At 46.1% G+C, this 553,375-nt stretch overlaps 3 protein-coding genes, 4 long non-coding RNA genes and 273 other non-coding genes across 285 annotated transcripts; 4 read left to right on the top strand and 276 right to left on the bottom strand.

Moving 5' to 3' along the window:
• The first annotated feature begins 6,615 nt into the window (after positions 1-6,615).
• LOC140419648 (uncharacterized) lies at positions 6,616-13,422 on the top strand. The gene is made up of 2 exons (XR_011945943.1): positions 6,616-6,825; positions 9,204-13,422. It is a non-coding gene; the product is annotated as an uncharacterized lncRNA (long non-coding RNA).
• A 645-nt stretch (positions 13,423-14,067) lies between these two features.
• Positions 14,068-20,254, bottom strand: LOC140419649 (uncharacterized). Its single transcript, XR_011945944.1, has 2 exons — positions 19,947-20,254; positions 14,068-17,156 (listed from the first exon to the last, which is right to left on the bottom strand). It is a non-coding gene; the product is annotated as an uncharacterized lncRNA (long non-coding RNA).
• A 220-nt stretch (positions 20,255-20,474) lies between these two features.
• On the top strand, positions 20,475-32,025 carry LOC140419645 (uncharacterized). 2 transcript variants are annotated; one of them, XM_072503569.1, is made up of 2 exons: positions 20,475-20,535; positions 22,212-32,025. In XM_072503569.1, exon 2 carries the CDS (start codon positions 22,643-22,645, stop codon positions 23,930-23,932), a length of 1,290 nt encoding a protein of 429 aa, XP_072359670.1. In that variant the 5' UTR covers positions 20,475-20,535; positions 22,212-22,642; the 3' UTR covers positions 23,933-32,025. The 2 variants fall into 2 exon arrangements, with proteins under 2 accessions (XP_072359670.1, XP_072359671.1); XM_072503570.1 differs by lacking the exon at positions 20,475-20,535 and adding an exon at positions 20,952-21,016.
• Positions 32,026-36,743: 4,718 nt separating this feature from the next.
• LOC140419647 (uncharacterized) lies at positions 36,744-40,035 on the bottom strand. The gene is made up of 2 exons (XR_011945942.1): positions 39,749-40,035; positions 36,744-38,439 (listed from the first exon to the last, which is right to left on the bottom strand). It is a non-coding gene; the product is annotated as an uncharacterized lncRNA (long non-coding RNA).
• Positions 40,036-40,140: 105 nt separating this feature from the next.
• On the top strand, positions 40,141-52,328 carry LOC140419646 (uncharacterized). Of its 3 annotated transcripts, none has more exons than XM_072503572.1 (2): positions 40,141-40,214; positions 44,770-52,328. In XM_072503572.1, the coding sequence occupies exon 2, from the start codon at positions 45,149-45,151 to the stop codon at positions 46,349-46,351; it is 1,203 nt and encodes a 400-aa protein (XP_072359673.1). In that variant the 5' UTR covers positions 40,141-40,214; positions 44,770-45,148; the 3' UTR covers positions 46,352-52,328. The 3 variants fall into 3 exon arrangements, with proteins under 3 accessions (XP_072359673.1, XP_072359675.1, XP_072359674.1); XM_072503574.1 differs by lacking the exon at positions 40,141-40,214 and adding an exon at positions 40,322-40,591; XM_072503573.1 differs by lacking the exon at positions 40,141-40,214 and adding an exon at positions 43,579-43,895.
• A 7,660-nt stretch (positions 52,329-59,988) lies between these two features.
• On the top strand, positions 59,989-64,575 carry LOC140419644 (uncharacterized). Of its 3 annotated transcripts, none has more exons than XM_072503568.1 (2): positions 59,989-60,044; positions 61,463-64,575. In XM_072503568.1, the coding sequence occupies exon 2, from the start codon at positions 61,874-61,876 to the stop codon at positions 63,230-63,232; it is 1,359 nt and encodes a 452-aa protein (XP_072359669.1). In that variant the 5' UTR covers positions 59,989-60,044; positions 61,463-61,873; the 3' UTR covers positions 63,233-64,575. The 3 variants fall into 3 exon arrangements, with proteins under 3 accessions (XP_072359669.1, XP_072359668.1, XP_072359667.1); XM_072503567.1 differs by having other exon boundaries at positions 60,008-60,737; XM_072503566.1 differs by having other exon boundaries at positions 60,008-60,955.
• Positions 64,576-77,792: 13,217 nt separating this feature from the next.
• LOC140422685 (uncharacterized) lies at positions 77,793-86,046 on the bottom strand. Its single transcript, XR_011947552.1, has 3 exons — positions 86,012-86,046; positions 82,646-82,760; positions 77,793-78,717 (listed from the first exon to the last, which is right to left on the bottom strand). It is a non-coding gene; the product is annotated as an uncharacterized lncRNA (long non-coding RNA).
• A 6,394-nt stretch (positions 86,047-92,440) lies between these two features.
• trnar-acg (transfer RNA arginine (anticodon ACG)) lies at positions 92,441-92,513 on the bottom strand. The gene has a single exon. It is a non-coding gene; the product is annotated as a tRNA-Arg (tRNA).
• A 2,422-nt stretch (positions 92,514-94,935) lies between these two features.
• Positions 94,936-95,008, bottom strand: trnar-acg (transfer RNA arginine (anticodon ACG)). Its single transcript has one exon. It is a non-coding gene; the product is annotated as a tRNA-Arg (tRNA).
• A 9,918-nt stretch (positions 95,009-104,926) lies between these two features.
• Positions 104,927-104,999, bottom strand: trnar-acg (transfer RNA arginine (anticodon ACG)). The gene has a single exon. It is a non-coding gene; the product is annotated as a tRNA-Arg (tRNA).
• A 2,422-nt stretch (positions 105,000-107,421) lies between these two features.
• Positions 107,422-107,494, bottom strand: trnar-acg (transfer RNA arginine (anticodon ACG)). Its single transcript has one exon. It is a non-coding gene; the product is annotated as a tRNA-Arg (tRNA).
• Positions 107,495-108,949: 1,455 nt separating this feature from the next.
• Positions 108,950-109,022, bottom strand: trnav-uac (transfer RNA valine (anticodon UAC)). Its single transcript has one exon. It is a non-coding gene; the product is annotated as a tRNA-Val (tRNA).
• Positions 109,023-109,929: 907 nt separating this feature from the next.
• On the bottom strand, positions 109,930-110,002 carry trnar-acg (transfer RNA arginine (anticodon ACG)). The gene has a single exon. It is a non-coding gene; the product is annotated as a tRNA-Arg (tRNA).
• A 1,455-nt stretch (positions 110,003-111,457) lies between these two features.
• Positions 111,458-111,530, bottom strand: trnav-uac (transfer RNA valine (anticodon UAC)). The gene has a single exon. It is a non-coding gene; the product is annotated as a tRNA-Val (tRNA).
• Positions 111,531-113,965: 2,435 nt separating this feature from the next.
• Positions 113,966-114,038, bottom strand: trnav-uac (transfer RNA valine (anticodon UAC)). The gene has a single exon. It is a non-coding gene; the product is annotated as a tRNA-Val (tRNA).
• Positions 114,039-114,945: 907 nt separating this feature from the next.
• On the bottom strand, positions 114,946-115,018 carry trnar-acg (transfer RNA arginine (anticodon ACG)). The gene has a single exon. It is a non-coding gene; the product is annotated as a tRNA-Arg (tRNA).
• A 1,455-nt stretch (positions 115,019-116,473) lies between these two features.
• On the bottom strand, positions 116,474-116,546 carry trnav-uac (transfer RNA valine (anticodon UAC)). The gene has a single exon. It is a non-coding gene; the product is annotated as a tRNA-Val (tRNA).
• A 2,435-nt stretch (positions 116,547-118,981) lies between these two features.
• On the bottom strand, positions 118,982-119,054 carry trnav-aac (transfer RNA valine (anticodon AAC)). Its single transcript has one exon. It is a non-coding gene; the product is annotated as a tRNA-Val (tRNA).
• A 907-nt stretch (positions 119,055-119,961) lies between these two features.
• Positions 119,962-120,034, bottom strand: trnar-acg (transfer RNA arginine (anticodon ACG)). Its single transcript has one exon. It is a non-coding gene; the product is annotated as a tRNA-Arg (tRNA).
• Positions 120,035-121,489: 1,455 nt separating this feature from the next.
• On the bottom strand, positions 121,490-121,562 carry trnav-uac (transfer RNA valine (anticodon UAC)). The gene has a single exon. It is a non-coding gene; the product is annotated as a tRNA-Val (tRNA).
• Positions 121,563-122,469: 907 nt separating this feature from the next.
• On the bottom strand, positions 122,470-122,542 carry trnar-acg (transfer RNA arginine (anticodon ACG)). The gene has a single exon. It is a non-coding gene; the product is annotated as a tRNA-Arg (tRNA).
• Positions 122,543-123,997: 1,455 nt separating this feature from the next.
• On the bottom strand, positions 123,998-124,070 carry trnav-aac (transfer RNA valine (anticodon AAC)). Its single transcript has one exon. It is a non-coding gene; the product is annotated as a tRNA-Val (tRNA).
• Positions 124,071-124,977: 907 nt separating this feature from the next.
• trnar-acg (transfer RNA arginine (anticodon ACG)) lies at positions 124,978-125,050 on the bottom strand. Its single transcript has one exon. It is a non-coding gene; the product is annotated as a tRNA-Arg (tRNA).
• Positions 125,051-126,505: 1,455 nt separating this feature from the next.
• trnav-aac (transfer RNA valine (anticodon AAC)) lies at positions 126,506-126,578 on the bottom strand. The gene has a single exon. It is a non-coding gene; the product is annotated as a tRNA-Val (tRNA).
• Positions 126,579-127,485: 907 nt separating this feature from the next.
• On the bottom strand, positions 127,486-127,558 carry trnar-acg (transfer RNA arginine (anticodon ACG)). Its single transcript has one exon. It is a non-coding gene; the product is annotated as a tRNA-Arg (tRNA).
• A 1,455-nt stretch (positions 127,559-129,013) lies between these two features.
• Positions 129,014-129,086, bottom strand: trnav-uac (transfer RNA valine (anticodon UAC)). The gene has a single exon. It is a non-coding gene; the product is annotated as a tRNA-Val (tRNA).
• A 2,435-nt stretch (positions 129,087-131,521) lies between these two features.
• trnav-aac (transfer RNA valine (anticodon AAC)) lies at positions 131,522-131,594 on the bottom strand. Its single transcript has one exon. It is a non-coding gene; the product is annotated as a tRNA-Val (tRNA).
• Positions 131,595-132,501: 907 nt separating this feature from the next.
• On the bottom strand, positions 132,502-132,574 carry trnar-acg (transfer RNA arginine (anticodon ACG)). Its single transcript has one exon. It is a non-coding gene; the product is annotated as a tRNA-Arg (tRNA).
• A 1,455-nt stretch (positions 132,575-134,029) lies between these two features.
• Positions 134,030-134,102, bottom strand: trnav-uac (transfer RNA valine (anticodon UAC)). The gene has a single exon. It is a non-coding gene; the product is annotated as a tRNA-Val (tRNA).
• Positions 134,103-135,009: 907 nt separating this feature from the next.
• Positions 135,010-135,082, bottom strand: trnar-acg (transfer RNA arginine (anticodon ACG)). The gene has a single exon. It is a non-coding gene; the product is annotated as a tRNA-Arg (tRNA).
• A 1,455-nt stretch (positions 135,083-136,537) lies between these two features.
• On the bottom strand, positions 136,538-136,610 carry trnav-aac (transfer RNA valine (anticodon AAC)). The gene has a single exon. It is a non-coding gene; the product is annotated as a tRNA-Val (tRNA).
• Positions 136,611-137,517: 907 nt separating this feature from the next.
• trnar-acg (transfer RNA arginine (anticodon ACG)) lies at positions 137,518-137,590 on the bottom strand. Its single transcript has one exon. It is a non-coding gene; the product is annotated as a tRNA-Arg (tRNA).
• A 1,455-nt stretch (positions 137,591-139,045) lies between these two features.
• trnav-uac (transfer RNA valine (anticodon UAC)) lies at positions 139,046-139,118 on the bottom strand. The gene has a single exon. It is a non-coding gene; the product is annotated as a tRNA-Val (tRNA).
• Positions 139,119-140,025: 907 nt separating this feature from the next.
• trnar-acg (transfer RNA arginine (anticodon ACG)) lies at positions 140,026-140,098 on the bottom strand. Its single transcript has one exon. It is a non-coding gene; the product is annotated as a tRNA-Arg (tRNA).
• Positions 140,099-141,553: 1,455 nt separating this feature from the next.
• On the bottom strand, positions 141,554-141,626 carry trnav-uac (transfer RNA valine (anticodon UAC)). The gene has a single exon. It is a non-coding gene; the product is annotated as a tRNA-Val (tRNA).
• A 2,435-nt stretch (positions 141,627-144,061) lies between these two features.
• trnav-uac (transfer RNA valine (anticodon UAC)) lies at positions 144,062-144,134 on the bottom strand. The gene has a single exon. It is a non-coding gene; the product is annotated as a tRNA-Val (tRNA).
• Positions 144,135-145,041: 907 nt separating this feature from the next.
• Positions 145,042-145,114, bottom strand: trnar-acg (transfer RNA arginine (anticodon ACG)). The gene has a single exon. It is a non-coding gene; the product is annotated as a tRNA-Arg (tRNA).
• A 2,427-nt stretch (positions 145,115-147,541) lies between these two features.
• Positions 147,542-147,614, bottom strand: trnar-acg (transfer RNA arginine (anticodon ACG)). The gene has a single exon. It is a non-coding gene; the product is annotated as a tRNA-Arg (tRNA).
• Positions 147,615-150,036: 2,422 nt separating this feature from the next.
• On the bottom strand, positions 150,037-150,109 carry trnar-acg (transfer RNA arginine (anticodon ACG)). Its single transcript has one exon. It is a non-coding gene; the product is annotated as a tRNA-Arg (tRNA).
• Positions 150,110-151,564: 1,455 nt separating this feature from the next.
• On the bottom strand, positions 151,565-151,637 carry trnav-aac (transfer RNA valine (anticodon AAC)). Its single transcript has one exon. It is a non-coding gene; the product is annotated as a tRNA-Val (tRNA).
• Positions 151,638-152,544: 907 nt separating this feature from the next.
• On the bottom strand, positions 152,545-152,617 carry trnar-acg (transfer RNA arginine (anticodon ACG)). The gene has a single exon. It is a non-coding gene; the product is annotated as a tRNA-Arg (tRNA).
• A 2,422-nt stretch (positions 152,618-155,039) lies between these two features.
• trnar-acg (transfer RNA arginine (anticodon ACG)) lies at positions 155,040-155,112 on the bottom strand. The gene has a single exon. It is a non-coding gene; the product is annotated as a tRNA-Arg (tRNA).
• A 1,458-nt stretch (positions 155,113-156,570) lies between these two features.
• On the bottom strand, positions 156,571-156,643 carry trnav-aac (transfer RNA valine (anticodon AAC)). The gene has a single exon. It is a non-coding gene; the product is annotated as a tRNA-Val (tRNA).
• Positions 156,644-157,550: 907 nt separating this feature from the next.
• Positions 157,551-157,623, bottom strand: trnar-acg (transfer RNA arginine (anticodon ACG)). The gene has a single exon. It is a non-coding gene; the product is annotated as a tRNA-Arg (tRNA).
• A 1,455-nt stretch (positions 157,624-159,078) lies between these two features.
• Positions 159,079-159,151, bottom strand: trnav-uac (transfer RNA valine (anticodon UAC)). Its single transcript has one exon. It is a non-coding gene; the product is annotated as a tRNA-Val (tRNA).
• Positions 159,152-161,586: 2,435 nt separating this feature from the next.
• trnav-aac (transfer RNA valine (anticodon AAC)) lies at positions 161,587-161,659 on the bottom strand. The gene has a single exon. It is a non-coding gene; the product is annotated as a tRNA-Val (tRNA).
• A 907-nt stretch (positions 161,660-162,566) lies between these two features.
• On the bottom strand, positions 162,567-162,639 carry trnar-acg (transfer RNA arginine (anticodon ACG)). The gene has a single exon. It is a non-coding gene; the product is annotated as a tRNA-Arg (tRNA).
• A 1,455-nt stretch (positions 162,640-164,094) lies between these two features.
• Positions 164,095-164,167, bottom strand: trnav-uac (transfer RNA valine (anticodon UAC)). The gene has a single exon. It is a non-coding gene; the product is annotated as a tRNA-Val (tRNA).
• Positions 164,168-171,592: 7,425 nt separating this feature from the next.
• On the bottom strand, positions 171,593-171,665 carry trnav-uac (transfer RNA valine (anticodon UAC)). The gene has a single exon. It is a non-coding gene; the product is annotated as a tRNA-Val (tRNA).
• A 907-nt stretch (positions 171,666-172,572) lies between these two features.
• Positions 172,573-172,645, bottom strand: trnar-acg (transfer RNA arginine (anticodon ACG)). Its single transcript has one exon. It is a non-coding gene; the product is annotated as a tRNA-Arg (tRNA).
• A 2,427-nt stretch (positions 172,646-175,072) lies between these two features.
• On the bottom strand, positions 175,073-175,145 carry trnar-acg (transfer RNA arginine (anticodon ACG)). Its single transcript has one exon. It is a non-coding gene; the product is annotated as a tRNA-Arg (tRNA).
• Positions 175,146-176,600: 1,455 nt separating this feature from the next.
• On the bottom strand, positions 176,601-176,673 carry trnav-uac (transfer RNA valine (anticodon UAC)). Its single transcript has one exon. It is a non-coding gene; the product is annotated as a tRNA-Val (tRNA).
• A 907-nt stretch (positions 176,674-177,580) lies between these two features.
• On the bottom strand, positions 177,581-177,653 carry trnar-acg (transfer RNA arginine (anticodon ACG)). The gene has a single exon. It is a non-coding gene; the product is annotated as a tRNA-Arg (tRNA).
• A 1,454-nt stretch (positions 177,654-179,107) lies between these two features.
• trnav-uac (transfer RNA valine (anticodon UAC)) lies at positions 179,108-179,180 on the bottom strand. The gene has a single exon. It is a non-coding gene; the product is annotated as a tRNA-Val (tRNA).
• Positions 179,181-181,090: 1,910 nt separating this feature from the next.
• trnav-aac (transfer RNA valine (anticodon AAC)) lies at positions 181,091-181,163 on the bottom strand. The gene has a single exon. It is a non-coding gene; the product is annotated as a tRNA-Val (tRNA).
• Positions 181,164-182,070: 907 nt separating this feature from the next.
• On the bottom strand, positions 182,071-182,143 carry trnar-acg (transfer RNA arginine (anticodon ACG)). The gene has a single exon. It is a non-coding gene; the product is annotated as a tRNA-Arg (tRNA).
• Positions 182,144-183,598: 1,455 nt separating this feature from the next.
• Positions 183,599-183,671, bottom strand: trnav-aac (transfer RNA valine (anticodon AAC)). The gene has a single exon. It is a non-coding gene; the product is annotated as a tRNA-Val (tRNA).
• A 907-nt stretch (positions 183,672-184,578) lies between these two features.
• trnar-acg (transfer RNA arginine (anticodon ACG)) lies at positions 184,579-184,651 on the bottom strand. The gene has a single exon. It is a non-coding gene; the product is annotated as a tRNA-Arg (tRNA).
• Positions 184,652-186,106: 1,455 nt separating this feature from the next.
• trnav-aac (transfer RNA valine (anticodon AAC)) lies at positions 186,107-186,179 on the bottom strand. The gene has a single exon. It is a non-coding gene; the product is annotated as a tRNA-Val (tRNA).
• A 907-nt stretch (positions 186,180-187,086) lies between these two features.
• On the bottom strand, positions 187,087-187,159 carry trnar-acg (transfer RNA arginine (anticodon ACG)). The gene has a single exon. It is a non-coding gene; the product is annotated as a tRNA-Arg (tRNA).
• Positions 187,160-188,614: 1,455 nt separating this feature from the next.
• On the bottom strand, positions 188,615-188,687 carry trnav-aac (transfer RNA valine (anticodon AAC)). The gene has a single exon. It is a non-coding gene; the product is annotated as a tRNA-Val (tRNA).
• A 7,425-nt stretch (positions 188,688-196,112) lies between these two features.
• On the bottom strand, positions 196,113-196,185 carry trnav-uac (transfer RNA valine (anticodon UAC)). Its single transcript has one exon. It is a non-coding gene; the product is annotated as a tRNA-Val (tRNA).
• Positions 196,186-197,091: 906 nt separating this feature from the next.
• On the bottom strand, positions 197,092-197,164 carry trnar-acg (transfer RNA arginine (anticodon ACG)). The gene has a single exon. It is a non-coding gene; the product is annotated as a tRNA-Arg (tRNA).
• A 1,455-nt stretch (positions 197,165-198,619) lies between these two features.
• Positions 198,620-198,692, bottom strand: trnav-uac (transfer RNA valine (anticodon UAC)). Its single transcript has one exon. It is a non-coding gene; the product is annotated as a tRNA-Val (tRNA).
• A 2,434-nt stretch (positions 198,693-201,126) lies between these two features.
• trnav-uac (transfer RNA valine (anticodon UAC)) lies at positions 201,127-201,199 on the bottom strand. The gene has a single exon. It is a non-coding gene; the product is annotated as a tRNA-Val (tRNA).
• Positions 201,200-203,109: 1,910 nt separating this feature from the next.
• Positions 203,110-203,182, bottom strand: trnav-aac (transfer RNA valine (anticodon AAC)). The gene has a single exon. It is a non-coding gene; the product is annotated as a tRNA-Val (tRNA).
• Positions 203,183-204,089: 907 nt separating this feature from the next.
• trnar-acg (transfer RNA arginine (anticodon ACG)) lies at positions 204,090-204,162 on the bottom strand. The gene has a single exon. It is a non-coding gene; the product is annotated as a tRNA-Arg (tRNA).
• Positions 204,163-205,617: 1,455 nt separating this feature from the next.
• trnav-aac (transfer RNA valine (anticodon AAC)) lies at positions 205,618-205,690 on the bottom strand. The gene has a single exon. It is a non-coding gene; the product is annotated as a tRNA-Val (tRNA).
• A 907-nt stretch (positions 205,691-206,597) lies between these two features.
• Positions 206,598-206,670, bottom strand: trnar-acg (transfer RNA arginine (anticodon ACG)). The gene has a single exon. It is a non-coding gene; the product is annotated as a tRNA-Arg (tRNA).
• A 1,455-nt stretch (positions 206,671-208,125) lies between these two features.
• trnav-aac (transfer RNA valine (anticodon AAC)) lies at positions 208,126-208,198 on the bottom strand. The gene has a single exon. It is a non-coding gene; the product is annotated as a tRNA-Val (tRNA).
• A 907-nt stretch (positions 208,199-209,105) lies between these two features.
• trnar-acg (transfer RNA arginine (anticodon ACG)) lies at positions 209,106-209,178 on the bottom strand. Its single transcript has one exon. It is a non-coding gene; the product is annotated as a tRNA-Arg (tRNA).
• A 1,455-nt stretch (positions 209,179-210,633) lies between these two features.
• Positions 210,634-210,706, bottom strand: trnav-aac (transfer RNA valine (anticodon AAC)). Its single transcript has one exon. It is a non-coding gene; the product is annotated as a tRNA-Val (tRNA).
• A 337-nt stretch (positions 210,707-211,043) lies between these two features.
• trnav-aac (transfer RNA valine (anticodon AAC)) lies at positions 211,044-211,116 on the bottom strand. Its single transcript has one exon. It is a non-coding gene; the product is annotated as a tRNA-Val (tRNA).
• Positions 211,117-213,551: 2,435 nt separating this feature from the next.
• Positions 213,552-213,624, bottom strand: trnav-aac (transfer RNA valine (anticodon AAC)). Its single transcript has one exon. It is a non-coding gene; the product is annotated as a tRNA-Val (tRNA).
• Positions 213,625-214,531: 907 nt separating this feature from the next.
• Positions 214,532-214,604, bottom strand: trnar-acg (transfer RNA arginine (anticodon ACG)). Its single transcript has one exon. It is a non-coding gene; the product is annotated as a tRNA-Arg (tRNA).
• Positions 214,605-216,056: 1,452 nt separating this feature from the next.
• On the bottom strand, positions 216,057-216,129 carry trnav-uac (transfer RNA valine (anticodon UAC)). Its single transcript has one exon. It is a non-coding gene; the product is annotated as a tRNA-Val (tRNA).
• Positions 216,130-218,038: 1,909 nt separating this feature from the next.
• trnav-aac (transfer RNA valine (anticodon AAC)) lies at positions 218,039-218,111 on the bottom strand. Its single transcript has one exon. It is a non-coding gene; the product is annotated as a tRNA-Val (tRNA).
• A 907-nt stretch (positions 218,112-219,018) lies between these two features.
• On the bottom strand, positions 219,019-219,091 carry trnar-acg (transfer RNA arginine (anticodon ACG)). Its single transcript has one exon. It is a non-coding gene; the product is annotated as a tRNA-Arg (tRNA).
• Positions 219,092-221,447: 2,356 nt separating this feature from the next.
• On the bottom strand, positions 221,448-221,520 carry trnar-acg (transfer RNA arginine (anticodon ACG)). Its single transcript has one exon. It is a non-coding gene; the product is annotated as a tRNA-Arg (tRNA).
• Positions 221,521-222,975: 1,455 nt separating this feature from the next.
• Positions 222,976-223,048, bottom strand: trnav-aac (transfer RNA valine (anticodon AAC)). Its single transcript has one exon. It is a non-coding gene; the product is annotated as a tRNA-Val (tRNA).
• Positions 223,049-223,954: 906 nt separating this feature from the next.
• Positions 223,955-224,027, bottom strand: trnar-acg (transfer RNA arginine (anticodon ACG)). Its single transcript has one exon. It is a non-coding gene; the product is annotated as a tRNA-Arg (tRNA).
• Positions 224,028-225,482: 1,455 nt separating this feature from the next.
• trnav-uac (transfer RNA valine (anticodon UAC)) lies at positions 225,483-225,555 on the bottom strand. Its single transcript has one exon. It is a non-coding gene; the product is annotated as a tRNA-Val (tRNA).
• A 906-nt stretch (positions 225,556-226,461) lies between these two features.
• On the bottom strand, positions 226,462-226,534 carry trnar-acg (transfer RNA arginine (anticodon ACG)). Its single transcript has one exon. It is a non-coding gene; the product is annotated as a tRNA-Arg (tRNA).
• A 2,356-nt stretch (positions 226,535-228,890) lies between these two features.
• On the bottom strand, positions 228,891-228,963 carry trnar-acg (transfer RNA arginine (anticodon ACG)). Its single transcript has one exon. It is a non-coding gene; the product is annotated as a tRNA-Arg (tRNA).
• Positions 228,964-230,418: 1,455 nt separating this feature from the next.
• Positions 230,419-230,491, bottom strand: trnav-aac (transfer RNA valine (anticodon AAC)). Its single transcript has one exon. It is a non-coding gene; the product is annotated as a tRNA-Val (tRNA).
• Positions 230,492-231,397: 906 nt separating this feature from the next.
• Positions 231,398-231,470, bottom strand: trnar-acg (transfer RNA arginine (anticodon ACG)). The gene has a single exon. It is a non-coding gene; the product is annotated as a tRNA-Arg (tRNA).
• Positions 231,471-232,915: 1,445 nt separating this feature from the next.
• trnav-uac (transfer RNA valine (anticodon UAC)) lies at positions 232,916-232,988 on the bottom strand. The gene has a single exon. It is a non-coding gene; the product is annotated as a tRNA-Val (tRNA).
• Positions 232,989-234,898: 1,910 nt separating this feature from the next.
• On the bottom strand, positions 234,899-234,971 carry trnav-uac (transfer RNA valine (anticodon UAC)). The gene has a single exon. It is a non-coding gene; the product is annotated as a tRNA-Val (tRNA).
• Positions 234,972-235,878: 907 nt separating this feature from the next.
• On the bottom strand, positions 235,879-235,951 carry trnar-acg (transfer RNA arginine (anticodon ACG)). Its single transcript has one exon. It is a non-coding gene; the product is annotated as a tRNA-Arg (tRNA).
• A 1,455-nt stretch (positions 235,952-237,406) lies between these two features.
• Positions 237,407-237,479, bottom strand: trnav-aac (transfer RNA valine (anticodon AAC)). The gene has a single exon. It is a non-coding gene; the product is annotated as a tRNA-Val (tRNA).
• Positions 237,480-238,386: 907 nt separating this feature from the next.
• Positions 238,387-238,459, bottom strand: trnar-acg (transfer RNA arginine (anticodon ACG)). Its single transcript has one exon. It is a non-coding gene; the product is annotated as a tRNA-Arg (tRNA).
• A 1,455-nt stretch (positions 238,460-239,914) lies between these two features.
• trnav-aac (transfer RNA valine (anticodon AAC)) lies at positions 239,915-239,987 on the bottom strand. The gene has a single exon. It is a non-coding gene; the product is annotated as a tRNA-Val (tRNA).
• A 907-nt stretch (positions 239,988-240,894) lies between these two features.
• On the bottom strand, positions 240,895-240,967 carry trnar-acg (transfer RNA arginine (anticodon ACG)). The gene has a single exon. It is a non-coding gene; the product is annotated as a tRNA-Arg (tRNA).
• Positions 240,968-242,422: 1,455 nt separating this feature from the next.
• On the bottom strand, positions 242,423-242,495 carry trnav-aac (transfer RNA valine (anticodon AAC)). The gene has a single exon. It is a non-coding gene; the product is annotated as a tRNA-Val (tRNA).
• Positions 242,496-244,927: 2,432 nt separating this feature from the next.
• On the bottom strand, positions 244,928-245,000 carry trnav-uac (transfer RNA valine (anticodon UAC)). Its single transcript has one exon. It is a non-coding gene; the product is annotated as a tRNA-Val (tRNA).
• Positions 245,001-246,909: 1,909 nt separating this feature from the next.
• On the bottom strand, positions 246,910-246,982 carry trnav-aac (transfer RNA valine (anticodon AAC)). The gene has a single exon. It is a non-coding gene; the product is annotated as a tRNA-Val (tRNA).
• Positions 246,983-247,889: 907 nt separating this feature from the next.
• trnar-acg (transfer RNA arginine (anticodon ACG)) lies at positions 247,890-247,962 on the bottom strand. The gene has a single exon. It is a non-coding gene; the product is annotated as a tRNA-Arg (tRNA).
• A 1,455-nt stretch (positions 247,963-249,417) lies between these two features.
• Positions 249,418-249,490, bottom strand: trnav-aac (transfer RNA valine (anticodon AAC)). The gene has a single exon. It is a non-coding gene; the product is annotated as a tRNA-Val (tRNA).
• Positions 249,491-251,925: 2,435 nt separating this feature from the next.
• Positions 251,926-251,998, bottom strand: trnav-aac (transfer RNA valine (anticodon AAC)). Its single transcript has one exon. It is a non-coding gene; the product is annotated as a tRNA-Val (tRNA).
• Positions 251,999-254,430: 2,432 nt separating this feature from the next.
• On the bottom strand, positions 254,431-254,503 carry trnav-uac (transfer RNA valine (anticodon UAC)). The gene has a single exon. It is a non-coding gene; the product is annotated as a tRNA-Val (tRNA).
• A 1,909-nt stretch (positions 254,504-256,412) lies between these two features.
• trnav-aac (transfer RNA valine (anticodon AAC)) lies at positions 256,413-256,485 on the bottom strand. The gene has a single exon. It is a non-coding gene; the product is annotated as a tRNA-Val (tRNA).
• A 907-nt stretch (positions 256,486-257,392) lies between these two features.
• trnar-acg (transfer RNA arginine (anticodon ACG)) lies at positions 257,393-257,465 on the bottom strand. Its single transcript has one exon. It is a non-coding gene; the product is annotated as a tRNA-Arg (tRNA).
• Positions 257,466-258,920: 1,455 nt separating this feature from the next.
• On the bottom strand, positions 258,921-258,993 carry trnav-aac (transfer RNA valine (anticodon AAC)). Its single transcript has one exon. It is a non-coding gene; the product is annotated as a tRNA-Val (tRNA).
• A 2,435-nt stretch (positions 258,994-261,428) lies between these two features.
• Positions 261,429-261,501, bottom strand: trnav-aac (transfer RNA valine (anticodon AAC)). The gene has a single exon. It is a non-coding gene; the product is annotated as a tRNA-Val (tRNA).
• Positions 261,502-266,044: 4,543 nt separating this feature from the next.
• Positions 266,045-266,117, bottom strand: trnar-acg (transfer RNA arginine (anticodon ACG)). Its single transcript has one exon. It is a non-coding gene; the product is annotated as a tRNA-Arg (tRNA).
• Positions 266,118-267,572: 1,455 nt separating this feature from the next.
• On the bottom strand, positions 267,573-267,645 carry trnav-aac (transfer RNA valine (anticodon AAC)). The gene has a single exon. It is a non-coding gene; the product is annotated as a tRNA-Val (tRNA).
• Positions 267,646-270,080: 2,435 nt separating this feature from the next.
• On the bottom strand, positions 270,081-270,153 carry trnav-aac (transfer RNA valine (anticodon AAC)). Its single transcript has one exon. It is a non-coding gene; the product is annotated as a tRNA-Val (tRNA).
• A 907-nt stretch (positions 270,154-271,060) lies between these two features.
• Positions 271,061-271,133, bottom strand: trnar-acg (transfer RNA arginine (anticodon ACG)). Its single transcript has one exon. It is a non-coding gene; the product is annotated as a tRNA-Arg (tRNA).
• Positions 271,134-272,584: 1,451 nt separating this feature from the next.
• On the bottom strand, positions 272,585-272,657 carry trnav-uac (transfer RNA valine (anticodon UAC)). The gene has a single exon. It is a non-coding gene; the product is annotated as a tRNA-Val (tRNA).
• Positions 272,658-274,567: 1,910 nt separating this feature from the next.
• On the bottom strand, positions 274,568-274,640 carry trnav-uac (transfer RNA valine (anticodon UAC)). Its single transcript has one exon. It is a non-coding gene; the product is annotated as a tRNA-Val (tRNA).
• A 907-nt stretch (positions 274,641-275,547) lies between these two features.
• trnar-acg (transfer RNA arginine (anticodon ACG)) lies at positions 275,548-275,620 on the bottom strand. Its single transcript has one exon. It is a non-coding gene; the product is annotated as a tRNA-Arg (tRNA).
• Positions 275,621-277,075: 1,455 nt separating this feature from the next.
• Positions 277,076-277,148, bottom strand: trnav-aac (transfer RNA valine (anticodon AAC)). Its single transcript has one exon. It is a non-coding gene; the product is annotated as a tRNA-Val (tRNA).
• Positions 277,149-277,485: 337 nt separating this feature from the next.
• On the bottom strand, positions 277,486-277,558 carry trnav-aac (transfer RNA valine (anticodon AAC)). Its single transcript has one exon. It is a non-coding gene; the product is annotated as a tRNA-Val (tRNA).
• A 907-nt stretch (positions 277,559-278,465) lies between these two features.
• trnar-acg (transfer RNA arginine (anticodon ACG)) lies at positions 278,466-278,538 on the bottom strand. The gene has a single exon. It is a non-coding gene; the product is annotated as a tRNA-Arg (tRNA).
• Positions 278,539-279,993: 1,455 nt separating this feature from the next.
• On the bottom strand, positions 279,994-280,066 carry trnav-aac (transfer RNA valine (anticodon AAC)). Its single transcript has one exon. It is a non-coding gene; the product is annotated as a tRNA-Val (tRNA).
• Positions 280,067-282,501: 2,435 nt separating this feature from the next.
• On the bottom strand, positions 282,502-282,574 carry trnav-aac (transfer RNA valine (anticodon AAC)). The gene has a single exon. It is a non-coding gene; the product is annotated as a tRNA-Val (tRNA).
• Positions 282,575-283,481: 907 nt separating this feature from the next.
• trnar-acg (transfer RNA arginine (anticodon ACG)) lies at positions 283,482-283,554 on the bottom strand. Its single transcript has one exon. It is a non-coding gene; the product is annotated as a tRNA-Arg (tRNA).
• A 1,455-nt stretch (positions 283,555-285,009) lies between these two features.
• On the bottom strand, positions 285,010-285,082 carry trnav-aac (transfer RNA valine (anticodon AAC)). Its single transcript has one exon. It is a non-coding gene; the product is annotated as a tRNA-Val (tRNA).
• Positions 285,083-285,989: 907 nt separating this feature from the next.
• On the bottom strand, positions 285,990-286,062 carry trnar-acg (transfer RNA arginine (anticodon ACG)). The gene has a single exon. It is a non-coding gene; the product is annotated as a tRNA-Arg (tRNA).
• A 1,455-nt stretch (positions 286,063-287,517) lies between these two features.
• Positions 287,518-287,590, bottom strand: trnav-aac (transfer RNA valine (anticodon AAC)). Its single transcript has one exon. It is a non-coding gene; the product is annotated as a tRNA-Val (tRNA).
• A 907-nt stretch (positions 287,591-288,497) lies between these two features.
• Positions 288,498-288,570, bottom strand: trnar-acg (transfer RNA arginine (anticodon ACG)). Its single transcript has one exon. It is a non-coding gene; the product is annotated as a tRNA-Arg (tRNA).
• Positions 288,571-290,022: 1,452 nt separating this feature from the next.
• On the bottom strand, positions 290,023-290,095 carry trnav-uac (transfer RNA valine (anticodon UAC)). The gene has a single exon. It is a non-coding gene; the product is annotated as a tRNA-Val (tRNA).
• A 1,909-nt stretch (positions 290,096-292,004) lies between these two features.
• Positions 292,005-292,077, bottom strand: trnav-aac (transfer RNA valine (anticodon AAC)). The gene has a single exon. It is a non-coding gene; the product is annotated as a tRNA-Val (tRNA).
• A 3,335-nt stretch (positions 292,078-295,412) lies between these two features.
• On the bottom strand, positions 295,413-295,486 carry trnar-acg (transfer RNA arginine (anticodon ACG)). The gene has a single exon. It is a non-coding gene; the product is annotated as a tRNA-Arg (tRNA).
• Positions 295,487-296,941: 1,455 nt separating this feature from the next.
• Positions 296,942-297,014, bottom strand: trnav-aac (transfer RNA valine (anticodon AAC)). The gene has a single exon. It is a non-coding gene; the product is annotated as a tRNA-Val (tRNA).
• A 906-nt stretch (positions 297,015-297,920) lies between these two features.
• trnar-acg (transfer RNA arginine (anticodon ACG)) lies at positions 297,921-297,993 on the bottom strand. The gene has a single exon. It is a non-coding gene; the product is annotated as a tRNA-Arg (tRNA).
• A 1,455-nt stretch (positions 297,994-299,448) lies between these two features.
• On the bottom strand, positions 299,449-299,521 carry trnav-uac (transfer RNA valine (anticodon UAC)). Its single transcript has one exon. It is a non-coding gene; the product is annotated as a tRNA-Val (tRNA).
• A 906-nt stretch (positions 299,522-300,427) lies between these two features.
• Positions 300,428-300,500, bottom strand: trnar-acg (transfer RNA arginine (anticodon ACG)). The gene has a single exon. It is a non-coding gene; the product is annotated as a tRNA-Arg (tRNA).
• Positions 300,501-302,856: 2,356 nt separating this feature from the next.
• Positions 302,857-302,929, bottom strand: trnar-acg (transfer RNA arginine (anticodon ACG)). The gene has a single exon. It is a non-coding gene; the product is annotated as a tRNA-Arg (tRNA).
• A 1,455-nt stretch (positions 302,930-304,384) lies between these two features.
• trnav-aac (transfer RNA valine (anticodon AAC)) lies at positions 304,385-304,457 on the bottom strand. Its single transcript has one exon. It is a non-coding gene; the product is annotated as a tRNA-Val (tRNA).
• A 906-nt stretch (positions 304,458-305,363) lies between these two features.
• On the bottom strand, positions 305,364-305,436 carry trnar-acg (transfer RNA arginine (anticodon ACG)). Its single transcript has one exon. It is a non-coding gene; the product is annotated as a tRNA-Arg (tRNA).
• Positions 305,437-306,891: 1,455 nt separating this feature from the next.
• On the bottom strand, positions 306,892-306,964 carry trnav-uac (transfer RNA valine (anticodon UAC)). Its single transcript has one exon. It is a non-coding gene; the product is annotated as a tRNA-Val (tRNA).
• Positions 306,965-307,870: 906 nt separating this feature from the next.
• Positions 307,871-307,943, bottom strand: trnar-acg (transfer RNA arginine (anticodon ACG)). Its single transcript has one exon. It is a non-coding gene; the product is annotated as a tRNA-Arg (tRNA).
• Positions 307,944-309,388: 1,445 nt separating this feature from the next.
• Positions 309,389-309,461, bottom strand: trnav-uac (transfer RNA valine (anticodon UAC)). Its single transcript has one exon. It is a non-coding gene; the product is annotated as a tRNA-Val (tRNA).
• Positions 309,462-311,371: 1,910 nt separating this feature from the next.
• On the bottom strand, positions 311,372-311,444 carry trnav-uac (transfer RNA valine (anticodon UAC)). The gene has a single exon. It is a non-coding gene; the product is annotated as a tRNA-Val (tRNA).
• Positions 311,445-312,351: 907 nt separating this feature from the next.
• trnar-acg (transfer RNA arginine (anticodon ACG)) lies at positions 312,352-312,424 on the bottom strand. Its single transcript has one exon. It is a non-coding gene; the product is annotated as a tRNA-Arg (tRNA).
• Positions 312,425-313,879: 1,455 nt separating this feature from the next.
• On the bottom strand, positions 313,880-313,952 carry trnav-aac (transfer RNA valine (anticodon AAC)). Its single transcript has one exon. It is a non-coding gene; the product is annotated as a tRNA-Val (tRNA).
• A 907-nt stretch (positions 313,953-314,859) lies between these two features.
• On the bottom strand, positions 314,860-314,932 carry trnar-acg (transfer RNA arginine (anticodon ACG)). The gene has a single exon. It is a non-coding gene; the product is annotated as a tRNA-Arg (tRNA).
• Positions 314,933-316,387: 1,455 nt separating this feature from the next.
• trnav-aac (transfer RNA valine (anticodon AAC)) lies at positions 316,388-316,460 on the bottom strand. The gene has a single exon. It is a non-coding gene; the product is annotated as a tRNA-Val (tRNA).
• Positions 316,461-317,354: 894 nt separating this feature from the next.
• On the bottom strand, positions 317,355-317,427 carry trnar-acg (transfer RNA arginine (anticodon ACG)). The gene has a single exon. It is a non-coding gene; the product is annotated as a tRNA-Arg (tRNA).
• A 1,455-nt stretch (positions 317,428-318,882) lies between these two features.
• On the bottom strand, positions 318,883-318,955 carry trnav-aac (transfer RNA valine (anticodon AAC)). Its single transcript has one exon. It is a non-coding gene; the product is annotated as a tRNA-Val (tRNA).
• A 907-nt stretch (positions 318,956-319,862) lies between these two features.
• trnar-acg (transfer RNA arginine (anticodon ACG)) lies at positions 319,863-319,935 on the bottom strand. The gene has a single exon. It is a non-coding gene; the product is annotated as a tRNA-Arg (tRNA).
• A 1,455-nt stretch (positions 319,936-321,390) lies between these two features.
• Positions 321,391-321,463, bottom strand: trnav-aac (transfer RNA valine (anticodon AAC)). Its single transcript has one exon. It is a non-coding gene; the product is annotated as a tRNA-Val (tRNA).
• Positions 321,464-322,370: 907 nt separating this feature from the next.
• On the bottom strand, positions 322,371-322,443 carry trnar-acg (transfer RNA arginine (anticodon ACG)). The gene has a single exon. It is a non-coding gene; the product is annotated as a tRNA-Arg (tRNA).
• Positions 322,444-323,898: 1,455 nt separating this feature from the next.
• trnav-aac (transfer RNA valine (anticodon AAC)) lies at positions 323,899-323,971 on the bottom strand. Its single transcript has one exon. It is a non-coding gene; the product is annotated as a tRNA-Val (tRNA).
• A 2,435-nt stretch (positions 323,972-326,406) lies between these two features.
• trnav-aac (transfer RNA valine (anticodon AAC)) lies at positions 326,407-326,479 on the bottom strand. Its single transcript has one exon. It is a non-coding gene; the product is annotated as a tRNA-Val (tRNA).
• A 2,435-nt stretch (positions 326,480-328,914) lies between these two features.
• On the bottom strand, positions 328,915-328,987 carry trnav-aac (transfer RNA valine (anticodon AAC)). The gene has a single exon. It is a non-coding gene; the product is annotated as a tRNA-Val (tRNA).
• A 2,435-nt stretch (positions 328,988-331,422) lies between these two features.
• trnav-uac (transfer RNA valine (anticodon UAC)) lies at positions 331,423-331,495 on the bottom strand. Its single transcript has one exon. It is a non-coding gene; the product is annotated as a tRNA-Val (tRNA).
• Positions 331,496-333,404: 1,909 nt separating this feature from the next.
• On the bottom strand, positions 333,405-333,477 carry trnav-aac (transfer RNA valine (anticodon AAC)). Its single transcript has one exon. It is a non-coding gene; the product is annotated as a tRNA-Val (tRNA).
• A 907-nt stretch (positions 333,478-334,384) lies between these two features.
• On the bottom strand, positions 334,385-334,457 carry trnar-acg (transfer RNA arginine (anticodon ACG)). Its single transcript has one exon. It is a non-coding gene; the product is annotated as a tRNA-Arg (tRNA).
• A 1,455-nt stretch (positions 334,458-335,912) lies between these two features.
• trnav-aac (transfer RNA valine (anticodon AAC)) lies at positions 335,913-335,985 on the bottom strand. The gene has a single exon. It is a non-coding gene; the product is annotated as a tRNA-Val (tRNA).
• A 2,435-nt stretch (positions 335,986-338,420) lies between these two features.
• Positions 338,421-338,493, bottom strand: trnav-aac (transfer RNA valine (anticodon AAC)). The gene has a single exon. It is a non-coding gene; the product is annotated as a tRNA-Val (tRNA).
• A 2,435-nt stretch (positions 338,494-340,928) lies between these two features.
• Positions 340,929-341,001, bottom strand: trnav-aac (transfer RNA valine (anticodon AAC)). The gene has a single exon. It is a non-coding gene; the product is annotated as a tRNA-Val (tRNA).
• A 4,543-nt stretch (positions 341,002-345,544) lies between these two features.
• Positions 345,545-345,617, bottom strand: trnar-acg (transfer RNA arginine (anticodon ACG)). Its single transcript has one exon. It is a non-coding gene; the product is annotated as a tRNA-Arg (tRNA).
• A 1,455-nt stretch (positions 345,618-347,072) lies between these two features.
• On the bottom strand, positions 347,073-347,145 carry trnav-aac (transfer RNA valine (anticodon AAC)). The gene has a single exon. It is a non-coding gene; the product is annotated as a tRNA-Val (tRNA).
• A 2,435-nt stretch (positions 347,146-349,580) lies between these two features.
• trnav-aac (transfer RNA valine (anticodon AAC)) lies at positions 349,581-349,653 on the bottom strand. Its single transcript has one exon. It is a non-coding gene; the product is annotated as a tRNA-Val (tRNA).
• A 907-nt stretch (positions 349,654-350,560) lies between these two features.
• Positions 350,561-350,633, bottom strand: trnar-acg (transfer RNA arginine (anticodon ACG)). Its single transcript has one exon. It is a non-coding gene; the product is annotated as a tRNA-Arg (tRNA).
• Positions 350,634-352,084: 1,451 nt separating this feature from the next.
• Positions 352,085-352,157, bottom strand: trnav-uac (transfer RNA valine (anticodon UAC)). The gene has a single exon. It is a non-coding gene; the product is annotated as a tRNA-Val (tRNA).
• Positions 352,158-354,067: 1,910 nt separating this feature from the next.
• On the bottom strand, positions 354,068-354,140 carry trnav-uac (transfer RNA valine (anticodon UAC)). The gene has a single exon. It is a non-coding gene; the product is annotated as a tRNA-Val (tRNA).
• A 907-nt stretch (positions 354,141-355,047) lies between these two features.
• Positions 355,048-355,120, bottom strand: trnar-acg (transfer RNA arginine (anticodon ACG)). The gene has a single exon. It is a non-coding gene; the product is annotated as a tRNA-Arg (tRNA).
• A 1,455-nt stretch (positions 355,121-356,575) lies between these two features.
• Positions 356,576-356,648, bottom strand: trnav-uac (transfer RNA valine (anticodon UAC)). Its single transcript has one exon. It is a non-coding gene; the product is annotated as a tRNA-Val (tRNA).
• A 502-nt stretch (positions 356,649-357,150) lies between these two features.
• Positions 357,151-357,223, bottom strand: trnar-acg (transfer RNA arginine (anticodon ACG)). The gene has a single exon. It is a non-coding gene; the product is annotated as a tRNA-Arg (tRNA).
• Positions 357,224-358,678: 1,455 nt separating this feature from the next.
• Positions 358,679-358,751, bottom strand: trnav-aac (transfer RNA valine (anticodon AAC)). The gene has a single exon. It is a non-coding gene; the product is annotated as a tRNA-Val (tRNA).
• Positions 358,752-359,088: 337 nt separating this feature from the next.
• On the bottom strand, positions 359,089-359,161 carry trnav-aac (transfer RNA valine (anticodon AAC)). The gene has a single exon. It is a non-coding gene; the product is annotated as a tRNA-Val (tRNA).
• A 906-nt stretch (positions 359,162-360,067) lies between these two features.
• On the bottom strand, positions 360,068-360,140 carry trnar-acg (transfer RNA arginine (anticodon ACG)). The gene has a single exon. It is a non-coding gene; the product is annotated as a tRNA-Arg (tRNA).
• Positions 360,141-361,595: 1,455 nt separating this feature from the next.
• Positions 361,596-361,668, bottom strand: trnav-uac (transfer RNA valine (anticodon UAC)). Its single transcript has one exon. It is a non-coding gene; the product is annotated as a tRNA-Val (tRNA).
• A 906-nt stretch (positions 361,669-362,574) lies between these two features.
• Positions 362,575-362,647, bottom strand: trnar-acg (transfer RNA arginine (anticodon ACG)). Its single transcript has one exon. It is a non-coding gene; the product is annotated as a tRNA-Arg (tRNA).
• A 1,445-nt stretch (positions 362,648-364,092) lies between these two features.
• On the bottom strand, positions 364,093-364,165 carry trnav-uac (transfer RNA valine (anticodon UAC)). Its single transcript has one exon. It is a non-coding gene; the product is annotated as a tRNA-Val (tRNA).
• Positions 364,166-366,075: 1,910 nt separating this feature from the next.
• trnav-uac (transfer RNA valine (anticodon UAC)) lies at positions 366,076-366,148 on the bottom strand. The gene has a single exon. It is a non-coding gene; the product is annotated as a tRNA-Val (tRNA).
• Positions 366,149-367,055: 907 nt separating this feature from the next.
• trnar-acg (transfer RNA arginine (anticodon ACG)) lies at positions 367,056-367,128 on the bottom strand. The gene has a single exon. It is a non-coding gene; the product is annotated as a tRNA-Arg (tRNA).
• Positions 367,129-368,582: 1,454 nt separating this feature from the next.
• trnav-uac (transfer RNA valine (anticodon UAC)) lies at positions 368,583-368,655 on the bottom strand. The gene has a single exon. It is a non-coding gene; the product is annotated as a tRNA-Val (tRNA).
• A 1,909-nt stretch (positions 368,656-370,564) lies between these two features.
• On the bottom strand, positions 370,565-370,637 carry trnav-uac (transfer RNA valine (anticodon UAC)). The gene has a single exon. It is a non-coding gene; the product is annotated as a tRNA-Val (tRNA).
• A 907-nt stretch (positions 370,638-371,544) lies between these two features.
• trnar-acg (transfer RNA arginine (anticodon ACG)) lies at positions 371,545-371,617 on the bottom strand. Its single transcript has one exon. It is a non-coding gene; the product is annotated as a tRNA-Arg (tRNA).
• A 1,454-nt stretch (positions 371,618-373,071) lies between these two features.
• trnav-uac (transfer RNA valine (anticodon UAC)) lies at positions 373,072-373,144 on the bottom strand. The gene has a single exon. It is a non-coding gene; the product is annotated as a tRNA-Val (tRNA).
• A 1,910-nt stretch (positions 373,145-375,054) lies between these two features.
• trnav-uac (transfer RNA valine (anticodon UAC)) lies at positions 375,055-375,127 on the bottom strand. Its single transcript has one exon. It is a non-coding gene; the product is annotated as a tRNA-Val (tRNA).
• A 907-nt stretch (positions 375,128-376,034) lies between these two features.
• Positions 376,035-376,107, bottom strand: trnar-acg (transfer RNA arginine (anticodon ACG)). Its single transcript has one exon. It is a non-coding gene; the product is annotated as a tRNA-Arg (tRNA).
• A 1,454-nt stretch (positions 376,108-377,561) lies between these two features.
• Positions 377,562-377,634, bottom strand: trnav-aac (transfer RNA valine (anticodon AAC)). The gene has a single exon. It is a non-coding gene; the product is annotated as a tRNA-Val (tRNA).
• Positions 377,635-378,541: 907 nt separating this feature from the next.
• trnar-acg (transfer RNA arginine (anticodon ACG)) lies at positions 378,542-378,614 on the bottom strand. Its single transcript has one exon. It is a non-coding gene; the product is annotated as a tRNA-Arg (tRNA).
• Positions 378,615-380,069: 1,455 nt separating this feature from the next.
• On the bottom strand, positions 380,070-380,142 carry trnav-aac (transfer RNA valine (anticodon AAC)). The gene has a single exon. It is a non-coding gene; the product is annotated as a tRNA-Val (tRNA).
• Positions 380,143-382,577: 2,435 nt separating this feature from the next.
• trnav-aac (transfer RNA valine (anticodon AAC)) lies at positions 382,578-382,650 on the bottom strand. Its single transcript has one exon. It is a non-coding gene; the product is annotated as a tRNA-Val (tRNA).
• Positions 382,651-383,289: 639 nt separating this feature from the next.
• On the bottom strand, positions 383,290-383,362 carry trnar-acg (transfer RNA arginine (anticodon ACG)). The gene has a single exon. It is a non-coding gene; the product is annotated as a tRNA-Arg (tRNA).
• Positions 383,363-384,817: 1,455 nt separating this feature from the next.
• trnav-aac (transfer RNA valine (anticodon AAC)) lies at positions 384,818-384,890 on the bottom strand. Its single transcript has one exon. It is a non-coding gene; the product is annotated as a tRNA-Val (tRNA).
• Positions 384,891-385,797: 907 nt separating this feature from the next.
• On the bottom strand, positions 385,798-385,870 carry trnar-acg (transfer RNA arginine (anticodon ACG)). The gene has a single exon. It is a non-coding gene; the product is annotated as a tRNA-Arg (tRNA).
• A 1,455-nt stretch (positions 385,871-387,325) lies between these two features.
• Positions 387,326-387,398, bottom strand: trnav-aac (transfer RNA valine (anticodon AAC)). The gene has a single exon. It is a non-coding gene; the product is annotated as a tRNA-Val (tRNA).
• A 907-nt stretch (positions 387,399-388,305) lies between these two features.
• trnar-acg (transfer RNA arginine (anticodon ACG)) lies at positions 388,306-388,378 on the bottom strand. The gene has a single exon. It is a non-coding gene; the product is annotated as a tRNA-Arg (tRNA).
• Positions 388,379-389,833: 1,455 nt separating this feature from the next.
• Positions 389,834-389,906, bottom strand: trnav-aac (transfer RNA valine (anticodon AAC)). Its single transcript has one exon. It is a non-coding gene; the product is annotated as a tRNA-Val (tRNA).
• Positions 389,907-390,813: 907 nt separating this feature from the next.
• trnar-acg (transfer RNA arginine (anticodon ACG)) lies at positions 390,814-390,886 on the bottom strand. Its single transcript has one exon. It is a non-coding gene; the product is annotated as a tRNA-Arg (tRNA).
• A 1,455-nt stretch (positions 390,887-392,341) lies between these two features.
• Positions 392,342-392,414, bottom strand: trnav-aac (transfer RNA valine (anticodon AAC)). The gene has a single exon. It is a non-coding gene; the product is annotated as a tRNA-Val (tRNA).
• A 907-nt stretch (positions 392,415-393,321) lies between these two features.
• trnar-acg (transfer RNA arginine (anticodon ACG)) lies at positions 393,322-393,394 on the bottom strand. The gene has a single exon. It is a non-coding gene; the product is annotated as a tRNA-Arg (tRNA).
• Positions 393,395-394,849: 1,455 nt separating this feature from the next.
• trnav-aac (transfer RNA valine (anticodon AAC)) lies at positions 394,850-394,922 on the bottom strand. The gene has a single exon. It is a non-coding gene; the product is annotated as a tRNA-Val (tRNA).
• Positions 394,923-395,829: 907 nt separating this feature from the next.
• On the bottom strand, positions 395,830-395,902 carry trnar-acg (transfer RNA arginine (anticodon ACG)). Its single transcript has one exon. It is a non-coding gene; the product is annotated as a tRNA-Arg (tRNA).
• A 1,455-nt stretch (positions 395,903-397,357) lies between these two features.
• Positions 397,358-397,430, bottom strand: trnav-aac (transfer RNA valine (anticodon AAC)). The gene has a single exon. It is a non-coding gene; the product is annotated as a tRNA-Val (tRNA).
• Positions 397,431-398,337: 907 nt separating this feature from the next.
• Positions 398,338-398,410, bottom strand: trnar-acg (transfer RNA arginine (anticodon ACG)). Its single transcript has one exon. It is a non-coding gene; the product is annotated as a tRNA-Arg (tRNA).
• A 1,455-nt stretch (positions 398,411-399,865) lies between these two features.
• Positions 399,866-399,938, bottom strand: trnav-aac (transfer RNA valine (anticodon AAC)). Its single transcript has one exon. It is a non-coding gene; the product is annotated as a tRNA-Val (tRNA).
• A 2,435-nt stretch (positions 399,939-402,373) lies between these two features.
• trnav-aac (transfer RNA valine (anticodon AAC)) lies at positions 402,374-402,446 on the bottom strand. Its single transcript has one exon. It is a non-coding gene; the product is annotated as a tRNA-Val (tRNA).
• A 2,435-nt stretch (positions 402,447-404,881) lies between these two features.
• trnav-aac (transfer RNA valine (anticodon AAC)) lies at positions 404,882-404,954 on the bottom strand. The gene has a single exon. It is a non-coding gene; the product is annotated as a tRNA-Val (tRNA).
• Positions 404,955-405,861: 907 nt separating this feature from the next.
• Positions 405,862-405,934, bottom strand: trnar-acg (transfer RNA arginine (anticodon ACG)). The gene has a single exon. It is a non-coding gene; the product is annotated as a tRNA-Arg (tRNA).
• A 1,455-nt stretch (positions 405,935-407,389) lies between these two features.
• trnav-aac (transfer RNA valine (anticodon AAC)) lies at positions 407,390-407,462 on the bottom strand. The gene has a single exon. It is a non-coding gene; the product is annotated as a tRNA-Val (tRNA).
• Positions 407,463-409,897: 2,435 nt separating this feature from the next.
• On the bottom strand, positions 409,898-409,970 carry trnav-aac (transfer RNA valine (anticodon AAC)). Its single transcript has one exon. It is a non-coding gene; the product is annotated as a tRNA-Val (tRNA).
• A 2,432-nt stretch (positions 409,971-412,402) lies between these two features.
• Positions 412,403-412,475, bottom strand: trnav-uac (transfer RNA valine (anticodon UAC)). Its single transcript has one exon. It is a non-coding gene; the product is annotated as a tRNA-Val (tRNA).
• A 1,909-nt stretch (positions 412,476-414,384) lies between these two features.
• Positions 414,385-414,457, bottom strand: trnav-aac (transfer RNA valine (anticodon AAC)). The gene has a single exon. It is a non-coding gene; the product is annotated as a tRNA-Val (tRNA).
• A 907-nt stretch (positions 414,458-415,364) lies between these two features.
• On the bottom strand, positions 415,365-415,437 carry trnar-acg (transfer RNA arginine (anticodon ACG)). Its single transcript has one exon. It is a non-coding gene; the product is annotated as a tRNA-Arg (tRNA).
• A 1,455-nt stretch (positions 415,438-416,892) lies between these two features.
• Positions 416,893-416,965, bottom strand: trnav-aac (transfer RNA valine (anticodon AAC)). The gene has a single exon. It is a non-coding gene; the product is annotated as a tRNA-Val (tRNA).
• Positions 416,966-419,400: 2,435 nt separating this feature from the next.
• trnav-aac (transfer RNA valine (anticodon AAC)) lies at positions 419,401-419,473 on the bottom strand. The gene has a single exon. It is a non-coding gene; the product is annotated as a tRNA-Val (tRNA).
• A 907-nt stretch (positions 419,474-420,380) lies between these two features.
• trnar-acg (transfer RNA arginine (anticodon ACG)) lies at positions 420,381-420,453 on the bottom strand. Its single transcript has one exon. It is a non-coding gene; the product is annotated as a tRNA-Arg (tRNA).
• Positions 420,454-421,908: 1,455 nt separating this feature from the next.
• On the bottom strand, positions 421,909-421,981 carry trnav-aac (transfer RNA valine (anticodon AAC)). Its single transcript has one exon. It is a non-coding gene; the product is annotated as a tRNA-Val (tRNA).
• Positions 421,982-422,888: 907 nt separating this feature from the next.
• trnar-acg (transfer RNA arginine (anticodon ACG)) lies at positions 422,889-422,961 on the bottom strand. Its single transcript has one exon. It is a non-coding gene; the product is annotated as a tRNA-Arg (tRNA).
• A 1,455-nt stretch (positions 422,962-424,416) lies between these two features.
• Positions 424,417-424,489, bottom strand: trnav-aac (transfer RNA valine (anticodon AAC)). The gene has a single exon. It is a non-coding gene; the product is annotated as a tRNA-Val (tRNA).
• Positions 424,490-426,924: 2,435 nt separating this feature from the next.
• trnav-aac (transfer RNA valine (anticodon AAC)) lies at positions 426,925-426,997 on the bottom strand. Its single transcript has one exon. It is a non-coding gene; the product is annotated as a tRNA-Val (tRNA).
• A 2,432-nt stretch (positions 426,998-429,429) lies between these two features.
• On the bottom strand, positions 429,430-429,502 carry trnav-uac (transfer RNA valine (anticodon UAC)). The gene has a single exon. It is a non-coding gene; the product is annotated as a tRNA-Val (tRNA).
• Positions 429,503-431,411: 1,909 nt separating this feature from the next.
• On the bottom strand, positions 431,412-431,484 carry trnav-aac (transfer RNA valine (anticodon AAC)). The gene has a single exon. It is a non-coding gene; the product is annotated as a tRNA-Val (tRNA).
• A 907-nt stretch (positions 431,485-432,391) lies between these two features.
• Positions 432,392-432,464, bottom strand: trnar-acg (transfer RNA arginine (anticodon ACG)). The gene has a single exon. It is a non-coding gene; the product is annotated as a tRNA-Arg (tRNA).
• Positions 432,465-433,919: 1,455 nt separating this feature from the next.
• Positions 433,920-433,992, bottom strand: trnav-aac (transfer RNA valine (anticodon AAC)). The gene has a single exon. It is a non-coding gene; the product is annotated as a tRNA-Val (tRNA).
• Positions 433,993-436,427: 2,435 nt separating this feature from the next.
• trnav-aac (transfer RNA valine (anticodon AAC)) lies at positions 436,428-436,500 on the bottom strand. The gene has a single exon. It is a non-coding gene; the product is annotated as a tRNA-Val (tRNA).
• A 4,543-nt stretch (positions 436,501-441,043) lies between these two features.
• trnar-acg (transfer RNA arginine (anticodon ACG)) lies at positions 441,044-441,116 on the bottom strand. Its single transcript has one exon. It is a non-coding gene; the product is annotated as a tRNA-Arg (tRNA).
• Positions 441,117-442,571: 1,455 nt separating this feature from the next.
• On the bottom strand, positions 442,572-442,644 carry trnav-aac (transfer RNA valine (anticodon AAC)). The gene has a single exon. It is a non-coding gene; the product is annotated as a tRNA-Val (tRNA).
• A 2,435-nt stretch (positions 442,645-445,079) lies between these two features.
• On the bottom strand, positions 445,080-445,152 carry trnav-aac (transfer RNA valine (anticodon AAC)). The gene has a single exon. It is a non-coding gene; the product is annotated as a tRNA-Val (tRNA).
• Positions 445,153-446,059: 907 nt separating this feature from the next.
• trnar-acg (transfer RNA arginine (anticodon ACG)) lies at positions 446,060-446,132 on the bottom strand. Its single transcript has one exon. It is a non-coding gene; the product is annotated as a tRNA-Arg (tRNA).
• Positions 446,133-447,583: 1,451 nt separating this feature from the next.
• Positions 447,584-447,656, bottom strand: trnav-uac (transfer RNA valine (anticodon UAC)). The gene has a single exon. It is a non-coding gene; the product is annotated as a tRNA-Val (tRNA).
• Positions 447,657-449,566: 1,910 nt separating this feature from the next.
• trnav-uac (transfer RNA valine (anticodon UAC)) lies at positions 449,567-449,639 on the bottom strand. Its single transcript has one exon. It is a non-coding gene; the product is annotated as a tRNA-Val (tRNA).
• A 502-nt stretch (positions 449,640-450,141) lies between these two features.
• On the bottom strand, positions 450,142-450,214 carry trnar-acg (transfer RNA arginine (anticodon ACG)). The gene has a single exon. It is a non-coding gene; the product is annotated as a tRNA-Arg (tRNA).
• A 1,455-nt stretch (positions 450,215-451,669) lies between these two features.
• trnav-uac (transfer RNA valine (anticodon UAC)) lies at positions 451,670-451,742 on the bottom strand. Its single transcript has one exon. It is a non-coding gene; the product is annotated as a tRNA-Val (tRNA).
• A 907-nt stretch (positions 451,743-452,649) lies between these two features.
• Positions 452,650-452,722, bottom strand: trnar-acg (transfer RNA arginine (anticodon ACG)). The gene has a single exon. It is a non-coding gene; the product is annotated as a tRNA-Arg (tRNA).
• A 1,454-nt stretch (positions 452,723-454,176) lies between these two features.
• trnav-uac (transfer RNA valine (anticodon UAC)) lies at positions 454,177-454,249 on the bottom strand. Its single transcript has one exon. It is a non-coding gene; the product is annotated as a tRNA-Val (tRNA).
• Positions 454,250-456,159: 1,910 nt separating this feature from the next.
• On the bottom strand, positions 456,160-456,232 carry trnav-uac (transfer RNA valine (anticodon UAC)). Its single transcript has one exon. It is a non-coding gene; the product is annotated as a tRNA-Val (tRNA).
• A 907-nt stretch (positions 456,233-457,139) lies between these two features.
• On the bottom strand, positions 457,140-457,212 carry trnar-acg (transfer RNA arginine (anticodon ACG)). Its single transcript has one exon. It is a non-coding gene; the product is annotated as a tRNA-Arg (tRNA).
• A 1,454-nt stretch (positions 457,213-458,666) lies between these two features.
• trnav-uac (transfer RNA valine (anticodon UAC)) lies at positions 458,667-458,739 on the bottom strand. The gene has a single exon. It is a non-coding gene; the product is annotated as a tRNA-Val (tRNA).
• Positions 458,740-460,649: 1,910 nt separating this feature from the next.
• Positions 460,650-460,722, bottom strand: trnav-uac (transfer RNA valine (anticodon UAC)). Its single transcript has one exon. It is a non-coding gene; the product is annotated as a tRNA-Val (tRNA).
• Positions 460,723-461,629: 907 nt separating this feature from the next.
• Positions 461,630-461,702, bottom strand: trnar-acg (transfer RNA arginine (anticodon ACG)). The gene has a single exon. It is a non-coding gene; the product is annotated as a tRNA-Arg (tRNA).
• Positions 461,703-463,157: 1,455 nt separating this feature from the next.
• On the bottom strand, positions 463,158-463,230 carry trnav-aac (transfer RNA valine (anticodon AAC)). The gene has a single exon. It is a non-coding gene; the product is annotated as a tRNA-Val (tRNA).
• A 2,432-nt stretch (positions 463,231-465,662) lies between these two features.
• On the bottom strand, positions 465,663-465,735 carry trnav-uac (transfer RNA valine (anticodon UAC)). The gene has a single exon. It is a non-coding gene; the product is annotated as a tRNA-Val (tRNA).
• Positions 465,736-467,645: 1,910 nt separating this feature from the next.
• Positions 467,646-467,718, bottom strand: trnav-aac (transfer RNA valine (anticodon AAC)). Its single transcript has one exon. It is a non-coding gene; the product is annotated as a tRNA-Val (tRNA).
• Positions 467,719-470,150: 2,432 nt separating this feature from the next.
• trnav-uac (transfer RNA valine (anticodon UAC)) lies at positions 470,151-470,223 on the bottom strand. The gene has a single exon. It is a non-coding gene; the product is annotated as a tRNA-Val (tRNA).
• A 1,910-nt stretch (positions 470,224-472,133) lies between these two features.
• Positions 472,134-472,206, bottom strand: trnav-aac (transfer RNA valine (anticodon AAC)). The gene has a single exon. It is a non-coding gene; the product is annotated as a tRNA-Val (tRNA).
• Positions 472,207-473,113: 907 nt separating this feature from the next.
• On the bottom strand, positions 473,114-473,186 carry trnar-acg (transfer RNA arginine (anticodon ACG)). The gene has a single exon. It is a non-coding gene; the product is annotated as a tRNA-Arg (tRNA).
• Positions 473,187-474,640: 1,454 nt separating this feature from the next.
• Positions 474,641-474,713, bottom strand: trnav-uac (transfer RNA valine (anticodon UAC)). Its single transcript has one exon. It is a non-coding gene; the product is annotated as a tRNA-Val (tRNA).
• Positions 474,714-475,620: 907 nt separating this feature from the next.
• On the bottom strand, positions 475,621-475,693 carry trnar-acg (transfer RNA arginine (anticodon ACG)). Its single transcript has one exon. It is a non-coding gene; the product is annotated as a tRNA-Arg (tRNA).
• Positions 475,694-477,148: 1,455 nt separating this feature from the next.
• Positions 477,149-477,221, bottom strand: trnav-aac (transfer RNA valine (anticodon AAC)). The gene has a single exon. It is a non-coding gene; the product is annotated as a tRNA-Val (tRNA).
• A 907-nt stretch (positions 477,222-478,128) lies between these two features.
• On the bottom strand, positions 478,129-478,201 carry trnar-acg (transfer RNA arginine (anticodon ACG)). Its single transcript has one exon. It is a non-coding gene; the product is annotated as a tRNA-Arg (tRNA).
• Positions 478,202-479,656: 1,455 nt separating this feature from the next.
• Positions 479,657-479,729, bottom strand: trnav-uac (transfer RNA valine (anticodon UAC)). Its single transcript has one exon. It is a non-coding gene; the product is annotated as a tRNA-Val (tRNA).
• Positions 479,730-480,636: 907 nt separating this feature from the next.
• Positions 480,637-480,709, bottom strand: trnar-acg (transfer RNA arginine (anticodon ACG)). Its single transcript has one exon. It is a non-coding gene; the product is annotated as a tRNA-Arg (tRNA).
• A 1,454-nt stretch (positions 480,710-482,163) lies between these two features.
• trnav-uac (transfer RNA valine (anticodon UAC)) lies at positions 482,164-482,236 on the bottom strand. The gene has a single exon. It is a non-coding gene; the product is annotated as a tRNA-Val (tRNA).
• A 1,910-nt stretch (positions 482,237-484,146) lies between these two features.
• trnav-uac (transfer RNA valine (anticodon UAC)) lies at positions 484,147-484,219 on the bottom strand. Its single transcript has one exon. It is a non-coding gene; the product is annotated as a tRNA-Val (tRNA).
• A 907-nt stretch (positions 484,220-485,126) lies between these two features.
• On the bottom strand, positions 485,127-485,199 carry trnar-acg (transfer RNA arginine (anticodon ACG)). Its single transcript has one exon. It is a non-coding gene; the product is annotated as a tRNA-Arg (tRNA).
• A 1,454-nt stretch (positions 485,200-486,653) lies between these two features.
• On the bottom strand, positions 486,654-486,726 carry trnav-uac (transfer RNA valine (anticodon UAC)). The gene has a single exon. It is a non-coding gene; the product is annotated as a tRNA-Val (tRNA).
• Positions 486,727-488,636: 1,910 nt separating this feature from the next.
• trnav-uac (transfer RNA valine (anticodon UAC)) lies at positions 488,637-488,709 on the bottom strand. Its single transcript has one exon. It is a non-coding gene; the product is annotated as a tRNA-Val (tRNA).
• Positions 488,710-489,616: 907 nt separating this feature from the next.
• trnar-acg (transfer RNA arginine (anticodon ACG)) lies at positions 489,617-489,689 on the bottom strand. The gene has a single exon. It is a non-coding gene; the product is annotated as a tRNA-Arg (tRNA).
• Positions 489,690-491,141: 1,452 nt separating this feature from the next.
• Positions 491,142-491,214, bottom strand: trnav-uac (transfer RNA valine (anticodon UAC)). Its single transcript has one exon. It is a non-coding gene; the product is annotated as a tRNA-Val (tRNA).
• A 1,910-nt stretch (positions 491,215-493,124) lies between these two features.
• On the bottom strand, positions 493,125-493,197 carry trnav-aac (transfer RNA valine (anticodon AAC)). The gene has a single exon. It is a non-coding gene; the product is annotated as a tRNA-Val (tRNA).
• Positions 493,198-495,629: 2,432 nt separating this feature from the next.
• Positions 495,630-495,702, bottom strand: trnav-uac (transfer RNA valine (anticodon UAC)). Its single transcript has one exon. It is a non-coding gene; the product is annotated as a tRNA-Val (tRNA).
• A 1,910-nt stretch (positions 495,703-497,612) lies between these two features.
• Positions 497,613-497,685, bottom strand: trnav-aac (transfer RNA valine (anticodon AAC)). Its single transcript has one exon. It is a non-coding gene; the product is annotated as a tRNA-Val (tRNA).
• Positions 497,686-498,592: 907 nt separating this feature from the next.
• trnar-acg (transfer RNA arginine (anticodon ACG)) lies at positions 498,593-498,665 on the bottom strand. Its single transcript has one exon. It is a non-coding gene; the product is annotated as a tRNA-Arg (tRNA).
• A 1,454-nt stretch (positions 498,666-500,119) lies between these two features.
• trnav-uac (transfer RNA valine (anticodon UAC)) lies at positions 500,120-500,192 on the bottom strand. Its single transcript has one exon. It is a non-coding gene; the product is annotated as a tRNA-Val (tRNA).
• A 907-nt stretch (positions 500,193-501,099) lies between these two features.
• trnar-acg (transfer RNA arginine (anticodon ACG)) lies at positions 501,100-501,172 on the bottom strand. The gene has a single exon. It is a non-coding gene; the product is annotated as a tRNA-Arg (tRNA).
• Positions 501,173-502,627: 1,455 nt separating this feature from the next.
• trnav-uac (transfer RNA valine (anticodon UAC)) lies at positions 502,628-502,700 on the bottom strand. Its single transcript has one exon. It is a non-coding gene; the product is annotated as a tRNA-Val (tRNA).
• A 907-nt stretch (positions 502,701-503,607) lies between these two features.
• On the bottom strand, positions 503,608-503,680 carry trnar-acg (transfer RNA arginine (anticodon ACG)). Its single transcript has one exon. It is a non-coding gene; the product is annotated as a tRNA-Arg (tRNA).
• A 1,454-nt stretch (positions 503,681-505,134) lies between these two features.
• trnav-uac (transfer RNA valine (anticodon UAC)) lies at positions 505,135-505,207 on the bottom strand. The gene has a single exon. It is a non-coding gene; the product is annotated as a tRNA-Val (tRNA).
• A 1,908-nt stretch (positions 505,208-507,115) lies between these two features.
• On the bottom strand, positions 507,116-507,188 carry trnav-uac (transfer RNA valine (anticodon UAC)). Its single transcript has one exon. It is a non-coding gene; the product is annotated as a tRNA-Val (tRNA).
• Positions 507,189-508,095: 907 nt separating this feature from the next.
• trnar-acg (transfer RNA arginine (anticodon ACG)) lies at positions 508,096-508,168 on the bottom strand. The gene has a single exon. It is a non-coding gene; the product is annotated as a tRNA-Arg (tRNA).
• Positions 508,169-509,623: 1,455 nt separating this feature from the next.
• trnav-aac (transfer RNA valine (anticodon AAC)) lies at positions 509,624-509,696 on the bottom strand. Its single transcript has one exon. It is a non-coding gene; the product is annotated as a tRNA-Val (tRNA).
• Positions 509,697-511,606: 1,910 nt separating this feature from the next.
• Positions 511,607-511,679, bottom strand: trnav-uac (transfer RNA valine (anticodon UAC)). Its single transcript has one exon. It is a non-coding gene; the product is annotated as a tRNA-Val (tRNA).
• A 907-nt stretch (positions 511,680-512,586) lies between these two features.
• Positions 512,587-512,659, bottom strand: trnar-acg (transfer RNA arginine (anticodon ACG)). The gene has a single exon. It is a non-coding gene; the product is annotated as a tRNA-Arg (tRNA).
• Positions 512,660-514,114: 1,455 nt separating this feature from the next.
• trnav-aac (transfer RNA valine (anticodon AAC)) lies at positions 514,115-514,187 on the bottom strand. Its single transcript has one exon. It is a non-coding gene; the product is annotated as a tRNA-Val (tRNA).
• Positions 514,188-516,097: 1,910 nt separating this feature from the next.
• trnav-uac (transfer RNA valine (anticodon UAC)) lies at positions 516,098-516,170 on the bottom strand. The gene has a single exon. It is a non-coding gene; the product is annotated as a tRNA-Val (tRNA).
• Positions 516,171-517,077: 907 nt separating this feature from the next.
• trnar-acg (transfer RNA arginine (anticodon ACG)) lies at positions 517,078-517,150 on the bottom strand. The gene has a single exon. It is a non-coding gene; the product is annotated as a tRNA-Arg (tRNA).
• Positions 517,151-518,605: 1,455 nt separating this feature from the next.
• trnav-aac (transfer RNA valine (anticodon AAC)) lies at positions 518,606-518,678 on the bottom strand. Its single transcript has one exon. It is a non-coding gene; the product is annotated as a tRNA-Val (tRNA).
• A 1,910-nt stretch (positions 518,679-520,588) lies between these two features.
• trnav-uac (transfer RNA valine (anticodon UAC)) lies at positions 520,589-520,661 on the bottom strand. Its single transcript has one exon. It is a non-coding gene; the product is annotated as a tRNA-Val (tRNA).
• A 907-nt stretch (positions 520,662-521,568) lies between these two features.
• trnar-acg (transfer RNA arginine (anticodon ACG)) lies at positions 521,569-521,641 on the bottom strand. Its single transcript has one exon. It is a non-coding gene; the product is annotated as a tRNA-Arg (tRNA).
• A 1,454-nt stretch (positions 521,642-523,095) lies between these two features.
• Positions 523,096-523,168, bottom strand: trnaa-ugc (transfer RNA alanine (anticodon UGC)). The gene has a single exon. It is a non-coding gene; the product is annotated as a tRNA-Ala (tRNA).
• Positions 523,169-525,078: 1,910 nt separating this feature from the next.
• On the bottom strand, positions 525,079-525,151 carry trnav-uac (transfer RNA valine (anticodon UAC)). The gene has a single exon. It is a non-coding gene; the product is annotated as a tRNA-Val (tRNA).
• Positions 525,152-526,058: 907 nt separating this feature from the next.
• Positions 526,059-526,131, bottom strand: trnar-acg (transfer RNA arginine (anticodon ACG)). Its single transcript has one exon. It is a non-coding gene; the product is annotated as a tRNA-Arg (tRNA).
• Positions 526,132-527,586: 1,455 nt separating this feature from the next.
• trnav-uac (transfer RNA valine (anticodon UAC)) lies at positions 527,587-527,659 on the bottom strand. The gene has a single exon. It is a non-coding gene; the product is annotated as a tRNA-Val (tRNA).
• Positions 527,660-528,566: 907 nt separating this feature from the next.
• On the bottom strand, positions 528,567-528,639 carry trnar-acg (transfer RNA arginine (anticodon ACG)). The gene has a single exon. It is a non-coding gene; the product is annotated as a tRNA-Arg (tRNA).
• Positions 528,640-530,094: 1,455 nt separating this feature from the next.
• Positions 530,095-530,167, bottom strand: trnav-uac (transfer RNA valine (anticodon UAC)). Its single transcript has one exon. It is a non-coding gene; the product is annotated as a tRNA-Val (tRNA).
• A 907-nt stretch (positions 530,168-531,074) lies between these two features.
• Positions 531,075-531,147, bottom strand: trnar-acg (transfer RNA arginine (anticodon ACG)). The gene has a single exon. It is a non-coding gene; the product is annotated as a tRNA-Arg (tRNA).
• A 1,454-nt stretch (positions 531,148-532,601) lies between these two features.
• trnav-uac (transfer RNA valine (anticodon UAC)) lies at positions 532,602-532,674 on the bottom strand. Its single transcript has one exon. It is a non-coding gene; the product is annotated as a tRNA-Val (tRNA).
• A 1,910-nt stretch (positions 532,675-534,584) lies between these two features.
• trnav-cac (transfer RNA valine (anticodon CAC)) lies at positions 534,585-534,657 on the bottom strand. The gene has a single exon. It is a non-coding gene; the product is annotated as a tRNA-Val (tRNA).
• A 6,337-nt stretch (positions 534,658-540,994) lies between these two features.
• trnav-cac (transfer RNA valine (anticodon CAC)) lies at positions 540,995-541,067 on the bottom strand. Its single transcript has one exon. It is a non-coding gene; the product is annotated as a tRNA-Val (tRNA).
• Positions 541,068-545,193: 4,126 nt separating this feature from the next.
• Positions 545,194-545,266, bottom strand: trnav-cac (transfer RNA valine (anticodon CAC)). The gene has a single exon. It is a non-coding gene; the product is annotated as a tRNA-Val (tRNA).
• Positions 545,267-549,395: 4,129 nt separating this feature from the next.
• trnav-cac (transfer RNA valine (anticodon CAC)) lies at positions 549,396-549,468 on the bottom strand. Its single transcript has one exon. It is a non-coding gene; the product is annotated as a tRNA-Val (tRNA).
• Between the last annotated feature and the right edge of the window lie 3,907 nt (positions 549,469-553,375).

The following is a 553,375-nucleotide window of genomic DNA, read 5'->3' as shown; positions in this document are numbered from 1 at the left end:
AGGACAGAAATGCCCCCATTCTCTCCTCCTGAGAGAAGTACCGAGTTATGGTGCGAGGATCGAGAGCAGGAGAAACTCCCAGAGCCATAGTGGTGAGATTCCTTCATTTTAAGGATAGAGAAATGGTCCTTAGATGGGCGAAGAAAACTCGGTGCAGTAAATGGGAGAACGCGGTGATCCGCGTTTATCAAGACTGGAGTGCGGAGGTGGCGAGAAGGAGGGCGAGCTTTAATCGGGCCAAGGCGGTGCTTCATAAAAGGAAGATAAAATTTGGAATGCTGCAACCGGCAAGACTGTGGGTCACATATCAAGGGAGGCACCACTACTTTGAGACGGCGGATGAAGCGTGGACTTTTATTGTAGAAGAAAAACTGGAATGAGTGGATTATGAAAAAGAACGTTTGGACAAAGTGGTGGGGCGAATGTGGGGGGCGAAGAGGGGTTTTATGTTCTAATCCTGCGGTATGGTAACTTTTCTTTCTCCCACAGGTGGTGATGGGGGGAGGTGGGGAGGGAGAGGAGATGGGGCGTTGGCCATGGGAGGCGGGGCCGAGGGAGAAGCGCGGGCTTGGTTCCCGCGCTATGATAATTATGGCGGGAATAGAGAAGCAGGAAGGAGGGGGCGTCGCACGGTGCGAGCCGTGGTCACGGGGGGAAGCCGAGGTCAGCCAGAGTTTGCTGACTTCTGGGAGCAACATGGGGGGAGTAATTACGCTAGCGGGGGGTCTAGCGGGGGGGGTGGGAGGGGGGAATTACTGGGTTGCTGCTGCTGGGGAAAGGGGGGAGTGGGTACGGGAGAGGATGGGCGGGGGGTCACCGCCTGGGGGAGATACAGCTGCGTGGGAACTGGGTGAGAAGCTGGAAAAAGATGATGGCTAATCGGCAAGGGGGGGGTGGGAAGCCCCCCAACTCGGCTGATCACGTGGAACGTGAGAGGGCTCAATGGGCCGATAAAGAGGGCACGAGTACTCGCACACCTTAAGAAACTTAAAGCAGATGTGGTTATGTTACAGGAAACGCACCTGAAACTGATAGACCAGGTTAGGCTGCGCAAAGGATGGGTGGGGCAGGTGTTCCATTCGGGGCTGGATGCGAAAAACAGGGGGGTGGCTATATTAGTGGGGAAGCGGGTAATGTTCGAGGCAAAGACTATAGTGGCGGATAACGGGGGCAGATACGTGATGGTGAGTGGCAAACTACAGGGAGAGATGGTGGTTTTGGTAAACGTGTATGCCCCGAACTGGGATGATGCCAACTTTATGAGGCGAATGCTAGGACGCATTCCGGACCTAGAGACGGGAAAGCTGATAATGGGGGGAGACTTTAACACGGTGTTGGAACCAGGGCTGGATAGGTCGAAGTCCAGGACTGGTAGGAGGCCGGCAGCAGCCAAGGTGCTTAAAGATTTTATGGAGCAGATGGGAGGTGTGGACCCGTGGAGATTCAGTAGACCTCGGAGGAAGGAGTTCTCGTTTTTCTCCTATGTCCATAAAGTCTATTCGCGCATAGACTTTTTTGTGATGGGTAGGGCATTGATCCCGAAGGTGAGGGGAACGGAATATACGGCTATAGCCATTTCGGATCATGCCCCACACTGGGTGGACTTGGAGATAGGGGAGGAAACAGGAGGGCGCCCACCCTGGAGAATGGACATGGGACTAATGGCGGATGAGGGGGTGTGCCTAAGGGTGAGGGGATGTATTGAAAAGTACTTGGAACTCAATGACAATGGGGAGGTCCAGGTGGGAGTGGTCTGGGAGGCGTTGAAGGCGGTGGTTAGGGGGGAGCTGATATCAATAAGGGCACATAAAGGGAAGCAGGAGAGTAAGGAACGGGAGCGGTTGCTGCAAGAACCTTTGAGGGTGGACAGACAATATGCGGAAGCACCGGAGGAGGGATTGTACAGGGAAAGGCAAAGGCTGCATGTGGAATTTGACTTGCTGACTACAGGCACTGCAGAGGCACAATGGAGGAAGGCGCAGGGTGTACAGTATGAATATGGGGAGAAGGCGAGCAGATTGCTGGCACACCAATTGAGGAAAAGGGGAGCAGCGAGGGAAATAGGGGGAGTGAGGGACGAGGAAGGAGAGATGGAGCGGGGAGCGGAGAGAGTGAATGAAGTGTTCAAGACATTTTATAAAAAATTATATGAAGCTCAACCCCCGGATGGGAGGGAGAGAATGATGGACTTTTTGGATCGGCTGGAAATTCCCAAGGTGAAAGAGCAGGAAAGGGTGGGACTGGGAGCACAGATCAAGGTAGAAGAAGTGGTGAAAGGAATTAGGAACATGCAGACGGGAAAGGCCCCGGGACCGGACGGATTCCCAGTTGAATTCTACAGAAAATATTTGGACTTGCTCGCCCCGGTACTGACGAGGACCTTTAACGAGGCAAAGGAAAGGGGACAACTGCCCCCGACTATGTCTGAAGCAACGATATCGCTTCTCTGAAAGAAGGAAAAGGACCCGCTACAATGCGGGTCCTACAGACCAATTTCCCTCCTAAATGTGGATGCCAAGGTCCTGGCCAAGGTAATGGCAATGAGAATAGAGGAATGTGTCCCGGGGGTGGTTCACGAGGACCAACCTGGGTTTGTGAAGGGGAGACAGCTGAACACGAATATACGGAGGCTGTTAGGGGTAATGATGATGGCCCCACCAGAGGGTGAAACGGAGATAGTAGTGGCGATGGATGCCGAGAAAGCATTTGATAGAGTGGAATGGGATTATTTGTGGGAGGTGTTGAGGAGATTTGGTTTTGGAGAGGGGTATGTTAGATGGGTGCAGCTATTGTATAGGGCCCCAGTGGCGAGTGTGGTCACGAATGGATGGGGATCGGCATATTTTCGGCTCCATAGAGGGACAAGGCAGGGATGTCCTCTGTCCCCATTACTGTTTGCACTGGCGATTGAGTCCCTGGCGATAGCGCTGAGGGGTTCCAAGAGATGGAGGGGAGTACTTAGGGGAGGAGAAGAACACCGGGTATCTTTGTATGCGGATGATTTGCTACAATATGTGGCGGATCCGGCGGAGGGGATGCCAGAAATAATGCGGATACTTGGGGAGTTTGGGGATTTTTCAGGGTATAAATTGAACATGGGGAAGAGTGAGCTGTTTGTGGTGCATCCAGGGGAGCAGAGTAGAGAAATAGAGGACCTACCGTTGAGGAAGGTAACAAGAGACTTTCGTTACCTGGGGATCCAGATAGCTAAGAATTGGGGCACATTGCACAGGCTAAATTTAACGCGGTTGGTGGAACAGATGGAGGAAGATTTCAAGAGATGGGATATGGTAGCACTGTCAATGGCAGGGAGGGTGCAGGCGGTTAAGATGGTGGTCCTCCCGAGATTCCTCTTTGTGTTTCAGTGCCTCCCGGTGGTGATCACGAAGGCTTTTTTTAAAAGGATAGAAAAGAGCATCATGGGTTTTGTTTGGGCCGGGAAGACTCCGAGAGTGAGGAAGGGATTCTTACAGCGTAGTAGGGATAGGGGGGGCTGGCACTACCGAGCCTAAGTGAGTACTATTGGGCCGCTAATATTTCAATGGTGAGTAAGTGGATGGGAGAGGAGGAGGGAGCGGCGTGGAAGAGATTAGAGAGGGCGTCCTGTAGGGGGACTAGCCTGCAGGCTATGGTGACAGCCCCATTGCCGTTCTCACCGAGGAACTACACCACAAGCCCGGTGGTGGTAGCTACACTGAAGATTTGGGGACAGTGGAGACGACATAGGGGAAAGACCGGAGCATTGGGGGGGTCCCCGATAAGAAACAACCATAGGTTTGCCCCGGGGGGAATGGATGGGGGATATGGAATGTGGCAAAGAGCAGGAATAACGCAACTGAAAGATCTATTTGTGGATGGGAAGTTCGCAAGTCTGGGAGCGCTGACCGAGAAATATGGGTTGCCCCAAGGGAATGCATTCAGGTACATGCAATTGAGGGCTTTTGCGAGGCAACAGGTGAGGGAATTCCCGCAGCTCCCGACACAAGAGGTGCAGGACAGAGTGATCTCAAAGAAATGGGTGGGGGATGGTAAGGTGTCAGATATATATAGGGAAATGAGGGACGAAGGGGAGACTATGGTGGATGAACTAAAAGGGAAATGGGAAGAAGAGCTAGGGGAGGAGATCGAGGAGGGGCTGTGGGCAGATGCCCTAAGCAGGGTAAACTCGTCGTCCTCGTGTGCCAGGCTAAGCCTGATTCAGTTTAAGGTATTACACAGGGCACATATGACTGGAACACGGCTCAGTAAATTTTTTGGGGTGGAGGATAGGTGTGCGAGGTGCTCGAGAAGCCCAGCGAATCATACCCATATGTTTTGGTCATGCCCGGCACTACAGGGGTTTTGGGTGGGGGTGACAAAGGCGCTTTCAAAAGTAGTAGGAGTCCGGGTCCAACCAAGCTGGGGGTTGGCTATATTTGGGGTTGCACAAGAGCCGGGAGTGCAGGAGGCGAGAGAGGCCGATGTTTTGGCCTTTGCGTCCCTAGTAGCCCGGCGCAGGATATTGTTAATGTGGAAAGAAGCCAAGCCCCCGTGGGTGGAGACCTGGATAAATGACATGGCGGGGTTCATAAAGCTAGAGCGGATTAAGTTCGTCCTAAGGGGGTCGGCTCAAGGGTTCACCAGGCGGTGGCAACCGTTCGTCGAATATCTTGCGGATAGATAGATGGGGGAAAAAAGGCAGCAGCAGCAGCCCAGGATTTGGGGGGGGGGGGGGAATGGGGGGGTGGGGGGTGGGCGGGGGGGGTGTAGCTTGTGACAAGGCAGTTGCCAATTAGGGCTAGTTTTCATTTTTGTTATTTAATATTTATTTATTTTTTGTTTTTTTTGTTTATGTAAAATAGGTCATTGTTATCTGTGTTGTTATAATGTTGTGTAAAGGATGCACAATGTACTGTGTTGGTTGACCAAAAATTTTCAATAAAATATTTATTAAAAAAAAAAGATAATGGGTGGGTTTCTCCACCCCAACGCCGAAGTGGCCGCGCCGTCGAGGTTCACGACGGCACAGAACGGCCCCGGTCCCGACCGATACAGGCCCTGACAATGGGCCAGTATAGGGGCCGTGTCATCTACCCGCGCCAGGCCTTGTCGCCCGCGTAAAAGCGGCGCCGCATAGATGACGCGGCCGGCGCCGCATAACGGACGTCATACGCGCATGCGCGGGTTGGCCGGCGCCAACCCGCGCATGCGTGGTTGCCGTCCTGTCCAAATCCGCCCCGCAAGAAGATGGGAGACGGATCTTGCGGGGCCACGGAAGGAAGGAGGTCCTCCTTCAGAGAGGACAGCCCGACGATCGGTGGGCACCGATCGCGGGCCACCCCACATTCAAGGTGAAGCGCGGTGCAGGATCCCCCCTCGCCCCCCCCACAGGCCGCCCCCCCAGCGTTCACGCACCGCCCACAACTGTAGCGACCAGGTGTGGACAGCGCTGGGGGAAACCCGCCGTTTTGGCCTGGACGCTCGGCCCATCCGGGCCTCAGAATAGCGGGGGTGCCGTAGAATCGCCATTTTGGATATCTCCGGCGATTCTCCGGCCTGCAGCCCGTGAAACTCGACCGGCCTGTTCCCGCCGCTTGGGAGAATCGCGGGAGGGCGTCGGACCGGCGTCCCCGGAAATTTCGGCGGCCCAGGCGATTCTCCCAACCGGCACGGGAGTGGAGAACTGCGCCCAATTTCTCCTGAACAAATCCATTGCTGCATTTCCTTCCTTGTGGTGATATGCATCACTGTAGATACACAAGAGGTTAATGTAAGTACACGTAGACTTGCTAGACACTAGAGTGAGCACCAGAGACATGACACACAACCAATAGGTCAGTAAGATATGACACGACCAATGGACATTCACGATACACACAGAGGTGACACTACCACAGGGGGGCATTACACCAACCCGTATATAAAGGACACACACATGATCTTCCTCTTTCCAGTGGAGACAGTCAGTGAGTACAGACACAGGATTGATTGAACGTCACACCCACCACGTGGATTGTAGCAGGCTGGTTAGTCAGTCTGAGTAGCTATATCAGGATTAACAGTAGAGTCGAATCCAAGTAGGAGAATTGTTGATAGCTTTAACACGTTTATTAAACCATCTCCAAGTCTGACCCTTCCTTTGTCAGAGTGCACATCAAGGAAGCAGCTTATGCTACATCAAGAGCATAACAAAACAATACAGAGTGGAGCTTGGAATTCCAGATTATTCACTGAATTTAAATTCGGCCATCTACATTACTTCATTTTGAGTGCAGGACAGAAATTCCCCCATTCTCTCCTCCTGCTCCAGGATCAGGATAGTGAAAGATAATTTCTCATTAACAAATCCATCAGTGTGAGTGCAGGATAGAAATTGCCCCCATTCTCTCCTCCTGCTCCAGGATCAGTAAAGGGAGTTAAAGATAATTTCTCCTGAACAAATCCATTGCTGCATTTCCTTCCGGAAGCCACATTTGTCCACTGGGGCCTGGCACCGGGAGAAAGCGGCAGCTGCCGTTGTGTTGGATGTTGAGGCGGTGCCGCTAGTTTGTTATTGGAGGTGTTGAGGCCTCCCCTTATCCGCCTCCTTCCCGCCTGAAGTTGAGACAAACAAGTGTCTATCTCTGGACATGGGCTGGACTGCGCATGCTGCAGATCACAAGCCCGGGAAATGATTGACGGCAACTCCGGTCCAGTAGGAAGAGGGGGCGGGACTGGAGGTCCACGCGGAAGAGGTTGGTCCTCCAACCAATCGGAGTGAACGAGAGCGGGTGGGACTTCGCCTGAAGCATGCGCAGTGCGGGTAATGGCGATGGAGAGAAGCTTTTAATCTCGGCTCCACAGAGGGTAAGAGGAACATTGTGGAACGCGGGGAGCGATAGATGTGCCTGGTGGGTGGAAAAGTTTTCTAAACATGTTGTGCAAGCCCATACCCGGAAAACTCACTTCTTGATTCCCCCGTTCCACGGAGCGGGGTTGGGAGGGTCCAGTAATCGGTTCGGGATATCGACCGCCATCTTTATTTGGGGCGATGAACGGGAGAGCGCATGTGCGGCCGCCATGTTTGTTGGGGCAATATTTTCAATGACTGGGAGAATATTGTTCCACATTGCTCAGAATGGAGACAACCTGGCCAGCAAACTGCATTACCCTTTGTCTTGGGTACTTGACCTCCCATTACCCCGGTTTCGATGCTGGCCCTGGGTCACTGTCTGTGTGGAGTTTGCACATTCTTCCCGTGTCTGCGTAGGTCTCACCTCCACAACCCGAAGATGTGCAGGTTAGGTGGATTGGCCACGCTAAATTGTGACAATAAAGATTATTATATTATAACAGGGTGGCGGTAAAATTTCAAGCAGATTTGTGGCTCCACAAAGTGTTTCCAACTCCTTCCACCCACCTCCTGAACAGGTTGACACATTTATTTGTCTGACTAAAATGATGGTCACTGGTGTCACGGTGATGCAGTGGTTTACACTGCTATCTCACAGCGCCGAGGACCGGGTTCGATCCCAGCCCCCGGTCACTATCCGTGGGGAGTTTGCACATTCTCCCCTTGTCTGCGTGGGTCTCACCCCCACAACCTGAAGATGTGCAGGGTAGCTGGATTGGCCATGCTAAATTGTCTCTTTATTGGAAAAAAATAATTGTTTCTTCTAAATTTTTTTTGAAAAAGTATGGTCTCTTTCCTAATGTTCACAATTAAAGGTGTGGGTTCCTGGGTTCCCCAGGAGATGGCCGACATTTCAGGGGATTAATATTGGTCCGAGATATGTCTCGTATTCTTTTATGGCACTGATTAGATATATTATTTATGGTTCTGTAATAAAGGAAATGTATTATTATTTCTGATCTTATAAGACCATAAGACACAGGAGCAGAATTAGGCCACTTGGCCCATCGAGTCTGCTCCGCCATTCAATCATGGCTGATATTTTCTCATCCCCATTCTCCTGCCTTCTCCCCATAAACCCTGATACCCTTATTAATCAAGAATCTATCTATCCCTGCCTTAAAGACACTCACCGGTTTGTTTCGATGTCACTAGCTTTCGGAGCGCTGCTCCTTCCTCAGGTGAATGAAGAGGTCTGTCATTCACCTGAGGAAAGAGCAGCGCTCCGAAAGCTAGTGACATCGAAACAAACCTGTTGGACTTTAACCTGGTGTTGTAAGACTTCGTACTGTGCTCACCCCAGTCCAACGCCGGCATCTCCACATCATGGCTTAAAGACACTCAGTGAATTGACCTCCACAGCATTCTTGGCAAAGAGTTCCACAGATTCACCACCCTCTGGCTGAAAAAAATCCTCCTCATCTCTGTTTTAAAGGATCGTCCTTTTAATCTAAACTGGTGTCCTCTGGTTCTAGTTTTTCCTACAGTGGAAACATCCTCTCCACGTCCACTCTATCCAGGCCTCGCAGTATCTTGTACATTTCAATAAGATCCCCTGTAATATAAGACTGTAGCTACGTTATAGATTTCCAGTGAATGCGGCGACTAAGGGCGACACAGCAACTTCATTTGAAGCCTACTTGTGACAAAAAGCGATTTTCATTTCATTTTCACCTCTTCCCTCAGAGGGTTGTTAGTCTTTGGATTTCTCTTCCACAGGGACCAGTTGTATCTGGGAGTCATTGAATATATTGAAGCACAAGTTTGACAGATATTTTATTGACAATGGAGTTAAGGGTTATCGGGAACAGGTCGGAAAATAGAGAGAAAGCTGAGATGAGATGGGATTTCTTCACTCGTGGATGTGGTGAAGCTTTGGAATTCACTACCCCAGAGGAATGTGGAGCCTCAGTCATCAGGTATCTTCAAGACAAATATTGGTAGGTTTCTCGATATTGAAGATATCGAGGGATATGGGGATCATGTGGGGAAATGGTGCTGAGGTAGATCGGCCAAGGATCTCATTGAATGGTTGAGCAGATTCGGTGGGCCGAATGGCCTACTCTTGCTCCTATTCTAATCTCCGTGTCCTGGTCAGGAAGCAGTGAGCTGAGCTTGGATCTGTCGATCAACATGAATCAGCACCTTCAGGAGAATTGGGAGGGTGAAGTTTAGATACAGCAGAGTGAGAATGGAGGGAGATTGTGTAGGATGGAGATTTACAGCTTTTGCAGAACGAGTGAGGAAATGTTGTTCCATCGGAACTAGAATTGTCTGTTCTGAATTTCTATCGTGTACTAACAATGATGACTTTTGTAAATTGTTTTTAAAGGATAGCAGAAGAGGAGAATTATAGACAGAAATCTCAAATGTCAGAAACCTTGATGTGACAAACTCACTCGATTCCTTCTGATCTGAATATCATTGGACTCTGAATATCATCGGCAAGAAGAAGAAACGTTTGTCCAATCTGTTGGCTTCAGAAGATTTTAAACATCAGTGAGACTGGAAAAGCACCGAGACACACACAACACACACCCGAGTGAGAGTGTTCCAGTGAACTGACTGTGGAAACATCAGTGTGACTGGAAAAGCACCAAGACCCACACAACACACACCCGAGTGAGAGTGTTCCAGTGAACTGACTGTGAAAAGAGCTTCAACTATTACACAGCCTGAAAAAACATCACACCATTCACAGTGCGGAGAGACAGTGCACATGTTCTGTGTGTCGACAAGGCTTCCACTGATTGTCCAATCTGGAGAGACAAGAGAAGACCCAAAACATGGAGAAACCGTGGAAATGTGGGAACTGTGGGAAGGGATACGGATTCCCATCTGAGCTGGAGGTTCATCGACGCAGTCACACTGGGGAGAGGCCGTTCATCTGCTCTCAGTGTGGGAAGGGATTCACTCAGTCATCCAGCCTGCAGACACACCAGCGAGTTCACACAGGGGAGCGGCCATTCATCTGCTCTATGTGTGGTAAGGGATTCACTCAGTTATCTCACCTGCAGACACACCAGCGAATTCACACTGGGGAGAAGCCATTCACCTGCTCTCAGTGTGGGAAGAGATTCATTGATTCATCCACCCTGCAGAAACACCAGCGAATTCACACTGGGGAAAGGCCATTCACCTGCTCTCAGTGTGGGAAGAGATTCATTAATTCGTCCACCCTGCAGAGACACCAGCAAATTCACACTGGGGAGAAGCCATTCACCTGCTCTCGGTGTGGGAAGAGATTCAATGATTCCTCCACCCTGCAGAGGCACCAGCGAATTCACACTGGGGAGAAGCCATTCACCTGCTCTCAGTGTGGAAAGGGATTCCGTGATTTATTCAACCTGCGGATCCATCAGCGAGTTCACACTGGGGAGAGACCATTCACCTGCTCTCAGTGTGGGAAGGGACTCCGAGCTTCATCCACCCTGCAGAGACATCAGCGAATTCACACCGAGGAGAGGCAGTTCATCTGCTCCTAGTGTGGGAAGGGATTGCATAGAAACATAGAAAATAGGAGCAGGATGAGACCATTTGGCCCTTTGCAACTGCTCTACCATTCATTATGATCATGGCTTATCATCCAACTCAATAGCCCAATCCCGCTTTCCCCTCCATATCCTTTGATCCCCTTTGCCCTCAGTGCTATATCTAACTGCTTCTTGAAAACATACAATGTATTGGCCTCAACTATTTCCTGTAACAAATTTCACAGGCTCACCACTCTCTGGTTGAGGAAATTACTCCTCATCTCTGTCTAAATGGTCTACCCCGTATCCTCAGACTGTGACCTCTGGTTCTGTACACTCCCACCATCGGGAAACTCTTTCCTGCATCTACCCTATCGAGTCCTCTTTGAATATTATTGGTTTCTATGAGATCCCCCATATTTATGAACTCCAGCAAATACAAACCTAACTGATTCAATCTCTCATATGTCAGTCCCACCATCCCAGGAATCAGTCTGGTAAACCTGCTCTGCACTCCCTCTAGAGCAAGAACATCCTTCCTCAGATCACGAGACCAAAACTGCACACAATATTCTCGGTACGGCCTCGCCAAGGCCCTGTATAGAACAAAGAACAACACAGCACAGGAACAGGTCCTTCGGCCCTCCAAGCCTGCGCCGACCACATATTCTATCTAGACCAATCGCCTGTGTCCTTCTATACCCCGTCCGTTCATGTGCCCATCCAGATAAGTCTTAAAGGTCACTAACGTATCTGCCTCAACCACCTCACTTGGCAGTGCATTCCAGGCCACCACCACCCACTGTGTAAAAAAAAAAAAAAAACTTCCCCCGCACATTTCCACTGAACCTTTTCACCCTCACCTTCAACTTGTGCCCCCTTGTACTTGTCATTTCTGCAATGGGAAAAAGCCTCCAACTGTTCACCCTATCCCTCTAATAATTTTATAAACTTCGATCAGGTCGTCCCTCAGCCTCTGTCTCTCTCGGGAGAACAATCCCGTTTATTCAATCTCTCTTCATAGCTAATACCCTCCATCCCAGGCAACATCCTGGTAAACCTTTTCTGTACTCTCTCCAAAGCCTCCACGTCCTTCTGGTAGTGCAGTGACCAGAATTGGGACACAGTGTTCCAAATGTGGCCTCACCAACATTCTATGTAATTGTAACATAATTTTTGAGCTTTTATACTCGATACCCCCGTATCTTCTTCACCACCATTTCCACCTGTGCTGCCACTTTTAAGTATCTGTGGACCTGCGCGCCCAGATCTCTCTGTGTCTCTATGCTCCTGATGGTCGGTATCTCCACATCATGAGTGTGAAATGCTCTCAGTTCTGTCTATTATGAATCTTTGTTGCACCTTATCCACTGCCTCTATTTTCTTTTTCTAAATGGAGATCACCAATGTTGACAGAGCTCCCAGTGTAGTCTAACCCTGGTTCCAATCGAATTGGACATTTCCTCCGTGCTTTTCAATTCTATCACTCTGGAATGGAACCCTATATATGGGCCCCACACTTTCAGAAAGTGTGAAGTTCTTAGCGAGGGTGTAGAGGACATTTACATTAATAATAATTGTTATTATTGTCACAAGTGGGCTTACGTTAACACTGCAATGAAGTTACTGTGAAAATCCCCCAGTCGCCTTCGGGTACACGGAGGGAGAATTCAGAATCTCCAATTCACCTGACAAGCACATCTTTCGGGACTTGTGGTAGGAAACCGGAGCATCGAGAGGAACCCACGCAAACACGAGGAGAGCGTGCAGACTCCACACAGACAGTGGCCCAAATTGGGAATCGAATCTGGAACCCTGGTGCTGTGAAGCAACAGTGCTAACCATTGTGCTAGAATGGCACCAGGGATGAGGGACTCCTGTCAGTTTGAGAGACTGGAGCAGTTGAATTTCTCTCCTGAGATCACAGCATCTGGGGCCATTCAGCCCTTTGAGACCATGTCGGCTCTTTGTGGAGCAAGGCAGTCTGTCCATTGCCCCATTCTATCCCCAGATTTGTGCAGGTTATTTCTCTCAGTGCCTGTCCAATTTCCGATTGAAATCCTTCTGTCGTCTCTGCATCTCCTACCGTCATAGGCAGTAGGTTCCAGGTTGTTACCACTCGTTGTACATGGACATAAGGCTCCTAGAGCACAGAGGAGTCTATTTGTCCCATTTTCCCCGTGCCAGCTCTTTGTACAGCGAACCATTTAATCCCAGAGTTCGACTATTTTGTTTTCTTTTTTGGAATATATCAAATGAAATCAACACCATGGTTATTACACAAAATTAAGACTCAGTCTTTATCAATGATTCTGGTGAGGACACCAAGTGTAATATATCTTAGTTTGCAGACAATTAGAATAAATGTACATTTCTATCAAACTTCTCACTGCCACTGGACCTCCGAAAGTGTTTTAAAGCCAATGGAGTACTTTTGAAACATATTCACTGATGTAATGTAGGAAACTGTAAGTACGCATGTGTATGCATATTTAGTTATAAAATTGTCATTTTCACAGTGTATTCCCAAGGTCAAGCAAGCCCTTTTATACCTCTAACATGTGGCTTCCTGCAGCCATTTCACCTTCTGTACCTTTTCTATATTAACTATGTATTGATTTCATAGCAAAAAAACAATAATTATATTTATGATTATTCAGTAGTAAACATTGAATATGGTTAGTGAATTGGTGTATTGGGTAATTATATTGTAAAGACTAGATCTTTATTTTTAAAAATACCACGATCAACCAAAATGTTTCCAGAAACTACAGAGCGATCAGAAATTGTTTGAAAAAATTAATTACTCAATAATTTTGAGAAGTTACGAGATGTGGTGAGAAGCGTGTATATATTACATGTACTCAGCAGTGTGACCTCCCACCAGTAAGTGGCATCAGGCATCAATCAGGTGACATCCAGCGACCAGCAGAAGGTTGTAAAGCGTGCACGAGGCCAATTGCACATAAGGGTAGTTCCAAGAGTGTTGAATTTAACTCTGTGATAACTTAGTCTGTATAGATTCTGATCATTACCTTACTACGTGTACATTAATAAATCATCGTTCTGGCTAAGTCACCAGCAATTCTGTAGAGTCATTGCAAGAATATATCATAGAACACTACACTAGGCATCATATTCTGCCAAGACTATGTGGGCGAGGCATTGGAGGAATGGTATTGTTCCTGTGCGAGTAATCCAGAGATCCAGGTTAATGCTCTGGGGATCTGGGATCGAATCTGCCTATGACAGATGCTGAAATTGAATGACAGTATCGAATTAAAAGTCTGATGATAACATTCTTGATTGTTGTGACAACCCGTCTGGTTCACGAATGTCCTTCAGGAAATCTGCTCTCCTTATATGGCCTGGCCTACACGCGACTCCGAATCCACAGCAATGTTGTGGTTGATTTGTAAGTGCCCTCTGAAATAGCCTCACAAGACACGCAGTTCAAGGGCAATTGGAATGAGCAGTAAATGCTGGCCTAGCCAGTGACGCCCACCTCCCATGAATGAATAATTTTTAAGAAGACCCTTTTCAATTTGAAGACGAGTAAGAAACTGTCTCTTTGATTGGATTTGATTTATTGTCACGTGTACCGAGGTACAGTGAAAAGTATTGTTCTGCGTACAGTCCAGACAGATCGTTCCATACATGAAAAAACAAAGTGCGGATCTTGGCAGTTTGCTCAGTTCACAAAAGAATTTAAAGCTTTGTAGATGCAGATTAATATTTTAATCACCATCCAAAACATACCTAATGGTAATGTGTGCTCATATAGACAGACAAAAACAATACTGTAACTGAATTAGAGGAAATAGCAGAGATTTAACTGAACCACCTTTTTGAAAAATTCGGCCTTAATGATGGAGAAACAGGAACAGCCACTCAGGGAGATGAGGAAATCCAGGCTCAGTGCGGATTTGCTGTCACTCCTCCTTTCTGATACTTGAACGGTATTTAGGCTGCAGAATGTTTCACACCAAAACACAGAGGGGTCAAATATAAGCAACACATAATTCTCAATTCACTTCCATTTAACGATATTTGACTTTGTTCAAAGGCTGACTGTGGTCAAACTGAACAAAGATTGATGGGATTTCTGTTACCCAGTGAAACGCTTTCTTTTCTTGGTCAGTCATGTTTGTAATTCAATGGTGTATATTTCAGAGTTATTCAGAGTGAAGACTCGAGATCTATTCAATTCAAAATGAAGTCACATATAACAAATAAATATACTGATGTTCAACATTGAATAATGAAACAAATATTGAGTAAAATTTGTGGAAATTTTCTGTAGGAAGATAAGAATGATGCATTAATGATTGAACAGAGAGCATTGTACGGTTAGATATTTACTGAACAAATGCTAAAGTTCAATATAAGTTCTAAAACTTTTGGCCTTATGAGTTGAGAAATCTGTTTTAAAGGAACAGCTGTCTTCATGTAATAAGTGACGTGGCCTCCCAGCCGAACCATTGAAAGCTGCAGCAAGACTGTGCAGTTGAATACTGCACAGGGCCATTGGGTACTGCGCTGCCAGCTGTTTCTGTAGCGTAGAGATTATCACATTCACCTAACGTGCGAAAGGTGCTCCGAAAGCCAGTGATTCTGAACAAACCTGTTGGACTTTAACCTGGTGATGTAAAACTTCTTACTGTGCCACCCCAGTCCAACACCGACATCTCCACATCATAAATTAGAAGCATTTAATGCTTCTGCCAATTTCGAATCAGAATCGATGGGCCGAATGGCCTTCTTCTGCACTGTATGTTCTATATGTAGAAAAATTCAATGATGCAAAATCGTACTTTGAATGCGAGTCTTTGCAAGTAATTAAGGCTTTACTGGTCAATACGGTGCGACTGGAGTGAGAGATAGTCACAGGTTAAAGAGGTGTGAATTGTCTGAAGCCAGGACAATTGGTAGGATTGTGCAAGCGCATGTAATGTGACATGAATCCAGGGTCCTGGTTGAGGCCGTACTCATGTGTGCGGAATCTGGCTAGCAGTTTCTGCTTGGCGATTCTGCGTTGTCGCGAGTCCTGAAGGCTGCCTTGGAGAACGCTTACCCGAAGATGAGAGGCTGAATGCCCTTGACTGCTGAAGTGTTCCCCGACTGGAAGGGAACATTCCTGCCTGGCGATTGTTTCGCGATGTCCGTTGTTGCAGCGTTTGCATGGCCTCGCCAATGTACTACGCCTCAGGACATCCTTTGCTGCAGCGTATGAGGTAGATAACGTTGGCCGAGTCGCACAAGAATATACCGCATACTTGGTTGGATGGTGTTCTCACGTGTAATGGTGGTACCCATGGTGATGATCTGACACGTCTTGCAGACGTTGCCATGGCAGGGTTGTTTGGTGTCATGGTCGCTGTTCTCCTGAACGCTGGGTAGTTTGCTGCAATCAATGGTCTGTTTGACGTTGCGTGGTTGTTTGAAGGAAAGTAGGGGATGGCCTTGGCAAGATGTTCGTCTTCATCGATGACTTGTTGAAGGCTGCGAAGATGTCGTAGTTTCTCCGCTCCAGGGAATTCATCAGGCGAATGAGGCTCTGGGAGTTCTTCCACAGACACCAGGAAGCATACAGCGAATCCAATGAATCAGAATAGCAGACCGAGAGTTCTGTGGGACTGGAAGATCCAGCCAGCAGGAAGGACTGGAAAACCCCACCCATTGAAACAATCCGATCAGCTGATTCTACAGCTCCTCTTCCACTAACCCACTCAGTAAAACTGCCTCGAAGACCTTTCTCGTCCAAATTCTGAACTCCCATCTCTCTCCTCTTTTCCTGCTGTTTCCCATCATGCTCTATCAGCGCTCCTCTTGTTTGTGAGACTTATCCTTTGGCCCGATTCTCCCTAAACTGTTTAACATCCAACTTCCACAATCATAGAATTTACAGTGCAGAACAGGCCATTCGGCACATCGAGTCTGCACTGGCCCTTGGAAAGAGCACCCTTCTCAAGCCCACACCTCCACCCTATCCCCATAACCCTGTAACCCCACTTAACCCTTTTGGCCACTAAGAGCAATTTAGCATGGCCACTCCACAAACCTGCACATCTTTGGACTGTGGGAGAAAACCGGAGCACCCGGGGTAAACCCACGCAGACACGAGAACGTGCAGACTCCGCACAGACAGTGACCCAAGCTGGGAATCGAACCTGGGACAGTGGAGCTGTGACACAACTGTACTAACCACTGTGCTTCCCCTGATTTATTGGATTCAAGCTCAAACACAAGCCATAATGAAGCATCTGCCGTGGTGGGGTTTGAACCTGCATTCACAGAGAATTGTGCTGGGTCTCGGGATTACTCATCCATCGACAATACCACTACATCATCACCTCCCCAGTCAAGCACTTTGCAGAGCTCGTCCGGGATATGAATCCGGATCCACTCGCATTTTGGAAACTCCCTAAGTGAAAATCAGACCCCAGGGTTTCCATGGTGTCTCCATGGAGTCAGTGTCGTTGTCCGTTTCCTCTTTAGACAATCAAGTGAAGCTTGGTCCTCACACGGAACATGTGTATGGTTTCTCCCCTTAGTGAATAGTGTGGTGTTTTTTCAGGCTGTAACTGGTTAAAGCTCTTTCCACAGTCCGTCCACTGGAACACACTCACACAGGTGCGTTTGTGTCTCAGGGCTTTTCCAGTCACACTGATGTTTGAAATATCTTCCCACAAACATTTTTCATTTCAGTTTACAGTCTGAGGCTATTCAGGTCCACACCAACCGAGTGACACTGTCGGATCGTAATGTGATATTTGGTTTGTGTTTCCTGTCTGAAAATCCTCCCTCATGCCCTGGAAAAGGAGTTTACAAAGGGCACACTATCAGTACAGGATAGAAATTCAGAACAGTTAATTCCAGTTTCTGCGGAACATTTTTTCTCTCTCCCCAAAGCTGTCTATCCCCGTCCCACACACTCTCCCTCCACCCTGAGGCTGAAATCCAAATAAAGTATTAGATCATTATTTCTGTATCCTTTTACCAAAGTTAAAAAGTCACTTCATTCATGACTTGTGACAGACATTAATCTGAATGACCCTGACTGACCAATTATTTTTTTAAAAATATATTTTATTCGAGTTTTTTGGCCAAACATAACAATACGTAGTGTTTCTTTTACACAACAATAAAGCAATATAAATAGCCGTGGCCAGTTTTAAACAAATAAATAAATAATATATAAACAAAAACAAAAGAAAAACAAAACTAAATGGCAACTGCCTTGTCCAAAATAAATACTCTCCAAAATTACAGTCCAACAGTCCAATATACAATTACATATACCAAATACCTATACATGTACAATAACATCCCTGAGAGTCCGTCCGATTCCTCCCCCCCCCTTCCCCCCCTGGGTTGCTGCTGTTATCTACTTCTTTTCCGTTCCCTCTATCTTTCTGTGAGGTAGTCGACGAACGGTTGCCACCGCCTGGTGAACCCCTGAGCCGAACCCCTTAACACGAACGTAATCCGTTCTTACTTTATGAACCCTGCCATATCGTTTATCCAGGTCTCCACCCCCGGGGGCTTAGCTTCCTTCCACATTAACAATATCCTGCGCCGGGCTACAAGGGACGCAAAGGCCAACACGTCAGCCTCTCTCGCCTCCTGCACTCCCGGCTCTTCTGCAACCCCAAATATAGCCAACCCCCAGCTTGGTTCGACCCGGACCCCCACCACCTTCGAAAGCACCTTTGCCACCTCCACCCAGAACCCCTGTAGTACCGGGCATGACCAGAACATGTGGGTGTCATTCGCTGGGCCTCTCGAGCATCTCGCACACCTATCCTCTACCCCAAAAAATTTACTAAGCCGTGCTCCAGTCATATGCGCTCTGTGTAGCACCTTAAATTGTATCAGGCTTAGCCTGGCACACCTGACTGACCAATTAGAGTAACAGATGTGAACCTTGTGTCCAGAACTGACTGTGGAGATTTGATGAGCAATCGCGAAGGTCGTTTCTCCAAATCTTCCAGGGTTTCCTTCGTTCTTCCTCTCCCTCTCGAACTAAGTTATACTGGATATCAGACTCAGGGCCAATTCTGGTTCTCTTCCTGCTGACTAAATAACTTCAATCAAATATGGAGAAGACTGAATCCACTGTTCGGCCCCTGTTCTAATCTCCATTCCTGACATACCGACTCCATCCCTCTCCCTGGCAACAGTCTGAGACTTAGCCAGTCTCTTTGTAAATTTGGTTTCATGCTTGATCCAATATGAGCTTCTGACCTCATAGAACTTACAGTGCAGAAGGAGGCCATTCGGCCCACCTAATCGGCACTGGCTCTTGGAAAGAGCACCCTAAGCCCACACCTCCACCTATCCCCGTAACCCCACCTAACCTTTTTAGATACTAAGGCAATTTACCATAGTCACCGCCCGATTGGACAATTCCATCACACACCTGGCTTCTCTCCCACATTCTACCTGTGGAAACGTCAAGCGATCCAAAAGAACAAAGAAATGTACAGCACAGGAACAGGCCCTTCGGCCCTCCAAGCATATGCCGACCATGCTGCCCGACTAAACTACAATCTTCTACACTTCCTGGGTCCGTATCCCTCTATTCCCATCCTATTCATGTATTTGTCAAGATACCCCTTAAATGTCACTATCGTCCCTGCTTCCACCACCTCCTCCGGTAGCGAGTTCCAGGCACCCACAACCCTCTGCGTAAAAGACTTGCCTCGTACATCTACTCTAAACCTTGCCCCTCTCACCTTAAACCTATGCCTCCTAGTAATTGACCCCTCTACCCCTGGGAAAAGCCTCTGACTATCCACTCTGTCTATGCCCCTCATAATTTTGTAGACCTCTATCAGGTCGCCCCTCAACCTCCTTCGTTCCAGTGAGAACAAACCGAGTTTATTCAACCGCTCCTCATAGCTAATGCCCTCGATACCAGGCAACATTCTGGTAAATCTCTTCTGCACCCTCTCTAAAGCTTCCACATCCTTCTGGTAGTGTGGCGACCAGAATTGAACACTATACTCCAAGTGTGGCCTAACTAAGGTTCTATACAACTGCAACATGACTTTCCAAGTCTTATACTCAATGCCCCGGCCAATGAAGGCAAGTATGCCGTGTACCTTCTTGACTACCTTCTCCACCTGTGTTGCCCCTTTCAATGACCTGTGGACCTGTACTCTTAGATCTCTCTGACTTTCAATACTCTTGAGGGTTCTACCATTCACTGTATATTCCCTACCTGCATTAGACCTTCCAAAATGCATTTCCTCACATTTGTCCGGATTAAACTCCATCTGCCATCTCTCCGCCCAAGTCTCCAAGTCAGCTACCCATGTCTTAATTCACAGCAAGTTCCTTTCCCCTATGATCCCTGTGCTCCGAGACTTGCATTCGCTCCCAGTCAATTCTCACCCTTGTTTTCAAATCCCTTCATGGACTCGCCTCTCCCTGTGTCTGTATCTCCTCCAGCCCCACAACCCCCTGGGATATCAGCACAGCTCTGATCCTAGACTCTTGCACACCCCCGATTCTAATTACTCCGCCATGGTTTTAAGTTCCCTCAGCCCCAAGCACTGAATTCCTTCTCTAAACCTCCCCGTCTCCACCTCACTCACCTCCTTTGAGACTCTTTAAAACTCGACTCTTTGAGCAAGTTTTTGGTCACCTGCCCTAAATCTCCTTTTGTGTCTGGGTGTCTCACTTTGTTTTATAATGTTGCTGTGAAGTTGACTGGGATGATTTATGATGTTAAAGGTGTTATATGAATAGAAGTTGTTGTTGTTGACTGTAACCCTGACCTCCTGTTTTACAAAATCCCATTGGTTTCACAACAAACTCTCTGATGTTTTGCCCCCTGCGGGTTTGCAGCCTCTATAAAGACGGCGGCCGGTAACTCAGGCCTGTCACCGGGAGCAGGCCGCAGCTGTCCCCCCCCCCCGCTCGATGCAAACCCGGACCCGGAAACTTCTTATTATATTCCACCTCATGATGCCCAGGGAATGATTGACGACAGCCCTCGACCAATAGGAAGAGAGGGTGGGCCTGGAGGACCGAGTGGTTGCTGCGGGTCCTCCAAGCAATCTGAGTAAATGAGGGGCGGGGCTGAGCCCGGTCTCCCACGTGATCTGGAGCATGCGCAGTACCGATGACATCTCAGGACACAGACTGTCGGGTGGAAATCCTCAGCCGGTCAAATTCGATTGGGTGAGTCCTGCTGGAGGAATGGGGCCGGCGGGTGACTCGGGAGACCTCATAAACACTCCGTGTAGGCCCCACAGTCCAAACACGAAGCTCGGATACGGCAGTTCAACCGGTGAAAGCTGCTCGGGCTTTTCCCTGAGACAGGCCCGGATGGGCGAAGAGAGCCCCGGCTTTGCTCCGCCTCCCATTCACTCTGATTGGCTGGAGGACCAGAAGCTCTTGTTCGGTCACCCAGACCCGCCTCCTCTTCCTATTGGTCCGAACCCGCCGTTAACCAGTTCCCGGGCATTGTGACCTGGAGCAAACCCTTCACAAGCATCATGTGGAGATGCCGGCGTTGGACTGGGGTGAGCACAGAGTCTTACAACACCAGGTTAAAGAATTTGTCTATATATGTTTCTGGAACATACCTCTTCATTCACCTGAGGAAGAAGCAGTGCTCCGAAAGCTAGTGTTTGAAACAAACCTGTTGGACTTTAACCTGGTGTTGTCAGACTTCGTACTGTGTTCACAATCATTGTCAGCTCCCTGGTTTGCAGCTGCGGGGCTTCTCACTCCCTCCCGGGAACAGGCCAAGGTTAACGGGCACCATCTTGCTTCAGACACTGGAGGATGGTTCACATCAGAGGATGGGGGAGGGAGGATAATAAATAAGAGCTTACACTTTGCACTCAAATCAATGAGGACCCTGATCTCTGGCAAGGAAGGAAACCCTGGCAGGTGGGAGGGGAGGGTTCACAAACACCCGCCGGAGGCCCCAAATCCTCAATAAGACCCATTGATTTTATCAGTCGGCAGGCAGGAGCTGGAGAACTGCACCCAGGCAGAGGAGAGGGAGGGAGGAAACTGGGAGTGGAGGAAATAAATGGGAGTACAGATGGTGGGATGGGTTTGGATTTCAGCCAAAGGAGGAGGGAGAATGTGTGGGATGGGGATTTCCAGCTTTGGGGGAACAAGAGAGAAAAAAATGTTCCAGAGAAACTAGAATTGCCTGTTCAGAATTTCTATCCTGGACTGACCGTGATGGCTTTTGTAAACTCCTTTTACAGGGGGTTAGAATTGGAGAATTTGCACATAACAAACTGAACCCAACAGAAAGGTTTGGCTCTTTGCAAATTCTATACTGCATTGGCAGTGATGACTTTTGTAACATGAGAGATTCCAGCTCTCAGGAAAGATTAAATGGAGAGGGGCGATGTGAAATAGTGACCATCAATAAACAACAAGTCATAAATACAAGATAGTTATGAATAAATCCAAGGGGACAATACAGACAAAATTATTTATTACAGGTTCAGAATGTGCAACTCATTACCATGCAAAGGAGTTGAGGAAAGTGCTGAGATGTTTTCAAAAGGAAACGGGACAAGCACATGAGAGAAAATGGAATCAAACATCAGCTGAAAGGCTGAGATTTGATAGGTGGGACAGTCGGAGATGTGTGCCGAGTATGGACAGCAGCAGAATTGCCCTTAGTGTTGGGTGGGGTTACTGGGTTATGGGGATAGGGTGGAGGTGTTGACCTTGGGTAGGGTGCTCTTTCCAAGAGCCGGTGCAGACTCGATGGGCCGAATGGCCTCCTTCTGCACTGTAAATTCTATGATTCTATGAATCTGGGACAAAATGGCCTGCTTGTGTCTTATATATTCACAGTATTTCAATGTAATCTTCTTTGACAGAATATTTGCAGATGCAAACATCATGTCGAGATCTGACAGTCACTTGATTCATCAGGATCGGCCTTTCAACGTGGAAGGAGAAATGTTTGTCTGTTTTGCCTTTTGGGAAAAATTTCAAAAATCACTGTGATTGTTAAAGCACCAAGACACAGACATCCAAGTAATTTTCCACAGTTAGCTGGAACTGAGTTTTAACCAATCACACAGCATGAAATTAAATTGCAGCATTTACATCAGGGCCACACCGTACTCAGGCTTCAACTGATGATCCAAGTTGGAGCGACATGAGGACATTCGCACCGAAGGAATCAAGAAGCAGCAAAAGGACATTCAGCCCCATGAGCCTGTTCCACCATTTAATAACATCACGGCTGATCTGATAGTGACGTCAAATCTGCATCCTACCTACACCTGATAACTTGACAATAACCATGGAGAAACCATGGAAATGTGGGGACTGTGGGATGGTATTCAATTACCCATCTGAATTGGAAACTCATCAACGTATTCACACTGGGGAAAGGCCATTTACCTGCTCCGTGTGTGGGAAGGGATTCACCCGGTCATCATACCTCCTGACACACCAACTTGTTCATACTGATCAGAGACCGTTTAAATGTGCTAACTGTGGAAAGAGCTTTAAACGCAGAAAGGATTTACTGACACATCAACGCACTCACACTGGGGAGAGGCCATTCACCTGCTCCGTGTGTGGGAAGGGATTCACTCTGTCATCGCACCTTCTGAGCCACCAACTTGTTCATACTGATCAGAGACCTTTTAAATGTGCTGACTGTGAGAAGAGCTTTAAAAGCAGAAATTATTTACTGTTACATCAACGCACTCACACTGGGGAGAGGCCATTCACCTGTTTGGAATGTGGGAAGGGATTTAATGCTTCGTCAAGCCTCCGGGCTCACCATCAGGTTCACTCTGACCAGAGACCGTTTAAATGTGCTGACTGTGAAAAGAGCTTTAAAAGCAGAAACGATTTACTGTCACATCAACGCCATCACACTGGAGATAAGCCATTCACCTGCTCCGTGTGTGGGAAGGGCTTTACTCAGTCATCATTCTTTCTGAGACACCAACTTGTTCATTCTGATCAGAGACCTTTTGAATGTGCTGACTGTGAGAAGAGTTTTAAAAGTAAAAAGGATTTACTGAGACACCAACACACTCACACTGGGGTGAGGCCATTCACCTGCTCCGTGTGTGGGAAGGGATTCACTCGGTCATCCCACCTCCTGGTGCACCAACTTGTTCATACTGACCAGAAACCTTTTAAATGTGCTGACTGTGAGAAGAGTTTTAAACGCAGAATGGATTTACTGAGACACCAACGGACTCACACTGGAGAGAGGCCATTCACCTGCTCCGTGTGTGGGATGGGATTCACTCAGTCATCAGACCTCCTGAGACACCAACTTGTTCATACTGGTCAGAGACCTTTTAAATGTGCTGACTGTGAGAAGAGCTTTAAACGCAGAATGGATTTACTGAGACACCAACGCACTCACACTGGAGAGAGGTCATTCACCTGCTCCGTGTGTGGGAAGAGATTCACATGTTCATCCAAGCTTCTGCAACACCAGCGAGTTCACACTGGGCAGAAACCGTACTCTTGCCCCGTGTGTGACAAGAAATTTACTGAGTCATCCCACCTGACTAGACACCAACTTGTTCACACTGATCAGAATCCTTTTAAATGTTCTGACTGAAAAGAGATTTAAAAGTAAACCGAATCTGCGGAAACACCAGCGAGTTCACATGGAAACAGAATCATAGCATTTACAGTGCAGAAGGAGGGCATTTGGCCCATCGAATGCACCGGCCCTTGCAAAGAGCACCTTACATAAGCCCATACCTCCAACCTAACCCATAACCCGACCTCACCTTTTTGGACACAAAGGGCAATTTAGCATGGCCGATCCACCTAATCTACACATTTTTAGACTTGTGGGAGGAAACTGGAGCACCCGGAGCAAACCCACGCAGACATGGGGAGAACATGCAAACTCCGCACAGACAGTGAGCCAAGCCGGAAATTCTGGGACCCTGGAGCTTTGAAGCAACAGTGCTAACCACTGTGCTACCGTGTGGCCCACATGTGGGAGCGGTACTGGGGAGAGGCTGTTTAACTGCTCCGTATGTGGGAGGAGATTCACTCAGTCAAACAACCTGCACAGACATCAGCAAGTCACAGGCAACAGCAGGGTTTGGATTCAGCTGCTGTTGCTGCTGTTAGTCACATTCGGGGCTGAATGATGCCTGGACGTCTGTTTCCAGTGGGGCTCCACAGTTTTCTGGTATATATCAATGATTTAGACTTCAATGTATGCACCAGGATTATACAAAAGTTGCTCATGTGTTTCAGACAATGAGGGAGAAAGCCATGGACTGGGTCAAGAGGATGCCGGCTCGTTGGTCTAGGGGTAAGATTCTTGGTTCAGGGTTTACGCTTAATGAAAGGGCAGCATGGTAGCATTGTGGATAGCACAATTGCTTCACACCTCCAGGGTCCCAGGTTCGATTCCGGCTTAGGTCACTGTCTGTGCGGAGTCTGCACATCCTCCCCGTATGTGCATGGGTTTCCTCCGGGTGCTCCGGTTTCCTCCCACAGTCCAAAGATGGGCAGGTTAGGTGGATTGGCCATGATAAATTGCCATTAGTGTCCAAAATTGCCCTTAGTGTTGGGTGGGGTTACTGGGTTATGGGGATAGGGTGGAGGTGTTGACCTTGGGTAGGGTGCTCTTTGCAAGAGCCGGTGCAGACTCGATGGGCCGAATGGCCTCCTTCTGCACTGTAAATTCTATGAAAAGTGGTAAATGGAAATTTAGATAATGAGATGTTAGGAACAGACTTCAGTTAACTCCCCATAAAAATAAGGTCACTTCAGGAAAATGGAAAAAACTGATTGGTGGGGAAGCTACATATAATCATTTAAAAAAAAAAAAAAAAATTCAGAGTACCCAATTATTATTTTTATTTTCCAATTCAGGGCAATTTTGCCTGGCCAATCCACCTAACCTGCACATCTTTGGGTTGTGGGGGTGAAACCCATGCAGACACAAACAGTGGCAAACACGGACAGTGACCCAGGGCCGGGATTCAAACCCGGGTCCTCAGCGCTGTAGTCCCACTGCTTACCACTGCTCCACATGCTGCCCTAGCTACAAATAATTCTAATAACTTTATTGAACAGTTCTCAAATGGAAAGGCACTTGACCACATTAAAACTAAGGATCTGCAATAGATGTTTCATCTCGCAAGTCATATTTAGGGCAAGGTTATAAACAGAGGGCATTCATTTAAAGTGATTAGAAAAAGAAGCAATGCTGCGCAAGGCTAGGAGAGTGGGCAAAGAAGTGGCAGATGGAATACAATGTGGAAAGGTGTGAGGTTATGCACTTTGGAAGGTGGAATGGAGGCATAGACTATTTTCTAAATGGGAAAATGCTGAGGAAATCACAAGCACAAAGGGACTTGGGAGACCTTGTTCATGATCCTCTTCGGGTTAATGAGCAAGTGCACTGTAGCCTCACGGCGCCGAGGTCCCAGGTTCGATCCCGGCTCTGGGTCACTGTCCGTGTGGAGTTTGCACATTCTCCCCGTGTTTGCGTGGGCTTCGCCCTCACAACCCAAAGATGTGCAGGCTAGGTGGATTGGCCACGCTAAACTTCTCCTTAATTGGAAAAAATGAATTGGGTACTCTAAATTTTTTTTAAAAGGTTAAAATGCAGGTTCAGTCGGCAGTTAGGAAGGCAAATGCAATGTATTCAGCTCGAGTGGGCTAGAATGCAAGATCAGGGATGTACTTCTGAGGCTTTATAAGGCTATGATCAGACCCCATTTGGAGTATTGAGAGCAGTTTTGGACCCCGTATCTAAGACGGATGTGTTGGCCTTGGAAAAGGTCCAGAGGAGGTTTACAAGAATGATCCCTGGAATGAAGAGCTTGTCGTATGAGGAATGGTTGAGGACTCTGGGTCTGTACCCGTTGGAGTTTAGAAGGATATGGGGGATCTTATTAAAACTTATAGGATACTGCGAGGCCTGGGTAGAGTGGACATAGAGAAGATGTTTCCACTTGTCGGAAATTATTCCTTAAAACTCTCCAAAAAATACTTTTGGCAGGAAATTCGGCAGGCATTGGAAAATAAACAGAAATCGCGGCAACGTGTTCATTTTAACCGACCCTCCAGTGACCCCCCACCCCCTGCAATCCCAAGCAACCTGCACACCCAGATATCTAAAGTGAACCCCTGTCCTACGGAATGGCAGCCCCCCCATCCCTGCCCACACCCCGGCCGAAACACCACAAAATACTCACTCTTGTCTGGATTTAATTTGTATCCCGAGAAAGACCCAAACACCCGAAGCAGCTCCAATATTCCCCCTCTTGACACACTCGGCTCCGACACATATAATAACAAATCATCGGCATACAAGGGCACCCTATGCTCTAATCACCCCCCCCCCCCCGCATTATCCCTTTCCATACCCCCAAACCTCTTAACGCGATGGCCAACGGCGGTTTTGCGATGGCCAACGGTTCGGCCAACGGTTCAATCGTGAGTGCAAACAGCAGGGGGGACATAGGACACCCCTGCCTAGTCCCACGGTGGAGAGAAAAGTCTCTCGAGCTGATGTTTTTTGTGCGGACACTGGCCCCGGCTCCTTATACAGTAGCTTTACCCAGTCCACAAATCGTGGACCAATCCCAAACCGCTCCAGAACTGCTATCAAGTGCCCCCATTCTACTCGGTCAAACGCTTTCTCGGCGTCCAGTGCCACAACCACCTCTGTTTCCTTCCCTTCCGCTGGTGCCATCACAACGTTCAATACCCTCTTAACGTTTGAAAAGAGCTGCCTTCCTCACACAAACCCCGTCTGATCTTCACCTATCACCTTCAGGAGGCACTCCTCTTGCCTACCTGCCAGTATCTTCGCTAATACCTTTGAGTTCACGTTTAAAAGTGATAAGGGCCTATACAACCCACACTCTGTCGGATCCTTATCTTTTTTAAGCAACAGAGACACTGATGCCTGCCGCAAAGTTTGTGGTAACTCCCCCTTCCCTATCTCCTCCTCAAACATCTGCCAGCTTATTGTGCAGACACACCAGCGAGTTCACACTGGGGAGAAGCCATTCACCTGCTCTTAGTGTGGGAAGGGATTACATAGAAAATAGAGCAGGATGAGACCATTTGGCCCTTTGCGCCTGCTCTGCCATTCATTATTATCATGGCTTATCATCCAATTTAATAGCTTAATCCCGATTTCCCCTCCATATCCTTTGATTCCCTTCGCCCTCAGTGCTATATCTAACTGCTTCTTGAAAACATACAATGTATTGGCCTCAACTATTTCCTGTGGTAACAAATCCCACAGGCTCACCCCACTCTGGTTGAAGAAATTTCTCCTCATCTCTGTCCTAAATGGTCTACCCTGTATCCTCAGACTGCGATCTCTGGTTCTGTACACTCTCATCATCGGGAAAATCTTTCCTGCATCTACCCTATCAAGTCCTGTTGGAATATTATCGGTTTCTCTGAGATCCCCCATTCTTCTGAACTCCAGCGAATACAATCCTAACTGATTCAATCTCTTATCCGTCAGTCCCACCATCCCAGGAATCAGTCTGGTAAACCTGCTCTGCACTCCCTCTAGAGCAAGAACATCCTTCCTCAGATAAGGAGACCAAAACTGCACACAATATTCCAGGTACGGCCTCGCCAAGGCCCTGTATAATTGCAGCAAGATATTCCTGCTGCTGTACTCGAATCCGCTCGCAATGAAGGCGAGCATACCATTTGCCTTCTTTACCGCGTGCTGTCGCTGCATACTTACCTTCACTGACTGGTGTACAAGGATACCCAGGTCTCGTTGCACATTTCCCTCTCCTAATTTATGATAATTCAGATAATAGTCTGCCTTCTCGTTTTGCTACCAAACTGGATAACCTTGCATTTCTCCAAATTATACTGTATCTGCCATTAATTTGCTCACTCACTCAACTTGTCCAAATCACACTGAAGGATCTCTGCAACCTCCTCACAGCTCACCCTCCCAAGCAACTTGTGTCATCTGCAAATTTGGAGATATTGCATTTTGTTCCCTCATCTAAATCGTTAGGTAATGCAGTGGTTAGCACTGCGGTCTCAGAGAGCTGGGGACCAGTGTTCAATCCTGGCCCCAGGTCACTGTCCATGTGGAGACATGTTCTCCAAGTGTCTGCGTGGGTGTCACCCACAGAACTCAAAGATGTTTACCTCTATTTGTGCAATTCACTCGGTTATGCCGTCTGCAGTCACACCAGGGAGTTCATACTGGGGAGAGGCCGTTCACCTGCTCTCAATGTGCGACGGGATTTTGTAATTCATTGCACTTCCTGAGGCACCAACAAGTTCACAACGGATTGCAGGGAGTGGATTCTGCTGTTATTGTTTCTGTTCTCAATTACATCCAGGACTGCATTTTGTTCATTCTGTTGGTCAATCGGGATGGTCAGAGGGTTTCTTTCTGCTGGACTGGCCGGTCTCATGGCTTCGTCTCCAATGGTCTGATTCTCTCTGAGCCTTCTTGCCAATATCTGGTTACACATTTCACAAGGATCAAAGAGTGAAAAGGTGTTTGGAGGTTAGAAGATGTTTCATTACCATTTCTGTTTGGAAACCCCAAAATCATGCCACATTGCCATGAAGATGGGCTGTGGTGGTTAGATGGTTCCTTTGTTTAATTTATCTTGGTGCTTCTCACAGAAGAAAACTATCAGGGTCTGAGGAGCAAGTTGTCTGAGGTGCACTGGGAAACTACATTAAATAGTGTGGCGGGTGACAGGCAATCACTAATATTCAGGAACGAAGTAGAAAGGGTCGAGAGCTTCAGGTTTTTAGGTGTGCAGATCACGAACAGCCTGTCTTGGTCCCCCCCATGCCGACTCTATAGTTAGGAAAGCCCACCAACGACTCTACATTCTCAGAAGACTGAGGAAATTTGGCATGTCGGCTACAACCCTCACCAACTTCTACAGATGTACCATAGAAAGCATTCTTTCTGGTTGTATCACAGCTTGGTCTGGAGCCTGCTCTACCCAAGACCGCAGGAAACTACAAAAGGTTGTGAATGTAGCCCAGTCCATCACGCAAACCAGCCTCCCATCCATTGACGCTATCTATAATTCCCGCTGCCTCAGAAAGGCAGCCAGCATAATTAAGGGCCCCATGCACCCAGGACATACTCTCTTCCACCTTCTTCCGTCAGGAAAAAGATACCAAAGTTTGAGGTCACATACCAACCGACTCAAGAACAGCTTCTTCTCTACTGCCGTCAGACTTTTGAATGGATCTACCTCGTATTAAGATGATCCTTTCTCTACACCTTGCTATAATTGTAACATTATATTCTGCAGTCTCTCCTTCCTTCCCTATGTACGGTATGCATTGTTTGTACAGCATGCAAGAAGCAATACTTTTCACTACTAATACATGTGACAAAAAATAAATAAATAAAATAAAATATTTTTGGGATTATTACAGATTTACACGGGGATTGGTTAGCTCAGTTGGCTGGATGGCTGGTTTATGCTGAGTGACACCAACAGCACAGGTTAAATTCCCATACCGGCTGAGGTTAGCCATGGTCTGTATCAGTATTTAAGCTCCGCATGAGCCTCCACCCACCCCTCTACATCTCCTCCCATCAGCATCTCCTTCTATTCCTTTTTCCCTCGTGTGTATCTCGCTTTATGTTCAATGGATTCATGCTGTTCATCTCAACCACTCGCTGTGGTCGTGAGTTCCAGATTCTCACCACTCGCTGGGTAAAGAGGTGTCTATTGAAATTCCTATTGGATTATTGAATCCCTTCATAATCTGAAAGACTTCCATCAGGTCACCCATCAGTCTTCTCTTTTCCAGAAAAAAGCAGCCCCAGCCTTTCCTGAGTGTTAAATGCTCTCAGTTCTGTATATTATGAATCTTTGTTGCACCTTATCCAGTGCCTCTATTTCCTTTTTCTAAATGGAGATCACCAATGTTGACAGAGCTGCCAGTGTAGTCGAACCATCGTTTTAAACAAGTTAAACATTTCCTCCGTACTTTTCAATTCTATCCCTCTGGAATGAAACCTTATATATGGGCCCCACACTTCAGGAAAGATGTGAAGTTCTTAGAGAGGGTGTAGAGGACATTTACAAGAATGGGATCAGAGATGAGGGACTCCAGTTAGTTGGAGTGACTGGAGCAGCTGAATTTCTCTCCTGAGATCACAGCATCTGGAGGGTGGGGAATGAGGCCATTCAGCCCTTTGGGACCGTGTCGGCTCTCTGTGGAGGAAGCCAGTCTGTCCATTGCCATGTTCTTTCCCCAAATCCCTGTGGGTTTATTTCTCTCAATGCCTGTCCAAATTCCTATTGAAATCTCTCCGTCTTCTCTGCATCTCCTACCCTCATAGGCAGTAGGTTCCAGGTTGTTACCACTCCCTTTACATGTACACAAGGCTGCTGGAGCACAGAGGAGTCTATTTGGCCCATTTTTCTCATGCCAGCTCTTTGTACAGCGACCCATTTAATCCCATAGTTCGACTTTTTTGTTTTCTTTTTCAGAATGTACCAAATTCCTTTTTGGAAGTTACAGTCCAATGAGATTCTAGCACCATTTATAGACAGTGCATTCCAAATCACAACAACTCACTGTGTTTTACAACAAATAATTGTGCATATTGTGTGTCTGGAATTTCACCGAGTATTCAAAATGGTGTCAATGACATGGTTATTACACAAAATTAAGACTCAATCTTTAATATCAATAAATTGGTGAGGACACTGAGTGTAATATATCCTCGTTTGCGGACAATTAGAACAAATGTACATTTCTATAAAACCTCTCACTACCACTGGACCTCCGAAAGTGTTTTAAAGCCAATGGAGTACTTTTGAAACATATTCACTGTTGTAATGTAGGAAACTAAGTACGCATGTGTGATCACATTTAGTTTTAAAATTGTTATTTTCAGTATTAAAAAAATAAAAAATTTAGAGTACCCAATTCATTTTTTCGCATTAAGGAACAATTTAGCGTGGCCAATTCACCGACCCTGCACATATTTGGGTTGTGGGGGTGAGACCAACAATACCACGGGAAGAATGTGCAAACTCCACACGGCAGTGACCCAGGGTGGGGATCGAACCTAGGACCTCGGTGCCGTGAGGCAGCAGTGCTCACCATTGTGCCATCTTGCTGCCCGTAAATTGTTATTTTCATAGTGTATTCACTGGCCTTAGTAATAAACCAGGAAGCCCTTTTATACCTCTAACATGTGCCTTTCTGCAGCCATTTCACCTTCTGTTCCTTTTCTATATTAACTATGTATTGATTTCATTGCAAAAAACTAATTAAATTCAAGTTTATTCAGTAGTGAACATTGATTATGATTAGTGTATTAGGTAATTATATTGTAAAAACTTGATCTTTATTTTTAAAAATAACACGATCAACCAAAATGTTTCCAGAAACTGCAGAGCTATCAGAATTTGTTTGAAAAAATAAATTACTCGATCATTTCGAGAAGGTACGAGATGTGGTGATAAGCCTGTATATATTACATGTACTCAGCAGTGTGACCACTCATCAGTAGTTGGCGTCAGGCATCAGTCAGGTGCACCCGACAACCAGCAGAAGGTTGTCAGGCATACACAAGGCCAGTCGCACATAAGGGTAGTTCTAATGTAACTCTGTAATAACTTAGTCTGTATAGCATTCTGATCATTACCTTACCACGTGTACATTAATAAATCATCGTTCTGGCTAATTCACCAGCAGTTCTGTAGAATCATTGCAAGACAAGATCACCGAACACAGCACAAGACCATATTCTGCCAAGAATATGTGGGCTAGGCATTGGAGTAATAGTATTGTTACTGGGCGAGTAATCCAGAGACCCAGGTTAATGCTCTGGGATCGAATCTGCCTATGACAGATGCTGAAATTGAATAAAAGTCTCGAATTAAAAGTCTAATGATAACACTCTTGATTGTTGTGAAAACCCATCTGGTTCACTAATGTCCTTCAAGAAATCTGCTCTCCTTAAGTGGCCTGGCCTACACGTGACTCCAGATCCGTAGCAATGTTGTGGTTGATTTGTAAGTACCCTCTGAAATAGCCTCACAAGACACGCAGTTCAAGGGCAATTGGAATGAGCAGTAAATGCTGGCCCAGCCAGTGACCCCCACCTCCCATGAATTAATAATTTTTCAGAAGACTCTTTTCAATTTGAAGACGAGTACGAAACTGTCTCTTTGATTGGATTTGATTTATTGTCACGTGTACCGAGGTACAGTGAAAAGTATTGTTCTGCGTACAGTCTGATCCAAGGTCAGAATTAATGATAGAGAAACTACAGTGCAGAAGGAGACCATTCGGCCCATCGAGTCTGCACCGGCGTTACCTGATCTGGCCAACTCACTGAAATGTGGTTAATTCTGAATTGCCAAGCCAGCCACTCAGTTTAAGGGCAATTAGGAATGGGCAACCAAGCTGGTTTGCCCGTGACACTCACATCCCATAAAGAATAGAGAAAATCAAAGTGCTGTTTTCAGCGCCGGTTGCAAAGGAATCAGTACTGGGCCCTTCACTCCTGGTTTACATCATTGATTTGAAAGTAAATGTAGGAACATGAATAAGAAGTTTACCTGTGACACAAAAATAATTTTTGTTGAATCCCAGACGCCTCTTAGACAGTTCAGCTCCCAAGTCCTGGTATATTTCATCTTGCCGTTCTCCCACTTGCTGCTCCGCTCCTTCTTTGCCCAACGCAAGACACGCTCCCTGTCTGTGAAGCAGTGGAACCTTATCACCATCGCCCTCGGTGGTTCGCCCTAGGCTTCCTCGCGAGGACTCTATGCGCCCCGTCCAGTTCCAAGGGCCGTGGGAAGGCCCCCGTGCCCATCAGCGTCCGCAGCATTGTAGTCACATACGTGCTCGCGTCTGCCCCTTCTGCACCTTCAGGGAGGCCAAGAATCCGCAGGTTGTGACTCCTAGACCTGTATTCAAGGTCATCCAGTCTCTCCTGCCATCTCGTGTCAGGCCTTGTGCGCCTCCACCCTGACCGCCAGGCCCAAGATCTCAACCCCATTCTCAGATACCTTCCTCGCCACCTCTTTAATCGCCTTCTGCACCTTCTGAGTCCCCACCATCTTTTCCATGGGGGCCTTCATAGGGGCCAGCATCTCCGTCTTCAGCTCTGCGAAGCAGCTTCTCATAAAGTCTTGCTGCTCTCTCGACCACTGGGCCCACGCTGCTTGGTCCGCGCCGGCCGCCATTTTGTCCTCCCGGACCCGCTCCGCTCGCTTCCCCACAATCGCTCTTTTAACGGCCCCACTCCTGGTTCCCTCCATCCAGCAGTGGGGGGGGGGAACCTTTCCAGCGTCCTTTGCCACGCCAGGAATCACTGCCAAAGTGCCGTTACTGCCCCGTTTAAAGGCCCAAAACTCCGATCCCAGCGGGAGCTGCCGCGTGCACGACCTATTCATATAACCTCATTGTACACCAGCGACTTCACACTGGGGAGAAGCCATTCACCTGCTCCAATTGTGGGAAGGAATTCACGGGATTCAATCAGTCATCCAACCTGCTGAAACATCAAAGAATTCACAACTAACTACAATGGTTCGATTCTGCTGTTCATCACATCCAGGACTGAAATATGTTCAATGGGTCTGTTTCTGCTGATGTTGATGAATCTAGGGTGGCATAGTAGCACAATGGTTAGCACTGTTACTTCACAGCGCCAGGGACCCAGGCTCGATTCCCGCCTTGACTCACTGTTTGTGCGGAGTCCGCACTTTCTCCCCATGCCTGCATATGTCTTTGTATTGATTGGATAGTAAAATTATGGACATGTGCTTGCTAGTATTGCAATTCCATCAGCATATCGATGCTGTAATTGGTTAACTACAATCATGGGTGACAAATGAGGTAATTGGAACCACCAGTTGTGATTGAGTATCGATGGGCGAAAAACAATTGCAAACCTCTGATTGGTATATGTAAATTACCAATTACCTTCCTGTAAGACGACCTGAAGGTATAATAATGTATTGTTGAGAGAGTCTGGATGCTATTCTCTGGAGATAGCTCCCATATGCATATGTCTGAGTAAAAACCGGCGAGAAAGATACTCCATGTGTCGCCTGGTCAGTTACATGAGCAGTAAGTTCGACAACTGCAAGTTCCCCAAACACCAGATATTGTTTCTGAATCCTCCCCGCCCACCTGCCAGGGTCTCCTTACTGCGCAGGCTCCGTTCACAGCCCGGTGTGTGACTGACGGCAGCTCCTGACCAATAGGAAATGAGGGAGTACCTGGAGGACTGATATTGGGGATGGCCCTCTAACCAATGAGAATGCGAGGGCGGGACTTACAGTTGAGAATGGGCGACGCTGATTGGCTGCGCGATACAATCGCCCCGCTGAAGACGGCAGCCGTTAACCCGGGCCGCTCTGCGGAAAGATCCCCAACAATGACCGCTGGTTTGAACCCAGGACCAGCTTCTTATTCAGGTTTGGAGCCTGATGGGGTGTATTTGAAGCTTTCCTTTCTGCCCCACCCACCGGCTCCATTTCACCCGCTCACACGGCAGCTTCTCACGGCTGAGAATTTCCACATGGCTGCCTGAGGTCAGGTTCATATTCACACTGCGCATGCTCCAGATCACAACGCCCGGGTGATTGACGGAAACTCTGGACCAATAGAATGAGGGCGGGGCTGGAGGATCAAGTGCGAGCGGCTGACCCTGCAGCCAATGGGAGTGAATGAGAGGCGGGATTGGAGGACTGAGCGGGAGCGGCAGGTTCTGCAGCTAATGGGAGTGAATCAGGGGCGGAACTGGAGGACCCAGCTTGTGTTTGTCCAGCATATGAGAAACATATTGCTTTTCCCACATGGGACTGGATGTGCTCTCCACGGGACCAGGATGCCGTACCATGCCTTTATTTTATCTGACTATTAAGTAAAACAGGATAAATTTCATTTTAAAATAAATAACGGTTTATCAGCTACTCACCAATCAGCTTTTTACCATTGTGCTGAAGTCACCTTGTTTTGTGGAGTTAACTGAAATGCTTTTCATTATTATTATTAGTATTATCCAAACACCTCAGAACTTAATTTACTGAAATAAATGCGATTTCTTAACTGTTGCAATCCTTTGTTTGTTAGTGTTATCTTTATCCCCTATATTTGATTAAATGAACACTGAATGTAACTATATGTCTTTAGTTTTACATTAGTTGATTAATATATTTTTACCTCATGGTTGATTAATGTAGTGACCAGAACTGTACTCAGCACTCTAGCTGTGCTCGATGTTTTATCAGGTTCAAACATAATCTCCCTGTTCTTTCATTCTGGGCCTCAGACAAGAAAGAAAAGTGTCCCAAATGCCTTCTTGACCACCTGATCTACCTGTCCAGCCACCTTCAGGAAATGTGGTTTTTGAATCCAAGGTCACTATGCCTGTATAATTCTCAGCATCATCCCATTTATTCTTCATTCTCTTCTCTTGTTTACCCTCCAAACTCTTGATGTCATACTGCTCCAGATTGAATTCCGTTTGCCATTTTTCTATCCACCTGACCCACAAGACTTAGGAGCAGAATTAGGCCACTCGGCCCATCGAGTCTGCTCCGCCATTCAATCATAGCTGATACTTTTCTCATCCCATTCTCCTGGCTTCTCCCCATAACTCCTGATCCCCTTATTAATCAAGAACCTATCTATCTCTGTATTAAATACTGTATAGAACCTTAGTTAGGCCACACTTGGAGTATAGTGTTCAATTCTGGTCGCCACACTACCAGAAGGATGTGGAGGCTTTAGAGAGGGTGCAGAAGAGATTTACCAGAATGTTGCCTGGTATGGAGGGCATAAGCTATGAGGAGCGATTGAATAAACTCGGTTTGTTCTCACTGGAACGAAGGAGGTTGAGGGGCGACCTGATAGAGGTATACAAAATTATGAGGGGCATAGACAGAGTGGATAGTCAGGCTTTTCCCCAGGGTAGAGGGGTCAATTACTAGGGAGCATAGGTTTAAGGTGAGAGGGGCAAGGTTTAGAGTAGATGTACGAGGCAAGTTTTTTTACGCAGAGGGTAGTGGGTGCCTGGAACTCGCTACCGGAGGAGGTAGTGGAAGCAGGGACGATAGGGACATTTAAGGGGCATCTTGACAAATATATGAATAGGATGGGAATAGAAGGATACGGGCCCAGGAAGTGTAGAAGGTTGTAGTTTAGTCGGGCAGTATGGTCGGCACGGGCTTGGAGGGCCGAAGGGCCTGTTCCTGTGCTGTACATTTCTTTGTTTGTTCTTTGTTAAATAAACTCAATGATTTGACGTCAACAGGTTTCTGCAGCAAATAGTTCCACAGATTCACCACCCTCTGGCTGAAGACCCAGTCCAATGATATCTTCCTGCTGTCCACATCTTTATTCTGCATTGTCAAACACACAAATAACTTGTACCATCCACCAACTTCTTAATTATGGCCTATATTTCACTCTAAATCATTGATATATACACCACAAAACTGTGGAACCCCACACAAAACAGGCGTCCAAACATAATTCAGTCCTGCATGTGATTAACGGTAGCAATAACAGCAGAATCCAAACCCTGATACCGCCTGTGAACTTACTGGTGTCTGAACAGGTTGTTTGACTGAGCAAATGCTTTCCCACACGCGGTGCAGTTGAATGGCCTCTCCCCAGTGTGAACCCGCTGGTGTTTCAGCAGATTCTGTTTACTTTTAAATCCCTTCTCACAGTACGAACATTTTAAAGGTTTCTGATCAGTGTGAACAAGTTGGTGTGTCATCAGGTGGGATGACTGAATGAATTTCTTGTCACACACACAGCAAGTGTACTGTCTCTGCCCAGTGTGAACTCACTGGTGTATCAGAAGATTGGATGAATCAATGAATTCCTGTCTACACACAGAGCAGATGAATGGCCTCTCCCCAGGTGAACTCGATAGTGTCTCAGAAGCTGAGCTAACCGAGTGAATCCCTTCCCACAGATCGAGCAGGTGAATAGCCTCTCCCCAGTCTGAGTGTGTTGGTGTTTCAGAAGATCCTTTTTGCTTTTAAATGTTTTCTCACAGTCAGAACAAGTAAAAGGTCTCTGATCAGTGTGAACAAATTGGTGAGTCAGAAGGTGGGAGGAACAAGTGAATCCCTTCCCACACAGGGAGCAGGTGAACGGCTTCTCCCCAGTATGAGTCCGTTGATGAATCAGTAAATCCTTTCTGCTTTTAAAGCTCTTCTCACAGTCAGAACACTTAAAAGGTCTCTGATCAGTATGAACATGTTGGTGTGTCAGGAGGTGTGATGACTGAGTGAATCCCTTCCCACACACGGAGCAGGCAAACGGCCTTTCCCCAGTGTGAGTGCGTTGGTGCAACAGTAAATCCTTTCTGCTTTTAAAGCTCTTATCACAGTCTGCACATTTAAACGGTCTTTGGTCAGATTGGACCTGATGGTGAGTCCGAAGGTTTGATAAAGCATTAAATCCCTTCCCACAAACAGAGCAGGTGAATGGCCTCTCCTCAGTGTGACGGCGTCGATGAGTTTCCACTTCAGATAGATAATTGAATCCCTTCCCACAGTCCCCACATTTCCATGGTTTCTCCCTGGTACTGGTGTCCTTCTGTCTGTCCAGGTTTGACGATGAGTTGAAGCCTGGGCCACACACACAGCTGGAGTACGGTCTCTTCCTGATGTGAAACCTGGTCCACACTCACAGCCTGAGTACGGTCTCTTCCTGATGTGAAACCTGGTCCACACACACAGCTTGAGTATGGTCACTTCCTGATGTGAAACCTGGTCCACACACACAGCCTGAGTACGGTATCTTCCTGATGTGATGTCTGGTCCACACACACAGCCTGAGTAAGGTCACTTCCTGATGTAAATGGTGCAATATTTTTTCAGGCTCTCTGACTGGTTAAAGCTCTTTGCACAGTCAGTACGCTGGAATAATCACTCAGTGTATGTGCCTCAGTGCTTTTCCAGTCGCACTGATGTTTGCAATCTTTTCTTTCAGGCAGACCAGACAAAGATTTCTCCTTCCACATTGAAAGGCCGATGGTTTTCAACTCCTGATGAATCGATAGACTCTGTTAGGACTTGACATGATGTTTGGTCTGAATTTCCCATCAGCAATCCTTATATTCTGTAAAAGAAGTTTACATTGAATTACTTAGATTCTACAATGCACAAACAGGCCAGTTGGTCCAACGGTTCTGCTGCTGATTATACTCGACACACATCTCCTTCCATCCCATCCACCTCATCTCAGCCTGTCAGCTGATCTTTCCATTCCCTTTTCTCACGTGCTTGTCCATTTCCTTTTGGAAACATCCCAGCACTTTCCTCAACTTCTTCCCTGGTAACAAGTTGCACATTCTAATCCAGTGAATGAAGAAATGTGTCCATATCTCCCTCTTGGATTTGTTAGCCACTCTCTTGTATTTATGACCTAGTTTCTAATAATCTTTATTATTGTCACAAGTAGGCTTACATTAACACTGCAATGTAGTTACTGTGAAAATCCCCCAGTCGCCACATTCCGGCACCTGTTCGGGTACACAGAGGGAGAATTCAGAATGTCCAATTCACCGAACAAGCACATCTTTCAGGACTTGTGAGAGGAAACCCGAGCACTCGGAGGAAACCCACGAACTCGGAGGAAACCCACGCAGACACGGGGAGAACATGCAGGCTCCGCACAGACAGTGACCCAAGCCGAGAATCGACTTGTGCTGTGAGGCAACAGGGACCCTGGCGCTGTGAGGTAACAGTGCTTGTCAGCCTCCTCAGCGTCAAGCACAAAACTGGCAAATCCCGCACTATTTATCAGTGCTAACCACTGTGCTGCACAATAGCATAGGGCAGCTCGGTTGCATAGTGGTTAGCACAGTTACTTCACAGCTCCAGGGCCCCAGGTTCGATTCCCGGCTTGTGTCACTGTCTGTGCGGAATCTGCATGTTCTACCCGTGTGTGCATGGGTTTCCTGCGGGTGCTCCGGTTTCCTCCAATAGTCCAAAGATGTGCAGGTTAGGTGGATTGGCCATTCTAAATTCCCCCTTAGTGTCCAAAATGGTTAGGTGGGGTTACTGGGTTACCAGGATAAAGGAGATAGGTTGGAGGCGTGGGGCTTAAGTAGGGTGCTCTTTCCAAGGGCCGGTGCAGACTCGATGGGCTGAATGGCCTCTTTCTGCACTGTAAATTCTATGACACCGTGCCGCCCATGTTTATTCCTGGCTCCCAGTTTTCGACTCCTTTCCAAGTGGCAGCATCCGCCCCACCTCTCCCCTGTCCAACCCACAGATCATTTTAAAGACTTGTATCAGGTCGCGACTGAGTGATTTGTTTTGTCAAGAAAATAAGGCTCAATCTGTTTAATTTTTGCCCGATAGCTGTAATCTCTGTTTACAAAAATCATCACGAAGCATCCAGGTCAGAAATTGAGGAGACGAACCTTCCTTTGTTTGAGTTGCCACGTGCGCCTGCGCGGTTGCTTCTTCTGCAAAGATCCGGCATCCCGAGAGCCCCGCCCGTCATTCACTGATTGGTTGGACCAGCCGCTCCCCTTCTCCTTTTTGCCAGTGTTGCCGTCAATCACTCCGGGCATTGTGAGGTGTCACGTGAGACATCAGTGTCGGGGGGCGGGGTTTACAAATCACGAGTGCGGCCCCAGAGCCGAATGTGAAAAATGTTATCATTGGACAATCAACGAGTGCTCACCATCTGGAACCTTCACAATGCCCGGGTGATTGACGATGGCGCCCGACCAATAGAAAGAGGAGAGGCGGAACGGAGGACCGATCGGAGCGGTTGGTCCTCCAACCAATCGGAGTGAATGAGGGGCGTGTCCGCTGCAAATGAGGCATGCGCACTGTGGGTAATGGCGAAGCAGAAGGGCTGTGTTTTCAGATCCGGAATTGGTAGGAGGCGTTTAACAATATGGAGGAAGCGAGAGATCGCGGGGGTGGGCGCAAACGTTGTGTAAAGTTGTTGTAAGCCGCAAACCTCGGAAAACTTTACGGGACCCCGTTTGTACCGAGCGGAGCTGCATGTCCCCATATTCGGCTCGGGTTAACGGCCGCCATCTTTATTGGATGTGCATCAGGGCGCATGCGCGTTTGCCTTTTTTGTCGGGATGATGTTTCAATGAGTGGGAGGAGCTTGTTCCCCATTGTTCAGAATGTGGAGATGCCGCGTTGGACTGGGCTGGGCTCAGTGAGAAGTCTGACAACAACAGGTTAAAGTCCAACAGGTTTCTTTGGAATCACGAGCTTTCACAGCGTAGCACTTTCATCAGGTGAGTGAAGAGGTAGGTTACACGATGACAGCCAATGATGAAAGATGATACTTTGAATGTGAGTCTTTGCAGGTGATTAAGTCTTTGCAGGATTTCGCAAGCCCAGATGGTGGGAGGTTAAAAGTTGTAAAATGTACATGAATTCAAGATCCCGGTTGAGGCGTGCAGAACTTAGGGCAGCACGGTAGCCCTTAGTGTCCAAAATTACCCTTAGTGTTGGGTTGGGTTATGGGGATAGGGTGGCGGTGTTGACCTTGGGTAGGGTGCTCTTTCCAAGAGCCGGTGCAGACTCGATGGGCCGAATGGCCTCCTTCTGCTCTGTAAATTCTATGATAAAAAAACTTGGCTATCAGTTTCTGCTCGGTGATTCTGCGTTGTCAAGTGTCCTGAGGGCCACCTTGGAGAACACTTACCCGAAGATCGGAGGCTGAATGCCCTTGACTGCTGAAGTGTTCCACGACTGGAAATGGACATTACTGCTTGGTGATTGTCGCATGATGTCCATTCATCCGTTATCTTGGATTCATGTACATTTCACTACATTTAACCCCCCACCACCTGGCCTGGGCTTGCAAAATCCTTCCACTGTCCTGGCTTGAGACAATTAACACCTTTTTAACCTGTGATTACCCCCTCTCCAATCACTATGTCTGGACCTGTAAAGAATTAATTATCTGCAAAGACTCTCATTCAAAGTATCAAATTGCATCATTGGCTGTGTTTGTGTAACCTACCTCTTCACTCATCTGATGAAGGAGCTGTGCTCTGGAAGCTCGTGATTCCGAATAAACTGTTGGACTTGAACCTGGTATTGTAAGACTTGCTATTGTTCAGAATGGAGACAACTTGTCCATCAAACTGCCTCACGCTTTGAGTCCCAATGTCTTATTGATGATGCAAAGCTGTGGCAGAGATGGAAAGAAAAGGAAGAAATCCTGCTCTCCAGATTTCACTGTCTCATTGGACTTCCTGCCCCATGTGTCCAAAGCTCTGCGGTTCTGTTCAGTCACATGAAGCCCCAAGGCAGAAACTCACAACCCTGAGTCAACATCACGCTCCAATCAGGGGACTGCTGATGACAAGAGGGACAGTGTGCACCGGGGGGCATGAGCGGTCATCCTGGACCTATAAGCAGGAGGAGAGAATGTTGTGAATTTCAATGCTGGACTGACTGATTAATTTTGGAAACCCCTTTTACAGAAGATTAGTCGGGGAGGATTTACACACAGCAAACTCAGCCGGGGGAAATGTTTATTTTTCCTGAATTTCATTTCTGGATTGACAGTGATGCCTTTGTAAACTTCTTTCACAAGCGCTTAGAAAGGGATTGACAGGAAACTCACAACCAATCCACACATCAAATTCTGACAGCACCATTCAGTTATCAGGATCTGGAGAGTATTGACATTTGTGTGTAAGCATTGCATTCAGGTCATTGCCACTCACTGTGTAAAATTTCTCCCTCATCTCCCCTGTAGATCTTGCTCACAATCTTAAATCTGTGTCCCATAATCCTTTTACAATCTGCAGATTCATTTTTCATTTCCGATGGGAACAGATTTCTTTATCTTTTGCCGGCTTTGCCGTTGTCGTTTCTGGTGCCGGGTGGTCCGTCCAGATTTCACTCCATTTTTATTTTTGTCGTGGTTGAATGGGCTTGGACCAGTCCATTTTTGGATCCAGTTCACAATTGAAGTTTGCTCGAAGAATTAATTGGTGTATATCCAGGTCTGTGATGGATCCCAACAATTTATTAAAAAAATAACACATCTCTCCCTCTCTCTCCCTATTGCCCCATAAGTGGGGAAAAAATAATTGGGTACTCTAAATTTATTCTAAAAAAGTAAATCTTTTCCTCTGGACAGAACAGACAAACATTTTGTCTTCCACATTCACAGGCCAATAATATTCAGGTCCTGATGAATGGAGTGACTGTTAAATGTTGATGTGAAGTTTGATTTGAGTTTCCATCTGGTTAACCGAGGACCCGGGTTTGATCCCGGCTCGGGTCACTGCCCGTACGGAGTTTGCACATTCTCCCCGTATCTGTGTGGGACTCACCCCTACAATCCAAAAAGATGTGCAGCGGAGGTGAATTGACCTCGCAAAGATTACGCCTCAATTGAGGGGGAAAAATTGGGTACTCTTTTTTTTAAAAAAAACTGTTTTAATTAAAAATAAACAAAAGTCATCACTGTCAATCCGGGATAGAAATTCTGAACAGACAATTCTAGTTTCTCTGGAACATTTTTCCCTGACCCACACACTCTCCCTCCTCCCTGGGCTGAAATCCAAACCCATCTCACCATCTGCACCATTTATTTCCTCCACTACCAGTTTTCACCCTCCTTCTCCTCTGCCTGGGTTCAGTTCTCCAGCTCCTGTCTGCAGACTGACAATAAAATCAATGGGTCTTATTGGGGGTTTGGGGCCTCCAGCGGGTGTTTGTGAATCCTCCCCGCCCACCTGCCAGGGTTTCCTTCCTTGCCAGAGATCAGAGTCCTCATTGATGATTTGAGCCCAACCTGGAACAACGCTAAATTGCCCCTTAATTGGGGAAAAAAATTACATGTAGGTTAGCGGCTGCACAAAGTGTTTCCATCTCCTCCCACCCATCACAGTGGTTAGCACTGCTGCCTCATGGCGCCAAGGACCCGGGTTCGATCCCGGCCCCAGGTCACTGTCTGTATGGAGTTTGCACATTCTCCCTGTATCTGCGTGAGTCTCAGCTCCACAACCCAAAGATGTGCAGGGTAGGTGGATTGGCCACGCTAAATTGCACCTTCATTGCAAAAAAAATAATTGATTACTCTAAATTTATTTCAAAAAAGGCTTGTCTCTTTCATAATGTTCACATTTAAAGGGGTGGGGTTCCCCAGGAGATGTCTGACATTTCAGGGTGATTAATTAATAATGGACTGAGATATGTCTCGTGTTGTTACATGGTGCAGATTAGATAGATTATTTACCGTAATATAAATATAAAATTTAAAGTAAACGTATTATTATTTCTCGTCTTGTAATATAAGACTGTAGCTACTTTATAGATTTCCAGTCATTTCTTCCCTCAGAGGGTTGTTAGTCTTTGGATTTCTCTTCCACAGGGACCAGTTGTATCTGGGGGTCATTGAATATATTGAAGCACAAGTTTGACAGATATTTTATTGACAATGGAGTTAAGGGTTATGGAGAACAGGAAGGAAAATAGAGAGAAAGCTCAGATGAGGAGGGATTTCTTCACTCGAGAATGCGGTGAGGCTTTGGAATTCTCTACCCCAGTGGAATATGGAGCCTCAGTCATCAGGTATGTTCAAGACGAATATTGACAGGTTTCTAGATATTGAAGATATCGAGGGATATGGGGATCGTGTGGGAAAATGGTGCTGAGGTAGATCGGCCAAAGATCTGATTGAATGGTTGAGCTGACTCGGTGGGCCGAATGGCCTACTCTTGATCCTATTCTAATCTCTGTGTCCTGGTCAGGAAGCAATGAGCTGAACTTGGATCTGTCAATCAACATGAATCAGCACCTTCAGGAGAATTGGGAGGGTGAATATTAGATACAGCAGAGTGAGAATGGAGGGAGCGTGTGTGGGATGGATAATTAAAGCTTTTCGAGAACGAGAGAGGAAATCATGTTCCATAGGAACTAGAATTTCATAGAATTTACAGTGCAGAAGGAGGCCATTCGGCCCATCGAGTCTGCACCGGCTCTTGGAATTGAGCACCCTACCCAAGGTCAACACCTCCACCCTATCCCCATAGCCCAGTAACCCCACCCAACACTAAGGGCAATTTTGGACACTAAGGGCAATTTATCATGGCCAATCCACCGAACCTGCACATCTTTGGACTGTGGGAGGAAACCGGAGCACCCGGAGGAAACCAATGCACACACGGGGAGGATGTGCAGACTCCACACAGACAGTGACCCAAGCCGGAATCGAACCTGTGACCCTGCAGCTGTCAAGCAATTGTGCTAACCACAATGCTACCGTGCTGCCCACAAGAAACAACATCATAGGGCTCGTCCGGGATTTTAACCCGGGACCTCTCACATTTTCGTGTATCACAACCCCCGAAGCGAGAATCTTACCCCGAGACCAGCGAGCTGGTCATTGGCTGTTCTGAATTTCTATCCTGTACTAATTGATGACTTTTGTAAATTGTTTTTAAAGGATATTGGAAGAGGAGGAATTATAGACAGAAATCTCAAACATCACGTCCCGATGTGACAAACTCACTCGATTCCTTCTGATCTGAATATCATCGGTGAGAAGGAGAAATTTTTAGCCGATTTTTTTTTTTTTTTTTTTTCCTTTTTTTTTTCTTCAAAATAATTTAAACGTGAGCCTGACTGGAAAAACAGTGAGACCCACACAACACACACCCGAGTGAGAGTGTTCCAGTGAACTGACTGTGGCAAGAGCTTCAACCAGTTACACAGCCTGAAAAACATCACACCATTCACAGCGAGGAGAGACAGTGCACATGTGCTGTGTGTAGACAAGGCTTCCACTGATTGTCCAATCTGGAGAGACACGAGGGGAACAAAACATGGAGAAACCATGGAAATGTGGGGACTGTGGGAAGGGATACAGATTCCCATCTGAGCTGGAGACTCATCGACGCAGTCACACTGGAGAGAGGCCGTTCACCTGCTCTCAGTGTGAGAAGGGATTCACTCGGTTATCTCACCTGCAGACACACCAGCGAGTTCACACTGGGGAGAGGCCGTTCACCTGCTCTCAGTGTGGGAAGAGATTGATTGATTTATCCAGCCTGCAGAAACACCAGCGAATTCACACTGGCGAGAGGCCATTCACCTGCTCTCACTGTAGGCAGAGATTCCGTGCTTTATCCAACCTGCAGAGACATCAGCGAGTTCACACTGGGGAGAGGCCATTCACCTGCTCTCAGTGTGGGAAGGGATTTATTGATTCATCCACCCTGTGGAAACACCAGCGAATTCACACTGGTGAGAGGCCATTCACCTGCTCTCAGTGTGGGAAGAGATTCATTGATTCATCCACCCTGCAGAGACATCAGCGAGTTCACACTGGGGAGAGACTGTTTAGCTGCTCACAGTGTGGGAAGGGATTCATTGATTCATTCACCCTGCAGAGACATCAGGAAGTTCACACTGGAGAGAGGCCATTCACCTGCTCTCAGTGTGGGAAGGGATTCAGTGATTTATCAACTCTGCAGACACACCAGCGGGTTCACACTGGGGAGAGACCATTTGCCTGCTCTCAGTGTGGGAAGGGATTCCGTGCTTTACCCAACCTGCGGATCCATCAGCGAGTTCACACTGGTGAGCGCCCGTTCACCTGTTCTCAGTGTGGGAAGGGATTCACTCAGTCATCCAGTCTGCGAACACACCAGCGAGTTCACACTGGGGAGAAGCCATTCACCTGCTCTCAGTGTGGGCACAGATTCCGAGCTTCATCCAACCTGCGGAACCATCAGCGAGTTCACACTGGAGAGAAGCTTTTCACCTGCTTTCAGTGTGGGAACGAATTCAGTGATTTATGCAGCCTGCAGACACACCAACGAATTCACAACGGGGAGAAGCCATTCACCTGCTCTCAGTGTGGGAAGGGTTTTATTGATTCATCCATCCTGCTGAGACATCAGCGAGTTCACACTGGGGAGAAGCCATTCACCTGCTCCCTCTGTGGGAATGGATTCACACAGTTATCCAGTCTGCAGACACACCAGCGAGTTCACACTGGGGAGAGGCCATTCACCTGCTCTTAGTGTGGGAAGAGATTACATAGAAAGTAGGAGCAGGAAGAGGCCATTTGGCTCTTCGCGCCTGCTCCGCCATTCATTATGATCACGCCTTATCATCCATAGCCTAATCCTGCTTTCCCCTCTATATCCTTAATTAATTAATAATCTTTATTGTCACAAATACGCTTACTTACATTGCAAGGAAGTTACTGTGAAAAGCCCCTAGTCGCCACATTCAGGCGTCTGTTCGGGTACACGGAGGAAGAATTCAGAATGTCAAAATGACCTAACAGCACGTCTTTCGGGACTGGTGGGAGGAAACAGGAGCACCCGGAGGAAATCCACGCAAGAACGGGGAGAACGTGCAGACTCCACACACAGTGACCCAGCAGGGAATCGAACCTGGGACCGTGGTGCTATGAGACCACAGTGCTAAGCACTATGCTACCGTGCTACCCTTTGATCCCCTTCACCCTAAGTGCTATTTCTAACTGCTTCTTGAAAACATACAATGTATTGGCCTCAACTATTTCCTGTGGTAACAAATTCCACAGGCTCACCACTCTCTGGTTGAAGAAATTTCTGTCCTAAATGGTCTACCCCGTATCCTCTGACTGCGACCTCTGGTTCTGTACACTCCCACCATTGGGAAAATCTGTCCTGCATCTACACTGTCAAGCCCTGTTAGAATATTATAGGTTTCTGTGAGACCCCCCATTCTTCTGAACTCCAGCGAATACAATCCCAACTGATTCACTCTCTCATACGTCAGTCCCACCATCCCAGGAATCAGTCTGGTAAACCTTCGCTGCACTCCCTCTAGAGCAAGAACGTCCTTCCACAGATAAGGAGACCAATACTGTGTACAATATTCCAGGTACGGCCTTGCCAAGGCCCTGTATAATGACAGCAAGATATTCCTGCTGCTGTACTCAAATTCGCTCAGAATGAAGACTAGCATTCCATTTGCCTTCTTTACCGCCTGCTGTAGCTGCATGCTTTCCTTCAGTGACACGTGTACGAGGATACCCAGGTCTCGTTGCGCATTCCCCTCTCCTAATCTGTGGCCGTTCAGATAATAGTCTGCCTTCTCGTTTTTGGTATCAAAGTGGATAACCTTGCATTTCTCCAAATTCAACTGTATCTGCCATTCATTTGCCCACTCGCTCAACTTGTCCAAATCACACTGAAGGATCTCTGCATCCTCCTCACAGCTGACCAACACCCCCCCCCCCCCAAAACCCCACGCAAAGTGGTGTCATTTGCAAATTTGGAGATATGGCATTTTGTTCCATCATCTAAATCGTTAATATATAGGGTGGCACAGTGGTTAGCACTGCTGCATCACAGTGCTGAGGACCAGGGTTCAATCCTGCCCTGGGTTACTGTCCGTGTGGATACAAGTTCCCCCCGTGTCTGCGTGAGTCTCACCCCCATAACCCAAAGATGTGCAGGGTAAGTGAATTGGCCACACTAAATTGTCCCTCAATTGGAAAAAAGGAATTGGTACTTTAAATTTTTTAAAAAATCATTAATATATCTTGGGTCCTAGCACGGATCCCTGCAGTACCCCCACTAGTCACTGCCTGCCAATTTGAAAAAGACCCATTAATTCCAGCTCTTTGTTTCCTGTCTGCCAACCAGTTTTCTATCCATTTCAATATACTGCCCCTAATCCCACATGCTACAATTTTACACACTAATACCTTACGTGGGACTTTGGTCAAAAGCCACCTGAAAGTCCAAATGTACCACATCCACTGGCTCCCCATCATCAACTCTACCAGTTACATCCTCGAAGAATTCCAGTAGATTTGTCAAGCATGATTTCCTCTTCATAAATCCATGCTGACTCTGTCCGATCCTGCCACTGGTTTTAAAGTATTTTGCTATAAAATTGATGATAATGGATTTTAGAATTTTCCCCACTGCCGATGTCTGACTTACTGGCCTATAATTCCCTGTTTTCTCTCTACATCCCTTTTTAAATAGTGGAATTACATAAACCACCCTCCAATCTGCAGGAACTGTTTCAGAGTCGAGAGAATCCTGGAAGATGACCACCAATGCATCCACTATTTCTTGAGCCACTTCTTTAAGTACTTTGGGATGCAGATTATCAGGCCCTGGGGATTTATCAGCCTTCAATCCCATCAATTTCCCCAACACCATTTCTCGAATATTGATCTCCTTCAGTTTCTTCCTCTCACTAAATCCTGCGTTCCCCAACATTTCTGGTATCTGATTTGTGCCCTCATTTGTGAAGACAGAACCAAATTATGTATTTATTTGCTCAGCCATTTCCTTGTCCCCTATTATACATTCCCCTGTTTCTGACTGTGAGGAACCTACATTTGTCTTCACCAATCTTTTTCTCTTTACATTTCTACAGAAACGTTTACGATCAGTCTAATTTCCTGTTTTATGCCATTTCCAACATCACCACTGCAGTTTGGGGATCTATATACGATGCCCACTAATTTATTTTCCCCTTGGTGTTTCTCAGCTCTACCCATACAGATTCCACATTGTTGGAACGAATATCCTTCCTCACTATTGCATTAATTTCCTCTTTAACCAGCACTGCCACTCGACTGCCTTTTCCTTTTTGTCTGTCCTTCCTAAACACTGAATATATTCAATTCCCATCCCTGGTCATCCTGCAGCCATGTCTCCATAATCCCGATTATCTCACACCCGTTCATGTCTATTTGCGTGATTCACTCGGTTATGTTGTCTGCAGTCACACCAGGGAGTTCATACTGGGGAGAGGCCTTTCACCTGCTCTCAATGTGCGAAGGGATTTTGTAATTCATCGCACTTTCTGTGAATCCAACAAGTTCACAACTGTTTACGGGGATTGGATTCTGCTGTTATTGTTTCTGTTCTCAATTCCATCCAGGATTGCATTTTGTTCATTTTATGTTGGTCAATGGGGATGGTCAGAGGGTTTCTTTCTGCTGGACTAGCCGGTCTCACGACTTCGCCTCCAGTGGGCTGATTCTCTCTGAGCCTTCTTACGAATATCTGGTTGCACATTTCACAAGGGTTAAAAAGTGAAAGGGGGTTTGGAGGTTAGAAGATGTTTCATCACCGTTTCTGTTTGGAAACTCCCAAAATCATGCCACATTGCCATGAAGATAGGCTGTGGTGGTTACATGGTTCTTTTGTTTAATTTATCATGCAGCTTCTCACAGAAGAAAACTATCAGGGTATGAGGGGCAAGTTGTCTGAGCTGCACTGGGAAACAACATTAAATAGTATGGTGGGTGACAGGCAGTCACTAATATTTAAGGAATTATTACAGATTTACACTGGGATCGGTTAGCTCAGTTGGCTGGATGGCTGGTTTGTGCTGAGTGACACCAACAGCACAGGTTAAATTCCCATACTGCCTGAGGTTAGCCATAGTCTGTGTAAGTATTTATGCTTCACATGATCCTCCACCCACCCCTCTACATCTCCCCCATCAGCATCTCCCTCTATTTCTTTCTCCCTCATGTATGTATCTAGCTTTACGTATTCATGCTGTTCACCTCAACCACTCGCTGTGGTAGTGAGTTCCACATTCTCACCACTCGCTGGGTAAAGAGGTTTCTACTGAAATTCCTATTGGATTATTGAATCCCTTCATAATCTTAAAGATTCCATCAGGTCACCCATCAGTCTTCTCTTTTCCAGAAAAAAGCAACCCCAGCCTTTTCTGAGTGTTAAATGCTCTCAGTTCTGTATATTATGAATCTTTGTTGCACCTTATCCAGTGCCTCTATTTCCTTTTTTTAAATGGAGATCACCAATGTTGACAGTGCTCCCAGTATAGCCTCACCCTGGTTCTAAACAAGTTGAACATTTCCTCTGTGCTTTTCAATTCTATCCCTCTACAATGGAAGCCTATATATGGGCCCCACACTTTAGGAAAGGTGTGAAGTTCTTAGAGAAGGTGTAGAGGACATTTACAATAATCTTTATTATTGTCACAAGTAGGCTTACATTAACACTGCAATGAAGTAACTGTGAAAATCCACTAGTCGCCACACTCTGACGCCTGTTTGGGTACACAGGGAGAATACAGAATGTCCAATTCACCTAACAAGCATATCATTCGGGACTTGTAGGAGGAAACCGGAGCACCCGGAGGAAACCCACGCAGACGCAGGGAGAACATGCAGTCTCCGCACAGACAGTGATCCAAACCGGGAATCGAATCTGGGACCCTGGTGCTCTGGACCAACAGTGCTAACCATTGTGCTAGAATGGCACCAGGGATAAGTGACACCAGTTAGTTGGAGTGACTGGAGCAGCTGAATTTCTCCCCTGAGATCACAGCATCTGGAGGGTGGGGAATGAGGTCATTCAGCCCTTTGAGACCATGTTGGCTCCCTGTGGAGGAAGCCAGTCTGTCCATTGCTCCGTTCTATCCCCATATCTGTGCAGGTTTATTTCTCTCGGTGCCCATCCAATTTCCGATTGAAATCCTTCTGTTGTCTCTGCATCTCCTACCCTTCGAGGCAGTCGGTTCCAGGTCGTTACCACTCGTTTTACCTGTACACCAGGCTCCTAGAGCACAGAGGAGTCTATTTGGCCCATTTTCCCCGTACCAGCTCTTTGTACAGCGAACCATTTAATCCCATAGTTCGACTATTTTGTTTTCTTTTTCAGAATGTATCAAATTATCTTTTGGAAGTTACAGTCCAATGAGACGCGAACACTATTTGTAGACGGTGTATTCCAAGTCACAACAACTCGCTGTATTTTCGAACAAATAGTTGTGCTTATGGTTTGACTGGGGTTTCGCAGAGTATTCAAAATGGTGTCAATGACATGGTTATTACACAAAATTAAGACTCAATCTTTATCAATGATTCTGGTGAGGACACCGAGTGCAAGATATCCTAGTTTGCGGACAATTAGAACAAATGTACATTTCTATAAAACCTAATTTCCACTGGATCTCCTGAAGTGTTTTAAAGCCAATGGAGTACTTTTGAAATATATTCACTGTTGTAATGTAGGAAACTAAGTATGCATGTGTAATCACATTCAGTTTTAAATTTGTTATTTTCATTGCCATTGGTAACAAGGTCAAGGAAGCCCTTTTATGCCTCTAACATGTGGCTTCCTGCAGCCATTTCACCTTCTGTACCTTTTCTATATTAACTATGTATTGATTTCGTGGCAAAAAAAATCAGTAATTACATTCATGATTATTCAGTAGTGAACATTGATTATCATTAGTGAATTGGTGTATCATTTAACTATATTGCGAAGACTAGATCTTTATTTTAAAAAATGACACTGTCAACTAAAATGTTTCGAGAAACTGCAGAGCTATCAGAATTTGTTTGAAACACTAAATTACCTGATAATTTTGAGAAGTTACGAGTTGTGGTGATAAGCCTGTATATAATGCTACATGTACTGGTTTAGCTCCGTGGGCTAGACAGCTGGTTTGTAATGCAGAACAAGGCCAGCAGCACATGTTCATCTCCCGTACCAGCTTACCCGAACAGGCGGCGGAATGTGGCGACTGGGGGCTTTTCACAGTAACTTCATACTTGTGACAATAAAAGATTATTATTATTACTCAGCAGTGTGACCTCCCACCAGCAGGTGGTGTCAGACATCAGTCAGATGATATCCATCTACCAGCAGAAGATTGTAAGGCATAAACGAGGACAGTCGCACGTCAGTGTAGTTCCAAGATCGTCTAATGTAACTCTGATAACTTGGTCTGTATAGCATTTTGATCGTTACCTTACCACGTGTACATTAATAAATCATTGTTCTGGGTAGCTATCCAGCAGTTCTGTAGAATCATTGCAAGACAAGATCACAGAACACATATTCTGCCAACACTGTGGGCTAGGCATTGGAGAAATGGTATTGTTACCGGGCGAGTAATCCAGAGACCCAGGTTAATGCTCTGGGGATCTGGGATTGAATCTGCCGATGACAGATGGTGAAATTGAAATTTAATAAAAGTATAGATTTAAAAGTCTAATGATAACACTCTTGATTGTTGTAAAAACTCATCTGGTTCACGAATGACCTTCAGGAAATCTGCTCTCATGTGGCCTGGCCTACATGTGACTCCAGATCCACAGCAATGTTGTGGTTGATTTGTAAGTGCCCTCTGAAATAGCCTCACAAGACACGCAGTTCAAGGGGAATTGGAATGAGCAGTAAATGCTGGCCCAGCCAGTGACACCCACCTCCCTTGAATGAATAATTTTTAAGGCTGCTCATTGTTCAATCTGAAAACTAGTAAGAAACTATCTCTGATTAGATTTGATTTATTATCACGTGTACCGAGGTACAGTGAAAAGTATTGTTCTGCGTACAGTCTAGACAGATCGTTCCATCCATGAAAAAACAAAGTGCGGATCTTGGCAGTTTGCTCAGTTCACAAAATAATTTAATGGCTTTGTAGGCGTAGATTAATATTTTAATCACCATCCGAAGCTGTCACCCCTCCTTATACATGAATGGTATTTAGGCTGCAGAATGTTGTTTTTTAAATTTAGAGTACCCAATTCATTTTTTCCAATTAAGGAACAATTTAGCGTGGCCAATCCACTTACCCAGCCCATCTTTGGGTTGTGGGGGCGAAACCTACGCAAACACGGGGAGAATGTGCAAACTCCACCGGACAGTGACCCAGAGCCGGGATTGAACCTGGGACCTCGGCGCCGTGAGGCAGCAGGGCTAACCCACTACGCCACCATGCTGCCCCGGCTGCAGAAAGCTACACACCAAAACACAGAGGGATCAAAAATAAGCAACACATAATTCTCAATTCACTTCCATTTAACTATATTTTACTTTGTTTAAAAGCTGTCTGTGGTCTAATCTCAACAAAGATTCATGGGATTTATATTACCCAGTGACACGCTTTCTTTTGTTGGTCAGTTACATTTGCAATTCAATGGTGTATATTTCAGAGTGAAGCATCGAGAGTTATTCAATTCAAAATGAAGTCATATATAAGAAATAAATATACTGAGGTTCAATGTTGAATAACGAAACAGTTGTTGAGTAAAATTGGTGGAAAGTTTCTGTAGGAAGATAAGAATGATGCATTAATGATTGAACAGAGAGCATTGTTACGTTAGATATTTGCTGAACAAATGCTTAAGTTCAATATAAGTTCTATATCTTACGGTCTTACAAGTTGAGACATCTGTTTTAAAGAAACAGACGTCTTGTAATCAGTGACATGGTCTCCCAGCTGAACCATTGAAAGCTGCAGCAAGACTGTGCAGTTGAACATTGCACAGGTCCATTAGGTCCTGTGCTGCCAGCTCTGCAGCAAAGAGGTAGGTTATCACAGTCAACTAATATATGAAAGGTCCCCGGTTTGAAACTGGCAGAAGCATTAAATGCTTCTCATTTAGTCTGAGGAAAACTTTCCACACATACATTTTCCCTGAATATTAGCTGAATCTCGTATGTGAGAGGAATAGGAGATTTAGTCTCACATCAGGCACAAAAATTGATTCAGTAAGTCTGAAGTGCTGCATTTTCAAGAAGCAATGAAATGATAAAGATTTTCCTGTTTTGACACCGTTCCAGCAGTTTGTTCAAAATCAACAGAATTTAATGTGTTTAAAGATGCAGATGAACATAATAACTCTCAATCATGTCTAATTGTAAGATAAAAGCAACTTACTGCGGATGCTTCAATCGGAGAAACAAAAACAGAAAATACTGGACAATCTCAGCAGGTCTGACAGCCTCTGTGGAGCGAGATGGCAGCGGTCGTTCCGGGTCTGGGTGACTCTTTGTCAAAGCTGGAGAACTGGAAATGGGGTCAGATTTAGACTATTGTGGGTGGACAGTGGATGGGGCGGGGGTAGGGAGGGGTGCAGGGGATTTGTGGAGCTGGATAGATGGCCAGCGATAGGTGGAGAATGACTAAATGACTTGGACAGAAAGAAAAAGGGAATGTAAATGGGTAATAAAGGCTAAGAACAGTGCTGAGAGAGGCATGTTCAGAGATTAGAATCTTAACGGCAGAATAAAAGTAAGCAGTGAGTGAAAGGAAGACTAGGAACATGGGGCAGATTGTCAAAGGGGGGAGGCGGACAATTGTGGGGGGGAAACAGATCGATGGAAGAAATGAAAATAAGTTGCTAGAAATAAACATGAGGAAGGTGGAGGAGAGTAATAAGTTACATGGCCTCTCAGCCTAACCATCAGAAGCTGCAGCAAGACACTGCAGTTGAACATAGCACAGGTCCATTGGCTGCTCCGCTGCTGCCTGTTTCTGTAGTGTAGTGGTTATCATGTTCATCTAATGCCCAAAAGGTCCTCCATTCAAAACTGGGCAGAAACATTGAATAGTTCTCGCTTAGTTTGAAGGAAGTTTGGATAACATGTGTTTGTTTCTGCATGTCATCTGAATCCCATATATTAGATATATATTTGGTCTCATCTCGGCCTCAAACATCATTCAGAGAAGTCGGAGGTAGTGAATATTGAAGAAGCAAAGATCAGAAAAAGATGATGCCATTTTGACACAGTTTGGATATTCTCAGTTTGTTCAGCCCACAACAGAATTTAATGGATTTATGGATGTAGATGAACATTTTTAATCACCACCTGAAACATATCTAATGGTAATGTGTGCTCATACAGTCAGACACAAACGATACTCTAACTGAATTAGAGGAAATAGCAGAGATTTAACTAAAACACCTTTTTGAAAATCGGCTTTGTGGTAGAGAAACAGGAAAAGCCATTCAGAGAGATGAGGAAATCCAGGCTCAGTGTGGACTTGCTGTCACCCCTCCTTTCATTAACGTGAACGGGATTTAGGCTGCGGAATGTTTCATACCCAGAACAAAGAGGGTCAAATATAATAAACTTATCATTCTTTAATCTCCTACCTGTGAAGATATTTGACTGTGTTTAAAAACTGACGTCGCCAATCTCAAATGAACTCGACAGAACTTGTATTACCCAATGACTCGATTTATTTTCTTTGTCAGTCATGTTTGCATTTCAAGGTTGTATATTTCAGAGAGTCTCAATTTCAGTCGAGTACATAAATATCAAATAATATCAAGTTTTGCGTAATGGAACAAATACTGAGTAAAATTGACGTTTTTCGAAGGAACATAATAATGATGTTATCACTGAATGAGAGGAAATATTTGCTGGATGGACATTTCTACATTTCATAATTCATTTGAAATCTAATAAAGTAAACTACTTCAGCAAAGTGATCTCTAGAGGGCTTTGTTAAGCTTCACAAATCCCTCTCTAATAGACAGACTCTAATAGACAGGATGTAGATCAAATTAATTAGATTTTGTTATCACTCAGAAATAATGACAAGATGCATCAGCAGAAAAATATACTTTTCTAAATTCAATATGAAACCAATTGCATGATTACATAATGTTTACATTGTAAACTACACCATCTTCATGTCCAAATCTTCTGGTCATTGGACCAGGGGAACGTTCTCATTAAATCAAACTGAGCAAGGATTCTGCAGAAACTCCTTTTTCAAAAGCTAATTGGAATAGAGAAACTTCAACATCACAGAAACAGAGAAGGACATTGAGATGAATCGATTTGCTCTTTTTCAATCCATATTTTTATTCGACTTTTATCATTTTTACAGATAACACAACATATTTTCAAAACACCAGTACAATGGGCTCATTGCCAATCAGCTGTTTTATCAGTGTACTGGTTAACACGTTCCCCTCACATACCAAATGTCCCATATTATTATTCAAAACATTATTGATGTTACACATCTAAATTTGCAGCTAAGTTGTATCATTGTTATTTGTTGTTCAATAGTTAAACAAATGCATTACCTTACACCTGCAAATTTCCAAATGATACTCTGCAAAATCCTCTGTGATGGAGAATGGCAGGAATCGCAGTCAGAGTTCACCCGTGTTAGTTGTGAATGGTTTTCTAATGTGCTGTGGCATTTTATGATTCTCATGTCAGACCAATTTCTCCGCCAATTGCCTAATTTTCAGTCAAATTGTACTCCCACAATAGAAGGTTCTTCAGTGCAATGAGGACGCACAGTTTACTATTCTCGGTCAGTGCGCTAAGCGCTGTTCCCTGTTTCTGTAGTGTAGTGATTATCATGTTTGCTTAAAGGCACTCGGTTTAAAACTGCACAGAAACATTATCAAACCTCATTCATTTCCGTGTGTGGAAAAGTTACATTAATAACATTTTCTTTATTCATTTACACCCATCCTGAATTGCCCTTGAATTGGGTTGCTGAGTTAATCTGCTGTGTGGAACCCCAATCCCCAGAGCTTCAGTCTGGTTCTCTGCTTCACTAGTCTAGATGTGGAGATGCCGGCATTGGACTGGGGTGGGCAGGGTAAGAAGTCTTACAACACCAGGTTAAAGTCCAACAGGTTTGTGTCGAATCACTAGCTTTCGGAGCGCAGCTCCTTCCTCAGGTGAAGAAAGAGGTGGGTTGCACAACCACATATATAGACAAAGTAAATGAAGCATGACACTTTGAATGTGAGTCTTTGCAGGTAATTAAATCTTTACAGGTCCAGACAGTGCAACTGAAGAGAGGGATAACCACAGATTAAAGAGATCTGAATTGTCTCAAGCCAGCACAGTTAGGATTTCGCAAACCCAGGCTAGATGGTGGAGGGGGGGGTGAGTGAATGTAATGCGACATGAATCCAAGGTCCAAGTTGAGGCTGGACCCATACATGTGGAACTTGGCTATCAGTTTCTGCTTGGCGATACTGTGTTGTCGGGCATCCAGACAACACCACCGACTTTAGTATCGTCTGCAAATGTACTCACCCACCCTTCTGCGCCTTCCTCTAGGTCATTGATAAAAATGACAAACAGCAAAGGACCCAGAACAGATCCTTGTGGTACTCCACTTGTGACTGTACTCCATTCTGAACATTTCCCATCAACCACCACCCTCTGTCTTCTTTCAGCTAGCCAATTTCTGATCCACATCTCTAAATCACCCTCAATCCCCAGCCTCCGTATTTTTTGCAATAGCCTACCGTGGGGAACCTTATCAAACGCTTTGCTGAAATCCATATACACCACATCAACTGCTCTACCCTCGTCTACCTGTTCAGTCACCTTCTCAAAGAACTCAATAAGGTTTGTGAGGCATGACCTACCCTTCACAAAGCCATGCTGACTATCCCTGATCATATTATTCCTATCTAGATGATTATAAATCTTGTCTCTTATAATCCCCTCCAAGACTTTACCCACTACAGACGTGAGGCTCACCGGTCTATAGTTGCCGGGGTTGTCTCTGCTCCCCTTTTTGAACAAAGGGACCACATTTGCTGACCTCCAGTCCTCTGGCACTATTCCTGTAGCCAATGATGACATAAAAATCAAAGCCAAAGGTCCAGCAATCTCTTCCCTGGCCTCCCAGAGAATCCTAGGATAAATCCCATCAGGTCCCGGGGACTTATCTATTTTCAGCCTGTCCAGAATTGCCAACACCTCTTCCCTACGTACCTCAATGCCATCTATTCTATTAGCCTGGGGCTCAGCATTCTCCTCCACAACATTATCTTTTTCCTGAGTGAATACTGACGAAAAATATTCATTTAGTATCTCGCCTATCTCTTCAGACTCCACACACAATTTCCCATCCCTGTCCTTGACTGGTCCTACTCTTTCCCTAGTCATTCGCTTATTCCTGACATACCTATAGAAAGCTTTTGGGTTTTCCTTGATCCTTCCTGCCAAATACTTCTCATGTCCCCTCCTTGCTCGTCTTAGCTCTCTCTTTAGATCCTTCCTCGCTACCTTGTAACTATCCATCGCCCCAACCGAAACTTCACACTTCATCTTCACATAGGCCTCCTTCTTCCTCTTAACAAGAGATTCCACTTCCTTGGTAAACCACGGTTCCCTCGCTCGATGCCTTCCTCCCTGTCTGACCGGTACATACTTATCAAGAACACGCAGTAGCTGATCCTTGAACAAGCCCCACTTATCCAGTGTGCCCAACGCTTGCAGCCTACTTCTCCACCTTATCCCCCCAAGTCACGTCTAATGGCATCATAATTGCCCTTCCCCCAGCTATAACTCTTGCCCTGCGGTGTATACTTATCCCTTTCCATCATTAACGTAAACGTCACTGAATTGTGGTCACTGTCCCCAAAGTGCTCTCCTACCTCCAAATCCAACACCTGGCCTGGTTCATTACCCAAAACCAAATCCAACGTGGCCTCGCCTCTTGTTGGCCTGTCAACATATTGTTTCAGGAAACCCTCCTGCACACACTGTACAAAAAACGACCCATCTATTGTACTCGAACTATATCTTTTCCAGTCAATATTTGGAAAGTTAAAGTCTCCCATAATAACTACCCTGTTACTTTCGCTCATATCCAGAATCATCTTCGCCATCCTTTCCTCTACATCCCTAGAACTATTAGGAGGCCTATAAAAAACTCCCAACAGGGTGACCTCTCCTTTCCTGTTTCTAACTTCAGCCCATACTATCTCGGAAGAAGAGTCCCCATCTAACATCCTCTCCGCCACCGTAATACTGCTCTTGACTAGCAGCGCCACACCTCCCCCTCTTTTGCCTCCTTCTCTGAGCTTACTAAAACACCTAAACCCCGGAACCTGCAACATCCATTCCTGTCCCTGCTCTATCCATGTCTCCGAAATGGCCACAACATCGAAGTCCCAGGTACCAACCCATGCTGCCAGTTCCCCCACCTTGTTTCGTATACTCCTGGCATTGAAGTAGACACACTTCAAACCACCTACCTGAACACTGGCCCCCTCCTGCGACGTCAAATCGGCGCTCCTGACCTCTATACTCTCATTCTCCCTTACCCTAAAACTACAATCCAGGTTCCCATGCCCCTGCTGCATTAGTTTAAACCCCCCCAAAGAGCACTAACAAATCTCCCCCCAGGATATTTGTGCCCCTCAGGTTCAGATGTAGACCATCCTGTCTGTAGAGGTCCCACCTTCCCCAGAAAGAGCCCCAGTTATCCAGAAATCTGAATCCCTCCCGCCTGCACCATCCCTGTAGCCACGTGTTTAATTGCTCTCTCTCCCTATTCCTCATCTCACTATCACGTGGCACGGGCAACAACCCAGAGATAACAACTCTGTTTGTTCTAGTTCTGAGTTCTGATATCTCCTTATGTGTCTGGGTGTCTCACTTTGTTTTATAATGTTCCTGTGAAGTTGACTGGGATGATTTATGATGTTAAAGGTGTTATATAAATAGAAGTTGTTGTTGTTGACTGTAACCCTGACCTCCTGCTTTACAATATCCTATTGGTTTCACAACAAACTCTATCTCTGATGTTTTGCCCATGCGGGTTTGCAGCCTCTATAAAGACGGCGGCCGTTAACTCAGGCCTGTCACCGGGAGCAGGCCGCAGCTGTTTGCAGCTCGATGCAAACCCGGGCCCGGAAACTTCTTGTTGGGGTTTGGAGTCCACCGGGTTTCAGTGAAAACCCCAAGCGCGGTACATCATCGGCATTGCGCATGCTCCAGTTCACAATGCCGGGAGTGATTGACTGCTGCTCTGGACCAATTGCAAGAGAGGAGCGGATCTGGAGGACCCAGCAGATCAGCTGGTCCTCCAACCAATCGGAGTGAATGGGTAGCGGGGCTGAGCCCGGTCTTACACGTTGACTGGAGCATGCGCAGTGCTGATGACAGTTCAGAATTCAGGCGGTCGGGTGGAAATCCTCAGCCGGTCAGATCCCGTGCGATGAGTTCTCAGGGAAGGATAGGGCTCGCGGGTAGATCGGGAGGCCTCATGAACACTCCGTGTCGACCCCAAGCTCCGAACACCAAGTTCGGATACGGCAGTTCAACCGGCGAAAGCTGCTCGGGCTTTTCCCCGAGACAGGCCGGAGTGGCCGAAGAGAGCCCCGGCTTTGCTCCGCCTCCCATTCACTCTAATTGGTTGGAGGACCAGCGGCTCTTGTTCGGTCACCCAGCTCCGTCCCCTCTTCCTATTGGTCCGAACCTGCCGTCAATCAGTCCCCTGGCATTGTGAGCTGGAGCAAACCCTTCACCATCATTGTCAGCTCCCTGGTTTGCAGCTGCGGAGCTTCTCCCTCCCTCCCGGGAACAGGCCCAGGTTAACGGGCACCATCCTGCTTCAGACACTGGAGGATGGTTCACATCAGAGGATGGGGGAGGGGGACAAGAAATAAGAACTTACACTTTGCACTCAAATCAATGAGGACTCTGATCTCTGGCAAGGAAGGAAACTGTGGCAGGTGGGCGGGGAGGATTCACAAACCTGCACTGGAAGCCGCAAACCCCCAATAAGACCCATTGGGTTTTATTGTCAGTCTGCAGACAGGAGCTGGAGAACTGAACCCAGGCAGAGGAGAGGGAGGGAGAAAACTGGGAGTGGAGGAAAGAAATGGTGCAGATGGTGAGATGTGTTTGGATTTCAGCCCAGGGAGGAGGGAGAGTGTGTGGGGCTGGGATTGACAGCTTTGGGGGAACAAGAGAGGAAAAAATGTTCCAGAGAAACTAGAATTGCCTGTTCAGAATTTCTATCCTAGACTGACAGTGATGGCTTTTGTAAACTCCTTTTACGGGGGTTGTAATTGTAGAATTTGCACACAACAAACTGAACCCAACAGAAAGGTTTGTCTCTGCGAATTCTATCCTGCATTGACAGTGATGACTTTTGTAACATGAGAGATGACAGCAATCAGGAAAGATTAATTGGAGTGGGGCCTTTTTTCTATCGACAACAAAAAATGAAGCAGTGACCTATAAATCTTTTAAATTATCAGTAGTTTGGAGAGGGGCGATGTGAGAGAGTGACTATCAATAAACAACAATTCATAAATACAAGATAGTTACGAATAAATCCAAGCGGACAATACAGACAAAATTATTTATCACAGGTTCAGAATGTGCAACTCATTACCATGGAAATGAGTTGAGAAAAGTGCTGAGATGTTTTCAAAAGGAAACGGGACAAGCACATGAGAGAAAATGGAATCAAAAATCAGCTGAAAAGCTGCGATGAGATAGGTGTGACAGTCGGAGATGTGTGCCGAGTATTGAAAGCAGCAGAATCTGTGACAGAATGGCCTGTTTGTGTCTTATATATTCACAGTATTTCAATGTAATCTCCTTTTACAGAATATTTGCAGATGCAAACATCATGTCGAGATCTGACAGAGACACTTGATTCATCAGGACCGGCCTTTCAACGCATTTGTCTGTTTTCTCTTTCGGAAAAAAATTCAAAAATCACTGTGATTGGAAAAGCACCGGACACAGACATCTAAGTAATTTTCCACAGGTAGCTGGAACTGAGCTTTAACCAATCACACAGCATGAAATTAAATTGCATCAGGGAGACACCGTACTCTGGCTTCAACTGATGATCCAAGTTGGAGAGACATAAGGACATTCGCACCAAAGGAATCAAGAAGCAGCAATAGGATATTCAGCCCCGTGAGCATGTTCCACCATTTAATAACATCACGGCTGATCTGAAAGTGACCTCAAATCTGCATCCCACCTACACCTGATAACTTGTCGATAACCATGGAGAAACCGTGGAAATGTGGGGACTGTGGGATGGGATTCAATTACCCATCTGAATTGAAAACTCATCGACGTATTCACACTGGGGAAAGGCCGTTCACCTGCTTCGTGTGTGGGAAAGGATTCACTCGGTCATCACACCTCCTGACACACCAACTTGTTCATACGGATCAGAGACCTTTTAAATGTGCTGACTGTGAGAAGAGGTTTAAAAGCAGAAAGGATTTACTGACGCATCAACGCACTCACACTGGGGAGAGGCCATTCACCTGCTCCGTGTGTGGGAAGGGATTCACTCTGTCATCCGAACTCCTGAGACACCAACTTGTTCATAATGATGAGAGACCTTTTAAATGTGCTGACTGTGAAAAGAGCTTTAAAAGCAGAAAGGATTTACTGTCACATCAACGCACTCACACTGGGGAGAGGCCATTCACCTGTTTGGAATGTGGGAAGAGATTTCATGATTTGCCAAACCTCCGGGCTCACCATCAGGTCCACTCTGACCAGAGACTGTTTAAATGTGCTGACTGTGAGAAGAGCTTTAAAAGCAGAAAGGATTTACTGAAACATCAACGCACTCACACTGGGGAGAGGCCATTCACCTGCTCCGTGTGTGGGAAGGGATTCACTCAGTCATCCCACCTCTGGACTCACCATCAGGTCCACTCTGACCAGAGACCGTTTAAATGTTCTGATTGTGAAAAGAGCTTTAAAAGCAGAAAGGATTTACTGTCACATCAACGCACTCACACTGGGGAGAGGCCATTCACCTGCTCCGTGTGTGGGAAGGGATTCACTCTGTCATCCCACCTCCTGACACACCAACTTGTTCACACTGATCAGAGACCGTTTAAATGTGCTGACTGTGAGAAGAGCTTTAAAAGCAGAAATGATTTACTGATACATCAACGCACTCACACTGGGGAGAGGCCATTCACCTGCTCTGTGTGTGGGAAGGGATTCACTCTGTCATCCTACCTCTTGACACACCAACTTGTTCATACTGATCAGAGACCGTTTACATGTGCTGACTGTGAGAAGAGCTTTAAAAGTAAAAAGAATTTACTGTCACATCAACGCACTCACACTGGTGAGAGGCCATTCACCTGCTCCTTGTGTGAGAAGAGATTCACATGTTCATCCTACCTTCTGATACACCAGCGGGTTCACACTGGGGAGAGACCGTACACTTGCCCCGTGTGTGAGAAGAAATTCACTCGGTCATCCTATCTGACTTCACACCAACTTGTTCACACTGATCAGAAACCTTTTAAATGTTCTGATTGTGAAAAGAGCTTTAAAAGTAAACTGAATCTGCTGAAACACCAGCGAGTTCACACGGAAACAGAATCATAGAATTTACTGTGCAGAAGGAGGGCATTTGGCTGATCGAGTGCACTGGCCCTTGGAACGAGCACCTTACTTAAGCCCATACCTCCAACCTAACCCATAACTCCACCTAACCTTTTTGGACACTCAGGGCAATTTAGCATGGCCAATCCATCTAACCTGCACATCTTTGGACTGTGGGGGTGTGGTAGTATGCATTAGGGGTCATGTGGGACTGTGAAGCCGTGATGTCAGTGGCTGACAGATCCCGGGTCCTGGTTGGCCGTTGACCTCTAGCTCCGCCCTGAAGGCGGAGTATAAGAACCAGGAGTCCTCCCCCGCAGGCAGTCTACTACTGAACTGCGGGGGAACAGTCACGCTTAATAAAGCCTAATCAACTTCACTCTATTCGTCTCTCGGAGTCTTTGTGCGCTACAATTTATTAAGCGTGACTAAAGGACTATGGAGCTCAGGATCATCCCAGAATGCCTGAGGATCAGCCCCCACGCAGTGAACGCAGCAGCAGCTTTCAAGCACGGGCAGACTTGTTTCGAGGCCTACCTCAGAACGGCCCCCGGCCGGGTCACAGAAGACCAAAAACTACAGGTCCTGCACTCGAGGTTAAGCACGGAGATTTTCTCTCTCATCGAAGACGCAGAGGATTTCCAGACGGCGTTCGCAGCACTAAAAAGTCTCTATGTTCGCCCAGTAAACCAGATCTACGCTCGCTATCAACTCGCAACGAGACAGCAAAATCAATAGATGAATTCTACGCCGCGCTACTAATTTTGGGACGGGCCTGCAGCTGCACGCCGGTGAACGCAAATGAACACACGGACATGTTAATGCGCGATGCTTTTGTGGCAGGTATGAACTCCTCCCAAATCCGCCAAAGACTTTTAGAAAAAGAGTCGCTAGGACTCTCAGAGGCACGGGCCCTAGCAGCCTCCCTAGACGTGGCCGCGCGAAACACCCGCGCCTACGGCCCCGACCGCGCAGCAGCCCATTGGGCTCCGTACGCACCCGTCGCGACAAACACCCCCCCCCCCCCGGACACCCCACAAACTTGCGCGGTTCAAACGCCAAGTCGCACCGGGGGAGCCCGCTGCTATTTCTGCGGCCAGGTGAAACACCCCCGGCAGCGCTGCCCGGCCCGCGCAGCGATCTGTAAGATCTGCGGGAAAAAGGGCCATTTCGCGGCTGTGTGCCGGTCCCGGGAGGTCGCCGCGGTCCCAGGAGAACAGGGAGCCCTGCACGCCTTTTACACTCCCCAGCGCCCCAAGTACGACCCGCAGGCGCAACCACCTTGGGTCCCGACCACCGCTCTCCCCGGAGAACAGGGAGCCCTGCACGCCTATTACGCTCCCCAACCCCCCCCCCCCCCCCCCCCCCGCGCCCCATGTATGACCCGCCGGCGCTACCACTTTGGGTCCCGGCCACCGCTGTCCCCAGAGAAGAGGGAGTCCTGCGTGTTCCTAATGCTCCCCAACCCCCCCAGCGCCCCATGTGCGAGCCGCAGGCACCGCCATTTTGGGTCCCGGCCACCACGAGGGGAGGAGGGGAGCCGCCACCTTGGACCACCCCAGACCTGTACGACGCATGGGGGTGGCCATTTTGTCCACCCCCGCCACCATCTTGTGACCCCCCAGCCATGTGCGATGCATGGGGGCAGCCATCTTGTTCACCCCCGGCGCCATCTTGGACGGCAACAACGGACCCCAGCGTCGACGGCTCCACGGGGTTCGAAGAAGACGCTCAACCATTACAACCATGGCTGGCTTCAATGACGCTGGACCAAGCACGGCCCCGGACGCTCCAGACGACGACGACAACGGTGCTGATAAACGGGCACGAGACACCATGCCTGGTCGACCCCGGGAGCACGGAGAGCTTTATCCACCCCGACACGGTAAGACACTGTTCTTTGACCATCCGTCCCAGCGCACAAAAGATTTCCCTAGCTGCAGGATCCCACTCCGTACAGATCAAAGGCTTCTGCATAGTTATCCTAACGGTGCAAGGGAGGGAGTTCAAAAACTACAGGCTCTACGTCCTTCCCCCACATTACTGGGATTAGACTTCCAGTGCAATCTACAGAGCCTAACCTTCAAATTCGGCGGCCCAATACCCCCACTCTCTATCTGCGGCCTCGCAACCCTCAAGGTTCAGCCCCCATCCTTGTTTGCAAACCTCACCCCGGATTGCAAACCCGTCGCCACTAGGAGCAGACGATACAGCGCCCAGGACCGCACCTTCATTCGGTCCGAAGTCCAGCGGCTACTGAAGGAAGGCATAATCCAGGCCAGCAATAGTCCCTGGAGAGCACAGGTGGTAGTAGTAAAGACAGGGGAGAAGCAAAGGATGGTCATAGACTATAGCCAGACCATCAACAGGTACACACAACTAGACGCGTACCCTCTCCCCCGCATATCCGACATGGTCAATCGGATTGCCCAATATAAGGTCTTCTCCACCGTGGACCTCAAGTCCGCCTACCATCAGCTCCCCATCCGCCCAAGTGACCGCAAGTACACAGCATTTAAGGCAGACGGGCGATTATACCATTTCCTAAGGGTCCCATTTGGCGTCACAAACGGGGTCTCGGTCTTCCAACGAGAGATGGACCGAATGGTTGATCAACACGGGTTGCGGGCCACATTCCCATATCTCGACAATGTAACCATCTGCGGCCACGATCAGCAGGACCACGACGCCAACCTCCAAAAATTCCTCCAGACCGCTAAAGCCTTGAACCTCACGTACAACGAGGACAAGTGCGTTTTTAGCACCAACCGGCTAGCCATCCTGGGCTACGTAGTGCGCAATGGGATAATAGGCCCCGACCCCGAACGTATGCGCTCCTTCATGGAATTTCCCCTCCCGCACAGCTCAAAAGCCCTAAAACGCTGCCTGGGGTTCTTTTCATACTACGCCCAGTGGGTCCCCCAGTATGCAGACAAGGCCCGCCCCCTAATACAGACCACGACCTTCCCTCTGTCGACAGAGGCTTGCCAGGCCTTCAGCCGCATCAAAGCGGATATCGGAAAGGCCACGATGCGCGCCATCGACGAGTCCCTCCCCTTCCAGGTCGAGAGCGACGCCTCCGACGTAGCTCTAGCGGCCACCCTTAATCAAGCGGGCAGACCCGTGGCCTTTTTCTCCCGAACCCTCCACGCTTCAGAAATCCGCCACTCCTCAGTGGAAAAGGAAGCCCAAGCCATAGTGGAAGCGGTGCGACATTGGAGGCATTACCTGGCCGGCAGGAGATTCACTCTCCTCACGGACCAACGGTCGGTAGCCTTCATGTTCGATAATGCACAGCGGGGCAAAATCAAAAACGACAAGATCTTAAGGTGGAGGATCGAGCTCTCCACCTTCAACTACGAGATCTTGTATCGTCCCGGAAAGCTGAACGAGCCATCCGATGCCCTATCCCGCGGCACATGTGCCAACGCACAAATTAACCGCCTCCAAACCCTCCACGAGGACCTCTGCCACCCGGGGGTCACTCGGTTCTACCACTTTATTAAGTCCCGCAACCTCCCATACTCTTTGGAGGAGGTCCGTACAGTCACAAGGAACTGCCACATCTGCGCAGAGTGCAAACTGCATTTTTTCAGGCCGGATGGTGCGCATCTGATTAAGGCTTCCCGCCCCTTTGAACGCCGTAGTCTGGATTTCAAAGGACCCCTCCCCTCCACCGACCGCAACACATACTTCCTTAATGCGGTGGACGAGTACTCCCGCTTCCCATTCGCCATCCCCTGCCCTGACATGACCGCGGCCACAGTCATTAAAGCCCTGAACACCATATTCACACTGTTCGGTTGCCCCGCATACGTCCACAGCGACAGGGGGTCCTCCTTCATGAGTGACGAGCTGCGCCAGTTCCTGCTCAGTAACGGTATAGCCTCGAGCAGGACGACCAGCTACAACCCCCGGGGGAACGGGCAAGTAGAGAGGGAGAACGGCACAGTCTGGAAGACCGTCCTACTGGCCCTACGGTCCAGGGACCTCCCGGTTTCACGGTGGCAGGAGGTCCTCCCGGACGCCCTCCACTCCATCCGGTCACTACTGTGTACTAGCACTAACCATACGCCTCATGAGCTCCTCCTTGTCTTCCCCAGGAAGTCCTCCTCTGGAACGTCGCTGCCGACCTGGCTGGTGGCCCCAGGACCCATCTTGCTCCGAAAACATGTGCGGGCGCACAAGTCGAACCCGTTGGTCGAAAGGGTTCACCTCCTTCACGCGAACCCGCAGTACGCTTACGTGGAGTACCCCGACGGCCGACAGGACACGGTCTCCCTGCGAGATCTGGCGCCCGCCGGCAACACACACACACCCCCGACACCAATCACCCCCTTCCTGCCACCGCCGCACCCCGCGACCGCCCCTTCCCAGGAGGATCGGTCCTCCTCCCAGGCCCGACCAGGAGTGAAGCCCAAGCTGAAACCGTAAGGCTCCCGGAGACGACAACACCGGAACAAGCACCACCACCACCACCGGGGCCGAGGCGATCGACACGGATGACCAGACCGCCCGACCGACTCGTGGCGTCGATCTAACACTACAATATGTGGACTTTTAACGAGAACATTTTGTCTTTTTCTCCTGACGATGACTGTAAATAGTTCGAAACAAAAAAAACCCTTGTACACACTGTAATAACATGCGAAAGTTTTCCTCCCAGGACCAGCCTTGTAAACCCTTACCACCATGCGAAGCATCACCCCGCCGGGTTCATTTTTAACAAGGGGTGAATGTGGTAGTATGCATTAGGGGTCATGTGGGACTGTGAAGCCGTGATGTCATTGGCTGACAGATCCCGGGTCCTGGTTGGCCGTTGACCTCTAGCTCCACCCTGAAGGCGGAGTATAAGAACCAGGAGTCCTCCCCCGCAGGCAGTCTACTACTGAACTGCTGGGGAACAGTCACGCTTAATAAAGCCTCATCGACTTCACTCTATTCGTCTCTCGGAGTCTTTGTGCGCTACAGGGGGGAAACCGGAGCACCCGGAGGAAACCCATGCAGACACTAGGACAACGTGCAGACTCCGCACAGACAGTGACACAAGCCGGGAATCAAACCTGGGACCCTGGAGCTGTGAAGCAACAGTGCTAACCACTGTGCTACTGTGTCACCCAAACGTGGGAGCGGTACTTGGGAGAGGTTGTTCAACCGCTCCGTGCGTGGGAGGAGATTCGCTCAGTCAAACAACCTGAACAGACATCAGCAAGTTCACACACAACAGTAGGGTTTGGATTCAACTGTTGTTGTTGCTGTTAGTCACATCCAGGACTGAATGAAGCCTGGATGTCTGTTTCCAGTGGGGCTCCACAGTTTCCGGTATATATCAATGATTTAGACTGAAATGTATGCACAAGGATTATACAAAAGTTGCTCATGTGTTTTAGACAATGAGGGAGGAAGCCATGGACTGGGTCAGGTGGACAGAAAAATGGTTAATGGCAATTTAGATGAGACGTTAGGAACATACTTCAGTTAACTCCCGATAAAAATAAGGTCACTTCACGATAATGGAAAAAACTGATTGGTGGGGAAGCTACAAATAATCCTTTTTTTTTAAATCAAAAAATTCAAGATTACCCAATTATTATTATTTTTTCCCAATTAAGGGGCAATTTTGCCTGGCCATTCCACCTGACCTGCACTTCTTTGGGTTGTTGGGGTGAAACCCATGCAGACACGTGGAGAATGTGCAAACTCCACACGGACAGTGACCCAGGGCCGGGATTCAAACCCGGGTCCTCAGCGCTGTAGTCCCACTGCTTACCACTGCTCCACGTGCTGCCCTAGCTACAAATAATTCTAATAACTTTATTGAACAGTTCTCAAATGGAAAGGCACTTGACCACATTAAAACTAAGGATTTGCAATAGACGTTTGATCTAGCAAGTCATATTGAAGGCAAGATTATAAGCAGAGGGCATTCATTTAAAGTGATTAGAAAGAGACGCAATGCTGAGCAAGGCTAGGAGAGTGGGCAAAGAAGTGGCAGATGGAATACAATGTGGAAAGGTGTGAGGTTATGCACTTTGGAAGGAGAAATGGAGGCATAGACTATTTTCTAAATGGGAAAATGCTGAGGAAATCACAAGCACAAAGGGACTTGGGAGACCTTGTTCAAGATTCTCTTCAGGTTAACGTGCAGGTGCACTGTAGCCTCACGGCACCGAGGTCCCAGGTTCGATCCCGGCTAGGGTCACTGTCCGTGTGGAGTTTCCACATTCTCCCCGTGTTTGCGTGGGTTTCACCCCCACAACCCAAAGATGTGCAGGGTAGATGGATTGGTCACGCTAAACTGCCTCTAAATTGGAAAAAATGAATTGGGTACTCTAAATTTAAAAAAAAAGTTCAATAAAAAAGGTTAACATGCAGGTTCAGGCGGCAGTTAGGAAGGCAAATGCAATGTATTCATGTCAAGAGGGCTAGAATACAAGACCAGGGATGTACTTCAGAGGCTGTATAAGACTCTGATTAAACACCATTTGGAGTATTATGAGCTGTTTTGGGCCGCATATCTAAGAAGAATGTGTTGGCCTTGGAAAAGTTCCAGAGGAGGTTTACACGAATGATCCCTGGAATGAAGAGCTTGTCGTATGAGAAACGATTGGATTGGATTGGATTTGTTTATTGTCACGTGCACCAAGGTACAGTGAAAAGTATTTTTCTGCGAGCTGCTCAACAGATCATTAAGTACATGGGAAGAAAAGGGAATACAAGAAAATACATAATAGGGCAACACAAGATATACAATGTAACTACATAAGCACTGGCATCGGATGAAGGATACAGGGTGTAGTGTTAATGAGGTCATGAGGTTGAGGACTCTGGGTCTGTACTCGGAGTTTTGAAGAATATGGGGGGTTTCTTATTAAAACTTACAGGATATTGTGAGGCCTGGGTAGAGTGGACATGGACAAGATGTTTCCACTTGTCGGAAAAACTAGAAGCAGAGGACACAATCTCAGATTAAAGGGGCGATCCTTTAAACAGAGTAAGAAGTCTCACAACACCAAGTTAAAGTCCAACAGGTTTGTTTCGACTCACTAGCTTTCGGGGCACAGTTACTTCCTCAGGTGATGAGGAGCAATTAAAACAGATGAGGAGGAATTTCTTCAGCCAGAGGGTGGTGAATCTGTGGAACTCTTTGCCACAAAATGCCGTGGAGGCCAAATCACTGAGTGTCTTTAAGACATAGATAGATAGGTTCTTGATTAATAAGAGGATCAGCGGTTATGGGGAGATTGCAGGAGAATGGAGATGAAAAAAATATCAGCCATGATTGAATGGCGGAGCAGATTCGATGGGCCGAGTGGCCTAATTCTGTTCCTACGTCTTATGATGTGAAGAAAAACATTCTGTGCTGCATGTGGGATCATGAATGCACTGCTCGAAAATGTGGTGGAGGCAGATTCAATTGATGCCTTGAAAAGAGAATTGGACAACTATCTGTTACTATCAGATCAGCAATGACCATATTAAATGGTGGAGCAGACTGGGTTGAATAGCCAAGTCCAGCTCCTTGGTCACCTGTTCGTATCTTTTGAGGAGAAAAATATCTGCAGAGTTCAGGGCCAATGACAGCGGATTGTGTCTGATGCAGAAAGTTGGCACAGAGACAAGTTGTTGAGTGCCTTTGTTTTGTGCTGTCACCTTTCTATGCCACTGTGTTATGAGGGAAATGAAGTGCACCAATGCAAGAGAGTCAGATTGCTCCCTCGATTTGGATTGGATTTGACTTTTGTCACGTGTACCGAGGCACAGTGAAAAGTATTATTCTGCGAGCAGCTCAAACAGATCATTTTGTACATGAAAAGTAAGTCAACTAAGAAGAAAATACATAATAGTGCAACATAAGGTACACAATGTAAATATATAGACAAAGTAAGAAGTCTTACAACACCTGGTTAAAGTCCCACAGGTTTGTTTCGAATCACAAGCTTTCAGAGCGCTGCTCCTTCCTCAGGTGAATGGACCAAGGCATTGAGTGCAGCATACAGGAGTGTAGTATTAATCAGGTCAGTCCATAAGAGTGTCGTTTAGGAGTCTGGTAATAGCGGGGAAGAAGCTGTTTTCAATCTGTGCGTGTTCTCAGACTTTTGTATCTCCTGCCCGATGGAAGAAGTTGGAGGAGTGAGTAAGCTGGGTGGGAGGGGTCTTTGATTATGCTGCCCACTTTCCCAAGGCAGCAGGAGTTGTGGATAGAGTCAATGGATGGTGTTCTTGAAAACTCACCACTATTCTTAGAATTCCCCCTGTACCAAAAAGGGTCGATATTCTAAATGGTGAACAGGGATTCTCGCTCCCTGACTCCGATGCAGGCTTCAGTCGGTGCTATTCAGGTCAAACTATGTTTTCAAGTTATCCCCCGGTATAACCCATACCTTCACAGAATATTTAATCTACTTACCACTTAGTAGCATCGATCCTGGGTCCTGCATTGCTAAGTAAGTAAAGTAGACTTTGGAATAACCACTGTTTCAGGTTAAAACTTTTAAAGTTATTTTATTATTATATTTATTTCTTTTAAAAGCTGCAATGACTGTCTTTACAGAAAGGTAAAAAGATCTTGCTTCTGGATCCTTCTGTTTGTTTGAAGGGACCTTCAGGCCCACCTTGACAATCAGTCTTTTTACATTCTTTTGGTCTTCTTCAGATGTATTCGCTGTTCTGCACGGTTGCTATGTCCTATCTTTCCCATGTACCGAGCTGTGAGAGCTGGCTCTGCTGGCTGTGTCTGAGCTGACTCTGCCTCCTCTTTAAATTCTGGTCTTCCTTAGATGTATTAGCTGTTTTAGCTCGGCTACTTTGATTTTGTCCCTTTCCCATGACCGAGCTGACTGTAAGCTGACTCTGAGCTGCTTGTTCCTTCTCTGCTTCTCTCCTGGACTTCATAATCTCCTGTCCCCTTTCTCAGGGTTTATATATCTTTCTAACAGTTATTAAGTTTTTATGACTTTATTGTAAAGTAACTTTTATTTCACTTGGATTGTAAAAGGTACCTTTAATCTGAATTTTTCTAACACAACTAAGTATTCATTTTGGGCATGACCTCAGCTCATAGATCTGATTACATTCTTCCTTTGTGATGTTCAAAATGCTTTGATTTCAGGAGGTGTTACTTTTAATTCCTGTCATTTCTATAGTTTTATTTTCCAATTGTGTCCCCAGCTCATAATTTTGACTTTGATTTTGGCTTTAAATTATGTTTCTCGTAGACTGATAGTCTCCAATTTTTTTAAATTTACCTGGTGTTAGCAGAATTTCATACCTATATATTTTTCTATCTGCTGATTTTACTTCAATTAAGGTGTGAATCATTGCTTTTAGCTCTATGCTAAAGTCCACTTGGTTATGACTTGAAAGGTTACATTTATCACCTAACTCAACTGAAACCCTCATCCATGCTTTTCCAGATGCTTACTAAGATGGTTAATTTCAATGAAGGTGTGAGCCATTGTTTTTAGCTTCATACAAAAGTCCTGTTTGTTTGCTAAGTCTGTTTGGAAGAAGGAATCTGCATTTTATAATCCTGCTCTTTGCAGCTGTTGTTAACCCTTTGTGGGATCTTTCCCTGTATCCTCTCATGTTTCTCTCAGACCAGATATTGCCAGACTTCCATGTTTCAAATGACACATCTTTCCGTGTTTTCAATTACAATGCGAGTCAGGTTTGTGTGATGGACTGGGCTGTGTTCACTACTCTCTGAAGTTTCTTGTGGTCTTGGGCCGGTCAGTTGCCATACCAGGCTGTGACGCAGCCCGATAGGATGCTTTCTATGGTGCATCTGTAAAAGTTGGAAAGAGTCAGTGTGGACATGATAAATTTCCTTCGTTTCTTGAAGAAGTCTAGGCACTGTTGTGCTTTCTTGGTGGTAGCGTCGATGTGCATGGACCAGGACAGATTTTTGGTGATGGAAACCCTGTGGCCCAGTGCAGGAGGGGCTGGTTGTTGGGCAGTGTGAGCTGAACATACAGGACTGGATAAAAGCTAAGGCAGATGTCAAGACCCTTGGAGTGAAAACAGGTCTGGAGGGAGTGGGTCAAAAAACCTGGAGAGTTGCATTTTGCATGAATCGTGAGTGTGACCCAGTCACGATTGTGAAAAGTAAACAAACCTATCACTGGTTTGATGAGATGATATACCGTGTCCCAGGTGTTGTAAATACTGTACATACTGTAGATCAGCCTGCTTGCTGCCCATGTCGAAGTGATATCAGAATAATGTGCTTCTGTATTAAATAAAGTATCCAAACCTCTCATTGTGCTTCATGCCCAGCAGCTTGCCAAACTGTGGATCTTCTGTTTTGCTAACTAGGAAATAGAATCTTCCTGTTTACTAATTGCTCTCTATGGCAGCTGTGTTTCCTAGAATCCCCCACGCTGCAGAAAGTTCCCGATCAGTGAGTGTACGAGGCCAGTGCGCAGGTGCAGTGTGGGTGTGTGCTCTGAGCATGCTCAGTTCAGTCATGGTGAGAGAGTGAGGAGGAGCTGGCTTGAACACAATAGTGAGCTGTACCCCTGTGAGAAGGGCATCTCCCAGTCTCTGTTTGACTCTCCTCCAGCTTCCTGTCCTGGTTGAGTTGGACAAGGAACTCTCATTATTTGAGCTGGAAAAGGCCATTGATTGCTGAGCAAGCAGAAAGATGCCCGGCAAGGATGGAATTCCAGCTGAACTGCTCACACACAGAAAGTCCCATCGACTGTCACACCTTCCTGCCCGCCCCTTTTGGGCTGTGAGACTGGTCCACGGAACATGTGTGATGCAATAAAAACAGCAGTGACAGAGGAGACAGCATCAACTACAGGGACATCTCACTCCTTAGAGTCAGGAGAAGACCATCACTTGGGTGATGTTTAAAAGATTCATCTACTTGCAAACTGAGTGTATCCAGAAGCACAGTGCGGTTTCTGTGCTGACAGATCTACAGTGAACATGATCTTCTCCACACACCAGCTACAAAGGAAGAGAACAATTGGGATTTGATCAAAAGTGTCAGTGCTGAGAAAGTGAAATGTTCTGATTACTGAATGAAAGTTAACCTTTCAGTGTGAATCACAATTTACTGGTACAATTGGAAAAGGCACCAAAACGTTTCAATCTCTGAAGATAAACTTCGGCCTTGAAGTTATGTTTCGGAGCTCACAAGCTGTGGGAAGCTTTGCGAATGTTTCCTCTTCCCTTTTGTAAACAAGCAGAGAAGTTAACCCTTTCCCCTGACAGCACGGCAACAATTTGAAATAAAGACTTTGACTTTTAAAGATTTGGCTTCATCCCATTTGTCGGGGTCATATTCCCGTGCAAATCATCTCGGGCGGGATAGAAATTTGCCGAAATATTGTTTTTTACAATCCTAATCTTTGTCACAAGTAGTCTTACATTAACGCTGCAATGAAGTTACCGTGAAAAGCCCCTAGTCAGCACATTCCGATGCCTGTTCAGGTACACAGAGGGAGAATTCAGAATTGTTATGTGAGAGTACCTTTAAGAATTGGGTGTTTATCAAATAGCTGTAGTGAAGACAGACAGCCCAGCTCCACCCACACACTGATATCACTGCAGCTAATTGATAAACACTCATTTCTTAAAGGTCGAGCTGGTCTTCCAACCAATCGGAGTGAATGAGGGGCGGGGCTGATCCCGGATCTCCCTCATTGGCTGAGACTATGTATCATTTTGAGTTCTTCCCATTGGCCACATGGGCGCGGGTTCCAAAACCTCATTTCCTGCCTGAACGATGTCGACCAATGGGAGGATTTGGAAGACCGGATGGACTCTGGTCCTCCAGCGAATCAGACTGCGGGCTTTGTGTCAGTGAAGATTGAGCTTCACACAGACTAAAAGTTCTTCCTGTGTCAAAGCTCTGAGTAAAACACTTTCCACTTCAATGAACTTTAAATTAGATTCCATTCACCCTTCTACTGAACTGTTACAACAAGGAACAACAATCTCGCAACAGATGTGGCACAGTGGTTAGCGCTGCTGCCTCATAGCGCCAGTGACCTGGGTTCAAGTCCGGCCTTGGGTGACTGTGTGGAGTTTGCACATTCTCCCCGTGTCTGTGTGGGTTCCCTCCGGATGCTCCAGTTTTCTCACAGTCCAAAGATGTGCCGGTTTGGTGGATTGGCTTTGCTAAATTGTTCCCTAAGAGTCTAATGGTGAAGTGGGGTTATGGGGAGAGGTTGGGGGAAGTGCGCCTGGGTGTGGAGCTCTTGTGTAGCGTTGGTGAAAACTCAATGGGCCGAATGGCCTCCTTCTGCACTGGGGATTCTATGATGCTGCCAGACCTGTTGAGTTAATCTAGCATATTCTGTTTTTACTCTATATTGCACACCTTTTCAACCCACTAATTATATTTATTGAACCACTGTACCATCAACTACCAAGAGCAGTGTGTTGATGTTTCAGCTATTCCGGCCTTGGGTTACTGTGTGGAGTTTGCACATTCTCCCCGTGTCTGTGTGGGTTCCCTCCGGGTGCTCCAGTTTTCTCCCACTGTCCAAAGATGTGCAGGTTAGGTGGACTGGCCTCGCTAAATTGCCCCTTAGTGTCCAAAGAAAGGTTAGGTGACGTTACTGGGTTACGGGGATAAACAAAGAACAAAGAATAGCTAAACGCACAGCACAGGAAAAGACCCTTCGGCCCTCCAAGCCTGCGTCGATCATGCTGCCCATCTAAACTAAAATATTCTATGCTTGCAGGGTCCGTATCCCTCTATTCCGATCCTATTCATGTATTTTGTCAAGATGCCCCTTAATAGGGTGGAGGCATGCGCTTAAGTAGGGTTATCTTTCCAAGGGCCAGTGGAGGCTGGATGGGCCGAATGGCCTCCTTCTGCAATGTAAATTGAATGATTCTGCAGGATTTTCTCTCTCACGGTCTGATCCAATGGGTCTATCTGGTGGTATTTCCCTGATGGTGGCACAGTGGTTAGCACTGTGCTTCACAGTGCCAGGGTTCCGAGATCAATTCTCGCTTGGGTCACTGTGCGGAGTCTGCACTTTCTCCCAGTGTCTGCGTGGGTTTCCTCCGGGTGCTCCGGTTTCCTCCCACAAGTCCCGAAAGATGCGCTTGTTAGGTGAATTGGACATTCTGAATTCTCCCTCGGTGTACCCAAACAGGCGCCGGAGTATGTTGACTCGGGGCTTTTCACAGTAACTTCACGTAGTGTTAATATAAGCCTACTTGTGACAGTAATAAAAATTATTATTCTGTGTTTGGGTATTTTAAGGAGCAGGTAGAACCTCCTTGGTTCTACCTGTTGTCCCCTCAGATATTCCCATCTGTTTTTGGTTAATGTGTCTGGAGTCTGAGTTCTTCCAGTCTGTCTCCAATTCTCCTTCCTGTCTCGGGCATATGGGTCAAGGTAGTTTTGTGTTGTGCGTCGTGTTGTTTGGTTGCCTGTCTGTCTCCAGCAGGTATTGTTGTCTCTCGATAATGACTGTGCTGCTATCCTTGTCTTCTGGTTATGAACATATCCGTGTTGGAGCCAAGTTCCCGGATTGTCTGTCTTTCTCTCCGGGTGAGATTCTGATTGTCTCTTGTATTTCACGACTGTGACTGGGCAGAGACCAGATTGAAGGGATTCAGACATGGGAGTTCTGGGAAAGATAGGCAAGGATTTGGGAGGTGACAACACCTCGGTGACAACAATACGGGCAGCACGGCAGCCTTGTGGATAGCACAATTGCTTCACAGCGCCAGGGTCCCAGGTTCAATTCTGGCTTGGGTCACTGTCTGTGCGGAGTCTGCACATTGTGTGCGTGGGTTTCCTCCGGATGCTGCGGTTTCCTCCCACAGTCCAAAGATGTGCAGGTTAGGTGGATTGGCCATGATAAATTGCCCTTAGTGTCCAAAATTGCCCTTAGTGGTGGGTGGGGTTACTGGGTTATGGGGATAGGGTGGCGGTGTTGACCTTGGGTAGGGTGCTCTTTCCAAGAGCCGGTGCAGACTCGATGGTCCGAATGGCCTCCTTCTGCACTGTAAATTCTATGTTCTATGTTCTAACATGTTCAAAGAGTTTAGAGAGAGGTTGAAGATGGGATAGTAATTTGTAAGGATGGCAGGGTCATGGGTTTGTTTTATTGAGGAGGGGGTGATGATGGCAGATTTGAAGGACAGAGGGACAGTACCTGAAGAGAGAGAAATGTGGACAATATCCGTGGACACAGGGTAGTTGGCTGATCAGTAGTTCAATGGGAATAGGGTCGATGGAGCAGGAGCTGGGTCTCATGGACAAGATGAGCTCCGGGAGGGCATGAGGGGAGATGGGAGAGAAACTAGAGAAAGATGTGGGTTCAGGGCACGGGAAAGGATGAAATTTAGAGACAGTTTGGTCCGGTGGGCTCATGGAAGGGAGGGAAGCAGCAGAGGCAGCTGATCGGATTTACTCAATCTCAGTCACAAAGATGCTCCACAAGCTCCTCACACGTCTTTTTGGAGGTGAGGATGGAAGAGACAGGGGAGAGCGACAGTATTTCAAAAGGAACTAACTTGTGTCAGAGATATTAAAAAGTTTCAACACACTGCGTATTTCACACAAATCTAATATATTTGACTTTTAGCCAGAATATTGGCCCCTGTAAATGGACTGGAGTTTGTTATCAGCAGAAAGAGACCCAAATGAACACGGTTCAGTCCTGAATGTGAGTAACAGCAAAACCCAATCACTGTGGTTACTTGTGGCCTCGTTGGTGTCTCAGTAGGTGGGATAACTGAGTGAATCCCTTCCCACACTTGGAGCAGGTGAATGGTCTCTCCCCAGTATGAATTCGATAATGGTTCTGCAGGGTGGATGACTGAGTGAATCCCTTCCCACACTTGGAGCAGGCGAATGGTCTCTCCCCAGTGTGAATTCGCTGGTGTGTGGAGAGAGCGGATGACTGAGTGAATCCCTTCCCACACTTGGAGCAGGTGAACGGTCTCTCCCCAGTGTGAATTTGCTGATGTGCAGTGAGGTGAAATGATCGTCTGAACCCAGTCCCGCAGTGAGAGCACCTGAACGGTCTCTCATCAGTGTGAACACGTTGATGGCGCATCAGTTCCGCAGAACCTTTATAGCACTTCCCACAGCCTGGACATTGAAACGGTCTCTCATCCGTGTGAATTCGCTGGTGACTCAGCAGGTGGGTTGACTTAGTAAATCCCTTCCCACACTTGGAGCAGGCGAATGGTCTCTCCCCAGTGTGACCGCGTCGATGAATTTCCAGCTTGGATGGGACAGTGAATCCTTTCCCACAGTCCGCACATTTCCACGGTTTCTCCTCAGTGCGACTGCATTTGTGGCTTGTGAGGCCTGATGATCGACTGAATCCTCGTCCACACACACAACACGTGTATGGTTTCCCCGCACTGTGAACAATGCTTTCTCCTTCCATGTTCAATGATATTCCGATGATGTTCAGGGTATGATAAATTGAGAACTCTGTCAGATCTTGATGTGAGCTTGGTTTGATTCTCCAGACTTTGAAGTCTCCCCTTCGACCACCCTGAGAAATGGATTGAAAACAGAAAATAGGGAGTGAGAGGTTGGTGAGGTTGTGAAATTTAGCTGAACGAATCTGGTCATTTGTGGGGCCGACACGAGGAAAAAGTGACCATGAAAACAGCTGAATTGACTCAAAAACCCAACTGACCTCTTTGGGAGGAGAGAGAAAGGTGAAGAGGGATTTTGTGTATCTACAAGACATATTAAGAGAGTAGTTGGCAAAGCAAATTCGATCTTGAGCTTCATAAACAGTAATATTGACACCGAAACTATGCTTCTGGTGGTGATTAGCACTATTGCCTCACAGCGCCAAAGACCAGGGTTCAATTCCTGCCTTGGCAACTGTCTGTGTGGAGTTTGCACTTTCTCCTCGTGTCTGCGTGGGTTTCCACCTGGTGCTCAGGTTTCCTCCCATAGTTCAAAGAAGGGCAAGTTAGGTGGAGTGGCCTTGATAAATTGCCCCTTAGTGTCCAGGGATGTGCAGGTTCAGTGGGGCAATGGGGTTACAGGGACAGGGTAGGAGTGTGGGCCTAGGCAGGGTGTCCTTTCAGAGAATAGGTGTAGACTCGATGGGCCGAATGGCCCCCTTCTGCACTGTAGGAATTCTATGTTTCTAATTCTATTCTATGAATCTTTATAAAGCTCTGGTCACCACTCTTCAGGAAGGATGTGAAGGTTCTTGGAGAAGGTGCAGAGGAGATTTACCAGAATGGTTCCAGCAAAGGAGGTTGAGGGGAGATTTTATTCAGGTACACAAGATTATGCCAGGTTTCGATCGGGTGGACAAATAAACTGTTTTCATTCACCGATTGTACAAGCAGTCGGGACACAGATTTAAAGTTTTGGGAAAAACCTGGATTGAACTATATAAGATCCTGAGGGGTCTTGACAGGGTGGATGTGGAGAGGATGTTTCCTCTTGTGGGAGAATCTGGAACAAGGGGGTCACTGTTGCAAAATAAGGGGTCACCCATTTCAGATGGGGATAAGGATTCGTTTTTCTCTTGAGGGTTGCAAGACAGAGGGTGGCATAATGCTTAGCACTGCTGCCTCACAGCACCAGGGACCCAGGTTCAATTCCCGTTCTGACTGTGTGGAGTTTGCACTTTCTCCCTGTGTCTGTGTGGGTTTCCTCCGGGTGCCCCGGTTTCCCCCCACAGTTCAAAGATGTGCAGATTAGGTTGAATCGGTTAGGATTGTATTCGCTGGAGTTCAGAAGAATGAGAGGGGATCTCACAGAAACGTATAAAAAGTGGGTGGTGCAGTGGTTAGCACTGCTGCCTCATGTCGCCGAGGTCCCGGGTTCGATCCCGGCCCTGGGTCACTGTCTATGCGGAGTTTGCACATTCTCCCTGTGTTTGCATGGGTCTCATCTCCACAAATCGAAAGATGTGCAGGGTAGGTTGATTGGCCACGCAAAAATTGCCCCATAATTGCAAAAAAAGAATTGGGCATTCTAAATTTATGTTTAAAAAAAATGGCGAGACAGAGTAGATTCAGGAAGGATGTTCCCGATATTGGGTGTGTCCAGAAATAGGGGTCACAGTCTGAGGGTACGGGGTAGACCATTTCGGACAGAGATGAGAAATTTCTTCACCCAGAGAGCCTGTGGAATTCGTTGCCACAGGAACTAATGAAGGCCAAAACATTGCATGTTTTCAAGAAGCAGTTAGATACAGCACTGAGAGCGAAGGGGATCAAAGGATATGGGGGGGAAAGCGGGATTAGACTATTTAGCCGAATCAGCTCTGATCGTAATGAATGGTGGAGCAGGCTCGAAGGGCCAAATGGTCTCCTCCTGCTCCTATTTTCTATGTTGCTCCGTATCTATGCATGTAAATGGTCCAGGAGGTATGAGGAAGAATGTTTTTACACAGCCAGTGGCAATGACCTAAAACTTGCTGCCTATGACGGAGTTTGGAAATAGACACAATAAATCTTTTTTTAAAATTGGATAGAAATGGGTGTTTCTCTGGGTGTTTCTCTGGTTGGCAATCAGTAGCTAGTGGTGTCCCTCAGGGATCAGTGTTGGGCCCACAACTGTTCACAATTTACATAGATGATTTGGAGTTGGGGACCAAGGGCAATGTGTCCAAGTTTGCAGACGACACCAAGATAAGTGGTAAAGCAAAAAGTGCAGAGGATACTGGAAGTCTGCAGAGGGATTTGGACAGGCTAAGTGAATGGGCTAGGGTCTGGCAGATGGAATACAATGTTGACAAATGTGAGGTTATCCATTTTGGTAAGAATAACGGCAAAAGGGATTATTATTTAAATGATAAAAAATTAAAACATGCTGCTGTGCAGAGAGATCTGGGTGTGCTAGTGCATGATTCGCAGAAAGTTGGTTTTCAGGTGCAACAGGTGATTAAGAAGGCAAATGGAATGTTGTCCTTCATTGCTAGAGGGATGGAGTTTAAGACTAGGGAGGTTATGCTGCAATTGTATAAGGTGTTAGTGAGGCCACACCTGGAGTATTGTGTTCAGTTTTGGTCTCCTTACTTGAGAAAGGACGTACTGGCACTGGAGGGTGTGCAGAGGAGATTCACTAGGTTAATCCCAGAGCTGAAGGGGTTGGATTACGAGGAGAGGTTGAGTAGACTGGGACTGTACTCGTTGGAATTTAGAAGGATGAGGGGGGATCTTATAGAAACATATAAGATTATGAAGGGAATAGATAGGATAGATGCGGACAGGTTGTTTCCACTGGCGGGTGAAAGCAGAACTAGGGGGCATAGCCTCAAAATAAGGGGAAGTAGATTTAGGACTGAGTTTAGGAGGAACTTCTTCACCCAAAGGGTTGTGAATCTATGGAATTCCTTGCCCAGTGAAGCAGTAGAGGCTCCTTCATTAAATGTTTTTAAGATAAAGATAGATAGTTTTTTGAAGAATAAAGGGATTAAGGGTTATGGTGTTCGGGCCGGAAAGTGGAGCTGAGTCCACAAAAGATCAGCCATGATCTCATTGAATGGCGGAGCAGGCTCGAGGGGCCAGATGGCCTACTCCTGCTCCTAGTTCTTATGTTCTTATGTTCTTATGTAAACCTGAGAGAAATAAAGCTGTGAGGATACAGAGACAGAGCAGGAGAGTGACTGTGACTGGATTGTTCCAGATAATAATAATCTTTATTAGTGTCACAAGTAGGCTTACATTAACACTGCAATGAAGCTTTTGTGAAAATCCCCAAGTCGCCACACTTCGGCGCCTGTTCGGGTACACAGAGGGAGAATTCAGAATGTCCAATTCACCTAACAAGCACATCTTTCGGGACTTGTGGGACGAAACCGCAGCACCCGGAGGAAACCCACAGCAGACACTGGGAGACTCCGCACAGACAGTGACCCAAGCCGGGAATCGAACCCGGGTCTCTGGCGCTGTGAAGCAACAGTGTTAACCACCGTGCCGATTAGAGAGCTAGCATGGACTCGATGGACCGAATGCCCTTCTCTGCCCATAATGTTTTTAAAAATTAATTTATAGTACCCAATTCATTTTTTCTAATTAAGGGGCAATTTAGCGTGGTCAATCCACCTAACCTGCACATCTTTGGGTTTTGGGAGCGAAACCCATGCAAACACGGGGAGAACTTGCAAACTCCACATGGACAGTGATCCAGAGCCGGGATCGAACCTGGGACCTCGGCGCTGTGAGGCAGCAGTGCTAACCCACTGCGCCACCGTGCTGCCAGCTGACTCCGACATTTTTGTCCCATCTCGCCTTCTAATTTAACCCCTGGGGGTTCAGATATCACTCAGGTAAATCTGTGCTACACTCGCTCCAAGGCCATTCTCTCCTTCCTCATGTTTGTTGCCCAGAACTGAACACAGTTCTCCAGGTTTGGCCTAACTAGGGTTTGTGAATCTCGGGGATTTTCCAGTCACACTGAGACCTGAAATCCTTCCTCACAGACAGAACAGACAAACCTTTTACCTTCAGCACCCAGATGCTGCTGATATTTAGTTTCTAATTAATCGAGTGACTCTGTCAGATTGCGATGTGACGTTTGGTTTGCATTCCCGTGTGTTAAACCTCCACTTCCAGTATCCTGTAAATTTACAGAAATCTCACTGTCAGTTTAGGATCGAAATTCACAATATTCTCTCCTCGCCAACTTTGATTAAACGTATTCCTGGAGGTTTGATCACATGACCTGCCCCCATCCTCCAGCCATTAATCGGTCAACACATCCATCCTTGTGACACACTGCCTTCCTCGGCCAATTGGGAAGCAAAAGGACTCATTACCTTACAGGACAGTGATTGACTGTCAGCCAAACAATCTTTATCCCATTTTCAATATTTTCATATCCACTGAAGAGAAATGTTCAAAAATCTTTACTGTCCCAATGATTTCCCAGACATGAATCTCACCAAGGCAGAAGGTAAAATTTGAATTCATTGAAAGTTTACTGATGACTATGAAACGATTGTCGATTGTTGAAAAGACCCATCTGGTTCACTCATGTCCTTCATTGAAGGAAATCTTCTATCCTTACCTGGTCTGGCCTACATGTGATTCCAGATCCACAGTCAGCTGGTTGACCCTTAAAATTCCCTGAGATGCCCTCAGTTCAAGGGCAATTAGTGCTGGGCAGTGAATGCTGGCCCAGCCAGCGACACCCACATCCCGTGAATGAAGAAAAAAAAATGTCATCCTTACCTGGTCTGGCCGACACGATTCCAAACCACAGCAATGTGGTTGACTCCTTAAATGCCCTCCGAGATGGCCGAGCAAGCCACTCGGTTCCAGGGAAATTAGGGATGGGCAATAAATGTTGGCCCAGCCAGTGACTCCCGCAAATGAATCAAATAAAATCCTGGAGATTCCAGCCAGTCAATCCGGGAGAGTTGGCATCCGGTCCAGGCTCGCAGCGCACAATAATAATAATCACTTATTGTCACAAATTGGCTTCAACGATGTTCCTGTGAAAAGCCCCTGGTTGCCATATTCCGGCACCTGTTCGGGGAGGCTGGAACGGGAATTGAACCGGCGCTGCTGGTCTTGTTCTGCATTACAAGCCAGCTGTCTTAGCCCACTGTGCTAAACCAGCGCCTTCCCTGCAGCGCATTGTCCTCTGTGAAGATGGTGGCCGGTAACCCGGGCCTGGCACCGCTCAGCTCTCACTCTGTTCGGTGCTGTTTAAGACGGGAACGTTAACATTTTCCTCGGGAGTTGAAGCTTCCATGGGGTATTTCTGAAGCCTCCCGGCTCACTCCACAGCTTCTATTGCTCCCCGGCCACCCACCGGCTCCAATCCTGGAAGTCGCTCGATTGTTTCTTTCCCGCTCCTCGCACCGTCAGCGACAACCTGAACTGTGCATGCGCTGGTCACAGCCCGAACGCCGCATGCTCCAGTCACAGCCGGACTCTGCGCATGTGCGAGGAGCTTCTGTCATGTGGATAGAGCACATTCTCAGCTGCTACACATGTTGGGCAATAAACCCGCCATTGAAATGGATATTTTTGATATAAATTATGCTTTGTGAACTGATTATGTAGACACCTGGGTTGGCCACTTCCTGACTTAAATTGGAGATCCGCAAAGAATGCAGGGAAATTCAGTCAAGCCAGGAAAAAAACTAGCAGGTGCAAAGTTTCCTGTGTATTAGAACTTGCAAAAACCCAGACAGCACTGAAACCAACAGCCATCTGCATATTAATGAGCGATCCCCGGGAACAATTGGAAACATTTAAGGGAAATAAGGCCAAGCCAGACTCCTCGGCGCCAGCAGGAGCCAAGACAAAGGAAGGTCAACGGACACTCAGGAACCACCCAGCGATCAGGGTACAGCTCCAGTATGGAGAAATCAATCCAAATGATCGGAACATAGTCCAATCACTTGTAACCAGGTACGGGGTCCGCCCCGAATGGCGCAAAGCCCCTGGGGACTATAAAGTAGGGTCCCCAAGTTCAATTCGTCCTTCTTGGCAGGGTCACTCAGCAGCTCAAAACAACCCTTGACAGTGACCTGCCTAGCTGCCGCATCAACCAAGTAAGTCTCCAGTCAATGCACGCTACGAGATAGGCGCTCCTAGCTAGCAGTCTATACCAGCTTTGAATCCTGCAGACTCAGAATCGAACGAAAGGCCATTTGTTCCCCTGACCTGGTGGGCCAGTTCCAAAGCTAAGTATAGGCCTTTTAGTGTTAGAGATAGTCTAGTAAGTAGAGTTTATGCATGAGTAGTGATTCACTGGGTGTAATAAATGTGTTTTGATTTGAAACTTACTAACTGGTGTATTGATTTATTAATCAGCACTTGAACTTGAACCTTGTGGCGGTATCATAAAGATACCTGGCGACTAGAGCAAAGGTTATAGAAACAGAGCAAATTAAGTAAAGACACAACGGGCAACAAATTAAGAGCCAACCAAAGTTAGCAACGTGATTACGATTCGCAACATTGGGCCATGGCAACACCCACACCCTAAGAACAAATAAAGGAAAGTTGGCAGTTAGAAAGGCAAATGCAATGTTCGCATTCATTTCAAGAGAGCTACAATACAAGATGAGTGGGGATGAGAAACATATCAGCCATGATCGAATGGCAGAGCAAACTCGAAAACTCGATGGGCTGAATGGCCTAATTCTGCTTCTCTATCTTTTTTTTTAATGAGGGGATCTCATAGAAACATTTGTAAATAAATTGTTGGAATCCAACCCAGACCTGGATACAGATTAATTGATTCTTGGAGGAGACTTCAATTGTGTTCTGGACCCTAAATGGACTGGTCCAAGCTGATTCAACCACAACAAAAACATGAAAAAGGAATTAAACCAGACTGACCACCCGGCATCGACCCAGGCACCAGAAACGACAACGGCAAACCCAGCAAAAGATTTTTATAAACTGTTCCCATCAGTCGATTGTGTAAGGATTACGGGACACAGATATAAGATTGTCAACAAGATCTACAGGGGAGATAGGAGGTAGACATTTTATCCAGTGAGTGATAATGATATGGAACTCAATGCTTACACAGAAAGGTCGATAATCTCCAGGTCCTGGTAACTTGAACAGTGGTGTTAGAATTTGGTGTGAGGACTGGTTGTGAGTTTCATGTCTGTGAATCTCTTTCTAAGCCCCTGTGAAAGAACAGTAAGAAGTCTTACAACACCAGGTTGAAGTCCACCAGGTTTGTTTCAAACACTAGCTTTCGGAGCACTGCTCGTTCCTCAGTACAAACTGGGTACCGGAAACTCTTTTCCGAGGATTGCAGCTGACAACAACTTTACACAACGTTTCCGCCCACCCCCGCGATCTCTCGCTCCCTCCATATTGTTAAACGCCTCTCACCAATTTCGGATCTGAAGAAGACGCTCTTCTCCTTCGCTATTACCCACACTGCGCATGCTTCATTCACAGCGGGCCCCGCCCCTCGTTGACACCGATTGGTTGGAGGACCAGGCGCTCCCTGTCAGTCCTCCAGTCCCACCCCTCCTCTTCCTATTGGTCCGGGTCTGCCGTAAATCACCCGGGCATTGTGACGGTTCCAGATGGTGAGAGCGGCCACAGGTTCAGGCATGACTCGCTGATTGTCCAATAATAACAGTGGGAGTCTCAGTGGGACAATCAGACAATAATAGTGGAGATGGGGCCCAGAGGAGAAACAGCAAAGGATTCACTTACATTGAGTGTAAGAAACACAGTGTCTGTTCCAATAAGTCAGGCTGCAGTGTGTGAGTGAACACATCTTTGGATCCAGTGTAGAATCATAGAATCCCCACAGTGCTGAAGGAGGCCATTCGGCCCAGTGAATCTACACCGACCCTCTGAAAGATCACCCTATCCTGGCCAAACCCCCACCCCGTAACCCCACCCAGGGACAATTTAGCACTGCCAATCCACCTAACCTGCACATCTTTGGACTGTGGGAGGAAATCTTCGCAGCCACGGGGAGAATGTGCAAACTCCACACACAGACAGTGACCCAAGGTCGGAATCGAACCCAGGTACCTGGTGCTTGAGGCAACAGTGCTAACTACCGAGCCACCCCCATAACCCTGTCATGATTAGACAATAACCTGCCTGTTATTCCAATTCTGGTGTACATTACTCTGTCACTATTATTATTAGACAACGACCTATCTGATATTCCAATTCTGGTGTGTTACTCACTGTTATCATTAGACAATAATAGGAGGGCAGGATGCAAGGTAGCATTGATATTTTGAGGTTTTTGTGTTAAAATGAGTGTCACTGGGAGGTGTGTGATAGGACTGGAAACATCATGACAAAGGGTGGCACGGTGGCAGTGGTTAGCACTGCTGTCTCACAGTGCTGAGGACCCAGGTTCGATCCCGGCCCCGGGTCACCGCCATGTGGAGTTTGCACATTCTCCCGTGTCTCCATGGGTCTCACCCCCACAACCCATAGATGTGCAAACTAGGTGGATGGCCACTCTTTTGAGGTCCACCAACAAATTAGAACCAAGGAAACAAACTTATGGACAAAGCAAAAAGGGCCACTCCAGTTAGGAGCACTGCCTGAACGTGACAAAGATATGTACAGGGGACATGTGCGCAAGGAAATCCCCAAAGGAGAAAAGCACCCCAACCCCCCCCCCCCCACAGCAGATAGATCAGGCACCCACGAATCCAGTAACTACCCACCGCACAGTCACATAGGAAGGAGACGTGGAATTCCTTTACACCACCCCCTTAACCGTGACCTAATTACGGGACGCATGCGAAAAGATCACACCATTCCTCCCCACCTCAGACCCCCACCACTTCTTTGCTAGAGTGAAGCAGCAGGCGACCATGTATGGCCTGGATGAGCGTGAGCAAGTGAAGCTCACACATTTAAGCTTAGGCCCTTCGGTTGTAGCAGCCCTTCCCGACCCACAGAATGTAGGAGGAGGCACCCTTGCAGAGATGCACACGGCGATCCTAGACCCGATCGGTTATAACAGAGGTGACCCAGTAGAATGCCTGAATAAGTGCAGGCAGAAGAAAACAGAACACCCCACAGTGTTTGCTGGACGCCTGTGGATTCATTTTACAGCCGTTTTCGGAAACTTAGACCGCGCCCATTTGTCCCCAGACAACATGGCCAAATGGACCCACACCCATATCTCCCATGCCACAGAGGCAGGACAAAAAGCTTGTACCAATTATGACCCCTCGGAAGAAGCGCACAACGAAAAGTGGGTTTTTAAAAGGTTGTCCCACTCCTGGGAGCAATCTGTCCACAAGAAACCCGTGATTAGAAAACCCGAAGAACAGCAGGCAGAGGCAGATATCCAAGCAGTTAAAGTGCACCAGAACCCCACATGGGTGAATGAAGGCATGAACAGTCCCCCACAGAAACCACAGGAGTGTTACAACTGTGGACAATTAGGTCACTTTGCACGAGAGTGCAATGTCACATGAAAGCCACAGAGAGCCCAGCAGGCAGGCACTCTGAATGGAAACAGGACAAAGCCCATACATAGTGTAAGCACCCGTTCAGATCAGACTGATATGAACGGAACTGACTGACGGTGTTCGGGCTTCCCCACTTGGGTCCGTGACACCCTTCGGGATAGGTCTGGCCGACCAGTCATTGCAGCGAAAATCCAGGGACAGCCCATCGAATTTCTCTGGGAGACAGGAGGGTCCCGCACCACAATTAATTCCTCTACCATGTTCCACAAAGACACGTGGCCCACTACAGCCACAATCACCCTCAGCGGCTTCACAGGCCACACGCAACAGGGACACATCACAGCCCCTGTACCCATTCAAATTGGCAACATTACAACAAAACACCCCATAGTTTTGGTCGCTCTGGACCACACAGCAGAACACATGTTGGGCATCGATTTCATGAACTCCCACAACCTTTCATTTGACCCAGTAAATCAATGTGTCTGGAAAATGACAAAGTCAGCAAGAGCCCCCGCAACGCTCACAGTAGGTGAGTATGCTAATAAGATTAGCGCAGTCGGCACTTTTTGGTTTGACCCGACCACGATTAGTGCAGACAAACAGATTAGGGCAGTTCTCCATAAGAACAGGACCGCATTTGCAAGTCATAAACATGACTGCGGCAGGATGGTTGGTTCGGTTCAAATAACAGGACCTGACCCTAGACCCCAGAAGCAATATGGATTAGTGCAGACAAACAGGTTAGGGCAGTTCTCCATAAGAACAGGACCGCATTTGCAAGTCATAAACATGACTGCGGCAGGATGGTTGGTTCGGTTCAAATAACAGGACCTGACCCTAGACCCCAGAAGCAATATGGATTTCCCCAAGAGGCAGAGGGAGAAATCTCAAAAGTTATCGATAGCTTATTAGAACAAGGCGTACTTAGATCAGTAGCCTCTACTAATAATGCCCCGATTTGACCAGTGAGAAAGCCCGATGGATCATGGCGACTGACCATCAATTACTGGGAACTCAACAAAGTCACCCCCGCAGCAGCCCCCACGGTAGCCACAAGTCCCGAGACCATGCTCAAACAGGGACTCAACTCAAGATATTTTACAGTTTGGGACATCAGTAACGGATTCTGGTCCATTCCATTGGGAAAAGCGTGCCAGTACAAATTTGCCTTCACTTTTAAAGGTCAGCAGTACACGTGGACATGCCTTCCACAAGGATTCCACAACTCCCCCTCCATTTTCCACCGACAGCTGGCCAATGGTTTATTACAATTTTCTCGCCCCGAATGTCTGGTCCAGTATGTAGACAACCTATTACTGCAGACAGACACTAAGGCAGAGCACATCGAGCTTCTGTCCGAACTCCTGGAACTCCTACAGCAAATTGGATGTAAAGTGAACCCCAAGAAGGCCCAAATTTTGGAAAACAAGGTGGAATATTTGGGAACGATTATCACACATGGTGATCGCGAGATCGAGCATAAAAGAATGGACTCGAATGTCAAATTGCCCTTCCTCAGAACGTTTCAGCCCTCTGGTCGTTTTTAGGACTGGTTGGCTACTGCCGAAACCATATTGATGGTTTCGCCACCAAAACAGCACCCCTCTCGGAACTCCTAAAGAAAGGAGCCCCTTGGGAATGGCTTCCGCGGCACATGGATGCTGTAGATACTTTAAAGCGTGCACTCATTGCAGCCCCCGCATTACAGGTTCCAGACCCGCTTTCCCCCTATGCTATAGAGATAGCTAGCACAGAACACACCATTTCGGCCGTGCTCCTCCAGGAATGGCACACACAGTTAAGACCCGTGGCTTACGCCTCCAGAGTTTTAGATCCTGTGGAGCAGGGATTTTCGGTCTGTGAAAGGAACCTGCTCGCAGTTTTCTGGGCAGTTCAATACACGAAATTTGCGAGAGGTCCCGGGTTGAAATCCCGGAAGAGCGCATTGATGAGGTTTTCTGTTGGTCAAGCGACATGTTTGCTTCATTTCTTGGCGGCGCAGACGGCGGGATTCATTCACATTGGGTTTGCTTTGAGAAGCTGGGCTCACGCTTCAGGGAATCAATACGTTCCCGAGACAATCGGGACATTTTCGAAAAGCTTCTCTATGTGTGGACATTCACTTACCTCTATTGACTAATTCCAGTGGATTCAGGCAGCTCTCTGTATGTTTCATTTTATTCAGTTCAACAACATCAGACTGTGTAATCTCTCTTCTCCCTCCACATCTGTTTATTTCCATCAACTTATTTTCATTCCTTCCACTGATATGTTTTACCCTCACCATTGCCCCCTTCCCCCAGCTCATACCATCCTACTTGAGCAATCTGATCCCCGTTCCTAATTGTCCTCTGACACACTGCTTACTTTGTTCTGCCATTAACACATTCCGATCTCTAAATGCGCCACCATCAGCTCCTTTCTTAGCCGTGATTAGCCTCATTTACATTCTCTTTTATTTCTGTCCGGACATTTTCCACCTATTGCTGACCACTCTATCGAAGCCCAATAGGGCACGCCAACCCCGCCCCATCCACATTAGTCTGAATCTGACCCCATTTCCAGTTCTCCAGCTTTGACAAAGAGTCACCCAGGCCCGAAACGACCGCTGCCATCTCGCTCCACAGAGGCTGTCAGTCCTGCTGAGATTGTCCAGTATGTTCTGTTTTTGTTTCAGAATGAAGCATCCGCAGTAAGTTGCATTTGTCGTTCATTTAGACATGTTTGAGATGGTGAATAAGTAGGTTTATCTGCATTTGTAAATGCATGAAATTCTGTTGTGGATGAACTAGCTCCGCATATCCAAAATAAGAAGGTCCTTTTCTTCTCATTGCCTGTCGAAAATTCAGTGCTTGTGACTTAATGTGGAATTTATTTTGGTGGCTCATGAGAGACTAATCCTCGAACATACGAGATGGGGAACACAAGTACTTTGTGCAAACATTCCTCACACAACATGAGAAGCACTTGATGTTTCTACCTGGTATGGCCTCGGGGACCTTTCGCATGTTAGGGGAATGTGCTAACCACTACACTACAAAAACCGCTGGCGGTGCAGTAATCAATGGACTTGTGCAATGTTCAATCTCACTGTGTTGCTGCAGCTTCTGATGCTTCGTCTGAGAGGCCACGTCATTCATTACAAGAAGACAGCCGTTTCTTTAAAACCGATGTCTCAACTTATAAAACAATCCGGAATCGAACTTTACAGACCTGAAGATAAGTTATCTTTTGCTTGAAGTGGAAGTTAAATTGAGAAGGCAGGGCTTTCGTAAATAACCACAACCAGACGGGTGCATGCATTTTGCTATTCCTCGTTGATGAAGACCAGTTACGAGATTGCGGCAATAGTCAGCAACAGACTAAACTGGAAGTACGAGATGTTTCTGCTCGGTTTCGAACTTTTCGCGTGTTAGGCGAATGTGATAACCACTACACTACAGAAACAGCTGGCAATCAACGGATGTGTACAATGTGCAACCTCACTGTGTTGCTGCAGATTCGCATGGTGAGGCTGAGAGGCCAGGCCACTTATTACAAGACGACTGCTGTTTCTTTCAAAAACAGATGTTTCAACATATAAAACCACAAGATGTAGAAATTAGATCGAACTTAGCATGATCCGCGTTAACTTCACAGGGACGTGACCCATCTAATCCACAGAGCCAAAGTGGAGAATTGAACTGACTGGAGAGCTGCATCTTAACGCTGACCTCCCGGACCTCGGCCTCCTCAAATGTTCCAAAGAAGCTCAACAAACACTCGAGGAACAGCAGCGCATCTTTCCACTGGGCTCAATACAGCTTTCACACTCATAGTGTGTGCAACAGTCTGACACTGTAAATGCTGCCCCCAGTCTGTGTGTACTTCCATCGCAGATTTGGGTTTGAATCTTGTTTCCACTTCTTCTTTGTATCCGGGCGGTAGTTGTTGAGAGCTGGCACAGACACAGCGGCTAGAATGGCCTCATACTGTGGTGTAATTATTCTCTCATTCGATGCTCACCTCACTCTGTGGACAGGGAACCCTAGGCCTTTTCTCATTTAATCTCTCCTGACTTGCACCCTGTCAGAGCGCTTTCCTGTTGTTCTGTTTGCTCCCACCAGGATTTGACTTGGTTAAAACGTCCGACATTTCTAACCCGCCCCGGTTTTAATGAAAGGTGATGGTGAAAGACGTGCTTTGTTGTCCTGTCGACAAATGCCGCCTGACTCGCTGAGTTGTTCCAGTATCTTCCGCAGATGTCGGATCAACTTTCGATACGAGAATTGAAGACGTTCTGCTCACTTTGCTCTGCATCAAGAATCAGCTGTCCCACCCAGTGAGTTAAAGCGCACGCCAAAAGTTCGAATTCCGAGCCAGCCAGGAGTCGAACCTAGAATCTCCTGATTCGTAGTCAGACGCGTTATCCATTGCGCCACTGGCCCAGCCGGGTGCATGCATTTTGCTATTCCTTGTTGAGCCTCTGTGGCGCATTCGGCGGGATTCATTCACATTGGGTTTCCTTTGAGAAGCTGAGCTCACACAGCAGGGAACCAATACGTTCCCGAGACAATCAAGACATTTTCTAAAAGCTTGTCTATGTGTGGATATTCACTTACTTCTATTGACTTATTCCAGTAGATTCAGGCAGCTCTCTGTATGTTTCATTTTATTCAGTTCAACAACATCAGACTGTGTAACCTCTCTTCCCCCTCCACCATCTGCTTCTTCCCCCTCCACCATCTGTATCCATCATCTTATTTTAATTCCTTGCATTGATATGTTTTACCCTCAGCATTGCCCCCCTCCCCCAGCCCATACCATCCTACTTGAGCAATCTGATCCCTGTCGCCAATTGTTCGCTGACACACTGCTTACTTTCTGCGATTAACACATTCTGATCTCTTGAGGCGCCACTATCAGCACCTTGATTAGCCTCATTTACATTCCCTTTTTCTTTCTGTCCGAGACATTTTCGTCATTTTCCACCTATTGCTGACCACTCTATCGAGGCCCAATAGGGCACGCCAACCCCGCCCCATCCACATTAGTCTGAATCTGACCCCATTTCCAGTTCTCCAGCTTTGACAAAGAGTCACCCAGGCCCGGAACGACCGCTGCCATCTCGCTCCACAGAGGCTGTCAGTCCTGCTGAGATTGTCCAGTATGTTCTGTTTTTGTTTCAGAATGAAGCATCCGCAGTAAGTTGCATTTGTCGTTCATTTAGACATGTTTGAGATGGTGAATAAGTATGTTTATCTGCATTTGTAAATGCATGAAATTCTGTTGTGGATGAACTAGCTCCGAATATCCAAAATAAGAAGGTCCTTTTCTTCTCATTGCCTGTCGAAAATTCAGTGCTTGTGACTTAATGTGGAATTTATTTTAGTGGCTCATGAGAGACTAATCCTCATAATCCTCGAACATACGAGATGGGGAACACAAGTACTTTGTGCAAACATTCCTCACACAACATGAGAAGCACTTGATGTTTCTACCCGGTATGGCCCCGGGGACCTTTCGCATGTTAGGGGAATGTGCTAACCACTACACTACAGAAACCGCTGGCGGTGCAGTAATCAATGGACTTGTGCAATGTTCAACCTCACTGTGTTGCTGCAGATTCTCATGGTTCGTCTGAGAGGCCATGTCACTTATTACAAGAAGACAGCCGTTTCTTTAAAACCGATGTCTCAACTTATAAAACAATCAGGAATCGAACTTTACAGACCTGAAGATAAGTTATGCTTGAAGTGGAAGTTAAATTGAGAAGGCAGGGCTTTCGAAAATAACCACAACCAGACGGATGCATACATTTTGCTATTCCTCGTTGATGAAGACCAGTTACGAGATTGCGGCAATAGTCAGCAACAGACTAAACTGGAAGTACGAGATGCTTCTGCTCGGTTTCGAACTTTTCGCGTGTTAGGCGAATGTGATAACCACTACACTACAGAAACAGCTGGCAATCAACGGACGTGTACAATGTGCAACCTCACTGTGTTGCTGCAGATTCGCATGGTGAGGCTGAGAGGCTAGGCCACTTATTACAAGACGACTGCTGTTTCTTTCAAAAACAGATGTTTCAACATATAAAACCACGAGATGTAGAAATTAGATCGAACTTAACATGATCTGCGTTAACTTCACAGGGACGTGACCCATCTAATCCACAGAGCCAAAGTGGAGAATTGAACTGACTGGAGAGCTGCATCTTAACGCTGACCTCCCGGACCTCGGCCTCCTGAAATGTTCCAAAGAAGCTCAACAAACACTCGAGGAACAGCAGCGCATCTTTCCACTGGGCTCAATACAGCTTTCACACTCATAGTGTGTGCAACAGTCTGACACTGTAAATGCTGCCCCCAGTCTGTGTGTACTTCCATCGCAGATTTGGGTTTGAATCTTGTTTCCACTTCTTCTTTGTATCCGGGCGGTAGTTGTTGAGAGCTGGCACAGACACAGCGGCTAGAATGGCCTCATACTGTGGTGTAATTATTCTCTCATTCGATGCTCACCTCACTCTGTGGACAGGGAACCCTAGGCCTTTTCTCATTTAATCTCTCCTGACTTGCACCCTGTCAGAGCGCTTTCCTGTTGTTCTGTTTGCTCCCACCAGGATTTGACTTGGTTAAAACGTCCGACATTTCTAACCCGCCCCGGTTTTAATGAAAGGTGATGGTGAAAGACGTGCTTTGTTGTCCTGTCGACAAATGCCGCCTGACTCGCTCAGTTGTTCCAGTATCTTCCGCAGATGTCGGATCAACTTTCGATACGAGAATTGAAGACGTTCTGCTCACTTTGCTCTGCATCAAGAATCAGCTGTCCCACCCAGTGAGTTAAAGCGCACGCCAAAAGTTCGAATTCCGAGCCAGCCAGGAGTCGAACCTAGAATCTCCTGATTCGTAGTTAGACGCGTTATCCATTGCGCCACTGGCCCAGCCGGGTGCATGCATTTTGCTATTCCTTGTTGAGCCTCTGTGGCGCATTCGGCGGGATTCATTCACATTGGGTTTCCTTTGAGAAGCTGAGCTCACACAGCAGGGAACCAATACGTTCCCGAGACAATCAAGACATTTTCTAAAAGCTTGTCTATGTGTGGATATTCACTTACTTCTATTGACTTATTCCAGTAGATTCAGGCAGCTCTCTGTATGTTTCATTTTATTCAGTTCAACAACATCAGACTGTGTAACCTCTCTTCCCCCTCCACCATCTGCTTCTTCCCCCTCCACCATCTGTATCCATCATCTTATTTTAATTCCTTGCATTGATATGTTTTACCCTCAGCATTGCCCCCCTCCCCCAGCCCATACCATCCTACTTGAGCAATCTGATCCCTGTCGCCAATTGTTCGCTGACACACTGCTTACTTTCTGCGATTAACACATTCTGATCTCTTGAGGCGCCACTATCAGCACCTTGATTAGCCTCATTTACATTCCCTTTTTCTTTCTGTCCGAGACATTTTCGTCATTTTCCACCTATTGCTGACCACTCTATCGAGGCCCAATAGGGCACGCCAACCCCGCCCCATCCACATTAGTCTGAATCTGACCCCATTTCCAGTTCTCCAGCTTTGACAAAGAGTCACCCAGGCCCGGAACGACCGCTGCCATCTCGCTCCACAGAGGCTGTCAGTCCTGCTGAGATTGCCAGTATGTTCTGTTTTTGTTTCAGAATGAAGCATCCGCAGTAAGTTGCATTTGTCGTTCATTTAGACATGTTTGAGATGGTGAATAAGTATGTTTATCTGCATTTGTAAATGCATGAAATTCTGTTGTGGATGAACTAGCTCCGAATATCCAAAATAAGAAGGTCCTTTTCTTCTCATTGCCTGTCGAAAATTCAGTGCTTGTTACTTAATGTGGAATTTATTTTAGTGGCTCATGAGAGACTAATCCTCATAATCCTCGAACATACGAGATGGGGAACACAAGTACTTTGTGCAAACAATCCTCACACAACATGAGAAGCACTTGATGTTTCTACCCGGTATGGCCCCGGGGACCTTTCGCATGTTAGGGGAATGTGCTAACCACTACACTACAGAAACCGCTGGCGGTGCAGTAATCAATGGACTTGTGCAATGTTCAACCTCACTGTGTTGCTGCAGATTCTCATGGTTCGTCTGAGAGGCCATGTCACTTATTACAAGAAGACAGCCGTTTCTTTAAAACCGATGTCTCAACTTATAAAACAATCAGGAATCGAACTTTACAGACCTGAAGATAAGTTATGCTTGAAGTGGAAGTTAAATTGAGAAGGCAGGGCTTTCGAAAATAACCACAACCAGACGGATGCATACATTTTGCTATTCCTCGTTGATGAAGACCAGTTACGAGATTGCGGCAATAGTCAGCAACAGACTAAACTGGAAGTACGAGATGTTTCTGCTCGGTTTCGAACTTTTCGCGTGTTAGGCGAATGTGATAACCACTACACTACAGAAACAGCTGGCAATCAACGGACGTGTACAATGTGCAACCTCACTGTGTTGCTGCAGATTCGCATGGTGAGGCTGAGAGGCTAGGCCACTTATTACAAGACGACTGCTGTTTCTTTCAAAAACAGATGTTTCAACATATAAAACCACGAGATGTAGAAATTAGATCGAACTTAACATGATCTGCGTTAACTTCACAGGGACGTGACCCATCTAATCCACAGAGCCAAAGTGGAGAATTGAACTGACTGGAGAGCTGCATCTTAACGCTGACCTCCCGGACCTCGGCCTCCTGAAATGTTCCAAAGAAGCTCAACAAACACTCGAGGAACAGCAGCGCATCTTTCCACTGGGCTCAATACAGCTTTCACACTCATAGTGTGTGCAACAGTCTCACACTGTAAATGCTGCCCCCACTCTGTGTGTACTTCCATCGCAGATTTGGGTTTGAATCTTGTTTCCACTTCTTCTTTGTATCCGGGCGGTAGTTGTTGAGAGCTGGCACAGACACAGCGGCTAGAATGGCCTCATACTGTGGTGTAATTATTCTCTCATTCGATGCTCACCTCACTCTGTGGACAGGGAACCCTAGGCCTTTTCTCATTTAATCTCTCCTGACTTGCACCCTGTCAGAGCGCTTTCCTGTTGTTCTGTTTGCTCCCACCAGGATTTGACTTGGTTAAAACGTCCGACATTTCTAACCCGCCCCGGTTTTAATGAAAGGTGATGGTGAAAGACGTGCTTTGTTGTCCTGTCGACAAATGCCGCCTGACTCGCTGAGTTGTTCCAGTATCTTCCGCAGATGTCGGATCAACTTTCGATACGAGAATTGAAGACGTTCTGCTCACTTTGCTCTGCATCAAGAATCAGCTGTCCCACCCAGTGAGTTAAAGCGCACGCCAAAAGTTCGAATTCCGAGCCAGCCAGGATCCGAACCTAGAATCTCCTGATTCGTAGTCAGACTCGTTATCCATTGCGCCACTGGCCCAGCCGGGTGCATGCATTTTGCTATTCCTTGTTGAGCCTCTGTGGCGCATTCGGCGGGATTCATTCACATTGGGTTTCCTTTGAGAAGCTGAGCTCACACAGCAGGGAACCAATACGTTCCCGAGACAATCAAGACATTTTCTAAAAGCTTGTCTATGTGTGGATATTCACTTACTTCTATTGACTTATTCCAGTAGATTCAGGCAGCTCTCTGTATGTTTCATTTTATTCAGTTCAACAACATCAGACTGTGTAACCTCTCTTCCCCCTCCACCATCTGCTTCTTCCCCCTCCACCATCTGTATCCATCATCTTATTTTAATTCCTTGCATTGATATGTTTTACCCTCAGCATTGCCCCCCTCCCCCAGCCCATACCATCCTACTTGAGCAATCTGATCCCTGTCGCCAATTGTTCGCTGACACACTGCTTACTTTCTGCGATTAACACATTCTGATCTCTTGAGGCGCCACTATCAGCACCTTGATTAGCCTCATTTACATTCCCTTTTTCTTTCTGTCCGAGACATTTTCGTCATTTTCCACCTATTGCTGACCACTCTATCGAGGCCCAATAGGGCACGCCAACCCCGCCCCATCCACATTAGTCTGAATCTGACCCCATTTCCAGTTCTCCAGCTTTGACAAAGAGTCACCCAGGCCCGGAACGACCGCTGCCATCTCGCTCCACAGAGGCTGTCAGTCCTGCTGAGATTGTCCAGTATGTTCTGTTTTTGTTTCAGAATGAAGCATCCGCAGTAAGTTGCATTTGTCGTTCATTTAGACATGTTTGAGATGGTGAATAAGTATGTTTATCTGCATTTGTAAATGCATGAAATTCTGTTGTGGATGAACTAGCTCCGAATATCCAAAATAGGAAGGTCCTTTTCTTCTCATTGCCTGTCGAAAATTCAGTGCTTGTTACTTAATGTGGAATTTATTTCAGTGGCTCATGAGAGACTAAACCTCATAATCCTCGAACATACGAGATGGGGGAACAAAAGTACTTTGTGCAAACATTCCTCACACAACATGAGAAGCACTTGATGTTTCTACCCGGTATGGCCCCGGGGACCTTTCGCATGTTAGGGGAATGTGCTAACCACTACACTACAGAAACCGCTGGCGGTGCAGTAATCAATGGACTTGTGCAATGTTCAACCTCACTGTGTTGCTGCAGCTTCTCATGGTTCGTCTGAGAGGCCATGTCACTTATTACAAGAAGACAGCCGTTTCTTTAAAACCGATGTCTCAACTTATAAAACAATCAGGAATCGAACTTTACAGAACTGAAGATAAGTTATGTTTTGCTTGAAGTGGAAGTTAAATTGAGAAGGCAGGGCTTTCGAAAATAACCACAACCAGACGGGTGCATGCATTTTGCTATTTCTCGTTGATGAAGACCAGTTACGAGATTGCGGCAATAGTCAGCAACAGACTAAACTGGAAGTACGAGATGTTTCTGCTCGGTTTCGAACTTTTCGCGTGTTAGGCGAATGTGATAACCACTACACTACAGAAACAGCTGGCAATCAACGGATGTGTACAATGTGCAACCTCACTGTGTTGCTGCAGATTCGCATGGTGAGGCTGAGAGGCCAGGCCACTTATTACAAGACGACTGCTGTTTCTTTCAAAAACAGATGTTTCAACATATAAAACCACAAGATGTAGAAATTAGATCGAACTTAGCATGATCCGCGTTAACTTCACAGGGACGTGACCCATCTAATCCACAGAGCCAAAGTGGAGAATTGAACTGACTGGAGAGCTGCATCTTAACGCTGACCTCCCGGACCTCGGCCTCCTCAAATGTTCCAAAGAAGCTCAACAAACACTCGAGGAACAGCAGCGCATCTTTCCACTGGGCTCAATACAGCTTTCACACTCATAGTGTGTGCAACAGTCTGACACTGTAAATGCTGCCCCCAGTCTGTGTGTACTTCCATCGCAGATTTGGGTTTGAATCTTGTTTCCACTTGTTCTTTGTATCCGGGCGGTAGTTGTTGAGAGCTGGCACAGACACAGCGGCTAGAATGGCCTCATACTGTGGTGTAATTATTCTCTCATTCGATGCTCACCTCACTCTGTGGACAGGGAACCCTAGGCCTTTTCTCATTTAATCTCTCCTGACTTGCACCCTGTCAGAGCGCTTTCCTGTTGTTCTGTTTGCTCCCACCAGGATTTGACTTGGTTAAAACGTCCGACATTTCTAACCCGCCCCGGTTTTAATGAAAGGTGATGGTGAAAGACGTGCTTTGTTGTCCTGTCGACAAATGCCGCCTGACTCGCTGAGTTGTTCCAGTATCTTCCGCAGATGTCGGATCAACTTTCGATACGAGAATTGAAGACGTTCTGCTCACTTTGCTCTGCATCAAGAATCAGCTGTCCCACCCAGTGAGTTAAAGCGCACGCCAAAAGTTCGAATTCCGAGCCAGCCAGGATCCGAACCTAGAATCTCCTGATTCGTAGTCAGACTCGTTATCCATTGCGCCACTGGCCCAGCCGGGTGCATGCATTTTGCTATTCCTTGTTGATCCTCTGTGGCGCATTCTGCGGGATTCATTCACATTGGGTTTCCTTTGAGAAGCTGAGCTCACACAGCAGGGAACCAATACGTTCCCGAGACAATCAAGACATTTTCTAAAAGCTTGTCTATGTGTGGATATTCACTTACTTCTATTGACTTATTCCAGTAGATTCAGGCAGCTCTCTGTATGTTTCATTTTATTCAGTTCAACAACATCAGACTGTGTAACCTCTCTTCCCCCTCCACCATCTGCTTCTTCCCCCTCCACCATCTGTATCCATCATCTTATTTTAATTCCTTGCATTGATATGTTTTACCCTCAGCATTGCCCCCCTCCCCCAGCCCATACCATCCTACTTGAGCAATCTGATCCCTGTCGCCAATTGTTCGCTGACACACTGCTTACTTTCTGCGATTAACACATTCTGATCTCTTGAGGCGCCACTATCAGCACCTTGATTAGCCTCATTTACATTCCCTTTTTCTTTCTGTCCGAGACATTTTCGTCATTTTCCACCTATTGCTGACCACTCTATCGAGGCCCAATAGGGCACGCCAACCCCGCCCCATCCACATTAGTCTGAATCTGACCCCATTTCCAGTTCTCCAGCTTTGACAAAGAGTCACCCAGGCCCGGAACGACCGCTGCCATCTCGCTCCACAGAGGCTGTCAGTCCTGCTGAGATTGTCCAGTATGTTCTGTTTTTGTTTCAGAATGAAGCATCCGCAGTAAGTTGCATTTGTCGTTCATTTAGACATGTTTGAGATGGTGAATAAGTATGTTTATCTGCATTTGTAAATGCATGAAATTCTGTTGTGGATGAACTAGCTCCGAATATCCAAAATAAGAAGGTCCTTTTCTTCTCATTGCCTGTCGAAAATTCAGTGCTTGTGACTTAATGTGGAATTTATTTTAGTGGCTCATGAGAGACTAATCCTCATAATCCTCGAACATACGAGATGGGGAACACAAGTACTTTGTGCAAACATTCCTCACACAACATGAGAAGCACTTGATGTTTCTACCCGGTATGGCCCCGGGGACCTTTCGCATGTTAGGGGAATGTGCTAACCACTACACTACAGAAACCGCTGGCGGTGCAGTAATCAATGGACTTGTGCAATGTTCAACCTCACTGTGTTGCTGCAGATTCTCATGGTTCGTCTGAGAGGCCATGTCACTTATTACAAGAAGACAGCCGTTTCTTTAAAACCGATGTCTCAACTTATAAAACAATCAGGAATCGAACTTTACAGACCTGAAGATAAGTTATGCTTGAAGTGGAAGTTAAATTGAGAAGGCAGGGCTTTCGAAAATAACCACAACCAGACGGATGCATACATTTTGCTATTCCTCGTTGATGAAGACCAGTTACGAGATTGCGGCAATAGTCAGCAACAGACTAAACTGGAAGTACGAGATGTTTCTGCTCGGTTTCGAACTTTTCGCGTGTTAGGCGAATGTGATAACCACTACACTACAGAAACAGCTGGCAATCAACGGACGTGTACAATGTGCAACCTCACTGTGTTGCTGCAGATTCGCATGGTGAGGCTGAGAGGCTAGGCCACTTATTACAAGACGACTGCTGTTTCTTTCAAAAACAGATGTTTCAACATATAAAACCACGAGATGTAGAAATTAGATCGAACTTAACATGATCTGCGTTAACTTCACAGGGACGTGACCCATCTAATCCACAGAGCCAAAGTGGAGAATTGAACTGACTGGAGAGCTGCATCTTAACGCTGACCTCCCGGACCTCGGCCTCCTGAAATGTTCCAAAGAAGCTCAACAAACACTCGAGGAACAGCAGCGCATCTTTCCACTGGGCTCAATACAGCTTTCACACTCATAGTGTGTGCAACAGTCTCACACTGTAAATGCTGCCCCCACTCTGTGTGTACTTCCATCGCAGATTTGGGTTTGAATCTTGTTTCCACTTGTTCTTTGTATCCGGGCGGTAGTTGTTGAGAGCTGGCACAGACACAGCGGCTGGAATGGCCTCATACTGTGGTGTAATTATTCTCTCATTCGATTCTCACCTCACTCTGTGGCCAGGGAACCCTAGGCCTTTTCTCATTTAATCTCTCCTGGCTTGCACCCTGTCAGAGCGCTTTCCTGTTGTTCTGTTTGCTCCCACCAGGATTTGACTTGGTTAAAACGTCCGACATTTCTAACCCGCCCCGGTTTTAATGAAAGGTGATGGTGAAAGACGTGCTTTGTTGTCCTGTCGACAAATGCCGCCTGACTCGCTCAGTTGTTCCAGTATCTTCCGCAGATGTCGGATCAACTTTCGATACGAGAATTGAAGACGTTCTGCTCACTTTGCTCTGCATCAAGAATCAGCTGTCCCACCCAGTGAGTTAAAGCGCACGCCAAAAGTTCGAATTCCGAGCCAGCCAGGATCCGAACCTAGAATCTCCTGATTCGTAGTCAGACTCGTTATCCATTGCGCCACTGGCCCAGCCGGGTGCATGCATTTTGCTATTCCTTGTTGAGCCTCTGTGGCGCATTCGGCGGGATTCATTCACATTGGGTTTCCTTTGAGAAGCTGAGCTCACACAGCAGGGAACCAATACGTTCCCGAGACAATCAAGACATTTTCTAAAAGCTTGTCTATGTGTGGATATTCACTTACTTCTATTGACTTATTCCAGTAGATTCAGGCAGCTCTCTGTATGTTTCATTTTATTCAGTTCAACAACATCAGACTGTGTAACCTCTCTTCCCCCTCCACCATCTGCTTCTTCCCCCTCCACCATCTGTATCCATCATCTTATTTTAATTCCTTGCATTGATATGTTTTACCCTCAGCATTGCCCCCCTCCCCCAGCCCATACCATCCTACTTGAGCAATCTGATCCCTGTCGCCAATTGTTCGCTGACACACTGCTTACTTTCTGCGATTAACACATTCTGATCTCTTGAGGCGCCACTATCAGCACCTTGATTAGCCTCATTTACATTCCCTTTTTCTTTCTGTCCGAGACATTTTCGTCATTTTCCACCTATTGCTGACCACTCTATCGAGGCCCAATAGGGCACGCCAACCCCGCCCCATCCACATTAGTCTGAATCTGACCCCATTTCCAGTTCTCCAGCTTTGACAAAGAGTCACCCAGGCCCGGAACGACCGCTGCCATCTCGCTCCACAGAGGCTGTCAGTCCTGCTGAGATTGTCCAGTATGTTCTGTTTTTGTTTCAGAATGAAGCATCCGCAGTAAGTTGCATTTGTCGTTCATTTAGACATGTTTGAGATGGTGAATAAGTATGTTTATCTGCATTTGTAAATGCATGAAATTCTGTTGTGGATGAACTAGCTCCGAATATCCAAAATAGGAAGGTCCTTTTCTTCTCATTGCCTGTCGAAAATTCAGTGCTTGTTACTTAATGTGGAATTTATTTCAGTGGCTCATGAGAGACTAAACCTCATAATCCTCGAACATACGAGATGGGGGAACAAAAGTACTTTGTGCAAACATTCCTCACACAACATGAGAAGCACTTGATGTTTCTACCCGGTATGGCCCCGGGGACCTTTCGCATGTTAGGGGAATGTGCTAACCACTACACTACAGAAACCGCTGGCGGTGCAGTAATCAATGGACTTGTGCAATGTTCAACCTCACTGTGTTGCTGCAGCTTCTTATGGTTCGTCTGAGAGGCCATGTCACTTATTACAAGAAGACAGCCGTTTCTTTAAAACCGATGTCTCAACTTATAAAACAATCAGGAATCGAACTTTACAGAACTGAAGATAAGTTATGTTTTGCTTGAAGTGGAAGTTAAATTGAGAAGGCAGGGCTTTCGAAAATAACCACAACCAGACGGGTGCATGCATTTTGCTATTTCTCGTTGATGAAGACCAGTTACGAGATTGCGGCAATAGTCAGCAACAGACTAAACTGGAAGTACGAGATGTTTCTGCTCGGTTTCGAACTTTTCGCGTGTTAGGCGAATGTGATAACCACTACACTACAGAAACAGCTGGCAATCAACGGATGTGTACAATGTGCAACCTCACTGTGTTGCTGCAGATTCGCATGGTGAGGCTGAGAGGCCAGGCCACTTATTACAAGACGACTGCTGTTTCTTTCAAAAACAGATGTTTCAACATATAAAACCACAAGATGTAGAAATTAGATCGAACTTAGCATGATCCGCGTTAACTTCACAGGGACGTGACCCATCTAATCCACAGAGCCAAAGTGGAGAATTGAACTGACTGGAGAGCTGCATCTTAACGCTGACCTCCCGGACCTCGGCCTCCTCAAATGTTCCAAAGAAGCTCAACAAACACTCGAGGAACAGCAGCGCATCTTTCCACTGGGCTCAATACAGCTTTCACACTCATAGTGTGTGCAACAGTCTGACACTGTAAATGCTGCCCCCAGTCTGTGTGTACTTCCATCGCAGATTTGGGTTTGAATCTTGTTTCCACTTCTTCTTTGTATCCGGGCGGTAGTTGTTGAGAGCTGGCACAGACACAGCGGCTAGAATGGCCTCATACTGTGGTGTAATTATTCTCTCATTCGATGCTCACCTCACTCTGTGGACAGGGAACCCTAGGCCTTTTCTCATTTAATCTCTCCTGACTTGCACCCTGTCAGAGCGCTTTCCTGTTGTTCTGTTTGCTCTCACCAGGATTTGACTTGGTTAAAACGTCCGACATTTCTAACCCGCCCCGGTTTTAATGAAAGGTGATGGTGAAAGACGTGCTTTGTTGTCCTGTCGACAAATGCCGCCTGACTCGCTGAGTTGTTCCAGTATCTTCCGCAGATGTCGGATCAACTTTCGATACGAGAATTGAAGACGTTCTGCTCACTTTGCTCTGCATCAAGAATCAGCTGTCCCACCCAGTGAGTTAAAGCGCACGCCAAAAGTTCGAATTCCGAGCCAGCCAGGAGTCGAACCTAGAATCTCCTGATTCGTAGTTAGACGCGTTATCCATTGCGCCACTGGCCCAGCCGGGTGCATGCATTTTGCTATTCCTTGTTGAGCCTCTGTGGCGCATTCGGCGGGATTCATTCACATTGGGTTTCCTTTGAGAAGCTGAGCTCACACAGCAGGGAACCAATACGTTCCCGAGACAATCAAGACATTTTCTAAAAGCTTGTCTATGTGTGGATATTCACTTACTTCTATTGACTTATTCCAGTAGATTCAGGCAGCTCTCTGTATGTTTCATTTTATTCAGTTCAACAACATCAGACTGTGTAACCTCTCTTCCCCCTCCACCATCTGCTTCTTCCCCCTCCACCATCTGTATCCATCATCTTATTTTAATTCCTTGCATTGATATGTTTTACCCTCAGCATTGCCCCCCTCCCCCAGCCCATACCATCCTACTTGAGCAATCTGATCCCTGTCGCCAATTGTTCGCTGACACACTGCTTACTTTCTGCGATTAACACATTCTGATCTCTTGAGGCGCCACTATCAGCACCTTGATTAGCCTCATTTACATTCCCTTTTTCTTTCTGTCCGAGACATTTTCGTCATTTTCCACCTATTGCTGACCACTCTATCGAGGCCCAATAGGGCACGCCAACCCCGCCCCATCCACATTAGTCTGAATCTGACCCCATTTCCAGTTCTCCAGCTTTGACAAAGAGTCACCCAGGCCCGGAACGACCGCTGCCATCTCGCTCCACAGAGGCTGTCAGTCCTGCTGAGATTGTCCAGTATGTTCTGTTTTTGTTTCAGAATGAAGCATCCGCAGTAAGTTGCATTTGTCGTTCATTTAGACATGTTTGAGATGGTGAATAAGTATGTTTATCTGCATTTGTAAATGCATGAAATTCTGTTGTGGATGAACTAGCTCCGAATATCCAAAATAAGAAGGTCCTTTTCTTCTCATTGCCTGTCGAAAATTCAGTGCTTGTGACTTAATGTGGAATTTATTTTAGTGGCTCATGAGAGACTAATCCTCATAATCCTCGAACATACGAGATGGGGAACACAAGTACTTTGTGCAAACATTCCTCACACAACATGAGAAGCACTTGATGTTTCTACCCGGTATGGCCCCGGGGACCTTTCGCATGTTAGGGGAATGTGCTAACCACTACACTACAGAAACCGCTGGCGGTGCAGTAATCAATGGACTTGTGCAATGTTCAACCTCACTGTGTTGCTGCAGATTCTCATGGTTCGTCTGAGAGGCCATGTCACTTATTACAAGAAGACAGCCGTTTCTTTAAAACCGATGTCTCAACTTATAAAACAATCAGGAATCGAACTTTACAGACCTGAAGATAAGTTATGCTTGAAGTGGAAGTTAAATTGAGAAGGCAGGGCTTTCGAAAATAACCACAACCAGACGGATGCATACATTTTGCTATTCCTCGTTGATGAAGACCAGTTACGAGATTGCGGCAATAGTCAGCAACAGACTAAACTGGAAGTACGAGATGTTTCTGCTCGGTTTCGAACTTTTCGCGTGTTAGGCGAATGTGATAACCACTACACTACAGAAACAGCTGGCAATCAACGGACGTGTACAATGTGCAACCTCACTGTGTTGCTGCAGATTCGCATGGTGAGGCTGAGAGGCTAGGCCACTTATTACAAGACGACTGCTGTTTCTTTCAAAAACAGATGTTTCAACATATAAAACCACGAGATGTAGAAATTAGATCGAACTTAACATGATCTGCGTTAACTTCACAGGGACGTGACCCATCTAATCCACAGAGCCAAAGTGGAGAATTGAACTGACTGGAGAGCTGCATCTTAACGCTGACCTCCCGGACCTCGGCCTCCTGAAATGTTCCAAAGAAGCTCAACAAACACTCGAGGAACAGCAGCGCATCTTTCCACTGGGCTCAATACAGCTTTCACACTCATAGTGTGTGCAACAGTCTCACACTGTAAATGCTGCCCCCACTCTGTGTGTACTTCCATCGCAGATTTGGGTTTGAATCTTGTTTCCACTTGTTCTTTGTATCCGGGCGGTAGTTGCTGAGAGCTGGCACAGACACAGCGGCTGGAATGGCCTCATACTGTGGTGTAATTATTCTCTCATTCGATGCTCACCTCACTCTGTGGCCAGGGAACCCTAGGCCTTTTCTCATTTAATCTCTCCTGACTTGCACCCTGTCAGAGCGCTTTCCTGTTATTCTGCTTGCTCCCACCGGGATTTGACTTGGTTAAAACGTCCGACATTTCTAACCCGTCCCGGTTTTAATGAAAAGTGATGGTGAAAGACGAGCTGTGTTGTCCTGTCGACAAATGCCGCCTGACTCGCTGAGTTGTTCCAGTATCTTCCGCAGATGTCGGATCAACTTTCGATACGAGAATTGAAGACGTTCTGCTCACTTTGCTCTGCATCAAGAATCAGCTGTCCCACCCAGTGAGTTAAAGCGCACGCCAAAAGTTCGAATTCCGAGCCAGCCAGGAGTCGAACTTAGAATCTCCTGATTCGTAGTCAGACGCGTTATCCATTGCGCCACTGGCCCAGCCGGGTGCATGCATTTTGCTATTCCTTGTTGAGCCTCTGTGGCGCATTCGGCGGGATTCATTCACATTGGGTTTCCTTTGAGAAGCTGAGCTCACACAGCAGGGAACCAATACGTTCCCGAGACAATCAAGACATTTTCTAAAAGCTTGTCTATGTGTGGATATTCACTTACTTCTATTGACTTATTCCAGTAGATTCAGGCAGCTCTCTGTATGTTTCATTTTATTCAGTTCAACAACATCAGACTGTGTAACCTCTCTTCCCCCTCCACCATCTGCTTCTTCCCCCTCCACCATCTGTATCCATCATCTTATTTTAATTCCTTGCATTGATATGTTTTACCCTCAGCATTGCCCCCCTCCCCCAGCCCATACCATCCTACTTGAGCAATCTGATCCCTGTCGCCAATTGTTCGCTGACACACTGCTTACTTTCTGCGATTAACACATTCTGATCTCTTGAGGCGCCACTATCAGCACCTTGATTAGCCTCATTTACATTCCCTTTTTCTTTCTGTCCGAGACATTTTCGTCATTTTCCACCTATTGCTGACCACTCTATCGAGGCCCAATAGGGCACGCCAACCCCGCCCCATCCACATTAGTCTGAATCTGACCCCATTTCCAGTTCTCCAGCTTTGACAAAGAGTCACCCAGGCCCGGAACGACCGCTGCCATCTCGCTCCACAGAGGCTGTCAGTCCTGCTGAGATTGTCCAGTATGTTCTGTTTTTGTTTCAGAATGAAGCATCCGCAGTAAGTTGCATTTGTCGTTCATTTAGACATGTTTGAGATGGTGAATAAGTATGTTTATCTGCATTTGTAAATGCATGAAATTCTGTTGTGGATGAACTAGCTCCGAATATCCAAAATAGGAAGGTCCTTTTCTTCTCATTGCCTGTCGAAAATTCAGTGCTTGTGACTTAATGTGGAATTTATTTTAGTGGCTCATGAGAGTCTAAACCTCATAATCCTCGAACATACGAGATGGGGGAACAAAAGTACTTTGTGCAAACATTCCTCACACAACATGAGAAGCACTTGATGTTTCTACCTGGTATGGCCCCGGGGACCTTTCGCATGTTAGGGGAATGTGCTAACCACTACACTACAGAAACCGCTGGCGGTGCAGTAATCATTGGACTTGTGCAATGTTCAACCTCACTGTGTTGCTGCAGCTTCTCATGGTTCGTCTGAGAGGCCATGTCACTTATTACAAGAAGACAGCCGTTTCTTTAAAACCGATGTCTCAACTTATAAAACAATCAGGAATCGAACTTTACAGACCTGAAGATAAGTTATGTTTTGCTTGAAGTGGAAGTTAAATTGAGAATGCAGGGCTTTCGTAAATAACCACAACCAGACGGGTGCATGCATTTTGCTATTTCTCGTTGATGAAGACCAGTTACGAGATTGCGGCAATAGTCAGCAACAGACTAAACTGGAAGTTCGAGATGTTTCTGCCCGGTTTCGAACCGGGGACCTTTCGCGTGTAAGGCGAATGTGATAACCACTACACTACAGAAACAGCTGGCAATCAACGGACGTGTACAATGTGCAACCTCACTGTGTTGCTGCAGATTCGCATGGTGAGGCTGAGAGGCTAGGCCACTTATTACAAGACGACTGCTGTTTCTTTCAAAAACAGATGTTTCAACATATAAAACCACGAGATGTAGAAATTAGATCGAACTTAACATGATCTGCGTTAACTTCACAGGGACGTGACCCAACTAATCCACAGAGCCAAAGTGGAGAATTGAACTGACTGGAGAGCTGCATCTTAACGCTGACCTCCCGGACCTCGGCCTCCTGAAATGTTCCAAAGAAGCTCAACAAACACTCGAGGAACAGCAGCGCATCTTTCCACTGGGCTCAATACAGCTTTCACACTCATAGTGTGTGCAACCGTCTCACACCGTAAATGCTGCCCCCATTCTGTGTGTACTACCATCGCAGATTTGGGTTTGAATCTTGTTTCCACTTCGTCTTTGTATCCGGGCGGTAGTTGCTGAGAGCTGGCACAGACACAGCGGCTGGAATGGCCTCATACTGTGGTGTAATTATTCTCTCATTCGATGCTCACCTCACTCTGTGGCCAGGGAACCCTAGGCCTTTTCTCATTTAATCTCTCCTGACTTGCACCCTGTCAGAGCGCTTTCCTGTTATTCTGTTTGCTCCCACCGGGATTTGACTTGGCTAAAACGTCCGACATTTCTAACCCGTCCCGGTTTTAATGAAAAGTGATGGTGAAAGACGAGCTGTGTTGTCCTGTCGACAAATGCCGCCTGACTCGCTGAGTTGTTCCAGTATCTTCCGCAGATGTCGGATCAACTTTCGATACGAGAATTGAAGACGTTCTGCTCACTTTGCTCTGCATCAAGAATCAGCTGTCCCACCCAGTGAGTTAAAGCGCACGCCAAAAGTTCGAATTCCGAGCCAGCCAGGAGTCGAACTTAGAATCTCCTGATTCGTAGTCAGACGCGTTATCCATTGCGCCACTGGCCCAGCCGGGTGCATGCATTTTGCTATTCCTTGTTGAGCCTCTGTGGCGCATTCGGCGGGATTCATTCACATTGGGTTTCCTTTGAGAAGCTGAGCTCACACAGCAGGGAACCAATACGTTCCCGAGACAATCAAGACATTTTCTAAAAGCTTGTCTATGTGTGGATATTCACTTACTTCTATTGACTTATTCCAGTAGATTCAGGCAGCTCTCTGTATGTTTCATTTTATTCAGTTCAACAACATCAGACTGTGTAACCTCTCTTCCCCCTCCATCATCTGCTTCTTCCCCCTCCACCATCTGTATCCATCATCTTATTTTAATTCCTTGCATTGATATGTTTTACCCTCAGCATTGCCCCCCTCCCCCAGCCCATACCATCCTACTTGAGCAATCTGATCCCTGTCGCCAATTGTTCGCTGACACACTGCTTACTTTCTGCGATTAACACATTCTGATCTCTTGAGGCGCCACTATCAGCACCTTGATTAGCCTCATTTACATTCCCTTTTTCTTTCTGTCCGAGACATTTTCGTCATTTTCCACCTATTGCTGACCACTCTATCGAGGCCCAATAGGGCACGCCAACCCCGCCCCATCCACATTAGTCTGAATCTGACCCCATTTCCAGTTCTCCAGCTTTGACAAAGAGTCACCCAGGCCCGGAACGACCGCTGCCATCTCGCTCCACAGAGGCTGTCAGTCCTGCTGAGATTGTCCAGTATGTTCTGTTTTTGTTTCAGAATGAAGCATCCGCAGTAAGTTGCATTTGTCGTTCATTTAGACATGTTTGAGATGGTGAATAAGTATGTTTATCTGCATTTGTAAATGCATGAAATTCTGTTGTGGATGAACTAGCTCCGAATATCCAAAATAGGAAGGTCCTTTTCTTCTCATTGCCTGTCGAAAATTCAGTGCTTGTGACTTAATGTGGAATTTATTTTAGTGGCTCATGAGAGTCTAAACCTCATAATCCTCGAACATACGAGATGGGGGAACAAAAGTACTTTGTGCAAACATTCCTCACACAACATGAGAAGCACTTGATGTTTCTACCCGGTATGGCCCCGGGGACCTTTCGCATGTTAGGGGAATGTGCTAACCACTACACTACAGAAACCGCTGGCGGTGCAGTAATCATTGGACTTGTGCAATGTTCAACCTCACTGTGTTGCTGCAGCTTCTCATGGTTCGTCTGAGAGGCCATGTCACTTATTACAAGAAGACAGCCGTTTCTTTAAAACCGATGTCTCAACTTATAAAACAATCAGGAATCGAACTTTACAGACCTGAAGATAAGTTATGTTTTGCTTGAAGTGGAAGTTAAATTGAGAATGCAGGGCTTTCGTAAATAACCACAACCAGACGGGTGCATGCATTTTGCTATTCCTCGTTGATGAAGACCAGTTACGAGATTGCGGCAATAGTCAGCAACAGACTAAACTGGAAGTTCGAGATGTTTCTGCCCGGTTTCGAACCGGGGACCTTTCGCGTGTAAGGCGAATGTGATAACCACTACACTACAGAAACAGCTGGCAATCAACGGACGTGTACAATGTGCAACCTCACTGTGTTGCTGCAGATTCGCATGGTGAGGCTGAGAGGCTAGGCCACTTATTACAAGACGACTGCTGTTTCTTTCAAAAACAGATGTTTCAACATATAAAACCACGAGATGTAGAAATTAGATCGAACTTAACATGATCTGCGTTAACTTCACAGGGACGTGACCCAACTAATCCACAGAGCCAAAGTGGAGAATTGAACTGACTGGAGAGCTGCATCTTAACGCTGACCTTCCGGACCTCGGCCTCCTGAAATGTTCCAAAGAAGCTCAACAAACACTCGAGGAACAGCAGCGCATCTTTCCACTGGGCTCAATACAGCTTTCACACTCATAGTGTGTGCAACCGTCTCACACCGTAAATGCTGCCCCCATTCTGTGTGTACTACCATCGCAGATTTGGGTTTGAATCTTGTTTCCACTTCGTCTTTGTATCCGGGCGGTAGTTGCTGAGAGCTGGCACAGACACAGCGGCTGGAATGGCCTCATACTGTGGTGTAATTATTCTCTCATTCGATGCTCACCTCACTCTGTGGCCAGGGAACCCTAGGCCTTTTCTCATTTAATCTCTCCTGACTTGCACCCTGTCAGAGCGCTTTCCTGTTATTCTGCTTGCTCCCACCGGGATTTGACTTGGTTAAAACGTCCGACATTTCTAACCCGTCCCGGTTTTAATGAAAAGTGATGGTGAAAGACGAGCTGTGTTGTCCTGTCGACAAATGCCGCCTGACTCGCTGAGTTGTTCCAGTATCTTCCGCAGATGTCGGATCAACTTTCGATACGAGAATTGAAGACGTTCTGCTCACTTTGCTCTGCATCAAGAATCAGCTGTCCCACCCAGTGAGTTAAAGCGCACGCCAAAAGTTCGAATTCCGAGCCAGCCAGGAGTCGAACTTAGAATCTCCTGAATCGTAGTCAGACGCGTTATCCATTGCGCCACTGGCCCAGCCGGGTGCATGCATTTTGCTATTCCTTGTTGAGCCTCTGTGGCGCATTCGGCGGGATTCATTCACATTGGGTTTCCTTTGAGAAGCTGAGCTCACACAGCAGGGAACCAATACGTTCCCGAGACAATCAAGACATTTTCTAAAAGCTTGTCTATGTGTGGATATTCACTTACTTCTATTGACTTATTCCAGTAGATTCAGGCAGCTCTCTGTATGTTTCATTTTATTCAGTTCAACAACATCAGACTGTGTAACCTCTCTTCCCCCTCCACCATCTGCTTCTTCCCCCTCCACCATCTGTATCCATCATCTTATTTTAATTCCTTGCATTGATATGTTTTACCCTCAGCATTGCCCCCCTCCCCCAGCCCATACCATCCTACTTGAGCAATCTGATCCCTGTCGCCAATTGTTCGCTGACACACTGCTTACTTTCTGCGATTAACACATTCTGATCTCTTGAGGCGCCACTATCAGCACCTTGATTAGCCTCATTTACATTCCCTTTTTCTTTCTGTCCGAGACATTTTCGTCATTTTCCACCTATTGCTGACCACTCTATCGAGGCCCAATAGGGCACGCCAACCCCGCCCCATCCACATTAGTCTGAATCTGACCCCATTTCCAGTTCTCCAGCTTTGACAAAGAGTCACCCAGGCCCGGAACGACCGCTGCCATCTCGCTCCACAGAGGCTGTCAGTCCTGCTGAGATTGTCCAGTATGTTCTGTTTTTGTTTCAGAATGAAGCATCCGCAGTAAGTTGCATTTGTCGTTCATTTAGACATGTTTGAGATGGTGAATAAGTATGTTTATCTGCATTTGTAAATGCATGAAATTCTGTTGTGGATGAACTAGCTCCGAATATCCAAAATAGGAAGGTCCTTTTTTTCTCATTGCCTGTCGAAAATTCAGTGCTTGTGACTTAATGTGGAATTTATTTTAGTGGCTCATGAGAGTCTAAACCTCATAATCCTCGAACATACGAGATGGGGGAACAAAAGTACTTTGTGCAAACATTCCTCACACAACATGAGAAGCACTTGATGTTTCTACCTGGTATGGCCCCGGGGACCTTTCGCATGTTAGGGGAATGTGCTAACCACTACACTACAGAAACCGCTGGCGGTGCAGTAATCATTGGACTTGTGCAATGTTCAACCTCACTGTGTTGCTGCAGCTTCTCATGGTTCGTCTGAGAGGCCATGTCACTTATTACAAGAAGACAGCCGTTTCTTTAAAACCGATGTCTCAACTTATAAAACAATCAGGAATCGAACTTTACAGACCTGAAGATAAGTTATGTTTTGCTTGAAGTGGAAGTTAAATTGAGAATGCAGGGCTTTCGTAAATAACCACAACCAGACGGGTGCATGCATTTTGCTATTTCTCGTTGATGAAGACCAGTTACGAGATTGCGGCAATAGTCAGCAACAGACTAAACTGGAAGTTCGAGATGTTTCTGCCCGGTTTCGAACCGGGGACCTTTCGCGTGTAAGGCGAATGTGATAACCACTACACTACAGAAACAGCTGGCAATCAACGGACGTGTACAATGTGCAACCTCACTGTGTTGCTGCAGATTCGCATGGTGAGGCTGAGAGGCTAGGCCACTTATTACAAGACGACTGCTGTTTCTTTCAAAAACAGATGTTTCAACATATAAAACCACGAGATGTAGAAATTAGATCGAACTTAACATGATCTGCGTTAACTTCACAGGGACGTGACCCAACTAATCCACAGAGCCAAAGTGGAGAATTGAACTGACTGGAGAGCTGCATCTTAACGCTGACCTCCCGGACCTCGGCCTCCTGAAATGTTCCAAAGAAGCTCAACAAACACTCGAGGAACAGCAGCGCATCTTTCCACTGGGCTCAATACAGCTTTCACACTCATAGTGTGTGCAACCGTCTCACACCGTAAATGCTGCCCCCATTCTGTGTGTACTACCATCGCAGATTTGGGTTTGAATCTTGTTTCCACTTCGTCTTTGTATCCGGGCGGTAGTTGCTGAGAGCTGGCACAGACACAGCGGCTGGAATGGCCTCATACTGTGGTGTAATTATTCTCTCATTCGATGCTCACCTCACTCTGTGGCCAGGGAACCCTAGGCCTTTTCTCATTTAATCTCTCCTGACTTGCACCCTGTCAGAGCGCTTTCCTGTTATTCTGTTTGCTCCCACCGGGATTTGACTTGGCTAAAACGTCCGACATTTCTAACCCGTCCCGGTTTTAATGAAAAGTGATGGTGAAAGACGAGCTGTGTTGTCCTGTCGACAAATGCCGCCTGACTCGCTGAGTTGTTCCAGTATCTTCCGCAGATGTCGGATCAACTTTCGATACGAGAATTGAAGACGTTCTGCTCACTTTGCTCTGCATCAAGAATCAGCTGTCCCACCCAGTGAGTTAAAGCGCACGCCAAAAGTTCGAATTCCGAGCCAGCCAGGAGTCGAACTTAGAATCTCCTGATTCGTAGTCAGACGCGTTATCCATTGCGCCACTGGCCCAGCCGGGTGCATGCATTTTGCTATTCCTTGTTGAGCCTCTGTGGCGCATTCGGCGGGATTCATTCACATTGGGTTTCCTTTGAGAAGCTGAGCTCACACAGCAGGGAACCAATACGTTCCCGAGACAATCAAGACATTTTCTAAAAGCTTGTCTATGTGTGGATATTCACTTACTTCTATTGACTTATTCCAGTAGATTCAGGCAGCTCTCTGTATGTTTCATTTTATTCAGTTCAACAACATCAGACTGTGTAACCTCTCTTCCCCCTCCATCATCTGCTTCTTCCCCCTCCACCATCTGTATCCATCATCTTATTTTAATTCCTTGCATTGATATGTTTTACCCTCAGCATTGCCCCCCTCCCCCAGCCCATACCATCCTACTTGAGCAATCTGATCCCTGTCGCCAATTGTTCGCTGACACACTGCTTACTTTCTGCGATTAACACATTCTGATCTCTTGAGGCGCCACTATCAGCACCTTGATTAGCCTCATTTACATTCCCTTTTTCTTTCTGTCCGAGACATTTTCGTCATTTTCCACCTATTGCTGACCACTCTATCGAGGCCCAATAGGGCACGCCAACCCCGCCCCATCCACATTAGTCTGAATCTGACCCCATTTCCAGTTCTCCAGCTTTGACAAAGAGTCACCCAGGCCCGGAACGACCGCTGCCATCTCGCTCCACAGAGGTTGTCAGTCCTGCTGAGATTGTCCAGTATGTTCTGTTTTTGTTTCAGAATGAAGCATCCGCAGTAAGTTGCATTTGTCGTTCATTTAGACATGTTTGAGATGGTGAATAAGTATGTTTATCTGCATTTGTAAATGCATGAAATTCTGTTGTGGATGAACTAGCTCCGAATATCCAAAATAGGAAGGTCCTTTTCTTCTCATTGCCTGTCGAAAATTCAGTGCTTGTGACTTAATGTGGAATTTATTTTAGTGGCTCATGAGAGTCTAAACCTCATAATCCTCGAACATACGAGATGGGGGAACAAAAGTACTTTGTGCAAACATTCCTCACACAACATGAGAAGCACTTGATGTTTCTACCCGGTATGGCCCCGGGGACCTTTCGCATGTTAGGGGAATGTGCTAACCACTACACTACAGAAACCGCTGGCGGTGCAGTAATCATTGGACTTGTGCAATGTTCAACCTCACTGTGTTGCTGCAGCTTCTCATGGTTCGTCTGAGAGGCCATGTCACTTATTACAAGAAGACAGCCGTTTCTTTAAAACCGATGTCTCAACTTATAAAACAATCAGGAATCGAACTTTACAGACCTGAAGATAAGTTATGTTTTGCTTGAAGTGGAAGTTAAATTGAGAATGCAGGGCTTTCGTAAATAACCACAACCAGACGGGTGCATGCATTTTGCTATTCCTCGTTGATGAAGACCAGTTACGAGATTGCGGCAATAGTCAGCAACAGACTAAACTGGAAGTTCGAGATGTTTCTGCCCGGTTTCGAACCGGGGACCTTTCGCGTGTAAGGCGAATGTGATAACCACTACACTACAGAAACAGCTGGCAATCAACGGACGTGTACAATGTGCAACCTCACTGTGTTGCTGCAGATTCGCATGGTGAGGCTGAGAGGCTAGGCCACTTATTACAAGACGACTGCTGTTTCTTTCAAAAACAGATGTTTCAACATATAAAACCACGAGATGTAGAAATTAGATCGAACTTAACATGATCTGCGTTAACTTCACAGGGACGTGACCCAACTAATCCACAGAGCCAAAGTGGAGAATTGAACTGACTGGAGAGCTGCATCTTAACGCTGACCTTCCGGACCTCGGCCTCCTGAAATGTTCCAAAGAAGCTCAACAAACACTCGAGGAACAGCAGCGCATCTTTCCACTGGGCTCAATACAGCTTTCACACTCATAGTGTGTGCAACCGTCTCACACCGTAAATGCTGCCCCCATTCTGTGTGTACTACCATCGCAGATTTGGGTTTGAATCTTGTTTCCACTTCGTCTTTGTATCCGGGCGGTAGTTGCTGAGAGCTGGCACAGACACAGCGGCTGGAATGGCCTCATACTGTGGTGTAATTATTCTCTCATTCGATGCTCACCTCACTCTGTGGCCAGGGAACCCTAGGCCTTTTCTCATTTAATCTCTCCTGACTTGCACCCTGTCAGAGCGCTTTCCTGTTATTCTGCTTGCTCCCACCGGGATTTGACTTGGTTAAAACGTCCGACATTTCTAACCCGTCCCGGTTTTAATGAAAAGTGATGGTGAAAGACGAGCTGTGTTGTCCTGTCGACAAATGCCGCCTGACTCGCTGAGTTGTTCCAGTATCTTCCGCAGATGTCGGATCAACTTTCGATACGAGAATTGAAGACGTTCTGCTCACTTTGCTCTGCATCAAGAATCAGCTGTCCCACCCAGTGAGTTAAAGCGCACGCCAAAAGTTCGAATTCCGAGCCAGCCAGGAGTAGAACTTAGAATCTCCTGATTCGTAGTCAGACGCGTTATCCATTGCGCCACTGGCCCAGCCGGGTGCATGCATTTTGCTATTCCTTGTTGAGCCTCTGTGGCGCATTCGGCGGGATTCATTCACATTGGGTTTCCTTTGAGAAGCTGAGCTCACACAGCAGGGAACCAATACGTTCCCGAGACAATCAAGACATTTTCTAAAAGCTTGTCTATGTGTGGATATTCACTTACTTCTATTGACTTATTCCAGTAGATTCAGGCAGCTCTCTGTATGTTTCATTTTATTCAGTTCAACAACATCAGACTGTGTAACCTCTCTTCCCCCTCCACCATCTGCTTCTTCCCCCTCCACCATCTGTATCCATCATCTTATTTTAATTCCTTGCATTGATATGTTTTACCCTCAGCATTGCCCCCCTCCCCCAGCCCATACCATCCTACTTGAGCAATCTGATCCCTGTCGCCAATTGTTCGCTGACACACTGCTTACTTTCTGCGATTAACACATTCTGATCTCTTGAGGCGCCACTATCAGCACCTTGATTAGCCTCATTTACATTCCCTTTTTCTTTCTGTCCGAGACATTTTCGTCATTTTCCACCTATTGCTGACCACTCTATCGAGGCCCAATAGGGCACGCCAACCCCGCCCCATCCACATTAGTCTGAATCTGACCCCATTTCCAGTTCTCCAGCTTTGACAAAGAGTCACCCAGGCCCGGAACGACCGCTGCCATCTCGCTCCACAGAGGCTGTCAGTCCTGCTGAGATTGTCCAGTATGTTCTGTTTTTGTTTCAGAATGAAGCATCCGCAGTAAGTTGCATTTGTCGTTCATTTAGACATGTTTGAGATGGTGAATAAGTATGTTTATCTGCATTTGTAAATGCATGAAATTCTGTTGTGGATGAACTAGCTCCGAATATCCAAAATAGGAAGGTCCTTTTCTTCTCATTGCCTGTCGAACATTCAGTGCTTGTTACTTAATGTGGAATTTATTTCAGTGGCTCATGAGAGACTAAACCTCATAATCCTCGAACATACGAGATGGGGGAACAAAAGTACTTTGTGCAAACATTCCTCACACAACATGAGAAGCACTTGATGTTTCTACCCGGTATGGCCCCGGGGACCTTTCGCATGTTAGGGGAATGTGCTAACCACTACACTACAGAAACCGCTGGCGGTGCAGTAATCAATGGACTTGTGCAATGTTCAACCTCACTGTGTTGCTGCAGCTTCTCATGGTTCGTCTGAGAGGCCATGTCACTTATTACAAGAAGACAGCCGTTTCTTTAAAACCGATGTCTCAACTTATAAAACAATCAGGAATCGAACTTTACAGAACTGAAGATAAGTTATGTTTTGCTTGAAGTGGAAGTTAAATTGAGAAGGCAGGGCTTTCGAAAATAACCACAACCAGACGGGTGCATGCATTTTGCTATTTTTCGTTGATGAAGACCAGTTACGAGATTGCGGCAATAGTCAGCAACAGACTAAACTGGAAATACGAGATGTTTCTGCCCGGTTTCGAACCGGGGACCTTTCGCGTGTTAGGCGAATGTGATAACCACCACACTACAGAAACAGCTGGCAATCAACGGACGTGTACAATGTGCAACCTCACTGTGTTGCTGCAGATTCGCATGGTGAGGCTGAGAGGCTAGGCCACTTATTACAAGTCGACTGCTGTTTCTTTCAAAAACAGATGTTTCAACATATAAAACCACGAGATGTAGAAATTAGATCGAACTTAACATGATCTGCGTTAACTTCACAGGGACGTGACCCATCTAATCTACAGAGCCAAAGTGGAGAATTGAACTGACTGGAGAGCTGCATCTTAACGCTGACCTTCCGGACCTCGGCCTCCTGAAATGTTCCAAAGAAGCTCAACAAACACTCGAGGAACAGCAGCGCATCTTTCCACTGGGCTCAATACAGCTTTCACACTCATAGTGTGTGCAACCGTCTCACACTGTAAATGCTGCCCCCATTCTGTGTGTACTACCATCGCAGATTTGGGTTTGAATCTTGTTTCCACTTCGTCTTTGTATCCGGGCGGTAGTTGCTGAGAGCTGGCACAGACACAGCGGCTGGAATGGCCTCATACTGTGGTGTAATTATTCTCTCATTCGATGCTCACCTCACTCTGTGGCCAGGGAACCCTAGGCCTTTTCTCATTTAATCTCTCCTGACTTGCACCCTGTCAGAGCGCTTTCCTGTTATTCTGTTTGCTCCCACCGGGATTTGACTTGGTTAAAACGTCCGACATTTCTAACCCGTCCCGGTTTTAATGAAAAGTGATGGTGAAAGACGAGCTGTGTTGTCCTGTCGACAAATCCCGCCTGACTCGCTGAGTTGTTCCAGTATCTTCCGCAGATGTCGGATCAACTTTCGATACGAGAATTGAAGACGTTCTGCTCACTTTGCTCTGCATCAAGAATCAGCTGTCCCACCCAGTGAGTTAAAGCGCACGCCAAAAGTTCGAATTTCGAGCCAGCCAGGAGTCGAACCTGGAATCTCCTGATTCGTAGTCAGACGCGTTATCCATTGCGCCACTGGCCCAGCCGGGTGAATGCATTTTGCTATTCCTTGTTGAGCCTCTGTGGCGCATTCGGCGGGATTCATTCACATTGGGTTTCCTTTGAGAAGCTGAGCTCACACAGCAGGGAACCAATACGTTCCCGAGACAATCAAGACATTTTCTAAAAGCTTGTCTATGTGTGGATATTCACTTACTTCTATTGACTTATTCCAGTAGATTCAGGCAGCTCTCTGTATGTTTCATTTTATTCAGTTCAACAACATCAGACTGTGTAACCTCTCTTCCCCCTCCACCATCTGCTTCTTCCCCCTCCACCATCTGTATCCATCATCTTATTTTAATTCCTTGCATTGATATGTTTTACCCTCAGCATTGCCCCCCTCCCCCAGCCCATACCATCCTACTTGAGCAATCTGATCCCTGTCGCCAATTGTTCGCTGACACACTGCTTACTTTCTGCGATTAACACATTCTGATCTCTTGAGGCGCCACTATCAGCACCTTGATTAGCCTCATTTACATTCCCTTTTTCTTTCTGTCCGAGACATTTTCGTCATTTTCCACCTATTGCTGACCACTCTATCGAGGCCCAATAGGGCACGCCAACCCCGCCCCATCCACATTAGTCTGAATCTGACCCCATTTCCAGTTCTCCAGCTTTGACAAAGAGTCACCCAGACCCGGACCGACCGCTGCCATCACGCTCCACAGAGGCTGTCAGTCCTGCTGAGATTGTCCAGTATGTTCTGTTTTTGTTTCAGAATGAAGCATCCGCAGTAAGTTGCATTTGTCGTTCATTTAGACATGTTTGAGATGGTGAATAAGTATGTTTATCTGCATTTGTAAATGCATGAAATTCTGTTGTGGATGAACTAGCTCCGAATATCCAAAATAGGAAGGTCCTTTTCTTCTCATTGCCTGTCGAAAATTCAGTGCTTGTGACTTAATGTGGAATTTATTTTAGTGGCTCATGAGAGTCTAAACCTCATAATCCTCGAACATACGAGATGGGGGAACAAAAGTACTTTGTGCAAACATTCCTCACACAACATGAGAAGCACTTGATGTTTCTACCTGGTATGGCCCCGGGGACCTTTCGCATGTTAGGGGAATGTGCTAACCACTACACTACAGAAACCGCTGGCGGTGCAGTAATCATTGGACTTGTGCAATGTTCAACCTCACTGTGTTGCTGCAGCTTCTCATGGTTCGTCTGAGAGGCCATGTCACTTATTACAAGAAGACAGCCGTTTCTTTAAAACCGATGTCTCAACTTATAAAACAATCAGGAATCGAACTTTACAGACCTGAAGATAAGTTATGTTTTGCTTGAAGTGGAAGTTAAATTGAGAATGCAGGGCTTTCGTAAATAACCACAACCAGACGGGTGCATGCATTTTGCTATTCCTCGTTGATGAAGACCAGTTACGAGATTGCGGCAATAGTCAGCAACAGACTAAACTGGAAGTTCGAGATGTTTCTGCCCGGTTTCGAACCGGGGACCTTTCGCGTGTAAGGCGAATGTGATAACCACTACACTACAGAAACAGCTGGCAATCAACGGACGTGTACAATGTGCAACCTCACTGTGTTGCTGCAGATTCGCATGGTGAGGCTGAGAGGCTAGGCCACTTATTACAAGACGACTGCTGTTTCTTTCAAAAACAGATGTTTCAACATATAAAACCACGAGATGTAGAAATTAGATCGAACTTAACATGATCTGCGTTAACTTCACAGGGACGTGACCCAACTAATCCACAGAGCCAAAGTGGAGAATTGAACTGACTGGAGAGCTGCATCTTAACGCTGACCTCCCGGACCTCGGCCTCCTGAAATGTTCCAAAGAAGCTCAACAAACACTCGAGGAACAGCAGCGCATCTTTCCACTGGGCTCAATACAGCTTTCACACTCATAGTGTGTGCAACCGTCTCACACCGTAAATGCTGCCCCCATTCTGTGTGTACTACCATCGCAGATTTGGGTTTGAATCTTGTTTCCACTTCGTCTTTGTATCCGGGCGGTAGTTGCTGAGAGCTGGCACAGACACAGCGGCTGGAATGGCCTCATACTGTGGTGTAATTATTCTCTCATTCGATGCTCACCTCACTCTGTGGCCAGGGAACCCTAGGCCTTTTCTCATTTAATCTCTCCTGACTTGCACCCTGTCAGAGCGCTTTCCTGTTATTCTGCTTGCTCCCACCGGGATTTGACTTGGTTAAAACGTCCGACATTTCTAACCCGTCCCGGTTTTAATGAAAAGTGATGGTGAAAGACGAGCTGTGTTGTCCTGTCGACAAATGCCGCCTGACTCGCTGAGTTGTTCCAGTATCTTCCGCAGATGTCGGATCAACTTTCGATACGAGAATTGAAGACGTTCTGCTCACTTTGCTCTGCATCAAGAATCAGCTGTCCCACCCAGTGAGTTAAAGCGCACGCCAAAAGTTCGAATTCCGAGCCAGCCAGGAGTCGAACTTAGAATCTCCTGATTCGTAGTCAGACGCGTTATCCATTGCGCCACTGGCCCAGCCGGGTGCATGCATTTTGCTATTCCTTGTTGAGCCTCAGTGGCGCATTCGGCGGGATTCATTCACATTGGGTTTCCTTTGAGAAGCTGAGCTCACACAGCAGGGAACCAATACGTTCCCGAGACAATCAAGACATTTTCTAAAAGCTTGTCTATGTGTGGATATTCACTTACTTCTATTGACTTATTCCAGTAGATTCAGGCAGCTCTCTGTATGTTTCATTTTATTCAGTTCAACAACATCAGACTGTGTAACCTCTCTTCCCCCTCCACCATCTGCTTCTTCCCCCTCCACCATCTGTATCCATCATCTTATTTTAATTCCTTGCATTGATATGTTTTACCCTCAGCATTGCCCCCCTCCCCCAGCCCATACCATCCTACTTGAGCAATCTGATCCCTGTCGCCAATTGTTCGCTGACACACTGCTTACTTTCTGCGATTAACACATTCTGATCTCTTGAGGCGCCACTATCAGCACCTTGATTAGCCTCATTTACATTCCCTTTTTCTTTCTGTCCGAGACATTTTCGTCATTTTCCACCTATTGCTGACCACTCTATCGAGGCCCAATAGGGCACGCCAACCCCGCCCCATCCACATTAGTCTGAATCTGACCCCATTTCCAGTTCTCCAGCTTTGACAAAGAGTCACCCAGGCCCGGAACGACCGCTGCCATCTCGCTCCACAGAGGCTGTCAGTCCTGCTGAGATTGTCCAGTATGTTCTGTTTTTGTTTCAGAATGAAGCATCCGCAGTAAGTTGCATTTGTCGTTCATTTAGACATGTTTGAGATGGTGAATAAGTATGTTTATCTGCATTTGTAAATGCATGAAATTCTGTTGTGGATGAACTAGCTCCGAATATCCAAAATAGGAAGGTCCTTTTCTTCTCATTGCCTGTCGAAAATTCAGTGCTTGTTACTTAATGTGGAATTTATTTCAGTGGCTCATGAGAGACTAAACCTCATAATCCTCGAACATACGAGATGGGGGAACAAAAGTACTTTGTGCAAACATTCCTCACACAACATGAGAAGCACTTGATGTTTCTACCCGGTATGGCCCCGGGGACCTTTCGCATGTTAGGGGAATGTGCTAACCACTACACTACAGAAACCGCTGGCGGTGCAGTAATCAATGGACTTGTGCAATGTTCAACCTCACTGTGTTGCTGCAGCTTCTCATGGTTCGTCTGAGAGGCCATGTCACTTATTACAAGAAGACAGTCGTTTCTTTAAAACCGATGTCTCAACTTATAAAACAATCAGGAATCGAACTTTACAGAACTGAAGATAAGTTATGTTTTGCTTGAAGTGGAAGTTAAATTGAGAAGGCAGGGCTTTCGAAAATAACCACAACCAGACGGGTGCATGCATTTTGCTATTTCTCGTTGATGAAGACCAGTTACGAGATTGCGGCAATAGTCAGCAACAGACTAAACTGGAAATACGAGATGTTTCTGCCCGGTTTCGAACCGGGGATCTTTCGCGTGTTAGGCGAATGTGATAACCACCACACTACAGAAACAGCTGGCAATCAACGGACGTGTACAATGTGCAACCTCACTGTGTTGCTGCAGATTCGCATGGTGAGGCTGAGAGGCTAGGCCACTTATTACAAGTCGACTGCTGTTTCTTTCAAAAACAGATGTTTCAACATATAAAACCACGAGATGTAGAAATTAGATCGAACTTAACATGATCTGCGTTAACTTCACAGGGACGTGACCCATCTAATCTACAGAGCCAAAGTGGAGAATTGAACTGACTGGAGAGCTGCATCTTAACGCTGACCTTCCGGACCTCGGCCTCCTGAAATGTTCCAAAGAAGCTCAACAAACACTCGAGGAACAGCAGCGCATCTTTCCACTGGGCTCAATACAGCTTTCACACTCATAGTGTGTGCAACCGTCTCACACTGTAAATGCTGCCCCCATTCTGTGTGTACTACCATCGCAGATTTGGGTTTGAATCTTGTTTCCACTTCGTCTTTGTATCCGGGCGGTAGTTGCTGAGAGCTGGCACAGACACAGCGGCTGGAATGGCCTCATACTGTGGTGTAATTATTCTCTCATTCGATGCTCACCTCACTCTGTGGCCAGGGAACCCTAGGACTTTTCTCATTTAATCTCTCCTGACTTGCACCCTGTCAGAGCGCTTTCCTGTTATTCTGTTTGCTCCCACCGGGATTTGACTTGGTTAAAACGTCCGACATTTCTAACCCGTCCCGGTTTTAATGAAAAGTGATGGTGAAAGACGAGCTGTGTTGTCCTGTCGACAAATCCCGCCTGACTCGCTGAGTTGTTCCAGTATCTTCCGCAGATGTCGGATCAACTTTCGATACGAGAATTGAAGACGTTCTGCTCACTTTGCTCTGCATCAAGAATCAGCTGTCCCACCCAGTGAGTTAAAGCGCACGCCAAAAGTTCGAATTTCGAGCCAGCCAGGAGTCGAACCTGGAATCTCCTGATCCGTAGTCAGACGCGTTATCCATTGCGCCACTGGCCCAGCCGGGTGAATGCATTTTGCTATTCCTTGTTGAGCCTCTGTGGCGCATTCGGCGGGATTCATTCACATTGGGTTTCCTTTGAGAAGCTGAGCTCACACAGCAGGGAACCAATACGTTCCCGAGACAATCAAGACATTTTCTAAAAGCTTGTCTATGTGTGGATATTCACTTACTTCTATTGACTTATTCCAGTAGATTCAGGCAGCTCTCTGTATGTTTCATTTTATTCAGTTCAACAACATCAGACTGTGTAACCTCTCTTCCCCCTCCACCATCTGCTTCTTCCCCCTCCACCATCTGTATCCATCATCTTATTTTAATTCCTTGCATTGATATGTTTTACCCTCAGCATTGCCCCCCTCCCCCAGCCCATACCATCCTACTTGAGCAATCTGATCCCTGTCGCCAATTGTTCGCTGACACACTGCTTACTTTCTGCGATTAACACATTCTGATCTCTTGAGGCGCCACTATCAGCACCTTGATTAGCCTCATTTACATTCCCTTTTTCTTTCTGTCCGAGACATTTTCGTCATTTTCCACCTATTGCTGACCACTCTATCGAGGCCCAATAGGGCACGCCAACCCCGCCCCATCCACATTAGTCTGAATCTGACCCCATTTCCAGTTCTCCAGCTTTGACAAAGAGTCACCCAGGCCCGGAACGACCGCTGCCATCTCGCTCCACAGAGGCTGTCAGTCCTGCTGAGATTGTCCAGTATGTTCTGTTTTTGTTTCAGAATGAAGCATCCGCAGTAAGTTGCATTTGTCGTTCATTTAGACATGTTTGAGATGGTGAATAAGTATGTTTATCTGCATTTGTAAATGCATGAAATTCTGTTGTGGATGAACTAGCTCCGAATATCCAAAATAGGAAGGTCCTTTTCTTCTCATTGCCTGTCGAAAATTCAGTGCTTGTTACTTAATGTGGAATTTATTTCAGTGGCTCATGAGAGACTAAACCTCATAATCCTCGAACATACGAGATGGGGGAACAAAAGTACTTTATGCAAACATTCCTCACACAACATGAGAAGCACTTGATGTTTCTACCCGGTATGGCCCCGGGGACCTTTCGCATGTTAGGGGAATGTGCTAACCACTACACTACAGAAACCGCTGGCGGTGCAGTAATCAATGGACTTGTGCAATGTTCAACCTCACTGTGTTGCTGCAGCTTCTCATGGTTCGTCTGAGAGGCCATGTCACTTATTACAAGAAGACAGTCGTTTCTTTAAAACCGATGTCTCAACTTATAAAACAATCAGGAATCGAACTTTACAGAACTGAAGATAAGTTATGTTTTGCTTGAAGTGGAAGTTAAATTGAGAAGGCAGGGCTTTCGAAAATAACCACAACCAGACGGGTGCATGCATTTTGCTATTTCTCGTTGATGAAGACCAGTTACGAGATTGCGGCAATAGTCAGCAACAGACTAAACTGGAAATACGAGATGTTTCTGCCCGGTTTCGAACCGGGGACCTTTCGCGTGTTAGGCGAATGTGATAACCACCACACTACAGAAACAGCTGGCAATCAACGGACGTGTACAATGTGCAACCTCACTGTGTTGCTGCAGATACGCATGGTGAGGCTGAGAGGCTAGGCCACTTATTACAAGTCGACTGCTGTTTCTTTCAAAAACAGATGTTTCAACATATAAAACCACGAGATGTAGAAATTAGATCGAACTTAACATGATCTGCGTTAACTTCACAGGGACGTGACCCATCTAATCTACAGAGCCAAAGTGGAGAATTGAACTGACTGGAGAGCTGCATCTTAACGCTGACCTTCCGGACCTCGGCCTCCTGAAATGTTCCAAAGAAGCTCAACAAACACTCGAGGAACAGCAGCGCATCTTTCCACTGGGCTCAATACAGCTTTCACACTCATAGTGTGTGCAACCGTCTCACACTGTAAATGCTGCCCCCATTCTGTGTGTACTACCATCGCAGATTTGGGTTTGAATCTTGTTTCCACTTCGTCTTTGTATCCGGGCGGTAGTTGCTGAGAGCTGGCACAGACACAGCGGCTGGAATGGCCTCATACTGTGGTGTAATTATTCTCTCATTCGATGCTCACCTCACTCTGTGGCCAGGGAACCCTAGGCCTTTTCTCATTTAATCTCTCCTGACTTGCACCCTGTCAGAGCGCTTTCCTGTTATTCTGCTTGCTCCCACCGGGATTTGACTTGGTTAAAACGTCCGACATTTCTAACCCGTCCCGGTTTTAATGAAAAGTGATGGTGAAAGACGAGCTGTGTTGTCCTGTCGACAAATGCCGCCTGACTCGCTGAGTTGTTCCAGTATCTTCCGCAGATGTCGGATCAACTTTCGATACGAGAATTGAAGACGTTCTGCTCACTTTGCTCTGCATCAAGAATCAGCTGTCCCACCCAGTGAGTTAAAGCGCACGCCAAAAGTTCGAATTCCGAGCCAGCCAGGAGTCGAACTTAGAATCTCCTGATTCGTAGTCAGACGCGTTATCCATTGCGCCACTGGCCCAGCCGGGTGCATGCATTTTGCTATTCCTTGTTGAGCCTCAGTGGCGCATTCGGCGGGATTCATTCACATTGGGTTTCCTTTGAGAAGCTGAGCTCACACAGCAGGGAACCAATACGTTCCCGAGACAATCAAGACATTTTCTAAAAGCTTGTCTATGTGTGGATATTCACTTACTTCTATTGACTTATTCCAGTAGATTCAGGCAGCTCTCTGTATGTTTCATTTTATTCAGTTCAACAACATCAGACTGTGTAACCTCTCTTCCCCCTCCACCATCTGCTTCTTCCCCCTCCACCATCTGTATCCATCATCTTATTTTAATTCCTTGCATTGATATGTTTTACCCTCAGCATTGCCCCCCTCCCCCAGCCCATACCATCCTACTTGAGCAATCTGATCCCTGTCGCCAATTGTTCGCTGACACACTGCTTACTTTCTGCGATTAACACATTCTGATCTCTTGAGGCGCCACTATCAGCACCTTGATTAGCCTCATTTACATTCCCTTTTTCTTTCTGTCCGAGACATTTTCGTCATTTTCCACCTATTGCTGACCACTCTATCGAGGCCCAATAGGGCACGCCAACCCCGCCCCATCCACATTAGTCTGAATCTGACCCCATTTCCAGTTCTCCAGCTTTGACAAAGAGTCACCCAGACCCGGACCGACCGCTGCCATCACGCTCCACAGAGGCTGTCAGTCCTGCTGAGATTGTCCAGTATGTTCTGTTTTTGTTTCAGAATGAAGCATCCGCAGTAAGTTGCATTTGTCGTTCATTTAGACATGTTTGAGATGGTGAATAAGTATGTTTATCTGCATTTGTAAATGCATGAAATTCTGTTGTGGATGAACTAGCTCCGAATATCCAAAATAGGAAGGTCCTTTTCTTCTCATTGCCTGTCGAAAATTCAGTGCTTGTGACTTAATGTGGAATTTATTTTAGTGGCTCATGAGAGTCTAAACCTCATAATCCTCGAACATACGAGATGGGGGAACAAAAGTACTTTGTGCAAACATTCCTCACACAACATGAGAAGCACTTGATGTTTCTACCTGGTATGGCCCCGGGGACCTTTCGCATGTTAGGGGAATGTGCTAACCACTACACTACAGAAACCGCTGGCGGTGCAGTAATCATTGGACTTGTGCAATGTTCAACCTCACTGTGTTGCTGCAGCTTCTCATGGTTCGTCTGAGAGGCCATGTCACTTATTACAAGAAGACAGCCGTTTCTTTAAAACCGATGTCTCAACTTATAAAACAATCAGGAATCGAACTTTACAGACCTGAAGATAAGTTATGTTTTGCTTGAAGTGGAAGTTAAATTGAGAACGCAGGGCTTTCGTAAATAACCACAACCAGACGGGTGCATGCATTTTGCTATTCCTCGTTGATGAAGACCAGTTACGAGATTGCGGCAATAGTCAGCAACAGACTAAACTGGAAGTTCGAGATGTTTCTGCCCGGTTTCGAACCGGGGACCTTTCGCGTGTAAGGCGAATGTGATAACCACTACACTACAGAAACAGCTGGCAATCAACGGACGTGTACAATGTGCAACCTCACTGTGTTGCTGCAGATTCGCATGGTGAGGCTGAGAGGCTAGGCCACTTATTACAAGACGACTGCTGTTTCTTTCAAAAACAGATGTTTCAACATATAAAACCACGAGATGTAGAAATTAGATCGAACTTAACATGATCTGCGTTAACTTCACAGGGACGTGACCCAACTAATCCACAGAGCCAAAGTGGAGAATTGAACTGACTGGAGAGCTGCATCTTAACGCTGACCTCCCGGACCTCGGCCTCCTGAAATGTTCCAAAGAAGCTCAACAAACACTCGAGGAACAGCAGCGCATCTTTCCACTGGGCTCAATACAGCTTTCACACTCATAGTGTGTGCAACCGTCTCACACCGTAAATGCTGCCCCCATTCTGTGTGTACTACCATCGCAGATTTGGGTTTGAATCTTGTTTCCACTTCGTCTTTGTATCCGGGCGGTAGTTGCTGAGAGCTGGCACAGACACAGCGGCTGGAATGGCCTCATACTGTGGTGTAATTATTCTCTCATTCGATGCTCACCTCACTCTGTGGCCAGGGAACCCTAGGCCTTTTCTCATTTAATCTCTCCTGACTTGCACCCTGTCAGAGCGCTTTCCTGTTATTCTGCTTGCTCCCACCGGGATTTGACTTGGTTAAAACGTCCGACATTTCTAACCCGTCCCGGTTTTAATGAAAAGTGATGGTGAAAGACGAGCTGTGTTGTCCTGTCGACAAATGCCGCCTGACTCGCTGAGTTGTTCCAGTATCTTCCGCAGATGTCGGATCAACTTTCGATACGAGAATTGAAGACGTTCTGCTCACTTTGCTCTGCATCAAGAATCAGCTGTCCCACCCAGTGAGTTAAAGCGCACGCCAAAAGTTCGAATTCCGAGCCAGCCAGGAGTCGAACTTAGAATCTCCTGAATCGTAGTCAGACGCGTTATCCATTGCGCCACTGGCCCAGCCGGGTGCATGCATTTTGCTATTCCTTGTTGAGCCTCTGTGGCGCATTCGGCGGGATTCATTCACATTGGGTTTCCTTTGAGAAGCTGAGCTCACACAGCAGGGAACCAATACGTTCCCGAGACAATCAAGACATTTTCTAAAAGCTTGTCTATGTGTGGATATTCACTTACTTCTATTGACTTATTCCAGTAGATTCAGGCAGCTCTCTGTATGTTTCATTTTATTCAGTTCAACAACATCAGACTGTGTAACCTCTCTTCCCCCTCCACCATCTGCTTCTTCCCCCTCCACCATCTGTATCCATCATCTTATTTTAATTCCTTGCATTGATATGTTTTACCCTCAGCATTGCCCCCCTCCCCCAGCCCATACCATCCTACTTGAGCAATCTGATCCCTGTCGCCAATTGTTCGCTGACACACTGCTTACTTTCTGCGATTAACACATTCTGATCTCTTGAGGCGCCACTATCAGCACCTTGATTAGCCTCATTTACATTCCCTTTTTCTTTCTGTCCGAGACATTTTCGTCATTTTCCACCTATTGCTGACCACTCTATCGAGGCCCAATAGGGCACGCCAACCCCGCCCCATCCACATTAGTCTGAATCTGACCCCATTTCCAGTTCTCCAGCTTTGACAAAGAGTCACCCAGGCCCGGAACGACCGCTGCCATCTCGCTCCACAGAGGCTGTCAGTCCTGCTGAGATTGTCCAGTATGTTCTGTTTTTGTTTCAGAATGAAGCATCCGCAGTAAGTTGCATTTGTCGTTCATTTAGACATGTTTGAGATGGTGAATAAGTATGTTTATCTGCATTTGTAAATGCATGAAATTCTGTTGTGGATGAACTAGCTCCGAATATCCAAAATAGGAAGGTCCTTTTCTTCTCATTGCCTGTCGAACATTCAGTGCTTGTTACTTAATGTGGAATTTATTTCAGTGGCTCATGAGAGACTAAACCTCATAATCCTCGAACATACGAGATGGGGGAACAAAAGTACTTTGTGCAAACATTCCTCACACAACATGAGAAGCACTTGATGTTTCTACCCGGTATGGCCCCGGGGACCTTTCGCATGTTAGGGGAATGTGCTAACCACTACACTACAGAAACCGCTGGCGGTGCAGTAATCAATGGACTTGTGCAATGTTCAACCTCACTGTGTTGCTGCAGCTTCTCATGGTTCGTCTGAGAGGCCATGTCACTTATTACAAGAAGACAGTCGTTTCTTTAAAACCGATGTCTCAACTTATAAAACAATCAGGAATCGAACTTTACAGAACTGAAGATAAGTTATGTTTTGCTTGAAGTGGAAGTTAAATTGAGAAGGCAGGGCTTTCGAAAATAACCACAACCAGACGGGTGCATGCATTTTGCTATTTCTCGTTGATGAAGACCAGTTACGAGATTGCGGCAATAGTCAGCAACAGACTAAACTGGAAATACGAGATGTTTCTGCCCGGTTTCGAACCGGGGACCTTTCGCGTGTTAGGCGAATGTGATAACCACCACACTACAGAAACAGCTGGCAATCAACGGACGTGTACAATGTGCAACCTCACTGTGTTGCTGCAGATTCGCATGGTGAGGCTGAGAGGCTAGGCCACTTATTACAAGTCGACTGCTGTTTCTTTCAAAAACAGATGTTTCAACATATAAAACCACGAGATGTAGAAATTAGATCGAACTTAACATGATCTGCGTTAACTTCACAGGGACGTGACCCATCTAATCTACAGAGCCAAAGTGGAGAATTGAACTGACTGGAGAGCTGCATCTTAACGCTGACCTTCCGGACCTCGGCCTCCTGAAATGTTCCAAAGAAGCTCAACAAACACTCGAGGAACAGCAGCGCATCTTTCCACTGGGCTCAATACAGCTTTCACACTCATAGTGTGTGCAACCGTCTCACACTGTAAATGCTGCCCCCATTCTGTGTGTACTACCATCGCAGATTTGGGTTTGAATCTTGTTTCCACTTCGTCTTTGTATCCGGGCGGTAGTTGCTGAGAGCTGGCACAGACACAGCGGCTGGAATGGCCTCATACTGTGGTGTAATTATTCTCTCATTCGATGCTCACCTCACTCTGTGGCCAGGGAACCCTAGGCCTTTTCTCATTTAATCTCTCCTGACTTGCACCCTGTCAGAGCGCTTTCCTGTTATTCTGTTTGCTCCCACCGGGATTTGACTTGGTTAAAACGTCCGACATTTCTAACCCGTCCCGGTTTTAATGAAAAGTGATGGTGAAAGACGAGCTGTGTTGTCCTGTCGACAAATGCCGCCTGACTCGCTGAGTTGTTCCAGTATCTTCCGCAGATGTCGGATCAACTTTCGATACGAGAATTGAAGACGTTCTGCTCACTTTGCTCTGCATCAAGAATCAGCTGTCCCACCCAGTGAGTTAAAGCGCACGCCAAAAGTTCGAATTTCGAGCCAGCCAGGAGTCGAACCTGGAATCTCCTGATTCGTAGTCAGACGCGTTATCCATTGCGCCACTGGCCCAGCCGGGTGAATGCATTTTGCTATTCCTTGTTGAGCCTCTGTGGCGCATTCGGCGGGATTCATTCACATTGGGTTTCCTTTGAGAAGCTGAGCTCACACAGCAGGGAACCAATACGTTCCCGAGACAATCAAGACATTTTCTAAAAGCTTGTCTATGTGTGGATATTCACTTACTTCTATTGACTTATTCCAGTAGATTCAGGCAGCTCTCTGTATGTTTCATTTTATTCAGTTCAACAACATCAGACTGTGTAACCTCTCTTCCCCCTCCACCATCTGCTTCTTCCCCCTCCACCATCTGTATCCATCATCTTATTTTAATTCCTTGCATTGATATGTTTTGCCCTCAGCATTGCCCCCCTCCCCCAGCCCATACCATCCTACTTGAGCAATCTGATCCCTGTCGCCAATTGTTCGCTGACACACTGCTTACTTTCTGCGATTAACACATTCTGATCTCTTGAGGCGCCACTATCAGCACCTTGATTAGCCTCATTTACATTCCCTTTTTCTTTCTGTCCGAGACATTTTCGTCATTTTCCACCTATTGCTGACCACTCTATCGAGGCCCAATAGGGCACGCCAACCCCGCCCCATCCACATTAGTCTGAATCTGACCCCATTTCCAGTTCTCCAGCTTTGACAAAGAGTCACCCAGACCCGGACCGACCGCTGCCATCACGCTCCACAGAGGCTGTCAGTCCTGCTGAGATTGTCCAGTATGTTCTGTTTTTGTTTCAGAATGAAGCATCCGCAGTAAGTTGCATTTGTCGTTCATTTAGACATGTTTGAGATGGTGAATAAGTATGTTTATCTGCATTTGTAAATGCATGAAATTCTGTTGTGGATGAACTAGCTCCGAATATCCAAAATAGGAAGGTCCTTTTCTTCTCATTGCCTGTCGAAAATTCAGTGCTTGTGACTTAATGTGGAATTTATTTTAGTGGCTCATGAGAGTCTAAACCTCATAATCCTCGAACATACGAGATGGGGGAACAAAAGTACTTTGTGCAAACATTCCTCACACAACATGAGAAGCACTTGATGTTTCTACCTGGTATGGCCCCGGGGACCTTTCGCATGTTAGGGGAATGTGCTAACCACTACACTACAGAAACCGCTGGCGGTGCAGTAATCATTGGACTTGTGCAATGTTCAACCTCACTGTGTTGCTGCAGCTTCTCATGGTTCGTCTGAGAGGCCATGTCACTTATTACAAGAAGACAGCCGTTTCTTTAAAACCGATGTCTCAACTTATAAAACAATCAGGAATCGAACTTTACAGACCTGAAGATAAGTTATGTTTTGCTTGAAGTGGAAGTTAAATTGAGAATGCAGGGCTTTCGTAAATAACCACAACCAGACGGGTGCATGCATTTTGCTATTCCTCGTTGATGAAGACCAGTTACGAGATTGCGGCAATAGTCAGCAACAGACTAAACTGGAAGTTCTAGATGTTTCTGCCCGGTTTCGAACCGGGGACCTTTCGCGTGTAAGGCGAATGTGATAACCACTACACTACAGAAACAGCTGGCAATCAACGGACGTGTACAATGTGCAACCTCACTGTGTTGCTGCAGATTCGCATGGTGAGGCTGAGAGGCTAGGCCACTTATTACAAGACGACTGCTGTTTCTTTCAAAAACAGATGTTTCAACATATAAAACCACGAGATGTAGAAATTAGATCGAACTTAACATGATCTGCGTTAACTTCACAGGGACGTGACCCAACTAATCCACAGAGCCAAAGTGGAGAATTGAACTGACTGGAGAGCTGCATCTTAACGCTGACCTCCCGGACCTCGGCCTCCTGAAATGTTCCAAAGAAGCTCAACAAACACTCGAGGAACAGCAGCGCATCTTTCCACTGGGCTCAATACAGCTTTCACACTCATAGTGTGTGCAACCGTCTCACACCGTAAATGCTGCCCCCATTCTGTGTGTACTACCATCGCAGATTTGGGTTTGAATCTTGTTTCCACTTCGTCTTTGTATCCGGGCGGTAGTTGCTGAGAGCTGGCACAGACACAGCGGCTGGAATGGCCTCATACTGTGGTGTAATTATTCTCTCATTCGATGCTCACCTCACTCTGTGGCCAGGGAACCCTAGGCCTTTTCTCATTTAATCTCTCCTGACTTGCACCCTGTCAGAGCGCTTTCCTGTTATTCTGCTTGCTCCCACCGGGATTTGACTTGGTTAAAACGTCCGACATTTCTAACCCGTCCCGGTTTTAATGAAAAGTGATGGTGAAAGACGAGCTGTGTTGTCCTGTCGACAAATGCCGCCTGACTCGCTGAGTTGTTCCAGTATCTTCCGCAGATGTCGGATCAACTTTCGATACGAGAATTGAAGACGTTCTGCTCACTTTGCTCTGCATCAAGAATCAGCTGTCCCACCCAGTGAGTTAAAGCGCACGCCAAAAGTTCGAATTCCGAGCCAGCCAGGAGTCGAACTTAGAATCTCCTGATTCGTAGTCAGACGCGTTATCCATTGCGCCACTGGCCCAGCCGGGTGCATGCATTTTGCTATTCCTTGTTGAGCCTCTGTGGCGCATTCGGCGGGATTCATTCACATTGGGTTTCCTTTGAGAAGCTGAGCTCACACAGCAGGGAACCAATACGTTCCCGAGACAATCAAGACATTTTCTAAAAGCTTGTCTATGTGTGGATATTCACTTACTTCTATTGACTTATTCCAGTAGATTCAGGCAGCTCTCTGTATGTTTCATTTTATTCAGTTCAACAACATCAGACTGTGTAACCTCTCTTCCCCCTCCACCATCTGCTTCTTCCCCCTCCACCATCTGTATCCATCATCTTATTTTAATTCCTTGCATTGATATGTTTTACCCTCAGCATTGCCCCCCTCCCCCAGCCCATACCATCCTACTTGAGCAATCTGATCCCTGTCGCCAATTGTTCGCTGACACACTGCTTACTTTCTGCGATTAACACATTCTGATCTCTTGAGGCGCCACTATCAGCACCTTGATTAGCCTCATTTACATTCCCTTTTTCTTTCTGTCCGAGACATTTTCGTCATTTTCCACCTATTGCTGACCACTCTATCGAGGCCCAATAGGGCACGCCAACCCCGCCCCATCCACATTAGTCTGAATCTGACCCCATTTCCAGTTCTCCAGCTTTGACAAAGAGTCACCCAGGCCCGGAACGACCGCTGCCATCTCGCTCCACAGAGGCTGTCAGTCCTGCTGAGATTGTCCAGTATGTTCTGTTTTTGTTTCAGAATGAAGCATCCGCAGTAAGTTGCATTTGTCGTTCATTTAGACATGTTTGAGATGGTGAATAAGTATGTTTATCTGCATTTGTAAATGCATGAAATTCTGTTGTGGATGAACTAGCTCCGAATATCCAAAATAGGAAGGTCCTTTTCTTCTCATTGCCTGTCGAAAATTCAGTGCTTGTTACTTAATGTGGAATTTATTTCAGTGGCTCATGAGAGACTAAACCTCATAATCCTCGAACATACGAGATGGGGGAACAAAAGTACTTTGTGCAAACATTCCTCACACAACATGAGAAGCACTTGATGTTTCTACCCGGTATGGCCCCGGGGACCTTTTGCATGTTAGGGGAATGTGCTAACCACTACACTACAGAAACCGCTGGCGGTGCAGTAATCAATGGACTTGTGCAATGTTCAACCTCACTGTGTTGCTGCAGCTTCTCATGGTTCGTCTGAGAGGCCATGTCACTTATTACAAGAAGACAGCCGTTTCTTTAAAACCGATGTCTCAACTTATAAAACAATCAGGAATCGAACTTTACAGAACTGAAGATAAGTTATGTTTTGCTTGAAGTGGAAGTTAAATTGAGAAGGCAGGGCTTTCGAAAATAACCACAACCAGACGGGTGCATGCATTTTGCTATTTCTCGTTGATGAAGACCAGTTACGAGATTGCGGCAATAGTCAGCAACAGACTAAACTGGAAATACGAGATGTTTCTGCCCGGTTTAGAACCGGGGACCTTTCGCGTGTTAGGCGAATGTGATAACCACTACACTACAGAAACAGCTGGCAATCAACGGACGTGTACAATGTGCAACCTCACTGTGTTGCTGCAGATTCGCATGGTGAGGCTGAGAGGCTAGGCCACTTATTACAAGTCGACTGCTGTTTCTTTCAAAAACAGATGTTTCAACATATAAAACCACGAGATGTAGAAATTAGATCGAACTTAACATGATCTGCGTTAACTTCACAGGGACGTGACCCAACTAATCCACAGAGCCAAAGTGGAGAATTGAACTGACTGGAGAGCTGCATCTTAACGCTGACCTCCCGGACCTCGGCCTCCTGAAATGTTCCAAAGAAGCTCAACAAACACTCGAGGAACAGCAGCGCATCTTTCCACTGGGCTCAATACAGCTTTCACACTCATAGTGTGTGCAACCGTCTCACACTGTAAATGCTGCCCCCATTCTGTGTGTACTACCATCGCAGATTTGGGTTTGAATCTTGTTTCCACTTCGTCTTTGTATCCGGGCGGTAGTTGCTGAGAGCTGGCACAGACACAGCGGCTGGAATGGCCTCATACTGTGGTGTAATTATTCTCTCATTCGATGCTCACCTCACTCTGTGGCCAGGGAACCCTAGGCCTTTTCTCATTTAATCTCTCCTGACTTGCACCCTGTCAGAGCGCTTTCCTGTTATTCTGTTTGCTCCCACCGGGATTTGACTTGGTTAAAACGTCCGACATTTCTAACCCGTCCCGGTTTTAATGAAAAGTGATGGTGAAAGACGAGCTGTGTTGTCCTGTGGACAAATCCAGCCTGACTCGCTGAGTTGTTCCAGTATCTTCCGCAGATGTCGGATCAACTTTCGATACGAGAATTGAAGACGTTCTGCTCACTTTGCTCTGCATCAAGAATCAGCTGTCCCACCCAGTGAGTTAAAGCGCACGCCAAAAGTTCGAATTTCGAGCCAGCCAGGAGTCGAACCTGGAATCTCCTGATTCGTAGTCAGACGCGTTATCCATTGCGCCACTGGCCCAGCCGGGTGCATGCATTTTGCTATTCCTTGTTGAGCCTCTGTGGCGCATTCGGCGGGATTCATTCACATTGGGTTTCCTTTGAGAAGCTGAGCTCACACAGCAGGGAACCAATACGTTCCCGAGACAATCAAGACATTTTCTAAAAGCTTGTCTATGTGTGGATATTCACTTACTTCTATTGACTTATTCCAGTAGATTCAGGCAGCTCTCTGTATGTTTCATTTTATTCAGTTCAACAACATCAGACTGTGTAACCTCTCTTCCCCCTCCACCATCTGCTTCTTCCCCCTCCACCATCTGTATCCATCATCTTATTTTAATTCCTTGCATTGATATGTTTTACCCTCAGCATTGCCCCCCTCCCCCAGCCCATACCATCCTACTTGAGCAATCTGATCCCTGTCGCCAATTGTTCGCTGACACACTGCTTACTTTCTGCGATTAACACATTCTGATCTCTTGAGGCGCCACTATCAGCACCTTGATTAGCCTCATTTACATTCCCTTTTTCTTTCTGTCCGAGACATTTTCGTCATTTTCCACCTATTGCTGACCACTCTATCGAGGCCCAATAGGGCACGCCAACCCCGCCCCATCCACATTAGTCTGAATCTGACCCCATTTCCAGTTCTCCAGCTTTGACAAAGAGTCACCCAGGCCCGGAACGACCGCTGCCATCTCGCTCCACAGAGGCTGTCAGTCCTGCTGAGATTGTCCAGTATGTTCTGTTTTTGTTACAGAATGAAGCATCCGCAGTAAGTTGCATTTGTCGTTCATTTAGACATGTTTGAGATGGTGAATAAGTATGTTTATCTGCATTTGTAAATGCATGAAATTCTGTTGTGGATGAACTAGCTCCGAATATCCAAAATAAGAAGGTCCTTTTCTTCTCATTGCCTGTCGAAAATTCAGTGCTTGTGACTTAATGTGGAATTTATTTTAGTGGCTCATGAGAGACTAATCCTCATAATCCTCGAACATACGAGATGGGGGAACAAAAGTACTTTGTGCAAACATTCCTCACACAACATGAGAAGCACTTGATGTTTCTACCTGGTATGGCCCCGGGGACCTTTCGCATGTTAGGGGAATGTGCTAACCACTACACTACAGAAACCGCTGGCGGTGCAGTAATCATTGGACTTGTGCAATGTTCAACCTCACTGTGTTGCTGCAGCTTCTCATGGTTCGTCTGAGAGGCCATGTCACTTATTACAAGAAGACAGCCGTTTCTTTAAAACCGATGTCTCAACTTATAAAACAATCAGGAATCGAACTTTACAGACCTGAAGATAAGTTATGTTTTGCTTGAAGTGGAAGTTAAATTGAGAATGCAGGGCTTTCGTAAATAACCACAACCAGACGGGTGCATGCATTTTGCTATTCCTCGTTGATGAAGACCAGTTACGAGATTGCGGCAATAGTCAGCAACAGACTAAACTAGAAGTTCGAGATGTTTCTGCCCGGTTTCGAACCGGGGACCTTTCGCGTGTAAGGCGAATGTGATAACCACTACACTACAGAAACAGCTGGCAATCAACGGACGTGTACAATGTGCAACCTCACTGTGTTGCTGCAGATTCGCATGGTGAGGCTGAGAGGCTAGGCCACTTATTACAAGACGACTGCTGTTTCTTTCAAAAACAGATGTTTCAACATATAAAACCACGAGATGTAGAAATTAGATCGAACTTAACATGATCTGCGTTAACTTCACAGGGACGTGACCCAACTAATCCACAGAGCCAAAGTGGAGAATTGAACTGACTGGAGAGCTGCATCTTAACGCTGACCTCCCGGACCTCGGCCTCCTGAAATGTTCCAAAGAAGCTCAACAAACACTCGAGGAACAGCAGCGCATCTTTCCACTGGGCTCAATACAGCTTTCACACTCATAGTGTGTGCAACCGTCTCACACCGTAAATGCTGCCCCCATTCTGTGTGTACTACCATCGCAGATTTGGGTTTGAATCTTGTTTCCACTTCGTCTTTGTATCCGGGCGGTAGTTGCTGAGAGCTGGCACAGACACAGCGGCTGGAATGGCCTCATACTGTGGTGTAATTATTCTCTCATTCGATGCTCACCTCACTCTGTGGCCAGGGAACCCTAGGCCTTTTCTCATTTAATCTCTCCTGACTTGCACCCTGTCAGAGCGCTTTCCTGTTATTCTGCTTGCTCCCACCGGGATTTGACTTGGTTAAAACGTCCGACATTTCTAACCCGTCCCGGTTTTAATGAAAAGTGATGGTGAAAGACGAGCTGTGTTGTCCTGTCGACAAATGCCGCCTGACTCGCTGAGTTGTTCCAGTATCTTCCGCAGATGTCGGATCAACTTTCGATACGAGAATTGAAGACGTTCTGCTCACTTTGCTCTGCATCAAGAATCAGCTGTCCCACCCAGTGAGTTAAAGCGCACGCCAAAAGTTCGAATTCCGAGCCAGCCAGGAGTCGAACTTAGAATCTCCTGATTCGTAGTCAGACGCGTTATCCATTGCGCCACTGGCCCAGCCGGGTGCATGCATTTTGCTATTCCTTGTTGAGCCTCTGTGGCGCATTCGGCGGGATTCATTCACATTGGGTTTCCTTTGAGAAGCTGAGCTCACACAGCAGGGAACCAATACGTTCCCGAGACAATCAAGACATTTTCTAAAAGCTTGTCTATGTGTGGATATTCACTTACTTCTATTGACTTATTCCAGTAGATTCAGGCAGCTCTCTGTATGTTTCATTTTATTCAGTTCAACAACATCAGACTGTGTAACCTCTCTTCCCCCTCCACCATCTGCTTCTTCCCCCTCCACCATCTGTATCCATCATCTTATTTTAATTCCTTGCATTGATATGTTTTACCCTCAGCATTGCCCCCCTCCCCCAGCCCATACCATCCTACTTGAGCAATCTGATCCCTGTCGCCAATTGTTCGCTGACACACTGCTTACTTTCTGCGATTAACACATTCTGATCTCTTGAGGCGCCACTATCAGCACCTTGATTAGCCTCATTTACATTCCCTTTTTCTTTCTGTCCGAGACATTTTCGTCATTTTCCACCTATTGCTGACCACTCTATCGAGGCCCAATAGGGCACGCCAACCCCGCCCCATCCACATTAGTCTGAATCTGACCCCATTTCCAGTTCTCCAGCTTTGACAAAGAGTCACCCAGACCCGGACCGACCGCTGCCATCACGCTCCACAGAGGCTGTCAGTCCTGCTGAGATTGTCCAGTATGTTCGGTTTTTGTTTCAGAATGAAGCATCCGCAGTAAGTTGCATTTGTCGTTCATTTAGACATGTTTGAGATGGTGAATAAGTATGTTTATCTGCATTTGTAAATGCATGAAATTCTGTTGTGGATGAACTAGCTCCGAATATCCAAAATAGGAAGGTCCTTTTCTTCTCATTGCCTGTCGAAAATTCAGTGCTTGTGACTTAATGTGGAATTTATTTTAGTGGCTCATGAGAGTCTAAACCTCATAATCCTCGAACATACGAGATGGGGGAACAAAAGTACTTTGTGCAAACATTCCTCACACAACATGAGAAGCACTTGATGTTTCTACCTGGTATGGCCCCGGGGACCTTTCGCATGTTAGGGGAATGTGCTAACCACTACACTACAGAAACCGCTGGCGGTGCAGTAATCATTGGACTTGTGCAATGTTCAACCTCACTGTGTTGCTGCAGCTTCTCATGGTTCGTCTGAGAGGCCATGTCACTTATTACAAGAAGACAGCCGTTTCTTTAAAACCGATGTCTCAACTTATAAAACAATCAGGAATCGAACTTTACAGACCTGAAGATAAGTTATGTTTTGCTTGAAGTGGAAGTTAAATTGAGAACGCAGGGCTTTCGTAAATAACCACAACCAGACGGGTGCATGCATTTTGCTATTCCTCGTTGATGAAGACCAGTTACGAGATTGCGGCAATAGTCAGCAACAGACTAAACTGGAAGTTCGAGATGTTTCTGCCCGGTTTCGAACCGGGGACCTTTCGCGTGTAAGGCGAATGTGATAACCACTACACTACAGAAACAGCTGGCAATCAACGGACGTGTACAATGTGCAACCTCACTGTGTTGCTGCAGATTCGCATGGTGAGGCTGAGAGGCTAGGCCACTTATTACAAGACGACTGCTGTTTCTTTCAAAAACAGATGTTTCAACATATAAAACCACGAGATGTAGAAATTAGATCGAACTTAACATGATCTGCGTTAACTTCACAGGGACGTGACCCAACTAATCCACAGAGCCAAAGTGGAGAATTGAACTGACTGGAGAGCTGCATCTTAACGCTGACCTCCCGGACCTCGGCCTCCTGAAATGTTCCAAAGAAGCTCAACAAACACTCGAGGAACAGCAGCGCATCTTTCCACTGGGCTCAATACAGCTTTCACACTCATAGTGTGTGCAACCGTCTCACACCGTAAATGCTGCCCCCATTCTGTGTGTACTACCATCGCAGATTTGGGTTTGAATCTTGTTTCCACTTCGTCTTTGTATCCGGGCGGTAGTTGCTGAGAGCTGGCACAGACACAGCGGCTGGAATGGCCTCATACTGTGGTGTAATTATTCTCTCATTCGATGCTCACCTCACTCTGTGGCCAGGGAACCCTAGGCCTTTTCTCATTTAATCTCTCCTGACTTGCACCCTGTCAGAGCGCTTTCCTGTTATTCTGCTTGCTCCCACCGGGATTTGACTTGGTTAAAACGTCCGACATTTCTAACCCGTCCCGGTTTTAATGAAAAGTGATGGTGAAAGACGAGCTGTGTTGTCCTGTCGACAAATGCCGCCTGACTCGCTGAGTTGTTCCAGTATCTTCCGCAGATGTCGGATCAACTTTCGATACGAGAATTGAAGACGTTCTGCTCACTTTGCTCTGCATCAAGAATCAGCTGTCCCACCCAGTGAGTTAAAGCGCACGCCAAAAGTTCGAATTCCGAGCCAGCCAGGAGTCGAACTTAGAATCTCCTGAATCGTAGTCAGACGCGTTATCCATTGCGCCACTGGCCCAGCCGGGTGCATGCATTTTGCTATTCCTTGTTGAGCCTCTGTGGCGCATTCGGCGGGATTCATTCACATTGGGTTTCCTTTGAGAAGCTGAGCTCACACAGCAGGGAACCAATACGTTCCCGAGACAATCAAGACATTTTCTAAAAGCTTGTCTATGTGTGGATATTCACTTACTTCTATTGACTTATTCCAGTAGATTCAGGCAGCTCTCTGTATGTTTCATTTTATTCAGTTCAACAACATCAGACTGTGTAACCTCTCTTCCCCCTCCACCATCTGCTTCTTCCCCCTCCACCATCTGTATCCATCATCTTATTTTAATTCCTTGCATTGATATGTTTTACCCTCAGCATTGCCCCCCTCCCCCAGCCCATACCATCCTACTTGAGCAATCTGATCCCTGTCGCCAATTGTTCGCTGACACACTGCTTACTTTCTGCGATTAACACATTCTGATCTCTTGAGGCGCCACTATCAGCACCTTGATTAGCCTCATTTACATTCCCTTTTTCTTTCTGTCCGAGACATTTTCGTCATTTTCCACCTATTGCTGACCACTCTATCGAGGCCCAATAGGGCACGCCAACCCCGCCCCATCCACATTAGTCTGAATCTGACCCCATTTCCAGTTCTCCAGCTTTGACAAAGAGTCACCCAGACCCGGACCGACCGCTGCCATCACGCTCCACAGAGGCTGTCAGTCCTGCTGAGATTGTCCAGTATGTTCGGTTTTTGTTTCAGAATGAAGCATCCGCAGTAAGTTGCATTTGTCGTTCATTTAGACATGTTTGAGATGGTGAATAAGTATGTTTATCTGCATTTGTAAATGCATGAAATTCTGTTGTGGATGAACTAGCTCCGAATATCCAAAATAGGAAGGTCCTTTTCTTCTCATTGCCTGTCGAAAATTCAGTGCTTGTGACTTAATGTGGAATTTATTTTAGTGGCTCATGAGAGTCTAAACCTCATAATCCTCGAACATACGAGATGGGGGAACAAAAGTACTTTGTGCAAACATTCCTCACACAACATGAGAAGCACTTGATGTTTCTACCTGGTATGGCCCCGGGGACCTTTCGCATGTTAGGGGAATGTGCTAACCACTACACTACAGAAACCGCTGGCGGTGCAGTAATCATTGGACTTGTGCAATGTTCAACCTCACTGTGTTGCTGCAGCTTCTCATGGTTCGTCTGAGAGGCCATGTCACTTATTACAAGAAGACAGCCGTTTCTTTAAAACCGATGTCTCAACTTATAAAACAATCAGGAATCGAACTTTACAGACCTGAAGATAAGTTATGTTTTGCTTGAAGTGGAAGTTAAATTAAGAATGCAGGGCTTTCGTAAATAACCACAACCAGACGGGTGCATGCATTTTGCTATTCCTCGTTGATGAAGACCAGTTACGAGATTGCGGCAATAGTCAGCAACAGACTAAACTGGAAGTTCGAGATGTTTCTGCCCGGTTTCGAACCGGGGACCTTTCGCGTGTAAGGCGAATGTGATAACCACTACACTACAGAAACAGCTGGCAATCAACGGACGTGTACAATGTGCAACCTCACTGTGTTGCTGCAGATTCGCATGGTGAGGCTGAGAGGCTAGGCCACTTATTACAAGACGACTGCTGTTTCTTTCAAAAACAGATGTTTCAACATATAAAACCACGAGATGTAGAAATTAGATCGAACTTAACATGATCTGCGTTAACTTCACAGGGACGTGACCCAACTAATCCACAGAGCCAAAGTGGAGAATTGAACTGACTGGAGAGCTGCATCTTAACGCTGACCTCCCGGACCTCGGCCTCCTGAAATGTTCCAAAGAAGCTCAACAAACACTCGAGGAACAGCAGCGCATCTTTCCACTGGGCTCAATACAGCTTTCACACTCATAGTGTGTGCAACCGTCTCACACCGTAAATGCTGCCCCCATTCTGTGTGTACTACCATCGCAGATTTGGGTTTGAATCTTGTTTCCACTTCGTCTTTGTATCCGGGCGGTAGTTGCTGAGAGCTGGCACAGACACAGCGGCTGGAATGGCCTCATACTGTGGTGTAATTATTCTCTCATTCGATGCTCACCTCACTCTGTGGCCAGGGAACCCTAGGCCTTTTCTCATTTAATCTCTCCTGACTTGCACCCTGTCAGAGCGCTTTCCTGTTATTCTGCTTGCTCCCACCGGGATTTGACTTGGTTAAAACGTCCGACATTTCTAACCCGTCCCGGTTTTAATGAAAAGTGATGGTGAAAGACGAGCTGTGTTGTCCTGTGGACAAATCCAGCCTGACTCGCTGAGTTGTTCCAGTATCTTCCGCAGATGTCGGATCAACTTTCGATACGAGAATTGAAGACGTTCTGCTCACTTTGCTCTGCATCAAGAATCAGCTGTCCCACCCAGTGAGTTAAAGCGCACGCCAAAAGTTCGAATTTCGAGCCAGCCAGGAATCGAACCTGGAATCTCCTGATTCGTAGTCAGACGCGTTATCCATTGCGCCACTGGCCCAGCCGGGTGAATGCATTTTGCTATTCCTTGTTGAGCCTCTGTGGCGCATTCGGCGGGATTCATTCACATTGGGTTTCCTTTGAGAAGCTGAGCTCACACAGCAGGGAACCAATACGTTCCCGAGACAATCAAGACATTTTCTAAAAGCTTGTCTATGTGTGGATATTCACTTACTTCTATTGACTTATTCCAGTAGATTCAGGCAGCTCTCTGTATGTTTCATTTTATTCAGTTCAACAACATCAGACTGTGTAACCTCTCTTCCCCCTCCACCATCTGCTTCTTCCCCCTCCACCATCTGTATCCATCATCTTATTTTAATTCCTTGCATTGATATGTTTTACCCTCAGCATTGCCCCCCTCCCCCAGCCCATACCATCCTACTTGAGCAATCTGATCCCTGTCGCCAATTGTTCGCTGACACACTGCTTACTTTCTGCGATTAACACATTCTGATCTCTTGAGGCGCCACTATCAGCACCTTGATTAGCCTCATTTACATTCCCTTTTTCTTTCTGTCCGAGACATTTTCGTCATTTTCCACCTATTGCTGACCACTCTATCGAGGCCCAATAGGGCACGCCAACCCCGCCCCATCCACATTAGTCTGAATCTGACCCCATTTCCAGTTCTCCAGCTTTGACAAAGAGTCACCCAGGCCCGGAACGACCGCTGCCATCTCGCTCCACAGAGGCTGTCAGTCCTGCTGAGATTGTCCAGTATGTTCTGTTTTTGTTTCAGAATGAAGCATCCGCAGTAAGTTGCATTTGTCGTTCATTTAGACATGTTTGAGATGGTGAATAAGTATGTTTATCTGCATTTGTAAATGCATGAAATTCTGTTGTGGATGAACTAGCTCCGAATACCAAAATAGGAAGGTCCTTTTCTTCTCATTGCCTGTCGAAAATTCAGTGCTTGTGACTTAATGTGGAATTTATTTTAGTGGCTCATGAGAGTCTAAACCTCATAATCCTCGAACATACGAGATGGGGGAACAAAAGTACTTTGTGCAAACATTCCTCACACAACATGAGAAGCACTTGATGTTTCTACCTGGTATGGCCCCGGGGACCTTTCGCATGTTAGGGGAATGTGCTAACCACTACACTACAGAAACCGCTGGCGGTGCAGTAATCATTGGACTTGTGCAATGTTCAACCTCACTGTGTTGCTGCAGCTTCTCATGGTTCGTCTGAGAGGCCATGTCACTTATTACAAGAAGACAGCCGTTTCTTTAAAACCGATGTCTCAACTTATAAAACAATCAGGAATCGAACTTTACAGACCTGAAGATAAGTTATGTTTTGCTTGAAGTGGAAGTTAAATTGAGAATGCAGGGCTTTCGTAAATAACCACAACCAGACGGGTGCATGCATTTTGCTATTCCTCGTTGATGAAGACCAGTTACGAGATTGCGGCAATAGTCAGCAACAGACTAAACTGGAAGTACGAGATGTTTCTGCTCGGTTTCGAACTTTTCGCGTGTTAGGCGAATGTGATAACCACTACACTACAGAAACAGCTGGCAATCAACGGACGTGTACAATGTGCAACCTCACTGTGTTGCTGCAGATTCGCATGGTGAGGCTGAGAGGCTAGGCCACTTATTACAAGACGACTGCTGTTTCTTTCAAAAACAGATGTTTCAACATATAAAACCACGAGATGTAGAAATTAGATCGAACTTAACATGATCTGCGTTAACTTCACAGGGACGTGACCCAACTAATCCACAGAGCCAAAGTGGAGAATTGAACTGACTGGAGAGCTGCATCTTAACGCTGACCTCCCGGACCTCGGCCTCCTGAAATGTTCCAAAGAAGCTCAACAAACACTCGAGGAACAGCAGCGCATCTTTCCACTGGGCTCAATACAGCTTTCACACTCGTAGTGTGTGCAACCGTCTCACACTGTAAATGCTGCCCCCATTCTGTGTGTACTACCATCGCAGATTTGGGTTTGAATCTTGTTTCCACTTCGTCTTTGTATCCGGGCGGTAGTTGCTGAGAGCTGGCACAGACACAGCGGCTGGAATGGCCTCATACTGTGGTGTAATTATTCTCTCATTCGATGCTCACCTCACTCTGTGGCCAGGGAACCCTAGGCCTTTTCTCATTTAATCTCTCCTGACTTGCACCCTGTCAGAGCGCTTTCCTGTTATTCTGCTTGCTCCCACCGGGATTTGACTTGGTTAAAACGTCCGACATTTCTAACCCGTCCCGGTTTTAATGAAAAGTGATGGTGAAAGACGAGCTGTGTTGTCCTGTCGACAAATGCCGCCTGACTCGCTGAGTTGTTCCAGTATCTTCCGCAGATGTCGGATCAACTTTCGATACGAGAATTGAAGACGTTCTGCTCACTTTGCTCTGCATCAAGAATCAGCTGTCCCACCCAGTGAGTTAAAGCGCACGCCAAAAGTTCGAATTCCGAGCCAGCCAGGAGTCGAACTTAGAATCTCCTGATTCGTAGTCAGACGCGTTATCCATTGCGCCACTGGCCCAGCCGGGTGCATGCATTTTGCTATTCCTTGTTGAGCCTCTGTGGCGCATTCGGCGGGATTCATTCACATTGGGTTTCCTTTGAGAAGCTGAGCTCACACAGCAGGGAACCAATACGTTCCCGAGACAATCAAGACATTTTCTAAAAGCTTGTCTATGTGTGGATATTCACTTACTTCTATTGACTTATTCCAGTAGATTCAGGCAGCTCTCTGTATGTTTCATTTTATTCAGTTCAACAACATCAGACTGTGTAACCTCTCTTCCCCCTCCACCATCTGCTTCTTCCCCCTCCACCATCTGTATCCATCATCTTATTTTAATTCCTTGCATTGATATGTTTTACCCTCAGCATTGCCCCCCTCCCCCAGCCCATACCATCCTACTTGAGCAATCTGATCCCTGTCGCCAATTGTTCGCTGACACACTGCTTACTTTCTGCGATTAACACATTCTGATCTCTTGAGGCGCCACTATCAGCACCTTGATTAGCCTCATTTACATTCCCTTTTTCTTTCTGTCCGAGACATTTTCGTCATTTTCCACCTATTGCTGACCACTCTATCGAGGCCCAATAGGGCACGCCAACCCCGCCCCATCCACATTAGTCTGAATCTGACCCCATTTCCAGTTCTCCAGCTTTGACAAAGAGTCACCCAGACCCGGACCGACCGCTGCCATCTCGCTCCACAGAGGCTGTCAGTCCTGCTGAGATTGTCCAGTATGTTCTGTTTTTGTTTCAGAATGAAGCATCCGCAGTAAGTTGCATTTGTCGTTCATTTAGACATGTTTGAGATGGTGAATAAGTATGTTTATCTGCATTTGTAAATGCATGAAATTCTGTTGTGGATGAACTAGCTCCGAATATCCAAAATAAGAAGGTCCTTTTCTTCTCATTGCCTGTCGAAAATTCAGTGCTTGTGACTTAATGTGGAATTTATTTTAGTGGCTCATGAGAGACTAATCCTCATAATCCTCGAACATACGAGATGGGGAAGACAAGTACTTTGTGCAAACATTCCTCACACAACATGAGAAGCACTTGATGTTTCTACCCGGTATGGCCCCGGGGACCTTTCGCATGTTAGGGGAATGTGCTAACCACTACACTACAGAAACCGCTGGCGGTGCAGTAATCAATGGACTTGTGCAATGTTCAACCTCACTGTGTTGCTGCAGATTCTCATGGTTCGTCTGAGAGGCCATGTCACTTATTACAAGAAGACAGCCGTTTCTTTAAAACCGATGTCTCAACTTATAAAACAATCAGGAATCGAACTTTACAGACCTGAAGATAAGTTATGCTTGAAGTGGAAGTTAAATTGAGAAGGCAGGGCTTTCGAAAATAACCACAACCAGACGGATGCATACATTTTGCTATTCCTCGTTGATGAAGACCAGTTACGAGATTGCGGCAATAGTCAGCAACAGACTAAACTGGAAGTACGAGATGTTTCTGCTCGGTTTCGAACTTTTCGCGTGTTAGGCGAATGTGATAACCACTACACTACAGAAACAGCTGGCAATCAACGGACGTGTACAATGTGCAACCTCACTGTGTTGCTGCAGATTCGCATGGTGAGGCTGAGAGGCTAGGCCACTTATTACAAGACGACTGCTGTTTCTTTCAAAAACAGATGTTTCAACATATAAAACCACGAGATGTAGAAATTAGATCGAACTTAACATGATCTGCGTTAACTTCACAGGGACGTGACCCAACTAATCCACAGAGCCAAAGTGGAGAATTGAACTGACTGGAGAGCTGCATCTTAACGCTGACCTCCCGGACCTCGGCCTCCTGAAATGTTCCAAAGAAGCTCAACAAACACTCGAGGAACAGCAGCGCATCTTTCCACTGGGCTCAATACAGCTTTCACACTCGTAGTGTGTGCAACCGTCTCACACTGTAAATGCTGCCCCCATTCTGTGTGTACTACCATCGCAGATTTGGGTTTGAATCTTGTTTCCACTTCGTCTTTGTATCCGGGCGGTAGTTGCTGAGAGTTGGCACAGACACAGCGGCTGGAATGGCCTCATACTGTGGTGTAATTATTCTCTCATTCGATGCTCACCTCACTCTGTGGCCAGGGAACCCTAGGCCTTTTCTCATTTAATCTCTCCTGACTTGCACCCTGTCAGAGCGCTTTCCTGTTATTCTGCTTGCTCCCACCGGGATTTGACTTGGTTAAAACGTCCGACATTTCTAACCCGTCCCGGTTTTAATGAAAAGTGATGGTGAAAGACGAGCTGTGTTGTCCTGTCGACAAATGCCGCCTGACTCGCTGAGTTGTTCCAGTATCTTCCGCAGATGTCGGATCAACTTTCGATACGAGAATTGAAGACGTTCTGCTCACTTTGCTCTGCATCAAGAATCAGCTGTCCCACCCAGTGAGTTAAAGCGCACGCCAAAAGTTCGAATTCCGAGCCAGCCAGGAGTCGAACTTAGAATCTCCTGATTCGTAGTCAGACGCGTTATCCATTGCGCCACTGGCCCAGCCGGGTGCATGCATTTTGCTATTCCTTGTTGAGCCTCTGTGGCGCATTCGGCGGGATTCATTCACATTGGGTTTCCTTTGAGAAGCTGAGCTCACACAGCAGGGAACCAATACGTTCCCGAGACAATCAAGACATTTTCTAAAAGCTTGTCTATGTGTGGATATTCACTTACTTCTATTGACTTATTCCAGTAGATTCAGGCAGCTCTCTGTATGTTTCATTTTATTCAGTTCAACAACATCAGACTGTGTAACCTCTCTTCCCCCTCCACCATCTGCTTCTTCCCCCTCCACCATCTGTATCCATCATCTTATTTTAATTCCTTGCATTGATATGTTTTACCCTCAGCATTGCCCCCCTCCCCCAGCCCATACCATCCTACTTGAGCAATCTGATCCCTGTCGCCAATTGTTCGCTGACACACTGCTTACTTTCTGCGATTAACACATTCTGATCTCTTGAGGCGCCACTATCAGCACCTTGATTAGCCTCATTTACATTCCCTTTTTCTTTCTGTCCGAGACATTTTCGTCATTTTCCACCTATTGCTGACCACTCTATCGAGGCCCAATAGGGCACGCCAACCCCGCCCCATCCACATTAGTCTGAATCTGACCCCATTTCCAGTTCTCCAGCTTTGACAAAGAGTCACCCAGGCCCGGAACGACCGCTGCCATCTCGCTCCACAGAGGCTGTCAGTCCTGCTGAGATTGTCCAGTATGTTCTGTTTTTGTTTCAGAATGAAGCATCCGCAGTAAGTTGCATTTGTCGTTCATTTAGACATGTTTGAGATGGTGAATAAGTATGTTTATCTGCATTTGTAAATGCATGAAATTCTGTTGTGGATGAACTAGCTCCGAATATCCAAAATAGGAAGGTCCTTTTCTTCTCATTGCCTGTCGAAAATTCAGTGCTTGTTACTTAATGTGGAATTTATTTCAGTGGCTCATGAGAGACGAAACCTCATAATCCTCGAACATACGAGATGGGGGAACAAAAGTACTTTGTGCAAACATTCCTCACACAACATGAGAAGCACTTGATGTTTCTACCCGGTATGGCCCCGGGGACCTTTCGCATGTTAGGGGAATGTGCTAACCACTACACTACAGAAACCGCTGGCGGTGCAGTAATCAATGGACTTGTGCAATGTTCAACCTCACTGTGTTGCTGCAGCTTCTCATGGTTCGTCTGAGAGGCCATGTCACTTATTACAAGAAGACAGCCGTTTCTTTAAAACCGATGTCTCAACTTATAAAACAATCAGGAATCGAACTTTACAGAACTGAAGATAAGTTATGTTTTGCTTGAAGTGGAAGTTAAATTGAGAAGGCAGGGCGTTCGAAAATAACCACAACCAGACGGGTGCATGCATTTTGCTATTTCTCGTTGATGAAGACCAGTTACGAGATTGCGGCAATAGTCAGCAACAGACTAAACTGGAAATACGAGATGTTTCTGCCCGGTTTAGAACCGGGGACCTTTCGCGTGTTAGGCGAATGTGATAACCACTACACTACAGAAACAGCTGGCAATCAACGGACGTGTACAATGTGCAACCTCACTGTGTTGCTGCAGATTCGCATGGTGAGGCTGAGAGGCTAGGCCACTTATTACAAGTCGACTGCTGTTTCTTTCAAAAACAGATGTTTCAACATATAAAACCACGAGATGTAGAAATTAGATCGAACTTAACATGATCTGCGTTAACTTCACAGGGACGTGACCCATCTAATCTACAGAGCCAAAGTGGAGAATTGAACTGACTGGAGAGCTGCATCTTAACGCTGACCTTCCGGACCTCGGCCTCCTGAAATGTTCCAAAGAAGCTCAACAAACACTCGAGGAACAGCAGCGCATCTTTCCACTGGGCTCAATACAGCTTTCACACTCATAGTGTGTGCAACCGTCTCACACTGTAAATGCTGCCCCCATTCTGTGTGTACTACCATCGCAGATTTGGGTTTGAATCTTGTTTCCACTTCGTCTTTGTATCCGGGCGGTAGTTGCTGAGAGCTGGCACAGACACAGCGGCTGGAATGGCCTCATACTGTGGTGTAATTATTCTCTCATTCGATGCTCACCTCACTCTGTGGCCAGGGAACCCTAGGCCTTTTCTCATTTAATCTCTCCTGACTTGCACCCTGTCAGAGCGCTTTCCTGTTATTCTGTTTGCTCCCACCGGGATTTGACTTGGTTAAATCGTCCGACATTTCTAACCCGTCCCGGTTTTAATGAAAAGTGATGGTGAAAGACGAGCTGTGTTGTCCTGTCGACAAATGCCGCCTGACTCGCTGAGTTGTTCCAGTATCTTCCGCAGATGTCGGATCAACTTTCGATACGAGAATTGAAGACGTTCTGCTCACTTTGCTCTGCATCAAGAATCAGCTGTCCCACCCAGTGAGTTAAAGCGCACGCCAAAAGTTCGAATTTCGAGCCAGCCAGGAGTCGAACCTGGAATCTCCTGATTCGTAGTCAGACGCGTTATCCATTGCGCCACTGGCCCAGCCGGGTGAATGCATTTTGCTATTCCTTGTTGAGCCTCTGTGGCGAATTCGGCGGGATTCATTCACATTGGGTTTCCTTTGAGAAGCTGAGCTTACACAGCAGGGAACCAATACGTTCCCGAGACAATCAAGACATTTTCTAAAAGCTTGTCTATGTGTGGATATTCACTTACTTCTATTGACTTATTCCAGTAGATTCAGGCAGCTCTCTGTATGTTTCATTTTATTCAGTTCAACAACATCAGACTGTGTAACCTCTCTTCCCCCTCCACCATCTGCTTCTTCCCCCTCCACCATCTGTATCCATCATCTTATTTTAATTCCTTGCATTGATATGTTTTACCCTCAGCATTGCCCCCCTCCCCCAGCCCATACCATCCTACTTGAGCAATCTGATCCCTGTCGCCAATTGTTCGCTGACACACTGCTTACTTTCTGCGATTAACACATTCTGATCTCTTGAGGCGCCACTATCAGCACCTTGATTAGCCTCATTTACATTCCCTTTTTCTTTCTGTCCGAGACATTTTCGTCATTTTCCACCTATTGCTGACCACTCTATCGAGGCCCAATAGGGCACGCCAACCCCGCCCCATCCACATTAGTCTGAATCTGACCCCATTTCCAGTTCTCCAGCTTTGACAAAGAGTCACCCACGCCCGGAACGACCGCTGCCATCTCGCTCCACAGAGGCTGTCAGTCCTGCTGAGATTGTCCAGTATGTTCTGTTTTTGTTTCAGAATGAAGCATCCGCAGTAAGTTGCATTTGTCGTTCATTTAGACATGTTTGAGATGGTGAATAAGTATGTTTATCTGCATTTGTAAATGCATGAAATTCTGTTGTGGATGAACTAGCTCCGAATATCCAAAATAAGAAGGTCCTTTTCTTCTCATTGCCTGTCGAAAATTCAGTGCTTGTGACTTAATGTGGAATTTATTTTAGTGGCTCATGAGAGACTAATCCTCATAATCCTCGAACATACGAGATGGGGAACACAAGTACTTTGTGCAAACATTCCTCACACAACATGAGAAGCACTTGATGTTTCTACCCGGTATGGCCCCGGGGACCTTTCGCATGTTAGGGGAATGTGCTAACCACTACACTACAGAAACCGCTGGCGGTGCAGTAATCAATGGACTTGTGCCATGTTCAACCTCACTGTGTTGCTGCAGATTCTCATGGTTCGTCTGAGAGGCCATGTCACTTATTACAAGAAGACAGCCGTTTCTTTAAAACCGATGTCTCAACTTATAAAACAATCAGGAATCGAACTTTACAGACCTGAAGATAAGTTATGCTTGAAGTGGAAGTTAAATTGAGAAGGCAGGGCTTTCGAAAATAACCACAACCAGACGGGTGCATGCATTTTGCTATTCCTCGCTGATGAAGACCAGTTACGAGATTGCGGCAATAGTCAGCAACAGACTAAACTGGAAGTACGAGATGTTTCTGCTCGGTTTCGAACTTTTCGCGTGTTAGGCGAATGTGATAACCACTACACTACAGAAACAGCTGGCAATCAACGGACGTGTACAATGTGCAACCTCACTGTGTTGCTGCAGATTCGCATGGTGAGGCTGAGAGGCTAGGCCACTTATTACAAGACGACTGCTGTTTCTTTCAAAAACAGATGTTTCAACATATAAAACCACGAGATGTAGAAATTAGATCGAACTTAACATGATCTGCGTTAACTTCACAGGGACGTGACCCAACTAATCCACAGAGCCAAAGTGGAGAATTGAACTGACTGGAGAGCTGCATCTTAACGCTGACCTCCCGGACCTCGGCCTCCTGAAATGTTCCAAAGAAGCTCAACAAACACTCGAGGAACAGCAGCGCATCTTTCCACTGGGCTCAATACAGCTTTCACACTCATAGTGTGTGCAACCGTCTCACACTGTAAATGCTGCCCCCATTCTGTGTGTACTACCATCGCAGATTTGGGTTTGAATCTTGTTTCCACTTCGTCTTTGTATCCGGGCGGTAGTTGCTGAGAGCTGGCACAGACACAGCGGCTGGAATGACCTCATACTGTGGTGTAATTATTCTCTCATTCGATGCTCACCTCACTCTGTGGCCAGGGAACCCTAGGCCTTTTCTCATTTAATCTCTCCTGACTTGCACCCTGTCAGAGCGCTTTCCTGTTATTCTGCTTGCTCCCACCGGGATTTGACTTGGTTAAAACGTCCGACATTTCTAACCCGTCCCGGTTTTAATGAAAAGTGATGGTGAAAGACGAGCTGTGTTGTCCTGTCGACAAATGCCGCCTGACTCGCTGAGTTGTTCCAGTATCTTCCGCAGATGTCGGATCAACTTTCGATACGAGAATTGAAGACGTTCTGCTCACTTTGCTCTGCATCAAGAATCAGCTGTCCCACCCAGTGAGTTAAAGCGCACGCCAAAAGTTCGAATTCCGAGCCAGCCAGGAGTCGAACTTAGAATCTCCTGATTCGTAGTCAGACGCGTTATCCATTGCGCCACTGGCCCAGCCGGGTGCATGCATTTTGCTATTCCTTGTTGAGCCTCTGTGGCGCATTCGGCGGGATTCATTCACATTGGGTTTCCTTTGAGAAGCTGAGCTCACACAGCAGGGAACCAATACGTTCCCGAGACAATCAAGACATTTTCTAAAAGCTTGTCTATGTGTGGATATTCACTTACTTCTATTGACTTATTCCAGTAGATTCAGGCAGCTCTCTGTATGTTTCATTTTATTCAGTTCAACAACATCAGACTGTGTAACCTCTCTTCCCCCTCCACCATCTGCTTCTTCCCCCTCCACCATCTGTATCCATCATCTTATTTTAATTCCTTGCATTGATATGTTTTACCCTCAGCATTGCCCCCCCCCCCCCCCAGCCCATACCATCCTACTTGAGCAATCTGATCCCTGTCGCCAATTGTTCGCTGACACACTGCTTACTTTCTGCGATTAACACATTCTGATCTCTTGAGGCGCCACTATCAGCACCTTGATTAGCCTCATTTACATTCCCTTTTTCTTTCTGTCCGAGACATTTTCGTCATTTTCCACCTATTGCTGACCACTCTATCGAGGCCCAATAGGGCACGCCAACCCCGCCCCATCCACATTAGTCTGAATCTGACCCCATTTCCAGTTCTCCAGCTTTGACAAAGAGTCACCCAGGCCCGGAACGACCGCTGCCATCTCGCTCCACAGAGGCTGTCAGTCCTGCTGAGATTGTCCAGTATGTTCTGTTTTTGTTTCAGAATGAAGCATCCGCAGTAAGTTGCATTTGTCGTTCATTTAGACATGTTTGAGATGGTGAATAAGTATGTTTATCTGCATTTGTAAATGCATGAAATTCTGTTGTGGATGAACTAGCTCCGAATATCCAAAATAGGAAGGTCCTTTTCTTCTCATTGCCTGTCGAAAATTCAGTGCTTGTTACTTAATGTGGAATTTATTTCAGTGGCTCATGAGAGACTAAACCTCATAATCCTCGAACATACGAGATGGGGAAACAAAAGTACTTTGTGCAAACATTCCTCACACAACATGAGAAGCACTTGATGTTTCTACCCGGTATGGCCCCGGGGACCTTTCGCATGTTAGGGGAATGTGCTAACCACTACACTACAGAAACCGCTGGCGGTGCAGTAATCAATGGACTTGTGCAATGTTCAACCTCACTGTGTTGCTGCAGCTTCTCATGGTTCGTCTGAGAGGCCATGTCACTTATTACAAGAAGACAGCCGTTTCTTTAAAACCGATGTCTCAACTTATAAAACAATCAGGAATCGAACTTTACAGAACTGAAGATAAGTTATGTTTTGCTTGAAGTGGAAGTTAAATTGAGAAGGCAGGGCTTTCGAAAATAACCACAACCAGACGGGTGCATGCATTTTGCTATTTCTCGTTGATGAAGACCAGTTACGAGATTGCGGCAATAGTCAGCAACAGACTAAACTGGAAATACGAGATGTTTCTGCCCGGTTTAGAACCGGGGACCTTTCGCGTGTTAGGCGAATGTGATAACCACTACACTACAGAAACAGCTGGCAATCAACGGACGTGTACAATGTGCAACCTCACTGTGTTGCTGCAGATTCGCATGGTGAGGCTGAGAGGCTAGGCCACTTATTACAAGTCGACTGCTGTTTCTTTCAAAAACAGATGTTTCAACATATAAAACCACGAGATGTAGAAATTAGATCGAACTTAACATGATCTGCGTTAACTTCACAGGGACGTGACCCATCTAATCTACAGAGCCAAAGTGGAGAATTGAACTGACTGGAGAGCTGCATCTTAACGCTGACCTTCCGGACCTCGGCCTCCTGAAATGTTCCAAAGAAGCTCAACAAACACTCGAGGAACAGCAGCGCATCTTTCCACTGGGCTCAATACAGCTTTCACACTCATAGTGTGTGCAACCGTCTCACACTGTAAATGCTGCCCCCATTCTGTGTGTACTACCATCGCAGATTTGGGTTTGAATCTTGTTTCCACTTCGTCTTTGTATCCGGGCGGTAGTTGCTGAGAGCTGGCACAGACACAGCGGCTGGAATGGCCTCATACTGTGGTGTAATTATTCTCTCATTCGATGCTCACCTCACTCTGTGGCCAGGGAACCCTAGGCCTTTTCTCATTTAATCTCTCCTGACTTGCACCCTGTCAGAGCGCTTTCCTGTTATTCTGTTTGCTCCCACCGGGATTTGACTTGGTTAAAACGTCCGACATTTCTAACCCGTCCCGGTTTTAATGAAAAGTGATGGTGAAAGACGAGCTGTGTTGTCCTGTCGACAAATGCCGCCTGACTCGCTGAGTTGTTCCAGTATCTTCCGCAGATGTCGGATCAACTTTCGATACGAGAATTGAAGACGTTCTGCTCACTTTGCTCTGCATCAAGAATCAGCTGTCCCACCCAGTGAGTTAAAGCGCACGCCAAAAGTTCGAATTTCGAGCCAGCCAGGAGTCGAACCTGGAATCTCCTGATTCGTAGTCAGACGCGTTATCCATTGCGCCACTGGCCCAGCCGGGTGAATGCCTTTTGCTATTCCTTGTTGAGCCTCTGTGGCGCATTCGGCGGGATTCATTCACATTGGGTTTCCTTTGAGAAGCTGAGCTCACACAGCAGGGAACCAATACGTTCCCGAGACAATCAAGACATTTTCTAAAAGCTTGTCTATGTGTGGATATTCACTTACTTCTATTGACTTATTCCAGTAGATTCAGGCAGCTCTCTGTATGTTTCATTTTATTCAGTTCAACAACATCAGACTGTGTAACCTCTCTTCCCCCTCCACCATCTGCTTCTTCCCCCTCCACCATCTGTATCCATCATCTTATTTTAATTCCTTGCATTGATATGTTTTACCCTCAGCATTGCCCCCCTCCCCCAGCCCATACCATCCTACTTGAGCAATCTGATCCCTGTCGCCAATTGTTCGCTGACACACTGCTTACTTTCTGCGATTAACACATTCTGATCTCTTGAGGCGCCACTATCAGCACCTTGATTAGCCTCATTTACATTCCCTTTTTCTTTCTGTCCGAGACATTTTCGTCATTTTCCACCTATTGCTGACCACTCTATCGAGGCCCAATAGGGCACGCCAACCCCGCCCCATCCACATTAGTCTGAATCTGACCCCATTTCCAGTTCTCCAGCTTTGACAAAGAGTCACCCAGGCCCGGAACGACCGCTGCCATCTCGCTCCACAGAGGCTGTCAGTCCTGCTGAGATTGTCCAGTATGTTCTGTTTTTGTTTCAGAATGAAGCATCCGCAGTAAGTTGCATTTGTCGTTCATTTAGACATGTTTGAGATGGTGAATAAGTATGTTTATCTGCATTTGTAAATGCATGAAATTCTGTTGTGGATGAACTAGCTCCGAATATCCAAAATAGGAAGGTCCTTTTCTTCTCATTGCCTGTCGAAAATTCAGTGCTTGTGACTTAATGTGGAATTTATTTTAGTGGCTCATGAGAGTCTAAACCTCATAATCCTCGAACATACGAGATGGGGGAACAAAAGTACTTTGTGCAAACATTCCTCACACAACATGAGAAGCACTTGATGTTTCTACCTGGTATGGCCCCGGGGACCTTTCGCATGTTAGGGGAATGTGCTAACCACTACACTACAGAAACCGCTGGCGGTGCAGTAATCATTGGACTTGTGCAATGTTCAACCTCACTGTGTTGCTGCAGCTTCTCATGGTTCGTCTGAGAGGCCATGTCACTTATTACAAGAAGACAGCCGTTTCTTTAAAACCGATGTCTCAACTTATAAAACAATCAGGAATCGAACTTTACAGACCTGAAGATAAGTTATGTTTTGCTTGAAGTGGAAGTTAAATTGAGAATGCAGGGCTTTCGTAAATAACCACAACCAGACGGGTGCATGCATTTTGCTATTCCTCGTTGATGAAGACCAGTTACGAGATTGCGGCAATAGTCAGCAACAGACTAAACTGGAAGTTCGAGATGTTTCTGCCCGGTTTCGAACCGGGGACCTTTCGCGTGTAAGGCGAATGTGATAACCACTACACTACAGAAACAGCTGGCAATCAACGGACGTGTACAATGTGCAACCTCACTGTGTTGCTGCAGATTCGCATGGTGAGGCTGAGAGGCCAGGCCACTTATTACAAGACGACTGCTGTTTCTTTCAAAAACAGATGTTTCAACATATAAAACCACAAGATGTAGAAATTAGATCGAACTTAGCATGATCCGCGTTAACTTCACAGGGACGTGACGCATCTAATCCACAGAGCCAAAGTGGAGAATTGAACTGACTGGAGAGCTGCATCTTAACGCTGACCTCCCGGACCTCGGCCTCCTCAAATGTTCCAAAGAAGCTCAACAAACACTCGAGGAACAGCAGCGCATCTTTCCACTGGGCTCAATACAGCTTTCACACTCATAGTGTGTGCAACAGTCTGACACTGTAAATGCTGCCACCAGTCTGTGTGTACTTCCATCGCAGATTTGGGTTTGAATCTTGTTTCCACTTCTTCTTTGTATCCGGGCGGTAGTTGTTGAGAGCTGGCACAGACACAGCGGCTAGAATGGCCTCATACTGTGGTGTAATTATTCTCTCATTCGATGCTCACCTCACTCTGTGGACAGGGAACCCTAGGCCTTTTCTCATTTAATCTCTCCTGACTTGCACCCTGTCAGAGCGCTTTCCTGTTGTTCTGTTTGCTCCCACCAGGATTTGACTTGGTTAAAACGTCCGACATTTCTAACCCGCCTCGGTTTTAATGAAAGGTGATGGTGAAAGACGTGCTTTGTTGTCCTGTCGACAAATGCCGCCTGACTCGCTGAGTTGTTCCAGTATCTTCCGCAGATGTCGGATCAACTTTCGATACGAGAATTGAAGACGTTCTGCTCACTTTGCTCTGCATCAAGAATCAGCTGTCCCACCCAGTGAGTTAAAGCGCACGCCAAAAGTTCGAATTCCGAGCCAGCCAGGAGTCGAACCTAGAATCTCCTGATTCGTAGTCAGACGCGTTATCCATTGCGTCACTGGCCCAGCCGGGTGCATGCATTTTGCTATTCCTTGTTGAGCCTCTGTGGCGCATTCGGCGGGATTCATTCACATTGGGTTTCCTTTGAGAAGCTGAGCTCACACAGCAGGGAACCAATACGTTCCCGAGACAATCAAGACATTTTCTAAAAGCTTGTCTATGTGTGGATATTCACTTACTTCTATTGACTTATTCCAGTAGATTCAGGCAGCTCTCTGTATGTTTCATTTTATTCAGTTCAACAACATCAGACTGTGTAACCTCTCTTCCCCCTCCACCATCTGCTTCTTCCCCCTCCACCATCTGTATCCATCATCTTATTTTAATTCCTTGCATTGATATGTTTTACCCTCAGCATTGCCCCCCTCCCCCAGCCCATACCATCCTACTTGAGCAATCTGATCCCTGTCGCCAATTGTTCGCTGACACACTGCTTACTTTCTGCGATTAACACATTCTGATCTCTTGAGGCGCCACTATCAGCACCTTGATTAGCCTCATTTACATTCCCTTTTTCTTTCTGTCCGAGACATTTTCGTCATTTTCCACCTATTGCTGACCACTCTATCGAGGCCCAATAGGGCACGCCAACCCCGCCCCATCCACATTAGTCTGAATCTGACCCCATTTCCAGTTCTCCAGCTTTGACAAAGAGTCACCCAGACCCGGACCGACCGCTGCCATCTCGCTCCACAGAGGCTGTCAGTCCTGCTGAGATTGTCCAGTATGTTCTGTTTTTGTTTCAGAATGAAGCATCCGCAGTAAGTTGCATTTGTCGTTCATTTAGACATGTTTGAGATGGTGAATAAGTATGTTTATCTGCATTTGTAAATGCATGAAATTCTGTTGTGGATGAACTAGCTCCGAATATCCAAAATAGGAAGGTCCTTTTCTTCTCATTGCCTGTCGAAAATTCAGTGCTTGTTACTTAATGTGGAATTTATTTCAGTGGCTCATGAGAGACTAAACCTCATAATCCTCGAACATACGAGATGGGGAAACAAAAGTACTTTGTGCAAACATTCCTCACACAACATGAGAAGCACTTGATGTTTCTACCCGGTATGGCCCCGGGGACCTTTCGCATGTTAGGGGAATGTGCTAACCACTACACTACAGAAACCGCTGGCGGTGCAGTAATCAATGGACTTGTGCAATGTTCAACCTCACTGTGTTGCTGCAGCTTCTCATGGTTCGTCTGAGAGGCCATGTCACTTATTACAAGAAGACAGCCGTTTCTTTAAAACCGATGTCTCAACTTAAAAAACAATCAGGAATCGAACTTTACAGAACTGAAGATAAGTTATGTTTTGCTTGAAGTGGAAGTTAAATTGAGAAGGCAGGGCTTTCGAAAATAACCACAACCAGACGGGTGCATGCATTTTGCTATTTCTCGTTGATGAAGACCAGTTACGAGATTGCGGCAATAGTCAGCAACAGACTAAACTGGAAATACGAGATGTTTCTGCCCGGTTTCGAACCGGGGACCTTTCGCGTGTTAGGCGAATGTGATAACCACTACACTACAGAAACAGCTGGCAATCAACGGACGTGTACAATGTGCAACCTCACTGTGTTGCTGCAGATTCGCATGGTGAGGCTGAGAGGCTAGGCCACTTATTACAAGTCGACTGCTGTTTCTTTCAAAAACAGATGTTTCAACATATAAAACCACGAGATGTAGAAATTAGATCGAACTTAACATGATCTGCGTTAACTTCACAGGGACGTGACCCATCTAATCTACAGAGCCAAAGTGGAGAATTGAACTGACTGGAGAGCTGCATCTTAACGCTGACCTTCCGGACCTCGGCCTCCTGAAATGTTCCAAAGAAGCTCAACAAACACTCGAGGAACAGCAGCGCATCTTTCCACTGGGCTCAATACAGCTTTCACACTCATAGTGTGTGCAACCGTCTCACACTGTAAATGCTGCCCCCATTCTGTGTGTACTACCATCGCAGATTTGGGTTTGAATCTTGTTTCCACTTCGTCTTTGTATCCGGGCGGTAGTTGCTGAGAGCTGGCACAGACACAGCGGCTGGAATGGCCTCATACTGTGGTGTAATTATTCTCTCATTCGATGCTCACCTCACTCTGTGGCCAGGGAACCCTAGGCCTTTTCTCATTTAATCTCTCCTGACTTGCACCCTGTCAGAGCGCTTTCCTGTTATTCTGTTTGCTCCCACCGGGATTTGACTTGGTTAAAACGTCCGACATTTCTAACCCGTCCCGGTTTTAATGAAAAGTGATGGTGAAAGACGAGCTGTGTTGTCCTGTCGACAAATGCCGCCTGACTCGCTGAGTTGTTCCAGTATCTTCCGCAGATGTCGGATCAACTTTCGATACGAGAATTGAAGACGTTCTGCTCACTTTGCTCTGCATCAAGAATCAGCTGTCCCACCCAGTGAGTTAAAGCGCACGCCAAAAGTTCGAATTTCGAGCCAGCCAGGAGTCGAACCTGGAATCTCCTGATTCGTAGTCAGACGCGTTATCCATTGCGCCACTGGCCCAGCCGGGTGAATGTCTTTTGCTATTCCTTGTTGAGCCTCTGTGGCGCATTCGGCGGGATTCATTCACATTGGGTTTCCTTTGAGAAGCTGAGCTCACACAGCAGGGAACCAATACGTTCCCGAGACAATCAAGACATTTTCTAAAAGCTTGTCTATGTGTGGATATTCACTTACTTCTATTGACTTATTCCAGTAGATTCAGGCAGCTCTCTGTATGTTTCATTTTATTCAGTTCAACAACATCAGACTGTGTAACCTCTCTTCCCCCTCCACCATCTGCTTCTTCCCCCTCCACCATCTGTATCCATCATCTTATTTTAATTCCTTGCATTGATATGTTTTACCCTCAGCATTGCCCCCCTCCCCCAGCCCATACCATCCTACTTGAGCAATCTGATCCCTGTCGCCAATTGTTCGCTGACACACTGCTTACTTTCTGCGATTAACACATTCTGTTCTCTTGAGGCGCCACTATCAGCACCTTGATTAGCCTCATTTACATTCCCTTTTTCTTTCTGTCCGAGACATTTTCGTCATTTTCCACCTATTGCTGACCACTCTATCGAGGCCCAATAGGGCACGCCAACCCCGCCCCATCCACATTAGTCTGAATCTGACCCCATTTCCAGTTCTCCAGCTTTGACAAAGAGTCACCCAGGCCCGGAACGACCGCTGCCATCTCGCTCCACAGAGGCTGTCAGTCCTGCTGAGATTGTCCAGTATGTTCTGTTTTTGTTTCAGAATGAAGCATCCGCAGTAAGTTGCATTTGTCGTTCATTTAGACATGTTTGAGATGGTGAATAAGTATGTTTATCTGCATTTGTAAATGCATGAAATTCTGTTGTGGATGAACTAGCTCCGAATATCCAAAATAGGAAGGTCCTTTTCTTCTCATTGCCTGTCGAAAATTCAGTGCTTGTGACTTAATGTGGAATTTATTTTAGTGGCTCATGAGAGTCTAAACCTCATAATCCTCGAACATACGAGATGGGGGAACAAAAGTACTTTGTGCAAACATTCCTCACACAACATGAGAAGCACTTGATGTTTCTACCTGGTATGGCCCCGGGGACCTTTCGCATGTTAGGGGAATGTGCTAACCACTACACTACAGAAACCGCTGGCGGTGCAGTAATCATTGGACTTGTGCAATGTTCAACCTCACTGTGTTGCTGCAGCTTCTCATGGTTCGTCTGAGAGGCCATGTCACTTATTACAAGAAGACAGCCGTTTCTTTAAAACCGATGTCTCAACTTATAAAACAATCAGGAATCGAACTTTACAGACCTGAAGATAAGTTATGTTTTGCTTGAAGTGGAAGTTAAATTGAGAATGCAGGGCTTTCGTAAATAACCACAACCAGACGGGTGCATGCATTTTGCTATTCCTCGTTGATGAAGACCAGTTACGAGATTGCGGCAATAGTCAGCAACAGACTAAACTGGAAGTTCGAGATGTTTCTGCCCGGTTTCGAACCGGGGACCTTTCGCGTGTAAGGCGAATGTGATAACCACTACACTACAGAAACAGCTGGCAATCAACGGACGTGTACAATGTGCAACCTCACTGTGTTGCTGCAGATTCGCATGGTGAGGCTGAGAGGCCAGGCCACTTATTACAAGACGACTGCTGTTTCTTTCAAAAACAGATGTTTCAACATATAAAACCACAAGATGTAGAAATTAGATCGAACTTAGCATGATCCGCGTTAACTTCACAGGGACGTGACGCATCTAATCCACAGAGCCAAAGTGGAGAATTGAACTGACTGGAGAGCTGCATCTTAACGCTGACCTCCCGGACCTCGGCCTCCTCAAATGTTCCAAAGAAGCTCAACAAACACTCGAGGAACAGCAGCGCATCTTTCCACTGGGCTCAATACAGCTTTCACACTCATAGTGTGTGCAACAGTCTGACACTGTAAATGCTGCCACCAGTCTGTGTGTACTTCCATCGCAGATTTGGGTTTGAATCTTGTTTCCACTTCTTCTTTGTATCCGGGCGGTAGTTGTTGAGAGCTGGCACAGACACAGCGGCTAGAATGGCCTCATACTGTGGTGTAATTATTCTCTCATTCGATGCTCACCTCACTCTGTGGACAGGGAACCCTAGGCCTTTTCTCATTTAATCTCTCCTGACTTGCACCCTGTCAGAGCGCTTTCCTGTTGTTCTGTTTGCTCCCACCAGGATTTGACTTGGTTAAAACGTCCGACATTTCTAACCCGCCTCGGTTTTAATGAAAGGTGATGGTGAAAGACGTGCTTTGTTGTCCTGTCGACAAATGCCGCCTGACTCGCTGAGTTGTTCCAGTATCTTCCGCAGATGTCGGATCAACTTTCGATACGAGAATTGAAGACGTTCTGCTCACTTTGCTCTGCATCAAGAATCAGCTGTCCCACCCAGTGAGTTAAAGCGCACGCCAAAAGTTCGAATTCCGAGCCAGCCAGGAGTCGAACCTAGAATCTCCTGATTCGTAGTCAGACGCGTTATCCATTGCGTCACTGGCCCAGCCGGGTGCATGCATTTTGCTATTCCTTGTTGAGCCTCTGTGGCGCATTCGGCGGGATTCATTCACATTGGGTTTCCTTTGAGAAGCTGAGCTCACACAGCAGGGAACCAATACGTTCCCGAGACAATCAAGACATTTTCTAAAAGCTTGTCTATGTGTGGATATTCACTTACTTCTATTGACTTATTCCAGTAGATTCAGGCAGCTCTCTGTATGTTTCATTTTATTCAGTTCAACAACATCAGACTGTGTAACCTCTCTTCCCCCTCCACCATCTGCTTCTTCCCCCTCCACCATCTGTATCCATCATCTTATTTTAATTCCTTGCATTGATATGTTTTACCCTCAGCATTGCCCCCCTCCCCCAGCCCATACCATCCTACTTGAGCAATCTGATCCCTGTCGCCAATTGTTCGCTGACACACTGCTTACTTTCTGCGATTAACACATTCTGATCTCTTGAGGCGCCACTATCAGCACCTTGATTAGCCTCATTTACATTCCCTTTTTCTTTCTGTCCGAGACATTTTCGTCATTTTCCACCTATTGCTGACCACTCTATCGAGGCCCAATAGGGCACGCCAACCCCGCCCCATCCACATTAGTCTGAATCTGACCCCATTTCCAGTTCTCCAGCTTTGACAAAGAGTCACCCAGACCCGGACCGACCGCTGCCATCTCGCTCCACAGAGGCTGTCAGTCCTGCTGAGATTGTCCAGTATGTTCTGTTTTTGTTTCAGAATGAAGCATCCGCAGTAAGTTGCATTTGTCGTTCATTTAGACATGTTTGAGATGGTGAATAAGTATGTTTATCTGCATTTGTAAATGCATGAAATTCTGTTGTGGATGAACTAGCTCCGAATATCCAAAATAAGAAGGTCCTTTTCTTCTCATTGCCTGTCGAAAATTCAGTGCTTGTGACTTAATGTGGAATTTATTTTAGTGGCTCATGAGAGACTAATCCTCATAATCCTCGAACATACGAGATGGGGAAGACAAGTACTTTGTGCAAACATTCCTCACACAACATGAGAAGCACTTGATGTTTCTACCCGGTATGGCCCCGGGGACCTTTCGCATGTTAGGGGAATGTGCTAACCACTACACTACAGAAACCGCTGGCGGTGCAGTAATCAATGGACTTGTGCAATGTTCAACCTCACTGTGTTGCTGCAGATTCTCATGGTTCGTCTGAGAGGCCATGTCACTTATTACAAGAAGACAGCCGTTTCTTTAAAACCGATGTCTCAACTTATAAAACAATCAGGAATCGAACTTTACAGACCTGAAGATAAGTTATGCTTGAAGTGGAAGTTAAATTGAGAAGGCAGGGCTTTCGAAAATAACCACAACCAGACGGATGCATACATTTTGCTATTCCTCGTTGATGAAGACCAGTTACGAGATTGCGGCAATAGTCAGCAACAGACTAAACTGGAAGTACGAGATGTTTCTGCTCGGTTTCGAACTTTTCGCGTGTTAGGCGAATGTGATAACCACTACACTACAGAAACAGCTGGCAATCAACGGACGTGTACAATGTGCAACCTCACTGTGTTGCTGCAGATTCGCATGGTGAGGCTGAGAGGCTAGGCCACTTATTACAAGACGACTGCTGTTTCTTTCAAAAACAGATGTTTCAACATATAAAACCACGAGATGTAGAAATTAGATCGAACTTAACATGATCTGCGTTAACTTCACAGGGACGTGACCCATCTAATCCACAGAGCCAAAGTGGAGAATTGAACTGACTGGAGAGCTGCATCTTAACGCTGACCTCCCGGACCTCGGCCTCCTGAAATGTTCCAAAGAAGCTCAACAAACACTCGAGGAACAGCAGCGCATCTTTCCACTGGGCTCAATACAGCTTTCACACTCATAGTGTGTGCAACAGTCTCACACTGTAAATGCTGCCCCCACTCTGTGTGTACTTCCATCGCAGATTTGGGTTTGAATCTTGTTTCCACTTGTTCTTTGTATCCGGGCGGTAGTTGTTGAGAGCTGGCACAGACACAGCGGCTGGAATGGCCTCATACTGTGGTGTAATTATTCTCTCATTCGATTCTCACCTCACTCTGTGGCCAGGGAACCCTAGGCCTTTTCTCATTTAATCTCTCCTGGCTTGCACCCTGTCAGAGCGCTTTCCTGTTGTTCTGTTTGCCCCCACCAGGATTTGACTTGGTTAAAACGTCCGACATTTCTAACCCGCCCCGGTTTTAATGAAAGGTGATGGTGAAAGACGTGCTTTGTTGTCCTGTCGACAAATGCCGCCTGACTCGCTGAGTTGTTCCAGTATCTTCCGCAGATGTCGGATCAACTTTCGATACGAGAATTGAAGACGTTCTGCTCACTTTGCTCTGCATCAAGAATCAGCTGTCCCACCCAGTGAGTTAAAGCGCACGCCAAAAGTTCGAATTCCGAGCCAGCCAGGATCAGAACCTAGAATCTCCTGATTCGTAGTCAGACGCGTTATCCATTGCGCCACTGGCCCAGCCGGGTGAATGCATTTTGCTATTCCTTGTTGAGCCTCTGTGGCGCATTCGGCGGGATTCATTCACATTGGGTTTCCTTTGAGAAGCTGAGCTCACACAGCAGGGAACCAATACGTTCCCGAGACAATCAAGACATTTTCTAAAAGCTTGTCTATGTGTGGATATTCACTTACTTCTATTGACTTATTCCAGTAGATTCAGGCAGCTCTCTGTATGTTTCATTTTATTCAGTTCAACAACATCAGACTGTGTAACCTCTCTTCCCCCTCCACCATCTGCTTCTTCCCCCTCCACCATCTGTATCCATCATCTTATTTTAATTCCTTGCATTGATATGTTTTACCCTCAGCATTGCCCCCCTCCCCCAGCCCATACCATCCTACTTGAGCAATCTGATCCCTGTCGCCAATTGTTCGCTGACACACTGCTTACTTTCTGCGATTAACACATTCTGATCTCTTGAGGCGCCACTATCAGCACCTTGATTAGCCTCATTTACATTCCCTTTTTCTTTCTGTCCGAGACATTTTCGTCATTTTCCACCTATTGCTGACCACTCTATCGAGGCCCAATAGGGCACGCCAACCCCGCCCCATCCACATTAGTCTGAATCTGACCCCATTTCCAGTTCTCCAGCTTTGACAAAGAGTCACCCAGACCCGGACCGACCGCTGCCATCTCGCTCCACAGAGGCTGTCAGTCCTGCTGAGATTGTCCAGTATGTTCTGTTTTTGTTTCAGAATGAAGCATCCGCAGTAAGTTGCATTTGTCGTTCATTTAGACATGTTTGAGATGGTGAATAAGTATGTTTATCTGCATTTGTAAATGCATGAAATTCTGTTGTGGATGAACTAGCTCCGAATATCCAAAATAAGAAGGTCCTTTTCTTCTCATTGCCTGTCGAAAATTCAGTGCTTGTGACTTAATGTGGAATTTATTTTAGTGGCTCATGAGAGACTAATCCTCATAATCCTCGAACATACGAGATGGGGAAGACAAGTACTTTGTGCAAACATTCCTCACACAACATGAGAAGCACTTGATGTTTCTACCCGGTATGGCCCCGGGGACCTTTCGCATGTTAGGGGAATGTGCTAACCACTACACTACAGAAACCGCTGGCGGTGCAGTAATCAATGGACTTGTGCAATGTTCAACCTCACTGTGTTGCTGCAGATTCTCATGGTTCGTCTGAGAGGCCATGTCACTTATTACAAGAAGACAGCCGTTTCTTTAAAACCGATGTCTCAACTTATAAAACAATCAGGAATCGAACTTTACAGACCTGAAGATAAGTTATGCTTGAAGTGGAAGTTAAATTGAGAAGGCAGGGCTTTCGAAAATAACCACAACCAGACGGATGCATACATTTTGCTATTCCTCGTTGATGAAGACCAGTTACGAGATTGCGGCAATAGTCAGCAACAGACTAAACTGGAAGTACGAGATGTTTCTGCTCGGTTTCGAACTTTTCGCGTGTTAGGCGAATGTGATAACCACTACACTACAGAAACAGCTGGCAATCAACGGACGTGTACAATGTGCAACCTCACTGTGTTGCTGCAGATTCGCATGGTGAGGCTGAGAGGCTAGGCCACTTATTACAAGACGACTGCTGTTTCTTTCAAAAACAGATGTTTCAACATATAAAACCACGAGATGTAGAAATTAGATCGAACTTAACATGATCTGCGTTAACTTCACAGGGACGTGACCCATCTAATCCACAGAGCCAAAGTGGAGAATTGAACTGACTGGAGAGCTGCATCTTAACGCTGACCTCCCGGACCTCGGCCTCCTGAAATGTTCCAAAGAAGCTCAACAAACACTCGAGGAACAGCAGCGCATCTTTCCACTGGGCTCAATACAGCTTTCACACTCATAGTGTGTGCAACAGTCTCACACTGTAAATGCTGCCCCCACTCTGTGTGTACTTCCATCGCAGATTTGGGTTTGAATCTTGTTTCCACTTGTTCTTTGTATCCGGGCGGTAGTTGTTGAGAGCTGGCACAGACACAGCGGCTGGAATGGCCTCATACTGTGGTGTAATTATTCTCTCATTCGATTCTCACCTCACTCTGTGGCCAGGGAACCCTAGGCCTTTTCTCATTTAATCTCTCCTGGCTTGCACCCTGTCAGAGCGCTTTCCTGTTGTTCTGTTTGCCCCCACCAGGATTTGACTTGGTTAAAACGTCCGACATTTCTAACCCGCCCCGGTTTTAATGAAAGGTGATGGTGAAAGACGTGCTTTGTTGTCCTGTCGACAAATGCCGCCTGACTCGCTGAGTTGTTCCAGTATCTTCCGCAGATGTCGGATCAACTTTCGATACGAGAATTGAAGACGTTCTGCTCACTTTGCTCTGCATCAAGAATCAGCTGTCCCACCCAGTGAGTTAAAGCGCACGCCAAAAGTTCGAATTCCGAGCCAGCCAGGATCAGAACCTAGAATCTCCTGATTCGTAGTCAGACGCGTTATCCATTGCGCCACTGGCCCAGCCGGGTGAATGCATTTTGCTATTCCTTGTTGAGCCTCTGTGGCGCATTCGGCGGGATTCATTCACATTGGGTTTCCTTTGAGAAGCTGAGCTCACACAGCAGGGAACCAATACGTTCCCGAGACAATCAAGACATTTTCTAAAAGCTTGTCTATGTGTGGATATTCACTTACTTCTATTGACTTATTCCAGTAGATTCAGGCAGCTCTCTGTATGTTTCATTTTATTCAGTTCAACAACATCAGACTGTGTAACCTCTCTTCCCCCTCCACCATCTGCTTCTTCCCCCTCCACCATCTGTATCCATCATCTTATTTTAATTCCTTGCATTGATATGTTTTACCCTCAGCATTGCCCCCCTCCCCCAGCCCATACCATCCTACTTGAGCAATCTGATCCCTGTCGCCAATTGTTCGCTGACACACTGCTTACTTTCTGCGATTAACACATTCTGATCTCTTGAGGCGCCACTATCAGCACCTTGATTAGCCTCATTTACATTCCCTTTTTCTTTCTGTCCGAGACATTTTCGTCATTTTCCACCTATTGCTGACCACTCTATCGAGGCCCAATAGGGCACGCCAACCCCGCCCCATCCACATTAGTCTGAATCTGACCCCATTTCCAGTTCTCCAGCTTTGACAAAGAGTCACCCAGGCCCGGAACGACCGCTGCCATCTCGCTCCACAGAGGCTGTCAGTCCTGCTGAGATTGTCCAGTATGTTCTGTTTTTGTTTCAGAATGAAGCATCCGCAGTAAGTTGCATTTGTCGTTCATTTAGACATGTTTGAGATGGTGAATAAGTATGTTTATCTGCATTTGTAAATGCATGAAATTCTGTTGTGGATGAACTAGCTCCGAATATCCAAAATAGGAAGGTCCTTTTCTTCTCATTGCCTGTCGAAAATTCAGTGCTTGTGACTTAATGTGGAATTTATTTTAGTGGCTCATGAGAGTCTAAACCTCATAATCCTCGAACATACGAGATGGGGGAACAAAAGTACTTTGTGCAAACATTCCTCACACAACATGAGAAGCACTTGATGTTTCTACCTGGTATGGCCCCGGGGACCTTTCGCATGTTAGGGGAATGTGCTAACCACTACACTACAGAAACCGCTGGCGGTGCAGTAATCATTGGACTTGTGCAATGTTCAACCTCACTGTGTTGCTGCAGCTTCTCATGGTTCGTCTGAGAGGCCATGTCACTTATTACAAGAAGACAGCCGTTTCTTTAAAACCGATGTCTCAACTTATAAAACAATCAGGAATCGAACTTTACAGACCTGAAGATAAGTTATGTTTTGCTTGAAGTGGAAGTTAAATTGAGAATGCAGGGCTTTCGTAAATAACCACAACCAGACGGGTGCATGCATTTTGCTATTCCTCGTTGATGAAGACCAGTTACGAGATTGCGGCAATAGTCAGCAACAGACTAAACTGGAAGTTCGAGATGTTTCTGCCCGGTTTCGAACCGGGGACCTTTCGCGTGTAAGGCGAATGTGATAACCACTACACTACAGAAACAGCTGGCAATCAACGGACGTGTACAATGTGCAACCTCACTGTGTTGCTGCAGATTCGCATGGTGAGGCTGAGAGGCCAGGCCACTTATTACAAGACGACTGCTGTTTCTTTCAAAAACAGATGTTTCAACATATAAAACCACAAGATGTAGAAATTAGATCGAACTTAGCATGATCCGCGTTAACTTCACAGGGACGTGACGCATCTAATCCACAGAGCCAAAGTGGAGAATTGAACTGACTGGAGAGCTGCATCTTAACGCTGACCTCCCGGACCTCGGCCTCCTCAAATGTTCCAAAGAAGCTCAACAAACACTCGAGGAACAGCAGCGCATCTTTCCACTGGGCTCAATACAGCTTTCACACTCATAGTGTGTGCAACAGTCTGACACTGTAAATGCTGCCCCCAGTCTGTGTTTACTTCCATCGCAGATTTGGGTTTGAATCTTGTTTCCACTTCTTCTTTGTATCCGGGCGGTAGTTGTTGAGAGCTGGCACAGACACAGCGGCTAGAATGGCCTCATACTGTGGTGTAATTATTCTCTCATTCGATGCTCACCTCACTCTGTGGACAGGGAACCCTAGGCCTTTTCTCATTTAATCTCTCCTGACTTGCACCCTGTCAGAGCGCTTTCCTGTTGTTCTGTTTGCTCCCACCAGGATTTGACTTGGTTAAAACGTCCGACATTTCTAACCCGCCCCGGTTTTAATGAAAGGTGATGGTGAAAGACGTGCTTTGTTGTCCTGTCGACAAATGCCGCCTGACTCGCTGAGTTGTTCCAGTATCTTCCGCAGATGTCGGATCAACTTTCGATACGAGAATTGAAGACGTTCTGCTCACTTTGCTCTGCATCAAGAATCAGCTGTCCCACCCAGTGAGTTAAAGCGCACGCCAAAAGTTCGAATTTCGAGCCAGCCAGGAGTCGAATCTGGAATCTCCTGATTCGTAGTCAGACGCGTTATCCATTGCGCCACTGGCCCAGCCGGGTGAATGTCTTTTGCTATTCCTTGTTGAGCCTCTGTGGCGCATTCGGCGGGATTCATTCACATTGGGTTTCCTTTGAGAAGCTGAGCTCACACAGCAGGGAACGAATACGTTCCCGAGACAATCAAGACATTTTCTAAAAGCTTGTCTATGTGTGGATATTCACTTACTTCTATTGACTTATTCCAGTAGATTCAGGCAGCTCTCTGTATGTTTCATTTTATTCAGTTCAACAACATCAGACTGTGTAACCTCTCTTCCCCCTCCACCATCTGCTTCTTCCCCCTCCACCATCTGTATCCATCATCTTATTTTAATTCCTTGCATTGATATGTTTTACCCTCAGCATTGCCCCCCTCCCCCAGCCCATACCATCCTACTTGAGCAATCTGATCCCTGTCGCCAATTGTTCGCTGACACACTGCTTACTTTCTGCGATTAACACATTCTGATCTCTTGAGGCGCCACTATCAGCACCTTGATTAGCCTCATTTACATTCCCTTTTTCTTTCTGTCCGAGACATTTTCGTCATTTTCCACCTATTGCTGACCACTCTATCGAGGCCCAATAGGGCACGCCAACCCCGCCCCATCCACATTAGTCTGAATCTGACCCCATTTCCAGTTCTCCAGCTTTGACAAAGAGTCACCCAGGCCCGGAACGACCGCTGCCATCTCGCTCCACAGAGGCTGTCAGTCCTGCTGAGATTGTCCAGTATGTTCTGTTTTTGTTTCAGAATGAAGCATCCGCAGTAAGTTGCATTTGTCGTTCATTTAGACATGTTTGAGATGGTGAATAAGTATGTTTATCTGCATTTGTAAATGCATGAAATTCTGTTGTGGATGAACTAGCTCCGAATATCCAAAATAGGAAGGTCCTTTTCTTCTCATTGCCTGTCGAAAATTCAGTGCTTGTGACTTAATGTGGAATTTATTTTAGTGGCTCATGAGAGTCTAAACCTCATAATCCTCGAACATACGAGATGGGGGAACAAAAGTACTTTGTGCAAACATTCCTCACACAACATGAGAAGCACTTGATGTTTCTACCTGGTATGGCCCCGGGGACCTTTCGCATGTTAGGGGAATGTGCTAACCACTACACTACAGAAACCGCTGGCGGTGCAGTAATCATTGGACTTGTGCAATGTTCAACCTCACTGTGTTGCTGCAGCTTCTCATGGTTCGTCTGAGAGGCCATGTCACTTATTACAAGAAGACAGCCGTTTCTTTAAAACCGATGTCTCAACTTATAAAACAATCAGGAATCGAACTTTACAGACCTGAAGATAAGTTATGTTTTGCTTGAAGTGGAAGTTAAATTGAGAATGCAGGGCTTTCGTAAATAACCACAACCAGACGGGTGCATGCATTTTGCTATTCCTCGTTGATGAAGACCAGTTACGAGATTGCGGCAATAGTCAGCAACAGACTAAACTGGAAGTTCGAGATGTTTCTGCCCGGTTTCGAACTTTTCGCGTGTTAGGCGAATGTGATAACCACTACACTACAGAAACAGCTGGCAATCAACGGACGTGTACAATGTGCAACCTCACTGTGTTGCTGCAGATTCGCATGGTGAGGCTGAGAGGCTAGGCCACTTATTACAAGACGACTGCTGTTTCTTTCAAAAACAGATGTTTCAACATATAAAACCACGAGATGTAGAAATTAGATCGAACTTAACATGATCTGCGTTAACTTCACAGGGACGTGACCCAACTAATCCACAGAGCCAAAGTGGAGAATTGAACTGACTGGAGAGCTGCATCTTAACGCTGACCTCCCGGACCTCGGCCTCCTGAAATGTTCCAAAGAAGCTCAACAAACACTCGAGGAACAGCAGCGCATCTTTCCACTGGGCTCAATACAGCTTTCACACTCATAGTGTGTGCTACCGTCTCACACTGTAAATGCTGCCCCATTCTGTGTGTACTACCATCGCAGATTTGGGTTTGAATCTTGTTTCCACTTCGTCTTTGTATCCGGGCGGTAGTTGCTGAGAGCTGGCACAGACACAGCGGCTGGAATGGCCTCATACTGTGGTGTAATTATTCTCTCATTCGATGCTCACCTCACTCTGTGGCCAGGGAACCCTAGGCCTTTTCTCATTTAATCTCTCCTGACTTGCACCCTGTCAGAGCGCTTTCCTGTTATTCTGCTTGCTCCCACCGGGATTTGACTTGGTTAAAACGTCCGACATTTCTAACCCGTCCCGGTTTTAATGAAAAGTGATGGTGAAAGACGAGCTGTGTTGTCCTGTCGACAAATGGCACCTGACTCGCTGAGTTGTTCCAGTATCTTCCGCAGATGTCGGATCAACTTTCGATACGAGAATTGAAGACGTTCTGCTCACTTTGCTCTGCATCAAGAATCAGCTGTCCCACCCAGTGAGTTAAAGCGCACGCCAAAAGTTCGAATTCCGAGCCAGCCAGGAGTCGAACTTAGAATCTCCTGATTCGTAGTCAGACGCGTTATCCATTGCGCCACTGGCCCAGCCGGGTGCATGCATTTTGCTATTCCTTGTTGAGCCTCTGTGGCGCATTCGGCGGGATTCATTCACATTGGGTTTCCTTTGAGAAGCTGAGCTCACACAGCAGGGAACCAATACGTTCCCGAGACAATCAAGACATTTTCTAAAAGCTTGTCTATGTGTGGATATTCACTTACTTCTATTGACTTATTCCAGTAGATTCAGGCAGCTCTCTGTATGTTTCATTTTATTCAGTTCAACAACATCAGACTGTGTAACCTCTCTTCCTCCTCCACCATCTGCTTCTTCCCCCTCCACCATCTGTATCCATCATCTTATTTTAATTCCTTGCATTGATATGTTTTACCCTCAGCATTGCCCCCCTCCCCCAGCCCATACCATCCTACTTGAGCAATCTGATCCCTGTCGCCAATTGTTCGCTGACACACTGCTTACTTTCTGCGATTAACACATTCTGATCTCTTGAGGCGCCACTATCAGCACCTTGATTAGCCTCATTTACATTCCCTTTTTCTTTCTGTCCGAGACATTTTCGTCATTTTCCACCTATTGCTGACCACTCTATCGAGGCCCAATAGGGCACGCCAACCCCGCCCCATCCACATTAGTCTGAATCTGACCCCATTTCCAGTTCTCCAGCTTTGACAAAGAGTCACCCAGGCCCGGAACGACCGCTGCCATCTCGCTCCACAGAGGCTGTCAGTCCTGCTGAGATTGTCCAGTATGTTCTGTTTTTGTTTCAGAATGAAGCATCCGCAGTAAGTTGCATTTGTCGTTCATTTAGACATGTTTGAGATGGTGAATAAGTATGTTTATCTGCATTTGTAAATGCATGAAATTCTGTTGTGGATGAACTAGCTCCGAATATCCAAAATAGGAAGGTCCTTTTCTTCTCATTGCCTGTCGAAAATTCAGTGCTTGTGACTTAATGTGGAATTTATTTTAGTAGCTCATGAGAGTCTAAACCTCATAATCCTCGAACATACGAGATGGGGGAACAAAAGTACTTTGTGCAAACATTCCTCACACAACATGAGAAGCACTTGATGTTTCTACCTGGTATGGCCCCGGGGACCTTTCGCATGTTAGGGGAATGTGCTAACCACTACACTACAGAAACCGCTGGCGGTGCAGTAATCATTGGACTTGTGCAATGTTCAACCTCACTGTGTTGCTGCAGCTTCTCATGGTTCGTCTGAGAGGCCATGTCACTTATTACAAGAAGACAGCCGTTTCTTTAAAACCGATGTCTCAACTTATAAAACAATCAGGAATCGAACTTTACAGACCTGAAGATAAGTTATGTTTTGCTTGAAGTGGAAGTTAAATTGAGAATGCAGGGCTTTCGTAAATAACCACAACCAGACGGGTGCATGCATTTTGCTATTTCTCGTTGATGAAGACCAGTTACGAGATTGCGGCAATAGTCAGCAACAGACTAAACTGGAAGTTCGAGATGTTTCTGCCCGGTTGCGAACCGGGGACCTTTCGCGTGTAAGGCGAATGTGATAACCACTACACTACAGAAACAGCTGGCAATCAACGGACGTGTACAATGTGCAACCTCACTGTGTTGCTGCAGATTCGCATGGTGAGGCTGAGAGGCTAGGCCACTTATTACAAGACGACTGCTGTTTCTTTCAAAAACAGATGTTTCAACATATAAAACCACGAGATGTAGAAATTAGATCGAACTTAACATGATCTGCGTTAACTTCACAGGGACGTGACCCAACTAATCCACAGAGCCAAAGTGGAGAATTGAACTGACTGGAGAGCTGCATCTTAACGCTGACCTCCCGGACCTCGGCCTCCTGAAATGTTCCAAAGAAGCTCAACAAACACTCGAGGAACAGCAGCGCATCTTTCCACTGGGCTCAATACAGCTTTCACACTCATAGTGTGTGCAACCGTCTCACACTGTAAATGCTGCCCCCATTCTGTGTGTACTACCATCGCAGATTTGGGTTTGAATCTTGTTTCCACTTCGTCTTTGTATCCGGGCGGTAGTTGCTGAGAGCTGGCACAGACACAGCGGCTGGAATGGCCTCATACTGTGGTGTAATTATTCTCTCATTCGATGCTCACCTCACTCTGTGGCCAGGGAACCCTAGGCCTTTTCTCATTTAATCTCTCCTGACTTGCACCCTGTCAGAGCGCTTTCCTGTTATTCTGTTTGCTCCCACCGGGATTTGACTTGGTTAAAACGTCCGACATTTCTAACCCGCCCCGGTTTTAATGAAAGGTGATGGTGAAAGACGTGCTTTGTTGTCCTGTCGACAAATGCCGCCTGACTCGCTGAGTTGTTCCAGTATCTTCCGCAGATGTCGGATCAACTTTCGATACGAGAATTGAAGACGTTCTGCTCACTTTGCTCTGCATCAAGAATCAGCTGTCCCACCCAGTGAGTTAAAGCGCACGCCAAAAGTTCGAATTCCGAGCCAGCCAGGAGTCGAACCTAGAATCTCCTGATTCGTAGTCAGACGCGTTATCCATTGCGCCACTGGCCCAGCCGGGTGCATGCATTTTGCTATTCCTTGTTGAGCCTCTGTGGCGCATTCGGCGGGATTCATTCACATTGGGTTTCCTTTGAGAAGCTGAGCTCACACAGCAGGGAACCAATACGTTCCCGAGACAATCAAGACATTTTCTAAAAGCTTGTCTATGTGTGGATATTCACTTACTTCTATTGACTTATTCCAGTAGATTCAGGCAGCTCTCTGTATGTTTCATTTTATTCAGTTCAACAACATCAGACTGTGTAACCTCTCTTCCCCCTCCACCATCTGCTTCTTCCCCCTCCACCATCTGTATCCATCATCTTATTTTAATTCCTTGCATTGATATGTTTTACCCTCAGCATTGCCCCCCTCCCCCAGCCCATACCATCCTACTTGAGCAATCTGATCCCTGTCGCCAATTGTTCGCTGACACACTGCTTACTTTCTGCGATTAACACATTCTGATCTCTTGAGGCGCCACTATCAGCACCTTGATTAGCCTCATTTACATTCCCTTTTTCTTTCTGTCCGAGACATTTTCGTCATTTTCCACCTATTGCTGACCACTCTATCGAGGCCCAATAGGGCACGCCAACCCCGCCCCATCCACATTAGTCTGAATCTGACCCCATTTCCAGTTCTCCAGCTTTGACAAAGAGTCACCCAGGCCCGGAACGACCGCTGCCATCTCGCTCCACAGAGGCTGTCAGTCCTGCTGAGATTGTCCAGTATGTTCTGTTTTTGTTTCAGAATGAAGCATCCGCAGTAAGTTGCATTTGTCGTTCATTTAGACATGTTTGAGATGGTGAATAAGTATGTTTATCTGCATTTGTAAATGCATGAAATTCTGTTGTGGATGAACTAGCTCCGAATATCCAAAATAGGAAGGTCCTTTTCTTCTCATTGCCTGTCGAAAATTCAGTGCTTGTTACTTAATGTGGAATTTATTTCAGTGGCTCATGAGAGACTAAACCTCATAATCCTCGAACATACGAGATGGGGGAACAAAAGTACTTTGTGCAAACATTCCTCACACAACATGAGAAGCACTTGATGTTTCTACCTGGTATGGCCCCGGGGACCTTTCGCATGTTAGGGGAATGTGCTAACCACTACACTACAGAAACCGCTGGCGGTGCAGTAATCATTGGACTTGTGCAATGTTCAACCTCACTGTGTTGCTGCAGCTTCTCATGGTTCGTCTGAGAGGCCATGTCACTTATTACAAGAAGACAGCCGTTTCTTTAAAACCGATGTCTCAACTTATAAAACAATCAGGAATCGAACTTTACAGACCTGAAGATAAGTTATGTTTTGCTTGAAGTGGAAGTTAAATTGAGAATGCAGGGCTTTCGTAAATAACCACAACCAGACGGGTGCAGCATTTTGCTATTCCTCGTTGATGAAGACCAGTTACGAGATTGCGGCAATAGTCAGCAACAGACTAAACTGGAAGTTCGAGATGTTTCTGCCCGGTTTCGAACCGGGGACCTTTCGCGTGTAAGGCGAATGTGATAACCACTACACTACAGAAACAGCTGGCAATCAAAGGACGTGTACAATGTGCAACCTCACTGTGTTGCTGCAGATTCGCATGGTGAGGCTGAGAGGCTAGGCCACTTATTACAAGACGACTGCTGTTTCTTACAGCTTTCACACTCATAGTGTGTGCAACAGTCTCACACTGTAAATGCTGCCCCCATTCTGTGTGTCCTTCCATCGCAGATTTGGGTTTGAATCTTGTTTCCACTTCTTCTTTGTATCCGGGCGGTAGTTGTTGAGAGCTGGCACAGACACAGCGGCTGGAATGGCCTCATACTGTGGTGTAATTATTCTCTCATTCGATGCTCACCTCACTCTGTGGCCAGGGAACCCTAGGCCTTTTCTCATTTAATCTCTCCTGACTTGCACCCTGTCAGAGCGCTTTCCTGTTGTTCTGTTTGCTCCCACCAGGATTTGACTTGGTTAAAACGTCCGACATTTCTAACCCGTCCCGGTTTTAATGAAAGGTGATGGTGAAAGACAAGCTTTGTTGTCCTGTCGACAAATTCCGCCTGACTCGCTGAGTTGTTCCAGTATTTTCCGCAGATGTTAGATCGACTTTCGATGGCAATAACAGCGTGCTTCTGTTACTTTCCCGGGGCTCGTTGGTCTAGGGGTATGACATTCACTTACCTCTATTGACTAATTCCAGTTGATTCAGGCAGCCCTCTGTATATTTCATTTTATTCAGTTCAACAACATCAGACTGTGTAATCTCTCTTCTCCCTCCACCATCTGTTTATTTCCATCAAGTTATTTTCATTCCTTCCATTGGTATGTTTTACCCTCAGCATTGCGCCCCTCCCCCCAGCCCATACCATCCTACTTGAGCAACCCTGTCGCCAATTGTTCGCTGACACACTGTTTTCTTTGTTCTGCTATTAACACATTCTGATCTCTTGAGGCGCCACTATCAGCAACTTTCTTAGCCTTGATTAGCCTCATTTACATTCCCTTTTTCTTTCTGTCCGAGACATTTTCGTCATTTTCCACCTATTGCTGACCACTCTATCGAGGCCCAATAGGGCACGCCAACCCCGCCCCATCCACATTTGTCTGAATCTGACCCCATTTCCAGTTCTCCAGCTTTGACAAAGAGTCACCCAGGCCCGGAACGACCGCTGCCATCTCGCTCCACAGAGGCCGTCAGTCCTGCTGAGATTGTCCAGTATGTTCTGTTTTTGTTTCAGAATGAAGCATCCGCAGTAAGTTGCATTTGTCGTTCATTTAGACATGTTTGAGATGGTGAATAAGTAGGTGTATCTGCATTAGTAAATGCATGAAATTCTGTTGTGGATGAACTAGCTCCGCATATCCAAAATAAGAAGGTCCTTTTCTTCTCATTGCCTGTCGAAAATTCAGTGCTTGTGACTTAATGTGGAATTTATTTTAGTGGCTCATGAGAGTCTAAATCTCATAATCCTCGAACATACGAGATGGGGGAACAAAAGTACTTTGTGCAAACATTCCTCACACAACATGAGAAGCACTTGATGTTTCTACCTGGTATGGCCCCGGGGACCTTTCGCATGTTAGGGGAATGTGCTAACCACTACACTACAGAAACCGCTGGCGGTGCAGTAATCATTGGACTTGTGCAATGTTCAACCTCACTGTGTTGCTGCAGCTTCTCATGGTTCGTCTGAGAGGCCATGTCACTTATTACAAGAAGACAGCCGTTTCTTTAAAACCGATGTCTCAACTTATAAAACAATCAGGAATCGAACTTTACAGACCTGAAGATAAGTTATGTTTTGCTTGAAGTGGAAGTTAAATTGAGAATGCAGGGCTTTCGTAAATAACCACAACCAGACGGGTGCATGCATTTTGCTATTCCTCGTTGATGAAGACCAGTTACGAGATTGCGGCAATAGTCAGCAACAGACTAAACTGGATGTTCGAGATGTTTCTGCCCGGTTTCGAACCGGGGACTTTTCGCGTGTTAGGCGAATGTGATAACCACTACACTACAGAAACAGCTGGCAATCAACGGACGTGTACAATGTGCAACCTCACTGTGTTGCTGCAGATTCGCATGGTGAGGCTGAGAGGCTAGGCCACTTATTACAAGACGACTGCTGTTTCTTTCAAAAACAGATGTTTCAACATATAAAACCACGAGATGTAGAAATTAGATCGAACTTAACATGATCTGCGTTAACTTCACAGGGACGTGACCCAACTAATCCACAGAGCCAAAGTGGAGAATTGAACTGACTGGAGAGCTGCATCTTAACGCTGACCTCCCGGACCTCGGCCTCCTGAAATGTTCCAAAGAAGCTCAACAAACACTCGAGGAACAGCAGCGCATCTTTCCACTGGGCTCAATACAGCTTTCACACTCATAGTGTGTGCAACCGTCTCACACTGTAAATGCTGCCCCCATTCTGTGTGTACTACCATCGCAGATTTGGGTTTGAATCTTGTTTCCACTTCGTCTTTGTATCCGGGCGGTAGTTGCTGAGAGCTGGCACAGACACAGCGGCTGGAATGGCCTCATACTGTGGTGTAATTATTCTCTCATTCGATGCTCACCTCACTCTGTGGCCAGGGAACCCTCGGCCTTTTCTCATTTAATCTCTCCTGACTTGCACCCTGTCAGAGCGCTTTCCTGTTATTCTGTTTGCTCCCACCGGGATTTGACTTGGTTAAAACGTCCGACATTTCTAACCCGTCCCGGTTTTAATGAAAAGTGATGGTGAAAGACGAGCTGTGTTGTCCTGTCGACAAATGCCGCCTGACTCGCTGAGTTGTTCCAGTATCTTCCGCAGATGTCGGATCAACTTTCGATACGAGAATTGAAGACGTTCTGCTCACTTTGCTCTGCATCAAGAATCAGCTGTCCCACCCAGTGAGTTAAAGCGCACGCCAAAAGTTCGAATTTCGAGCCAGCCAGGAGTCGAACCTGGAATCTCCTGATTCGTAGTCAGACGCGTTATCCATTGCGCCACTGGCACAGCCGGGTGAATGCATTTTGCTATTCCTTGTTGAGCCTCTGTGGCGCATTCGGCGGGATTCATTCACATTGGGTTTCCTTTGAGAAGCTGAGCTCACACAGCAGGGAACCAATACGTTCCCGAGACAATCAAGACATTTTCTAAAAGCTTGTCTATGTGTGGATATTCACTTACTTCTATTGACTTATTCCAGTAGATTCAGGCAGCTCTCTGTATGTTTCATTTTATTCAGTTCAACAACATCAGACTGTGTAACCTCTCTTCCCCCTCCACCATCTGCTTCTTCCCCCTCCACCATCTGTATCCATCATCTTATTTTAATTCCTTGCATTGATATGTTTTACCCTCAGCATTGCCCCCCTCCCCCAGCCCATACCATCCTACTTGAGCAATCTGATCCCTGTCGCCAATTGTTCGCTGACACACTGCTTACTTTCTGCGATTAACACATTCTGATCTCTTGAGGCGCCACTATCAGCACCTTTGTTAGCCTCATTTACATTCCCTTTTTCTTTCTGTCCGAGACATTTTCGTCATTTTCCACCTATTGCTGACCACTCTATCGAGGCCCAATAGGGCACGCCAACCCCGCCCCATCCACATTAGTCTGAATCTGACCCCATTTCCAGTTCTCCAGCTTTGACAAAGAGTCACCCAGGCCCGGAACGACCGCTGCCATCTCGCTCCACAGAGGCTGTCAGTCCTGCTGAGATTGTCCAGTATGTTCTGTTTTTGTTTCAGAATGAAGCATCCGCAGTAAGTTGCATTTGTCGTTCATTTAGACATGTTTGAGATGGTGAATAAGTATGTTTATCTGCATTTGTAAATGCATGAAATTCTGTTGTGGATGAACTAGCTCCGAATATCCAAAATAGGAAGGTCCTTTTCTTCTCATTGCCTGTCGAAAATTCAGTGCTTGTTACTTAATGTGGAATTTATTTCAGTGGCTCATGAGAGACTAAACCTCATAATCCTCGAACATACGAGATGGGGGAACAAAAGTACTTTGTGCAAACATTCCTCACACAACATGAGAAGCACTTGATGTTTCTACCCGGTATGGCCCCGGGGACCTTTCGCATGTTAGGGGAATGTGCTAACCACTACACTACAGAAACCGCTGGCGGTGCAGTAATCAATGGACTTGTGCAATGTTCAACCTCACTGTGTTGCTGCAGCTTCTCATGGTTCGTCTGAGAGGCCATGTCACTTATTACAAGAAGACAGCCGTTTCTTTAAAACCGATGTCTCAACTTATAAAACAATCAGGAATCGAACTTTACAGACCTGAAGATAAGTTATGTTTTGCTTGAAGTGGAAGTTAAATTGAGAATGCAGGGCTTTCGAAAATAACCACAACCAGACGGGTGCATGCATTTTGCTATTTCTCGTTGATGAAGACCAGTTACGAGATTGCGGCAATAGTCAGCAACAGACTAAACTGGAAATACGAGATGTTTCTGCCCGGTTTCGAACCGGGGACCTTTCGCGTGTTAGGCGAATGTGATAACCACTACACTACAGAAACAGCTGGCAATCAACGGACGTGTACAATGTGCAACCTCACTGTGTTGCTGCAGATTCGCATGGTGAGGCTGAGAGGCTAGGCCACTTATTACAAGTCGACTGCTGTTTCTTTCAAAAACAGATGTTTCAACATATAAAACCACGAGATGTAGAAATTAGATCGAACTTAACATGATCTGCGTTAACTTCACAGGGACGTGACCCATCTAATCTACAGAGCCAAAGTGGAGAATTGAACTGACTGGAGAGCTGCATCTTAACGCTGACCTTCCGGACCTCGGCCTCCTGAAATGTTCCAAAGAAGCTCAACAAACACTCGAGGAACAGCAGCGCATCTTTCCACTGGGCTCAATACAGCTTTCACACTCATAGTGTGTGCAACCGTCTCACACTGTAAATGCTGCCCCCATTCTGTGTGTACTTCCATCGCAGATTTGCGTTTGAATCTTGTTTCCACTTCGTCTTTGTATCCGGGCGGTAGTTGCTGAGAGCTGGCACAGACACAGCGGCTGGAATGGCCTCATACTGTGGTGTAATTATTCTCTCATTCGATGCTCACCTCACTCTGTGGCCAGGGAACCCTAGGCCTTTTCTCATTTAATCTCTCCTGACTTGCACCCTGTCAGAGCGCTTTCCTGTTATTCTGTTTGCTCCCACCGGGATTTGACTTGGTTAAAACGTCCGACATTTCTAACCCGTCCCGGTTTTAATGAAAAGTGATGGTGAAAGACGAGCTGTGTTGTCCTGTCGACAAATGCCGCCTGACTCGCTGAGTTGTTCCAGTATCTTCCGCAGATGTCGGATCAACTTTCGATACGAGAATTGAAGACGTTCTGCTCACTTTGCTCTGCATCAAGAATCAGCTGTCCCACCCAGTGAGTTAAAGCGCACGCCAAAAGTTCGAATTTCGAGCCAGCCAGGAGTCGAACCTGGAATCTCCTGATTCGTAGTCAGACGCGTTATCCATTGCGCCACTGGCACAGCCGGGTGAATGCATTTTGCTATTCCTTGTTGAGCCTCTGTGGCGCATTCGGCGGGATTCATTCACATTGGGTTTCCTTTGAGAAGCTGAGCTCACACAGCAGGGAACCAATACGTTCCCGAGACAATCAAGACATTTTCTAAAAGCTTGTCTATGTGTGGATATTCACTTACTTCTATTGACTTATTCCAGTAGATTCAGGCAGCTCTCTGTATGTTTCATTTTATTCAGTTCAACAACATCAGACTGTGTAACCTCTCTTCCCCCTCCACCATCTGCTTCTTCCCCCTCCACCATCTGTATCCATCATCTTATTTTAATTCCTTGCATTGATATGTTTTACCCTCAGCATTGCCCCCCTCCCCCAGCCCATACCATCCTACTTGAGCAATCTGATCCCTGTCGCCAATTGTTCGCTGACACACTGCTTACTTTCTGCGATTAACACATTCTGATCTCTTGAGGCGCCACTATCAGCACCTTTGTTAGCCTCATTTACATTCCCTTTTTCTTTCTGTCCGAGACATTTTCGTCATTTTCCACCTATTGCTGACCACTCTATCGAGGCCCAATAGGGCACGCCAACCCCGCCCCATCCACATTAGTCTGAATCTGACCCCATTTCCAGTTCTCCAGCTTTGACAAAGAGTCACCCAGGCCCGGAACGACCGCTGCCATCTCGCTCCACAGAGGCTGTCAGTCCTGCTGAGATTGTCCAGTATGTTCTGTTTTTGTTTCAGAATGAAGCATCCGCAGTAAGTTGCATTTGTCGTTCATTTAGACATGTTTGAGATGGTGAATAAGTATGTTTATCTGCATTTGTAAATGCATGAAATTCTGTTGTGGATGAACTAGCTCCGAATATCCAAAATAGGAAGGTCCTTTTCTTCTCATTGCCTGTCGAAAATTCAGTGCTTGTTACTTAATGTGGAATTTATTTCAGTGGCTCATGAGAGACTAAACCTCATAATCCTCGAACATACGAGATGGGGGAACAAAAGTACTTTGTGCAAACATTCCTCACACAACATGAGAAGCACTTGATGTTTCTACCCGGTATGGCCCCGGGGACCTTTCGCATGTTAGGGGAATGTGCTAACCACTACACTACAGAAACCGCTGGCGGTGCAGTAATCAATGGACTTGTGCAATGTTCAACCTCACTGTGTTGCTGCAGCTTCTCATGGTTCGTCTGAGAGGCCATGTCACTTATTACAAGAAGACAGCCGTTTCTTTAAAACCGATGTCTCAACTTATAAAACAATCAGGAATCGAACTTTACAGACCTGAAGATAAGTTATGTTTTGCTTGAAGTGGAAGTTAAATTGAGAATGCAGGGCTTTCGAAAATAACCACAACCAGACGGGTGCATGCATTTTGCTATTTCTCGTTGATGAAGACCAGTTACGAGATTGCGGCAATAGTCAGCAACAGACTAAACTGGAAATACGAGATGTTTCTGCCCGGTTTCGAACCGGGGACCTTTCGCGTGTTAGGCGAATGTGATAACCACTACACTACAGAAACAGCTGGCAATCAACGGACGTGTACAATGTGCAACCTCACTGTGTTGCTGCAGATTCGCATGGTGAGGCTGAGAGGCTAGGCCACTTATTACAAGTCGACTGCTGTTTCTTTCAAAAACAGATGTTTCAACATATAAAACCACGAGATGTAGAAATTAGATCGAACTTAACATGATCTGCGTTAACTTCACAGGGACGTGACCCATCTAATCTACAGAGCCAAAGTGGAGAATTGAACTGACTGGAGAGCTGCATCTTAACGCTGACCTTCCGGACCTCGGCCTCCTGAAATGTTCCAAAGAAGCTCAACAAACACTCGAGGAACAGCAGCGCATCTTTCCACTGGGCTCAATACAGCTTTCACACTCATAGTGTGTGCAACCGTCTCACACTGTAAATGCTGCCCCCATTCTGTGTGTACTACCATCGCAGATTTGGGTTTGAATCTTGTTTCCACTTCGTCTTTGTATCCGGGCGGTAGTTGCTGAGAGCTGGCACCGACACAGCGGCTGGAATGGCCTCATACTGTGGTGTAATTATTCTCTCATTCGATGCTCACCTCACTCTGTGGCCAGGGAACCCTAGGCCTTTTCTCATTTAATCTCTCCTGACTTGCACCCTGTCAGAGCGCTTTCCTGTTATTCTGTTTGCTCCCACCGGGATTTGACTTGGTTAAAACGTCCGACATTTCTAACCCGTCCCGGTTTTAATGAAAAGTGATGGTGAAAGACGAGCTGTGTTGTCCTGTCGACAAATGCCGCCTGACTCGCTGAGTTGTTCCAGTATCTTCCGCAGATGTCGGATCAACTTTCGATACGAGAATTGAAGACGTTCTGCTCACTTTGCTCTGCATCAAGAATCAGCTGTCCCACCCAGTGAGTTAAAGCGCACGCCAAAAGTTCGAATTTCGAGCCAGCCAGGAGTCGAACCTGGAATCTCCTGATTCGTAGTCAGACGCGTTATCCATTGCGCCACTGGCCCAGCCGGGTGAACGCATTTTGCTATTCCTTGTTGAGCCTCTGTGGCGCATTCGGCGGGATTCATTCACATTGGGTTTCCTTTGAGAAGCTGAGCTCACACAGCAGGGAACCAATACGTTCCCGAGACAATCAAGACATTTTCTAAAAGCTTGTCTATGTGTGGATATTCACTTACTTCTCTTGACTTATTCCAGTAGATTCAGGCAGCTCTCTGTATGTTTCATTTTATTCAGTTCAACAACATCAGACTGTGTAACCTCTCTTCCCCCTCCACCATCTGCTTCTTCCCCCTCCACCATCTGTATCCATCATCTTATTTTAATTCCTTGCATTGATATGTTTTACCCTCAGCATTGCCCCCCTCCCCCAGCCCATACCATCCTACTTGAGCAATCTGATCCCTGTCGCCAATTGTTCGCTGACACACTGCTTACTTTCTGCGATTAACACATTCTGATCTCTTGAGGCGCCACTATCAGCACCTTGATTAGCCTCATTTACATTCCCTTTTTCTTTCTGTCCGAGACATTTTCGTCATTTTCCACCTATTGCTGACCACTCTATCGAGGCCCAATAGGGCACGCCAACCCCGCCCCATCCACATTAGTCTGAATCTGACCCCATTTCCAGTTCTCCAGCTTTGACAAAGAGTCACCCAGGCCCGGAACGACCGCTGCCATCTCGCTCCACAGAGGCTGTCAGTCCTGCTGAGATTGTCCAGTATGTTCCGTTTTTGTTTCAGAATGAAGCATCCGCAGTAAGTTGCATTTGTCGTTCATTTAGACATGTTTGAGATGGTGAATAAGTATGTTTATCTGCATTTGTAAATGCATGAAATTCTGTTGTGGATGAACTAGCTCCGAATATCCAAAATAGGAAGGTCCTTTTCTTCTCATTGCCTGTCGAAAATTCAGTGCTTGTTACTTAATGTGGAATTTATTTCAGTGGCTCATGAGAGACTAAACCTCATAATCCTCGAACATACGAGATGGGGGAACAAAAGTACTTTGTGCAAACATTCCTCACACAACATGAGAAGCACTTGATGTTTCTACCCGGTATGGCCCCGGGGACCTTTCGCATGTTAGGGGAATGTGCTAACCACTACACTACAGAAACCGCTGGCGGTGCAGTAATCAATGGACTTGTGCAATGTTCAACCTCGCTGTGTTGCTGCAGCTTCTCATGGTTCGTCTGAGAGGCCATGTCACTTATTACAAGAAGACAGCCGTTTCTTTAAAACCGATGTCTCAACTTATAAAACAATCAGGAATCGAACTTTACAGAACTGAAGATAAGTTATGTTTTGCTTGAAGTGGAAGTTAAATTGAGAAGGCAGGGCTTTCGAAAATAACCACAACCAGACGGGTGCATGCATTTTGCTATTTCTCGTTGATGAAGACCAGTTACGAGATTGCGGCAATAGTCAGCAACAGACTAAACTGGAAATACGAGATGTTTCTGCCCGGTTTCGAACCGGGGACCTTTCGCGTGTTAGGCGAATGTGATAACCACTACACTACAGAAACAGCTGGCAATCAACGGACGTGTACAATGTGCAACCTCACTGTGTTGCTGCAGATTCGCATGGTGAGGCTGAGAGGCTAGGCCACTTATTACAAGACGACTGCTGTTTCTTTCAAAAACAGATGTTTCAACATATAAAACCACGAGATGTAGAAATTAGATCGAACTTAACATGATCTGCGTTAACTTCACAGGGACGTGACCCATCTAATCTACAGAGCCAAAGTGGAGAATTGAACTGACTGGAGAGCTGCATCTTAACGCTGACCTTCCGGACCTCGGCCTCCTGAAATGTTCCAAAGAAGCTCAACAAACACTCGAGGAACAGCAGCGCATCTTTCCACTGGGCTCAATACAGCTTTCACACTCATAGTGTGTGCAACCGTCTCACACTGTAAATGCTGCCCCCATTCTGTGTGTACTACCATCGCAGATTTGGGTTTGAATCTTGTTTCCACTTCGTCTTTGTATCCGGGCGGTAGTTGCTGAGAGCTGGCACAGACACAGCGGCTGGAATGGCCTCATACTGTGGTGTAATTATTCTCTCATTCGATGCTCACCTCACTCTGTGGCCAGGGAACCCTAGGCCTTTTCTCATTTAATCTCTCCTGACTTGCACCCTGTCAGAGCGCTTTCCTGTTGTTCTGTTTGCTCCCACCAGGATTTGACTTGGTTAAAACGTCCGACATTTCTAACCCGCCTCGGTTTTAATGAAAGGTGATGGTGAAAGACGTGCTTTGTTGTCCTGTCGACAAATGCCGCCTGACTCGCTGAGTTGTTCCAGTATCTTCCGCAGATGTCGGATCAACTTTCGATACGAGAATTGAAGACGTTCTGCTCACTTTGCTCTGCATCAAGAATCAGCTGTCCCACCCAGTGAGTTAAAGCGCACGCCAAAAGTTCGAATTCCGAGCCAGCCAGGAGTCGAACCTAGAATCTCCTGATTCGTAGTCAGACGCGTTATCCATTGCGTCACTGGCCCAGCCGGGTGCATGCATTTTGCTATTCCTTGTTGAGCCTCTGTGGCGCATTCGGCGGGATTCATTCACATTGGGTTTCCTTTGAGAAGCCGAGCTCACACAGCAGGGAACCAATACGTTCCCGAGACAATCAAGACATTTTCTAAAAGCTTGTCTATGTGTGGATATTCACTTACTTCTATTGACTTATTCCAGTAGATTCAGGCAGCTCTCTGTATGTTTCATTTTATTCAGTTCAACAACATCAGACTGTGTAACCTCTCTTCCCCCTCCACCATCTGCTTCTTCCCCCTCCACCATCTGTATCCATCATCTTATTTTAATTCCTTGCATTGATATGTTTTACCCTCAGCATTGCCCCCCTCCCCCAGCCCATACCATCCTACTTGAGCAATCTGATCCCTGTCGCCAATTGTTCGCTGACACACTGCTTACTTTCTGCGATTAACACATTCTGATCTCTTGAGGCGCCACTATCAGCACCTTGATTAGCCTCATTTACATTCCCTTTTTCTTTCTGTCCGAGACATTTTCGTCATTTTCCACCTATTGCTGACCACTCTATCGAGGCCCAATAGGGCACGCCAACCCCGCCCCATCCACATTAGTCTGAATCTGACCCCATTTCCAGTTCTCCAGCTTTGACAAAGAGTCACCCAGACCCGGACCGACCGCTGCCATCTCGCTCCACAGAGGCTGTCAGTCCTGCTGAGATTGTCCAGTATGTTCTGTTTTTGTTTCAGAATGAAGCATCCGCAGTAAGTTGCATTTGTCGTTCATTTAGACATGTTTGAGATGGTGAATAAGTATGTTTATCTGCATTTGTAAATGCATGAAATTCTGTTGTGGATGAACTAGCTCCGAATATCCAAAATAAGAAGGTCCTTTTCTTCTCATTGCCTGTCGAAAATTCAGTGCTTGTGACTTAATGTGGAATTTATTTTAGTGGCTCATGAGAGACTAATCCTCATAATCCTCGAACATACGAGATGGGGAAGACAAGTACTTTGTGCAAACATTCCTCACACAACATGAGAAGCACTTGATGTTTCTACCCGGTATGGCCCCGGGGACCTTTCGCATGTTAGGGGAATGTGCTAACCACTACACTACAGAAACCGCTGGCGGTGCAGTAATCAATGGACTTGTGCAATGTTCAACCTCACTGTGTTGCTGCAGATTCTCATGGTTCGTCTGAGAGGCCATGTCACTTATTACAAGAAGACAGCCGTTTCTTTAAAACCGATGTCTCAACTTATAAAACAATCAGGAATCGAACTTTACAGACCTGAAGATAAGTTATGCTTGAAGTGGAAGTTAAATTGAGAAGGCAGGGCTTTCGAAAATAACCACAACCAGACGGATGCATACATTTTGCTATTCCTCGTTGATGAAGACCAGTTACGAGATTGCGGCAATAGTCAGCAACAGACTAAACTGGAAGTACGAGATGTTTCTGCTCGGTTTCGAACTTTTCGCGTGTTAGGCGAATGTGATAACCACTACACTACAGAAACAGCTGGCAATCAACGGACGTGTACAATGTGCAACCTCACTGTGTTGCTGCAGATTCGCATGGTGAGGCTGAGAGGCTAGGCCACTTATTACAAGACGACTGCTGTTTCTTTCAAAAACAGATGTTTCAACATATAAAACCACGAGATGTAGAAATTAGATCGAACTTAACATGATCTGCGTTAACTTCACAGGGACGTGACCCATCTAATCCACAGAGCCAAAGTGGAGAATTGAACTGACTGGAGAGCTGCATCTTAACGCTGACCTCCCGGACCTCGGCCTCCTGAAATGTTCCAAAGAAGCTCAACAAACACTCGAGGAACAGCAGCGCATCTTTCCACTGGGCTCAATACAGCTTTCACACTCATAGTGTGTGCAACAGTCTCACACTGTAAATGCTGCCCCCACTCTGTGTGTACTTCCATCGCAGATTTGGGTTTGAATCTTGTTTCCACTTGTTCTTTGTATCCGGGCGGTAGTTGTTGAGAGCTGGCACAGACACAGCGGCTGGAATGGCCTCATACTGTGGTGTAATTATTCTCTCATTCGATTCTCACCTCACTCTGTGGCCAGGGAACCCTAGGCCTTTTCTCATTTAATCTCTCCTGGCTTGCACCCTGTCAGAGCGCTTTCCTGTTGTTCTGTTTGCCCCCACCAGGATTTGACTTGGTTAAAACGTCCGACATTTCTAACCCGCCCCGGTTTTAATGAAAGGTGATGGTGAAAGACGTGCTTTGTTGTCCTGTCGACAAATGCCGCCTGACTCGCTGAGTTGTTCCAGTATCTTCCGCAGATGTCGGATCAACTTTCGATACGAGAATTGAAGACGTTCTGCTCACTTTGCTCTGCATCAAGAATCAGCTGTCCCACCCAGTGAGTTAAAGCGCACGCCAAAAGTTCGAATTCCGAGCCAGCCAGGATCAGAACCTAGAATCTCCTGATTCGTAGTCAGACGCGTTATCCATTGCGCCACTGGCCCAGCCGGGTGAATGCATTTTGCTATTCCTTGTTGAGCCTCTGTGGCGCATTCGGCGGGATTCATTCACATTGGGTTTCCTTTGAGAAGCTGAGCTCACACAGCAGGGAACCAATACGTTCCCGAGACAATCAAGACATTTTCTAAAAGCTTGTCTATGTGTGGATATTCACTTACTTCTATTGACTTATTCCAGTAGATTCAGGCAGCTCTCTGTATGTTTCATTTTATTCAGTTCAACAACATCAGACTGTGTAACCTCTCTTCCCCCTCCACCATCTGCTTCTTCCCCCTCCACCATCTGTATCCATCATCTTATTTTAATTCCTTGCATTGATATGTTTTACCCTCAGCATTGCCCCCCTCCCCCAGCCCATACCATCCTACTTGAGCAATCTGATCCCTGTCGCCAATTGTTCGCTGACACACTGCTTACTTTCTGCGATTAACACATTCTGATCTCTTGAGGCGCCACTATCAGCACCTTGATTAGCCTCATTTACATTCCCTTTTTCTTTCTGTCCGAGACATTTTCGTCATTTTCCACCTATTGCTGACCACTCTATCGAGGCCCAATAGGGCACGCCAACCCCGCCCCATCCACATTAGTCTGAATCTGACCCCATTTCCAGTTCTCCAGCTTTGACAAAGAGTCACCCAGACCCGGACCGACCGCTGCCATCTCGCTCCACAGAGGCTGTCAGTCCTGCTGAGATTGTCCAGTATGTTCTGTTTTTGTTTCAGAATGAAGCATCCGCAGTAAGTTGCATTTGTCGTTCATTTAGACATGTTTGAGATGGTGAATAAGTATGTTTATCTGCATTTGTAAATGCATGAAATTCTGTTGTGGATGAACTAGCTCCGAATATCCAAAATAAGAAGGTCCTTTTCTTCTCATTGCCTGTCGAAAATTCAGTGCTTGTGACTTAATGTGGAATTTATTTTAGTGGCTCATGAGAGACTAATCCTCATAATCCTCGAACATACGAGATGGGGAAGACAAGTACTTTGTGCAAACATTCCTCACACAACATGAGAAGCACTTGATGTTTCTACCCGGTATGGCCCCGGGGACCTTTCGCATGTTAGGGGAATGTGCTAACCACTACACTACAGAAACCGCTGGCGGTGCAGTAATCAATGGACTTGTGCAATGTTCAACCTCACTGTGTTGCTGCAGATTCTCATGGTTCGTCTGAGAGGCCATGTCACTTATTACAAGAAGACAGCCGTTTCTTTAAAACCGATGTCTCAACTTATAAAACAATCAGGAATCGAACTTTACAGACCTGAAGATAAGTTATGCTTGAAGTGGAAGTTAAATTGAGAAGGCAGGGCTTTCGAAAATAACCACAACCAGACGGATGCATACATTTTGCTATTCCTCGTTGATGAAGACCAGTTACGAGATTGCGGCAATAGTCAGCAACAGACTAAACTGGAAGTACGAGATGTTTCTGCTCGGTTTCGAACTTTTCGCGTGTTAGGCGAATGTGATAACCACTACACTACAGAAACAGCTGGCAATCAACGGACGTGTACAATGTGCAACCTCACTGTGTTGCTGCAGATTCGCATGGTGAGGCTGAGAGGCTAGGCCACTTATTACAAGACGACTGCTGTTTCTTTCAAAAACAGATGTTTCAACATATAAAACCACGAGATGTAGAAATTAGATCGAACTTAACATGATCTGCGTTAACTTCACAGGGACGTGACCCATCTAATCCACAGAGCCAAAGTGGAGAATTGAACTGACTGGAGAGCTGCATCTTAACGCTGACCTCCCGGACCTCGGCCTCCTGAAATGTTCCAAAGAAGCTCAACAAACACTCGAGGAACAGCAGCGCATCTTTCCACTGGGCTCAATACAGCTTTCACACTCATAGTGTGTGCAACAGTCTCACACTGTAAATGCTGCCCCCACTCTGTGTGTACTTCCATCGCAGATTTGGGTTTGAATCTTGTTTCCACTTGTTCTTTGTATCCGGGCGGTAGTTGTTGAGAGCTGGCACAGACACAGCGGCTGGAATGGCCTCATACTGTGGTGTAATTATTCTCTCATTCGATTCTCACCTCACTCTGTGGCCAGGGAACCCTAGGCCTTTTCTCATTTAATCTCTCCTGGCTTGCACCCTGTCAGAGCGCTTTCCTGTTGTTCTGTTTGCCCCCACCAGGATTTGACTTGGTTAAAACGTCCGACATTTCTAACCCGCCCCGGTTTTAATGAAAGGTGATGGTGAAAGACGTGCTTTGTTGTCCTGTCGACAAATGCCGCCTGACTCGCTGAGTTGTTCCAGTATCTTCCGCAGATGTCGGATCAACTTTCGATACGAGAATTGAAGACGTTCTGCTCACTTTGCTCTGCATCAAGAATCAGCTGTCCCACCCAGTGAGTTAAAGCGCACGCCAAAAGTTCGAATTCCGAGCCAGCCAGGATCAGAACCTAGAATCTCCTGATTCGTAGTCAGACGCGTTATCCATTGCGCCACTGGCCCAGCCGGGTGAATGCATTTTGCTATTCCTTGTTGAGCCTCTGTGGCGCATTCGGCGGGATTCATTCACATTGGGTTTCCTTTGAGAAGCTGAGCTCACACAGCAGGGAACCAATACGTTCCCGAGACAATCAAGACATTTTCTAAAAGCTTGTCTATGTGTGGATATTCACTTACTTCTATTGACTTATTCCAGTAGATTCAGGCAGCTCTCTGTATGTTTCATTTTATTCAGTTCAACAACATCAGACTGTGTAACCTCTCTTCCCCCTCCACCATCTGCTTCTTCCCCCTCCACCATCTGTATCCATCATCTTATTTTAATTCCTTGCATTGATATGTTTTACCCTCAGCATTGCCCCCCTCCCCCAGCCCATACCATCCTACTTGAGCAATCTGATCCCTGTCGCCAATTGTTCGCTGACACACTGCTTACTTTCTGCGATTAACACATTCTGATCTCTTGAGGCGCCACTATCAGCACCTTGATTAGCCTCATTTACATTCCCTTTTTCTTTCTGTCCGAGACATTTTCGTCATTTTCCACCTATTGCTGACCACTCTATCGAGGCCCAATAGGGCACGCCAACCCCGCCCCATCCACATTAGTCTGAATCTGACCCCATTTCCAGTTCTCCAGCTTTGACAAAGAGTCACCCAGGCCCGGAACGACCGCTGCCATCTCGCTCCACAGAGGCTGTCAGTCCTGCTGAGATTGTCCAGTATGTTCTGTTTTTGTTTCAGAATGAAGCATCCGCAGTAAGTTGCATTTGTCGTTCATTTAGACATGTTTGAGATGGTGAATAAGTATGTTTATCTGCATTTGTAAATGCATGAAATTCTGTTGTGGATGAACTAGCTCCGAATATCCAAAATAGGAAGGTCCTTTTCTTCTCATTGCCTGTCGAAAATTCAGTGCTTGTGACTTAATGTGGAATTTATTTTAGTGGCTCATGAGAGTCTAAACCTCATAATCCTCGAACATACGAGATGGGGGAACAAAAGTACTTTGTGCAAACATTCCTCACACAACATGAGAAGCACTTGATGTTTCTACCTGGTATGGCCCCGGGGACCTTTCGCATGTTAGGGGAATGTGCTAACCACTACACTACAGAAACCGCTGGCGGTGCAGTAATCATTGGACTTGTGCAATGTTCAACCTCACTGTGTTGCTGCAGCTTCTCATGGTTCGTCTGAGAGGCCATGTCACTTATTACAAGAAGACAGCCGTTTCTTTAAAACCGATGTCTCAACTTATAAAACAATCAGGAATCGAACTTTACAGACCTGAAGATAAGTTATGTTTTGCTTGAAGTGGAAGTTAAATTGAGAATGCAGGGCTTTCGTAAATAACCACAACCAGACGGGTGCATGCATTTTGCTATTCCTCGTTGATGAAGACCAGTTACGAGATTGCGGCAATAGTCAGCAACAGACTAAACTGGAAGTTCGAGATGTTTCTGCCCGGTTTCGAACCGGGGACCTTTCGCGTGTAAGGCGAATGTGATAACCACTACACTACAGAAACAGCTGGCAATCAACGGACGTGTACAATGTGCAACCTCACTGTGTTGCTGCAGATTCGCATGGTGAGGCTGAGAGGCTAGGCCACTTATTACAAGACGACTGCTGTTTCTTTCAAAAACAGATGTTTCAACATATAAAACCACGAGATGTAGAAATTAGATCGAACTTAACATGATCTGCGTTAACTTCACAGGGACGTGACCCAACTAATCCACAGAGCCAAAGTGGAGAATTGAACTGACTGGAGAGCTGCATCTTAACGCTGACCTCCCGGACCTCGGCCTCCTGAAATGTTCCAAAGAAGCTCAACAAACACTCGAGGAACAGCAGCGCATCTTTCCACTGGGCTCAATACAGCTTTCACACTCATAGTGTGTGCTACCGTCTCACACTGTAAATGCTGCCCCATTCTGTGTGTACTACCATCGCAGATTTGGGTTTGAATCTTGTTTCCACTTCGTCTTTGTATCCGGGCGGTAGTTGCTGAGAGCTGGCACAGACACAGCGGCTGGAATGGCCTCATACTGTGGTGTAATTATTCTCTCATTCGATGCTCACCTCACTCTGTGGCCAGGGAACCCTAGGCCTTTTCTCATTTAATCTCTCCTGACTTGCACCCTGTCAGAGCGCTTTCCTGTTATTCTGCTTGCTCCCACCGGGATTTGACTTGGTTAAAACGTCCGACATTTCTAACCCGTCCCGGTTTTAATGAAAAGTGATGGTGAAAGACGAGCTGTGTTGTCCTGTCGACAAATGGCACCTGACTCGCTGAGTTGTTCCAGTATCTTCCGCAGATGTCGGATCAACTTTCGATACGAGAATTGAAGACGTTCTGCTCACTTTGCTCTGCATCAAGAATCAGCTGTCCCACCCAGTGAGTTAAAGCGCACGCCAAAAGTTCGAATTCCGAGCCAGCCAGGAGTCGAACTTAGAATCTCCTGATTCGTAGTCAGACGCGTTATCCATTGCGCCACTGGCCCAGCCGGGTGCATGCATTTTGCTATTCCTTGTTGAGCCTCTGTGGCGCATTCGGCGGGATTCATTCACATTGGGTTTCCTTTGAGAAGCTGAGCTCACACAGCAGGGAACCAATACGTTCCCGAGACAATCAAGACATTTTCTAAAAGCTTGTCTATGTGTGGATATTCACTTACTTCTATTGACTTATTCCAGTAGATTCAGGCAGCTCTCTGTATGTTTCATTTTATTCAGTTCAACAACATCAGACTGTGTAACCTCTCTTCCTCCTCCACCATCTGCTTCTTCCCCCTCCACCATCTGTATCCATCATCTTATTTTAATTCCTTGCATTGATATGTTTTACCCTCAGCATTGCCCCCCTCCCCCAGCCCATACCATCCTACTTGAGCAATCTGATCCCTGTCGCCAATTGTTCGCTGACACACTGCTTACTTTCTGCGATTAACACATTCTGATCTCTTGAGGCGCCACTATCAGCACCTTGATTAGCCTCATTTACATTCCCTTTTTCTTTCTGTCCGAGACATTTTCGTCATTTTCCACCTATTGCTGACCACTCTATCGAGGCCCAATAGGGCACGCCAACCCCGCCCCATCCACATTAGTCTGAATCTGACCCCATTTCCAGTTCTCCAGCTTTGACAAAGAGTCACCCAGGCCCGGAACGACCGCTGCCATCTCGCTCCACAGAGGCTGTCAGTCCTGCTGAGATTGTCCAGTATGTTCTGTTTTTGTTTCAGAATGAAGCATCCGCAGTAAGTTGCATTTGTCGTTCATTTAGACATGTTTGAGATGGTGAATAAGTATGTTTATCTGCATTTGTAAATGCATGAAATTCTGTTGTGGATGAACTAGCTCCGAATATCCAAAATAGGAAGGTCCTTTTCTTCTCATTGCCTGTCGAAAATTCAGTGCTTGTGACTTAATGTGGAATTTATTTTAGTAGCTCATGAGAGTCTAAACCTCATAATCCTCGAACATACGAGATGGGGGAACAAAAGTACTTTGTGCAAACATTCCTCACACAACATGAGAAGCACTTGATGTTTCTACCTGGTATGGCCCCGGGGACCTTTCGCATGTTAGGGGAATGTGCTAACCACTACACTACAGAAACCGCTGGCGGTGCAGTAATCATTGGACTTGTGCAATGTTCAACCTCACTGTGTTGCTGCAGCTTCTCATGGTTCGTCTGAGAGGCCATGTCACTTATTACAAGAAGACAGCCGTTTCTTTAAAACCGATGTCTCAACTTATAAAACAATCAGGAATCGAACTTTACAGACCTGAAGATAAGTTATGTTTTGCTTGAAGTGGAAGTTAAATTGAGAATGCAGGGCTTTCGTAAATAACCACAACCAGACGGGTGCATGCATTTTGCTATTTCTCGTTGATGAAGACCAGTTACGAGATTGCGGCAATAGTCAGCAACAGACTAAACTGGAAGTTCGAGATGTTTCTGCCCGGTTGCGAACCGGGGACCTTTCGCGTGTAAGGCGAATGTGATAACCACTACACTACAGAAACAGCTGGCAATCAACGGACGTGTACAATGTGCAACCTCACTGTGTTGCTGCAGATTCGCATGGTGAGGCTGAGAGGCTAGGCCACTTATTACAAGACGACTGCTGTTTCTTTCAAAAACAGATGTTTCAACATATAAAACCACGAGATGTAGAAATTAGATCGAACTTAACATGATCTGCGTTAACTTCACAGGGACGTGACCCATCTAATCCACAGAGCCAAAGTGGAGAATTGAACTGACTGGAGAGCTGCATCTTAACGCTGACCTCCCGGACCTCGGCCTCCTGAAATGTTCCAAAGAAGCTCAACAAACACTCGAGGAACAGCAGCGCATCTTTCCACTGGGCTCAATACAGCTTTCACACTCATAGTGTGTGCAACAGTCTCACACTGTAAATGCTGCCCCCACTCTGTGTGTACTTCCATCGCAGATTTGGGTTTGAATCTTGTTTCCACTTGTTCTTTGTATCCGGGCGGTAGTTGTTGAGAGCTGGCACAGACACAGCGGCTGGAATGGCCTCATACTGTGGTGTAATTATTCTCTCATTCGATTCTCACCTCACTCTGTGGCCAGGGAACCCTAGGCCTTTTCTCATTTAATCTCTCCTGGCTTGCACCCTGTCAGAGCGCTTTCCTGTTGTTCTGTTTGCCCCCACCAGGATTTGACTTGGTTAAAACGTCCGACATTTCTAACCCGCCCCGGTTTTAATGAAAGGTGATGGTGAAAGACGTGCTTTGTTGTCCTGTCGACAAATGCCGCCTGACTCGCTGAGTTGTTCCAGTATCTTCCGCAGATGTCGGATCAACTTTCGATACGAGAATTGAAGACGTTCTGCTCACTTTGCTCTGCATCAAGAATCAGCTGTCCCACCCAGTGAGTTAAAGCGCACGCCAAAAGTTCGAATTCCGAGCCAGCCAGGATCAGAACCTAGAATCTCCTGATTCGTAGTCAGACGCGTTATCCATTGCGCCACTGGCCCAGCCGGGTGAATGCATTTTGCTATTCCTTGTTGAGCCTCTGTGGCGCATTCGGCGGGATTCATTCACATTGGGTTTCCTTTGAGAAGCTGAGCTCACACAGCAGGGAACCAATACGTTCCCGAGACAATCAAGACATTTTCTAAAAGCTTGTCTATGTGTGGATATTCACTTACTTCTATTGACTTATTCCAGTAGATTCAGGCAGCTCTCTGTATGTTTCATTTTATTCAGTTCAACAACATCAGACTGTGTAACCTCTCTTCCCCCTCCACCATCTGCTTCTTCCCCCTCCACCATCTGTATCCATCATCTTATTTTAATTCCTTGCATTGATATGTTTTACCCTCAGCATTGCCCCCCTCCCCCAGCCCATACCATCCTACTTGAGCAATCTGATCCCTGTCGCCAATTGTTCGCTGACACACTGCTTACTTTCTGCGATTAACACATTCTGATCTCTTGAGGCGCCACTATCAGCACCTTGATTAGCCTCATTTACATTCCCTTTTTCTTTCTGTCCGAGACATTTTCGTCATTTTCCACCTATTGCTGACCACTCTATCGAGGCCCAATAGGGCACGCCAACCCCGCCCCATCCACATTAGTCTGAATCTGACCCCATTTCCAGTTCTCCAGCTTTGACAAAGAGTCACCCAGGCCCGGAACGACCGCTGCCATCTCGCTCCACAGAGGCTGTCAGTCCTGCTGAGATTGTCCAGTATGTTCTGTTTTTGTTTCAGAATGAAGCATCCGCAGTAAGTTGCATTTGTCGTTCATTTAGACATGTTTGAGATGGTGAATAAGTATGTTTATCTGCATTTGTAAATGCATGAAATTCTGTTGTGGATGAACTAGCTCCGAATATCCAAAATAGGAAGGTCCTTTTCTTCTCATTGCCTGTCGAAAATTCAGTGCTTGTTACTTAATGTGGAATTTATTTCAGTGGCTCATGAGAGACTAAACCTCATAATCCTCGAACATACGAGATGGGGGAACAAAAGTACTTTGTGCAAACATTCCTCACACAACATGAGAAGCACTTGATGTTTCTACCTGGTATGGCCCCGGGGACCTTTCGCATGTTAGGGGAATGTGCTAACCACTACACTACAGAAACCGCTGGCGGTGCAGTAATCATTGGACTTGTGCAATGTTCAACCTCACTGTGTTGCTGCAGCTTCTCATGGTTCGTCTGAGAGGCCATGTCACTTATTACAAGAAGACAGCCGTTTCTTTAAAACCGATGTCTCAACTTATAAAACAATCAGGAATCGAACTTTACAGACCTGAAGATAAGTTATGTTTTGCTTGAAGTGGAAGTTAAATTGAGAATGCAGGGCTTTCGTAAATAACCACAACCAGACGGGTGCAGCATTTTGCTATTCCTCGTTGATGAAGACCAGTTACGAGATTGCGGCAATAGTCAGCAACAGACTAAACTGGAAGTTCGAGATGTTTCTGCCCGGTTTCGAACCGGGGACCTTTCGCGTGTAAGGCGAATGTGATAACCACTACACTACAGAAACAGCTGGCAATCAAAGGACGTGTACAATGTGCAACCTCACTGTGTTGCTGCAGATTCGCATGGTGAGGCTGAGAGGCTAGGCCACTTATTACAAGACGACTGCTGTTTCTTACAGCTTTCACACTCATAGTGTGTGCAACAGTCTCACACTGTAAATGCTGCCCCCATTCTGTGTGTCCTTCCATCGCAGATTTGGGTTTGAATCTTGTTTCCACTTCTTCTTTGTATCCGGGCGGTAGTTGTTGAGAGCTGGCACAGACACAGCGGCTGGAATGGCCTCATACTGTGGTGTAATTATTCTCTCATTCGATGCTCACCTCACTCTGTGGCCAGGGAACCCTAGGCCTTTTCTCATTTAATCTCTCCTGACTTGCACCCTGTCAGAGCGCTTTCCTGTTGTTCTGTTTGCTCCCACCAGGATTTGACTTGGTTAAAACGTCCGACATTTCTAACCCGTCCCGGTTTTAATGAAAGGTGATGGTGAAAGACAAGCTTTGTTGTCCTGTCGACAAATTCCGCCTGACTCGCTGAGTTGTTCCAGTATTTTCCGCAGATGTTAGATCGACTTTCGATGGCAATAACAGCGTGCTTCTGTTACTTTCCCGGGGCTCGTTGGTCTAGGGGTATGACATTCACTTACCTCTATTGACTAATTCCAGTTGATTCAGGCAGCCCTCTGTATATTTCATTTTATTCAGTTCAACAACATCAGACTGTGTAATCTCTCTTCTCCCTCCACCATCTGTTTATTTCCATCAAGTTATTTTCATTCCTTCCATTGGTATGTTTTACCCTCAGCATTGCGCCCCTCCCCCCAGCCCATACCATCCTACTTGAGCAACCCTGTCGCCAATTGTTCGCTGACACACTGTTTTCTTTGTTCTGCTATTAACACATTCTGATCTCTTGAGGCGCCACTATCAGCAACTTTCTTAGCCTTGATTAGCCTCATTTACATTCCCTTTTTCTTTCTGTCCGAGACATTTTCGTCATTTTCCACCTATTGCTGACCACTCTATCGAGGCCCAATAGGGCACGCCAACCCCGCCCCATCCACATTTGTCTGAATCTGACCCCATTTCCAGTTCTCCAGCTTTGACAAAGAGTCACCCAGGCCCGGAACGACCGCTGCCATCTCGCTCCACAGAGGCCGTCAGTCCTGCTGAGATTGTCCAGTATGTTCTGTTTTTGTTTCAGAATGAAGCATCCGCAGTAAGTTGCATTTGTCGTTCATTTAGACATGTTTGAGATGGTGAATAAGTAGGTGTATCTGCATTAGTAAATGCATGAAATTCTGTTGTGGATGAACTAGCTCCGCATATCCAAAATAAGAAGGTCCTTTTCTTCTCATTGCCTGTCGAAAATTCAGTGCTTGTGACTTAATGTGGAATTTATTTTAGTGGCTCATGAGAGTCTAAATCTCATAATCCTCGAACATACGAGATGGGGGAACAAAAGTACTTTGTGCAAACATTCCTCACACAACATGAGAAGCACTTGATGTTTCTACCTGGTATGGCCCCGGGGACCTTTCGCATGTTAGGGGAATGTGCTAACCACTACACTACAGAAACCGCTGGCGGTGCAGTAATCATTGGACTTGTGCAATGTTCAACCTCACTGTGTTGCTGCAGCTTCTCATGGTTCGTCTGAGAGGCCATGTCACTTATTACAAGAAGACAGCCGTTTCTTTAAAACCGATGTCTCAACTTATAAAACAATCAGGAATCGAACTTTACAGACCTGAAGATAAGTTATGTTTTGCTTGAAGTGGAAGTTAAATTGAGAATGCAGGGCTTTCGTAAATAACCACAACCAGACGGGTGCATGCATTTTGCTATTCCTCGTTGATGAAGACCAGTTACGAGTTTGCGGCAATAGTCAGCAACAGACTAAACTGGAAGTTCGAGATGTTTCTGCCCGGTTTCGAACCGGGGACTTTTCGCGTGTTAGGCGAATGTGATAACCACTACACTACAGAAACAGCTGGCAATCAACGGACGTGTACAATGTGCAACCTCACTGTGTTGCTGCAGATTCGCATGGTGAGGCTGAGAGGCTAGGCCACTTATTACAAGACGACTGCTGTTTCTTTCAAAAACAGATGTTTCAACATATAAAACCACGAGATGTAGAAATTAGATCGAACTTAACATGATCTGCGTTAACTTCACAGGGACGTGACCCAACTAATCCACAGAGCCAAAGTGGAGAATTGAACTGACTGGAGAGCTGCATCTTAACGCTGACCTCCCGGACCTCGGCCTCCTGAAATGTTCCAAAGAAGCTCAACAAACACTCGAGGAACAGCAGCGCATCTTTCCACTGGGCTCAATACAGCTTTCACACTCATAGTGTGTGCAACCGTCTCACACTGTAAATGCTGCCCCCATTCTGTGTGTACTACCATCGCAGATTTGGGTTTGAATCTTGTTTCCACTTCGTCTTTGTATCCGGGCGGTAGTTGCTGAGAGCTGGCACAGACACAGCGGCTGGAATGGCCTCATACTGTGGTGTAATTATTCTCTCATTCGATGCTCACCTCACTCTGTGGCCAGGGAACCCTAGGCCTTTTCTCATTTAATCTCTCCTGACTTGCACCCTGTCAGAGCGCTTTCCTGTTATTCTGTTTGCTCCCACCGGGATTTGACTTGGTTAAAACGTCCGACATTTCTAACCCGTCCCGGTTTTAATGAAAAGTGATGGTGAAAGACGAGCTGTGTTGTCCTGTCGACAAATGCCGCCTGACTCGCTGAGTTGTTCCAGTATCTTCCGCAGATGTCGGATCAACTTTCGATACGAGAATTGAAGACGTTCTGCTCACTTTGCTCTGCATCAAGAATCAGCTGTCCCACCCAGTGAGTTAAAGCGCACGCCAAAAGTTCGAATTTCGAGCCAGCCAGGAGTCGAACCTGGAATCTCCTGATTCGTAGTCAGACGCGTTATCCATTGCGCCACTGGCACAGCCGGGTGAATGCATTTTGCTATTCCTTGTTGAGCCTCTGTGGCGCATTCGGCGGGATTCATTCACATTGGGTTTCCTTTGAGAAGCTGAGCTCACACAGCAGGGAACCAATACGTTCCCGAGACAATCAAGACATTTTCTAAAAGCTTGTCTATGTGTGGATATTCACTTACTTCTATTGACTTATTCCAGTAGATTCAGGCAGCTCTCTGTATGTTTCATTTTATTCAGTTCAACAACATCAGACTGTGTAACCTCTCTTCCCCCTCCACCATCTGCTTCTTCCCCCTCCACCATCTGTATCCATCATCTTATTTTAATTCCTTGCATTGATATGTTTTACCCTCAGCATTGCCCCCCTCCCCCAGCCCATACCATCCTACTTGAGCAATCTGATCCCTGTCGCCAATTGTTCGCTGACACACTGCTTACTTTCTGCGATTAACACATTCTGATCTCTTGAGGCGCCAGTATCAGCACCTTTGTTAGCCTCATTTACATTCCCTTTTTCTTTCTGTCCGAGACATTTTCGTCATTTTCCACCTATTGCTGACCACTCTATCGAGGCCCAATAGGGCACGCTAACCCCGCCCCATCCACATTAGTCTGAATCTGACCCCATTTCCAGTTCTCCAGCTTTGACAAAGAGTCACCCAGGCCCGGAACGACCGCTGCCATCTCGCTCCACAGAGGCTGTCAGTCCTGCTGAGATTGTCCAGTATGTTCTGTTTTTGTTTCAGAATGAAGCATCCGCAGTAAGTTGCATTTGTCGTTCATTTAGACATGTTTGAGATGGTGAATAAGTATGTTTATCTGCATTTGTAAATGCATGAAATTCTGTTGTGGATGAACTAGCTCCGAATATCCAAAATAGGAAGGTCCTTTTCTTCTCATTGCCTGTCGAAAATTCAGTGCTTGTTACTTAATGTGGAATTTATTTCAGTGGCTCATGAGAGACTAAACCTCATAATCCTCGAACATACGAGATGGGGGAACAAAAGTACTTTGTGCAAACATTCCTCACACAACATGAGAAGCACTTGATGTTTCTACCCGGTATGGCCCCGGGGACCTTTCGCATGTTAGGGGAATGTGCTAACCACTACACTACAGAAACCGCTGGCGGTGCAGTAATCAATGGACTTGTGCAATGTTCAACCTCACTGTGTTGCTGCAGCTTCTCATGGTTCGTCTGAGAGGCCATGTCACTTATTACAAGAAGACAGCCGTTTCTTTAAAACCGATGTCTCAACTTATAAAACAATCAGGAATCGAACTTTACAGAACTGAAGATAAGTTATGTTTTGCTTGAAGTGGAAGTTAAATTGAGAAGGCAGGGCTTTCGAAAATAACCACAACCAGACGGGTGCATGCATTTTGCTATTTCTCGTTGATGAAGACCAGTTACGAGATTGCGGCAATAGTCAGCAACAGACTAAACTGGAAATACGAGATGTTTCTGCCCGGTTTCGAACCGGGGACCTTTCGCGTGTTAGGCGAATGTGATAACCACTACACTACAGAAACAGCTGGCAATCAACGGACGTGTACAATGTGCAACCTCACTGTGTTGCTGCAGATTCGCATGGTGAGGCTGAGAGGCTAGGCCACTTATTACAAGACGACTGCTGTTTCTTTCAAAAACAGATGTTTCAACATATAAAACCACGAGATGTAGAAATTAGATCGAACTTAACATGATCTGCGTTAACTTCACAGGGACGTGACCCATCTAATCTACAGAGCCAAAGTGGAGAATTGAACTGACTGGAGAGCTGCATCTTAACGCTGACCTTCCGGACCTCGGCCTCCTGAAATGTTCCAAAGAAGCTCAACAAACACTCGAGGAACAGCAGCGCATCTTTCCACTGGGCTCAATACAGCTTTCACACTCATAGTGTGTGCAACCGTCTCACACTGTAAATGCTGCCCCCATTCTGTGTGTACTACCATCGCAGATTTGGGTTTGAATCTTGTTTCCACTTCGTCTTTGTATCCGGGCGGTAGTTGCTGAGAGCTGGCACAGACACAGCGGCTGGAATGGCCTCATACTGTGGTGTAATTATTCTCTCATTCGATGCTCACCTCACTCTGTGGCCAGGGAACCCTAGGCCTTTTCTCATTTAATCTCTCCTGACTTGCACCCTGTCAGAGCGCTTTCCTGTTATTCTGTTTGCTCCCACCGGGATTTGACTTGGTTAAAACGTCCGACATTTCTAACCCGTCCCGGTTTTAATGAAAAGTGATGGTGAAAGACGAGCTGTGTTGTCCTGTCGACAAATGCCGCCTGACTCGCTGAGTTGTTCCAGTATCTTCCGCAGATGTCGGATCAACTTTCGATACGAGAATTGAAGACGTTCTGCTCACTTTGCTCTGCATCAAGAATCAGCTGTCCCACCCAGTGAGTTAAAGCGCACGCCAAAAGTTCGAATTTCGAGCCAGCCAGGAGTCGAACCTGGAATCTCCTGATTCGTAGTCAGACGCGTTATCCATTGCGCCACTGGCCCAGCCGGGTGAATGCATTTTGCTATTCCTTGTTGAGCCTCTGTGGCGCATTCGGCGGGATTCATTCACATTGGGTTTCCTTTGAGAAGCTGAGCTCACACAGCAGGGAACCAATACGTTCCCGAGACAATCAAGACATTTTCTAAAAGCTTGTCTATGTGTGGATATTCACTTACTTCTCTTGACTTATTCCAGTAGATTCAGGCAGCTCTCTGTATGTTTCATTTTATTCAGTTCAACAACATCAGACTGTGTAACCTCTCTTCCCCCTCCACCATCTGCTTCTTCCCCCTCCACCATCTGTATCCATCATCTTATTTTAATTCCTTGCATTGATATGTTTTACCCTCAGCATTGCCCCCCTCCCCCAGCCCATACCATCCTACTTGAGCAATCTGATCCCTGTCGCCAATTGTTCGCTGACACACTGCTTACTTTCTGCGATTAACACATTCTGATCTCTTGAGGCGCCACTATCAGCACCTTGATTAGCCTCATTTACATTCCCTTTTTCTTTCTGTCCGAGACATTTTCGTCATTTTCCACCTATTGCTGACCACTCTATCGAGGCCCAATAGGGCACGCCAACCCCGCCCCATCCACATTAGTCTGAATCTGACCCCATTTCCAGTTCTCCAGCTTTGACAAAGAGTCACCCAGGCCCGGAACGACCGCTGCCATCTCGCTCCACAGAGGCTGTCAGTCCTGCTGAGATTGTCCAGTATGTTCTGTTTTTGTTTCAGAATGAAGCATCCGCAGTAAGTTGCATTTGTCGTTCATTTAGACATGTTTGAGATGGTGAATAAGTATGTTTATCTGCATTTGTAAATGCATGAAATTCTGTTGTGGATGAACTAGCTCCGAATATCCAAAATAGGAAGGTCCTTTTCTTCTCATTGCCTGTCGAAAATTCAGTGCTTGTTACTTAATGTGGAATTTATTTCAGTGGCTCATGAGAGACTAAACCTCATAATCCTCGAACATACGAGATGGGGGAACAAAAGTACTTTGTGCAAACATTCCTCACACAACATGAGAAGCACTTGATGTTTCTACCCGGTATGGCCCCGGGGACCTTTCGCATGTTAGGGGAATGTGCTAACCACTACACTACAGAAACCGCTGGCGGTGCAGTAATCAATGGACTTGTGCAATGTTCAACCTCACTGTGTTGCTGCAGCTTCTCATGGTTCGTCTGAGAGGCCATGTCACTTATTACAAGAAGACAGCCGTTTCTTTAAAACCGATGTCTCAACTTATAAAACAATCAGGAATCGAACTTTACAGAACTGAAGATAAGTTATGTTTTGCTTGAAGTGGAAGTTAAATTGAGAAGGCAGGGCTTTCGAAAATAACCACAACCAGACGGGTGCATGCATTTTGCTATTTCTCGTTGATGAAGACCAGTTACGAGATTGCGGCAATAGTCAGCAACAGACTAAACTGGAAATACGAGATGTTTCTGCCCGGTTTCGAACCGGGGACCTTTCGCGTGTTAGGCGAATGTGATAACCACTACACTACAGAAACAGCTGGCAATCAACGGACGTGTACAATGTGCAACCTCACTGTGTTGCTGCAGATTCGCATGGTGAGGCTGAGAGGCTAGGCCACTTATTACAAGACGACTGCTGTTTCTTTCAAAAACAGATGTTTCAACATATAAAACCACGAGATGTAGAAATTAGATCGAACTTAACATGATCTGCGTTAACTTCACAGGGACGTGACCCATCTAATCTACAGAGCCAAAGTGGAGAATTGAACTGACTGGAGAGCTGCATCTTAACGCTGACCTTCCGGACCTCGGCCTCCTGAAATGTTCCAAAGAAGCTCAACAAACACTCGAGGAACAGCAGCGCATCTTTCCACTGGGCTCAATACAGCTTTCACACTCATAGTGTGTGCAACCGTCTCACACTGTAAATGCTGCCCCCATTCTGTGTGTACTACCATCGCAGATTTGGGTTTGAATCTTGTTTCCACTTCGTCTTTGTATCCGGGCGGTAGTTGCTGAGAGCTGGCACAGACACAGCGGCTGGAATGGCCTCATACTGTGGTGTAATTATTCTCTCATTCGATGCTCACCTCACTCTGTGGCCAGGGAACCCTAGGCCTTTTCTCATTTAATCTCTCCTGACTTGCACCCTGTCAGAGCGCTTTCCTGTTATTCTGTTTGCTCCCACCGGGATTTGACTTGGTTAAAACGTCCGACATTTCTAACCCGTCCCGGTTTTAATGAAAAGTGATGGTGAAAGACGAGCTGTGTTGTCCTGTCGACAAATGCCGCCTGACTCGCTGAGTTGTTCCAGTATCTTCCGCAGATGTCGGATCAACTTTCGATACGAGAATTGAAGACGTTCTGCTCACTTTGCTCTGCATCAAGAATCAGCTGTCCCACCCAGTGAGTTAAAGCGCACGCCAAAAGTTCGAATTTCGAGCCAGCCAGGAGTCGAACCTGGAATCTCCTGATTCGTAGTCAGACGCGTTATCCATTGCGCCACTGGCCCAGCCGGGTGAATGCATTTTGCTATTCCTTGTTGAGCCTCTGTGGCGCATTCGGCGGGATTCATTCACATTGGGTTTCCTTTGAGAAGCTGAGCTCACACAGCAGGGAACCAATACGTTCCCGAGACAATCAAGACATTTTCTAAAAGCTTGTCTATGTGTGGATATTCACTTACTTCTCTTGACTTATTCCAGTAGATTCAGGCAGCTCTCTGTATGTTTCATTTTATTCAGTTCAACAACATCAGACTGTGTAACCTCTCTTCCCCCTCCACCATCTGCTTCTTCCCCCTCCACCATCTGTATCCATCATCTTATTTTAATTCCTTGCATTGATATGTTTTACCCTCAGCATTGCCCCCCTCCCCCAGCCCATACCATCCTACTTGAGCAATCTGATCCCTGTCGCCAATTGTTCGCTGACACACTGCTTACTTTCTGCGATTAACACATTCTGATCTCTTGAGGCGCCACTATCAGCACCTTGATTAGCCTCATTTACATTCCCTTTTTCTTTCTGTCCGAGACATTTTCGTCATTTTCCACCTATTGCTGACCACTCTATCGAGGCCCAATAGGGCACGCCAACCCCGCCCCATCCACATTAGTCTGAATCTGACCCCATTTCCAGTTCTCCAGCTTTGACAAAGAGTCACCCAGGCCCGGAACGACCGCTGCCATCTCGCTCCACAGAGGCTGTCAGTCCTGCTGAGATTGTCCAGTATGTTCCGTTTTTGTTTCAGAATGAAGCATCCGCAGTAAGTTGCATTTGTCGTTCATTTAGACATGTTTGAGATGGTGAATAAGTATGTTTATCTGCATTTGTAAATGCATGAAATTCTGTTGTGGATGAACTAGCTCCGAATATCCAAAATAGGAAGGTCCTTTTCTTCTCATTGCCTGTCGAAAATTCAGTGCTTGTTACTTAATGTGGAATTTATTTCAGTGGCTCATGAGAGACTAAACCTCATAATCCTCGAACATACGAGATGGGGGAACAAAAGTACTTTGTGCAAACATTCCTCACACAACATGAGAAGCACTTGATGTTTCTACCCGGTATGGCCCCGGGGACCTTTCGCATGTTAGGGGAATGTGCTAACCACTACACTACAGAAACCGCTGGCGGTGCAGTAATCAATGGACTTGTGCAATGTTCAACCTCGCTGTGTTGCTGCAGCTTCTCATGGTTCGTCTGAGAGGCCATGTCACTTATTACAAGAAGACAGCCGTTTCTTTAAAACCGATGTCTCAACTTATAAAACAATCAGGAATCGAACTTTACAGAACTGAAGATAAGTTATGTTTTGCTTGAAGTGGAAGTTAAATTGAGAAGGCAGGGCTTTCGAAAATAACCACAACCAGACGGGTGCATGCATTTTGCTATTTCTCGTTGATGAAGACCAGTTACGAGATTGCGGCAATAGTCAGCAACAGACTAAACTGGAAATACGAGATGTTTCTGCCCGGTTTCGAACCGGGGACCTTTCGCATGTTAGGGGAATGTGCTAACCACTACACTACAGAAACCGCTGGCGGTGCAGTAATCAATGGACTTGTGCAATGTTCAACCTCGCTGTGTTGCTGCAGCTTCTCATGGTTCGTCTGAGAGGCCATGTCACTTATTACAAGAAGACAGCCGTTTCTTTAAAACCGATGTCTCAACTTATAAAACAATCAGGAATCGAACTTTACAGAACTGAAGATAAGTTATGTTTTGCTTGAAGTGGAAGTTAAATTGAGAAGGCAGGGCTTTCGAAAATAACCACAACCAGACGGGTGCATGCATTTTGCTATTTCTCGTTGATGAAGACCAGTTACGAGATTGCGGCAATAGTCAGCAACAGACTAAACTGGAAATACGAGATGTTTCTGCCCGGTTTCGAACCGGGGACCTTTCGCGTGTTAGGCGAATGTGATAACCACTACACTACAGAAACAGCTGGCAATCAACGGACGTGTACAATGTGCAACCTCACTGTGTTGCTGCAGATTCGCATGGTGAGGCTGAGAGGCTAGGCCACTTATTACAAGTCGACTGTTGTTTCTTTCAAAAACAGATGTTTCAACATATAAAACCACGAGATGTAGAAATTAGATCGAACTTAACATGATCTGCGTTAACTTCACAGGGACGTGACCCATCTAATCTACAGAGCCAAAGTGGAGAATTGAACTGACTGGAGAGCTGCATCTTAACGCTGACCTTCCGGACCTCGGCCTCCTGAAATGTTCCAAAGAAGCTCAACAAACACTCGAGGAACAGCAGCGCATCTTTCCACTGGGCTCAATACAGCTTTCACACTCATAGTGTGTGCAACCGTCTCACACTGTAAATGCTGCCCCCATTCTGTGTGTACTACCATCGCAGATTTGGGTTTGAATCTTGTTTCTACTTCGTCTTTGTATCCGGGCGGCAGTTGCTGAGAGCTGGCCCAGACACAGCGGCTGGAATGACCTCATACTGTGGTGTAATTATTCTCTCATTCGATGCTCACCTCACTCTGTGGCCAGGGAACCCTAGGACTTTTCTCATTTAATCTCTCCTGACTTGCACCCTGTCAGAGCGCTTTCCTGTTATTCTGTTTGCTCCCACCGGGATTTGGCTTGGTTAAAACGTCCGACATTTCTAACCCGTCCCGGTTTTAATGAAAAGTGATGGTGAAAGACGAGCTGTGTTGTCCTGTCGACAAATGCCGCCTGACTCGCTGAGTTGTTCCAGTATCTTCCGCAGATGTCGGATCAACTTTCGATACGAGAATTGAAGACGTTCTGCTCACTTTGCTCTGCATCAAGAATCAGCTGTCCCACCCAGTGAGTTAAAGCGCACGCCAAAAGTTCGAATTCCGAGCCAGCCAGGAGTTGAACGTGGAATCTCCTAATTCGTAGGCAGACGCGTTATCCCTTGCGCCACTGGCCCAGCCGGGTGCATGCATTTTGCTATTCCTTGTTGAGCCTCTGTGGCGCATTCGGCGGGATTCATTCACATTGGGTTTCCTTTGAGAAGCTGAGCTCACACAGCAGGGAACCAATACGTTCCCGAGACAATCAAGACATTTTCTAAAAGCTTGTCTATGTGTGGATATTCACTTACTTCTATTGACTTATTCCAGTAGATTCAGGCAGCTCTCTGTATGTTTCATTTTATTCAGTTCAACAACATCAGACTGTGTAACCTCTCTTCCCCCTCCACCATCTGCTTCTTCCCCCTCCACCATCTGTATCCATCATCTTATTTTAATTCCTTGCATTGATATGTTTTACCCTCAGCATTGCCCCCCTCCCCCAGCCCATACCATCCTACTTGAGCAATCTGATCCCTGTCGCCAATTGTTCGCTGACACACTGCTTACTTTCTGCGATTAACACATTCTGATCTCTTGAGGCGCCGCTATCAGCACCTTGATTAGCCTCATTTACATTCCCTTTTTCTTTCTGTCCGAGACATTTTCGTCATTTTCCACCTATTGCTGACCACTCTATCGAGGCCCAATAGGGCACGCCAACCCCGCCCCATCCACATTAGTCTGAATCTGACCCCATTTCCAGTTCTCCAGCTTTGACAAAGAGTCACCCAGGCCCGGAACGACCGCTGCCATCTCGCTCCACAGAGGCTGTCAGTCCTGCTGAGATTGTCCAGTATGTTCTGTTTTTGTTTCAGAATGAAGCATCCGCAGTAAGTTGCATTTGTCGTTCATTTAGACATGTTTGAGATGGTGAATAAGTATGTTTATCTGCATTTGTAAATGCATGAAATTCTGTTGTGGATGAACTAGCTCCGAATATCCAAAATAGGAAGGTCCTTTTCTTCTCATTGCCTGTCGAAAATTCAGTGCTTGTTACTTAATGTGGAATTTATTTCAGTGGCTCATGAGAGACTAAACCTCATAATCCTCGAACATACGAGATGGGGGAACAAAAGTACTTTGTGCAAACATTCCTCACACAACATGAGAAGCACTTGATGTTTCTACCCGGTATGGCCCCGGGGACCTTTCGCATGTTAGGGGAATGTGCTAACCACTACACTACAGAAACCGCTGGCGGTGCAGTAATCAATGGACTTGTGCAATGTTCAACCTCACTGTGTTGCTGCAGCTTCTCATGGTTCGTCTGAGAGGCCATGTCACTTATTACAAGAAGACAGACGTTTCTTTAAAACCGATGTCTCAACTTATAAAACAATCAGGAATCGAACTTTACAGACCTGAAGATAAGTTATGTTTTGCTTGAAGTGGAAGTTAAATTAAGAAGGCAGGGCTTTCGAAAATAACCACAACCAGACGGGTGCATGTATTTTGCTATTTCTCGTTGATGAAGACCAGTTACGAGATTGCGGCAATAGTCAGCAACAGACTAAACTGGAAATACGAGATGTTTCTGCCCGGTTTCGAACCGGGGACCTTTCGCGTGTTAGGCGAATGTGATAACCACTACACTACAGAAACAGCTGGCAATCAACGGACGTGTACAATGTGCAACCTCACTGTGTTGCTGCAGATTCGCATGGTGAGGCTGAGAGGCTAGGCCACTTATTACAAGTCGACTGCTGTTTCTTTCAAAAACAGATGTTTCAACATATAAAACCACGAGATGTAGAAATTAGATCGAACTTAACATGATCTGCGTTAACTTCACAGGGACGTGACCCATCTAATCTACAGAGCCAAAGTGGAGAATTGAACTGACTGGAGAGCTGCATCTTAACGCTGACCTTCCGGACCTCGGCCTCCTGAAATGTTCCAAAGAAGCTCAACAAACACTCGAGGAACAGCAGTGCATCTTTCCACTGGGCTCAATACAGCTTTCACACTCATAGTGTGTGCAACCGTCTCACACTGTAAATGCTGCCCCCATTCTGTGTGTACTACCATCGCAGATTTGGGTTTGAATCTTGTTTCCACTTCGTCTTTGTATCCGGGCGGTAGTTGCTGAGAGCTGGCACAGACACAGCGGCTGGAATGGCCTCATACTGTGGTGTAATTATTCTCTCATTCGATGCTCACCTCACTCTGTGGCCAGGGAACCCTAGGCCTTTTCTCATTTAATCTCTCCTGACTTGCACCCTGTCAGAGCGCTTTCCTGTTATTCTGTTTGCTCCCACCGGGATTTGACTTGGTTAAAACGTCCGACATTTCTAACCCGTCCCGGTTTTAATGAAAAGTGATGGTGAAAGACGAGCTGTGTTGTCCTGTCGACAAATGCCGCCTGACTCGCTGAGTTGTTCCAGTATCTTCCGCAGATGTCGGATCAACTTTCGATACGAGAATTGAAGACGTTCTGCTCACTTTGCTCTGCATCAAGAATCAGCTGTCCCACCCAGTGAGTTAAAGCGCACGCCAAAAGTTCGAATTTCGAGCCAGCCAGGAGTCGAACCTGGAATCTCCTGATTCGTAGTCAGACGCGTTATCCATTGCGCCACTGGCCCAGCCGGGTGAATGCATTTTGCTATTCCTTGTTGAGCCTCTGTGGCGCATTCGGCGGGATTCATTCACATTGGGTTTCCTTTGAGAAGCTGAGCTCACACAGCAGGGAACCAATACGTTCCCGAGACAATCAAGACATTTTCTAAAAGCTTGTCTATGTGTGGATATTCACTTACTTCTATTGACTTATTCCAGTAGATTCAGGCAGCTCTCTGTATGTTTCATTTTATTCAGTTCAACAACATCAGACTGTGTAACCTCTCTTCCCCCTCCACCATCTGCTTCTTCCCCCTCCACCATCTGTATCCATCATCTTATTTTAATTCCTTGCATTGATATGTTTTACCCTCAGCATTGCCCCCCTCCCCCAGCCCATACCATCCTACTTGAGCAATCTGATCCCTGTCGCCAATTGTTCGCTGACACACTGCTTACTTTCTGCGATTAACACATTCTGATCTCTTGAGGCGCCACTATCAGCACCTTGATTAGCCTCATTTACATTCCCTTTTTCTTTCTGTCCGAGACATTTTCGTCATTTTCCACCTATTGCTGACCACTCTATCGAGGCCCAATAGGGCACGCCAACCCCGCCCCATCCACATTAGTCTGAATCTGACCCCATTTCCAGTTCTCCTGCTTTGACAAAGAGTCACCCAGGCCCGGAACGACCGCTGCCATCTCGCTCCACAGAGGCTGTCAGTCCTGCTGAGATTGTCCAGTATGTTCCGTTTTTGTTTCAGAATGAAGCATCCGCAGTAAGTTGCATTTGTCGTTCATTTAGACATGTTTGAGATGGTGAATAAGTATGTTTATCTGCATTTGTAAATGCATGAAATTCTGTTGTGGATGAACTAGCTCCGAATATCCAAGATAAGAAGGTCCTTTTCTTCTCATTGCCAGTCGAAAATTCAGTGCTTGTGACTTAATGTGGAATTTATTTTAGTGGCTCATGAGAGACTAATCCTCATAATCCTCGAACATACGAGATGGGGAACACAAGTACTTTGTGCAAACATTCCTCACACAACATGAGAAGCACTTGATGTTTCTACCCGGTATGGCCCCGGGGACCTTTCGCATGTTAGGGGAATGTGCTAACCACTACACTACAGAAACCGCTGGCGGTGCAGTAATCAATGGACTTGTGCAATGTTCAACCTCACTGTGTTGCTGCAGATTCTCATGGTTCATCTGAGAGGCCATGTCACTTATTACAAGAAGACAGCCGTTTCTTTAAAACCGATGTCTCAACTTATAAAACAATCAGGAATCGAACTTTACAGACGAAGATAAGTTATGTTTTGCTTGAAGTGGAAGTTAAATTGAGAATGCAGGGCTTTCGTAAATAACCACAACCAGACGGGTGCATGCATTTTGCTATTCCTCGTTGATGAAGACCAGTTACGAGATTGCGGCAATAGTCAGCAACAGACTAAACTGGAAATACGAGATGTTTCTGCCCGGTTTCGAACCAGGGACCTTTCGCGTGTAAGGCGAATGTGATAACCACTACACTACAGAAACAGCTGGCAATCAGCGGACGTGTACAATGTGAAACCTCACTGTTTGCTGCAGATTCGCATGGCGAGGCTGAGAGGCTAGGCCACTTATTACAAGACGACTGCTGTTTCTTACAGCTTTCACACTCATAGTGTGTGCAACAGTCTCACACTGTAAATGCTGCCCCCATTCTGTGTGTCCTTCCATCGCAGATTTGGGTTTGAATCTTGTTTCCACTTCTTCTTTGTATCCGGGCGGTAGTTGTTGAGAGCTGGCACAGACACAGCGGCTGGAATGGCCTCATACTGTGGTGTAATTATTCTCTCATTCGATGCTCACCTCACTCTGTGGCCAGGGAACCCTAGGCCTTTTCTCATTTAATCTCTCCTGACTTGCACCCTGTCAGAGCGCTTTCCTGTTGTTCTGTTTGCTCCCACCAGGATTTGACTTGGTTAAAACGTCCGACATTTCTAACCCGTCCCGGTTTTAATGAAAGGTGATGGTGAAAGACAAGCTTTGTTGTCCTGTCGACAAATTCCGCCTGACTCGCTGAGTTGTTCCAGTATTTTCCGCAGATGTTAGATCGACTTTCGATGGCAATAACAGCGTGCTTCTGTTACTTTCCCGGGGCTCGTTGGTCTAGGGGTATGACATTCACTTACCTCTATTGACTAATTCCAGTTGATTCAGGCAGCCCTCTGTATATTTCATTTTATTCAGTTCAACAACATCAGACTGTGTAATCTCTCTTCTCCCTCCACCATCTGTTTATTTCCATCAAGTTATTTTCATTCCTTCCATTGGTATGTTTTACCCTCAGCATTGCGCCCCTCCCCCCAGCCCATACCATCCTACTTGAGCAACCCTGTCGCCAATTGTTCGCTGACACACTGTTTTCTTTGTTCTGCTATTAACACATTCTGATCTCTTGAGGCGCCACTATCAGCAACTTTCTTAGCCTTGATTAGCCTCATTTACATTCCCTTTTTCTTTCTGTCCGAGACATTTTCGTCATTTTCCACCTATTGCTGACCACTCTATCGAGGCCCAATAGGGCACGCCAACCCCGCCCCATCCACATTTGTCTGAATCTGACCCCATTTCCAGTTCTCCAGCTTTGACAAAGAGTCACCCAGGCCCGGAACGACCGCTGCCATCTCGCTCCACAGAGGCCGTCAGTCCTGCTGAGATTGTCCAGTATGTTCTGTTTTTGTTTCAGAATGAAGCATCCGCAGTAAGTTGCATTTGTCGTTCATTTAGACATGTTTGAGATGGTGAATAAGTAGGTGTATCTGCATTAGTAAATGCATGAAATTCTGTTGTGGATGAACTAGCTCCGCATATCCAAAATAAGAAGGTCCTTTTCTTCTCATTGCCTGTCGAAAATTCAGTGCTTGTGACTTAATGTGGAATTTATTTTAGTGGCTCATGAGAGTCTAAACCTCATAAACCTCGAACATACGAGATGGGGGAACAAAAGTACTTTGTGCAAACATTCCTCACACAACATGAGAAGCACTTGATGTTTCTACCTGGTATGGCCCCGGGGACCTTTCGCATGTTAGGGGAATGTGCTAACCACTACACTACAGAAACCGCTGGCGGTGCAGTAATCATTGGACTTGTGCAATGTTCAACCTCACTGTGTTGCTGCAGCTTCTCATGGTTCGTCTGAGAGGCCATGTCACTTATTACAAGAAGACAGCCGTTTCTTTAAAACCGATGTCTCAACTTATAAAACAATCAGGAATCGAACTTTACAGACCTGAAGATAAGTTATGTTTTGCTTGAAGTGGAAGTTAAATTGAGAATGCAGGGCTTTCGTAAATAACCACAACCAGACGGGTGCATGCATTTTGCTATTCCTCGTTGATGAAGACCAGTTACGAGATTGCGGCAATAGTCAGCAACAGACTAAACTGGATGTTCGAGATGTTTCTGCCCGGTTTCGAACCGGGGACTTTTCGCGTGTTAGGCGAATGTGATAACCACTACACTACAGAAACAGCTGGCAATCAACGGACGTGTACAATGTGCAACCTCACTGTGTTGCTGCAGATTCGCATGGTGAGGCTGAGAGGCTAGGCCACTTATTACAAGACGACTGCTGTTTCTTTCAAAAACAGATGTTTCAACATATAAAACCACGAGATGTAGAAATTAGATCGAACTTAACATGACCTGCGTTAACTTCACAGGGACGTGACCCAACTAATCCACAGAGCCAAAGTGGAGAATTGAACTGACTGGAGAGCTGCATCTTAACGCTGACCTCCCGGACCTCGGCCTCCTGAAATGTTCCAAAGAAGCTCAACAAACACTCGAGGAACAGCAGCGCATCTTTCCACTGGGCTCAATACAGCTTTCACACTCATAGTGTGTGCAACCGTCTCACACTGTAAATGCTGCCCCCATTCTGTGTGTACTACCATCGCAGATTTGGGTTTGAATCTTGTTTCCACTTCGTCTTTGTATCCGGGCGGTAGTTGCTGAGAGCTGGCACAGACACAGCGGCTGGAATGGCCTCATACTGTGGTGTAATTATTCTCTCATTCGATGCTCACCTCACTCTGTGGCCAGGGAACCCTAGGCCTTTTCTCATTTAATCTCTCCTGACTTGCACCCTGTCAGAGCGCTTTCCTGTTATTCTGTTTGCTCCCACCGGGATTTGACTTGGTTAAAACGTCCGACATTTCTAACCCGTCCCGGTTTTAATGAAAAGTGATGGTGAAAGACGAGCTGTGTTGTCCTGTCGACAAATCCCGCCTGACTCGCTGAGTTGTTCCAGTATCTTCCGCAGATGTCGGATCAACTTTCGATACGAGAATTGAAGACGTTCTGCTCACTTTGCTCTGCATCAAGAATCAGCTGTCCCACCCAGTGAGTTAAAGCGCACGCCAAAAGTTCGAATTTCGAGCCAGCCAGGAGTCGAACCTGGAATCTCCTGATTCGTAGTCAGACGCGTTATCCATTGCGCCCCTGGCCCAGCCGGGTGAATGCATTTTGCTATTCCTTGTTGAGCCTCTGTGGCGCATTCGGCGGGATTCATTCACATTGGGTTTCCTTTGAGAAGCTGAGCTCACACAGCAGGGAACCAATACGTTCCCGAGACAATCAAGACATTTTCTAAAAGCTTGTCTATGTGTGGATATTCACTTACTTCTATTGACTTATTCCAGTAGATTCAGGCAGCTCTCTGTATGTTTCATTTTATTCAGTTCAACAACATCAGACTGTGTAACCTCTCTTCCCCCTCCACCATCTGCTTCTTCCCCCTCCACCATCTGTATCCATCATCTTATTTTAATTCCTTGCATTGATATGTTTTACCCTCAGCATTGCCCCCCTCCCCCAGCCCATACCATCCTACTTGAGCAATCTGATCCCTGTCGCCAATTGTTCGCTGACACACTGCTTACTTTCTGCGATTAACACATTCTGATCTCTTGAGGCGTCACTATCAGCACCTTGATTAGCCTCATTTACATTCCCTTTTTCTTTCTGTCCGAGACATTTTCGTCATTTTCCACCTATTGCTGACCACTCTATCGAGGCCCAATAGGGCACGCCAACCCCGCCCCATCCACATTAGTCTGAATCTGACCCCATTTCCAGTTCTCCAGCTTTGACAAAGAGTCACCCAGGCCCGGAACGACCGCTGCCATCTCGCTCCACAGAGGCTGTCAGTCCTGCTGAGATTGTCCAGTATGTTCTGTTTTTGTTTCAGAATGAAGCATCCGCAGTAAGTTGCATTTGTCGTTCATTTAGACATGTTTGAGATGGTGAATAAGTATGTTTATCTGCATTTGTAAATGCATGAAATTCTGTTGTGGATGTACTAGCTCCGAATATCCAAAATAGGAAGGTCCTTTTCTTCTCATTGCCTGTAGAAAATTCAGTGCTTGTTACTTCATGTGGAATTTATTTCAGTGGCTCATGAGGGACTAAACCTCATAATCCTCGAACATACGAGATGGGGGAACAAAAGTACTTTGTGCAAACATTCCTCACACAACATGAGAAGCACTTGATGTTTCTACCCGGTATGGCCCCGGGGACCTTTCGCATGTTAGGGGAATGTGCTAACCACTACACTACAGAAACCGCTGGCGGTGCAGTAATCAATGGACTTGTGCAATGTTCAACCTCACTGTGTTGCTGCAGCTTCTCATGGTTCGTCTGAGAGGCCATGTCACTTATTACAAGAAGACAGCCGTTTCTTTAAAACCGATGTCTCAACTTATAAAACAATCAGGAATCGAACTTTACAGAACTGAAGATAAGTTATGCTTTGCTTGAAGTGGAAGTTAAATTGAGAAGGCAGGGCTTTCGAAAATAACCACAACCAGACGGGTGCATGCATTTTGCTATTTCTCGTTGATGAAGACCAGTTACGAGATTGCGGCGAATGTGATAACCACTACACTACAGAAACAGCTGGCAATCAACGGACGTGTACAATGTGCAACCTCACTGTGTTGCTGCAGATTCGCATGGTGAGGCTGAGAGGCTAGGCCACTTATTACAAGTCGACTGCTGTTTCTTTCAAAAACAGATGTTTCAACATATAAAACCACGAGATGTAGAAATTAGATCGAACTTAACATGATCTGCGTTAACTTCACAGGGACGTGACCCATCTAATCTACAGAGCCAAAGTGGAGAATTGAACTGACTGGAGAGCTGCATCTTAACGCTGACCTTCCGGACCTCGGCCTCCTGAAATGTTCCAAAGAAGCTCAACAAACACTCGAGGAACAGCAGCGCATCTTTCCACTGGGCTCAATACAGCTTTCACACTCATAGTATGTGCAACCGTCTCACACTGTAAATGCTGCCCCCATTCTGTGTGTACTACCATCGCAGATTTGGGTTTGAATCTTGTTTCCACTTCGTCTTTGTATCCGGGCGGTAGTTGCTGAGAGCTGGCACAGACACAGCGGCTGGAATGGCCTCATACTGTGGTGTAATTATTCTCTCATTCGATGCTCACCTCACTCTGTGGCCAGGGAACCCTAGGCCTTTTCTCATTTAATCTCTCCTGACTTGCACCCTGTCAGAGCGCTTTCCTGTTATTCTGTTTGCTCCCACCGGGATTTGACTTGGTTAAAACGTCCGACATTTCTAACCCGTCCCGGTTTTAATGAAAAGTGATGGTGAAAGACGAGCTGTGTTGTCCTGTCGACAAAGGCCGCCTGACTCGCTGCGTTGTTCCAGTATCTTCCGCAGATGTCGGATCAACTTTCGATACGAGAATTGAAGACGTTCTGCTCACTTTGCTCTGCATCAAGAATCAGCTGTCCCACCCAGTGAGTTAAAGCGCACGCCAAAAGTTCGAATTTCGAGCCAGCCAGGAGTCGAACCTGGAATCTCCTGATTCGTAGTCAGACGCGTTATCCATTGCGCCACTGGCCCAGCCGGGTGAATGCATTTTGCTATTCCTTGTTGAGCCTCTGTGGCGCATTCGGCGGGATTCATTCACATTGGGTTTCCTTTGAGAAGCTGAGCTCACACAGCAGGGAACCAATACGTTCCCGAGACAATCAAGACATTTTCTAAAAGCTTGTCTATGTGTGGATATTCACTTACTTCTATTGACTTATTCCAGTAGATTCAGGCAGCTCTCTGTATGTTTCATTTTATTCAGTTCAACAACATCAGACTGTGTAACCTCTCTTCCCCCTCCACCATCTGCTTCTTCCCCCTCCACCATCTGTATCCATCATCTTATTTTAATTCCTTGCATTGATATGTTTTACCCTCAGCATTGCCCCCCTCCCCCAGCCCATACCATCCTACTTGAGCAATCTGATCCCTGTCGCCAATTGTTCGCTGACACACTGCTTACTTTCTGCGATTAACACATTCTGATCTCTTGAGGCGCCACTATCAGCACCTTGATTAGCCTCATTTACATTCCCTTTTTCTTTCTGTCCGAGACATTTTCGTCATTTTCCACCTATTGCTGACCACTCTATCGAGGCCCAATAGGGCACGCCAACCCCGCCCCATCCACATTAGTCTGAATCTGACCCCATTTCCAGTTCTCCAGCTTTGACAAAGAGTCACCCAGGCCCGGAACGACCGCTGCCATCTCGCTCCACAGAGGCTGTCAGTCCTGCTGAGATTGTCCAGTATGTTCTGTTTTTGTTTCAGAATGAAGCATCCGCAGTAAGTTGCATTTGTCGTTCATTTAGACATGTTTGAGATGGTGAATAAGTATGTTTATCTGCATTTGTAAATGCATGAAATTCTGTTGTGGATGAACTAGCTCCGAATATCCAAAATAGGAAGGTCCTTTTCTTCTCATTGCCTGTCGAAAATTCAGTGCTTGTTACTTAATGTGGAATTTATTTCAGTGGCTCATGAGAGACTAAACCTCATAATCCTCGAACATACGAGATGGGGGAACAAAAGTACTTTGTGCAAACATTCCTCACACAACATGAGAAGCACTTGATGTTTCTACCCGGTATGGCCCCGGGGACCTTTCGCATGTTAGGGGAATGTGCTAACCACTACACTACAGAAACCGCTGGCGGTGCAGTAATCAATGGACTTGTGCAATGTTCAACCTCACTGTGTTGCTGCAGCTTCTCATGGTTCGTCTGAGAGGCCATGTCACTTATTACAAGAAGACAGCCGTTTCTTTAAAACCGATGTCTCAACTTATAAAACAATCAGGAATCGAACTTTACAGAACTGAAGATAAGTTATGTTTTGCTTGAAGTGGAAGTTAAATTGAGAAGGCAGGGCTTTCGAAAATAACCACAACCAGACGGGTGCATGCATTTTGCTATTTCTCGTTGATGAAGACCAGTTACGAGATTGCGGCAATAGTCAGCAACAGACTAAACTGGAAATACGAGATGTTTCTGCCCGGTTTCGAACCGGGGACCTTTCGCGTGTTAGGCGAATGTGATAACCACTACACTACAGAAACAGCTGGCAATCAACGGACGTGTACAATGTGCAACCTCACTGTGTTGCTGCAGATTCGCATGGTGAGGCTGAGAGGCTAGGCCACTTATTACAAGTCGACTGCTGTTTCTTTCAAAAACAGATGTTTCAACATATAAAACCACGAGATGTAGAAATTAGATCGAACTTAACATGATCTGCGTTAACTTCACAGGGACGTGACCCATCTAATCTACAGAGCCAAAGTGGAGAATTGAACTGACTGGAGAGCTGCATCTTAACGCTGACCTTCCGGACCTCGGCCTCCTGAAATGTTCCAAAGAAGCTCAACAAACACTCGAGGAACAGCAGCGCATCTTTCCACTGGGCTCAATACAGCTTTCACACTCATAGTGTGTGCAACCGTCTCACACTGTAAATGCTGCCCCCATTCTGTGTGTACTACCATCGCAGATTTGGGTTTGAATCTTGTTTCCACTTCGTCTTTGTATCCGGGCGGTAGTTGCTGAGAGCTGGCACAGACACAGCGGCTGGAATGGCCTCATACTGTGGTGTAATTATTCTCTCATTCGATGCTCACCTCACTCTGTGGCCAGGGAACCCTAGGCCTTTTCTCATTTAATCTCTCCTGACTTGCACCCTGTCAGAGCGCTTTCCTGTTATTCTGTTTGCTCCCACCGGGATTTGACTTGGTTAAAACGTCCGACATTTCTAACCCGCCCCGGTTTTAATGAAAGGTGATGGTGAAAGACGTGCTTTGTTGTCCTGTCGACAAATGCCGCCTGACTCGCTGAGTTGTTCCAGTATCTTCCGCAGATGTCGGATCAACTTTCGATACGAGAATTGAAGACGTTCTGCTCACTTTGCTCTGCATCAAGAATCAGCTGTCCCACCCAGTGAGTTAAAGCGCACGCCAAAATTCGAATTTCGAGCCAGCCAGGAGTCGAACCTGGAATCTCCTGATTCGTAGTCAGACGCGTTATCCATTGCGCCACTGGCCCAGCCGGGTGAATGCATTTTGCTATTCCTTGTTGAGCCTCTGTGGCGCATTCGGCGGGATTCATTCACATTGGGTTTCCTTTGAGAAGCTGAGCTCACACAGCAGGGAACCAATACGTTCCCGAGACAATCAAGACATTTTCTAAAAGCTTGTCTATGTGTGGATATTCACTTACTTCTATTGACTTATTCCAGTAGATTCAGGCAGCTCTCTGTATGTTTCATTTTCTTCAGTTCAACAACATCAGACTGTGTAACCTCTCTTCCCCCTCCACCATCTGCTTCTTCCCCCTCCACCATCTGTATCCATCATCTTATTTTAATTCCTTGCATTGATATGTTTTACCCTCAGCATTGCCCCCCTCCCCCAGCCCATACCATCCTACTTGAGCAATCTGATCCCTGTCGCCAATTGTTCGCTGACACACTGCTTACTTTCTGCGATTAACACATTCTGATCTCTTGAGGCGCCACTATCAGCACCTTGATTAGCCTCATTTACATTCCCTTTTTCTTTCTGTCCGAGACATTTTCGTCATTTTCCACCTATTGCTGACCACTCTATCGAGGCCCAATAGGGCACGCCAACCCCGCCCCATCCACATTAGTCTGAATCTGACCCCATTTCCAGTTCTCCAGCTTTGACAAAGAGTCACCCAGGCCCGGAACGACCGCTGCCATCTCGCTCCACAGAGGCTGTCAGTCCTGCTGAGATTGTCCAGTATGTTCTGTTTTTGTTTCAGAATGAAGCATCCGCAGTAAGTTGCATTTGTCGTTCATTTAGACATGTTTGAGATGGTGAATAAGTATGTTTATCTGCATTTGTAAATGCATGAAATTCTGTTGTGGATGAACTAGGTCCGAATATCCAAAATAGGAAGGTCCTTTTCTTCTCATTGCCTGTCGAAAATTCAGTGCTTGTGACTTAATGTGGAATTTATTTTAGTGGCTCATGAGAGTCTAAACCTCATAATCCTCGAACATACGAGATGGGGGAACAAAAGGACTATGTGCAAACATTCCTCACACAACATGAGAAGCACTTGATGTTTCTACCCGGTATGGCCCCGGGGACCTTTCGCATGTTAGGGGAATGTGCTAACCACTACACTACAGAAACCGCTGGCGGTGCAGTAATCATTGGACTTGTGCAATGTTCAACCTCACTGTGTTGCTGCAGCTTCTCATGGTTCGCCTGAGAGGCCATGTCACTTATTACAAGAAGACAGCCGTTTCTTTAAAACCGATGTCTCAACTTATAAAACAATCAGGAATCGAACTTTACAGACCTGAAGATAAGTTATGTTTTGCTTGAAGTGGAAGTTAAATTGAGAATGCAGGGCTTTCGTAAATAACCACAACCAGACGGGTGCATGCATTTTGCTATTCCTCGTTGATGAAGACCAGTTACGAGATTGCGGCAATAGTCAGCAACAGACTAAACTGGAAGTTCGAGATGTTTCTGCCCGGTTTCGAACCGGGGACCTTTCGCGTGTAAGGCGAATGTGATAACCACTACACTACAGAAACAGCTGGCAATCAACGGACGTGTACAATGTGCAACCTCACTGTGTTGCTGCAGATTCGCATGGTGAGGTTGAGAGGCTAGGCCACTTATTACAAGACGACTGCTGTTTCTTTCAAAAACAGATGTTTCAACATATAAAACCACGAGATGTAGAAATTAGATCGAACTTAACATGATCTGCGTTAACTTCACAGGGACGTGACCCAACTAATCCACAGAGCCAAAGTGGAGAATTGAACTGACTGGAGAGCTGCATCTTAACGCTGACCTCCCGGACCTCGGCCTCCTGAAATGTTCCAAAGAAGCTCAACAAACACTCGAGGAACAGCAGCGCATCTTTCCACTGGGCTCAATACAGCTTTCACACTCATAGTGTGTGCAACCGTCTCACACTGTAAATGCTGCCCCCATTCTGTGTGTACTACCATCGCAGATTTGGGTTTGAATCTTGTTTCCACTTCGTCTTTGTATCCGGGCGGTAGTTGCTGAGAGCTGGCACAGACACAGCGGCTGGAATGGCCTCATACTGTGGTGTAATTATTCTCTCATTCGATGCTCACCTCACTCTGTGGCCAGGGAACCCTAGGCCTTTTCTCATTTAATCTCTCCTGACTTGCACCCTGTCAGAGCGCTTTCCTGTTATTCTGTTTGCTCCCACCGGGATTTGACTTGGTTAAAACGTCCGACATTTCTAACCCGTCCCGGTTTTAATGAAAAGTGATGGTGAAAGACGAGCTGTGTTGTCCTGTCGACAAATCCCGCCTGACTCGCTGAGTTGTTCCAGTATCTTCCGCAGATGTCGGATCAACTTTCGATACGAGAATTGAAGACGTTCTGCTCACTTTGCTCTGCATCAAGAATCAGCTGTCCCACCCAGTGAGTTAAAGCGCACGCCAAAATTCGAATTTCGAGCCAGCCAGGAGTCGAACCTGGAATCTCCTGATTCGTAGTCAGACGCGTTATCCATTGCGCCACTGGCCCAGCCGGGTGAATGCATTTTGCTATTCCTTGTTGAGCCTCTGTGGCGCATTCGGCGGGATTCATTCACATTGGGTTTCCTTTGAGAAGCTGAGCTCACACAGCAGGGAACCAATACGTTCCCGAGACAATCAAGACATTTTCTAAAAGCTTGTCTATGTGTGGATATTCACTTACTTCTATTGACTTATTCCAGTAGATTCAGGCAGCTCTCTGTATGTTACATTTTATTCAGTTCAACAACATCAGACTGTGTAACCTCTCTTCCCCCTCCACCATCTGCTTCTTCTCCCTCCACCATCTGTATCCATCATCTTATTTTAATTCCTTGCATTGATATGTTTTACCCTCAGCATTGCCCCCCTCCCCCAGCCCATACCATCCTACTTGAGCAATCTGATCCCTGTCGCCAATTGTTCGCTGACACACTGCTTACTTTCTGCGATTAACACATTCTGATCTCTTGAGGCGCCACTATCAGCACCTTGATTAGCCTCATTTACATTCCCTTTTTCTTTCTGTCCGAGACATTTTCGTCATTTTCCACCTATTGCTGACCACTCTATCGAGGCCCAATAGGGCACGCCAACCCCGCCCCATCCACATTAGTCTGAATCTGACCCCATTTCCAGTTCTCCAGCTTTGACAAAGAGTCACCCAGGCCCGGAACGACCGCTGCCATCTCGCTCCACAGAGGCTGTCAGTCCTGCTGAGATTGTCCAGTATGTTCTGTTTTTGTTTCAGAATGAAGCATCCGCAGTAAGTTGCATTTGTCGTTCATTTAGACATGTTTGAGATGGTGAATAAGTATGTTTATCTGCATTTGTAAATGCATGAAATTCTGTTGTGGATGAACTAGCTCCGAATATCCAAAATAAGAAGGTCCTTTTCTTCTCATTGCCTGTCGAAAATTCAGTGCTTGTGACTTAATGTGGAATTTAGTTTAGTGGCTCATGAGAGACTAATCCGCATAATCCTCGAACATACGAGATGGGGGAACAAAAGTACTTTGTGCAAACATTCCTCACACAACATGAGAAGCACTTGATGTTTCTACCTGGTATGGCCCCGGGGACCTTTCGCATGTTAGGGGAATGTGCTAACCACTACACTACAGAAACCGCTGGCGGTGCAGTAATCATTGGACTTGTGCAATGTTCAACCTCACTGAGTTGCTGCAGATTCTCATGGTTCGTCTGAGAGGCCATGTCACTTATTACAAGAAGACAGCCGTTTCTTTAAAACCGATGTCTCAACTTATAAAACAATCAGGAATCGAACTTTACAGAACTGAAGATAAGTTATGCTTTGCTTGAAGTGGAAGTTAAATTGAGAAGGCAGGGCTTTCGAAAATAACCACAACCAGACGGGTGCATGCATTTTGCTATTTCTCGTTGATGAAGACCAGTTACGAGATTGCGGCGAATGTGATAACCACTACACTACAGAAACAGCTGGCAATCAACGGACGTGTACAATGTGCAACCTCACTGTGTTGCTGCAGATTCGCATGGTGAGGCTGAGAGGCTAGGCCACTTATTACAAGTCGACTGCTGTTTCTTTCAAAAACAGATGTTTCAACATATAAAACCACGAGATGTAGAAATTAGATCGAACTTAACATGATCTGCGTTAACTTCACAGGGACGTGACCCATCTAATCTACAGAGCCAAAGTGGAGAATTGAACTGACTGGAGAGCTGCATCTTAACGCTGACCTTCCGGACCTCGGCCTCCTGAAATGTTCCAAAGAAGCTCAACAAACACTCGAGGAACAGCAGCGCATCTTTCCACTGGGCTCAATACAGCTTTCACACTCATAGTATGTGCAACCGTCTCACACTGTAAATGCTGCCCCCATTCTGTGTGTACTACCATCGCAGATTTGGGTTTGAATCTTGTTTCCACTTCGTCTTTGTATCCGGGCGGTAGTTGCTGAGAGCTGGCACAGACACAGCGGCTGGAATGGCCTCATACTGTGGTGTAATTATTCTCTCATTCGATGCTCACCTCACTCTGTGGCCAGGGAACCCTAGGCCTTTTCTCATTTAATCTCTCCTGACTTGCACCCTGTCAGAGCGCTTTCCTGTTATTCTGTTTGCTCCCACCGGGATTTGACTTGGTTAAAACGTCCGACATTTCTAACCCGTCCCGGTTTTAATGAAAAGTGATGGTGAAAGACGAGCTGTGTTGTCCTGTCGACAAAGGCCGCCTGACTCGCTGCGTTGTTCCAGTATCTTCCGCAGATGTCGGATCAACTTTCGATACGAGAATTGAAGACGTTCTGCTCACTTTGCTCTGCATCAAGAATCAGCTGTCCCACCCAGTGAGTTAAAGCGCACGCCAAAAGTTCGAATTTCGAGCCAGCCAGGAGTCGAACCTGGAATCTCCTGATTCGTAGTCAGACGCGTTATCCATTGCGCCACTGGCCCAGCCGGGTGAATGCATTTTGCTATTCCTTGTTGAGCCTCTGTGGCGCATTCGGCGGGATTCATTCACATTGGGTTTCCTTTGAGAAGCTGAGCTCACACAGCAGGGAACCAATACGTTCCCGAGACAATCAAGACATTTTCTAAAAGCTTGTCTATGTGTGGATATTCACTTACTTCTATTGACTTATTCCAGTAGATTCAGGCAGCTCTCTGTATGTTTCATTTTATTCAGTTCAACAACATCAGACTGTGTAACCTCTCTTCCCCCTCCACCATCTGCTTCTTCCCCCTCCACCATCTGTATCCATCATCTTATTTTAATTCCTTGCATTGATATGTTTTACCCTCAGCATTGCCCCCCTCCCCCAGCCCATACCATCCTACTTGAGCAATCTGATCCCTGTCGCCAATTGTTCGCTGACACACTGCTTACTTTCTGCGATTAACACATTCTGATCTCTTGAGGCGCCACTATCAGCACCTTGATTAGCCTCATTTACATTCCCTTTTTCTTTCTGTCCGAGACATTTTCGTCATTTTCCACCTATTGCTGACCACTCTATCGAGGCCCAATAGGGCACGCCAACCCCGCCCCATCCACATTAGTCTGAATCTGACCCCATTTCCAGTTCTCCAGCTTTGACAAAGAGTCACCCAGGCCCGGAACGACCGCTGCCATCTCGCTCCACAGAGGCTGTCAGTCCTGCTGAGATTGTCCAGTATGTTCTGTTTTTGTTTCAGAATGAAGCATCCGCAGTAAGTTGCATTTGTCGTTCATTTAGACATGTTTGAGATGGTGAATAAGTATGTTTATCTGCATTTGTAAATGCATGAAATTCTGTTGTGGATGAACTAGCTCCGAATATCCAAAATAGGAAGGTCCTTTTCTTCTCATTGCCTGTCGAAAATTCAGTGCTTGTTACTTAATGTGGAATTTATTTCAGTGGCTCATGAGAGACTAAACCTCATAATCCTCGAACATACGAGATGGGGGAACAAAAGTACTTTGTGCAAACATTCCTCACACAACATGAGAAGCACTTGATGTTTCTACCCGGTATGGCCCCGGGGACCTTTCGCATGTTAGGGGAATGTGCTAACCACTACACTACAGAAACCGCTGGCGGTGCAGTAATCAATGGACTTGTGCAATGTTCAACCTCACTGTGTTGCTGCAGCTTCTCATGGTTCGTCTGAGAGGCCATGTCACTTATTACAAGAAGACAGCCGTTTCTTTAAAACCGATGTCTCAACTTATAAAACAATCAGGAATCGAACTTTACAGAACTGAAGATAAGTTATGTTTTGCTTGAAGTGGAAGTTAAATTGAGAAGGCAGGGCTTTCGAAAATAACCACAACCAGACGGGTGCATGCATTTTGCTATTTCTCGTTGATGAAGACCAGTTACGAGATTGCGGCAATAGTCAGCAACAGACTAAACTGGAAATACGAGATGTTTCTGCCCGGTTTCGAACCGGGGACCTTTCGCGTGTTAGGCGAATGTGATAACCACTACACTACAGAAACAGCTGGCAATCAACGGACGTGTACAATGTGCAACCTCACTGTGTTGCTGCAGATTCGCATGGTGAGGCTGAGAGGCTAGGCCACTTATTACAAGTCGACTGCTGTTTCTTTCAAAAACAGATGTTTCAACATATAAAACCACGAGATGTAGAAATTAGATCGAACTTAACATGATCTGCGTTAACTTCACAGGGACGTGACCCATCTAATCTACAGAGCCAAAGTGGAGAATTGAACTGACTGGAGAGCTGCATCTTAACGCTGACCTTCCGGACCTCGGCCTCCTGAAATGTTCCAAAGAAGCTCAACAAACACTCGAGGAACAGCAGCGCATCTTTCCACTGGGCTCAATACAGCTTTCACACTCATAGTGTGTGCAACCGTCTCACACTGTAAATGCTGCCCCCATTCTGTGTGTACTACCATCGCAGATTTGGGTTTGAATCTTGTTTCCACTTCGTCTTTGTATCCGGGCGGTAGTTGCTGAGAGCTGGCACAGACACAGCGGCTGGAATGGCCTCATACTGTGGTGTAATTATTCTCTCATTCGATGCTCACCTCACTCTGTGGCCAGGGAACCCTAGGCCTTTTCTCATTTAATCTCTCCTGACTTGCACCCTGTCAGAGCGCTTTCCTGTTATTCTGTTTGCTCCCACCGGGATTTGACTTGGTTAAAACGTCCGACATTTCTAACCCGCCCCGGTTTTAATGAAAGGTGATGGTGAAAGACGTGCTTTGTTGTCCTGTCGACAAATGCCGCCTGACTCGCTGAGTTGTTCCAGTATCTTCCGCAGATGTCGGATCAACTTTCGATACGAGAATTGAAGACGTTCTGCTCACTTTGCTCTGCATCAAGAATCAGCTGTCCCACCCAGTGAGTTAAAGCGCACGCCAAAATTCGAATTTCGAGCCAGCCAGGAGTCGAACCTGGAATCTCCTGATTCGTAGTCAGACGCGTTATCCATTGCGCCACTGGCCCAGCCGGGTGAATGCATTTTGCTATTCCTTGTTGAGCCTCTGTGGCGCATTCGGCGGGATTCATTCACATTGGGTTTCCTTTGAGAAGCTGAGCTCACACAGCAGGGAACCAATACGTTCCCGAGACAATCAAGACATTTTCTAAAAGCTTGTCTATGTGTGGATATTCACTTACTTCTATTGACTTATTCCAGTAGATTCAGGCAGCTCTCTGTATGTTTCATTTTATTCAGTTCAACAACATCAGACTGTGTAACCTCTCTTCCCCCTCCACCATCTGCTTCTTCCCCCTCCACCATCTGTATCCATCATCTTATTTTAATTCCTTGCATTGATATGTTTTACCCTCAGCATTGCCCCCCTCCCCCAGCCCATACCATCCTACTTGAGCAATCTGATCCCTGTCGCCAATTGTTCGCTGACACACTGCTTACTTTCTGCGATTAACACATTCTGATCTCTTGAGGCGCCACTATCAGCACCTTGATTAGCCTCATTTACATTCCCTTTTTCTTTCTGTCCGAGACATTTTCGTCATTTTCCACCTATTGCTGACCACTCTATCGAGGCCCAATAGGGCACGCCAACCCCGCCCCATCCACATTAGTCTGAATCTGACCCCATTTCCAGTTCTCCAGCTTTGACAAAGAGTCACCCAGGCCCGGAACGACCGCTGCCATCTCGCTCCACAGAGGCTGTCAGTCCTGCTGAGATTGTCCAGTATGTTCTGTTTTTGTTTCAGAATGAAGCATCCGCAGTAAGTTGCATTTGTCGTTCATTTAGACATGTTTGAGATGGTGAATAAGTATGTTTATCTGCATTTGTAAATGCATGAAATTCTGTTGTGGATGAACTAGGTCCGAATATCCAAAATAGGAAGGTCCTTTTCTTCTCATTGCCTGTCGAAAATTCAGTGCTTGTGACTTAATGTGGAATTTATTTTAGTGGCTCATGAGAGTCTAAACCTCATAATCCTCGAACATACGAGATGGGGGAACAAAAGGACTATGTGCAAACATTCCTCACACAACATGAGAAGCACTTGATGTTTCTACCCGGTATGGCCCCGGGGACCTTTCGCATGTTAGGGGAATGTGCTAACCACTACACTACAGAAACCGCTGGCGGTGCAGTAATCATTGGACTTGTGCAATGTTCAACCTCACTGTGTTGCTGCAGCTTCTCATGGTTCGCCTGAGAGGCCATGTCACTTATTACAAGAAGACAGCCGTTTCTTTAAAACCGATGTCTCAACTTATAAAACAATCAGGAATCGAACTTTACAGACCTGAAGATAAGTTATGTTTTGCTTGAAGTGGAAGTTAAATTGAGAATGCAGGGCTTTCGTAAATAACCACAACCAGACGGGTGCATGCATTTTGCTATTCCTCGTTGATGAAGACCAGTTACGAGATTGCGGCAATAGACTAAACTGGAAATACGAGATGTTTCTGCCCGGTTTCGAACCGGGGACCTTTCGCGTGTAAGGCGAATGTGATAACCACTACACTACAGAAACAGCTGGCAATCGGCGGACGTGTACAATGTGAAACCTCACTGTGTTGCTGCAGATTCGCATGGTGAGGCTGAGAGGCTAGGCCACTTATTACAAGACGACTGCTGTTTCTTACAGCTTTCACACTCATAGTGTGTGCAACAGTCTCACACTGTAAATGCTGCCCCCATTCTGTGTGTCCTTCCATCGCAGATTTGGGTTTGAATCTTGTTTCCACTTCTTCTTTGTATCCGGGCGGTAGTTGTTGAGAGCTGGCACAGACACAGCGGCTGGAATGGCCTCATACTGTGGTGTAATTATTCTCTCATTCGATGCTCACCTCACTCTGTGGCCAGGGAACCCTAGGCCTTTTCTCATTTAATCTCTCCTGACTTGCACCCTGTCAGAGCGCTTTCCTGTTGTTCTGTTTGCTCCCACCAGGATTTGACTTGGTTAAAACGTCCGACATTTCTAACCCGTCCCGGTTTTAATGAAAGGTGATGGTGAAAGACAAGCTTTGTTGTCCTGTCGACAAATTCCGCCTGACTCGCTGAGTTGTTCCAGTATTTTCCGCAGATGTTAGATCGACTTTCGATGGCAATAACAGCGTGCTTCTGTTACTTTCCCGGGGCTCGTTGGTCTAGGGGTATGACATTCACTTACCTCTATTGACTAATTCCAGTTGATTCAGGCAGCCCTCTGTATATTTCATTGTATTCAGTTCAACAACATCAGACTGTGTAATCTCTCTTCTCCCTCCACCATCTGTTTATTTCCATCAAGTTATTTTCATTCCTTCCATTGGTATGTTTTACCCTCAGCATTGCGCCCCTCCCCCCAGCCCATACCATCCTACTTGAGCAACCCTGTCGCCAATTGTTCGCTGACACACTGTTTTCTTTGTTCTGCTATTAACACATTCTGATCTCTTGAGGCGCCACTATCAGCAACTTTCTTAGCCTTGATTAGCCTCATTTACATTCCCTTTTTCTTTCTGTCCGAGACATTTTCGTCATTTTCCACCTATTGCTGACCACTCTATCGAGGCCCAATAGGGCACGCCAACCCCGCCCCATCCACATTTGTCTGAATCTGACCCCATTTCCAGTTCTCCAGCTTTGACAAAGAGTCACCCAGGCCCGGAACGACCGCTGCCATCTCGCTCCACAGAGGCCGTCAGTCCTGCTGAGATTGTCCAGTATGTTCTGTTTTTGTTTCAGAATGAAGCATCCGCAGTAAGTTGCATTTGTCGTTCATTTAGACATGTTTGAGATGGTGAATAAGTAGGTGTATCTGCATTAGTAAATGGATGAAATTCTGTTGTGGATGAACTAGCTCCGCATATCCAAAATAAGAAGGTCCTTTTCTTCTCATTGCCTGTCGAAAATTCAGTGCTTGTGACTTAATGTGGAATTTATTTTAGTGGCTCATGAGAGTCTAAACCTCATAATCCTCGAACATACGAGATGGGGGAACAAAAGTACTTTGTGCAAACATTCCTCACACAACATGAGAAGCACTTGATGTTTCTACCTGGTATGGCCCCGAGGACCTTTCGCATGTTAGGGGAATGTGCTAACCACTACACTACAGAAACCGCTGGCGGTGCAGTAATCATTGGACTTGTGCAATGTTCAACCTCACTGTGTTGCTGCAGCTTCTCATGGTTCGTCTGAGAGGCCATGTCACTTATTACAAGAAGACAGCCGTTTCTTTAAAACCGATGTCTCAACTTATAAAACAATCAGGAATCGAACTTTACAGACCTGAAGATAAGTTATGTTTTGCTTGAAGTGGAAGTTAAATTGAGAATGCAGGGCTTTCGTAAATAACCACAACCAGACGGGTGCATGCATTTTGCTATTCCTCGTTGATGAAGACCAGTTACGAGATTGCGGCAATAGTCAGCAACAGACTAAACTGGAAGTTCGAGATGTTTCTGCCCGGTTTCGAACCGGGGACCTATCGCGTGTAAGTCGAATGTGATAACCACTACACTACAGAAACAGCTGGCAATCAACGGACGTGTACAATGTGCAACCTCACTGTGTTGCTGCAGATTCGCATGGTGAGGCTGAGAGGCTAGGCCACTTATTACAAGACGACTGCTGTTTCTTTCAAAAACAGATGTTTCAACATATAAAACCACGAGATGTAGAAATTAGATCGAACTTAACATGATCTGCGTTAACTTCACAGGGACGTGACCCAACTAATCCACAGAGCCAAAGTGGAGAATTGAACTGACTGGAGAGCTGCATCTTAACGCTGACCTCCCGGACCTCGGCCTCCTGAAATGTTCCAAAGAAGCTCAACAAACACTCGAGGAACAGCAGCGCATCTTTCCACTGGGCTCAATACAGCTTTCACACTCATAGTGTGTGCAACCGTCTCACACTGTAAATGCTGCCCCCATTCTGTGTGTACTACCATCGCAGATTTGGGTTTGAATCTTGTTTCCACTTCGTCTTTGTATCCGGGCGGTAGTTGCTGAGAGCTGGCACAGACACAACGGCTGGAATGGCCTCATACTGTGGTGTAATTATTCTCTCATTCGATGCCCACCTCACTCTGTGGCCAGGGAACCCTAATCCTTGTCTCATCTAATCTCTCCTGACTTGCACCCTGTCAGAGCGCTTTCCTGTTATTCTGTTTGCTCCCACCGGGATTTGACTTGGTTAAAACGTCCGACATTTCTAACCCGTCCCGGTTTTAATGAAAAGTGATGGTGAAAGACGAGCTGTGTTGTCCTGTCGACAAATCCCGCCTGACTCGCTGAGTTGTTCCAGTATCTTCCGCAGATGTCGGATCAACTTTCGATACGAGAATTGAAGACGTTCTGCTCACTTTGCTCTGCATCAAGAATCAGCTGTCCCACCCAGTGAGTTAAAGCGCACGCCAAAAGTTCGAATTCCGAGCCAGCCAGGAGTCGAACCTGGAATCTCCTGATTCGTAGTCAAACGCGTTATCCATTGCGCCACTGGCCCAGCCGGGTGAATGCGTTTTGCTATTCCTTGTTGAGCCTCTGTGGCGCATTCGGCGGGATTCATTCACATTGGGTTTCCTTTGAGAAGTTGAGCTCACACGGCAGGGAACCAATACGTTCCCGAGACAATCAAGACATTTTCTAAAAGCTTGTCTATGTGTGGATATTCACTTACTTCTATTGACTTATTCCAGTAGATTCAGGCAGCTCTCTGTATGTTTCATTTTATTCAGTTCAACAACATCAGACTGTGTAACCTCTCTTCCCCCTCCACCATCTGCTTCTTCCCCCTCCACCATCTGTATCCATCATCTTATTTTAATTCCTTGCATTGATATGTTTTACCCTCAGCATTGCCCCCCTCCCCAAGCCCATACCATCCTACTTGAGCAATCTGATCCCTGTCGCCAATTGTTCGCTGACACACTGCTTACTTTCTGCGATTAACACATTCTGATCTCTTGAGGCGCCACTATCAGCACCTTGATTAGCCTCATTTACATTCCCTTTTTCTTTCTGTCCGAGACATTTTCGTCATTTTCCACCTATTGCTGACCACTCTATCGAGGCCCAATAGGGCACGCCAACCCCGCCCCATCCACATTAGTCTGAATCTGACCCCATTTCCAGTTCTCCAGCTTTGACAAAGAGTCACCCAGACCCGGACCGACCGCTGCCATCTCGCTCCACAGAGGCTGTCAGTCCTGCTGAGATTGTCCAGTATGTTCTGTTTTTGTTTCAGAATGAAGCTTCCGCAGTAAGTTGCATTTGTCGTTCATTTAGACATGTTTGAGATGGTGAATAAGTATGTTTATCTGCATTTGTAAATGCATGAAATTCTGTTGTGGATGAACTAGCTCCGAATATCCAAAATAGGAAGGTCCTTTTCTTCTCATTGCCTGTCGAAAATTCAGTGCTTGTTACTTAATGTGGAATTTATTTCAGTGGCTCATGAGAGACTAAACCTCATAATCCTCGAACATACGAGATGGGGGAACAAAAGTACTTTGTGCAAACATTCCTCACACAACATGAGAAGCACTTGATGTTTCTACCCGGTATGGCCCCGGGGACCTTTCGCATGTTAGGGGAATGTGCTAACCACTACACTACAGAAACCGCTGGCGGTGCAGTAATCAATGGACTTGTGCAATGTTCAACCTCACTGTGTTGCTGCAGCTTCTCATGGTTCGTCTGAGAGGCCATGTCACTTATTACAAGAAGACAGCCGTTTCTTTAAAACCGATGTCTCAACTTATAAAACAATCAGGAATCGAACTTTACAGACCTGAAGATAAGTTATGTTTTGCTTGAAGTGGAAGTTAAATTGAGAAGGCAGGGCTTTCGAAAATAACCACAACCAGACGGGTGCATGCATTTTGCTATTTCTCGTTGATGAAGACCAGTTACGAGATTGCGGCAATAGTCAGCAACAGACTAAACTGGAAATACGAGATGTTTCTGCCCGGTTTCGAACCGGGGACCTTTCGCGTGTTAGGCGAATGTGATAACCACTACACTACAGAAACAGCTGGCAATCAACGGACGTGTACAATGTGCAACCTCACTGTGTTGCTGCAGATTCGCATGGTGAGGCTGAGAGGCTAGGCCACTTATTACAAGTCGACTGCTGTTTCTTTCAAAAACAGATGTTTCAACATATAAAACCACGAGATGTAGAAATTAGATTGAACTTAACATGATCTGCGTTAACTTCACAGGGACGTGACCCATCTAATCTACAGAGCCAAAGTGGAGAATTGAACTGACTGGAGAGCTGCATCTTAACGCTGACCTTCCGGACCTCGGCCTCCTGAAATGTTCCAAAGAAGCTCAACAAACACTCGAGGAACAGCAGCGCATCTTTCCACTGGGCTCAATACAGCTTTCACACTCATAGTGTGTGCAACCGTCTCACACTGTAAATGCTGCCCCCATTCTGTGTGTACTACCATCGCAGATTTGGGTTTGAGTCTTGTTTCCATTTCGTCTTTGTATCCGGGCGGTAGTTGCTGAGAGCTGGCACAGACACAGCGGCTGGAATGGCCTCATACTGTGGTGTAATTATTCTCTCATTCGATGCTCACCTCACTCTGTGGCCAGGGAACCCTAGGCCTTTTCTCATTTAATCTCTCCTGACTTGCACCCTGTCAGAGCGCTTTCCTGTTATTCTGTTTGCTCCCACCGGGATTTGACTTGGTTAAAACGTCCGACATTTCTAACCCGTCCCGGTTTTAATGAAAAGTGATGGTGAAAGACGAGCTGTGTTGTCCTGTCGACAAATGCCGCCTGACTCGCTGAGTTGTTCCAGTATCTTCCGCAGATGTCGGATCAACTTTCGATACGAGAATTGAAGACGTTCTGCTCACTTTGCTCTGCATCAAGAATCAGCTGTCCCACCCAGTGAGTTAAAGCGCACGCCAAAAGTTCGAATTTCGAGCTAGCCAGGAGTCGAACCTGGAATCTCCTGATTCGTAGTCAGACGCGTTATCCATTGCGCCACTGGCCCAGCCGGGTGAATGCATTTTGCTATTCCTTGTTGAGCCTCTGTGGCGCATTCGGCGGGATTCATTCACATTGGGTTTCCTTTGAGAAGCTGAGCTCACACAGCAGGGAACCAATACGTTCCCGAGACAATCAAGACATTTTCTAAAAGCTTGTCTATGTGTGGATATTCACTTACTTCTATTGACTTATTCCAGTAGATTCAGGCAGCTCTCTGTATGTTTCATTTTATTCAGTTCAACAACATCAGACTGTGTAACCTCTCTTCCCCCTCCACCATCTGCTTCTTCCCCCTCCACCATCTGTATCCATCATCTTATTTTAATTCCTTGCATTGATATGTTTTACCCTCAGCATTGCCCCCCTCCCCCAGCCCATACCATCCTACTTGAGCAATCTGATCCCTGTCGCCAATTGTTCGCTGACACACTGCTTACTTTCTGCGATTAACACATTCTGATCTCTTGAGGCGCCACTATCAGCACCTTGATTAGCCTCATTTACATTCCCTTTTTCTTTCTGTCCGAGACATTTTCGTCATTTTCCACCTATTGCTGACCACTCTATCGAGGCCCAATAGGGCACGCCAACCCCGCCCCATCCACATTAGTCTGAATCTGACCCCATTTCCAGTTCTCCAGCTTTGACAAAGAGTCACCCAGGCCCGGAACGACCGCTGCCATCTCGCTCCACAGAGGCTGTCAGTCCTGCTGAGATTGTCCAGTATGTTCTGTTTTTGTTTCAGAATGAAGCATCCGCAGTAAGTTGCATTTGTCGTTCATTTAGACATGTTTGAGATGGTGAATAAGTATGTTTATCTGCATTTGTAAATGCATGAAATTCTGTTGTGGATGAACTAGCTCCGAATATCCAAAATAGGAAGGTCCTTTTCTTCTCATTGCCTGTCGAAAATTCAGTGCTTGTTACTTAATGTGGAATTTATTTCAGTGGCTCATGAGAGACTAAACCTCATAATCCTCGAACATACGAGATGGGGGAACAAAAGTACTTTGTGCAAACATTCCTCACACAACATGAGAAGCACTTGATGTTTCTACCCGGTATGGCCCCGGGGACCTTTCGCATGTTAGGGGAATGTGCTAACCACTACACTACAGAAACCGCTGGCGGTGCAGTAATCAATGGACTTGTGCAATGTTCAACCTCACTGTGTTGCTGCAGCTTCTCATGGTTCGTCTGAGAGGCCATGTCACTTATTACAAGAAGACAGACGTTTCTTTAAAACCGATGTCTCAACTTATAAAACAATCAGGAATCGAACTTTACAGACCTGAAGATAAGTTATGTTTTGCTTGAAGTGGAAGTTAAATTGAGAAGGCAGGGCTTTCGAAAATAACCACAACCAGACGGGTGCATGCATTTTGCTATTTCTCGTTGATGAAGACCAGTTACGAGATTGCGGCAATAGTCAGCAACAGACTAAACTGGAAATACGAGATGTTTCTGCCCGGTTTCGAACCGGGGACCTTTCGCGTGTTAGGCGAATGTGATAACCACTACACTACAGAAACAGCTGGCAATCAACGGACGTGTACAATGTGCAACCTCACTGTGTTGCTGCAGATTCGCATGGTGAGGCTGAGAGGCTAGGCCACTTATTACAAGTCGACTGCTGTTTCTTTCAAAAACAGATGTTTCAACATATAAAACCACGAGATGTAGAAATTAGATTGAACTTAACATGATCTGCGTTAACTTCACAGGGACGTGACCCATCTAATCTACAGAGCCAAAGTGGAGAATTGAACTGACTGGAGAGCTGCATCTTAACGCTGACCTTCCGGACCTCGGCCTCCTGAAATGTTCCAAAGAAGCTCAACAAACACTCGAGGAACAGCAGCGCATCTTTCCACTGGGCTCAATACAGCTTTCACACTCATAGTGTGTGCAACCGTCTCACACTGTAAATGCTGCCCCCATTCTGTGTGTACTACCATCGCAGATTTGGGTTTGAGTCTTGTTTCCATTTCGTCTTTGTATCCGGGCGGTAGTTGCTGAGAGCTGGCACAGACACAGCGGCTGGAATGGCCTCATACTGTGGTGTAATTATTCTCTCATTCGATGCTCACCTCACTCTGTGGCCAGGGAACCCTAGGCCTTTTCTCATTTAATCTCTCCTGACTTGCACCCTGTCAGAGCGCTTTCCTGTTATTCTGTTTGCTCCCACCGGGATTTGACTTGGTTAAAACGTCCGACATTTCTAACCCGTCCCGGTTTTAATGAAAAGTGATGGTGAAAGACGAGCTGTGTTGTCCTGTCGACAAATGCCGCCTGACTCGCTGAGTTGTTCCAGTATCTTCCGCAGATGTCGGATCAACTTTCGATACGAGAATTGAAGACGTTCTGCTCACTTTGCTCTGCATCAAGAATCAGCTGTCCCACCCAGTGAGTTAAAGCGCACGCCAAAAGTTCGAATTTCGAGCCAGCCAGGAGTCGAACCTGGAATCTCCTGATTCGTAGTCAGACGCGTTATCCATTGCGCCACTGGCCCAGCCGGGTGAATGCATTTTGCTATTCCTTGTTGAGCCTCTGTGGCGCATTCGGCGGGATTCATTCACATTGGGTTTCCTTTGAGAAGCTGAGCTCACACAGCAGGGAACCAATACGTTCCCGAGACAATCAAGACATTTTCTAAAAGCTTGTCTATGTGTGGATATTCACTTACTTCTATTGACTTATTCCAGTAGATTCAGGCAGCTCTCTGTATGTTTCATTTTATTCAGTTCAACAACATCAGACTGTGTAACCTCTCTTCCCCCTCCACCATCTGCTTCTTCCCCCTCCACCATCTGTATCCATCATCTTATTTTAATTCCTTGCATTGATATGTTTTACCCTCAGCATTGCCCCCCTCCCCCAGCCCATACCATCCTACTTGAGCAATCTGATCCCTGTCGCCAATTGTTCGCTGACACACTGCTTACTTTCTGCGATTAACACATTCTGATCTCTTGAGGCGCCACTATCAGCACCTTGATTAGCCTCATTTACATTCCCTTTTTCTTTCTGTCCGAGACATTTTCGTCATTTTCCACCTATTGCTGACCACTCTATCGAGGCCCAATAGGGCACGCCAACCCCGCCCCATCCACATTAGTCTGAATCTGACCCCATTTCCAGTTCTCCAGCTTTGACAAAGAGTCACCCAGGCCCGGAACGACCGCTGCCATCTCGCTCCACAGAGGCTGTCAGTCCTGCTGAGATTGTCCAGTATGTTCTGTTTTTGTTTCAGAATGAAGCATCCGCAGTAAGTTGCATTTGTCGTTCATTTAGACATGTTTGAGATGGTGAATAAGTATGTTTATCTGCATTTGTAAATGCATGAAATTCTGTTGTGGATGAACTAGCTCCGAATATCCAAAATAGGAAGGTCCTTTTCTTCTCATTGCCTGTCGAAAATTCAGTGCTTGTTACTTAATGTGGAATTTATTTCAGTGGCTCATGAGAGACTAAACCTCATAATCCTCGAACATACGAGATGGGGGAACAAAAGTACTTTGTGCAAACATTCCTCACACAACATGAGAAGCACTTGATGTTTCTACCCGGTATGGCCCCGGGGACCTTTCGCATGTTAGGGGAATGTGCTAACCACTACACTACAGAAACCGCTGGCGGTGCAGTAATCAATGGACTTGTGCAATGTTCAACCTCACTGTGTTGCTGCAGCTTCTCATGGTTCGTCTGAGAGGCCATGTCACTTATTACAAGAAGACAGCCGTTTCTTTAAAACCGATGTCTCAACTTATAAAACAATCAGGAATCGAACTTTACAGACCTGAAGATAAGTTATGTTTTGCTTGAAGTGGAAGTTAAATTGAGAAGGCAGGGCTTTCGAAAATAACCACAACCAGACGGGTGCATGTATTTTGCTATTTCTCGTTGATGAAGACCAGTTACGAGATTGCGGCAATAGTCAGCAACAGACTAACCTGGAAATACGAGATGTTTCTGCCCGGTTTCGAACCGGGGACCTTTCGCGTGTTAGGCGAATGTGATAACCACTACACTACAGAAACAGCTGGCAATCAACGGACGTGTACAATGTGCAACCTCACTGTGTTGCTGCAGATTCGCATGGTGAGGCTGAGAGGCTAGGCCACTTATTACAAGTCGACTGCTGTTTCTTTCAAAAACAGATGTTTCAACATATAAAACCACGAGATGTAGAAATTAGATTGAACTTAACATGATCTGCGTTAACTTCACAGGGACGTGACCCATCTAATCTACAGAGCCAAAGTGGAGAATTGAACTGACTGGAGAGCTGCATCTTAACGCTGACCTTCCGGACCTCGGCCTCCTGAAATGTTCCAAAGAAGCTCAACAAACACTCGAGGAACAGCAGCGCATCTTTCCACTGGGCTCAATACAGCTTTCACACTCATAGTGTGTGCAACCGTCTCACACTGTAAATGCTGCCCCCATTCTGTGTGTACTACCATCGCAGATTTGGGTTTGAATCTTGTTTCCACTTCGTCTTTGTATCCGGGCGGTAGTTGCTGAGAGCTGGCACAGACACAGCGGCTGGAATGGCCTCATACTGTGGTGTAATTATTCTCTCATTCGATGCTCACCTCACTCTGTGGCCAGGGAACCCTAGGACTTTTCTCATTTAATCTCTCCTGACTTGCACCCTGTCAGAGCGCTTTCCTGTTATTCTGTTTGCTCCCACCGGGATTTGGCTTGGTTAAAACGTCCGACATTTCTAACCCGTCCCGGTTTTAATGAAAAGTGATGGTGAAATACGAGCTGTGTTGTCCTGTCGACAAATCCCGCCTGACTCGCTGAGTTGTTCCAGTATCTTCCGCAGATGTCGGATCAACTTTCGATACGAGAATTGAAGACGTTCTGCTCACTTTGCTCTGCATCAAGAATCAGCTGTCCCACCCAGTGAGTTAAAGCGCACGCCAAAAGTTCGAATTCCGAGCCAGCCAGGAGTTGAACGTGGAATCTCCTAATTCGTAGGCAGACGCGTTATCCCTTGCGCCACTGGCCCAGCCGGGTGCATGCATTTTGCTATTCCTTGTTGAGCCTCTGTGGCGCATTCGGCGGGATTCATTCACATTGGGTTTCCTTTGAGAAGCTGAGCTCACACAGCAGGGAACCAATACGTTCCCGAGACAATCAAGACATTTTCTAAAAGCTTGTCTATGTGTGGATATTCACTTACTTCTATTGACTTATTCCAGTAGATTCAGGCAGCTCTCTGTATGTTTCATTTTATTCAGTTCAACAACATCAGACTGTGTAACCTCTCTTCCCCCTCCACCATCTGCTTCTTCCCCCTCCACCATCTGTATCCATCATCTTATTTTAATTCCTTGCATTGATATGTTTTACCCTCAGCATTGCCCCCCTCCCCCAGCCCATACCATCCTACTTGAGCAATCTGATCCCTGTCGCCAATTGTTCGCTGACACACTGCTTACTTTCTGCGATTAACACATTCTGATCTCTTGAGGCGCCACTATCAGCACCTTGATTAGCCTCATTTACATTCCCTTTTTCTTTCTGTCCGAGACATTTTCGTCATTTTCCACCTATTGCTGACCACTCTATCGAGGCCCAATAGGGCACGCCAACCCCGCCCCATCCACATTAGTCTGAATCTGACCCCATTTCCAGTTCTCCAGCTTTGACAAAGAGTCACCCAGGCCCGGAACGACCGCTGCCATCTCGCTCCACAGAGGCTGTCAGTCCTGCTGAGATTGTCCAGTATGTTCCGTTTTTGTTTCAGAATGAAGCATCCGCAGTAAGTTGCATTTGTCGTTCATTTAGACATGTTTGAGATGGTGAATAAGTATGTTTATCTGCATTTGTAAATGCATGAAATTCTGTTGTGGATGAACTCGCTCCGAATATCCAAGATAAGAAGGTCCTTTTCTTCTCATTGCCTGTCGAAAATTCAGTGCTTGTGACTTAATGTGGAATTTATTTTAGTGGCTCATGAGAGACTAATCCTCATAATCCTCGAACATACGAGATGGGGAACACAAGTACTTTGTGCAAACATTCCTCACACAACATGAGAAGCACTTGATGTTTCTACCCGGTATGGCCCCGGGGACCTTTCGCATGTTAGGGGAATGTGCTAACCACTACACTACAGAAACCGCTGGCGGTGCAGTAATCAATGGACTTGTGCAATGTTCAACCTCACTGTGTTGCTGCAGATTCTCATGGTTCATCTGAGAGGCCATGTCACTTATTACAAGAAGACAGCCGTTTCTTTAAAACCGATGTCTCAACTTATAAAACAATCAGGAATCGAACTTTACAGACGAAGATAAGTTATGTTTTGCTTGAAGTGGAAGTTAAATTGAGAAGGCAGGGCTTTCGTAAATAACCACAACCAGACGGGTGCATGCATTTTGCTATTTCTCGTTGATGAAGACCAGTTACGAGATTGCGGCAATAGTCAGCAACAGACTAAACTGGAAATACGAGATGTTTCTGCCCGGTTTCGAACCGGGGACTTTTCGCGTGTAAGGCGAATGTGATAACCACTACACTACAGAAACAGCTGGCAATCAGCGGACGTGTACAATGTGAAACCTCACTGTTTGCTGCAGATTCGCATGGTGAGGCTGAGAGGCTAGGCCACTTATTACAAGACGACTGCTGTTTCTTACAGCTTTCACACTCATAGTGTGTGCAACAGTCTCACACTGTAAATGCTGCCCCCATTCTGTGTGTCCTTCCATCGCAGATTTGGGTTTGAATCTTGTTTCCACTTCTTCTTTGTATCCGGGCGGTAGTTGTTGAGAGCTGGCACAGACACAGCGGCTGGAATGGCCTCATACTGTGGTGTAATTATTCTCTCATTCGATGCTCACCTCACTCTGTGGCCAGGGAACCCTAGGCCTTTTCTCATTTAATCTCTCCTGACTTGCACCCTGTCAGAGCGCTTTCCTGTTGTTCTGTTTGCTCCCACCAGGATTTGACTTGGTTAAAACGTCCGACATTTCTAACCCGTCCCGGTTTTAATGAAAGGTGATGGTGAAAGACAAGCTTTGTTGTCCTGTCGACAAATTCCGCCTGACTCGCTGAGTTGTTCCAGTATTTTCCGCAGATGTTAGATCGACTTTCGATGGCAATAACAGCGTGCTTCTGTTACTTTCCCGGGGCTCGTTGGTCTAGGGGTATGACATTCACTTACCTCTATTGACTAATTCCAGTTGATTCAGGCAGCCCTCTGTATATTTCATTTTATTCAGTTCAACAACATCAGACTGTGTAATCTCTCTTCTCCCTCCACCATCTGTTTATTTCCATCAAGTTATTTTCATTCCTTCCATTGGTATGTTTTACCCTCAGCATTGCGCCCCTCCCCCCAGCCCATACCATCCTACTTGAGCAACCCTGTCGCCAATTGTTCGCTGACACACTGTTTTCTTTGTTCTGCTATTAACACATTCTGATCTCTTGAGGCGCCACTATCAGCAACTTTCTTAGCCTTGATTAGCCTCATTTACATTCCCTTTTTCTTTCTGTCCGAGACATTTTCGTCATTTTCCACCTATTGCTGACCACTCTATCGAGGCCCAATAGGGCACGCCAACCCCGCCCCATCCACATTTGTTTGAATCTGACCCCATTTCCAGTTCTCCAGCTTTGACAAAGAGTCACCCAGGCCCGGAACGACCGCTGCCATCTCGCTCCACAGAGGCCGTCAGTCCTGCTGAGATTGTCCAGTATGTTCTGTTTTTGTTTCAGAATGAAGCATCCGCAGTAAGTTACATTTGTCGTTCATTTAGACATGTTTGAGATGGTGAATAAGTAGGTGTATCTGCATTAGTAAATGCATGAAATTCTGTTGTGGATGAACTAGCTCCGCATATCCAAAATAAGAAGGTCCTTTTCTTCTCATTGCCTGTCGAAAATTCAGTGCTTGTGACTTAATGTGGAATTTATTTTAGTGGCTCATGAGAGTCTAAACCTCATAAACCTCGAACATACGAGATGGGGGAACAAAAGTACTTTGTGCAAACATTCCTCACACAACATGAGAAGCACTTGATGTTTCTACCTGGTATGGCCCCGGGGACCTTTCGCATGTTAGGGGAATGTGCTAACCACTACACTACAGAAACCGCTGGCGGTGCAGTAATCATTGGACTTGTGCAATGTTCAACCTCACTGTGTTGCTGCAGCTTCTCATGGTTCGTCTGAGAGGCCATGTCACTTATTACAAGAAGACAGCCGTTTCTTTAAAACCGATGTCTCAACTTATAAAACAATCAGGAATCGAACTTTACAGACCTGAAGATAAGTTATGTTTTGCTTGAAGTGGAAGTTAAATTGAGAATGCAGGGCTTTCGTAAATAACCACAACCAGACGGGTGCATGCATTTTGCTATTCCTCGTTGATGAAGACCAGTTACGAGATTGCGGCAATAGTCAGCAACAGACTAAACTGGAAGTTCGAGATGTTTCTGCCCGGTTTCGAACCGGGGACCTTTCGCGTGTTAGGCGAATGTGATAACCACTACACTACAGAAACAGCTGGCAATCAACGGACGTGTACAATGTGCAACCTCACTGTGTTGCTGCAGATTCGCATGGTGAGGCTGAGAGGCTAGGCCACTTATTACAAGACGACTGCTGTTTCTTTCAAAAACAGATGTTTCAACATATAAAACCACGAGATGTAGAAATTAGATCGAACTTAACATGATCTGCGTTAACTTCACAGGGACGTGACCCAACTAATCCACAGAGCCAAAGTGGAGAATTGAACTGACTGGAGAGCTGCATCTTAACGCTGACCTCCCGGACCTCGGCCTCCTGAAATGTTCCAAAGAAGCTCAACAAACACTCGAGGAACAGCAGCGCATCTTTCCACTGGGCTCAATACAGCTTTCACACTCATAGTGTGTGCAACCGTCTCACACTGTAAATGCTGCCCCCATTCTGTGTGTACTACCATCGCAGATTTGGGTTTGAATCTTGTTTCCACTTCGTCTTTGTATCCGGGCGGTAGTTGCTGAGAGCTGGCCCAGACACAGCGGCTGGAATGGCCTCATACTGTGGTGTAATTATTCTCTCATTCGATGCTCACCTCACTCTGTGGCCAGGGAACCCTAGGCCTTTTCTCATTTAATCTCTCCTGACTTGCACCCTGTCAGAGCGCTTTCCTGTTATTCTGTTTGCTCCCACCGGGATTTGACTTGGTTAAAACGTCCGACATTTCTAACCCGTCCCGGTTTTAATGAAAAGTGATGGTGAAAGACGAGCTGTGTTGTCCTGTCGACAAATGCCGCCTGACTCGCTGAGTTGTTCCAGTATCTTCCGCAGATGTCGGATCAACTTTCGATACGAGAATTGAAGACGTTCTGCTCACTTTGCTCTGCATCAAGAATCAGCTGTCCCACCCAGTGAGTTAAAGCGCACGCCAAAAGTTCGAATTTCGAGCCAGCCAGGAGTCGAACCTGGAATCTCCTGATTCGTAGTCAGACGCGTTATCCATTGCGCCACTGGCCCAGCCGGGTGAATGCATTTTGCTATTCCTTGTTGAGCCTCTGTGGCGCATTCGGCGGGATTCATTCACATTGGGTTTCCTTTGAGAAGCTGAGCTCACACAGCAGGGAACCAATACGTTCCCGAGACAATCAAGACATTTTCTAAAAGCTTGTCTATGTGTGGATATTCACTTACTTCTATTGACTTATTCCAGTAGATTCAGGCAGCTCTCTGTATGTTTCATTTTATTCAGTTCAACAACATCAGACTGTGTAACCTCTCTTCCCCCTCCACCATCTGCTTCTTCCCCCTCCACCATCTGTATCCATCATCTTATTTTAATTCCTTGCATTGATATGTTTTACCCTCAGCATTGCCCCCCTCCCCCAGCCCATACCATCCTACTTGAGCAATCTGATCCCTGTCGCCAATTGTTCGCTGACACACTGCTTACTTTCTGCGATTAACACATTCTGATCTCTTGAGGCGCCACTATCAGCACCTTGATTAGCCTCATTTACATTCCCTTTTTCTTTCTGTCCGAGACATTTTCGTCATTTTCCACCTATTGCTGACCACTCTATCGAGGCCCAATAGGGCACGCCAACCCCGCCCCATCCACATTAGTCTGAAACTGACCCCATTTCCAGTTCTCCAGCTTTGACAAAGAGTCACCCAGGCCCGGAACGACCGCTGCCATCTCGCTCCACAGAGGCTGTCAGTCCTGCTGAGATTGTCCAGTATGTTCTGTTTTTGTTTCAGAATGAAGCTTCCGCAGTAAGTTGCATTTGTCGTTCATTTAGACATGTTTGAGATGGTGAATAAGTATGTTTATCTGCATTTGTAAATGCATGAAATTCTGTTGTGGATGAACTAGCTCCGAATATCCAAAATAGGAAGGTCCTTTTCTTCTCATTGCCTGTCGAAAATTCAGTGCTTGTTACTTAATGTGGAATTTATTTCAGTGGCTCATGAGAGACTAAACCTCATAATCCTCGAACATACGAGATGGGGGAACAAAAGTACTTTGTGCAAACATTCCTCACACAACATGAGAAGCACTTGATGTTTCTACCCGGTATGGCCCCGGGGACCTTTCGCATGTTAGGGGAATGTGCTAACCACTACACTACAGAAACCGCTGGCGGTGCAGTAATCAATGGACTTGTGCAATGTTCAACCTCACTGTGTTGCTGCAGCTTCTCATGGTTCGTCTGAGAGGCCATGTCACTTATTACAAGAAGACAGCCGTTTCTTTAAAACCGATGTCTCAACTTATAAAACAATCAGGAATCGAACTTTACAGACCTGAAGATAAGTTATGTTTTGCTTGAAGTGGAAGTTAAATTGAGAAGGCAGGGCTTTCGAAAATAACCACAACCAGACGGGTGCATGCATTTTGCTATTTCTCGTTGATGAAGACCAGTTACGAGATTGCGGCAATAGTCAGCAACAGACTAAACTGGAAATACGAGATGTTTCTGCCCGGTTTCGAACCGGGGACCTTTCGCGTGTTAGGCGAATGTGATAACCACTACACTACAGAAACAGCTGGCAAACAACAGACGTGTACAATGTGCAACCTCACTGTGTTGCTGCAGATTCGCATGGTGAGGCTGAGAGGCTAGGCCACTTATTACAAGTCGACTGCTGTTTCTTTCAAAAACAGATGTTTCAACATATAAAACCACGAGATGTAGAAATTAGATTGAACTTAACATGATCTGCGTTAACTTCACAGGGACGTGACCCATCTAATCTACAGAGCCAAAGTGGAGAATTGAACTGACTGGAGAGCTGCATCTTAACGCTGACCTTCCGGACCTCGGCCTCCTGAAATGTTCCAAAGAAGCTCAACAAACACTCGAGGAACAGCAGCGCATCTTTCCACTGGGCTCAATACAGCTTTCACACTCATAGTGTGTGCAACCGTCTCACACTGTAAATGCTGCCCCCATTCTGTGTGTACTACCATCGCAGATTTGGGTTTGAATCTTGTTTCCACTTCGTCTTTGTATCCGGGCGGTAGTTGCTGAGAGCTGGCACAGACACAGCGGCTGGAATGGCCTCATACTGTGGTGTAATTATTCTCTCATTCGATGCTCACCTCACTCTGTGGCCAGGGAACCCTAGGACTTTTCTCATTTAATCTCTCCTGACTTGCACCCTGTCAGAGCGCTTTCCTGTTATTCTGTTTGCTCCCACCGGGATTTGGCTTGGTTAAAACGTCCGACATTTCTAACCCGTCCCGGTTTTAATGAAAAGTGATGGTGAAATACGAGCTGTGTTGTCCTGTCGACAAATCCCGCCTGACTCGCTGAGTTGTTCCAGTATCTTCCGCAGATGTCGGATCAACTTTCGATACGAGAATTGAAGACGTTCTGCTCACTTTGCTCTGCATCAAGAATCAGCTGTCCCACCCAGTGAGTTAAAGCGCACGCCAAAAGTTCGAATTCCGAGCCAGCCAGGAGTTGAACGTGGAATCTCCTAATTCGTAGGCAGACGCGTTATCCCTTGCGCCACTGGCCCAGCCGGGTGCATGCATTTTGCTATTCCTTGTTGAGCCTCTGTGGCGCATTCGGCGGGATTCATTCACATTGGGTTTCCTTTGAGAAGCTGAGCTCACACAGCAGGGAACCAATACGTTCCCGAGACAATCAAGACATTTTCTAAAAGCTTGTCTATGTGTGGATATTCACTTACTTCTATTGACTTATTCCAGTAGATTCAGGCAGCTCTCTGTATGTTTCATTTTATTCAGTTCAACAACATCAGACTGTGTAACCTCTCTTCCCCCTCCACCATCTGCTTCTTCCCCCTCCACCATCTGTATCCATCATCTTATTTTAATTCCTTGCATTGATATCTTTTACCCTCAGCATTGCCCCCCTCCCCCAGCCCATACCATCCTACTTGAGCAATCTGATCCCTGTCGCCAATTGTTCGCTGACACACTGCTTACTTTCTGCGATTAACACATTCTGATCTCTTGAGGCGCCACTATCAGCACCTTGATTAGCCTCATTTACATTCCCTTTTTCTTTCTGTCCGAGACATTTTCGTCATTTTCCACCTATTGCTGACCACTCTATCGAGGCCCAATAGGGCACGCCAACCCCGCCCCATCCACATTAGTCTGAATCTGACCCCATTTCCAGTTCTCCAGCTTTGACAAAGAGTCACCCAGGCCCGGAACGACCGCTGCCATCTCGCTCCACAGAGGCTGTCAGTCCTGCTGAGATTGTCCAGTATGTTCTGTTTTTGTTTCAGAATGAAGCATCCGCAGTAAGTTGCATTTGTCGTTCATTTAGACATGTTTGAGATGGTGAATAAGTATGTTTATCTGCATTTGTAAATGCATGAAATTCTGTTGTGGATGAACTAGCTCCGAATATCCAAAATAGGAAGGTCCTTTTCTTCTCATTGCCTGTCGAAAATTCAGTGCTTGTTACTTAATGTGGAATTTATTTCAGTGGCTCATGAGAGACTAAACCTCATAATCCTCGAACATACGAGATGGGGGAACAAAAGTACTTTGTGCAAACATTCCTCACACAACATGAGAAGCACTTGATGTTTCTACCCGGTATGGCCCCGGGGACCTTTCGCATGTTAGGGGAATGTGCTAACCACTACACTACAGAAACCGCTGGCGGTGCAGTAATCAATGGACTTGTGCAATGTTCAACCTCACTGTGTTGCTGCAGCTTCTCATGGTTCGTCTGAGAGGCCATGTCACTTATTACAAGAAGACAGCCGTTTCTTTAAAACCGATGTCTCAACTTATAAAACAATCAGGAATCGAACTTTACAGACCTGAAGATAAGTTATGTTTTGCTTGAAGTGGAAGTTAAATTGAGAAGGCAGGGCTTTCGAAAATAACCACAACCAGACGGGTGCATGTATTTTGCTATTTCTCGTTGATGAAGACCAGTTACGAGATTGCGGCAATAGTCAGCAACAGACTAAACTGGAAATACGAGATGTTTCTGCCCGGTTTCGAACCGGGGACCTTTCGCGTGTTAGGCGAATGTGATAACCACTACACTACAGAAACAGCTGGCAATCAACGGACGTGTACAATGTGCAACCTCACTGTGTTGCTGCAGATTCGCATGGTGAGGCTGAGAGGCTAGGCCACTTATTACAAGTCGACTGCTGTTTCTTTCAAAAACAGATGTTTCAACATATAAAACCACGAGATGTAGAAATTAGATTGAACTTAACATGATCTGCGTTAACTTCACAGGGACGTGACCCATCTAATCTACAGAGCCAAAGTGGAGAATTGAACTGACTGGAGAGCTGCATCTTAACGCTGACCTTCCGGACCTCGGCCTCCTGAAATGTTCCAAAGAAGCTCAACAAACACTCGAGGAACAGCAGCGCATCTTTCCACTGGGCTCAATACAGCTTTCACACTCATAGTGTGTGCAACCGTCTCACACTGTAAATGCTGCCCCCATTCTGTGTGTACTACCATCGCAGATTTGGGTTTGAATCTTGTTTCCACTTCGTCTTTGTATCCGGGCGGTAGTTGCTGAGAGCTGGCACAGACACAGCGGCTGGAATGGCCTCATACTGTGGTGTAATTATTCTCTCATTCGATGCTCACCTCACTCTGTGGCCAGGGAACCCTAGGACTTTTCTCATTTAATCTCTCCTGACTTGCACCCTGTCAGAGCGCTTTCCTGTTATTCTGTTTGCTCCCACCGGGATTTGGCTTGGTTAAAACGTCCGACATTTCTAACCCGTCCCGGTTTTAATGAAAAGTGATGGTGAAATACGAGCTGTGTTGTCCTGTCGACAAATCCCGCCTGACTCGCTGAGTTGTTCCAGTATCTTCCGCAGATGTCGGATCAACTTTCGATACGAGAATTGAAGACGTTCTGCTCACTTTGCTCTGCATCAAGAATCAGCTGTCCCACCCAGTGAGTTAAAGCGCACGCCAAAAGTTCGAATTCCGAGCCAGCCAGGAGTTGAACGTGGAATCTCCTAATTCGTAGGCAGACGCGTTATCCCTTGCGCCACTGGCCCAGCCGGGTGCATGCATTTTGCTATTCCTTGTTGAGCCTCTGTGGCGCATTCGGCGGGATTCATTCACATTGGGTTTCCTTTGAGAAGCTGAGCTCACACAGCAGGGAACCAATACGTTCCCGAGACAATCAAGACATTTTCTAAAAGCTTGTCTATGTGTGGATATTCACTTACTTCTATTGACTTATTCCAGTAGATTCAGGCAGCTCTCTGTATGTTTCATTTTATTCAGTTCAACAACATCAGACTGTGTAACCTCTCTTCCCCCTCCACCATCTGCTTCTTCCCCCTCCACCATCTGTATCCATCATCTTATTTTAATTCCTTGCATTGATATGTTTTACCCTCAGCATTGCCCCCCTCCCCCAGCCCATACCATCCTACTTGAGCAATCTGATCCCTGTCGCCAATTGTTCGCTGACACACTGCTTACTTTCTGCGATTAACACATTCTGATCTCTTGAGGCGCCACTATCAGCACCTTGATTAGCCTCATTTACATTCCCTTTTTCTTTCTGTCCGAGACATTTTCGTCATTTTCCACCTATTGCTGACCACTCTATCGAGGCCCAATAGGGCACGCCAACCCCGCCCCATCCACATTAGTCTGAATCTGACCCCATTTCCAGTTCTCCAGCTTTGACAAAGAGTCACCCAGGCCCGGAACGACCGCTGCCATCTCGCTCCACAGAGGCTGTCAGTCCTGCTGAGATTGTCCAGTATGTTCCGTTTTTGTTTCAGAATGAAGCATCCGCAGTAAGTTGCATTTGTCGTTCATTTAGACATGTTTGAGATGGTGAATAAGTATGTTTATCTGCATTTGTAAATGCATGAAATTCTGTTGTGGATGAACTCGCTCCGAATATCCAAGATAAGAAGGTCCTTTTCTTCTCATTGCCTGTCGAAAATTCAGTGCTTGTGACTTAATGTGGAATTTATTTTAGTGGCTCATGAGAGACTAATCCTCATAATCCTCGAACATACGAGATGGGGAACACAAGTACTTTGTGCAAACATTCCTCACACAACATGAGAAGCACTTGATGTTTCTACCCGGTATGGCCCCGGGGACCTTTCGCATGTTAGGGGAATGTGCTAACCACTACACTACAGAAACCGCTGGCGGTGCAGTAATCAATGGACTTGTGCAATGTTCAACCTCACTGTGTTGCTGCAGATTCTCATGGTTCATCTGAGAGGCCATGTCACTTATTACAAGAAGACAGCCGTTTCTTTAAAACCGATGTCTCAACTTATAAAACAATCAGGAATCGAACTTTACAGACGAAGATAAGTTATGTTTTGCTTGAAGTGGAAGTTAAATTGAGAAGGCAGGGCTTTCGTAAATAACCACAACCAGACGGGTGCATGCATTTTGCTATTTCTCGTTGATGAAGACCAGTTACGAGATTGCGGCAATAGTCAGCAACAGACTAAACTGGAAATACGAGATGTTTCTGCCCGGTTTCGAACCGGGGACTTTTCGCGTGTAAGGCGAATGTGATAACCACTACACTACAGAAACAGCTGGCAATCAGCGGACGTGTACAATGTGAAACCTCACTGTTTGCTGCAGATTCGCATGGTGAGGCTGAGAGGCTAGGCCACTTATTACAAGACGACTGCTGTTTCTTACAGCTTTCACACTCATAGTGTGTGCAACAGTCTCACACTGTAAATGCTGCCCCCATTCTGTGTGTCCTTCCATCGCAGATTTGGGTTTGAATCTTGTTTCCACTTCTTCTTTGTATCCGGGCGGTAGTTGTTGAGAGCTGGCACAGACACAGCGGCTGGAATGGCCTCATACTGTGGTGTAATTATTCTCTCATTCGATGCTCACCTCACTCTGTGGCCAGGGAACCCTAGGCCTTTTCTCATTTAATCTCTCCTGACTTGCACCCTGTCAGAGCGCTTTCCTGTTGTTCTGTTTGCTCCCACCAGGATTTGACTTGGTTAAAACGTCCGACATTTCTAACCCGTCCCGGTTTTAATGAAAGGTGATGGTGAAAGACAAGCTTTGTTGTCCTGTCGACAAATTCCGCCTGACTCGCTGAGTTGTTCCAGTATTTTCCGCAGATGTTAGATCGACTTTCGATGGCAATAACAGCGTGCTTCTGTTACTTTCCCGGGGCTCGTTGGTCTAGGGGTATGACATTCACTTACCTCTATTGACTAATTCCAGTTGATTCAGGCAGCCCTCTGTATATTTCATTTTATTCAGTTCAACAACATCAGACTGTGTAATCTCTCTTCTCCCTCCACCATCTGTTTATTTCCATCAAGTTATTTTCATTCCTTCCATTGGTATGTTTTACCCTCAGCATTGCGCCCCTCCCCCCAGCCCATACCATCCTACTTGAGCAACCCTGTCGCCAATTGTTCGCTGACACACTGTTTTCTTTGTTCTGCTATTAACACATTCTGATCTCTTGAGGCGCCACTATCAGCAACTTTCTTAGCCTTGATTAGCCTCATTTACATTCCCTTTTTCTTTCTGTCCGAGACATTTTCGTCATTTTCCACCTATTGCTGACCACTCTATCGAGGCCCAATAGGGCACGCCAACCCCGCCCCATCCACATTTGTCTGAATCTGACCCCATTTCCAGTTCTCCAGCTTTGACAAAGAGTCACCCAGGCCCGGAACGACCGCTGCCATCTCGCTCCACAGAGGCCGTCAGTCCTGCTGAGATTGTCCAGTATGTTCTGTTTTTGTTTCAGAATGAAGCATCCGCAGTAAGTTACATTTGTCGTTCATTTAGACATGTTTGAGATGGTGAATAAGTAGGTGTATCTGCATTAGTAAATGCATGAAATTCTGTTGTGGATGAACTAGCTCCGCATATCCAAAATAAGAAGGTCCTTTTCTTCTCATTGCCTGTCGAAAATTCAGTGCTTGTGACTTAATGTGGAATTTATTTTAGTGGCTCATGAGAGTCTAAACCTCATAAACCTCGAACATACGAGATGGGGGAACAAAAGTACTTTGTGCAAACATTCCTCACACAACATGAGAAGCACTTGATGTTTCTACCTGGTATGGCCCCGGGGACCTTTCGCATGTTAGGGGAATGTGCTAACCACTACACTACAGAAACCGCTGGCGGTGCAGTAATCATTGGACTTGTGCAATGTTCAACCTCACTGTGTTGCTGCAGCTTCTCATGGTTCGTCTGAGAGGCCATGTCACTTATTACAAGAAGACAGCCGTTTCTTTAAAACCGATGTCTCAACTTATAAAACAATCAGGAATCGAACTTTACAGACCTGAAGATAAGTTATGTTTTGCTTGAAGTGGAAGTTAAATTGAGAATGCAGGGCTTTCGTAAATAACCACAACCAGACGGGTGCATGCATTTTGCTATTCCTCGTTGATGAAGACCAGTTACGAGATTGCGGCAATAGTCAGCAACAGACTAAACTGGAAGTTCGAGATGTTTCTGCCCGGTTTCGAACCGGGGACTTTTCGCGTGTTATGCGAATGTGATAACCACTACACTACAGAAACAGCTGGCAATCAACGGACGTGTACAATGTGCAACCTCACTGTGTTGCTGCAGATTCGCATGGTGAGGCTGAGAGGCTAGGCCACTTATTACAAGACGACTGCTGTTTCTTTCAAAAACAGATGTTTCAACATATAAAACCACGAGATGTAGAAATTAGATCGAACTTAACATGATCTGCGTTAACTTCACAGGGACGTGACCCAACTAATCCACAGAGCCAAAGTGGAGAATTGAACTGACTGGAGAGCTGCATCTTAACGCTGACCTCCCGGACCTCGGCCTCCTGAAATGTTCCAAAGAAGCTCAACAAACACTCGAGGAACAGCAGCGCATCTTTCCACTGGGCTCAATACAGCTTTCACACTCATAGTGTGTGCAACCGTCTCACACTGTAAATGCTGCCCCCATTCTGTGTGTACTACCATCGCAGATTTGGGTTTGAATCTTGTTTCCACTTCGTCTTTGTATCCGGGCGGTAGTTGCTGAGAGCTGGCACAGACACAGCGGCTGGAATGGCCTCATACTGTGGTGTAATTATTCTCTCATTCGATGCTCACCTCACTCTGTGGCCAGGGAACCCTAGGCCTTTTCTCATTTAATCTCTCCTGACTTGCACCCTGTCAGAGCGCTTTCCTGTTATTCTGTTTGCTCCCACCGGGAGTTGACTTGGTTAAAACGTCCGACATTTCTAACCCGTCCCGGTTTTAATGAAAAGTGATGGTGAAAGACGAGCTGTGTTGTCCTGTCGACAAATCCCGCCTGACTCGCTGAGTTGTTCAAGTATCTTCCGCAGATGTCGGATCAACTTTCGATACGAGAATTGAAGACGTTCTGCTCACTTTGCTCTGCATCAAGAATCAGCTGTCCCACCCAGTGAGTTAAAGCGCACGCCAAAAGTTCGAATTTCGAGCCAGCCAGGAGTCGAACCTGGAATCTCCTGATTCGTAGTCAGACGCGTTATCCATTGCGCCCCTGGCCCAGCCGGGTGAATGCATTTTGCTATTCCTTGTTGAGCCTCTGTGGCGCATTCGGCGGGATTCATTCACATTGGGTTTCCTTTGAGAAGCTGAGCTCACACAGCAGGGAACCAATACGTTCCCGAGACAATCAAGACATTTTCTAAAAGCTTGTCTATGTGTGGATATTCACTTACTTCTATTGACTTATTCCAGTAGATTCAGGCAGCTCTCTGTATGTTTCATTTTATTCAGTTCAACAACATCAGACTGTGTAACCTCTCTTCCCCCTCCACCATCTGCTTCTTCCCCCTCCACCATCTGTATCCATCATCTTATTTTAATTCCTTGCATTGATATGTTTTACCCTCAGCATTGCCCCCCTCCCCCAGCCCATACCATCCTACTTGAGCAATCTGATCCCTGTCGCCAATTGTTCGCTGACACACTGCTTACTTTCTGCGATTAACACATTCTGATCTCTTGAGGCGCCACTATCAGCACCTTGATTAGCCTCATTTACATTCCCTTTTTCTTTCTGTCCGAGACATTTTCGTCATTTTCCACCTATTGCTGACCACTCTATCGAGGCCCAATAGGGCACGCCAACCCCGCCCCATCCACATTAGTCTGAATCTGACCCCATTTCCAGTTCTCCAGCTTTGACAAAGAGTCACCCAGGCCCGGAACGACCGCTGCCATCTCGCTCCACAGAGGCTGTCAGTCCTGCTGAGATTGTCCAGTATGTTCTGTTTTTGTTTCAGAATGAAGCATCCGCAGTAAGTTGCATTTGTCGTTCATTTAGACATGTTTGAGATGGTGAATAAGTATGTTTATCTGCATTTGTAAATGCATGAAATTCTGTTGTGGATGTACTAGCTCCGAATATCCAAAATAGGAAGGTCCTTTTCTTCTCATTGCCTGTCGAAAATTCAGTGCTTGTTACTTAATGTGGAATTTATTTCAGTGGCTCATGAGAGACTAAACCTCATAATCCTCGAACATACGAGATGGGGGAACAAAAGTACTTTGTGCAAACATTCCTCACACAACATGAGAAGCACTTGATGTTTCTACCCGGTATGGCCCCGGGGACCTTTCGCATGTTAGGGGAATGTGCTAACCACTACACTACAGAAACCGCTGGCGGGCCAGTAATCAATGGACTTGTGCAATGTTCAACCTCACTGTGTTGCTGCAGCTTCTCATGGTTCGTCTGAGAGGCCATGTCACTTATTACAAGAAGACAGCCGTTTCTTTAAAACCGATGTCTCAACTTATAAAACAATCAGGAATCGAACTTTACAGAACTGAAGATAAGTTATGTTTTGCTTGAAGTGGAAGTTAAATTGAGAAGGCAGGGCTTTCGAAAATAACCACAACCAGACGGGTGCATGCATTTTGCTATTTCTCGTTGATGAAGACCAGTTACGAGATTGCGGCAATCGTCAGCAACAGACTAAACTGGAAATACGAGATGTTTCTGCCCGGTTTCGAACCGGGGACCTTTCGCGTGTTAGGCGAATGTGATAACCACTACACTACAGAAACAGCTGGCAATCAACGGACGTGTACAATGTGCAACCTCACTGTGTTGCTGCAGATTCGCATGGTGAGGCTGAGAGGCTAGGCCACTTATTACAAGTCGACTGCTGTTTCTTTCAAAAACAGATGTTTCAACATATAAAACCACGAGATGTAGAAATTAGATCGAACTTAACATGATCTGCGTTAACTTCACAGGGACGTGACCCATCTAATCTACAGAGCCAAAGTGGAGAATTGAACTGACTGGAGAGCTGCATCTTAACGCTGACCTTCCGGACCTCGGCCTCCTGAAATGTTCCAAAGAAGCTCAACAAACACTCGAGGAACAGCAGCGCATCTTTCCACTGGGCTCAATACAGCTTTCACACTCATAGTGTGTGCAACCGTCTCACACTGTAAATGCTGCCCCCATTCTGTGTGTACTACCATCGCAGATTTGGGTTTGAATCTTGTTTCCACTTCGTCTTTGTATCCGGGCGGTAGTTGCTGAGAGCTGGCACAGACACAGCGGCTGGAATGGCCTCATACTGTGGTGTAATTATTCTCTCATTCGATGCTCACCTCACTCTGTGGCCAGGGAACCCTAGGACTTTTCTCATTTAATCTCTCCTGACTTGCACCCTGTCAGAGCGCTTTCCTGTTATTCTGTTTGCTCCCACCGGGATTTGGCTTGGTTAAAACGTCCGACATTTCTAACCCGTCCCGGTTTTAATGAAAAGTGATGGTGAAATACGAGCTGTGTTGTCCTGTCGACAAATCCCGCCTGACTCGCTGAGTTGTTCCAGTATCTTCCGCAGATGTCGGATCAACTTTCGATACGAGAATTGAAGACGTTCTGCTCACTTTGCTCTGCATCAAGAATCAGCTGTCCCACCCAGTGAGTTAAAGCGCACGCCAAAAGTTCGAATTCCGAGCCAGCCAGGAGTTGAACGTGGAATCTCCTGATTCGTAGGCAGACGCGTTATCCCTTGCGCCACTGGCCCAGCCGGGTGCATGCATTTTGCTATTCCTTGTTGAGCCTCTGTGGCGCATTCGGCGGGATTCATTCACATTGGGTTTCCTTTGAGAAGCTGAGCTCACACAGCAGGGAACCAATACGTTCCCGAGACAATCAAGACATTTTCTAAAAGCTTGTCTATGTGTGGATATTCACTTACTTCTATTGACTTATTCCAGTAGATTCAGGCAGCTCTCTGTATGTTTCATTTTATTCAGTTCAACAACATCAGACTGTGTAACCTCTCTTCCCCCTCCACCATCTGCTTCTTCCCCCTCCACCATCTGTATCCATCATCTTATTTTAATTCCTTGCATTGATATGTTTTACCCTCAGCATTGCCCCCCTCCCCCAGCCCATACCATCCTACTTGAGCAATCTGATCCCTGTCGCCAATTGTTCGCTGACACACTGCTTACTTTCTGCGATTAACACATTCTGATCTCTTGAGGCGCCACTATCAGCACCTTGATTAGCCTCATTTACATTCCCTTTTTCTTTCTGTCCGAGACATTTTCGTCATTTTCCACCTATTGCTGACCACTCTATCGAGGCCCAATAGGGCACGCCAACCCCGCCCCATCCACATTAGTCTGAATCTGACCCCATTTCCAGTTCTCCAGCTTTGACAAAGAGTCACCCAGGCCCGGAACGACCGCTGCCATCTCGCTCCACAGAGTCTGTCAGTCCTGCTGAGATTGTCCAGTATGTTCTGTTTTTGTTTCAGAATGAAGCATCCGCAGTAAGTTGCATTTGTCGTTCATTTAGACATGTTTGAGATGGTGAATAAGTATGTTTATCTGCATTTGTAAATGCATGAAATTCTGTTGTGGATGAACTAGCTCCGAATATCCAAAATAGGAAGGTCCTTTTCTTCTCATTGCCTGTCGAAAATTCAGTGCTTGTGACTTAATGTGGAATTTAGTTTAGTGGCTCATGAGAGTCTAAACCTCATAATCCTCGAACATACGAGATGGGGGAACAAAAGTACTTTGTGCAAACATTCCTCACACAACATGAGAAGCACTTGATGTTTCTACCTGGTATGGCCCCGGGGACCTTTCGCATGTTAGGGGAATGTGCTAACCACTACACTACAGAAACCGCTGGCGGTGCAGTAATCATTGGACTTGTGCAATGTTCAACCTCACTGTGTTGCTGCAGCTTCTCATGGTTCGTCTGAGAGGCCATGTCACTTATTACAAGAAGACAGCCGTTTCTTTAAAACCGATGTCTCAACTTATAAAACAATCAGGAATCGAACTTTACAGACCTGAAGATAAGTTATGTTTTGCTTGAAGTGGAAGTTAAATTGAGAATGCAGGGCTTTCGTAAATAACCACAACCAGACGGGTGCATGCATTTTGCTATTCCTCGTTGATGAAGACCAGTTACGAGATTGCGGCAATAGTCAGCAACAGACTAAACTGGAAGTTCGAGATGTTTCTGCCCGGTTTCGAACCGGGGACCTTTCGCGTGTTAGGCGAATGTGATAACCACTACACTACAGAAACAGCTGGCAATCAACGGACGTGTACAATGTGCAACCTCACTGTGTTGCTGCAGATTCGCATGGTGAGGCTGAGAGGCTAGGCCACTTATTACAAGACGACTGCTGTTTCTTTCAAAAACAGATGTTTCAACATATAAAACCACGAGATGTAGAAATTAGATCGAACTTAACATGATCTGCGTTAACTTCACAGGGACGTGACCCAACTAATCCACAGAGCCAAAGTGGAGAATTGAACTGACTGGAGAGCTGCATCTTAACGCTGACCTCCCGGACCTCGGCCTCCTGAAATGTTCCAAAGAAGCTCAACAAACACTCGAGGAACAGCAGCGCATCTTTCCACTGGGCTCAATACAGCTTTCACACTCATAGTGTGTGCAACCGTCTCACACTGTAAATGCTGCCCCCATTCTGTGTGTACTACCATCGCAGATTTGGGTTTGAATCTTGTTTCCACTTCGTCTTTGTATCCGGGCGGTAGTTGCTGAGAGCTGGCACAGACACAGCGGCTGGAATGGCCTCATACTGTGGTGTAATTATTCTCTCATTCGATGCTCACCTCACACTGTGACCAGGGAACCCTAGGCCTTTTCTCATTTAATCTCTCCTGACTTGCACCCTGTCAGAGCGCTTTCCTGTTATTCTGTTTGCTCCCACCGGGATTTGACTTGGTTAAAACGTCCGACATTTCTAACCCGCCCCGGTTTTAATGAAAGGTGATGGTGAAAGACGTGCTTTGTTGTCCTGTCGACAAATGCCGCCTGACTCGCTGAGTTGTTCCAGTATCTTCCGCAGATGTCGGATCAACTTTCGATACGAGAATTGAAGACGTTCTGCTCACTTTGCTCTGCATCAAGAATCAGCTGTCCCACCCAGTGAGTTAAAGCGCAAGCCAAAAGTTCGAATGCCGAGCCAGCCAGGAGTGGAACCTAGAATCTCCTGATTCGTAGTCAAACGCGTTATCCATTGCGCCACTGGCCCAGCCGGGTGCATGCATTTTGCTATTCCTTGTTGAGCCTCTGTGGCGCATTCGGCGGGATTCATTCACATTGGGTTTCCTTTGAGAAGCTGAGCTCACACAGCAGGGAACCAATACGTTCCCGAGACAATCAAGACATTTTCTAAAAGCTTGTCTATGTGTGGATATTCACTTACTTCTATTGACTTATTCCAGTAGATTCAGGCAGCTCTCTGTATGTTTCATTTTGTTCAGTTCAACAACATCAGACTGTGTAACCTCTCTTCCCCCTCCACCATCTGCTTCTTCCCCCTCCACCATCTGTATCCATCATCTTATTTTAATTCCTTGCATTGATATGTTTTACCCTCAGCATTGCCCCCCTCCCCCAGCCCATACCATCCTACTTGAGCAATCTGATCCCTGTCGCCAATTGTTCGCTGACACACTGCTTACTTTCTGCGATTAACACATTCTGATCTCTTGAGGCGCCACTATCAGCACCTTGATTAGCCTCATTTACATTCCCTTTTTCTTTCTGTCCGAGACATTTTCGTCATTTTCCACCTATTGCTGACCACTCTATCGAGGCCCAATAGGGCACGCCAACCCCGCCCCATCCACATTAGTCAGAATCTGACCCCATTTCCAGTTCTCCAGCTTTGACAAAGAGTCACCCAGACCCGGACCGACCGCTGCCATCTCGCTCCACAGAGGCTGTCAGTCCTGCTGAGATTGTCCAGTATGTTCTGTTTTTGTTTCAGAATGAAGCATCCGCAGTAAGTTGCATTTGTCGTTCATTTAGACATGTTTGAGATGGTGAATAAGTATGTTTATCTGCATTTGTAAATGCATGAAATTCTGTTGTGGATGAACTAGCTCCGAATATCCAAAATAAGAAGGTCCTTTTCTTCTCATTGCCTGTCGAAAATTCAGTGCTTGTGACTTAATGTGGAATTTATTTTAGTGGCTCATGAGAGACTAATCCGCATAATCCTCGAACATACGAGATGGGGAACACAAGTACTTTGTGCAAACATTCCTCACACAACATGAGAAGCACTCTCCTGGATGCTGAGAGGCTAGGCCCCTTATTACAAGACGACTGCTGTTTCTTACAGCTTTCACACTCATAGTGTGTGCAACAGTCTCACACTGTAAATGCTGCCCCCATTCTGTGTGTCCTTCCATCGCAGATTTGGGTTTGAATCTTGTTTCCACTTCTTCTTTGTATCCGGGCGGTAGTTGTTGAGAGCTGGCACAGACACAGCGGCTGGAATGGCCTCATACTGTGGTGTAATTATTCTCTCATTCGATGCTCACCTCACTCTGTGGCCAGGGAACCCTAGGCCTTTTCTCATTTAATCTCTCCTGACTTGCACCCTGTCAGAGCGCTTTCCTGTTGTTCTGTTTGCTCCCACCAGGATTTGACTTGGTTAAAACGTCCGACATTTCTAACCCGTCCCGGTTTTAATGAAAGGTGATGGTGAAAGACAAGCTTTGTTGTCCTGTCGACAAATTCCGCCTGACTCGCTGAGTTGTTCCAGTATTTTCCGCAGATGTTAGATCGACTTTCGATGGCAATAACAGAGTGCTTCTGTTACTTTCCCGGGGCTCGTTGGTCTAGGGGTATGACATTCACTTACCTCTATTGACTAATTCCAGTTGATTCAGGCAGCCCTCTGTATATTTCATTTTATTCAGTTCAACAACATCAGACTGTGTAATCTCTCTTCTCCCTCCACCATCTGTTTATTTCCATCAAGTTATTTTCATTCCTTCCATTGGTATGTTTTACCCTCAGCATTGCGCCCCTCCCCCCAGCCCATACCATCCTACTTGAGCAACCCTGTCGCCAATTGTTCGCTGACACACTGTTTTCTTTGTTCTGCTATTAACACATTCTGATCTCTTGAGGCGCCACTATCAGCAACTTTCTTAGCCTTGATTAGCCTCATTTACATTCCCTTTTTCTTTCTGTCCGAGACATTTTCGTCATTTTCCACCTATTGCTGACCACTCTATCGAGGCCCAATAGGGCACGCCAACCCCGCCCCATCCACATTTGTCTGAATCTGACCCCATTTCCAGTTCTCCAGCTTTGACAAAGAGTCACCCAGGCCCGGAACGACCGCTGCCATCTCGCTCCACAGAGGCCGTCAGTCCTGCTGAGATTGTCCAGTATGTTCTGTTTTTGTTTCAGAATGAAGCATCCGCAGTAAGTTGCATTTGTCGTTCATTTAGACATGTTTAAGATGGTGAATAAGTAGGTGTATCTGCATTAGTAAATGCATGAAATTCTGTTGTGGATGAACTAGCTCCGCATATCCAAAATAAGAAGGTCCTTTTCTTCTCATTGCCTGTCGAAAATTCAGTGCTTGTGACTTAATGTGGAATTTATTTTAGTGGCTCATGAGAGTCTAAACCTCATAATCCTCGAACATACGAGATGGGGGAACAAAAGTACTTTGTGCAAACATTCCTCACACAACATGAGAAGCACTTGATGTTTCTACCTGGTATGGCCCCGGGGACCTTTCGCATGTTAGGGGAATGTGCTAACCACTACACTACAGAAACCGCTGGCGGTGCAGTAATCATTGGACTTGTGCAATGTTCAACCTCACTGTGTTGCTGCAGCTTCTCATGGTTCGTCTGAGAGGCCATGTCACTTATTACAAGAAGACAGCCGTTTCTTTAAAACCGATGTCTCAACTTATAAAACAATCAGATTCGCATGGTGAGGCTGAGAGGCTAGGCCACTTATTACAAGACGACTGCTGTTTCTTTCAAAAACAGATGTTTCAACATATAAAACCACGAGATGTAGAAATTAGATCGAACTTAACATGATCTGCGTTAACTTCACAGGGACGTGACCCAACTAATCCACAGAGCCAAAGTGGAGAATTGAACTGACTGGAGAGCTGCATCTTAACGCTGACCTCCCGGACCTCGGCCTCCTGAAATGTTCCAAAGAAGCTCAACAAACACTCGAGGAACAGCAGCGCATCTTTCCACTGGGCTCAATACAGCTTTCACACTCATAGTGTGTGCAACCGTCTCACACTGTAAATGCTGCCCCCATTCTGTGTGTACTACCATCGCAGATTTGGGTTTGAATCTTGTTTCCACTTCGTCTTTGTATCCGGGCGGTAGTTGCTGAGAGCTGGCACAGACACAGCGGCTGGAATGGCCTCATACTGTGGTGTAATTATTCTCTCATTCGATGCTCACCTCACTCTGTGGCCAGGGAACCCTAATCCTTGTCTCATTTAATCTCTCCTGACTTGCACCCTGTCAGAGCGCTTTCCTGTTATTCTGTTTGCTCCCACCGGGATTTGACTTGGTTAAAACGTCCGACATTTCTAACCCGTCCCGGTTTTAATGAAAAGTGATGGTGAAAGACGAGCTGTGTTGTCCTGTCGACAAATCCCGCCTGACTCGCTGAGTTGTTCCAGTATCTTCCGCAGATGTCGGATCAACTTTCGATACGAGAATTGAAGACGTTCTGCTCACTTTGCTCTGCATCAAGAATCAGCTGTCCCACCCAGTGAGTTAAAGCGCACGCCAAAAGTTCGAATTCCGAGCCAGCCAGGAGTCGAACCTGGAATCTCCTGATTCGTAGTCAGACGCGTTATCCATTGCGCCACTGGCCCGGCCGGGTGAATGCATTTTGCTATTCCTTGTTGAGCCTCTGTGGCGCATTCGGCGGGATTCATTCACATTGGGTTTCCTTTGAGAAGCTGAGCTCACACAGCAGGGAACCAATACGTTCCCGAGACAATCAAGACATTTTCTAAAAGCTTGTCTATGTGTGGATATTCACTTACTTCTATTGACTTATTCCAGTAGATTCAGGCAGCTCTCTGTATGTTTCATTTTATTCAGTTCAACAACATCAGACTGTGTAACCTCTCTTCCCCCTCCACCAACTGCTTCTTCCCCCTCCACCATCTGTATCCATCATCTTATTTTAATTCCTTGCATTGATATGTTTTACCCTCAGCATTGCCCCCCTCCCCCAGCCCATACCATCCTACTTGAGCAATCTGATCCCTGTCGCCAATTGTTCGCTGACACACTGCTTACTTTCTGCGATTAACACATTCTGATCTCTTGAGGCGCCACTATCAGCACCTTGATTAGCCTCATTTACATTCCCTTTTTCTTTCTGTCCGAGACATTTTCGTCATTTTCCACCTATTGCTGACCACTCTATCGAGGCCCAATAGGGCACGCCAACCCCGCCCCATCCACATTAGTCTGAATCTGACCCCATTTCCAGTTCTCCAGCTTTGACAAAGAGTCACCCAGGCCCGGACCGACCGCTGCCATCTCGCTCCACAGAGGCTGTCAGTCCTGCTGAGATTGTCCAGTATGTTCTGTTTTTGTTTCAGAATGAAGCATCCGCAGTAAGTTGCATTTGTCGTTCATTTAGACATGTTTGAGATGGTGAATAAGTATGTTTATCTGCATTTGTAAATGCATGAAATTCTGTTGTGGATGAACTAGCTCCGAATATCCAAAATAGGAAGGTCCTTTTCTTCTCATTGCCTGTCGAAAATTCAGTGCTTGTGACTTAATGTGGAATTTATTTTAGTGGCTCATGAGAGTCTAAACCTCATAATCCTCGAACATACGAGATGGGGGAACAAAAGTACTTTGTGCAAACATTCCTCACACAACATGAGAAGCACTTGATGTTTCTACCCGGTATGGCCCCGGGGACCTTTCGCATGTTAGGGGAATGTGCTAACCACTACACTACAGAAACCGCTGGCGGTGCAGTAATCAATGGACTTGTGCAATGTTCAACCTCACTGTGTTGCTGCAGCTTCTCATGGTTCGTCTGAGAGGCCATGTCACTTATTACAAGAAGACAGCCGTTTCTTTAAAACCGATGTCTCAACTTATAAAACAATCAGGAATCGAACTTTACAGACCTGAAGATAAGTTATGTTTTGCTTGAAGTGGAAGTTAAATTGAGAAGGCAGGGCTTTCGAAAATAACCACAACCAGACGGGTGCATGCATTTTGCTATTTCTCGTTGATGAAGACCAGTTACGAGATTGCGGCAATAGTCAGCAACAGACTAAACTTGAAGTTCGAGATGTTTCTGCCCGGTTTCGAACCGGGGACCTTTCGCGTGTTAGGCGAATGTGATAACCACTACACTACAGAAACAGCTGGCAATCAACGGACGTGTACAATGTGCAACCTCACTGTGTTGCTGCAGATTCGCATGGTGAGGCTGAGAGGCTAGGCCACTTATTACAAGTCGACTGCTGTTTCTTTCAAAAACAGATGTTTCAACATATAAAACCACGAGATGTAGAAATTAGATCGAACTTAACATGATCTGCGTTAACTTCACAGGGACGTGACCCATCTAATCTACAGAGCCAAAGTGGAGAATTGAACTGACTGGAGAGCTGCATCTTAACGCTGACCTTCCGGACCTCGGCCTCCTGAAATGTTCCAAAGAAGCTCAACAAACACTCGAGGAACAGCAGCGCATCTTTCCACTGGGCTCAATACAGCTTTCACACTCATAGTGTGTGCAACCGTCTCACACTGTAAATGCTGCCCCCATTCTGTGTGTACTACCATCGCAGATTTGGGTTTGAATCTTGTTTCCACTTCGTCTTTGTATCCGGGCGGTAGTTGCTGAGAGCTGGCACAGACACAGCGGCTGGAATGGCCTCATACTGTGGTGTAATTATTCTCTCATTCGATGCTCACCTCACTCTGTGGCCAGGGAACCCTAGGACTTTTCTCATTTAATCTCTCCTGACTTGCACCCTGTCAGAGCGCTTTCCTGTTATTCTGTTTGCTCCCACCGGGATTTGGCTTGGTTAAAACGTCCGACATTTCTAACCCGTCCCGGTTTTAATGAAAAGTGATGGTGAAATACGAGCTGTGTTGTCCTGTCGACAAATCCCGCCTGACTCGCTGAGTTGTTCCAGTATCTTCCGCAGATGTCGGATCAACTTTCGATACGAGAATTGAAGACGTTCTGCTCACTTTGCTCTGCATCAAGAATCAGCTGTCCCACCCAGTGAGTTAAAGCGCACGCCAAAAGTTCGAATTCCGAGCCAGCCAGGAGTTGAACGTGGAATCTCTTGATTCGTAGGCAGACGCGTTATCCCTTGCGCCACTGGCCCAGCCGGGTGCATGCATTTTGCTATTCCTTGTTGAGCCTCTGTGGCGCATTCGGCGGGATTCATTCACATTGGGTTTCCTTTGAGAAGCTGAGCTCACACAGCAGGGAACCAATACGTTCCCGAGACAATCAAGACATTTTCTAAAAGCTTGTCTATGTGTGGATATTCACTTACTTCTATTGACTTATTCCAGTAGATTCAGGCAGCTCTCTGTATGTTTCATTTTATTCAGTTCAACAACATCAGACTGTGTAACCTCTCTTCCCCCTCCACCATCTGCTTCTTCCCCCTCCACCATCTGTATCCATCATCTTATTTTAATTCCTTGCATTGATATGTTTTACCCTCAGCATTGCCCCCCTCCCCCAGCCCATACCATCCTACTTGAGCAATCTGATCCCTGTCGCCAATTGTTCGCTGACACACTGCTTACTTTCTGCGATTAACACATTCTGATCTCTTGAGGCGCCACTATCAGCACCTTGATTAGCCTCATTTACATTCCCTTTTTCTTTCTGTCCGAGACATTTTCGTCATTTTCCACCTATTGCTGACCACTCTATCGAGGCCCAATAGGGCACGCCAACCCCGCCCCATCCACATTAGTCTGAAACTGACCCCATTTCCAGTTCTCCAGCTTTGACAAAGAGTCACCCAGGCCCGGAACGACCGCTGCCATCTCGCTCCACAGAGGCTGTCAGTCCTGCTGAGATTGTCCAGTATGTTCTGTTTTTGTTTCAGAATGAAGCATCCGCAGTAAGTTGCATTTGTCGTTCATTTAGACATGTTTGAGATGGTGAATAAGTATGTTTATCTGCATTTGTAAATGCATGAAATTCTGTTGTGGATGAACTAGCTCCGAATATCCAAAATAGGAAGGTCCTTTTCTTCTCATTGCCTGTCGAAAATTCAGTGCTTGTTACTTAATGTGGAATTTATTTCAGTGGCTCATGAGAGACTAAACCTCATAATCCTCGAACATACGAGATGGGGGAACAAAAGTACTTTGTGCAAACATTCCTCACACAACATGAGAAGCACTTGATGTTTCTACCCGGTATGGCCCCGGGGACCTTTCGCATGTTAGGGGAATGTGCTAACCACTACACTACAGAAACCGCTGGCGGTGCAGTAATCAATGGACTTGTGCAATGTTCAACCTCACTGTGTTGCTGCAGCTTCTCATGGTTCGTCTGAGAGGCCATGTCACTTATTACAAGAAGACAGCCGTTTCTTTAAAACCGATGTCTCAACTTATAAAACAATCAGGAATCGAACTTTACAGACCTGAAGATAAGTTATGTTTTGCTTGAAGTGGAAGTTAAATTGAGAAGGCAGGGCTTTCGAAAATAACCACAACCAGACGGGTGCATGCATTTTGCTATTTCTCGTTGATGAAGACCAGTTACGAGATTGCGGCAATAGTCAGCAACAGACTAAACTGGAAGTTCGAGATGTTTCTGCCCGGTTTCGAACCGGGGACCTTTCGCGTGTTAGGCGAATGTGATAACCACTACACTACAGAAACAGCTGGCAATCAACGGACGTGTACAATGTGCAACCTCACTGTGTTGCTGCAGATTCGCATGGTGAGGCTGAGAGGCTAGGCCACTTATTACAAGTCGACTGCTGTTTCTTTCAAAAACAGATGTTTCAACATATAAAACCACGAGATGTAGAAATTAGATCGAACTTAACATGATCTGCGTTAACTTCACAGGGACGTGACCCATCTAATCTACAGAGCCAAAGTGGAGAATTGAACTGACTGGAGAGCTGCATCTTAACGCTGACCTTCCGGACCTCGGCCTCCTGAAATGTTCCAAAGAAGCTCAACAAACACTCGAGGAACAGCAGCGCATCTTTCCACTGGGCTCAATACAGCTTTCACACTCATAGTGTGTGCAACCGTCTCACACTGTAAATGCTGCCCCCATTCTGTGTGTACTACCATCGCAGATTTGGGTTTGAATCTTGTTTCCACTTCGTCTTTGTATCCGGGCGGTAGTTGCTGAGAGCTGGCACAGACACAGCGGCTGGAATGGCCTCATACTGTGGTGTAATTATTCTCTCATTCGATGCTCACCTCACTCTGTGGCCAGGGAACCCTAGGACTTTTCTCATTTAATCTCTCCTGACTTGCACCCTGTCAGAGCGCTTTCCTGTTATTCTGTTTGCTCCCACCGGGATTTGGCTTGGTTAAAACGTCCGACATTTCTAACCCGTCCCGGTTTTAATGAAAAGTGATGGTGAAATACGAGCTGTGTTGTCCTGTCGACAAATCCCGCCTGACTCGCTGAGTTGTTCCAGTATCTTCCGCAGATGTCGGATCAACTTTCGATACGAGAATTGAAGACGTTCTGCTCACTTTGCTCTGCATCAAGAATCAGCTGTCCCACCCAGTGAGTTAAAGCGCACGCCAAAAGTTCGAATGCCGAGCCAGCCAGGAGTCGAACCTAGAATCTCCTGATTCGTAGTCAAACGCGTTATCCATTGCGCCACTGGCCCAGCCGGTGCATGCATTTTGCTATTCCTTGTTGAGCCTCTGTGGCGCATTCGGCGGGATTCATTCACATTGGGTTTCCTTTGAGAAGCTGAGCTCACACAGCAGGGAACCAATACGTTCCCGAGACAATCAAGACATTTTCGAAAAGCTTGTCTATGTGTGGATTTTCACTTACTTCTATTGACTTATTCCAGTAGATTCAGGCAGCTCTCTGTATGTTTCATTTTATTCAGTTCAACAACATCAGACTGTGTAACCTCTCTTCCCCCTCCACCATCTGCTTCTTCCCCCTCCACCATCTGTATCCATCATCTTATTTTAATTCCTTGCATTGATATGTTTTACCCTCAGCATTGCCCCCCTCCCCCAGCCCATACCATCCTACTTGAGCAATCTGATCCCTGTCGCCAATTGTTCGCTGACACACTGCTTACTTTCTGCGATTAACACATTCTGATCTCTTGAGGCGCCACTATCAGCACCTTGATTAGCCTCATTTACATTCCCTTTTTCTTTCTGTCCGAGACATTTTCGTCATTTTCCACCTATTGCTGACCACTCTATCGAGGCCCAATAGGGCACGCCAACCCCGCCCCATCCACATTAGTCTGAATCTGACCCCATTTCCAGTTCTCCAGCTTTGACAAAGAGTCACCCAGACCCGGACCGACCGCTGCCATCTCGCTCCACAGAGGCTGTCAGTCCTGCTGAGATTGTCCAGTATGTTCTGTTTTTGTTTCAGAATGAAGCATCCGCAGTAAGTTGCATTTGTCGTTCATTTAGACATGTTTGAGATGGTGAATAAGTATGTTTATCTGCATTTGTAAATGCATGAAATTCTGTTGTGGATGAACTAGCTCCGAATATCCAAGATAAGAAGGTCCTTTTCTTCTCATTGCCTGTCGAAAATTCAGTGCTTGTGACTTAATGTGGAATTTATTTTAGTGGCTCATGAGAGACTAATCCTCATAATCCTCGAACATACGAGATGGGGAACACAAGTACTTTGTGCAAACATTCCTCACACAACATGAGAAGCACTTGATGTTTCTACCCGGTATGGCCCCGGGGACCTTTCGCATGTTAGGGGAATGTGCTAACCACTACACTACAGAAACCGCTGGCGGTGCAGTAATCAATGGACTTGTGCAATGTTCAACCTCACTGTGTTGCTGCAGATTCTCATGGTTCATCTGAGAGGCCATGTCACTTATTACAAGAAGACAGCCGTTTCTTTAAAACCGATGTCTCAACTTATAAAACAATCAGGAATCGAACTTTACAGACGAAGATAAGTTATGTTTTGCTTGAAGTGGAAGTTAAATTGAGAATGCAGGGCTTTCGTAAATAACCACAACCAGACGGGTGCATGCATTTTGCTATTCCTCGTTGATGAAGACCAGTTACGAGATTGCGGCAATAGTCAGCAACAGACTAAACTGGAAATACGAGATGTTTCTGCCCGGTTTCGAACCGGGGACCTTTCGCGTGTAAGGCGAATGTGATAACCACTACACTACAGAAACAGCTGGCAATCAGCGGACGTGTACAATGTGAAACCTCACTGTGTTGCTGCAGATTCGCATGGTGAGGCTGAGAGGCTAGGCCACTTATTACAAGACGACTGCTGTTTCTTACAGCTTTCACACTCATAGTGTGTGCAACAGTCTCACACTGTAAATGCTGCCCCCATTCTGTGTGTCCTTCCATCGCAGATTTGGGTTTGAATCTTGTTTCCACCTCTTCTTTGTATCCGGGCGGTAGTTGTTGAGAGCTGGCACAGACACAGCGGCTGGAATGGCCTCATACTGTGGTGTAATTATTCTCTCATTCGATGCTCACCTCACTCTGTGGCCAGGGAACCCTAGGCCTTTTCTCATTTAATCTCTCCTGACTTGCACCCTGTCAGAGCGCTTTCCTGTTGTTCTGTTTGCTCCCACCAGGATTTGACTTGGTTAAAACGTCCGACATTTCTAACCCGTCCCGGTTTTAATGAAAGGTGATGGTGAAAGACAAGCTTTGTTGTCCTGTCGACAAACTCCGCCTGACTCGCTGAGTTGTTCCAGTATTTTCCGCAGATGTTAGATCGACTTTCGATGGCAATAACAGCGTGCTTCTGTTACTTTCCCGGGGCTCGTTGGTCTAGGGGTATGACATTCACTTACCTCTATTGACTAATTCCAGTTGATTCAGGCAGCCCTCTGTATATTTCATTTTATTCAGTTCAACAACATCAGACTGTGTAATCTCTCTTCTCCCTCCACCATCTGTTTATTTCCATCAAGTTATTTTCATTCCTTCCATTGGTATGTTTTACCCTCAGCATTGCGCCCCTCCCCCCAGCCCATACCATCCTACTTGAGCAACCCTGTCGCCAATTGTTCGCTGACACACTGTTTTCTTTGTTCTGCTATTAACACATTCTGATCTCTTGAGGCGCCACTATCAGCAACTTTCTTAGCCTTGATTAGCCTCATTTACATTCCCTTTTTCTTTCTGTCCGAGACATTTTCGTCATTTTCCACCTATTGCTGACCACTCTATCGAGGCCCAATAGGGCACGCCAACCCCGCCCCATCCACATTTGTCTGAATCTGACCCCATTTCCAGTTCTCCAGCTTTGACAAAGAGTCACCCAGGCCCGGAACGACCGCTGCCATCTCGCTCCACAGAGGCTGTCAGTCCTGCTGAGATTGTCCAGTATGTTCTGTTTTTGTTTCAGAATGAAGCATCCGCAGTAAGTTGCATTTGTCGTTCATTTAGACATGTTTGAGATGGTGAATAAGTATGTTTATCTGCATTTGTAAATGCATGAAATTCTGTTGTGGATGAACTAGCTCCGAATATCCAAAATAGGAAGGTCCTTTTCTTCTCATTGCCTGTCGAAAATTCAGTGCTTGTGACTTAATGTGGAATTTATTTTAGTGGCTCATGAGAGTCTAAACCTCATAATCCTCGAACATACGAGATGGGGGAACATAAGGACTATGTGCAAACATTCCTCACACAACATGAGAAGCACTTGATGTTTCTACCTGGTATGGCCCCGGGGACCTTTCGCATGTTAGGGGAATGTGCTAACCACTACACTACAGAAACCGCTGGCGGTGCAGTAATCATTGGACTTGTGCAATGTTCAACCTCACTGTGTTGCTGCAGCTTCTCATGGTTCGCCTGAGAGGCCATGTCACTTATTACAAGAAGACAGCCGTTTCTTTAAAACCGATGTCTCAACTTATAAAACAATCAGGAATCGAACTTTACAGACCTGAAGATAAGTTATGTTTTGCTTGAAGTGGAAGTTAAATTGAGAATGCAGGGCTTTCGTAAATAGCCACAGCCAGACGGGTGCATGCATTTTGCTATTCCTCGTTGATGAAGACCAGTTACGAGATTGCGGCAATAGTCAGCAACAGACTAAACTGGAAGTTCGAGATGTTTCTGCCCGGTTTCGAACCGGGGACCTTTCGCGTGTAAGGCGAATGTGATAACCACTACACTACAGAAACAGCTGGCAATCAACGGACGTGTACAATGTGCAACCTCACTGTGTTGCTGCAGATTCGCATGGTGAGGCTGAGAGGCTAGGCCACTTATTACAAGACGACTGCTGTTTCTTTCAAAAACAGATGTTTCAACATATAAAACCACGAGATGTAGAAATTAGATCGAACTTAACATGATCTGCGTTAACTTCACAGGGACGTGACCCATCTAATCTACAGAGCCAAAGTGGAGAATTGAACTGACTGGAGAGCTGCATCTTAACGCTGACCTTCCGGACCTCGGCCTCCTGAAATGTTCCAAAGAAGCTCAACAAACACTCGAGGAACAGCAGCGCATCTTTCCACTGGGCTCAATACAGCTTTCACACTCATAGTGTGTGCAACCGTCTCACACTGTAAATGCTGCCCCCATTCTGTGTGTACTACCATCGCAGATTTGGGTTTGAATCTTGTTTCCACTTCGTCTTTGTATCCGGGCGGTAGTTGCTGAGAGCTGGCACAGACACAGCGGCTGGAATGGCCTCATACTGTGGTGTAATTATTCTCTCATTCGATGCTCACCTCACTCTGTGGCCAGGGAACCCTAATCCTTGTCTCATTTAATCTCTCCTGACTTGCACCCTGTCAGAGCGCTTTCCTGTTATTCTGTTTGCTCCCACCGGGATTTGACTTGGTTAAAACGTCCGACATTTCTAACCCGCCCCGGTTTTAATGAAAGGTGATGGTGAAAGACGTGCTTTGTTGTCCTGTCGACAAATGCCGCCTGACTCGCTGAGTTGTTCCAGTATCTTCCGCAGATGTCGGATCAACTTTCGATACGAGAATTGAAGACGTTCTGCTCACTTTGCTCTGCATCAAGAATCAGCTGTCCCACCCAGTGAGTTAAAGCGCACGCCAAAAGTTCGAATTCCGAGCCAGCCAGGAGTCGAACCTAGAATCTCCTGATTCGTAGTCAGACGCGTTATCCATTGCGCCACTGGCCCAGCCGGGTGCATGCATTTTGCTATTCCTTGTTGAGCCTCTGTGGCGCATTCGGCGGGATTCATTCACATTGGGTTTCCTTTGAGAAGCTGAGCTCACACAGCAGGGAACCAATACGTTCCCGAGACAATCAAGACATTTTCTAAAAGCTTGTCTATGTGTGGATATTCACTTACTTCTATTGACTTATTCCAGTAGATTCAGGCAGCTCTCTGTATGTTTCATTTTATTCAGTTCAACAACATCAGACTGTGTAACCTCTCTTCCCCCTCCACCATCTACTTCTTCCCCCTCCACCATCTGTATCCATCATCTTATTTTAATTCCTTGCATTGATATGTTTTACCCTCAGCATTGCCCCCCTCCCCCAGCCCATACCATCCTACTTGAGCAATCTGATCCCTGTCGCCAATTGTTCGCTGACACACTGCTTACTTTCTGCGATTAACACATTCTGATCTCTTAAGGCGCCACTATCAGCACCTTGATTAGCCTCATTTACATTCCCTTTTTCTTTCTGTCCGAGACATTTTCGTCATTTTCCACCTATTGCTGACCACTCTATCGAGGCCCAATAGGGCACGCCAACCCCGCCCCATCCACATTAGTCTGAATCTGACCCCATTTCCAGTTCTCCAGCTTTGACAAAGAGTCACCCAGGCCCGGAACGACCGCTGCCATCTCGCTCCACAGAGGCTGTCAGTCCTGCTGAGATTGTCCAGTATGTTCTGTTTTTGTTTCAGAATGAAGCATCCGCAGTAAGTTGCATTTGTCGTTCATTTAGACATGTTTGAGATGGTGAATAAGTATGTTTATCTGCATTTGTAAATGCATGAAATTCTGTTGTGGATGAACTAGCTCCGAATATCCAAAATAGGAAGGTCCTTTTCTTCTCATTGCCTGTCGAAAATTCAGTGCTTGTTACTTAATGTGGAATTTATTTCAGTGGCTCATGAGAGACTAAACCTCATAATCCTCGAACATACGAGATGGGGGAACAAAAGTACTTTGTGCAAACATTCCTCACACAACATGAGAAGCACTTGATGTTTCTACCCGGTATGGCCCCGGGGACCTTTCGCATGTTAGGGGAATGTGCTAACCACTACACTACAGAAACCGCTGGCGGTGCAGTAATCAATGGACTTGTGCAATGTTCAACCTCGCTGTGTTGCTGCAGCTTCTCATGGTTCGTCTGAGAGGCCATGTCACTTATTACAAGAAGACAGCCGTTTCTTTAAAACCGATGTCTCAACTTATAAAACAATCAGGAATCGAACTTTACAGAACTGAAGATAAGTTATGTTTTGCTTGAAGTGGAAGTTAAATTGAGAAGGCAGGGCTTTCGAAAATAACCACAACCAGACGGGTGCATGCATTTTGCTATTTCTCGTTGATGAAGACCAGTTACGAGATTGCGGCAATAGTCAGCAACAGACTAAACTGGAAATACGAGATGTTTCTGCCCGGTTTCGAACCGGGGACCTTTCGCATGTTAGGGGAATGTGCTAACCACTACACTACAGAAACCGCTGGCGGTGCAGTAATCAATGGACTTGTGCAATGTTCAACCTCGCTGTGTTGCTGCAGCTTCTCATGGTTCGTCTGAGAGGCCATGTCACTTATTACAAGAAGACAGCCGTTTCTTTAAAACCGATGTCTCAACTTATAAAACAATCAGGAATCGAACTTTACAGAACTGAAGATAAGTTATGTTTTGCTTGAAGTGGAAGTTAAATTGAGAAGGCAGGGCTTTCGAAAATAACCACAACCAGACGGGTGCATGCATTTTGCTATTTCTCGTTGATGAAGACCAGTTACGAGATTGCGGCAATAGTCAGCAACAGACTAAACTGGAAATACGAGATGTTTCTGCCCGGTTTCGAACCGGGGACCTTTCGCGTGTTAGGCGAATGTGATAACCACTACACTACAGAAACAGCTGGCAATCAACGGACGTGTACAATGTGCAACCTCACTGTGTTGCTGCAGATTCGCATGGTGAGGCTGAGAGGCTAGGCCACTTATTACAAGTCGACTGTTGTTTCTTTCAAAAACAGATGTTTCAACATATAAAACCACGAGATGTAGAAATTAGATCGAACTTAACATGATCTGCGTTAACTTCACAGGGACGTGACCCATCTAATCTACAGAGCCAAAGTGGAGAATTGAACTGACTGGAGAGCTGCATCTTAACGCTGACCTTCCGGACCTCGGCCTCCTGAAATGTTCCAAAGAAGCTCAACAAACACTCGAGGAACAGCAGCGCATCTTTCCACTGGGCTCAATACAGCTTTCACACTCATAGTGTGTGCAACCGTCTCACACTGTAAATGCTGCCCCCATTCTGTGTGTACTACCATCGCAGATTTGGGTTTGAATCTTGTTTCCACTTCGTCTTTGTATCCGGGCGGTAGTTGCTGAGAGCTGGCACAGACACAGCGGCTGGAATGGCCTCATACTGTGGTGTAATTATTCTCTCATTCGATGCTCACCTCACTCTGTGGCCAGGGAACCCTAGGCCTTTTCTCATTTAATCTCTCCTGACTTGCACCCTGTCAGAGCGCTTTCCTGTTATTCTGTTTGCTCCCACCGGGATTTGACTTGGTTAAAACGTCCGACATTTCTAACCCGTCCCGGTTTTAATGAAAAGTGATGGTGAAAGACGAGCTGTGTTGTCCTGTCGACAAATGCCGCCTGACTCGCTGAGTTGTTCCAGTATCTTCCGCAGATGTCGGATCAACTTTCGATACGAGAATTGAAGACGTTCTGCTCACTTTGCTCTGCATCAAGAATCAGCTGTCCCACCCAGTGAGTTAAAGCGCACGCCAAAAGTTCGAATTTCGAGCCAGCCAGGAGTCGAACCTGGAATCTCCTGATTCGTAGTCAGACGCGTTATCCATTGCGCCACTGGCCCAGCCGGGTGAATGCATTTTGCTATTCCTTGTTGAGCCTCTGTGGCGCATTCGGCGGGATTCATTCACATTGGGTTTCCTTTGAGAAGCTGAGCTCACACAGCAGGGAACCAATACGTTCCCGAGACAATCAAGACATTTTCTAAAAGCTTGTCTATGTGTGGATATTCACTTACTTCTCTTGACTTATTCCAGTAGATTCAGGCAGCTCTCTGTATGTTTCATTTTATTCAGTTCAACAACATCAGACTGTGTAACCTCTCTTCCCCCTCCACCATCTGCTTCTTCCCCCTCCACCATCTGTATCCATCATCTTATTTTAATTCCTTGCATTGATATGTTTTACCCTCAGCATTGCCCCCCTCCCCCAGCCCATACCATCCTACTTGAGCAATCTGATCCCTGTCGCCAATTGTTCGCTGACACACTGCTTATTTTCTGCGATTAACACATTCTGATCTCTTGAGGCGCCACTATCAGCACCTTGATTAGCCTCATTTACATTCCCTTTTTCTTTCTGTCCGAGACATTTTCGTCATTTTCCACCTATTGCTGACCACTCTATCGAGGCCCAATAGGGCACGCCAACCCCGCCCCATCCACATTAGTCTGAATCTGACCCCATTTCCAGTTCTCCAGCTTTGACAAAGAGTCACCCAGGCCCGGAACGACCGCTGCCATCTCGCTCCACAGAGGCTGTCAGTCCTGCTGAGATTGTCCAGTATGTTCCGTTTTTGTTTCAGAATGAAGCATCCGCAGTAAGTTGCATTTGTCGTTCATTTAGACATGTTTGAGATGGTGAATAAGTATGTTTATCTGCATTTGTAAATGCATGAAATTCTGTTGTGGATGAACTAGCTCCGAATATCCAAAATAGGAAGGTCCTTTTCTTCTCATTGCCTGTCGAAAATTCAGTGCTTGTTACTTAATGTGGAATTTATTTCAGTGGCTCATGAGAGACTAAACCTCATAATCCTCGAACATACGAGATGGGGGAACAAAAGTACTTTGTGCAAACATTCCTCACACAACATGAGAAGCACTTGATGTTTCTACCCGGTATGGCCCCGGGGACCTTTCGCATGTTAGGGGAATGTGCTAACCACTACACTACAGAAACCGCTGGCGGTGCAGTAATCAATGGACTTGTGCAATGTTCAACCTCACTGTGTTGCTGCAGCTTCTCATGGTTCGTCTGAGAGGCCATGTCACTTATTACAAGAAGACAGCCGTTTCTTTAAAACCGATGTCTCAACTTATAAAACAATCAGGAATCGAACTTTACAGAACTGAAGATAAGTTATGTTTTGCTTGAAGTGGAAGTTAAATTGAGAAGGCAGGGCTTTCGAAAATAACCACAACCAGACGGGTGCATGCATTTTGCTATTTCTCGTTGATGAAGACCAGTTACGAGATTGCGGCAATAGTCAGCAACAGACTAAACTGGAAATACGAGATGTTTCTGCCCGGTTTCGAACCGGGGACTTTTCGCGTGTTAGGCGAATGTGATAACCACTACACTACAGAAACAGCTGGCAATCAACGGACGTGTACAATGTGCAACCTCACTGTGTTGCTGCAGATTCGCATGGTGAGGCTGAGAGGCTAGGCCACTTATTACAAGTCGACTGCTGTTTCTTTCAAAAACAGATGTTTCAACATATAAAACCACGAGATGTAGAAATTAGATCGAACTTAACATGATCTGCGTTAACTTCGCAGGGACGTGACCCATCTAATCTACAGAGCCAAAGTGGAGAATTGAACTGACTGGAGAGCTGCATCTTAACGCTGACCTTCCGGACCTCGGCCTCCTGAAATGTTCCAAAGAAGCTCAACAAACACTCGAGGAACAGCAGCGCATCTTTCCACTGGGCTCAATACAGCTTTCACACTCATAGTGTGTGCAACCGTCTCACACTGTAAATGCTGCCCCCATTCTGTGTGTACTACCATCGCAGATTTGGGTTTGAATCTTGTTTCCACTTCGTCTTTGTATCCGGGCGGCAGTTGCTGAGAGCTGGCCCAGACACAGCGGCTGGAATGGCCTCATACTGTGGTGTAATTATTCTCTCATTCGATGCTCACCTCACTCTGTGGCCAGGGAACCCTAGGACTTTTCTCATTTAATCTCTCCTGACTTGCACCCTGTCAGAGCGCTTTCCTGTTATTCTGTTTGCTCCCACCGGGATTTGGCTTGGTTAAAACGTCCGACATTTCTAACCCGTCCCGGTTTTAATGAAAAGTGATGGTGAAATACGAGCTGTGTTGTCCTGTCGACAAATGCCGCCTGACTCGCTGAGTTGTTCCAGTATCTTCCGCAGATGTCGGATCAACTTTCGATACGAGAATTGAAGACGTTCTGCTCACTTTGCTCTGCATCAAGAATCAGCTGTCCCACCCAGTGAGTTAAAGCGCACGCCAAAAGTTCGAATTCCGAGCCAGCCAGGAGTTGAACGTGGAATCTCCTGATTCGTAGGCAGACGCGTTATCCCTTGCGCCACTGGCCCAGCCGGGTGCATGCATTTTGCTATTCCTTGTTGAGCCTCTGTGGCGCATTCGGCGGGATTCATTCACATTGGGTTTCCTTTGAGAAGCTGAGCTCACACAGCAGGGAACCAATACGTTCCCGAGACAATCAAGACATTTTCTAAAAGCTTGTCTATGTGTGGATATTCACTTACTTCTATTGACTTATTCCAGTAGATTCAGGCAGCTCTCTGTATGTTTCATTTTATTCAGTTCAACAACATCAGACTGTGTAACCTCTCTTCCCCCTCCACCATCTGCTTCTTCCCCCTCCACCATCTGTATCCATCATCTTATTTTAATTCCTTGCATTGATATGTTTTACCCTCAGCATTGCCCCCCTCCCCCAGCCCATACCATCCTACTTGAGCAATCTGATCCCTGTCGCCAATTGTTCGCTGACACACTGCTTACTTTCTGCGATTAACACATTCTGATCTCTTGAGGCGCCGCTATCAGCACCTTGATTAGCCTCATTTACATTCCCTTTTTCTTTCTGTCCGAGACATTTTCGTCATTTTCCACCTATTGCTGACCACTCTATCGAGGCCCAATAGGGCACGCCAACCCCGCCCCATCCACATTAGCCTGAATCTGACCCCATTTCCAGTTCTCCAGCTTTGACAAAGAGTCACCCAGGCCCGGAACGACCGCTGCCATCTCGCTCCACAGAGGCTGTCAGTCCTGCTGAGATTGTCCAGTATGTTCTGTTTTTGTTTCAGAATGAAGCATCCGCAGTAAGTTGCATTTGTCGTTCATTTAGACATGTTTGAGATGGTGAATAAGTATGTTTATCTGCATTTGTAAATGCATGAAATTCTGTTGTGGATGAAATAGCTCCGAATATCCAAAATAGGAAGGTCCTTTTCTTCTCATTGCCTGTCGAAAATTCAGTGCTTGTTACTTAATGTGGAATTTATTTCAGTGGCTCATGAGAGACTAAACCTCATAATCCTCGAACATACGAGATGGGGGAACAAAAGTACTTTGTGCAAACATTCCTCACACAACATGAGAAGCACTTGATGTTTCTACCCGGTATGGCCCCGGGGACCTTTCGCATGTTAGGGGAATGTGCTAACCACTACACTACAGAAACCGCTGGCGGTGCAGTAATCAATGGACTTGTGCAATGTTCAACCTCACTGTGTTGCTGCAGCTTCTCATGGTTCCTCTGAGAGGCCATGTCACTTATTACAAGAAGACAGCCGTTTCTTTAAAACCGATGTCTCAACTTATAAAACAATCAGGAATCGAACTTTACAGAACTGAAGATAAGTTATGTTTTGCTTGAAGTGGAAGTTAAATTGAGAAGGCAGGGCTTTCGAAAATAACCACAACCAGACGGGTGCATGCATTTTGCTATTTCTCGTTGATGAAGACCAGTTACGAGATTGCGGCAATAGTCAGCAACAGACTAAACTGGAAATACGAGATGTTTCTGCCCGGTTTCGAACCGGGGACCTTTCGCGTGTTAGGCGAATGTGATAACCACTACACTACAGAAACAGCTAGCAATCAACGGACGTGTACAATGTGCAACCTCACTGTGTTGCTGCAGATTCGCATGGTGAGGCTGAGAGGCTAGGCCACTTATTACAAGACGACTGCTGTTTCTTTCAAAAACAGATGTTTCAACATATAAAACCACGAGATGTAGAAATTAGATCGAACTTAACATGATCTGCGTTAACTTCACAGGGACGTGACCCAACTAATCCACAGAGCCAAAGTGGAGAATTGAACTGACTGGAGAGCTGCATCTTAACGCTGACCTCCCGGACCTCGGCCTCCTGAAATGTTCCAAAGAAGCTCAACAAACACTCGAGGAACAGCAGCGCATCTTTCCACTGGGCTCAATACAGCTTTCACACTCATAGTGTGTGCAACCGTCTCACACTGTAAATGCTGCCCCCATTCTGTGTGTACTACCATCGCAGATTTGGGTTTGAATCTTGTTTCCACTTCGTCTTTGTATCCGGGCGGTAGTTGCTGAGAGCTGGCACAGACACAGCGGCTGGAATGGCCTCATACTGTGGTGTAATTATTCTCTCATTCGATGCTCACCTCACTCTGTGGCCAGGGAACCCTAGGCCTTTTCTCATTTAATCTCTCCTGACTTGCACCCTGTCAGAGCGCTTTCCTGTTATTCTGTTTGCTCCCACCGGGATTTGACTTGGTTAAAACGTCCGACATTTCTAACCCGCCCTGGTTTTAATGAAAGGTGATGGTGAAAGACGTGCTTTGTTGTCCTGTCGACAAATGCCGCCTGACTCGCTGAGTTGTTCCAGTATCTTCCGCAGATGTCGGATCAACTTTCGATACGAGAATTGAAGACGTTCTGCTCACTTTGCTCTGCATCAAGAATCAGCTGTCCCACCCAGTGAGTTAAAGCGCACGCCAAAAGTTCGAATTCCGAGACAGCCAGGAGTCGAACCTAGAATCTCCTGATTCGTAGTCAGACGCGTTATCCATTGCGCCACTGGCCCAGCCGGGTGCATGCATTTTGCTATTCCTTGTTGAGCCTCTGTGGCGCATTCGGCGGGATTCATTCACATTGGGTTTCCTTTGAGAAGCTGAGCTCACACAGCAGGGAACCAATACGTTCCCGAGACAATCAAGACATTTTCTAAAAGCTTGTCTATGTGTGGATATTCACTTACTTCTATTGACTTATTCCAGTAGATTCAGGCAGCTCTCTGTATGTTTCATTTTATTCAGTTCAACAACATCAGACTGTGTAACCTCTCTTCCCCCTCCACCATCTGCTTCTTCCCCCTCCACCATCTGTATCCATCATCTTATTTTAATTCCTTGCATTGATATGTTTTACCCTCAGCATTGCCCCCCTCCCCCAGCCCATACCATCCTACTTGAGCAATCTGATCCCTGTCGCCAATTGTTCGCTGACACACTGCTTACTTTCTGCGATTAACACATTCTGATCTCTTGAGGCGCCACTATCAGCACCTTGATTAGCCTCATTTACATTCCCTTTTTCTTTCTGTCCGAGACATTTTCGTCATTTTCCACCTATTGCTGACCACTCTATCGAGGCCCAATAGGGCACGCCAACCCCGCCCCATCCACATTAGTCTGAATCTGACCCCATTTCCAGTTCTCCAGCTTTGACAAAGAGTCACCCAGGCCCGGAACGACCGCTGCCATCTCGCTCCACAGAGGCTGTCAGTCCTGCTGAGATTGTCCAGTATGTTCTGTTTTTGTTTCAGAATGAAGCATCCGCAGTAAGTTGCATTTGTCGTTCATTTAGACATGTTTGAGATGGTGAATAAGTATGTTTATCTGCATTTGTAAATGCATGAAATTCTGTTGTGGATGAACTAGCTCCGAATATCCAAAATAGGAAGGTCCTTTTCTTCTCATTGCCTGTCGAAAATTCAGTGCTTGTTACTTAATGTGGAATTTATTTCAGTGGCTCATGAGAGGCTAAACCTCATAATCCTCGAACATACGAGATGGGGGAACAAAAGTACTTTGTGCAAACATTCCTCACACAACATGAGAAGCACTTGATGTTTCTACCCGGTATGGCCCCGGGGTCCTTTCGCATGTTAGGGGAATGTGCTAACCACTACACTACAGAAACCGCTGGCGGTGCAGTAATCAATGGACTTGTGCAATGTTCAACCTCACTGTGTTGCTGCAGCTTCTCATGGTTCGTCTGAGAGGCCATGTCACTTATTACAAGAAGACAGCCGTTTCTTTAAAACCGATGTCTCAACTTATAAAACAATCAGGAATCGAACTTTACAGAACTGAAGATAAGTTATGTTTTGCTTGAAGTGGAAGTTAAATTGAGAAGGCAGGGCTTTCGAAAATAACCACAACCAGACGGGTGCATGCATTTTGCTATTTCTCGTTGATGAAGACCAGTTACGAGATTGCGGCAATAGTCAGCAACAGACTAAACTGGAAATACGAGATGTTTCTGCCCGGTTTCGAACCGGGGACCTTTCGCGTGTTAGGCGAATGTGATAACCACTACACTACAGAAACAGCTGGCAATCAACGGACGTGTACAATGTGCAACCTCACTGTGTTGCTGCAGATTCGCATGGTGAGGCTGAGAGGCTAGGCCACTTATTACAAGTCGACTGCTGTTTCTTTCAAAAACAGATGTTTCAACATATAAAACCACGAGATGTAGAAATTAGATCGAACTTAACATGATCTGCGTTAACTTCACAGGGACGTGACCCATCTAATCTACAGAGCCAAAGTGGAGAATTGAACTGACTGGAGAGCTGCATCTTAACGCTGACCTTCCGGACCTCGGCCTCCTGAAATGTTCCAAAGAAGCTCAACAAACACTCGAGGAACAGCAGCGCATCTTTCCACTGGGCTCAATACAGCTTTCACACTCATAGTGTGTGCAACCGTCTCACACTGTAAATGCTGCCCCCATTCTGTGTGTACTACCATCGCAGATTTGGGTTTGAATCTTGTTTCCACTTCGTCTTTGTATCCGGGCGGCAGTTGCTGAGAGCTGGCACAGACACAGCGGCTGGAATGGCCTCATACTGTGGTGTAATTATTCTCTCATTCGATGCTCACCTCACTCTGTGGCCAGGGAACCCTAGGCCTTTTCTCATTTAATCTCTCCTGACTTGCACCCTGTCAGAGCGCTTTCCTGTTATTCTGTTTGCTCCCACCGGGATTTGACTTGGTTAAAACGTCCGACATTTCTAACCCGTCCCGGTTTTAATGAAAAGTGATGGTGAAAGACGAGCTGTGTTGTCCTGTCGACAAATGCCGCCTGACTCGCTGAGTTGTTCCAGTATCTTCCGCAGATGTCGGATCAACTTTCGATACGAGAATTGAAGACGTTCTGCTCACTTTGCTCTGCATCAAGAATCAGCTGTCCCACCCAGTGAGTTAAAGCGCACGCCAAAAGTTCGAATTTCGAGCCAGCCAGGAGTCGAACCTGGAATCTCCTGATTCGTAGTCAGACGCGTTATCCATTGCGCCACTGGCCCAGCCGGGTGCATGCATTTTGCTATTCCTTGTTGAGCCTCTGTGGCGCATTCGGCGGGATTCATTCACATTGGGTTTCCTTTGAGAAGCTGAGCTCACACAGCAGGGAACCAATACGTTCCCGAGACAATCAAGACATTTTCTAAAAGCTTGTCTATGTGTGGATATTCACTTACTTCTATTGACTTATTCCAGTAGATTCAGGCAGCTCTCTGTATGTTTCATTTTATTCAGTTCAACAACATCAGACTGTGTAACCTCTCTTCCCCCTCCACCATCTGCTTCTTCCCCCTCCACCATCTGTATCCATCATCTTATTTTAATTCCTTGCATTGATATGTTTTACCCTCAGTATTGCCCCCCTCCCCCAGCCCATACCATCCTACTTGAGCAATCTGATCCCTGTCGCCAATTGTTCGCTGACACACTGCTTACTTTCTGCGATTAACACATTCTGATCTCTTGAGGCGCCACTATCAGCACCTTGATTAGCCTCATTTACATTCCCTTTTTCTTTCTGTCCGAGACATTTTCGTCATTTTCCACCTATTGCTGACCACTCTATCGAGGCCCAATAGGGCACGCCAACCCCGCCCCATCCACATTAGTCTGAATCTGACCCCATTTCCAGTTCTCCAGCTTTGACAAAGAGTCACCCAGGCCCGGAACGACCGCTGCCATCTCGCTCCACAGAGGCTGTCAGTCCTGCTGAGATTGTCCAGTATGTTCTGTTTTTGTTTCAGAATGAAGCATCCGCAGTAAGTTGCATTTGTCGTTCATTTAGACATGTTTGAGATGGTGAATAAGTATGTTTATCTGCATTTGTAAATGCATGAAATTCTGTTGTGGATGAACTAGCTCCGAATATCCAAAATAGGAAGGTCCTTTTCTTCTCATTGCCTGTCGAAAATTCAGTGCTTGTTACTTAATGTGGAATTTATTTCAGTGGCTCATGAGAGACTAAACCTCATAATCCTCGAACATACGAGATGGGGGAACAAAAGTACTTTGTGCAAACATTCCTCACACAACATGAGAAGCACTTGATGTTTCTACCCGGTATGGCCCCGGGGACCTTTCGCATGTTAGGGGAATGTGCTAACCACTACACTACAGAAACCGCTGGCGGTGCAGTAATCAATGGACTTGTGCAATGTTCAACCTCACTGTGTTGCTGCAGCTTCTCATGGTTCGTCTGAGAGGCCATGTCACTTATTACAAGAAGACAGCCGTTTCTTTAAAACCGATGTCTCAACTTATAAAACAATCAGGAATCGAACTTTACAGAACTGAAGATAAGTTATGTTTTGCTTGAAGTGGAAGTTAAATTGAGAAGGCAGGGCTTTCGAAAATAACCACAACCAGACGGGTGCATGCATTTTGCTATTTCTCGTTGATGAAGACCAGTTACGAGATTGCGGCAATAGTCAGCAACAGACTAAACTGGAAATACGAGATGTTTCTGCCCGGTTTCGAACCGGGGACCTTTCGCGTGTTAGGCGAATGTGATAACCACTACACTACAGAAACAGCTGGCAATCAACGGACGTGTACAATGTGCAACCTCACTGTGTTGCTGCAGATTCGCATGGTGAGGCTGAGAGGCTAGGCCACTTATTACAAGTCGACTGCTGTTTCTTTCAAAAACAGATGTTTCAACATATAAAACCACGAGATGTAGAAATTAGATCGAACTTAACATGATCTGCGTTAACTTCACAGGGACGTGACCCATCTAATCTACAGAGCCAAAGTGGAGAATTGAACTGACTGGAGAGCTGCATCTTAACGCTGACCTTCCGGACCTCGGCCTCCTGAAATGTTCCAAAGAAGCTCAACAAACACTCGAGGAACAGCAGTGCATCTTTCCACTGGGCTCAATACAGCTTTCACACTCATAGTGTGTGCAACCGTCTCACACTGTAAATGCTGCCCCCATTCTGTGTGTACTACCATCGCAGATTTGGGTTTGAATCTTGTTTCCACTTCGTCTTTGTATCCGGGCGGTAGTTGCTGAGAGCTGGCACAGACACAGCGGCTGGAATGGCCTCATACTGTGGTGTAATTATTCTCTCATTCGATGCTCACCTCACTCTGTGGCCAGGGAACCCTAGGCCTTTTCTCATTTAATCTCTCCTGACTTGCACCCTGTCAGAGCGCTTTCCTGTTATTCTGTTTGCTCCCACCGGGATTTGACTTGGTTAAAACGTCCGACATTTCTAACCCGTCCCGGTTTTAATGAAAAGTGATGGTGAAAGACGAGCTGTGTTGTCCTGTCGACAAATGCCGCCTGACTCGCTGAGTTGTTCCAGTATCTTCCGCAGATGTCGGATCAACTTTCGATACGAGAATTGAAGACGTTCTGCTCACTTTGCTCTGCATCAAGAATCAGCTGTCCCACCCAGTGAGTTAAAGCGCACGCCAAAAGTTCGAATTTCGAGCCAGCCAGGAGTCGAACCTGGAATCTCCTGATTCGTAGTCAGACGCGTTATCCATTGCGCCACTGGCCCAGCCGGGTGAATGCATTTTGCTATTCCTTGTTGAGCCTCTGTGGCGCATTCGGCGGGATTCATTCACATTGGGTTTCCTTTGAGAAGCTGAGCTCACACAGCAGGGAACCAATACGTTCCCGAGACAATCAAGACATTTTCTAAAAGCTTGTCTATGTGTGGATATTCACTTACTTCTATTGACTTATTCCAGTAGATTCAGGCAGCTCTCTGTATGTTTCATTTTATTCAGTTCAACAACATCAGACTGTGTAACCTCTCTTCCCCCTCCACCATCTGCTTCTTCCCCCTCCACCATCTGTATCCATCATCTTATTTTAATTCCTTGCATTGATATGTTTTACCCTCAGCATTGCCCCCCTCCCCCAGCCCATACCATCCTACTTGAGCAATCTGATCCCTGTCGCCAATTGTTCGCTGACACACTGCTTACTTTCTGCGATTAACACATTCTGATCTCTTGAGGCGCCACTATCAGCACCTTGATTAGCCTCATTTACATTCCCTTTTTCTTTCTGTCCGAGACATTTTCGTCATTTTCCACCTATTGCTGACCACTCTATCGAGGCCCAATAGGGCACGCCAACCCCGCCCCATCCACATTAGTCTGAATCTGACCCCATTTCCAGTTCTCCTGCTTTGACAAAGAGTCACCCAGGCCCGGAACGACCGCTGCCATCTCGCTCCACAGAGGCTGTCAGTCCTGCTGAGATTGTCCAGTATGTTCCGTTTTTGTTTCAGAATGAAGCATCCGCAGTAAGTTGCATTTGTCGTTCATTTAGACATGTTTGAGATGGTGAATAAGTATGTTTATCTGCATTTGTAAATGCATGAAATTCTGTTGTGGATGAACTAGCTCCGAATATCCAAGATAAGAAGGTCCTTTTCTTCTCATTGCCAGTCGAAAATTCAGTGCTTGTGACTTAATGTGGAATTTATTTTAGTGGCTCATGAGAGACTAATCCTCATAATCCTCGAACATACGAGATGGGGAACACAAGTACTTTGTGCAAACATTCCTCACACAACATGAGAAGCACTTGATGTTTCTACCCGGTATGGCCCCGGGGACCTTTCGCATGTTAGGGGAATGTGCTAACCACTACACTACAGAAACCGCTGGCGGTGCAGTAATCAATGGACTTGTGCAATGTTCAACCTCACTGTGTTGCTGCAGATTCTCATGGTTCATCTGAGAGGCCATGTCACTTATTACAAGAAGACAGCCGTTTCTTTAAAACCGATGTCTCAACTTATAAAACAATCAGGAATCGAACTTTACAGACGAAGATAAGTTATGTTTTGCTTGAAGTGGAAGTTAAATTGAGAATGCAGGGCTTTCGTAAATAACCACAACCAGACGGGTGCATGCATTTTGCTATTCCTCGTTGATGAAGACCAGTTACGAGATTGCGGCAATAGTCAGCAACAGACTAAACTGGAAATACGAGATGTTTCTGCCCGGTTTCGAACCAGGGACCTTTCGCGTGTAAGGCGAATGTGATAACCACTACACTACAGAAACAGCTGGCAATCAGCGGACGTGTACAATGTGAAACCTCACTGTTTGCTGCAGATTCGCATGGCGAGGCTGAGAGGCTAGGCCACTTATTACAAGACGACTGCTGTTTCTTACAGCTTTCACACTCATAGTGTGTGCAACAGTCTCACACTGTAAATGCTGCCCCCATTCTGTGTGTCCTTCCATCGCAGATTTGGGTTTGAATCTTGTTTCCACTTCTTCTTTGTATCCGGGCGGTAGTTGTTGAGAGCTGGCACAGACACAGCGGCTGGAATGGCCTCATACTGTGGTGTAATTATTCTCTCATTCGATGCTCACCTCACTCTGTGGCCAGGGAACCCTAGGCCTTTTCTCATTTAATCTCTCCTGACTTGCACCCTGTCAGAGCGCTTTCCTGTTGTTCTGTTTGCTCCCACCAGGATTTGACTTGGTTAAAACGTCCGACATTTCTAACCCGTCCCGGTTTTAATGAAAGGTGATGGTGAAAGACAAGCTTTGTTGTCCTGTCGACAAATTCCGCCTGACTCGCTGAGTTGTTCCAGTATTTTCCGCAGATGTTAGATCGACTTTCGATGGCAATAACAGCGTGCTTCTGTTACTTTCCCGGGGCTCGTTGGTCTAGGGGTATGACATTCACTTACCTCTATTGACTAATTCCAGTTGATTCAGGCAGCCCTCTGTATATTTCATTTTATTCAGTTCAACAACATCAGACTGTGTAATCTCTCTTCTCCCTCCACCATCTGTTTATTTCCATCAAGTTATTTTCATTCCTTCCATTGGTATGTTTTACCCTCAGCATTGCGCCCCTCCCCCCAGCCCATACCATCCTACTTGAGCAACCCTGTCGCCAATTGTTCGCTGACACACTGTTTTCTTTGTTCTGCTATTAACACATTCTGATCTCTTGAGGCGCCACTATCAGCAACTTTCTTAGCCTTGATTAGCCTCATTTACATTCCCTTTTTCTTTCTGTCCGAGACATTTTCGTCATTTTCCACCTATTGCTGACCACTCTATCGAGGCCCAATAGGGCACGCCAACCCCGCCCCATCCACATTTGTCTGAATCTGACCCCATTTCCAGTTCTCCAGCTTTGACAAAGAGTCACCCAGGCCCGGAACGACCGCTGCCATCTCGCTCCACAGAGGCCGTCAGTCCTGCTGAGATTGTCCAGTATGTTCTGTTTTTGTTTCAGAATGAAGCATCCGCAGTAAGTTGCATTTGTCGTTCATTTAGACATGTTTGAGATGGTGAATAAGTAGGTGTATCTGCATTAGTAAATGCATGAAATTCTGTTGTGGATGAACTAGCTCCGCATATCCAAAATAAGAAGGTCCTTTTCTTCTCATTGCCTGTCGAAAATTCAGTGCTTGTGACTTAATGTGGAATTTATTTTAGTGGCTCATGAGAGTCTAAACCTCATAAACCTCGAACATACGAGATGGGGGAACAAAAGTACTTTGTGCAAACATTCCTCACACAACATGAGAAGCACTTGATGTTTCTACCTGGTATGGCCCCGGGGACCTTTCGCATGTTAGGGGAATGTGCTAACCACTACACTACAGAAACCGCTGGCGGTGCAGTAATCATTGGACTTGTGCAATGTTCAACCTCACTGTGTTGCTGCAGCTTCTCATGGTTCGTCTGAGAGGCCATGTCACTTATTACAAGAAGACAGCCGTTTCTTTAAAACCGATGTCTCAACTTATAAAACAATCAGGAATCGAACTTTACAGACCTGAAGATAAGTTATGTTTTGCTTGAAGTGGAAGTTAAATTGAGAATGCAGGGCTTTCGTAAATAACCACAACCAGACGGGTGCATGCATTTTGCTATTCCTCGTTGATGAAGACCAGTTACGAGATTGCGGCAATAGTCAGCAACAGACTAAACTGGATGTTCGAGATGTTTCTGCCCGGTTTCGAACCGGGGACTTTTCGCGTGTTAGGCGAATGTGATAACCACTACACTACAGAAACAGCTGGCAATCAACGGACGTGTACAATGTGCAACCTCACTGTGTTGCTGCAGATTCGCATGGTGAGGCTGAGAGGCTAGGCCACTTATTACAAGACGACTGCTGTTTCTTTCAAAAACAGATGTTTCAACATATAAAACCACGAGATGTAGAAATTAGATCGAACTTAACATGATCTGCGTTAACTTCACAGGGACGTGACCCAACTAATCCACAGAGCCAAAGTGGAGAATTGAACTGACTGGAGAGCTGCATCTTAACGCTGACCTCCCGGACCTCGGCCTCCTGAAATGTTCCAAAGAAGCTCAACAAACACTCGAGGAACAGCAGCGCATCTTTCCACTGGGCTCAATACAGCTTTCACACTCATAGTGTGTGCAACCGTCTCACACTGTAAATGCTGCCCCCATTCTGTGTGTACTACCATCGCAGATTTGGGTTTGAATCTTGTTTCCACTTCGTCTTTGTATCCGGGCGGTAGTTGCTGAGAGCTGGCACAGACACAGCGGCTGGAATGGCCTCATACTGTGGTGTAATTATTCTCTCATTCGATGCTCACCTCACTCTGTGGCCAGGGAACCCTAGGCCTTTTCTCATTTAATCTCTCCTGACTTGCACCCTGTCAGAGCGCTTTCCTGTTATTCTGTTTGCTCCCACCGGGATTTGACTTGGTTAAAACGTCCGACATTTCTAACCCGTCCCGGTTTTAATGAAAAGTGATGGTGAAAGACGAGCTGTGTTGTCCTGTCGACAAATCCCGCCTGACTCGCTGAGTTGTTCCAGTATCTTCCGCAGATGTCGGATCAACTTTCGATACGAGAATTGAAGACGTTCTGCTCACTTTGCTCTGCATCAAGAATCAGCTGTCCCACCCAGTGAGTTAAAGCGCACGCCAAAAGTTCGAATTTCGAGCCAGCCAGGAGTCGAACCTGGAATCTCCTTATTCGTAGTCAGACGCGTTATCCATTGCGCCCCTGGCCCAGCCGGGTGAATGCATTTTGCTATTCCTTGTTGAGCCTCTGTGGCGCATTCGGCGGGATTCATTCACATTGGGTTTCCTTTGAGAAGCTGAGCTCACACAGCAGGGAACCAATACGTTCCCGAGACAATCAAGACATTTTCTAAAAGCTTGTCTATGTGTGGATATTCACTTACTTCTATTGACTTATTCCAGTAGATTCAGGCAGCTCTCTGTATGTTTCATTTTATTCAGTTCAACAACATCAGACTGTGTAACCTCTCTTCCCCCTCCACCATCTGCTTCTTCCCCCTCCACCATCTGTATCCATCATCTTATTTTAATTCCTTGCATTGATATGTTTTACCCTCAGCATTGCCCCCCTCCCCCAGCCCATACCATCCTACTTGAGCAATCTGATCCCTGTCGCCAATTGTTCGCTGACACACTGCTTACTTTCTGCGATTAACACATTCTGATCTCTTGAGGCGTCACTATCAGCACCTTGATTAGCCTCATTTACATTCCCTTTTTCTTTCTGTCCGAGACATTTTCGTCATTTTCCACCTATTGCTGACCACTCTATCGAGGCCCAATAGGGCACGCCAACCCCGCCCCATCCACATTAGTCTGAATCTGACCCCATTTCCAGTTCTCCAGCTTTGACAAAGAGTCACCCAGGCCCGGAACGACCGCTGCCATCTCGCTCCACAGAGGCTGTCAGTCCTGCTGAGATTGTCCAGTATGTTCTGTTTTTGTTTCAGAATGAAGCATCCGCAGTAAGTTGCATTTGTCGTTCATTTAGACATGTTTGAGATGGTGAATAAGTATGTTTATCTGCATTTGTAAATGCATGAAATTCTGTTGTGGATGTACTAGCTCCGAATATCCAAAATAGGAAGGTCCTTTTCTTCTCATTGCCTGTAGAAAATTCAGTGCTTGTTACTTCATGTGGAATTTATTTCAGTGGCTCATGAGGGACTAAACCTCATAATCCTCGAACATACGAGATGGGGGAACAAAAGTACTTTGTGCAAACATTCCTCACACAACATGAGAAGCACTTGATGTTTCTACCCGGTATGGCCCCGGGGACCTTTCGCATGTTAGGGGAATGTGCTAACCACTACACTACAGAAACCGCTGGCGGTGCAGTAATCAATGGACTTGTGCAATGTTCAACCTCACTGTGTTGCTGCAGCTTCTCATGGTTCGTCTGAGAGGCCATGTCACTTATTACAAGAAGACAGCCGTTTCTTTAAAACCGATGTCTCAACTTATAAAACAATCAGGAATCGAACTTTACAGAACTGAAGATAAGTTATGCTTTGCTTGAAGTGGAAGTTAAATTGAGAAGGCAGGGCTTTCGAAAATAACCACAACCAGACGGGTGCATGCATTTTGCTATTTCTCGTTGATGAAGACCAGTTACGAGATTGCGGCGAATGTGATAACCACTACACTACAGAAACAGCTGGCAATCAACGGACGTGTACAATGTGCAACCTCACTGTGTTGCTGCAGATTCGCATGGTGAGGCTGAGAGGCTAGGCCACTTATTACAAGTCGACTGCTGTTTCTTTCAAAAACAGATGTTTCAACATATAAAACCACGAGATGTAGAAATTAGATCGAACTTAACATGATCTGCGTTAACTTCACAGGGACGTGACCCATCTAATCTACAGAGCCAAAGTGGAGAATTGAACTGACTGGAGAGCTGCATCTTAACGCTGACCTTCCGGACCTCGGCCTCCTGAAATGTTCCAAAGAAGCTCAACAAACACTCGAGGAACAGCAGCGCATCTTTCCACTGGGCTCAATACAGCTTTCACACTCATAGTATGTGCAACCGTCTCACACTGTAAATGCTGCCCCCATTCTGTGTGTACTACCATCGCAGATTTGGGTTTGAATCTTGTTTCCACTTCGTCTTTGTATCCGGGCGGTAGTTGCTGAGAGCTGGCACAGACACAGCGGCTGGAATGGCCTCATACTGTGGTGTAATTATTCTCTCATTCGATGCTCACCTCACTCTGTGGCCAGGGAACCCTAGGCCTTTTCTCATTTAATCTCTCCTGACTTGCACCCTGTCAGAGCGCTTTCCTGTTATTCTGTTTGCTCCCACCGGGATTTGACTTGGTTAAAACGTCCGACATTTCTAACCCGTCCCGGTTTTAATGAAAAGTGATGGTGAAAGACGAGCTGTGTTGTCCTGTCGACAAAGGCCGCCTGACTCGCTGCGTTGTTCCAGTATCTTCCGCAGATGTCGGATCAACTTTCGATACGAGAATTGAAGACGTTCTGCTCACTTTGCTCTGCATCAAGAATCAGCTGTCCCACCCAGTGAGTTAAAGCGCACGCCAAAAGTTCGAATTTCGAGCCAGCCAGGAGTCGAACCTGGAATCTCCTGATTCGTAGTCAGACGCGTTATCCATTGCGCCACTGGCCGAGCCGGGTGAATGCATTTTGCTATTCCTTGTTGAGCCTCTGTGGCGCATTCGGCGGGATTCATTCACATTGGGTTTCCTTTGAGAAGCTGAGCTCACACAGCAGGGAACCAATACGTTCCCGAGACAATCAAGACATTTTCTAAAAGCTTGTCTATGTGTGGATATTCACTTACTTCTATTGACTTATTCCAGTAGATTCAGGCAGCTCTCTGTATGTTTCATTTTATTCAGTTCAACAACATCAGACTGTGTAACCTCTCTTCCCCCTCCACCATCTGCTTCTTCCCCCTCCACCATCTGTATCCATCATCTTATTTTAATTCCTTGCATTGATATGTTTTACCCTCAGCATTGCCCCCCTCCCCCAGCCCATACCATCCTACTTGAGCAATCTGATCCCTGTCGCCAATTGTTCGCTGACACACTGCTTACTTTCTGCGATTAACACATTCTGATCTCTTGAGGCGCCACTATCAGCACCTTGATTAGCCTCATTTACATTCCCTTTTTCTTTCTGTCCGAGACATTTTCGTCATTTTCCACCTATTGCTGACCACTCTATCGAGGCCCAATAGGGCACGCCAACCCCGCCCCATCCACATTAGTCTGAATCTGACCCCATTTCCAGTTCTCCAGCTTTGACAAAGAGTCACCCAGGCCCGGAACGACCGCTGCCATCTCGCTCCACAGAGGCTGTCAGTCCTGCTGAGATTGTCCAGTATGTTCTGTTTTTGTTTCAGAATGAAGCATCCGCAGTAAGTTGCATTTGTCGTTCATTTAGACATGTTTGAGATGGTGAATAAGTATGTTTATCTGCATTTGTAAATGCATGAAATTCTGTTGTGGATGAACTAGCTCCGAATATCCAAAATAGGAAGGTCCTTTTCTTCTCATTGCCTGTCGAAAATTCAGTGCTTGTTACTTAATGTGGAATTTATTTCAGTGGCTCATGAGAGACTAAACCTCATAATCCTCGAACATACGAGATGGGGGAACAAAAGTACTTTGTGCAAACATTCCTCACACAACATGAGAAGCACTTGATGTTTCTACCCGGTATGGCCCCGGGGACCTTTCGCATGTTAGGGGAATGTGCTAACCACTACACTACAGAAACCGCTGGCGGTGCAGTAATCAATGGACTTGTGCAATGTTCAACCTCACTGTGTTGCTGCAGCTTCTCATGGTTCGTCTGAGAGGCCATGTCACTTATTACAAGAAGACAGCCGTTTCTTTAAAACCGATGTCTCAACTTATAAAACAATCAGGAATCGAACTTTACAGAACTGAAGATAAGTTATGTTTTGCTTGAAGTGGAAGTTAAATTGAGAAGGCAGGGCTTTCGAAAATAACCACAACCAGACGGGTGCATGCATTTTGCTATTTCTCGTTGATGAAGACCAGTTACGAGATTGCGGCAATAGTCAGCAACAGACTAAACTGGAAATACGAGATGTTTCTGCCCGGTTTCGAACCGGGGACCTTTCGCGTGTTAGGCGAATGTGATAACCACTACACTACAGAAACAGCTGGCAATCAACGGACGTGTACAATGTGCAACCTCACTGTGTTGCTGCAGATTCGCATGGTGAGGCTGAGAGGCTAGGCCACTTATTACAAGTCGACTGCTGTTTCTTTCAAAAACAGATGTTTCAACATATAAAACCACGAGATGTAGAAATTAGATCGAACTTAACATGATCTGCGTTAACTTCACAGGGACGTGACCCATCTAATCTACAGAGCCAAAGTGGAGAATTGAACTGACTGGAGAGCTGCATCTTAACGCTGACCTTCCGGACCTCGGCCTCCTGAAATGTTCCAAAGAAGCTCAACAAACACTCGAGGAACAGCAGCGCATCTTTCCACTGGGCTCAATACAGCTTTCACACTCATAGTGTGTGCAACCGTCTCACACTGTAAATGCTGCCCCCATTCTGTGTGTACTACCATCGCACATTTGGGTTTGAATCTTGTTTCCACTTCGTCTTTGTATCCGGGCGGTAGTTGCTGAGAGCTGGCACAGACACAGCGGCTGGAATGGCCTCATACTGTGGTGTAATTATTCTCTCATTCGATGCTCACCTCACTCTGTGGCCAGGGAACCCTAGGCCTTTTCTCATTTAATCTCTCCTGACTTGCACCCTGTCAGAGCGCTTTCCTGTTATTCTGTTTGCTCCCACCGGGATTTGACTTGGTTAAAACGTCCGACATTTCTAACCCGCCCCGGTTTTAATGAAAGGTGATGGTGAAAGACGTGCTTTGTTGTCCTGTCGACAAATGCCGCCTGACTCGCTGAGTTGTTCCAGTATCTTCCGCAGATGTCGGATCAACTTTCGATACGAGAATTGAAGACGTTCTGTTCACTTTGCTCTGCATCAAGAATCAGCTGTCCCACCCAGTGAGTTAAAGCGCACGCCAAAATTCGAATTTCGAGCCAGCCAGGAGTCGAACCTGGAATCTCCTGATTCGTAGTCAGACGCGTTATCCATTGCGCCACTGGCCCAGCCGGGTGAATGCATTTTGCTATTCCTTGTTGAGCCTCTGTGGCGCATTCGGCGGGATTCATTCACATTGGGTTTCCTTTGAGAAGCTGAGCTCACACAGCAGGGAACCAATACGTTCCCGAGACAATCAAGACATTTTCTAAAAGCTTGTCTATGTGTGGATATTCACTTACTTCTATTGACTTATTCCAGTAGATTCAGGCAGCTCTCTGTATGTTTCATTTTCTTCAGTTCAACAACATCAGACTGTGTAACCTCTCTTCCCCCTCCACCATCTGCTTCTTCCCCCTCCACCATCTGTATCCATCATCTTATTTTAATTCCTTGCATTGATATGTTTTACCCTCAGCATTGCCCCCCTCCCCCAGCCCATACCATCCTACTTGAGCAATCTGATCCCTGTCGCCAATTGTTCGCTGACACACTGCTTACTTTCTGCGATTAACACATTCTGATCTCTTGAGGCGCCACTATCAGCACCTTGATTAGCCTCATTTACATTCCCTTTTTCTTTCTGTCCGAGACATTTTCGTCATTTTCCACCTATTGCTGACCACTCTATCGAGGCCCAATAGGGCACGCCAACCCCGCCCCATCCACATTAGTCTGAATCTGACCCCATTTCCAGTTCTCCAGCTTTGACAAAGAGTCACCCAGGCCCGGAACGACCGCTGCCATCTCGCTCCACAGAGGCTGTCAGTCCTGCTGAGATTGTCCAGTATGTTCTGTTTTTGTTTCAGAATGAAGCATCCGCAGTAAGTTGCATTTGTCGTTCATTTAGACATGTTTGAGATGGTGAATAAGTATGTTTATCTGCATTTGTAAATGCATGAAATTCTGTTGTGGATGAACTAGGTCCGAATATCCAAAATAGGAAGGTCCTTTTCTTCTCATTGCCTGTCGAAAATTCAGTGCTTGTGACTTAATGTGGAATTTATTTTAGTGGCTCATGAGAGTCTAAACCTCATAATCCTCGAACATACGAGATGGGGGAACAAAAGGACTATGTGCAAACATTCCTCACACAACATGAGAAGCACTTGATGTTTCTACCCGGTATGGCCCCGGGGACCTTTCGCATGTTAGGGGAATGTGCTAACCACTACACTACAGAAACCGCTGGCGGTGCAGTAATCATTGGACTTGTGCAATGTTCAACCTCACTGTGTTGCTGCAGCTTCTCATGGTTCGCCTGAGAGGCCATGTCACTTATTACAAGAAGACAGCCGTTTCTTTAAAACCGATGTCTCAACTTATAAAACAATCAGGAATCGAACTTTACAGACCTGAAGATAAGTTATGTTTTGCTTGAAGTGGAAGTTAAATTGAGAATGCAGGGCTTTCGTAAATAACCACAACCAGACGGGTGCATGCATTTTGCTATTCCTCGTTGATGAAGACCAGTTACGAGATTGCGGCAATAGTCAGCAACAGACTAAACTGGAAGTTCGAGATGTTTCTGCCCGGTTTCGAACCGGGGACCTTTCGCGTGTAAGGCGAATGTGATAACCACTACACTACAGAAACAGCTGGCAATCAACGGACGTGTACAATGTGCAACCTCACTGTGTTGCTGCAGATTCGCATGGTGAGGTTGAGAGGCTAGGCCACTTATTACAAGACGACTGCTGTTTCTTTCAAAAACAGATGTTTCAACATATAAAACCACGAGATGTAGAAATTAGATCGAACTTAACATGATCTGCGTTAACTTCACAGGGACGTGACCCAACTAATCCACAGAGCCAAAGTGGAGAATTGAACTGACTGGAGAGCTGCATCTTAACGCTGACCTCCCGGACCTCGGCCTCCTGAAATGTTCCAAAGAAGCTCAACAAACACTCGAGGAACAGCAGCGCATCTTTCCACTGGGCTCAATACAGCTTTCACACTCATAGTGTGTGCAACCGTCTCACACTGTAAATGCTGCCCCCATTCTGTGTGTACTACCATCGCAGATTTGGGTTTGAATCTTGTTTCCACTTCGTCTTTGTATCCGGGCGGTAGTTGCTGAGAGCTGGCACAGACACAGCGGCTGGAATGGCCTCATACTGTGGTGTAATTATTCTCTCATTCGATGCTCACCTCACTCTGTGGCCAGGGAACCCTAGGCCTTTTCTCATTTAATCTCTCCTGACTTGCACCCTGTCAGAGCGCTTTCCTGTTATTCTGTTTGCTCCCACCGGGATTTGACTTGGTTAAAACGTCCGACATTTCTAACCCGTCCCGGTTTTAATGAAAAGTGATGGTGAAAGACGAGCTGTGTTGTCCTGTCGACAAATCCCGCCTGACTCGCTGAGTTGTTCCAGTATCTTCCGCAGATGTCGGATCAACTTTCGATACGAGAATTGAAGACGTTCTGCTCACTTTGCTCTGCATCAAGAATCAGCTGTCCCACCCAGTGAGTTAAAGCGCACGCCAAAATTCGAATTTCGAGCCAGCCAGGAGTCGAACCTGGAATCTCCTGATTCGTAGTCAGACGCGTTATCCATTGCGCCACTGGCCCAGCCGGGTGAATGCATTTTGCTATTCCTTGTTGAGCCTCTGTGGCGCATTCGGCGGGATTCATTCACATTGGGTTTCCTTTGAGAAGCTGAGCTCACACAGCAGGGAACCAATACGTTCCCGAGACAATCAAGACATTTTCTAAAAGCTTGTCTATGTGTGGATATTCACTTACTTCTATTGACTTATTCCAGTAGATTCAGGCAGCTCTCTGTATGTTACATTTTATTCAGTTCAACAACATCAGACTGTGTAACCTCTCTTCCCCCTCCACCATCTGCTTCTTCTCCCTCCACCATCTGTATCCATCATCTTATTTTAATTCCTTGCATTGATATGTTTTACCCTCAGCATTGCCCCCCTCCCCCAGCCCATACCATCCTACTTGAGCAATCTGATCCCTGTCGCCAATTGTTCGCTGACACACTGCTTACTTTCTGCGATTAACACATTCTGATCTCTTGAGGCGCCACTATCAGCACCTTGATTAGCCTCATTTACATTCCCTTTTTCTTTCTGTCCGAGACATTTTCGTCATTTTCCACCTATTGCTGACCACTCTATCGAGGCCCAATAGGGCACGCCAACCCCGCCCCATCCACATTAGTCTGAATCTGACCCCATTTCCAGTTCTCCAGCTTTGACAAAGAGTCACCCAGGCCCGGAACGACCGCTGCCATCTCGCTCCACAGAGGCTGTCAGTCCTGCTGAGATTGTCCAGTATGTTCTGTTTTTGTTTCAGAATGAAGCATCCGCAGTAAGTTGCATTTGTCGTTCATTTAGACATGTTTGAGATGGTGAATAAGTATGTTTATCTGCATTTGTAAATGCATGAAATTCTGTTGTGGATGAACTAGCTCCGAATATCCAAAATAAGAAGGTCCTTTTCTTCTCATTGCCTGTCGAAAATTCAGTGCTTGTGACTTAATGTGGAATTTAGTTTAGTGGCTCATGAGAGACTAATCCGCATAATCCTCGAACATACGAGATGGGGGAACAAAAGTACTTTGTGCAAACATTCCTCACACAACATGAGAAGCACTTGATGTTTCTACCTGGTATGGCCCCGGGGACCTTTCGCATGTTAGGGGAATGTGCTAACCACTACACTACAGAAACCGCTGGCGGTGCAGTAATCATTGGACTTGTGCAATGTTCAACCTCACTGAGTTGCTGCAGATTCTCATGGTTCGTCTGAGAGGCCATGTCACTTATTACAAGAAGACAGCCGTTTCTTTAAAACCGATGTCTCAACTTATAAAACAATCAGGAATCGAACTTTACAGAACTGAAGATAAGTTATGCTTTGCTTGAAGTGGAAGTTAAATTGAGAAGGCAGGGCTTTCGAAAATAACCACAACCAGACGGGTGCATGCATTTTGCTATTTCTCGTTGATGAAGACCAGTTACGAGATTGCGGCGAATGTGATAACCACTACACTACAGAAACAGCTGGCAATCAACGGACGTGTACAATGTGCAACCTCACTGTGTTGCTGCAGATTCGCATGGTGAGGCTGAGAGGCTAGGCCACTTATTACAAGTCGACTGCTGTTTCTTTCAAAAACAGATGTTTCAACATATAAAACCACGAGATGTAGAAATTAGATCGAACTTAACATGATCTGCGTTAACTTCACAGGGACGTGACCCATCTAATCTACAGAGCCAAAGTGGAGAATTGAACTGACTGGAGAGCTGCATCTTAACGCTGACCTTCCGGACCTCGGCCTCCTGAAATGTTCCAAAGAAGCTCAACAAACACTCGAGGAACAGCAGCGCATCTTTCCACTGGGCTCAATACAGCTTTCACACTCATAGTATGTGCAACCGTCTCACACTGTAAATGCTGCCCCCATTCTGTGTGTACTACCATCGCAGATTTGGGTTTGAATCTTGTTTCCACTTCGTCTTTGTATCCGGGCGGTAGTTGCTGAGAGCTGGCACAGACACAGCGGCTGGAATGGCCTCATACTGTGGTGTAATTATTCTCTCATTCGATGCTCACCTCACTCTGTGGCCAGGGAACCCTAGGCCTTTTCTCATTTAATCTCTCCTGACTTGCACCCTGTCAGAGCGCTTTCCTGTTATTCTGTTTGCTCCCACCGGGATTTGACTTGGTTAAAACGTCCGACATTTCTAACCCGTCCCGGTTTTAATGAAAAGTGATGGTGAAAGACGAGCTGTGTTGTCCTGTCGACAAAGGCCGCCTGACTCGCTGCGTTGTTCCAGTATCTTCCGCAGATGTCGGATCAACTTTCGATACGAGAATTGAAGACGTTCTGCTCACTTTGCTCTGCATCAAGAATCAGCTGTCCCACCCAGTGAGTTAAAGCGCACGCCAAAAGTTCGAATTTCGAGCCAGCCAGGAGTCGAACCTGGAATCTCCTGATTCGTAGTCAGACGCGTTATCCATTGCGCCACTGGCCCAGCCGGGTGAATGCATTTTGCTATTCCTTGTTGAGCCTCTGTGGCGCATTCGGCGGGATTCATTCACATTGGGTTTCCTTTGAGAAGCTGAGCTCACACAGCAGGGAACCAATACGTTCCCGAGACAATCAAGACATTTTCTAAAAGCTTGTCTATGTGTGGATATTCACTTACTTCTATTGACTTATTCCAGTAGATTCAGGCAGCTCTCTGTATGTTTCATTTTATTCAGTTCAACAACATCAGACTGTGTAACCTCTCTTCCCCCTCCACCATCTGCTTCTTCCCCCTCCACCATCTGTATCCATCATCTTATTTTAATTCCTTGCATTGATATGTTTTACCCTCAGCATTGCCCCCCTCCCCCAGCCCATACCATCCTACTTGAGCAATCTGATCCCTGTCGCCAATTGTTCGCTGACACACTGCTTACTTTCTGCGATTAACACATTCTGATCTCTTGAGGCGCCACTATCAGCACCTTGATTAGCCTCATTTACATTCCCTTTTTCTTTCTGTCCGAGACATTTTCGTCATTTTCCACCTATTGCTGACCACTCTATCGAGGCCCAATAGGGCACGCCAACCCCGCCCCATCCACATTAGTCTGAATCTGACCCCATTTCCAGTTCTCCAGCTTTGACAAAGAGTCACCCAGGCCCGGAACGACCGCTGCCATCTCGCTCCACAGAGGCTGTCAGTCCTGCTGAGATTGTCCAGTATGTTCTGTTTTTGTTTCAGAATGAAGCATCCGCAGTAAGTTGCATTTGTCGTTCATTTAGACATGTTTGAGATGGTGAATAAGTATGTTTATCTGCATTTGTAAATGCATGAAATTCTGTTGTGGATGAACTAGCTCCGAATATCCAAAATAGGAAGGTCCTTTTCTTCTCATTGCCTGTCGAAAATTCAGTGCTTGTTACTTAATGTGGAATTTATTTCAGTGGCTCATGAGAGACTAAACCTCATAATCCTCGAACATACGAGATGGGGGAACAAAAGTACTTTGTGCAAACATTCCTCACACAACATGAGAAGCACTTGATGTTTCTACCCGGTATGGCCCCGGGGACCTTTCGCATGTTAGGGGAATGTGCTAACCACTACACTACAGAAACCGCTGGCGGTGCAGTAATCAATGGACTTGTGCAATGTTCAACCTCACTGTGTTGCTGCAGCTTCTCATGGTTCGTCTGAGAGGCCATGTCACTTATTACAAGAAGACAGCCGTTTCTTTAAAACCGATGTCTCAACTTATAAAACAATCAGGAATCGAACTTTACAGAACTGAAGATAAGTTATGTTTTGCTTGAAGTGGAAGTTAAATTGAGAAGGCAGGGCTTTCGAAAATAACCACAACCAGACGGGTGCATGCATTTTGCTATTTCTCGTTGATGAAGACCAGTTACGAGATTGCGGCAATAGTCAGCAACAGACTAAACTGGAAATACGAGATGTTTCTGCCCGGTTTCGAACCGGGGACCTTTCGCGTGTTAGGCGAATGTGATAACCACTACACTACAGAAACAGCTGGCAATCAACGGACGTGTACAATGTGCAACCTCACTGTGTTGCTGCAGATTCGCATGGTGAGGCTGAGAGGCTAGGCCACTTATTACAAGTCGACTGCTGTTTCTTTCAAAAACAGATGTTTCAACATATAAAACCACGAGATGTAGAAATTAGATCGAACTTAACATGATCTGCGTTAACTTCACAGGGACGTGACCCATCTAATCTACAGAGCCAAAGTGGAGAATTGAACTGACTGGAGAGCTGCATCTTAACGCTGACCTTCCGGACCTCGGCCTCCTGAAATGTTCCAAAGAAGCTCAACAAACACTCGAGGAACAGCAGCGCATCTTTCCACTGGGCTCAATACAGCTTTCACACTCATAGTGTGTGCAACCGTCTCACACTGTAAATGCTGCCCCCATTCTGTGTGTACTACCATCGCAGATTTGGGTTTGAATCTTGTTTCCACTTCGTCTTTGTATCCGGGCGGTAGTTGCTGAGAGCTAGCACAGACACAGCGGCTGGAATGGCCTCATACTGTGGTGTAATTATTCTCTCATTCGATGCTCACCTCACTCTGTGGCCAGGGAACCCTAGGCCTTTTCTCATTTAATCTCTCCTGACTTGCACCCTGTCAGAGCGCTTTCCTGTTATTCTGTTTGCTCCCACCGGGATTTGACTTGGTTAAAACGTCCGACATTTCTAACCCGCCCCGGTTTTAATGAAAGGTGATGGTGAAAGACGTGCTTTGTTGTCCTGTCGACAAATGCCGCCTGACTCGCTGAGTTGTTCCAGTATCTTCCGCAGATGTCGGATCAACTTTCGATACGAGAATTGAAGACGTTCTGCTCACTTTGCTCTGCATCAAGAATCAGCTGTCCCACCCAGTGAGTTAAAGCGCACGCCAAAATTCGAATTTCGAGCCAGCCAGGAGTCGAACCTGGAATCTCCTGATTCGTAGTCAGACGCGTTATCCATTGCGCCACTGGCCCAGCCGGGTGAATGCATTTTGCTATTCCTTGTTGAGCCTCTGTGGCGCATTCGGCGGGATTCATTCACATTGGGTTTCCTTTGAGAAGCTGAGCTCACACAGCAGGGAACCAATACGTTCCCGAGACAATCAAGACATTTTCTAAAAGCTTGTCTATGTGTGGATATTCACTTACTTCTATTGACTTATTCCAGTAGATTCAGGCAGCTCTCTGTATGTTTCATTTTCTTCAGTTCAACAACATCAGACTGTGTAACCTCTCTTCCCCCTCCACCATCTGCTTCTTCCCCCTCCACCATCTGTATCCATCATCTTATTTTAATTCCTTGCATTGATATGTTTTACCCTCAGCATTGCCCCCCTCCCCCAGCCCATACCATCCTACTTGAGCAATCTGATCCCTGTCGCCAATTGTTCGCTGACACACTGCTTACTTTCTGCGATTAACACATTCTGATCTCTTGAGGCGCCACTATCAGCACCTTGATTAGCCTCATTTACATTCCCTTTTTCTTTCTGTCCGAGACATTTTCGTCATTTTCCACCTATTGCTGACCACTCTATCGAGGCCCAATAGGGCACGCCAACCCCGCCCCATCCACATTAGTCTGAATCTGACCCCATTTCCAGTTCTCCAGCTTTGACAAAGAGTCACCCAGGCCCGGAACGACCGCTGCCATCTCGCTCCACAGAGGCTGTCAGTCCTGCTGAGATTGTCCAGTATGTTCTGTTTTTGTTTCAGAATGAAGCATCCGCAGTAAGTTGCATTTGTCGTTCATTTAGACATGTTTGAGATGGTGAATAAGTATGTTTATCTGCATTTGTAAATGCATGAAATTCTGTTGTGGATGAACTAGGTCCGAATATCCAAAATAGGAAGGTCCTTTTCTTCTCATTGCCTGTCGAAAATTCAGTGCTTGTGACTTAATGTGGAATTTATTTTAGTGGCTCATGAGAGTCTAAACCTCATAATCCTCGAACATACGAGATGGGGGAACAAAAGGACTATGTGCAAACATTCCTCACACAACATGAGAAGCACTTGATGTTTCTACCCGGTATGGCCCCGGGGACCTTTCGCATGTTAGGGGAATGTGCTAACCACTACACTACAGAAACCGCTGGCGGTGCAGTAATCATTGGACTTGTGCAATGTTCAACCTCACTGTGTTGCTGCAGCTTCTCATGGTTCGCCTGAGAGGCCATGTCACTTATTACAAGAAGACAGCCGTTTCTTTAAAACCGATGTCTCAACTTATAAAACAATCAGGAATCGAACTTTACAGACCTGAAGATAAGTTATGTTTTGCTTGAAGTGGAAGTTAAATTGAGAATGCAGGGCTTTCGTAAATAACCACAACCAGACGGGTGCATGCATTTTGCTATTCCTCGTTGATGAAGACCAGTTACGAGATTGCGGCAATAGTCAGCAACAGACTAAACTGGAAGTTCGAGATGTTTCTGCCCGGTTTCGAACCGGGGACCTTTCGCGTGTAAGGCGAATGTGATAACCACTACACTACAGAAACAGCTGGCAATCAACGGACGTGTACAATGTGCAACCTCACTGTGTTGCTGCAGATTCGCATGGTGAGGTTGAGAGGCTAGGCCACTTATTACAAGACGACTGCTGTTTCTTTCAAAAACAGATGTTTCAACATATAAAACCACGAGATGTAGAAATTAGATCGAACTTAACATGATCTGCGTTAACTTCACAGGGACGTGACCCAACTAATCCACAGAGCCAAAGTGGAGAATTGAACTGACTGGAGAGCTGCATCTTAACGCTGACCTCCCGGACCTCGGCCTCCTGAAATGTTCCAAAGAAGCTCAACAAACACTCGAGGAACAGCAGCGCATCTTTCCACTGGGCTCAATACAGCTTTCACACTCATAGTGTGTGCAACCGTCTCACACTGTAAATGCTGCCCCCATTCTGTGTGTACTACCATCGCAGATTTGGGTTTGAATCTTGTTTCCACTTCGTCTTTGTATCCGGGCGGTAGTTGCTGAGAGCTGGCACAGACACAGCGGCTGGAATGGCCTCATACTGTGGTGTAATTATTCTCTCATTCGATGCTCACCTCACTCTGTGGCCAGGGAACCCTAGGCCTTTTCTCATTTAATCTCTCCTGACTTGCACCCTGTCAGAGCGCTTTCCTGTTATTCTGTTTGCTCCCACCGGGATTTGACTTGGTTAAAACGTCCGACATTTCTAACCCGTCCCGGTTTTAATGAAAAGTGATGGTGAAAGACGAGCTGTGTTGTCCTGTCGACAAATCCCGCCTGACTCGCTGAGTTGTTCCAGTATCTTCCGCAGATGTCGGATCAACTTTCGATACGAGAATTGAAGACGTTCTGCTCACTTTGCTCTGCATCAAGAATCAGCTGTCCCACCCAGTGAGTTAAAGCGCACGCCAAAATTCGAATTTCGAGCCAGCCAGGAGTCGAACCTGGAATCTCCTGATTCGTAGTCAGACGCGTTATCCATTGCGCCACTGGCCCAGCCGGGTGAATGCATTTTGCTATTCCTTGTTGAGCCTCTGTGGCGCATTCGGCGGGATTCATTCACATTGGGTTTCCTTTGAGAAGCTGAGCTCACACAGCAGGGAACCAATACGTTCCCGAGACAATCAAGACATTTTCTAAAAGCTTGTCTATGTGTGGATATTCACTTACTTCTATTGACTTATTCCAGTAGATTCAGGCAGCTCTCTGTATGTTACATTTTATTCAGTTCAACAACATCAGACTGTGTAACCTCTCTTCCCCCTCCACCATCTGCTTCTTCTCCCTCCACCATCTGTATCCATCATCTTATTTTAATTCCTTGCATTGATATGTTTTACCCTCAGCATTGCCCCCCTCCCCCAGCCCATACCATCCTACTTGAGCAATCTGATCCCTGTCGCCAATTGTTCGCTGACACACTGCTTACTTTCTGCGATTAACACATTCTGATCTCTTGAGGCGCCACTATCAGCACCTTGATTAGCCTCATTTACATTCCCTTTTTCTTTCTGTCCGAGACATTTTCGTCATTTTCCACCTATTGCTGACCACTCTATCGAGGCCCAATAGGGCACGCCAACCCCGCCCCATCCACATTAGTCTGAATCTGACCCCATTTCCAGTTCTCCAGCTTTGACAAAGAGTCACCCAGGCCCGGAACGACCGCTGCCATCTCGCTCCACAGAGGCTGTCAGTCCTGCTGAGATTGTCCAGTATGTTCTGTTTTTGTTTCAGAATGAAGCATCCGCAGTAAGTTGCATTTGTCGTTCATTTAGACATGTTTGAGATGGTGAATAAGTATGTTTATCTGCATTTGTAAATGCATGAAATTCTGTTGTGGATGAACTAGCTCCGAATATCCAAAATAAGAAGGTCCTTTTCTTCTCATTGCCTGTCGAAAATTCAGTGCTTGTGACTTAATGTGGAATTTAGTTTAGTGGCTCATGAGAGACTAATCCGCATAATCCTCGAACATACGAGATGGGGGAACAAAAGTACTTTGTGCAAACATTCCTCACACAACATGAGAAGCACTTGATGTTTCTACCTGGTATGGCCCCGGGGACCTTTCGCATGTTAGGGGAATGTGCTAACCACTACACTACAGAAACCGCTGGCGGTGCAGTAATCATTGGACTTGTGCAATGTTCAACCTCACTGAGTTGCTGCAGATTCTCATGGTTCGTCTGAGAGGCCATGTCACTTATTACAAGAAGACAGCCGTTTCTTTAAAACCGATGTCTCAACTTATAAAACAATCAGGAATCGAACTTTACAGACCTGAAGATAAGTTATGTTTTGCTTGAAGTGGAAGTTAAATTGAGAATGCAGGGCTTTCGTAAATAACCACAACCAGACGGGTGCATGCATTTTGCTATTCTTCGTTGATGAAGACCAGTTACGAGATTGCGGCAATAGACTAAACTGGAAATACGAGATGTTTCTGCCCGGTTTCGAACCGGGGACCTTTCGCGTGTAAGGCGAATGTGATAACCACTACACTACAGAAACAGCTGGCAATCGGCGGACGTGTACAATGTGAAACCTCACTGTGTTGCTGCAGATTCGCATGGTGAGGCTGAGAGGCTAGGCCACTTATTACAAGACGACTGCTGTTTCTTACAGCTTTCACACTCATAGTGTGTGCAACAGTCTCACACTGTAAATGCTGCCCCCATTCTGTGTGTCCTTCCATCGCAGATTTGGGTTTGAATCTTGTTTCCACTTCTTCTTTGTATCCGGGCGGTAGTTGTTGAGAGCTGGCACAGACACAGCGGCTGGAATGGCCTCATACTGTGGTGTAATTATTCTCTCATTCGATGCTCACCTCACTCTGTGGCCAGGGAACCCTAGGCCTTTTCTCATTTAATCTCTCCTGACTTGCACCCTGTCAGAGCGCTTTCCTGTTGTTCTGTTTGCTCCCACCAGGATTTGACTTGGTTAAAACGTCCGACATTTCTAACCCGTCCCGGTTTTAATGAAAGGTGATGGTGAAAGACAAGCTTTGTTGTCCTGTCGACAAATTCCGCCTGACTCGCTGAGTTGTTCCAGTATTTTCCGCAGATGTTAGATCGACTTTCGATGGCAATAACAGCGTGCTTCTGTTACTTTCCCGGGGCTCGTTGGTCTAGGGGTATGACATTCACTTACCTCTATTGACTAATTCCAGTTGATTCAGGCAGCCCTCTGTATATTTCATTGTATTCAGTTCAACAACATCAGACTGTGTAATCTCTCTTCTCCCTCCACCATCTGTTTATTTCCATCAAGTTATTTTCATTCCTTCCATTGGTATGTTTTACCCTCAGCATTGCGCCCCTCCCCCCAGCCCATACCATCCTACTTGAGCAACCCTGTCGCCAATTGTTCGCTGACACACTGTTTTCTTTGTTCTGCTATTAACACATTCTGATCTCTTGAGGCGCCACTATCAGCAACTTTCTTAGCCTTGATTAGCCTCATTTACATTCCCTTTTTCTTTCTGTCCGAGACATTGTCGTCATTTTCCACCTATTGCTGACCACTCTATCGAGGCCCAATAGGGCACGCCAACCCCGCCCCATCCACATTTGTCTGAATCTGACCCCATTTCCAGTTCTCCAGCTTTGACAAAGAGTCACCCAGGCCCGGAACGACCGCTGCCATCTCGCTCCACAGAGGCCGTCAGTCCTGCTGAGATTGTCCAGTATGTTCTGTTTTTGTTTCAGAATGAAGCATCCGCAGTAAGTTGCATTTGTCGTTCATTTAGACATGTTTGAGATGGTGAATAAGTAGGTGTATCTGCATTAGTAAATGGATGAAATTCTGTTGTGGATGAACTAGCTCCGCATATCCAAAATAAGAAGGTCCTTTTCTTCTCATTGCCTGTCGAAAATTCAGTGCTTGTGACTTAATGTGGAATTTATTTTAGTGGCTCATGAGAGTCTAAACCTCATAATCCTCGAACATACGAGATGGGGGAACAAAAGTACTTTGTGCAAACATTCCTCACACAACATGAGAAGCACTTGATGTTTCTACCTGGTATGGCCCCGAGGACCTTTCGCATGTTAGGGGAATGTGCTAACCACTACACTACAGAAACCGCTGGCGGTGCAGTAATCATTGGACTTGTGCAATGTTCAACCTCACTGTGTTGCTGCAGCTTCTCATGGTTCGTCTGAGAGGCCATGTCACTTATTACAAGAAGACAGCCGTTTCTTTAAAACCGATGTCTCAACTTATAAAACAATCAGGAATCGAACTTTACAGACCTGAAGATAAGTTATGTTTTGCTTGAAGTGGAAGTTAAATTGAGAATGCAGGGCTTTCGTAAATAACTACAACCAGACGGGTGCATGCATTTTGCTATTCCTCGTTGATGAAGACCAGTTACGAGATTGCGGCAATAGTCAGCAACAGACTAAACTGGAAGTTCGAGATGTTTCTGCCCGGTTTCGAACCGGGGACCTATCGCGTGTAAGTCGAATGTGATAACCACTACACTACAGAAACAGCTGGCAATCAACGGACGTGTACAATGTGCAACCTCACTGTGTTGCTGCAGATTCGCATGGTGAGGCTGAGAGGCTAGGCCACTTATTACAAGACGACTGCTGTTTCTTTCAAAAACAGATGTTTCAACATATAAAACCACGAGATGTAGAAATTAGATCGAACTTAACATGATCTGCGTTAACTTCACAGGGACGTGACCCAACTAATCCACAGAGCCAAAGTGGAGAATTGAACTGACTGGAGAGCTGCATCTTAACGCTGACCTCCCGGACCTCGGCCTCCTGAAATGTTCCAAAGAAGCTCAACAAACACTCGAGGAACAGCAGCGCATCTTTCCACTGGGCTCAATACAGCTTTCACACTCATAGTGTGTGCAACCGTCTCACACTGTAAATGCTGCCCCCATTCTGTGTGTACTACCATCGCAGATTTGGGTTTGAATCTTGTTTCCACTTCGTCTTTGTATCCGGGCGGTAGTTGCTGAGAGCTGGCACAGACACAACGGCTGGAATGGCCTCATACTGTGGTGTAATTATTCTCTCATTCGATGCCCACCTCACTCTGTGGCCAGGGAACCCTAATCCTTGTCTCATCTAATCTCTCCTGACTTGCACCCTGTCAGAGCGCTTTCCTGTTATTCTGTTTGCTCCCACCGGGATTTGACTTGGTTAAAACGTCCGACATTTCTAACCCGTCCCGGTTTTAATGAAAAGTGATGGTGAAAGACGAGCTGTGTTGTCCTGTCGACAAATCCCGCCTGACTCGCTGAGTTGTTCCAGTATCTTCCGCAGATGTCGGATCAACTTTCGATACGAGAATTGAAGACGTTCTGCTCACTTTGCTCTGCATCAAGAATCAGCTGTCCCACCCAGTGAGTTAAAGCGCACGCCAAAAGTTCGAATTCCGAGCCAGCCAGGAGTCGAACCTGGAATCTCCTGATTCGTAGTCAAACGCGTTATCCATTGCGCCACTGGCCCAGCCGGGTGAATGCGTTTTGCTATTCCTTGTTGAGCCTCTGTGGCGCATTCGGCGGGATTCATTCACATTGGGTTTCCTTTGAGAAGCTGAGCTCACACAGCAGGGAACCAATACGTTCCCGAGACAATCAAGACATTTTCTAAAAGCTTGTCTATGTGTGGATATTCACTTACTTCTATTGACTTATTCCAGTAGATTCAGGCAGCTCTCTGTATGTTTCATTTTATTCAGTTCAACAACATCAGACTGTGTAACCTCTCTTCCCCCTCCACCATCTGCTTCTTCCCCCTCCACCATCTGTATCCATCATCTTATTTTAATTCCTTGCATTGATATGTTTTACCCTCAGCATTGCCCCCCTCCCCAAGCCCATACCATCCTACTTGAGCAATCTGATCCCTGTCGCCAATTGTTCGCTGACACACTGCTTACTTTCTGCGATTAACACATTCTGATCTCTTGAGGCGCCACTATCAGCACCTTGATTAGCCTCATTTACATTCCCTTTTTCTTTCTGTCCGAGACATTTTCGTCATTTTCCACCTATTGCTGACCACTCTATCGAGGCCCAATAGGGCACGCCAACCCCGCCCCATCCACATTAGTCTGAATCTGACCCCATTTCCAGTTCTCCAGCTTTGACAAAGAGTCACCCAGACCCGGACCGACCGCTGCCATCTCGCTCCACAGAGGCTGTCAGTCCTGCTGAGATTGTCCAGTATGTTCTGTTTTTGTTTCAGAATGAAGCTTCCGCAGTAAGTTGCATTTGTCGTTCATTTAGACATGTTTGAGATGGTGAATAAGTATGTTTATCTGCATTTGTAAATGCATGAAATTCTGTTGTGGATGAACTAGCTCCGAATATCCAAAATAGGAAGGTCCTTTTCTTCTCATTGCCTGTCGAAAATTCAGTGCTTGTTACTTAATGTGGAATTTATTTCAGTGGCTCATGAGAGACTAAACCTCATAATCCTCGAACATACGAGATGGGGGAACAAAAGTACTTTGTGCAAACATTCCTCACACAACATGAGAAGCACTTGATGTTTCTACCCGGTATGGCCCCGGGGACCTTTCGCATGTTAGGGGAATGTGCTAACCACTACACTACAGAAACCGCTGGCGGTGCAGTAATCAATGGACTTGTGCAATGTTCAACCTCACTGTGTTGCTGCAGCTTCTCATGGTTCGTCTGAGAGGCCATGTCACTTATTACAAGAAGACAGCCGTTTCTTTAAAACCGATGTCTCAACTTATAAAACAATCAGGAATCGAACTTTACAGACCTGAAGATAAGTTATGTTTTGCTTGAAGTGGAAGTTAAATTGAGAAGGCAGGGCTTTCGAAAATAACCACAACCAGACGGGTGCATGCATTTTGCTATTTCTCGTTGATGAAGACCAGTTACGAGATTGCGGCAATAGTCAGCAACAGACTAAACTGGAAATACGAGATGTTTCTGCCCGGTTTCGAACCGGGGACCTTTCGCGTGTTAGGCGAATGTGATAACCACTACACTACAGAAACAGCTGGCAATCAACGGACGTGTACAATGTGCAACCTCACTGTGTTGCTGCAGATTCGCATGGTGAGGCTGAGAGGCTAGGCCACTTATTACAAGTCGACTGCTGTTTCTTTCAAAAACAGATGTTTCAACATATAAAACCACGAGATGTAGAAATTAGATTGAACTTAACATGATCTGCGTTAACTTCACAGGGACGTGACCCATCTAATCTACAGAGCCAAAGTGGAGAATTGAACTGACTGGAGAGCTGCATCTTAACGCTGACCTTCCGGACCTCGGCCTCCTGAAATGTTCCAAAGAAGCTCAACAAACACTCGAGGAACAGCAGCGCATCTTTCCACTGGGCTCAATACAGCTTTCACACTCATAGTGTGTGCAACCGTCTCACACTGTAAATGCTGCCCCCATTCTGTGTGTACTACCATCGCAGATTTGGGTTTGAGTCTTGTTTCCATTTCGTCTTTGTATCCGGGCGGTAGTTGCTGAGAGCTGGCACAGACACAGCGGCTGGAATGGCCTCATACTGTGGTGTAATTATTCTCTCATTCGATGCTCACCTCACTCTGTGGCCAGGGAACCCTAGGCCTTTTCTCATTTAATCTCTCCTGACTTGCACCCTGTCAGAGCGCTTTCCTGTTATTCTGTTTGCTCCCACCGGGATTTGACTTGGTTAAAACGTCCGACATTTCTAACCCGTCCCGGTTTTAATGAAAAGTGATGGTGAAAGACGAGCTGTGTTGTCCTGTCGACAAATGCCGCCTGACTCGCTGAGTTGTTCCAGTATCTTCCGCAGATGTCGGATCAACTTTCGATACGAGAATTGAAGACGTTCTGCTCACTTTGCTCTGCATCAAGAATCAGCTGTCCCACCCAGTGAGTTAAAGCGCACGCCAAAAGTTCGAATTTCGAGCCAGCCAGGAGTCGAACCTGGAATCTCCTGATTCGTAGTCAGACGCGTTATCCATTGCGCCACTGGCCCAGCCGGGTGAATGCATTTTGCTATTCCTTGTTGAGCCTCTGTGGCGCATTCGGCGGGATTCATTCACATTGGGTTTCCTTTGAGAAGCTGAGCTCACACAGCAGGGAACCAATACGTTCCCGAGACAATCAAGACATTTTCTAAAAGCTTGTCTATGTGTGGATATTCACTTACTTCTATTGACTTATTCCAGTAGATTCAGGCAGCTCTCTGTATGTTTCATTTTATTCAGTTCAACAACATCAGACTGTGTAACCTCTCTTCCCCCTCCACCATCTGCTTCTTCCCCCTCCACCATCTGTATCCATCATCTTATTTTAATTCCTTGCATTGATATGTTTTACCCTCAGCATTGCCCCCCTCCCCCAGCCCATACCATCCTACTTGAGCAATCTGATCCCTGTCGCCAATTGTTCGCTGACACACTGCTTACTTTCTGCGATTAACACATTCTGATCTCTTGAGGCGCCACTATCAGCACCTTGATTAGCCTCATTTACATTCCCTTTTTCTTTCTGTCCGAGACATTTTCGTCATTTTCCACCTATTGCTGACCACTCTATCGAGGCCCAATAGGGCACGCCAACCCCGCCCCATCCACATTAGTCTGAATCTGACCCCATTTCCAGTTCTCCAGCTTTGACAAAGAGTCACCCAGACCCGGACCGACCGCTGCCATCACGCTCCACAGAGGCTGTCAGTCCTGCTGAGATTGTCCAGTATGTTCTGTTTTTGTTTCAGAATGAAGCATCCGCAGTAAGTTGCATTTGTCGTTCATTTAGACATGTTTGAGATGGTGAATAAGTATGTTTATCTGCATTTGTAAATGCATGAAATTCTGTTGTGGATGAACTAGCTCCGAATATCCAAAATAGGAAGGTCCTTTTCTTCTCATTGCCTGTCGAAAATTCAGTGCTTGTTACTTAATGTGGAATTTATTTCAGTGGCTCATGAGAGACTAAACCTCATAATCCTCGAACATACGAGATGGGGGAACAAAAGTACTTTGTGCAAACATTCCTCACACAACATGAGAAGCACTTGATGTTTCTACCCGGTATGGCCCCGGGGACCTTTCGCATGTTAGGGGAATGTGCTAACCACTACACTACAGAAACCGCTGGCGGTGCAGTAATCAATGGACTTGTGCAATGTTCAACCTCACTGTGTTGCTGCAGCTTCTCATGGTTCGTCTGAGAGGCCATGTCACTTATTACAAGAAGACAGACGTTTCTTTAAAACCGATGTCTCAACTTATAAAACAATCAGGAATCGAACTTTACAGACCTGAAGATAAGTTATGTTTTGCTTGAAGTGGAAGTTAAATTGAGAAGGCAGGGCTTTCGAAAATAACCACAACCAGACGGGTGCATGCATTTTGCTATTTCTCGTTGATGAAGACCAGTTACGAGATTGCGGCAATAGTCAGCAACAGACTAAACTGGAAATACGAGATGTTTCTGCCCGGTTTCGAACCGGGGACCTTTCGCGTGTTAGGCGAATGTGATAACCACTACACTACAGAAACAGCTGGCAATCAACGGACGTGTACAATGTGCAACCTCACTGTGTTGCTGCAGATTCGCATGGTGAGGCTGAGAGGCTAGGCCACTTATTACAAGTCGACTGCTGTTTCTTTCAAAAACAGATGTTTCAACATATAAAACCACGAGATGTAGAAATTAGATTGAACTTAACATGATCTGCGTTAACTTCACAGGGACGTGACCCATCTAATCTACAGAGCCAAAGTGGAGAATTGAACTGACTGGAGAGCTGCATCTTAACGCTGACCTTCCGGACCTCGGCCTCCTGAAATGTTCCAAAGAAGCTCAACAAACACTCGAGGAACAGCAGCGCATCTTTCCACTGGGCTCAATACAGCTTTCACACTCATAGTGTGTGCAACCGTCTCACACTGTAAATGCTGCCCCCATTCTGTGTGTACTACCATCGCAGATTTGGGTTTGAGTCTTGTTTCCATTTCGTCTTTGTATCCGGGCGGTAGTTGCTGAGAGCTGGCACAGACACAGCGGCTGGAATGGCCTCATACTGTGGTGTAATTATTCTCTCATTCGATGCTCACCTCACTCTGTGGCCAGGGAACCCTAGGCCTTTTCTCATTTAATCTCTCCTGACTTGCGCTTTCCTGTTATTCTGTTTGCTCCCACCGGGATTTGACTTGGTTAAAACGTCCGACATTTCTAACCCGTCCCGGTTTTAATGAAAAGTGATGGTGAAAGACGAGCTGTGTTGTCCTGTCGACAAATGCCGCCTGACTCGCTGAGTTGTTCCAGTATCTTCCGCAGATGTCGGATCAACTTTCGATACGAGAATTGAAGACGTTCTGCTCACTTTGCTCTGCATCAAGAATCAGCTGTCCCACCCAGTGAGTTAAAGCGCACGCCAAAAGTTCGAATTTCGAGCCAGCCAGGAGTCGAACCTGGAATCTCCTGATTCGTAGTCAGACGCGTTATCCATTGCGCCACTGGCCCAGCCGGGTGAATGCATTTTGCTATTCCTTGTTGAGCCTCTGTGGCGCATTCGGCGGGATTCATTCACATTGGGTTTCCTTTGAGAAGCTGAGCTCACACAGCAGGGAACCAATACGTTCCCGAGACAATCAAGACATTTTCTAAAAGCTTGTCTATGTGTGGATATTCACTTACTTCTATTGACTTATTCCAGTAGATTCAGGCAGCTCTCTGTATGTTTCATTTTATTCAGTTCAACAACATCAGACTGTGTAACCTCTCTTCCCCCTCCACCATCTGCTTCTTCCCCCTCCACCATCTGTATCCATCATCTTATTTTAATTCCTTGCATTGATATGTTTTACCCTCAGCATTGCCCCCCTCCCCCAGCCCATACCATCCTACTTGAGCAATCTGATCCCTGTCGCCAATTGTTCGCTGACACACTGCTTACTTTCTGCGATTAACACATTCTGATCTCTTGAGGCGCCACTATCAGCACCTTGATTAGCCTCATTTACATTCCCTTTTTCTTTCTGTCCGAGACATTTTCGTCATTTTCCACCTATTGCTGACCACTCTATCGAGGCCCAATAGGGCACGCCAACCCCGCCCCATCCACATTAGTCTGAATCTGACCCCATTTCCAGTTCTCCAGCTTTGACAAAGAGTCACCCAGGCCCGGAACGACCGCTGCCATCTCGCTCCACAGAGGCTGTCAGTCCTGCTGAGATTGTCCAGTATGTTCCGTTTTTGTTTCAGAATGAAGCATCCGCAGTAAGTTGCATTTGTCGTTCATTTAGACATGTTTGAGATGGTGAATAAGTATGTTTATCTGCATTTGTAAATGCATGAAATTCTGTTGTGGATGAACTAGCTCCGAATATCCAAAATAGGAAGGTCCTTTTCTTCTCATTGCCTGTCGAAAATTCAGTGCTTGTTACTTAATGTGGAATTTATTTCAGTGGCTCATGAGAGACTAAACCTCATAATCCTCGAACATACGAGATGGGGGAACAAAAGTACTTTGTGCAAACATTCCTCACACAACATGAGAAGCACTTGATGTTTCTACCCGGTATGGCCCCGGGGACCTTTCGCATGTTAGGGGAATGTGCTAACCACTACACTACAGAAACCGCTGGCGGTGCAGTAATCAATGGACTTGTGCAATGTTCAACCTCACTGTGTTGCTGCAGCTTCTCATGGTTCGTCTGAGAGGCCATGTCACTTATTACAAGAAGACAGCCGTTTCTTTAAAACCGATGTCTCAACTTATAAAACAATCAGGAATCGAACTTTACAGAACTGAAGATAAGTTATGTTTTGCTTGAAGTGGAAGTTAAACTGAGAAGGCAGGGCTTTCGAAAATAACCACAACCAGACGGGTGCATGCATTTTGCTATTTCTCGTTGATGAAGACCAGTTACGAGATTGCGGCAATAGTCAGCAACAGACTAAACTGGAAATACGAGATGTTTCTGCCCGGTTTCGAACCGGGGACTTTTCGCGTGTTAGGCGAATGTGATAACCACTACACTACAGAAACAGCTGGCAATCAACGGACGTGTACAATGTGCAACCTCACTGTGTTGCTGCAGATTCGCATGGTGAGGCTGAGAGGCTAGGCCACTTATTACAAGTCGACTGCTGTTTCTTTCAAAAACAGATGTTTCAACATATAAAACCACGAGATTAAGAAATTAGATCGAACTTAACATGATCTGCGTTAACTTCACAGGGACGTGACCCATCTAATCTACAGAGCCAAAGTGGAGAATTGAACTGACTGGAGAGCTGCATCTTAACGCTGACCTTCCGGACCTCGGCCTCCTGAAATGTTCCAAAGAAGCTCAACAAACACTCGAGCAACAGCAGCGCATCTTTCCACTGGGCTCAATACAGCTTTCACACTCATAGTGTGTGCAACCGTCTCACTCTGTAAATGCTGCCCCCATTCTGTGTGTACTACCATCGCAGATTTGGGTTTGAATCTTGTTTCCACTTCGTCTTTGTATCCGGGCGGCAGTTGCTGAGAGCTGGCCCAGACACAGCGGCTGGAATGGCCTCATACTGTGGTGTAATTATTCTCTCATTCGATGCTCACCTCACTCTGTGGCCAGGGAACCCTAGGCCTTTTCTCATTTAATCTCTCCTGACTTGCACCCTGTCAGAGCGCTTTCCTGTTATTCTGTTTGCTCCCACCGGGATTTGACTTGGTTAAAACGTCCGACATTTCTAACCCGTCCCGGTTTTAATGAAAAGTGATGGTGAAAGACGAGCTGTGTTGTCCTGTCGACAAATGCCGCCTGACTCGCTGAGTTGTTCCAGTATCTTCCGCAGATGTCGGATCAACTTTCGATACGAGAATTGAAGACGTTCTGCTCACTTTGCTCTGCATCAAGAATCAGCTGTCCCACCCAGTGAGTTAAAGCGCACGCCAAAAGTTCGAATTTCGAGCCAGCCAGGAGTCGAACCTGGAATCTCCTGATTCGTAGTCAGACGCGTTATCCATTGCGCCACTGGCCCAGCCGGGTGAATGCATTTTGCTATTCCTTGTTGAGCCTCTGTGGCGCATTCGGCGGGATTCATTCACATTGGGTTTCCTTTGAGAAGCTGAGCTCACACAGCAGGGAACCAATACGTTCCCGAGACAATCAAGACATTTTCTAAAAGCTTGTCTATGTGTGGATATTCACTTACTTCTATTGACTTATTCCAGTAGATTCAGGCAGCTCTCTGTATGTTTCATTTTATTCAGTTCAACAACATCAGACTGTGTAACCTCTCTTCCCCCTCCACCATCTGCTTCTTCCCCCTCCACCATCTGTATCCATCATCTTATTTTAATTCCTTGCATTGATATGTTTTACCCTCAGCATTGCCCCCCTCCCCCAGCCCATACCATCCTACTTGAGCAATCTGATCCCTGTCGCCAATTGTTCGCTGACACACTGCTTACTTTCTGCGATTAACACATTCTGATCTCTTGAGGCGCCACTATCAGCACCTTGATTAGCCTCATTTACATTCCCTTTTTCTTTCTGTCCGAGACATTTTCGTCATTTTCCACCTATTGCTGACCACTCTATCGAGGCCCAATAGGGCACGCCAACCCCGCCCCATCCACATTAGTCTGAATCTGACCCCATTTCCAGTTCTCCAGCTTTGACAAAGAGTCACCCAGGCCCGGAACGACCGCTGCCATCTCGCTCCACAGAGGCTGTCAGTCCTGCTGAGATTGTCCAGTATGTTCCGTTTTTGTTTCAGAATGAAGCATCCGCAGTAAGTTGCATTTGTCGTTCATTTAGACATGTTTGAGATGGTGAATAAGTATGTTTATCTGCATTTGTAAATGCATGAAATTCTGTTGTGGATGAACTAGCTCCGAATATCCAAAATAGGAAGGTCCTTTTCTTCTCATTGCCTGTCGAAAATTCAGTGCTTGTTACTTAATGTGGAATTTATTTCAGTGGCTCATGAGAGACTAAACCTCATAATCCTCGAACATACGAGATGGGGGAACAAAAGTACTTTGTGCAAACATTCCTCACACAACATGAGAAGCACTTGATGTTTCTACCCGGTATGGCCCCGGGGACCTTTCGCATGTTAGGGGAATGTGCCAACCACTACACTACAGAAACCGCTGGCGGTGCAGTAATCAATGGACTTGTGCAATGTTCAACCTCACTGTGTTGCTGCAGCTTCTCATGGTTCGTCTGAGAGGCCATGTCACTTATTACAAGAAGACAGCCGTTTCTTTAAAACCGATGTCTCGACTTATAAAACAATCAGGAATCGAACTTTACAGAACTGAAGATAAGTTATGTTTTGCTTGAAGTGGAAGTTAAATTGAGAAGGCAGGGCTTTCGAAAATAACCACAACCAGACGGGTGCATGCATTTTGCTATTTCTCGTTGATGAAGACCAGTTACGAGATTGCGGCAATAGTCAGCAACAGACTAAACTGGAAATACGAGATGTTTCTGCCCGGTTTCGAACCGGGGACTTTTCGCGTGTTAGGCGAATGTGATAACCACTACACTACAGAAACAGCTGGCAATCAACGGACGTGTACAATGTGCAACCTCACTGTGTTGCTGCAGATTCGCATGGTGAGGCTGAGAGGCTAGGCCACTTATTACAAGTCGACTGCTGTTTCTTTCAAAAACAGATGTTTCAACATATAAAACCACGAGATGTAGAAATTAGATCGAACTTAACATGATCTGCGTTAACTTCACAGGGACGTGACCCATCTAATCTACAGAGCCAAAGTGGAGAATTGAACTGACTGGAGAGCTGCATCTTAACGCTGACCTTCCGGACCTCGGCCTCCTGAAATGTTCCAAAGAAGCTCAACAAACACTCGAGGAACAGCAGCGCATCTTTCCACTGGGCTCAATACAGCTTTCACACTCATAGTGTGTGCAACCGTCTCACACTGTAAATGCTGCCCCCATTCTGTGTGTACTACCATCGCAGATTTGGGTTTGAATCTTGTTTCCACTTCGTCTTTGTATCCGGGCAGCAGTTGCTGAGAGCTGGCCCAGACACAGCGGCTGGAATGGCCTCATACTGTGGTGTAATTATTCTCTCATTCGATGCTCACCTCACTCTGTGGCCAGGGAACCCTAGGCCTTTTCTCATTTAATCTCTCCTGACTTGCACCCTGTCAGAGCGCTTTCCTGTTATTCTGTTTGCTCCCACCGGGATTTGACTTGGTTAAAACGTCCGACATTTCTAACCCGTCCCGGTTTTAATGAAAAGTGATGGTGAAAGACGAGCTGTGTTGTCCTGTCGACAAATGCCGCCTGACTCGCTGAGTTGTTCCAGTATCTTCCGCAGATGTCGGATCAACTTTCGATACGAGAATTGAAGACGTTCTGCTCACTTTGCGCTGCATCAAGAATCAGCTGTCCCACCCAGTGAGTTAAAGCGCACGCCAAAAGTTCGAATTTCGAGCCAGCCAGGAGTCGAACCTGGAATCTCCTGATTCGTAGTCAGACGCGTTATCCATTGCGCCACTGGCCCAGCCGGGTGAATGCATTTTGCTATTCCTTGTTGAGCCTCTGTGGCGCATTCGGCGGGATTCATTCACATTGGGTTTCCTTTGAGAAGCTGAGCTCACACAGCAGGGAACCAATACGTTCCCGAGACAATCAAGACATTTTCTAAAAGCTTGTCTATGTGTGGATATTCACTTACTTCTATTGACTTATTCCAGTAGATTCAGGCAGCTCTCTGTATGTTTCATTTTATTCAGTTCAACAACATCAGACTGTGTAACCTCTCTTCCCCCTCCACCATCTGCTTCTTCCCCCTCCACCATCTGTATCCATCATCTTATTTTAATTCCTTGCATTGATATGTTTTACCCTCAGCATTGCCCCCCTCCCCCAGCCCATACCATCCTACTTGAGCAATCTGATCCCTGTCGCCAATTGTTCGCTGACACACTGCTTACTTTCTGCGATTAACACATTCTGATCTCTTGAGGCGCCACTATCAGCACCTTGATTAGCCTCATTTACATTCCCTTTTTCTTTCTGTCCGAGACATTTTCGTCATTTTCCACCTATTGCTGACCACTCTATCGAGGCCCAATAGGGCACGCCAACCCCGCCCCATCCACATTAGTCTGAAACTGACCCCATTTCCAGTTCTCCAGCTTTGACAAAGAGTCACCCAGGCCCGGAACGACCGCTGCCATCTCGCTCCACAGAGGCTGTCAGTCCTGCTGAGATTGTCCAGTATGTTCTGTTTTTGTTTCAGAATGAAGCATCCGCAGTAAGTTGCATTTGTCGTTCATTTAGACATGTTTGAGATGGTGAATAAGTATGTTTATCTGCATTTGTAAATGCATGAAATTCTGTTGTGGATGAACTAGCTCCGAATATCCAAAATAGGAAGGTCCTTTTCTTCTCATTGCCTGTCGAAAATTCAGTGCTTGTTACTTAATGTGGAATTTATTTCAGTGGCTCATGAGAGACTAAACCTCATAATCCTCGAACATACGAGATGGGGGAACAAAAGTACTTTGTGCAAACATTCCTCACACAACATGAGAAGCACTTGATGTTTCTACCCGGTATGGCCCCGGGGACCTTTCGCATGTTAGGGGAATGTGCTAACCACTACACTACAGAAACCGCTGGCGGTGCAGTAATCAATGGACTTGTGCAATGTTCAACCTCACTGTGTTGCTGCAGCTTCTCATGGTTCGTCTGAGAGGCCATGTCACTTATTACAAGAAGACAGCCGTTTCTTTAAAACCGATGTCTCAACTTATAAAACAATCAGGAATCGAACTTTACAGACCTGAAGATAAGTTATGTTTTGCTTGAAGTGGAAGTTAAATTGAGAAGGCAGGGCTTTCGAAAATAACCACAACCAGACGGGTGCATGCATTTTGCTATTTCCCGTTGATGAAGACCAGTTACGAGATTGCGGCAATAGTCAGCAACAGACTAAACTGGAAATACGAGATGTTTCTGCCCGGTTTCGAACCGGGGACCTTTCGCGTGTTAGGCGAATGTGATAACCACTACACTACAGAAACAGCTGGCAATCAACGGACGTGTACAATGTGCAACCTCACTGTGTTGCTGCAGATTCGCATGGTGAGGCTGAGAGGCTAGGCCACTTATTACAAGTCGACTGCTGTTTCTTTCAAAAACAGATGTTTCAACATATAAAACCACGAGATGTAGAAATTAGATTGAACTTAACATGATCTGCGTTAACTTCACAGGGACGTGACCCATCTAATCTACAGAGCCAAAGTGGAGAATTGAACTGACTGGAGAGCTGCATCTTAACGCTGACCTTCCGGACCTCGGCCTCCTGAAATGTTCCAAAGAAGCTCAACAAACACTCGAGGAACAGCAGCGCATCTTTCCACTGGGCTCAATACAGCTTTCACACTCATAGTGTGTGCAACCGTCTCACACTGTAAATGCTGCCCCCATTCTGTGTGTACTACCATCGCAGATTTGGGTTTGAATCTTGTTTCCACTTCGTCTTTGTATCCGGGCGGTAGTTGCTGAGAGCTGGCACAGACACAGCGGCTGGAATGGCCTCATACTGTGGTGTAATTATTCTCTCATTCGATGCTCACCTCACTCTGTGGCCAGTGAACCCTAGGACTTTTCTCATTTAATCTCTCCTGACTTGCACCCTGTCAGAGCGCTTTCCTGTTATTCTGTTTGCTCCCACCGGGATTTGGCTTGGTTAAAACGTCCGACATTTCTAACCCGTCCCGGTTTTAATGAAAAGTGATGGTGAAATACGAGCTGTGTTGTCCTGTCGACAAATCCCGCCTGACTCGCTGAGTTGTTCCAGTATCTTCCGCAGATGTCGGATCAACTTTCGATACGAGAATTGAAGACGGTCTGCTCACTTTGCTCTGCATCAAGAATCAGCTGTCCCACCCAGTGAGTTAAAGCGCACGCCAAAAGTTCGAATTCCGAGCCAGCCAGGAGTTGAACGTGGAATCTCCTAATTCGTAGGCAGACGCGTTATCCCTTGCGCCACTGGCCCAGCCGGGTGCATGCATTTTGCTATTCCTTGTTGAGCCTCTGTGGCGCATTCGGCGGGATTCATTCACATTGGGTTTCCTTTGAGAAGCTGAGCTCACACAGCAGGGAACCAATACGTTCCCGAGACAATCAAGACATTTTCTAAAAGCTTGTCTATGTGTGGATATTCACTTACTTCTATTGACTTATTCCAGTAGATTCAGGCAGCTCTCTGTATGTTTCATTTTATTCAGTTCAACAACATCAGACTGTGTAACCTCTCTTCCCCCTCCACCATCTGCTTCTTCCCCCTCCACCATCTGTATCCATCATCTTATTTTAATTCCTTGCATTGATATGTTTTACCCTCAGCATTGCCCCCCTCCCCCAGCCCATACCATCCTACTTGAGCAATCTGATTCCTGTCGCCAATTGTTCGCTGACACACTGCTTACTTTCTGCGATTAACACATTCTGATCTCTTGAGGCGCCACTATCAGCACCTTGATTAGCCTCATTTACATTCCCTTTTTCTTTCTGTCCGAGACATTTTCGTCATTTTCCACCTATTGCTGACCACTCTATCGAGGCCCAATAGGGCACGCCAACCCCGCCCCATCCACATTAGTCTGAATCTGACCCCATTTCCAGTTCTCCAGCTTTGACAAAGAGTCACCCAGGCCCGGAACGACCGCTGCCATCTCGCTCCACAGAGGCTGTCAGTCCTGCTGAGATTGTCCAGTATGTTCTGTTTTTGTTTCAGAATGAAGCATCCGCAGTAAGTTGCATTTGTCGTTCATTTAGACATGTTTGAGATGGTGAATAAGTATGTTTATCTGCATTTGTAAATGCATGAAATTCTGTTGTGGATGAACTAGCTCCGAATATCCAAAATAGGAAGGTCCTTTTCTTCTCATTGCCTGTCGAAAATTCAGTGCTTGTTACTTAATGTGGAATTTATTTCAGTGGCTCATGAGAGACTAAACCTCATAATCCTCGAACATACGAGATGGGGGAACAAAAGTACTTTGTGCAAACATTCCTCACACAACATGAGAAGCACTTGATGTTTCTACCCGGTATGGCCCCGGGGACCTTTCGCATGTTAGGGGAATGTGCTAACCACTACACTACAGAAACCGCTGGCGGTGCAGTAATCAATGGACTTGTGCAATGTTCAACCTCACTGTGTTGCTGCAGCTTCTCATGGTTCGTCTGAGAGGCCATGTCACTTATTACAAGAAGACAGCCGTTTCTTTAAAACCGATGTCTCAACTTATAAAACAATCAGGAATCGAACTTTACAGACCTGAAGATAAGTTATGTTTTGCTTGAAGTGGAAGTTAAATTGAGAAGGCAGGGCTTTCGAAAGTAACCACAACCAGACGGGTGCATGCATTTTGCTATTTCTCGTTGATGAAGACCAGTTACGAGATTGCGGCAATAGTCAGCAACAGACTAAACTGGAAATACGAGATGTTTCTGCCCGGTTTCGAACCGGGGACCTTTCGCGTGTTAGGCGAATGTGATAACCACTACACTACAGAAACAGCTGGCAATCAACGGACGTGTACAATGTGCAACCTCACTGTGTTGCTGCAGATTCGCATGGTGAGGCTGAGAGGCTAGGCCACTTATTACAAGTCGACTGCTGTTTCTTTCAAAAACAGATGTTTCAACATATAAAACCACGAGATGTAGAAATTAGATTGAACTTAACATGATCTGCGTTAACTTCACAGGGACGTGACCCATCTAATCTACAGAGCCAAAGTGGAGAATTGAACTGACTGGAGAGCTGCATCTTAACGCTGACCTTCCGGACCTCGGCCTCCTGAAATGTTCCAAAGAAGCTCAACAAACACTCGAGGAACAGCAGCGCATCTTTCCACTGGGCTCAATACAGCTTTCACACTCATAGTGTGTGCAACCGTCTCACACTGTAAATGCTGCCCCCATTCTGTGTGTACTACCATCGCAGATTTGGGTTTGAATCTTGTTTCCATTTCGTCTTTGTATCCGGGCGGTAGTTGCTGAGAGCTGGCACAGACACAGCGGCTGGAATGGCCTCATACTGTGGTGTAATTATTCTCTCATTCGATGCTCACCTCACTCTGTGGCCAGGGAACCCTAGGACTTTTCTCATTTAATCTCTCCTGACTTGCACCCTGTCAGAGCGCTTTCCTGTTATTCTGTTTGCTCCCACCGGGATTTGGCTTGGTTAAAACGTCCGACATTTCTAACCCGTCCCGGTTTTAATGAAAAGTGATGGTGAAATACGAGCTGTGTTGTCCTGTCGACAAATCCCGCCTGACTCGCTGAGTTGTTCCAGTATCTTCCGCAGATGTCGGATCAACTTTCGATACGAGAATTGAAGACGTTCTGCTCACTTTGCTCTGCATCAAGAATCAGCTGTCCCACCCAGTGAGTTAAAGCGCACGCCAAAAGTTCGAATTCCGAGCCAGCCAGGAGTTGAACGTGGAATCTCCTAATTCGTAGGCAGACGCGTTATCCCTTGCGCCACTGGCCCAGCCGGGTGCATGCATTTTGCTATTCCTTGTTGAGCCTCTGTGGCGCATTCGGCGGGATTCATTCACATTGGGTTTCCTTTGAGAAGCTGAGCTCACACAGCAGGGAACCAATACGTTCCCGAGACAATCAAGACATTTTCTAAAAGCTTGTCTATGTGTGGATATTCACTTACTTCTATTGACTTATTCCAGTAGATTCAGGCAGCTCTCTGTATGTTTCATTTTATTCAGTTCAACAACATCAGACTGTGTAACCTCTCTTCCCCCTCTACCATCTGCTTCTTCCCCCTCCACCATCTGTATCCATCATCTTATTTTAATTCCTTGCATTGATATGTTTTACCCTCAGCATTGCCCCCCTCCCCCAGCCCATACCATCCTACTTGAGCAATCTGATCCCTGTCGCCAATTGTTCGCTGACACACTGCTTACTTTCTGCGATTAACACATTCTGATCTCTTGAGGCGCCACTATCAGCACCTTGATTAGCCTCATTTACATTCCCTTTTTCTTTCTGTCCGAGACATTTTCGTCATTTTCCACCTATTGCTGACCACTCTATCGAGGCCCAATAGGGCACGCCAACCCCGCCCCATCCACATTAGTCTGAATCTGACCCCATTTCCAGTTCTCCAGCTTTGACAAAGAGTCACCCAGGCCCGGAACGACCGCTGCCATCTCGCTCCACAGAGGCTGTCAGTCCTGCTGAGATTGTCCAGTATGTTCTGTTTTTGTTTCAGAATGAAGCATCCGCAGTAAGTTGCATTTGTCGTTCATTTAGACATGTTTGAGATGGTGAATAAGTATGTTTATCTGCATTTGTAAATGCATGAAATTCTGTTGTGGATGAACTAGCTCCGAATATCCAAAATAGGAAGGTCCTTTTCTTCTCATTGCCTGTCGAAAATTCAGTGCTTGTTACTTAATGTGGAATTTATTTCAGTGGCTCATGAGAGACTAAACCTCATAATCCTCGAACATACGAGATGGGGGAACAAAAGTACTTTGTGCAAACATTCCTCACACAACATGAGAAGCACTTGATGTTTCTACCCGGTATGGCCCCGGGGACCTTTCGCATGTTAGGGGAATGTGCTAACCACTACACTACAGAAACCGCTGGCGGTGCAGTAATCAATGGACTTGTGCAATGTTCAACCTCACTGTGTTGCTGCAGCTTCTCATGGTTCGTCTGAGAGGCCATGTCACTTATTACAAGAAGACAGCCGTTTCTTTAAAACCGATGTCTCAACTTATAAAACAATCAGGAATCGAACTTTACAGAACTGAAGATAAGTTATGTTTTGCTTGAAGTGGAAGTTAAATTGAGAAGGCAGGGCTTTCGAAAATAACCACAACCAGACGGGTGCATGCATTTTGCTATTTCTCGTTGATGAAGACCAGTTACGAGATTGCGGCAATAGTCAGCAACAGACTAAACTGGAAATACGAGATGTTTCTGCCCGGTTTCGAACCGGGGACCTTTCGCGTGTTAGGCGAATGTGATAACCACTACACTACAGAAACAGCTGGCAAACAACAGACGTGTACAATGTGCAACCTCACTGTGTTGCTGCAGATTCGCATGGTGAGGCTGAGAGGCTAGGCCACTTATTACAAGTCGACTGCTGTTTCTTTCAAAAACAGATGTTTCAACATATAAAACCACGAGATGTAGAAATTAGATTGAACTTAACATGATCTGCGTTAACTTCACAGGGACGTGACCCATCTAATCTACAGAGCCAAAGTGGAGAATTGAACTGACTGGAGAGCTGCATCTTAACGCTGACCTTCCGGACCTCGGCCTCCTGAAATGTTCCAAAGAAGCTCAACAAACACTCGAGGAACAGCAGCGCATCTTTCCACTGGGCTCAATACAGCTTTCACACTCATAGTGTGTGCAACCGTCTCACACTGTAAATGCTGCCCCCATTCTGTGTGTACTACCATCGCAGATTTGGGTTTGAATCTTGTTTCCACTTCGTCTTTGTATCCGGGCGGTAGTTGCTGAGAGCTGGCACAGACACAGCGGCTGGAATGGCCTCATACTGTGGTGTAATTATTCTCTCATTCGATGCTCACCTCACTCTGTGGCCAGGGAACCCTAGGACTTTTCTCATTTAATCTCTCCTGACTTGCACCCTGTCAGAGCGCTTTCCTGTTATTCTGTTTGCTCCCACCGGGATTTGGCTTGGTTAAAACGTCCGACATTTCTAACCCGTCCCGGTTTTAATGAAAAGTGATGGTGAAATACGAGCTGTGTTGTCCTGTCGACAAATCCCGCCTGACTCGCTGAGTTGTTCCAGTATCTTCCGCAGATGTCGGATCAACTTTCGATACGAGAATTGAAGACGTTCTGCTCACTTTGCTCTGCATCAAGAATCAGCTGTCCCACCCAGTGAGTTAAAGCGCACGCCAAAAGTTCGAATTCCGAGCCAGCCAGGAGTTGAACGTGGAATCTCCTAATTCGTAGGCAGACGCGTTATCCCTTGCGCCACTGGCCCAGCCGGGTGCATGCATTTTGCTATTCCTTGTTGAGCCTCTGTGGCGCATTCGGCGGGATTCATTCACATTGGGTTTCCTTTGAGAAGCTGAGCTCACACAGCAGGGAACCAATACGTTCCCGAGACAATCAAGACATTTTCTAAAAGCTTGTCTATGTGTGGATATTCACTTACTTCTATTGACTTATTCCAGTAGATTCAGGCAGCTCTCTGTATGTTTCATTTTATTCAGTTCAACAACATCAGACTGTGTAACCTCTCTTCCCCCTCCACCATCTGCTTCTTCCCCCTCCACCATCTGTATCCATCATCTTATTTTAATTCCTTGCATTGATATGTTTTACCCTCAGCATTGCCCCCCTCCCCCAGCCCATACCATCCTACTTGAGCAATCTGATCCCTGTCGCCAATTGTTCGCTGACACACTGCTTACTTTCTGCGATTAACACATTCTGATCTCTTGAGGCGCCACTATCAGCACCTTGATTAGCCTCATTTACATTCCCTTTTTCTTTCTGTCCGAGACATTTTCGTCATTTTCCACCTATTGCTGACCACTCTATCGAGGCCCAATAGGGCACGCCAACCCCGCCCCATCCACATTAGTCTGAATCTGACCCCATTTCCAGTTCTCCAGCTTTGACAAAGAGTCACCCAGGCCCGGAACGACCGCTGCCATCTCGCTCCACAGAGGCTGTCAGTCCTGCTGAGATTGTCCAGTATGTTCTGTTTTTGTTTCAGAATGAAGCATCCGCAGTAAGTTGCATTTGTCGTTCATTTAGACATGTTTGAGATGGTGAATAAGTATGTTTATCTGCATTTGTAAATGCATGAAATTCTGTTGTGGATGAACTAGCTCCGAATATCCAAAATAGGAAGGTCCTTTTCTTCTCATTGCCTGTCGAAAATTCAGTGCTTGTTACTTAATGTGGAATTTATTTCAGTGGCTCATGAGAGACTAAACCTCATAATCCTCGAACATACGAGATGGGGGAACAAAAGTACTTTGTGCAAACATTCCTCACACAACATGAGAAGCACTTGATGTTTCTACCCGGTATGGCCCCGGGGACCTTTCGCATGTTAGGGGAATGTGCTAACCACTACACTACAGAAACCGCTGGCGGTGCAGTAATCAATGGACTTGTGCAATGTTCAACCTCACTGTGTTGCTGCAGCTTCTCATGGTTCGTCTGAGAGGCCATGTCACTTATTACAAGAAGACAGCCGTTTCTTTAAAACCGATGTCTCAACTTATAAAACAATCAGGAATCGAACTTTACAGACCTGAAGATAAGTTATGTTTTGCTTGAAGTGGAAGTTAAATTGAGAAGGCAGGGCTTTCGTAAATAACCACAACCAGACGGGTGCATGCATTTTGCTATTTCTCGTTGATGAAGACCAGTTACGAGATTGCGGCAATAGTCAGCAACAGACTAAACTGGAAATACGAGATGTTTCTGCCCGGTTTCGAACCGGGGACTTTTCGCGTGTAAGGCGAATGTGATAACCACTACACTACAGAAACAGCTGGCAATCAGCGGACGTGTACAATGTGAAACCTCACTGTTTGCTGCAGATTCGCATGGTGAGGCTGAGAGGCTAGGCCACTTATTACAAGACGACTGCTGTTTCTTACAGCTTTCACACTCATAGTGTGTGCAACAGTCTCACACTGTAAATGCTGCCCCCATTCTGTGTGTCCTTCCATCGCAGATTTGGGTTTGAATCTTGTTTCCACTTCTTCTTTGTATCCGGGCGGTAGTTGTTGAGAGCTGGCACAGACACAGCGGCTGGAATGGCCTCATACTGTGGTGTAATTATTCTCTCATTCGATGCTCACCTCACTCTGTGGCCAGGGAACCCTAGGCCTTTTCTCATTTAATCTCTCCTGACTTGCACCCTGTCAGAGCGCTTTCCTGTTGTTCTGTTTGCTCCCACCAGGATTTGACTTGGTTAAAACGTCCGACATTTCTAACCCGTCCCGGTTTTAATGAAAGGTGATGGTGAAAGACAAGCTTTGTTGTCCTGTCGACAAATTCCGCCTGACTCGCTGAGTTGTTCCAGTATTTTCCGCAGATGTTAGATCGACTTTCGATGGCAATAACAGCGTGCTTCTGTTACTTTCCCGGGGCTCGTTGGTCTAGGGGTATGACATTCACTTACCTCTATTGACTAATTCCAGTTGATTCAGGCAGCCCTCTGTATATTTCATTTTATTCAGTTCAACAACATCAGACTGTGTAATCTCTCTTCTCCCTCCACCATCTGTTTATTTCCATCAAGTTATTTTCATTCCTTCCATTGGTATGTTTTACCCTCAGCATTGCGCCCCTCCCCCCAGCCCATACCATCCTACTTGAGCAACCCTGTCGCCAATTGTTCGCTGACACACTGTTTTCTTTGTTCTGCTATTAACACATTCTGATCTCTTGAGGCGCCACTATCAGCAACTTTCTTAGCCTTGATTAGCCTCATTTACATTCCCTTTTTCTTTCTGTCCGAGACATTTTCGTCATTTTCCACCTATTGCTGACCACTCTATCGAGGCCCAATAGGGCACGCCAACCCCGCCCCATCCACATTTGTCTGAATCTGACCCCATTTCCAGTTCTCCAGCTTTGACAAAGAGTCACCCAGGCCCGGAACGACCGCTGCCATCTCGCTCCACAGAGGCCGTCAGTCCTGCTGAGATTGTCCAGTATGTTCTGTTTTTGTTTCAGAATGAAGCATCCGCAGTAAGTTACATTTGTCGTTCATTTAGACATGTTTGAGATGGTGAATAAGTAGGTGTATCTGCATTAGTAAATGCATGAAATTCTGTTGTGGATGAACTAGCTCCGCATATCCAAAATAAGAAGGTCCTTTTCTTCTCATTGCCTGTCGAAAATTCAGTGCTTGTGACTTAATGTGGAATTTATTTTAGTGGCTCATGAGAGTCTAAACCTCATAAACCTCGAACATACGAGATGGGGGAACAAAAGTACTTTGTGCAAACATTCCTCACACAACATGAGAAGCACTTGATGTTTCTACCTGGTATGGCCCCGGGGACCTTTCGCATGTTAGGGGAATGTGCTAACCACTACACTACAGAAACCGCTGGCGGTGCAGTAATCATTGGACTTGTGCAATGTTCAACCTCACTGTGTTGCTGCAGCTTCTCATGGTTCGTCTGAGAGGCCATGTCACTTATTACAAGAAGACAGCCGTTTCTTTAAAACCGATGTCTCAACTTATAAAACAATCAGGAATCGAACTTTACAGACCTGAAGATAAGTTATGTTTTGCTTGAAGTGGAAGTTAAATTGAGAATGCATGGCTTTCGTAAATAACCACAACCAGACGGGTGCATGCATTTTGCTATTCCTCGTTGATGAAGACCAGTTACGAGATTGCGGCAATAGTCAGCAACAGACTAAACTGGAAGTTCGAGATGTTTCTGCCCGGTTTCGAACCGGGGACCTTTCGCGTGTTAGGCGAATGTGATAACCACTACACTACAGAAACAGCTGGCAATCAACGGACGTGTACAATGTGCAACCTCACTGTGTTGCTGCAGATTCGCATGGTGAGGCTGAGAGGCTAGGCCACTTATTACAAGACGACTGCTGTTTCTTTCAAAAACAGATGTTTCAACATATAAAACCACGAGATGTAGAAATTAGATCGAACTTAACATGATCTGCGTTAACTTCACAGGGACGTGACCCAACTAATCCACAGAGCCAAAGTGGAGAATTGAACTGACTGGAGAGCTGCATCTTAACGCTGACCTCCCGGACCTCGGCCTCCTGAAATGTTCCAAAGAAGCTCAACAAACACTCGAGGAACAGCAGCGCATCTTTCCACTGGGCTCAATACAGCTTTCACACTCATAGTGTGTGCAACCGTCTCACACTGTAAATGCTGCCCCCATTCTGTGTGTACTACCATCGCAGATTTGGGTTTGAATCTTGTTTCCACTTCGTCTTTGTATCCGGGCGGTAGTTGCTGAGAGCTGGCCCAGACACAGCGGCTGGAATGGCCTCATACTGTGGTGTAATTATTCTCTCATTCGATGCTCACCTCACTCTGTGGCCAGGGAACCCTAGGCCTTTTCTCATTTAATCTCTCCTGACTTGCACCCTGTCAGAGCGCTTTCCTGTTATTCTGTTTGCTCCCACCGGGATTTGACTTGGTTAAAACGTCCGACATTTCTAACCCGTCCCGGTTTTAATGAAAAGTGATGGTGAAAGACGAGCTGTGTTGTCCTGTCGACAAATGCCGCCTGACTCGCTGAGTTGTTCCAGTATCTTCCGCAGATGTCGGATCAACTTTCGATACGAGAATTGAAGACGTTCTGCTCACTTTGCTCTGCATCAAGAATCAGCTGTCCCACCCAGTGAGTTAAAGCGCACGCCAAAAGTTCGAATTTCGAGCCAGCCAGGAGTCGAACCTGGAATCTCCTGATTCGTAGTCAGACGCGTTATCCATTGCGCCACTGGCCCAGCCGGGTGAATGCATTTTGCTATTCCTTGTTGAGCCTCTGTGGCGCATTCGGCGGGATTCATTCACATTGGGTTTCCTTTGAGAAGCTGAGCTCACACAGCAGGGAACCAATACGTTCCCGAGACAATCAAGACATTTTCTAAAAGCTTGTCTATGTGTGGATATTCACTTACTTCTATTGACTTATTCCAGTAGATTCAGGCAGCTCTCTGTATGTTTCATTTTATTCAGTTCAACAACATCAGACTGTGTAACCTCTCTTCCCCCTCCACCATCTGCTTCTTCCCCCTCCACCATCTGTATCCATCATCTTATTTTAATTCCTTGCATTGATATGTTTTACCCTCAGCATTGCCCCCCTCCCCCAGCCCATACCATCCTACTTGAGCAATCTGATCCCTGTCGCCAATTGTTCGCTGACACACTGCTTACTTTCTGCGATTAACACATTCTGATCTCTTGAGGCGCCACTATCAGCACCTTGATTAGCCTCATTTACATTCCCTTTTTCTTTCTGTCCGAGACATTTTCGTCATTTTCCACCTATTGCTGACCACTCTATCGAGGCCCAATAGGGCACGCCAACCCCGCCCCATCCACATTAGTCTGAAACTGACCCCATTTCCAGTTCTCCAGCTTTGACAAAGAGTCACCCAGGCCCGGAACGACCGCTGCCATCTCGCTCCACAGAGGCTGTCAGTCCTGCTGAGATTGTCCAGTATGTTCTGTTTTTGTTTCAGAATGAAGCATCCGCAGTAAGTTGCATTTGTCGTTCATTTAGACATGTTTGAGATGGTGAATAAGTATGTTTATCTGCATTTGTAAATGCATGAAATTCTGTTGTGGATGAACTAGCTCCGAATATCCAAAATAGGAAGGTCCTTTTCTTCTCATTGCCTGTCGAAAATTCAGTGCTTGTTACTTAATGTGGAATTTATTTCAGTGGCTCATGAGAGACTAAACCTCATAATCCTCGAACATACGAGATGGGGGAACAAAAGTACTTTGTGCAAACATTCCTCACACAACATGAGAAGCACTTGATGTTTCTACCCGGTATGGCCCCGGGGACCTTTCGCATGTTAGGGGAATGTGCTAACCACTACACTACAGAAACCGCTGGCGGTGCAGTAATCAATGGACTTGTGCAATGTTCAACCTCACTGTGTTGCTGCAGCTTCTCATGGTTCGTCTGAGAGGCCATGTCACTTATTACAAGAAGACAGCCGTTTCTTTAAAACCGATGTCTCAACTTATAAAACAATCAGGAATCGAACTTTACAGACCTGAAGATAAGTTATGTTTTGCTTGAAGTGGAAGTTAAATTGAGAAGGCAGGGCTTTCGAAAATAACCACAACCAGACGGGTGCATGCATTTTGCTATTTCTCGTTGATGAAGACCAGTTACGAGATTGCGGCAATAGTCAGCAACAGACTAAACTGGAAATACGAGATGTTTCTGCCCGGTTTCGAACCGGGGACCTTTCGCGTGTTAGGCGAATGTGATAACCACTACACTACAGAAACAGCTGGCAAACAACAGACGTGTACAATGTGCAACCTCACTGTGTTGCTGCAGATTCGCATGGTGAGGCTGAGAGGCTAGGCCACTTATTACAAGTCGACTGCTGTTTCTTTCAAAAACAGATGTTTCAACATATAAAACCACGAGATGTAGAAATTAGATTGAACTTAACATGATCTGCGTTAACTTCACAGGGACGTGACCCATCTAATCTACAGAGCCAAAGTGGAGAATTGAACTGACTGGAGAGCTGCATCTTAACGCTGACCTTCCGGACCTCGGCCTCCTGAAATGTTCCAAAGAAGCTCAACAAACACTCGAGGAACAGCAGCGCATCTTTCCACTGGGCTCAATACAGCTTTCACACTCATAGTGTGTGCAACCGTCTCACACTGTAAATGCTGCCCCCATTCTGTGTGTACTACCATCGCAGATTTGGGTTTGAATCTTGTTTCCACTTCGTCTTTGTATCCGGGCGGTAGTTGCTGAGAGCTGGCACAGACACAGCGGCTGGAATGGCCTCATACTGTGGTGTAATTATTCTCTCATTCGATGCTCACCTCACTCTGTGGCCAGGGAACCCTAGGACTTTTCTCATTTAATCTCTCCTGACTTGCACCCTGTCAGAGCGCTTTCCTGTTATTCTGTTTGCTCCCACCGGGATTTGGCTTGGTTAAAACGTCCGACATTTCTAACCCGTCCCGGTTTTAATGAAAAGTGATGGTGAAATACGAGCTGTGTTGTCCTGTCGACAAATCCCGCCTGACTCGCTGAGTTGTTCCAGTATCTTCCGCAGATGTCGGATCAACTTTCGATACGAGAATTGAAGACGTTCTGCTCACTTTGCTCTGCATCAAGAATCAGCTGTCCCACCCAGTGAGTTAAAGCGCACGCCAAAAGTTCGAATTCCGAGCCAGCCAGGAGTTGAACGTGGAATCTCCTAATTCGTAGGCAGACGCGTTATCCCTTGCGCCACTGGCCCAGCCGGGTGCATGCATTTTGCTATTCCTTGTTGAGCCTCTGTGGCGCATTCGGCGGGATTCATTCACATTGGGTTTCCTTTGAGAAGCTGAGCTCACACAGCAGGGAACCAATACGTTCCCGAGACAATCAAGACATTTTCTAAAAGCTTGTCTATGTGTGGATATTCACTTACTTCTATTGACTTATTCCAGTAGATTCAGGCAGCTCTCTGTATGTTTCATTTTATTCAGTTCAACAACATCAGACTGTGTAACCTCTCTTCCCCCTCCACCATCTGCTTCTTCCCCCTCCACCATCTGTATCCATCATCTTATTTTAATTCCTTGCATTGATATGTTTTACCCTCAGCATTGCCCCCCTCCCCCAGCCCATACCATCCTACTTGAGCAATCTGATCCCTGTCGCCAATTGTTCGCTGACACACTGCTTACTTTCTGCGATTAACACATTCTGATCTCTTGAGGCGCCACTATCAGCACCTTGATTAGCCTCATTTACATTCCCTTTTTCTTTCTGTCCGAGACATTTTCGTCATTTTCCACCTATTGCTGACCACTCTATCGAGGCCCAATAGGGCACGCCAACCCCGCCCCATCCACATTAGTCTGAATCTGACCCCATTTCCAGTTCTCCAGCTTTGACAAAGAGTCACCCAGGCCCGGAACGACCGCTGCCATCTCGCTCCACAGAGGCTGTCAGTCCTGCTGAGATTGTCCAGTATGTTCTGTTTTTGTTTCAGAATGAAGCATCCGCAGTAAGTTGCATTTGTCGTTCATTTAGACATGTTTGAGATGGTGAATAAGTATGTTTATCTGCATTTGTAAATGCATGAAATTCTGTTGTGGATGTACTCGCTCCGAATATCCAAAATCGGAAGGTCCTTTTCTTCTCATTGCCTGTCGAAAATTCAGTGCTTGTTACTTAATGTGGAATTTATTTCAGTGGCTCATGAGAGACTAAACCTCATAATCCTCGAACATACGAGATGGGGGAACAAAAGTACTTTGTGCAAACATTCCTCACACAACATGAGAAGCACTTGATGTTTCTACCCGGTATGGCCCCGGGGACCTTTCGCATGTTAGGGGAATGTGCTAACCACTACACTACAGAAACCGCTGGCGGGCCAGTAATCAATGGACTTGTGCAATGTTCAACCTCACTGTGTTGCTGCAGCTTCTCATGGTTCGTCTGAGAGGCCATGTCACTTATTACAAGAAGACAGCCGTTTCTTTAAAACCGATGTCTCAACTTATAAAACAATCAGGAATCGAACTTTACAGAACTGAAGATAAGTTATGTTTTGCTTGAAGTGGAAGTTAAATTGAGAAGGCAGGGCTTTCGAAAATAACCACAACCAGACGGGTGCATGCATTTTGCTATTTCTCGTTGATGAAGACCAGTTACGAGATTGCGGCAATCGTCAGCAACAGACTAAACTGGAAATACGAGATGTTTCTGCCCGGTTTCGAACCGGGGACCTTTCGCGTGTTAGGCGAATGTGATAACCACTACACTACAGAAACAGCTGGCAATCAACGGACGTGTACAATGTGCAACCTCACTGTGTTGCTGCAGATTCGCATGGTGAGGCTGAGAGGCTAGGCCACTTATTACAAGTCGACTGCTGTTTCTTTCAAAAACAGATGTTTCAACATATAAAACCACGAGATGTAGAAATTAGATCGAACTTAACATGATCTGCGTTAACTTCACAGGGACGTGACCCATCTAATCTACAGAGCCAAAGTGGAGAATTGAACTGACTGGAGAGCTGCATCTTAACGCTGACCTTCCGGACCTCGGCCTCCTGAAATGTTCCAAAGAAGCTCAACAAACACTCGAGGAACAGCAGCGCATCTTTCCACTGGGCTCAATACAGCTTTCACACTCATAGTGTGTGCAACCGTCTCACACTGTAAATGCTGCCCCCATTCTGTGTGTACTACCATCGCAGATTTGGGTTTGAATCTTGTTTCCACTTCGTCTTTGTATCCGGGCGGTAGTTGCTGAGAGCTGGCACAGACACAGCGGCTGGAATGGCCTCATACTGTGGTGTAATTATTCTCTCATTCGATGCTCACCTCACTCTGTGGCCAGGGAACCCTAGGACTTTTCTCATTTAATCTCTCCTGACTTGCACCCTGTCAGAGCGCTTTCCTGTTATTCTGTTTGCTCCCACCGGGATTTGGCTTGGTTAAAACGTCCGACATTTCTAACCCGTCCCGGTTTTAATGAAAAGTGATGGTGAAATACGAGCTGTGTTGTCCTGTCGACAAATCCCGCCTGACTCGCTGAGTTGTTCCAGTATCTTCCGCAGATGTCGGATCAACTTTCGATACGAGAATTGAAGACGTTCTGCTCACTTTGCTCTGCATCAAGAATCAGCTGTCCCACCCAGTGAGTTAAAGCGCACGCCAAAAGTTCGAATTCCGAGCCAGCCAGGAGTTGAACGTGGAATCTCCTGATTCGTAGGCAGACGCGTTATCCCTTGCGCCACTGGCCCAGCCGGGTGCATGCATTTTGCTATTCCTTGTTGAGCCTCTGTGGCGCATTCGGCGGGATTCATTCACATTGGGTTTCCTTTGAGAAGCTGAGCTCACACAGCAGGGAACCAATACGTTCCCGAGACAATCAAGACATTTTCTAAAAGCTTGTCTATGTGTGGATATTCACTTACTTCTATTGACTTATTCCAGTAGATTCAGGCAGCTCTCTGTATGTTTCATTTTATTCAGTTCAACAACATCAGACTGTGTAACCTCTCTTCCCCCTCCACCATCTGCTTCTTCCCCCTCCACCATCTGTATCCATCATCTTATTTTAATTCCTTGCATTGATATGTTTTACCCTCAGCATTGCCCCCCTCCCCCAGCCCATACCATCCTACTTGAGCAATCTGATCCCTGTCGCCAATTGTTCGCTGACACACTGCTTACTTTCTGCGATTAACACATTCTGATCTCTTGAGGCGCCACTATCAGCACCTTGATTAGCCTCATTTACATTCCCTTTTTCTTTCTGTCCGAGACATTTTCGTCATTTTCCACCTATTGCTGACCACTCTATCGAGGCCCAATAGGGCACGCCAACCCCGCCCCATCCACATTAGTCTGAATCTGACCCCATTTCCAGTTCTCCAGCTTTGACAAAGAGTCACCCAGGCCCGGAACGACCGCTGCCATCTCGCTCCACAGAGTCTGTCAGTCCTGCTGAGATTGTCCAGTATGTTCTGTTTTTGTTTCAGAATGAAGCATCCGCAGTAAGTTGCATTTGTCGTTCATTTAGACATGTTTGAGATGGTGAATAAGTATGTTTATCTGCATTTGTAAATGCATGAAATTCTGTTGTGGATGAACTAGCTCCGAATATCCAAAATAGGAAGGTCCTTTTCTTCTCATTGCCTGTCGAAAATTCAGTGCTTGTGACTTAATGTGGAATTTAGTTTAGTGGCTCATGAGAGTCTAAACCTCATAATCCTCGAACATACGAGATGGGGGAACAAAAGTACTTTGTGCAAACATTCCTCACACAACATGAGAAGCACTTGATGTTTCTACCTGGTATGGCCCCGGGGACCTTTCGCATGTTAGGGGAATGTGCTAACCACTACACTACAGAAACCGCTGGCGGTGCAGTAATCATTGGACTTGTGCAATGTTCAACCTCACTGTGTTGCTGCAGCTTCTCATGGTTCGTCTGAGAGGCCATGTCACTTATTACAAGAAGACAGCCGTTTCTTTAAAACCGATGTCTCAACTTATAAAACAATCAGGAATCGAACTTTACAGACCTGAAGATAAGTTATGTTTTGCTTGAAGTGGAAGTTAAATTGAGAATGCAGGGCTTTCGTAAATAACCACAACCAGACGGGTGCATGCATTTTGCTATTCCTCGTTGATGAAGACCAGTTACGAGATTGCGGCAATAGTCAGCAACAGACTAAACTGGAAGTTCGAGATGTTTCTGCCCGGTTTCGAACCGGGGACCTTTCGCGTGTTAGGCGAATGTGATAACCACTACACTACAGAAACAGCTGGCAATCAACGGACGTGTACAATGTGCAACCTCACTGTGTTGCTGCAGATTCGCATGGTGAGGCTGAGAGGCTAGGCCACTTATTACAAGACGACTGCTGTTTCTTTCAAAAACAGATGTTTCAACATATAAAACCACGAGATGTAGAAATTAGATCGAACTTAACATGATCTGCGTTAACTTCACAGGGACGTGACCCAACTAATCCACAGAGCCAAAGTGGAGAATTGAACTGACTGGAGAGCTGCATCTTAACGCTGACCTCCCGGACCTCGGCCTCCTGAAATGTTCCAAAGAAGCTCAACAAACACTCGAGGAACAGCAGCGCATCTTTCCACTGGGCTCAATACAGCTTTCACACTCATAGTGTGTGCAACCGTCTCACACTGTAAATGCTGCCCCCATTCTGTGTGTACTACCATCGCAGATTTGGGTTTGAATCTTGTTTCCACTTCGTCTTTGTATCCGGGCGGTAGTTGCTGAGAGCTGGCACAGACACAGCGGCTGGAATGGCCTCATACTGTGGTGTAATTATTCTCTCATTCGATGCTCACCTCACACTGTGACCAGGGAACCCTAGGCCTTTTCTCATTTAATCTCTCCTGACTTGCACCCTGTCAGAGCGCTTTCCTGTTATTCTGTTTGCTCCCACCGGGATTTGACTTGGTTAAAACGTCCGACATTTCTAACCCGCCCCGGTTTTAATGAAAGGTGATGGTGAAAGACGTGCTTTGTTGTCCTGTCGACAAATGCCGCCTGACTCGCTGAGTTGTTCCAGTATCTTCCGCAGATGTCGGATCAACTTTCGATACGAGAATTGAAGACGTTCTGCTCACTTTGCTCTGCATCAAGAATCAGCTGTCCCACCCAGTGAGTTAAAGCGCACGCCAAAAGTTCGAATGCCGAGCCAGCCAGGAGTGGAACCTAGAATCTCCTGATTCGTAGTCAAACGCGTTATCCATTGCGCCACTGGCCCAGCCGGGTGCATGCATTTTGCTATTCCTTGTTGAGCCTCTGTGGCGCATTCGGCGGGATTCATTCACATTGGGTTTCCTTTGAGAAGCTGAGCTCACACAGCAGGGAACCAATACGTTCCCGAGACAATCAAGACATTTTCTAAAAGCTTGTCTATGTGTTGATATTCACTTACTTCTATTGACTTATTCCAGTAGATTCAGGCAGCTCTCTGTATGTTTCATTTTGTTCAGTTCAACAACATCAGACTGTGTAACCTCTCTTCCCCCTCCACCATCTGCTTCTTCCCCCTCCACCATCTGTATCCATCATCTTATTTTAATTCCTTGCATTGATATGTTTTACCCTCAGCATTGCCCCCCTCCCCCAGCCCATACCATCCTACTTGAGCAATCTGATCCCTGTCGCCAATTGTTCGCTGACACACTGCTTACTTTCTGCGATTAACACATTCTGATCTCTTGAGGCGCCACTATCAGCACCTTGATTAGCCTCATTTACATTCCCTTTTTCTTTCTGTCCGAGACATTTTCGTCATTTTCCACCTATTGCTGACCACTCTATCGAGGCCCAATAGGGCACGCCAACCCCGCCCCATCCACATTAGTCAGAATCTGACCCCATTTCCAGTTCTCCAGCTTTGACAAAGAGTCACCCAGACCCGGACCGACCGCTGCCATCTCGCTCCACAGAGGCTGTCAGTCCTGCTGAGATTGTCCAGTATGTTCTGTTTTTGTTTCAGAATGAAGCATCCGCAGTAAGTTGCATTTGTCGTTCATTTAGACATGTTTGAGATGGTGAATAAGTATGTTTATCTGCATTTGTAAATGCATGAAATTCTGTTGTGGATGAACTAGCTCCGAATATCCAAAATAAGAAGGTCCTTTTCTTCTCATTGCCTGTCGAAAATTCAGTGCTTGTGACTTAATGTGGAATTTATTTTAGTGGCTCATGAGAGACTAATCCGCATAATCCTCGAACATACGAGATGGGGAACACAAGTACTTTGTGCAAACATTCCTCACACAACATGAGAAGCACTCTCCTGGATGCTGAGAGGCTAGGCCCCTTATTACAAGACGACTGCTGTTTCTTACAGCTTTCACACTCATAGTGTGTGCAACAGTCTCACACTGTAAATGCTGCCCCCATTCTGTGTGTCCTTCCATCGCAGATTTGGGTTTGAATCTTGTTTCCACTTCTTCTTTGTATCCGGGCGGTAGTTGTTGAGAGCTGGCACAGACACAGCGGCTGGAATGGCCTCATACTGTGGTGTAATTATTCTCTCATTCGATGCTCACCTCACTCTGTGGCCAGGGAACCCTAGGCCTTTTCTCATTTAATCTCTCCTGACTTGCACCCTGTCAGAGCGCTTTCCTGTTGTTCTGTTTGCTCCCACCAGGATTTGACTTGGTTAAAACGTCCGACATTTCTAACCCGTCCCGGTTTTAATGAAAGGTGATGGTGAAAGACAAGCTTTGTTGTCCTGTCGACAAATTCCGCCTGACTCGCTGAGTTGTTCCAGTATTTTCCGCAGATGTTAGATCGACTTTCGATGGCAATAACAGAGTGCTTCTGTTACTTTCCCGGGGCTCGTTGGTCTAGGGGTATGACATTCACTTACCTCTATTGACTAATTCCAGTTGATTCAGGCAGCCCTCTGTATATTTCATTTTATTCAGTTCAACAACATCAGACTGTGTAATCTCTCTTCTCCCTCCACCATCTGTTTATTTCCATCAAGTTATTTTCATTCCTTCCATTGGTATGTTTTACCCTCAGCATTGCGCCCCTCCCCCCAGCCCATACCATCCTACTTGAGCAACCCTGTCGCCAATTGTTCGCTGACACACTGTTTTCTTTGTTCTGCTATTAACACATTCTGATCTCTTGAGGCGCCACTATCAGCAACTTTCTTAGCCTTGATTAGCCTCATTTACATTCCCTTTTTCTTTCTGTCCGAGACATTTTCGTCATTTTCCACCTATTGCTGACCACTCTATCGAGGCCCAATAGGGCACGCCAACCCCGCCCCATCCACATTTGTCTGAATCTGACCCCATTTCCAGTTCTCCAGCTTTGACAAAGAGTCACCCAGGCCCGGAACGACCGCTGCCATCTCGCTCCACAGAGGCCGTCAGTCCTGCTGAGATTGTCCAGTATGTTCTGTTTTTGTTTCAGAATGAAGCATCCGCAGTAAGTTGCATTTGTCGTTCATTTAGACATGTTTGAGATGGTGAATAAGTAGGTGTATCTGCATTAGTAAATGCATGAAATTCTGTTGTGGATGAACTAGCTCCGCATATCCAAAATAAGAAGGTCCTTTTCTTCTCATTGCCTGTCGAAAATTCAGTGCTTGTGACTTAATGTGGAATTTATTTTAGTGGCTCATGAGAGTCTAAACCTCATAATCCTCGAACATACGAGATGGGGGAACAAAAGTACTTTGTGCAAACATTCCTCACACAACATGAGAAGCACTTGATGTTTCTACCTGGTATGGCCCCGGGGACCTTTCGCATGTTAGGGGAATGTGCTAACCACTACACTACAGAAACCGCTGGCGGTGCAGTAATCATTGGACTTGTGCAATGTTCAACCTCACTGTGTTGCTGCAGCTTCTCATGGTTCGTCTGAGAGGCCATGTCACTTATTACAAGAAGACAGCCGTTTCTTTAAAACCGATGTCTCAACTTATAAAACAATCAGATTCGCATGGTGAGGCTGAGAGGCTAGGCCACTTATTACAAGACGACTGCTGTTTCTTTCAAAAACAGATGTTTCAACATATAAAACCACGAGATGTAGAAATTAGATCGAACTTAACATGATCTGCGTTAACTTCACAGGGACGTGACCCAACTAATCCACAGAGCCAAAGTGGAGAATTGAACTGACTGGAGAGCTGCATCTTAACGCTGACCTCCCGGACCTCGGCCTCCTGAAATGTTCCAAAGAAGCTCAACAAACACTCGAGGAACAGCAGCGCATCTTTCCACTGGGCTCAATACAGCTTTCACACTCATAGTGTGTGCAACCGTCTCACACTGTAAATGCTGCCCCCATTCTGTGTGTACTACCATCGCAGATTTGTGTTTGAATCTTGTTTCCACTTCGTCTTTGTATCCGGGCGGTAGTTGCTGAGAGCTGGCACAGACACAGCGGCTGGAATGGCCTCATACTGTGGTGTAATTATTCTCTCATTCGATGCTCACCTCACTCTGTGGCCAGGGAACCCTAATCCTTGTCTCATTTAATCTCTCCTGACTTGCACCCTGTCAGAGCGCTTTCCTGTTATTCTGTTTGCTCCCACCGGGATTTGACTTGGTTAAAACGTCCGACATTTCTAACCCGTCCCGGTTTTAATGAAAAGTGATGGTGAAAGACGAGCTGTGTTGTCCTGTCGACAAATCCCGCCTGACTCGCTGAGTTGTTCCAGTATCTTCCGCAGATGTCGGATCAACTTTCGATACGAGAATTGAAGACGTTCTGCTCACTTTGCTCTGCATCAAGAATCAGCTGTCCCACCCAGTGAGTTAAAGCGCACGCCAAAAGTTCGAATTCCGAGCCAGCCAGGAGTCGAACCTGGAATCTCCTGATTCGTAGTCAGACGCGTTATCCATTGCGCCACTGGCCCGGCCGGGTGAATGCATTTTGCTATTCCTTGTTGAGCCTCTGTGGCGCATTCGGCGGGATTCATTCACATTGGGTTTCCTTTGTGAAGCTGAGCTCACACAGCAGGGAACCAATACGTTCCCGAGACAATCAAGACATTTTCTAAAAGCTTGTCTATGTGTGGATATTCACTTACTTCTATTGACTTATTCCAGTAGATTCAGGCAGCTCTCTGTATGTTTCATTTTATTCAGTTCAACAACATCAGACTGTGTAACCTCTCTTCCCCCTCCACCAACTGCTTCTTCCCCCTCCACCATCTGTATCCATCATCTTATTTTAATTCCTTGCATTGATATGTTTTACCCTCAGCATTGCCCCCCTCCCCCAGCCCATACCATCCTACTTGAGCAATCTGATCCCTCTCGCCAATTGTTCGCTGACACACTGCTTACTTTCTGCGATTAACACATTCTGATCTCTTGAGGCGCCACTATCAGCACCTTGATTAGCCTCATTTACATTCCCTTTTTCTTTCTGTCCGAGACATTTTCGTCATTTTCCACCTATTGCTGACCACTCTATCGAGGCCCAATAGGGCACGCCAACCCCGCCCCATCCACATTAGTCTGAATCTGACCCCATTTCCAGTTCTCCAGCTTTGACAAAGAGTCACCCAGGCCCGGACCGACCGCTGCCATCTCGCTCCACAGAGGCTGTCAGTCCTGCTGAGATTGTCCAGTATGTTCTGTTTTTGTTTCAGAATGAAGCATCCGCAGTAAGTTGCATTTGTCGTTCATTTAGACATGTTTGAGATGGTGAATAAGTATGTTTATCTGCATTTGTAAATGCATGAAATTCTGTTGTGGATGAACTAGCTCCGAATATCCAAAATAGGAAGGTCCTTTTCTTCTCATTGCCTGTCGAAAATTCAGTGCTTGTGACTTAATGTGGAATTTATTTTAGTGGCTCATGAGAGTCTAAACCTCATAATCCTCGAACATACGAGATGGGGGAACAAAAGTACTTTGTGCAAACATTCCTCACACAACATGAGAAGCACTTGATGTTTCTACCCGGTATGGCCCCGGGGACCTTTCGCATGTTAGGGGAATGTGCTAACCACTACACTACAGAAACCGCTGGCGGTGCAGTAATCAATGGACTTGTGCAATGTTCAACCTCACTGTGTTGCTGCAGCTTCTCATGGTTCGTCTGAGAGGCCATGTCACTTATTACAAGAAGACAGCCGTTTCTTTAAAACCGATGTCTCAACTTATAAAACAATCAGGAATCGAACTTTACAGACCTGAAGATAAGTTATGTTTTGCTTGAAGTGGAAGTTAAATTGAGAAGGCAGGGCTTTCGAAAATAACCACAACCAGACGGGTGCATGCATTTTGCTATTTCTCGTTGATGAAGACCAGTTACGAGATTGCGGCAATAGTCAGCAACAGACTAAACTTGAAGTTCGAGATGTTTCTGCCCGGTTTCGAACCGGGGACCTTTCGCGTGTTAGGCGAATGTGATAACCACTACACTACAGAAACAGCTGGCAATCAACGGACGTGTACAATGTGCAACCTCACTGTGTTGCTGCAGATTCGCATGGTGAGGCTGAGAGGCTAGGCCACTTATTACAAGTCGACTGCTGTTTCTTTCAAAAACAGATGTTTCAACATATAAAACCACGAGATGTAGAAATTAGATCGAACTTAACATGATCTGCGTTAACTTCACAGGGACGTGACCCATCTAATCTACAGAGCCAAAGTGGAGAATTGAACTGACTGGAGAGCTGCATCTTAACGCTGACCTTCCGGACCTCGGCCTCCTGAAATGTTCCAAAGAAGCTCAACAAACACTCGAGGAACAGCAGCGCATCTTTCCACTGGGCTCAATACAGCTTTCACACTCATAGTGTGTGCAACCGTCTCACACTGTAAATGCTGCCCCCATTCTGTGTGTACTACCATCGCAGATTTGGGTTTGAATCTTGTTTCCACTTCGTCTTTGTATCCGGGCGGTAGTTGCTGAGAGCTGGCACAGACACAGCGGCTGGAATGGCCTCATACTGTGGTGTAATTATTCTCTCATTCGATGCTCACCTCACTCTGTGGCCAGGGAACCCTAGGACTTTTCTCATTTAATCTCTCCTGACTTGCACCCTGTCAGAGCGCTTTCCTGTTATTCTGTTTGCTCCCACCGGGATTTGGCTTGGTTAAAACGTCCGACATTTCTAACCCGTCCCGGTTTTAATGAAAAGTGATGGTGAAATACGAGCTGTGTTGTCCTGTCGACAAATCCCGCCTGACTCGCTGAGTTGTTCCAGTATCTTCCGCAGATGTCGGATCAACTTTCGATACGAGAATTGAAGACGTTCTGCTCACTTTGCTCTGCATCAAGAATCAGCTGTCCCACCCAGTGAGTTAAAGCGCACGCCAAAAGTTCGAATTCCGAGCCAGCCAGGAGTTGAACGTGGAATCTCTTGATTCGTAGGCAGACGCGTTATCCCTTGCGCCACTGGCCCAGCCGGGTGCATGCATTTTGCTATTCCTTGTTGAGCCTCTGTGGCGCATTCGGCGGGATTCATTCACATTGGGTTTCCTTTGAGAAGCTGAGCTCACACAGCAGGGAACCAATACGTTCCCGAGACAATCAAGACATTTTCTAAAAGCTTGTCTATGTGTGGATATTCACTTACTTCTATTGACTTATTCCAGTAGATTCAGGCAGCTCTCTGTATGTTTCATTTTATTCAGTTCAACAACATCAGACTGTGTAACCTCTCTTCCCCCTCCACCATCTGCTTCTTCCCCCTCCACCATCTGTATCCATCATCTTATTTTAATTCCTTGCATTGATATGTTTTACCCTCAGCATTGCCCCCCTCCCCCAGCCCATACCATCCTACTTGAGCAATCTGATCCCTGTCGCCAATTGTTCGCTGACACACTGCTTACTTTCTGCGATTAACACATTCTGATCTCTTGAGGCGCCACTATCAGCACCTTGATTAGCCTCATTTACATTCCCTTTTTCTTTCTGTCCGAGACATTTTCGTCATTTTCCACCTATTGCTGACCACTCTATCGAGGCCCAATAGGGCACGCCAACCCCGCCCCATCCACATTAGTCTGAAACTGACCCCATTTCCAGTTCTCCAGCTTTGACAAAGAGTCACCCAGGCCCGGAACGACCGCTGCCATCTCGCTCCACAGAGGCTGTCAGTCCTGCTGAGATTGTCCAGTATGTTCTGTTTTTGTTTCAGAATGAAGCATCCGCAGTAAGTTGCATTTGTCGTTCATTTAGACATGTTTGAGATGGTGAATAAGTATGTTTATCTGCATTTGTAAATGCATGAAATTCTGTTGTGGATGAACTAGCTCCGAATATCCAAAATAGGAAGGTCCTTTTCTTCTCATTGCCTGTCGAAAATTCAGTGCTTGTTACTTAATGTGGAATTTATTTCAGTGGCTCATGAGAGACTAAACCTCATAATCCTCGAACATACGAGATGGGGGAACAAAAGTACTTTGTGCAAACATTCCTCACACAACATGAGAAGCACTTGATGTTTCTACCCGGTATGGCCCCGGGGACCTTTCGCATGTTAGGGGAATGTGCTAACCACTACACTACAGAAACCGCTGGCGGTGCAGTAATCAATGGACTTGTGCAATGTTCAACCTCACTGTGTTGCTGCAGCTTCTCATGGTTCGTCTGAGAGGCCATGTCACTTATTACAAGAAGACAGCCGTTTCTTTAAAACCGATGTCTCAACTTATAAAACAATCAGGAATCGAACTTTACAGACCTGAAGATAAGTTATGTTTTGCTTGAAGTGGAAGTTAAATTGAGAAGGCAGGGCTTTCGAAAATAACCACAACCAGACGGGTGCATGCATTTTGCTATTTCTCGTTGATGAAGACCAGTTACGAGATTGCGGCAATAGTCAGCAACAGACTAAACTGGAAGTTCGAGATGTTTCTGCCCGGTTTCGAACCGGGGACCTTTCGCGTGTTAGGCGAATGTGATAACCACTACACTACAGAAACAGCTGGCAATCAACGGACGTGTACAATGTGCAACCTCACTGTGTTGCTGCAGATTCGCATGGTGAGGCTGAGAGGCTAGGCCACTTATTACAAGTCGACTGCTGTTTCTTTCAAAAACAGATGTTTCAACATATAAAACCACGAGATGTAGAAATTAGATCGAACTTAACATGATCTGCGTTAACTTCACAGGGACGTGACCCATCTAATCTACAGAGCCAAAGTGGAGAATTGAACTGACTGGAGAGCTGCATCTTAACGCTGACCTTCCGGACCTCGGCCTCCTGAAATGTTCCAAAGAAGCTCAACAAACACTCGAGGAACAGCAGCGCATCTTTCCACTGGGCTCAATACAGCTTTCACACTCATAGTGTGTGCAACCGTCTCACACTGTAAATGCTGCCCCCATTCTGTGTGTACTACCATCGCAGATTTGGGTTTGAATCTTGTTTCCACTTCGTCTTTGTATCCGGGCGGTAGTTGCTGAGAGCTGGCACAGACACAGCGGCTGGAATGGCCTCATACTGTGGTGTAATTATTCTCTCATTCGATGCTCACCTCACTCTGTGGCCAGGGAACCCTAGGACTTTTCTCATTTAATCTCTCCTGACTTGCACCCTGTCAGAGCGCTTTCCTGTTATTCTGTTTGCTCCCACCGGGATTTGGCTTGGTTAAAACGTCCGACATTTCTAACCCGTCCCGGTTTTAATGAAAAGTGATGGTGAAATACGAGCTGTGTTGTCCTGTCGACAAATCCCGCCTGACTCGCTGAGTTGTTCCAGTATCTTCCGCAGATGTCGGATCAACTTTCGATACGAGAATTGAAGACGTTCTGCTCACTTTGCTCTGCATCAAGAATCAGCTGTCCCACCCAGTGAGTTAAAGCGCACGCCAAAAGTTCGAATGCCGAGCCAGCCAGGAGTCGAACCTAGAATCTCCTGATTCGTAGTCAAACGCGTTATCCATTGCGCCACTGGCCCAGCCGGTGCATGCATTTTGCTATTCCTTGTTGAGCCTCTGTGGCGCATTCGGCGGGATTCATTCACATTGGGTTTCCTTTGAGAAGCTGAGCTCACACAGCAGGGAACCAATACGTTCCCGAGACAATCAAGACATTTTCGAAAAGCTTGTCTATGTGTGGATTTTCACTTACTTCTATTGACTTATTCCAGTAGATTCAGGCAGCTCTCTGTATGTTTCATTTTATTCAGTTCAACAACATCAGACTGTGTAACCTCTCTTCCCCCTCCACCATCTGCTTCTTCCCCCTCCACCATCTGTATCCATCATCTTATTTTAATTCCTTGCATTGATATGTTTTACCCTCAGCATTGCCCCCCTCCCCCAGCCCATACCATCCTACTTGAGCAATCTGATCCCTGTCGCCAATTGTTCGCTGACACACTGCTTACTTTCTGCGATTAACACATTCTGATCTCTTGAGGCGCCACTATCAGCACCTTGATTAGCCTCATTTACATTCCCTTTTTCTTTCTGTCCGAGACATTTTCGTCATTTTCCACCTATTGCTGACCACTCTATCGAGGCCCAATAGGGCACGCCAACCCCGCCCCATCCACATTAGTCTGAATCTGACCCCATTTCCAGTTCTCCAGCTTTGACAAAGAGTCACCCAGACCCGGACCGACCGCTGCCATCTCGCTCCACAGAGGCTGTCAGTCCTGCTGAGATTGTCCAGTATGTTCTGTTTTTGTTTCAGAATGAAGCATCCGCAGTAAGTTGCATTTGTCGTTCATTTAGACATGTTTGAGATGGTGAATAAGTATGTTTATCTGCATTTGTAAATGCATGAAATTCTGTTGTGGATGAACTAGCTCCGAATATCCAAGATAAGAAGGTCCTTTTCTTCTCATTGCCTGTCGAAAATTCAGTGCTTGTGACTTAATGTGGAATTTATTTTAGTGGCTCATGAGAGACTAATCCTCATAATCCTCGAACATACGAGATGGGGAACACAAGTACTTTGTGCAAACATTCCTCACACAACATGAGAAGCACTTGATGTTTCTACCCGGTATGGCCCCGGGGACCTTTCGCATGTTAGGGGAATGTGCTAACCACTACACTACAGAAACCGCTGGCGGTGCAGTAATCAATGGACTTGTGCAATGTTCAACCTCACTGTGTTGCTGCAGATTCTCATGGTTCATCTGAGAGGCCATGTCACTTATTACAAGAAGACAGCCGTTTCTTTAAAACCGATGTCTCAACTTATAAAACAATCAGGAATCGAACTTTACAGACGAAGATAAGTTATGTTTTGCTTGAAGTGGAAGTTAAATTGAGAATGCAGGGCTTTCGTAAATAACCACAACCAGACGGGTGCATGCATTTTGCTATTCCTCGTTGATGAAGACCAGTTACGAGATTGCGGCAATAGTCAGCAACAGACTAAACTGGAAATACGAGATGTTTCTGCCCGGTTTCGAACCGGGGACCTTTCGCGTGTAAGGCGAATGTGATAACCACTACACTACAGAAACAGCTGGCAATCAGCGGACGTGTACAATGTGAAACCTCACTGTGTTGCTGCAGATTCGCATGGTGAGGCTGAGAGGCTAGGCCACTTATTACAAGACGACTGCTGTTTCTTACAGCTTTCACACTCATAGTGTGTGCAACAGTCTCACACTGTAAATGCTGCCCCCATTCTGTGTGTCCTTCCATCGCAGATTTGGGTTTGAATCTTGTTTCCACCTCTTCTTTGTATCCGGGCGGTAGTTGTTGAGAGCTGGCACAGACACAGCGGCTGGAATGGCCTCATACTGTGGTGTAATTATTCTCTCATTCGATGCTCACCTCACTCTGTGGCCAGGGAACCCTAGGCCTTTTCTCATTTAATCTCTCCTGACTTGCACCCTGTCAGAGCGCTTTCCTGTTGTTCTGTTTGCTCCCACCAGGATTTGACTTGGTTAAAACGTCCGACATTTCTAACCCGTCCCGGTTTTAATGAAAGGTGATGGTGAAAGACAAGCTTTGTTGTCCTGTCGACAAACTCCGCCTGACTCGCTGAGTTGTTCCAGTATTTTCCGCAGATGTTAGATCGACTTTCGATGGCAATAACAGCGTGCTTCTGTTACTTTCCCGGGGCTCGTTGGTCTAGGGGTATGACATTCACTTACCTCTATTGACTAATTCCAGTTGATTCAGGCAGCCCTCTGTATATTTCATTTTATTCAGTTCAACAACATCAGACTGTGTAATCTCTCTTCTCCCTCCACCATCTGTTTATTTCCATCAAGTTATTTTCATTCCTTCCATTGGTATGTTTTACCCTCAGCATTGCGCCCCTCCCCCCAGCCCATACCATCCTACTTGAGCAACCCTGTCGCCAATTGTTCGCTGACACACTGTTTTCTTTGTTCTGCTATTAACACATTCTGATCTCTTGAGGCGCCACTATCAGCAACTTTCTTAGCCTTGATTAGCCTCATTTACATTCCCTTTTTCTTTCTGTCCGAGACATTTTCGTCATTTTCCACCTATTGCTGACCACTCTATCGAGGCCCAATAGGGCACGCCAACCCCGCCCCATCCACATTTGTCTGAATCTGACCCCATTTCCAGTTCTCCAGCTTTGACAAAGAGTCACCCAGGCCCGGAACGACCGCTGCCATCTCGCTCCACAGAGGCTGTCAGTCCTGCTGAGATTGTCCAGTATGTTCTGTTTTTGTTTCAGAATGAAGCATCCGCAGTAAGTTGCATTTGTCGTTCATTTAGACATGTTTGAGATGGTGAATAAGTATGTTTATCTGCATTTGTAAATGCATGAAATTCTGTTGTGGATGAACTAGCTCCGAATATCCAAAATAGGAAGGTCCTTTTCTTCTCATTGCCTGTCGAAAATTCAGTGCTTGTGACTTAATGTGGAATTTATTTTAGTGGCTCATGAGAGTCTAAACCTCATAATCCTCGAACATACGAGATGGGGGAACATAAGGACTATGTGCAAACATTCCTCACACAACATGAGAAGCACTTGATGTTTCTACCTGGTATGGCCCCGGGGACCTTTCGCATGTTAGGGGAATGTGCTAACCACTACACTACAGAAACCGCTGGCGGTGCAGTAATCATTGGACTTGTGCAATGTTCAACCTCACTGTGTTGCTGCAGCTTCTCATGGTTCGCCTGAGAGGCCATGTCACTTATTACAAGAAGACAGCCGTTTCTTTAAAACCGATGTCTCAACTTATAAAACAATCAGGAATCGAACTTTACAGACCTGAAGATAAGTTATGTTTTGCTTGAAGTGGAAGTTAAATTGAGAATGCAGGGCTTTCGTAAATAGCCACAGCCAGACGGGTGCATGCATTTTGCTATTCCTCGTTGATGAAGACCAGTTACGAGATTGCGGCAATAGTCAGCAACAGACTAAACTGGAAGTTCGAGATGTTTCTGCCCGGTTTCGAACCGGGGACCTTTCGCGTGTAAGGCGAATGTGATAACCACTACACTACAGAAACAGCTGGCAATCAACGGACGTGTACAATGTGCAACCTCACTGTGTTGCTGCAGATTCGCATGGTGAGGCTGAGAGGCTAGGCCACTTATTACAAGACGACTGCTGTTTCTTTCAAAAACAGATGTTTCAACATATAAAACCACGAGATGTAGAAATTAGATCGAACTTAACATGATCTGCGTTAACTTCACAGGGACGTGACCCATCTAATCTACAGAGCCAAAGTGGAGAATTGAACTGACTGGAGAGCTGCATCTTAACGCTGACCTTCCGGACCTCGGCCTCCTGAAATGTTCCAAAGAAGCTCAACAAACACTCGAGGAACAGCAGCGCATCTTTCCACTGGGCTCAATACAGCTTTCACACTCATAGTGTGTGCAACCGTCTCACACTGTAAATGCTGCCCCCATTCTGTGTGTACTACCATCGCAGATTTGGGTTTGAATCTTGTTTCCACTTCGTCTTTGTATCCGGGCGGTAGTTGCTGAGAGCTGGCACAGACACAGCGGCTGGAATGGCCTCATACTGTGGTGTAATTATTCTCTCATTCGATGCTCACCTCACTCTGTGGCCAGGGAACCCTAATCCTTGTCTCATTTAATCTCTCCTGACTTGCACCCTGTCAGAGCGCTTTCCTGTTATTCTGTTTGCTCCCACCGGGATTTGACTTGGTTAAAACGTCCGACATTTCTAACCCGCCCCGGTTTTAATGAAAGGTGATGGTGAAAGACGTGCTTTGTTGTCCTGTCGACAAATGCCGCCTGACTCGCTGAGTTGTTCCAGTATCTTCCGCAGATGTCGGATCAACTTTCGATACGAGAATTGAAGACGTTCTGCTCACTTTGCTCTGCATCAAGAATCAGCTGTCCCACCCAGTGAGTTAAAGCGCACGCCAAAAGTTCGAATTCCGAGCCAGCCAGGAGTCGAACCTAGAATCTCCTGATTCGTAGTCAGACGCGTTATCCATTGCGCCACTGGCCCAGCCGGGTGCATGCATTTTGCTATTCCTTGTTGAGCCTCTGTGGCGCATTCGGCGGGATTCATTCACATTGGGTTTCCTTTGAGAAGCTGAGCTCACACAGCAGGGAACCAATACGTTCCCGAGACAATCAAGACATTTTCTAAAAGCTTGTCTATGTGTGGATATTCACTTACTTCTATTGACTTATTCCAGTAGATTCAGGCAGCTCTCTGTATGTTTCATTTTATTCAGTTCAACAACATCAGACTGTGTAACCTCTCTTCCCCCTCCACCATCTACTTCTTCCCCCTCCACCATCTGTATCCATCATCTTATTTTAATTCCTTGCATTGATATGTTTTACCCTCAGCATTGCCCCCCTCCCCCAGCCCATACCATCCTACTTGAGCAATCTGATCCCTGTCGCCAATTGTTCGCTGACACACTGCTTACTTTCTGCGATTAACACATTCTGATCTCTTGAGGCGCCACTATCAGCACCTTGATTAGCCTCATTTACATTCCCTTTTTCTTTCTGTCCGAGACATTTTCGTCATTTTCCACCTATTGCTGACCACTCTATCGAGGCCCAATAGGGCACGCCAACCCCGCCCCATCCACATTAGTCTGAATCTGACCCCATTTCCAGTTCTCCAGCTTTGACAAAGAGTCACCCAGGCCCGGAACGACCGCTGCCATCTCGCTCCACAGAGGCTGTCAGTCCTGCTGAGATTGTCCAGTATGTTCTGTTTTTGTTTCAGAATGAAGCATCCGCAGTAAGTTGCATTTGTCGTTCATTTAGACATGTTTGAGATGGTGAATAAGTATGTTTATCTGCATTTGTAAATGCATGAAATTCTGTTGTGGATGAACTAGCTCCGAATATCCAAAATAGGAAGGTCCTTTTCTTCTCATTGCCTGTCGAAAATTCAGTGCTTGTGACTTAATGTGGAATTTATTTTAGTGGCTCATGAGAGTCTAAACCTCATAATCCTCGAACATACGAGATGGGGGAACAAAAGGACTATGTGCAAACATTCCTCACACAACATGAGAAGCACTTGATGTTTCTACCTGGTATGGCCCCGGGGACCTTTCGCATGTTAGGGGAATGTGCTAACCACTACACTACAGAAACCGCTGGCGGTGCAGTAATCATTGGACTTGTGCAATGTTCAACCTCACTGTGTTGCTGCAGCTTCTCATGGTTCGCCTGAGAGGCCATGTCACTTATTACAAGAAGACAGCCGTTTCTTTAAAACCGATGTCTCAACTTATAAAACAATCAGGAATCGAACTTTACAGACCTGAAGATAAGTTATGTTTTGCTTGAAGTGGAAGTTAAATTGAGAATGCAGGGCTTTCGTAAATAACCACAACCAGACGGGTGCATGCATTTTACTATTCCTCGTTGATGAAGACCAGTTACGAGATTGCGGCAATAGTCAGCAACAGACTAAACTGGAAGTTCGAGATGTTTCTGCCCGGTTTCGAACCGGGGACCTTTCGCGTGTAAGGCGAATGTGATAACCACAACACTACAGAAACAGCTGGCAATCAACGGACGTGTACAATGTGCAACCTCACTGTGTTGCTGCAGATTCGCATGGTGAGGCTGAGAGGCTAGGCCACTTATTACAAGACGACTGCTGTTTCTTTCAAAAACAGATGTTTCAACATATAAAACCACCAGATGCTCACCTCACTCTGTGGCCAGGGAACCCTAATCCTTGTCTCATTTAATCTCTCCTGACTTGCACCCTGTCAGAGCGCTTTCCTGTTATTCTGTTTGCTCCCACCGGGATTTGACTTGGTTAAAACGTCCGACATTTCTAACCCGTCCCGGTTTTAATGAAAAGTGATGGTGAAAGACGAGCTGTGTTGTCCTGTCGACAAATCCCGCCTGACTCGCTGAGTTGTTCCAGTATCTTCCGCAGATGTCGGATCAACTTTCGATACGAGAATTGAAGACGTTCTGCTCACTTTGCTCTGCATCAAGAATCAGCTGTCCCACCCAGTGAGTTAAAGCGCACGCCAAAAGTTCGAATTCCGAGCCAGCCAGGAGTCGAACCTGGAATCTGCTGATTCGTAGTCAGACGCGTTATCCATTGCGCCACTGGCCCAGCCGGGTGAATGCATTTTGCTATTCCTTGTTGAGCCTCTGTGGCGCATTCGGCGGGATTCATTCACATTGGGTTTCCTTTGAGAAGCTGAGCTCACACAGCAGGGAACCAATACGTTCCCGAGACAATCAAGACATTTTCTAAAAGCTTGTCTATGTGTGGATATTCACTTACTTCTATTGACTTATTCCAGTAGATTCAGGCAGCTCTCTGTATGTTTCATTTTATTCAGTTCAACAACATCAGACTGTGTAACCTCTCTTCCCCCTCCACCATCTGCTTCTTCCCCCTCCACCATCTGTATCCATCATCTTATTTTAATTCCTTGCATTGATATGTTTTACCCTCAGCATTGCCCCCCTCCCCCAGCCCATACCATCCTACTTGAGCAATCTGATCCCTGTCGCCAATTGTTCGCTGACACACTGCTTACTTTCTGCGATTAACACATTCTGATCTCTTGAGGCGCCACTATCAGCACCTTGATTAGCCTCATTTACATTCCCTTTTTCTTTCTGTCCGAGACATTTTCGTCATTTTCCACCTATTGCTGACCACTCTATCGAGGCCCAATAGGGCACGCCAACCCCGCCCCATCCACATTAGTCTGAATCTGACCCCATTTCCAGTTCTCCAGCTTTGACAAAGAGTCACCCAGGCCCGGAACGACCGCTGCCATCTCGCTCCACAGAGGCTGTCAGTCCTGCTGAGATTGTCCAGTATGTTCTGTTTTTGTTTCAGAATGAAGCATCCGCAGTAAGTTGCATTTGTCGTTCATTTAGACATGTTTGAGATGGTGAATAAGTATGTTTATCTGCATTTGTAAATGCATGAAATTCTGTTGTGGATGAACTAGCTCCGAATATCCAAAATAGGAAGGTCCTTTTCTTCTCATTGCCTGTCGAAAATTCAGTGCTTGTGACTTAATGTGGAATTTATTTTAGTGGCTCATGAGAGTCTAAACCTCATAATCCTCGAACATACGAGATGGGGGAACAAAAGGACTTTGTGCAAACATTCCTCACACAACATGAGAAGCACTTGATGTTTCTACCCGGTATGGCCCCGGGGACCTTTCGCATGTTAGGGGAATGTGCTAACCACTACACTACAGAAACCGCTGGCGGTGCAGTAATCAATGGACTTGTGCAATGTTCAACCTCGCTGTGTTGCTGCAGCTTCTCATGGTTCGTCTGAGAGGCCATGTCACTTATTACAAGAAGACAGCCGTTTCTTTAAAACCGATGTCTCAACTTATAAAACAATCAGGAATCGAACTTTACAGAACTGAAGATAAGTTATGTTTTGCTTGAAGTGGAAGTTAAATTGAGAAGGCAGGGCTTTCGAAAATAACCACAACCAGACGGGTGCATGCATTTTGCTATTTCTCGTTGATGAAGACCAGTTACGAGATTGCGGCAATAGTCAGCAACAGACTAAACTGGAAATACGAGATGTTTCTGCCCGGTTTCGAACCGGGGACCTTTCGCATGTTAGGGGAATGTGCTAACCACTACACTACAGAAACCGCTGGCGGTGCAGTAATCAATGGACTTGTGCAATGTTCAACCTCGCTGTGTTGCTGCAGCTTCTCATGGTTCGTCTGAGAGGCCATGTCACTTATTACAAGAAGACAGCCGTTTCTTTAAAACCGATGTCTCAACTTATAAAACAATCAGGAATCGAACTTTACAGAACTGAAGATAAGTTATGTTTTGCTTGAAGTGGAAGTTAAATTGAGAAGGCAGGGCTTTCGAAAATAACCACAACCAGACGGGTGCATGCATTTTGCTATTTCTCGTTGATGAAGACCAGTTACGAGATTGCGGCAATAGTCAGCAACAGACTAAACTGGAAATACGAGATGTTTCTGCCCGGTTTCGAACCGGGGACCTTTCGCGTGTTAGGCGAATGTGATAACCACTACACTACAGAAACAGCTGGCAATCAACGGACGTGTACAATGTGCAACCTCACTGTGTTGCTGCAGATTCGCATGGTGAGGCTGAGAGGCTAGGCCACTTATTACAAGTCGACTGCTGTTTCTTTCAAAAACAGATGTTTCAACATATAAAACCACGAGATGTAGAAATTAGATCGAACTTAACATGATCTGCGTTAACTTCACAGGGACGTGACCCATCTAATCTACAGAGCCAAAGTGGAGAATTGAACTGACTGGAGAGCTGCATCTTAACGCTGACCTTCCGGACCTCGGCCTCCTGAAATGTTCCAAAGAAGCTCAACAAACACTCGAGGAACAGCAGCGCATCTTTCCACTGGGCTCAATACAGCTTTCACACTCATAGTGTGTGCAACCGTCTCACACTGTAAATGCTGCCCCCATTCTGTGTGTACTACCATCGCAGATTTGGGTTTGAATCTTGTTTCCACTTCGTCTTTGTATCCGGGCGGTAGTTGCTGAGAGCTGGCACAGACACAGCGGCTGGAATGGCCTCATACTGTGGTGTAATTATTCTCTCATTCGATGCTCACCTCACTCTGTGGCCAGGGAACCCTAGGCCTTTTCTCATTTAATCTCTCCTGACTTGCACCCTGTCAGAGCGCTTTCCTGTTATTCTGTTTGCTCCCACCGGGATTTGACTTGGTTAAAACGTCCGACATTTCTAACCCGCCCCGGTTTTAATGAAAGGTGATGGTGAAAGACGTGCTTTGTTGTCCTGTCGACAAATGCCGCCTGACTCGCTGAGTTGTTCCAGTATCTTCCGCAGATGTCGGATCAACTTTCGATACGAGAATTGAAGACGTTCTGCTCACTTTGCTCTGCATCAAGAATCAGCTGTCCCACCCAGTGAGTTAAAGCGCACGCCAAAATTCGAATTTCGAGCCAGCCAGGAGTCGAACCTGGAATCTCCTGATTCGTAGTCAGACGCGTTATCCATTGCGCCACTGGCCCAGCCGGGTGAATGCATTTTGCTATTCCTTGTTGAGCCTCTGTGGCGCATTCGGCGGGATTCATTCACATTGGGTTTCCTTTGAGAAGCTGAGCTCACACAGCAGGGAACCAATACGTTCCCGAGACAATCAAGACATTTTCTAAAAGCTTGTCTATGTGTGGATATTCACTTACTTCTATTGACTTATTCCAGTAGATTCAGGCAGCTCTCTGTATGTTTCATTTTCTTCAGTTCAACAACATCAGACTGTGTAACCTCTCTTCCCCCTCCACCATCTGCTTCTTCCCCCTCCACCATCTGTATCCATCATCTTATTTTAATTCCTTGCATTGATATGTTTTACCCTCAGCATTGCCCCCCTCCCCCAGCCCATACCATCCTACTTGAGCAATCTGATCCCTGTCGCCAATTGTTCGCTGACACACTGCTTACTTTCTGCGATTAACACATTCTGATCTCTTGAGGCGCCACTATCAGCACCTTGATTAGCCTCATTTACATTCCCTTTTTCTTTCTGTCCGAGACATTTTCGTCATTTTCCACCTATTGCTGACCACTCTATCGAGGCCCAATAGGGCACGCCAACCCCGCCCCATCCACATTAGTCTGAATCTGACCCCATTTCCAGTTCTCCAGCTTTGACAAAGAGTCACCCAGGCCCGGAACGACCGCTGCCATCTCGCTCCACAGAGGCTGTCAGTCCTGCTGAGATTGTCCAGTATGTTCTGTTTTTGTTTCAGAATGAAGCATCCGCAGTAAGTTGCATTTGTCGTTCATTTAGACATGTTTGAGATGGTGAATAAGTATGTTTATCTGCATTTGTAAATGCATGAAATTCTGTTGTGGATGAACTAGGTCCGAATATCCAAAATAGGAAGGTCCTTTTCTTCTCATTGCCTGTCGAAAATTCAGTGCTTGTGACTTAATGTGGAATTTATTTTAGTGGCTCATGAGAGTCTAAACCTCATAATCCTCGAACATACGAGATGGGGGAACAAAAGGACTATGTGCAAACATTCCTCACACAACATGAGAAGCACTTGATGTTTCTACCCGGTATGGCCCCGGGGACCTTTCGCATGTTAGGGGAATGTGCTAACCACTACACTACAGAAACCGCTGGCGGTGCAGTAATCATTGGACTTGTGCAATGTTCAACCTCACTGTGTTGCTGCAGCTTCTCATGGTTCGCCTGAGAGGCCATGTCACTTATTACAAGAAGACAGCCGTTTCTTTAAAACCGATGTCTCAACTTATAAAACAATCAGGAATCGAACTTTACAGACCTGAAGATAAGTTATGTTTTGCTTGAAGTGGAAGTTAAATTGAGAATGCAGGGCTTTCGTAAATAACCACAACCAGACGGGTGCATGCATTTTGCTATTCCTCGTTGATGAAGACCAGTTACGAGATTGCGGCAATAGTCAGCAACAGACTAAACTGGAAGTTCGAGATGTTTCTGCCCGGTTTCGAACCGGGGACCTTTCGCGTGTAAGGCGAATGTGATAACCACTACACTACAGAAACAGCTGGCAATCAACGGACGTGTACAATGTGCAACCTCACTGTGTTGCTGCAGATTCGCATGGTGAGGTTGAGAGGCTAGGCCACTTATTACAAGACGACTGCTGTTTCTTTCAAAAACAGATGTTTCAACATATAAAACCACGAGATGTAGAAATTAGATCGAACTTAACATGATCTGCGTTAACTTCACAGGGACGTGACCCAACTAATCCACAGAGCCAAAGTGGAGAATTGAACTGACTGGAGAGCTGCATCTTAACGCTGACCTCCCGGACCTCGGCCTCCTGAAATGTTCCAAAGAAGCTCAACAAACACTCGAGGAACAGCAGCGCATCTTTCCACTGGGCTCAATACAGCTTTCACACTCATAGTGTGTGCAACCGTCTCACACTGTAAATGCTGCCCCCATTCTGTGTGTACTACCATCGCAGATTTGGGTTTGAATCTTGTTTCCACTTCGTCTTTGTATCCGGGCGGTAGTTGCTGAGAGCTGGCACAGACACAGCGGCTGGAATGGCCTCATACTGTGGTGTAATTATTCTCTCATTCGATGCTCACCTCACTCTGTGGCCAGGGAACCCTAGGCCTTTTCTCATTTAATCTCTCCTGACTTGCACCCTGTCAGAGCGCTTTCCTGTTATTCTGTTTGCTCCCACCGGGATTTGACTTGGTTAAAACGTCCGACATTTCTAACCCGTCCCGGTTTTAATGAAAAGTGATGGTGAAAGACGAGCTGTGTTGTCCTGTCGACAAATCCCGCCTGACTCGCTGAGTTGTTCCAGTATCTTCCGCAGATGTCGGATCAACTTTCGATACGAGAATTGAAGACGTTCTGCTCACTTTGCTCTGCATCAAGAATCAGCTGTCCCACCCAGTGAGTTAAAGCGCACGCCAAAATTCGAATTTCGAGCCAGCCAGGAGTCGAACCTGGAATCTCCTGATTCGTAGTCAGACGCGTTATCCATTGCGCCACTGGCCCAGCCGGGTGAATGCATTTTGCTATTCCTTGTTGAGCCTCTGTGGCGCATTCGGCGGGATTCATTCACATTGGGTTTCCTTTGAGAAGCTGAGCTCACACAGCAGGGAACCAATACGTTCCCGAGACAATCAAGACATTTTCTAAAAGCTTGTCTATGTGTGGATATTCACTTACTTCTATTGACTTATTCCAGTAGATTCAGGCAGCTCTCTGTATGTTACATTTTATTCAGTTCAACAACATCAGACTGTGTAACCTCTCTTCCCCCTCCACCATCTGCTTCTTCTCCCTCCACCATCTGTATCCATCATCTTATTTTAATTCCTTGCATTGATATGTTTTACCCTCAGCATTGCCCCCCTCCCCCAGCCCATACCATCCTACTTGAGCAATCTGATCCCTGTCGCCAATTGTTCGCTGACACACTGCTTACTTTCTGCGATTAACACATTCTGATCTCTTGAGGCGCCACTATCAGCACCTTGATTAGCCTCATTTACATTCCCTTTTTCTTTCTGTCCGAGACATTTTCGTCATTTTCCACCTATTGCTGACCACTCTATCGAGGCCCAATAGGGCACGCCAACCCCGCCCCATCCACATTAGTCTGAATCTGACCCCATTTCCAGTTCTCCAGCTTTGACAAAGAGTCACCCAGGCCCGGAACGACCGCTGCCATCTCGCTCCACAGAGGCTGTCAGTCCTGCTGAGATTGTCCAGTATGTTCTGTTTTTGTTTCAGAATGAAGCATCCGCAGTAAGTTGCATTTGTCGTTCATTTAGACATGTTTGAGATGGTGAATAAGTATGTTTATCTGCATTTGTAAATGCATGAAATTCTGTTGTGGATGAACTAGCTCCGAATATCCAAAATAAGAAGGTCCTTTTCTTCTCATTGCCTGTCGAAAATTCAGTGCTTGTGACTTAATGTGGAATTTAGTTTAGTGGCTCATGAGAGACTAATCCGCATAATCCTCGAACATACGAGATGGGGGAACAAAAGTACTTTGTGCAAACATTCCTCACACAACATGAGAAGCACTTGATGTTTCTACCTGGTATGGCCCCGGGGACCTTTCGCATGTTAGGGGAATGTGCTAACCACTACACTACAGAAACCGCTGGCGGTGCAGTCATCATTGGACTTGTGCAATGTTCAACCTCACTGAGTTGCTGCAGATTCTCATGGTTCGTCTGAGAGGCCATGTCACTTATTACAAGAAGACAGCCGTTTCTTTAAAACCGATGTCTCAACTTATAAAACAATCAGGAATCGAACTTTACAGACCTGAAGATAAGTTATGTTTTGCTTGAAGTGGAAGTTAAATTGAGAATGCAGGGCTTTCGTAAATAACCACAACCAGACGGGTGCATGCATTTTGCTATTCCTCGTTGATGAAGACCAGTTACGAGATTGCGGCAATAGACTAAACTGGAAATACGAGATGTTTCTGCCCGGTTTCGAACCGGGGACCTTTCGCGTGTAAGGCGAATGTGATAACCACTACACTACAGAAACAGCTGGCAATCGGCGGACGTGTACAATGTGAAACCTCACTGTGTTGCTGCAGATTCGCATGGTGAGGCTGAGAGGCTAGGCCACTTATTACAAGACGACTGCTGTTTCTTACAGCTTTCACACTCATAGTGTGTGCAACAGTCTCACACTGTAAATGCTGCCCCCATTCTGTGTGTCCTTCCATCGCAGATTTGGGTTTGAATCTTGTTTCCACTTCTTCTTTGTATCCGGGCGGTAGTTGTTGAGAGCTGGCACAGACACAGCGGCTGGAATGGCCTCATACTGTGGTGTAATTATTCTCTCATTCGATGCTCACCTCACTCTGTGGCCAGGGAACCCTAGGCCTTTTCTCATTTAATCTCTCCTGACTTGCACCCTGTCAGAGCGCTTTCCTGTTGTTCTGTTTGCTCCCACCAGGATTTGACTTGGTTAAAACGTCCGACATTTCTAACCCGTCCCGGTTTTAATGAAAGGTGATGGTGAAAGACAAGCTTTGTTGTCCTATCGACAAATTCCGCCTGACTCGCTGAGTTGTTCCAGTATTTTCCGCAGATGTTAGATCGACTTTCGATGGCAATAACAGCGTGCTTCTGTTACTTTCCCGGGGCTCGTTGGTCTAGGGGTATGACATTCACTTACCTCTATTGACTAATTCCAGTTGATTCAGGCAGCCCTCTGTATATTTCATTTTATTCAGTTCAACAACATCAGACTGTGTAATCTCTCTTCTCCCTCCACCATCTGTTTATTTCCATCAAGTTATTTTCATTCCTTCCATTGGTATGTTTTACCCTCAGCATTGCGCCCCTCCCCCCAGCCCATACCATCCTACTTGAGCAACCCTGTCGCCAATTGTTCGCTGACACACTGTTTTCTTTGTTCTGCTATTAACACATTCTGATCTCTTGAGGCGCCACTATCAGCAACTTTCTTAGCCTTGATTAGCCTCATTTACATTCCCTTTTTCTTTCTGTCCGAGACATTTTCGTCATTTTCCACCTATTGCTGACCACTCTATCGAGGCCCAATAGGGCACGCCAACCCCGCCCCATCCACATTTGTCTGAATCTGACCCCATTTCCAGTTCTCCAGCTTTGACAAAGAGTCACCCAGGCCCGGAACGACCGCTGCCATCTCGCTCCACAGAGGCCGTCAGTCCTGCTGAGATTGTCCAGTATGTTCTGTTTTTGTTTCAGAATGAAGCATCCGCAGTAAGTTGCATTTGTCGTTCATTTAGACATGTTTGAGATGGTGAATAAGTAGGTGTATCTGCATTAGTAAATGGATGAAATTCTGTTGTGGATGAACTAGCTCCGCATATCCAAAATAAGAAGGTCCTTTTCTTCTCATTGCCTGTCGAAAATTCAGTGCTTGTGACTTAATGTGGAATTTATTTTAGTGGCTCATGAGAGTCTAAACCTCATAATCCTCGAACATACGAGATGGGGGAACAAAAGTACTTTGTGCAAACATTCCTCACACAACATGAGAAGCACTTGATGTTTCTACCTGGTATGGCCCCGAGGACCTTTCGCATGTTAGGGGAATGTGCTAACCACTACACTACAGAAACCGCTGGCGGTGCAGTAATCATTGGACTTGTGCAATGTTCAACCTCACTGTGTTGCTGCAGCTTCTCATGGTTCGTCTGAGAGGCCATGTCACTTATTACAAGAAGACAGCCGTTTCTTTAAAACCGATGTCTCAACTTATAAAACAATCAGGAATCGAACTTTACAGACCTGAAGATAAGTTATGTTTTGCTTGAAGTGGAAGTTAAATTGAGAATGCAGGGCTTTCGTAAATAACCACAACCAGACGGGTGCATGCATTTTGCTATTCCTCGTTGATGAAGACCAGTTACGAGATTGCGGCAATAGTCAGCAACAGACTAAACTGGAAGTTCGAGATGTTTCTGCCCGGTTTCGAACCGGGGACCTATCGCGTGTAAGTCGAATGTGATAACCACTACACTACAGAAACAGCTGGCAATCAACGGACGTGTACAATGTGCAACCTCACTGTGTTGCTGCAGATTCGCATGGTGAGGCTGAGAGGCTAGGCCACTTATTACAAGACGACTGCTGTTTCTTTCAAAAACAGATGTTTCAACATATAAAACCACGAGATGTAGAAATTAGATCGAACTTAACATGATCTGCGTTAACTTCACAGGGACGTGACCCAACTAATCCACAGAGCCAAAGTGGAGAATTGAACTGACTGGAGAGCTGCATCTTAACGCTGACCTCCCGGACCTCGGCCTCCTGAAATGTTCCAAAGAAGCTCAACAAACACTCGAGGAACAGCAGCGCATCTTTCCACTGGGCTCAATACAGCTTTCACACTCATAGTGTGTGCAACCGTCTCACACTGTAAATGCTGCCCCCATTCTGTGTGTACTACCATCGCAGATTTGGGTTTGAATCTTGTTTCCACTTCGTCTTTGTATCCGGGCGGTAGTTGCTGAGAGCTGGCACAGACACAACGGCTGGAATGGCCTCATACTGTGGTGTAATTATTCTCTCATTCGATGCCCACCTCACTCTGTGGCCAGGGAACCCTAATCCTTGTCTCATCTAATCTCTCCTGACTTGCACCCTGTCAGAGCGCTTTCCTGTTATTCTGTTTGCTCCCACCGGGATTTGACTTGGTTAAAACGTCCGACATTTCTAACCCGTCCCGGTTTTAATGAAAAGTGATGGTGAAAGACGAGCTGTGTTGTCCTGTCGACAAATCCCGCCTGACTCGCTGAGTTGTTCCAGTATCTTCCGCAGATGTCGGATCAACTTTCGATACGAGAATTGAAGACGTTCTGCTCACTTTGCTCTGCATCAAGAATCAGCTGTCCCACCCAGTGAGTTAAAGCGCACGCCAAAAGTTCGAATTCCGAGCCAGCCAGGAGTCGAACCTGGAATCTCCTGATTCGTAGTCAAACGCGTTATCCATTGCGCCACTGGCCCAGCCGGGTGAATGCGTTTTGCTATTCCTTGTTGAGCCTCTGTGGCGCATTCGGCGGGATTCATTCACATTGGGTTTCCTTTGAGAAGCTGAGCTCACACAGCAGGGAACCAATACGTTCCCGAGACAATCAAGACATTTTCTAAAAGCTTGTCTATGTGTGGATATTCACTTACTTCTATTGACTTATTCCAGTAGATTCAGGCAGCTCTCTGTATGTTTCATTTTATTCAGTTCAACAACATCAGACTGTGTAACCTCTCTTCCCCCTCCACCATCTGCTTCTTCCCCCTCCACCATCTGTATCCATCATCTTATTTTAATTCCTTGCATTGATATGTTTTACCCTCAGCATTGCCCCCCTCCCCAAGCCCATACCATCCTACTTGAGCAATCTGATCCCTGTCGCCAATTGTTCGCTGACACACTGCTTACTTTCTGCGATTAACACATTCTGATCTCTTGAGGCGCCACTATCAGCACCTTGATTAGCCTCATTTACATTCCCTTTTTCTTTCTGTCCGAGACATTTTCGTCATTTTCCACCTATTGCTGACCACTCTATCGAGGCCCAATAGGGCACGCCAACCCCGCCCCATCCACATTAGTCTGAATCTGACCCCATTTCCAGTTCTCCAGCTTTGACAAAGAGTCACCCAGACCCGGACCGACCGCTGCCATCTCGCTCCACAGAGGCTGTCAGTCCTGCTGAGATTGTCCAGTATGTTCTGTTTTTGTTTCAGAATGAAGCTTCCGCAGTAAGTTGCATTTGTCGTTCATTTAGACATGTTTGAGATGGTGAATAAGTATGTTTATCTGCATTTGTAAATGCATGAAATTCTGTTGTGGATGAACTAGCTCCGAATATCCAAAATAAGAAGGTCCTTTTCTTCTCATTGCCTGTCGAAAATTCAGTGCTTGTGACTTAATGTGGAATTTATTTTAGTGGCTCATGAGAGACTAATCCGCATAATCCTCGAACATACGAGATGGGGAACACAAGTACTTTGTGCAAACATTCCTCACACAACATGAGAAGCACTTGATGTTTCTACCCGGTATGGCCCCGGGGACCTTTCGCATGTTAGGGGAATGTGCTAACCACTACACTACAGAAACCGCTGGCGGTGCAGTAATCAATGGACTTGTGCAATGTTCAACCTCACTGTGTTGCTGCAGATTCTCATGGTTCGTCTGAGAGGCCATGTCACTTATTACAAGAAGACAGCCGTTTCTTTAAAACCGATGTCTCAACTTATAAAACAATCAGGAATCGAACTTTAGAGACCTGAAGATAAGTTATGTTTTGCTTGAAGTGGAAGTTAAATTGAGAATGCAGGGCTTTCGTAAATAACCACAACCAGACGGGTGCATGCATTTTGCTATTCCTCGTTGATGAAGACCAGTTACGAGATTGCGGCAATAGTCAGCAACAGACTAAACTGGAAATACGAGATGTTTCTGCCCGGTTTCGAACCGGGGACCTTTCGCGTGTAAGGCGAATGTGATAACCACTGCACTACAGAAACAGCTGGCAATCAGCGGACGTGTACAATGTGAAACCTCACTGTGTTGCTGCAGATTCGCATGGTGAGGCTGAGAGGCTAGGCCACTTATTACAAGACGACTGCTGTTTCTTACAGCTTTCACACTCATAGTGTGTGCAACAGTCTCACACTGTAAATGCTGCCCCCATTCTGTGTGTCCTTCCATCGCAGATTTGGGTTTGAATCTTGTTTCCACTTCTTCTTTGTATCCGGGCGGTAGTTGTTGAGAGCTGGCACAGACACAGCGGCTGGAATGGCCTCATACTGTGGTGTAATTATTCTCTCATTCGATGCTCACCTCACTCTGTGGCCAGGGAACCCTAGGCCTTTTCTCATTTAATCTCTCCTGACTTGCACCCTGTCAGAGCGCTTTCCTGTTGTTCTGTTTGCTCCCACCAGGATTTGACTTGGTTAAACGTCCGACATTTCTAACCCGTCCCGGTTTTAATGAAAGGTGATGGTGAAAGACAAGCTTTGTTGTCCTGTCGACAAATTCCGCCTGACTCGCTGAGTTGTTCCAGTATTTTCCGCAGATGTTAGATCGACTTTCGATGGCAATAACAGCGTGCTTCTGTTACTTTCCCGGGGCTCGTTGGTCTAGGGGTATGACATTCACTTACCTCTATTGACTAATTCCAGTTGATTCAGGCAGCCCTCTGTATATTTCATTTTATTCAGTTCAACAACATCAGACTGTGTAATCTCTCTTCTCCCTCCACCATCTGTTTATTTCCATCAAGTTATTTTCATTCCTTCCATTGGTATATTTTACACTCAGCATTGCGCCCCTCCCCCCAGCCCATACCATCCTACTTGAGCAACCCTGTCGCCAATTGTTCGCTGACACACTGTTTTCTTTGTTCTGCTATTAACACATTCTGATCTCTTGAGGCGCCACTATCAGCAACTTTCTTAGCCTTGATTAGCCTCATTTACATTCCCTTTTTCTTTCTGTCCGAGACATTTTCGTCATTTTCCACCTATTGCTGACCACTCTATCGAGGCCCAATAGGGCACGCCAACCCCGCCCCATCCACATTTGTCTGAATCTGACCCCATTTCCAGTTCTCCAGCTTTGACAAAGAGTCACCCAGGCCCGGAACGACCGCTGCCATCTCGCTCCACAGAGGCCGTCAGTCCTGCTGAGATTGTCCAGTATGTTCTGTTTTTGTTTCAGAATGAAGCATCCGCAGTAAGTTGCATTTGTCGTTCATTTAGACATGTTTGAGATGGTGAATAAGTAGGTGTATCTGCATTAGTAAATGCATGAAATTCTGTTGTGGATGAACTAGCTCCGCATATCCAAAATAAGAAGGTCCTTTTCTTCTCATTGCCTGTCGAAAATTCAGTGCTTGTGACTTAATGTGGAATTTATTTTAGTGGCTCATGAGAGTCTAAACCTCATAATCCTCGAACATACGAGATGGGGGAACAAAAGTACTTTGTGCAAACATTCCTCACACAACATGAGAAGCACTTGATGTTTCTACCTGGTATGGCCCCGAGGACCTTTCGCATGTTAGGGGAATGTGCTAACCACTACACTACAGAAACCGCTGGCGGTGCAGTAATCATTGGACTTGTGCAATGTTCAACCTCACTGTGTTGCTGCAGCTTCTCATGGTTCGTCTGAGAGGCCATGTCACTTATTACAAGAAGACAGCCGTTTCTTTAAAACCGATGTCTCAACTTATAAAACAATCAGGAATCGAACTTTACAGACCTGAAGATAAGTTATGTTTTGCTTGAAGTGGAAGTTAAATTGAGAAGGCAGGGCTTTCGTAAATAACCACAACCAGACGGGTGCATGCATTTTGCTATTCCTCGTTGATGAAGACCAGTTACGAGATTGCGGCAATAGTCAGCAACAGACTAAACTGGAAGTTCGAGATGTTTCTGCCCGGTTTCGAACCGGGGACCTATCGCGTGTAAGTCGAATGTGATAACCACTACACTACAGAAACAGCTGGCAATCAACGGACGTGTACAATGTGCAACCTCACTGTGTTGCTGCAGATTCGCATGGTGAGGCTGAGAGGCTAGGCCACTTATTACAAGACGACTGCTGTTTCTTTCAAAAACAGATGTTTCAACATATAAAACCACGAGATGTAGAAATTAGATCGAACTTAACATGATCTGCGTTAACTTCACAGGGACGTGACCCAACTAATCCACAGAGCCAAAGTGGAGAATTGAACTGACTGGAGAGCTGCATCTTAACGCTGACCTCCCGGACCTCGGCCTCCTGAAATGTTCCAAAGAAGCTCAACAAACACTCGAGGAACAGCAGCGCATCTTTCCACTGGGCTCAATACAGCTTTCACACTCATAGTGTGTGCAACCGTCTCACACTGTAAATGCTGCCCCCATTCTGTGTGTACTACCATCGCAGATTTGGGTTTGAATCTTGTTTCCACTTCGTCTTTGTATCCGGGCGGTAGTTGCTGAGAGCTGGCACAGACACAGCGGCTGGAATGGCCTCATACTGTGGTGTAATTATTCTCTCATTCGATGCTCACCTCACTCTGTGGCCAGGGAACCCTAATCCTTGTCTCATTTAATCTCTCCTGACTTGCACCCTGTCAGAGCGCTTTCCTGTTATTCTGTTTGCTCCCACCGGGATTTGACTTGGTTAAAACGTCCGACATTTCTAACCCGTCCCGGTTTTAATGAAAAGTGATGGTGAAAGACGAGCTGTGTTGTCCTGTCGACAAATCCCGCCTGACTCGCTGAGTTGTTCCAGTATCTTCCGCAGATGTCGGATCAACTTTCGATACGAGAATTGAAGACGTTCTGCTCACTTTGCTCTGCATCAAGAATCAGCTGTCCCACCCAGTGAGTTAAAGCGCACGCCAAAAGTTCGAATTCCGAGCCAGCCAGGAGTCGAACCTGGAATCTCCTGATTCGTAGTCAGACGCGTTATCCATTGCGCCACTGGCCCAGCCGGGTGAATGCATTTTGCTATTCCTTGTTGAGCCTCTGTGGCGCATTCGGCGGGATTCATTCACATTGGGTTTCCTTTGAGAAGCTGAGCTCACACAGCAGGGAACCAATACGTTCCCGAGACAATCAAGACATTTTCTAAAAGCTTGTCTATGTGTGGATATTCACTTACTTCTATTGACTTATTCCAGTAGATTCAGGCAGCTCTCTGTATGTTTCATTTTATTCAGTTCAACAACATCAGACTGTGTAACCTCTCTTCCCCCTCCACCATCTGCTTCTTCCCCCTCCACCATCTGTATCCATCATCTTATTTTAATTCCTTGCATTGATATGTTTTACCCTCAGCATTGCCCCCCTCCCCCAGCCCATACCATCCTACTTGAGCAATCTGATCCCTGTCGCCAATTGTTCGCTGACACACTGCTTACTTTCTGCGATTAACACATTCTGATCTCTTGAGGCGCCACTATCAGCACCTTGATTAGCCTCATTTACATTCCCTTTTTCTTTCTGTCCGAGACATTTTCGTCATTTTCCACCTATTGCTGACCACTCTATCGAGGCCCAATAGGGCACGCCAACCCCGCCCCATCCACATTAGTCTGAATCTGACCCCATTTCCAGTTCTCCAGCTTTGACAAAGAGTCACCCAGGCCCGGAACGACCGCTGCCATCTCGCTCCACAGAGGCTGTCAGTCCTGCTGAGATTGTCCAGTATGTTCTGTTTTTGTTTCAGAATGAAGCATCCGCAGTAAGTTGCATTTGTCGTTCATTTAGACATGTTTGAGATGGTGAATAAGTATGTTTATCTGCATTTGTAAATGCATGAAATTCTGTTGTGGATGAACTAGCTCCGAATATCCAAAATAGGAAGGTCCTTTTCTTCTCATTGCCTGTCGAAAATTCAGTGCTTGTGACTTAATGTGGAATTTATTTTAGTGGCTCATGAGAGACTAATCCGCATAATCCTCGAACATACGAGATGGGGAACACAAGTACTTTGTGCAAACATTCCTCACACAACATGAGAAGCACTTGATGTTTCTACCCGGTATGGCCCCGGGGACCTTTCGCATGTTAGGGGAATGTGCTAACCACTACACTACAGAAACCGCTGGCGGTGCAGTAATCAATGGACTTGTGCAATGTTCAACCTCACTGAGTTGCTGCAGATTCTCATGGTTCGTCTGAGAGGCCATGTCACTTATTACAAGAAGACAGCCGTTTCTTTAAAACCGATGTCTCAACTTATAAAACAATCAGGAATCGAACTTTACAGACCTGAAGATAAGTTATGTTTTGCTTGAAGTGGAAGTTAAATTGAGAATGCAGGGCTTTCGTAAATAACCACAACCAGACGGGTGCATGCATTTTGCTATTCCTCGTTGATGAAGACCAGTTACGAGATTGCGGCAATAGTCAGCAACAGACTAAACTGGAAATACGAGATGTTTCTGCCCGGTTTCGAACCGGGGACCTTTCGCGTGTAAGGCGAATGTGATAACCACAGCACTACAGAAACAGCTGGCAATCAGCGGACGTGTACAATGTGAAACCTCACTGTGTTGCTGCAGATTCGCATGGTGAGGCTGAGAGGCTAGGCCACTTATTACAAGACGACTGCTGTTTCTTACAGCTTTCACACTCATAGTGTGTGCAACAGTCTCACACTGTAAATGCTGCCCCCATTCTGTGTGTCCTTCCATCGCAGATTTGGGTTTGAATCTTGTTTCCACTTCTTCTTTGTATCCGGGCGGTAGTTGTTGAGAGCTGGCACAGACACAGCGGCTGGAATGGCCTCATACTGTGGTGTAATTATTCTCTCATTCGATGCTCACCTCACTCTGTGGCCAGGGAACCCTAGGCCTTTTCTCATTTAATCTCTCCTGACTTGCACCCTGTCAGAGCGCTTTCCTGTTGTTCTGTTTGCTCCCACCAGGATTTGACTTGGTTAAAACGTCCGACATTTCTAACCCGTCCCGGTTTTAATGAAAGGTGATGGTGAAAGACAAGCTTTGTTGTCCTGTCGACAAATTCCGCCTGACTCGCTGAGTTGTTCCAGTATTTTCCGCAGATGTTAGATCGACTTTCGATGGCAATAACAGCGTGCTTCTGTTACTTTCCCGGGGCTCGTTGGTCTAGGGGTATGACATTCACTTACCTCTATTGACTAATTCCAGTTGATTCAGGCAGCCCTCTGTATATTTCATTTTATTCAGTTCAACAACATCAGACTGTGTAATCTCTCTTCTCCCTCCACCATCTGTTTATTTCCATCAAGTTATTTTCATTCCTTCCATTGGTATGTTTTACCCTCAGCATTGCGCCCCTCCCCCCAGCCCATACCATCCTACTTGAGCAACCCTGTCGCCAATTGTTCGCTGACACACTGTTTTCTTTGTTCTGCTATTAACACATTCTGATCTCTTGAGGCGCCACTATCAGCAACTTTCTTAGCCTTGATTAGCCTCATTTACATTCCCTTTTTCTTTCTGTCCGAGACATTTTCGTCATTTTCCACCTATTGCTGACCACTCTATCGAGGCCCAATAGGGCACGCCAACCCCGCCCCATCCACATTTGTCTGAATCTGACCCCATTTCCAGTTCTCCAGCTTTGACAAAGAGTCACCCAGGCCCGGAACGACCGCTGCCATCTCGCTCCACAGAGGCCGTCAGTCCTGCTGAGATTGTCCAGTATGTTCTGTTTTTGTTTCAGAATGAAGCATCCGCAGTAAGTTGCATTTGTCGTTCATTTAGCCATGTTTGAGATGGTGAATAAGTAGGTGTATCTGCATTAGTAAATGCATGAAATTCTGTTGTGGATGAACTAGCTCCGCATATCCAAAATAAGAAGGTCCTTTTCTTCTCATTGCCTGTCGAAAATTCAGTGCTTGTGACTTAATGTGGAATTTATTTTAGTGGCTCATGAGAGTCTAAACCTCATAATCCTCGAACATACGAGATGGGGGAACAAAAGTACTTTGTGCAAACATTCCTCACACAACATGAGAAGCACTTGATGTTTCTACCTGGTATGGCCCCGGGGACCTTTCGCATGTTAGGGGAATGTGCTAACCACTACACTACAGAAACCGCTGGCGGTGCAGTAATCATTGGACTTGTGCAATGTTCAACCTCACTGTGTTGCTGCAGCTTCTCATGGTTCGCCTGAGAGGCCATGTCACTTATTACAAGAAGACAGCCGTTTCTTTAAAACCGATGTCTCAACTTATAAAACAATCAGGAATCGAACTTTACAGACCTGAAGATAAGTTATGTTTTGCTTGAAGTGGAAGTTAAATTGAGAATGCAGGGCTTTCGTAAATAACCACAACCAGACGGGTGCATGCATTTTGCTATTCCTCGTTGATGAAGACCAGTTACGAGATTGCGGCAATAGTCAGCAACAGACTAAACTGGAAGTTCGAGATGTTTCTGCCCGGTTTCGAACCGGGGACTTTTCGCGTGTAAGTCGAACGTGATAACCACTACACTACAGAAACAGCTGGCAATCAACGGACGTGTACAATGTGCAACCTCACTGTGTTGCTGCAGATTCGCATGGTGAGGCTGAGAGGCTAGGCCACTTATTACAAGTCGACTGCTGTTTCTTTCAAAAACAGATGTTTCAACATATAAAACCACGAGATGTAGAAATTAGATCGAACTTAACATGATCTGCGTTAACTTCACAGGGACGTGACCCATCTAATCTACAGAGCCAAAGTGGAGAATTGAACTGACTGGAGAGCTGCATCTTAACGCTGACCTTCCGGACCTCGGCCTCCTGAAATGTTCCAAAGAAGCTCAACAAACACTCGAGGAACAGCAGCGCATCTTTCCACTGGGCTCAATACAGCTTTCACACTCATAGTGTGTGCAACCGTCTCACACTGTAAATGCTGCCCCCATTCTGTGTGTACTACCATCGCAGATTTGGGTTTGAATCTTGTTTCCACTTCGTCTTTGTATCCGGGCGGTAGTTGCTGAGAGCTGGCACAGACACAGCGGCTGGAATGGCCTCATACTGTGGTGTAATTATTCTCTCATTCGATGCTCACCTCACTCTGTGGCCAGGGAACCCTAGGCCTTTTCTCATTTAATCTCTCCTGACTTGCACCCTGTCAGAGCGCTTTCCTGTTATTCTGTTTGCTCCCACCGGGATTTGACTTGGTTAAAACGTCCGACATTTCTAACCCGTCCCGGTTTTAATGAAAAGTGATGGTGAAAGACGAGCTGCGTTGTCCTGTCGACAAATCCCGCCTGACTCGCTGAGTTGTTCCAGTATCTTCCGCAGATGTCGGATCAACTTTCGATACGAGAATTGAAGACGTTCTGCTCACTTTGCTCTGCATCAAGAATCAGCTGTCCCACCCAGTGAGTTAAAGCGCACGCCAAAAGTTCGAATTTCGAGCCAGCCAGGAGTCGAACCTGGAATCTCCTGATTCGTAGTTAGACGCGTTATCCATTGCGCCACTGGCCCAGCCGGGTGAATGCATTTTGCTATTCCTTGTTGAGCCTCTGTGGCGCATTCGGCGGGATTCATTCACATTGGGTTTCCTTTGAGAAGCTGAGCTCACACAGCAGGGAACCAATACGTTCCCGAGACAATCAAGACATTTTCTAAAAGCTTGTCTATGTGTGGATATTCACTTACTTCTATTGACTTATTCCAGTAGATTCAGGCAGCTCTCTGTATGTTTCATTTTATTCAGTTCAACAACATCAGACTGTGTAACCTCTCTTCCCCCTCCACCATCTGCTTCTTCCCCCTCCACCATCTGTATCCATCATCTTATTTTAATTCCTTGCATTGATATGTTTTACCCTCAGCATTGCCCCCTCCCCCAGCCCATACCATCCTACTTGAGCAATCTGATCCCTGTCGCCAATTGTTCGCTGACACACTGCTTACTTTCTGCGATTAACACATTCTGATCTCTTGAGGCGCCACTATCAGCACCTTGATTAGCCTCATTTACATTCCCTTTTTCTTTCTGTCCGAGACATTTTCGTCATTTTCCACCTATTGCTGACCACTCTATCGAGGCCCAATAGGGCACGCCAACCCCGCCCCATCCACATTAGTCTGAAACTGACCCCATTTCCAGTTCTCCAGCTTTGACAAAGAGTCACCCAGGCCCGGAACGACCGCTGCCATCTCGCTCCACAGAGGCTGTCAGTCCTGCTGAGATTGTCCAGTATGTTCTGTTTTTGTTTCAGAATGAAGCATCCGCAGTAAGTTGCATTTGTCGTTCATTTAGACATGTTTGAGATGGTGAATAAGTATGTTTATCTGCATTTGTAAATGCATGAAATTCTGTTGTGGATGAACTAGCTCCGAATATCCAAAATAGGAAGGTCCTTTTCTTCTCATTGCCTGTCGAAAATTCAGTGCTTGTTACTTAATGTGGAATTTATTTCAGTGGCTCATGAGAGACTAAACCTCATAATCCTCGAACATACGAGATGGGGGAACAAAAGTACTTTGTGCAAACATTCCTCACACAACATGAGAAGCACTTGATGTTTCTACCCGGTATGGCCCCGGGGACCTTTCGCATGTTAGGGGAATGTGCTAACCACTACACTACAGAAACCGCTGGCGGTGCAGTAATCAATGGACTTGTGCAATGTTCAACCTCACTGTGTTGCTGCAGCTTCTCATGGTTCGTCTGAGAGGCCATGTCACTTATTAAAAGAAGACAGCCGTTTCTTTAAAACCGATGTCTCAACTTATAAAACAATCAGGAATCGAACTTTACAGACCTGAAGATAAGTTATGTTTTGCTTGAAGTGGAAGTTAAATTGAGAAGGCAGGGCTTTCGAAAATAACCACAACCAGACGGGTGCATGCATTTTGCTATTTCTCGTTGATGAAGACCAGTTACGAGATTGCGGCAATAGTCAGCAACAGACTAAACTGGAAATACGAGATGTTTCTGCCCGGTTTCGAACCGGGGACTTTTCGCGTGTTAGGCGAATGTGATAACCACTACACTACAGAAACAGCTGGCAATCAACGGACGTGTACAATGTGCAACCTCACTGTGTTGCTGCAGATTCGCATGGTGAGGCTGAGAGGCTAGGCCACTTATTACAAGTCGACTGCTGTTTCTTTCAAAAACAGATGTTTCAACATATAAAACCACGAGATGTAGAAATTAGATCGAACTTAACATGATCTGCGTTAACTTCACAGGGACGTGACCCATCTAATCTACAGAGCCAAAGTGGAGAATTGAACTGACTGGAGAGCTGCATCTTAACGCTGACCTTCCGGACCTCGGCCTCCTGAAATGTTCCAAAGAAGCTCAACAAACACTCGAGGAACAGCAGCGCATCTTTCCACTGGGCTCAATACAGCTTTCACACTCATAGTGTGTGCAACCGTCTCACACTGTAAATGCTGCCCCCATTCTGTGTGTACTACCATCGCAGATTTGGGTTTGAATCTTGTTTCCACTTCGTCTTTGTATCCGGGCGGCAGTTGCTGAGAGCTGGCCCAGACACAGCGGCTGGAATGGCCTCATACTGTGGTGTAATTATTCTCTCATTCGATGCTCACCTCACTCTGTGGCCAGGGAACCCTAGGCCTTTTCTCATTTAATCTCTCCTGACTTGCACCCTGTCAGAGCGCTTTCCTGTTATTCTGTTTGCTCCCACCGGGATTTGACTTGGTTAAAACGTCCGACATTTCTAACCCGTCCCGGTTTTAATGAAAAGTGATGGTGAAAGACGAGCTGTGTTGTCCTGTCGACAAATGCCGCCTGACTCGCTGAGTTGTTCCAGTATCTTCCGCAGATGTCGGATCAACTTTCGATACGAGAATTGAAGACGTTCTGCTCACTTTGCTCTGCATCAAGAATCAGCTGTCCCACCCAGTGAGTTAAAGCGCACGCCAAAAGTTCGAATTTCGAGCCAGCCAGGAGTCGAACCTGGAATCTCCTGATTCGTAGTCAGACGCGTTATCCATTGCGCCACTGGCCCAGCCGGGTGAATGCATTTTGCTATTCCTTGTTGAGCCTCTGTGGCGCATTCGGCGGGATTCATTCACATTGGGTTTCCTTTGAGAAGCTGAGCTCACACAGCAGGGAACCAATACGTTCCCGAGACAATCAAGACATTTTCTAAAAGCTTGTCTATGTGTGGATATTCACTTACTTCTATTGACTTATTCCAGTAGATTCAGGCAGCTCTCTGTATGTTTCATTTTATTCAGTTCAACAACATCAGACTGTGTAACCTCTCTTCCCCCTCCACCATCTGCTTCTTCCCCCTCCACCATCTGTATCCATCATCTTATTTTAATTCCTTGCATTGATATGTTTTACCCTCAGCATTGCCCCCCTCCCCCAGCCCATACCATCCTACTTGAGCAATCTGATCCCTGTCGCCAATTGTTCGCTGACACACTGCTTACTTTCTGCGATTAACACATTCTGATCTCTTGAGGCGCCACTATCAGCACCTTGATTAGCCTCATTTACATTCCCTTTTTCTTTCTGTCCGAGACATTTTCGTCATTTTCCACCTATTGCTGACCACTCTATCGAGGCCCAATAGGGCACGCCAACCCCGCCCCATCCACATTAGTCTGAATCTGACCCCATTTCCAGTTCTCCAGCTTTGACAAAGAGTCACCCAGGCCCGGAACGACCGCTGCCATCTCGCTCCACAGAGGCTGTCAGTCCTGCTGAGATTGTCCAGTATGTTCTGTTTTTGTTTCAGAATGAAGCATCCGCAGTAAGTTGCATTTGTCGTTCATTTAGACATGTTTGAGATGGTGAATAAGTATGTTTATCTGCATTTGTAAATGCATGAAATTCTGTTGTGGATGAACTAGCTCCGAATATCCAAAATAGGAAGGTCCTTTTCTTCTCATTGCCTGTCGAAAATTCAGTGCTTGTTACTTAATGTGGAATTTATTTCAGTGGCTCATGAGAGACTAAACCTCATAATACTCGAACATACGAGATGGGGGAACAAAAGTACTTTGTGCAAACATTCCTCACACAACATGAGAAGCACTTGATGTTTCTACCCGGTATGGCCCCGGGGACCTTTCGCATGTTAGGGGAATGTGCTAACCACTACACTACAGAAACCGCTGGCGGTGCAGTAATCAATGGACTTGTGCAATGTTCAACCTCACTGTGTTGCTGCAGCTTCTCATGGTTCGTCTGAGAGGCCATGTCACTTATTACAAGAAGACAGCCGTTTCTTTAAAACCGATGTCTCAACTTATAAAACAATCAGGAATCGAACTTTACAGACCTGAAGATAAGTTATGTTTTGCTTGAAGTGGAAGTTAAATTGAGAAGGCAGGGCTTTCGAAAATAACCACAACCAGACGGGTGCATGCATTTTGCTATTTCTCGTTGATGAAGACCAGTTACGAGATTGCGGCAATAGTCAGCAACAGACTAAACTGGAAATACGAGATGTTTCTGCCCGGTTTCGAACCGGGGACCTTTCGCGTGTTAGGCGAATGTGATAACCACTACACTACAGAAACAGCTGGCAATCAACGGACGTGTACAATGTGCAACCTCACTGTGTTGCTGCAGATTCGCATGGTGAGGCTGAGAGGCTAGGCCACTTATTACAAGTCGACTGCTGTTTCTTTCAAAAACAGATGTTTCAACATATAAAACCACGAGATGTAGAAATTAGATTGAACTTAACATGATCTGCGTTAACTTCACAGGGACGTGACCCATCTAATCTACAGAGCCAAAGTGGAGAATTGAACTGACTGGAGAGCTGCATCTTAACGCTGACCTTCCGGACCTCGGCCTCCTGAAATGTTCCAAAGAAGCTCAACAAACACTCGAGGAACAGCAGCGCATCTTTCCACTGGGCTCAATACAGCTTTCACACTCATAGTGTGTGCAACCGTCTCACACTGTAAATGCTGCCCCCATTCTGTGTGTACTACCATCGCAGATTTGGGTTTGAATCTTGTTTCCATTTCGTCTTTGTATCCGGGCGGTAGTTGCTGAGAGCTGGCACAGACACAGCGGCTGGAATGGCCTCATACTGTGGTGTAATTATTCTCTCATTCGATGCTCACCTCACTCTGTGGCCAGGGAACCCTAGGACTTTTCTCATTTAATCTCTCCTGACTTGCACCCTGTCAGAGCGCTTTCCTGTTATTCTGTTTGCTCCCACCGGGATTTGGCTTGGTTAAAACGTCCGACATTTCTAACCCGTCCCGGTTTTAATGAAAAGTGATGGTGAAATACGAGCTGTGTTGTCCTGTCGACAAATCCCGCCTGACTCGCTGAGTTGTTCCAGTATCTTCCGCAGATGTCGGATCAACTTTCGATACGAGAATTGAAGACGTTCTGCTCACTTTGCTCTGCATCAAGAATCAGCTGTCCCACCCAGTGAGTTAAAGCGCACGCCAAAAGTTCGAATTCCGAGCCAGCCAGGAGATGAACGTGGAATCTCCTAATTCGTAGGCAGACGCGTTATCCCTTGCGCCACTGGCCCAGCCGGGTGCATGCATTTTGCTATTCCTTGTTGAGCCTCTGTGGCGCATTCGGCGGGATTCATTCACATTGGGTTTCCTTTGAGAAGCTGAGCTCACACAGCAGGGAACCAATACGTTCCCGAGACAATCAAGACATTTTCTAAAAGCTTGTCTATGTGTGGATATTCACTTACTTCTATTGACTTATTCCAGTAGATTCAGGCAGCTCTCTGTATGTTTCATTTTATTCAGTTCAACAACATCAGACTGTGTAACCTCTCTTCCCCCTCCACCATCTGCTTCTTCCCCCTCCACCATCTGTATCCATCATCTTATTTTAATTCCTTGCATTGATATGTTTTACCCTCAGCATTGCCCCCCTCCCCCAGCCCATACCATCCTACTTGAGCAATCTGATCCCTGTCGCCAATTGTTCGCTGACACACTGCTTACTTTCTGCGATTAACACATTCTGATCTCTTGAGGCGCCACTATCAGCACCTTGATTAGCCTCATTTACATTCCCTTTTTCTTTCTGTCCGAGACATTTTCGTCATTTTCCACCTATTGCTGACCACTCTATCGAGGCCCAATAGGGCACGCCAACCCCGCCCCATCCACATTAGTCTGAATCTGACCCCATTTCCAGTTCTCCAGCTTTGACAAAGAGTCACCCAGGCCCGGAACGACCGCTGCCATCTCGCTCCACAGAGGCTGTCAGTCCTGCTGAGATTGTCCAGTATGTTCCGTTTTTGTTTCAGAATGAAGCATCCGCAGTAAGTTGCATTTGTCGTTCATTTAGACATGTTTGAGATGGTGAATAAGTATGTTTATCTGCATTTGTAAATGCATGAAATTCTGTTGTGGATGAACTAGCTCCGAATATCCAAAATAGGAAGGTCCTTTTCTTCTCATTGCCTGTCGAAAATTCAGTGCTTGTTACTTAATGTGGAATTTATTTCAGTGGCTCATGAGAGACTAAACCTCATAATCCTCGAACATACGAGATGGGGGAACAAAAGTACTTTGTGCAAACATTCCTCACACAACATGAGAAGCACTTGATGTTTCTACCCGGTATGGCCCCGGGGACCTTTCGCATGTTAGGGGAATGTGCTAACCACTACACTACAGAAACCGCTGGCGGTGCAGTAATCAATGGACTTGTGCAATGTTCAACCTCACTGTGTTGCTGCAGCTTCTCATGGTTCGTCTGAGAGGCCATGTCACTTATTACAAGAAGACAGCCGTTTCTTTAAAACCGATGTCTCAACTTATAAAACAATCAGGAATCGAACTTTACAGAACTGAAGATAAGTTATGTTTTGCTTGAAGTGGAAGTTAAATTGAGAAGGCAGGGCTTTCGAAAATAACCACAACCAGACGGGTGCATGCATTTTGCTATTTCTCGTTGATGAAGACCAGTTACGAGATTGCGGCAATAGTCAGCAACAGACTAAACTGGAAATACGAGATGTTTCTGCCCGGTTTCGAACCGGGGACCTTTCGCGTGTTAGGCGAATGTGATAACCACTACACTACAGAAACAGCTGGCAATCAACGGACGTGTACAATGTGCAACCTCACTGTGTTGCTGCAGATTCGCATGGTGAGGCTGAGAGGCTAGGCCACTTATTACAAGTCGACTGCTGTTTCTTTCAAAAACAGATGTTTCAACATATAAAACCACGAGATGTAGAAATTAGATCGAACTTAACATGATCTGCGTTAACTTCACAGGGACGTGACCCATCTAATCTACAGAGCCAAAGTGGAGAATTGAACTGACTGGAGAGCTGCATCTTAACGCTGACCTTCCGGACCTCGGCCTCCTGAAATGTTCCAAAGAAGCTCAACAAACACTCGAGGAACAGCAGCGCATCTTTCCACTGGGCTCAATACAGCTTTCACACTCATAGTGTGTGCAACCGTCTCACACTGTAAATGCTGCCCCCATTCTGTGTGTACTACCATCGCAGATTTGGGTTTGAATCTTGTTTCCACTTCGTCTTTGTATCCGGGCGGCAGTTGCTGAGAGCTGGCCCAGACACAGCGGCTGGAATGGCCTCATACTGTGGTGTAATTATTCTCTCATTCGATGCTCACCTCACTCTGTGGCCAGGGAACCCTATCAAGAATCAGCTGTCCCACCCAGTGAGTTAAAGCGCACGCCAGAAGTTCGAATTTCGAGCCAGCCAGGAGTCGAACCTGGAATCTCCTGATTCGTAGTCAGACGCGTTATCCATTGCGCCACTGGCCCAGCCGGGTGAATGCATTTTGCTATTCCTTGTTGAGCCTCTGTGGCGCATTCGGCGGGATTCATTCACATTGGGTTTCCTTTGAGAAGCTGAGCTCACACAGCAGGGAACCAATACGTTCCCGAGACAATCAAGACATTTTCTAAAAGCTTGTCTATGTGTGGATATTCACTTACTTCTATTGACTTATTCCAGTAGATTCAGGCAGCTCTCTGTATGTTTCATTTTATTCAGTTCAACAACATCAGACTGTGTAACCTCTCTTCCCCCTCCACCATCTGCTTCTTCCCCCTCCACCATCTGTATCCATCATCTTATTTTAATTCCTTGCATTGATATGTTTTACCCTCAGCATTGCCCCCCTCCCCCAGCCCATACCATCCTACTTGAGCAATCTGATCCCTGTCGCCAATTGTTCGCTGACACACTGCTTACTTTCTGCGATTAACACATTCTGATCTCTTGAGGCGCCACTATCAGCACCTTGATTAGCCTCATTTACATTCCCTTTTTCTTTCTGTCCGAGACATTTTCGTCATTTTCCACCTATTGCTGACCACTCTATCGAGGCCCAATAGGGCACGCCAACCCCGCCCCATCCACATTAGTCTGAAACTGACCCCATTTCCAGTTCTCCAGCTTTGACAAAGAGTCACCCAGGCCCGGAACGACCGCTGCCATCTCGCTCCACAGAGGCTGTCAGTCCTGCTGAGATTGTCCAGTATGTTCTGTTTTTGTTTCAGAATGAAGCATCCGCAGTAAGTTGCATTTGTCGTTCATTTAGACATGTTTGAGATGGTGAATAAGTATGTTTATCTGCATTTGTAAATGCATGAAATTCTGTTGTGGATGAACTAGCTCCGAATATCCAAAATAGGAAGGTCCTTTTCTTCTCATTGCCTGTCGAAAATTCAGTGCTTGTTACTTAATGTGGAATTTATTTCAGTGGCTCATGAGAGACTAAACCTCATAATCCTCGAACATACGAGATGGGGGAACAAAAGTACTTTGTGCAAACATTCCTCACACAACATGAGAAGCACTTGATGTTTCTACCCGGTATGGCCCCGGGGACCTTTCGCATGTTAGGGGAATGTGCTAACCACTACACTACAGAAACCGCTGGCGGTGCAGTAATCAATGGACTTGTGCAATGTTCAACCTCACTGTGTTGCTGCAGCTTCTCATGGTTCGTCTGAGAGGCCATGTCACTTATTACAAGAAGACAGCCGTTTCTTTAAAACCGATGTCTCAACTTATAAAACAATCAGGAATCGAACTTTACAGACCTGAAGATAAGTTATGTTTTGCTTGAAGTGGAAGTTAAATTGAGAAGGCAGGGCTTTCGAAAATAACCACAACCAGACGGGTGCATGCATTTTGCTATTTCTCGTTGATGAAGACCAGTTACGAGATTGCGGCAATAGTCAGCAACAGACTAAACTGGAAATACGAGATGTTTCTGCCCGGTTTCGAACCGGGGACCTTTCGCGTGTTAGGCGAATGTGATAACCACTACACTACAGAAACAGCTGGCAATCAACGGACGTGTACAATGTGCAACCTCACTGTGTTGCTGCAGATTCGCATGGTGAGGCTGAGAGGCTAGGCCACTTATTACAAGTCGACTGCTGTTTCTTTCAAAAACAGATGTTTCAACATATAAAACCACGAGATGTAGAAATTAGATTGAACTTAACATGATCTGCGTTAACTTCACAGGGACGTGACCCATCTAATCTACAGAGCCAAAGTGGAGAATTGAACTGACTGGAGAGCTGCATCTTAACGCTGACCTTCCGGACCTCGGCCTCCTGAAATGTTCCAAAGAAGCTCAACAAACACTCGAGGAACAGCAGCGCATCTTTCCACTGGGCTCAATACAGCTTTCACACTCATAGTGTGTGCAACCGTCTCACACTGTAAATGCTGCCCCCATTCTGTGTGTACTACCATCGCAGATTTGGGTTTGAGTCTTGTTTCCATTTCGTCTTTGTATCCGGGCGGTAGTTGCTGAGAGCTGGCACAGACACAGCGGCTGGAATGGCCTCATACTGTGGTGTAATTATTCTCTCATTCGATGCTCACCTCACTCTGTGGCCAGGGAACCCTAGGCCTTTTCTCATTTAATCTCTCCTGACTTGCACCCTGTCAGAGCGCTTTCCTGTTATTCTGTTTGCTCCCACCGGGATTTGACTTGGTTAAAACGTCCGACATTTCTAACCCGTCCCGGTTTTAATGAAAAGTGATGGTGAAAGACGAGCTGTGTTGTCCTGTCGACAAATGCCGCCTGACTCGCTGAGTTGTTCCAGTATCTTCCGCAGATGTCGGATCAACTTTCGATACGAGAATTGAAGACGTTCTGCTCACTTTGCTCTGCATCAAGAATCAGCTGTCCCACCCAGTGAGTTAAAGCGCACGCCAAAAGTTCGAATTTCGAGCCAGCCAGGAGTCGAACCTGGAATCTCCTGATTCGTAGTCAGACGCGTTATCCATTGCGCCACTGGCCCAGCCGGGTGAATGCATTTTGCTATTCCTTGTTGAGCCTCTGTGGCGCATTCGGCGGGATTCATTCACATTGGGTTTCCTTTGAGAAGCTGAGCTCACACAGCAGGGAACCAATACGTTCCCGAGACAATCAAGACATTTTCTAAAAGCTTGTCTATGTGTGGATATTCACTTACTTCTATTGACTTATTCCAGTAGATTCAGGCAGCTCTCTGTATGTTTCATTTTATTCAGTTCAACAACATCAGACTGTGTAACCTCTCTTCCCCCTCCACCATCTGCTTCTTCCCCCTCCACCATCTGTATCCATCATCTTATTTTAATTCCTTGCATTGATATGTTTTACCCTCAGCATTGCCCCCCTCCCCCAGCCCATACCATCCTACTTGAGCAATCTGATCCCTGTCGCCAATTGTTCGCTGACACACTGCTTACTTTCTGCGATTAACACATTCTGATCTCTTGAGGCGCCACTATCAGCACCTTGATTAGCCTCATTTACATTCCCTTTTTCTTTCTGTCCGAGACATTTTCGTCATTTTCCACCTATTGCTGACCACTCTATCGAGGCCCAATAGGGCACGCCAACCCCGCCCCATCCACATTAGTCTGAATCTGACCCCATTTCCAGTTCTCCAGCTTTGACAAAGAGTCACCCAGGCCCGGAACGACCGCTGCCATCTCGCTCCACAGAGGCTGTCAGTCCTGCTGAGATTGTCCAGTATGTTCTGTTTTTGTTTCAGAATGAAGCATCCGCAGTAAGTTGCATTTGTCGTTCATTTAGACATGTTTGAGATGGTGAATAAGTATGTTTATCTGCATTTGTAAATGCATGAAATTCTGTTGTGGATGAACTAGCTCCGAATATCCAAAATAGGAAGGTCCTTTTCTTCTCATTGCCTGTCGAAAATTCAGTGCTTGTTACTTAATGTGGAATTTATTTCAGTGGCTCATGAGAGACTAAACCTCATAATCCTCGAACATACGAGATGGGGGAACAAAAGTACTTTGTGCAAACATTCCTCACACAACATGAGAAGCACTTGATGTTTCTACCCGGTATGGCCCCGGGGACCTTTCGCATGTTAGGGGAATGTGCTAACCACTACACTACAGAAACCGCTGGCGGTGCAGTAATCAATGGACTTGTGCAATGTTCAACCTCACTGTGTTGCTGCAGCTTCTCATGGTTCGTCTGAGAGGCCATGTCACTTATTACAAGAAGACAGCCGTTTCTTTAAAACCGATGTCTCAACTTATAAAACAATCAGGAATCGAACTTTACAGACCTGAAGATAAGTTATGTTTTGCTTGAAGTGGAAGTTAAATTGAGAAGGCAGGGCTTTCGAAAATAACCACAACCAGACGGGTGCATGCATTTTGCTATTTCTCGTTGATGAAGACCAGTTACGAGATTGCGGCAATAGTCAGCAACAGACTAAACTGGAAATACGAGATGTTTCTGCCCGGTTTCGAACCGGGGACCTTTCGCGTGTTAGGCGAATGTGATAACCACTACACTACAGAAACAGCTGGCAATCAACGGACGTGTACAATGTGCAACCTCACTGTGTTGCTGCAGATTCGCATGGTGAGGCTGAGAGGCTAGGCCACTTATTACAAGTCGACTGCTGTTTCTTTCAAAAACAGATGTTTCAACATATAAAACCACGAGATGTAGAAATTAGATTGAACTTAACATGATCTGCGTTAACTTCACAGGGACGTGACCCATCTAATCTACAGAGCCAAAGTGGAGAATTGAACTGACTGGAGAGCTGCATCTTAACGCTGACCTTCCGGACCTCGGCCTCCTGAAATGTTCCAAAGAAGCTCAACAAACACTCGAGGAACAGCAGCGCATCTTTCCACTGGGCTCAATACAGCTTTCACACTCATAGTGTGTGCAACCGTCTCACACTGTAAATGCTGCCCCCATTCTGTGTGTACTACCATCGCAGATTTGGGTTTGAGTCTTGTTTCCATTTCGTCTTTGTATCCGGGCGGTAGTTGCTGAGAGCTGGCACAGACACAGCGGCTGGAATGGCCTCATACTGTGGTGTAATTATTCTCTCATTCGATGCTCACCTCACTCTGTGGCCAGGGAACCCTAGGCCTTTTCTCATTTAATCTCTCCTGACTTGCACCCTGTCAGAGCGCTTTCCTGTTATTCTGTTTGCTCCCACCGGGATTTGACTTGGTTAAAACGTCCGACATTTCTAACCCGTCCCGGTTTTAATGAAAAGTGATGGTGAAAGACGAGCTGTGTTGTCCTGTCGACAAATGCCGCCTGACTCGCTGAGTTGTTCCAGTATCTTCCGCAGATGTCGGATCAACTTTCGATACGAGAATTGAAGACGTTCTGCTCACTTTGCTCTGCATCAAGAATCAGCTGTCCCACCCAGTGAGTTAAAGCGCACGCCAAAAGTTCGAATTTCGAGCCAGCCAGGAGTCGAACCTGGAATCTTCTGATTCGTAGTCAGACGCGTTATCCATTGCGCCACTGGCCCAGCCGGGTGAATGCATTTTGCTATTCCTTGTTGAGCCTCTGTGGCGCATTCGGCGGGATTCATTCACATTGGGTTTCCTTTGAGAAGCTGAGCTCACACAGCAGGGAACCAATACGTTCCCGAGACAATCAAGACATTTTCTAAAAGCTTGTCTATGTGTGGATATTCACTTACTTCTATTGACTTATTCCAGTAGATTCAGGCAGCTCTCTGTATGTTTCATTTTATTCAGTTCAACAACATCAGACTGTGTAACCTCTCTTCCCCCTCCACCATCTGCTTCTTCCCCCTCCACCATCTGTATCCATCATCTTATTTTAATTCCTTGCATTGATATGTTTTACCCTCAGCATTGCCCCCCTCCCCCAGCCCATACCATCCTACTTGAGCAATCTGATCCCTGTCGCCAATTGTTCGCTGACACACTGCTTACTTTCTGCGATTAACACATTCTGATCTCTTGAGGCGCCACTATCAGCACCTTGATTAGCCTCATTTACATTCCCTTTTTCTTTCTGTCCGAGACATTTTCGTCATTTTCCACCTATTGCTGACCACTCTATCGAGGCCCAATAGGGCACGCCAACCCCGCCCCATCCACATTAGTCTGAATCTGACCCCATTTCCAGTTCTCCAGCTTTGACAAAGAGTCACCCAGGCCCGGAACGACCGCTGCCATCTCGCTCCACAGAGGCTGTCAGTCCTGCTGAGATTGTCCAGTATGTTCCGTTTTTGTTTCAGAATGAAGCATCCGCAGTAAGTTGCATTTGTCGTTCATTTAGACATGTTTGAGATGGTGAATAAGTATGTTTATCTGCATTTGTAAATGCATGAAATTCTGTTGTGGATGAACTAGCTCCGAATATCCAAAATAGGAAGGTCCTTTTCTTCTCATTGCCTGTCGAAAATTCAGTGCTTGTTACTTAATGTGGAATTTATTTCAGTGGCTCATGAGAGACTAAACCTCATAATCCTCGAACATACGAGATGGGGGAACAAAAGTACTTTGTGCAAACATTCCTCACACAACATGAGAAGCACTTGATGTTTCTACCCGGTATGGCCCCGGGGACCTTTCGCATGTTAGGGGAATGTGCTAACCACTACACTACAGAAACCGCTGGCGGTGCAGTAATCAATGGACTTGTGCAATGTTCAACCTCACTGTGTTGCTGCAGCTTCTCATGGTTCGTCTGAGAGGCCATGTCACTTATTACAAGAAGACAGCCGTTTCTTTAAAACCGATGTCTCAACTTATAAAACAATCAGGAATCGAACTTTACAGAACTGAAGATAAGTTATGTTTTGCTTGAAGTGGAAGTTAAACTGAGAAGGCAGGGCTTTCGAAAATAACCACAACCAGACGGGTGCATGCATTTTGCTATTTCTCGTTGATGAAGACCAGTTACGAGATTGCGGCAATAGTCAGCAACAGACTAAACTGGAAATACGAGATGTTTCTGCCCGGTTTCGAACCGGGGACTTTTCGCGTGTTAGGCGAATGTGATAACCACTACACTACAGAAACAGCTGGCAATCAACGGACGTGTACAATGTGCAACCTCACTGTGTTGCTGCAGATTCGCATGGTGAGGCTGAGAGGCTAGGCCACTTATTACAAGTCGACTGCTGTTTCTTTCAAAAACAGATGTTTCAACATATAAAACCACGAGATTAAGAAATTAGATCGAACTTAACATGATCTGCGTTAACTTCACAGGGACGTGACCCATCTAATCTACAGAGCCAAAGTGGAGAATTGAACTGACTGGAGAGCTGCATCTTAACGCTGACCTTCCGGACCTCGGCCTCCTGAAATGTTCCAAAGAAGCTCAACAAACACTCGAGGAACAGCAGCGCATCTTTCCACTGGGCTCAATACAGCTTTCACACTCATAGTGTGTGCAACCGTCTCACACTGTAAATGCTGCCCCCATTCTGTGTGTACTACCATCGCAGATTTGGGTTTGAATCTTGTTTCCACTTCGTCTTTGTATCCGGGCGGCAGTTGCTGAGAGCTGGCCCAGACACAGCGGCTGGAATGGCCTCATACTGTGGTGTAATTATTCTCTCATTCGATGCTCACCTCACTCTGTGGCCAGGGAACCCTAGGCCTTTTCTCATTTAATCTCTCCTGACTTGCACCCTGTCAGAGCGCTTTCCTGTTATTCTGTTTGCTCCCACCGGGATTTGACTTGGTTAAAACGTCCGACATTTCTAACCCGTCCCGGTTTTAATGAAAAGTGATGGTGAAAGACGAGCTGTGTTGTCCTGTCGACAAATGCCGCCTGACTCGCTGAGTTGTTCCAGTATCTTCCGCAGATGTCGGATCAACTTTCGATACGAGAATTGAAGACGTTCTGCTCACTTTGCTCTGCATCAAGAATCAGCTGTCCCACCCAGTGAGTTAAAGCGCACGCCAAAAGTTCGAATTTCGAGCCAGCCAGGAGTCGAACCTGGAATCTCCTGATTCGTAGTCAGACGCGTTATCCATTGCGCCACTGGCCCAGCCGGGTGAATGCATTTTGCTATTCCTTGTTGAGCCTCTGTGGCGCATTCGGCGGGATTCATTCACATTGGGTTTCCTTTGAGAAGCTGAGCTCACACAGCAGGGAACCAATACGTTCCCGAGACAATCAAGACATTTTCTAAAAGCTTGTCTATGTGTGGATATTCACTTACTTCTATTGACTTATTCCAGTAGATTCAGGCAGCTCTCTGTATGTTTCATTTTATTCAGTTCAACAACATCAGACTGTGTAACCTCTCTTCCCCCTCCACCATCTGCTTCTTCCCCCTCCACCATCTGTATCCATCATCTTATTTTAATTCCTTGCATTGATATGTTTTACCCTCAGCATTGCCCCCCTCCCCCAGCCCATACCATCCTACTTGAGCAATCTGATCCCTGTCGCCAATTGTTCGCTGACACACTGCTTACTTTCTGCGATTAACACATTCTGATCTCTTGAGGCGCCACTATCAGCACCTTGATTAGCCTCATTTACATTCCCTTTTTCTTTCTGTCCGAGACATTTTCGTCATTTTCCACCTATTGCTGACCACTCTATCGAGGCCCAATAGGGCACGCCAACCCCGCCCCATCCACATTAGTCTGAATCTGACCCCATTTCCAGTTCTCCAGCTTTGACAAAGAGTCACCCAGGCCCGGAACGACCGCTGCCATCTCGCTCCACAGAGGCTGTCAGTCCTGCTGAGATTGTCCAGTATGTTCCGTTTTTGTTTCAGAATGAAGCATCCGCAGTAAGTTGCATTTGTCGTTCATTTAGACATGTTTGAGATGGTGAATAAGTATGTTTATCTGCATTTGTAAATGCATGAAATTCTGTTGTGGATGAACTAGCTCCGAATATCCAAAATAGGAAGGTCCTTTTCTTCTCATTGCCTGTCGAAAATTCAGTGCTTGTTACTTAATGTGGAATTTATTTCAGTGGCTCATGAGAGACTAAACCTCATAATCCTCGAACATACGAGATGGGGGAACAAAAGTACTTTGTGCAAACATTCCTCACACAACATGAGAAGCACTTGATGTTTCTACCCGGTATGGCCCCGGGGACCTTTCGCATGTTAGGGGAATGTGCTAACCACTACACTACAGAAACCGCTGGCGGTGCAGTAATCAATGGACTTGTGCAATGTTCAACCTCACTGTGTTGCTGCAGCTTCTCATGGTTCGTCTGAGAGGCCATGTCACTTATTACAAGAAGACAGCCGTTTCTTTAAAACCGATGTCTCAACTTATAAAACAATCAGGAATCGAACTTTACAGAACTGAAGATAAGTTATGTTTTGCTTGAAGTGGAAGTTAAATTGAGAAGGCAGGGCTTTCGAAAATAACCACAACCAGACGGGTGCATGCATTTTGCTATTTCTCGTTGATGAAGACCAGTTACGAGATTGCGGCAATAGTCAGCAACAGACTAAACTGGAAATACGAGATGTTTCTGCCCGGTTTCGAACCGGGGACTTTTCGCGTGTTAGGCGAATGTGATAACCACTACACTACAGAAACAGCTGGCAATCAACGGACGTGTACAATGTGCAACCTCACTGTGTTGCTGCAGATTCGCATGGTGAGGCTGAGAGGCTAGGCCACTTATTACAAGTCGACTGCTGTTTCTTTCAAAAACAGATGTTTCAACATATAAAACCACGAGATGTAGAAATTAGATCGAACTTAACATGATCTGCGTTAACTTCACAGGGACGTGACCCATCTAATCTACAGAGCCAAAGTGGAGAATTGAACTGACTGGAGAGCTGCATCTTAACGCTGACCTTCCGGACCTCGGCCTCCTGAAATGTTCCAAAGAAGCTCAACAAACACTCGAGGAACAGCAGCGCATCTTTCCACTGGGCTCAATACAGCTTTCACACTCATAGTGTGTGCAACCGTCTCACACTGTAAATGCTGCCCCCATTCTGTGTGTACTACCATCGCAGATTTGGGTTTGAATCTTGTTTCCACTTCGTCTTTGTATCCGGGCGGCAGTTGCTGAGAGCTGGCGCAGACACAGCGGCTGGAATGGCCTCATACTGTGGTGTAATTATTCTCTCATTCGATGCTCACCTCACTCTGTGGCCAGGGAACCCTAGGCCTTTTCTCATTTAATCTCTCCTGACTTGCACCCTGTCAGAGCGCTTTCCTGTTATTCTGTTTGCTCCCACCGGGATTTGACTTGGTTAAAACGTCCGACATTTCTAACCCGTCCCGGTTTTAATGAAAAGTGATGGTGAAAGACGAGCTGTGTTGTCCTGTCGACAAATGCCGCCTGACTCGCTGAGTTGTTCCAGTATCTTCCGCAGATGTCGGATCAACTTTCGATACGAGAATTGAAGACGTTCTGCTCACTTTGCTCTGCATCAAGAATCAGCTGTCCCACCCAGTGAGTTAAAGCGCACGCCAAAAGTTCGAATTTCGAGCCAGCCAGGAGTCGAACCTGGAATCTCCTGAATCGTAGTCAGACGCGTTATCCATTGCGCCACTGGCCCAGCCGGGTGAATGCATTTTGCTATTCCTTGTTGAGCCTCTGTGGCGCATTCGGCGGGATTCATTCACATTGGGTTTCCTTTGAGAAGCTGAGCTCACACAGCAGGGAACCAATACGTTCCCGAGACAATCAAGACATTTTCTAAAAGCTTGTCTATGTGTGGATATTCACTTACTTCTATTGACTTATTCCAGTAGATTCAGGCAGCTCTCTGTATGTTTCATTTTATTCAGTTCAACAACATCAGACTGTGTAACCTCTCTTCCCCCTCCACCATCTGCTTCTTCCCCCTCCACCATCTGTATCCATCATCTTATTTTAATTCCTTGCATTGATATGTTTTACCCTCAGCATTGCCCCCCTCCCCCAGCCCATACCATCCTACTTGAGCAATCTGATCCCTGTCGCCAATTGTTCGCTGACACACTGCTTACTTTCTGCGATTAACACATTCTGATCTCTTGAGGCGCCACTATCAGCACCTTGATTAGCCTCATTTACATTCCCTTTTTCTTTCTGTCCGAGACATTTTCGTCATTTTCCACCTATTGCTGACCACTCTATCGAGGCCCAATAGGGCACGCCAACCCCGCCCCATCCACATTAGTCTGAATCTGACCCCATTTCCAGTTCTCCAGCTTTGACAAAGAGTCACCCAGGCCCGGAACGACCGCTGCCATCTCGCTCCACAGAGGCTGTCAGTCCTGCTGAGATTGTCCAGTATGTTCCGTTTTTGTTTCAGAATGAAGCATCCGCAGTAAGTTGCATTTGTCGTTCATTTAGACATGTTTGAGATGGTGAATAAGTATGTTTATCTGCATTTGTAAATGCATGAAATTCTGTTGTGGATGAACTAGCTCCGAATATCCAAAATAGGAAGGTCCTTTTCTTCTCATTGCCTGTCGAAAATTCAGTGCTTGTTACTTAATGTGGAATTTATTTCAGTGGCTCATGAGAGACTAAACCTCATAATCCTCGAACATACGAGATGGGGGAACAAAAGTACTTTGTGCAAACATTCCTCACACAACATGAGAAGCACTTGATGTTTCTACCCGGTATGGCCCCGGGGACCTTTCGCATGTTAGGGGAATGTGCCAACCACTACACTACAGAAACCGCTGGCGGTGCAGTAATCAATGGACTTGTGCAATGTTCAACCTCACTGTGTTGCTGCAGCTTCTCATGGTTCGTCTGAGAGGCCATGTCACTTATTACAAGAAGACAGCCGTTTCTTTAAAACCGATGTCTCAACTTATAAAACAATCAGGAATCGAACTTTACAGAACTGAAGATAAGTTATGTTTTGCTTGAAGTGGAAGTTAAATTGAGAAGGCAGGGCTTTCGAAAATAACCACAACCAGACGGGTGCATGCATTTTGCTATTTCTCGTTGATGAAGACCAGTTACGAGATTGCGGCAATAGTCAGCAACAGACTAAACTGGAAATACGAGATGTTTCTGCCCGGTTTCGAACCGGGGACTTTTCGCGTGTTAGGCGAATGTGATAACCACTACACTACAGAAACAGCTGGCAATCAACGGACGTGTACAATGTGCAACCTCACTGTGTTGCTGCAGATTCGCATGGTGAGGCTGAGAGGCTAGGCCACTTATTACAAGTCGACTGCTGTTTCTTTCAAAAACAGATGTTTCAACATATAAAACCACGAGATGTAGAAATTAGATCGAACTTAACATGATCTGCGTTAACTTCACAGGGACGTGACCCATCTAATCTACAGAGCCAAAGTGGAGAATTGAACTGACTGGAGAGCTGCATCTTAACGCTGACCTTCCGGACCTCGGCCTCCTGAAATGTTCCAAAGAAGCTCAACAAACACTCGAGGAACAGCAGCGCATCTTTCCACTGGGCTCAATACAGCTTTCACACTCATAGTGTGTGCAACCGTCTCACACTGTAAATGCTGCCCCCATTCTGTGTGTACTACCATCGCAGATTTGGGTTTGAATCTTGTTTCCACTTCGTCTTTGTATCCGGGCAGCAGTTGCTGAGAGCTGGCCCAGACACAGCGGCTGGAATGGCCTCATACTGTGGTGTAATTATTCTCTCATTCGATGCTCACCTCACTCTGTGGCCAGGGAACCCTAGGCCTTTTCTCATTTAATCTCTCCTGACTTGCACCCTGTCAGAGCGCTTTCCTGTTATTCTGTTTGCTCCCACCGGGATTTGACTTGGTTAAAACGTCCGACATTTCTAACCCGTCCCGGTTTTAATGAAAAGTGATGGTGAAAGACGAGCTGTGTTGTCCTGTCGACAAATGCCGCCTGACTCGCTGAGTTGTTCCAGTATCTTCCGCAGATGTCGGATCAACTTTCGATACGAGAATTGAAGACGTTCTGCTCACTTTGCTCTGCATCAAGAATCAGCTGTCCCACCCAGTGAGTTAAAGCGCACGCCAAAAGTTCGAATTTCGAGCCAGCCAGGAGTCGAACCTGGAATCTCCTGATTCGTAGTCAGACGCGTTATCCATTGCGCCACTGGCCCAGCCGGGTGAATGCATTTTGCTATTCCTTGTTGAGCCTCTGTGGCGCATTCGGCGGGATTCATTCACATTGGGTTTCCTTTGAGAAGCTGAGCTCACACAGCAGGGAACCAATACGTTCCCGAGACAATCAAGACATTTTCTAAAAGCTTGTCTATGTGTGGATATTCACTTACTTCTATTGACTTATTCCAGTAGATTCAGGCAGCTCTCTGTATGTTTCATTTTATTCAGTTCAACAACATCAGACTGTGTAACCTCTCTTCCCCCTCCACCATCTGCTTCTTCCCCCTCCACCATCTGTATCCATCATCTTATTTTAATTCCTTGCATTGATATGTTTTACCCTCAGCATTGCCCCCCTCCCCCAGCCCATACCATCCTACTTGAGCAATCTGATCCCTGTCGCCAATTGTTCGCTGACACACTGCTTACTTTCTGCGATTAACACATTCTGATCTCTTGAGGCGCCACTATCAGCACCTTGATTAGCCTCATTTACATTCCCTTTTTCTTTCTGTCCGAGACATTTTCGTCATTTTCCACCTATTGCTGACCACTCTATCGAGGCCCAATAGGGCACGCCAACCCCGCCCCATCCACATTAGTCTGAAACTGACCCCATTTCCAGTTCTCCAGCTTTGACAAAGAGTCACCCAGGCCCGGAACGACCGCTGCCATCTCGCTCCACAGAGGCTGTCAGTCCTGCTGAGATTGTCCAGTATGTTCTGTTTTTGTTTCAGAATGAAGCATCCGCAGTAAGTTGCATTTGTCGTTCATTTAGACATGTTTGAGATGGTGAATAAGTATGTTTATCTGCATTTGTAAATGCATGAAATTCTGTTGTGGATGAACTAGCTCCGAATATCCAAAATAGGAAGGTCCTTTTCTTCTCATTGCCTGTCGAAAATTCAGTGCTTGTTACTTAATGTGGAATTTATTTCAGTGGCTCATGAGAGACTAAACCTCATAATCCTCGAACATACGAGATGGGGGAACAAAAGTACTTTGTGCAAACATTCCTCACACAACATGAGAAGCACTTGATGTTTCTACCCGGTATGGCCCCGGGGACCTTTCGCATATTAGGGGAATGTGCTAACCACTACACTACAGAAACCGCTGGCGGTGCAGTAATCAATGGACTTGTGCAATGTTCAACCTCACTGTGTTGCTGCAGCTTCTCATGGTTCGTCTGAGAGGCCATGTCACTTATTACAAGAAGACAGCCGTTTCTTTAAAACCGATGTCTCAACTTATAAAACAATCAGGAATCGAACTTTACAGACCTGAAGATAAGTTATGTTTTGCTTGAAGTGGAAGTTAAATTGAGAAGGCAGGGCTTTCGAAAGTAACCACAACCAGACGGGTGCATGCATTTTGCTATTTCTCGTTGATGAAGACCAGTTACGAGATTGCGGCAATAGTCAGCAACAGACTAAACTGGAAATACGAGATGTTTCTGCCCGGTTTCGAACCGGGGACCTTTCGCGTGTTAGGCGAATGTGATAACCACTACACTACAGAAACAGCTGGCAATCAACGGACGTGTACAATGTGCAACCTCACTGTGTTGCTGCAGATTCGCATGGTGAGGCTGAGAGGCTAGGCCACTTATTACAAGTCGACTGCTGTTTCTTTCAAAAACAGATGTTTCAACATATAAAACCACGAGATGTAGAAATTAGATTGAACTTAACATGATCTGCGTTAACTTCACAGGGACGTGACCCATCTAATCTACAGAGCCAAAGTGGAGAATTGAACTGACTGGAGAGCTGCATCTTAACGCTGACCTTCCGGACCTCGGCCTCCTGAAATGTTCCAAAGAAGCTCAACAAACACTCGAGGAACAGCAGCGCATCTTTCCACTGGGCTCAATACAGCTTTCACACTCATAGTGTGTGCAACCGTCTCACACTGTAAATGCTGCCCCCATTCTGTGTGTACTACCATCGCAGATTTGGGTTTGAATCTTGTTTCCATTTCGTCTTTGTATCCGGGCGGTAGTTGCTGAGAGCTGGCACAGACACAGCGGCTGGAATGGCCTCATACTGTGGTGTAATTATTCTCTCATTCGATGCTCACCTCACTCTGTGGCCAGGGAACCCTAGGCCTTTTCTCATTTAATCTCTCCTGACTTGCACCCTGTCAGAGCGCTTTCCTGTTATTCTGTTTGCTCCCACCGGGATTTGACTTGGTTAAAACGTCCGACATTTCTAACCCGTCCCGGTTTTAATGAAAAGTGATGGTGAAAGACGAGCTGTGTTGTCCTGTCGACAAATGCCGCCTGACTCGCTGAGTTGTTCCAGTATCTTCCGCAGATGTCGGATCAACTTTCGATACGAGAATTGAAGACGTTCTGCTCACTTTGCGCTGCATCAAGAATCAGCTGTCCCACCCAGTGAGTTAAAGCGCACGCCAAAAGTTCGAATTTCGAGCCAGCCAGGAGTCGAACCTGGAATCTCCTGATTCGTAGTCAGACGCGTTATCCATTGCGCCACTGGCCCAGCCGGGTGAATGCATTTTGCTATTCCTTGTTGAGCCTCTGTGGCGCATTCGGCGGGATTCATTCACATTGGGTTTCCTTTGAGAAGCTGAGCTCACACAGCAGGGAACCAATACGTTCCCGAGACAATCAAGACATTTTCTAAAAGCTTGTCTATGTGTGGATATTCACTTACTTCTATTGACTTATTCCAGTAGATTCAGGCAGCTCTCTGTATGTTTCATTTTATTCAGTTCAACAACATCAGACTGTGTAACCTCTCTTCCCCCTCCACCATCTGCTTCTTCCCCCTCCACCATCTGTATCCATCATCTTATTTTAATTCCTTGCATTGATATGTTTTACCCTCAGCATTGCCCCCCTCCCCCAGCCCATACCATCCTACTTGAGCAATCTGATCCCTGTCGCCAATTGTTCGCTGACACACTGCTTACTTTCTGCGATTAACACATTCTGATCTCTTGAGGCGCCACTATCAGCACCTTGATTAGCCTCATTTACATTCCCTTTTTCTTTCTGTCCGAGACATTTTCGTCATTTTCCACCTATTGCTGACCACTCTATCGAGGCCCAATAGGGCACGCCAACCCCGCCCCATCCACATTAGTCTGAAACTGACCCCATTTCCAGTTCTCCAGCTTTGACAAAGAGTCACCCAGGCCCGGAACGACCGCTGCCATCTCGCTCCACAGAGGCTGTCAGTCCTGCTGAGATTGTCCAGTATGTTCTGTTTTTGTTTCAGAATGAAGCATCCGCAGTAAGTTGCATTTGTCGTTCATTTAGACATGTTTGAGATGGTGAATAAGTATGTTTATCTGCATTTGTAAATGCATGAAATTCTGTTGTGGATGAACTAGCTCCGAATATCCAAAATAGGAAGGTCCTTTTCTTCTCATTGCCTGTCGAAAATTCAGTGCTTGTTACTTAATGTGGAATTTATTTCAGTGGCTCATGAGAGACTAAACCTCATAATCCTCGAACATACGAGATGGGGGAACAAAAGTACTTTGTGCAAACATTCCTCACACAACATGAGAAGCACTTGATGTTTCTACCCGGTATGGCCCCGGGGACCTTTCGCATGTTAGGGGAATGTGCTAACCACTACACTACAGAAACCGCTGGCGGTGCAGTAATCAATGGACTTGTGCAATGTTCAACCTCACTGTGTTGCTGCAGCTTCTCATGGTTCGTCTGAGAGGCCATGTCACTTATTACAAGAAGACAGCCGTTTCTTTAAAACCGATGTCTCAACTTATAAAACAATCAGGAATCGAACTTTACAGACCTGAAGATAAGTTATGTTTTGCTTGAAGTGGAAGTTAAATTGAGAAGGCAGGGCTTTCGAAAATAACCACAACCAGACGGGTGCATGCATTTTGCTATTTCCCGTTGATGAAGACCAGTTACGAGATTGCGGCAATAGTCAGCAACAGACTAAACTGGAAATACGAGATGTTTCTGCCCGGTTTCGAACCGGGGACCTTTCGCGTGTTAGGCGAATGTGATAACCACTACACTACAGAAACAGCTGGCAATCAACGGACGTGTACAATGTGCAACCTCACTGTGTTGCTGCAGATTCGCATGGTGAGGCTGAGAGGCTAGGCCACTTATTACAAGTCGACTGCTGTTTCTTTCAAAAACAGATGTTTCAACATATAAAACCACGAGATGTAGAAATTAGATTGAACTTAACATGATCTGCGTTAACTTCACAGGGACGTGACCCATCTAATCTACAGAGCCAAAGTGGAGAATTGAACTGACTGGAGAGCTGCATCTTAACGCTGACCTTCCGGACCTCGGCCTCCTGAAATGTTCCAAAGAAGCTCAACAAACACTCGAGGAACAGCAGCGCATCTTTCCACTGGGCTCAATACAGCTTTCACACTCATAGTGTGTGCAACCGTCTCACACTGTAAATGCTGCCCCCATTCTGTGTGTACTACCATCGCAGATTTGGGTTTGAATCTTGTTTCCACTTCGTCTTTGTATCCGGGCGGTAGTTGCTGAGAGCTGGCACAGACACAGCGGCTGGAATGGCCTCATACTGTGGTGTAATTATTCTCTCATTCGATGCTCACCTCACTCTGTGGCCAGGGAACCCTAGGACTTTTCTCATTTAATCTCTCCTGACTTGCACCCTGTCAGAGCGCTTTCCTGTTATTCTGTTTGCTCCCACCGGGATTTGGCTTGGTTAAAACGTCCGACATTTCTAACCCGTCCCGGTTTTAATGAAAAGTGATGGTGAAATACGAGCTGTGTTGTCCTGTCGACAAATCCCGCCTGACTCGCTGAGTTGTTCCAGTATCTTCCGCAGATGTCGGATCAACTTTCGATACGAGAATTGAAGACGGTCTGCTCACTTTGCTCTGCATCAAGAATCAGCTGTCCCACCCAGTGAGTTAAAGCGCACGCCAAAAGTTCGAATTCCGAGCCAGCCAGGAGTTGAACGTGGAATCTCCTAATTCGTAGGCAGACGCGTTATCCCTTGCGCCACTGGCCCAGCCGGGTGCATGCATTTTGCTATTCCTTGTTGAGCCTCTGTGGCGCATTCGGCGGGATTCATTCACATTGGGTTTCCTTTGAGAAGCTGAGCTCACACAGCAGGGAACCAATACGTTCCCGAGACAATCAAGACATTTTCTAAAAGCTTGTCTATGTGTGGATATTCACTTACTTCTATTGACTTATTCCAGTAGATTCAGGCAGCTCTCTGTATGTTTCATTTTATTCAGTTCAACAACATCAGACTGTGTAACCTCTCTTCCCCCTCCACCATCTGCTTCTTCCCCCTCCACCATCTGTATCCATCATCTTATTTTAATTCCTTGCATTGATATGTTTTACCCTCAGCATTGCCCCCCTCCCCCAGCCCATACCATCCTACTTGAGCAATCTGATTCCTGTCGCCAATTGTTCGCTGACACACTGCTTACTTTCTGCGATTAACACATTCTGATCTCTTGAGGCGCCACTATCAGCACCTTGATTAGCCTCATTTACATTCCCTTTTTCTTTCTGTCCGAGACATTTTCGTCATTTTCCACCTATTGCTGACCACTCTATCGAGGCCCAATAGGGCACGCCAACCCCGCCCCATCCACATTAGTCTGAATCTGACCCCATTTCCAGTTCTCCAGCTTTGACAAAGAGTCACCCAGGCCCGGAACGACCGCTGCCATCTCGCTCCACAGAGGCTGTCAGTCCTGCTGAGATTGTCCAGTATGTTCTGTTTTTGTTTCAGAATGAAGCATCCGCAGTAAGTTGCATTTGTCGTTCATTTAGACATGTTTGAGATGGTGAATAAGTATGTTTATCTGCATTTGTAAATGCATGAAATTCTGTTGTGGATGAACTAGCTCCGAATATCCAAAATAGGAAGGTCCTTTTCTTCTCATTGCCTGTCGAAAATTCAGTGCTTGTTACTTAATGTGGAATTTATTTCAGTGGCTCATGAGAGACTAAACCTCATAATCCTCGAACATACGAGATGGGGGAACAAAAGTACTTTGTGCAAACATTCCTCACACAACATGAGAAGCACTTGATGTTTCTACCCGGTATGGCCCCGGGGACCTTTCGCATGTTAGGGGAATGTGCTAACCACTACACTACAGAAACCGCTGGCGGTGCAGTAATCAATGGACTTGTGCAATGTTCAACCTCACTGTGTTGCTGCAGCTTCTCATGGTTCGTCTGAGAGGCCATGTCACTTATTACAAGAAGACAGCCGTTTCTTTAAAACCGATGTCTCAACTTATAAAACAATCAGGAATCGAACTTTACAGACCTGAAGATAAGTTATGTTTTGCTTGAAGTGGAAGTTAAATTGAGAAGGCAGGGCTTTCGAAAGTAACCACAACCAGACGGGTGCATGCATTTTGCTATTTCTCGTTGATGAAGACCAGTTACGAGATTGCGGCAATAGTCAGCAACAGACTAAACTGGAAATACGAGATGTTTCTGCCCGGTTTCGAACCGGGGACCTTTCGCGTGTTAGGCGAATGTGATAACCACTACACTACAGAAACAGCTGGCAATCAACGGGCGTGTACAATGTGCAACCTCACTGTGTTGCTGCAGATTCGCATGGTGAGGCTGAGAGGCTAGGCCACTTATTACAAGTCGACTGCTGTTTCTTTCAAAAACAGATGTTTCAACATATAAAACCACGAGATGTAGAAATTAGATTGAACTTAACATGATCTGCGTTAACTTCACAGGGACGTGACCCATCTAATCTACAGAGCCAAAGTGGAGAATTGAACTGACTGGAGAGCTGCATCTTAACGCTGACCTTCCGGACCTCGGCCTCCTGAAATGTTCCAAAGAAGCTCAACAAACACTCGAGGAACAGCAGCGCATCTTTCCACTGGGCTCAATACAGCTTTCACACTCATAGTGTGTGCAACCGTCTCACACTGTAAATGCTGCCCCCATTCTGTGTGTACTACCATCGCAGATTTGGGTTTGAATCTTGTTTCCATTTCGTCTTTGTATCCGGGCGGTAGTTGCTGAGAGCTGGCACAGACACAGCGGCTGGAATGGCCTCATACTGTGGTGTAATTATTCTCTCATTCGATGCTCACCTCACTCTGTGGCCAGGGAACCCTAGGACTTTTCTCATTTAATCTCTCCTGACTTGCACCCTGTCAGAGCGCTTTCCTGTTATTCTGTTTGCTCCCACCGGGATTTGGCTTGGTTAAAACGTCCGACATTTCTAACCCGTCCCGGTTTTAATGAAAAGTGATGGTGAAATACGAGCTGTGTTGTCCTGTCGACAAATCCCGCCTGACTCGCTGAGTTGTTCCAGTATCTTCCGCAGATGTCGGATCAACTTTCGATACGAGAATTGAAGACGTTCTGCTCACTTTGCTCTGCATCAAGAATCAGCTGTCCCACCCAGTGAGTTAAAGCGCACGCCAAAAGTTCGAATTCCGAGCCAGCCAGGAGTTGAACGTGGAATCTCCTAATTCGTAGGCAGACGCGTTATCCCTTGCGCCACTGGCCCAGCCGGGTGCATGCATTTTGCTATTCCTTGTTGAGCCTCTGTGGCGCATTCGGCGGGATTCATTCACATTGGGTTTCCTTTGAGAAGCTGAGCTCACACAGCAGGGAACCAATACGTTCCCGAGACAATCAAGACATTTTCTAAAAGCTTGTCTATGTGTGGATATTCACTTACTTCTATTGACTTATTCCAGTAGATTCAGGCAGCTCTCTGTATGTTTCATTTTATTCAGTTCAACAACATCAGACTGTGTAACCTCTCTTCCCCCTCTACCATCTGCTTCTTCCCCCTCCACCATCTGTATCCATCATCTTATTTTAATTCCTTGCATTGATATGTTTTACCCTCAGCATTGCCCCCCTCCCCCAGCCCATACCATCCTACTTGAGCAATCTGATCCCTGTCGCCAATTGTTCGCTGACACACTGCTTACTTTCTGCGATTAACACATTCTGATCTCTTGAGGCGCCACTATCAGCACCTTGATTAGCCTCATTTACATTCCCTTTTTCTTTCTGTCCGAGACATTTTCGTCATTTTCCACCTATTGCTGACCACTCTATCGAGGCCCAATAGGGCACGCCAACCCCGCCCCATCCACATTAGTCTGAATCTGACCCCATTTCCAGTTCTCCAGCTTTGACAAAGAGTCACCCAGGCCCGGAACGACCGCTGCCATCTCGCTCCACAGAGGCTGTCAGTCCTGCTGAGATTGTCCAGTATGTTCTGTTTTTGTTTCAGAATGAAGCATCCGCAGTAAGTTGCATTTGTCGTTCATTTAGACATGTTTGAGATGGTGAATAAGTATGTTTATCTGCATTTGTAAATGCATGAAATTCTGTTGTGGATGAACTAGCTCCGAATATCCAAAATAGGAAGGTCCTTTTCTTCTCATTGCCTGTCGAAAATTCAGTGCTTGTTACTTAATGTGGAATTTATTTCAGTGGCTCATGAGAGACTAAACCTCATAATCCTCGAACATACGAGATGGGGGAACAAAAGTACTTTGTGCAAACATTCCTCACACAACATGAGAAGCACTTGATGTTTCTACCCGGTATGGCCCCGGGGACCTTTCGCATGTTAGGGGAATGTGCTAACCACTACACTACAGAAACCGCTGGCGGTGCAGTAATCAATGGACTTGTGCAATGTTCAACCTCACTGTGTTGCTGCAGCTTCTCATGGTTCGTCTGAGAGGCCATGTCACTTATTACAAGAAGACAGCCGTTTCTTTAAAACCGATGTCTCAACTTATAAAACAATCAGGAATCGAACTTTACAGAACTGAAGATAAGTTATGTTTTGCTTGAAGTGGAAGTTAAATTGAGAAGGCAGGGCTTTCGAAAATAACCACAACCAGACGGGTGCATGCATTTTGCTATTTCTCGTTGATGAAGACCAGTTACGAGATTGCGGCAATAGTCAGCAACAGACTAAACTGGAAATACGAGATGTTTCTGCCCGGTTTCGAACCGGGGACCTTTCGCGTGTTAGGCGAATGTGATAACCACTACACTACAGAAACAGCTGGCAATCAACGGACGTGTACAATGTGCAACCTCACTGTGTTGCTGCAGATTCGCATGGTGAGGCTGAGAGGCTAGGCCACTTATTACAAGTCGACTGCTGTTTCTTTCAAAAACAGATGTTTCAACATATAAAACCACGAGATGTAGAAATTAGATCGAACTTAACATGATCTGCGTTAACTTCACAGGGACGTGACCCATCTAATCTACAGAGCCAAAGTGGAGAATTGAACTGACTGGAGAGCTGCATCTTAACGCTGACCTTCCGGACCTCGGCCTCCTGAAATGTTCCAAAGAAGCTCAACAAACACTCGAGGAACAGCAGCGCATCTTTCCACTGGGCTCAATACAGCTTTCACACTCATAGTGTGTGCAACCGTCTCACACTGTAAATGCTGCCCCCATTCTGTGTGTACTACCATCGCACATTTGGGTTTGAATCTTGTTTCCACTTCGTCTTTGTATCCGGGCGGCAGTTGCTGAGAGCTGGCCCAGACACAGCGGCTGGAATGGCCTCATACTGTGGTGTAATTATTCTCTCATTCGATGCTCACCTCACTCTGTGGCCAGGGAACCCTAGGCCTTTTCTCATTTAATCTCTCCTGACTTGCACCCTGTCAGAGCGCTTTCCTGTTATTCTGTTTGCTCCCACCGGGATTTGACTTGGTTAAAACGTCCGACATTTCTAACCCGTCCCGGTTTTAATGAAAAGTGATGGTGAAAGACGAGCTGTGTTGTCCTGTCGACAAATGCCGCCTGACTCGCTGAGTTGTTCCAGTATCTTCCGCAGATGTCGGATCAACTTTCGATACGAGAATTGAAGACGTTCTGCTCACTTTGCTCTGCATCAAGAATCAGCTGTCCCACCCAGTGAGTTAAAGCGCACGCCAAAAGTTCGAATTTCGAGCCAGCCAGGAGTCGAACCTGGAATCTCCTGATTCGTAGTCAGACGCGTTATCCATTGCGCCACTGGCCCAGCCGGGTGAATGCATTTTGCTATTCCTTGTTGAGCCTCTGTGGCGCATTCGGCGGGATTCATTCACATTGGGTTTCCTTTGAGAAGCTGAGCTCACACAGCAGGGAACCAATACGTTCCCGAGACAATCAAGACATTTTCTAAAAGCTTGTCTATGTGTGGATATTCACTTACTTCTATTGACTTATTCCAGTAGATTCAGGCAGCTCTCTGTATGTTTCATTTTATTCAGTTCAACAACATCAGACTGTGTAACCTCTCTTCCCCCTCCACCATCTGCTTCTTCCCCCTCCACCATCTGTATCCATCATCTTATTTTAATTCCTTGCATTGATATGTTTTACCCTCAGCATTGCCCCCCTCCCCCAGCCCATACCATCCTACTTGAGCAATCTGATCCCTGTCGCCAATTGTTCGCTGACACACTGCTTACTTTCTGCGATTAACACATTCTGATCTCTTGAGGCGCCACTATCAGCACCTTGATTAGCCTCATTTACATTCCCTTTTTCTTTCTGTCCGAGACATTTTCGTCATTTTCCACCTATTGCTGACCACTCTATCGAGGCCCAATAGGGCACGCCAACCCCGCCCCATCCACATTAGTCTGAAACTGACCCCATTTCCAGTTCTCCAGCTTTGACAAAGAGTCACCCAGGCCCGGAACGACCGCTGCCATCTCGCTCCACAGAGGCTGTCAGTCCTGCTGAGATTGTCCAGTATGTTCTGTTTTTGTTTCAGAATGAAGCATCCGCAGTAAGTTGCATTTGTCGTTCATTTAGACATGTTTGAGATGGTGAATAAGTATGTTTATCTGCATTTGTAAATGCATGAAATTCTGTTGTGGATGAACTAGCTCCGAATATCCAAAATAGGAAGGTCCTTTTCTTCTCATTGCCTGTCGAAAATTCAGTGCTTGTTACTTAATGTGGAATTTATTTCAGTGGCTCATGAGAGACTAAACCTCATAATCCTCGAACATACGAGATGGGGGAACAAAAGTACTTTGTGCAAACATTCCTCACACAACATGAGAAGCACTTGATGTTTCTACCCGGTATGGCCCCGGGGACCTTTCGCATGTTAGGGGAATGTGCTAACCACTACACTACAGAAACCGCTGGCGGTGCAGTAATCAATGGACTTGTGCAATGTTCAACCTCACTGTGTTGCTGCAGCTTCTCATGGTTCGTCTGAGAGGCCATGTCACTTATTACAAGAAGACAGCCGTTTCTTTAAAACCGATGTCTCAACTTATAAAACAATCAGGAATCGAACTTTACAGACCTGAAGATAAGTTATGTTTTGCTTGAAGTGGAAGTTAAATTGAGAAGGCAGGGCTTTCGAAAATAACCACAACCAGACGGGTGCATGCATTTTGCTATTTCTCGTTGATGAAGACCAGTTACGAGATTGCGGCAATAGTCAGCAACAGACTAAACTGGAAATACGAGATGTTTCTGCCCGGTTTCGAACCGGGGACCTTTCGCGTGTTAGGCGAATGTGATAACCACTACACTACAGAAACAGCTGGCAAACAACAGACGTGTACAATGTGCAACCTCACTGTGTTGCTGCAGATTCGCATGGTGAGGCTGAGAGGCTAGGCCACTTATTACAAGTCGACTGCTGTTTCTTTCAAAAACAGATGTTTCAACATATAAAACCACGAGATGTAGAAATTAGATTGAACTTAACATGATCTGCGTTAACTTCACAGGGACGTGACCCATCTAATCTACAGAGCCAAAGTGGAGAATTGAACTGACTGGAGAGCTGCATCTTAACGCTGACCTTCCGGACCTCGGCCTCCTGAAATGTTCCAAAGAAGCTCAACAAACACTCGAGGAACAGCAGCGCATCTTTCCACTGGGCTCAATACAGCTTTCACACTCATAGTGTGTGCAACCGTCTCACACTGTAAATGCTGCCCCCATTCTGTGTGTACTACCATCGCAGATTTGGGTTTGAATCTTGTTTCCACTTCGTCTTTGTATCCGGGCGGTAGTTGCTGAGAGCTGGCACAGACACAGCGGCTGGAATGGCCTCATACTGTGGTGTAATTATTCTCTCATTCGATGCTCACCTCACTCTGTGGCCAGGGAACCCTAGGACTTTTCTCATTTAATCTCTCCTGACTTGCACCCTGTCAGAGCGCTTTCCTGTTATTCTGTTTGCTCCCACCGGGATTTGGCTTGGTTAAAACGTCCGACATTTCTAACCCGTCCCGGTTTTAATGAAAAGTGATGGTGAAATACGAGCTGTGTTGTCCTGTCGACAAATCCCGCCTGACTCGCTGAGTTGTTCCAGTATCTTCCGCAGATGTCGGATCAACTTTCGATACGAGAATTGAAGACGTTCTGCTCACTTTGCTCTGCATCAAGAATCAGCTGTCCCACCCAGTGAGTTAAAGCGCACGCCAAAAGTTCGAATTCCGAGCCAGCCAGGAGTTGAACGTGGAATCTCCTAATTCGTAGGCAGACGCGTTATCCCTTGCGCCACTGGCCCAGCCGGGTGCATGCATTTTGCTATTCCTTGTTGAGCCTCTGTGGCGCATTCGGCGGGATTCATTCACATTGGGTTTCCTTTGAGAAGCTGAGCTCACACAGCAGGGAACCAATACGTTCCCGAGACAATCAAGACATTTTCTAAAAGCTTGTCTATGTGTGGATATTCACTTACTTCTATTGACTTATTCCAGTAGATTCAGGCAGCTCTCTGTATGTTTCATTTTATTCAGTTCAACAACATCAGACTGTGTAACCTCTCTTCCCCCTCCACCATCTGCTTCTTCCCCCTCCACCATCTGTATCCATCATCTTATTTTAATTCCTTGCATTGATATGTTTTACCCTCAGCATTGCCCCCCTCCCCCAGCCCATACCATCCTACTTGAGCAATCTGATCCCTGTCGCCAATTGTTCGCTGACACACTGCTTACTTTCTGCGATTAACACATTCTGATCTCTTGAGGCGCCACTATCAGCACCTTGATTAGCCTCATTTACATTCCCTTTTTCTTTCTGTCCGAGACATTTTCGTCATTTTCCACCTATTGCTGACCACTCTATCGAGGCCCAATAGGGCACGCCAACCCCGCCCCATCCACATTAGTCTGAATCTGACCCCATTTCCAGTTCTCCAGCTTTGACAAAGAGTCACCCAGGCCCGGAACGACCGCTGCCATCTCGCTCCACAGAGGCTGTCAGTCCTGCTGAGATTGTCCAGTATGTTCTGTTTTTGTTTCAGAATGAAGCATCCGCAGTAAGTTGCATTTGTCGTTCATTTAGACATGTTTGAGATGGTGAATAAGTATGTTTATCTGCATTTGTAAATGCATGAAATTCTGTTGTGGATGAACTAGCTCCGAATATCCAAAATAGGAAGGTCCTTTTCTTCTCATTGCCTGTCGAAAATTCAGTGCTTGTTACTTAATGTGGAATTTATTTCAGTGGCTCATGAGAGACTAAACCTCATAATCCTCGAACATACGAGATGGGGGAACAAAAGTACTTTGTGCAAACATTCCTCACACAACATGAGAAGCACATGATGTTTCTACCCGGTATGGCCCCGGGGACCTTTCGCATGTTAGGGGAATGTGCTAACCACTACACTACAGAAACCGCTGGCGGTGCAGTAATCAATGGACTTGTGCAATGTTCAACCTCACTGTGTTGCTGCAGCTTCTCATGGTTCGTCTGAGAGGCCATGTCACTTATTACAAGAAGACAGCCGTTTCTTTAAAACCGATGTCTCAACTTATAAAACAATCAGGAATCGAACTTTACAGACCTGAAGATAAGTTATGTTTTGCTTGAAGTGGAAGTTAAATTGAGAAGGCAGGGCTTTCGAAAATAACCACAACCAGACGGGTGCATGTATTTTGCTATTTCTCGTTGATGAAGACCAGTTACGAGATTGCGGCAATAGTCAGCAACAGACTAAACTGGAAATACGAGATGTTTCTGCCCGGTTTCGAACCGGGGACCTTTCGCGTGTTAGGCGAATGTGATAACCACTACACTACAGAAACAGCTGGCAATCAACGGACGTGTACAATGTGCAACCTCACTGTGTTGCTGCAGATTCGCATGGTGAGGCTGAGAGGCTAGGCCACTTATTACAAGTCGACTGCTGTTTCTTTCAAAAACAGATGTTTCAACATATAAAACCACGAGATGTAGAAATTAGATTGAACTTAACATGATCTGCGTTAACTTCACAGGGACGTGACCCATCTAATCTACAGAGCCAAAGTGGAGAATTGAACTGACTGGAGAGCTGCATCTTAACGCTGACCTTCCGGACCTCGGCCTCCTGAAATGTTCCAAAGAAGCTCAACAAACACTCGAGGAACAGCAGCGCATCTTTCCACTGGGCTCAATACAGCTTTCACACTCATAGTGTGTGCAACCGTCTCACACTGTAAATGCTGCCCCCATTCTGTGTGTACTACCATCGCAGATTTGGGTTTGAATCTTGTTTCCACTTCGTCTTTGTATCCGGGCGGTAGTTGCTGAGAGCTGGCACAGACACAGCGGCTGGAATGGCCTCATACTGTGGTGTAATTATTCTCTCATTCGATGCTCACCTCACTCTGTGGCCAGGGAACCCTAGGACTTTTCTCATTTAATCTCTCCTGACTTGCACCCTGTCAGAGCGCTTTCCTGTTATTCTGTTTGCTCCCACCGGGATTTGGCTTGGTTAAAACGTCCGACATTTCTAACCCGTCCCGGTTTTAATGAAAAGTGATGGTGAAATACGAGCTGTGTTGTCCTGTCGACAAATCCCGCCTGACTCGCTGAGTTGTTCCAGTATCTTCCGCAGATGTCGGATCAACTTTCGATACGAGAATTGAAGACGTTCTGCTCACTTTGCTCTGCATCAAGAATCAGCTGTCCCACCCAGTGAGTTAAAGCGCACGCCAAAAGTTCGAATTCCGAGCCAGCCAGGAGTTGAACGTGGAATCTCCTAATTCGTAGGCAGACGCGTTATCCCTTGCGCCACTGGCCCAGCCGGGTGCATGCATTTTGCTATTCCTTGTTGAGCCTCTGTGGCGCATTCGGCGGGATTCATTCACATTGGGTTTCCTTTGAGAAGCTGAGCTCACACAGCAGGGAACCAATACGTTCCCGAGACAATCAAGACATTTTCTAAAAGCTTGTCTATGTGTGGATATTCACTTACTTCTATTGACTTATTCCAGTAGATTCAGGCAGCTCTCTGTATGTTTCATTTTATTCAGTTCAACAACATCAGACTGTGTAACCTCTCTTCCCCCTCCACCATCTGCTTCTTCCCCCTCCACCATCTGTATCCATCATCTTATTTTAATTCCTTGCATTGATATGTTTTACCCTCAGCATTGCCCCCCTCCCCCAGCCCATACCATCCTACTTGAGCAATCTGATCCCTGTCGCCAATTGTTCGCTGACACACTGCTTACTTTCTGCGATTAACACATTCTGATCTCTTGAGGCGCCACTATCAGCACCTTGATTAGCCTCATTTACATTCCCTTTTTCTTTCTGTCCGAGACATTTTCGTCATTTTCCACCTATTGCTGACCACTCTATCGAGGCCCAATAGGGCACGCCAACCCCGCCCCATCCACATTAGTCTGAATCTGACCCCATTTCCAGTTCTCCAGCTTTGACAAAGAGTCACCCAGGCCCGGAACGACCGCTGCCATCTCGCTCCACAGAGGCTGTCAGTCCTGCTGAGATTGTCCAGTATGTTCCGTTTTTGTTTCAGAATGAAGCATCCGCAGTAAGTTGCATTTGTCGTTCATTTAGACATGTTTGAGATGGTGAATAAGTATGTTTATCTGCATTTGTAAATGCATGAAATTCTGTTGTGGATGAACTAGCTCCGAATATCCAAGATAAGAAGGTCCTTTTCTTCTCATTGCCTGTCGAAAATTCAGTGCTTGTGACTTAATGTGGAATTTATTTTAGTGGCTCATGAGAGACTAATCCTCATAATCCTCGAACATACGAGATGGGGAACACAAGTACTTTGTGCAAACATTCCTCACACAACATGAGAAGCACTTGATGTTTCTACCCGGTATGGCCCCGGGGACCTTTCGCATGTTAGGGGAATGTGCTAACCACTACACTACAGAAACCGCTGGCGGTGCAGTAATCAATGGACTTGTGCAATGTTCAACCTCACTGTGTTGCTGCAGATTCTCATGGTTCATCTGAGAGGCCATGTCACTTATTACAAGAAGACAGCCGTTTCTTTAAAACCGATGTCTCAACTTATAAAACAATCAGGAATCGAACTTTACAGACGAAGATAAGTTATGTTTTGCTTGAAGTGGAAGTTAAATTGAGAAGGCAGGGCTTTCGTAAATAACCACAACCAGACGGGTGCATGCATTTTGCTATTTCTCGTTGATGAAGACCAGTTACGAGATTGCGGCAATAGTCAGCAACAGACTAAACTGGAAATACGAGATGTTTCTGCCCGGTTTCGAACCGGGGACTTTTCGCGTGTAAGGCGAATGTGATAACCACTACACTACAGAAACAGCTGGCAATCAGCGGACGTGTACAATGTGAAACCTCACTGTTTGCTGCAGATTCGCATGGTGAGGCTGAGAGGCTAGGCCACTTATTACAAGACGACTGCTGTTTCTTACAGCTTTCACACTCATAGTGTGTGCAACAGTCTCACACTGTAAATGCTGCCCCCATTCTGTGTGTCCTTCCATCGCAGATTTGGGTTTGAATCTTGTTTCCACTTCTTCTTTGTATCCGGGCGGTAGTTGTTGAGAGCTGGCACAGACACAGCGGCTGGAATGGCCTCATACTGTGGTGTAATTATTCTCTCATTCGATGCTCACCTCACTCTGTGGCCAGGGAACCCTAGGCCTTTTCTCATTTAATCTCTCCTGACTTGCACCCTGTCAGAGCGCTTTCCTGTTGTTCTGTTTGCTCCCACCAGGATTTGACTTGGTTAAAACGTCCGACATTTCTAACCCGTCCCGGTTTTAATGAAAGGTGATGGTGAAAGACAAGCTTTGTTGTCCTGTCGACAAATTCCGCCTGACTCGCTGAGTTGTTCCAGTATTTTCCGCAGATGTTAGATCGACTTTCGATGGCAATAACAGCGTGCTTCTGTTACTTTCCCGGGGCTCGTTGGTCTAGGGGTATGACATTCACTTACCTCTATTGACTAATTCCAGTTGATTCAGGCAGCCCTCTGTATATTTCATTTTATTCAGTTCAACAACATCAGACTGTGTAATCTCTCTTCTCCCTCCACCATCTGTTTATTTCCATCAAGTTATTTTCATTCCTTCCATTGGTATGTTTTACCCTCAGCATTGCGCCCCTCCCCCCAGCCCATACCATCCTACTTGAGCAACCCTGTCGCCAATTGTTCGCTGACACACTGTTTTCTTTGTTCTGCTATTAACACATTCTGATCTCTTGAGGCGCCACTATCAGCAACTTTCTTAGCCTTGATTAGCCTCATTTACATTCCCTTTTTCTTTCTGTCCGAGACATTTTCGTCATTTTCCACCTATTGCTGACCACTCTATCGAGGCCCAATAGGGCACGCCAACCCCGCCCCATCCACATTTGTCTGAATCTGACCCCATTTCCAGTTCTCCAGCTTTGACAAAGAGTCACCCAGGCCCGGAACGACCGCTGCCATCTCGCTCCACAGAGGCCGTCAGTCCTGCTGAGATTGTCCAGTATGTTCTGTTTTTGTTTCAGAATGAAGCATCCGCAGTAAGTTGCATTTGTCGTTCATTTAGACATGTTTGAGATGGTGAATAAGTAGGTGTATCTGCATTAGTAAATGCATGAAATTCTGTTGTGGATGAACTAGCTCCGCATATCCAAAATAAGAAGGTCCTTTTCTTCTCATTGCCTGTCGAAAATTCAGTGCTTGTGACTTAATGTGGAATTTATTTTAGTGGCTCATGAGAGTCTAAACCTCATAAACCTCGAACATACGAGATGGGGGAACAAAAGTACTTTGTGCAAACATTCCTCACACAACATGAGAAGCACTTGATGTTTCTACCTGGTATGGCCCCGGGGACCTTTCGCATGTTAGGGGAATGTGCTAACCACTACACTACAGAAACCGCTGGCGGTGCAGTAATCATTGGACTTGTGCAATGTTCAACCTCACTGTGTTGCTGCAGCTTCTCATGGTTCGTCTGAGAGGCCATGTCACTTATTACAAGAAGACAGCCGTTTCTTTAAAACCGATGTCTCAACTTATAAAACAATCAGGAATCGAACTTTACAGACCTGAAGATAAGTTATGTTTTGCTTGAAGTGGAAGTTAAATTGAGAATGCAGGGCTTTCGTAAATAACCACAACCAGACGGGTGCATGCATTTTGCTATTCCTCGTTGATGAAGACCAGTTACGAGATTGCGGCAATAGTCAGCAACAGACTAAACTGGAAGTTCGAGATGTTTCTGCCCGGTTTCGAACCGGGGACCTTTCGCGTGTTAGGCGAATGTGATAACCACTACACTACAGAAACAGCTGGCAATCAACGGACGTGTACAATGTGCAACCTCACTGTGTTGCTGCAGATTCGCATGGTGAGGCTGAGAGGCTAGGCCACTTATTACAAGACGACTGCTGTTTCTTTCAAAAACAGATGTTTCAACATATAAAACCACGAGATGTAGAAATTAGATCGAACTTAACATGATCTGCGTTAACTTCACAGGGACGTGACCCAACTAATCCACAGAGCCAAAGTGGAGAATTGAACTGACTGGAGAGCTGCATCTTAACGCTGACCTCCCGGACCTCGGCCTCCTGAAATGTTCCAAAGAAGCTCAACAAACACTCGAGGAACAGCAGCGCATCTTTCCACTGGGCTCAATACAGCTTTCACACTCATAGTGTGTGCAACCGTCTCACACTGTAAATGCTGCCCCCATTCTGTGTGTACTACCATCGCAGATTTGGGTTTGAATCTTGTTTCCACTTCGTCTTTGTATCCGGGCGGTAGTTGCTGAGAGCTGGCACAGACACAGCGGCTGGAATGGCCTCATACTGTGGTGTAATTATTCTCTCATTCGATGCTCACCTCACTCTGTGGCCAGGGAACCCTAGGCCTTTTCTCATTTAATCTCTCCTGACTTGCACCCTGTCAGAGCGCTTTCCTGTTATTCTGTTTGCTCCCACCGGGAGTTGACTTGGTTAAAACGTCCGACATTTCTAACCCGTCCCGGTTTTAATGAAAAGTGATGGTGAAAGACGAGCTGTGTTGTCCTGTCGACAAATCCCGCCTGACTCGCTGAGTTGTTCAAGTATCTTCCGCAGATGTCGGATCAACTTTCGATACGAGAATTGAAGACGTTCTGCTCACTTTGCTCTGCATCAAGAATCAGCTGTCCCACCCAGTGAGTTAAAGCGCACGCCAAAAGTTCGAATTTCGAGCCAGCCAGGAGTCGAACCTGGAATCTCCTGATTCGTAGTCAGACGCGTTATCCATTGCGCCCCTGGCCCAGCCGGGTGAATGCATTTTGCTATTCCTTGTTGAGCCTCTGTGGCGCATTCGGCGGGATTCATTCACATTGGGTTTCCTTTGAGAAGCTGAGCTCACACAGCAGGGAACCAATACGTTCCCGAGACAATCAAGACATTTTCTAAAAGCTTGTCTATGTGTGGATATTCACTTACTTCTATTGACTTATTCCAGTAGATTCAGGCAGCTCTCTGTATGTTTCATTTTATTCAGTTCAACAACATCAGACTGTGTAACCTCTCTTCCCCCTCCACCATCTGCTTCTTCCCCCTCCACCATCTGTATCCATCATCTTATTTTAATTCCTTGCATTGATATGTTTTACCCTCAGCATTGCCCCCCTCCCCCAGCCCATACCATCCTACTTGAGCAATCTGATCCCTGTCGCCAATTGTTCGCTGACACACTGCTTACTTTCTGCGATTAACACATTCTGATCTCTTGAGGCGCCACTATCAGCACCTTGATTAGCCTCATTTACATTCCCTTTTTCTTTCTGTCCGAGACATTTTCGTCATTTTCCACCTATTGCTGACCACTCTATCGAGGCCCAATAGGGCACGCCAACCCCGCCCCATCCACATTAGTCTGAATCTGACCCCATTTCCAGTTCTCCAGCTTTGACAAAGAGTCACCCAGGCCCGGAACGACCGCTGCCATCTCGCTCCACAGAGGCTGTCAGTCCTGCTGAGATTGTCCAGTATGTTCTGTTTTTGTTTCAGAATGAAGCATCCGCAGTAAGTTGCATTTGTCGTTCATTTAGACATGTTTGAGATGGTGAATAAGTATGTTTATCTGCATTTGTAAATGCATGAAATTCTGTTGTGGATGTACTAGCTCCGAATATCCAAAATAGGAAGGTCCTTTTCTTCTCATTGCCTGTCGAAAATTCAGTGCTTGTTACTTAATGTGGAATTTATTTCAGTGGCTCATGAGAGACTAAACCTCATAATCCTCGAACATACGAGATGGGGGAACAAAAGTACTTTGTGCAAACATTCCTCACACAACATGAGAAGCACTTGATGTTTCTACCCGGTATGGCCCCGGGGACCTTTCGCATGTTAGGGGAATGTGCTAACCACTACACTACAGAAACCGCTGGCGGTGCAGTAATCATTGGACTTGTGCAATGTTCAACCTCACTGTGTTGCTGCAGCTTCTCATGGTTCGTCTGAGAGGCCATGTCACTTATTACAAGAAGACAGCCGTTTCTTTAAAACCGATGTCTCAACTTATAAAACAATCAGGAATCGAACTTTACAGACCTGAAGATAAGTTATGTTTTGCTTGAAGTGGAAGTTAAATTGAGAATGCAGGGCTTTCGTAAATAACCACAACCAGACGGGTGCATGCATTTTGCTATTCCTCGTTGATGAAGACCAGTTACGAGATTGCGGCAATAGTCAGCAACAGACTAAACTGGAAGTTCGAGATGTTTCTGCCCGGTTTCGAACCGGGGACCTTTCGCGTGTTAGGCGAATGTGATAACCACTACACTACAGAAACAGCTGGCAATCAACGGACGTGTACAATGTGCAACCTCACTGTGTTGCTGCAGATTCGCATGGTGAGGCTGAGAGGCTAGGCCACTTATTACAAGACGACTGCTGTTTCTTTCAAAAACAGATGTTTCAACATATAAAACCACGAGATGTAGAAATTAGATCGAACTTAACATGATCTGCGTTAACTTCACAGGGACGTGACCCAACTAATCCACAGAGCCAAAGTGGAGAATTGAACTGACTGGAGAGCTGCATCTTAACGCTGACCTCCCGGACCTCGGCCTCCTGAAATGTTCCAAAGAAGCTCAACAAACACTCGAGGAACAGCAGCGCATCTTTCCACTGGGCTCAATACAGCTTTCACACTCATAGTGTGTGCAACCGTCTCACACTGTAAATGCTGCCCCCATTCTGTGTGTACTACCATCGCAGATTTGGGTTTGAATCTTGTTTCCACTTCGTCTTTGTATCCGGGCGGTAGTTGCTGAGAGCTGGCACAGACACAGCGGCTGGAATGGCCTCATACTGTGGTGTAATTATTCTCTCATTCGATGCTCACCTCACACTGTGACCAGGGAACCCTAGGCCTTTTCTCATTTAATCTCTCCTGACTTGCACCCTGTCAGAGCGCTTTCCTGTTATTCTGTTTGCTCCCACCGGGATTTGACTTGGTTAAAACGTCCGACATTTCTAACCCGCCCCGGTTTTAATGAAAGGTGATGGTGAAAGACGTGCTTTGTTGTCCTGTCGACAAATGCCGCCTGACTCGCTGAGTTGTTCCAGTATCTTCCGCAGATGTCGGATCAACTTTCGATACGATAATTGAAGACGTTCTGCTCACTTTGCTCTGCATCAAGAATCAGCTGTCCCACCCAGTGAGTTAAAGCGCACGCCAAAAGTTCGAATGCCGAGCCAGCCAGGAGTGGAACCTAGAATCTCCTGATTCGTAGTCAAACGCGTTATCCATTGCGCCACTGGCCCAGCCGGGTGCATGCATTTTGCTATTCCTTGTTGAGCCTCTGTGGCGCATTCGGCGGGATTCATTCACATTGGGTTTCCTTTGAGAAGCTGAGCTCACACAGCAGGGAACCAATACGTTCCCGAGACAATCAAGACATTTTCTAAAAGCTTGTCTATGTGTGGATATTCACTTACTTCTATTGACTTATTCCAGTAGATTCAGGCAGCTCTCTGTATGTTTCATTTTGTTCAGTTCAACAACATCAGACTGTGTAACCTCTCTTCCCCCTCCACCATCTGCTTCTTCCCCCTCCACCATCTGTATCCATCATCTTATTTTAATTCCTTGCATTGATATGTTTTACCCTCAGCATTGCCCCCCTCCCCCAGCCCATACCATCCTACTTGAGCAATCTGATCCCTGTCGCCAATTGTTCGCTGACACACTGCTTACTTTCTGCGATTAACACATTCTGATCTCTTGAGGCGCCACTATCAGCACCTTGATTAGCCTCATTTACATTCCCTTTTTCTTTCTGTCCGAGACATTTTCGTCATTTTCCACCTATTGCTGACCACTCTATCGAGGCCCAATAGGGCACGCCAACCCCGCCCCATCCACATTAGTCAGAATCTGACCCCATTTCCAGTTCTCCAGCTTTGACAAAGAGTCACCCAGACCCGGACCGACCGCTGCCATCTCGCTCCACAGAGGCTGTCAGTCCTGCTGAGATTGTCCAGTATGTTCTGTTTTTGTTTCAGAATGAAGCATCCGCAGTAAGTTGCATTTGTCGTTCATTTAGACATGTTTGAGATGGTGAATAAGTATGTTTATCTGCATTTGTAAATGCATGAAATTCTGTTGTGGATGAACTAGCTCCGAATATCCAAAATAAGAAGGTCCTTTTCTTCTCATTGCCTGTCGAAAATTCAGTGCTTGTTACTTAATGTGGAATTTATTTCAGTGGCTCATGAGAGACTAAACCTCATAATCCTCGAACATACGAGATGGGGGAACAAAAGTACTTTGTGCAAACATTCCTCACACAACATGAGAAGCACTTGATGTTTCTACCCGGTATGGCCCCGGGGACCTTTCGCATGTTAGGGGAATGTGCTAACCACTACACTACAGAAACCGCTGGCGGTGCAGTAATCAATGGACTTGTGCAATGTTCAACCTCACTGTGTTGCTGCAGCTTCTCATGGTTCGTCTGAGAGGCCATGTCACTTATTACAAGAAGACAGCCGTTTCTTTAAAACCGATGTCTCAACTTATAAAACAATCAGGAATCGAACTTTACAGAACTGAAGATAAGTTATGTTTTGCTTGAAGTGGAAGTTAAATTGAGAAGGCAGGGCTTTCGAAAATAACCACAACCAGACGGGTGCATGCATTTTGCTATTTCTCGTTGATGAAGACCAGTTACGAGATTGCGGCAATAGTCAGCAACAGACTAAACTGGAAATACGAGATGTTTCTGCCCGGTTTCGAACCGGGGACCTTTCGCGTGTTAGGCGAATGTGATAACCACTACACTACAGAAACAGCTGGCAATCAACGGACGTGTACAATGTGCAACCTCACTGTGTTGCTGCAGATTCGCATGGTGAGGCTGAGAGGCTAGGCCACTTATTACAAGTCGACTGCTGTTTCTTTCAAAAACAGATGTTTCAACATATAAAACCACGAGATGTAGAAATTAGATCGAACTTAACATGATCTGCGTTAACTTCACAGGGACGTGACCCATCTAATCTACAGAGCCAAAGTGGAGAATTGAACTGACTGGAGAGCTGCATCTTAACGCTGACCTTCCGGACCTCGGCCTCCTGAAATGTTCCAAAGAAGCTCAACAAACACTCGAGGAACAGCAGCGCATCTTTCCACTGGGCTCAATACAGCTTTCACACTCATAGTGTGTGCAACCGTCTCACACTGTAAATGCTGCCCCCATTCTGTGTGTACTACCATCGCACATTTGGGTTTGAATCTTGTTTCCACTTCGTCTTTGTATCCGGGCGGCAGTTGCTGAGAGCTGGCCCAGACACAGCGGCTGGAATGGCCTCATACTGTGGTGTAATTATTCTCTCATTCGATGCTCACCTCACTCTGTGGCCAGGGAACCCTAGGCCTTTTCTCATTTAATCTCTCCTGACTTGCACCCTGTCAGAGCGCTTTCCTGTTATTCTGTTTGCTCCCACCGGGATTTGACTTGGTTAAAACGTCCGACATTTCTAACCCGTCCCGGTTTTAATGAAAAGTGATGGTGAAAGACGAGCTGTGTTGTCCTGTCGACAAATGCCGCCTGACTCGCTGAGTTGTTCCAGTATCTTCCGCAGATGTCGGATCAACTTTCGATACGAGAATTGAAGACGTTCTGCTCACTTTGCTCTGCATCAAGAATCAGCTGTCCCACCCAGTGAGTTAAAGCGCACGCCAAAAGTTCGAATTTCGAGCCAGCCAGGAGTCGAACCTGGAATCTCCTGATTCGTAGTCAGACGCGTTATCCATTGCGCCACTGGCCCAACCGGGTGAATGCATTTTGCTATTCCTTGTTGAGCCTCTGTGGCGCATTCGGCGGGATTCATTCACATTGGGTTTCCTTTGAGAAGCTGAGCTCACACAGCAGGGAACCAATACGTTCCCGAGACAATCAAGACATTTTCTAAAAGCTTGTCTATGTGTGGATATTCACTTACTTCTATTGACTTATTCCAGTAGATTCAGGCAGCTCTCTGTATGTTTCATTTTATTCAGTTCAACAACATCAGACTGTGTAACCTCTCTTCCCCCTCCACCATCTGCTTCTTCCCCCTCCACCATCTGTATCCATCATCTTATTTTAATTCCTTGCATTGATATGTTTTACCCTCAGCATTGCCCCCCTCCCCCAGCCCATACCATCCTACTTGAGCAATCTGATCCCTGTCGCCAATTGTTCGCTGACACACTGCTTACTTTCTGCGATTAACACATTCTGATCTCTTGAGGCGCCACTATCAGCACCTTGATTAGCCTCATTTACATTCCCTTTTTCTTTCTGTCCGAGACATTTTCGTCATTTTCCACCTATTGCTGACCACTCTATCGAGGCCCAATAGGGCACGCCAACCCCGCCCCATCCACATTAGTCTGAAACTGACCCCATTTCCAGTTCTCCAGCTTTGACAAAGAGTCACCCAGGCCCGGAACGACCGCTGCCATCTCGCTCCACAGAGGCTGTCAGTCCTGCTGAGATTGTCCAGTATGTTCTGTTTTTGTTTCAGAATGAAGCATCCGCAGTAAGTTGCATTTGTCGTTCATTTAGACATGTTTGAGATGGTGAATAAGTATGTTTATCTGCATTTGTAAATGCATGAAATTCTGTTGTGGATGAACTAGCTCCGAATATCCAAAATAGGAAGGTCCTTTTCTTCTCATTGCCTGTCGAAAATTCAGTGCTTGTGACTTAATGTGGAATTTATTTCAGTGGCTCATGAGAGACTAAACCTCATAATCCTCGAACATACGAGATGGGGGAACAAAAGTACTTTGTGCAAACATTCCTCACACAACATGAGAAGCACTTGATGTTTCTACCCGGTATGGCCCCGGGGACCTTTCGCATGTTAGGGGAATGTGCTAACCACTACACTACAGAAACCGCTGGCGGTGCAGTAATCAATGGACTTGTGCAATGTTCAACCTCACTGTGTTGCTGCAGCTTCTCATGGTTCGTCTGAGAGGCCATGTCACTTATTACAAGAAGACAGCCGTTTCTTTAAAACCGATGTCTCAACTTATAAAACAATCAGGAATCGAACTTTACAGAACTGAAGATAAGTTATGTTTTGCTTGAAGTGGAAGTTAAATTGAGAAGGCAGGGCTTTCGAAAATAACCACAACCAGACGGGTGCATGCATTTTGCTATTTCTCGTTGATGAAGACCAGTTACGAGATTGCGGCAATAGTCAGCAACAGACTAAACTGGAAATACGAGATGTTTCTGCCCGGTTTCGAACCGGGGACCTTTCGCGTGTTAGGCGAATGTGATAACCACTACACTACAGAAACAGCTGGCAATCAACGGACGTGTACAATGTGCAACCTCACTGTGTTGCTGCAGATTCGCATGGTGAGGCTGAGAGGCTAGGCCACTTATTACAAGTCGACTGCTGTTTCTTTCAAAAACAGATGTTTCAACATATAAAACCACGAGATGTAGAAATTAGATCGAACTTAACATGATCTGCGTTAACTTCACAGGGACGTGACCCATCTAATCTACAGAGCCAAAGTGGAGAATTGAACTGACTGGAGAGCTGCATCTTAACGCTGACCTTCCGGACCTCGGCCTCCTGAAATGTTCCAAAGAAGCTCAACAAACACTCGAGGAACAGCAGCGCATCTTTCCACTGGGCTCAATACAGCTTTCACACTCATAGTGTGTGCAACCGTCTCACACTGTAAATGCTGCCCCCATTCTGTGTGTACTACCATCGCACATTTGGGTTTGAATCTTGTTTCCACTTCGTCTTTGTATCCGGGCGGCAGTTGCTGAGAGCTGGCCCAGACACAGCGGCTGGAATGGCCTCATACTGTGGTGTAATTATTCTCTCATTCGATGCTCACCTCACTCTGTGGCCAGGGAACCCTAGGCCTTTTCTCATTTAATCTCTCCTGACTTGCACCCTGTCAGAGCGCTTTCCTGTTATTCTGTTTGCTCCCACCGGGATTTGACTTGGTTAAAACGTCCGACATTTCTAACCCGTCCCGGTTTTAATGAAAAGTGATGGTGAAAGACGAGCTGTGTTGTCCTGTCGACAAATGCCGCCTGACTCGCTGAGTTGTTCCAGTATCTTCCGCAGATGTCGGATCAACTTTCGATACGAGAATTGAAGACGTTCTGCTCACTTTGCTCTGCATCAAGAATCAGCTGTCCCACCCAGTGAGTTAAAGCGCACGCCAAAAGTTCGAATTTCGAGCCAGCCAGGAGTCGAACCTGGAATCTCCTGATTCGTAGTCAGACGCGTTATCCATTGCGCCACTGGCCCAACCGGGTGAATGCATTTTGCTATTCCTTGTTGAGCCTCTGTGGCGCATTCGGCGGGATTCATTCACATTGGGTTTCCTTTGAGAAGCTGAGCTCACACAGCAGGGAACCAATACGTTCCCGAGACAATCAAGACATTTTCTAAAAGCTTGTCTATGTGTGGATATTCACTTACTTCTATTGACTTATTCCAGTAGATTCAGGCAGCTCTCTGTATGTTTCATTTTATTCAGTTCAACAACATCAGACTGTGTAACCTCTCTTCCCCCTCCACCATCTGCTTCTTCCCCCTCCACCATCTGTATCCATCATCTTATTTTAATTCCTTGCATTGATATGTTTTACCCTCAGCATTGCCCCCCTCCCCCAGCCCATACCATCCTACTTGAGCAATCTGATCCCTGTCGCCAATTGTTCGCTGACACACTGCTTACTTTCTGCGATTAACACATTCTGATCTCTTGAGGCGCCACTATCAGCACCTTGATTAGCCTCATTTACATTCCCTTTTTCTTTCTGTCCGAGACATTTTCGTCATTTTCCACCTATTGCTGACCACTCTATCGAGGCCCAATAGGGCACGCCAACCCCGCCCCATCCACATTAGTCTGAAACTGACCCCATTTCCAGTTCTCCAGCTTTGACAAAGAGTCACCCAGGCCCGGAACGACCGCTGCCATCTCGCTCCACAGAGGCTGTCAGTCCTGCTGAGATTGTCCAGTATGTTCTGTTTTTGTTTCAGAATGAAGCATCCGCAGTAAGTTGCATTTGTCGTTCATTTAGACATGTTTGAGATGGTGAATAAGTATGTTTATCTGCATTTGTAAATGCATGAAATTCTGTTGTGGATGAACTAGCTCCGAATATCCAAAATAGGAAGGTCCTTTTCTTCTCATTGCCTGTCGAAAATTCAGTGCTTGTGACTTAATGTGGAATTTATTTCAGTGGCTCATGAGAGACTAAACCTCATAATCCTCGAACATACGAGATGGGGGAACAAAAGTACTTTGTGCAAACATTCCTCACACAACATGAGAAGCACTTGATGTTTCTACCCGGTATGGCCCCGGGGACCTTTCGCATGTTAGGGGAATGTGCTAACCACTACACTACAGAAACCGCTGGCGGTGCAGTAATCAATGGACTTGTGCAATGTTCAACCTCACTGTGTTGCTGCAGCTTCTCATGGTTCGTCTGAGAGGCCATGTCACTTATTACAAGAAGACAGCCGTTTCTTTAAAACCGATGTCTCAACTTATAAAACAATCAGGAATCGAACTTTACAGACCTGAAGATAAGTTATGTTTTGCTTGAAGTGGAAGTTAAATTGAGAAGGCAGGGCTTTCGAAAATAACCACAACCAGACGGGTGCATGCATTTTGCTATTTCTCGTTGATGAAGACCAGTTACGAGATTGCGGCAATAGTCAGCAACAGACTAAACTGGAAATACGAGATGTTTCTGCCCGGTTTCGAACCGGGGACCTTTCGCGTGTTAGGCGAATGTGATAACCACTACACTACAGAAACAGCTGGCAAACAACAGACGTGTACAATGTGCAACCTCACTGTGTTGCTGCAGATTCGCATGGTGAGGCTGAGAGGCTAGGCCACTTATTACAAGTCGACTGCTGTTTCTTTCAAAAACAGATGTTTCAACATATAAAACCACGAGATGTAGAAATTAGATTGAACTTAACATGATCTGCGTTAACTTCACAGGGACGTGACCCATCTAATCTACAGAGCCAAAGTGGAGAATTGAACTGACTGGAGAGCTGCATCTTAACGCTGACCTTCCGGACCTCGGCCTCCTGAAATGTTCCAAAGAAGCTCAACAAACACTCGAGGAACAGCAGCGCATCTTTCCACTGGGCTCAATACAGCTTTCACACTCATAGTGTGTGCAACCGTCTCACACTGTAAATGCTGCCCCCATTCTGTGTGTACTACCATCGCAGATTTGGGTTTGAATCTTGTTTCCACTTCGTCTTTGTATCCGGGCGGTAGTTGCTGAGAGCTGGCACAGACACAGCGGCTGGAATGGCCTCATACTGTGGTGTAATTATTCTCTCATTCGATGCTCACCTCACTCTGTGGCCAGGGAACCCTAGGACTTTTCTCATTTAATCTCTCCTGACTTGCACCCTGTCAGAGCGCTTTCCTGTTATTCTGTTTGCTCCCACCGGGATTTGGCTTGGTTAAAACGTCCGACATTTCTAACCCGTCCCGGTTTTAATGAAAAGTGATGGTGAAATACGAGCTGTGTTGTCCTGTCGACAAATCCCGCCTGACTCGCTGAGTTGTTCCAGTATCTTCCGCAGATGTCGGATCAACTTTCGATACGAGAATTGAAGACGTTCTGCTCACTTTGCTCTGCATCAAGAATCAGCTGTCCCACCCAGTGAGTTAAAGCGCACGCCAAAAGTTCGAATTCCGAGCCAGCCAGGAGTTGAACGTGGAATCTCCTAATTCGTAGGCAGACGCGTTATCCCTTGCGCCACTGGCCCAGCCGGGTGCATGCATTTTGCTATTCCTTGTTGAGCCTCTGTGGCGCATTCGGCGGGATTCATTCACATTGGGTTTCCTTTGAGAAGCTGAGCTCACACAGCAGGGAACCAATACGTTCCCGAGACAATCAAGACATTTTCTAAAAGCTTGTCTATGTGTGGATATTCACTTACTTCTATTGACTTATTCCAGTAGATTCAGGCAGCTCTCTGTATGTTTCATTTTATTCAGTTCAACAACATCAGACTGTGTAACCTCTCTTCCCCCTCCACCATCTGCTTCTTCCCCCTCCACCATCTGTATCCATCATCTTATTTTAATTCCTTGCATTGATATGTTTTACCCTCAGCATTGCCCCCCTCCCCCAGCCCATACCATCCTACTTGAGCAATCTGATCCCTGTCGCCAATTGTTCGCTGACACACTGCTTACTTTCTGCGATTAACACATTCTGATCTCTTGAGGCGCCACTATCAGCACCTTGATTAGCCTCATTTACATTCCCTTTTTCTTTCTGTCCGAGACATTTTCGTCATTTTCCACCTATTGCTGACCACTCTATCGAGGCCCAATAGGGCACGCCAACCCCGCCCCATCCACATTAGTCTGAATCTGACCCCATTTCCAGTTCTCCAGCTTTGACAAAGAGTCACCCAGGCCCGGAACGACCGCTGCCATCTCGCTCCACAGAGGCTGTCAGTCCTGCTGAGATTGTCCAGTATGTTCTGTTTTTGTTTCAGAATGAAGCATCCGCAGTAAGTTGCATTTGTCGTTCATTTAGACATGTTTGAGATGGTGAATAAGTATGTTTATCTGCATTTGTAAATGCATGAAATTCTGTTGTGGATGTACTAGCTCCGAATATCCAAAATAGGAAGGTCCTTTTCTTCTCATTGCCTGTCGAAAATTCAGTGCTTGTTACTTAATGTGGAATTTATTTCAGTGGCTCATGAGAGACTAAACCTCATAATCCTCGAACATACGAGATGGGGGAACAAAAGTACTTTGTGCAAACATTCCTCACACAACATGAGAAGCACTTGATGTTTCTACCCGGTATGGCCCCGGGGACCTTTCGCATGTTAGGGGAATGTGCTAACCACTACACTACAGAAACCGCTGGCGGTGCAGTAATCAATGGACTTGTGCAATGTTCAACCTCACTGTGTTGCTGCAGCTTCTCATGGTTCGTCTGAGAGGCCATGTCACTTATTACAAGAAGACAGCCGTTTCTTTAAAACCGATGTCTCAACTTATAAAACAATCAGGAATCGAACTTTACAGACCTGAAGATAAGTTATGTTTTGCTTGAAGTGGAAGTTAAATTGAGAAGGCAGGGCTTTCGAAAATAACCACAACCAGACGGGTGCATGTATTTTGCTATTTCTCGTTGATGAAGACCAGTTACGAGATTGCGGCAATAGTCAGCAACAGACTAAACTGGAAATACGAGATGTTTCTGCCCGGTTTCGAACCGGGGACCTTTCGCGTGTTAGGCGAATGTGATAACCACTACACTACAGAAACAGCTGGCAATCAACGGACGTGTACAATGTGCAACCTCACTGTGTTGCTGCAGATTCGCATGGTGAGGCTGAGAGGCTAGGCCACTTATTACAAGTCGACTGCTGTTTCTTTCAAAAACAGATGTTTCAACATATAAAACCACGAGATGTAGAAATTAGATTGAACTTAACATGATCTGCGTTAACTTCACAGGGACGTGACCCATCTAATCTACAGAGCCAAAGTGGAGAATTGAACTGACTGGAGAGCTGCATCTTAACGCTGACCTTCCGGACCTCGGCCTCCTGAAATGTTCCAAAGAAGCTCAACAAACACTCGAGGAACAGCAGCGCATCTTTCCACTGGGCTCAATACAGCTTTCACACTCATAGTGTGTGCAACCGTCTCACACTGTAAATGCTGCCCCCATTCTGTGTGTACTACCATCGCAGATTTGGGTTTGAATCTTGTTTCCACTTCGTCTTTGTATCCGGGCGGTAGTTGCTGAGAGCTGGCACAGACACAGCGGCTGGAATGGCCTCATACTGTGGTGTAATTATTCTCTCATTCGATGCTCACCTCACTCTGTGGCCAGGGAACCCTAGGACTTTTCTCATTTAATCTCTCCTGACTTGCACCCTGTCAGAGCGCTTTCCTGTTATTCTGTTTGCTCCCACCGGGATTTGGCTTGGTTAAAACGTCCGACATTTCTAACCCGTCCCGGTTTTAATGAAAAGTGATGGTGAAATACGAGCTGTGTTGTCCTGTCGACAAATCCCGCCTGACTCGCTGAGTTGTTCCAGTATCTTCCGCAGATGTCGGATCAACTTTCGATACGAGAATTGAAGACGTTCTGCTCACTTTGCTCTGCATCAAGAATCAGCTGTCCCACCCAGTGAGTTAAAGCGCACGCCAAAAGTTCGAATTCCGAGCCAGCCAGGAGTTGAACGTGGAATCTCCTAATTCGTAGGCAGACGCGTTATCCCTTGCGCCACTGGCCCAGCCGGGTGCATGCATTTTGCTATTCCTTGTTGAGCCTCTGTGGCGCATTCGGCGGGATTCATTCACATTGGGTTTCCTTTGAGAAGCTGAGCTCACACAGCAGGGAACCAATACGTTCCCGAGACAATCAAGACATTTTCTAAAAGCTTGTCTATGTGTGGATATTCACTTACTTCTATTGACTTATTCCAGTAGATTCAGGCAGCTCTCTGTATGTTTCATTTTATTCAGTTCAACAACATCAGACTGTGTAACCTCTCTTCCCCCTCCACCATCTGCTTCTTCCCCCTCCACCATCTGTATCCATCATCTTATTTTAATTCCTTGCATTGATATGTTTTACCCTCAGCATTGCCCCCCTCCCCCAGCCCATACCATCCTACTTGAGCAATCTGATCCCTGTCGCCAATTGTTCGCTGACACACTGCTTACTTTCTGCGATTAACACATTCTGATCTCTTGAGGCGCCACTATCAGCACCTTGATTAGCCTCATTTACATTCCCTTTTTCTTTCTGTCCGAGACATTTTCGTCATTTTCCACCTATTGCTGACCACTCTATCGAGGCCCAATAGGGCACGCCAACCCCGCCCCATCCACATTAGTCTGAATCTGACCCCATTTCCAGTTCTCCAGCTTTGACAAAGAGTCACCCAGGCCCGGAACGACCGCTGCCATCTCGCTCCACAGAGGCTGTCAGTCCTGCTGAGATTGTCCAGTATGTTCCGTTTTTGTTTCAGAATGAAGCATCCGCAGTAAGTTGCATTTGTCGTTCATTTAGACATGTTTGAGATGGTGAATAAGTATGTTTATCTGCATTTGTAAATGCATGAAATTCTGTTGTGGATGAACTAGCTCCGAATATCCAAGATAAGAAGGTCCTTTTCTTCTCATTGCCTGTCGAAAATTCAGTGCTTGTGACTTAATGTGGAATTTATTTTAGTGGCTCATGAGAGACTAATCCTCATAATCCTCGAACATACGAGATGGGGAACACAAGTACTTTGTGCAAACATTCCTCACACAACATGAGAAGCACTTGATGTTTCTACCCGGTATGGCCCCGGGGACCTTTCGCATGTTAGGGGAATGTGCTAACCACTACACTACAGAAACCGCTGGCGGTGCAGTAATCAATGGACTTGTGCAATGTTCAACCTCACTGTGTTGCTGCAGATTCTCATGGTTCATCTGAGAGGCCATGTCACTTATTACAAGAAGACAGCCGTTTCTTTAAAACCGATGTCTCAACTTATAAAACAATCAGGAATCGAACTTTACAGACGAAGATAAGTTATGTTTTGCTTGAAGTGGAAGTTAAATTGAGAAGGCAGGGCTTTCGTAAATAACCACAACCAGACGGGTGCATGCATTTTGCTATTTCTCGTTGATGAAGACCAGTTACGAGATTGCGGCAATAGTCAGCAACAGACTAAACTGGAAATACGAGATGTTTCTGCCCGGTTTCGAACCGGGGACTTTTCGCGTGTAAGGCGAATGTGATAACCACTACACTACAGAAACAGCTGGCAATCAGCGGACGTGTACAATGTGAAACCTCACTGTTTGCTGCAGATTCGCATGGTGAGGCTGAGAGGCTAGGCCACTTATTACAAGACGACTGCTGTTTCTTACAGCTTTCACACTCATAGTGTGTGCAACAGTCTCACACTGTAAATGCTGCCCCCATTCTGTGTGTCCTTCCATCGCAGATTTGGGTTTGAATCTTGTTTCCACTTCTTCTTTGTATCCGGGCGGTAGTTGTTGAGAGCTGGCACAGACACAGCGGCTGGAATGGCCTCATACTGTGGTGTAATTATTCTCTCATTCGATGCTCACCTCACTCTGTGGCCAGGGAACCCTAGGCCTTTTCTCATTTAATCTCTCCTGACTTGCACCCTGTCAGAGCGCTTTCCTGTTGTTCTGTTTGCTCCCACCAGGATTTGACTTGGTTAAAACGTCCGACATTTCTAACCCGTCCCGGTTTTAATGAAAGGTGATGGTGAAAGACAAGCTTTGTTGTCCTGTCGACAAATTCCGCCTGACTCGCTGAGTTGTTCCAGTATTTTCCGCAGATGTTAGATCGACTTTCGATGGCAATAACAGCGTGCTTCTGTTACTTTCCCGGGGCTCGTTGGTCTAGGGGTATGACATTCACTTACCTCTATTGACTAATTCCAGTTGATTCAGGCAGCCCTCTGTATATTTCATTTTATTCAGTTCAACAACATCAGACTGTGTAATCTCTCTTCTCCCTCCACCATCTGTTTATTTCCATCAAGTTATTTTCATTCCTTCCATTGGTATGTTTTACCCTCAGCATTGCGCCCCTCCCCCCAGCCCATACCATCCTACTTGAGCAACCCTGTCGCCAATTGTTCGCTGACACACTGTTTTCTTTGTTCTGCTATTAACACATTCTGATCTCTTGAGGCGCCACTATCAGCAACTTTCTTAGCCTTGATTAGCCTCATTTACATTCCCTTTTTCTTTCTGTCCGAGACATTTTCGTCATTTTCCACCTATTGCTGACCACTCTATCGAGGCCCAATAGGGCACGCCAACCCCGCCCCATCCACATTTGTCTGAATCTGACCCCATTTCCAGTTCTCCAGCTTTGACAAAGAGTCACCCAGGCCCGGAACGACCGCTGCCATCTCGCTCCACAGAGGCCGTCAGTCCTGCTGAGATTGTCCAGTATGTTCTGTTTTTGTTTCAGAATGAAGCATCCGCAGTAAGTTGCATTTGTCGTTCATTTAGACATGTTTGAGATGGTGAATAAGTAGGTGTATCTGCATTAGTAAATGCATGAAATTCTGTTGTGGATGAACTAGCTCCGCATATCCAAAATAAGAAGGTCCTTTTCTTCTCATTGCCTGTCGAAAATTCAGTGCTTGTGACTTAATGTGGAATTTATTTTAGTGGCTCATGAGAGTCTAAACCTCATAAACCTCGAACATACGAGATGGGGGAACAAAAGTACTTTGTGCAAACATTCCTCACACAACATGAGAAGCACTTGATGTTTCTACCTGGTATGGCCCCGGGGACCTTTCGCATGTTAGGGGAATGTGCTAACCACTACACTACAGAAACCGCTGGCGGTGCAGTAATCATTGGACTTGTGCAATGTTCAACCTCACTGTGTTGCTGCAGCTTCTCATGGTTCGTCTGAGAGGCCATGTCACTTATTACAAGAAGACAGCCGTTTCTTTAAAACCGATGTCTCAACTTATAAAACAATCAGGAATCGAACTTTACAGACCTGAAGATAAGTTATGTTTTGCTTGAAGTGGAAGTTAAATTGAGAATGCAGGGCTTTCGTAAATAACCACAACCAGACGGGTGCATGCATTTTGCTATTCCTCGTTGATGAAGACCAGTTACGAGATTGCGGCAATAGTCAGCAACAGACTAAACTGGAAGTTCGAGATGTTTCTGCCCGGTTTCGAACCGGGGACCTTTCGCGTGTTAGGCGAATGTGATAACCACTACACTACAGAAACAGCTGGCAATCAACGGACGTGTACAATGTGCAACCTCACTGTGTTGCTGCAGATTCGCATGGTGAGGCTGAGAGGCTAGGCCACTTATTACAAGACGACTGCTGTTTCTTTCAAAAACAGATGTTTCAACATATAAAACCACGAGATGTAGAAATTAGATCGAACTTAACATGATCTGCGTTAACTTCACAGGGACGTGACCCAACTAATCCACAGAGCCAAAGTGGAGAATTGAACTGACTGGAGAGCTGCATCTTAACGCTGACCTCCCGGACCTCGGCCTCCTGAAATGTTCCAAAGAAGCTCAACAAACACTCGAGGAACAGCAGCGCATCTTTCCACTGGGCTCAATACAGCTTTCACACTCATAGTGTGTGCAACCGTCTCACACTGTAAATGCTGCCCCCATTCTGTGTGTACTACCATCGCAGATTTGGGTTTGAATCTTGTTTCCACTTCGTCTTTGTATCCGGGCGGTAGTTGCTGAGAGCTGGCACAGACACAGCGGCTGGAATGGCCTCATACTGTGGTGTAATTATTCTCTCATTCGATGCTCACCTCACTCTGTGGCCAGGGAACCCTAGGCCTTTTCTCATTTAATCTCTCCTGACTTGCACCCTGTCAGAGCGCTTTCCTGTTATTCTGTTTGCTCCCACCGGGAGTTGACTTGGTTAAAACGTCCGACATTTCTAACCCGTCCCGGTTTTAATGAAAAGTGATGGTGAAAGACGAGCTGTGTTGTCCTGTCGACAAATCCCGCCTGACTCGCTGAGTTGTTCAAGTATCTTCCGCAGATGTCGGATCAACTTTCGATACGAGAATTGAAGACGTTCTGCTCACTTTGCTCTGCATCAAGAATCAGCTGTCCCACCCAGTGAGTTAAAGCGCACGCCAAAAGTTCGAATTTCGAGCCAGCCAGGAGTCGAACCTGGAATCTCCTGATTCGTAGTCAGACGCGTTATCCATTGCGCCCCTGGCCCAGCCGGGTGAATGCATTTTGCTATTCCTTGTTGAGCCTCTGTGGCGCATTCGGCGGGATTCATTCACATTGGGTTTCCTTTGAGAAGCTGAGCTCACACAGCAGGGAACCAATACGTTCCCGAGACAATCAAGACATTTTCTAAAAGCTTGTCTATGTGTGGATATTCACTTACTTCTATTGACTTATTCCAGTAGATTCAGGCAGCTCTCTGTATGTTTCATTTTATTCAGTTCAACAACATCAGACTGTGTAACCTCTCTTCCCCCTCCACCATCTGCTTCTTCCCCCTCCACCATCTGTATCCATCATCTTATTTTAATTCCTTGCATTGATATGTTTTACCCTCAGCATTGCCCCCCTCCCCCAGCCCATACCATCCTACTTGAGCAATCTGATCCCTGTCGCCAATTGTTCGCTGACACACTGCTTACTTTCTGCGATTAACACATTCTGATCTCTTGAGGCGCCACTATCAGCACCTTGATTAGCCTCATTTACATTCCCTTTTTCTTTCTGTCCGAGACATTTTCGTCATTTTCCACCTATTGCTGACCACTCTATCGAGGCCCAATAGGGCACGCCAACCCCGCCCCATCCACATTAGTCTGAATCTGACCCCATTTCCAGTTCTCCAGCTTTGACAAAGAGTCACCCAGGCCCGGAACGACCGCTGCCATCTCGCTCCACAGAGGCTGTCAGTCCTGCTGAGATTGTCCAGTATGTTCTGTTTTTGTTTCAGAATGAAGCATCCGCAGTAAGTTGCATTTGTCGTTCATTTAGACATGTTTGAGATGGTGAATAAGTATGTTTATCTGCATTTGTAAATGCATGAAATTCTGTTGTGGATGTACTAGCTCCGAATATCCAAAATAGGAAGGTCCTTTTCTTCTCATTGCCTGTCGAAAATTCAGTGCTTGTTACTTAATGTGGAATTTATTTCAGTGGCTCATGAGAGACTAAACCTCATAATCCTCGAACATACGAGATGGGGGAACAAAAGTACTTTGTGCAAACATTCCTCACACAACATGAGAAGCACTTGATGTTTCTACCCGGTATGGCCCCGGGGACCTTTCGCATGTTAGGGGAATGTGCTAACCACTACACTACAGAAACCGCTGGCGGGCCAGTAATCAATGGACTTGTGCAATGTTCAACCTCACTGTGTTGCTGCAGCTTCTCATGGTTCGTCTGAGAGGCCATGTCACTTATTACAAGAAGACAGCCGTTTCTTTAAAACCGATGTCTCAACTTATAAAACAATCAGGAATCGAACTTTACAGAACTGAAGATAAGTTATGTTTTGCTTGAAGTGGAAGTTAAATTGAGAAGGCAGGGCTTTCGAAAATAACCACAACCAGACGGGTGCATGCATTTTGCTATTTCTCGTTGATGAAGACCAGTTACGAGATTGCGGCAATCGTCAGCAACAGACTAAACTGGAAATACGAGATGTTTCTGCCCGGTTTCGAACCGGGGACCTTTCGCGTGTTAGGCGAATGTGATAACCACTACACTACAGAAACAGCTGGCAATCAACGGACGTGTACAATGTGCAACCTCACTGTGTTGCTGCAGATTCGCATGGTGAGGCTGAGAGGCTAGGCCACTTATTACAAGTCGACTGCTGTTTCTTTCAAAAACAGATGTTTCAACATATAAAACCACGAGATGTAGAAATTAGATCGAACTTAACATGATCTGCGTTAACTTCACAGGGACGTGACCCATCTAATCTACAGAGCCAAAGTGGAGAATTGAACTGACTGGAGAGCTGCATCTTAACGCTGACCTTCCGGACCTCGGCCTCCTGAAATGTTCCAAAGAAGCTCAACAAACACTCGAGGAACAGCAGCGCATCTTTCCACTGGGCTCAATACAGCTTTCACACTCATAGTGTGTGCAACCGTCTCACACTGTAAATGCTGCCCCCATTCTGTGTGTACTACCATCGCAGATTTGGGTTTGAATCTTGTTTCCACTTCGTCTTTGTATCCGGGCGGTAGTTGCTGAGAGCTGGCACAGACACAGCGGCTGGAATGGCCTCATACTGTGGTGTAATTATTCTCTCATTCGATGCTCACCTCACTCTGTGGCCAGGGAACCCTAGGACTTTTCTCATTTAATCTCTCCTGACTTGCACCCTGTCAGAGCGCTTTCCTGTTATTCTGTTTGCTCCCACCGGGATTTGGCTTGGTTAAAACGTCCGACATTTCTAACCCGTCCCGGTTTTAATGAAAAGTGATGGTGAAATACGAGCTGTGTTGTCCTGTCGACAAATCCCGCCTGACTCGCTGAGTTGTTCCAGTATCTTCCGCAGATGTCGGATCAACTTTCGATACGAGAATTGAAGACGTTCTGCTCACTTTGCTCTGCATCAAGAATCAGCTGTCCCACCCAGTGAGTTAAAGCGCACGCCAAAAGTTCGAATTCCGAGCCAGCCAGGAGTTGAACGTAGAATCTCCTGATTCGTAGGCAGACGCGTTATCCCTTGCGCCACTGGCCCAGCCGGGTGCATGCATTTTGCTATTCCTTGTTGAGCCTCTGTGGCGCATTCGGCGGGATTCATTCACATTGGGTTTCCTTTGAGAAGCTGAGCTCACACAGCAGGGAACCAATACGTTCCCGAGACAATCAAGACATTTTCTAAAAGCTTGTCTATGTGTGGATATTCACTTACTTCTATTGACTTATTCCAGTAGATTCAGGCAGCTCTCTGTATGTTTCATTTTATTCAGTTCAACAACATCAGACTGTGTAACCTCTCTTCCCCCTCCACCATCTGCTTCTTCCCCCTCCACCATCTGTATCCATCATCTTATTTTAATTCCTTGCATTGATATGTTTTACCCTCAGCATTGCCCCCCTCCCCCAGCCCATACCATCCTACTTGAGCAATCTGATCCCTGTCGCCAATTGTTCGCTGACACACTGCTTACTTTCTGCGATTAACACATTCTGATCTCTTGAGGCGCCACTATCAGCACCTTGATTAGCCTCATTTACATTCCCTTTTTCTTTCTGTCCGAGACATTTTCGTCATTTTCCACCTATTGCTGACCACTCTATCGAGGCCCAATAGGGCACGCCAACCCCGCCCCATCCACATTAGTCTGAATCTGACCCCATTTCCAGTTCTCCAGCTTTGACAAAGAGTCACCCAGGCCCGGAACGACCGCTGCCATCTCGCTCCACAGAGTCTGTCAGTCCTGCTGAGATTGTCCAGTATGTTCTGTTTTTGTTTCAGAATGAAGCATCCGCAGTAAGTTGCGTTTGTCGTTCATTTAGACATGTTTGAGATGGTGAATAAGTATGTTTATCTGCATTTGTAAATGCATGAAATTCTGTTGTGGATGAACTAGCTCCGAATATCCAAAATAGGAAGGTCCTTTTCTTCTCATTGCCTGTCGAAAATTCAGTGCTTGTGACTTAATGTGGAATTTAGTTTAGTGGCTCATGAGAGTCTAAACCTCATAATCCTCGAACATACGAGATGGGGGAACAAAAGTACTTTGTGCAAACATTCCTCACACAACATGAGAAGCACTTGATGTTTCTACCTGGTATGGCCCCGGGGACCTTTCGCATGTTAGGGGAATGTGCTAACCACTACACTACAGAAACCGCTGGCGGTGCAGTAATCATTGGACTTGTGCAATGTTCAACCTCACTGTGTTGCTGCAGCTTCTCATGGTTCGTCTGAGAGGCCATGTCACTTATTACAAGAAGACAGCCGTTTCTTTAAAACCGATGTCTCAACTTATAAAACAATCAGGAATCGAACTTTACAGACCTGAAGATAAGTTATGTTTTGCTTGAAGTGGAAGTTAAATTGAGAATGCAGGGCTTTCGTAAATAACCACAACCAGACGGGTGCATGCATTTTGCTATTCCTCGTTGATGAAGACCAGTTACGAGATTGCGGCAATAGTCAGCAACAGACTAAACTGGAAGTTCGAGATGTTTCTGCCCGGTTTCGAACCGGGGACCTTTCGCGTGTTAGGCGAATGTGATAACCACTACACTACAGAAACAGCTGGCAATCAACGGACGTGTACAATGTGCAACCTCACTGTGTTGCTGCAGATTCGCATGGTGAGGCTGAGAGGCTAGGCCACTTATTACAAGACGACTGCTGTTTCTTTCAAAAACAGATGTTTCAACATATAAAACCACGAGATGTAGAAATTAGATCGAACTTAACATGATCTGCGTTAACTTCACAGGGACGTGACCCAACTAATCCACAGAGCCAAAGTGGAGAATTGAACTGACTGGAGAGCTGCATCTTAACGCTGACCTCCCGGACCTCGGCCTCCTGAAATGTTCCAAAGAAGCTCAACAAACACTCGAGGAACAGCAGCGCATCTTTCCACTGGGCTCAATACAGCTTTCACACTCATAGTGTGTGCAACCGTCTCACACTGTAAATGCTGCCCCCATTCTGTGTGTACTACCATCGCAGATTTGGGTTTGAATCTTGTTTCCACTTCGTCTTTGTATCCGGGCGGTAGTTGCTGAGAGCTGGCACAGACACAGCGGCTGGAATGGCCTCATACTGTGGTGTAATTATTCTCTCATTCGATGCTCACCTCACACTGTGACCAGGGAACCCTAGGCCTTTTCTCATTTAATCTCTCCTGACTTGCACCCTGTCAGAGCGCTTTCCTGTTATTCTGTTTGCTCCCACCGGGATTTGACTTGGTTAAAACGTCCGACATTTCTAACCCGCCCCGGTTTTAATGAAAGGTGATGGTGAAAGACGTGCTTTGTTGTCCTGTCGACAAATGCCGCCTGACTCGCTGAGTTGTTCCAGTATCTTCCGCAGATGTCGGATCAACTTTCGATACGAGAATTGAAGACGTTCTGCTCACTTTGCTCTGCATCAAGAATCAGCTGTCCCACCCAGTGAGTTAAAGCGCACGCCAAAAGTTCGAATGCCGAGCCAGCCAGGAGTGGAACCTAGAATCTCCTGATTCGTAGTCAAACGCGTTATCCATTGCGCCACTGGCCCAGCCGGGTGCATGCATTTTGCTATTCCTTGTTGAGCCTCTGTGGCGCATTCGGCGGGATTCATTCACATTGGGTTTCCTTTGAGAAGCTGAGCTCACACAGCAGGGAACCAATACGTTCCCGAGACAATCAAGACATTTTCTAAAAGCTTGTCTATGTGTGGATATTCACTTACTTCTATTGACTTATTCCAGTAGATTCAGGCAGCTCTCTGTATGTTTCATTTTGTTCAGTTCAACAACATCAGACTGTGTAACCTCTCTTCCCCCTCCACCATCTGCTTCTTCCCCCTCCACCATCTGTATCCATCATCTTATTTTAATTCCTTGCATTGATATGTTTTACCCTCAGCATTGCCCCCCTCCCCCAGCCCATACCATCCTACTTGAGCAATCTGATCCCTGTCGCCAATTGTTCGCTGACACACTGCTTACTTTCTGCGATTAACACATTCTGATCTCTTGAGGCGCCACTATCAGCACCTTGATTAGCCTCATTTACATTCCCTTTTTCTTTCTGTCCGAGACATTTTCGTCATTTTCCACCTATTGCTGACCACTCTATCGAGGCCCAATAGGGCACGCCAACCCCGCCCCATCCACATTAGTCAGAATCTGACCCCATTTCCAGTTCTCCAGCTTTGACAAAGAGTCACCCAGACCCGGACCGACCGCTGCCATCTCGCTCCACAGAGGCTGTCAGTCCTGCTGAGATTGTCCAGTATGTTCTGTTTTTGTTTCAGAATGAAGCATCCGCAGTAAGTTGCATTTGTCGTTCATTTAGACATGTTTGAGATGGTGAATAAGTATGTTTATCTGCATTTGTAAATGCATGAAATTCTGTTGTGGATGAACTAGCTCCGAATATCCAAAATAAGAAGGTCCTTTTCTTCTCATTGCCTGTCGAAAATTCAGTGCTTGTGACTTAATGTGGAATTTATTTTAGTGGCTCATGAGAGACTAATCCGCATAATCCTCGAACATACGAGATGGGGAACACAAGTACTTTGTGCAAACATTCCTCACACAACATGAGAAGCACTCTCGTTGATGCTGAGAGGCTAGGCCCCTTATTACAAGACGACTGCTGTTTCTTACAGCTTTCACACTCATAGTGTGTGCAACAGTCTCACACTGTAAATGCTGCCCCCATTCTGTGTGTCCTTCCATCGCAGATTTGGGTTTGAATCTTGTTTCCACTTCTTCTTTGTATCCGGGCGGTAGTTGTTGAGAGCTGGCACAGACACAGCGGCTGGAATGGCCTCATACTGTGGTGTAATTATTCTCTCATTCGATGCTCACCTCACTCTGTGGCCAGGGAACCCTAGGCCTTTTCTCATTTAATCTCTCCTGACTTGCACCCTGTCAGAGCGCTTTCCTGTTGTTCTGTTTGCTCCCACCAGGATTTGACTTGGTTAAAACGTCCGACATTTCTAACCCGTCCCGGTTTTAATGAAAGGTGATGGTGAAAGACAAGCTTTGTTGTCCTGTCGACAAATTCCGCCTGACTCGCTGAGTTGTTCCAGTATTTTCCGCAGATGTTAGATCGACTTTCGATGGCAATAACAGAGTGCTTCTGTTACTTTCCCGGGGCTCGTTGGTCTAGGGGTATGACATTCACTTACCTCTATTGACTAATTCCAGTTGATTCAGGCAGCCCTCTGTATATTTCATTTTATTCAGTTCAACAACATCAGACTGTGTAATCTCTCTTCTCCCTCCACCATCTGTTTATTTCCATCAAGTTATTTTCATTCCTTCCATTGGTATGTTTTACCCTCAGCATTGCGCCCCTCCCCCCAGCCCATACCATCCTACTTGAGCAACCCTGTCGCCAATTGTTCGCTGACACACTGTTTTCTTTGTTCTGCTATTAACACATTCTGATCTCTTGAGGCGCCACTATCAGCAACTTTCTTAGCCTTGATTAGCCTCATTTACATTCCCTTTTTCTTTCTGTCCGAGACATTTTCGTCATTTTCCACCTATTGCTGACCACTCTATCGAGGCCCAATAGGGCACGCCAACCCCGCCCCATCCACATTTGTCTGAATCTGACCCCATTTCCAGTTCTCCAGCTTTGACAAAGAGTCACCCAGGCCCGGAACGACCGCTGCCATCTCGCTCCACAGAGGCCGTCAGTCCTGCTGAGATTGTCCAGTATGTTCTGTTTTTGTTTCAGAATGAAGCATCCGCAGTAAGTTGCATTTGTCGTTCATTTAGACATGTTTGAGATGGTGAATAAGTAGGTGTATCTGCATTAGTAAATGCATGAAATTCTGTTGTGGATGAACTAGCTCCGCATATCCAAAATAAGAAGGTCCTTTTCTTCTCATTGCCTGTCGAAAATTCAGTGCTTGTGACTTAATGTGGAATTTATTTTAGTGGCTCATGAGAGTCTAAACCTCATAATCCTCGAACATACGAGATGGGGGAACAAAAGTACTTTGTGCAAACATTCCTCACACAACATGAGAAGCACTTGATGTTTCTACCTGGTATGGCCCCGAGGACCTTTCGCATGTTAGGGGAATGTGCTAACCACTACACTACAGAAACCGCTGGCGGTGCAGTAATCATTGGACTTGTGCAATGTTCAACCTCACTGTGTTGCTGCAGCTTCTCATGGTTCGTCTGAGAGGCCATGTCACTTATTACAAGAAGACAGCCGTTTCTTTAAAACCGATGTCTCAACTTATAAAACAATCAGATTCGCATGGTGAGGCTGAGAGGCTAGGCCACTTATTACAAGACGACTGCTGTTTCTTTCAAAAACAGATGTTTCAACATATAAAACCACGAGATGTAGAAATTAGATCGAACTTAACATGATCTGCGTTAACTTCACAGGGACGTGACCCAACTAATCCACAGAGCCAAAGTGGAGAATTGAACTGACTGGAGAGCTGCATCTTAACGCTGACCTCCCGGACCTCGGCCTCCTGAAATGTTCCAAAGAAGCTCAACAAACACTCGAGGAACAGCAGCGCATCTTTCCACTGGGCTCAATACAGCTTTCACACTCATAGTGTGTGCAACCGTCTCACACTGTAAATGCTGCCCCCATTCTGTGTGTACTACCATCGCAGATTTGGGTTTGAATCTTGTTTCCACTTCGTCTTTGTATCCGGGCGGTAGTTGCTGAGAGCTGGCACAGACACAGCGGCTGGAATGGCCTCATACTGTGGTGTAATTATTCTCTCATTCGATGCTCACCTCACTCTGTGGCCAGGGAACCCTAATCCTTGTCTCATTTAATCTCTCCTGACTTGCACCCTGTCAGAGCGCTTTCCTGTTATTCTGTTTGCTCCCACCGGGATTTGACTTGGTTAAAACGTCCGACATTTCTAACCCGTCCCGGTTTTAATGAAAAGTGATGGTGAAAGACGAGCTGTGTTGTCCTGTCGACAAATCCCGCCTGACTCGCTGAGTTGTTCCAGTATCTTCCGCAGATGTCGGATCAACTTTCGATACGAGAATTGAAGACGTTCTGCTCACTTTGCTCTGCATCAAGAATCAGCTGTCCCACCCAGTGAGTTAAAGCGCACGCCAAAAGTTCGAATTCCGAGCCAGCCAGGAGTCGAACCTGGAATCTCCTGATTCGTAGTCAGACGCGTTATCCATTGCGCCACTGGCCCGGCCGGGTGAATGCATTTTGCTATTCCTTGTTGAGCCTCTGTGGCGCATTCGGCGGGATTCATTCACATTGGGTTTCCTTTGAGAAGCTGAGCTCACACAGCAGGGAACCAATACGTTCCCGAGACAATCAAGACATTTTCTAAAAGCTTGTCTATGTGTGGATATTCACTTACTTCTATTGACTTATTCCAGTAGATTCAGGCAGCTCTCTGTATGTTTCATTTTATTCAGTTCAACAACATCAGACTGTGTAACCTCTCTTCCCCCTCCACCAACTGCTTCTTCCCCCTCCACCATCTGTATCCATCATCTTATTTTAATTCCTTGCATTGATATGTTTTACCCTCAGCATTGCCCCCCTCCCCCAGCCCATACCATCCTACTTGAGCAATCTGATCCCTGTCGCCAATTGTTCGCTGACACACTGCTTACTTTCTGCGATTAACACATTCTGATCTCTTGAGGCGCCACTATCAGCACCTTGATTAGCCTCATTTACATTCCCTTTTTCTTTCTGTCCGAGACATTTTCGTCATTTTCCACCTATTGCTGACCACTCTATCGAGGCCCAATAGGGCACGCCAACCCCGCCCCATCCACATTAGTCTGAATCTGACCCCATTTCCAGTTCTCCAGCTTTGACAAAGAGTCACCCAGGCCCGGACCGACCGCTGCCATCTCGCTCCACAGAGGCTGTCAGTCCTGCTGAGATTGTCCAGTATGTTCTGTTTTTGTTTCAGAATGAAGCATCCGCAGTAAGTTGCATTTGTCGTTCATTTAGACATGTTTGAGATGGTGAATAAGTATGTTTATCTGCATTTGTAAATGCATGAAATTCTGTTGTGGATGAACTAGCTCCGAATATCCAAAATAGGAAGGTCCTTTTCTTCTCATTGCCTGTCGAAAATTCAGTGCTTGTGACTTAATGTGGAATTTATTTTAGTGGCTCATGAGAGTCTAAACCTCATAATCCTCGAACATACGAGATGGGGGAACAAAAGTACTTTGTGCAAACATTCCTCACACAACATGAGAAGCACTTGATGTTTCTACCCGGTATGGCCCCGGGGACCTTTCGCATGTTAGGGGAATGTGCTAACCACTACACTACAGAAACCGCTGGCGGTGCAGTAATCAATGGACTTGTGCAATGTTCAACCTCACTGTGTTGCTGCAGCTTCTCATGGTTCGTCTGAGAGGCCATGTCACTTATTACAAGAAGACAGCCGTTTCTTTAAAACCGATGTCTCAACTTATAAAACAATCAGGAATCGAACTTTACAGACCTGAAGATAAGTTATGTTTTGCTTGAAGTGGAAGTTAAATTGAGAAGGCAGGGCTTTCGAAAATAACCACAACCAGACGGGTGCATGCATTTTGCTATTTCTCGTTGATGAAGACCAGTTACGAGATTGCGGCAATAGTCAGCAACAGACTAAACTTGAAGTTCGAGATGTTTCTGCCCGGTTTCGAACCGGGGACCTTTCGCGTGTTAGGCGAATGTGATAACCACTACACTACAGAAACAGCTGGCAATCAACGGACGTGTACAATGTGCAACCTCACTGTGTTGCTGCAGATTCGCATGGTGAGGCTGAGAGGCTAGGCCACTTATTACAAGTCGACTGCTGTTTCTTTCAAAAACAGATGTTTCAACATATAAAACCACGAGATGTAGAAATTAGATCGAACTTAACATGATCTGCGTTAACTTCACAGGGACGTGACCCATCTAATCTACAGAGCCAAAGTGGAGAATTGAACTGACTGGAGAGCTGCATCTTAACGCTGACCTTCCGGACCTCGGCCTCCTGAAATGTTCCAAAGAAGCTCAACAAACACTCGAGGAACAGCAGCGCATCTTTCCACTGGGCTCAATACAGCTTTCACACTCATAGTGTGTGCAACCGTCTCACACTGTAAATGCTGCCCCCATTCTGTGTGTACTACCATCGCAGATTTGGGTTTGAATCTTGTTTCCACTTCGTCTTTGTATCCGGGCGGTAGTTGCTGAGAGCTGGCACAGACACAGCGGCTGGAATGGCCTCATACTGTGGTGTAATTATTCTCTCATTCGATGCTCACCTCACTCTGTGGCCAGGGAACCCTAGGACTTTTCTCATTTAATCTCTCCTGACTTGCACCCTGTCAGAGCGCTTTCCTGTTATTCTGTTTGCTCCCACCGGGATTTGGCTTGGTTAAAACGTCCGACATTTCTAACCCGTCCCGGTTTTAATGAAAAGTGATGGTGAAATACGAGCTGTGTTGTCCTGTCGACAAATCCCGCCTGACTCGCTGAGTTGTTCCAGTATCTTCCGCAGATGTCGGATCAACTTTCGATACGAGAATTGAAGACGTTCTGCTCACTTTGCTCTGCATCAAGAATCAGCTGTCCCACCCAGTGAGTTAAAGCGCACGCCAAAAGTTCGAATTCCGAGCCAGCCAGGAGTTGAACGTGGAATCTCTTGATTCGTAGGCAGACGCGTTATCCCTTGCGCCACTGGCCCAGCCGGGTGCATGCATTTTGCTATTCCTTGTTGAGCCTCTGTGGCGCATTCGGCGGGATTCATTCACATTGGGTTTCCTTTGAGAAGCTGAGCTCACACAGCAGGGAACCAATACGTTCCCGAGACAATCAAGACATTTTCTAAAAGCTTGTCTATGTGTGGATATTCACTTACTTCTATTGACTTATTCCAGTAGATTCAGGCAGCTCTCTGTATGTTTCATTTTATTCAGTTCAACAACATCAGACTGTGTAACCTCTCTTCCCCCTCCACCATCTGCTTCTTCCCCCTCCACCATCTGTATCCATCATCTTATTTTAATTCCTTGCATTGATATGTTTTACCCTCAGCATTGCCCCCCTCCCCCAGCCCATACCATCCTACTTGAGCAATCTGATCCCTGTCGCCAATTGTTCGCTGACACACTGCTTACTTTCTGCGATTAACACATTCTGATCTCTTGAGGCGCCACTATCAGCACCTTGATTAGCCTCATTTACATTCCCTTTTTCTTTCTGTCCGAGACATTTTCGTCATTTTCCACCTATTGCTGACCACTCTATCGAGGCCCAATAGGGCACGCCAACCCCGCCCCATCCACATTAGTCTGAAACTGACCCCATTTCCAGTTCTCCAGCTTTGACAAAGAGTCACCCAGGCCCGGAACGACCGCTGCCATCTCGCTCCACAGAGGCTGTCAGTCCTGCTGAGATTGTCCAGTATGTTCTGTTTTTGTTTCAGAATGAAGCATCCGCAGTAAGTTGCATTTGTCGTTCATTTAGACATGTTTGAGATGGTGAATAAGTATGTTTATCTGCATTTGTAAATGCATGAAATTCTGTTGTGGATGAACTAGCTCCGAATATCCAAAATAGGAAGGTCCTTTTCTTCTCATTGCCTGTCGAAAATTCAGTGCTTGTTACTTAATGTGGAATTTATTTCAGTGGCTCATGAGAGACTAAACCTCATAATCCTCGAACATACGAGATGGGGGAACAAAAGTACTTTGTGCAAACATTCCTCACACAACATGAGAAGCACTTGATGTTTCTACCCGGTATGGCCCCGGGGACCTTTCGCATGTTAGGGGAATGTGCTAACCACTACACTACAGAAACCGCTGGCGGTGCAGTAATCAATGGACTTGTGCAATGTTCAACCTCACTGTGTTGCTGCAGCTTCTCATGGTTCGTCTGAGAGGCCATGTCACTTATTACAAGAAGACAGCCGTTTCTTTAAAACCGATGTCTCAACTTATAAAACAATCAGGAATCGAACTTTACAGACCTGAAGATAAGTTATGTTTTGCTTGAAGTGGAAGTTAAATTGAGAAGGCAGGGCTTTCGAAAATAACCACAACCAGACGGGTGCATGCATTTTGCTATTTCTCGTTGATGAAGACCAGTTACGAGATTGCGGCAATAGTCAGCAACAGACTAAACTGGAAGTTCGAGATGTTTCTGCCCGGTTTCGAACCGGGGACCTTTCGCGTGTTAGGCGAATGTGATAACCACTACACTACAGAAACAGCTGGCAATCAACGGACGTGTACAATGTGCAACCTCACTGTGTTGCTGCAGATTCGCATGGTGAGGCTGAGAGGCTAGGCCACTTATTACAAGTCGACTGCTGTTTCTTTCAAAAACAGATGTTTCAACATATAAAACCACGAGATGTAGAAATTAGATCGAACTTAACATGATCTGCGTTAACTTCACAGGGACGTGACCCATCTAATCTACAGAGCCAAAGTGGAGAATTGAACTGACTGGAGAGCTGCATCTTAACGCTGACCTTCCGGACCTCGGCCTCCTGAAATGTTCCAAAGAAGCTCAACAAACACTCGAGGAACAGCAGCGCATCTTTCCACTGGGCTCAATACAGCTTTCACACTCATAGTGTGTGCAACCGTCTCACACTGTAAATGCTGCCCCCATTCTGTGTGTACTACCATCGCAGATTTGGGTTTGAATCTTGTTTCCACTTCGTCTTTGTATCCGGGCGGTAGTTGCTGAGAGCTGGCACAGACACAGCGGCTGGAATGGCCTCATACTGTGGTGTAATTATTCTCTCATTCGATGCTCACCTCACTCTGTGGCCAGGGAACCCTAGGACTTTTCTCATTTAATCTCTCCTGACTTGCACCCTGTCAGAGCGCTTTCCTGTTATTCTGTTTGCTCCCACCGGGATTTGGCTTGGTTAAAACGTCCGACATTTCTAACCCGTCCCGGTTTTAATGAAAAGTGATGGTGAAATACGAGCTGTGTTGTCCTGTCGACAAATCCCGCCTGACTCGCTGAGTTGTTCCAGTATCTTCCGCAGATGTCGGATCAACTTTCGATACGAGAATTGAAGACGTTCTGCTCACTTTGCTCTGCATCAAGAATCAGCTGTCCCACCCAGTGAGTTAAAGCGCACGCCAAAAGTTCGAATGCCGAGCCAGCCAGGAGTCGAACCTAGAATCTCCTGATTCGTAGTCAAACGCGTTATCCATTGCGCCACTGGCCCAGCCGGTGCATGCATTTTGCTATTCCTTGTTGAGCCTCTGTGGCGCATTCGGCGGGATTCATTCACATTGGGTTTCCTTTGAGAAGCTGAGCTCACACAGCAGGGAACCAATACGTTCCCGAGACAATCAAGACATTTTCTAAAAGCTTGTCTATGTGTGGATATTCACTTACTTCTATTGACTTATTCCAGTAGATTCAGGCAGCTCTCTGTATGTTTCATTTTATTCAGTTCAACAACATCAGACTGTGTAACCTCTCTTCCCCCTCCACCATCTGCTTCTTCCCCCTCCACCATCTGTATCCATCATCTTATTTTAATTCCTTGCATTGATATGTTTTACCCTCAGCATTGCCCCCCTCCCCCAGCCCATACCATCCTACTTGAGCAATCTGATCCCTGTCGCCAATTGTTCGCTGACACACTGCTTACTTTCTGCGATTAACACATTCTGATCTCTTGAGGCGCCACTATCAGCACCTTGATTAGCCTCATTTACATTCCCTTTTTCTTTCTGTCCGAGACATTTTCGTCATTTTCCACCTATTGCTGACCACTCTATCGAGGCCCAATAGGGCACGCCAACCCCGCCCCATCCACATTAGTCTGAATCTGACCCCATTTCCAGTTCTCCAGCTTTGACAAAGAGTCACCCAGACCCGGACCGACCGCTGCCATCTCGCTCCACAGAGGCTGTCAGTCCTGCTGAGATTGTCCAGTATGTTCTGTTTTTGTTTCAGAATGAAGCATCCGCAGTAAGTTGCATTTGTCGTTCATTTAGACATGTTTGAGATGGTGAATAAGTATGTTTATCTGCATTTGTAAATGCATGAAATTCTGTTGTGGATGAACTAGCTCCGAATATCCAAGATAAGAAGGTCCTTTTCTTCTCATTGCCTGTCGAAAATTCAGTGCTTGTGACTTAATGTGGAATTTATTTTAGTGGCTCATGAGAGACTAATCCTCATAATCCTCGAACATACGAGATGGGGAACACAAGTACTTTGTGCAAACATTCCTCACACAACATGAGAAGCACTTGATGTTTCTACCCGGTATGGCCCCGGGGACCTTTCGCATGTTAGGGGAATGTGCTAACCACTACACTACAGAAACCGCTGGCGGTGCAGTAATCAATGGACTTGTGCAATGTTCAACCTCACTGTGTTGCTGCAGATTCTCATGGTTCATCTGAGAGGCCATGTCACTTATTACAAGAAGACAGCCGTTTCTTTAAAACCGATGTCTCAACTTATAAAACAATCAGGAATCGAACTTTACAGACGAAGATAAGTTATGTTTTGCTTGAAGTGGAAGTTAAATTGAGAATGCAGGGCTTTCGTAAATAACCACAACCAGACGGGTGCATGCATTTTGCTATTCCTCGTTGATGAAGACCAGTTACGAGATTGCGGCAATAGTCAGCAACAGACTAAACTGGAAATACGAGATGTTTCTGCCCGGTTTCGAACCGGGGACCTTTCGCGTGTAAGGCGAATGTGATAACCACTACACTACAGAAACAGCTGGCAATCAGCGGACGTGTACAATGTGAAACCTCACTGTGTTGCTGCAGATTCGCATGGTGAGGCTGAGAGGCTAGGCCACTTATTACAAGACGACTGCTGTTTCTTACAGCTTTCACACTCATAGTGTGTGCAACAGTCTCACACTGTAAATGCTGCCCCCATTCTGTGTGTCCTTCCATCGCAGATTTGGGTTTGAATCTTGTTTCCACCTCTTCTTTGTATCCGGGCGGTAGTTGTTGAGAGCTGGCACAGACACAGCGGCTGGAATCGCCTCATACTGTGGTGTAATTATTCTCTCATTCGATGCTCACCTCACTCTGTGGCCAGGGAACCCTAGGCCTTTTCTCATTTAATCTCTCCTGACTTGCACCCTGTCAGAGCGCTTTCCTGTTGTTCTGTTTGCTCCCACCAGGATTTGACTTGGTTAAAACGTCCGACATTTCTAACCCGTCCCGGTTTTAATGAAAGGTGATGGTGAAAGACAAGCTTTGTTGTCCTGTCGACAAACTCCGCCTGACTCGCTGAGTTGTTCCAGTATTTTCCGCAGATGTTAGATCGACTTTCGATGGCAATAACAGCGTGCTTCTGTTACTTTCCCGGGGCTCGTTGGTCTAGGGGTATGACATTCACTTACCTCTATTGACTAATTCCAGTTGATTCAGGCAGCCCTCTGTATATTTCATTTTATTCAGTTCAACAACATCAGACTGTGTAATCTCTCTTCTCCCTCCACCATCTGTTTATTTCCATCAAGTTATTTTCATTCCTTCCATTGGTATGTTTTACCCTCAGCATTGCGCCCCTCCCCCCAGCCCATACCATCCTACTTGAGCAACCCTGTCGCCAATTGTTCGCTGACACACTGTTTTCTTTGTTCTGCTATTAACACATTCTGATCTCTTGAGGCGCCACTATCAGCAACTTTCTTAGCCTTGATTAGCCTCATTTACATTCCCTTTTTCTTTCTGTCCGAGACATTTTCGTCATTTTCCACCTATTGCTGACCACTCTATCGAGGCCCAATAGGGCACGCCAACCCCGCCCCATCCACATTAGTCTGAATCTGACCCCATTTCCAGTTCTCCAGCTTTGACAAAGAGTCACCCAGGCCCGGAACGACCGCTGCCATCTCGCTCCACAGAGGCTGTCAGTCCTGCTGAGATTGTCCAGTATGTTCTGTTTTTGTTTCAGAATGAAGCATCCGCAGTAAGTTGCATTTGTCGTTCATTTAGACATGTTTGAGATGGTGAATAAGTATGTTTATCTGCATTTGTAAATGCATGAAATTCTGTTGTGGATGAACTAGCTCCGAATATCCAAAATAGGAAGGTCCTTTTCTTCTCATTGCCTGTCGAAAATTCAGTGCTTGTGACTTAATGTGGAATTTATTTTAGTGGCTCATGAGAGTCTAAACCTCATAATCCTCGAACATACGAGATGGGGGAACAAAAGGACTATGTGCAAACATTCCTCACACAACATGAGAAGCACTTGATGTTTCTACCTGGTATGGCCCCGGGGACCTTTCGCATGTTAGGGGAATGTGCTAACCACTACACTACAGAAACCGCTGGCGGTGCAGTAATCATTGGACTTGTGCAATGTTCAACCTCACTGTGTTGCTGCAGCTTCTCATGGTTCGCCTGAGAGGCCATGTCACTTATTACAAGAAGACAGCCGTTTCTTTAAAACCGATGTCTCAACTTATAAAACAATCAGGAATCGAACTTTACAGACCTGAAGATAAGTTATGTTTTGCTTGAAGTGGAAGTTAAATTGAGAATGCAGGGCTTTCGTAAATAACCACAACCAGACGGGTGCATGCATTTTGCTATTCCTCGTTGATGAAGACCAGTTACGAGATTGCGGCAATAGTCAGCAACAGACTAAACTGGAAGTTCGAGATGTTTCTGCCCGGTTTCGAACCGGGGACCTTTCGCGTGTAAGGCGAATGTGATAACCACTACACTACAGAAACAGCTGGCAATCAACGGACGTGTACAATGTGCAACCTCACTGTGTTGCTGCAGATTCGCATGGTGAGGCTGAGAGGCTAGGCCACTTATTACAAGACGACTGCTGTTTCTTTCAAAAACAGATGTTTCAACATATAAAACCACCAGATGCTCACCTCACTCTGTGGCCAGGGAACCCTAATCCTTGTCTCATTTAATCTCTCCTGACTTGCACCCTGTCAGAGCGCTTTCCTGTTATTCTGTTTGCTCCCACCGGGATTTGACTTGGTTAAAACGTCCGACATTTCTAACCCGTCCCGGTTTTAATGAAAAGTGATGGTGAAAGACGAGCTGTGTTGTCCTGTCGACAAATCCCGCCTGACTCGCTGAGTTGTTCCAGTATCTTCCGCAGATGTCGGATCAACTTTCGATACGAGAATTGAAGACGTTCTGCTCACTTTGCTCTGCATCAAGAATCAGCTGTCCCACCCAGTGAGTTAAAGCGCAAGCCAAAAGTTCGAATTTCGAGCCAGCCAGGAGTCGAACCTGGAATCTGCTGATTCGTAGTCAGACGCGTTATCCATTGCGCCACTGGCCCAGCCGGGTGAATGCATTTTGCTATTCCTTGTTGAGCCTCTGTGGCGCATTCGGCGGGATTCATTCACATTGGGTTTCCTTTGAGAAGCTGAGCTCACACAGCAGGGAACCAATACGTTCCCGAGACAATCAAGACATTTTCTAAAAGCTTGTCTATGTGTGGATATTCACTTACTTCTATTGACTTATTCCAGTAGATTCAGGCAGCTCTCTGTATGTTTCATTTTATTCAGTTCAACAACATCAGACTGTGTAACCTCTCTTCCCCCTCCACCATCTGCTTCTTCCCCCTCCACCATCTGTATCCATCATCTTATTTTAATTCCTTGCATTGATATGTTTTACCCTCAGCATTGCCCCCCTCCCCCAGCCCATACCATCCTACTTGAGCAATCTGATCCCTGTCGCCAATTGTTCGCTGACACACTGCTTACTTTCTGCGATTAACACATTCTGATCTCTTGAGGCGCCACTATCAGCACCTTGATTAGCCTCATTTACATTCCCTTTTTCTTTCTGTCCGAGACATTTTCGTCATTTTCCACCTATTGCTGACCACTCTATCGAGGCCCAATAGGGCACGCCAACCCCGCCCCATCCACATTAGTCTGAATCTGACCCCATTTCCAGTTCTCCAGCTTTGACAAAGAGTCACCCAGGCCCGGAACGACCGCTGCCATCTCGCTCCACAGAGGCTGTCAGTCCTGCTGAGATTGTCCAGTATGTTCTGTTTTTGTTTCAGAATGAAGCATCCGCAGTAAGTTGCATTTGTCGTTCATTTAGACATGTTTGAGATGGTGAATAAGTATGTTTATCTGCATTTGTAAATGCATGAAATTCTGTTGTGGATGAACTAGCTCCGAATATCCAAAATAGGAAGGTCCTTTTCTTCTCATTGCCTGTCGAAAATTCAGTGCTTGTGACTTAATGTGGAATTTATTTTAGTGGCTCATGAGAGTCTAAACCTCATAATCCTCGAACATACGAGATGGGGGAACAAAAGGACTTTGTGCAAACATTCCTCACACAACATGAGAAGCACTTGATGTTTCTACCTGGTATGGCCCCGGGGACCTTTCGCATGTTAGGGGAATGTGCTAACCACTACACTACAGAAACCGCTGGCGGTGCAGTAATCATTGGACTTGTGCAATGTTCAACCTCACTGTGTTGCTGCAGCTTCTCATGGTTCGTCTGAGAGGCCATGTCACTTATTACAAGAAGACAGCCGTTTCTTTAAAACCGATGTCTCAACTTATAAAACAATCAGGAATCGAACTTTACAGACCTGAAGATAAGTTATGTTTTGCTTGAAGTGGAAGTTAAATTGAGAATGCAGGGCTTTCGTAAATAACCACAACCAGACGGGTGCATGCATTTTGCTATTCCTCGTTGATGAAGACCAGTTACGAGATTGCGGCAATAGTCAGCAACAGTCTAAACTGGAAGTTCGAGATGTTTCTGCCCGGTTTCGAACCGGGGACTTTTCGCGTGTAAGGCGAATGTGATAACCACTACACTACAGAAACAGCTGGCAATCAACGGACGTGTACAATGTGCAACCTCACTGTGTTGCTGCAGATTCGCATGGTGAGGCTGAGAGGCTAGGCCACTTATTACAAGTCGACTGCTGTTTCTTTCAAAAACAGATGTTTCAACATATAAAACCACGAGATGTAGAAATTAGATCGAACTTAACATGATCTGCGTTAACTTCACAGGGACGTGACCCATCTAATCTACAGAGCCAAAGTGGAGAATTGAACTGACTGGAGAGCTGCATCTTAACGCTGACCTTCCGGACCTCGGCCTCCTGAAATGTTCCAAAGAAGCTCAACAAACACTCGAGGAACAGCAGCGCATCTTTCCACTGGGTTCAATACAGCTTTCACACTCATAGTGTGTGCAACCGTCTCACACTGTAAATGCTGCCCCCATTCTGTGTGTACTACCATCGCAGATTTGGGTTTGAATCTTGTTTCCACTTCGTCTTTGTATCCGGGCGGTAGTTGCTGAGAGCTGGCACAGACACAGCGGCTGGAATGGCCTCATACTGTGGTGTAATTATTCTCTCATTCGATTCTCACCTCACTCTGTGGCCAGGGAACCCTTGGCCTTTTCTCATTTAATCTCTCCTGGCTTGCACCCTGTCAGAGCGCTTTCCTGTTGTTCTGTTTGCTCCCACCAGGATTTGACTTGGTTAAAACGTCCGACATTTCTAACCCGCCCCGGTTTTAATGAAAGGTGATGGTGAAAGACGTGCTTTGTTGTCCTGTCGACAAATGCCGCCTGACTCGCTGAGTTGTTCCAGTATCTTCCGCAGATGTCGGATCAACTTTCGATACGAGAATTGAAGACGTTCTGCTCACTTTGCTCTGCATCAAGAATCAGCTGTCCCACCCAGTGAGTTAAAGCGCACGCCAAAAGTTCGAATGCCGAGCCAGCCAGGAGTCGAACCTAGAATCTCCTGATTCGTAGTCAAACGCGTTATCCATTGCGCCACTGGCCCAGCCGGGTGCATGCATTTTGCTATTCCTTGTTGAGCCTCTGTGGCGCATTCGGCGGGATTCATTCACATTGGGTTTCCTTTGAGAAGCTGAGCTCACACAGCAGGGAACCAATACGTTCCCGAGACAATCAAGACATTTTCTAAAAGCTTGTCTATGTGTGGATATTCACTTACTTCTATTGACTTATTCCAGTAGATTCAGGCAGCTCTCTGTATGTTTCATTTTATTCAGTTCAACAACATCAGACTGTGTAACCTCTCTTCCCCCTCCACCATCTGCTTCTTCCCCCTCCACCATCTGTATCCATCATCTTATTTTAATTCCTTGCATTGATATGTTTTACCCTCAGCATTGCCCCCCTCCCCCAGCCCATACCATCCTACTTGAGCAATCTGATCCCTGTCGCCAATTGTTCGCTGACACACTGCTTACTTTCTGCGATTAACACATTCTGATCTCTTGAGGCGCCACTATCAGCACCTTGATTAGCCTCATTTACATTCCCTTTTTCTTTCTGTCCGAGACATTTTCGTCATTTTCCACCTATTGCTGACCACTCTATCGAGGCCCAATAGGGCACGCCAACCCCGCCCCATCCACATTAGTCTGAATCTGACCCCATTTCCAGTTCTCCAGCTTTGACAAAGAGTCACCCAGGCCCGGACCGACCGCTGCCATCTCGCTCCACAGAGGCTGTCAGTCCTGCTGAGATTGTCCAGTATGTTCTGTTTTTGTTTCAGAATGAAGCATCCGCAGTAAGTTGCATTTGTCGTTCATTTAGACATGTTTGAGATGGGGAATAAGTATGTTTATCTGCATTTGTAAATGCATGAAATTCTGTTGTGGATGAACTAGCTCCGAATATCCAAAATAAGAAGGTCCTTTTCTTCTCATTGCCTGTCGAAAATTCAGTGCTTGTGACTTAATGTGGAATTTATTTTAGTGGCTCATGAGAGTCTAATCCGCATAATCCTCGAACATACGAGATGGGGAACACAAGTACTTTGTGCAAACATTCCTCACACAACATGAGAAGCACTTGATGTTTCTACCCGGTATGGCCCCGGGGACCTTTCGCATGTTAGGGGAATGTGCTAACCACTACACTACAGAAACCGCTGGCGGTGCAGTAATCAATGGACTTGTGCAATGTTCAACCTCACTGAGTTGCTGCAGATTCTCATGGTTCGTCTGAGAGGCCATGTCACTTATTACAAGAAGACAGCCGTTTCTTTAAAACCGATGTCTCAACTTATAAAACAATCAGGAATCGAACTTTACAGACCTGAAGATAAGTTATGTTTTGCTTGAAGTGGAAGTTAAATTGAGAATGCAGGGCTTTCGTAAATAACCACAACCAGACGGGTGCATGCATTTTGCTATTCCTCGTTGATGAAGACCAGTTACGAGATTGCGGCAATAGTCAGCAACAGACTAAACTGGAATTACGAGATGTTTCTGCCCGGTTTCGAACCGGGGACCTTTCGCGTGTAAGGCGAATGTGATAACCACTGCACTACAGAAACAGCTGGCAATCAGTGGACGTGTACAATGTGAAACCTCACTGTGTTGCTGCAGATTCGCATGGTGAGGCTGAGAGGCTAGGCCACTTATTACAAGACGACTGCTGTTTCTTACAGCTTTCACACTCATAGTGTGTGCAACAGTCTCACACTGTAAATGCTGCCCCCATTCTGTGTGTCCTTCCATCGCAGATTTGGGTTTGAATCATGTTTCCACTTCTTCTTTGTATCCGGGCGGTAGTTGTTGAGAGCTGGCACAGACACAGCGGCTGGAATCGCCTCATACTGTGGTGTAATTATTCTCTCATTCGATGCTCACCTCACTCTGTGGCCAGGGAACCCTAGGCCTTTTCTCATTTAATCTCTCCTGACTTGCACCCTGTCAGAGCGCTTTCCTGTTGTTCTGTTTGCTCCCACCAGGATTTGACTTGGTTAAAACGTCCGACATTTCTAACCCGTCCCGGTTTTAATGAAAGGTGATGGTGAAAGACAAGCTTTGTTGTCCTGTCGACAAATTCCGCCTGACTCGCTGAGTTGTTCCAGTATTTTCCGCAGATGTTAGATCGACTTTCGATGGCAATAACAGCGTGCTTCTGTTACTTTCCCGGGGCTCGTTGGTCTAGGGGTATGACATTCACTTACCTCTATTGACTAATTCCAGTTGATTCAGGCAGCCCTCTGTATATTTCATTTTATTCAGTTCAACAACATCAGACTGTGTAATCTCTCTTCTCCCTCCACCATCTGTTTATTTCCATCAAGTTATTTTCATTCCTTCTATTGGTATGTTTTACCCTCAGCATTGCGCCCCTCCCCCCAGCCCATACCATCCTACTTGAGCAACCCTGTCGCCAATTGTTCGCTGACACACTGTTTTCTTTGTTCTGCTATTAACACATTCTGATCTCTTGAGGCGCCACTATCAGCAACTTTCTTAGCCTTGATTAGCCTCATTTACATTCCCTTTTTCTTTCTGTCCGAGACATTTTCGTCATTTTCCACCTATTGCTGACCACTCTATCGAGGCCCAATAGGGCACGCCAACCCCGCCCCATCCACATTTGTCTGAATCTGACCCCATTTCCAGTTCTCCAGCTTTGACAAAGAGTCACCCAGGCCCGGAACGACCGCTGCCATCTCGCTCCACAGAGGCCGTCAGTCCTGCTGAGATTGTCCAGTATGTTCTGTTTTTGTTTCAGAATGAAGCATCCGCAGTAAGTTGCATTTGTCGTTCATTTAGACATGTTTGAGATGGTGAATAAGTAGGTGTATCTGCATTAGTAAATGCATGAAATTCTGTTGTGGATGAACTAGCTCCGCATATCCAAAATAAGAAGGTCCTTTTCTTCTCATTGCCTGTCGAAAATTCAGTGCTTGTGACTTAATGTGGAATTTATTTTAGTGGCTCATGAGAGTCTAAACCTCATAATCCTCGAACATACGAGATGGGGGAACAAAAGTACTTTGTGCAAACATTCCTCACACAACATGAGAAGCACTTGATGTTTCTACCTGGTATGGCCCCGGGGACCTTTCGCATGTTAGGGGAATGTGCTAACCACTACACTACAGAAACCGCTGGCGGTGCAGTAATCATTGGACTTGTGCAATGTTCAACCTCACTGTGTTGCTGCAGCTTCTCATGGTTCGTCTGAGAGGCCATGTCACTTATTACAAGAAGACAGCCGTTTCTTTAAAACCGATGTCTCAACTTATAAAACAATCAGGAATCGAACTTTACAGACCTGAAGATAAGTTATGTTTTGCTTGAAGTGGAAGTTAAATTGAGAATGCAGGGCTTTCGTAAATAACCACAACCAGACGGGTGCATGCATTTTGCTATTCCTCGTTGATGAAGACCAGTTACGAGATTGCGGCAATAGTCAGCAACAGACTAAACTGGAAGTTCGAGATGTTTCTGCCCGGTTTCGAACCGGGGACTTTTCGCGTGTAAGTCGAATGTGATAACCACTACACTACAGAAACAGCTGGCAATCAACGGACGTGTACAATGTGCAACCTCACTGTGTTGCTGCAGATTCGCATGGTGAGGCTGAGAGGCTAGGCCACTTATTACAAGTCGACTGCTGTTTCTTTCAAAAACAGATGTTTCAACATATAAAACCACGAGATGTAGAAATTAGATCGAACTTAACATGATCTGCGTTAACTTCACAGGGACGTGACCCATCTAATCTACAGAGCCAAAGTGGAGAATTGAACTGACTGGAGAGCTGCATCTTAACGCTGACCTTCCGGACCTCGGCCTCCTGAAATGTTCCAAAGAAGCTCAACAAACACTCGAGGAACAGCAGCGCATCTTTCCACTGGGCTCAATACAGCTTTCACACTCATAGTGTGTGCAACCGTCTCACACTGTAAATGCTGCCCCCATTCTGTGTGTACTACCATCGCAGATTTGGGTTTGAATCTTGTTTCCACTTCGTCTTTGTATCCGGGCGGTAGTTGCTGAGAGCTGGCACAGACACAGCGGCTGGAATGGCCTCATACTGTGGTGTAATTATTCTCTCATTCGATGCTCACCTCACTCTGTGGCCAGGGAACCCTAGGACTTTTCTCATTTAATCTCTCCTGACTTGCACCCTGTCAGAGCGCTTTCCTGTTTTTCTGTTTGCTCCCACCGGGATTTGGCTTGGTTAAAACGTCCGACATTTCTAACCCGTCCCGGTTTTAATGAAAAGTGATGGTGAAATACGAGCTGTGTTGTCCTGTCGACAAATCCCGCCTGACTCGCTGAGTTGTTCCAGTATCTTCCGCAGATGTCGGATCAACTTTCGATACGAGAATTGAAGACGTTCTGCTCACTTTGCTCTGCATCAAGAATCAGCTGTCCCACCCAGTGAGTTAAAGCGCACGCCAAAAGTTCGAATGCCGAGCCAGCCAGGAGTCGAACCTAGAATCTCCTGATTCGTAGTCAAACGCGTTATCCATTGCGCCACTGGCCCAGCCGGGTGCATGCATTTTGCTATTCCTTGTTGAGCCTCTGTGGCGCATTCGGCGGGATTCATTCACATTGGGTTTCCTTTGAGAAGCTGAGCTCACACAGCAGGGAACCAATACGTTCCCGAGACAATCAAGACATTTTCTAAAAACTTGTCTATGTGTGGATATTCACTTACTTCTATTGACTTATTCCAGTAGATTCAGGCAGCTCTCTGTATGTTTCATTTTATTCAGTTCAACAACATCAGACTGTGTAACCTCTCTTCCCCCTCCACCATCTGCTTCTTCCCCCTCCACCATCTGTATCCATCATCTTATTTTAATTCCTTGCATTGATATGTTTTACCCTCAGCATTGCCCCCCTCCCCCAGCCCATACCATCCTACTTGAGCAATCTGATCCCTGTCGCCAATTGTTCGCTGACACACTGCTTACTTTCTGCGATTAACACATTCTGATCTCTTGAGGCGCCACTATCAGCACCTTGATTAGCCTCATTTACATTCCCTTTTTCTTTCTGTCCGAGACATTTTCGTCATTTTCCACCTATTGCTGACCACTCTATCGAGGCCCAATAGGGCACGCCAACCCCGCCCCATCCACATTAGTCTGAATCTGACCCCATTTCCAGTTCTCCAGCTTTGACAAAGAGTCACCCAGGCCCGGACCGACCGCTGCCATCTCGCTCCACAGAGGCTGTCAGTCCTGCTGAGATTGTCCAGTATGTTCTGTTTTTGTTTCAGAATGAAGCATCCGCAGTAAGTTGCATTTGTCGTTCATTTAGACATGTTTGAGATGGGGAATAAGTATGTTTATCTGCATTTGTAAATGCATGAAATTCTGTTGTGGATGAACTAGCTCCGAATATCCAAAATAAGAAGGTCCTTTTCTTCTCATTGCCTGTCGAAAATTCAGTGCTTGTGACTTAATGTGGAATTTATTTTAGTGGCTCATGAGAGTCTAATCCGCATAATCCTCGAACATACGAGATGGGGAACACAAGTACTTTGTGCAAACATTCCTCACACAACATGAGAAGCACTTGATGTTTCTACCCGGTATGGCCCCGGGGACCTTTCGCATGTTAGGGGAATGTGCTAACCACTACACTACAGAAACCGCTGGCGGTGCAGTAATCAATGGACTTGTGCAATGTTCAACCTCACTGAGTTGCTGCAGATTCTCATGGTTCGTCTGAGAGGCCATGTCACTTATTACAAGAAGACAGCCGTTTCTTTAAAACCGATGTCTCAACTTATAAAACAATCAGGAATCGAACTTTACAGACCTGAAGATAAGTTATGTTTTGCTTGAAGTGGAAGTTAAATTGAGAATGCAGGGCTTTCGTAAATAACCACAACCAGACGGGTGCATGCATTTTGCTATTCCTCGTTGATGAAGACCAGTTACGAGATTGCGGCAATAGTCAGCAACAGACTAAACTGGAATTACGAGATGTTTCTGCCCGGTTTCGAACCGGGGACCTTTCGCGTGTAAGGCGAATGTGATAACCACTGCACTACAGAAACAGCTGGCAATCAGTGGACGTGTACAATGTGAAACCTCACTGTGTTGCTGCAGATTCGCATGGTGAGGCTGAGAGGCTAGGCCACTTATTACAAGACGACTGCTGTTTCTTACAGCTTTCACACTCATAGTGTGTGCAACAGTCTCACACTGTAAATGCTGCCCCCATTCTGTGTGTCCTTCCATCGCAGATTTGGGTTTGAATCTTGTTTCCACTTCTTCTTTGTATCCGGGCGGTAGTTGTTGAGAGCTGGCACAGACACAGCGGCTGGAATGGCCTCATACTGTGGTGTAATTATTCTCTCATTCGATGCTCACCTCACTCTGTGGCCAGGGAACCCTAGGCCTTTTCTCATTTAATCTCTCCTGACTTGCACCCTGTCAGAGCGCTTTCCTGTTGTTCTGTTTGCTCCCACCAGGATTTGACTTGGTTAAAACGTCCGACATTTCTAACCCGTCCCGGTTTTAATGAAAGGTGATGGTGAAAGACAAGCTTTGTTGTCCTGTCGACAAATTCCGCCTGACTCGCTGAGTTGTTCCAGTATTTTCCGCAGATGTTAGATCGACTTTCGATGGCAATAACAGCGTGCTTCTGTTACTTTCCCGGGGCTCGTTGGTCTAGGGGTATGACATTCACTTACCTCTATTGACTAATTCCAGTTGATTCAGGCAGCCCTCTGTATATTTCATTTTATTCAGTTCAACAACATCAGACTGTGTAATCTCTCTTCTCCCTCCACCATCTGTTTATTTCCATCAAGTTATTTTCATTCCTTCCATTGGTATGTTTTACCCTCAGCATTGCGCCCCTCCCCCCAGCCCATACCATCCTACTTGAGCAACCCTGTCGCCAATTGTTCGCTGACACACTGTTTTCTTTGTTCTGCTATTAACACATTCTGATCTCTTGAGGCGCCACTATCAGCAACTTTCTTAGCCTTGATTAGCCTCATTTACATTCCCTTTTTCTTTCTGTCCGAGACATTTTCGTCATTTTCCACCTATTGCTGACCACTCTATCGAGGCCCAATAGGGCACGCCAACCCCGCCCCATCCACATTTGTCTGAATCTGACCCCATTTCCAGTTCTCCAGCTTTGACAAAGAGTCACCCAGGCCCGGAACGACCGCTGCCATCTCGCTCCACAGAGGCCGTCAGTCCTGCTGAGATTGTCCAGTATGTTCTGTTTTTGTTTCAGAATGAAGCATCCGCAGTAAGTTGCATTTGTCGTTCATTTAGACATGTTTGAGATGGTGAATAAGTAGGTGTATCTGCATTAGTAAATGCATGAAATTCTGTTGTGGATGAACTAGCTCCGCATATCCAAAATAAGAAGGTCCTTTTCTTCTCATTGCCTGTCGAAAATTCAGTGCTTGTGACTTAATGTGGAATTTATTTTAGTGGCTCATGAGAGTCTAAACCTCATAATCCTCGAACATACGAGATGGGGGAACAAAAGTACTTTGTGCAAACATTCCTCACACAACATGAGAAGCACTTGATGTTTCTACCTGGTATGGCCCCGGGGACCTTTCGCATGTTAGGGGAATGTGCTAACCACTACACTACAGAAACCGCTGGCGGTGCAGTAATCATTGGACTTGTGCAATGTTCAACCTCACTGTGTTGCTGCAGCTTCTCATGGTTCGTCTGAGAGGCCATGTCACTTATTACAAGAAGACAGCCGTTTCTTTAAAACCGATGTCTCAACTTATAAAACAATCAGGAATCGAACTTTACAGACCTGAAGATAAGTTATGTTTTGCTTGAAGTGGAAGTTAAATTGAGAATGCAGGGCTTTCGTAAATAACCACAACCAGACGGGTGCATGCATTTTGCTATTCCTCGTTGATGAAGACCAGTTACGAGATTGCGGCAATAGTCAGCAACAGACTAAGCTGGAAGTTCGAGATGTTTCTGCCCGGTTTCGAACCGGGGACTTTTCGCGTGTAAGTCGAATGTGATAACCACTACACTACAGAAACAGCTGGCAATCAACGGACGTGTACAATGTGCAACCTCACTGTGTTGCTGCAGATTCGCATGGTGAGGCTGAGAGGCTAGGCCACTTATTACAAGTCGACTGCTGTTTCTTTCAAAAACAGATGTTTCAACATATAAAACCACGAGATGTAGAAATTAGATCGAACTTAACATGATCTGCGTTAACTTCACAGGGACGTGACCCATCTAATCTACAGAGCCAAAGTGGAGAATTGAACTGACTGGAGAGCTGCATCTTAACGCTGACCTTCCGGACCTCGGCCTCCTGAAATGTTCCAAAGAAGCTCAACAAACACTCGAGGAACAGCAGCGCATCTTTCCACTGGGCTCAATACAGCTTTCACACTCATAGTGTGTGCAACCGTCTCACACTGTAAATGCTGCCCCCATTCTGTGTGTACTACCATCGCAGATTTGGGTTTGAATCTTGTTTCCACTTCGTCTTTGTATCCGGGCGGTAGTTGCTGAGAGCTGGCACAGACACAGCGGCTGGAATGGCCTCATACTGTGGTGTAATTATTCTCTCATTCGATGCTCACCTCACTCTGTGGCCAGGGAACCCTAGGCCTTTTCTCATTTAATCTCTCATGACTTGCACCCTGTCAGAGCGCTTTCCTGTTATTCTGTTTGCTCCCACCGGGATTTGACTTGGTTAAAACGTCCGACATTTCTAACCCGTCCCGGTTTTAATGAAAAGTGATGGTGAAAGACGAGCTGTGTTGTCCTGTCGACAAATCCCGCCTGACTCGCTGAGTTGTTCCAGTATCTTCCGCAGATGTCGGATCAACTTTCGATACGAGAATTGAAGACGTTCTGCTCACTTTGCTCTGCATCAAGAATCAGCTGTCCCACCCAGTGAGTTAAAGCGCACGCCAAAAGTTCGAATTTCGAGCCAGCCAGGAGTCGAACCTGGAATCTCCTGATTCGTAGTCAGACGCGTTATCCATTGCGCCACTGGCCCAGCCGGGTGAATGCATTTTGCTATTCCTTGTTGAGCCTCTGTGGCGCATTCGGCGGGATTCATTCACATTGGGTTTCCTTTGAGAAGCTGAGCTCACACAGCAGGGAACCAATACGTTCCCGAGACAATCAAGACATTTTCTAAAAGCTTGTCTATGTGTGGATATTCACTTACTTCTATTGACTTATTCCAGTAGATTCAGGCAGCTCTCTGTATGTTTCATTTTATTCAGTTCAACAACATCAGACTGTGTAACCTCTCTTCCCCCTCCACCATCTGCTTCTTCCCCCTCCACCATCTGTATCCATCATCTTATTTTAATTCCTTGCATTGATATGTTTTACCCTCAGCATTGCCCCCCTCCCCCAGCCCATACCATCCTACTTGAGCAATCTGATCCCTGTCGCCAATTGTTCGCTGACACACTGCTTACTTTCTGCGATTAACACATTCTGATCTCTTGAGGCGCCACTATCAGCACCTTGATTAGCCTCATTTACATTCCCTTTTTCTTTCTGTCCGAGACATTTTCGTCATTTTCCACCTATTGCTGACCACTCTATCGAGGCCCAATAGGGCACGCCAACCCCGCCCCATCCACATTAGTCTGAAACTGACCCCATTTCCAGTTCTCCAGCTTTGACAAAGAGTCACCCAGGCCCGGAACGACCGCTGCCATCTCGCTCCACAGAGGCTGTCAGTCCTGCTGAGATTGTCCAGTATGTTCTGTTTTTGTTTCAGAATGAAGCATCCGCAGTAAGTTGCATTTGTCGTTCATTTAGACATGTTTGAGATGGTGAATAAGTATGTTTATCTGCATTTGTAAATGCATGAAATTCTGTTGTGGATGAACTAGCTCTGAATATCCAAAATAGGAAGGTCCTTTTCTTCTCATTGCCTGTCGAAAATTCAGTGCTTGTTACTTAATGTGGAATTTATTTCAGTGGCTCATGAGAGACTAAACCTCATAATCCTCGAACATACGAGATGGGGGAACAAAAGTACTTTGTGCAAACATTCCTCACACAACATGAGAAGCACTTGATGTTTCTACCCGGTATGGCCCCGGGGACCTTTCGCATGTTAGGGGAATGTGCTAACCACTACACTACAGAAACCGCTGGCGGTGCAGTAATCAATGGACTTGTGCAATGTTCAACCTCACTGTGTTGCTGCAGCTTCTCATGGTTCGTCTGAGAGGCCATGTCACTTATTACAAGAAGACAGCCGTTTCTTTAAAACCGATGTCTCAACTTATAAAACAATCAGGAATCGAACTTTACAGACCTGAAGATAAGTTATGTTTTGCTTGAAGTGGAAGTTAAATTGAGAAGGCAGGGCTTTCGAAAATAACCACAACCAGACGGGTGCATGCATTTTGCTATTTCTCGTTGATGAAGACCAGTTACGAGATTGCGGCAATAGTCAGCAACAGACTAAACTGGAAATACGAGATGTTTCTGCCCGGTTTCGAACCGGGGACCTTTCGCGTGTTAGGCGAATGTGATAACCACTACACTACAGAAACAGCTGGCAATCAACGGACGTGTACATTGTGCAACCTCACTGTGTTGCTGCAGATTCGCATGGTGAGGCTGAGAGGCTAGGCCACTTATTACAAGTCGACTGCTGTTTCTTTCAAAAACAGATGTTTCAACATATAAAACCACGAGATGTAGAAATTAGATCGAACTTAACATGATCTGCGTTAACTTCACAGGGACGTGACCCATCTAATCTACAGAGCCAAAGTGGAGAATTGAACTGACTGGAGAGCTGCATCTTAACGCTGACCTTCCGGACCTCGGCCTCCTGAAATGTTCCAAAGAAGCTCAACAAACACTCGAGGAACAGCAGCGCATCTTTCCACTGGGCTCAATACAGCTTTCACACTCATAGTGTGTGCAACCGTCTCAGACTGTAAATGCTGCCCCCATTCTGTGTGTACTACCATCGCAGATTTGGGTTTGAATCTTGTTTCCACTTCGTCTTTGTATCCGGGCGGTAGTTGCTGAGAGCTGGCACAGACACAGCGGCTGGAATGGCCTCATACTGTGGTGTAATTATTCTCTCATTCGATGCTCACCTCACTCTGTGGCCAGGGAACCCTAGGACTTTTCTCATTTAATCTCTCCTGACTTGCACCCTGTCAGAGCGCTTTCCTGTTATTCTGTTTGCTCCCACCGGGATTTGGCTTGGTTAAAACGTCCGACATTTCTAACCCGTCCCGGTTTTAATGAAAAGTGATGGTGAAATACGAGCTGTGTTGTCCTGTCGACAAATCCCGCCTGACTCGCTGAGTTGTTCCAGTATCTTCCGCAGATGTCGGATCAACTTTCGATACGAGAATTGAAGACGTTCTGCTCACTTTGCTCTGCATCAAGAATCAGCTGTCCCACCCAGTGAGTTAAAGCGCACGCCAAAAGTTCGAATTCCGAGCCAGCCAGGAGTTGAACGTGGCATCTCCGGATTCGTAGGCAGACGCGTTATCCCTTGCGCCACTGGCCCAGCCGGGTGCATGCATTTTGCTATTCCTTGTTGAGCCTCTGTGGCGCATTCGGCGGGATTCATTCACATTGGGTTTCCTTTGAGAAGCTGAGCTCACACAGCAGGGAACCAATACGTTCCCGAGACAATGAAGACATTTTCTAAAAGCTTGTCTATGTGTGGATATTCACTTACTTCTATTGACTTATTCCAGTAGATTCAGGCAGCTCTCTGTATGTTTCATTTTATTCAGTTCAACAACATCAGACTGTGTAACCTCTCTTCCCCCTCCACCATCTGCTTCTTCCCCCTCCACCATCTGTATCCATCATCATATTTTAATTCCTTGCATTGATATGTTTTACCCTCAGCATTGCCCCCCTCCCCCAGCCCATACCATCCTACTTGAGCAATCTGATCCCTGTCGCCAATTGTTCGCTGACACACTGCTTACTTGTTGCGATTAACACATTCTGATCTCTTGAGGCGCCACTATCAGCACCTTGATTAGCCTCATTTACATTCCCTTTTTCTTTCTGTCCGAGACATTTTCGTCATTTTCCACCTATTGCTGACCACTCTATCGAGGCCCAATAGGGCACGCCAACCCCGCCCCATCCACATTAGTCTGAATCTGACCCCATTTCCAGTTCTCCAGCTTTGACAAAGAGTCACCCAGACCCGGACCGACCGCTGCCATCTCGCTCCACAGAGGCTGTCAGTCCTGCTGAGATTGTCCAGTATGTTCTGTTTTTGTTTCAGAATGAAGCATCCGCAGTAAGTTGCATTTGTCGTTCATTTAGACATGTTTGAGATGGTGAATAAGTATGTTTATCTGCATTTGTAAATGCATGAAATTCTGTTGTGGATGAACTAGCTCCGAATATCCAAGATAAGAAGGTCCTTTTCTTCTCATTGCCTGTCGAAAATTCAGTGCTTGTGACTTAATGTGGAATTTATTTTAGTGGCTCATGAGAGACTAATCCTCATAATCCTCGAACATACGAGATGGGGAACACAAGTACTTTGTGCAAACATTCCTCACACAACATGAGAAGCACTTGATGTTTCTACCCGGTATGGCCCCGGGGACCTTTCGCATGTTAGGGGAATGTGCTAACCACTACACTACAGAAACCGCTGGCGGTGCAGTAATCAATGGACTTGTGCAATGTTCAACCTCACTGTGTTGCTGCAGATTCTCATGGTTCATCTGAGAGGCCATGTCACTTATTACAAGAAGACAGCCGTTTCTTTAAAACCGATGTCTCAACTTATAAAACAATCAGGAATCGAACTTTACAGACGAAGATAAGTTATGTTTTGCTTGAAGTGGAAGTTAAATTGAGAATGCAGGGCTTTCGTAAATAACCACAACCAGACGGGTGCATGCATTTTGCTATTCCTCGTTGATGAAGACCAGTTACGAGATTGCGGCAATAGTCAGCAACAGACTAAACTGGAAATACGAGATGTTTCTGCCCGGTTTCGAACCGGGGACCTTTCGCGTGTAAGGCGAATGTGATAACCACTACACTACAGAAACAGCTGGCAATCAGCGGACGTGTACAATGTGAAACCTCACTGTGTTGCTGCAGATTCGCATGGTGAGGCTGAGAGGCTAGGCCACTTATTACAAGACGACTGCTGTTTCTTACAGCTTTCACACTCATAGTGTGTGCAACAGTCTCACACTGTAAATGCTGCCCCCATTCTGTGTGTCCTTCCATCGCAGATTTGGGTTTGAATCTTGTTTCCACTTCTTCTTTGTATCCGGGCGGTAGTTGTTGAGAGCTGGCACAGACACAGCGGCTGGAATGGCCTCATACTGTGGTGTAATTATTCTCTCATTCGATGCTCACCTCACTCTGTGGCCAGGGAACCCTAGGCCTTTTCTCATTTAATCTCTCCTGACTTGCACCCTGTCAGAGCGCTTTCCTGTTGTTCTGTTTGCTCCCACCAGGATTTGACTTGGTTAAAACGTCCGACATTTCTAACCCGTCCCGGTTTTAATGAAAGGTGATGGTGAAAGACAAGCTTTGTTGTCCTGTCGACAAATTCCGCCTGACTCGCTGAGTTGTTCCAGTATTTTCCGCAGATGTTAGATCGACTTTCGATGGCAATAACAGCGTGCTTCTGTTACTTTCCCGGGGCTCGTTGGTCTAGGGGTATGACATTCACTTACCTCTATTGACTAATTCCAGTTGATTCAGGCAGCCCTCTGTATATTTCATTTTATTCAGTTCAACAACATCAGACTGTGTAATCTCTCTTCTCCCTCCACCATCTGTTTATTTCCATCAAGTTATTTTCATTCCTTCCATTGGTATGTTTTACCCTCAGCATTGCGCCCCTCCCCCCAGCCCATACCATCCTACTTGAGCAACCCTGTCGCCAATTGTTCGCTGACACACTGTTTTCTTTGTTCTGCTATTAACACATTCTGATCTCTTGAGGCGCCACTATCAGCAACTTTCTTAGCCTTGATTCGCCTCATTTACATTCCCTTTTTCTTTCTGTCCGAGACATTTTCGTCATTTTCCACCTATTGCTGACCACTCTATCGAGGCCCAATAGGGCACGCCAACCCCGCCCCATCCACATTAGTCTGAATCTGACCCCATTTCCAGTTCTCCAGCTTTGACAAAGAGTCACCCAGGCCCGGAACGACCGCTGCCATCTCGCTCCACAGAGGCTGTCAGTCCTGCTGAGATTGTCCAGTATGTTCTGTTTTTGTTTCAGAATGAAGCATCCGCAGTAAGTTGCATTTGTCGTTCATTTAGACATGTTTGAGATGGTGAATAAGTATGTTTATCTGCATTTGTAAATGCATGAAATTCTGTTGTGGATGAACTAGCTCCGAATATCCTAAATAGGAAGGTCCTTTTCTTCTCATTGCCTGTCGAAAATTCAGTGCTTGTTACTTAATGTGGAATTTATTTCAGTGGCTCATGAGAGACTAAACCTCATAATCCTCGAACATACGAGATGGGGGAACAAAAGTACTTTGTGCAAACATTCCTCACACAACATGAGAAGCACTTGATGTTTCTACCCGGTATGGCCCCGGGGACCTTTCGCATGTTAGGGGAATGTGCTAACCACTACACTACAGAAACCGCTGGCGGTGCAGTAATCAATGGACTTGTGCAATGTTCAACCTCACTGTGTTGCTGCAGCTTCTCATGGTTCGTCTGAGAGGCCATGTCACTTATTACAAGAAGACAGCCGTTTCTTTAAAACCGATGTCTCAACTTATAAAACAATCAGGAATCGAACTTTACAGACCTGAAGATAAGTTATGTTTTGCTTGAAGTGGAAGTTAAATTGAGAAGGCAGGGCTTTCGAAAATAACCACAACCAGACGGGTGCATGCATTTTGCTATTTCTCGTTGATGAAGACCAGTTACGAGATTGCGGCAATAGTCAGCAACAGACTAAACTGGAAATACGAGATGTTTCTGCCCGGTTTCGAACCGGGGACCTTTCGCGTGTTAGGCGAATGTGATAACCACTACACTACAGAAACAGCTGGCAATCAACGGACGTGTACATTGTGCAACCTCACTGTGTTGCTGCAGATTCGCATGGTGAGGCTGAGAGGCTAGGCCACTTATTACAAGTCGACTGCTGTTTCTTTCAAAAACAGATGTTTCAACATATAAAACCACGAGATGTAGAAATTAGATCGAACTTAACATGATCTGCGTTAACTTCACAGGGACGTGACCCATCTAATCTACAGAGCCAAAGTGGAGAATTGAACTGACTGGAGAGCTGCATCTTAACGCTGACCTTCCGGACCTCGGCCTCCTGAAATGTTCCAAAGAAGCTCAACAAACACTCGAGGAACAGCAGCGCATCTTTCCACTGGGCTCAATACAGCTTTCACACTCATAGTGTGTGCAACCGTCTCAGACTGTAAATGCTGCCCCCATTCTGTGTGTACTACCATCGCAGATTTGGGTTTGAATCTTGTTTCCACTTCGTCTTTGTATCCGGGCGGTAGTTGCTGAGAGCTGGCACAGACACAGCGGCTGGAATGGCCTCATACTGTGGTGTAATTATTCTCTCATTCGATGCTCACCTCACTCTGTGGCCAGGGAACCCTAGGACTTTTCTCATTTAATCTCTCCTGACTTGCACCCTGTCAGAGCGCTTTCCTGTTATTCTGTTTGCTCCCACCGGGATTTGGCTTGGTTAAAACGTCCGACATTTCTAACCCGTCCCGGTTTTAATGAAAAGTGATGGTGAAAGACGAGCTGTGTTGTCCTGTCGACAAATCCCGCCTGACTCGCTGAGTTGTTCCAGTATCTTCCGCAGATGTCGGATCAACTTTCGATACGAGAATTGAAGACGTTCTGCTCACTTTGCTCTGCATCAAGAATCAGCTGTCCCACCCAGTGAGTTAAAGCGCACGCCAAAAGTTCGAATTCCGAGCCAGCCAGGAGTTGAACGTGGAATCTCCGGATTCGTAGGCAGACGCGTTATCCCTTGCGCCACTGGCCCAGCCGGGTGCATGCATTTTGCTATTCCTTGTTGAGCCTCTGTGGCGCATTCGGCGGGATTCATTCACATTGGGTTTCCTTTGAGAAGCTGAGCTCACACAGCAGGGAACCAATACGTTCCCGAGACAATGAAGACATTTTCTAAAAGCTTGTCTATGTGTGGATATTCACTTACTTCTATTGACTTATTCCAGTAGATTCAGGCAGCTCTCTGTATGTTTCATTTTATTCAGTTCAACAACATCAGACTGTGTAACCTCTCTTCCCCCTCCACCATCTGCTTCTTCCCCCTCCACCATCTGTATCCATCATCATATTTTAATTCCTTGCATTGATATGTTTTACCCTCAGCATTGCCCCCCTCCCCCAGCCCATACCATCCTACTTGAGCAATCTGATCCCTGTCGCCAATTGTTCGCTGACACACTGCTTACTTTCTGCGATTAACACATTCTGATCTCTTGAGGCGCCACTATCAGCACCTTGATTAGCCTCATTTACATTCCCTTTTTCTTTCTGTCCGAGACATTTTCGTCATTTTCCACCTATTGCTGACCACTCTATCGAGGCCCAATAGGGCACGCCAACCCCGCCCCATCCACATTAGTCTGAATCTGACCCCATTTCCAGTTCTCCAGCTTTGACAAAGAGTCACCCAGACCCGGACCGACCGCTGCCATCTCGCTCCACAGAGGCTGTCAGTCCTGCTGAGATTGTCCAGTATGTTCTGTTTTTGTTTCAGAATGAAGCATCCGCAGTAAGTTGCATTTGTCGTTCATTTAGACATGTTTGAGATGGTGAATAAGTATGTTTATCTGCATTTGTAAATGCATGAAATTCTGTTGTGGATGAACTAGCTCCGAATATCCAAGATAAGAAGGTCCTTTTCTTCTCATTGCCTGTCGAAAATTCAGTGCTTGTGACTTAATGTGGAATTTATTTTAGTGGCTCATGAGAGACTAATCCTCATAATCCTCGAACATACGAGATGGGGAACACAAGTACTTTGTGCAAACATTCCTCACACAACATGAGAAGCACTTGATGTTTCTACCCGGTATGGCCCCGGGGACCTTTCGCATGTTAGGGGAATGTGCTAACCACTACACTACAGAAACCGCTGGCGGTGCAGTAATCAATGGACTTGTGCAATGTTCAACCTCACTGTGTTGCTGCAGATTCTCATGGTTCATCTGAGAGGCCATGTCACTTATTACAAGAAGACAGCCGTTTCTTTAAAACCGATGTCTCAACTTATAAAACAATCAGGAATCGAACTTTACAGACGAAGATAAGTTATGTTTTGCTTGAAGTGGAAGTTAAATTGAGAATGCAGGGCTTTCGTAAATAACCACAACCAGACGGGTGCATGCATTTTGCTATTCCTCGTTGATGAAGACCAGTTACGAGATTGCGGCAATAGTCAGCAACAGACTAAACTGGAAATACGAGATGTTTCTGCCCGGTTTCGAACCGGGGACCTTTCGCGTGTAAGGCGAATGTGATAACCACTACACTACAGAAACAGCTGGCAATCAGCGGACGTGTACAATGTGAAACCTCACTGTGTTGCTGCAGATTCGCATGGTGAGGCTGAGAGGCTAGGCCACTTATTACAAGACGACTGCTGTTTCTTACAGCTTTCACACTCATAGTGTGTGCAACAGTCTCACACTGTAAATGCTGCCCCCATTCTGTGTGTCCTTCCATCGCAGATTTGGGTTTGAATCTTGTTTCCACTTCTTCTTTGTATCCGGGCGGTAGTTGTTGAGAGCTGGCACAGACACAGCGGCTGGAATGGCCTCATACTGTGGTGTAATTATTCTCTCATTCGATGCTCACCTCACTCTGTGGCCAGGGAACCCTAGGCCTTTTCTCATTTAATCTCTCCTGACTTGCACCCTGTCAGAGCGCTTTCCTGTTGTTCTGTTTGCTCCCACCAGGATTTGACTTGGTTAAAACGTCCGACATTTCTAACCCGTCCCGGTTTTAATGAAAGGTGATGGTGAAAGACAAGCTTTGTTGTCCTGTCGACAAATTCCGCCTGACTCGCTGAGTTGTTCCAGTATTTTCCGCAGATGTTAGATCGACTTTCGATGGCAATAACAGCGTGCTTCTGTTACTTTCCCGGGGCTCGTTGGTCTAGGGGTATGACATTCACTTACCTCTATTGACTAATTCCAGTTGATTCAGGCAGCCCTCTGTATATTTCATTTTATTCAGTTCAACAACATCAGACTGTGTAATCTCTCTTCTCCCTCCACCATCTGTTTATTTCCATCAAGTTATTTTCATTCCTTCCATTGGTATGTTTTACCCTCAGCATTGCGCCCCTCCCCCCAGCCCATACCATCCTACTTGAGCAACCCTGTCGCCAATTGTTCGCTGACACACTGTTTTCTTTGTTCTGCTATTAACACATTCTGATCTCTTGAGGCGCCACTATCAGCAACTTTCTTAGCCTTGATTAGCCTCATTTACATTCCCTTTTTCTTTCTGTCCGAGACATTTTCGTCATTTTCCACCTATTGCTGACCACTCTATCGAGGCCCAATAGGGCACGCCAACCCCGCCCCATCCACATTAGTCTGAATCTGACCCCATTTCCAGTTCTCCAGCTTTGACAAAGAGTCACCCAGGCCCGGAACGACCGCTGCCATCTCGCTCCACAGAGGCTGTCAGTCCTGCTGAGATTGTCCAGTATGTTCTGTTTTTGTTTCAGAATGAAGCATCCGCAGTAAGTTGCATTTGTCGTTCATTTAGACATGTTTGAGATGGTGAATAAGTATGTTTATCTGCATTTGTAAATGCATGAAATTCTGTTGTGGATGAACTAGCTCCGAATATCCTAAATAGGAAGGTCCTTTTCTTCTCATTGCCTGTCGAAAATTCAGTGCTTGTTACTTAATGTGGAATTTATTTCAGTGGCTCATGAGAGACTAAACCTCATAATCCTCGAACATACGAGATGGGGGAACAAAAGTACTTTGTGCAAACATTCCTCACACAACATGAGAAGCACTTGATGTTTCTACCCGGTATGGCCCCGGGGACCTTTCGCATGTTAGGGGAATGTGCTAACCACTACACTACAGAAACCGCTGGCGGTGCAGTAATCAATGGACTTGTGCAATGTTCAACCTCACTGTGTTGCTGCAGCTTCTCATGGTTCGTCTGAGAGGCCATGTCACTTATTACAAGAAGACAGCCGTTTCTTTAAAACCGATGTCTCAACTTATAAAACAATCAGGAATCGAACTTTACAGAACTGAAGATAAGTTATGTTTTGCTTGAAGTGGAAGTTAAATTGAGAAGGCAGGGCTTTCGAAAATAACCACAACCAGACGGGTGCATGCATTTTGCTATTTCTCGTTGATGAAGACCAGTTACGAGATTGCGGCAATAGTCAGCAACAGACTAAACTGGAAATACGAGATGTTTCTGCCCGGTTTCGAACCGGGGACCTTTCGCGTGTTAGGCGAATGTGATAACCACTACACTACAGAAACAGCTGGCAATCAACGGACGTGTACAATGTGCAACCTCACTGTGTTGCTGCAGATTCGCATGGTGAGGCTGAGAGGCTAGGCCACTTATTACAAGACGACTGCTGTTTCTTTAAAAAACAGATGTTTCAACATATAAAACCACGAGATGTAGAAATTAGATCGAACTTAACATGATCTGCGTTAACTTCACAGGGACGTGACCCATCTAATCTACAGAGCCAAAGTGGAGAATTGAACTGACTGGAGAGCTGCATCTTAACGCTGACCTTCCGGACCTCGGCCTCCTGAAATGTTCCAAAGAAGCTCAACAAACACTCGAGGAACAGCAGCGCATCTTTCCACTGGGCTCAATACAGCTTTCACACTCATAGTGTGTGCAACCGTCTCACACTGTAAATGCTGCCCCCATTCTGTGTGTACTACCATCGCAGATTTGGGTTTGAATCTTGTTTCCACTTCGTCTTTGTATCCGGGCGGTAGTTGCTGAGAGCTGGCACAGACACAGCGGCTGGAATGGCCTCATACTGTGGTGTAATTATTCTCTCATTCGATGCTCACCTCACTCTGTGGCCAGGGAACCCTAGGCCTTTTCTCATTTAATCTCTCCTGACTTGCACCCTGTCAGAGCGCTTTCCTGTTATTCTGTTTGCTCCCACCGGGATTTGACTTGGTTAAAACGTCCGACATTTCTAACCCGTCCCGGTTTTAATGAAAAGTGATGGTGAAAGACGAGCTGTGTTGTCCTGTCGACAAATCCCGCCTGACTCGCTGAGTTGTTCCAGTATCTTCCGCAGATGTCGGATCAACTTTCGATACGAGAATTGAAGACGTTCTGCTCACTTTGCTCTGCATTAAGAATCAGCTGTCCCACCCAGTGAGTTAAAGCGCACGCCAAAAGTTCGAATTTCGAGCCAGCCAGGAGTCGAACCTGGAATCTCCTGATTCGTAGTCAGACGCGTTATCCATTGCGCCACTGGCCCAGCCGGGTGAGTGCATTTTGCTATTCCTTGTTGAGCCTCTGTGGCGCATTCGGGGGGTTCATTCACATTGGGTTTCCTTTGAGAAGCTGAGCTCACACAGCAGGGAACCAATACGTTCCCGAGACAATCAAGACATTTTCTAAAAGCTTGTCTATGTGTGGATATTCACTTACTTCTATTGACTTATTCCAGTAGATTCAGGCAGCTCTCTGTATGTTTCATTTCATTCAGTTCAACAACATCAGACTGTGTAACCTCTCTTCCCCCTCCACCATCTGCTTCTTCCCCCTCCACCATCTGTATCCATCATCTTATTTTAATTCCTTGCATTGATATGTTTTACCCTCAGCATTGCCCCCCTCCCCCAGCCCATACCATCCTACTTGAGCAATCTGATCCCTGTCGCCAATTGTTCGCTGACACACTGCTTACTTTCTGCGATTAACACATTCTGATCTCTTGAGGCGCCACTATCAGCACCTTGATTAGCCTCATTTACATTCCCTTTTTCTTTCTGTCCGAGACATTTTCGTCATTTTCCACCTATTGCTGACCACTCTATCGAGGCCCAATAGGGCACGCCAACCCCGCCCCATCCACATTAGTCTGAATCTGACCCCATTTCCAGTTCTCCAGCTTTGACAAAGAGTCACCCAGGCCCGGAACGACCGCTGCCATCTCGCTCCACAGAGGCTGTCAGTCCTGCTGAGATTGTCCAGTATGTTCTGTTTTTGTTTCAGAATGAAGCATCCGCAGTAAGTTGCATTTGTCGTTCATTTAGACATGTTTGAGATGGTGAATAAGTATGTTTATCTGCATTTGTAAATGCATGAAATTCTGTTGTGGATGAACTAGCTCCGAATATCCAAAATAGGAAGGTCCTTTTCTTCTCATTGCCTGTCGAAAATTCAGTGCTTGTGACTTAATGTGGAATTTATTTTAGTGGCTCATGAGAGTCTAAACCTCATAATCCTCGAACATACGAGATGGGGGAACAAAAGTACTTTGTGCAAACATTCCTCACACAACATGAGAAGCACTTGATGTTTCTACCTGGTATGGCCCCGGGGACCTTTCGCATGTTAGGGGAATGTGCTAACCACTACACTACAGAAACCGCTGGCGGTGCAGTAATCATTGGACTTGTGCAATGTTCAACCTCACTGTGTTGCTGCAGCTTCTCATGGTTCGTCTGAGAGGCCATGTCACTTATTACAAGAAGACAGCCGTTTCTTTAAAACCGATGTCTCAACTTATAAAACAATCAGGAATCGAACTTTACAGACCTGAAGATAAGTTATGTTTTGCTTGAAGTGGAAGTTAAATTGAGAATGCAGGGCTTTCGTAAATAACCACAACCAGACGGGTGCATGCATTTTGCTATTCCTCGTTGATGAAGACCAGTTTCGAGATTGCGGCAATAGTCAGCAACAGACTAAACTGGAAGTTCGAGATGTTTCTGCCCGGTTTCGAACCGGGGACCTTTCGCGTGTAATGCGAATGTGATAACCACTACACTACAGAAACAGCTGGCAATCAACGGACGTGTACAATGTGCAACCTCACTGTGTTGCTGCAGATTCGCATGGTGAGGCTGAGAGGCTAGGCCACTTATTACAAGACGACTGCTGTTTCTTTCAAAAACAGATGTTTCAACATATAAAACCACGAGATGTAGAAATTAGATCGAACTTAACATGATCTGCGTTACCTTCACAGGGACGTGACCCAACTAATCCACAGAGCCAAAGTGGAGAATTGAACTGACTGGAGAGCTGCATCTTAACGCTGACCTCCCGGACCTCGGCCTCCTGAAATGTTCCAAAGAAGCTCAACAAACACTCGAGGAACAGCAGCGCATCTTTCCACTGGGCTCAATACAGCTTTCACACTCATAGTGTGTGCAACCGTCTCACACTGTAAATGCTGCCCCCATTCTGTGTGTACTACCATCGCAGATTTGGGTTTGAATCTTGTTTCCACTTCGTCTTTGTATCCGGGCGGTAGTTGCTGAGAGCTGGCACAGACACAGCGGCTGGAATGGCCTCATACTGTGGTGTAATTATTCTCTCATTCGATGCTCACCTCACTCTGTGGCCAGGGAACCCTAATCCTTGTCTCATTTAATCTCTCCTGACTTGCACCCTGTCAGAGCGCTTTCCTGTTATTCTGTTTGCTCCCACCGGGATTTGACTTGGTTAAAACGTCCGACATTTCTAACCCGTCCCGGTTTTAATGAAAAGTGATGGTGAAAGACGAGCTGTGTTGTCCTGTCGACAAATCCCGCCTGACTCGCTGAGTTGTTCCAGTATCTTCCGCAGATGTCGGATCAACTTTCGATACGAGAATTGAAGACGTTCTGCTCACTTTGCTCTGCATCAAGAATCAGCTGTCCCACCCAGTGAGTTAAAGCGCACGCCAAAAGTTCGAATTCCGAGCCAGCCAGGAGTCGAACCTGGAATCTCCTGATTCGTAGTCAGACGCGTTATCCATTGCGCCACTGGCCCAGCCGTGTGAATGCATTTTGCTATTCCTTGTTGAGCCTCTGTGGCGCATTCGGCGGGATTCATTCACATTGGGTTTCCTTTGAGAAGCTGAGCTCACACAGCAGGGAACCAATACGTTCCCGAGACAATCAAGACATTTTCTAAAAGCTTGTCTATGTGTGGATATTCACTTACTTCTATTGACTTATTCCAGTAGATTCAGGCAGCTCTCTGTATGTTTCATTTTATTCAGTTCAACAACATCAGACTGTGTAACCTCTCTTCCCCCTCCACCATCTGCTTCTTCCCCCTCCACCATCTGTATCCATCATCTTATTTTAATTCCTTGCATTGATATGTTTTACCCTCAGCATTGCCCCCCTCCCCCAGCCCATACCATCCTACTTGAGCAATCTGATCCCTGTCGCCAATTGTTCGCTGACACACTGCTTACTTTCTGCGATTAACACATTCTGATCTCTTGAGGCGCCACTATCAGCACCTTGATTAGCCTCATTTACATTCCCTTTTTCTTTCTGTCCGAGACATTTTCGTCATTTTCCACCTATTGCTGACCACTCTATCGAGGCCCAATAGGGCACGCCAACCCCGCCCCATCCACATTAGTCTGAATCTGACCCCATTTCCAGTTCTCCAGCTTTGACAAAGAGTCACCCAGGCCCGGAACGACCGCTGCCATCTCGCTCCACAGAGGCTGTCAGTCCTGCTGAGATTGTCCAGTATGTTCTGTTTTTGTTTCAGAATGAAGCATCCGCAGTAAGTTGCATTTGTCGTTCATTTAGACATGTTTGAGATGGTGAATAAGTATGTTTATCTGCATTTGTAAATGCATGAAATTCTGTTGTGGATGAACTAGCTCCGAATATCCAAAATAGGAAGGTCCTTTTCTTCTCATTGCCTGTCGAAAATTCAGTGCTTGTGACTTAATGTGGAATTTATTTTAGTGGCTCATGAGAGTCTAAACCTCATAATCCTCGAACATACGAGATGGGGGAACAAAAGTACTTTGTGCAAACATTCCTCACACAACATGAGAAGCACTTGATGTTTCTACCTGGTATGGCCCCGGGGACCTTTCGCATGTTAGGGAAATGTGCTAACCACTACACTACAGAAACCGCTGGCGGTGCAGTAATCATTGGACTTGTGCAATGTTCAACCTCACTGTGTTGCTGCAGCTTCTCATGGTTCGTCTGAGAGGCCTTGTCACTTATTACAAGAAGACAGCCGTTTCTTTAAAACCGATGTCTCAACTTATAAAACAATCAGGAATCGAACTTTACAGACCTGAAGATAAGTTATGTTTTGCTTGAAGTGGAAGTTAAATTGAGAATGCAGGGCTTTCGTAAATAACCACAACCAGACGGGTGCATGCATTTTGCTATTCCTCGTTGATGAAGACCAGTTACGAGATTGCGGCAATAGTCAGCAACAGACTAAACTGGAAGTTCGAGATGTTTCTGCCCGGTTTCGAACCGGGGACCTTTCGCGTGTTAGGCGAATGTGATAACCACTACACTACAGAAACAGCTGGCAATCAACGGACGTGTACAATGTGCAACCTCACTGTGTTGCTGCAGATTCGCATGGTGAGGCTGAGAGGCTAGGCCACTTATTACAAGACGACTGCTGTTTCTTTCAAAAACAGATGTTTCAACATATAAAACCACGAGATGTAGAAATTAGATCGAACTTAACATGATCTGCGTTAACTTCACAGGGACGTGACCCAACTAATCCACAGAGCCAAAGTGGAGAATTGAACTGACTGGAGAGCTGCATCTTAACGCTGACCTCCCGGACCTCGGCCTCCTGAAATGTTCCAAAGAAGCTCAACAAACACTCGAGGAACAGCAGCGCATCTTTCCACTGGGCTCAATACAGCTTTCACACTCATAGTGTGTGCAACCGTCTCACACTGTAAATGCTGCCCCCATTCTGTGTGTACTACCATCGCAGATTTGGGTTTGAATCTTGTTTCCACTTCGTCTTTGTATCCGGGCGGTAGTTGCTGAGAGCTGGCACAGACACAGCGGCTGGAATGGCCTCATACTGTGGTGCAATTATTCTCTCATTCGATGCTCACCTCACTCTGTGGCCAGGGAACCCTAATCCTTGTCTCATTTAATCTCTCCTGACTTGCACCCTGTCAGAGCGCTTTCCTGTTATTCTGTTTGCTCCCACCGGGATTTGACTTGGTTAAAACGTCCGACATTTCTAACCCGTCCCGGTTTTAATGAAAAGTGATGGTGAAAGACGAGCTGTGTTGTCCTGTCGACAAATCCCGCCTGACTCGCTGAGTTGTTCCAGTATCTTCCGCAGATGTCGGATCAACTTTCGATACGAGAATTGAAGACGTTCTGCTCACTTTGCTCTGCATCAAGAATCAGCTGTCCCACCCAGTGAGTTAAAGCGCAAGCAAAAAGTTCGAATTTCGAGCCAGCCAGGAGTCGAACCTGGAATCTCCTGATTCGTAGTCAGACGCGTTATCCATTGCGCCACTGGCCCAGCCGGGTGAATGCATTTTGCTATTCCTTGTTGAGCCTCTGTGGCGCATTCGGCGGGATTCATTCACATTGGGTTTCCTTTGAGAAGCTGAGCTCACACAGCAGGGAACCAATACGTTCCCGAGACAATCAAGACATTTTCTAAAAGCTTGTCTATGTGTGGATATTCACTTACTTCTATTGACTTATTCCAGTAGATTCAGGCAGCTCTCTGTATGTTTCATTTTATTCAGTTCAACAACATCAGACTGTGTAACCTCTCTTCCCCCTCCACCATCTGCTTCTTCCCCCTCCACCATCTGTATCCATCATCTTATTTTAATTCCTTGCATTGATATGTTTTACCCTCAGCATTGCCCCCCTCCCCCAGCCCATACCATCCTACTTGAGCAATCTGATCCCTGTCGCCAATTGTTCGCTGACACACTGCTTACTTTCTGCGATTAACACATTCTGATCTCTTGAGGCGCCACTATCAGCACCTTGATTAGCCTCATTTACATTCCCTTTTTCTTTCTGTCCGAGACATTTTCGTCATTTTCCACCTATTGCTGACCACTCTATCGAGGCCCAATAGGGCACGCCAACCCCGCCCCATCCACATTAGTCTGAATCTGACCCCATTTCCAGTTCTCCAGCTTTGACAAAGAGTCACCCAGGCCCGGAACGACCGCTGCCATCTCGCTCCACAGAGGCTGTCAGTCCTGCTGAGATTGTCCAGTATGTTCTGTTTTTGTTTCAGAATGAAGCATCCGCAGTAAGTTGCATTTGTCGTTCATTTAGACATGTTTGAGATGGTGAATAAGTATGTTTATCTGCATTTGTAAATGCATGAAATTCTGTTGTGGATGAACTAGCTCCGAATATCCAAAATAGGAAGGTCCTTTTCTTCTCATTGCCTGTCGAAAATTCAGTGCTTGTGACTTAATGTGGAATTTATTTTAGTGGCTCATGAGAGTCTAAACCTCATAATCCTCGAACATACGAGATGGGGGAACAAAAGGACTTTGTGCAAACATTCCTCACACAACATGAGAAGCACTTGATGTTTCTACCTGGTATGGCCCCGGGGACCTTTCGCATGTTAGGGGAATGTGCTAACCACTACACTACAGAAACCGCTGGCGGTGCAGTAATCATTGGACTTGTGCAATGTTCAACCTCACTGTGTTGCTGCAGCTTCTCATGGTTCGTCTGAGAGGCCATGTCACTTATTACAAGAAGACAGCCGTTTCTTTAAAACCGATGTCTCAACTTATAAAACAATCAGGAATCGAACTTTACAGACCTGAAGATAAGTTATGTTTTGCTTGAAGTGGAAGTTAAATTGAGAATGCAGGGCTTTCGTAAATAACCACAACCAGACGGGTGCATGCATTTTGCTATTCCTCGTTGATGAAGACCAGTTACGAGATTGCGGCAATAGTCAGCAACAGTCTAAACTGGAAGTTCGAGATGTTTCTGCCCGGTTTCGAACCGGGGACTTTTCGCGTGTAAGGCGAATGTGATAACCACTACACTACAGAAACAGCTGGCAATCAACGGACGTGTACAATGTGCAACCTCACTGTGTTGCTGCAGATTCGCATGGTGAGGCTGAGAGGCTAGGCCACTTATTACAAGTCGACTGCTGTTTCTTTCAAAAACAGATGTTTCAACATATAAAACCACGAGATGTAGAAATTAGATCGAACTTAACATGATCTGCGTTAACTTCACAGGGACGTGACCCATCTAATCTACAGAGCCAAAGTGGAGAATTGAACTGACTGGAGAGCTGCATCTTAACGCTGACCTTCCGGACCTCGGCCTCCTGAAATGTTCCAAAGAAGCTCAACAAACACTCGAGGAACAGCAGCGCATCTTTCCACTGGGTTCAATACAGCTTTCACACTCATAGTGTGTGCAACCGTCTCACACTGTAAATGCTGCCCCCATTCTGTGTGTACTACCATCGCAGATTTGGGTTTGAATCTTGTTTCCACTTCGTCTTTGTATCCGGGCGGTAGTTGCTGAGAGCTGGCACAGACACAGCGGCTGGAATGGCCTCATACTGTGGTGTAATTATTCTCTCATTCGATTCTCACCTCACTCTGTGGCCAGGGAACCCTTGGCCTTTTCTCATTTAATCTCTCCTGGCTTGCACCCTGTCAGAGCGCTTTCCTGTTGTTCTGTTTGCTCCCACCAGGATTTGACTTGGTTAAAACGTCCGACATTTCTAACCCGCCCCGGTTTTAATGAAAGGTGATGGTGAAAGACGTGCTTTGTTGTCCTGTCGACAAATGCCGCCTGACTCGCTGAGTTGTTCCAGTATCTTCCGCAGATGTCGGATCAACTTTCGATACGAGAATTGAAGACGTTCTGCTCACTTTGCTCTGCATCAAGAATCAGCTGTCCCACCCAGTGAGTTAAAGCGCACGCCAAAAGTTCGAATGCCGAGCCAGCCAGGAGTCGAACCTAGAATCTCCTGATTCGTAGTCAAACGCGTTATCCATTGCGCCACTGGCCCAGCCGGGTGCATGCATTTTGCTATTCCTTGTTGAGCCTCTGTGGCGCATTCGGCGGGATTCATTCACATTGGGTTTCCTTTGAGAAGCTGAGCTCACACAGCAGGGAACCAATACGTTCCCGAGACAATCAAGACATTTTCTAAAAGCTTGTCTATGTGTGGATATTCACTTACTTCTATTGACTTATTCCAGTAGATTCAGGCAGCTCTCTGTATGTTTCATTTTATTCAGTTCAACAACATCAGACTGTGTAACCTCTCTTCCCCCTCCACCATCTGCTTCTTCCCCCTCCACCATCTGTATCCATCATCTTATTTTAATTCCTTGCATTGATATGTTTTACCCTCAGCATTGCCCCCCTCCCCCAGCCCATACCATCCTACTTGAGCAATCTGATCCCTGTCGCCAATTGTTCGCTGACACACTGCTTACTTTCTGCGATTAACACATTCTGATCTCTTGAGGCGCCACTATCAGCACCTTGATTAGCCTCATTTACATTCCCTTTTTCTTTCTGTCCGAGACATTTTCGTCATTTTCCACCTATTGCTGACCACTCTATCGAGGCCCAATAGGGCACGCCAACCCCGCCCCATCCACATTAGTCTGAATCTGACCCCATTTCCAGTTCTCCAGCTTTGACAAAGAGTCACCCAGGCCCGGACCGACCGCTGCCATCTCGCTCCACAGAGGCTGTCAGTCCTGCTGAGATTGTCCAGTATGTTCTGTTTTTGTTTCAGAATGAAGCATCCGCAGTAAGTTGCATTTGTCGTTCATTTAGACATGTTTGAGATGGGGAATAAGTATGTTTATCTGCATTTGTAAATGCATGAAATTCTGTTGTGGATGAACTAGCTCCGAATATCCAAAATAAGAAGGTCCTTTTCTTCTCATTGCCTGTCGAAAATTCAGTGCTTGTGACTTAATGTGGAATTTATTTTAGTGGCTCATGAGAGTCTAATCCGCATAATCCTCGAACATACGAGATGGGGAACACAAGTACTTTGTGCAAACATTCCTCACACAACATGAGAAGCACTTGATGTTTCTACCCGGTATGGCCCCGGGGACCTTTCGCATGTTAGGGGAATGTGCTAACCACTACACTACAGAAACCGCTGGCGGTGCAGTAATCAATGGACTTGTGCAATGTTCAACCTCACTGAGTTGCTGCAGATTCTCATGGTTCGTCTGAGAGGCCATGTCACTTATTACAAGAAGACAGCCGTTTCTTTAAAACCGATGTCTCAACTTATAAAACAATCAGGAATCGAACTTTACAGACCTGAAGATAAGTTATGTTTTGCTTGAAGTGGAAGTTAAATTGAGAATGCAGGGCTTTCGTAAATAACCACAACCAGACGGGTGCATGCATTTTGCTATTCCTCGTTGATGAAGACCAGTTACGAGATTGCGGCAATAGTCAGCAACAGACTAAACTGGAATTACGAGATGTTTCTGCCCGGTTTCGAACCGGGGACCTTTCGCGTGTAAGGCGAATGTGATAACCACTGCACTACAGAAACAGCTGGCAATCAGTGGACGTGTACAATGTGAAACCTCACTGTGTTGCTGCAGATTCGCATGGTGAGGCTGAGAGGCTAGGCCACTTATTACAAGACGACTGCTGTTTCTTACAGCTTTCACACTCATAGTGTGTGCAACAGTCTCACACTGTAAATGCTGCCCCCATTCTGTGTGTCCTTCCATCGCAGATTTGGGTTTGAATCATGTTTCCACTTCTTCTTTGTATCCGGGCGGTAGTTGTTGAGAGCTGGCACAGACACAGCGGCTGGAATCGCCTCATACTGTGGTGTAATTATTCTCTCATTCGATGCTCACCTCACTCTGTGGCCAGGGAACCCTAGGCCTTTTCTCATTTAATCTCTCCTGACTTGCACCCTGTCAGAGCGCTTTCCTGTTGTTCTGTTTGCTCCCACCAGGATTTGACTTGGTTAAAACGTCCGACATTTCTAACCCGTCCCGGTTTTAATGAAAGGTGATGGTGAAAGACAAGCTTTGTTGTCCTGTCGACAAATTCCGCCTGACTCGCTGAGTTGTTCCAGTATTTTCCGCAGATGTTAGATCGACTTTCGATGGCAATAACAGCGTGCTTCTGTTACTTTCCCGGGGCTCGTTGGTCTAGGGGTATGACATTCACTTACCTCTATTGACTAATTCCAGTTGATTCAGGCAGCCCTCTGTATATTTCATTTTATTCAGTTCAACAACATCAGACTGTGTAATCTCTCTTCTCCCTCCACCATCTGTTTATTTCCATCAAGTTATTTTCATTCCTTCTATTGGTATGTTTTACCCTCAGCATTGCGCCCCTCCCCCCAGCCCATACCATCCTACTTGAGCAACCCTGTCGCCAATTGTTCGCTGACACACTGTTTTCTTTGTTCTGCTATTAACACATTCTGATCTCTTGAGGCGCCACTATCAGCAACTTTCTTAGCCTTGATTAGCCTCATTTACATTCCCTTTTTCTTTCTGTCCGAGACATTTTCGTCATTTTCCACCTATTGCTGACCACTCTATCGAGGCCCAATAGGGCACGCCAACCCCGCCCCATCCACATTTGTCTGAATCTGACCCCATTTCCAGTTCTCCAGCTTTGACAAAGAGTCACCCAGGCCCGGAACGACCGCTGCCATCTCGCTCCACAGAGGCCGTCAGTCCTGCTGAGATTGTCCAGTATGTTCTGTTTTTGTTTCAGAATGAAGCATCCGCAGTAAGTTGCATTTGTCGTTCATTTAGACATGTTTGAGATGGTGAATAAGTAGGTGTATCTGCATTAGTAAATGCATGAAATTCTGTTGTGGATGAACTAGCTCCGCATATCCAAAATAAGAAGGTCCTTTTCTTCTCATTGCCTGTCGAAAATTCAGTGCTTGTGACTTAATGTGGAATTTATTTTAGTGGCTCATGAGAGTCTAAACCTCATAATCCTCGAACATACGAGATGGGGGAACAAAAGTACTTTGTGCAAACATTCCTCACACAACATGAGAAGCACTTGATGTTTCTACCTGGTATGGCCCCGGGGACCTTTCGCATGTTAGGGGAATGTGCTAACCACTACACTACAGAAACCGCTGGCGGTGCAGTAATCATTGGACTTGTGCAATGTTCAACCTCACTGTGTTGCTGCAGCTTCTCATGGTTCGTCTGAGAGGCCATGTCACTTATTACAAGAAGACAGCCGTTTCTTTAAAACCGATGTCTCAACTTATAAAACAATCAGGAATCGAACTTTACAGACCTGAAGATAAGTTATGTTTTGCTTGAAGTGGAAGTTAAATTGAGAATGCAGGGCTTTCGTAAATAACCACAACCAGACGGGTGCATGCATTTTGCTATTCCTCGTTGATGAAGACCAGTTACGAGATTGCGGCAATAGTCAGCAACAGACTAAACTGGAAGTTCGAGATGTTTCTGCCCGGTTTCGAACCGGGGACTTTTCGCGTGTAAGTCGAATGTGATAACCACTACACTACAGAAACAGCTGGCAATCAACGGACGTGTACAATGTGCAACCTCACTGTGTTGCTGCAGATTCGCATGGTGAGGCTGAGAGGCTAGGCCACTTATTACAAGTCGACTGCTGTTTCTTTCAAAAACAGATGTTTCAACATATAAAACCACGAGATGTAGAAATTAGATCGAACTTAACATGATCTGCGTTAACTTCACAGGGACGTGACCCATCTAATCTACAGAGCCAAAGTGGAGAATTGAACTGACTGGAGAGCTGCATCTTAACGCTGACCTTCCGGACCTCGGCCTCCTGAAATGTTCCAAAGAAGCTCAACAAACACTCGAGGAACAGCAGCGCATCTTTCCACTGGGCTCAATACAGCTTTCACACTCATAGTGTGTGCAACCGTCTCACACTGTAAATGCTGCCCCCATTCTGTGTGTACTACCATCGCAGATTTGGGTTTGAATCTTGTTTCCACTTCGTCTTTGTATCCGGGCGGTAGTTGCTGAGAGCTGGCACAGACACAGCGGCTGGAATGGCCTCATACTGTGGTGTAATTATTCTCTCATTCGATGCTCACCTCACTCTGTGGCCAGGGAACCCTAGGACTTTTCTCATTTAATCTCTCCTGACTTGCACCCTGTCAGAGCGCTTTCCTGTTTTTCTGTTTGCTCCCACCGGGATTTGGCTTGGTTAAAACGTCCGACATTTCTAACCCGTCCCGGTTTTAATGAAAAGTGATGGTGAAATACGAGCTGTGTTGTCCTGTCGACAAATCCCGCCTGACTCGCTGAGTTGTTCCAGTATCTTCCGCAGATGTCGGATCAACTTTCGATACGAGAATTGAAGACGTTCTGCTCACTTTGCTCTGCATCAAGAATCAGCTGTCCCACCCAGTGAGTTAAAGCGCACGCCAAAAGTTCGAATGCCGAGCCAGCCAGGAGTCGAACCTAGAATCTCCTGATTCGTAGTCAAACGCGTTATCCATTGCGCCACTGGCCCAGCCGGGTGCATGCATTTTGCTATTCCTTGTTGAGCCTCTGTGGCGCATTCGGCGGGATTCATTCACATTGGGTTTCCTTTGAGAAGCTGAGCTCACACAGCAGGGAACCAATACGTTCCCGAGACAATCAAGACATTTTCTAAAAACTTGTCTATGTGTGGATATTCACTTACTTCTATTGACTTATTCCAGTAGATTCAGGCAGCTCTCTGTATGTTTCATTTTATTCAGTTCAACAACATCAGACTGTGTAACCTCTCTTCCCCCTCCACCATCTGCTTCTTCCCCCTCCACCATCTGTATCCATCATCTTATTTTAATTCCTTGCATTGATATGTTTTACCCTCAGCATTGCCCCCCTCCCCCAGCCCATACCATCCTACTTGAGCAATCTGATCCCTGTCGCCAATTGTTCGCTGACACACTGCTTACTTTCTGCGATTAACACATTCTGATCTCTTGAGGCGCCACTATCAGCACCTTGATTAGCCTCATTTACATTCCCTTTTTCTTTCTGTCCGAAACATTTTCGTCATTTTCCACCTATTGCTGACCACTCTATCGAGGCCCAATAGGGCACGCCAACCCCGCCCCATCCACATTAGTCTGAATCTGACCCCATTTCCAGTTCTCCAGCTTTGACAAAGAGTCACCCAGGCCCGGACCGACCGCTGCCATCTCGCTCCACAGAGGCTGTCAGTCCTGCTGAGATTGTCCAGTATGTTCTGTTTTTGTTTCAGAATGAAGCATCCGCAGTAAGTTGCATTTGTCGTTCATTTAGACATGTTTGAGATGGGGAATAAGTATGTTTATCTGCATTTGTAAATGCATGAAATTCTGTTGTGGATGAACTAGCTCCGAATATCCAAAATAAGAAGGTCCTTTTCTTCTCATTGCCTGTCGAAAATTCAGTGCTTGTGACTTAATGTGGAATTTATTTTAGTGGCTCATGAGAGTCTAATCCGCATAATCCTCGAACATACGAGATGGGGAACACAAGTACTTTGTGCAAACATTCCTCACACAACATGAGAAGCACTTGATGTTTCTACCCGGTATGGCCCCGGGGACCTTTCGCATGTTAGGGGAATGTGCTAACCACTACACTACAGAAACCGCTGGCGGTGCAGTAATCAATGGACTTGTGCAATGTTCAACCTCACTGAGTTGCTGCAGATTCTCATGGTTCGTCTGAGAGGCCATGTCACTTATTACAAGAAGACAGCCGTTTCTTTAAAACCGATGTCTCAACTTATAAAACAATCAGGAATCGAACTTTACTGACCTGAAGATAAGTTATGTTTTGCTTGAAGTGGAAGTTAAATTGAGAATGCAGGGCTTTCGTAAATAACCACAACCAGACGGGTGCATGCATTTTGCTATTCCTCGTTGATGAAGACCAGTTACGAGATTGCGGCAATAGTCAGCAACAGACTAAACTGGAATTACGAGATGTTTCTGCCCGGTTTCGAACCGGGGACCTTTCGCGTGTAAGGCGAATGTGATAACCACTGCACTACAGAAACAGCTGGCAATCAGTGGACGTGTACAATGTGAAACCTCACTGTGTTGCTGCAGATTCGCATGGTGAGGCTGAGAGGCTAGGCCACTTATTACAAGACGACTGCTGTTTCTTACAGCTTTCACACTCATAGTGTGTGCAACAGTCTCACACTGTAAATGCTGCCCCCATTCTGTGTGTCCTTCCATCGCAGATTTGGGTTTGAATCTTGTTTCCACTTCTTCTTTGTATCCGGGCGGTAGTTGTTGAGAGCTGGCACAGACACAGCGGCTGGAATGGCCTCATACTGTGGTGTAATTATTCTCTCATTCGATGCTCACCTCACTCTGTGGCCAGGGAACCCTAGGCCTTTTCTCATTTAATCTCTCCTGACTTGCACCCTGTCAGAGCGCTTTCCTGTTGTTCTGTTTGCTCCCACCAGGATTTGACTTGGTTAAAACGTCCGACATTTCTAACCCGTCCCGGTTTTAATGAAAGGTGATGGTGAAAGACAAGCTTTGTTGTCCTGTCGACAAATTCCGCCTGACTCGCTGAGTTGTTCCAGTATTTTCCGCAGATGTTAGATCGACTTTCGATGGCAATAACAGCGTGCTTCTGTTACTTTCCCGGGGCTCGTTGGTCTAGGGGTATGACATTCACTTACCTCTATTGACTAATTCCAGTTGATTCAGGCAGCCCTCTGTATATTTCATTTTATTCAGTTCAACAACATCAGACTGTGTAATCTCTCTTCTCCCTCCACCATCTGTTTATTTCCATCAAGTTATTTTCATTCCTTCCATTGGTATGTTTTACCCTCAGCATTGCGCCCCTCCCCCCAGCCCATACCATCCTACTTGAGCAACCCTGTCGCCAATTGTTCGCTGACACACTGTTTTCTTTGTTCTGCTATTAACACATTCTGATCTCTTGAGGCGCCACTATCAGCAACTTTCTTAGCCTTGATTAGCCTCATTTACATTCCCTTTTTCTTTCTGTCCGAGACATTTTCGTCATTTTCCACCTATTGCTGACCACTCTATCGAGGCCCAATAGGGCACGCCAACCCCGCCCCATCCACATTTGTCTGAATCTGACCCCATTTCCAGTTCTCCAGCTTTGACAAAGAGTCACCCAGGCCCGGAACGACCGCTGCCATCTCGCTCCACAGAGGCCGTCAGTCCTGCTGAGATTGTCCAGTATGTTCTGTTTTTGTTTCAGAATGAAGCATCCGCAGTAAGTTGCATTTGTCGTTCATTTAGACATGTTTGAGATGGTGAATAAGTAGGTGTATCTGCATTAGTAAATGCATGAAATTCTGTTGTGGATGAACTAGCTCCGCATATCCAAAATAAGAAGGTCCTTTTCTTCTCATTGCCTGTCGAAAATTCAGTGCTTGTGACTTAATGTGGAATTTATTTTAGTGGCTCATGAGAGTCTAAACCTCATAATCCTCGAACATACGAGATGGGGGAACAAAAGTACTTTGTGCAAACATTCCTCACACAACATGAGAAGCACTTGATGTTTCTACCTGGTATGGCCCCGGGGACCTTTCGCATGTTAGGGGAATGTGCTAACCACTACACTACAGAAACCGCTGGCGGTGCAGTAATCATTGGACTTGTGCAATGTTCAACCTCACTGTGTTGCTGCAGCTTCTCATGGTTCGTCTGAGAGGCCATGTCACTTATTACAAGAAGACAGCCGTTTCTTTAAAACCGATGTCTCAACTTATAAAACAATCAGGAATCGAACTTTACAGACCTGAAGATAAGTTATGTTTTGCTTGAAGTGGAAGTTAAATTGAGAATGCAGGGCTTTCGTAAATAACCACAACCAGACGGGTGCATGCATTTTGCTATTCCTCGTTGATGAAGACCAGTTACGAGATTGCGGCAATAGTCAGCAACAGACTAAACTGGAAGTTCGAGATGTTTCTGCCCGGTTTCGAACCGGGGACTTTTCGCGTGTAAGTCGAATGTGATAACCACTACACTACAGAAACAGCTGGCAATCAACGGACGTGTACAATGTGCAACCTCACTGTGTTGCTGCAGATTCGCATGGTGAGGCTGAGAGGCTAGGCCACTTATTACAAGTCGACTGCTGTTTCTTTCAAAAACAGATGTTTCAACATATAAAACCACGAGATGTAGAAATTAGATCGAACTTAACATGATCTGCGTTAACTTCACAGGGACGTGACCCATCTAATCTACAGAGCCAAAGTGGAGAATTGAACTGACTGGAGAGCTGCATCTTAACGCTGACCTTCCGGACCTCGGCCTCCTGAAATGTTCCAAAGAAGCTCAACAAACACTCGAGGAACAGCAGCGCATCTTTCCACTGGGCTCAATACAGCTTTCACACTCATAGTGTGTGCAACCGTCTCACACTGTAAATGCTGCCCCCATTCTGTGTGTACTACCATCGCAGATTTGGGTTTGAATCTTGTTTCCACTTCGTCTTTGTATCCGGGCGGTAGTTGCTGAGAGCTGGCACAGACACAGCGGCTGGAATGGCCTCATACTGTGGTGTAATTATTCTCTCATTCGATGCTCACCTCACTCTGTGGCCAGGGAACCCTAGGCCTTTTCTCATTTAATCTCTCATGACTTGCACCCTGTCAGAGCGCTTTCCTGTTATTCTGTTTGCTCCCACCGGGATTTGACTTGGTTAAAACGTCCGACATTTCTAACCCGTCCCGGATTTAATGAAAAGTGATGGTGAAAGACGAGCTGTGTTGTCCTGTCGACAAATCCCGCCTGACTCGCTGAGTTGTTCCAGTATCTTCCGCAGATGTCGGATCAACTTTCGATACGAGAATTGAAGACGTTCTGCTCACTTTGCTCTGCATCAAGAATCAGCTGTCCCACCCAGTGAGTTAAAGCGCACGCCAAAAGTTCGAATTTCGAGCCAGCCAGGAGTCGAACCTGGAATCTCCTGATTCGTAGTCAGACGCGTTATCCATTGCGCCACTGGCCCAGCCGGGTGAATGCATTTTGCTATTCCTTGTTGAGCCTCTGTGGCGCATTCGGCGGGATTCATTCACATTGGGTTTCCTTTGAGAAGCTGAGCTCACACAGCAGGGAACCAATACGTTCCCGAGACAATCAAGACATTTTCTAAAAGCTTGTCTATGTGTGGATATTCACTTACTTCTATTGACTTATTCCAGTAGATTCAGGCAGCTCTCTGTATGTTTCATTTTATTCAGTTCAACAACATCAGACTGTGTAACCTCTCTTCCCCCTCCACCATCTGCTTCTTCCCCCTCCACCATCTGTATCCATCATCTTATTTTAATTCCTTGCATTGATATGTTTTACCCTCAGCATTGCCCCCCTCCCCCAGCCCATACCATCCTACTTGAGCAATCTGATCCCTGTCGCCAATTGTTCGCTGACACACTGCTTACTTTCTGCGATTAACACATTCTGATCTCTTGAGGCGCCACTATCAGCACCTTGATTAGCCTCATTTACATTCCCTTTTTCTTTCTGTCCGAGACATTTTCGTCATTTTCCACCTATTGCTGACCACTCTATCGAGGCCCAATAGGGCACGCCAACCCCGCCCCATCCACATTAGTCTGAAACTGACCCCATTTCCAGTTCTCCAGCTTTGACAAAGAGTCACCCAGGCCCGGAACGACCGCTGCCATCTCGCTCCACAGAGGCTGTCAGTCCTGCTGAGATTGTCCAGTATGTTCTGTTTTTGTTTCAGAATGAAGCATCCGCAGTAAGTTGCATTTGTCGTTCATTTAGACATGTTTGAGATGGTGAATAAGTATGTTTATCTGCATTTGTAAATGCATGAAATTCTGTTGTGGATGAACTAGCTCCGAATATCCAAAATAGGAAGGTCCTTTTCTTCTCATTGCCTGTCGAAAATTCAGTGCTTGTTACTTAATGTGGAATTTATTTCAGTGGCTCATGAGAGACTAATCCTCATAATCCTCGAACATACGAGATGGGGAACACAAGTACTTTGTGCAAACATTCCTCACACAACATGAGAAGCACTTGATGTTTCTACCCGGTATGGCCCCGGGGACCTTTCGCATGTTAGGGGAATGTGCTAACCACTACACTACAGAAACCGCTGGCGGTGCAGTAATCAATGGACTTGTGCAATGTTCAACCTCACTGTGTTGCTGCAGATTCTCATGGTTCATCTGAGAGGCCATGTCACTTATTACAAGAAGACAGCCGTTTCTTTAAAACCGATGTCTCAACTTATAAAACAATCAGGAATCGAACTTTACAGACGAAGATAAGTTATGTTTTGCTTGAAGTGGAAGTTAAATTGAGAATGCAGGGCTTTCGTAAATAACCACAACCAGACGGGTGCATGCATTTTGCTATTCCTCGTTGATGAAGACCAGTTTCGAGATTGCGGCAATAGTCAGCAACAGACTAAACTGGAAATACGAGATGTTTCTGCCCGGTTTCGAACCGGGGACCTTTCGCGTGTAAGGCGAATGTGATAACCACTACACTACAGAAACAGCTGGCAATCAGCGGACGTGTACAATGTGAAACCTCACTGTGTTGCTGCAGATTCGCATGGTGAGGCTGAGAGGCTAGGCCACTTATTACAAGACGACTGCTGTTTCTTACAGCTTTCACACTCATAGTGTGTGCAACAGTCTCACACTGTAAATGCTGCCCCCATTCTGTGTGTCCTTCCATCGCAGATTTGGGTTTGAATCTTGTTTCCACTTCTTCTTTGTATCCGGGCGGTAGTTGTTGAGAGCTGGCACAGACACAGCGGCTGGAATGGCCTCATACTGTGGTGTAATTATTCTCTCATTCGATGCTCACCTCACTCTGTGGCCAGGGAACCCTAGGCCTTTTCTCATTTAATCTCTCCTGACTTGCACCCTGTCAGAGCGCTTTCCTGTTGTTCTGTTTGCTCCCACCAGGATTTGACTTGGTTAAAACGTCCGACATTTCTAACCCGTCCCGGTTTTAATGAAAGGTGATGGTGAAAGACAAGCTTTGTTGTCCTGTCGACAAATTCCGCCTGACTCGCTGAGTTGTTCCAGTATTTTCCGCAGATGTTAGATCGACTTTCGATGGCAATAACAGCGTGCTTCTGTTACTTTCCCGGGGCTCGTTGGTCTAGGGGTATGACATTCACTTACCTCTATTGACTAATTCCAGTTGATTCAGGCAGCCCTCTGTATATTTCATTTTATTCAGTTCAACAACATCAGACTGTGTAATCTCTCTTCTCCCTCCACCATCTGTTTATTTCCATCAAGTTATTTTCATTCCTTCCATTGGTATGTTTTACCCTCAGCATTGCGCCCCTCCCCCCAGCCCATACCATCCTACTTGAGCAACCCTGTCGCCAATTGTTCGCTGACACACTGTTTTCTTTGTTCTGCTATTAACACATTCTGATCTCTTGAGGCGCCACTATCAGCAACTTTCTTAGCCTTGATTAGCCTCATTTACATTCCCTTTTTCTTTCTGTCCGAGACATTTTCGTCATTTTCCACCTATTGCTGACCACTCTATCGAGGCCCAATAGGGCACGCCAACCCCGCCCCATCCACATTAGTCTGAATCTGACCCCATTTCCAGTTCTCCAGCTTTGACAAAGAGTCACCCAGGCCCGGAACGACCGCTGCCATCTCGCTCCACAGAGGCTGTCAGTCCTGCTGAGATTGTCCAGTATGTTCTGTTTTTGTTTCAGAATGAAGCATCCGCAGTAAGTTGCATTTGTCGTTCATTTAGACATGTTTGAGATGGTGAATAAGTATGTTTATCTGCATTTGTAAATGCATGAAATTCTGTTGTGGATGAACTAGCTCCGAATATCCTAAATAGGAAGGTCCTTTTCTTCTCATTGCCTGTCGAAAATTCAGTGCTTGTTACTTAATGTGGAATTTATTTCAGTGGCTCATGAGAGACTAAACCTCATAATCCTCGAACATACGAGATGGGGGAACAAAAGTACTTTGTGCAAACATTCCTCACACAACATGAGAAGCACTTGATGTTTCTACCCGGTATGGCCCCGGGGACCTTTCGCATGTTAGGGGAATGTGCTAACCACTACACTACAGAAACCGCTGGCGGTGCAGTAATCAATGGACTTGTGCAATGTTCAACCTCACTGTGTTGCTGCAGCTTCTCATGGTTCGTCTGAGAGGCCATGTCACTTATTACAAGAAGACAGCCGTTTCTTTAAAACCGATGTCTCAACTTATAAAACAATCAGGAATCGAACTTTACAGACCTGAAGATAAGTTATGTTTTGCTTGAAGTGGAAGTTAAATTGAGAAGGCAGGGCTTTCGAAAATAACCACAACCAGACGGGTGCATGCATTTTGCTATTTCTCGTTGATGAAGACCAGTTACGAGATTGCGGCAATAGTCAGCAACAGACTAAACTGGAAATACGAGATGTTTCTGCCCGGTTTCGAACCGGGGACCTTTCGCGTGTTAGGCGAATGTGATAACCACTACACTACAGAAACAGCTGGCAATCAACGGACGTGTACATTGTGCAACCTCACTGTGTTGCTGCAGATTCGCATGGTGAGGCTGAGAGGCTAGGCCACTTATTACAAGTCGACTGCTGTTTCTTTCAAAAACAGATGTTTCAACATATAAAACCACGAGATGTAGAAATTAGATCGAACTTAACATGATCTGCGTTAACTTCACAGGGACGTGACCCATCTAATCTACAGAGCCAAAGTGGAGAATTGAACTGACTGGAGAGCTGCATCTTAACGCTGACCTTCCGGACCTCGGCCTCCTGAAATGTTCCAAAGAAGCTCAACAAACACTCGAGGAACAGCAGCGCATCTTTCCACTGGGCTCAATACAGCTTTCACACTCATAGTGTGTGCAACCGTCTCAGACTGTAAATGCTGCCCCCATTCTGTGTGTACTACCATCGCAGATTTGGGTTTGAATCTTGTTTCCACTTCGTCTTTGTATCCGGGCGGTAGTTGCTGAGAGCTGGCACAGACACAGCGGCTGGAATGGCCTCATACTGTGGTGTAATTATTCTCTCATTCGATGCTCACCTCACTCTGTGGCCAGGGAACCCTAGGACTTTTCTCATTTAATCTCTCCTGACTTGCACCCTGTCAGAGCGCTTTCCTGTTATTCTGTTTGCTCCCACCGGGATTTGGCTTGGTTAAAACGTCCGACATTTCTAACCCGTCCCGGTTTTAATGAAAAGTGATGGTGAAAGACGAGCTGTGTTGTCCTGTCGACAAATCCCGCCTGACTCGCTGAGTTGTTCCAGTATCTTCCGCAGATGTCGGATCAACTTTCGATACGAGAATTGAAGACGTTCTGCTCACTTTGCTCTGCATCAAGAATCAGCTGTCCCACCCAGTGAGTTAAAGCGCACGCCAAAAGTTCGAATTCCGAGCCAGCCAGGAGTTGAACGTGGAATCTCCGGATTCGTAGGCAGACGCGTTATCCCTTGCGCCACTGGCCCAGCCGGATGCATGCATTTTGCTATTCCTTGTTGAGCCTCTGTGGCGCATTCGGCGGGATTCATTCACATTGGGTTTCCTTTGAGAAGCTGAGCTCACACAGCAGGGAACCAATACGTTCCCGAGACAATGAAGACATTTTCTAAAAGCTTGTCTATGTGTGGATATTCACTTACTTCTATTGACTTATTCCAGTAGATTCAGGCAGCTCTCTGTATGTTTCATTTTATTCAGTTCAACAACATCAGACTGTGTAACCTCTCTTCCCCCTCCACCATCTGCTTCTTCCCCCTCCACCATCTGTATCCATCATCATATTTTAATTCCTTGCATTGATATGTTTTACCCTCAGCATTGCCCCCCTCCCCCAGCCCATACCATCCTACTTGAGCAATCTGATCCCTGTCGCCAATTGTTCGCTGACACACTGCTTACTTGTTGCGATTAACACATTCTGATCTCTTGAGGCGCCACTATCAGCACCTTGATTAGCCTCATTTACATTCCCTTTTTCTTTCTGTCCGAGACATTTTCGTCATTTTCCACCTATTGCTGACCACTCTATCGAGGCCCAATAGGGCACGCCAACCCCGCCCCATCCACATTAGTCTGAATCTGACCCCATTTCCAGTTCTCCAGCTTTGACAAAGAGTCACCCAGACCCGGACCGACCGCTGCCATCTCGCTCCACAGAGGCTGTCAGTCCTGCTGAGATTGTCCAGTATGTTCTGTTTTTGTTTCAGAATGAAGCATCCGCAGTAAGTTGCATTTGTCGTTCATTTAGACATGTTTGAGATGGTGAATAAGTATGTTTATCTGCATTTGTAAATGCATGAAATTCTGTTGTGGATGAACTAGCTCCGAATATCCAAGATAAGAAGGTCCTTTTCTTCTCATTGCCTGTCGAAAATTCAGTGCTTGTGACTTAATGTGGAATTTATTTTAGTGGCTCATGAGAGACTAATCCTCATAATCCTCGAACATACGAGATGGGGAACACAAGTACTTTGTGCAAACATTCCTCACACAACATGAGAAGCACTTGATGTTTCTACCCGGTATGGCCCCGGGGACCTTTCGCATGTTAGGGGAATGTGCTAACCACTACACTACAGAAACCGCTGGCGGTGCAGTAATCAATGGACTTGTGCAATGTTCAACCTCACTGTGTTGCTGCAGATTCTCATGGTTCATCTGAGAGGCCATGTCACTTATTACAAGAAGACAGCCGTTTCTTTAAAACCGATGTCTCAACTTATAAAACAATCAGGAATCGAACTTTACAGACGAAGATAAGTTATGTTTTGCTTGAAGTGGAAGTTAAATTGAGAATGCAGGGCTTTCGTAAATAACCACAACCAGACGGGTGCATGCATTTTGCTATTCCTCGTTGATGAAGACCAGTTACGAGATTGCGGCAATAGTCAGCAACAGACTAAACTGGAAATACGAGATGTTTCTGCCCGGTTTCGAACCGGGGACCTTTCGCGTGTAAGGCGAATGTGATAACCACTACACTACAGAAACAGCTGGCAATCAGCGGACGTGTACAATGTGAAACCTCACTGTGTTGCTGCAGATTCGCATGGTGAGGCTGAGAGGCTAGGCCACTTATTACAAGACGACTGCTGTTTCTTACAGCTTTCACACTCATAGTGTGTGCAACAGTCTCACACTGTAAATGCTGCCCCCATTCTGTGTGTCCTTCCATCGCAGATTTGGGTTTGAATCTTGTTTCCACTTCTTCTTTGTATCCGGGCGGTAGTTGTTGAGAGCTGGCACAGACACAGCGGCTGGAATGGCCTCATACTGTGGTGTAATTATTCTCTCATTCGATGCTCACCTCACTCTGTGGCCAGGGAACCCTAGGCCTTTTCTCATTTAATCTCTCCTGACTTGCACCCTGTCAGAGCGCTTTCCTGTTGTTCTGTTTGCTCCCACCAGGATTTGACTTGGTTAAAACGTCCGACATTTCTAACCCGTCCCGGTTTTAATGAAAGGTGATGGTGAAAGACAAGCTTTGTTGTCCTGTCGACAAATTCCGCCTGACTCGCTGAGTTGTTCCAGTATTTTCCGCAGATGTTAGATCGACTTTCGATGGCAATAACAGCGTGCTTCTGTTACTTTCCCGGGGCTCGTTGGTCTAGGGGTATGACATTCACTTACCTCTATTGACTAATTCCAGTTGATTCAGGCAGCCCTCTGTATATTTCATTTTATTCAGTTCAACAACATCAGACTGTGTAATCTCTCTTCTCCCTCCACCATCTGTTTATTTCCATCAAGTTATTTTCATTCCTTCCATTGGTATGTTTTACCCTCAGCATTGCGCCCCTCCCCCCAGCCCATACCATCCTACTTGAGCAACCCTGTCGCCAATTGTTCGCTGACACACTGTTTTCTTTGTTCTGCTATTAACACATTCTGATCTCTTGAGGCGCCACTATCAGCAACTTTCTTAGCCTTGATTAGCCTCATTTACATTCCCTTTTTCTTTCTGTCCGAGACATTTTCGTCATTTTCCACCTATTGCTGACCACTCTATCGAGGCCCAATAGGGCACGCCAACCCCGCCCCATCCACATTAGTCTGAATCTGACCCCATTTCCAGTTCTCCAGCTTTGACAAAGAGTCACCCAGGCCCGGAACGACCGCTGCCATCTCGCTCCACAGAGGCTGTCAGTCCTGCTGAGATTGTCCAGTATGTTCTGTTTTTGTTTCAGAATGAAGCATCCGCAGTAAGTTGCATTTGTCGTTCATTTAGACATGTTTGAGATGGTGAATAAGTATGTTTATCTGCATTTGTAAATGCATGAAATTCTGTTGTGGATGAACTAGCTCCGAATATCCTAAATAGGAAGGTCCTTTTCTTCTCATTGCCTGTCGAAAATTCAGTGCTTGTTACTTAATGTGGAATTTATTTCAGTGGCTCATGAGAGACTAAACCTCATAATCCTCGAACATACGAGATGGGGGAACAAAAGTACTTTGTGCAAACATTCCTCACACAACATGAGAAGCACTTGATGTTTCTACCCGGTATGGCCCCGGGGACCTTTCGCATGTTAGGGGAATGTGCTAACCACTACACTACAGAAACCGCTGGCGGTGCAGTAATCAATGGACTTGTGCAATGTTCAACCTCACTGTGTTGCTGCAGCTTCTCATGGTTCGTCTGAGAGGCCATGTCACTTATTACAAGAAGACAGCCGTTTCTTTAAAACCGATGTCTCAACTTATAAAACAATCAGGAATCGAACTTTACAGAACTGAAGATAAGTTATGTTTTGCTTGAAGTGGAAGTTAAATTGAGAAGGCAGGGCTTTCGAAAATAACCACAACCAGACGGGTGCATGCATTTTGCTATTTCTCGTTGATGAAGACCAGTTACGAGATTGCGGCAATAGTCAGCAACAGACTAAACTGGAAATACGAGATGTTTCTGCCCGGTTTCGAACCGGGGACCTTTCGCGTGTTAGGCGAATGTGATAACCACTACACTACAGAAACAGCTGGCAATCAACGGACGTGTACAATGTGCAACCTCACTGTGTTGCTGCAGATTCGCATGGTGAGGCTGAGAGGCTAGGCCACTTATTACAAGACGACTGCTGTTTCTTTAAAAAACAGATGTTTCAACATATAAAACCACGAGATGTAGAAATTAGATCGAACTTAACATGATCTGCGTTAACTTCACAGGGACGTGACCCATCTAATCTACAGAGCCAAAGTGGAGAATTGAACTGACTGGAGAGCTGCATCTTAACGCTGACCTTCCGGACCTCGGCCTCCTGAAATGTTCCAAAGAAGCTCAACAAACACTCGAGGAACAGCAGCGCATCTTTCCACTGGGCTCAATACAGCTTTCACACTCATAGTGTGTGCAACCGTCTCACACTGTAAATGCTGCCCCCATTCTGTGTGTACTACCATCGCAGATTTGGGTTTGAATCTTGTTTCCACTTCGTCTTTGTATCCGGGCGGTAGTTGCTGAGAGCTGGCACAGACACAGCGGCTGGAATGGCCTCATACTGTGGTGTAATTATTCTCTCATTCGATGCTCACCTCACTCTGTGGCCAGGGAACCCTAGGCCTTTTCTCATTTAATCTCTCCTGACTTGCACCCTGTCAGAGCGCTTTCCTGTTATTCTGTTTGCTCCCACCGGGATTTGACTTGGTTAAAACGTCCGACATTTCTAACCCGTCCCGGTTTTAATGAAAAGTGATGGTGAAAGACGAGCTGTGTTGTCCTGTCGACAAATCCCGCCTGACTCGCTGAGTTGTTCCAGTATCTTCCGCAGATGTCGGATCAACTTTCGATACGAGAATTGAAGACGTTCTGCTCACTTTGCTCTGCATTAAGAATCAGCTGTCCCACCCAGTGAGTTAAAGCGCACGCCAAAAGTTCGAATTTCGAGCCAGCCAGGAGTCGAACCTGGAATCTCCTGATTCGTAGTCAGACGCGTTATCCATTGCGCCACTGGCCCAGCCGGGTGAGTGCATTTTGCTATTCCTTGTTGAGCCTCTGTGGCGCATTCGGGGGGTTCATTCACATTGGGTTTCCTTTGAGAAGCTGAGCTCACACAGCAGGGAACCAATACGTTCCCGAGACAATCAAGACATTTTCTAAAAGCTTGTCTATGTGTGGATATTCACTTACTTCTATTGACTTATTCCAGTAGATTCAGGCAGCTCTCTGTATGTTTCATTTCATTCAGTTCAACAACATCAGACTGTGTAACCTCTCTTCCCCCTCCACCATCTGCTTCTTCCCCCTCCACCATCTGTATCCATCATCTTATTTTAATTCCTTGCATTGATATGTTTTACCCTCAGCATTGCCCCCCTCCCCCAGCCCATACCATCCTACTTGAGCAATCTGATCCCTGTCGCCAATTGTTCGCTGACACACTGCTTACTTTCTGCGATTAACACATTCTGATCTCTTGAGGCGCCACTATCAGCACCTTGATTAGCCTCATTTACATTCCCTTTTTCTTTCTGTCCGAGACATTTTCGTCATTTTCCACCTATTGCTGACCACTCTATCGAGGCCCAATAGGGCACGCCAACCCCGCCCCATCCACATTAGTCTGAATCTGACCCCATTTCCAGTTCTCCAGCTTTGACAAAGAGTCACCCAGGCCCGGAACGACCGCTGCCATCTCGCTCCACAGAGGCTGTCAGTCCTGCTGAGATTGTCCAGTATGTTCTGTTTTTGTTTCAGAATGAAGCATCCGCAGTAAGTTGCATTTGTCGTTCATTTAGACATGTTTGAGATGGTGAATAAGTATGTTTATCTGCATTTGTAAATGCATGAAATTCTGTTGTGGATGAACTAGCTCCGAATATCCAAAATAGGAAGGTCCTTTTCTTCTCATTGCCTGTCGAAAATTCAGTGCTTGTGACTTAATGTGGAATTTATTTTAGTGGCTCATGAGAGTCTAAACCTCATAATCCTCGAACATACGAGATGGGGGAACAAAAGTACTTTGTGCAAACATTCCTCACACAACATGAGAAGCACTTGATGTTTCTACCTGGTATGGCCCCGGGGACCTTTCGCATGTTAGGGGAATGTGCTAACCACTACACTACAGAAACCGCTGGCGGTGCAGTAATCATTGGACTTGTGCAATGTTCAACCTCACTGTGTTGCTGCAGCTTCTCATGGTTCGTCTGAGAGGCCATGTCACTTATTACAAGAAGACAGCCGTTTCTTTAAAACCGATGTCTCAACTTATAAAACAATCAGGAATCGAACTTTACAGACCTGAAGATAAGTTATGTTTTGCTTGAAGTGGAAGTTAAATTGAGAATGCAGGGCTTTCGTAAATAACCACAACCAGACGGGTGCATGCATTTTGCTATTCCTCGTTGATGAAGACCAGTTTCGAGATTGCGGCAATAGTCAGCAACAGACTAAACTGGAAGTTCGAGATGTTTCTGCCCGGTTTCGAACCGGGGACCTTTCGCGTGTAATGCGAATGTGATAACCACTACACTACAGAAACAGCTGGCAATCAACGGACGTGTACAATGTGCAACCTCACTGTGTTGCTGCAGATTCGCATGGTGAGGCTGAGAGGCTAGGCCACTTATTACAAGACGACTGCTGTTTCTTTCAAAAACAGATGTTTCAACATATAAAACCACGAGATGTAGAAATTAGATCGAACTTAACATGATCTGCGTTACCTTCACAGGGACGTGACCCAACTAATCCACAGAGCCAAAGTGGAGAATTGAACTGACTGGAGAGCTGCATCTTAACGCTGACCTCCCGGACCTCGGCCTCCTGAAATGTTCCAAAGAAGCTCAACAAACACTCGAGGAACAGCAGCGCATCTTTCCACTGGGCTCAATACAGCTTTCACACTCATAGTGTGTGCAACCGTCTCACACTGTAAATGCTGCCCCCATTCTGTGTGTACTACCATCGCAGATTTGGGTTTGAATCTTGTTTCCACTTCGTCTTTGTATCCGGGCGGTAGTTGCTGAGAGCTGGCACAGACACAGCGGCTGGAATGGCCTCATACTGTGGTGTAATTATTCTCTCATTCGATGCTCACCTCACTCTGTGGCCAGGGAACCCTAATCCTTGTCTCATTTAATCTCTCCTGACTTGCACCCTGTCAGAGCGCTTTCCTGTTATTCTGTTTGCTCCCACCGGGATTTGACTTGGTTAAAACGTCCGACATTTCTAACCCGTCCCGGTTTTAATGAAAAGTGATGGTGAAAGACGAGCTGTGTTGTCCTGTCGACAAATCCCGCCTGACTCGCTGAGTTGTTCCAGTATCTTCCGCAGATGTCGGATCAACTTTCGATACGAGAATTGAAGACGTTCTGCTCACTTTGCTCTGCATCAAGAATCAGCTGTCCCACCCAGTGAGTTAAAGCGCACGCCAAAAGTTCGAATTCCGAGCCAGCCAGGAGTCGAACCTGGAATCTCCTGATTCGTAGTCAGACGCGTTATCCATTGCGCCACTGGCCCAGCCGTGTGAATGCATTTTGCTATTCCTTGTTGAGCCTCTGTGGCGCATTCGGCGGGATTCATTCACATTGGGTTTCCTTTGAGAAGCTGAGCTCACACAGCAGGGAACCAATACGTTCCCGAGACAATCAAGACATTTTCTAAAAGCTTGTCTATGTGTGGATATTCACTTACTTCTATTGACTTATTCCAGTAGATTCAGGCAGCTCTCTGTATGTTTCATTTTATTCAGTTCAACAACATCAGACTGTGTAACCTCTCTTCCCCCTCCACCATCTGCTTCTTCCCCCTCCACCATCTGTATCCATCATCTTATTTTAATTCCTTGCATTGATATGTTTTACCCTCAGCATTGCCCCCCTCCCCCAGCCCATACCATCCTACTTGAGCAATCTGATCCCTGTCGCCAATTGTTCGCTGACACACTGCTTACTTTCTGCGATTAACACATTCTGATCTCTTGAGGCGCCACTATCAGCACCTTGATTAGCCTCATTTACATTCCCTTTTTCTTTCTGTCCGAGACATTTTCGTCATTTTCCACCTATTGCTGACCACTCTATCGAGGCCCAATAGGGCACGCCAACCCCGCCCCATCCACATTAGTCTGAATCTGACCCCATTTCCAGTTCTCCAGCTTTGACAAAGAGTCACCCAGGCCCGGAACGACCGCTGCCATCTCGCTCCACAGAGGCTGTCAGTCCTGCTGAGATTGTCCAGTATGTTCTGTTTTTGTTTCAGAATGAAGCATCCGCAGTAAGTTGCATTTGTCGTTCATTTAGACATGTTTGAGATGGTGAATAAGTATGTTTATCTGCATTTGTAAATGCATGAAATTCTGTTGTGGATGAACTAGCTCCGAATATCCAAAATAGGAAGGTCCTTTTCTTCTCATTGCCTGTCGAAAATTCAGTGCTTGTGACTTAATGTGGAATTTATTTTAGTGGCTCATGAGAGTCTAAACCTCATAATCCTCGAACATACGAGATGGGGGAACAAAAGTACTTTGTGCAAACATTCCTCACACAACATGAGAAGCACTTGATGTTTCTACCTGGTATGGCCCCGGGGACCTTTCGCATGTTAGGGAAATGTGCTAACCACTACACTACAGAAACCGCTGGCGGTGCAGTAATCATTGGACTTGTGCAATGTTCAACCTCACTGTGTTGCTGCAGCTTCTCATGGTTCGTCTGAGAGGCCTTGTCACTTATTACAAGAAGACAGCCGTTTCTTTAAAACCGATGTCTCAACTTATAAAACAATCAGGAATCGAACTTTACAGACCTGAAGATAAGTTATGTTTTGCTTGAAGTGGAAGTTAAATTGAGAATGCAGGGCTTTCGTAAATAACCACAACCAGACGGGTGCATGCATTTTGCTATTCCTCGTTGATGAAGACCAGTTACGAGATTGCGGCAATTGTCAGCAACAGACTAAACTGGAAGTTCGAGATGTTTCTGCCCGGTTTCGAACCGGGGACCTTTCGCGTGTAAGGCGAATGTGATAACCACTACACTACAGAAACAGCTGGCAATCAACGGACGTGTACAATGTGCAACCTCACTGTGTTGCTGCAGATTCGCATGGTGAGGCTGAGAGGCTAGGCCACTTATTACAAGTCGACTGCTGTTTCTTTCAAAAACAGATGTTTCAACATATAAAACCACGAGATGTAGAAATTAGATCGAACTTAACATGATCTGCGTTAACTTCACAGGGACGTGACCCATCTAATCTACAGAGCCAAAGTGGAGAATTGAACTGACTGGAGAGCTGCATCTTAACGCTGACCTTCCGGACCTCGGCCTCCTGAAATGTTCCAAAGAAGCTCAACAAACACTCGAGGAACAGCAGCGCATCTTTCCACTGGGCTCAATACAGCTTTCACACTCATAGTGTGTGCAACCGTCTCACACTGTAAATGCTGCCCCCATTCTGTGTGTACTACCATCGCAGATTTGGGTTTGAATCTTGTTTCCACTTCGTCTTTGTATCCGGGCGGTAGTTGCTGAGAGCTGGCACAGACACAGCGGCTGGAATGGCCTCATACTGTGGTGTAATTATTCTCTCATTCGATTCTCACCTCACTCTGTGGCCAGGGAACCCTTGGCCTTTTCTCATTTAATCTCTCCTGGCTTGCACCCTGTCAGAGCGCTTTCCTGTTGTTCTGTTTGCTCCCACCAGGATTTGACTTGGTTAAAACGTCCGACATTTCTAACCCGCCCCGGTTTTAATGAAAGGTGATGGTGAAAGACGTGCTTTGTTGTCCTGTCGACAAATGCCGCCTGACTCGCTGAGTTGTTCCAGTATCTTCCGCAGATGTCGGATCAACTTTCGATACGAGAATTGAAGACGTTCTGCTCACTTTGCTCTGCATCAAGAATCAGCTGTCCCACCCAATGAGTTAAAGCGCACGCCAAAAGTTCGAATGCCGAGCCAGCCAGGAGTCGAACCTAGAATCCCCTGATTCGTAGTCAAACGCGTTATCCATTGCGCCACTGGCCCAGCCGGGTGCATTGATTTTGCTATTCCTTGTTGAGCCTCTGTGGCGCATTCGGCGGGATTCATTCACATTGGGTTTCCTTTGAGAAGCTGAGCTCACACAGCAGGGAACCAATACGTTCCCGAGACAATCAAGACATTTTCTAAAAGCTTGTCTATGTGTGGATATTCACTTACTTCTATTGACTTATTCCAGTAGATTCAGGCAGCTCTCTGTATGTTTCATTTTATTCAGTTCAACAACATCAGACTGTGTAACCTCTCTTCCCCCTCCACCATCTGCTTCTTCCCCCTCCACCATCTGTATCCATCATCTTATTTTAATTCCTTGCATTGATATGTTTTACCCTCAGCATTGCCCCCCTCCCCCAGCCCATACCATCCTACTTGAGCAATCTGATCCCTGTCGCCAATTGTTCGCTGACACACTGCTTACTTTCTGCGATTAACACATTCTGATCTCTTGAGGCGCCACTATCAGCACCTTGATTAGCCTCATTTACATTCCCTTTTTCTTTCTGTCCGAGACATTTTCGTCATTTTCCACCTATTGCTGACCACTCTATCGAGGCCCAATAGGGCACGCCAACCCCGCCCCATCCACATTAGTCTGAATCTGACCCCATTTCCAGTTCTCCAGCTTTGACAAAGAGTCACCCAGACCCGGACCGACCGCTGCCATCTCGCTCCACAGAGGCTGTCAGTCCTGCTGAGATTGTCCAGTATGTTCTGTTTTTGTTTCAGAATGAAGCATCCGCAGTAAGTTGCATTTGTCGTTCATTTAGACATGTTTGAGATGGTGAATAAGTATGTTTATCTGCATTTGTAAATGCATGAAATTCTGTTGTGGATGAACTAGCTCCGAATATCCAAAATAAGAAGGTCCTTTTCTTCTCATTGCCTGTCGAAAATTCAGTGCTTGTGACTTAATGTGGAATTTATTTTAGTGGCTCATGAGAGACTAATCCGCATAATCCTCGAACATACGAGATGGGGAACACAAGTACTTTGTGCAAACATTCCTCACACAACATGAGAAGCACTTGATGTTTCTACCCGGTATGGCCCCGGGGACCTTTCGCATGTTAGGGGAATGTGCTAACCACTACACTACAGAAACCGCTGGCGGTGCAGTAATCAATGGACTTGTGCAATGTTCAACCTCACTGAGTTGCTGCAGATTCTCATGGTTCGTCTGAGAGGCCATGTCACTTATTACAAGAAGACAGCCGTTTCTTTAAAACCGATGTCTCAACTTATAAAACAATCAGGAATCGAACTTTACAGACCTGAAGATAAGTTATGTTTTGCTTGAAGTGGAAGTTAAATTGAGAATGCAGGGCTTTCGTAAATAACCACAACCAGACGGGTGCATGCATTTTGCTATTCCTCGTTGATGAAGACCAGTTACGAGATTGCGGCAATAGTCAGCAACAGACTAAACTGGAAATACGAGATGTTTCTGCCCGGTTTCGAACCGGGGACCTTTCGCGTGTAAGGCGAATGTGATAACCACTGCACTACAGAAACAGCTGGCAATCAGCGGACGTGTACAATGTGAAACCTCACTGTGTTGCTGCAGATTCGCATGGTGAGGCTGAGAGGCTAGGCCACTTATTACAAGACGACTGCTGTTTCTTACAGCTTTCACACTCATAGTGTGTGCAACAGTCTCACACTGTAAATGCTGCCCCCATTCTGTGTGTCCTTCCATCGCAGATTTGGGTTTGAATCTTGTTTCCACTTCTTCTTTGTATCCGGGCGGTAGTTGTTGAGAGCTGGCACAGACACAGCGGCTGGAATGGCCTCATACTGTGGTGTAATTATTCTCTCATTCGATGCTCACCTCACTCTGTGGCCAGGGAACCCTAGGCCTTTTCTCATTTAATCTCTCCTGACTTGCACCCTGTCAGAGCGCTTTCCTGTTGTTCTGTTTGCTCCCACCAGGATTTGACTTGGTTAAAACGTCCGACATTTCTAACCCGTCCCGGTTTTAATGAAAGGTGATGGTGAAAGACAAGCTTTGTTGTCCTGTCGACAAATTCCGCCTGACTCGCTGAGTTGTTCCAGTATTTTCCGCAGATGTTAGATCGACTTTCGATGGCAATAACAGCGTGCTTCTGTTACTTTCCCGGGGCTCGTTGGTCTAGGGGTATGACATTCACTTACCTCTATTGACTAATTCCAGTTGATTCAGGCAGCCCTCTGTATATTTCATTTTATTCAGTTCAACAACATCAGACTGTGTAATCTCTCTTCTCCCTCCACCATCTGTTTATTTCCATCAAGTTATTTTCATTCCTTCCATTGGTATGTTTTACCCTCAGCATTGCGCCCCTCCCCCCAGCCCATACCATCCTACTTGAGCAACCCTGTCGCCAATTGTTCGCTGACACACTGTTTTCTTTGTTCTGCTATTAACACATTCTGATCTCTTGAGGCGCCACTATCAGCAACTTTCTTAGCCTTGATTAGCCTCATTTACATTCCCTTTTTCTTTCTGTCCGAGACATTTTCGTCATTTTCCACCTATTGCTGACCACTCTATCGAGGCCCAATAGGGCACGCCAACCCCGCCCCATCCACATTTGTCTGAATCTGACCCCATTTCCAGTTCTCCAGCTTTGACAAAGAGTCACCCAGGCCCGGAACGACCGCTGCCATCTCGCTCCACAGAGGCCGTCAGTCCTGCTGAGATTGTCCAGTATGTTCTGTTTTTGTTTCAGAATGAAGCATCCGCAGTAAGTTGCATTTGTCGTTCATTTAGACATGTTTGAGATGGTGAATAAGTAGGTGTATCTGCATTAGTAAATGCATGAAATTCTGTTGTGGATGAACTAGCTCCGCATATCCAAAATAAGAAGGTCCTTTTCTTCTCATTGCCTGTCGAAAATTCAGTGCTTGTGACTTAATGTGGAATTTATTTTAGTGGCTCATGAGAGTCTAAACCTCATAATCCTCGAACATACGAGATGGGGGAACAAAAGTACTTTGTGCAAACATTCCTCACACAACATGAGAAGCACTTGATGTTTCTACCTGGTATGGCCCCGGGGACCTTTCGCATGTTAGGGGAATGTGCTAACCACTACACTACAGAAACCGCTGGCGGTGCAGTAATCATTGGACTTGTGCAATGTTCAACCTCACTGTGTTGCTGCAGCTTCTCATGGTTCGTCTGAGAGGCCATGTCACTTATTACAAGAAGACAGCCGTTTCTTTAAAACCGATGTCTCAACTTATAAAACAATCAGGAATCGAACTTTACAGACCTGAAGATAAGGTATGTTTTGCTTGAAGTGGAAGTTAAATTGAGAATGCAGGGCTTTCGTAAATAACCACAAGCAGACGGGTGCATGCATTGCTATTCCTCGTTGATGAAGACCAGTTACGAGATTGCGGCAATAGTCAGCAACAGACTAAACTGGAAGTTCGAGATGTTTCTGCCCGGTTTCGAACCGGGGACTTTTCGTGTGTAAGTCGAATGTGATAACCACTACACTACAGAAACAGCTGGCAATCAACGGACGTGTACAATGTGCAACCTCACTGTGTTGCTGCAGATTCGCATGGTGAGGCTGAGAGGCTAGGCCACTTATTACAAGTCGACTGCTGTTTCTTTCAAAAACAGATGTTTCAACATATAAAACCACGAGATGTAGAAATTAGATCGAACTTAACATGATCTGCGTTAACTTCACAGGGACGTGACCCATCTAATCTACAGAGCCAAAGTGGAGAATTGAACTGACTGGAGAGCTGCATCTTAACGCTGACCTTCCGGACCTCGGCCTCCTGAAATGTTCCAAAGAAGCTCAACAAACACTCGAGGAACAGCAGCGCATCTTTCCACTGGGCTCAATACAGCTTTCACACTCATAGTGTGTGCAACCGTCTCACACTGTAAATGCTGCCCCCATTCTGTGTGTACTACCATCGCAGATTTGGGTTTGAATCTTGTTTCCACTTCGTCTTTGTATCCCGGCGGTAGTTGCTGAGAGCTGGCACAGACACAGCGGCTGGAATGGCCTCATACTGTGGTGTAATTATTCTCTCATTCGATGCTCACCTCACTCTGTGGCCAGGGAACCCTAGGCCTTTTCTCATTTAATCTCTCCTGACTTGCACCCTGTCAGAGCGCTTTCCTGTTATTCTGTTTGCTCCCACCGGGATTTGACTTGGTTAAAACGTCCGACATTTCTAACCCGTCCCGGTTTTAATGAAAAGTGATGGTGAAAGACGAGCTGTGTTGTCCTGTCGACAAATCCCGCCTGACTCGCTGAGTTGTTCCAGTATCTTCCGCAGATGTCGGATCAACTTTCGATACGAGAATTGAAGACGTTCTGCTCACTTTGCTCTGCATCAAGAATCAGCTGTCCCACCCAGTGAGTTAAAGCGCACGCCAAAAGTTCGAATTTCGAGCCAGCCAGGAGTCGAACCTGAAATCTCCTGATTCGTAGTCAGACGCGTTATCCATTGCGCCACTGGCCCAGCCGGGTGAATGCATTTTGCTATTCCTTGTTGAGCCTCTGTGGCGCATTCGGCGGGATTCATTCACATTGGGTTTCCTTTGAGAAGCTGAGCTCACACAGCAGGGAACCAATACGTTCCCGAGACAATCAAGACATTTTCTAAAAGCTTGTCTATGTGTGGATATTCACTTACTTCTATTGACTTATTCCAGTAGATTCAGGCAGCTCTCTGTATGTTTCATTTTATTCAGTTCAACAACATCAGACTGTGTAACCTCTCTTCCCCCTCCACCATCTGCTTCTTCCCCCTCCACCATCTGTATCCATCATCTTATTTTAATTCCTTGCATTGATATGTTTTACCCTCAGCATTGCCCCCCTCCCCCAGCCCATACCATCCTACTTGAGCAATCTGATCCCTGTCGCCAATTGTTCGCTGACACACTGCTTACTTTCTGCGATTAACACATTCTGATCTCTTGAGGCGCCACTATCAGCACCTTGATTAGCCTCATTTACATTCCCTTTTTCTTTCTGTCCGAGACATTTTCGTCATTTTCCACCTATTGCTGACCACTCTATCGAGGCCCAATAGGGCACGCCACCCCCGCCCCATCCACATTAGTCTGAAACTGACCCCATTTCCAGTTCTCCAGCTTTGACAAAGAGTCACCCAGGCCCGGAACGACCGCTGCCATCTCGCTCCACAGAGGCTGTCAGTCCTGCTGAGATTGTCCAGTATGTTCTGTTTTTGTTTCAGAATGAAGCATCCGCAGTAAGTTGCATTTGTCGTTCATTTAGACATGTTTGAGATGGTGAATAAGTATGTTTATCTGCATTTGTAAATGCATGAAATTCTGTTGTGGATGAACTAGCTCCGAATATCCAAAATAGGAAGGTCCTTTTCTTCTCATTGCCTGTCGAAAATTCAGTGCTTGTTACTTAATGTGGAATTTATTTCAGTGGCTCATGAGAGACTAAACCTCATAATCCTCGAACATACGAGATGGGGGAACAAAAGTACTTTGTGCAAACATTCCTCACACAACATGAGAAGCACTTGATGTTTCTACCCGGTATGGCCCCGGGGACCTTTCGCATGTTAGGGGAATGTGCTAACCACTACACTACAGAAACCGCTGGCGGTGCAGTAATCAATGGACTTGTGCAATGTTCAACCTCACTGTGTTGCTGCAGCTTCTCATGGTTCGTCTGAGAGGCCATGTCACTTATTACAAGAAGACAGCCGTTTCTTTAAAACCGATGTCTCAACTTATAAAACAATCAGGAATCGAACTTTACAGACCTGAAGATAAGTTATGTTTTGCTTGAAGTGGAAGTTAAATTGAGAAGGCAGGGCTTTCGAAAATAACCACAACCAGACGGGTGCATGCATTTTGCTATTTCTCGTTGATGAAGACCAGTTACGAGATTGCGGCAATAGTCAGCAACAGACTAAACTGGAAATACGAGATGTTTCTGCCCGGTTTCGAACTGGGGACCTTTCGCGTGTTAGGCGAATGTGATAACCACTGCACTACAGAAACAGCTGGCAATCAGCGGACGTGTACAATGTGAAACCTCACTGTGTTGCTGCAGATTCGCATGGTGAGGCTGAGAGGCTAGGCCACTTATTACAAGACGACTGCTGTTTCTTACAGCTTTCACACTCATAGTGTGTGCAACAGTCTCACACTGTAAATGCTGCCCCCATTCTGTGTGTCCTTCCATCGCAGATTTGGGTTTGAATCTTGTTTCCACTTCTTCTTTGTATCCGGGCGGTAGTTGTTGAGAGCTGGCACAGACACAGCGGCTGGAATGGCCTCATACTGTGGTGTAATTATTCTCTCATTCGATGCTCACCTCACTCTGTGGCCAGGGAACCCTAGGCCTTTTCTCATTTAATCTCTCCTGACTTGCACCCTGTCAGAGCGCTTTCCTGTTGTTCTGTTTGCTCCCACCAGGATTTGACTTGGTTAAAACGTCCGACATTTCTAACCCGTCCCGGTTTTAATGAAAGGTGATGGTGAAAGACAAGCTTTGTTGTCCTGTCGACAAATTCCGCCTGACTCGCTGAGTTGTTCCAGTATTTTCCGCAGATGTTAGATCGACTTTCGATGGCAATAACAGCGTGCTTCTGTTACTTTCCCGGGGCTCGTTGGTCTAGGGGTATGACATTCACTTACCTCTATTGACTAATTCCAGTTGATTCAGGCAGCCCTCTGTATATTTCATTTTATTCAGTTCAACAACATCAGACTGTGTAATCTCTCTTCTCCCTCCACCATCTGTTTATTTCCATCAAGTTATTTTCATTCCTTCCATTGGTATGTTTTACCCTCAGCATTGCGCCCCTCCCCCCAGCCCATACCATCCTACTTGAGCAACCCTGTCGCCAATTGTTCGCTGACACACTGTTTTCTTTGTTCTGCTATTAACACATTCTGATCTCTTGAGGCGCCACTATCAGCAACTTTCTTAGCCTTGATTAGCCTCATTTACATTCCCTTTTTCTTTCTGTCCGAGACATTTTCGTCATTTTCCACCTATTGCTGACCACTCTATCGAGGCCCAATAGGGCACGCCAACCCCGCCCCATCCACATTTGTCTGAATCTGACCCCATTTCCAGTTCTCCAGCTTTGACAAAGAGTCACCCAGGCCCGGAACGACCGCTGCCATCTCGCTCCACAGAGGCCGTCAGTCCTGCTGAGATTGTCCAGTATGTTCTGTTTTTGTTTCAGAATGAAGCATCCGCAGTAAGTTGCATTTGTCGTTCATTTAGACATGTTTGAGATGGTGAATAAATAGGTGTATCTGCATTAGTAAATGCATGAAATTCTGTTGTGGATGAACTAGCTCCGCATATCCAAAATAAGAAGGTCCTTTTCTTCTCATTGCCTGTCGAAAATTCAGTGCTTGTGACTTAATGTGGAATTTATTTTAGTGGCTCATGAGAGTCTAAACCTCATAATCCTCGAACATACGAGATGGGGGAACAAAAGTACTTTGTGCAAACATTCCTCACACAACATGAGAAGCACTTGATGTTTCTACCTGGTATGGCCCCGGGGACCTTTCGCATGTTAGGGGAATGTGCTAACCACTACACTACAGAAACCGCTGGCGGTGCAGTAATCATTGGACTTGTGCAATGTTCAACCTCACTGTGTTGCTGCAGCTTCTCATGGTTCGTCTGAGAGGCCATGTCACTTATTACAAGAAGACAGCCGTTTCTTTAAAACCGATGTCTCAACTTATAAAACAATCAGGAATCGAACTTTACAGACCTGAAGATAAGTTATGTTTTGCTTGAAGTGGAAGTTAAATTGAGAATGCAGGGCTTTCGTAAATAACCACAACCAGACGGGTGCATGCATTTTGCTATTCCTCGTTGATGAAGACCAGTTACGAGATTGCGGCAATAGTCAGCAACAGACTAAACTGGAAGTTCGAGATGTTTCTGCCCGGTTTCGAACCGGGGACTTTTCGCGTGTAAGTCGAATGTGATAACCACTACACTACAGAAACAGCTGGCAATCAACGGACGTGTACAATGTGCAACCTCACTGTGTTGCTGCAGATTCGCATGGTGAGGCTGAGAGGCTAGGCCACTTATTACAAGTCGACTGCTGTTTCTTTCAAAAACAGATGTTTCAACATATAAAACCACGAGATGTAGAAATTAGATCGAACTTAACATGATCTGCGTTAACTTCACAGGGACGTGACCCATCTAATCTACAGAGCCAAAGTGGAGAATTGAACTGACTGGAGAGCTGCATCTTAACGCTGACCTTCCGGACCTCGGCCTCCTGAAATGTTCCAAAGAAGCTCAACAAACACTCGAGGAACAGCAGCGCATCTTTCCACTGGGCTCAATACAGCTTTCACACTCATAGTGTGTGCAACCGTCTCACACTGTAAATGCTGCCCCCATTCTGTGTGTACTACCATCGCAGATTTGGGTTTGAATCTTGTTTCCACTTCGTCTTTGTATCCGGGCGGTAGTTGCTGAGAGCTGGCACAGACACAGCGGCTGGAATGGCCTCATACTGTGGTGTAATTATTCTCTCATTCGATGCTCACCTCACTCTGTGGCCAGGGAACCCTAGGCCTTTTCTCATTTAATCTCTCCTGACTTGCACCCTGTCAGAGCGCTTTCCTGTTATTCTGTTTGCTCCCACCGGGATTTGACTTGGTTAAAACGTCCGACATTTCTAACCCGTCCCGGTTTTAATGAAAAGTGATGGTGAAAGACGAGCTGTGTTGTCCTGTCGACAAATCCCGCCTGACTCGCTGAGTTGTTCCAGTATCTTCCGCAGATGTCGGATCAACTTTCGATACGAGAATTGAAGACGTTCTGCTCACTTTGCTCTGCATCAAGAATCAGCTGTCCCACCCAGTGAGTTAAAGCGCACGCCAAAAGTTCGAATTACGTGCCAGCCAGGAGTCGAACCTGGAATCTCCTGATTCGTAGTCAGACGCGTTATCCATTGCGCCACTGGCCCAGCCGGGTGAATGCATTTTGCTATTCCTTGTTGAGCCTCTGTGGCGCATTCGGCGGGATTCATTCACATTGGGTTTCCTTTGAGAAGCTGAGCTCACACAGCAGGGAACCAATACGTTCCCGAGACAATCAAGACATTTTCTAAAAGCTTGTCTATGTGTGGATATTCACTTACTTCTATTGACTTATTCCAGTAGATTCAGGCAGCTCTCTGTATGTTTCATTTTATTCAGTTCAACAACATCAGACTGTGTAACCTCTCTTCCCCCTCCACCATCTGCTTCTTCCCCCTCCACCATCTGTATCCATCATCTTATTTTAATTCCTTGCATTGATATGTTTTACCCTCAGCATTGCCCCCCTCCCCCAGCCCATACCATCCTACTTGAGCAATCTGATCCCTGTCGCCAATTGTTCGCTGACACACTGCTTACTTTCTGCGATTAACACATTCTGATCTCTTGAGGCGCCACTATCAGCACCTTGATTAGCCTCATTTACATTCCCTTTTTCTTTCTGTCCGAGACATTTTCGTCATTTTCCACCTATTGCTGACCACTCTATCGAGGCCCAATAGGGCACGCCACCCCCGCCCCATCCACATTAGTCTGAAACTGACCCCATTTCCAGTTCTCCAGCTTTGACAAAGAGTCACCCAGGCCCGGAACGACCGCTGCCATCTCGCTCCACAGAGGCTGTCAGTCCTGCTGAGATTGTCCAGTATGTTCTGTTTTTGTTTCAGAATGAAGCATCCGCAGTAAGTTGCATTTGTCGTTCATTTAGACATGTTTGAGATGGTGAATAAGTATGTTTATCTGCATTTGTAAATGCATGAAATTCTGTTGTGGATGAACTAGCTCCGAATATCCAAAATAGGAAGGTCCTTTTCTTCTCATTGCCTGTCGAAAATTCAGTGCTTGTTACTTAATGTGGAATTTATTTCAGTGGCTCATGAGAGACTAAACCTCATAATCCTCGAACATACGAGATGGGGGAACAAAAGTACTTTGTGCAAACATTCCTCACACAACATGAGAAGCACTTGATGTTTCTACCCGGTATGGCCCCGGGGACCTTTCGCATGTTAGGGGAATGTGCTAACCACTACACTACAGAAACCGCTGGCGGTGCAGTAATCAATGGACTTGTGCAATGTTCAACCTCACTGTGTTGCTGCAGCTTCTCATGGTTCGTCTGAGAGGCCATGTCACTTATTACAAGAAGACAGCCGTTTCTTTAAAACCGATGTCTCAACTTATAAAACAATCAGGAATCGAACTTTACAGACCTGAAGATAAGTTATGTTTTGCTTGAAGTGGAAGTTAAATTGAGAAGGCAGGGCTTTCGAAAATAACCACAACCAGACGGGTGCATGCATTTTGCTATTTCTCGTTGATGAAGACCAGTTACGAGATTGCGGCAATAGTCAGCAACAGACTAAACTGGAAATACGAGATGTTTCTGCCCGGTTTCGAACTGGGGACCTTTCGCGTGTTAGGCGAATGTGATAACCACTGCACTACAGAAACAGCTGGCAATCAGCGGACGTGTACAATGTGAAACCTCACTGTGTTGCTGCAGATTCGCATGGTGAGGCTGAGAGGCTAGGCCACTTATTACAAGACGACTGCTGTTTCTTACAGCTTTCACACTCATAGTGTGTGCAACAGTCTCACACTGTAAATGCTGCCCCCATTCTGTGTGTCCTTCCATCGCAGATTTGGGTTTGAATCTTGTTTCCACTTCTTCTTTGTATCCGGGCGGTAGTTGTTGAGAGCTGGCACAGACACAGCGGCTGGAATGGCCTCATACTGTGGTGTAATTATTCTCTCATTCGATGCTCACCTCACTCTGTGGCCAGGGAACCCTAGGCCTTTTCTCATTTAATCTCTCCTGACTTGCACCCTGTCAGAGCGCTTTCCTGTTGTTCTGTTTGCTCCCACCAGGATTTGACTTGGTTAAAACGTCCGACATTTCTAACCCGTCCCGGTTTTAATGAAAGGTGATGGTGAAAGACAAGCTTTGTTGTCCTGTCGACAAATTCCGCCTGACTCGCTGAGTTGTTCCAGTATTTTCCGCAGATGTTAGATCGACTTTCGATGGCAATAACAGCGTGCTTCTGTTACTTTCCCGGGGCTCGTTGGTCTAGGGGTATGACATTCACTTACCTCTATTGACTAATTCCAGTTGATTCAGGCAGCCCTCTATATATTTCATTTTATTCAGTTCAACAACATCAGACTGTGTAATCTCTCTTCTCCCTCCACCATCTGTTTATTTCCATCAAGTTATTTTCATTCCTTCCATTGGTATGTTTTACCCTCAGCATTGCGCCCCTCCCCCCAGCCCATACCATCCTACTTGAGCAACCCTGTCGCCAATTGTTCGCTGACACACTGTTTTCTTTGTTCTGCTATTAACACATTCTGATCTCTTGAGGCGCCACTATCAGCAACTTTCTTAGCCTTGATTAGCCTCATTTACATTCCCTTTTTCTTTCTGTCCGAGACATTTTCGTCATTTTCCACCTATTGCTGACCACTCTATCGAGGCCCAATAGGGCACGCCAACCCCGCCCCATCCACATTTGTCTGAATCTGACCCCATTTCCAGTTCTCCAGCTTTGACAAAGAGTCACCCAGGCCCGGAACGACCGCTGCCATCTCGCTCCACAGAGGCCGTCAGTCCTGCTGAGATTGTCCAGTATGTTCTGTTTTTGTTTCAGAATGAAGCATCCGCAGTAAGTTGCATTTGTCGTTCATTTAGACATGTTTGAGATGGTGAATAAATAGGTGTATCTGCATTAGTAAATGCATGAAATTCTGTTGTGGATGAACTAGCTCCGCATATCCAAAATAAGAAGGTCCTTTTCTTCTCATTGCCTGTCGAAAATTCAGTGCTTGTGACTTAATGTGGAATTTATTTTAGTGGCTCATGAGAGTCTAAACCTCATAATCCTCGAACATACGAGATGGGGGAACAAAAGTACTTTGTGCAAACATTCCTCACACAACATGAGAAGCACTTGATGTTTCTACCTGGTATGGCCCCGGGGACCTTTCGCATGTTAGGGGAATGTGCTAACCACTACACTACAGAAACCGCTGGCGGTGCAGTAATCATTGGACTTGTGCAATGTTCAACCTCACTGTGTTGCTGCAGCTTCTCATGGTTCGTCTGAGAGGCCATGTCACTTATTACAAGAAGACAGCCGTTTCTTTAAAACCGATGTCTCAACTTATAAAACAATCAGGAATCGAACTTTACAGACCTGAAGATAAGTTATGTTTTGCTTGAAGTGGAAGTTAAATTGAGAATGCAGGGCTTTCGTAAATAACCACAACCAGACGGGTGCATGCATTTTGCTATTCCTCGTTGATGAAGACCAGTTACGAGATTGCGGCAATAGTCAGCAACAGACTAAACTGGAACTTCGAGATGTTTCTGCCCGGTTTCGAACCGGGGACTTTTCGCGTGTAAGTCGAATGTGATAACCACTACACTACAGAAACAGCTGGCAATCAACGGACGTGTACAATGTGCAACCTCACTGTGTTGCTGCAGATTCGCATGGTGAGGCTGAGAGGCTAGGCCACTTATTACAAGTCGACTGCTGTTTCTTTCAAAAACAGATGTTTCAACATATAAAACCACGAGATGTAGAAATTAGATCGAACTTAACATGATCTGCGTTAACTTCACAGGGACGTGACCCATCTAATCTACAGAGCCAAAGTGGAGAATTGAACTGACTGGAGAGCTGCATCTTAACGCTGACCTTCCGGACCTCGGCCTCCTGAAATGTTCCAAAGAAGCTCAACAAACACTCGAGGAACAGCAGCGCATCTTTCCACTGGGCTCAATACAGCTTTCACACTCATAGTGTGTGCAACCGTCTCACACTGTAAATGCTGCCCCCATTCTGTGTGTACTACCATCGCAGATTTGGGTTTGAATCTTGTTTCCACTTCGTCTTTGTATCCGGGCGGTAGTTGCTGAGAGCTGGCACAGACACAGCGGCTGGAATGGCCTCATACTGTGGTGTAATTATTCTCTCATTCGATGCTCACCTCACTCTGTGGCCAGGGAACCCTAGGCCTTTTCTCATTTAATCTCTCCTGACTTGCACCCTGTCAGAGCGCTTTCCTGTTATTCTGTTTGCTCCCACCGGGATTTGACTTGGTTAAAACGTCCGACATTTCTAACCCGTCCCGGTTTTAATGAAAAGTGATGGTGAAAGACGAGCTGTGTTGTCCTGTCGACAAATCCCGCCTGACTCGCTGAGTTGTTCCAGTATCTTCCGCAGATGTCGGATCAACTTTCGATACGAGAATTGAAGACGTTCTGCTCACTTTGCTCTGCATCAAGAATCAGCTGTCCCACCCAGTGAGTTAAAGCGCACGCCAAAAGTTCGAATTACGTGCCAGCCAGGAGTCGAACCTGGAATCTCCTGATTCGTAGTCAGACGCGTTATCCATTGCGCCACTGGCCCAGCCGGGTGAATGCATTTTGCTATTCCTTGTTGAGCCTCTGTGGCGCATTCGGCGGGATTCATTCACATTGGGTTTCCTTTGAGAAGCTGAGCTCACACAGCAGGGAACCAATACGTTCCCGAGACAATCAAGACATTTTCTAAAAGCTTGTCTATGTGTGGATATTCACTTACTTCTATTGACTTATTCCAGTAGATTCAGGCAGCTCTCTGTATGTTTCATTTTATTCAGTTCAACAACATCAGACTGTGTAACCTCTCTTCCCCCTCCACCATCTGCTTCTTCCCCCTCCACCATCTGTATCCATCATCTTATTTTAATTCCTTGCATTGATATGTTTTACCCTCAGCATTGCCCCCCTCCCCCAGCCCATACCATCCTACTTGAGCAATCTGATCCCTGTCGCCAATTGTTCGCTGACACACTGCTTACTTTCTGCGATTAACACATTCTGATCTCTTGAGGCGCCACTATCAGCACCTTGATTAGCCTCATTTACATTCCCTTTTTCTTTCTGTCCGAGACATTTTCGTCATTTTCCACCTATTGCTGACCACTCTATCGAGGCCCAATAGGGCACGCCAACCCCGCCCCATCCACATTAGTCTGAAACTGACCCCATTTCTAGTTCTCCAGCTTTGACAAAGAGTCACCCAGGCCCGGAACGACCGCTGCCATCTCGCTCCACAGAGGCTGTCAGTCCTGCTGAGATTGTCCAGTATGTTCTGTTTTTGTTTCAGAATGAAGCATCCGCAGTAAGTTGCATTTGTCGTTCATTTAGACATGTTTGAGATGGTGAATAAGTATGTTTATCTGCATTTGTAAATGCATGAAATTCTGTTGTGGATGAACTAGCTCCGAATATCCAAAATAGGAAGGTCCTTTTCTTCTCATTGCCTGTCGAAAATTCAGTGCTTGTTACTTAATGTGGAATTTATTTCAGTGGCTCATGAGAGACTAAACCTCATAATCCTCGAACATACGAGATGGGGGAACAAAAGTACTTTGTGCAAACATTCCTCACACAACATGAGAAGCACTTGATGTTTCTACCCGGTATGGCCCCGGGGACCTTTCGCATGTTAGGGGAATGTGCTAACCACTACACTACAGAAACCGCTGGCGGTGCAGTAATCAATGGACTTGTGCAATGTTCAACCTCACTGTGTTGCTGCAGCTTCTCATGGTTCGTCTGAGAGGCCATGTCACTTATTACAAGAAGACAGCCGTTTCTTTAAAACCGATGTCTCAACTTATAAAACAATCAGGAATCGAACTTTACAGACCTGAAGATAAGTTATGTTTTGCTTGAAGTGGAAGTTAAATTGAGAAGGCAGGGCTTTCGAAAATAACCACAACCAGACGGGTGCATGCATTTTGCTATTTCTCGTTGATGAAGACCAGTTACGAGATTGCGGCAATAGTCAGCAACAGACTAAACTGGAAATACGAGATGTTTCTGCCCGGTTTCGAACTGGGGACCTTTCGCGTGTTCGGCGAATGTGATAACCACTGCACTACAGAAACAGCTGGCAATCAGCGGACGTGTACAATGTGAAACCTCACTGTGTTGCTGCAGATTCGCATGGTGAGGCTGAGAGGCTAGGCCACTTATTACAAGACGACTGCTGTTTCTTACAGCTTTCACACTCATAGTGTGTGCAACAGTCTCACACTGTAAATGCTGCCCCCATTCTGTGTGTCCTTCCATCGCAGATTTGGGTTTGAATCTTGTTTCCACTTCTTCTTTGTATCCGGGCGGTAGTTGTTGAGAGCTGGCACAGACACAGCGGCTGGAATGGCCTCATACTGTGGTGTAATTATTCTCTCATTCGATGCTCACCTCACTCTGTGGCCAGGGAACCCTAGGCCTTTTCTCATTTAATCTCTCCTGACTTGCACCCTGTCAGAGCGCTTTCCTGTTGTTCTGTTTGCTCCCTCCAGGATTTGACTTGGTTAAAACGTCCGACATTTCTAACCCGTCCCGGTTTTAATGAAAGGTGATGGTGAAAGACAAGCTTTGTTGTCCTGTCGACAAATTCCGCCTGACTCGCTGAGTTGTTCCAGTATTTTCCGCAGATGTTAGATCGACTTTCGATGGCAATAACAGCGTGCTTCTGTTACTTTCCCGGGGCTCGTTGGTCTCGGGGTATGACATTCACTTACCTCTATTGACTAATTCCAGTTGATTCAGGCAGCCCTCTGTATATTTCATTTTATTCAGTTCAACAACATCAGACTGTGTAATCTCTCTTCTCCCTCCACCATCTGTTTATTTCCATCAAGTTATTTTCATTCCTTCCATTGGTATGTTTTACCCTCAGCATTGCGCCCCTCCCCCCAGCCCATACCATCCTACTTGAGCAACCCTGTCGCCAATTGTTCGCTGACACACTGTTTTCTTTGTTCTGCTATTAACACATTCTGATCTCTTGAGGCGCCACTATCAGCAACTTTCTTAGCCTTGATTAGCCTCATTTACATTCCCTTTTTCTTTCTGTCCGAGACATTTTCGTCATTTTCCACCTATTGCTGACCACTCTATCGAGGCCCAATAGGGCACGCCAACCCCGCCCCATCCACATTTGTCTGAATCTGACCCCATTTCCAGTTCTCCAGCTTTGACAAAGAGTCACCCAGGCCCGGAACGACCGCTGCCATCTCGCTCCACAGAGGCCGTCAGTCCTGCTGAGATTGTCCAGTATGTTCTGTTTTTGTTTCAGAATGAAGCATCCGCAGTAAGTTGCATTTGTCGTTCATTTAGACATGTTTGAGATGGTGAATAAGTAGGTGTATCTGCATTAGTAAATGCATGAAATTCTGTTGTGGATGAACTAGCTCCGCATATCCAAAATAAGAAGGTCCTTTTCTTCTCATTGCCTGTCGAAAATTCAGTGCTTGTGATTTAATGTGGAATTTATTTTAGTGGCTCATGAGAGTCTAAACCTCATAATCCTCGAACATACGAGATGGGGGAACAAAAGTACTTTGTGCAAACATTCCTCACACAACATGAGAAGCACTTGATGTTTCTACCTGGAATGGCCCCGGGGACCTTTCGCATGTTAGGGGAATGTGCTAACCACTACACTACAGAAACCGCTGGCGGTGCAGTAATCATTGGACTTGTGCAATGTTCAACCTCACTGTGTTGCTGCAGCTTCTCATGGTTCGCCTGAGAGGCCATGTCACTTATTACAAGAAGACAGCCGTTTGTTTAAAACCGATGTCTCAACTTATAAAACAATCAGGAATCGAACTTTACAGACCTGAAGATAAGTTATGTTTTGCTTGAAGTGGAAGTTAAATTGAGAATGCAGGGCTTTCGTAAATAACCACAACCAGACGGGTGCATGCATTTTGCTATTCCTCGTTGATGAAGACCAGTTACGAGATTGCGGCAATAGTCAGCAACAGACTAAACTGGAAGTTCGAGATGTTTCTGCCCGGTTTCGAACCGGGGACCTTTCGCGTGTAAGACGAATGTGATAACCACTACACTACAGAAACAGCTGGCAATCAACGGACGTGTACAATGTGCAACCTCACTGTGTTGCTGCAGATTCGCATGGTGAGGCTGCGAGGCTAGGCCACTTATTACAAGACGACTGCTGTTTCTTTCAAAAACAGATGTTTCAACATATAAAACCACGAGATGTAGAAATTAGATCGAACTTAACATGATCTGCGTTAACTTCACAGGGACGTGACCCAACTAATCCACAGAGCCAAAGTGGAGAATTGAACTGACTGGAGAGCTGCATCTTAACGCTGACCTCCCGGACCTCGGCCTCCTGAAATGTTCCAAAGAAGCTCAACAAACACTCGAGGAACAGCAGCGCATCTTTCCACTGGGCTCAATACAGCTTTCACACTCATAGTGTGTGCAACCGTCTCACACTGTAAATGCTGCCCCCATTCTGTGTGTACTACCATCGCAGATTTGGGTTTGAATCTTGTTTCCACTTCGTCTTTGTATCCGGGCGGTAGTTGCTGAGAGCTGGCACAGACACAGCGGCTGGAATGGCCTCATACTGTGGTGTAATTATTCTCTCATTCGATGCTCACCTCACTCTGTGGCCAGGGAACCCTAGGCCTTTTCTCATTTAATCTCTCCTGACTTGCACCCTGTCAGAGCGCTTTCCTGTTATTCTGTTTGCTCCCACCGGGATTTGACTTGGTTAAAACGTCCGACATTTCTAACCCGTCCCGGTTTTAATGAAAAGTGATGGTGAAAGACGAGCTGTGTTGTCCTGTCGACAAATCCCGCCTGACTCGCTGAGTTGTTCCAGTATCTTCCGCAGATGTCGGATCAACTTTCGATACGAGAATTGAAGACGTTCTGCTCACTTTGCTCTGCATCAAGAATCAGCTGTCCCACCCAGTGAGTTAAAGCGCACGCCAAAAGTTCGAATTTCGAGCCAGCCAGGAGTCGAACCTGGAATCACCTGATTCGTAGTCAGACGCGTTATCCATTGCGCCACTGGCCCAGCCGGGTGAATGCATTTTGCTATTCCTTGTTGAGCCTCTGTGGCGCATTCGGCGGGATTCATTCACATTGGGTTTCCTTTGAGAAGCTGAGCTCACACAGCAGGGAACCAATACGTTCCCGAGACAATCAAGACATTTTCTAAAAGCTTGTCTATGTGTGGATATTCACTTACTTCTATTGACTTATTCCAGTAGATTCAGGCAGCTCTCTGTATGTTTCATTTTATTCAGTTCAACAACATCAGACTGTGTAACCTCTCTTCCCCCTCCACCATCTGCTTCTTCCCCCTCCACCATCTGTATCCATCATCTTATTTTAATTCCTTGCATTGATATGTTTTACCCTCAGCATTGCCCCCCTCCCCCAGCCCATACCATCCTACTTGAGCAATCTGATCCCTGTCGCCAATTGTTCGCTGACACACTGCTTACTTTCTGCGATTAACACATTCTGATCTCTTGAGGCGCCACTATCAGCACCTTGATTAGCCTCATTTACATTCCCTTTTTCTTTCTGTCCGAGACATTTTCGTCATTTTCCACCTATTGCTGACCACTCTATCGAGGCCCAATAGGGCACGCCAACCCCGCCCCATCCACATTAGCCAGAATCTGACCCCATTTCCAGTTCTCCAGCTTTGACAAAGAGTCACCCAGACCCGGACCGACCGCTGCCATCTCGCTCCACAGAGGCTGTCAGTCCTGCTGAGATTGTCCAGTATGTTCTGTTTTTGTTTCAGAATGAAGCATCCGCAGTAAGTTGCATTTGTCGTTCATTTAGAGATGTTTGAGATGGTGAATAAGTATGTTTATCTGCATTTGTAAATGCATGAAATTCTGTTGTGGATGAACTAGCTCCGAATATCCAAAATAAGAAGGTCCTTTTCTTCTCATTGCCTGTCGAAAATTCAGTGCTTGTGACTTAATGTGGAATTTATTTTAGTGGCTCATGAGAGACTAATCCGCATAATCCTCGAACATACGAGATGGGGAACACAAGTACTTTGTGCAAACATTCCTCACACAACATGAGAAGCACTTGATGTTTCTACCCGGTATGGCCCCGGGGACCTTTCGCATGTTAGGGGAATGTGCTAACCACTACACTACAGAAACCGCTGGCGGTGCAGTAATCAATGGACTTGTGCAATGTTCAACCTCACTGAGTTGCTGCAGATTCTCATGGTTCGTCTGAGAGGCCATGTCACTTATTACAAGAAGACAGCCGTTTCTTTAAAACCGATGTCTCAACTTATAAAACAATCAGGAATCGAACTTTACAGACCTGAAGATAAGTTATGTTTTGCTTGAAGTGGAAGTTAAATTGAGAATGCAGGGCTTTCGTAAATAACCACAACCAGACGGGTGCATGCATTTTGCTATTCCTCGTTGATGAAGACCAGTTACGAGATTGCGGCAATAGTCAGCAACAGACTAAACTGGAAATACGAGATGTTTCTGCCCGGTTTCGAACCGGGGACCTTTCGCGAGCAAGGCGAATGTGATAACCACTACACTACAGAAACAGCTGGCCATCAGCGGACGTGTACAATGTGAAACCTCACTGTCTTGCTGCAGATTCGCATGGTGAGGCTGAGAGGCTAGGCCACTTATTACAAGACGACTGCTGTTTCTTACAGCTTTCACACTCATAGTGTGTGCAACAGTCTCACACTGTAAATGCTGCCCCCATTCTGTGTGTCCTTCCATCGCAGATTTGGGTTTGAATCTTGTTTCCACTTCGTCTTTGTGTCCGGGCGGTAGTTGCTGAGAGCTGGCACAGACACAGCGGCTGGAATGGCCTCATACTGTGGTGTAATTATTCTCTCATTCGATGCTCACCTCACTCTGTGGCCAGGGAACCCTAGGCCTTTTCTCATTTAATCTCTCCTGACTTGCACCCTGTCAGAGCGCTTTCCTGTTGTTCTGTTTGCTCCCACCAGGATTTGACTTGGTTAAAACGTCCGACATTTCTAACCCGTCCCGGTTTTAATGAAAGGTGATGGTGAAAGACAAGCTTTGTTGTCCTGTCGACAAATTCCGCCTGACTCGCTGAGTTGTTCCAGTATTTTCCGCAGATGTTAGATCGACTTTCGATGGCAATAACAGCGTGCTTCTGTTACTTTCCCGGGGCTCGTTGGTCTAGGGGTATGACATTCACTTACCTCTATTGACTAATTCCAGTTGATTCAGGCAGCCCTCTGTATATTTCATTTTATTCAGTTCAACAACATCAGACTGTGTAATCTCTCTTCTCCCTCCACCATCTGTTTATTTCCATCAAGTTATTTTCATTCCTTCCATTGGTATGTTTTACCCTCAGCATTGCGCCCCTCCCCCCAGCCCATACCATCCTACTTGAGCAACCCTGTCGCCAATTGTTCGCTGACACACTGTTTTCTTTGTTCTGCTATTAACACATTCTGATCTCTTGAGGCGCCACTATCAGCAACTTTCTTAGCCTTGATTAGCCTCATTTACATTCCCTTTTTCTTTCTGTCCGAGACATTTTCGTCATTTTCCACCTATTGCTGACCACTCTATCGAGGCCCAATAGGGCACGCCAACCCCGCCCCATCCACATTTGTCTGAATCTGACCCCATTTCCAGTTCTCCAGCTTTGACAAAGAGTCACCCAGGCCCGGAACGACCGCTGCCATCTCGCTCCACAGAGGCCGTCAGTCCTGCTGAGATTGTCCAGTATGTTCTGTTTTTGTTTCAGAATGAAGCATCCGCAGTAAGTTGCATTTGTCGTTCATTTAGACATGTTTGAGATGGTGAATAAGTAGGTGTATCTGCATTAGTAAATGCATGAAATTCTGTTGTGGATGAACTAGCTCCGCATATCCAAAATAAGAAGGTCCTTTTCTTCTCATTGCCTGTCGAAAATTCAGTGCTTGTGACTTAATGTGGAATTTATTTTAGTGGCTCATGAGAGTCTAAACCTCATAATCCTCGAACATACGAAATGGGGGAACAAAAGTACTTTGTGCAAACATTCCTCACACAACATGAGAAGCACTTGATGTTTCTACCCGGTATGGCCCCGAGGACCTTTCGCATGTTAGGGGAATGTGCTAACCACTACACTACAGAAACCGCTGGCGGTGCAATAATCATTGGACTTGTGCAATGTTCAACCTCACTGTGTTGCTGCAGCTTCTCATGGTTCGTCTGAGAGGCCATGTCACTTATTACAAGAAGACAGCCGTTTCTTTAAAACCGATGTCTCAACTTATAAAACAATCAGGAATCGAACTTTACAGACCTGAAGATAAGTTATGTTTTGCTTGAAGTGGAAGTTAAATTGAGAATGCAGGGCTTTCGTAAATAACCACAACCAGACGGGTGCATGCATTTTGCTATTCCTCGTTGATGAAGACCAGTTACGAGATTGCGGCAATAGTCAGCAACAGACTAAACTGGAAGTTCGAGATGTTTCTGCCCGGTTTCGAACCGGGGACCTATCGCGTGTAAGTCGAATGTGATAACCACTACACTACAGAAACAGCTGGCAATCAACGGACGTGTACAATGTGCAACCTCACTGTGTTGCTGCAGATTCGCATGGTGAGGCTGAGAGGCTAGGCCACTTATTACAAGACGACTGCTGTTTCTTTCAAAAACAGATGTTTCAACATATAAAACCACGAGATGTAGAAATTAGATCGAACTTAACATGATCTGCGTTAACTTCACAGGGACGTGACCCAACTAATCCACAGAGCCAAAGTGGAGAATTGAACTGACTGGAGAGCTGCATCTGAACGCTGACCTCCCGGACCTCGGCCTCCTGAAATGTTCCAAAGAAGCTCAACAAACACTCGAGGAACAGCAGCGCATGTTTCCACTGGGCTCAATACAGCTTTCACACTCATAGTGTGTGCAACCGTCTCACACTGTAAATGCTGCCCCCATTCTGTGTGTACTACCATCGCAGATTTGGGTTTGAATCTTGTTTCCACTTCGTCTTTGTATCCGGGCGGTAGTTGCTGAGAGCTGGCACAGACACAGCGGCTGGAATGGCCTCATACTGTGGTGTAATTATTCTCTCATTCGATGCTCACCTCACTCTGTGGCCAGGGAACCCTAATCCTTGTCTCATTTAATCTCTCCTGACTTGCACCCTGCCAGAGCGCTTTCCTGTTATTCTGTTTGCTCCCACCGGGATTTGACTTGGTTAAAACGTCCGACATTTCTAACCCGTCCCGGTTTTAATGAAAAGTGATGGTGAAAGACGAGCTGTGTTGTCCTGTCGACAAATCCCGCCTGACTCGCTGAGTTGTTCCAGTATCTTCCGCAGATGTCGGATCAACTTTCGATACGAGAATTGAAGACGTTCTGCTCACTTTGCTCTGCATCAAGAATCAGCTGTCCCACCCAGTGAGTTAAAGCGCACGCCAAAAGTTCGAATTCCGAGCCAGCCAGGAGTCGAACCTGGAATCTCCTGATTCGTAGTCAAAGGCGTTATCCATTGCGCCACTGGCCCAGCCGGGTGAATGCATTTTGCTATTCCTTGTTGAGCCTCTGTGGCGCATTCGGCGGCATTCATTCACATTGGGTTTCCTTTGAGAAGCTGAGCTCACACAGCAGGGAACCAATACGTTCCCGAGACAATCAAGACATTTTCTAAAAGCTTGTCTATGTGTGGATATTCACTTACTTCTATTGACTTATTCCAGTAGATTCAGGCAGCTCTCTGTATGTTTCATTTTATTCAGTTCAACAACATCAGACTGTGTAACCTCTCTTCCCCCTCCACCATCTGCTTCTTCCCCCTCCACCATCTGTATCCATCATCTTATTTTAATTCCTTGCATTGATATGTTTTACCCTCAGCATTGCCCCCCTCCCCCAGCCCATACCATCCTACTTGAGCAATCTGATCCCTGTCGCCAATTGTTCGCTGACACACTGCTTACTTTCTGCGATTAACACATTCTGATCTCTTGAGGCGCCACTATCAGCACCTTGATTAGCCTCATTTACATTCCCTTTTTCTTTCTGTCCGAGACATTTTCGTCATTTTCCACCTATTGCTGACCACTCTATCGAGGCCCAATAGGGCACGCCAACCCCGCCCCATCCACATTAGTCTGAATCTGACCCCATTTCCAGTTCTCCAGCTTTGACAAAGAGTCACCCAGGCCCGGAACGACCGCTGCCATCTCGCTCCACAGAGGCTGTCAGTCCTGCTGAGATTGTCCAGTATGTTCTGTTTTTGTTTCAGAATGAAGCATCCGCAGTAAGTTGCATTTGTCGTTCATTTAGACATGTTTGAGATGGTGAATAAGTATGTTTATCTGCATTTGTAAATGCATGAAATTCTGTTGTGGATGAACTAGCTCCGAATATCCAAAATAGGAAGGTCCTTTTCTTCTCATTGCCTGTCGAAAATTCAGTGCTTGTGACTTAATGTGGAATTTATTTTAGTGGCTCATGAGAGTCTAAACCTCATAATCCTCGAACATACGAGATGGGGGAACAAAAGGACTTTGTGCAAACATTCCTCACACAACATGAGAAGCACTTGATGTTTCTACCTGGTATGGCCCCGGGGACCTTTCGCATGTTAGGGGAATGTGCTAACCACTACACTACAGAAACCGCTGGCGGTGCAGTAATTATTGGACTTGTGCAATGTTCAACCTCACTGTGTTGCTGCAGCTTCTCATGGTTCGTCTGAGAGGCCATGTCACTTATTACAAGAAGACAGCCGTTTCTTTAAAACCGATGTCTCAACTTATAAAACAATCAGGAATCGAACTTTACAGACCTGAAGATAAGTTATGTTTTGCTTGAAGTGGAAGTTAAATTGAGAATGCAGGGCTTTCGTAAATAACCACAACCAGACGGGTGCATGCATTTTGCTATTCCTCGTTGATGAAGACCAGTTACGAGATTGCGGCAATAGTCAGCAACAGTCTAAACTGGAAGTTCGAGATGTTTCTGCCCGGTTTCGAACCGGGGACCTTTCGCGTGTAAGGCGAATGTGATAACCACTACACTACAGAAACAGCTGGCAATCAACGGACGTGTACAATGTGCAACCTCACTGTGTTGCTGCAGATTCGCATGGTGAGGCTGAGAGGCTAGGCCACTTATTACAAGTCGACTGCTGTTTCTTTCAAAAACAGATGTTTCAACATATAAAACCACGAGATGTAGAAATTAGATCGAACTTAACATGATCTGCGTTAACTTCACAGGGACGTGACCCATCTAATCCACAGAGCCAAAGTGGAGAATTGAACTGACTGGAGAGCTGCATCTGAACGGTGACCTCCCGGACCTCGGCCTCCTGAAATGTTCCAAAGAAGCTCAACAAACACTCGAGGAACAGCAGCGCATCTTTCCACTGGGCTCAATACAGCTTTCACACTCATAGTGTGTGCAACCGTCTCACACTGTAAATGCTGCCCCCATTCTGTGTGTACTACCATCGCAGATTTGGGTTTGAATCTTGTTTCCACTTCGTCTTTGTATCCGGGCGGTAGTTGCTGAGAGCTGGCACAGACACAGCGGCTGGAATGGCCTCATACTGTGGTGTAATTATTCTCTCATTCGATGCTCACCTCACTCTGTGGCCAAGGAACCCTAATCCTTGTCTCATTTAATCTCTCCTGACTTGCACCCTGCCAGAGCGCTTTCCTGTTATTCTGTTTGCTCCCACCGGGATTTGACTTGGTTAAAACGTCCGACATTTCTAACCCGTCCCGGTTTTAATGAAAAGTGATGGTGAAAGACGAGCTGTGTTGTCCTGTCGACAAATCCCGCCTGACTCGCTGAGTTGTTCCAGTATCTTCCGCAGATGTCGGATCAACTTTCGATACGAGAATTGAAGACGTTCTGCTCACTTTGCTCTGCATCAAGAATCAGCTGTCCCACCCAGTGAGTTAAAGCGCACGCCAAAAGTTCGAATTCCGAGCCAGCCAGGAGTCGAACCTGGAATCTCCTGATTCGTAGTCAAACGCGTTATCCATTGCGCCACTGGCCCAGCCGGGTGAATGCATTTTGCTATTCCTTGTTGAGCCTCTGTGGCGCATTCGGCGGGATTCATTCACATTGGGTTTCCTTTGAGAAGCTGAGCTCACACAGCAGGGAACCAATACGTTCCCGAGACAATCAAGACATTTTCTAAAAGCTTGTCTATGTGTGGATATTCACTTACTTCTATTGACTTATTCCAGTAGATTCAGGCAGCTCTCTGTATGTTTCATTTTATTCAGTTCAACAACATCAGACTGTGTAACCTCTCTTCCCCCTCCACCATCTGCTTCTTCCCCCTCCACCATCTGTATCCATCATCTTATTTTAATTCCTTGCATTGATATGTTTTACCCTCAGCATTGCCCCCCTCCCCCAGCCCATACCATCCTACTTGAGCAATCTGATCCCTGTCGCCAATTGTTCGCTGACACACTGCTTACTTTCTGCGATTAACACATTCTGATCTCTTGAGGCGCCACTATCAGCACCTTGATTAGCCTCATTTACATTCCCTTTTTCTTTCTGTCCGAGACATTTTCGTCATTTTCCACCTATTGCTGACCACTCTATCGAGGCCCAATAGGGCACGCCAACCCCGCCCCATCCACATTAGTCTGAATCTGACCCCATTTCCAGTTCTCCAGCTTTGACAAAGAGTCACCCAGGCCCGGAACGACCGCTGCCATCTCGCTCCACAGAGGCTGTCAGTCCTGCTGAGATTGTCCAGTATGTTCTGTTTTTGTTTCAGAATGAAGCATCCGCAGTAAGTTGCATTTGTCGTTCATTTAGACATGTTTGAGATGGTGAATAAGTATGTTTATCTGCATTTGTAAATGCATGAAATTCTGTTGTGGATGAACTAGCTCCGAATATCCAAAATAGGAAGGTCCTTTTCTTCTCATTGCCTGTCGAAAATTCAGTGCTTGTGACTTAATGTGGAATTTATTTTAGTGGCTCATGAGAGTCTAAACCTCATAATCCTCGAACATACGAGATGGGGGAACAAAAGGACTTTGTGCAAACATTCCTCACACAACATGAGAAGCACTTGATGTTTCTACCTGGTATGGCCCCGGGGACCTTTCGCATGTTAGGGGAATGTGCTAACCACTACACTACAGAAACCGCTGGCGGTGCAGTAATTATTGGACTTGTGCAATGTTCAACCTCACTGTGTTGCTGCAGCTTCTCATGGTTCGTCTGAGAGGCCATGTCACTTATTACAAGAAGACAGCCGTTTCTTTAAAACCGATGTCTCAACTTATAAAACAATCAGGAATCGAACTTTACAGACCTGAAGATAAGTTATGTTTTGCTTGAAGTGGAAGTTAAATTGAGAATGCAGGGCTTTCGTAAATAACCACAACCAGACGGGTGCATGCATTTTGCTATTCCTCGTTGATGAAGACCAGTTACGAGATTGCGGCAATAGTCATCAACAGTCTAAACTGGAAGTTCGAGATGTTTCTGCCCGGTTTCGAACCGGGGACCTTTCGCGTGTAAGGCGAATGTGATAACCACTACACTACAGAAACAGCTGGCAATCAACGGACGTGTACAATGTGCAACCTCACTGTGTTGCTGCAGATTCGCATGGTGAGGCTGAGAGGCTAGGCCACTTATTACAAGTCGACTGCTGTTTCTTTCAAAAACAGATGTTTCAACATATAAAACCACGAGATGTAGAAATTAGATCGAACTTAACATGATCTGCGTTAACTTCACAGGGACGTGACCCATCTAATCTACAGAGCCAAAGTGGAGAATTGAACTGACTGGAGAGCTGCATCTTAACGCTGACCTTCCGGACCTCGGCCTCCTGAAATGTTCCAAAGAAGCTCAACAAACACTCGAGGAACAGCAGCGCATCTTTCCACTGGGCTCAATACAGCTTTCACACTCATAGTGTGTGCAACCGTCTCACACTGTAAATGCTGCCCCCATTCTGTGTGTACTACCATCGCAGATTTGGGTTTGAATCTTGTTTCCACTTCGTTTTTGTATCCGGGCGGTAGTTGCTGAGAGCTGGCACAGACACAGCGGCTGGAATGGCCTCATACTGTGGTGTAATTATTCTGTCATTCGATTCTCACCTCACTCTGTGGCCAGGGAACCCTTGGCCTTTTCTCATTTAATCTCTCCTGGCTTGCACCCTGTCAGAGCGCTTTCCTGTTATTCTGTTTGCTCCCACCGGGATTTGGCTTGGTTAAAACGTCCGACATTTCTAACCCGCCCCGGTTTTAATGAAAAGTGATGGTGAAATACGAGCTGTGTTGTCCTGTCGACAAATGCCGCCTGACTCGCTGAGTTGTTCCAGTATCTTCCGCAGATGTCGGATCAACTTTCGATACGAGAATTGAAGACGTTCTGCTCACTTTGCTCTGCATCAAGAATCAGCTGTCCCACCCAGTGAGTTAAAGCGCACGCCAAAAGTTCGAATTTCGAGCCAGCCAGGAGTCGAACCTGGAATCTCCTGATTCGTAGTCAGACGCGTTATCCATTGCGCCACTGGCCCAGCCGGGTGAATGCATTTTGCTATTCCTTGTTGAGCCTCTGTGGCGCATTCGGCGGGATTCATTCACATTGGGTTTCCTTTGAGAAGCTGAGCTCACACAGCAGGGAACCAATACGTTCCCGAGACAATCAAGACATTTTCTAAAAGCTTGTCTATGTGTGGATATTCACTTACTTCTATTGACTTATTCCAGTAGATTCAGGCAGCTCTCTGTATGTTTCATTTTATTCAGTTCAACAACATCAGACTGTGTAACCTCTCTTCCCCCTCCACCATCTGCTTCTTCCCCCTCCACCATCTGTATCCATCATCTTATTTTAATTCCTTGCATTGATATGTTTTACCCTCAGCATTGCCCCCCTCCCCCAGCCCATACCATCCTACTTGAGCAATCTGATCCCTGTCGCCAATTGTTCGCTGACACACTGCTTACTTTCTGCGATTAACACATTCTGATCTCTTGAGGCGCCACTATCAGCACCTTGATTAGCCTCATTTACATTCCCTTTTTCTTTCTGTCCGAGACATTTTCGTCATTTTCCACCTATTGCTGACCACTCTATCGAGGCCCAATAGGGCACGCCAACCCCGCCCCATCCACATTAGTCTGAATCTGACCCCATTTCCAGTTCTCCAGCTTTGACAAAGAGTCACCCAGACCCGGACCGACCGCTGCCATCTCGCTCCACAGAGGCTGTCAGTCCTGCTGAGATTGTCCAGTATGTTCTGTTTTTGTTTCAGAATGAAGCATCCGCAGTAAGTTGCATTTGTCGTTCATTTAGACATGTTTGAGATGGTGAATAAGTATGTTTATCTGCATTTGTAAATGCATGAAATTCTGTTGTGGATGAACTAGCTCCGAATATCCAAAATAAGAAGGTCCTTTTCTTCTCATTGCCTGTCGAAAATTCAGTGCTTGTGACTTAATGTGGAATTTATTTTAGTGGCTCATGAGAGACTAATCCGCATAATCCTCGAACATACGAGATGGGGAACACAAGTACTTTGTGCAAACATTCCTCACACAACATGAGAAGCACTTGATGTTTCTACCCGGTATGGCCCCGGGGACCTTTCGCATGTTACGGGAATGTGCTAACCACTACACTGCAGAAACCGCTGGCGGTGCAGTAATCAATGGACTTGTGCAATGTTCAACCTCACTGAGTTGCTGCAGATTCTCATGGTTCGTCTGAGAGGCCATGTCACTTATTACAAGAAGACAGCCGTTTCTTTAAAACCGATGTCTCAACTTATAAAACAATCAGGAATCGAACTTTACAGACCTGAAGATAAGTTATGTTTTGCTTGAAGTGGAACTTAAATTGAGAATGCAGGGCTTTCGTAAATAACCACAACCAGACGGGTGCATGCATTTTGCTATTCCTCGTTGATGAAGACCAGTTACGAGATTGCGGCAATAGTCAGCAACAGACTAAACTGGAAATACGAGATGTTTCTGCCCGGTTTCGAACCGGGGACCTTTCGCGTGTAAGGCGAATGTGATAACCACTACACTACAGAAACAGCTGGCAATCAGCGGACGTGTACAATGTGAAACCTCACTGTGTTGCTGCAGATTCGCATGGTGAGGCTGAGAGGCTAGGCCACTTATTACAAGACGACTGCTGTTTCTTACAGCTTTCACACTCATAGTGTGTGCAACAGTCTCACACTGTAAATGCTGCCCCCATTCTGTGTGTCCTTCCATCGCAGATTTGGGTTTGAATCTTGTTTCCACTTCTTCTTTGTATCCGGGCGGTAGTTGTTGAGAGCTGGCACAGACACAGCGGCTGGAATGGCCTCATACTGTGGTGTAATTATTCTCTCATTCGATGCTCACCTCACTCTGTGGCCAGGGAACCCTAGGCCTTTTCTCATTTAATCTCTCCTGACTTGCACCCTGTCAGAGCGCTTTCCTGTTGTTCTGTTTGCTCCCACCAGGATTTGACTTGGTTAAAACGTCCGACATTTCTAACCCGTCCCGGTTTTAATGAAAGGTGATGGTGAAAGACAAGCTTTGTTGTCCTGTCGACAAATTCCGCCTGACTCGCTGAGTTGTTCCAGTATTTTCCGCAGATGTTAGATCGACTTTCGATGGCAATAACAGCGTGCTTCTGTTACTTTCCCGGGGCTCGTTGGTCTAGGGGTATGACATTCACTTACCTCTATTGACTAATTCCAGTTGATTCAGGCAGCCCTCTGTATATTTCATTTTATTCAGTTCAACAACATCAGACTGTGTAATCTCTCTTCTCCCTCCACCATCTGTTTATTTCCATCAAGTTATTTTCATTCCTTCCATTGGTATGTTTTACCCTCAGCATTGCCCCCCTCCCGCCAGCCCATACCATCCTACTTGAGCAACCCTGTCGCCAATTGTTCGCTGACACACTGCTTACTTTGTTCTGCTATTAACACATTCTGATCTCTTGAGGCGCCACTATCAGCACCTTTGTTAGCCTTGATTAGCCTCATTTACATTCCCTTTTTCTTTCTGTCCGAGACATTTTCGTCATTTTCCACCTATTGCTGACCACTCTATCGAGGCCCAATAGGGCACGCCAACCCCGCCCCATCCACATTAGTCTGAATCTGACCCCATTTCCAGTTCTCCAGCTTTGACAAAGAGTCACCCAGGCCCGGAACGACCGCTGCCATCTCGCTCCACAGAGGCTGTCAGTCCTGCTGAGATTGTCCAGTATGTTCTGTTTTTGTTTCAGAATGAAGCATCCGCAGTAAGTTACATTTGTCGTTTATTTAGACATGTTTGAGATGGTGAATAAGTATGTTTATCTGCATTTGTAAATGCATGAAATTCTGTTGTGGATGAACTAGCTCCGAATATCCAAAATAGGAAGGTCCTTTCCTTCTCTTTGCCTGTCGATAATTCAGTGCTTGTGACTTAATGTGGAATTTATTTTAGTGGCTCATGAGAGACTAAACCTCATAATCCTCGAACATACGAGATGGGGGAACAAAAGTACTTTGTGCAAACATTCCTCACACAACATGAGAAGCACTTGATGTTTCTACCCGGTATGGCCTCGGGGACCTTTCCCATGTTAGGGGAATGTGCTAACCACTACACTACAGAAACCGCTGGCGGTGCAGTAATCAATGGACTTGTGCAATGTTCAACCTCACTGTGTTGCTGCAGCTTCTCATGGTTCGTCTGAGAGGCCATGTCACTTATGACAAGAAGACAGCCGTTTCTTTAAAACCGATGTCTCAACTTAGAAAACAATCAGGAATCGAAATTTACAGACCTGAAGATAAGTTATGTTTTGCTTGAAGTGGAAGTTAAATTGAGAAGGCAGGGCTTTCGAAAATAACCACAACCATACGGGTGCATGCATTTTGCTATTTTTCGGTGATGAAGACCAGTTATGAGATTGCGGCAAAAGTCAGCAACAGAACAACCTGGTAGCCCGAGATGTTTCTGCCCGGTTTCGAACCGGGGACCTTTCGCGTGTGAGGCGAATGTGATAACCACTACACTACAGAAACAGCTGGCAATCCACGGACGTGTACAATGTGTAACCTCACTGTGCTGCTGCAGATTCGCATGGTGAGGCTGAGAGGCTAGGCCACTTATTACAAGACGACTGCCTTTTCTCATTTAATCACTCCTGACTTGCACCCTGTCAGAGCGCTTTCCTGTTGTTCTGTTTGCTCCCACCGGGATTTGACTTGGTTAAAACGTCCGACATTTCTAACCCGTCCCGGTTTTAATGAAAGGTGATGGTGAAAGACGAGCTTTGTTGTCCTGTCGACAAATCCCGCCTGACTCGCTGAGTTGTTCCAGTATCTTCCGCAGATGTTGGATCAACTTTCGATGGCTATAACAGCGTGCTTCTGTGCCAGTTCCGCGGCTCGTTGGTCTAGGAGTATGATTCTCGCTTTGGGTGTCTCGATTGCGAAACTTGCGGGAGGTCCCGGGTTCAAATCCCGGACGAGCCCTTTGATAACGTTTTCTGTTGGTCAGGCGATATGTTTTCTTCATTTCTGTGCGGCTCATTCGGCGGGATTCATTCACATTGGGTTTGCTTTGAGAAGCTGGGCTCACACAGCAGGGAACCAATAGGTTCGCGAGACAATCGCGACATTGTCTAAAAGCTTGTCTATGTGTGGACATTCACTTACCTCTATTGACTTATTCCAGTAGATTCAGGCAGCTCTCTGTATGTTTCATTTTATTCAGTTCAACAACATCAGACTGTGTAATCTCTCTTCTCCCTCCACCATCTGTTTATTTCCATCAAGTTATTTTCATTCCTTCCATTGGTATGTTTTACCCTCAGCATTGCCCCCCTCCCCCCAGCCCATACCATCCTACTTGAGCAATCTGATCCCTGTGGCCAATTGTTCGCTGACACACTGCTTACTTTGTTCTGCTATTAACACATTCTGATCTCTTGAGGCGCCACTATCAGCACCTTTGTTAGCCTTGATTAGCCTCATTTACATTCCCTTTTTCTTTCTGTCCGAGACATTTTCGTCATTTTCCACCTATTGCTGACCACTCTGTCGAGGCCCAATCGGGCACGCCAACCCCGCCCCATCCACATTAGACTGAATCTGACCCCATTTCCAGTTCTCCAGCTTTGACAAAGAGTCACCCAGGCCCGGAACGACCGCTGCCATCTCGCTCCACAGAGGCTGTCAGTCCTGCTGAGATTGTCCAGTATGTTCTGTTTTTGTTTCAGAATGAAGCATCCGCATAAGTTGCATTTGTCGTTCATTTAGACATGTTTGAGATGGTGAATAAGTATGTTAATCTGCATTTGTAAATGCATGAAATTCTGTTGTGGATGAACTAGCTCTGAATGTCCAAAATAAGAAGGTCCTTTTCTTCTCATTGCCTGTCGAAAATTCAGTGCTTGTGACTTAATGTGGAATTTATTTTAGTGGCTCATGAGAGACTAAACCTCATAATCCTCGAACATACGAGATGGGGGAACAAAAGTACTTTGTGCAAACATTCCTCACACAACATGAGAAGCACTTGATGTTTCTACCCGGTATGGCCTCGGGGACCTTTCCCATGTTAGGGGAATGTGCTAACCACTACACTACAGAAACCGCTGGCGGTGCAGTAATCAATGGACTTGTGCAATGTTCAACCTCACTGTGTTGCTGCAGATTCTCATGGTTCGTCTGAGAGGCCATGTCACTTATTACAAGAAGACAGCCGTTTCTTTAAAACAGATGTCTCAACTTATAAAACAATCAGGAATCGAACTTTACAGACCTGAAGATAAGTTATGCTTGAAGTGGAAGTTAAATTGAGAAGGCAGGGCTTTCGAAAATAACCACAACCATACGGGTGCATGCATTTTGCTATTCCTCGTTGATGAAGACCAGTTACGAGATTGCGGCAATAGTCAGCAACAGACTAAACTGGAAGTACGAGAAGTTTCTGCTCGGTTTCGAACTTTTCGCGTGTTAGGCGAATGTGATAACCACTACACTATAGAAACAGCTGGAAATCAACGGACGTGTACAATGTGCAACCTCACTGTGTTGCTGCAGGTTCGCATGGTGAGGCTGAGAGGCCAGGCCACTTATTACATGACGACTGCTGTTTCTTTCAAAAGCAGATGTTTCAACATATAAAACCACAAGATGTAGAAATTAGATCGAACTTAACATGATCTGCGTTAACTTCACAGGGACGTGACCCATCTAATCCACAGAGCCAAAGCGGAGAATTGAACTGACTGGAGAGCTGCATCTTAACGCTGACCTCCCGGACCTCGGCCTCCTGAAATGTTCCAAAGAAGCTCAACAAACACTCGAGGAACAGCAGCGCATCTTTCCACTGGGCTCAATACAGCTTGCACACACATAGTGTGTGCAACAGTCTCACACTGTAAATGCTGCCCCCATTCTGTGTGTACTTCCATCGCAGATTTGGGTTTGAATCTTGTTTCCACTTCTTCTTTGTATCCGGGCGGTAGTTGTTGAGAGCTGGCACAGACACAGCGGCTAGAATGGCCTCATACTGTGGTGTAATTATTCTCTCATTCGATGCTCACCTCACTCTGTGGCCAGGGAACCCTAGGCCTTTTCTCATTTAATCTCTCCTGACTTGCACCCTGTCAGACCGCTTTCCTGTTGTTCTGTTTGCTCCCACCAGGATTTGGCTTGGTTAAAACGTCCGACATTTCTAACCTTCCACGGTTTTAATGAAAGGTGATGGTGAAAGACGAGCTTTGTTGTCCTGTCGACAAATCCCGCCTGACTCGCTGAGTTGTTCCAGTATTTTCCGCAGATGTTAGATCGACTTTCGATGGCAATAACAGCGTGCTTCTGTTACGTTCCCGGGGCTCGTTGGTCTAGGGATATGACATTCACTTACCTCTATTGACTAATTCCAGTTGATTCAGGCAGCTCTCTGTATGTTTCATTTTATTCAGTTCAACAACATCAGACTGTGTAATCTCTCTTCTACCTCCACCATCTGTTTATTTCCATCAAGTTATTTTCATTCCTTCCATTGGTATGTTTTACCCTCAGCATTGCCCCCCTCCCCCCAGCCCATACCATCCTACTTGAGCAACCCTGTCGCCAATTGTTCGCTGACACACTGCTTACTTTGTTCTGCTATTAACACATTCTGATCTCTTGAGGCGCCACTATCAGCACCTTTGTTAGCCTTGATTAGCCTCATTTACATTCCCTTTTTCTTTCTGTCCGAGACATTTTCGTCATTTTCCACCTATTGCTGACCACTCTATCGAGGCCCAATAGGGCACGCCAACCCCGCCCCATCCACATTAGTCTGAATCTGACCCCATTTCCAGTTCTCCAGCTTTGACAAAGAGTCACCCAGGCCCGGAACGACCGCTGCCATCTCGCTCCACAGAGGCTGTCAGTCCTGCTGAGATTGTCCAGTATGTTCTGTTTTTGTTTCAGAATGAAGCATCCGCAGTAAGTTGCATTTGTCGTTTATTTAGACATGTTTGAGATGGTGAATAAGTATGTTAATCTGCATTTGTAAATGCATGAAATTCTGTTGTGGATGAACTAGCTCCGAATGTCCAAAATAAGAAGGTCCTTTTCTTCTCATTGCCTGTCGATAATTCAGTGCTTGTGACTTAATGTGGAATTTATTTTAGTGGCTCATGAGAGACTAAACCTCATAATCCTCGAACATACGAGATGGGGGAACAAAAGTACTTTGTGCAAACATTCCTCACACAACATGAGAAGCACTTGATGTTTCTACCCGGTATGGCCTCGGGGACCTTTCCCATGTTAGGGGAATGTGCTAACCACTACACTACAGAAACCGCTGGCGGTGCAGTAATCAATGGACTTGTGCAATGTTCAACCTCACTGTGTTGCTGCAGATTCTCATGGTTCGTCTGAGAGGCCATGTCACTTATGACAAGAAGACAGCCGTTTCTTTAAAACCGATGTCTCAACTTATAAAACAATCAGGAATCGAACTTTACAGACCTGAAGATAAGTTATGCTTGAAGTGGAAGTTAAATTGAGAAGGCAGGGCTTTCGAAAATAACCACAACCATACGGGTGCATGCATTTTGCTATTCCTCGTTGATGAAGACCAGTTACGAGATTGCGGCAATAGTCAGCAACAGACTAAACTGGAAGTACGAGAAGTTTCTGCTCGGTTTCGAACTTTTCGCGTGTTAGGCGAATGTGATAACCACTACACTATAGAAACAGCTGGAAATCAACGGACGTGTACAATGTGCAACCTCACTGTGTTGCTGCAGATTCGCATGGTGAGGCTGAGAGGCCAGGCCACTTATTACAAGACGACTGCTGTTTCTTTCAAAGCAGATGTTTCAACATATAAAACCACAAGATGTAGAAATTAGATCGAACTTAACATGATCTGCGTTAACTTCACAGGGACGTGACCCATCTAATCCACAGAGCCAAAGTGGAGAATTGAACTGACTGGAGAGCTGCATCTTAACGCTGACCTCCCGGACCTCGGCCTCCTGAAATGTTCCAAAGAAGCTCAACAAACACTCGAGGAACAGCAGCGCATCTTTCCACTGGGCTCAATACAGCTTTCACACTCATAGTGTGTGCAACAGTCTCACACTGTAAATGCTGCCCCCATTCTGTGTGTACTTCCATCGCAGATTTGGGTTTGAATCTTGTTTCCACTTCTTCTTTGTATCCGGGCGGTAGTTGTTGAGAGCTGGCACAGACACAGCGGCTAGAATGGCCTCATACTGTGGTGTAATTATTCTCTCATTCGATGCTCACCTCACTCTGAGGCCAGGGAACCCTAGGCCTTTTCTCATTTAATCTCTCCTGACTTGCACCCTGTCAGAGCGCTTTCCTGTTGTTCTGTTTGCTCCCACCAGGATTTGGCTTGGTTAAAACGTCCGACATTTCTAACCTTCCCCGGTTTTAATGAAAGGTGATGGTGAAAGACTAGCTTTGTTGTCCTGTCGACAAATCCCGCCTGACTCGCTGAGTTGTTCCAGTATTTTCCGCAGATGTTAGATCGACTTTCGATGGCAATAACAGCGTGCTTCTGTTACGTTCCCGGGGCTCGTTGGTCTAGGGGTATGACATTCACTTACCTCTATTGACTAATTCCAGTTGATTCAGGCAGCTCTCTGTATGTTTCATTTTATTCAGTTCAACAACATCAGACTGTGTAATCTCTCTTCTACCTCCACCATCTGTTTATTTCCATCAAGTTATTTTCATTCCTTTCATTGGTATGTTTTACCCTCAGCATTGCCCCCCTCCCCCCAGCCCATACCATCCTACTTGAGCAACCCTGTCGCCAATTGTTCGCTGACACACTGCTTACTTTGTTCTGCTATTAACACATTCTGATCTCTTGAGGCGCCACTATCAGCACCTTTGTTAGCCTTGATTAGCCTCATTTACATTCCCTTTTTCTTTCTGTCCGAGACATTTTCGTCATTTTCCACCTATTGCTGACCACTCTATCGAGGCCCAATCGGGCACGCCAACCCCGCCCCATCCACATTAGTCTGAATCTGACCCCATTTCCAGTTCTCCAGCTTTGACAAAGAGTCACCCAGGCCCGGAACGACCGCTGCCATCTCGCTCCACAGAGGCTGTCAGTCCTGCTGAGATTGTCCAGTATGTTCTGTTTTTGTTTCAGAATGAAGCATCCGCAGTAAGTTGCATTTGTCGTTTATTTAGACATGTTTGAGATGGTGAATAAGTATGTTTATCTGCATTTGTAAATGCATGAAATTCTGTTGTGGATGAACTAGCTCCGAATATCCAAAATAGGAAGGTCCTTTTCTTCTCATTGCCTGTCGAAAATTCAGTGCTTGTGACTTAATGTGGAATTTATTTTAGTGGCTCATGAGAGACTAAACCTCATAATCCTCGAACATACGAGATGGGGGAACAAAAGTACTTTGTGCAAACATTCCTCACACAACATGAGAAGCACTTGATGTTTCTACCCGGTATGGCCCCGGGGACCTTTCGCATGTTAGGGGAATGTGCTAACCACTACACTACAGAAACCGCTGGCGGTGCAGTAATCAATGGACTTATGCAATGTTCAACCTCACTGTGTTGCTGCAGCTTCTCATGGTTCGTCTGAGAGGCCATGTCACTTATGACAAGAAGACAGCCGTTTCTTTAAAACCGATGTCTCAACTTAGAAAACAATCAGGAATCGAAATTTACAGACCTGAAGATAAGTTATGTTTTGCTTGAAGTGGAAGTTAAATTGAGAAGGCAGGGCTTTCGAAAATAACCACAACCATACAGGTGCATGCATTTTGCTATTTCTCGGTGATGAAGACCAGTTATGAGATTGCGGCAATAGTCAGCAACAGACTAACCTGGTAGTACGAGATGTTTCTGCCCGGTTTCGAACCGGGGACCTTTCGCGTGTGAGGCGAATGTGATAACCACTACACTACAGAAACAGCTGGCAATCCACAGACGTGTACAATGTGCAACCTCACTGTGCTGCTGCAGATTCGCATGGTGAGGCTGAGAGGCTAGGCCACTTATTACAAGACGACTGCCTTTTCTCATTTAATCTCTCCTGACTTGCACCCTGTCAGAGCGCTTTCCTGTTGTTCTGTTTGCTCCCACCGGGATTTGACTTGGTTAAAACGTCCGACATTTCTAACCCGTCCCGGTTTTAATGAAAGGTGATGGTGAAAGACGAGCTTTGTTGTCCTGTCGACAAATCCCGCCTGACTCGCTGAGTTGTTCCAGTATCTTCCGCAGATGTTGGATCAACTTTCGATGGCTATAACAGCGTGCTTCTGTGCCAGTTCCGCGGCTCGTTGGTCTAGGAGTATGATTCTCGCTTTGGGTGTCTCGATTGCGAAACTTGCGGGAGGTCCCGGGTTCAAATCCCGGACGAGCCCTTTGATAACGTTTTATGTTGGTCAGGCGATATGTTTTCTTCATTTCTATGCGGCTCATTCGGCGGGATTCATTCACATTGAGTTTGCTTTGAGAAGCTGAGCTCACACAGCAGGGAACCAATAGGTTCGCGAGACAATCGCGACATTGTCTAAAAGCTTGTCTATGTGTGGACATTCACTTACCTCTATTGACTTATTCCAGTAGATTCAGGCAGCTCTCTGTATGTTTCATTTTATTCAGTTCAACAACATCAGACTGTGTAATCTCTCTTCTCCATCCACCATCTGTTTATTTCCATCAAGTTATTTTCATTCCTTCCATTGGTATGTTTTACCCTCAGCATTGCCCCCCTCCCCCCAGCCCATACCATCCTACTTGAGCAATCTGATCCCTGTGGCCAATTGTTCGCTGACACACTGCTTACTTTGTTCTGCTATTAACACATTTTGATCTCTTGAGGCGCCACTATCAGCACCTTTGTTAGCCTTGATTAGCCTCATTTACATTCCCTTTTTCTTTCTGTCCGAGACATTTTCGTCATTTTCCACCTATTGCTGACCACTCTATCGAGGCCCAATCGGGCACGCCAACCCCGCCCCATCCACATTAGTCTGAATCTGACCCCATTTCCAGTTCTCCAGCTTTGACAAAGAGTCACCCAGGCCCGGAACGACCGCTGCCATCTCGCTCCACAGAGGCTGTCAGTCCTGCTGAGATTGTCCAGTATGTTCTGTTTTTGTTTCAGAATGAAGCATCCGCAGTAAGTTGCATTTGTCGTTCATTTAGACATGTTTGAGATGGTGAATAAGTATGTTTATCTGCATTTGTAAATGCATGAAATTCTGTTGTGGATGAACTAGCTCCGAATATCCAAAATAAGAAGGTCCTTTTCTTCTCATTGCCTGTCGAAAATTCAGTGCTTGTGACTTAATGTGGAATTTATTTTAGTGGCTCATGAGAGACTAAACCTCATAATCCTCGAACATACGAGTTGGGGGAACAAAAGTACTTTGTGCAAACATTCCTCACACAACATGAGAAGCACTTGATGTTTCTACCCGGTATGGCCTCGGGGACCTTTCGCATGTTAGGGGAATGTGCTAAGCACTACACTACAGAAACCGCTGGCGGTGCAGTAATCAATGGACTTGTGCAGTGTTCAACCTCACTGTGTTGCTGCAGATTCTCATGGTTCGTCTGAGAGGCCATGTCACTTATTACAAGAAGACAGCCGTTTCTTTAAAACCGATGTCTCAACTTATAAAACAATCAGGAATCGAACTTTACAGACCTGAAGATAAGTTATGCTTGAAGTGGAAGTTAAATTGAGAAGGCAGGGCTTTCGAAAATAACCACAACCATACGGGTGCATGCATTTTGCTATTCCTCGTTGATGAAGACCAGTTACGAGATTGCGGCAATAGTCAGCAACAGACTAAACTGGAAGTACGAGAAGTTTCTGCTCGGTTTCGAACTTTTCGCGTGTTAGGCGAATGTGATAACCACTACACTACAGAAACAGCTGGCAATCAACGGACGTGTACAATGTGCAACCTCTCTGTGTTGCTGCAGATTCGCATGGTGAGGCTGAGAGGCCAGGCCACTTATTACAAGACGACTGCTGTTTCTTTCAAAAACAGATGTTTCAACATATAAAACCACAAGATGTAGAAATTAGATCGAACTTAACATGATCTGCGTTAACTTCACAGGGACGTGACCCATCTAATCCACAGAGCCAAAGTGGAGAATTGAACTGACTGGAGAGCTGCATCTTAACGCTGACCTCCCGGACCTCGGCCTCCTGAAATGTTCCAAAGAAGCTCAACAAACACTCGAGGACCAGCAGCGCATCTTTCCACTGGGCTCAATACAGCTTGCACACTCATAGTGTGTGCAACAGTCTCACACTGCAAATGCTGCCCCCATTCTGTGTGTACTTCCATCGCAGATTTGGGTTTGAATCTTGTTTCCACTTCTTCTTTGTATCCGGGCGGTAGTTGTTGAGAGCTGGCACAGACACAGCGGCTAGAATGGCCTCATACTGTGGTGTAATTATCCTCTCATTCGATGCTCACCTCACTCTGTGGCCAGGGAACCCTAGGCCTTTTCTCATTTAATCTCTCCTGACTTGCACCCTGTCAGACCGCTTTCCTGTTGTTCTGTTTGCTCCCACCAGGATTTGACTTGGTTAAAACGTCCGACATTTCTAACCCGCCCCGGTTTAAATGAAAGGTGATGGTGAAAGACGAGCTTTGTTGTCCTGTCGACAAATCCCGCCTGACTCGCTGAGTTGTTCCAGTATTTTCCGCAGATGTTAGATCGACTTTCGATGGCAATAACAGCGTGCTTCTGTTACGTTCCCGGGGCTCGTTGGTCTAGGGGTATGACATTCACTTACCTCTATTGACTAATTCCAGTTGATTCAGGCAGCTCTCTGTATGTTTCATTTTATTCAGTTCAACAACATCAGACTGTGTAATCTCTCTTCTCCCTCCACCATCTCTTTATTTCCATCAAGTTATTTTCATTCCTTCCATTGGTATGTTTTACCCTCAGCATTGCCCCCCTCCCCCCAGCCCATACCATCCTACTTGAGCAACCCTGTCGCCAATTGTTCGCTGACACACTGCTTACTTTGTTCTGCTATTAACACATTCTGATCTCTTGAGGCGCCACTATCAGCACCTTTGTTAGCCTTGATTAGCCTCATTTACATTCCCTTTTTCTTTCTGTCCGAGACATTTTCGTCATTTTCCACCTATTGCTGACCACTCTATCGAGGCCCAATAGGGCACGCCAACCCCGCCCCATCCACATTAGTCTGAATCTGACCCCATTTCCAGTTCTCCAGCTTTGACAAAGAGTCACCCAGGCCCGGAACGACCGCTGCCATCTCGCTCCACAGAGGCTGTCAGTCCTGCTGAGATTGTCCAGTATGTTCTGTTTTTGTTTCAGAATGAAGCATCCGCAGTAAGTTGCATTTGTCGTTTATTTAGACATGTTTGAGATGGTGAATAAGTATGTTTATCTGCATTTGTAAATGCATGAAATTCTGTTGTGGATGAACTAGCTCCGAATATCCAAAATAGGAAGGTCCTTTTCTTCTCATTGCCTGTCGAAAATTCAGTGCTTGTGACTTAATGTGGAATTTATTTTAGTGGCTCATGAGAGACTAAACCTCATAATCCTCGAACATACGAGATGGGGGAACAAAAGTACTTTGTGCAAACATTCCTCACACAACATGAGAAGCACTTGATGTTTCTACCCGGTATGGCCCCGGGGACCTTTCTCATGTTACGGGAATGTGCTAACCACTACACTACAGAAACCGCTGGCGGTGCAGTAATCAATGGACTTATGCAATGTTCAACCTCACTGTGTTGCTGCAGCTTCTCAAGGTTCGTCTGAGAGGCCATGTCACTTATGACAAGAAGACAGCCGTTTCTTTAAAACCGATGTCTCAACTTAGAAAACAATCAGGAATCGAAATTTACAGACCTGAAGATAAGTTATGTTTTGCTTGAAGTGGAAGTTAAATTGAGAAGGCAGGGCTTTCGAAAATAACCACAACCATACGGGTGCATGCATTTTGCTATTCCTCGGTGATGAAGACCAGTTATGAGATTGCGGCTGTAGTCAGCAACAGACTAACTTGGTAGTACGAGATGTTTCTGCCCGGTTTCGAACCGGGCACCTTTCGCGTGTGAGGCGAATGTGATAACCACTACACTACAGAAACAGCTGGCAATCCACGGACGTGTACAATGTGCAACCTCACTGTGCTGCTGCAGATTCGCATGGTGAGGCTGAGAGGCTAGGCCACTTATTACAAGACGACTGCCTTTTCTCATTTAATCTCTCCTGACTTGCACCCTGTCAGAGCGCTTTCCTGTTGTTCTGTTTGCTCCCACCGGGATTTGACTTGGTTAAAACGTCCGACATTTCTAACCCGTCCCGGTTTTAATGAAAGGTGATGGTGAAAGACGAGCTTTGTTGTCCTGTCGACAAATCCCGCCTGACTCGCTGAGTTGTTCCAGTATCTTCCGCAGATGTTGGATCAACTTTCGATGGCTATAACAGCGTGCTTCTGTGCCAGTTCCGCGGCTCGTTGGTCTAGGAGTATGATTCTCGCTTTGGGTGTCTCGATTGCGAAACTTGCGGGAGGTCCGGGTTCGAATCCCGGACGAGCCCTTTGATAACGTTTTCTGTTGGTCAGGCGATATGTTTTCTTCATTTCTATGCGGCTCATTCGGCGGGATTCATTCACATTGGGTTTGCTTTGAGAAGCTGAGCTCACACAGCAGGGAACCAATAGGTTCGCGAGACAATCGCGACATTGTCTAAAAGCTTGTCTATGTGTGGACATTCACTTACCTCTATTGACTTATTCCAGTAGATTCAGGCAGCTCTCTGTATGTTTCATTTTATTCAGTTCAACAACATCAGACTGTGTAATCTCTCTTCTCCCTCCACCATCTGTTTATTTCCATCAAGTTATTTGCATTCCTTCCATTGGTATGTTTTACCCTCAGCATTGCCCCCCTCCCCCCAGCCCATACCATCCTACTTGAGCAATCTGATCCCTGTGGCCAATTGTTCGCTGACACACTGCTTACTTTGTTCTGCTATTAACACATTCTGATCTCTTGAGGCGCCACTATCAGCACCTTTGTTAGCCTTGATTAGCCTCATTTACATTCCCTTTTTCTTTCTGTCCGAGACATTTTCGTCATTTTCCACCTATTGCTGACCACTCTATCGAGGCCCAATCGGGCACGCCAACCCCGCCCCATCCACATTAGTCTGAATCTGACCCCATTTCCAGTTCTCCAGCTTTGACAAAGAGTCACCCAGGCCCGGAACGACCGCTGCCATCTCGCTCCACAGAGGCTGTCAGTCCTGCTGAGATTGTCCAGTATGTTCTGTTTTTGTTTCAGAATGAAGCATCCGCAGTAAGTTGCATTTGTCGTTCATTTAGACATGTTTGAGATGGTGAATAAGTATGTTTATCTGCATTTGTAAATGCATGAAATTCTGTTGTGGATGAACTAGCTCCGAATATCCAAAATAAGAAGGTCCTTTTCTTCTCATTGCCTGTCGAAAATTCAGTGCTTGTGACTTAATGTGGAATTTATTTTAGTGGCTCATGAGAGACTAAACCTCATAATCCTCGAACATACGAGATGGGGGAACAAAAGTACTTTGTGCAAACATTCCTCACACAACATGAGAAGCACTTGATGTTTCTACCCGGTATGGCCTCGGGGACCTTTCGCATGTTAGGGGAATGTGCTAACCACTACACTACAGAAACCGCTGGCGGTGCAGTAATCAATGGACTTGTGCAGTGTTCAACCTCACTGTGTTGCTGCAGATTCTCATGGTTCGTCTGAGAGGCCATGTCACTTATTACAAGAAGACATCCGTTTCTTTAAAACCGATGTCTCAACTTAGAAAACAATCAGGAATCGAAATTTACAGACCTGAAGATAAGTTATGTTTTGCTTGAAGTGGAAGTTAAATTGAGAAGGCAGGGCTTTCGAAAATAACCACAACCATACGGGTGCATGCATTTTGCTATTCCTCGTTGATGAAGACCAGTTACGAGATTGCGGCAATAGTCAGCAACAGACTAAACTGGAAGTACGAGAACTTTCTGCTCGGTTTCGAACTTTTCGCGTGTTAGGCGAATGTGATAACCACTACACTATAGAAACAGATGGAAATCAACGGACGTGTACAATGTGCAACCTCACTGTGTTGCTGCAGATTCGCATGGTGAGGCTGAGAGGCCAGGCCACTTATTACAAGACGACTGCTGTTTCTTTCAAAGCAGATGTTTCAACATATAAAACCACAAGATGTAGAAATTAGATCGAACTTAACATGATCTGCGTTAACTTCACAGGGACGTGACCCATCTAATCCACAGAGCCAAAGTGGAGAATTGAACTGACTGGAGAGCTGCATCTTAACGCTGACCTCCCGGACCTCGGCCTCCTGAAATGTTCCAAAGAAGCTCAACAAACACTCGAGGAACAGCAGCGCATCTTTCCACTGGGCTCAATACAGCTTGCACACTCATAGTGTGTGCAACAGTCTCACACTGTAAATGCTGCCCCCATTCTGTGTGTACTTCCATCGCAGATTTGGGTTTGAATCTTGTTTCCACTTCTTCTTTGTATCCGGGCGGTAGTTGTTGAGAGCTGGCACAGACACAGCGGCTAGAATGGCCTCATACTGTGGTGTAATTATTCTCTCATTCGATGCTCACCTCACTCTGTGGCCAGGGAACCCTAGGCCTTTTCTCATTTAATCTCTCCTGACTTGCACCCTGTCAGACCGCTTTCCTGTTGTTCTGTTTGCTCCCACCAGGATTTGGCTTGGTTAAAACGTCCGACATTTCTAACCTTCCCCGGTTTTAATGAAAGGTGATGGTGAAAGACGAGCTTTGTTGTCCTGTCGACAAATCCCGCCTGACTCGCTGAGTTGTTCCAGTATTTTCCGCAGATGTTAGATCGACTTTCGATGGCAATAACAGCGTGCTTCTGTTACGTTCCCGGGGCTCGTTGGTCTAGGGGTATGACATTCACTTACCTCTATTGACTAATTCCAGTTGATTCAGGCAGCTCTCTGTATGTTTCATTTTATTCAGTTCAACAACATCAGACTGTGTAATCTCTCTTCTCCCTCCACCATCTCTTTATTTCCATCAAGTTATTTTCATTCCTTCCATTGGTATGTTTTACCCTCAGCATTGCCCCCCTCCCCCCAGCCCATACCATCCTACTTGAGCAACCCTGTCGCCAATTGTTCGCTGACACACTGCTTACTTTGTTCTGCTATTAACACATTCTGATCTCTTGAGGCGCCACTATCAGCACCTTTGTTAGCCTTGATTAGCCTCATTTACATTCCCTTTTTCTTTCTGTCCGAGACATTTTCGTCATTTTCCACCTATTGCTGACCACTCTATCGAGGCCCAATAGGGCACGCCAACCCCGCCCCATCCACATTAGTCTGAATCTGACCCCATTTCCAGTTCTCCAGCTTTGACAAAGAGTCACCCAGGCCCGGAACGACCGCTGCCATCTCGCTCCACAGAGGCTGTCAGTCCTGCTGAGATTGTCCAGTATGTTCTGTTTTTGTTTCAGAATGAAGCATCCGCAGTAAGTTGCATTTGTCGTTTATTTAGACATGTTTGAGATGGTGAATAAGTATGTTTATCTGCATTTGTAAATGCATGAAATTCTGTTGTGGATGAACTAGCTCCGAATATCCAAAATAGGAAGGTCCTTTTCTTCTCATTGCCTGTCGAAAATTCAGTGCTTGTGACTTAATGTGGAATTTATTTTAGTGGCTCATGAGAGACTAAACCTCATAATCCTCGAACATACGAGATGGGGGAACAAAAGTACTTTGTGCAAACATTCCTCACACAACATGAGAAGCACTTGATGTTTCTACCCGGTATGGCCCCGGGGACCTTTCGCATGTTACGGGAATGTGCTAACCACTACACTACAGAAACCGCTGGCGGTGCAGTAATCAATGGACTTATGCAATGTTCAACCTCACTGTGTTGCTGCAGCTTCTCAAGGTTCGTCTGAGAGGCCATGTCACTTATGACAAGAAGACAGCCGTTTCTTTAAAACCGATGTCTCAACTTAGAAAACAATCAGGAATCGAAATTTACAGACCTGAAGATAAGTTATGTTTTGCTTGAAGTGGAAGTTAAATTGAGAAGGCAGGGCTTTCGAAAATAACCACAACCATACGGGTGCATGCATTTTGCTATTCCTCGGTGATGAAGACCAGTTATGAGATTGCGGCTGTAGTCAGCAACAGACTAACCTGGTAGTACGAGATGTTTCTGCCCGGTTTCGAACCGGGGACCTTTCGCGTGTGAGGCGAATGTGATAACCACTACACTACAGAAACAGCTGGCAATCCACGTACGTGTACAATGTGCAACCTCACTGTGCTGCTGCAGATTCGCATGGTGAGGCTGAGAGGCTAGGACACTTATTACAAGACGACTGCCTTTTCTCATTTAATCTCTCCTGACTTGCACCCTGTCAGAGCGCTTTCCTGTTGTTCTGTTTGCTCCCACCGGGATTTGACTTGGTTAAAACGTCCGACATTTCTAACCCGTCCCGGTTTTAATGAAAGGTGATGGTGAAAGACGAGCTTTGTTGTCCTGTCGACAAATCCCGCCTGACTCGCTGAGTTGTTCCAGTATCTTCCGCAGATGTTGGATCAACTTTCGATGGCTATAACAGCGTGCTTCTGTGCCAGTTCCGCGGCTCGTTGGTCTAGGAGTATGATTCTCGCTTTGGGTGTCTCGATTGCGAAACTTGCGGGAGGTCCGGGTTCGAATCCCGGACGAGCCCTTTGATAACGTTTTCTGTTGGTCAGGCGATATGTTTTCTTCATTTCTATGCGGCTCATTCGGCGGGATTCATTCACATTGGGTTTGCTTTGAGAAGCTGAGCTCACACAGCAGGGAACCAATAGGTTCGCGAGACAATCGCGACATTGTCTAAAAGCTTGTCTATGTGTGGACATTCACTTACCTCTATTGACTTATTCCAGTAGATTCAGGCAGCTCTCTGTATGTTTCATTTTATTCAGTTCAACAACATCAGACTGTGTAATCTCTCTTCTCCCTCCACCATCTGTTTATTTCCATCAAGTTATTTGCATTCCTTCCATTGGTATGTTTTACCCTCAGCATTGCCCCCCTCCCCCCAGCCCATACCATCCTACTTGAGCAATCTGATCCCTGTGGCCAATTGTTCGCTGACACACTGCTTACTTTGTTCTGCTATTAACATATTCTGATCTCTTGAGGCGCCACGATCAGCACCTTTGTTAGCCGTGATTAGCCTCATTTACATTCCCTTTTTCTTTCTGTCCGAGACATTTTCGTCATTTTCCACCTATTGCTGACCACTCTATCGAGGCCCAATCGGGCACGCCAACCCCGCCCCATCCACATTAGTCTGAATCTGACCCCATTTCCAGTTCTCCAGCTTTGACAAAGAGTCACCCAGGCCCGGAACGACCGCTGCCATCTCGCTCCACAGAGGCTGTCAGTCCTGCTGAGATTGTCCAGTATGTTCTGTTTTTGTTTCAGAATGAAGCATCCGCAGTAAGTTGCATTTGTCGTTCATTTAGACATGTTTGAGATGGTGAATAAGTATGTTTATCTGCATTTGTAAATGCATGAAATTCTGTTGTGGATGAACTAGCTCCGAATATCCAAAATAAGAAGGTCCTTTTCTTCTCATTGCCTGTCGAAAATTCAGTGCTTGTGACTTAATGTGGAATTTATTTTAGTGGCTCATGAGAGACTAAACCTCATAATCCTCGAACATACGAGATGGGGGAACAAAAGTACTTTGTGCAAACATTCCTCACACAACATGAGAAGCACTTGATGTTTCTACCCGGTATGGCCTCGGGGACCTTTCGCATGTTAGGGGAATGTGCTAACCACTACACTACAGAAACCGCTGGCGGTGCAGTAATCAATGGACTTGTGCAGTGTTCAACCTCACTGTGTTGCTGCAGATTCTCATGGTTCGTCTGAGAGGCCATGTCACTTATTACAAGAAGACAGCCGCTTCTTTAAAACCGATGTCTCAACTTATAAAACAATCAGGAATCGAACTTTACAGACCTGAAGATAGGTTATGCTTGAAGTGGAAGTTAAATTGAGAAGGCAGGGCTTTCGAAAATAACCACAACCATACGGGTGCATGCATTTTGCTATTCCTCGTTGATGAAGACCAGTTACGAGATTGCGGCAATAGTCAGCAACAGACTAAACTGGAAGTACGAGAAGTTTCTGCTCGGTTTCGAACTTTTCGCGTGTTAGGCGAATGTGATAACCACTACACTACAGAAACAGCTGGCAATCAACGGACGTGTACAATGTGCAACCTCTCTGTGTTGCTGCAGATTCGCATGGTGAGGCTGAGAGGCCAGGCCACTTATTACAAGACGACTGCTGTTTCTTTCAAAAACAGATGTTTCAACATATAAAACCACAAGATGTAGAAATTAGATCGAACTTAACATGATCTGCGTTAACTTCACAGGGACGTGACCCATCTAATCCACAGAGCCAAAGTGGAGAATTGAACTGACTGGAGAGCTGCATCTTAACGCTGACCTCCCGGACCTCGGCCTCCTGAAATGTTCCAAAGAAGCCCAACAAACACTCGAGGAACAGCAGCGCATCTTTCCACTGGGCTCAATACAGCTTGCACACTCATAGTGTGTGCAACAGTCTGACACTGTAAATGCTGCCCCACTCTGTGTGTACTTCCATCGCAGATTTGGGTTTGAATCTTGTTTCCACTTCTTCTTTGTATCCGGGCGGTAGTTGTTGAGAGCTGGCACAGACACAGCGGCTGGAATGGCCTCATACTGTGGTGTAATTATTCTCTCATTCGATGCTCACCTCACTCTGTGGCCAGGGAACCCTAGGCCTTTTCTCATTTAATCTCTCCTGACTTGCACCCTGTCAGAGCGCTTTCCTGTTGTTCTGTTTGCTCCCACCAGGATTTGACTTGGTTAAAACGTCCGACATTTCTAACCCGCCCCGGTTTAAATGAAAGGTGATGGTGAAAGACGAGCTTTGTTGTCCTGTCGACAAATCCCGCCTGACTCGCTGAGTTGTTCCAGTATTTTCCGCAGATGTTAGATCGACTTTCGATGGCAATAACAGCGTGCTTCTGTTACGTTCCCGGGGCTCGTTGGTCTAGGGGTATGACATTCACTTACCTCTATTGACGAATTCCAGTTGATTCAGGCAGCTCTCTGTATGTTTCATTTTATTCAGTTCAACAACATCAGACTGTGTAATCTCTCTTCTACCTCCACCATCTGTTTATTTCCATCAAGTTATTTTCATTCCTTTCATTGGTATGTTTTACCCTCAGCATTGCCCCCCAGCCCATACCATCCTACTTGAGCAACCCTGTCGCCAATTGTTCGCTGACACACTGCTTACTTTGTTCTGCTATTAACACATTCTGATCTCTTGAGGCGCCACTATCAGCACCTTTGTTACCCTTGATTAGCCTCATTTACATTCCCTTTTTCTTTCTGTCCGAGACATTTTCGTCATTTTCCACCTATTGCTGACCACTCTATCGAGGCCCAATAGGGCACGCCAACCCCGCCCCATCCACATTAGTCTGAATCTGACCCCATTTCCAGTTCTCCAGCTTTGACAAAGAGTCACCCAGGCCCGGAACGACCGCTGCCATCTCGCTCCACAGAGGCTGTCAGTCCTGCTGAGATTGTCCAGTATGTTCTGTTTTTGTTTCAGAATGAAGCATCCGCAGTAAGTTGCATTTGTCGTTTATTTAGACATGTTTGAGATGGTGAATAAGTATGTTTATCTGCATTTGTAAATGCATGAAATTCTGTTGTGGATGAACTAGCTCCGAATGTCCAAAATAAGAAGGTCCTTTTCTTCTCATTGCCTGTCGATAATTCAGTGCTTGTGACTTAATGTGGAATTTATTTTAGTGGCTCATGAGAGACTAAACCTCATAATCCTCGAACATACGAGATGGGGGAACAAAAGTACTTTGTGCAAACATTCCTCACACAACATGAGAAGCACTTGATGTTTCTACCCGGTATGGCCTCGGGGACCTTTCCCATGTTAGGGGAATGTGCTAACCACTACACTACAGAAACCGCTGGCGGTGCAGTAATCAATGGACTTGTGCAATGTTCAACCTCACTGTGTTGCTGCAGATTCTCATGGTTCGTCTGAGAGGCCATGTCACTTATGACAAGAAGACAGCCGTTTCTTTAAAACCGA

This window comes from Scyliorhinus torazame, chromosome 5, assembly GCF_047496885.1.
Source record: "Scyliorhinus torazame isolate Kashiwa2021f chromosome 5, sScyTor2.1, whole genome shotgun sequence".
Classification (NCBI taxonomy): domain Eukaryota; kingdom Metazoa; phylum Chordata; class Chondrichthyes; order Carcharhiniformes; family Scyliorhinidae; genus Scyliorhinus; species Scyliorhinus torazame.
This window is presented reverse-complemented; position numbering and strand designations above follow the sequence as displayed.

Bases quoted from the DNA above. Each gene is read 5' to 3' on its own strand.
- LOC140419645 (XM_072503569.1), top strand. From the start codon at position 22,643: ATGGAGAAACCATGGAAATGTGGGGACTGTGGGATGGTATTCAATTAC.
- LOC140419646 (XM_072503572.1), top strand. From the start codon at position 45,149: ATGGAGAAACCATGGAAATGTGGGGACTGTGGGAAGGGATACAGATTC.
- LOC140419644 (XM_072503568.1), top strand. From the start codon at position 61,874: ATGGAGAAACCGTGGAAATGTGGGGACTGTGGGATGGGATTCAATTAC.